This window comes from Myotis myotis, unplaced genomic scaffold (assembly GCF_014108235.1).
Source record: "Myotis myotis isolate mMyoMyo1 unplaced genomic scaffold, mMyoMyo1.p scaffold_m19_p_8, whole genome shotgun sequence".
Classification (NCBI taxonomy): domain Eukaryota; kingdom Metazoa; phylum Chordata; class Mammalia; order Chiroptera; family Vespertilionidae; genus Myotis; species Myotis myotis.
Genome location: NW_023416390.1, coordinates 15152239 through 15608060, shown reverse-complemented (window position 1 = coordinate 15608060; position 455822 = coordinate 15152239). Strand labels below are relative to the sequence as shown.

The following is a 455822-nucleotide window of genomic DNA, read 5'->3' as shown; positions in this document are numbered from 1 at the left end:
GTTATGACAACACTGGTAGAAGTTGGTTTCAGCCAAGTTAGAATGATATGAAGTCTGTAAAACCTCCAACACAAAAGTATTTTTTTTTTTTACCAGTCACAAATGGTAACTGTGATATCAGACCTGGTGTGGTGTCTCAAGTAGTCTTTTCTTTTTTAAAAATATACCACTCCTGACACCATACAGAAAAATGGATTAAAGACTTGAATATGACCTGAAACAGAAAAATAGAAACAGATAAATGGAAAAATACATAGGCACTAAACTTACGAATCTCGGTCTCAGAGGGGTCTTTGTGACCTTGACCCCAAGGCAAAGGGAGTGAAACAAAAATAAATGAATGTGACTAACTTCAAACTAAAAAGCTTCTGCACAGCAAACAAAACCACCAACAAAATAAAAGGCAACCAACCGAATGCTCATACAATTCACCACCAACAAAAAAAATCCAATTAAAATAGGCAGAGGACCTGAATAGAAACTTTTCTAAGGAAGCTGTACAGATGGCCAACAGATATACTAAAAAATGCTCAACATCGCTAGCTATGGTGAAATGCAAAGCAAAACCACGATGAGATACTACCCCACACTCACGACAATGCCTGTTTCCAATATGACGATAAATGTTGAAGGGAATGTGGAGAAAGGGAACACTTGTACACTGATGGTGGGAATGTAAACTGTTGCAGTCACTATGGAAACCAGTACGGCAGTTCCTCAGAAAATTTAGATCTACCATCTGACCCAGAAATCCCTTTTCTGGGTATCCATGCAACAAAAATTGAAAACACTTATTCTTAAAGATATATGTGTCCCTATGTTTATTGCAGCATCATAGTCAAGTAGTCTTAGGAATAATTCTTACCTGTTAGTGGGCTGCAACGGAGTTCTTTCTCCTTCAGCACATTAGAAAGGATTGGATAAACTGAGCGCTTCTCAAACTTAATGAGTAGATGAATCACGGCAGTGGTTCTCAATCTTGACTGCACATTAGAATCACCTGGGAATCTTTTTAAAATCGTGATTTCTGGGCCTCATCCTCCAGAAATTCTGTTTCTTTACTAATGTTGTGGCCCCACCCCATAACAAAGAAACAGAATTTCCGGAGAATGAGGCCCAGAAATCAGGATTTTAAAAAGATTCCCAGGTGATTCTAATGTGCAGCCAAAGTTGAGAACCACTGACCTAGGGAGAGGTTGTAAATTGGTCTGGAATGTAGACTGCAAATTTGCATCTTTAGTCAGCTCCCAGGTGAAGCCTAAACAGTTTGAGTAGCAAAAAAACTAAAGGATGAAGGTAGGGAATACAGTGTATGGATGTAGAAGATGTATGTTTTTATGACCTGCACAGCATTAAATCCTCTCTTTTCTGGCAGTAGCAGACTTTTACTTTGAAGGGAACATTTCCTCTCCATGATTTGTTCATGCAGTCCAACCACCTGTGACAGAGCTGGATCTATAACTCAAGCCTGGCCAATTAGCACAAGGGAACAGGTGACTCAAGTAATTCAATGATTTTTCAGACCCTGGCTTGAGAGCTACTGGAATAAGGCTTTCTTTGCAGGTTGTGCAACTGGAGCTTCTAGTGACCATCCAGAAAGGGGTGCCTGCCTGAGAATGAAACCAACACAGAGGAAGCAGGAAAAGAAAGATTCCTAATGACATCTTTTGAGTGCCTGAATTCATTGATGCCTGAGCCATACTCCTGACTAGTTGGTTACTTGAGTCAATGAATTTGCCTTTATGCTTAGCGAATTTGATTTGAGTTTCTGTCACTTGCAACAGATAGCCTTCTGCCAATACAGTAGTGAAAGGGTCTGACACATGGTAGGAATTTAGCAGATCATTGTAGCCTTCTCTTTAAAATTTTTCTTTGCTTGGATTGAACAATATGTACAGTGGGCCTTGATTTACGAGTGTCCCAACTAACGAGTTTTTTGAGATACCAGCTATCTCTTGGCCGATTTTTTGCATTGAGTTGATAGAGTAATTTGAGTTAATGAGTTCCTTAACGAGCTCGGTCTCAGAATGAATTCAACTCGGAAGTCAAGGCCCCACTGTATTGCATTTCTATACAAACAAGGGATACACACACACACACAATTTTTCCCAGAGAAGAAACAATCTGAAACTATAAATCAGATGACAAGCAATTTTATTTTGCAAAACAATCACTATACAGCAACAAATACATTTGCAAATTTTGATTGAAAAACATGAACTAACTACAATCAGCCATTGAAGAAATGCCTTTCTATGGTAACAGGCTCTAGAGTTATCAGAAGAAAGAAACCCCCCACAGATTTGTAGCGGAGTGTTGGAACCTTGGAATCCCAGCATACAGAGTATACTTTTTGTTGATTTTTTTTTTCTTTTTGCTAAAGTTGAAGTAGATTTTCATGATTGACAGTTTTGAGCTTAAAAATAAGCCTTTTCTGGCAGAGGGACTTGGCCTCAACCTACACACAGAGGCTAAACTCCTAGGCCTAGAAAAACAAACATCAATGCTGATTTTACCACATCGATCTTGGAAGGAGTGCCTAGATTTGCCTTTCCAAGCCATGAATCTACTTTATTTATTTATGTTGGCTACTTAGACCATGAATAGTTTATTTACCTCCTTTTTGGGGCATGAGAAATATGAGAAAAACTATAATTATAGCTATGCCAGAATTAAGCACATGGAGATTATTTCTTTACTACTACTGACATGTTATATTTTGGTTGATGATCCCATTTCTTGCTGTACCACTAACAGGAGTGTCTGAAGAAGCCAGCTACCATTAGTACAGTCTTCCATCTAAGAAAGTTCTCTCTTTGACCTTCTTCAGCCATAGGTAGTTGGTGTTACACAGGTGTCTTGCTTGTGGGTGGGATTTCAGCCCATCACCCTGCTGGAACTCAGTAGGAGGATCCAGAGAGAGTTGGTTCCTAAATGAACATGGCCTTTGAAACTCATCATAAACTCGGATCTTTCCTGCATCGTTATAAGGTACCCAATTCTTGGCTGCAGGTGACCCAGAGAGGGTGAGTTCATTGGAGAAGTTGGCCTTTTAACTCTTCACAGCTCTGGATTACTTATGTCTCCTTTAACAGGTTCTCAAAGGCTAAAGCCCAAGAGAAACTGGCATGAATAGATCTAGAACTGGAACTATGAAGCTTTAGTTTCTAGATCAGCGTATGGATGTCCCCACAAAAGTGGTGTTCAAAAAGCTTAATTTGTGTCGTTAACCTTGAGAGTGAAGGCAAGATGGGTTCCACCACTTATCCCCATAAGAAGACATTTATCCTGTGTTTCTCTCTTTTGCTGGTACAAAGATTCAGGTTTTTCATTGTTGTTGTTATTAACATTATAGAGAATCACATTTCCATACAAAGGAAGAGCATTTACTCATTATAATTTTTCTGTGGTTTGAAAAAACATTTGTTTTAAATGCCAAATCTAATAACGTAATGCTTTACATAAATTTTATTTTAGACACGTATTTTTAAGAACCTGAATTTTAATAGGTAGAGATGTTCTTTATTGTTAATTTTTAGAAAAAAACTTAAACCAAGTTGAAAAAACAAACATGTTTCACTTGTTAAAGTTGTTCTTTCTACCGAACTTCAATCACTATCTAACACTATCAAACATGTAAGAAAATACCGTAAGTTTCCACACGACTATTCTTTCTTCTAGTTTCTGATGCATTTCAAGGGAAGCTGATGGATAAAATGCCAGATTGGTCAAATAAATCTTCACAGCAATTATTAGGCAGAAAATAGACACATCCATTGTCCTATTCAGTAGTTTCTATCTTTTTTTATTGTTATATGAAGTCACTGATTTAAATATAGTTTCTGACATGTTTGCCTATGTAAAACCTTTTCTTTGAGAGTAAATGGTGCACATTTGCTCCTAGAGTTTCTTACCGTGGATGTCACATTGGTTCTAATATTCAACGAGTCACAAAATGTCACCTGTGTCTTTCTGTTATTGCATTTCTTGAATTCTTTCTCAGTTGCCTTGCCCATGCTCATTATTTCTTCCTTTACATTCATAAATTGGTTTGGCTCAAATGAATCAAACACCTACCGGATCATTTGCTTGTAACTGTTCATAATCCAACCTACCAGCCCTGAGCAAGAAAATGAATAGATAAAATACTAAAATGCACCCATCCAGCCTGGTAACTTATTGCCTTATTCAGGCCATTGACTAATTCATTGTTTCTTCATAAGTCTAAGATGGGTGATTTATGAGAGGAATTAATTCATTGATTTGTGATTTCTAGACTGTATATAAAGTCAAACAGTATTATCTACTCATAAGTAATGCTAAGTCATACAGTATTCCTTTAAGCAGTGTTGGAGTCTTGAATAAAATGATTTTGACATCTGCATCTCAAGCATTTTGTAGCTAGAGCTTCTCAAAATACTGTATTTTTCCTTTCTGATCAAGGGATCTTTACTTTGGGGAAGGAAGCCAAATCTCTTCTGTCAGGTAATTTGATAAGCAGGTCCTATTTGGAAGAATGGGATAACATGTCCCAAATTCCCACTGTTAGTTTCAACTTTAGCAAATGGAAAAAAAAGGGAAGAAGAAATATTAATAAGTCTTTCATGAATGATTACAGAAATAAAAAAACCCAAACTATTCTGTGATTCAAAATAATTGAAATCCATAATTTTAAACCAACAATCTGTAAACCCCTTTATGTATAACTGGACTCACCCCCACAAACTCCATGTTGGTGAAAACAAAGAAAAATAAAATCTTCTAGCATCACGGGAGAGACTTGGATCTGGCACTATAACAGGGTTACAGCTTTGAGTTGTTACAGAAAGCAACTTCATGCTAAAACTTTTTGTCTTTTTAATGTATTTTTTTAAATAGGGAAAGAACCCTGCTAACATCTACTTTCACATACCTAAAATTGCAACACCAAAGGGTGCAGGAGACACAGATACTGTGAATAAGGGAGTATAATATTCAAGTATATGAGGAAGTATCACAAATGGCCACAGAGAAATATATATATATTTATATCTATAATACTGTATCAAACAGATGGAAAGGGGGCGTGAAACTGGTAGTGTGGACACAGATCTAGCTGATAACTGACATTCTAACCAGACACGAGTCCATCCGAGTGCAAGTGCTTCATCCTTAAGAGAGCACTTCCGCACCACTTCCTCAACCGCAGCTCAAATGCTTCGAAGCTATTTTTTCATTAGTTAAATAATTTATTGAATTGACTTATACTCTGATATAATTATCCAGGTCCCAAATGTTAATAACTTAATTGAATCTTTCTTCCCATTTATACAAAATAACACTTAAAAAAAAAAACAAACACAACCTTATTTCTTACATGCTCTTCCCTTCCTGCCATCAGACTCCTTGATTTCTTTTGAACTGGCAATAAGTTACAATGTGAAGCTTTTATCGTTTCACCCACCCAGCAATAGAATAACAGTGAGATGAGCAGCTTGGATGTTAACAAGGCCTTTCAGAATGTAGTGGATAGCCTTCAGGCACATGAAAGGTGGAAATGCAATTTTTCAAATAATAATACTCCATGCAAAACAGAGCAGAGCAAAAATAATCGTCCAATTGTACTTAGGTAAAGCCAGTGTCTTCCTGTTGCAAATGGAAATCAAGTCAATTTCTGCATATGCTATTTCTGTTTTTTAAATATAAAATTGTAACAATTACTAGAGTTTGGGAATGAGATTATATTTATTTTATGGTTTGTAAAGAATAAACATAACACCTGCTCAGAGCCCACTCCTGCCAAGAGCTCATGCCTAAATAGTATTACTTCAATGCTAAATGAGAAATATTCACAAGCCCTGCTTAGCGAGTGCAGCAGTGACATCCTCGGCCAGGGTGGCAAGCTGAGGGGATTCCAGCAGGTTGATGCTTCCCGAAGAGGAGACGTTGCTGAGTCGCCTCGGGGATGCCACGCTGGATCTGCCTGGGGATTGCGTGATGATCTCAGCCCCGTGGTCCACACGGGCCTTAGCATGCTCTCTGAAGTTCAACTTCTGGCTGTCAATCTGTTTAAGACAAGCATCAGTCCTTGTTAATTCAAGCATCTTAACTAACCCCTAGATCTTTTTCTATATTCCAGAGCTAATGTGAATGTCACTTCTACTCAGCTCTGCCATCCCCACTTCCCATATGTTCAGGTCTTTAGTCTTGGACCCATGTTGATAAAAACAAACAAAAAAAAGGCGAGAGCACTCATGACCTTGTTTCTTACCTTGACATTTCCACCTCCGGGTACATGGTGAGCATTGTCAAGCGAACCAACTTTAGCTTGGGCCTTTTCTTTGAAATCCAGTTTTACACTCTCAATTTTCACACGTCCACCACCTATGTGAGGAGAAAAGCTTTAAAATCCTTGCTGAAATGAAATCTTCTATTTGTGGTGACTATTTCCCAAAAATGATTATAGTGGATAGATCATTGTAAACCACAAGCTCAATTAGCTCTACTAGCTAGCTCTGACCATAGATGTGAAAAAAAAATCTTTTAAAATTTCTAGTCCATACCATTTTCCCCATGTCACCCAAGATAATGACATCTTTTTTGTACTATTATATGGATTGCTTTACATATTAATACCTTCCTCCTCTATCCACTGTAACATAAGATATCAGAGGGGCTTCTCTTATCTGTATAATAAATAATCTGTGACTGCAGGTGCTGACCTATTTCCTTCATATTCTCTATAGATATTCCACATTCCACAGTAAACTGGTGAAAATCTTGCTGTTGTCAAGGATCATTGTGCTAACATTTCTTTATGAATTTAGTCATCTGATTCAGTTATTACAGAAGAGCTAGATTTAGGAATAGGTGGGAGTTCACGACAATAGTCTTTTATACCAGTAAATCTCTGCACAGAATATTTCCTTGTCTATGTAAAATTTTTCTGTGCATCAAGACCCCGGGTAAATTTGAATAATTGTATACTTACTGTCTGGAATTAAAGAACGCAATATTTTCTTCTGTATTCTGGAAGAAAATAGGCAGTATGGCCAAAAATCTCAGTCATACTGTTGACAGGGAAGTACAAAGTCAGCTACGTGTTTGTAGGCCTGAGTTATAGACAGGGGAATTATGAAGACAGGCAGAATGGGGCCATGTCCCTGCTGCCTCATGAATTACAGAGAAGCTAAAGCCAGGGTAGCAGTTCTGAAACTAGTAATAGAGACTCCATATAAGTAATTTTAATTCCTTGACTTGTTTTATGAATACCCCTTGCCAAAGCAAAGCCTGATTTCTAGACATGTTTCTAAGGCATTTATCAATTTTAATGAATAAATTTTTTTCAACTAATAAATCTTTTTAATAATCTTCTCCTGATCAGCAATCTTACTGGGCTTAATTGTTCTTACACCTTGTTTCTGATAACATGTGAGACGATGAATGGGAATACTCTAATACCTGGTTTAATTAAGATAATAAGCATAGATTATTAAAACCAATTGCTTCCTCATGTTATTCTATAATACAATGATATATAAAAATTATATCAAAATTTCTCAAGAAAATTACAAATTTGATAGTTGTCCATTATTTACACATGAGTGGAGGTGGAGTTTAGCAAAAATACATGTAATATGTGCTACTCAGAAAAACAACTCAAAATATGTTAGAGTCACATTTGAAAGAGGGAAAAAATCCTTAGGAATTAAGAATATAAACTCTACTGTAGAACACTAGTTCCATGACATATTTTAGAAAATCAAGAGGTCCACAGTCAAATACGTTTGAGAAGCATTTATATTCTGCTGAGAACGTGCAGTTCTTATTGACCTACTAAAGGATCTGAGAAATTCAACAGATAAATAAAATTCTTCAGTTTTGCTTACCCACAATCCTTATTTCACTTAATGTAGAAAAACAATCTCATGAAAAATCGTTGGAAATGCTGCTTTAAGTCCATGTAATTATGTATGAATACATGGTCCAAAGCATTTTCTAGACTACATATTTAGAAAGAGCTGCAATAAGCATGTTGAGTACATAGAGATAAATGTATCCTGTAATTTTTAACCTGTCCTATGATATACGGCCTATTTTTGGTAATTGAGTTTACTTGTCCAAATGAAGATGTCCAAATTTCTAACTTAAGTTTCTCTATATAAAAGGATTAAGTATCAGGACATTGAAAAGTCCTTCCAATTGGATATTTCACAACAACAAAACCTTTGCCTGTCAACTTCTTGAATCCAATACAGTGGGGCCTTGATTTACGAGTGTCCCGACTAACGAGTTTTTCGAGATAAGAGTCGTCTCTTGGCCGATTTTTTGCTTTGAGTTGCGAGCTAAAATTCGGGTTACGAGCCAGCTTCAGAGACCCCACCGCTAGTTGGCGCAGCGAACGTCACAGTGAACGCCACAACATCAGCTCCGCATCACGTGTCATTGTAATGGTGAAAATTGATTTGACATACGAGTAATTTGAGTTACGAGCTCCGTCACGGAACGAATTAAACTCGTAAGTCAAGGCCCCACTGTATAATATTCCTCAAGCTACTAAAAGCATTTACTTACCTGGCCTGTGGCGGATGTTCTTCAGAGAGCCACATTTGGATGTCACATGGCTTAGGTCTATCTTCTTAGTAACAATCTGTACCTGTGTGAATCACATAACAATGCTTAAAATAGTTTAGATCTGAACACACCCCCTAAGTTCATACATCAAATCTAGAAACATGTACAAACTCACAACACACTACAACATATCCAGGAACCCAAACTGAAGTACATACAAAACATAGGGCAACATAATCTCCCACATGTCCTCCCACATTTTTGGTTGGAAAGAAGGACCCAAGCAGGAGAAAATCCTAAAACAGAAGATTGTATTAGTAGGAAACAGATCATGCCACAAAGGGGACAGAAACACCTGGATTAATAAGGCAAGAACGAAGGGACATCATGTTAAACCTTTCCATAAGCAAAGAGCCAAGTGAAGAGATACATTATTTTTTTCAAAAGTGATTTTTACATAGAAGTGAACAACATTGCTCAAAGATACAAGAAGAACAGTATTGCTTTAAGATACAGGAAGAAGAAAGCTGTAAACATACTTTTCTAAAACATTATGTCTTAGCTAAATGGAATTTTTCTTGTGCCCCAGATTATTAATGAGAACAGCATTTTTTTTTCTTTTTGTGTTTTGTTGAAATTATTTCCTCTCCCAATATTTAGAATAGTGCTTCTCCAAGTGTGGCTCATGGTGCATTTGCATCAGAAGTATGTGGGGATTACTAAAATGGATGCTGTGGAAATGGGGCCAGGGACTCTGTGTGTTTGAATAAGTGATTCTTCTCTAGAAGAAATTTTAAGATTATTGTTTTGGAGTTTGGGAGCGCACCTACTTATTTTAAGTTTATTAGTTATCTCAATTTATCCTTTTTTTACTTAGGTATTTTGGGTCCGCCTTCTGATCACTTCAAGTTATTTACTTGGACTGATACTGTTTCTGTGAAAGTACCAGGTGGTGAGACTTACAGTTAGGCCAACAGGGAGGAAGGCAACCATGTCCATATAAACAGTGACCCTGAGGCTTAGCCCAGAACTCTTGGAGAAGCCCAGCAAACCTTGCTATGGACTTCCCATGACAGGGAAATTTTTATGCTCAGTGGATCAACTTTGAACATCAGGCGACAGTTCCTGATAGAAGTCACTTGCTCATCTCTCACTACTTGACTCCATCTCTGTCCAGTTGAGGAACAAGGAGCCAAGAGTTATTAGACAGGTGAGAATTCTGGTTTTTGTACTCTAAATTATTGGAGTTATAGATGGCCAGAACCTAAAGTTTAGGTGCCAGGATCTGGCTTGAGTTTGCCTGTTTCAATTCTCCCTCATCTAAGTTTGAGAGACATGGATTCATCTTTCCTTTCCTCTCAGGATATTATGTCTACTCAATTTAAGAGACAGGAAAAATACCATTAAGACATGTATACCAGGACTTGAATCCTTTCACTTTGAATTAGAGATGACCCATACTTCACCAGTTTTGCGTTATTCAAGGGACTTCTAATTCTCATGAATGATTTAGCACAAAAGACTGACATCACACACTGGGTATTTTAAACTATATCAGTCTTTGCCTCAAGAGTAATTTAAATGGAGCTAGAAAAGTGTGTGCCCCGGTGACTTCTGCAGGGGAACAGAGATAGCGTGAGGAAATGCCTTGGGGCCAAAGGCCAGCAAACAAAATTGGCAAGTGGAGTGGGTTTTCCATCCCCCTGAAAACCATAGTGCACTCCATTAAGGTTTTGTTTCTTCAAACGAAAGCAAGAAATGTGCTGGTGATCTTAAAGGGAAGGATGAGAAACCCACCACCAAAAACGCAAGGCTGAGAAGCTGCCAGATCAAGGGGACACGTGGTGCAGCAACAAGGCGGAGTGTGTTGGGAAGGAGGCAGGAAAGGAGACAGGGTGCTGGCTGTGCAGATGGCTCCACGCAATCAGGACAGCTTTCTAACAGAAGCTTCTACTTACATTTCCGCCCCCAGCAGAATGTTTGATGTTATCCTTGGAACCACATCTGGACTGAACCTTGCTAAAATCGATCTTCTTGTTTAAAATCCTAACCTAAAAGGAATTGGAGGTAACTTCATTGTGCATTTTTCTTTCAACAGGCTGGGTATAGGGAACCAGAATGGGTAGCGCCAAAAAGGCTCCAAACTCCCTTCCACCTACATAATCATTTAAGAGAAAAATGAGCACTGGAACTAAGGAGCAGATCTATCGTATACAAATGAGCCTCTATTGTTCTGCACTTCCAAGGGCCAAGTGCTCCAGAGCCTTCTGTATCCCAATTGTAGTCAGGTATAATATGGAAGCAATTAGAGGAAGAGAAAATGAGAACTTGGATCATCTGGGGGGAGGAGGCTTCCAGTACTGTGGGCAACAGTGAGACTCAGGTTTACTCTATGGAAGGTCCAATAGTATAGTTCAGCGTAGTTAGCCCAGGATCCAGAAGGATATGCCAGTGCCCTGCCTGCCTCTCTTTAACCCTGACAGTGTCAGCCATCACCATTATAAATCATCTTAACTTAACTGTATTATTGGGTCACATAGCACAGGGTCTAGTGAATGCTACAGGTGAGAATCCTCATTCATTCAGGGGAAGAACCCCTGGTCTCCTAAGAGGGTCAACAAGGAGGCTCTGGGCCTTCCCTGAAGGCGTGGCTCAGTGGCCTTTGAATGCCTCTCTGAAAGCTGCTCATACGTAAACAGGCATTGCCCTTGGGTGGTGGGTGTAGAAGCATTCTTTCTATTTGCAGAAGGTAGAAAACCAAAAAACTTTAGTTAGCTGACTTGTATGAGGTCATGTAGTCCAGGCCTTGGGTAGGTCCAACAGATTTGAGGTTAGGTGTTTTATTTCTATTTTCAGGAAGTTCAGTTTTATCTTGAAGACAATAGCAAATCCAGATCTGGAAAGATATTACTCTGGCATAATATAATGTGCAAAGTAAAACTCTTGTGACTTCTTTGATGTGTCTTTTGAATTCTGCATGTTGTAGAGGGCAGATAAGCAAAGTTAGCACAGAAAGAAAGGTTTATTTTTATTGTTTGGTTGGTTTGTTTTACTTTTTCTAAAGCTACTGTTCTTCTCTTCCCCCAATAGTGTAAGAGAAATCACATTTTCAATGCTTTATGGGACAGTTTATCCTCTTATTTTTTTTTAAAAAAAGCTAAATAAATTTATCTTAGATATACAGCTGTGTTACATCTAGTATTACATCTCCTGATTTTTTTAAAAAGGATAAAAAATTGCAAGAGGACATGAATCCTGACTATTTTTAACTAGACAAAGCTTAAATCGCAGTCCTGCCTAACTAACACTGACAAGATAGCTGTCCCTTATAGGGAAATATCACTGGCAACTCTCATTGACAGCCCAAGGGAAGGGCCTCTTGTCAAAAATCTGAATTCAGAAGACGTGATGATTGGGCCACACTTTAGGGCATAATAAAAATTTCAGTTTCATAAAAGGGGGTATATCACACAGCCTATATCTAACAATAAGTGTAGCTGTAAGCTCAGAATTTCATATAAACTATGATACACATACCTTTGAGTCAATAAAGACCATTACATTTCAAACCACAAAAATGTATTTTAGAAAGGAAATAATTTATTATGCCTAATAATACTTTTAATTTTTATCCATGAAGATCTAATTATTTGGCAATGAAATACAATTCATCTAAGCCAGTTTTTTCTCTCATCCTTAGGAATATAGAAGGTCTCATATTGCATTAACAAACTTTAAATTAGAAATCATTAAAGTACCAATCAAGACACTCATTACAAAGTGATCACAAGCCAAATGTTAACTCTAATTAACTTGCTGCAAAAATGGAAATTCTAAATTCGGCTCCAAGAATCTGACTCTAACATTTAATCAACTTTTTGACAATTTTTCTGATTGCCCAAACAAGTTATTCAAACTCAAAGGCATCACACACATTGCTAGCATTATTTAGAGATGATTAAATCTTAAAACTTAAATGTCGACTTCTGTTGATTTTTTCTGGTTTTCTAGATAGTCACAGATTTTCTAGTGAAACAACTAGCTGATTCTTTTCCATGGTAGACTTTCTTAACCTATGTCAGCTCAATCTATAATGTGAAGCCGACCTTTGACATGCGTTAATGGCACATTCTTTACATATTTCCATATTTGCAATAGCTTCATAGTATATTGCTTTTGTCTAAAATGTGGCCAAGTATGACATGCGCCATCTTGCTTGATGGCTAAGTAGACAAAACAAAACCCCTTTGCTCAGTATGATTTATCCTCTAGCTTGACAACTTGCACCTGAGCACCCACCTTGTCTGTGTGACTCACATTTATGCCTTAGAAAAATTACAGAATACTTCATGCCAAAGATCTCTAAGATCATTTGCATTAAGTAACACTTAGAGAGCTAATTCCACAAATACCAGCACTTGTCACAAACCTTTCCATAAAATAGAAAAATAGATGGCTGCTGTGAAGGATAAAGTTTTGGCAATGAAATAGAATTACCCTTCTAGATTAGTTTTGTGTGTGTGTGTGTGTGTGTGTGTGTGTGTGTTTAAATGAGAGAGTTGAGTATTAACTCTGTCTGTTCTATGGAAAGATCTAAATCAAATTCCTTTCTTTGAGAAGAATTTTCATTGAACGTTTGTTTTCCTAAAGCATATGTCAACAGAAAATTATTTTAATATTTTAGAGACTGTCTAAAAATATAAATAAAAAACTTCTATTTGGCAAATTAACTAATTTTCTATATTCATGATATGGAAGAAAAATATTTGAATAATCATTACCCAAATGAACTCTATAACACATTTTAACTTTTATTATTTTCTTTTATTAAAAGTTTCACTTGAACTATTAATGCAAAATGGGGTGATCTGAAAGAGAGGCAATTTTTTCTTCTGCATACTTCTCAGTGGAAGTGAAATCAACTGGATCATCTTCCTAAAGCTCTGCCTTATTCAAAATTCTCACCAACTCCCTATTTCCAATTAAATGCATCAATGTTTCTTAGCCAGGAAGCCAGGGTTCTCAGCAAATCTGATTTTTGAGGCCTCTCTTAATACTTTACATTTTGGGCCAGACTGTGTTTATGCTTTCAAGTTCATCCCCATGCTTTCTTTACGTTATTATCTCTTGCTAGTAGAACCTGTAACAGATCATCTTTCAAGGTTCAGCCCAATCAGTCCAGCCACAGCAGGAGACTGGCAAAAAAGGATTTCAATATCATAGGAAAATATTTGTGACTTAGTTGCATACATAGTTGAAAATTACTACCATATTCTGAGGCAAACCATAGATATAAGATCTAAAAGTGACCTTATAGTCTATTTATTATTTATTTTTTATTTTTGTTAATCCTCACCCGAAGATATTTTTCCATTGATTTTTAGGGAGAGTGGAAGAGAGAGAGAAAGACAGAGGGAAACAGCAATGTGAGAGAAACACATTGATTGGTTGCTTCCTGAACGTGCCCCGACCAGGCTCAGGCTGGGGAGGAGCCTGCACACAAGGTATGTGTCCTTGACTGGAACTGAACCCGAGACCCTTTGGTCCACAGGCTGATGCTCTATCCACTGAGCCAAACCAACTAGGGTATAGTTTATTTAAATGAGATGGTGCTATATACAAAAACAGGTATTATTTTGTTGCTTCTATTCTACAAATTAAGAAATCTGAGGATGTAAGAGGTCAGTATCTAAGGTCATGCAAAATTTAATAGAAAAGGGGACCAAGAACTCAGCTCTTACATCCTGGTCCAATATTCTTTAAGACAATATTCACTGTGGTCTAAACAGGGGAAGTTTGGCATTAGGCATTCACACCTATTCAACAGTCACTAGAAAGAATGCATCTCACCATGCATATAAAATACTACATTCATTCTACTTTCAACAAATATTTTATTGAGCATCTACTAAATACTGAGAACAAGATGGACCTCATCCCTAATTTTATAGAGCTTATGGTCTAGTAAATGGGACAAGATCGGCATTAAATAACCATACAATGGAATGCTTAATTACAAATGTGGTGAGAAGGACTGGCTATAGTATGGAGTGTATATTCAGATAAAAGAAAAGATGAAGGGAGACCATTTAACAACTACTGTAGTGACATCAACAAGAGATGACGTAACCTGTGCTATAGTGTTTCAAAATGTAGTAAGAGCTATTTGGGGCATCAAATCATTAGTTCTTCAAGATGGCCAGGATATGGGATGAAGAAAAGGGAGATGAAAAGATGACTCAGATTTTTGATTTGGCAAAAGAGTCCTACTTTTTGAGTAAGTGTAATAATATTAAAAATAATAATTCAATGTGACCTTTCCTTGCTGTTCCTAGAACCTGCAAGGCCTGCTTCTACCTCAGGGCCTTTGCATGTGTAGTTTCTTCTGCCTGAAATACTCTTCCCCAGTTATTCACATGGCTTCTTCCTTCACTTTCTTAAAGTCTTCATTCATGTATGTAATGGGAGAACTTCTGTTTATTTTGTGAAAATATGAAAGACTAGAAGAAGCTGAATATCTCTGATATTTAATGTTCCTTAATTTCTAAGAGAAATTAGACTGTTTTATTTTTAGAATGTAAGGATATTTCTTAGGTTCTAGTATAATGGATTTATCTAAATAAACATTTAAAAAAGATGCTAGGGTAACACCGACAGCGAAAGTAATAGGCTGAAAAATTCTACAAGAGTTTTTAAGTCAAAGATGAGTACTGTTGAACAGGAATTTCTTGCTTGGAGATGCCTCCATCTTTAGCCCAGCTGACCTGAAAATGACTGACTGCTCCATGCATGAAGTATATAATTCACAAGGCAATCCATCAACTCCACAGAAATGGCCTTGCAGAAGTCATGATCCACCTAAGTTCTCTATCCAATAATCTGTAAATTATGGCCTTGTGAAACTACCTCATTAGTAACTTTCAACTATCATAAGGGTAAAAAAAATATGCAGTGTATACTAATCTTCATAAGACTGATAAAAACAAGAAACCTGTCAAAACACTTACGCATATTTCATATAAATAAATGTGCCTATCAGAAATACATAGAAAAGGCATAAAGTGCCATTCATTGAGTTGTTGCCTAAATGTTTTTATGCCATGCATTTAGAGAAATTATTTTTCCTAACTTTGTTTAATCAAGTAACTGTGTTCTTAAAAACTAATGTTATTTATTCTAAAATTTAGATTTAATGTAGATTAGGGAGCTAACTACATTTAGATAGTTTCAAATCAATGCACTTAAGATAGTCTTACCTTTGTCTTAAGTTAAATTAGCCAAGATAACTGTCTACACTGAATCCAGGATTGTATGTATTCTTTCCAATAGAGTGAATTTGTTTCAGCTAAAAAAGATAAACTTTATTGCTTCTATCAGTCTCCTCATATCTTCAGCTAGGTTATCTATGACATTAGGCATTGATTTGCCTCACTGAACTAAGCCATTGAGCAGAACAGCCTTGCCAATAAAAGACAGGACTTTAAAAGAAAAGATGATGGCTAAGAGCACAAAACCTGTACATCTAGAAGAGCAAAAAATGTACAAATTGGGGCAAATAATAGGCTTCTCAACTTGAAAAGTTGTTGAATTCCCAAGACAATTAATCTTAAATAGGGTTCTAGTACAATTGTATTCATCAAAACCATATAGACTGTCTATTTATTATCAACATGAATATTTGTCCTTTGCAATGTTCGGGCAACCTCAGCCAGAGAAGAAACTGGGTAAAGCATGCTCTGATTTGGAGTGAACACGAGGAAATGGTAGAAGACGTCATAGGAAATCCTTGGGGAAGAAGGAAGGAGGTGAAAGTGGAATCACTAAGATATAGTCAGATGAGCTCACAGTCAGGATCTAAAATAGAATGCTGTCAACTTATATCAGAAATGCAATTTTAATCTCTTAAGTTAAAATCCATAAGGCACTAGAGATACATTTAGAAAAGATCTGTTAGGCAACCAAATAAAAGTTTCTCTTACATGGTCACAACAATTTTTATCCAATAGCAACCATATTTATTAATAGAAATAAATATGTCCGGTGATTTTCATTATATTTTATAAGCTAGCTTTCTCAGATAAGTTCCAAACTCTTGGCCATAAATCAAACCAGTAACTCCATCTCCCTTTTTCTGTAAGAACTGTTAGCTTATATTATGAGGAAGGCATCATAATAATTAGTGGATTTTATACTTGGCAGCAAATAAGTATTCATATGATTCTTACCTGCCCCCCTTTAGGCTGGTATTTGATGTTGTCTGTTGATCCGATTTTAGACTTGACATTCTTCAGGTCTGGCAGTGGTTGGTTAATAAGCCGAAGCTGCTTAGGAGTAGCAGGAGACTTTGGAGGAGTACGGATGATGGCGACTTTCTTCTCACTGGGCACCAAGATGGCAGATTTGGGGGTTCCTGGTGTGTGAGGGGTCCTGGGGTAGCTAGGGGTTCCAGGAGTGCCTGGGGTGCGTGAAGAGTAGCTTGGTGGGGTGCCAGGAGTGATGGCGGTTGATCCAGGGGTGGTGGGTGTTGAAGTGCCACTTTTTCCTGCTCTGCGAATCGGCTCTGACCCTATTTGAACAAATAAAAAGCAAAACCAAAAATTCAGCATTAAAAAGCTCTCCTCAACGTATCCTTCTTCTCACAATTGTTAGCATTTACAATGCATTAAGTTTCTGAAGTATTTAGAGTATCTATGAATCACAACGCTAAAAAAATGTAAGCCTCCTCTTTTATGGTCATTACCTGGTACAGTTTTTTGAACATGTATTGCTGTCAATGCAAGAATAAAACTTGAGTTTTGCTGATTTTTCTTAATTCTATTATGAATGTGTCAAAAACTGTTTTTTAACCTGGGTAATCATTAAGGCATATGGATCTGCCATTAGTTGCAGAAAGAGTCTGCCCTTAATCTTATGTCGGTTCATATTTACTGAAGTTCCCTCTATGGTATGCAGACCATTGCTCTGTGCAGTAACTTCATTCTGATATCCAGGTGGACATTCAATGTTAAACTGTGACTTAAATCACATACTTTTGGACTATGTAGGAGATTATTGGATTACCTTTCAATGGTATCCCCTCATCTTATATTGAAGAGCACTGTGAGTTGCAAATGTGTTTATTGAAAGCCATTCAATGATGTCAGACATTGTCTACAATATCATGTATTTTCTTTATAAGGAAAGTTGTCTTAGTTCTTAATACCAAAAGAAGTCCATTTATCTCCGTAGAAAACTAGGATGTTTTTAACATTATATTCACAGTAAATCTTGTTTCTGATTGTGTTTTCTCCTCTACCCTCATTACTAGTTTGGTAATTTGAAGTCAAATCAATAATCTCTCATGGCCAATTATTCAGGATATTGCAAGATACAATTTTTTTTGGCCTCAACTTGACTTTAGCCTCACTTTATCATTTGACTCCTTTCCCCCATTTCTTATACTATGTTTGCCTCATATTATTTTTTAAAATGTATTTTGAATGACATTTCAAACCTTTTTTTTTGAAAGAATGATATAAATAAAAGTATACCTTACAAATTTCGAAACACTTTTGTGACCACCAAAATACCAACCAACCAACCAACTAAACAAACAAACAAAAACAAAATACAAAAAATACAATAGCTAGAGGGACCTCTTATTATCCCTAATTTAAAAATGAGGACACTGAGGCTCATTTACCCAGACAATATTATATTCTAGCTTCTTAATATTTTTTAAGTTTTTCTTTTTAAGTATACTTTTTATTGATTTTAGAGAAGAAGGGAGAGGGAGAGAGAGATAAAAACATCACCGATGAGAGAGAATCACTGATCCGCTGCTTCCTGCAGGCCCCCTACTGGGGATAGAGCCCACAACCCAGGCATGTGCCCTGCCTGGGAATTGAACCATGATCTCCTCATAGGTCGTCGCTCAACCACTGTGCAACACTGCCTGGGCTGTTTATGTTTTTCTTAACATAAAAATCTTTTCTCTTAGAATAACACATTGATTTCATTTATAGACCACTTAATTACATTATTTACATTGATTATACAAACTCTTTTGTTGTATTTTATAGGAAGGACATGATTTTTATTTTTTACTACTGAGTATGTGGTACTTTATAAAAATCAATGAATCTTCCAGAAATCCTGTAGAGAGGATAAAGATATGACTCATTAAGTTTTTTTAAAAATGTGTTTTATTGATTTTTTACAGAGAGGACGGGAGAGGGATAGAGAGTTAGAAACATCGATGAGAGAGAAACATCGACCAGCTGCCTCCTGCACACCTCTTATTGGGGATGTGCCTGCAACCAAGGTACATGCCCTTGACCGGAATCAAACCTGGGACCTTTCAGCCCACAGGCTGATGCTCTATCCACTGAGCCAAAACAGTTAGGGCAATGACTCATTAAGTTTAAAACCAATGAAGTGAAGAGGACATAGAGTCATCTAATGTAATTGACCATTGTTGTAGGAAGTTCTTCCTGAGAAGGGGGACAATTAATATTTGCTTAAATATTTACAAGTAGTGCGCTCCACAGAGCTTCTAAGACAATTGTGATGTATAGGCAACATAGAGCTACTCATTAGTCTAGGTTTAATTTCCTGGAGAAACAGAATAATTTTATTTCCTCTTTCAGTGAACAGTTTTCACATATTAATTGAAAGTTGCCCTATGTCGTTTTGGTTTTGTAACATAAGGGCAAAACTGGTAAACTCTTCAACTAACAATATGAAATGAGATATGAAGATACTGAAGTGATAAATTAGTGTGCATTCTGTGATTTTTATTGCTTTCAACAAAATAGTATTTTGAGACCAGGATGATGCAACCACACCCAACTTGCCTGTAGCTTCTTTTCTACAAAGCTTGTTTATGACCAAGTTTTGGATGCAGGCTTGAATCAATCACTATGTCCTTCTGCAGAACCGTATTTCTGCCTCAAATGTTTTCTCTATGACTTCCTCACCTCCGAATAACTCAGGTCTTTGAGGGAGAGGGATCTTCTCCGTATTATTTGTCACTGTACCCAGTGGGATCTGAACACAGGAGGTATACAATATGTTTTCTTTTTAAAATAGTACGAATTGGATTCAGAATTGATCCAAGTGTGCTGAGGTGTTTGTTTTTGTTTGTTTGTTTGACTTTATAGAGATTAAGCTGATGTAATATTTTGGATGTGAATAACAATTTTTACTAAAGATATTTTTTAAAATAAGAGTCATTGCTATGCTGTTAGAAAAAGGCTTTAAGCTTTGGAAAACTAAAGAATAAAGGTTTTGAGTTACATCTGGAGAATGAGGGGGGAAATCACTAATATTATGCCATTAACACTGATGTTCAATAGATATAATCATTTTTATTGCAATAAGTGATGATCTAGTCATCAAAATGACACATTTGAGTGTTTCTTATATGTTCTGAAATTTAAAAAGGTTAAATTTAAGATACAAAAACAACTAAAAAGGGGTGGGAGGGGGTAAGAGAGGTCAATGGGGGGAAAAGAGGACTTATGTAGTACCTTCAACAATAAAGATTAAAAAATTTAAAATATTTACAATTTACTTTATTAAATGGCACCCCCATTTATCTTGTCAGCTCCTCAATGGCAATGTCTTTTCCTCCTTTGGGGCTAAATGAACTTCCGGTATAGCATTGTTCCTTTCAAATCTTTTCAATAGCTGTACCAACTGCCAGAATATTCTTGTGTGCAGTTAAAAAGATGACAGGCAAATCACACTCTTCTAATTGTCCCTGTGCCTTTTAGCTATTGCTATGTGGAGATGAAACAAACCCTTTCCTTAGAGTATCAGTTATGTTCATTATCAAATAATACAATGCAACATGCTTATGTAAGTAAAGTTAGAAAATCAAAATAGATTGACTCAGAACAAAAAAGCAATTTATATTTTTTACATTTAAAAGGGCAGAGCACAGTGGCTTGAAGTTGTAGATTTATGGAGGAAGTACCATTTGTTTCCATAGCAACAAATAGAAGCATGATTCATGGTATACATTTAGGGAGTACTTGATACATTTGTCTTGTCTTAACACCCCCGGGGTTATACCCAATTCCAACTCCAGATATCTGAGCTGAAGTCTTATCTCTGGAGATGACTAACTCTTAAATGCATTCTTTCCAATTTCATTTGAACACTTTATTTTTGCTAAGAGAAAAAGGGTTTTTTAATGCTTTCAAAGTTTTCCTAGCACATATTTCAAAGGATGTTAATACTTCATGAAGCTAAATGATGTAGAGCACAATTGCTCTAATATAACAAACATTTTCATTGTAGACAAAAGCACTGTTTAAATGTCATGGTTACATTTCAAGTGGGCTAATTACTAAAAATTTAATAAAAAGTAAGTGGTGAAGTCAACTATAATGTGATAGCAGTGGCAATTTCCACCATTTTGTAATAGATCTTAATGACAGATACTATTTTTTCAAATGTTTTCACCATTTTGTAATGATTTTTAAGTTACAGAGATACTGTATGATTTTCCAAGGGATTCTATAGAGCAATTCTCTGGAACTTTTTTTCCAAATAAATATAGAGAAGACTTTATGAGGACAGGTTGTGAAATGATCAGTGGGCTGACAACCAAATTCAACCACTTACTAGCTGTACAGCATTGGACAAGTTACACTTTCTAAAAGGTCAGTTTTCTCATTAGAAGATTTAATGAGGTTATGAATATCTAACCATTAGCTTTGTTAATTAAATTGCGTGGAAAATGTGTCTTAAGACTTTAGCATCTCCATGTCTCAATATATGGTAGCTATTTTTGGTGTAATAGAAACATATTTGTGAAGGTAATTTGAACCCAGGCTTTACTGGATAGTCTCGGTAGCAACACAACTTATAAGTAGGTAATGTATGATTAGAACATTTTTATAGTCTTTACATACATGGCGATAACTACCAACCAGTACATGATGGGCCATCAGTCTAAAGAAACTGAAGCTCTGGCACAGAACATGCTCTGTTTACAGCCTGATTGGAAGGCAAATTTTTAACAAATGGAGCAGGATCCTAGGTTTTGATTGTTGACTTTCCAGTTAGATTTTAAGGGTTAAGTTTCTATAGCTATATATTTTCTAAATACCTGACTACAGGTTTTCTTAATTACTTCTTTCAAATTTATTTTTACTCTAAATGTGAAAGAAGAGGGAAGTATATTCTGAGAAAAACAACTTTGTCCCAACCCCATTTAATGAGTAACAAAACAGTATGTACTCATTTCTTCCATGAATCGTTTTGACTCAAACAGCTCTTAGGACCCTTCAACAGTCTAAATTTCCTGATCCTCAGGACAAATGCAATCTGATTTTAAAGCATGTTTTGACAAATGTAAGGCATAAATACGTAAGTTCTGCTCTACTTATGGGATTTTAGAAACATGATTAGAAAGGAAGACAAACCAAAATAACCTACTAGTGGTCCGCCGTGCTGAAGAGGAGAAGGAACTGTTGAGAGAGAAGGAGTTCTCATCTCTGTCTCCCGATACAGCTCTCCGAGGAGGGAGGATGGAGGAGGGTCTTGGCAGAGATGAGCGCTTTTCTGGGCTCTTGGTTACTCCCTCCTGATGGTGGGGTGCAAGGGGCGGGGGGAGACAAAAGAACGTTGGATTCTTGTGAACCTTTATTTTTAATTATACAAGGTGGTTACATTGCTCTGGCTATTTTTCCTCCTGTGCTGATAGATTAATTTACTTAATACACACTACTGAATTTCACATGCTTATAAGCATTTCTACTTCAAAACTTAGAATTCATATTTGCCTAGAGGTTTTGTAAAAATGGATTACTTTGGATTTAGTGTTAATAATTGATTATGAAGTTCCAATCCTAATTGATAATATAGGCAAAATGAATTTACTCAAGTAATTTTAGTGAATGAATAATTTTACTGAAAAATCTACATTAGCATGATAATTTATTAATCAGAAAGGAATGGCAGTAGGGCATTGCATGCATAATATTCCTAATAATGACCCTTGCATACATTGTGCACTTATGTCATAGGAACTGGAAGCACTTTATATCCACTTATGATTTAATTCTCAGCACAAAAATCATATGCATTTTATAGCCAAGGAGACAGGTTTAATCAGTTTATATAATTTTTTCAAGTTGGTAGGTAACAGAGGTTAGTATTAAATCCTGATGTGTCTGATGCCAAATCCAAACTCTCTACTATATTGTCTGTATATATACAAACACCTAAGCGACCATCCGACCATCTAACTGTTCAACCGGTAGCCATGATGTGCACCGACCACCAGAGGGCAGACACTCAATGCACAGGCATGGAAACATAGATCAGACTGATGAATCTCAGAGGGAAGAGGGGAGGGGGGAAGGTGGGAAGAGATTAACCAAAAATCTTATATGTATACTAGAGGTCTGATGCATGGATTCATGCACCAGCGGGGTCCTGCGGCCTGGCCTGTGGGGATTGGGCTGAAACCATGCACCAGGCCTCCAACATCCCCTGAGGGGTCCCGAATTGCAAGAGGGTGCATGCCAGGTTGAGGGACCCTACCGGCCTCTAGTATATAATATAATTTGGTATTATTAGATTATGCAATATATATATTAGATTTTATATATATATAATGCTACATGCAATATGTTTAATATATTTTGTTTGCATTTGAAATTTTATTAAATTTCAAATAAATAATAAATTAATAATGGGTGGTATACCTAAAAAAAGACATTTTCTAGTTTTTTAATGGTTAGACTATTCATAGCTGCTCAAACTTTTAATTTGTATTTGTTTTTCATAAAGGTCTATTATTTACATGTCACCCCAGGCAGAATTTAAAGTGTTTGCTTTAATTCATTTATTGAATCCTGTCCTCTTCCCAAATTATATTCCTTTCTGCGCCTTTGACTGACCTGCTGCCTTACCTTGTTCCCTGATTCTGAGTATGGCAAACGGTCTGTGGAGCCCGCTGAGGAGGGCTGTATTAAAAAACTGTCAGAAAATGTAGTCCTTTTAGTTGGACTAGGGCAGGCTGAACTGCATCTTGGGGACTTTGTGTTACCCTGTAAGGCAGGAATCTTTGACAAGGTAGAATTCTAGCCATGAAAGAAAACAAACAAAAGCACAAAATAAACAAAACTATGAAATAAAAGGAAAATTTAAAAATTTATAAACATATAAAAAATTAAATGTATATTTTTAATAAGAACACATGATAAATGGTTATAAATGATGACAAAAATGTATATTTATATGAGAATGAGAGATTTTAATTGAACACCTCTTTTAAACTTAGGAATACTCACATATGAGAATACAGATTAAAGTATTCTTTATGCATTCTATGTATAAAGTCTCTGATTAATCCATAGATCTTACATGATACTATCTTAGATGATACTATCTTGTGAGTTTGTTGGAATTGTTCCTTTGATAAACATAGCTCTTAAGATGTATATGTAACTAATGTGGTGTGGCTTAGTGGTTGAGCATCGACCTATGAACCAGGAGTTCAAGGTTTGATTCTCAGTCAGGGCACATGCCTGGGTTGTGGGCTTGATCCCCAGTGGGTTGTATGCAGGAGCCAATCAATAATTCTCTCTCATCATTGGTGTTTCTATCTCTCTCCCTCTCCCTTCCTCTCTGAAATTAAAAAACAAAAAAACAAAACAAAACAAATAGGTATATTTAAAATTTAATAATTAAAAATTTTTTAAGTTGAGAAAATATATATTTTAGATTATAGACATTGATTTCATCAGAAAACTGCAGAGTTTATATATGAGTTTATTTTATGAGTAAAATGCAAACTGGGGATTAAGTTATGCCATACAATTCATAACATTTTTACTCATTGGCCACAGTTTGTATGATGTGTTACAAATTCCAAAAATGAAAGTCAGCACTGAAGAGACTGCCCATAAAAATCCAAGACTGAATTTGTAGGTGTTGATAACCCAGGGGGAGATTGTGGGCAAGTTTAAGTAAGTGGGTTGGATGCCAATGGTTTTGAAAGTAAGCTATGGCTGGCATGCCCAGTGTCTCTTGGGAAACTCTATTAAATATGCAGACAAATACGACAAAGCCAAGGATATTTTATCTTCAAATAATTAATATGATTTAGTTGTTTAAAAATAGCACTTGAAACTGAGATTTTTTTTTTTATCTCAAGTTTCTGTAGCCACTTTAACAGGCAGAACTTGTCACTGGTTGCACAATTCACTTCCCGTTTTACAGAGCCAGCACCTTGTCTGGGAAGTGTTAACAGGGTCAGCAGAAGTCATGTTTAATTTTTATTGATGCTACCCACAAAATAGTGAATTTCAAAAGTGTGAATATAGGAAAGAAAACTGAGTGACTGAATTGCCACAAATTATAAGAGAAAACTATTAATTTGATGCTAAAAACAAAATAAAATGAACAAACAAAAATCAAAATGAAATGAAGGTTTAAGGTCAGGTTCACAATAAAGGTCAATTGAAAAACTGGAGATAACTGTTCTGATGGGTATACTGAATATCAGAGAAAAATAAAAGTTTATCTTAGGGTTTTAGGGAACAGAAAAAAATGAGGTTACAAGGAAGGAAAAAGAGGGATGTTAAATGAAAAACAGCTGGAAAGAATGGTGGTCTAATTTTCCTCAGAAAAATGAGATGGGTATTTACAAGGGAAAAAGGTTCATTTTTGTGTCAGAAGATGTGTATGGTTTCTGTCTTACATGTAAGCATTGAATGTCAATTCCTGTTGGATTATTTAAAGGCAAAGGCACTTTAAGAAAATTTCCTAAACATTTTTCAAACAATGTATATGGAAACATTCTTTCCCTAATGGGGGAAAGTTCAAATTTACTTTCCATATCTGCTGCCAAAGAGTTCCACCTTTCAAATAATAATAATAACAACAACAATAATAGCAACTATCACTGTTAAATACTATGTTCTAGGCCCTATTTTATAAAATTACTATATTTAATATTTACAGTTAACTTATGATATAGGAATTTTTACTCCTTCTATTATTTTTGGAAATGAAGATACAGGAAGAAAAGGTAGTAGAGTTAACAATGGACCTGGTCTGTGCTAGCCCTGCTCTGAAACACCACAACTGACTAGTTGCTCATCAGAGACAGAAAGTGAAGATATACGAATCTTAAAATCACAGTGTTTTCAAAATAAACACTAATATTTACCAAAGCAATAAATGGATTCTATTGCTTGCCATATGTTCAAGACTATAAACATCTATATAAAAATTAAATAAATATATATCTATTTATGTTTTTATCAACATAAAGCTCCTTGTGTTCAGGATTATATAAAAGTCTGGCTGTTATTAAAAATGAATTCCTATTTTTCACAATAAATAAAAAGTGGAAGTCTAAAATCTTACTTGTTTTTAAAAAGGTAAACAAAGAATTGTGATTCATGTATCATACATGTTGGCTGAGAACACTGTGATATGTTACTAATTAACATAATTCAAATGATCTGTTGTAATTTTAGGATTTTATTAGTACTCTTTACAATTTTCCTTTCAATAAGAAAAGTCATGTTGACTTCGGTCTTTTGAAAATTTTAAAAATATGGTTAATAATATAAAAATAAAGTTCATAAAATAAAAACTAAAAAAGATTTTTAAACATATAAAGAAGCTAAATATCACCAATACAACCAAATTAAAACAATAAGATATTTCATCTTCATAATTTGAGAAATATAGAAAAAGTATAGGAATAACTAGTAACCATGGTGAACGTGGGCACTTTTATATACAGCTGGACATAAAAGTCAGTAGAATCTTAATGGAGGACAATCCGATAATCTCCATCAAAAACTTTATATATGGACCTTCTTCTTGAAACAATAATTTCACTACAGGGAATGCACAGGGATGCATTTATAGGATTGAGCAAAAAATGATTTCTGCATAGTAATATTGCTAAAAATTAACAAAAATATAGTTTGAATAATAGGGAGTTGATTAAGTATATACTATGAATAAATAAAATGCAATGTGATATAGTCATTAAGATAATGTATAAGAATGCTCAGTGACATGGAATTCTGTTTACTGTTTAATTAAACAACTGATACGCTGTGCTTTTGTTATTAAACCTACAAATGTGTAGAAAAAAAACAAAGATTTTACATCAAAATGGTAACTGTAGTTGTCTTTAGATAAAGGGGTTAATAATATATTTTTACTAACTTTTGCTCATCTACACGCTTAATTTGCTCAGATTCTTATTTGGTAGACATAATAAATATGTATTATAAAATTTAATTTTGTGTTGATTATAATGGTTTATCTTGAATCTATGAAAAATAAATAATTGGGCTCCCTCCTTTTTACCAGATCATTGTGCTGTTTCATATGTTTTGTCTTCCTACTAAAGAGCAGCCTTCACCAATGACAAGTCATCCCAGAAGACATTAAGACATGCCCCAATGCCACCCAGAATCATTCTGATTTACAATGACAGCGAAGAGTACACAGCTAAAGTCGAAATTATATCTAAAGTTAGTAAAACATTGCCACTAATACCAAGAGGAGCTTCAAGTGAAGAACAGGGAAAAAGTTATTTTACTCACAGAGACTTTGTCCTTTGCCTGTTTAAATACACTGGGAACCTGATAGGATTCACCACCTGCTGCTGTGGGAGAGAGAAGACACAGATAACCCCAAGCTTAATGGCTAACCACCACACACATGCTTTTCTCAATACACTTTGGATATTCAGTTGTGTCAACGGCCTAATGCAAAGAAAAATTTTGCTTATTTTGAGACTCAAATTCAGTAACTTAAAGAAACCTGAATAATAACAACACTCCACTATACGGTGTGCTCATTAATATAGCCCAGGGTTTACCAAAGCACAGGTAAGCACACCAAATAATTTTCTACTGGTTGCCAATGTTATCTTTAAATTACTACTACATGAGGATAGATCCTTTAGAACGGGAGTCACAGAATAGCAATCTGAAGGCTATGGAATTTAAGGAAAAGGGGACTGGCTGGTTTCTCCAGGTGGCATGATATAAAAAAGAGAGCTCATGACGATTCCCAAACCCTCTTTTTGTAGCCATTGGCATACCTACAGTTACTTCTGCCTTTCATATTCCAAACTCTCTTGGTCAGCCAACCCCTTTTCCCTCTGCACCCCTTCATTTCACAATATGAATGACACACTTGATCGATGTGAAACATATCACATGAGCAGAGAAGGGAAGAAAAAGAGGTTGTCAAAGAGAAAACATGAGAGAGCTTCGACTTCGGTAATATAGCACATGCCTACACATGAACTTACTGATGGAATCATTACCACATCTGTTACTGCTGTTTTTCTTGCTACTCGTTTACACTTCCGGTGTCAATTTGAAACTCCATTCTCTCCGGCATATTTTCTGTCCATGACTTACCTGACTTGACTTTAAATATCTCTCATGACTGAGAACAATCCTTTGTGTTTTGGAAAACGATCTGCATTTAAAAGTTGTGCTTAAAATTAAAGACGCAAGCTTGCGTATTTACTTCCTCCTTAATTTTCTTTCATAAAAGAGAAATCCCCAGTGGGGGGCGGAGGAATACTTATCCTTATAAGCATTTCCAATGAGTTTCAGAAAGTTCCATATGCCATCTGCAGCGCTAACACAAAAATAATAACTGTCTACAATATGCTACATGCTATTTAGGATTGGCTAGTAAGATTATTCACAGATTCTGGAACTGATTTTTTTTTTTTTTTAGGAAGAAGCTGTAGAAATGATGTATCCGTACTATTTCTATTTTTTTTTTCAAATTTCTGTGCCATAGAGTTTGCTACAAGCCAATGTCACCCTGTTTGGTGTATGCTTTCTGCTTGAGTATTAACCTTTGAATAGACTAAGGAAGATCCTAATTAGTACAAAGATCTTGAATAGAAATGACATGTAGGTACTTCACCACACCATTTGACATTTCCTCTGAAATTCCACAATCCTGATATATTCTTTCATCCTTTCACGTAGAATATAGGATTTTTATGCCCAAACCAAGAGTTTCTGCCTGCCTAAGTATCTGGCTAACTAGAAGAAAAATTGAAGGTTTAATGAAAAGTGAACCAATATGTGGATATAAGATTTAGAGATGGCATGTCAATTCCTAACTATTAAATAGATTCTCATCCTGAATCTTTATTATCAGTGTTTGTGCACAATTATAAGTCTTCCACTTTCAGATACCACCTTTGAGACTAGTTCTTGAAGAAAAGCACATTAAACGATTTGGATATGAAGGACACAAATAAAAAATAGTTGAGATTATTAGCATGTAATGCTAATAATCTACCACAAAACCATCAATAACCTGGATATTTTTTTATAAAGATTAATGCTGCTCTTAACATTTAAATCCATCTGAATGTTTATAAAAAGGCACTTCTAATGTATAATGGAAAGTAAAATATTCTTTCCTGATTTAGCAATCTGATACCTAATTTTGTAGACTGCAAGTATGCCACTTAACAAATGCTAAAATGAAATATATCATAAATTAAGATTATCATAGTATAATTATACATTTAAATAAATACTTAATACTATACTTTAGGAATGGAGTTTGCATTATAGATATTTTATGGCTTTTATATGATCTGCAACATGCTGTGCTCCTTCATTCCATCACTTTTTCAACAGTAAAAAAAAAAGTATATTTGAAGAAGAAAAAAATAAGAAGTCAGTAAAATAGAAATACACCTAAACTCTAAGAAATGTTGTGGGGAGAGAGAGTTTTATCTTTGATTACTGAACACTGAATTATATAGGACCCAACACAGTTAAGAAAAGCCCGATGGTGAAATGTCAGCTGAGAGATACATACAGTAGATTGAAAAACCTTTACAATTTGAGAATCTGAGAAATAAAATCTGAGATTACCAGATAATTTCATTTTCTTTTTCTTCCCCCTCTTTCATCCAAAGCAAAGTAATTTTGCAACCACTATTTTAACTCAGATTTGCTTTTCATTTTCAATCTCTAAATCACTATGCATTCTTGGTGGTTTTTAGTAAGTTCATCAACATCAGTAACAGATTTGGCAGTAACAATTTAGAAAATAGGACAAATACGTATGGGTTTAAGCATGAGGGAGATAAATAAGCAAAATAATGAGAATGCATACCACGGTTATATTCATCGCCACCGTCTAACCAAACACACAGAATGAAAATAGGAATCCCAGAACGTGACACTAGAGCACAATGCCAAGATACAATCACTGTTAAGTCTGAGCATGACAAAGAAACAGATGGTCATGACCTCTTCTGCAGGGAGGGAAAAAAAAAAAAAAAGAATAATGATACAAGACACGTAATAGCTGAAATCGTTCACGACTACTGAGATATTTTTGGAAGAAAAATAAAATAAAGAAGCTGCTACGGCAATGAAATTTAAAAAACAAAAACGAAACAAAACATGTCTGTGTTTGCCAGCCACATTGCAGAATTGAACAGTCACCTGTCGTTTTCCGCTTAACACAGGAGAGATGAGTTGGTCTAGTATATTTGATAGCAGGTTTTAAAATGAATTTCCTGGAGGGAGAGTGGGCCTGAACTTCTGTTTTTTTAGCAAGTTCAGCCTTCTTATACACTGCTACGAACAAGAAAACACAAAGAGCACACCATCAGGAGAAAAGAAACACTTGGAGCAAAACCGAACACAATTTCATCACACAGTTACCACCGTTAGGAGTTTCTTCTATAAAAAGAGTAACAACGAATTACTTCACAAACATTTTTAAAGAAGTGATTGTTAAATGAACCTTTTTTCCTTCTCACTTCATCTCTGGAGACTGTGCTAGGTTCCTTTTTAGCTACTTTTCTTTCAGGAGTGGAAATTCTGCCTCTCCCGGTTTTAAAAGGCTTTTCTTTTCTATGTTTCTCCAGAGATGGTCTCCGAGCTTCCTTTTCAGCTTTCTCCTCTTTAGGAATAGTTTCTAACTGTTCTGTCATGATGCTCCTATCATCATCTGCGAATCAAAGCAAATCATGACAACAAGAACAACAAGAAGAACATTAGTAACAAGTGTACAGAAGCCTTCATCCAGTGAACAAAATGCAAAATAAAGAGACAAAGGGGCGTTTTTAAATGTTTAAAATGAAAAAAAAAAAAATCCATTAGGTTATGGGATTTTCTTTGGGAGCAGAAAATTTAAAAAAAAAAAATAGCACACCTTGAGTGTCCACCCAGAGGCTGTCAGCATCCATGATGGAGTCGTCAATGGTGGTCTCGTCTTTGTAATCATCATAGGTTTCCGTCTTGTATTCTGAAAGCCCAGCCACTTCTCTCTCAGGGGAAGCTGGAGCCTTGGGGGCGCCATCCTTGGGTTCTGCCTGGGCTTCCGCTGCCTCTTCTACTTCAAGCTCTTCCTCGGCATGAGGGGATGGTCTCCTCTCCACCTCTGGCTCCTCCAGGGCTGCGAAACGCACGCTGTGGGAACCGGACTCGCCTTCATCAGTTGTGGTCTGCACTACAGTGATGAAGTCATCCTCAATGGTCACAACAGACTCGATCACTCCTTTGTGTTCACCTGGGCAGGTCTCCACAAATTCCTCCCTGACACTCGGGACACCCAGGTCAGTAATCTGAAGGGTGTCTGAGCGAAAAAGCAGTTTATCATATTCTCCCCGCGCTTCTATCTCTTCTTCCTCATTTTGAGCTTCTGCTGGTTCAGCCCCGACGGCTTCAAGCAGCGGCTCTGTAACATCAGAGGGTGTGATGGAGATATCTGGGGTCTCTTTGCTTTCTTCTTTGGGTGGCTGAATAGATTCCAACTGGACATCCGCTCTCTCATCCTCGGCTAACTCGGCCTCTGAAACGGCAGGTGCACAAGGGACGTCCACAGACAATTTGATGGCAATCTCGTCTTGAATTAGAGAAGATTCTGGGGAGGTTTCCTTCTTGCCCTCCTCGGGCTTCAAGGACTCCATGGTCAGGCTTTCGTGTTCACCACTGGACTCGTAGGACTCTTCTTTGTCCACAGCCTCCTGGTGTACCAAGTCAGGCTTGGCCACCTTCTCCTTGACTTCTGTCTCACTGACTTTGGTGCCTTCTCTCATGTGGCCTGACTCAACACCCATAAACACACCTGCCTCCTGAGGCGTTCTGGGTAAGAGAGTGAGGTCCTGTGTAGCCTCGAATTTAGGCTCTGTTGACTTTGCAGCATCTATGTTTAGCCCTGAGGCCATCTGTCCAAACTCGCTGATTTTAACATCGAAGTGACCCTGCTCAGCTTTCTTTGCAACAAAATCCAGTTCTGATCCAGCTTGTTTGGATTGTTCTGCTTCAGTTACCTCTGGCACTGAGCTGAGACCTTTCTCGGCCATGGCAGGTGATGCATCTTTTGATACTGTCAGTTCTTTGGCCAAAGCATGCTCGTAGGTTATTCCTAATCCAAATGTTTCAACTTTGTCACCAGCCTCTTCGGATTCCCGGGCATGTTCTTTTGAATCAGTATGTTCTTCACTCTTTTCTAGTACAGTGTCCAGCTTATCATTTCCTTTCCTCTCCTGATCAAACTCCCTACTCAGTCCTGATTGTGGGGATGCTTCTTTCTCAGCACTGAACTCATCTCTGACTCTCCCGGCAGCTGCCAATTTTACTTCAACCAATGAAAGGTCTGTGGCCAAATCTCTTCGTACTTTATCATCAGTGCCTTCGTAAAAGGAACCACTCTCTCCTGATAAATTCTCGCTGTCTTGAACAGGTGATGGGAGTGGGACTGTGTATTTATTGAACACACAGTAGCCCATGTCTTCGAGCTGACTGTCCGTTTTAACAATGACGTGGTTTTCATCGGTGACAGGGGGCAAGCCAGTACGATTCTCCTCAATGACATTCCCTGATGGGACTGATTTCCTCCTGCCAACCTCAGTGTCTGCACTCACAGAAGCTAGTCTTGATCTTGTGCCTGCCAGATCTAGCATTTCAGGCAGGTCAGGGGCCATGACAGTACCATTTTTGTAATAATCTTGGGCTAGGAATGGTGATTCACACACTGTCTCGACTTGAGTATTTCCCTCTCCGGCTGCTTTTTCTCCCTCCATCTGTTCTTCTTCCTCTTTGCTTTCTATGGGGAAGCAAGGGGCCTTCTCCACTGCTGGGGTAGTGGCTGGAAGGTAATCATCCCCTTCGTCCATACTTCCACTGGTGTTGGTTAGAATATCAGAAGCCAGAGGAGAAAGATCATGCCCCCGACTAAAGTTAAATCCAAGGGCTATGGAATCCAGGCAAGACATGGGCAAATTGATTGACATGCTTCTTTGTTCTATTGCAGACCTACCACCGAGTCCTAAACTCCTGCTTAGTGTCAAATCATCCTTATTCTTACTATGGAGATCCCTTTTCTCCCCATATACTTTTGGATCAATAGTAAACATTCTTTCTTGAGGAGAACTGGGCTCTTCAGGTAAATCAGGTGGATAACTCTTTGCAAGAGTGCTATACCCTGCTTCTTGTGCTGGAGCACCGGGCTGGGATTCTTTACCTGCCTGAAGTCCCTTGTCACCATGTTGATGCATGGGAGATACAGTATCAAAAGACTCTTGGGCACTTTCTCTTGTGTCACTCAGTTCATAGTAATCACTTCCTGGCTGGAAGCTTTTGGTCACTTCTTCTTTCAAGGCAGATGTTTCAAAGTACTTGGACATTCCTGACTTATCTTCATAAAATGGCATGTCAAGCTCAGCTAATGTTGCAGCCCCAACTCCTTCAACTCTATTACCTTTGTCAGCAACCTTTTCTTCAAACAGATCCTCGATAGCATTCTTCTCACTTAGCACAGCTGGTTCCTTCTCCAGTGCTTTAGAGGCCGTGGCTGAACTTGTAACTGCTTGCTCCAAACTCACAGGGAATGACTCCTGTTTTAATGTGTTTGTGGTCGGCTGTTGGCTTTTCTGTTCTTCTTTGGAGGAAGTATGCTCTGTGGAGGGCTGAATTACACCCGTCTCTTTGTCTGTCGGTTTGGGGGGTTCACTCTCTTTCAGCATGGTTTCTTTGTCAGGAATGGTTGTCTTTTCCTCAAGCTTCAGCTGAGATTCCTTTTCAGTAAGTGAAGATTCCTGGCCACTAAGGGTGGGCGTCTCTTTTTTCTGCACACTTTCTTGCTTTCTTGCTCCTTTTTCTTCTTCCAAAACTTTCTCTGGGACACATTCTTCTACGTCCAGAATGTGGGCATCTTTGGGTGAGGGAATTGCCTCTGAGGCTGGTACTTCTGCCATTTTGTAAGGTTTATCCTTATGGGGCTCTTCACCTTTAGAAGTGTCTTTGGCAGTTACTGGGCCACTGGTTTCTTCCAGAGATTTTTTGTCATCTGACTGTAATAGGGCAGGAGCAAAAGATGATGCTTCTTCAACTATTTCATTCTTCATAACATCTGAAGGGAGAGTGAAACTTCCACTGTGAAAAGGACTCGGCATGGGAGAATCAAATTGTTTCCCTTCCCATTTTGGGATATCCTCAAATACATCACTTTTCCTCATGGGTGTGAGAGGGCCAGGAGATATCGGAGCAACTAAACCCCACTCATCCTTTTTTGTTTCCATTGGCAATTCGATGAACCAGTCCTTTTGTTCTTTTGGAACTGGGGTTTCTGGAGGGAGGTCAATACCAGGTACCACTAGGCTTGGTTCTGCCTTCTGTTTTGAGTCTTCTAGGCCGGCACCAAGAGTGTGCCCAAACAGAGTGAGAGGCACTCTTCCTTCTTCTGGGCCTTGTCTGTCCTTTTTATCTGAGGACATTTCAGTTGTCTCGGGCTGAGAAACTAAGGCAGCATGTTTAAGATCTTCACCAGGCTTACTTTGATTCTCTAACTCCTTTTCTTTCTTGTCTAATGGCTCAGGTAAAGAGGCAGTCAATTCCTGTTGATCATGGAACTCCATCTTCGAGGCTGTAAGTAAACCTGAAGTAATTGGGTTGATTTTTAAAAAAATAGGCAAGTGCTTTCAGGCAGTAAGCTTAAAATTATATTTTGAAATGACAAATGAATGGCAGGGGAAAAAGAAAAACTATGGAACATGCACACATGCTACCCACGTAAAAATCAATATGAAAATGTCAGGATTGAGATATATTTGTACTATTGCTAAAATGAGCTCTCATTGTGAATTAATGCATACAGAAATTGTAATAGAGTATATTTTGAATATTCTTTTTTCCTTTGTTCAGTCTCTTCTAAACAGTATGAGATATGAAGTGTAGTAGAAAAAATTTACATTCCTTCTTCAGATAAAAATTGTGAATTAAAGAATACTTAATATGTAGTTAATATTAGGGTGCAAAACTCATATATACATATATGCTTACATGTTTATGTAGTACTAAATATGGAAAAGGACTGATTTCTACTGAACTTATTGTTTTCTCATTTAAAAGTAAATTGGTAGGCCATGGGCAGAGGTCAATTCATTTATAATAAAAGTTCATGATTTCAATTATCTTAATCAACAAATTTTGGGGGTATTGAACAATTACTGAAATAACTTTTTAAAATTCATTAATATTAAATTTCAGGAATATTAATAAAGATTTGATATTGACTTTATATGATATGGCCAAAGAATCGACAAGTCAATTTCTATCATGGATTCAAAATTCTTAATAAATATTACTTAGTCTTTATGATAAATATAAGAAAATCTGAATTATAATGTTAGTACTGGGAAGTCATATGAGTAACAAAATTTTAAAGAGTGTCAACTATACAATATCTTTCACTCGTTGGTCATCACCTAATTCCTCATTCCCTGGAACACAATCAACTGGAAACATCCACCAGTATTGCCTTTGAGATGCTCCACAGGAATTAAATGACTCTTTTTTTTAAACTTGTTCACCAATCAAGAAGGCTTCAGAGTCTCACTTGTGTTCTAAGGTTAAAGGTACTTCACTGTGGTCACTAGGGCCAAATGTATTTATCTGGAAAATATCCGGGGGGGAAATAATAAAATCCAGTCATCTCTCGAAGAGCAAGTGTATGGATCATCATTACCTTATATACTTGTGTGTCCTGTTGTAACAATAGAAAAAAAATAGTTTATGAACTTCTAATAAATATTAGATGAATGAAAACTCAAGAGATATGGGGATGACCAAAGGGGTTGGCTGCCATGGAAAGGAAATGATATGAGAAGCATCAGCAGGAGCTTTTAAGGAAACCAAACCAGTCCTCATGGAAGCATAAAAAAATAGAGCCTATTGCGGTTGCAAACAAAAATGATTCTATCATTTAAGCCTCTATGTGCGAAAGTTCAACTCTGCGACTTGAAACAAAAGCATATGAATTGCTGTCTCCAAAATAAACAAATAAAAATATACATGTATTAGCAATGTGACTGGCAAACATTTGAGATGAGAGGGGGCGGAGGGACAAAAAGCTCACACAGCGTCATCAGCCTGGCTGCAAAGCGTATTGTATCATGGCAAAGTCAAACGAGGAATCAGCGGCAGCAGTGGACAACCAAGCTGCCCCAGGGCACCTGCGCAAGCCGCACCCTCCGCTCCGCAAGCCTAGGTCATGGGTTTGGGGATCGTGAGAAGACTCAGCAATGGAATAGCATTGGAAAGGCATCAGGTTGGTAAGCTGCTGGAGAGATCATTTGCAACAAAACACATGCAAATCCTAAGACAGACACACCTTCCCTGGCAGAGGAAGGGGTTTTTACTTCTGGAGACACCTCCACCTCCGTGACCTCTTTTATACTTTTCTCCTGCGGGGCCCCTGCTGGGGCACTCTCTTCGGGAACTACATGGGTCTCCAGGCTAGAGTCCACCTGGCCCTCACTGAGGCCCTTGGGTTGGTCTGAGACCTTGGCAGCCCCACACTCTTTCCCAGGAAGAGTGGCAGGTTTCTCTTCCTCAGCCACGGGACCCTCTAGCGTTTCTTCTTCTTAGGGATGAAAAAGATGTTGACGTCATGACCACAGAACAATGCACACAACAACAGAAATATTATTCAAGGCACACTTTCAGCTCAGGAGGATTTCTTTTACCATTTGGATGAGCAATTTACTGTTCTAATGCAATGTATACTAATTAGTGCTTGGAAAACTTAGGTATAATCTGCTAATAAGGATGCCTTTTAAAGTCTTGTTAAAAGGCTATTTATCTTAAAATTTGAGAGCTGAAATGGTTTTATTGCTCTATTACCACGTAGTGGAAATGGCAGTGAGTTGCACACATGTGAGAAGCTTGCTGGAAGGAAGAGATGGTGCTACCAGATAACAGATGGTTGTGAAAAGATAGATGCACTGATGTACTGAAAAATAAAAAAAAAACACTTTACACTCGTTAGACATGTGCTGTTTTCTCCAATGCAAGAAGTCCCTACATATGAATTTCTGATTACTTTATTTAAAACATGCAAACTTTGCTAAAGAACTCTGGGAATAAAAAAAGCTTTGGTCTCAAAATAAGATCCAATCAATTACCTTTACAGCTTTATCATGAAGTCCACCAAAACTATTTAAAATATAATGTATTTAATAGTTTTTCAATGGTGCAAGACTGCCTAACTCAAATTATTTTACCTTCACTACATCATATGATATTAGAGAATATAAAAACTCTAAAACAGTAAGTAAAATATTTTGAAAAACAAGGCTCAGGGACAAGTTCAACCTACTAAGAAAAGTCTGCCTCTGGGACACAACTGGTTTTGTAACACTAAACCTGAAATGTTCCGTAATGTGGTTCATGCATAGTTCCCCTTGACACTAAATAGGAAAGACAATGTGCTTGTCATCTATAAAGTGTTATTTCTGCAATTCAAAGCCACCAAGGAAAGATAACCGAGTGGCAACCAAACTGCCAAAATATCTCCCCAAAAGGTGTGTATCACATGCAAAAATGTTAACAATTAAAATATAAAAACAAACTTATGAAGGGCATGAGTTATTGTGCTTCAAATGGCAGTAAAATAAATCTGATTTTACTACTTAAGATTTTAGAGGAAATATATACAAGCTGTTTTGTAGTTTGCTAATAAAAAATTCTTATTAAAAATTTCTCTGAAACAATTATACATTGTTTAAATGGCCCTGTGAGAAAGACATAGATAGAAAAGGAGTTTCCTTTTTTGAGAAATATTAAAACCCTTGGAGTTGGGGGCAGGAGAGAACTACTTCATCTATTCCTCACATTTAGCATGCAGACACTTCCATTTTCATAATTTAGTTATGGGAGTAACATTTAAAAATTCAGACTCTAATTTACTAAGGCAATTTTATAATGCATTAGAATTAGAGATTTTAATTACAGCTAAAAGACTTTTAATATAGCTGCTAATGTCACCTTATCAAATATAGCCTAATCAAGTTAATTTACGTTTTCCAAATCCATGTAAGTTTTTAGCCTTCCATTTTATGATTTTGTATAAATCATGTTTGTTTTCCACTCCACATGTTCCTTATTCAAAAATTCATATATTTTTCTTAATTTTCTTAATTTACACTATTAAAAGAACTTAATTTCACTGAGTAGAGGTTGTAGTTCTCCATCAGAATATCTGAGTCATTGGTGCTTTTTGTTTCTTTCTCTTGGAAGAAGTTTATTATCAGGAACATAGTCGGTGAGCTTATCCACACTGCCTTGGAACTATTAAACCTCCCATTAAGTACTGTCCCATCCTATATAATAAAAGGCTATTATGCAAATCGACTGAACGGTGGAATGACCGGTTGCTATGACACACACTGACCACCAGGGTGGCAGATGCTCAACACAGGAGCTGCACCCTGGTGGTCAGTGTACTCCCACAGGGGGAGCACTGTTCATCCAGAAGCCAGGCTCATGGCTGGCAAGCGCAGTGGGGAGCGGGCCTAAGCCATCATTCGGACATTACCTGAGGGCTCCTGGATTGAGAGAGGGCACAGGCTGGGCTGAGCCCTACCCCCGCCCCCCGCCCCCAGTGCATGAATTTTGTGCACCGGGCCTCTAGTATAACATAAACTCTTCACTTAAGCAAGGTATTCTTGCCTATTTGAAAATAATCTCTTCACCTAAACAAAAATGTTTTAGCTCTAATTATTTTTTCTTTACAAAACTACTTAGTTAGAATGAGACACATTGTAGCCCACTGCTCATAGTATAGCCAATTATAAACTAGGGTCTTCCATCTTCATAAAGCTGGAATGACAAAGGCTGTGGATCTTTTCCTTCACTTTAGTTCTACTGATGTGAGCCCAGATTTAGTCACTTGGAAGAGCCTCGGTAGTTTCTGCAGTTAATTAAATGATGTGAAGAAATACATTTATTCCATAACATTTATTCTACCTTATACAGAAACTATCATATTAACATGGCACTAAAAAAGATGGCTATTTATAACTGGTCTGTGTATCCAAGGAAGAAAAATTATATTCAGGGTCATCTTCTCTTGTTTGGATACAAGAATATATTCTTCCCCGAATGATTTATTTGCAAGGAGCAGAAGGGAGTCATATTTTAATTAAACCTTTTTGGATTCCTCCCTTTCTGCCCCCCACTTTTTGGCTTCCTTTTTAGAAGTAACAATACAGAAAAAGGAAGTTCTCACATGCCTCAAGTAAGGTTTCTTTTATATAAATTATTGAGGCCTTTGGATGGATATAAGCTATATAGGGACTTCACTTTCATATGGAAAAAACAGGCTCCTATCCCTCGCACCCCACATATAAAAGCACACTTAATATAATGCATGTAGTCAAAGCCGTGGGCTGGGGAGGAGGAGCAAAAGGGGACCATGCTTGGTTCACCTTTCTCCTGGCCTAAGTGGGCCTCTGCACTCTGCGCGGGGACACTGGGGAGCACACTAGAGGTAGTCCACTGTGAGCTGAACAAAGGATGCTCATAGTACTCCTCATCGGAATTGGAAGGGTCATCCTCAGGCACAGACACCGAGATGGAGGGGACAAGGAGTCTACGCCTCTTCCCGCTGGTGGCAGGTTCGTGGCTGGGGAACCTGTGTAGAGGACCCACTTGATCCTCAGCCCCTTCATCTACAAACAGACACACAGAAAGAAACTGCAGGGAGAACTGGACAAGACAGACACAAGATCAGACAGACAGACAACACCTGCACAAGGACACAAAGGGCCACGGAAGCAGCACAGCGGAGAAGGATTAGCAAGACCAAGCTGATGGGATGGGAGACAGTGAATGTTTCATGCTTCAGGAGCCACTGAATCGAAACTATCCCTCAAATAATCTTGTAATTGATCTAATGAATCAAATGCACTGACACCCTGCTGCATAATAGACCTTATCTATACATTCCCCTCAAACAAGTCAGAATAAGCACGGAAACATTGGCATAGACACAAAGATTACAAAACAAATGCATGCTTTGGAAGATATTCTTTCAAGTAGATTAATTTCTCTTGTGTTTATATCAATTTATTTATAAGTAAAAAAAGAAGGTAGTTAAAATCTTTTTAATGATGGGGGGAAATAGTCCTGTTTGAAGCACAACCTTAATTATCTGGGGTGCTCACATAGTTAGCATTTTTGTTAAATTTAATTTTTAGTTTCCGATTTTAACCAGAAAGTAATGTTTAATTTCAATCTTGTAAAGAAAAATCTACAATGCAATTGGTTTAAGCCTTTTGAAGATTTTTTCCCTGCCTGGCTAAGAAAAGTGCAGTCAGCATGGTTTTCTCTTTGGATGCTAAGTCCTAGAAGCATCCTTTGGAACATCTCATTTGCATGTCATTGAAAGTTTAGGGTTTTAAGAAAGCCCCTAGTATTCTAAACTTGTATTTGTGCTTTATTTCTCTTCTGAAAGCTCAACAGAGATATAATTAGCTGAGACTTTCTACAGGGAGGACTTCAGATTCATCAAGACTTTACTCCATGCAGTTTCATTTGTACTACTGGCTCTTGGCTGTTTTCCTATTTCAACCTCCTCATTATATATTTCTCAGTTAAATGCTAAAGGAATTGCTCTCATCTCTGACCTTTCCTGTGTCTTGGCTTAGAAAGATGCATTATTTAAATATATTTCCTTAGATATACAGGGGTAGATTGGTCGGCTTCACATGTGGATTCATGTATATTTTAATGAGCTTCAAGGATGATGACAATGAACAATACTTGGTTTCGGATGTGGTGTAGACACTGCATCTCAGACCTGTGTGTCAGATTACTAAATTTGCTAATAATTATTTATTGACTTACATAGAGAATAATTTAAAAAATTCATAATTTTTAACAATAAGAACTGTATAGTTTCTATTCCTAAATTTAAGCATGCAGAATTAGAGTATTAATTTGAAAATGTACTGTATTTTTAAGGCAGTAACTTATTTTCAGCAACCAGGTGCTGACAACTGGAAATAAGTCTGAAATCATCAGGATACTAAAATAACGTTTTGGGGAGAGAATACTTCTAATCTTTTTGAACACATTATTTACTGACTGCCCTGTGGAAGTTGTTTCTGGATGGGTGCTCAGAACTTTCTCATCTACGATGCTTATTCTATCATGGGATGGCAGAAGCCTAAAATTACATCTGATATTCCTAGTTGAACTCGGCACGATTTCTCAGCTGAGCAAATAATTGGCTCTACCTTGGTCTACAACACTGGCTGAATCATGAGGCCTGGGCTTGTCATGTGTCCCACCCATTCACATTTCCTCCAGTGACTCCCCAAGGCGGTAAACTCCCCAGGTACCCTAGTTACCTCTAAAACTTCCAATATGTTCAACACATTGTAAGACCAATCAACAAATGAAAATGTCATATTCACCTCTCTGATGTTCAGCATTTATTTTCTGGGGAGTAGAGCAGACTGCAGTATAAAACTAAAGAATTTAAAGCTGAGTTCTGGTAGTATAAGACACTACTCCTTGGATTGGTTTAAGCCTTTTGAGGATTTTGACCTCCTCTTTCTTGTTGCCATAGCTCTTTTTGAAAGTGAACATGTGAAAACAACCCAGTCTTACTTTAGATCTCTAACATTTCAGAGAAACAGTACTATCTTTCTGAAAACTTTGACTCTAGTCAGAGAACAACAAAAGCAGCAACAACTGTAAGGGCTGCCGTGGAAAAGTAGCTTCCCTGTAGTATTTGTCTGGACCCGAGCCAGGCAACTTCATAAAGAACATCTGGCCAAGTCCAGTTCTCTCCTGGTACTAGGAACTGTCTGTCCTCCAAGTCTCTGTTTAGGACCCAGGAGTCTGATATCCATCTACTTTACAAGTCCCAGAGGTGTGTCAGGGATGTGATGCTTAGAGGACCATGACCAGCAAACGGTGCATGTGGTTCCAATGATAGTGATAGAAGACAATAGATCCTCATTTGCTATGGAATTGTGTGTGGCAGGTGCTCTTGGTTCATACCTAATGGAGGTGGGATACATAATAATTATAAATAAATGAATTATTTATTTGAGAGTAATTTGAAAAAAATAAAGGAAATTAGTCCAATAGTTTATAACAAATAATTTTTAAAAAACACCTCTGAAGGAAAATCAAGTTGTTTTTGTAGTCCCACACGAAGAACCTAGATGAGAAACAGCTTTAGGGATGCAATGGGGCTGTGGCTGGAGAGAATGGGATTTGGATTTGAATTCTGGATAAGCCATCTACCGGCCATGACATCCTGGGCAAGAAGTGGGAGTGAATACTATCTCTCCCTGTAGGTTGCTAGAAGGAGTAAATGACAGGATATCTGAGAGTGTGCCAAGCACAGTGCTGGACTCCATACATGTTAGCATCTATCAGTGCACTCAGGCAGATGGTCATGGACCTCTGCTGGTTACTTCCATCTGACATCAAAGCTAGACTTGAGAGATTTATGAAAGAGTAAACTCACTTCATAACAGTTAATTTTGCTCTTTAAGATCAGAACTGAATGCCTTCTTTTATTATAAGTACACATGCTTTTGGGGACACTTCCCTTGCCGCAAAAGATTCTATTTCATTTAAATACTGTGATATTTGAAAGAACAGGGTAGCCTTATGAACTTGTAGTGTTACATGGCTCTTATTCAGAATGCTAAACTTCTAATGGTTTCTTTGGAGGGATCCATTTTTTCTTAATTTGCTTTCATACCATCTATTTTTTAAGAAAAGCCTTTGAAAATTTATATTGGGTTAAATAAGGTTTGCCATGTTAAACCCAAACTTAGTATGTCAGCCCCCTTGGGAATAAATGAGAAGTCACTTTTATAAGAGACTGCGTCTCACGGGGTCTCTGTGACTCAGTAGTTTTAGTCTGTCTTGGCATCACATCTTTTGCCCCACAGCCAGTGGCTGTAGGTGGCTGACCACCCCCCCCCCCCCCCCGGTACATTATTCTCTGTCACTTCTAAGCCCTTCCCATTCTGCAAGCTTTTGACTGAGGACTCCTCCATTTGCCAACTGGGTTTGCTGCCCAAGAATGATTTGGAGGGAAAGCTTTCAGATTAGCAATTATAATATTGCCACATCATTGACATAGGAAAAACCACCCTAGACTTCTGGAGCAAACCGAAGAGGTCAGAAAGATTCCTGGTTCTGTTTTCTGATGATTCCATTATTCTCGCACGGGCTTCCAAATTCCAAATAACAACCATCATGGTTAGGCCAAAAAGAAAAAGGAGATTAATTTGAAAACATCCTACCTAGCTTAGTATTCATTTTACTATACCTGCGTTTCCTTTCTAAGTGTGACTATTGTTTAATTTTTTCATCAAAATCCCTTTAAATGTTTCCCAGAATTAAGCACATGTTCTGGAAATTATTATTACATTGATTATAATAAATAAATACTTAGAAATGACAGTAATGAACATATTATTTTTAGTGGAAGGTTTCATGGTCCCCCTTTGGTAAAGAACAGCATTTAAAATGTTTGATAATTAATAAAAAGCATATTTTCCAAAATTACTGAACTCAATTGAATCCAAGGGTTCTTGCATTTGTAAAAGGAGATTGGGTTGTGGCAGTCACGGTGCCCTTAGATTACAGTTGTTTTGAGGGTGTGTCAAAAAGTTTAAAAAAACTCTAGCAAAAAACCTCACTTGTTCCATTTCCACTGGACCTGCTATGAGCAATACATTAACTGAATTTTGGCAGGGTCTTTACAAAACCAATTGGTTTGACAAATTGAAGAGTTGAATCCTATCTTGTGGCTTGTCACTAATTTATTTTCTGATAAACAAACTTTAAAAAGTTTTTAGTCATACTTTAAGAGTGGTTAAAAAGAAAAGAGAGGGAATGGTTTAATTGTCCAAACCATGTATCTTTCACATACTACTGGTCTTTTAAATTAATTAGGTAAAGTGAGAATACTACTTGGTCTTTTAAATTAATTAGGTATTGAATGAGAATACTACTTGGTCTTTTAAATTAATTAGGTAAAGCTTGTAAAATGCATACTTTAAAAATACAACTCAATAAAAAGGAGACATATGTACTACTCTTTGTAATATTTTAAGCAATAAAACAAAATTAAAAATATATATATAACTCAAAAATGGTTATCCTAAAGCAAATCATTAGGACTTTGTATAGCTCAATATTTTTTGAAAATTTTTAATAAGAATATAAGTTTGGCCGAAACCGGTTTGCCTCAGTGGATAGAGCGTTGGCCTACGGACTGAAAGGTCCCAGGTTCGATTCCGGTCAAGGGCATGTACCTTGGTTGCGGGCACATCCCCAGTGGGGAGTGTGCAGGAGGCAGCTGATCGATGTTTCTCTCTCATCGATGTTTCTAACTCTCTATCTCTCTCCTTTCCTCTCTGTAAAAACTCAATAAAATATATTAAAAAAAAAAGAATATAAGTTTGAAAATGTTCAGAATAAAATATCTTTGAATTGCTTTCAATAGGAAGTGGTAAGTTGACATTTTCTTAGAATATATTGAAACAGCCTGGGGAAAGCAATACTGAAATATAAGGGAGGGTTATACTCTTGATAATGACACCTAAGTTACTAAAAGGTAAATGTGATGCTACATTTTATTTATGTTTTCATTATATTCATTATAACCCTCCCCCTCTTGAAAGGCACACAGGGTGAATCCCCAGATGGATGGAGACCCTAGGCCCCTTTCTGCTCCAACTCCCATATGGGAGAAAGAAGAGTAATTATGTGATCTCTGCAGACTTGGAGCCATACCCCTCTCGGGGTTAAAAGGATTCTCTAACACCTGAAAGGCTGTGAGTAGGGAGCTCAGAAACATTTTCAATTACCTGAGGGAGGTACTATCATCGCTGTATTCAGAGTGAAATCCAGGCCCCTCAACCCAGTTGGCTGCTGCTTACTCTCAAATTCTTCACTACTCTGCCTGCTTTTCACTCACCATTAGCCGTGAAACTCCTTCAGTTCCTAGAACACGTCATGCCCTTGCCCACCTAAATGCCCTTGCATATCCTGGCCTCTCTGCCCCAAATGCCCCTTCCCTCCACCTTTGCTTGACCAACACTTATTCAAGCTTCTAGGTTCCGCTTCTTAACTGTCCCTTACCATCCAATAAACTAAGCTCCCTCTTATTCTAATGTAAAAGTCCCTGTTCTTTTCCTTCCTAGTACTACCAATTCAAAATTATGTGTCAGCTTATTTATTGGATTTCTGTTCTTTCCACCAGACAGTGTGCTTCCTACAAACGGGGATCATGTCTGGTCTGTTCACTACTGTACACCCAGAATTTGAAGAGAACTGCATACATTGTAGGGTCTCCATAAATATCTGCTCAATGAATGGATGAACATAAGGCAAAAAGAATCGTTCAAATTTATGAATTAAAAGATCAAATCACATTTTCAGAGAATTAATTAATAATCAGTGGCTTTTATGAAACTAATTATATGTACTGATCAAAATCCCCAAATTTTCTTGTATTTATTAAAGTAATTTAGTTTGTTTAACAATATTTCAGGCAGTAAGTTTGAAAAAAGCCTTCAGTTTAAGAAACAAAAAGTTTTGGTCTATAAATCTGTGACAAAAGTAAATTATATGTATTGATCATTTGTAGTTTAGTAATTTAGGAAAATCTGAGGAAATCAAAGAATATTTTATTTGAATCTAATTACAAATTATAAAAAGACAATGAGTCCTTTGTGATGTTTCTATTTCTAACATAATAAAATGATCTCTAAGAGGGACAACAAAAGGAAAAATAAATGAAGAAATAAATGAGCAAAATGCATTAGTATTAAATTTCTGATTTTAGTATATGAAAACTAAATTATATTAATAATTGAGCTGTAGCTTTCCTTTGCTTTCTCCCATGACTCAAACAATACATAAAAGTTAACTGATCTAAGAACCAATGATAGTTTGCTTTTAAATGATGCCATTCATCTCAGATTCTGAATGAATATTCTTCAAAGGCATCCCTCTGTTTTTATCAATGAGAATTCAAAAGCTGACATGGCTTTTCAGGTTGAATAAATTGCATAAATAGATTCATGGACAATAACAGGTCTCAGCAGGAAAGAAGCCATGATGTCAGCTTCCAGTTCATTGCTTTCTGCATCAGCTTCACTCATTAACTTCTTTATTTATTCATGAACATTTACTGAGAGTTTGCAACAGCCCAGGTCCTGGGGAAGACCTTGGCAATACAATGTTCAGCAAAACAGACAATTCCTGACAATACTTCCATAAGGAAGTGTTAAGTTCATCAATATATATTTTTTTGTTTAGTCACTTGTAAGGTAAAATTATATCATTATTGTCAAAACATTCTATATTAAGTGAACTGGTTCTCTGTAGTTATTCTAGCAACTTAAGCACAAAGTTATCATTTCCTTCATCAAACATCTTTTCCCCTTTTTGTTTACCATATTCCTCCACTTCTGATTTTACGTAGATAAATGATTATACATTTGTTTATTAAAGTCTTTGTTTCCTCTTGACTATTTGAAACAGAGAGCTCCCAAGCTGGGTCACAGACTAGCTTATACTAAATTTCAGTGCTTATGGATTGATGGATTGATGTTTATTTACCCTTTACCAGAAGATAAACCTGAAACAGTCCCATAGTCCTTACCTGCCTCCACGGCGACAGTCCTTTCTGAGGCTGGTGATGGAGGTGGAGAAGGAGGCAGATTAGCTGTCTCTTCAGCTGCTAAAGATCAAACAAGGAAAAAATGAGATACGACAATTAATTCTTTTAGGCCAGCAGATGTGTAGGCAGCTCTGCCATCTATAAAAAGTCCTCGCTATGACATTCCAGGAAAGACTCAATAGTAAGTTGCACTTGACTTATTTTTAGCTCCATTACCTGATTCACACATTTTTGAAAACCTAAAAAGAAAGAAGAGCATTTAATATTTAAAAGTAATCATTTTGTCTTCTCCATAAAAATGGATTATAGATACCTGCTAAAAGTCCATCATTAATCCCATTAATTTGTGTCTGCCTGTTTAATTAATAAAATATTTCATCCTGGCCCTAATCTACTATATATTCAAACACACATGGGCAGGCATTTTAGTTTACATTTGGCTTGATGGACTGAAAAAATATTAGAATTCTTTATTGTTCAACAAGGTAACATTGTTCAACTTCTTGATCAATGTTACCTTGATTATTCACAGTTATTTTAGATAATGTACTTTCTAAATGGCATTTTGTCCACTGAGTCTAATACCGAAACCCATCATCTGCATGTACTTTCAGAAAAGAAAAATGAAGTGGTCATAGCCAGAGGCAATCTTCAGACAGAAACACGTTCCAGTGGGAGCTGAGTAATCTTCTGTCCTTGGCATTTTACATGAAGAAGGACCAAAGAGAAAGGTTCTGAAAGCTGTAATTCATTTACAGTTAATGCTAAGTTTCCTCAAGACACTTTATGACCATTCTTATGAAGGTAAGTGATTTCAAAAGGACATATTCATCAGTCAAGGCCAGTGGTAAGATCTATTCTAAAGATTATGTAAATTTTTATTTCATAAAGCAGTTAGCAGAGGCAGCATTGGGATGGCAGGTGACTCTTCAGCTCCTTGACCCTGTGGACCTTTCCATGGCATACTTTAAGATTTCAGGTTGAAAAGGAAAAGGTGAGGGTTTCTTTTATTTCAAGCAACAGAGGTGAACCACAGACAAAAAAGGTCAATGTTTTAGATAACTGTTCCCTCTCAGTTTTAGGAGAAAAGCAATAGATAAAGAACATTTGATTGTAACTAATGAGAATATTTTAAATTATGATTCTGGGAAAGTGGACTTTTGATTGCTTAATTTTTAATAGACAATTGAGAAATCACTGATCAGAAAATAAAATATTAAGGGGACATTAGACTGTAAGAGGAAAAAAGGTTATGTTCTATTTTTAGGCTTTAAAAAACATGCCTTCCTATGGATTACATCTATGTACTTATAAAATAAACCTACCAGTTGAACCTGAGAAGTTTCCTTTCTTGTGTTTCAGCATATCTATCTATCTATCTATCATCTATCATCTATCAATCACCTATCTATATTTATGGAGAGTAGGGGCCATAAGCCCATGGCTGAGAGTGTTTTGTTGGCAAGCACCATCACATTACCTGTTTGTTTGGCCCTGAAAGGCATGTGACTTGTGACCAAAGGAGAGAGAAATGCCATCTGGGCGTCCTTAAATGAACCAAGTGAAGACCAGTATCTTACATGGGACACAAAGAATTGAATTCTAACAAAGCTCTGGCCATAGGTTTTATGTAGCTGGTTCAGGGAGACCCAAAGAAGACTATAGTATATAGACAATCATTTACCAAAACCCACAAAAGGGAAACAATTATATCTAATTAAAGCATTAGTGCCGTGGCCGGCAAACCGCGGCTTGCGAGCCACATGTGGCTCTTTGGTCCCTTGAGTGTGGCTCTTCCACAACATACCACGTGCAGGAGCACACGTACAGTGCGACTGAAACTTTGTGGCCCATGCGCAGAAGTCGGTATTTTGTGGAAGAGCCACACTCAAGGAGCCAAAGAGCCACATGTGGCTCGCGTGCCGCGGTTTGCCGAGCCACAGTTTGCCGACCACTGCATTAGCGCATTTTCCTTATGAATGGGGGCGATGAGATAAAAGTGCATTGGCTTTATTTTTATAATAATTATCTCGTGTGGTCTAGAAGTGAAAAATTAAAAATAATTTAGCGGAAAAGTCTAACTATAAGCTTATCTACCCTAAAGACTACTCAAATACCGCAATGACCCTGTTGCGAAAGGTGAAAATACCATACATCCCAGTGCACCCCAACAGAGGTTTCTGATGAAAGTATGAGATATGGCCTCTCTTTGAACATGAAGACTTGATCTGTGACCAGGGAACAGCAGACACAGCCCCTGGTCTGAGGTTTTCTCATTTACCTAAAGGCAGGGCTGCAGGCTGATCTTTATGCTGAGCGTCTTTCTCTTGTTCGCCTTTCAGAACTGCTACAGCCTCAGCCGTGACTACTTGAACTATCCTTGCAGACACTTCCTCTGTAATAAAGAGCAAAAAATAAAATAAAATAAAATGGTGAAATGTCCAAAACAGGTGGCAAAGAGGGAAAGTAAATAACACAGTCAATTAGAATTTCATTTCCTTTGTCTTCTCCCCCCAAAAAGTACAATAAAATGTATTAAATTGTAGAAAAAATACAAATACATATATTGTAACCATAAAAAGGAAAAGAAAAAAGAGAAAGTAAAAGGAATTGGTAGTATAAGCAAAATAAACACAGAATGAAAGAAAAATAAGTAATAGGTATGGCAGTTTATTTTTAAAAGCTGTTGATATAGACAGAAAAAAATGTAATGTTTTTGTACCTAGAAAAACAAATTTAAAGAGAAGAGAGAATTCATTTTGGATTTAACTTAAAATATGTTTTTTAGTTTTGTTACAGTGTTTTTAGAAAAGTATCATTATGATAAGTTTCTATGCTGATCTACATTAATACCACGATTTAAAACCTAACAAAGATGCCTCAAAATATGAATTTGTGATTAAACAGGATCAACGCACATAAGACCAATTCAGAAAAACCTGAGAAGATAAAGTTTGAATGAAATACATGGAAATGATATATAAGAGCTACTACTTTTCTACATAGCAGATGTCTTAAAGATCTTTAAAACATCTTTAAGACATCTGCTATGTAGACATTGTTGGTATATACTAGTACAAAGTTGGATTTTGAAAATGGACCCTTTGCGTTTTCATCAGGACCAGCTGTGATTAGGTGGGTAGTAGCTCTTATATATCATTTCCATGTATTTCATTAGATCTTTAAGGTCTATGATATATACCTACCTAGTCAGTACAAAAGTTTCATTAAAAAGGGGGAAGGCCTGGTCAATAAAATGATCAGTCTGTGAGAACCTTATAACCAGTATTTGAATATTAACTGGTTATATTTTTTATCAATAGTGCCATTCTGGTTATGAGACAGTAATACAAAAACATCTCAGGACATAGCTGTAAACTCAAGTCACCTAAGTAAAATGAAAGACAACTTGGGAATAATCTGTTATGTGATCTGCTTAAAAATCGGTTGGAAGAAAAACATTAAAAGTAACTTTTTAAAAACAATTCATCTTATAACATCTAATAAATGTTATTAATTTTAGGCTGATATAAAATAAAGGATTTAAAGATATAACCCAGGGAACAGATGATAACAGGTCATCATTATATAGATAAACATCTGCAGGTTAAAAAGTAGAGTCTGTTTTAAAAACTTCAAAAACGAGGATCAAAGCAGTCTTCAACAGATAAATTGAATTCTCATAAGAAATAATCGTTTTTCTTTGTATTGGGGAAATATATTGGTGGAAAGATAAACAGGGGCCAAATAGATATAAGAACAAACTGAGACATGCTCTCATCCACAGAAACCGACTTGATAATACACACACACAAAAAAATATCATGCTAATCTACTTTCATTTCACCTAAGTAATCTATACTAATAATAGAGGGATATGCAAATTGTCCGGGATGCCATCACAGTAACTAACAGTAACGACTGAACAGCAGGCTGGCAGGCTGTGTGGGGCGACAAGGCCGGCAGGGGTTAGTGAGAGACGACCAATGACTGAACAGCAGGCTACGTGGTGCAACCAGGCCGGTGGGGGGGGCAGTTTGGGGTGACCATGCTGGTGAGGGGGCAATAAGAGGCAACCAGGCCGGTGGGGGAGCAGTTAGGGGCAACCAGGTCAGCTGCGGAGCAGTTGGGGGCAACCAGGCCAGCAGTAGGGGGCAGTTGGGGGTGACCAGGCCAGCGGGGGGTCAGTAAGTGACAATCTCTCTGACCTTCATATTCCCCATGCTAAGGGGAATACAAGTGGCATTCATATTTTAATGTGCTGTGACAATTAAATGAAATAATGTATATTAAATGCTTATTTAAATTACATAACACTGTTTTAATCACTCTTGCTGTCTTGCTAACTTCTAAGTCTATGATCATTGTTTGATTGATATGTTGATAAAAACTTAAACACTTCTGTCATCCATTGAGATGATTCTGTCATTTTTCCCAGTGAGTACTTCCTTGCCTGAATGTTGGGTCACTGCCTCACAGACAGTATATCAGGCTCATGACACTTATTACTTAAACAAAAGTGATATAGTAAATGTGACTCTATGGTTATACCATACTATCCAGCATTTCTAACTATTGCAGTGCTCTGGTTTTTCTATGATGCTGATTCATGCTATGCTCTTCTAGTCGCAGTATCTTTACTTACATCAGAAATTTTAAGGCAGTCTTAGGCCTGGTTTTTAGCACATATTTTAGGTTAGTTATTTTGTTATATTAATTTATAGGCATTGTGTGGTTGATTTATAACCAAGCAATGCAGTTGTAACTTTCTCAGTGGCCCTGAAAACTTGAACTTGCTTCAAAGCCATCTATGACACTGTTGGTATACACAGAGGTTGGAATTTGAAAGTGGACCCTTTGTGTTTTCATCAGGACCAGCTGGACTCGGTGAGCAAGCAAGGCTCAGCAATTACACTATGAACAACAAGGAAGCAAGGAAAGAAGGAAGGAAGGGAGGGAAGGAGGGAGAGAGGGAGGGAGGGAGGGAGAGAGGGAGGGAGAGAGGGAGGGAGGGAGGGAGAGAGGGAGGGAAGAAGAAAAGAAGGAAAGAAGGAAAGAAGGAAAGAAGGAAAGAAGGAAAGAAAGAAAGAAAGAAAGAAAGAAAGAAAGAAAGAAAGAAAGAAAGAAAGAAAGAAAGAAAGAAAGGAAGAAAGGAAGGAAGAAAGAAAGGAAGAAAGAAAGTTGGCATAAGCCTGAGAACATATTTTTGTTGATTTCTTTCAGGTTGTTAAGAGAGAAGTAAGTGGCATTGATAATAAATTCAACCATATACAATATAAAAGCCAGTAAATGTTTCTGCTTTTAAGAACATCAGGCATAATAGTGCTGTGTTAAAAGAAACGACAAGCCTACTGTACACTTGTGAAAGAAGGAAAACAAGACAATTTTAGACAGAATGCTCCTGTCAAGAAAAGGTTTTTCTCAGTAGGGTACAGAATGGTTGCCTAGGAAACCGATGCTAATTGCTGCTGCCGATGGAAACTAGTCAACAAGGAAAGCACTGTGCAGTTCGAAGAGGTCTGCTAAACAAATACCCGACATAAATTCATAAACACAGGGAAAAAGGTAAGTTCCTGGCTTAATTTGGAGAGTAAATGGTTTCTCTGAAACTATTTCCTGTAATCAACTGGTGATGAAGGAAATTAAAAGAGCAGATTGTTGGTTTTTTTGTTTGTTTCCCTGGCACCTTAGCATGAAAGAGGCCAGCAGGCATACCCCTCCCTAGCAGGACTCCAATTGATCTCAAAGGGTCACCCAGGCCAACACTGCAGCTGTCGATCTTTGCCTACCAGCTTTGTCTTCCAAAGATTTTTTTTTCTAAAGACTTCCTGATTAAAACAAAGAAAATTCTAGTTTATGGGGGGAAATGCATTTGAGGTAAAGTTAGTTTATGGGGATAAATGAGTTTAAGATAAGGAATCATGACTGCACAAAGTTTAGTTATGATGGGTACTGAAACTGGACAGATTTTGTATCGCACCCACTAAAGATAGAACTATGTTTAGTCATTATGATTAGTATAAAGATGAATAGGACCTGGTGTTCCTGCATTGAAATAATGCTTGAAATGGGGCAAAGTCACTGAAGGACATGTTTTGCTTTTGTTCTTTAAGCTTTCCTAGTAATGGCCACTGATTTTGGCTGAATTATCCACAGTCCCTCATATGGTTCTCTTCACAAATGCAAACGCAACCCAGTGGAGCTAAGATTGGTAGGGAATACACTTGTACAAGGGTCTGAGTCCAGGAGAATTTCCCTCATTCTTTTTGTTTTACTTCAATCTATATGCTCAAATCCACAATTTATTTAGATTGACAATTTAACTTACTCAAATGAAGGGTTTAGAGCTTGAACAAAATCTGCCTAGCATTTAAATTTAGCCCAGGGAGGGCAGTATAATAAATTAATGCTATCAGTGCAAGGATACCACAAGTTCAGGATACTATATAACGAAGTTAAAAGTAATTAGGAAAGCAAAGTACAGATCAGAAATAGTACCTACTACAAAATTTTGCTTCTAATTTTAAGGGTACAGCTGGAAATGGGAAAAAAAACACATTTAAGTAGAAGTACATTTAGCCTCACTTTATATTATCATATTCTAGTTAAAAGTTTTTGCTGTTGGTGGTATTTTTCCCAATGTAGTATTATGCACTCATATTTGCATCTGGTAAAAATTATTAAAATTGTACTACTCCTTGTAAACTTGGGAGAAACTGGATTGTATTCTGTCTTGAAACATCACATTCTCTAAGGAGTGTTGATGACAGGACTGACTCAATGGCACATACACATTTCAATCTATATCTCTTCTCTGTGTACTGGGCCTCATTATTACCAAATCCACCTCTAGAAATACTTGCAGATTGCGGGTACCATCTATATCATACTAGAAACTGTCAAAGTACTCACTTTTATTTGAAGACATGGATGCTATAACAGGATGCAAATGATATCTAGAAAGCATAAAACTGTAACTCATTATTGCAATAGCTCTGGTTGTCCTACGGAGGAGCCCAGCAGAAAGAGAAAGGTGGATCCATTTGGATGGAGAGCAGGGCTGAGAAAAATGTAAGAATGGGATGCTATCTAGGTAGGTAGGATTACATTGGACCAGGCAACTGGACTTTGCAATAGGATAGAGGGTGGTTGCCTATCCACAGTTTAGGATCTGCCTAGCATTTAAATTTAGGCAAGGGAGGAAGTATATTAAATTAATATAACTTTGCTAAGGAAAGCTCTTAGATAGGCAGATGTTACTATAACCAAAAGCTATAGTATATCTACAAACACAGAGCTTCATTTGGCATAAAAAAAACACAACTCTATGAAAGAGATACATGATTTGAAATCAGATTTCAAAAATTTTCCTTCTATTTTCTTAGTAAAATATGTCAATAATATGTCAATTTATTGTACAAGATATGAAAAAAAAGAAATTTTCAAAATCAGGACTTGTAACTTTTATTTTAAACAAATTTACAATTTCAATATGTCATCAACAGTAGCCCTGATCATGAAGAGGTTGATCAATTCCTGGTTTTAAGACTATGTCTAAAAACAGCTTGGTTTTTCTGATTCATTTTCCTTCCCCTTTCCAGCTTATCCATCACACCTTCCCAACTTTTACAGAAATCCTTCACCTAAAAAATGTTGTATTTGAGCTTGGAGTTTGGGTCTGTCTCCAAAAAGAGAAGTTTGCTGTCAAAGTAAAAACTGTAATGAAACCTTTCCCACAAGTGTATTGCTCACACTGTGATATAATTTTTGTAGCCCCATTTTATGTAATTTAGATTCTCAAACAGAACATGGATACTAACTCTCTCATCTTCTTCTTCTTCTTCTTCTTTTTTTAAATATATTTTATTGATTTTTTACAGAGAGGAAGGGAGAGAGATAGAGAGTTAGAAACATCGATGAGAGAAACATCGATCAGCTGCCTCCTGCACATCTCCTACTGGGGATGTGCCTGCAACCCAGGTACATGCCCTTGACCGGAATCGAACCTGGGACCCTTCAGTCCGCAGGCCGATGCTTTATCCCCTGAGCCAAACTGGTTTCGGCTCTCATCTTCTTTTAAAAAATATTTTATTGATTTCAGAGAGGGAGGGAGGAGGGAGGAGAGAGAGAGAGAGAGAGAGAGAGAGAGAGAGAGAGAGAGAGAGAGAGAGAAACATCAATGATGATAGAGAATCATTGATTGGCTGCCTCCTGCCTGCCCCACACTGGGGATCAAGTTCGCCCACAATCCAGGCATGTGCCCTGACCAGGAATTGAACTGTGACCTCCTGGTTCATACATCGACATTCAATCACGGAGCCACCCCAGCCAGGCAACGCTCTCTCTTCTTGATATCAATTCAAAACTATTGATTGGCACCAACTATACAAAATAAACACCACATTACATACCAAAAGGAACATGAAGATAAAGAAAGCACAGACAACTACAACCTCAAAACACAACCTAGTGATGGGGATTAAAACAAGTAACAAGTAACCGCAGTAACATGTTCAATATGATCAATGCCGTTAGCAGGATATAAACATGGTACATGGGAATGTTCGGAAAAGGAAGAGATTCATTTGAGAGGATAAAATCAACATCAGCTCTGGGCCTTTGGGACTCCTGGTCGTCTCTCCTATAGTACACACTCTTTCAAATGTCATCATGCTACACATGATGAAACAACCACATGTAGTCTTCCACTGTATCCTTTCTTGACTTTCTTCCCAATATATCCCTTCACAGCACACGTAACGTGTTTTGCAAAAGAGAAGACTGTTAGTTCAGTTAGAGGACTGACCATGCTCCAGTCTCCTATGCAAGCATCAGAGAGGCTTTGACCTGTGTTTACAAATAGGAAATTTGGACCGAAAATATTGAGTCTAATTTTTAGGTTGCTGAAGCTGAATCATCTCTATTAAAGATGATTTTTCTCTGAATCTTGACTCATCCCTTATTATCCATTTTTGCCTAATGTCTTTTCAAGTTTTGAGTAATGCTGAAATCAACTGTAAAAGCAAACGTTTAACTCTCATTTATGTGTCCTAATAACCACCTAGCATTTGCATCTTTGTTAAAAGTTGCAACAAGAGCCCAGGAGATATGTTTTCCTCTTTTCTTTGCTCATCAGCGTGGCTGGGTTTTGAATTGTATTTTCTCTGAGTGCTGCTGGCTGGTGACTCATTCTGTGAGATGAGCCACACAGTGAGCGGGTAGCAGGCATTTGGTTCAGTGTTCTTTTCCCCTCGGGACTCATGATGCCAAGTCAGATCATGCTTAAACTACCAAGTCTGCAATGCAGCACCAGTTGTTCTGTTCATCTGCTCCTGATATGACTTTCCAGACTCCCCTGACAGTCAAAGCACATGCTTTATGTAATGTGCTGAGGAGCAGTGAAGTGTGAGGGAATGAGAGGAAAAGGCTTAATACACTGAAGTGGAAAGAGTCAGTTCATCTCAGTAGCTTGGGAAGGAAAGAGGGAGGAGTGATGACTGATACGTACTCCCCAGTCTACTAACCTCTCAACAGCAAATGAAATCAAATCCACAGCCACCACCCAGGGTGGTATTTGGTATACTACTTTTCTTGGGTATATACAAACAATCTTTATCTATCTATCTATCTATCTATCTATCTATCTATCTATCTATCTATCTATCATCTACCTAAATATCTCTATCATCCATCCATCCTCCCACCCATCCTTCTTTTCGAAAAAATATGTTATTGACTGATGATGAATGTATTCTCAAGATATTAGACCAATTAATATAGTCCAAATTACTATTAAAATTTTTTTCTTTTGTGTGGAGAGAATTCTTAGAAATGTAACATGACACAGATAAAGATTATGCATAATCCTAACCAAAACAAATATTTAGACAGTCCAAAAAGACTTGTTTCATGACTATTTTCACCGGCACACTACAAATATTTTATAAAATGTTAAGAATTCTTCTCAAATGCAGAATTTTAAAATGTCAAAAATTGAATACATTAAAAGAAAATTATGATGATAAAACATGACAGCAGAATTTGATAAAGTCTTAGAAAATATAATATCAGGAGGAGGGACCAAGTAAAAAAACAATACAATGATAATTAAATTACATTTACATTTACAGAACAAGCCAGAATAACTTTAGAAGTAGATCTGAATTGTTCTTGGCTCAAGTCTGTTGTATTGATTAAAATTCAAATTCAATGTGATGTAGTTCTGACATTTAGCACAAAACTAGACAGTAAAGAAAGGAGACTTATTTCCACAAGTGCATGGGGGGCATTTTCTGGAAAAACATACATGGGAATAAATTTATATGCAAATTAATCTTAATTTTTAAATATCACATTCTATTGTATTAGATACAGTGTCTTCATGACTTCAAGTTTTTGTAGGCAGTTCAAATTCAAAGGAGTAAAATCACATTTTAATTTGTTGAGTCATAAGTCTAATTAAAAGAGGTCTAGGGAAACCAAAATTTCTTATATTTTGATTTAAAAATTACTGGCTTAAAACAATCGCATCCTACTCTAAGACTGGCTGAAGAGCAAGCAAACATAGATCTGAGGTAAATTTTTACAGGAAGAACTACCCTATAATTGCACATTTAAACAATCAACCTTATCTGGTGCCCGTCTTTTCCTCTAATTTCTAATACATTATAAAAGCTCTAGCTAGCAATACTTGCTATGCACAAGCTCATACCTTAACAAAAGTAAGAGATGCGATTCCTTATTGTCATTTCCACACAAGCTAGCCCTCAATTAGGTTCAGATCCTTCTATTTGCCAACAAGACAAGACACATAGTATGGCTGAAGCTAATACTCATACCCATGCTTCAAATGGTATAGAGACCACATAGGACAAAGCAAACGTGACAAATACAAACCTTGTGGAATTGCCTTTTCTATCAATTCTTGTCTTGCTCACCCTTCTAGCCCCAGATGCCTAACCTTTTGAAGGAAAACACTGAAAAGGTCCCCATTTTCTGTCCTCATCCATCGGCGCCACCAGGCCCAGAGGCTTCGCAGGGAGGCCCCGTGCTTTTCCGCAGATCCACCCTTAAATGCTAAATACCTCTGCTCTGCACACTCCTCTGCGGAGCTCAGGGAAATGGCAGCGGAGCGATGAGTGGTTGGCATGGAAACAAGGAAAAGAAAATCTGCAGCCTCTTGTATTGTCAGGCCAGCTTGTTGATTTTCCTTGGGGGCGATGCAGGTAGCTCTAGTTTATCTGCAAGAGATGGCCCTGCACTAACTTCTCTGCGTGCATGAATATAATGTTAAATACTATATGCCATCTTTTTAAACATTTTTTAAAATATATTTTTATTGATTTCAGAGAGGAAGAGAGAATCATTGATTGGCTGCCTCCTGCATGCTCCCCAGTAGGGATTGAGCCCACAGCCCGGGCATGTGCCCTTGACTGGAATTGAACCTGGGACCCTTCAGCCATGCCCTTGACTGGAATCGAACCTGGGGCCCTTCAGTCTGCAGGCCGGTGCTCTATCCACTGAGCCAAACCACCTAGTGCCCATCTTTTGAATGGGATGACAGCTCTTACTAGTAAATCTCAAACCCAGGAATGTTGACAAAGGAAAGTGGAAGAAGAAAAGGCAGGTTCTCATACTCAAAGGTTGAAAAGGGAAATAGAAGGTTAGAGTGATGACAAACTTTTCCTTCATCATGTATTTTCAAGCTTAAATTTGTAATTTCAGCAGCAATAAATGGACATATCGGAGTATGTTCGTTGCTTGGCTGCTTGACCGAAGATGGTCAAGTCCGGGTTTTGGAAGGCACAGCTCAAGGTAAATTCTGAAATGCAACATTGTATGACCTTCAAGAACTTTTCCAGATCTCGCTGCTTCCACAGGGAACAGAGCTGGGTGGACTTCCCAGAAATTCTGGGAAACAACGCATGCCTGGGGAGTGGGGTGAGGAGTTAACTCAAGAAACACTCCCCTTTAATCTTTCATTAACTCAGAGCTGGCACTGGCTGTGGACTGTGGATGGTCATGAAGGCTCTTTGTACTCTGATTAGTGTTTCTTACTAGTGTTCAAAGCACTAGACCTTAGGATAGTCAAAATCATGGAAGGATGATTTTAATGAAATACGTCAATGTTTTGGCATCTATCAACTTCTCATATTTGCCTCCTATGTTTCTCCATTCATGCTGAGAACTGAGAATAAAATTACAATTTTTCTGTCACGCTTAGAGGCACATGGGTGTGGCAGTTTCGCAATAGGGATTGTCTTCTTTGGCTATAACGGATCACCAGGCGGCTGGCTGTGCAGGTCTCAATCTGGTGCTATGGGTTGTTGAATGAGTGCTGGTCTATGTGGCAGGAGACCAGCATGCTGGCGGTAGTCATGAGATCTTGAATGGGGACTAAACCTGAAAAGAGGAGGACTATGAAAGGCCACCTTATTGGTTCCTTCTAGTTATCTTGTTGTTATTTTGACATGGATTCCAATATGAATTTGGGCCCCACCTCACATAAAAATCTTAAAGACGAAGCTCATTTTCACTCAGAATTGGAACTCTGTGGGGACCAAAATGCATTCCTCTTACTTCAAATTTAAGGTGAAAAGTAGCAGAAGGGTTTATTTTAAGATTTTACTCTTCTGATTTCACACTTTGGAAAACAAATGTAAAAATGATGGCTTTATTCTCATTATAACAATAACGTTCCCAAGTGGCTAGATTCTCAATGGCTTCTCGTTTATTTTTGAAAGCTACTGTGGGGATGGCTTCTAAAAAGAACACCTGAATGAATAAATGTAAGAAAAATCCTTAAAGTATCAAAACTTATGCTGTATCAGATGAGCAAATAATTCAATCTACCTTTCTATGGATTAGCTTTACATTATAAGGAGGCAAAATCTAGAAGAATAATCTATAAAGAAATGTAATTTAAAACATTATTGCCTTCGAGCATTTCCTGCCATCCCACGTCTCAGTGCATAAGATTAATGATAAACTGACTATGGGCTTGCATCTTTAAAAATTATTAGGGACCAGGAATGAATGTGAACACTGAAAAAGGGTGGGGAAGAATGAGGCAAGACCTTTGGTTGAAGTAAGCCCACACTGATAAAGGAAGGGAGAAGGGGGATGTGATGATTGCAGTTCATTTAACATTTTATCTGGTTTATAGAGATAAATACAAATAAGCAACCTTGGGGGAAAGATTTATTCCTAAAGTCAAGAGAGGACTATAGCAAAGAAGGAAAGTAGAAGAACGATCTTTAGAGTAAATCAGTAATGTGGTGGCCACCTAAGGACCTGATGATACTGGGAAATGCTTCAAATTACCAATGCCCTGGGAAACATCCTTTATAGGGGAGAAACGCAATATACTGATAGATTATAAGTGTATGCAAAGCATTATGCTAAGCAAAATAAGCCAGTCAGAGAAGGATAAGTATCACATGATCTCACTCATTTGTGGACTATAATGAACAATGTAAACCGATGAACAAAAATAGATCCAGAGACATAGAAACATTGAACAGGCCCTCAAACCTCAGAGGGAAGGCAGGGTAGAGGAAGGGGCTAAAAGATCAGCCAATGGACACAGACACTAGGGGGGTCAGGGCATGTGCTGAGGATGTGGGAGTGGCCAGGAAATGGTCAATGGGGGAAAAAGGGAGACATGTAATACTTTCAACAATAAAGAATTTAAATTAAAAAAAATAAATAAAAAGAGTGGGCTAGTATATAGCTTCCTGGTCCTCTTGAAAACAACCCAAAATATCATGCCAGCTCATATTCAGCAGTAGTCCCTATCATCAAAGGACAGCATTTAAAAAAAATATTTGAGATTTAAGAACACTTTTTTTTTACTGGGAATTATTTTTGTTTGTAGTTTGTGAAACATTTACCTATAAACTGTCAATAATAAAATTTATTATTTTATTAAGCTGAAGTTTACAGAGATATTTAATTCCACATGAATTTATCATTGGAACATTCTCTATAGGCATGAGGAGACAATATTTTACATTTTTCTTTTCCCACACATAGATAACTTATAATTCAATACTTGGCCTGTTATTTCTGAAGGGAAGTTAGTTTAAAATCACACCATAATTTGAATTGAACACATCACCCTGGTAATCCACAGCTGGCTCTTTGTAACTCGGTCACTATGAACATACATATAAAGCTTTCATAATCAGTCTCCCAAATGTAATATAAAATTACTGTGATATATGGCAAGCTGAAATCAAAATTAATTTTGGATGCTCTTGAATCCATAATTTAAAAGAAAATCTACTAGTCTCTTTTTAATTTATATTATTTTTTCAAGCTGTCGAGGACACACTGACCTAGAAATAGATTTATCAGGTATTCTTAAATAGTTCACTAGGACCACTGAAAAACTGAAATAGTGAATGATGTTGATTCTCCACTGCTTGACCAAACACCCTGTAGAGATTTTTGTCTTGTATTATAAACCTCACAATAATCCATGAGACTCAACTGATGAGAGCCCAAGATACAAAGGAAGACTTTTCAATAGTTTTCACCATCAATTTGAAAAGGACTTTCTTTTTCTTTTCTATTCATTGATTCCTTCATTCATTTATTCACTCACTCAACACACTTATTGAGTACTTGAGGTATAATATCAGGTGCTACAGAATATGATGGTAAGAATAATCTTGGTCTATAACATTATTTCTTTCCCCACAATCATTTTACTCTAATGTGCCCTCCTCTCTTCATGCCTTGATCCTTCAAAATTTTCCTATTTAATGTTTCTGATTCAAATCCCACCCTCTACAACTTGTATTATACTGGTTTGTAGAAAAGCATTCCTTGTTTATGAGTACTCTGTTGTCTATATTGACACCACTACCACCACCAATAATAATAAAAATAATAATAATTAATACATACTATTTTATGAGCCATTCACTTTGTACACATTACTATTTCATTTAATCCTCATTGTAATGATGAAAGGCAAAAATAATATTTTTATTTCATTCTGAACCAGTTTCTTTCTAATGGGGTATATGTGCCTTTTAGGCACTATAAAGCTTCTTCAAATCCTTGGATTGGATTGGACACCATTACCCTCTTTTCCTGTTCCACAAGGATGTCTGCAGGGTACTTGGTTTTTATCACGCAAAGATACAGCATCTTGAAAAGAAGTTTAGTGTGCGCTAATGCTGAAACTGTGTACTGTCTTGAGCTAATAGACCATGCAGTATTGGACAGATGGAAAATTGCTGCATTTCCTTTGAGTATTTCAAATACTCCGCCTCAGCCCTGGGAGTGTGCCATGGCACTTCAAGACATTTCTTGAACAATTTGGAACTTTGGCCCTAAGTAGAAACAATCCCACTTCCACTTTGCCTTTCTGTACTGCTCATTTGGTACTGAACACACTGTATTTTGTATCTGAATTAACTGCATGCACAGGTCTCATGTCCACTACTAGGTCACCTGCTCTGTGAAGCTCAGAGACCATTCCTGGCACACACCTGGCACAGACGCTAACACGTTTTATACTACATAGAAAATGCTCAACAGTAATTTGTGGAATGTGTGGATTAAAAAAAGTTACACTATGTACTTATGTAATTTCTCCCCAGTCATTTGAAATGCCTTTCATATTTTCCCATTAAAATGCAAACATTTTTTTTTGAACAGTGTACAGTCGATGTGGTGCTGACTAGTGGGTGGAATGCAGAAAACCAATCTTTGAATAAGTAAGGGATGATTTTGAAGGGGGCATAACCTTCCTTACTGCTTGTAGTTTGCTTACACTTCTTTAGAGTAGCATGTCTGCAAGTTACTGTGTTCAAATGCATTAAATTCTGAATCACAGAAAAAATAAAAATAATTTTGAATAATACTATAGTTCTGGGTATTGTTTCTCTATGCCATTCATACTATATAGTAATTATGCCATTATGACAACATTGTAAATAGAGTAAACATAGAGTAAAGTGCAGAAATTACACTTTGAAAGGAAGTACTTGATAATAAATTATAGTATGTTTTCCTAATATCTGAATATTAGGTGTTAAAAAGCTATCTGAGGAAGTAGGAAATGGTTCCTGTGTGTGTGTGTGTCTGTGTGTGTCTGTGTGTGTGTCTGTGTGTGTGTGTCTGTGTGTGTGTCTGTGTGTGTGTCTGTGTGTGTGTGTGTCTGTGTGTGTGTCTGTGTGTGTGTGTCTCTCTGTGTGTGTCTGTGTGTGTGTGTCTGTGTGTGTGTGTCTCTCTGTGTCTGTGTGTGTCTGTGTGTGTCTGTGTGTGTGTGTCTCTGTGTGTGTCTGTGTGTGTCTGTGTGTGTGTGTGTGTGTCTCTGTGTGTGTGTGTGTCTGTGTGTGTGTTCATTTTCTTTCCTTTCTGCTTCTCCTTTTTCTTTTTAAAAGCTGAGAGCTGGACTCTAACATTCTTTTCTGCCCTAAAAAGTAAATATGCTTCTAATTAGTCAATCAGATTTAGGTCCCATATCATTCAGGAAAATCAATAGCAAACTATTTGTGTTTTCGTTCAATGAATTAAACTGCTGACAGGTACTGAGCCATTAAAATTAAAGTGGTAAAACTAAATAGGGAGATGAGATAGAGAATATAACCAATTTGGGGTACCATAGGGCTAGTTCCCATGGTTTTTCTCTTTTTTGTGTCTTTCCCCTGAATGACTAAAGTTTCCATCCTAGCATTCCTGAAAGAGGATCAGTGCTGTAAATTAATTCACTTTCAGACTAAACAGACTTCAAAGCACAAACCAGCTCTGGTGGCTTGGAGAGCCCTTAGTTACCTGCTGTTTCTCTGTCTGCTGAGGTCAGCTCTCCGTTGATCCCATTCTCTTTGGTATTTGAGTAAGTGCTCTGTGACCCATGTTCTCCAAAGGTGCCCTCTTCGTCCTCCCTGAATGGGAATCCATTGGCACTTCTGACAAATCCTTCCCCTGCCCCGCCTTGATCCTTAATCTCAGGTGAATGTGGGTGTGCAGAAGCCTCCGTTAGCTGAGCTGAGGTCCAGTGAGGTGCCTTTGCGTCATCTTTCCGATCATCTGCCATTCTTCAACTCCTGTCACCTCTCCTGTGATTGGAAGTGAACAAATAGTAGCCATGACTTTGGGGTAATCTGGTCTAATATTAATAGTACCAAGATAGAGCAAATTTGTAGTAGTTAGCTATGGTAAACACAAAAATGCCCTCTCAATAATCTACTTTTAATATTAAGAGGTAGCCATTAGTAACACTTTGGTTCTGTTTTTTACAAACCTTTTTTTTTGCATATCTATCCCTTTAATATAAGACCTCCATCAATCTATATACACTTTTTAAGAAAAAATAGTGATTGGCATTTAAGGACATATCTTAGCTAGCTTTCACTGACATATGATGTTAACTGTTCAGTAGAGCCAAGGAATCCTGCACTATGAGAATATTGTCTAATGTTTTTTCATGTTTAGTCTTCAATGATGTGTTTTGGGAGGAAGACCGTCAGTGTAAAGTGCTTACATGAGCTTGAGAAATGTTGAGTTGCACAGGCATGTGTAACACTAGCTGAGAGCTTTTCATGTGCTTGGACACATGGAATCTCAGGGAAGGGCAGTGATGTGGAGAGAATCCCAACCAATAGGCCATAGAACCCTATGTCTGATGCCATGTTTATCAACACCTCTCAACGGATTTGGGAAATACTTAGGTTTTCACTTTAGCCTACGAAAGTTCTAGCCACAGATTCTCAAAGTAAAGAAAACAATATGAGCACCCACCGTTCCCAGCTAAGATTGGCAGCTTTCCCCACAGGGCTCTCTGGAAAAGACTTCTCAGTGACTGAAAAGCCTCCTAGTGAACCTAAAAATACCAATGCCTGATGGAGGGAGTGCTACTTGGTCATCATCCACCTGGAATGCTGATAGTTTGTTTTAAAGAGACCAGCCATTCAAAAAGTGATCTCTTTAGTGTGTAATGCCTCAGACTTTTGGATTCTTTCTTTTTAATCAATCAGTAGAAATTAATTTTGTAAAAAGAAAGGGGTGGCTGGCCACATTGGTTTCAATTAATATCAGAGACACAAATGAAGTGAATTTATAATCTAAAATGCATCATCTAACTTCCTGATAAGACTATTCAGATAACACTCCTTAAAATGTGTGCAGATTAATCAGCTGTCACTTTCTAATTTGTTGGGCTTTTGAAATGTACATTGTATAACCATGTATTAAGTGACAACATCTTAGAAAATGTCAAGCTGGTATTGCTCTGACAAAGCTACTTTGGCAGAAAATATAATTTAAGACTTCCTTCCGCTCTACTGAAAAGCTTCTGCAAGCAAAGGAAATACTATTGGCTACACTCACTTATAATCACAGTATGATATTATTAAAATACCACCCACTTGTGGTAAATTTCACTTGAATTCCTAATCAGTGTTTTGGAGTCACGGTTTAGCTCTACTCTACAAAATGGCATTATGACAATAGTCAAAAGTGATCACAGCTTCTTTTAATCATTTCTTCCTGATGTATATAATTATTTTTACCTGAATCTCTCTGAAAACTGTGAATGTGAGATAAATAAGAAAGCTGATAAAGGCAAATTCCCTCCAAATCTATGAGAGGAAACTATGAAGTAAAAGGAATGTTAGCATTCCATTCCTCCCATGTAATGAGAAAGACTCTCCTCTCTCTTTATTGCAAAAGATCCCAAATCCTAACTGTGGAAGAGCTGGAGATCGGAATGAAACCAGTTGTTCCACAGATTAAATTCCAAGTTGAAATGGTTTATAGATTCATTACTTATTTATTTAACATCTGTAGAATGCTTCAGTTTTGTTTTGGGGTAGATTTAATGTATACATGTTTAATGTTGTGAAGTAAAATTAATACTCTTCCAATAATGATTAAAAGGTCTTAGATAATTCCAGTTAAGAAATACCAAAAGAGAGAAGAAAGCAAACAAGCAAAAGAGTGAAAAGAAACAACAAAAAATAGAAAAAGAAAAAACAGAAAAAAAGAAAATTCCAACTCAACAGAAAATATGACTCTCATGGCAAAATTCAACTCATGATTGGGATAGGTATATTCCAAATTTCAGTTAATTACTAAAATTTTTAAAATCTGATATGATCATTAATGTGGGTCTTAAAGGCTCACTTTGTAGCTTATGAGTAGGTCTGTCAGTCAGTAATGCTATTTATCAGATTTGTAGAATACCTATTACATGAATAATTGGATTTCTATTACATTCAGATTCTCTTGTATTTAAATGCAACTGCCTTAATCATTTTCCAAACCTAAGACTATAATGCTCTATGTTTTAAAATTCTAAGATTTTACTTGAGTACCTACCTGCCCAGATACTTACACAAATTCATACATTTTTGTATATAAGAACAAATTTGAACTTGCCCACAGGCAACCCCAAATCCTAACTCCAAATCTGCAAGACCACTCTTGAAAACATTGTCTTTTGTGTATAATTGTCCCTTGCATAGGATATATACAATAAATTAATTTGTATTGTAATTTAGAAATAAGGTAATATGCATTTTGCTGATTTCTAATATTTCTTAGACAATCTGGTAATACAGCTATTCCCATATTTTCTCTTGTCAGAAACTTTAATATTTAAATATAGTATTTACCTCATTCTAAGTCTTTGGTGCTGAATTCTGTTATTTATTACAAATAATAACTGTATCTTTTGCCTTCCAACATTTTATTTTGGGGCATCACTTTTTAAGAAAATCCCATAGTATTATTTAGCACATAATAGCTTTTATGTTATCCTTCATGTATACATAAAGTGAAAAAAAACACACACAAAATAGATATTAACATTTTCCAGATAAATCATTTTATAAAACCTTACATAATATTCTAGAACTTTCACATAGGTTAAAGGTTAACAACTCTAATGAAAATATGATTTCTTAAAAAACTAACATTACTTAGTTTTTTAAAAGGTATTTCTCCTTTATCCATCTTCCCTAGAATACTCTATTAACTTATCCTGCAAGCAAATGTTGCTAATAAACGAATGATAACTTTAAAACGACGACTTATTTTTTTTTGGAGGTGGCCAAATAACACACTTTTGTTGGTTCTCCCTAAGAGTTATAAAATCATATGTGCACATTAAAATTTAATGTGTTTAAAGACTAGCTTGAAAAGAGAGGCATTTTCATCTGGAACTCCATCTATCGACCGCCTGCATATTGTGCATAAAAAAAAAAAAGTCTGACATGCTCTGACAGTTCCTGTAGTTTCTGTTATTAGCGCAGAGATAAATTTATTTAAGTGTATCAAACTTCAGTTCCTGAGCACATGTGCCCTGAGGCTTGCAGAGACAAAAAAAATAATGTACAGCTGCCACATTTCCTTCACGATTCAAAGGGAAGAAATAAGCAAGCAGAAATACTGGGAAGAAAATGTCCCTGACAGCTCTGCTGTTTTTGGAGCTACTGACGAATTTCTTTTCTCAGGGCATATCCAGAGCTAAGGATGTAAATCGCAGATACATTTTATTCAAAATAAACCATTTTCTAATTTTCTATGTACTTAGTGAGAGGTTTTCACATTTTTCCTTCCAAGTATGAAAAGGGTCATGTAAAGCAAGATGCACATAACCGAAGCATGATAGTAATTCACAAACTGAACAAAGCACCATTTAGCTATCCGTTGTGTTTCGAATATTTGTTGAAGGTTGAGTGAATAATTCACCAACTTTCTAACTCCAGATATACACAGGGGAAAAGGTTCTGTTAGCTATAAATGTTTAGCCAACACTAGCTCCATCAGTGAGAGGAGGATGGTTTTGAAACCTAATTTTCAGGCCTGGTAGGAGAGCTGGTACTGAAGTTATAACTCCATTGGGAACCCATGAAGAATAATGCCAAGCAGAACAAATGACTAGACCGGAACTAAACTTGGACACATAATAGAGAGCATGTGACAAGCAGGTGTAAAAATATCTTTAAGATAAACTATTTCATCCATATCAGGAAAGGTTTTAAACTCATAAAACTGAACCACTCTTTGGTGATGATCCACTTCCAATATATCTTCAAGTTTTTCCAGCCAACTACCTCCAGCATCAATCTAACAAATTAGAATTTTGGGGTATGAGCTTTGGAAATTGGTCTTTTAACAAATTCACCAGGTGATTCTGAGACACTAAAGTTGGCAAGCCTGTAGCATAGGACTTCAGAAAAGAACATGAAACATGCCTTCAGAATAATTGGTGTAAAGGGGTGAGGCAATTACTTGATACGCCATCTCATCATTCTCACAAATAGAAGTTAAACCTTTTACTTCCCGAGTCCAGGACATTTACAAAGAGGAGTGGATTCCAATCATGGGACTGGCTGCTTTTAGACAGCTTCCTGGGAATATGCCAGTTGTTTCTTTTCTCTAAACCTACTTGAGGGAGGCAGACACATCTCAGAAGTACGTTTAAAATTACACATTGTCTGTGGTATACACCTACTTCATATTGCGAAAACAATGACTAATCCTTGCTCTGTCTGTAAACAACTTAAAATTCTTTAGAATATTTATTTTAAATTCTCCTGGGTATTTATTAATGATTTGTGACAAAAGTGCACTTGCTTAAAATGTCAAATCAAGTTATAATTTTCTTTACTGTTCGATCATTTGGGAGATGGATGTGGGTAATAGGTAAGATGTGAATGTGTGACACATAATTCCGAGCCGTAAATCTCTCAAAGAAATACGTCAGTGATTTCAGATCCACCTGAGACATGTGCTCAAAGTGTAGAATAGAACCCTTTCTCTCAGGATTCACAACTAACTGCAAACCTCACTGTTTTTCTGTGGATTATAGTATTAGAAAGATCACAAAGCATAGAAATAGTCCATGGTTATAGTTATTACTGGGAAACTTTAAATACCCTTAAAAATTGGCAAAAGGAGAAACAATAAAGCTTGGAAAAACTAAAAGAAAAATACATGTGTGCCAGATAGATATGTCTCCATTTTCATAATGGCTTGGCACCAACAGTTCTAGAATGTTCTTTATGATATGTTTTGCTCTGTCATCATGCAATGTGACAATTCAATAAAAACTGATTATAATTCTGTACTGCTGCATAACCAAAGACAAGAAAAGAGTAAAACAATCAGTTATATAATACAGTTATGCACATGAATATTGGTTCCCTTTTCCATGTAGACTCAATTATGCCTATACTATTACTATCCATACCAGTATTACAAAACAGAAACTTTTGTTTTAGTCCTTAACAATAGTGTAAGTTTATGTAGGATCTATATCTTCACTTATCAATGCCGACAAAGTCTAAGCTTAAAGAGAAGTTGATGAACTGACTATAACCCTGCATCCCTTCTCTTTGTCTTCTATGCAAAACTAAGGAGAAAGTCTGTGATGACATAAAAAAGTTAAGCTGAAAATCCAAATATTTGTTTTATGTCTTCTCTGCTCTTTTCAAGTTGATTGTTAAGTACCTATGTCTTCTCTGCTCTTTTCAAGTTGATTGTTAAGTACCTATAAGAATGACTCACTCTCCATCACATAGCATGACTAGCAGACAATTCTTATGAAGCAAGTTGGTGGGTGCATAATAGTTTTGAAGATGATGGAGACACAGTACACAAAAACCCAGTGTTAGGCTGTTGGTGGAATTATTAGATAATACAAATAAAGCATAATTCCAGGCAAGCTAGATTTACTCAATAAATGCTACCTATTATTAATTTTATGGTTTTTATTTGAACATTCTTAGCAACAGGAGTCAGTACATAGTTTGCCTAATATTGAAAAACTGAGGCCAGAAAGAGTAAATTATCCAATCAAGTTAGACACTTCCAGGGAAATCTGGGATGAGAAGCCAAATCCACTAACATCCATTGATTGCTTGCTCTTTCGCCAAGCAGTGAGACTGGTGGGATGGGGTTGGAACTTGAAAGAGAATCTAATCCACATAAAGACACTAAGTTTGTAAACTTGCCCTATTGATGACAATCTACCATATTAAACCGACTGGACATCATAGCTTAGCTTAGCCTAAGTTAAATGTGTGCAGAACACCATATCCAAAAGACACTGGCAACACAGCAGTGGAGACTATCCGTTGTTTGTCTTTGTGATCGTGTGCCTGAGGGGGTACTGTGGCTCTGTCACTGCCCAGCATCCATCAGGGGAAGTATCAAACCACAGATCATTAGTCTGGGCAAAGATCGAAATTGAAAATTCTAAGCACGGTTTCTACTGATGCATGTATATCACTCTCACACCATCATAAAGCTGAGAAATCGTAAGTTGGGAACTGTCTGTATTTATTATACATTGTTTTAACGAGCATGTATTGAGCCTTTTTTTAATTTTAGATCATTACCAATCATCAATTCATTTATTATGCCTTCTAAAAGCTTTTCAAGTAAACATTTACTAAATACCAGCTTTATACCAAGAACTCTGTTAGGCACTAGGAATACAATGACGTTTAAGATATTGATTCTGCCACCAGTAACTCACACTATATTGCAGAAGGCAAGATGTGTTTGAAAAACACAAGATAATAAAATAAATGCAATAATAAAGTAAACCACAGGTGCCACATGAATATAAACCTTCTGAATCATATATATATATTTAAAATAAAAAATGGAAGGGTGCAAAATATTTGTATCTAATGCAGTTTTAAATATTCTAAACTAATGCATACATGGAGGGTCCAAAATCTAGTTAATTATATCAGAAAGGTAAAGTATGAGTCATATAAAAGTAAAATCTGAGTCATGTAAAAAATCGATTTCTTCTCTGGAAGTAGGGCAGGCTGTAATTGTGACTCAGGGGGATTCTGAGTTAAGTTGAAAAGTTGTCTTCTTCACTCTGTCAGTTGAGTTGGGCCAAAAGGAAGCAAGCAGAATTCTTATCATTTGGAATTTCTTCATAACTCAGGTCTGACCCAATCAGGTCAGTCTTCATATGCCGTTCAACTTATTTCTTTGAGCAGACATATCTTTGTGTATCCTGGAGTGAATTCTAGAAACCAGGTCATTTTTTTATGGCTTCTGCTAAACTTTCAGGTTGATAGTGGCACAAATTTGCTAAACTCTCCAGGCCTGAACTATATACAATTACTCTACATTTTAGAGACGGTAAAAAATTGACCTGGAAAAAATGTTCAAGTAAACAAATATCCACAGTGATTCAGCTTTCTACAAAGAAAAATATTCCAATCTAATATGTAAAAGTCTTAATGTAAGTATAGGCACATATTATATGGTGGGTCCACAGGGAAAAACATTTTGATATAAAAATAGACCCATCATTGACAAGTCAGGCAAATAGGACCTGGCCAAGAGCAAATAAATAGACGATTTCAAATGTAAAACATTGTTAAAATGTTAAATTAATTTTAAAATAAAATACATTTATAGGAAAGTCAAAATTCTGAAGAGGCATACTATTTTTTGAAATATATTTGCTGTTTCAATGTTTTATTTTATTTTAGATAAATAAGTAGATAAATCAAAGAGAGGAAATTCTGAAAATTTAGGTTAGAAAGTTTAGAGTTAAGCTATGTAAAAAATGTGAACTGAAGGTAGAATCATGAAAGTAACTACTTTTCTCCAAGAAAACGGCCATAAACAACTGCCATTTACCTTCGAAATGAGATCCACATTTCCAGTGGGCACTTTGGTTGAGAATTTCTAAACAGCAATATTTAATTTCATTTTTCTTACCTTTTTCTCTCTTTCATCTTAAAAAAATACATTAGAATTAAATATTAAAATTATATTCAGTGTCTCATATTTTAATCATAGAGGCAAAGGGAAACAAACTTTCCGTTGAACATAAATATTTTCCTGGAAACTCAGGATAGTGCAAATTATGATGTATAGCTACATCTCCTTTGAGACACTATAGGCCTTAAGTATAAAGGAAACCACAATTTCTTAGGAAATAATAAATTTCCTAAGTTTTTTCATGAGTAATTTATAAATAAGATAGGGACTACCTTGCTCATCCTTAACTAAAAGAAAAAGCAAGACAAATGCCTGAAGCATGAGCAGAAGAGAGAAATGAGATTAGAAAACCCTGTCTTCTGATGAGGAAATATAACAATACAAAACAAACACCTATTATGTCACTGGCATGGTTCTAGATCAGTGGTTCTCAACCTTGGCTGCACATTAGACTCACCTGGGAATCTTTTTAAAATCCTGATTTCTGGGCCTCATCCTTCACCTGGGAATCTTTTTAAAATCCATTCCAAAATCCTTTGGAATGAGGCCCAGAAGTCAGGAGTTTAAAAAGATTCCCAGGTGATTCTAATGTGCAGCCACAGTTGAGAACCACTGTTCTAGATGCTGAGAATAGCCAAATACTAGGAAGACTCAGCTTTTGGTCTTAAGGAGCTACTGAGGGGGGAGACCAACATGTCAATATACATGATTCATACTTTACTTTTATATGACTCATAATTTACCTTTCTCTAGAAATTTAGTATTTAATTATAAATTTAGTTAGGTGACAATACTATAAATACTTTAATAGAAGTATAAAGGGATTCTATGGAAGTTCCTATAAAATGAGAAAATTCATGGGAGACTTCAGAATGGCAAACCTTGCTTTCAATTTTGAAGGGCATTCATGGTGGACAAGGGCATAATTTTATACACACACACACACACACACACACACAAAATAGACATGGGGGTATAAGAGAATTGGAAACATCAAGATGTTTCAGAATGTCCAAAACAGGAGTAGTGCCTGGACAGTGTGGGTCAGTGGTTGAACAATGACCCATGAACCAAGAGGTCCCTGGTTCGATTCCTGGTCAGGGCGCATGTCTGGATTGTGGGCTCTATCCCAGTAGGGGGTGTGCAGGAGGCAGCCGATCGATGTTTCTCTGTCATTGATGTTTCTCTCTATCCCTCTCCCTTCCTCTCTCTCTAAAATCAATAAAAACATATTTAAAAAAACAAACAAACAACAACAACCATAAAACAGGAGTAGTGGAAAATACTCCAGAGAGGCAAGTGTCCAGATGATGAATATCTTACTTGTCAGGCTGTGTAGTATAAATTTTATCATTATTAATGACATATCTCTGGGAAACACTGAGCAGATAAGTAACAAGATGAACCAGAGAAAGAGCTGTAAAAGGTTATGATCAGAAACAGGAAAGGTGTGCAGATGGACAATAATGTTATAACTGATGAGAAAGCATAATAAGAATTTGAATTACAGTAGTAGCAGTGGGATTGGTAATGAGGGAAAGATATGAGATATTTATTTTGAGACACAGGGAAGTCTCTCAATGCGCCACAGATCATACAAAATTCCTATCCTCATAAAAGTTGCATTTTGATGAGGTAATCATACAGGAACCAAGCACTTCATTAAAATACATAAAATGCATTATTTAATATTAAAGAATTAAATTTAATATTTAATATATTTAATATAAAATTTAAAATGAGAAGAAGCTAGCAAGGCATGAGAAAGGCACTATTTTCAATAGGGTGTTCAGGGAAGCATCTTCAAGGAGGTAAGCTCAGAAGCAAGACTCAAATGATGTGGAGGGTGCTAGCTATACAAAGAACTGGGGTTAGAATGTTCCAGGAAGGAAATATGTGCTTTAGGTGTAAAGGTTCTGGGGTGGGAATGAGCTTGATGTGTTTATGTCTGACTTGAAGTAAGATAAAGAAGAGGGCTATGAAAGCTAAGCAGAGCCAGGTCATGTGTTTGGATTTATTTCTGAGTATGATGGGAAGGGGTGAAATAGGGAGATGTTGGTCAAGGGTACAGTTTTAAGACCAGTAAATTTTGGGATCCAATGTACAGATGACTATAGTTAACAATAATTATATACCTGTAAGTTGGTAACAGAGTAAATCTAAATGTTCGCTGCACAACAAAGAAACGGTAATTACGTGACATGATGGAGGTGTTAGCGAATGCTATGGTGGTGGTCACAGCAATATATAAGTGCATCAAATCAACACACTGCACACCTTAAATATATACAGTGTTATATGCCGATTATATGTCAATGAAACTGGGGAAAGTAGGATGAGAAACCCTTTCAGGGTTCTGAGCAAGCGGTAATAACTGTTTGAAAGACCATGCGGTGCTGTGTGAAAAGCAGGGCACAGCAGGGCAAGACCGGAAACAGAGTTCAGGAAGCCGCTCCACTGGCCGGCCCAGAGATGCTGGCAGCGCTGCTCACCGGGGTGCTGAGAGGATTAGAAGTCGGTACATTCTTTTTTTTTTTTTATTTTTTTTATTATTAGTTAAGGTATTACAAATGTGTCCTCATCCCAGTGCCAAAAACAGGAGTCGCAGGATAGGCTTGTCATGATTTAAACCATCGTGAAAAATATAAAGCAGAAGGGTTTCCCATGTATTCTCTATATACAGATATTTTTAAACTGTACACTACTATTACTCAACTCCCCAGTGAGAAAATTATATATAAATTATCCACCAGTATGGTATTTCCCTACAGAGCTTCACTGAAGAATTAATTTCCTGGTCCTCATGTTCCATTCAAATAACACTTTTACAGTGTGTAATTAAATGATCCATTGATATTTGATATGTATTATATGCGTGCGTGCATGCGTAATGTGTTATATTACCTTATGTTGCTATATATGTTTCAATTCCTCTTGATTTTAAAAGTTTGCTTTAGAATTCTTAGGTTCCAAAAATAAGACCCACTCCAGTTGTAAACATATGCCACAAAGGAATACACCAACCAAAACAAAAAGGCTTACACACTGCTTCCCAGTAGCAAGAACTTTCTGGTACCATGGCAATTCGTCTTGGAAAAGGGTCTTTTTGGTTGTTTTGCCCTCTGCTCTTTACTCAGGATTGATTACTACCGGATCTTTCTTAGAGCCCGTTCAAAATGCTTTTAAATGACTCAAGCCTTCGCACCCCCTCACTAAAGTATGTGCTTTAGTAAATTCTAAATTTCTCTTACAGAGACTCAGCTGTCTCAGAATCAAACTGCCTTCTGTAGTAATTACTGTGCACATGGTATGACTGGAGTCCTTGAAATTCATTACAAGAAAGTGCAGGGGGTGGGTGAGGAAAAAAATGAGTAAAAATTAATCGCAGGAATTGGCAGGTTCTAGTAAGTCATTATACTTCTCAGGAAGAAAGATCTGACAGAGACGCTTTAAGGTCTCAGCCTCAGGTTCATTCTCCATTCTGTTCCCACAGGCTGACGCATCTAACTGCCGTTTCGTATACACTTGGAGAAGAGGCCAGTTTTATTGGGGTACATTCATTTTAAAATGCTCTTGGATGCCATGAAAACTTGATTAAATTGCTGCTTACTCTAAAAAAGAAAGGAGTTTTAACCTTCAAGGAAAAAACCGTTGATCATACATTCACTGCAATGCAGTATTTTCACAAAAACCCAAGCATTCTGCAGTCACAGGAAACTGAAACTGTGACATTTATTTAGCAGCAAAGTTGATTTTGTAGATTTAGCTGGTGGAATGGCTTTGACTCAACACTGACACAATATGCTACACATATAAAACAATCAAATGAACTGTTACCCTCCAAAAAAAAAAAAAAATAGCAACGTTACCACCATCTGAACAAACAGCACAGAGAGCAAATGCAAAATATGATGTGAGGCCTACAGATGAATATTCGTAAGTTCACCAAAACATCATGTTTTTTCAAAATCTTTGCTCATTATTTTACCTTTACATGTTATTTTTCTTTAAAAGGGCACATCCTTCAGTTCAAAATGAATTTAGACCATCCTAATTCATGTCTTTTTATGATGAATTTTGGAAATTCATGAAAGTACAAATACTTATTTTTTCCTAATGAAGCTTTCTAAATCTATTAATTAATTGATTGATTCATTTAGCAAGAAGTTATTGAAGAAAAGTAAGCAGTCCTAGACACTATAATTTATTTTGTTATTATCCTTCTGTACATAACGCATATTTCTATAAGAAGGGTTTTAAAAAATATCTTAGTTGAGTCTTATTATAAGAATTAACTTTGGTAAACTGATGTATCAAATATATTCACTATTTTAATGTGACACTGAAATCATAATTTACAGTTCTATCTCTATGGTGTAATTGGTATCTACTCTACCAAGGCTGGAACTATTTGATCCAAATGTCAAATATATTAATTCTATAGACAGGTTTTTGCCTTGGTATAACAGAGACTGCTAGCAGTTTGCCGAAATCTCTTTCACCTTCTTCCTGAGCACATAGCAGGAAGACCACACTGGGTGTGGTCATGTGGCTCAGCTCTAACCAATGAAATGTGAACAGAAGTGGTAAGTTCGCTTCTAGATTTGGCTCTATACAACTCCCATGTGCTTCTCTTTGCTCTTTGCCCTCCTACTAGCTGGATGAAGAAAATGACAAAGTAAAGATACAAATAGAAGAATTTGGGAGCCCTGGTTGATTATGAAGAGTGTAGACAGCCTCTCAACCCACATACTCATCCAGACAGTTCAATGAGCCAGAAATAAAGTTTCAACACATTTCTGGATCTATTTGTTTTAGCAGCTAGCCAATCCTAACTTATACACTTGGTTTGAAGAAAAGTATAATGACATTTTTTTAAAAGGATGAGACGAATAGAATAGGGTTAAATAAAACCAATTTAAGTAACTATCCCCAATGAATAGCTTTTCTTTAGAGGAATAGGGGGCCCTCATTTTTATTAATATTAGGCTCTCTATTTGCTCTTTAACATATTATTTCCTGCCTCCTCCAAAGCTTCTTTTCCTTAAATATCCCTTTGTGGTCTCACAGTGTCGGCTTCTTCCTTCCCTTACTTCCTGGGTAAAAGCATAGTCTTTTTTCCCTATCCAAAACAAACAAACAACCACACATACAAAAGAAATGATGCCGGGGTCCAACCCCAGCAGGTCCAGGGGTCCCCTAAGGTGTGGATGGAGTCGGCGAAGAAGGAATGACACAGAGACAGCGTTCAGTTGATCAGCAGCCTAGCCAGGATCTCTAGCCAGGATCTCCAGCCAAGTTCTGGTCTGGATCTCCAGAGAGGTTCTGGTTCGGATCTCCAGCCAGGTTCTGTGTCCATGTTCTCTTGCTAGGTTCTCCAGCCAGGTTCTGTCCAGGTTCTCCAGCCAGGTTCAGTTACCAGGGTCTAGTCAGGTTCTCTTGCCAATTTCTGTAGTCAGGTTCAGTCCAGGATCTTTTGCCATGTTCTCTCCAGCGAAGTTCTTCTGTCTGTAGGTTCTGTGTAGGTTCTGTCTTCTAAGTTCTGTGTGTAGGTTCTGTCTTCTGTTGTCTTGTTACATCTGTATTTATACCAGTTGACTCCAATCCTATCAATCTCTATTCCAAAGGTTAGGGCGTTTCTTATCTCCATTCCAGGGAGTAAAGATTATGTAGCTTAAGCATGATTGTTCGTAGTTAAAGTGATTAATTACCCGCCTGGCACTTAGTTAAGAGGTTTTATTCCCTCCCTAACTTCAGGGGAAAATCCCTACCTGGGGAAACAACCTTTCTCAGAGAGGAGACCTTGGTTAAAACACATAGTGCCAAGAAGGTGAGCAAACATATTAAGAACAGTATGCCATATATGCCAGATCCCTTGAAACAGCAAGGATGGACCGGCTCCCAGCAAAATGACAAAAATATAATAAAAATAAAACCACCACCATAAAACCTATTTTGTAAATATGCTACATAGGGCTACTGCTCATTTCTTTTTCACCTCCTCAATTCCTCATTTATTTACCACTTACACTTTCAATCATATCTACTCATTACGTATTATTGTTACGAACTATAAACATTTTTAAAAATATTATTATTCTTCTCTCTCTCATAGCCAGTTAGCCTGGAGGTCAAATCACCCCTGGTATTGCCGAAAATCAAGGCTTAACTACAACAAGACTGCGCACAAAGACCACTAGGGGGTGCACTAAGAAAAGATACAAAAATGCGGAGACAAAGAAACAGGACGCAAATGTCAGAAATGGAAGATATAGAGCTCAAAACCACACTTTTAAGGTCTCTCAAGAACTGTCTAGAAGCTGCCGATAAACTTAGTAAGGCCCTCGAAAAGACTGGTGAGACTGCCGATAAATGTAGTGAGATCCTCTAGAAATCTAATGAGACCCTCGATGTTGTGATAAAGAACCAACTAGAAATTAAGCATACACTGAATGAAATAAAGAATATTATGCAGACACCCAACAGCAGACCAGAGGAGCGCAAGAATCCAGTCAAAGATTCGAAACGCGAAGAAGCAAAAAACACCCAACTGGAAAAGCAAAATGAAAAAAGAATCCGAAAATACGAAGATAGTGTAAGGAGCCTCTGGGACAGCTTCAAACGTATCAACATCAGAATTATAGGGGTGCCAGAAGATGAGAGAGAGCAAGATATTGAAAACCTACTTGAAGAAATAATGTCAGAAAACTTCCCCCACCTGGGTAAAGAAATAGACTTACAGGTCCAGGAAGCGCAGAGAACCCCAAACAAAAGGAATCCAAAGAGGATCACACCAAGACACATCATAATTAAAATACCAAGAGCAAAAGACAAAGAGAGAATCCTAAAAGCAGCAAGAGAAAGAAACCCAGTTACCTACAAGGGAATACCCATACAACTGTCAGCTGATTTCTCAACAGAAACTTTGCAGGCCAGGAGGGAGTGGCAAGAAATATTCAAAGTGATGAATACCAAGAACCTACAACCAAGATTACTTTATCCAGCAAAGCTATCATTCAGAACTGAAGGTCAGATAAAGAGCTTCACAGATAAGGAAAAGCTAAAGGAGTTCATCACCACCAAACCAGTATTATATGAAATGCTGAAAGGTATCCTTTAAGAAGAGGAAGAAGAAGAAAAAGGTAAAGATACAAATTATGAACAACAAATATGCATCTATCAACAAGTGAATCTAAGAATCAAGTGAATAAATAATCTGGTGATCATAATAGAATCAGGGACATAGAAAGGGAATGGACTGACTATTCTTGGGGGGGAAAGGGGTGTGGGAGATGCGGGAAGAGACTGGACAAAAATCGTGCACCTATGGATGAGGACAGGGGTTGGGGAGTGAGGGCGGAGAGTGGGGTGGGAACTGGGAGGAGGGGAGTTATGGGGGGAAAAAGAGGAACAAATGTAATAATCTGAACAATAAAGATTTAAAAAAATATATTATTATTCTTTCAAATCTAATAACATGGTTCTGGAGGGACAAATATAGAAAAGACAGAACTTTTGCCTTTGAAGACTTCACAGAGCTGAGGACAAAAGCAGAGGTGAAAATAATTTTACACCGAGATGATTTTTTGGTCATCTAGGGATGTTTAAAAGACTATGAAAGCCCCTTCCCCCTCACCCCAAAGGAACAATTAATACCATTTGAGGGCTGGAGAAGAGACCTTCATAGAAGAAATGACATTTGAATTGCTGTGATCAGAACGAAGGAAAGGCAGTTGAATAACTGGGAGGGATTTGAGGTTGTCCAGAAATGGTTGTTTGGAGCCCTGTTTTGAAAGGCCTTTAATGAGTTCGGACCTTTGTACTACAGGCAAATTTTAAGTAGCAAAAATAAATGATCTGATGTATATGAAAGACCATATGATGCCAGCATGCAGGAGTCGGGTTATAAGAATCAGGATAAAGCATACTCGCCCAAGGCTACTGAAGGGTACAGGTAAATGTACGGGAGGCTGGGCTGAAGGAGTAAGAGTGCCCTGCCTTTGTAGGATGAGGTAACTCAGTAACCACATAACAATTTTTCTCCTTCTACTTAAGCAAAAACCAGACTTCTATTGGCTTCAAAGCCTTTCCTAATTGACTGAGATAAGGCTGCCACAACTGGTGTACAGAATTTTCTGAAGGCAAACATCCAGCGAGATTTAACTTACAAGACCTCCCACAGTAAGTGATTTATACTCATGGCCAGTAAAAGAACTAAACGCATAATATCCATCCCTAGAACACCATTCTCTTATTCTAGGTCAGGGGTCCTCAAACTATGGCCTGCGGGCCACATGCAAATACAAATATTGTATTTGTTCCTGTTTTGTTTTTTTACTTCACAATAAGATATGTGCACTGTGCATAGGAATTTGTTCATAGTTTTTTTTTAAACTATAGTCTGGCCCTCCAACGGTTTGAGGGACAGTGAACTGGCCCCCTGTTTAAAAAGTTTGAGGACCCCTATTAGGTATTAGAACAAGGCAGCACTCATCAGCACCAATTTTTTGTCTTTTCCTATCTCCGTTTGGCCCAACTGTTAAAGGCAAGACTTACTAACAGCACCCTCCTAACAAGAACTACAGCCTTTGCAGCAGGTGGTGCCCACCTCTGCCTGCAGAATTGCAGCCCAAACAATCTGCTCGGATCTGCGGAAAAGTCAGTAGAATGTGCTTCTGAGTCAGCCTGTTAAGTAGGAGGACTGTTATTGTTATTTTAACTCCTGCTGGAGTATGTGGGCAATTCTCCCTCTTTCTGTCTCTAGTTAACCATGAGACACCCCTCTTCAGAACCTCACCCCTGGAACAGGTTCTTGCTCACCAAGAGCCAGAACAGTCTGAGGTCTGGATATGCCTGCGGACTGACAGGACAGATTAGGGTAGGCTTTCATAAAGGGGCCATCTGACATTCTAATTTACCAATAGAATCTATTTTTAGAATTTTTTTAAATATATTTTATTGATTTTTACAGAGAGGAAGGGAGAGAGATAGAGAGTTAGAAACATTGATGAGAGAGAATCATCGATCAGCTGCCTCCTGCACATCTCCTACTGGGGATATGCCCACAACCCAGTTTCATGCCCTTGACCGGAATCGAACCTGGGACCTCTCAGTCCGCAGGCCGACGCTCTATCCACTGAGCCAAACCGGTTTCAGCTCTATTTTTAGAATATTAAATGTGCCTTTAAAATTTTTCACATAGAGTGCTATGGACCAGAACTGAATGCTGATGAGACAGTAATCAGCACAAATCAAGGTATTTTATTTTCGGAGAGCATGGTGACAATACATTTTCTTTCTCTTTTCCTTAGTCATTGGGGTACTGTGGTCCTACTGTTTGTCTTTCTCTTGCCAAATGTTCTCAACAATGTAAACACTCATCCAGTGCTGCTCCTAAGGAATATTGAAAAAATAAAACAAAAAATCATCCTATTTTATAGAAAATTGTCTAAAGGCTAGACTTCGCCATCTATAAATGATGAAAAATATAAATCTATTCTGCAAATAAAGCAAAATCTAAGCAATGTCAGGGTGTACCAAATCTTGTTGTATAGATAAAAGACCTGCATGGAATAATAAAATAAATATTTTTGATCTTTTAAAATGGTTTTCTCATTCTAATTTGTCCCTAATTTATCTCTGTGTTTTTGGTACTATTAAGATTCAAGATTACATATTAGTAGAATAAAGTTTTGTCATAATGCTGTAAAATGACATGTCAAAAACATCCATGAAAGCTTGTTAGCATTTCAGAATTGCTGCACTCCATGAAGACAAACTGAAGGAACCTTCAAAAGGGCAACAACCATCACTGATGTGCATTAAGGATACTGTGTGCTGAGCATCATTCCAGATTAACCCTTGCATACTCATTCAGTCCTTCAACAAGTGAGGGTCCATCAAGATAAAGACACTACCCTAGACACAGCTCAGAATGTCACACAGTCTCTCCTCTCAGTGGGAGGAGTGTTGAGATGATATCAGGGAGGTAGAAGATGGGTTATATAGTATCTTGCTGGATCACAGTATGAGTGTGGGAATGATTCTGACTGTTATGGGCAGAACAAGAGTCCCATCAATGGTTGGGGTGGGGTGGGTAAGAGATCAACCGAAGGACTTGTATGCATGCATATAAGCATAACCAATGGACACAAGACACTGGGGGGTATGGGAGGCTAGGGGAAGGTCAAGGGGAGGAAAAAAAAGGAGACATATATAATACTCTTTGTAATACTTTAAGCAATAAAACAATCTAAAAAAAAGAGTTCTATCAATGGATTAAGATCTATTAAAGGCCACACTAAGTAAACAACAGATGAGAGGTCAGAAAGACTAAGCACAGGAGGCTACTGCAGGAGTCAAGGTGAGAGAGTGGATTCCAATGATATAGGCAGAGATCATGAGAAACAGCAAATTCTGAACAGGCATGATCTTGGTGCTATGAAGCTTAAGCAAGTTAAATATTATGTCTCTAATAGACGGTGGAATGAAACCAATTGTCAGGGCTGTTTACTACTCTATAATGTTTACAGGGGGCTTTTGTGCCCAAAAGTTGATGATATATCAATTTTTTACATTTAGAGTTAAATGTATTAGGTTTGAAATTTTTAATTCTAAATTTTACAGAATAATTAGTAATATTAGCAAATAACTGCAAAGACTTTTATAAAGCATTTTCATTCCTGTTATCCCATTCGATTTAATCTAATTGGCACGGTTCAATGATTGCAAAGCTAAACGATGTCAAGATAACAAAGCAAAATAGAGGTATCTAATGAAATAGTCACATTTATGGTATCACTGAATGAATCACTGCTCTTCTCAATGGCCTGTTTTCTCACTGTAGGTAAATATTGTGTTTTCTTTGTTTTTCTAACATCAGCCTTCTCAACTTACTTAAAAGAATCCAAATAAATTTTGGTGGAATGAATTAAACTGATAGTTTTGTGTCAAATAGGTTAGGTGCTCCCAATTCTTTTCTGGTCAGCATTGTAATGTTGGAGTCTGAGAGCAATGAGTTTGACTTCAGGCTCTGCAATTAGCATCTGATCTTGAGTAACTTACCAGACATATTTGGGCCTCGATTTCCTCATCTGCAAAATTGCCATGCACTTCTGACCTGTGAGGCTTACATAATACTTTGAACTTACTCATATTTGCCCAGCAAACGTTAGTTTATCTCTTCTTTCTCCCCTACAAATATATGAAAGATTCTATATCTATAAATATTACTACTGTTTATTGACATTTATTTTACCTTAAGTAAATTGTGAATTAAGTGTGTTTGAGAAAATTAGGAAAAATCATTTTTTTAAAAAAGGTTCTTTCTCCCATGATTTTTGAAAAGAATATAAGCTATTAACATGGGGCAAAGAAGACTTTTTCTATTAAGTATCTTTTAATTTCAAAGGTAGCATTTTGTTTTTAGGAATAGTCAATATTTCACCTATGGGGAAATAAATCATATTTCAGTTATCGTGTTATGACAAAATCAGTGGATCATGAGTCCCATTAATTAGCAAGATCATTATAGCCAATAAAAAAAGGAGGGCTTTTCTAATGAGAAAAAAAAAAAGAAACATAAACCCAACTGTGATGGCATCATGTATTAAGAACTTTGGATTCCTGAACATGCTTTGATAGCCATGCTTAAACCATCTTCAAAATGCTGAACGTCATTTAAAAGTAATATTAAATTAGTACTATGCACCAGATGATTGAAACATTAAAATGAACCAACTTGCTGACAGAATGAATCAACCAGATCTTCCTGTATCAAAATGGATGGAGCTCTCAATATAATGTTAGGTGAAGGCAAGCTGCAAAAGAATATCTAGAGTATGATGCCATTTATGTAAACTCTTAAGATGTAAACAATCATATGGCATATTGTTTCATGCACATGTTATTCAAGTATTGAACACACAAAGAGAAGGTTATATCATCTTCAAGACTGTGCACCTTTTAGGAAGAAAGGAAAGGGAGCAGGGAGAGTTTTTGCTCTTTCGGTGATGGTTTATTTCTTTAGAAAAGATTTTAACATCATATGTGGTGATCACTCCATAAGGTATATAAATGTCTAATCACTGTGTTGCATACCTGAAACTAATATAATAGTGTATATCGACTGTAATGAAATTATAAACTTAAAAAAGATTTGAACAAAGCTGACTGTTAGCATTGGCTTAATCCATGGGACTTATACTTAGGTTATTTATTATCAATTTTCTATATTTCTCTTTGAAAACTTTGTATTTTTTCTTGATTAAAAATAAAATAATAAAGAAACAAAAGCAGTACAGCATATATTGCTGTGGCCAATTTAAAATGGGATATTCAGTACCTCTAATAAAAAGAAATTAGATTAAAATGCATTATTCATTTCCTAGAATAAAAAAATCATTCATTTGTATTCTTTCTGTAATATGATTCTCCTTTTATTATAGGAATTTTGAGTTTAAAGAGAGATGTAAAATAAAGAAAAATATTATTTCTGCTTGTAAACTGAGCTAAGTGTATACATTTCTTTATTTACTCATGCAACAATTATAAAGTAACAAATACAAACCTGAAATAAATGTTTGCCTACTGTGGCTTTTTCAGTAAATTCATTATTTACTTTTTTCTTTTATAAATTCAAATAGAACCAACTTAAAACATAGGTGGACCTCATTGCTAGACTTTTCTGTCACAACATGAAACTACTCCTACAATAGCAGCTGGAGTTGGTGTTCTTTACAGTGTCGGCTGCTCCCAGTATACTAGTATACCACCTTGGGTGAATTATAGGTGCCTGCCTCCTCTCTCTCTTGTCTTGTGCCTCTAATTTATAAAATGGGGATGATCCCTGTTATTTACTCACAGGGTTGTTTGTTGTAAGGAATAAATGATTTAAGTTATGCAAAGTAATCACATAGGACCAAGTCTGGCACATAGTCAATGTTGATAAAATACTACTGATATTGGTAGTCATAGCAGAAGTGAAGCTTAGTTTAATCATCATTTCAGAAAAAGATCTTTTCATCTGTTTACTATTAAATCATTCAAAACAGTAAGTGTTGTTTTAATGATCCTAATTGTATTAGCTGTAGAATTCATGTTATTTCTCCCTTATCAAAATGAATTCATATTCATTTAAAAAAGATATTTAAAAATATATTGTTAACAGTTATTTTTCAAAATTGTGATGAGGCTTACCTATTCAAGGAAGTAGTAAAATGGTAAAGATTGTTACGTTGTGTTCTCAAAGGGTTAATAATAGGTTCTGGCTTCTTTCTGTAAAAAAAAAAAAGAATTTAGAAAATCAATAATTTACTCTCTGATCCATGTACACTTAATTACATCATGCAAACAGACACCAAATTCAACTTGTGTCTTTCTCTTTTTATATTGGGTAACTAAGAGACCAAGAGATAAATTCCAGGGTGGCTCTTTATAGTCATAACATTGAATATTTACAATCTACTAGGTACTCTTTCAGTGGTATGGAATAGAGCAGTGAAAATGCTAATTCTTGCAAACTTCTTTTTCTTGCTTTTCAGCTTCACTCCAGTGAAGCTATATATATATTATATCCAAGACAAAATAAAGTTTAAATTGTTTTCAGCTAATAAATTATAGGCCTTTGTATTCTCTCCCAAGAGAATGTATTTATCCTGGTAGATTGTTAATTATATCCAGTTAGCTTTAAAGGACTGGGCCTCCTGCCCAGTTTGTATTGACTCTCCCTAGCATAGGATGGAGAGGATTTTTTTATTTCTTAACAATGAATTAAATTTTCTCTAAAGGTACTAAACTTATTTTGACATACAGAATCCTAAAAGTCATTGTAGATTATTACTTCTGCTTAGAAATTCCACTAGAACCATACAGAATACTTCCTACTAATGTGGTGCCTAGAAAAAAACAATTACTAGAAGGCACTGGACTTGTTTTGTCCCTCATAAGCCATTCAGGTCTAATCATCTTTATCTACAGAGAAGACTACAAAGGGCGAACCATACATAAATAATTGTCCTTAAATGCAAGGGGCAGAGTTGAGGCCCAGTTTGAAGTCCTGCTGTCTTACAATGGGTGTCTAAATCTAAGTATCTCCACGTGTTTTCATCAGGGCCTGTATGATTTCACCCCTGATAGGGTGGACCCCATCATATCCTCAGGAAAGATGTTGCTGTACAAGAATGAACCCTAAGACTCAAAATGAGATTGATAGCTATTAATTCTTCTTCTAGTGGGAAATGTAAACTTGAAAAGACAAGAAGCAGGTGGCTCTGTTCATCTCCATGACCTTTCCGAGAACAATGTGTATATGGATATGAGCAGGCAAGGGTTCGATGAAAAAATAACAAACACTGACTGGCTCAGGTCCTCTATTAAGTGCTTTTACATGCAATTATCTCATTTGATCTGTAAGCCATCACATACGATGTACAGTGGAGAACAAGTCTGTTAATGCATATTGAAGGTAGAAAGGCTTAACATTTTTTTAAAATAAAAAATATTCTATAGGCACGAAGAAACAGTGGACTTCTCAATTTCTTCAAATAATTTGATAGCTAGTTTAGAAAAAATAATTGACCACCCAGACCTCTGAACAAAGTTGGTTTTTTTTTCCCTGTTTGTTTTTTCTATTTTTGTTTTTTCCATTTACTCCGGTTCAGTGGTCCTCAAATTTGGAATATATTTTAAAATGACATCATCCTTTATAATAAAGGGGTGATATGCAAATTGACCATCATGCCCTCACACAAGATGGCCACATCCACGTGGTCACAAGATGGCTGCCACAAGATGGCCTGCAGGGGAGGGCAGTTGGGGGCAACCAGGCTGGCAGGGAGGGAGAGCAGGTGGGGGCGACCAGGCCAGCAGGGGAGGGCAGTTGTGGACAACCGATGCGGCAGGGGTGGGCAGTTGGGGGTGATCAGGCTGGCAGGGGAGCAGTTAGGTGTCGAACAGGCTGGCAGGAGAGTGGTTAAGGGGTGATCAGGCTGGCAGGCAGAAAACGTTAGGGGCAATCAGGCAGGCAGGCAGGTGAGTGGTTGGGAGCCAGCAGTCCCAGATTGTGAGAAGGATGTCCCAGATTGGAGAGGGTGCAGGCTGGGCTGAGGGACACCCCCCCCCCCCGAGTGCATGAAATTTGTGCACTGGGCCTCTAGTATATTTATAAATGTACATATGACATATATTTATGTAACACATAGGGTGATTTTAAAAAACAATAAAATGGTAGACCTTGTTCTAATAAAAAGGTACTTTGGGTACTTAATCAATGAATGCTGAATAAAATGTCATGCTTTGTATCCTCTTTAAATTCCTTATTTTCCTTAAATTCCTTAATATGCATATTTTTTGTACTTCATCTTCATGATTTTCAAGTCCACATTCACCCACATATTTAAAGTGTGCAAGTACAGATTACATATGTGTGCGTGTCTCATTTACCCTAGTAAAATTAAGAAAAAATAAAATAAAATCTATAGAACAGGGGTCAGCAAACATGGGCCATAGATTAGATCCATCTTCCTGCTGCCTGTTTCTTTAAATACAGTTCATTGGCACACCAACCACGTCCCCTTGTTTCCGTGTTGCCTGTGGCTGCCTTCCTGCTGCACTGTCAGAGTGAGTGGTTGTGACAGAGACTCTATGGCCCTTTATATATTTATGTACACCCCAAATATTGACTATCTGACCCTTTACAGAAAACATTCAGCGACACCTATTATCAAAGAACATGTTCATCATTTGAGTAATATTAAAACAATATTTTAAAATAATAATCCTGTCTTTCACAGTCTTTCTAATATTAACTCAATAGTTATATATAAATGAAAGTAAAACTTCAGCCTTAAACACTTAAAAGCGAATTGCATTCCAACAGAATTTAGAAATTATTGGGCAAAGAATGAGAAGATTGTTAAAAAATAAATGGTACCCAGTTAGCCATAACAATAATGGCCCATTTATCCATCATCCTGATCTTTGTGTGTCTTTGGCTGTTATAAAATGAAAATGACTATCTATTTTTCTAGACTTTATTTTATGATAAAGAGATAAATGCCATCTGGGATTTATTTTTAAAAAGCACTTATGGCCTATTTCATCAGGCACATAAAACTGAATCGTCATCTTAAATTAATACAGTGCAGTTAGAAGTAATACTTTTATCCCATATAAAATAGATTAACTTTCTTTAACACAGTTTTCATTGAGAGCATTCTTTGGCACGGCTTTAGTATTTGTTACATTATATAGAGTGATTATACCATCCCCGAAACAATATTAGCAAACATTTACACAGCATTTATTATGTGCCAGAAACTATTTGCAGCACTTCATCTATGTATTAGCTCATTTATTCCTCACTATCACCCTCTACAGGCAACTATTGTTATTCCTGGTTAATAGATGAGAAAACTGAGGCCAAGACTTTAAGTGCCGTTCCCAGCATGACACCGCTAGAAAGTGGCTCACCTTTCAGCAATATACCAATTCTTTATAACCCTAAGGGTTGATTTTAGGTCTTTAACTTTTCAAACATAAAGGCTTTGTGACTCCTCTGAGAAGTGGTATTTCAAGAATGGCAACTTTCAATTTTCTAGAAATACTAAGCGCATTTATTACTCAGCATATCCAGCTTCTCAAACACATCGAAGTTGACTCAGCTGTAGTTCTGCCTCTGTTCTCTACTCCCTGTTTCTATCAGGTTTGCTTGGTCACCTTCCACAACCTCTTAGAGCTGGGTCCAAACATTGTTGACAATCATGACTGACAACACCTGATAAAGTCCAGTGGTTAACAACTATATTTAAGGGCTAGCCTACACATGATAGAGAATAGGATGTGCAGCGGCATCACAAATTCCTGGAATAAATCAGTCAATAAGGAACCCAAGATAAACACTTGTTTATCTATACATGATCAGTTTTATTAGCGGATTACTCAGATAAATAAGGTGTGTATATGATGAAATTAGGTTGCATAAAATACATGTTTGGATGTTGGCATGTTTAATTGCAAGATATATGATGCCTATGGCATTAAAGTTAGAATGATACATTTATTTTAGAATCTTGTGAAGAAAATATTGCTAACGCATGGTTTTTGTTTAATTCATTAAGCAACAAAGTCAAGGCAAAATCTTCCCTAGATTGATAGGGACAGGATATACTTTTCATTAACCTTTGAAACATTTGGACATTTTTCATGTTTTGATAAACTTTGTCTGATAAGCTAAACAGATGCTTGAAGTTGCTGGGATTCTGAAGAGCTGCACTTAACCTCATTGGCTAGCATTAGTCTACTTGATGAGCTCTCATATAAACAATAATAATGTTGTTCCCTACGTCCTCTATCAGTCTGCTCTGCAAGGCTTCGAACAGTTCGTGTAATTCAGTGCACTTGTCCAGAACAACAAGACTTCAACGACTGAGAACTGAATTGCTGATACTCAGGAAAATATCCGCCACCCAAGCAATTTTAACTAGAGCGGTGGCCAACACAAAATCATCTGGCCGAACATGCTGCTAAACCATTTCTATCCCGCAATAGGTTTAGAAGCAGCTCGTGATCACTACTTATTTATTAGGAGCTGAAAGTCACCATGAGCCAAAACCACTGACAGCGGAACAGAGGTATTTCTTTCTTGGGGTTTCTTTTCAGGAGAACATTATGTTTCTTGCCAAGGAAACATGCTTCAAAATATACATTTGAAAGAGTTAAGGACACTTAACAAAAGCCCTTTTCAAAACATATGATCTCAAGTTGTTCAGAGAATCTAGGTAAGGTTGAGTTTTCCCATGTCATCCCCAAACCTGCTACTTCAGGCTATTGCCAAGGACTAGCAGACTGCGTTAAGCCGATTTAGCACAAATATGTAACCCTGTCTTGTTCAAAGCATCTCCATATAATTCAAGGCAGTAAAGAAGGATACAAACAGTGAAAGATAAAGGATTGAATTAGTCAGAAAAGTCAGGTTTAAGTCTCAGAGTCTTTATATAAAAATGGTTTATATCCTGTTTATACAAATCCTGATATGAGCAGGGTAATTCTCAAGCCCACCTTTCTTTCTCCCATGCAGTGACCCAGCAATTGGGATATATTCGTTTTGTGGCTCAACTCAGGGCCTCAGGATTACTGCAGCAGGAGGGAGACATCCAAGGGCTGTGCACTGGCTCTCAAATGCTTTTACACGGAAGTGACACACACATCACCTTCTCTCACAGCCCACTGGGCTCAACTACCCACATGACTCTGCCTAAATGCAAGGGATTGAGAGAGAGGTAGGGTAAATAGAGATTTGTTGAACAATAAAAATCTCGATTGCAAGAGTCAAACAGGCATGATATGTCTGGTAGTACATTAGGGTCATGCTTAAATTCTTTTAGAAAAGAGTTGAAAAGAAATAATACTCGGTGATATCAGCTAAAATCTTAGTTTGCTAAATTGTTAATATATACTGACTCTGAAAACATATAAATAGAGCCCAGCTGGTGTGGCTCAACTTTTGATTGTTGACCCATGAACCAGGAGGTCATGGTTTGATTCTAGGTCCGGGCACATGCCTGGGTTGTGGGCTGGATGCCCAGAAGGGGGGTTGGGGGGGCAGGAGGCAGCTGATCAATCAATGATTTTCTCATCATTGATGTTTCTATCTCTCTCCCTTCCTTTCTCTGAAATCAGTAAAAACATATTTTAAAAAAATATATAGAGAAATATAAATAAATGTATATTTTATTGTATAAATGAATTGGCACTGCAAACAGAGAATCTTGGGCAGCAAAAAAAAAACATATATATATATAAAATAACACTTCTTTGCTTGATGGAAGGCCATCTGCTCATTTGCTTCTAATTTTCATACAAATACTGACCACTTTTAAAATAGGAGGATAAGTTAATGCAGATTCATGTAGTATAAGGAGAAGAAATTGAGGAGGGGCACAATAAGGATGTCAAAAAACTTATCTGAATGAAAAAAAATCAAATTTCTAGGCCAAAATCAAGGACTTCTATACCATGACTGCCCCCTACTTTTTCAATTTTATCCCCAACTTTCTATACCATCACATGTTCTTTGGCGAGTTCTTTTGTAGACCTATGAATTTCCTTTTTCATTTCATCCTCATATTTTTCTTTTCTTCTTCTGCAAGGTCCCCTTCTTTCTATTTTTTTTCTTCGCTTCCTCTCTCCTATCTCCTCCTCCAACCCTCCCTCCATTCCCTTCTAGGTTTGTCAGCTTTTAGTTGAATTGAAGCTCTTTTCCCAATGAAGTCCTGCCAACTACCTCTAGAAATGTCTCTCTGTCCACTGGCATATGATTTTTGTTTCAAGCACTTATTTGGCGTTCATATGAACTACCTTGTATTGCTAATTAAGGCTCATTGAAATGGAAAATAATTCACATCCCTAACCTTTTTATACTAATTTATTCCAACCCTAGAAGCCATTGGTTTCTATCAAATATGTGAATTCTTTGTTTCACAGTATTTTGGATTAAAAAATAAATACAAATGAAAGGCAAAAGATGTTAAGCCATATAAGAGTTGGCAGTGCATTTCAAATAAGGCTGGCCATGTTATCAAATTTTCTCAAGAAGTGTTAGCAATTTTTACTCCTATTACTAATTCCCTAGTGGTTGGCAAACTGTGGCTCGCGAGCCACATGCGGCTCTTTGGCCCGAGTGTGGCTCTTCCACAAAATACCGACTTCTGCACATGGGCCACGAAGTTTCAATCGCACTGTACGTGCACGCCCGCACTTGGTATTTTGTGGAAGAGCCACACTCAAGGGGCCAAAGAGCTGCATGTGGCTCGCGAGCCACAGTTTGCTGACCACTGCCCTATACCATCAGCAGCACTGTGTATTATTTAGTTGTTTGTTTCTTGTCTTCCCCACCTTAACTAATCTGTAAACTCTAGAAAGGCAGGGCCATTTTCTTTGTGTTTACTGCTACACTCCCTGCCTGGTGGTACTTGTTCAATAACTATTCATCAAATGAATAAAAAATTAAGGTTAGGTACTACAGGAAATGGAAAAGTGTGCTGAGGCTTTAGTTTTGTGTACATGAACTCTTCTACTCCAAGCAGTGAATCACCTTATCTACCTGGCTTACTGTTTCCTTGATTTGAAAGTGGGTGGTTAGTAAAGGTTCAATGAATGAATATATGAAAGAATGATAACACTATTTCCCTAACCATTCTGACTATGATTTGATTAAATCAGATCTTTGAAAAACAACAAAAACTTTGGATATGGAAGCTAGAATCCTGGCGTATCACCTTCTGGCTGTAAAATATAGGGCAGACCTTCCAACTTTTTGCAGCTCCAGTATTATCACTAGGAAAAGAGAGATTATTAGTGAGATTTCCCTTACAGACTGCTGCAAGAATGAAATAAAACCATCTGTAGAAAAGTGCTTTGGCAATTGTGGAAAATCACGGTATGTCAATATTAGCCTTCAAATTGTGCTTCTTCACCAGGGGCACTACTGTATACCCTTGTGAAGAGACTATGTATTAACTTCAGCAAAGTTCATGCCAATGCATGCTTTCTTAGCTTCAACTCCTCTCTTCGGTTTTGCTTAGCAGCTAAATACCTTTTGTAAATTCTTAGGACATGGGATGGCTTTGAGAAGGATTGTGCCAGAGAAAGAAAGCATGTCGTTCGCTCATAGCCCCAAGTTCACCTGCTGGGCGCCATCTGTCAACCTGCAGGGAATACAGACATTTCATGGAAAAGGCATTTAGCTGAACCGGGTGACAGGGCACCAGGCTGTTTTTGAGGTCAATGTGAGCACTCACATTCCAGCTGTGGTCTAAAGAAGTCAGAATTCAGCTGACGGGGATGTTCTCTGCCTGAGCTCCCACACTCTGTGAGGATGACGTTCCTGTGTGCTGGAGAATTTGAAAAGGCGAGCACACAGAAAAGAGGACTCCATCAGAGAGAGGGAAACACACGCTGTGCTGCAGTCATCTGACCGGAAAAATGAAATTCTAGCAAATCTACTTTTAGCCCGAAGAGCTGAAGGCTCTAGCAGCAGAAGGACTTCATCAACTCACTGGGGAAGAGTTCACAATTAAGGGTGATCTCCAGCTGACTCAGGTCCTTCATCTTTTGCTGCATATTGTCCAGGAGGCAACAAGTGATAACTTAATTAGGGCAGTGAGGACTGAGCTAACGCCCACCCCTCCCCCTTCCGAAGGCGAATTGGAAATATCTCTGTTCCTCCCCAAGTTACTTTCTTAACAGTGGCAGCCAGCATTTTATTACCAAAGAATTTGCTAGTAGTGACCCATTTTAAGGAGTGACGATTTCTTAGTTGATGGAGAGTATTACTTGCTGGCTGAGAGGCTATATCAAAGTAAACACTAGCCTTGAAATATATCTGGATCTACTATTGTAATGCTCCCAGGTGTTCTGGAAATTCCATAACAATATTCTTGCATACATAATCCAATAATTCTCCCATTAGTAGCTTAGAAATATTAAGATACACAAGGATGTATCATTAAGTTTTCATCAAACCAAAGGGGAGGACTTGGCATAGAGAGATACTGATAACTAAAAATAAAATAAAATAAAAAAAGAAAGAAAGAAAGAAAAAAGCTTGCCTCCCTATCAAGAGGAGGCAAAGGAGGCGGCAGATGTCTGCTGGGGAGCCCTTTAAAATGTTTTCCGTTGCTTCTAATTATTCTGTCAGTAGCCATGGTGGCCATGCAATTCCCCTTCTTTGTGCTCTTTTCAGAATGGTACTCTATTATTATGCTTTATTTAATTGGCTTCAATTTAAGTACACAGCAGTGGGAACGGAGGAGGGAAGAGTGCAGAAATCAGCACAGGAGGGGCCCAGGGAGGAAGGGACAGAAGCCAGCATTGCAGGTCCCAAAAGGCTTTTACCTGAAGCTCCTAGTAGCCACTTCAGGTCTATAATCAAGCCACATGTGCCTGATTTATACAAAAACATATGAAAATGAGATTAAAATCTAAACTAAAAAACAACAATAACAACAACAAAAACAGCAAGTAAGCCAATGAAGTTGCAAATATTCCAGCTGCTCTAATTACTGTTGTTCCAAAGGCATGTGAGGGCTGTCGCCTTGCTTGGGCTCCTCTGGCCTCCCCTGGCCTCCCCTGGGACTAGTCAACCACCTTTGGTATTTGCAGGCACAGATGTTTGCTTCAGAGGTAGGGGTTTCACCCTCATACTCGGAGAATGGTTTTTAGAGCTACTCTGGGCCAATGAACAGTGTTTAAACAATTATTGCAACTTAAAAATGTATTATTTTGTGTGTGTGGCTCCCAGCAGTTACATCCCATTTGGGATCTTAGAGTGATCGAACCCCACACATGGGGCTACTCTCCCTCCCTCCCAGGACTGCCCCCATCTCTCTGGGATCTCCCAGCAATGAGGGCCAACAGCCTGCTCTGTGTGTGCCTCCTCCATTGAGTGACTGGCATTACTTCACTATCAGCAGGGGCTTCCACTTTAAGGATTTGGCAAGTACCTTCTTAGTGAGGGAGTACAGATCCTACAGTACAGTGCTTTTGTTTTGCTTTGCTTAATTTATTTATGATTTTAGTTTCTATCTCACATCTAACCTATTTTTTAAAAAATATATTTCTATTGATTTCAGAGGGGGAGGGAGAGGGAGCAAGAGATATAAACATCAATAATGAGAGAGAATCATTGATTGGCTGCCTCCTGCATGCCCCCTACTGAGGATCGAGCCTGCAACCCGGGCATGCACCCTGACCTCCTGGTTCATAGGTCAATGCTCAACCACTGAGCCACTCTGATCGGGCTATCCTATTTTTTAATGCAATACCAAACAGACTCATTCAGCTAAAAGCAAACTCATGCAGCTAAAGAAAAGAGGAGAAAAAATAGTTTAAAATACGAGACTGGGAGCCATTTCTGACTTTCTCTTTGCCTCATGTTTTTGGGGGCTCTACCTAGTTACCAGGAACTGCAAATATTTCCCCTGTGCACAGCAAATCTGCTTCAAGCCCTTAAACTACTCTCACTGGTTCTTTGAGAGTCTCCTAGTGATTACACTGGGGTTGGCAGTAGGATGATGAGACCCTGGTCTAACAGAAGTTAATTTCAGCGATCGCCTCAGAAATTGACTGAAAGCCATCACAATGAAGTATAGATGGATTCATGAGATCCCGATACAACTTTAACACTAAAATCTGGAATACAATTTCTACTAAATTATTCATTAAAAACACACACATAACTACTGCTAGAACAAAAGAGAAGAACCTTTAACTTCTGAAGAAAGTTACAAGCTTCTCTGTCCTTAAATAAAATTCCCTTTGAAACTTGTTCTAATATGATGTTTTTTTAATGCCTTAACGGAGCCCATGCACTATCCTCACAAAAGACATCTACTATTCATTCTGCACCATGTTCTCAAACACAGTATTGATCCTGGGTAGCATCATCTAATTGTCTCTAAAGTTTCAGTGTAATTATAAATGTCCAGTAACAGCCCATTCATTTAACAAATTATTTGCTATAGCTGCCTACTGAAAACACAGCTTCCAATGGGACCACAAGGAATAGCCATTTATATGCCAGCTGAGAAGCTCAGCCACAACAGACCCAGGGGAAATTTCTGGCTTCCGATTTCCCAGAGTATTGGTTTTGAGCATCATACAAATGAGTAGTCATTTTCTCTTAAATAATTAATTAATAATTACGATCCTTTTCCTCAAAAAGAAATAATCTGTGAAGATATTTTAAAAGAAATCATTATTATTGTAATTAAGCCTTCTTAAAAGTCCAGTTAAATTTCATAATCTGAAGACTTCATACATAACTGAAATTCAAACTTATTTTTTAAAATACAACTAGAGTAATAACAAAACGTGTTTTATTGTTACTCTCAAAATTGCAGGAATAGTTTATGTTATACTTACTAAATTGACAAAAGGTTTGATCTCTTTTCAAGTAAAAGTCTATAAAACAGAGATATTTGTTGGGATATTTTTAAATTGAATAATTTCATTGTTGGTGCCCAGTGAAAGTACTGAATGAAATGAAGCTTAATTCAAGTGCTATGGCACACATTTCAGAGCCATCTCTATGAGGCACAATTCTTATCAAAACTCATGTTTTAAAAAAAGCTCAACAGACCTATCTTCTAGCTCCTTTGTAGGTTACACAGAGATGTTTTCTCTTTTGACGTTTTTATTTCCTTTCTCTTTTTTTGGGAGGGGGGATAGGTACAAACTAGTTTTAGGGTCACTTTTTGGTTTTCCTTTATATCCTCTGCTTATTAAATTATACCTGGAAGCAATTTTCTCATTGTCACACTATTCCTGCCTGTAAAGTGTTACCTCTGGAAGCTTCTTTTAGAAAAGTGTCAGACAGCTGGGCTTAGCGAGAGGCTCATGTGTTATACTTTGTTCATTATAAATCTCTAATTGTGTTGATGACCATGGATTTTGATGGGTGCTGACTAGGGCTCATATAAAAAATATTTCTTACAATGGGGAACCAGTGAAGTGGTTAGAGTAAGAAGCTGCTCAACAGAGAGAAAGACAGACTTTAGAGCTAACCAGACCTCTGTGTAGCAAGTGATTCAATTTCATTGGGCCCTAATTTCTTCATCCATAAATTATAGATCATAATATCTACTTTCTTATAGAACAATTTGAAGGACTAGAGATAAGTTAGAGAAAGCTTCTTACAAGGGGTCTGACAAATACTCAGTGTTTGTCCCATGGTACTGGTATTGTTATACAACTCCATGAATTGGGTAGGGAAGGTTTGCCAAAAACATTCAAGAGCATTCCCATTTATTATGTTCTATAAGCACTTTCCAGACATGGGCGACATCACTACCATCTGGGATCCTGGTTAAAAATTCAGAGTCCTGGGTTCCAATCCAGGGATTCTGACTGCAGAGGTCTGGAGTAGGTCCGGGAATCTACCTCCTCACAAGCACTCCATATGAATCCTTAGACGGTAATCTGGGGATCACAGTTTGAGAAATAACTGCTATATAATATGTAATTAATCCTATTGATGTAATCCATCATTTTGACTGTCACTATATTAGTTTTTAAAAAAGAATATTATTCATAAGATCTTAGCTTAGTGATAACTGTTAGTTTAAATGTTGTTGTTTTAATTGTATAGGCTTAAACCTCCATCAGTGATACAAATAAGCCCAAGCATTTTTCCTAGTAATTTATGATTGTTCCTCTTCTCAGAAAAACTGGTCTTTAGCTTTTGTGTGTGTGTGATAAGCTTTTATTTTTTTAATATGTATAACTTTTATCGGAGAGAGAGATAGAAACATCAATGATGAGAGAGAATCACTGATCAGCTGCCCTGCAGATTGAGCCTGCAACCCGGGCATGTGCCCTGACCGAGAATCAAACTGTGACCTTCTGGTTCATAGGTTGACACTCAACCACTGAGCCACACCAACTGGGCTGTGATAAACTCTTCATAAAATTGAATGAAAACTCTGGATTTATGCCCATGAATATTTGACTTTTATTTGTACAAAAGCTGGGTCCCATTCACATATTGCCTTAGAGCCAAAGAACCTCAAGTTAAAAGCATTTTGGGCTCAAGAAATAGGTAGTAACCACTTGCAATTTAGAGAACTATTTCTATACTATTTAGATATTACAGGTCTAAGACATGGTTATTGTGCAATGGGTGAAATCGCCTTTATATATATTTATTGATTATTTCTCAAATAGCTTCGATTGCTTAGACTGTAGGAGGGTTGGGAATAGTTCTTTACAAAATTAAATAGGAGAAGTCTAATAAATAGCTGTTTATTCTATGACAATTAGACAAATTTCTATTTTGGATAGCAAGGAATCCAGTAATAGCAAACTTTAAATGCCATGGATTCTATCTACCACAAATTTTGGAAAAACAGATGCATTTCCCAGCAAGTTGTACCTTAATGTAGCTAAGCCCTGGGAGAGAAATGTAAGGCTTGCACATTTTCTTTTTGCTTGTATTACTAAATTAGTGACTGCCTATGGTTCACATAAGGTGAAAACGAAGAGTGATTGCTAATGCATATGGGGTTTCTTTGGGGGGGGGGGGTGATTAAAATGTTCTAAAATTAGATAGTGGAGATGGTTGTACAGCTCTGTGAATATACTAAAAATCCATGAATTGTATCAGGTAAAATGGTGAATTTTTGTATGTGAATTATATCTCAATATAGCTGTTACTAAAAAAAAAAAAAAATTTTTTTTAAATCAATGACCCACTGGTTATGTTAATTAATTCATGGTGTTAATACTAAAATCTAAGTTAATTTGGTAAATGTTAACTTTGTTTAGAATTTTAAATTTTCAAAAGGTTTAAGCCCAAGCAGTGAAAAAAAATAAATCTTCCTATAATGAATTAAAATGATTCAGAATATTCATTTTGACTATTTCATCATTTGCTACTATATATATTAGATACTGAATTATACCCTGTCTACTTAGACCCCGTTAAAAAAAAAATGCTGAAACAGTCTCCCTGACTTCAAGAGCTTATTTGGGATGGCAGTTAGTTATAGCACAAAGCCTGGGTTGAAAGCACAGGAGAAAAAGTACAGATCAAGAAAGATTCCGTTAAATTTCAATTATTCAGGAGAGCATAGTATTTAAGCAGAGGATGAGAGATAGGAGAAAAAACTGAGAAAGTAACAGAAACAAAAGCATAGAAGTAGCAGAGGATGGGTCCATGAGAACTGCCCAGTGTTTGGCACACAAGGAATTATGGCAGATAGAACTAGAAATATAGTTTGGGGCATAAGACAGAGGGCTTGGAATCCTAGTTGGAAGAAAATACATTTATGTTATTGTAACAGGGATTTCTTGGAGGTTTTAGATAAGATACAAGTCATCTGTGTTTTAGTGAGATTAATCTTTAATTGAAACGGATGAGCTCCTCAAACATATGCAAAACAAGTGTCTTGGGATAGGCCAATGGTAAGGTGGCTGGATGAGGAAAAGCTAGCAAGGGCAATAATGAAAAACAGGACAAGTCAGTATTGCAGAATTTAATAAAAACAAAGTTTCAAGGAGAGATGGGTGGCCACTAATAATACCTTTTTTCATATGTGTACAGTATTTAATCTTGGTCAGTCTTTTGATGTTTTATAACTTATCAGAGGTTTCACAGTCAGCCGTGGGTGGCAGATCAAGACTAAAATCAAGTTTTCAATATTATTTCTATTGCATCATTGCCATACCAAAGAGAGTCATTCAACATAAAAGCTAAGAGGCAACCATTCAATTATTTAACAAGATTAGCAAAGGCAATCTCTCAAAAAACATTTTCAGCAAGTGGTAGGGCGAAAAAGAAATCTAGTAAAATGCTAAGAAGAGAGTAGGACAGATAAGAAATGAGGCAATGAGTGGAGTGGGCATGTTAGAGGATTTCGGATAGCGAAGGGAATAAGAAGGCGATAGCTAGAAATATAAACAGGTTCAAGCAGTAAAGTAAAAGGGTACTAGACTGATTAGGATCCAATGATGGAACACACTACTGTATAAAACATCTACATGATATTACATGGAAGACTTGCAATGGCAGGGGGTGGGGGGGTCAGGGGGATCGGGGAATAATCTACCATATTTCAAAATCTGTTAGGTATGGAGTGACCCTGGGATAAAATTTTATATTATTGCTTTGCTAATTCATCTTAGTCAATGAAACAGTTGTTTCTCCCTGTATTTAAGCACATATTTCTTCAGATACTGGAATAAAAAAAGTATTAAATATTCAGAACATCCCTCAATTCTTTAAACTGTTGTAAATGTCAAATTGTATATAATGTTTATATAGTTCCTAACTCTTATTTGAAAGTAGAATTCCACCTACTTGGAAATGTACCATGGGTATGTATAGTATAACATAAGAAATATTTGTGAGTGGATGAGTTCTGTGAATATTTTCTTACTAGAGGCCCAGTGCACGAAATTCGTGCACTGGGTGGGGAGGTTCCCTCAGCCCAGCCTACACCCTCTTGCAGTCTGGGAGCCCTTGGGGAAATGGCCCGCTCCCCCATGGGGCATACTTAGCGCTACCGCGGAGGCAGGAGAGGCTCCTGCCACTGCCGCTGTGCTCACCAGCCATGGCTGAGCAGTGCTCCCCCTGTGGGAGCACAATGACCACCAGGGGGCAGCTCCTGCATTGAGTGTCTTCCCCCTGGTGGTCAGTGCATGTCATAGCAACCAGTTGTTCCGCCATTCAGTTGATTTGCATATTGGCCTTTTATTATATAGGGTACTAACTGGCAGATACTACTACTTTACTGATCATAAAAAAAACTTAAAAAAAATTTTAAGGTTAATAAATATTTCTGCTTGAGTTCAATATTAATACAATGGCAAATTATATATTTAATATTAATGCTCTAAGTTTACTGTGGTGTCCTCTTAAAATACAAATATCAGACCTTCTTTACCATGCTCACTTGAGTTAACATTTGACTTTTTGATGTTGTTATTCTTCCTTTAAATAGCAATTTAATTATACAGTTACTCAGCTCCAAAAAAGATAGCCTCATACCAGTAGATGCAAAAGTGAATGACTCACAGTCATGATCTCAACTTTCAAATGTCATAAATATTACATTCAAAATGATGTCATAAGCCCTAACCGGTTTGGCTCAGCAGATAGAGCGTCAGCCAAAGGGTCCTGGGTTCGATTCCGGTCAAGGGCACGTACCTTGATTGCAAGTTCCTCCCTAGCCCAAGCCTTGGTCAGGGCTCATGCAGGAGGCAACCAATTGATGTGTTTCTCTCAGATTGATGTTTCTCTCTGTGTCTTTCTCTCTCTCTTCCACTTTCCCTAAAAATCAATGAAAAAATATCCTTGGGTGAGGATTAACAAAAAACAAAACAAAATGAACAAAAACAAAAACACACACAAAAAAATGATGTCATCAAAACAAGGCGGGGATTTGTACAGATTTTCCTGAAGCTTCTCTATATATGTCCAACTTAATAGATTCTAAGTAACTAATATCTGATTAGATTGGGTTCACAAAATGAACCTCTCTCTCTCTCTCTCTCTCTCTGATTATGTTTAATATACTGTAACCATACAGTCTCATTCAGCCCTGAAATTTTTAGGGTTTCAGTAGGGCGGCCTTTAGATGTGGGCGTGTATTTCTGTCTGCAGAAGTATTCTGTTTTGGGGTTTGCTGACACGAACACTGTGTCTTTCCTATTTTCTTATACAGCATGCCTGGCAAGCTATAATTATCAGTATTCCTTTTACAGCAGGATAATTATTTGTTATTTTTGCTTAAGTAATAAAAGAACTGAACCGTGTTCTCCCCACAAACAAGACTCATGTGCACGGAGTAACCTGCCTGCCTGCACAATAGGGAAGATCCTCACTGCTCTCTGTGAGCAGGCTGCTACTGTAAGTCATTCCGGTGAAACTTCAAAGGCAATGTTAGGGTGAAATCCTTTACCAAAAGCTTCCAAGACAAAGCAAGACAGTCCATCACAAGTAGGAAGATCTCCCTTTTCTTACTTCCGATTATATTTTAATGGCTGATGTTTATAGCAGAGAACAATTGTATCATTAAAATGAATGTTGGTAAGATTCTTAAGACCAGGAGCAGAAATCTTTCTGCTGCAAGTTATAATTATGTAGATACGGCGCTGAACTCCCTGTATGACAGTCATTTTTTGTTAACTCAAGGGCCAAACTCCCAAAGTAGCTCATCTTGATTAGGGCAGATTAAAAGAGGGATTTGTACAGCGTTCTTGTTTCAAGGGCACTGGGTGCAAACTGAATGAATACCTCAGCGTCGGCCAGGAATACTACATTGAATCTATGATGAAACAAATGCAATCATTCTAAAAGTCTGTGCATCTTGCTTGCTCTCTACAGCCCCTCTTTGGTACCTCGCCTTAAATGCTGGACAGATCAGGGAATCTCAGAGGTAAATTAGTATAATTGAGTGAATGCACACAGTATGGAAAACAAAATCCTCCAGCAGCCACGGGACCTGCCACAGCTCAGCAAAGCAAAACCCTTAGCTGCCTGGAATGTGTAACACGTCCCCCCAGGCAAGTACACATTCCTCTGTCAGAAAAGCAGGACATCTGGGGCTTCACCTTGACATTATACAAACTTTTCTAAGTCTGTGTTTTTGCCACGTGAGCACACACAGCCCTTAGACAGTTAGGTCAACGTTGAAATCAATAACAGCAAGTGTGGGTCGTTCCACTGATGAAAAGATCAGGGCAGTTTACTGAAAAGAATGGTTCTCCTGCAGTGGTTCTCAACCTTCCTAATGCCGCGACCCTTTCATACAGTTCCTCATGTTGTGGTGACCCCCAATTTCATTGTTACAAATTGAACATAATTAAAGCATAGTGATTAATCACAAAAACAATCTGTAATTATATATGTGTTTTCTGATAGTCTTAGGCGACCCCTGTGAAAGGGTCCTTTGACTCCCAAAGGGGTCGCGACCCACAGGTTGAGAACCTCTGTTCTATAGCATTCTACTTATTCCAAATACCAAGGTTCTGTGATAAACATGCAAAACTGTGGCTACCCTATTATGTAGCCAAAGGTGGAGGATACAAAGAGATAAGAAGAGCTTAAGTAAGGATTAGAGTGGGGCTAACCCCCCCCCCCATATCTATTAGCACTGAGCCAAAGGAGCTATGTGCCAAAGCAGAAAAGCTTTGAAAATGCACCATTAAATGTTTACTCCGAGCCTGTTCCTCACGTCTACATAGAAGAAGTCCATGGAGCATCATTTGGCAGGATAGTGTTCCTGTACATCCAGTCAATTGTTTGTGCTAAGGCCAGCTTTTAAGTTTCTACATCCAATGAGACAAAAACTACAAAGGAGCATTGGAGGTGATGAGCTCTCTCTGTTGATTATCGATTAGTGTCATGGTCTTCTTAAGCATTTGTCATGGGCAACATGCTAATTAAAAAAAAAAAAAAGATAGCCATGCCATATTATAGTTTCCACATTGTACTTTAGCTAAATACACCAAGGGGTTTATTTTTCCCAGACACTTCTTGACTTCATGTCTGTGTGAACAGAGAATTCTATTTAAACAACTGTTATTGTCCCCCCACTGGAAGGCAGTTTAACTCCTAGCTGGAGTTGAATGAGAGAATGGTTATGCATAGCCAGTGGTCATCTTCCTTAAGGACATCTTGTCTTTCTTTGATTTTTAAGGTTAATCAGTTTCTATCGCAAATGCATTCAGGTCAAGCCACTGATTTTTGAACTTGAGATGTCTGATTGAGTCATTAGCCTCCTCCCTACAAGGGCTCTCAGAGAGATGTGGTCACCAGAGTATCTGTCACCAGTTGCTTCCTACTTCCAGAAAAGAGGGCAATAAGGTTTGCTAGTGAATTTCCAAAGTGTAATGTTAGCTTTAGAGAAGTGACACCAAGCCCCACAGGTAGCTCTTCACGTTTATGAAAACCCCATCAGAGAGTGAGTCCGGTTTTGAAGTGCTCAGAATCCACTGTGGTTCTTCCAAGAATCTCAGCCTTCATGGTTTTTTTCAGTTGTCAGGAGAGCTAGTTCCTGTTCTATGAGTTCATTAAAAGAAATTCCCAGTGTGAATACGTACCATTATTGGTAGTGGGTATTAATTATTAACACTAGTAGAAGTTTAGGGCTTATGTCTGTATTTGTCTTCCTATTTGCACTGGTTCTTCAAAGTGCTGGGATTCTGATCCAGTGAGTTTACAAAAGGCTCCATCCTGACAACTAAGGGAGGCCAGGTGAGGGTTTTGATAGAAGTTGGGAAGGAAAAAAATCTCTATCTGGATTATGGTTTGGTGTTGGACGGCCGGAAGTAGGCTATAGAGAAGACAGATCTTATTAGGCCAGCTGGGAGGACTGAGAACAGCTGGTTGCTCTGGAGGCAGAAAGAGATAGGAAAAGCTCAGGGAAATCTGCATTGCAGATAAGCCTCTTGGGAGACAGCTGAACTCTTAACATCTCCCCTAGCCAGTTTCTCTCCAGAGAGCATAGTGGCCCCAGGTGGTGTAATTTAGAATGTAAATAATTTCCCTGCCTTTCTGGTGACCTTGGGTGATTCAACACAATTGTATCTTTTGTCTTGCTGCTTTTCATCTGTCAATGTTTGTTCATTTCTGTGTGGGGTGAGTAGGAGGAGGGTGGGGGTGGAGTGGGCATTAAAGAAGAAAGGGACACATACAAATTGTGGAGGTTTTTCAATACCTCCTTTTATAGGTCTTACCTACCTTTTATTTAAAGTTAGGCTTTATCTTTATTAAACATATTACTCAGCTTCAAAACAACATAAAGAAAGAACTGAACACCTACCTTAACTATTAAAGAAGGGGGTGGGGAAATAGAAACTTGGAAAGTCATAATAACCATCGGCAATTATAGAGCTTCTGCTATGTAAATTATCTTCATTAACTCCCTCAATATCCTAATGAGGCTGATCTTATCATTCCTATTTTGTACAACTGAGGAATGATAAATTCCCAGTTTCTCACAGTAGATGGGGGCCAGAAACTAGATTTGAACCCAAGGGTACCTAACTTCAAAGAATACACTTATTCCACTACATTATAACCCAGCATTTGTTAAATGCCAGACATTCTGGTAACAAAAGGCCATAATGGCCATAGCCTCCAGACATTCCTGCTTCATTGGGATAAAGGCAATTGTAATAAATAGTTTTATAAATAGAGGCTGTTATCTTAAAAACATTTTTCTAAAAGACTTCATATTTTCTAGATGTGTTCCCAAATAGTAATTTAGAATTCTATAAAAAACAAACAAGAAAACCTAAAATTAAAGTGTAGTATATGATCACAAAAAAAGTAAATATCTGTGGGGGATGTAAGCTGAATACTCTGCATGATATTATGCTGATATTACACTGCATGACATTATATGTTGCTCTACATTTGTCAAGCCCACTGAATGTACACCAAGACTGAACCCTAAGGTAAACTATGTATGTTGGGTGATTAAGATGTGCCAATGTTCATCCCTGATGAAAAATGTACCATTTTGGTAGTGATACCATTATAATTTAACCTAGTTATTAATAACTGGAAAGGAACAAAGGGAAGGCCAAATACTATAGTCATTTGTGCAGCTTTGCCAGGAAGCTACAGTGTAAATGCATACCCAGTTAAGCCTGGGTGAAATAGGGAAGGTACTTGTCTGTCAGTCGTATCTGGGACCAGATCATTAGCCAGAGTAGGCATGGCCACTGCAAGTGCAGGAAGAGTTGAGATACTTAAACTCTTACACAAAGGAGTTTGCTCTCTTGCTTCGCTCTCTTGCTTCACGCTCTTGCCTCTTGGCATGGTGCACTTAACTTCTGGTTTCCCAGGGGCTCTCATGCTCCTGCGCTCCTGTGCCATAGACCAATTCCAGCATGTCATAATTTCAAGAGTTTCATCAAAAGGTTGTTGAGGCTTGGGGACTCAACAGGGTTGAGTCACACATATAGTCACCTTTTGGGAATGGCTAAAGGCATTTCCCCAAACCTGAATAGGAAACTGATTGTGGCTGCCAGGCAGTTAAAGGGCATCTTAATCTACATGTTATTGCCTCCTACTGGCCAAACACCTGAACAGCTGTAGGCTAATTCCCCCATTCTGACAATGGACTCTGTACCAAACCCTGACCCTTTGAAGTGTATATCTCTGCCTTGCCTTGGGACAAGTTGTGTTAATAAAAAGTATGGGGTCCTGGGGACGGGGAGAACCTAAGACCTTAGACTTAAGATCTTAGAACTTAGCTCCTTTAGCTAAGCTCCTCTGACCCCCAATGCCTTTCAAAATTATATTTCGTCTCCGGACTCTTTATTAGTCCCTGGATTCCTATGGCATCTACGCACAGCCCCTCCTCCAGATCCCTGAACCCTTCTAGATTCTGGGACAAGAACCCCGGCACTCCTGCATCTGCCCACATTGCTCACCACCACGTGGACCCCACACATCATGGACTAATGGACTGCAACTAGCCTAAAACTAAACCAGACCCAGTTCCAACACGGAATGGAAACAATGGACTCTGGCTTTGCTTCTAGCTCTACTGGATCCCCAACTGCACCTCTTCCAGGACTGGCTTAAGGGAAATGGGACTTCACAAATGCAGGGATGTAATTCCACACAAGTTAAAAACACTCATCTTCCCATGCCCGTCTCAGAAAATTCATTTTCTTAAGATACTGTAAGGACCCAACTCCCAGGACCCAGTGGGGAGAGGGCTACCTCACTTTCATCAATAACAGTAAGACATGCCGGTACTATGGCTAATCTCCAGGTTTACATTTATTTGTTACTCTCGTCTTATATGTAATGATAGCTTACATTTATAGTCTATTTTTCTAGCTTACCACAAGCATTCATATGTTCCATCTCAACACAAAATCAGTTATTATCTGTATTTTATATAAAAAGAGGGCAAAGGACAAAGAAGTAATTTTTCCATCTAGCTAGTAAATAGGAGAGGTAGAACAATATAATTAGTGCAAAAGAATGCAATGCAAACATATATTGATATTGATGTTATTGAAAATCATAGTGAAGAAAATTAAATATAGTCATTGACGGAAGAGTTACACATAATTCTTTCTCTAAATTATCATTAAAATGATTTTTTGAATGTTGGAAAAGAATGACCTAACAAAAATACTAAAGCTATTCTACAAGTAAAAATGCAGATGGGCTGAGACAGAAAGAGAAAAAAAGAAGAAGGAAACTGCTGGTAGGAGTACATCATTGAATAGCAACTTTCCCAAAGAAACCTGGAAAAACTCCAAACTTAAGAGTCATCAAGTAGAGTCCAAGGGGAGTGGAGGACCAATATCAAGGCAATTCATTCAGAACATATTCAGAACGGGGACCCTCTCTTCTTTGTCTCCCTTGCTACTATATTTTCGGCCGACAGGAGAAGATTTGCCCTCAAGGGTGAAAACAAGAACTAGTCTTTAGTGAAAGTTGGTGATCAGTTTTGAAACCTGGTCTAGTCTAGGCAAATGGGTGCAGAATTAAAACCCATGTGGAATTGTGAGCATCCTAACCTGCTCCCTTGTTGGTTCCATCCCCATGCTCCTCTGGATGGCTGCTTCCTGAGACTCTGCCAATTCCCAGGCCTGCGGTCACAGTGAGCGGGCACACAGATCCGCACCTCGCAGAGGAAACTTACAACAGCTGTCTACTATCTTCAGCCTAGTTTTTCATGTATAATAAAGCAACAACCCACAACAAAACACCAGCAGCTGAACAACAAAAACACAATCAAAATGCCTCCGGACATTTCCAAAAGACCCCTGGCAGAGGGAGCAAATTGCTCCTGGTTAAGAATAACTGGTATAGGGCTTAGTTTTTGGGTCAGATAGACCTGGCTTTTACTTCGAGCACCACCAATTACTAGCTATTTATCTTTGGAAAATATACTTAACTTCACTCAACCTCATCTCCTCTTCTGTGAAATGAAAAAAAAAAAAAATATTTTGCAAGGTTTTATCTTCCTCCTAGGCCTTCTTTCTTTTTAAACAAGCATGTGAGAAAATTTAGGTACCTGGTACATAATATGCATTAAATAAATGCGAGCTATTATTATTTTCATTTTCATTTTCATAATGATGATGAGGAAGAGCAGCAGAGAAGTCTGTGGAGTGGAGAGCGTGTGCCAAAGGTTAGCAAGGGATAAGAAGTCTGTGTATCCTTGAATGCTTGGGTGAGGAGGCTGGTTATGCTCCAGGATTGACTCTCCAATAAAACACTGTGATTATGGCCCAGCTGGCATGGCTTAGTGGTTGAGCGTCGACCTATGAACCAGGAGGTCACAGTTCAATTCCCGGTCAGGGCACATGCCCAGGTTGTGGGTTTGATCCCCAGTGTGTCAGCCAATCAATGATTCTTTCTCATCATTGATGTTTCTAGCTCTCTCTCCCTCTCCCTTCCTCTCTCTCTAAAAATCAATAAAAAACATATTTTAAAAAATAAAACATTGTGATGATGGAAATGTACTATAACACAGTATGTAATGTTCTATAAAAAGAATATGGCTATGGAGAACTTAAAATGTGGCTGGTACAATTAAGAAAATGAAATATTATTTTTTGTTTTAAAAAATTTAAACTTAAATAGCTACATAGGGCGAGGTGCTACCATATTTATTTACCAGCACAGCTCAAGGGGGTAAATGAGAATTACTGAGGGGAGAAAAATGGAAATAACAAAGAAAAATGTTACACTTCGGGAGATTAATGGGGTGATGGTGTTCAGGGCTGGGAGAGCTGATAAAAGCATTTCTGAAACCCTGGCATGTTATAATGAGAGCCTGGATGAGGCTGGTGGAAAGGGGAATTTGAAGAAGAGGTGGGCCACCACGAGAATGACCTCAGGGGATCCATTCCTATGGGTGTCTGCATTGAAACCCTAACCTCAACCTGACTCTACTCAGTGACCTCTGAGGTGGTTATTTTCTTTACTATGCTACCCTTCCATCTACATCTGAGCTCAGCACTGGGATTCACAGCTTCCAGCTCCAAGTTATTCTTAATAAGCTCCTACACTAATAGGTAAATCACAACGCCTGCTTTCAAAAATGTTTCTCCAAAAACCTGATTTTCTACCGCTAGAATAATTTTCTTTGCTATCCTGGTTTCTTGCTGAGTTATTTACCACTTGCTTAAAATTGTGTGAAACTTAAAACTAAGCAATGGATTCTTATTATTAATCCATCCCTCCATCCAATGCTTTCAAGCCAGTTAAGATTAGATGTTCTGTGATGTATCTAGCCTTATCTCCTTTTCATATTGCACCATTTCAGTAGTAACTGTTATTTTTACTAGTATTTGACTGAGCTCCAGGCCATACTATTCTAGGACTCTAGATGCAGGAGTCTTTTGGGAGAGCAGGGCAATCCATTTAGTGAAGATCATGGCTACCTTGGAAATGCTTCTTTACTTTAGCAATAAAGTGCATTATTAAAATAGTCCAGACTTAGGACAATATATTCATGTATCTGTTTGATTGTGCGGTAGTTCAAGTAAAGGCTTTGGGTCCGAACAAGCACATGAGCCCCAGGTGTACCATTTTTCTAGTGGGGTGACTTAGGAAGGTCATTTGCAGTCTTCTAACTTCAGTTTTGTCATCTGTAATAAACAACAAGAGCTGCTATTCCATTCCAGAGATTGCTGTGAGCTTTGGGATGTCATGAACTAGAAAATGCATTCTATGACTTAAAAAGAACTCTTTATTTTTCTCAAAGTCTAAGTGGTTTCATTATTCCAACAACTTTATAATCCAAAGTCCACACCCTGAGTCGTTTTTGGAGCATAATATGCAACGCAGAACTAAACTGCATGCACATATTAAGCTACATATTACATTTATTACTTCCCTTTGACACACTGGACCCATGGTCGGCAAACTGCGGCTCACGAGCCACATGCTGCTCTTTGGCCCCTTGAGTGTGGCTCTTCCTAAGCCTTGGGAGTACCCTAATTAAGTTAATAACAATGTACCTACCTATATAGTTTAGGTTTAAAAAATTTGGCACTCAAAAGAAATTTCAATTGTTGTACTGTTGATATTGGCTCTGTTGACTAATGAGTTTGCCGACCACTGCACTGGACTATCCACCAAATTGTAGCGGGAAAGTACAGCAGTCTGACCAGAGATATATGAGTTTCACAGGACCATGAGTTCTAAGCAGAAATTTCAATTATTTTTTTCATTGTTAGATCTCAAGTACGAATGTGATCTTGTAAAGTCAGTAATTTTAGGGCTTTCTGTTCCCACTATTAAAAATATAGGCAGTCTATTTATGTGTGTTTTTTTAATTCTAGAATATCACAAGTTCACTGCAATATTCTCAAAATCATGCCAACCAATTGCTCTTAGGCATTGTGTGAAGAGAATCCTTAATGCCTCTGTGTTGTATCTTATTCTGTTTACACAACTATGAACTCTTACCACAAAAAAGTCTTACAGTAAGCAAGGAAAAAAAATTTTAAGGAAATTAAATATAAACATTGTTAACCTCAGAAATAAAACATAAGATCTTCCTGGAAAGAAACATCATTTCCTAAATTCTTACACAATGTGAAGAAATATATTTTGGTTCTAATGTGTTCAGTGGAGTAGCTTTATTTTAACAACTGCCAGATGTGGATCAAGGTCCTTTCAGCTGCTTTAAATGGTCATAATCCAGAGTCATTAACACCAGGAGAGAATCTGAAGACAGGTTAATTCAAACCATCCGAGGCAGACCCAAATGAAATCCACAAAAAAGAGAATTGATTTAGACAATTTTTTTTGAGAGGGAGAATTTCTGCCAGAAATTATCTTGTGCTACTTTAAGACTTAACGATTGAAAAAATGGCTAAAGGGCATAGACATGGTATCCAAATTCTGGAAATTTTAACCACCGCAGTTTGATAATGCGAAGACTAGCACTGTCCATTGAGGAAAGACTAGAGTTACATACACACACACACACACACACACACACACACACACACACACACACCCCACTCATTGTCTTAGCTTCAATTTGGCATATGTATCAAAGGCATTTTCTATGTAGACAATATAGGAAGCACTAAGATGTCTATGACATGACTTCTCTCCTCAAGGACATTTCCTAAATGTTCTCCTTGAAGAAATGTGGTTATCAACTTAAGTTGACTTCTGTTCATATGAAAACAAATTTGATATTTCACTAGAATTTGTAATTTAAAGTTCCTAATGACACTGCTCATGCCTACGTGGCTGTTTAAATAAACACCAAATTACAAAATGATAGTGCCAAGGTCCAGAAATCTAGACCTAGAGATAGAACCAGCCCTTTAAACAAAGGATAAATACTGATTAAGTATAAGGACATCACAGATGTTTCATATGCACTTAAGCTGTTTTCCTTGATGGATGAGTGAGCCATATTTATTAAATTTCTTATTTTCTTAGATATTTTACAGCTTCAAAGTGTGGTGTGGGAGGAATCAAACCAGTAAATGCTCCCATGTTCCTGTAGCTACAAAGGAGTACTGAGAGTTAGATCCTAGCAGTGGAGGCAGAAAGACAACACCCCCGCCAGACAGAATCTATCCAGACTTTTGTGAACACAGCCCCCCTGAACATCCTAATCATCATTCTTCCTTCAGAAGCATGCAGGTGCTGCCATCAACCAAAAGAGTCCTGCAAAAAGAAATTATTCTGTTGGAGAAAATGCATTTCTTAAATCAGAGACTATCCTCAAAAGTTCCCTATGACTCTAAGTGGAGTCTCCCAAAGCTTCTGTAAGATGTGAGTGGCCAAAAAAAAAGAAGAAATTCTTACCATTTGCAACAGCATGGATGGACCTGGAGAGTATTATGCTAAGTGAAATAAGCCAGTCAGAGAAAGATAAATATCACATGATCTCACTCATTTGTGGAATATAATGAACAACATAAACTGATGAACAGAAACAGATCCAGAGACACAAAAGCATCGATCAGACCATCAAATCCCAGAGGGAAGGTAGAGGAGGGTGGGGGTAAGAGGGAGAGATCAACCAAAGGACTTGTATGCATGCATATAAGCATAACTAATGGATACAGATACCAGGAGGTGAGGGCATGAGTGGGGGAGTAGGGGGGCAACAAGGAGATGAGGACACACATGTAATACCTTAATCAATAAAGAAAAAAATTTAAAAATAAAAATAAATAAATAAATAAATAGGTCAAGGAAAGAAGATGTGAGTGGCCAGAAGACGGGATGTGGAAACCCGGAAGCTTCATGACTAAACACAGAGGAACATGAGAGATGTCAGGAGCATGGGGGCCAGAGAGGTTAGCAGGCCAGTATTATGCTGAACATCCAGGCAGATAGGAGGCAAAAAGTCCAAAGAAATAATGAGGCAGGCAACAGAACTAGAGTTAAGAAATGGGCACAGAAAGAATTTTGTGCAATCGCATCCCCAAATCTGAGCCACAAGAATGCTTTATATGGCATAATAAGCATTGAGCACGGGCAGAAAGAATGAAATGTCAGTCGCTCATTAGGGCTGGCCTAATGGATCGTTCATAAAACAACTGGCTGGAATAAAAATAACTCGGAAGAGGAAGAATTCTCTCTCTCACCACCCAAGAGGCTGACAAGTATTAGTACCTATTGCTGCACAAAGAGAAGGGCTCGCATTTGACTTGCTCATAACGACTTCTCCAAATATTTCTAATTTTTCTTGTCTGGACATTTGCCTTCCAAACTCTAATCAAAGCCTGGTCCACAGTCCAGCAACATCAACATCATCTGGGAGCTTGTTAAAGAATCTCAGACCTGTCCTCACACCTACTGATTCTGAATCTGTATTTTAATAAGATCTCGGTTAATTCCTCTGCTGTAAAGTTTGCAAAGCTTATCTCCCAGCATCTATTCTTACCCCTTTACCATCTGCTCTCTGCACAGCTGCCTGAGTAATCTTTTCATTTAATTTGTTTACCCACTGATTATTCCCTCCTCTAGAAGGAAAGGTCCATGAGGGCAGGAACAGGGCATGAATTTGCCCCACTAATTCAGTCAGCACGTACTGACTGTCTACTGTGTACTAGGCAGTCTGCTAGAGAGCAGGGTGCAATAAAAATAAAGAAGGGCTTCTTTCCTCAAGTAGCTTTTAGCTACCTTTCTCCTTTCATGTTTCCAGTTATCAATTTCAAACCTTAGAGTCACCATTGAGTCCTTCTTCTATTCATTCCTCCTTCCAGTCAATAACTGGCTATTCTCTCTATATAAATTTAAGCTAAAAAAAATCTCTCATTGCCATGGCCTCTTTTTTTATACCTACCATCATGCCCTCTTTGAGCATTCATTTTTACCCGGATTATCCTATGACAGCTTTCAACATGCTCTCACACACAACTCTAATTTATCTCACATAGCTATATAAAAAAAGTCATCTGAAAATGCAGTTGAGATCATAATGGTCTCTTATTCAATATACACTCAATGGCTTTCCATTGAATACAGATTGAAAAAAACCTCCTCAACTTGGCATTTAAGATCCCTTTACAATGTATTAGATTAAACTGAATTAAATTTTTATTTTGCACCCTAGCTGGTTTGGCTCAGTGGATAGAGCACCAGGCCTGTAAACTGAAGGGTCCTGGTTTCGATTACAGTCAAGGGCACATGCCCAGGTTGCAAACTCGATCCTGGTAGGGGGTGTGCAGCCTATCAATGATTCTCTCTCATCATCGATGTTTTTATCTTTCTCCCTCTCCCTTCCTCTCTGAAATCAATAAAAAAAAATATTAAAATTTTTATTTTATTTTGTAGTTCAAAAGGGTAGAATATTATCCATTTCATATGGTACAACCTAATAGTATTTATCTACCTTTCCATCCTTATCTATTAAGTTTCCCCTTCCGCCTGCACTCTAGAATACAAATGAAATTAGTCGATGCCTGCCAAGCATGTTCACTTCCTTTGGTTCCTTTGCTAATGTTTGTTCTTCCCGAAGCTCCTCCATACATTATCACTCCCTGAATACTTCTATTCATCCTACTTCCATCTCAACAGATTCATCCTCCATGATGTGCTTCCTGTTGAGTCCCTTCTCAATTGTTAGTAATCCTGCCATGCAATGAAGTCCCTTAAGAAATTATTCATGTGTCTCTTACATTACCAATGAGCATTGGTGCTGCTTCCTTGACTTATTCTGCTGCACCCATTGAGTTCCAAAAGTGTTTTGTTGTATATACTCCTTTGCAAGTAGAACATCTTAGCACATATTTGTGTAATTGTTAGTGCCCTTGGTTAGTAAGTTTTACTTAAGGTTGAATGTGTTAACTGTTCATGATACTGTTCCCTGCTTTTTTATTATTTTGGCCATTTGAAACTTCTCTCATTAGTTAAATTTAAAAAAAACTGTGCATGATATGGTATCTGTTATGCTATTTATCAAAAGAATTCTCTGGCTAATTTTTTTCATATAGGTTACGCAATTCAGTAATGCAACTTCATTGTAATGACATAGGAAATGCTTTATTAATTCATTTACTTTAAAATTTCCTGATATTCCTCCTTAAAGAATAAAGTTTCTTGGGTCAAATAGAAATATATATTAAAATACACAATGTATCAGAGCTTGAATATTACAATGATGTCTTTAAGGATTTATTTACTTCTACATTATGTATATAAAAACAAGAATCTATAAGCATGCTATTTTAACCTTCTTGCAGCAACATATAAAACATGTACATAAATAAAACATTAAAACAATCACTATGAGCCAAAAATTTACTGGAAAAAATGTAGTATGTTGTGGTTATTATAAAAGACTTTGGGCCAGACTTGTGTTGATCATCCGATTGGAGTCTCAGTTCATTCATTTGCAAAATGGAGACCATACCCACTTCCAAGGATTGTAGTGAGAGTTAAAACGAGACAACATGTGTTAAGGGCTTAGAATATTATCTGGCACAGAGTCAACAAGAAACTATAGTTTTATTAATAGAGATAAAGGACAACAAGCACGATTTCTCTAAAGCTATTATGATTCTAGACGTTTCTTTAGAGATTCCTTAAATATATATGTATAAAATGATGTCATACTGAACTAGTCCATAATGAGCAAGAAAGTGTTCAGGAAGACTATGACATCATTTCTAGTGTTGCATCTACAAAGAGAGGGAGAGGAGGGCCTCCTCCCTGTGCTGCAGCAAAATCTTGGCTGAAGTCATGAAGAGCAATAAACAATGTCAAGCCTGGGAATATTTAGGAAGTGCCCATAAAGCAACACTCATGCTGCAGTTTGGCATCGTTCCCCTAGCTGATGAAAGTGAAAGGGACATTTAAAAAATTCTTTCCATCTTAACCTAAAACCAGAAAAATCCTTTTCCATGGAGCCTGGAGACATTTTCAGACATGGTTTGGCTGCTTTTACCTGGTAATATCTAATTAATTACCATAAATTAGGGATTTATTATGAATATTTTAGGTTAACTAAAAAACAAGATTATAGTGTGTAACCTTATGAAAAACAAGAACAGAAAAGTAATGAGGAAAAATGCAGGTTTTCCCAGCAAATTTATTTGTTCATCAAATAATTAAATCAGTAGTTATTTAACCACTGTGGTCAAGGCGTTATGCTATGAGCTGAAGGTACAGTGAAAAATCAGTAAAGGAATTTAATGGTAAAACTAATGCCCAGATATTGGTTAGAAAAGCCATGATACAGATCCCCAACTCTTTTAGAGTCCATTAGTCAAATTCTACTCTGATTTGACAATGTAAAAGACTATTTGAATGAACTCTGGTTTATTACATAAAATATATCAACACCTAGATGAATTTTTAAATGGTGCTAGAAAATTTAGGGACCAAGATGCTCTTGGTAAGGTAATAAATATGCCACTTCTCTAGTTCCAGGTCTTCTTGACAATACAGTAAAGATTTATTTTTGGTGGATAATTAGTAATTTCATCCTTTTCCAATTCTTGTAAATACCCTAGAGTTCAAAATTAATATAATGACTTCCTACATGAGTCTGAAAATTAGGAAACAGATTTTCATATGAAATATATACTGTATGGATTTAGTTAGATGGAAAATACCAAATAGAGGGTTGTGGTTGTTTTCACCAAATATAAAATGTTTTCATTTACTCTGAGTGAAACCTAACAAGAAAGTATGATCCCAAGGCATTTACAATATTCAGGAGGAATTGCATGTCCTGTTTGGGGATTTCATACATGATTCCTGAGTAATTTCTGAAGAAAAAGTGCAATATATTTTATCTATCTCTGAATACACAAGATGAACCTAACAGACTAGTCTATTAGATTTTGTTCAGTATCTGAAATAATGCAATTTCCCCTTTTTAGAGCAGAGTGGTTTATCTTAACAAATTCATTCTCTTGTGCAAAAATATTATATGATGCTGCCTACACTCTGGAAGGGGGGTGACAGAGACATCTGCCCCTTCCCCCTCTCCCACAATAACCACCCACAGAAGCAAGGATCTTACTGTTTGTGGAATGAATAAATTAAGGTTCTCATAATTACACATTGCAGAGGAAATTAAAGAAGGACAATGCATTAGTCTCCTTCAACTGCTACAAATATTCATGCTCACAGGTAAATACTCACAGACTTCTAGTATTTCAGCATCAGTAGTTGAATGTTAGCCATTTTTAAAGTATAGCTAAAAAAAAACAAAAAAAAACTAACCTTACTGCGTAAAATATTTTGGGCCAGAGTCTGAGGGGAAATACTATGTGAATGCAAAGAAAAGGCTTTAATGACGTTATTGATCATCTTCTCATCAAGGCAGAAATGTCTTCCATTTTTTAAAGCCAAATTACAAATAAAGGTTTTATTGACGTGGGTATACATTAAAGTCAAAGATCACCTTAAGGAATTAAAGAAAAGGTAATACCCATACTCATCATCTCCAATCTGTATGTGTCCTGATGCTGAATTTGAAAATTAATATTTTTCCTGTAAGGCATAAGGCCCGAGAATAATGGATTCAACCGCTTTCATGGCAAGGGGAATGATCACTTTCTCATGCTGTCAATGCCAAATATAGTGTATGTAAAATCAGTTCTTAATACCTAACAACCTCGGTTTTTTAATATATCTGTTGCTAAACCATCCGTGAATAAATTACAATCTTTTATTCACAAAACCCAACGATACTGAGTCATTCCTGGCTTTCGTCTCTAGCACCCATTCTATTGGGGAAAGAACAGCCATTTCATTTAACCACTCAAAAAAATCACTTCTTAGCAAGATTTCTTCAAATAAAATCAGTCTATTTCCCTTAAATTCAAATTATTGCACTTTCAGTAAGATAGGGAATTTTGCATATTTTTAGCCATTATAGTGATAAAAATCCAACAATAAGTCAGACATACTAATATCTGTAATAACTTGCAACACAGGCAAAAGACACAATTCTTTAGATATCTAATCATATAATAGCCTTGGAAAATGGCATTCTCCCTAGGAAATCATACATGCTCTAGACAATGATCGACGTAGGCTTAAGGATAAAAGACCAGGCACAGAGAGATTACTTCAAATAAAAACATTCCAATTCCTCCTTGATTTTCCCTCATCTAAACATATAAACGAAACATGTGGTACCTTTTAATTTTCTGAATGAGTGGTTCCCAATCAATGCTTCCTCGGTTACAGACAACAAACTGAAGAATCTACTGAAACAAAACAAAAGGAAAAAAAACACATATATAGATTTGTTAACTAAATATTGAAAATTATAACTCACCAGTCAGCAAATGCATTCTTTACATCCAGACAATAAGTCTGTCTTGAGATCTGTAGTACAAACAATGCAGCACTTGAATTTTTAGAAAGCTCGGTAATGAATTTAAAGCATTTTACTCTGGCATCACATAAAGCAGATTCTTTGGAAAACAGATGAGAAATGAAACAAAATTAAAAATGCGAACACCCCAGACCATTACCAGCGTGTATGGCGCGATATCACCCAGTCTAGCCTCTGAGGATGGCTGCGGAATCCTTCTCCCTGAGCAGCATCTCCACACGCTGGCTCTGGCTCTCTAGCTCCAGACACACTGCAGTCTGCAAGCCACCAGCTCGTGTGTGTGTGTGTGTGTGTGTGTGTGTGTGTGTGTGTGTGTGTCAGGGAAAGGGGAGCTGCAAATTAGAAAACGTCCCCGCAGTGGCGAAAAGGAAAATAAGGCGAGTGGGAGAGAGAGAGAACGCGCACTAGCCTCAGAATTTTCGAGAATGATGACAAGCCACCCAGCTCCGCCATCATTCACTGACAATAAGGTGCAGCAGCCCTGGCTTATGATTCAGTGGTTTACCATAGGGGCTGCTGGTACCAAATGCCTGACAGGCATTTTAATTGCCTCCATCCAAGTGTGTCCCCCCGAGTCGAGTCTATAAGCCTATGAATGTCATCATCTGGTCTCCTTTGTGTTATTGCCACACACACACACACACACACACACACACACCGCTTAAGCAGACAGTTTTCAGGCATACAGGATTACAAATAAGTTAGGCTCTACAAACTGGATGTGACTCAATGACAGTTTATGAGAATTTTTATTATCTGCATCAATGACAACAGAGATTCTTTGATGTTTTTTCATTGGCAGATCATTAAAATATTTTAAAACTGAGGATTGCATTATTGCTTATTTATATTCCAAAATAAATAACCATGCTCATTAGAAAAATGTATACACTTATGCATTTTTTCCTATGAAAAAATCAGTCCCCCTTGTAACTGTGATAATTAGGCACTTGGAAATGTCTTCCTTACAAGGAAGAATGCAAAAAAAACAAAACAAAAACCAACACCAAAACAAAACAAAAAACAAAAACAAAAAGAGGATTGGGAAACCAAGGTTGACCTGTGATTTCTGTGGGCAATCCATTTTATTCCATTTATACACAAAAGCAAAAGGAGCTGGCAACCAGCTTGAATCCTGGGACTTTACAGTCCCTGAGGCCAAGGCAGGGAATTGAATCTGGCATAATCAGTATCCCTTTTATGTTAGCAAGTGAAATTAACAGTTAAATATCCCTATTTTACAGTGCCCCTTATGTAGGGTGGTTAAGTGTGGAATAATTCTCCGCATTTACTTCCTGGACAAAAGGAAAGAAAAAATGTTAATAAATTAATTAATTTTTGCAGAATTGCTAGCTCCCTGCATCAGTGAATAAAGCAAATTCAATGTGTACCAAAAGGGCCGGCTGTGAAGAAGGTTGTTGGGAGGGTGCTTCACCATGGTTACTGGAAACAGAGAGTATAGAGAAAAATAAGGTGATGATAGATAAAAGAGAAAAAGACTAGAGTGGAGGAAATTTAGAGACCTTTGATATGCTTCATTCTTTTCCTTCTGGAAAGAATTGTCTCAGATTCATACTACATTTTGAATGCATTATGATGAATTTTCTTTCCCCATTAGCGACCTTTCTTCTGCATTTTTGATCACTAGCTAATTTTGCTTTCATAATTACACAAATTATGGTTCTTCTGTATGAGATAGGTCCTGTTCCATGCCTCTGTCTATCTGAATTCATGAACACCCCTCAGCCTATTCCACACCCTTTGTTTCATAGGTGAGAAAGCTGAGGCCCAGGGAGTCTGACCAAGGTCACGGAGCTGAGCAGAGATCCAACAGAGACACCATCCCAGTTTCCTGACTCAGGCCCCCTGCTTTTCTTCTCTCACTGAGTGGCTTTCTTTCCATGCTATCGCGCTTTCTTTCCATGCTATCGCCCATTCTGTTTGTAAGCAAAACAGATTCTAGAAACATCTTTTGTGTTTGGTTTTGTAATGCTTCTTTTATTGGCTAAAGCAGAACTAGTTTTGCTTAATATCTGTGCTGTAATAATGAGGTCTGAAGAATGTGGGGTGATTATGTCACCGCTTTCCTTTCATTTCCAGTCTGGCAATCAGATGACTCAAGCATGATTGCCCTTCTGTGAACCTATCTTGTTGAACTTGAACTTAATGATCATATCCTAGGAATTCTATCATCCCTGGCATCATTCTCCCTGCAGGCATGAAGTTGAGCAATTGCATCAGAAAAGATGAAATACTGCACATTTGGGACAACATGGATGAATCTTGAGAATATCATGCTAAGCAAAGTAAGTCAGACAGAAAAAGTCAAGAACCATATGATTTCACTCACATGTGGAATATAAAGCTAAAAGCAACAAACAAACAAAAACTCACAGACACAGACAACAGTATGGTGGTTATCCTAGGAGAAGAGGGGGTGAGAAGGTAGAAGAGGGTAATGGGAGTCAAATATATGGTGACAGAAGGAGACTTGACTTTGGGTAGTGCACACACAATGCAATACACAGATGATGCATTATAAAACTGTATACTTGAAACCTATATAACTTTATTAACCTATCTTACCCCAATACATTTAATAAAACTTTTAAAAGGGAAATTGGACACGAATTGAGTTGGCCTCCCAAGGTTCCTTCTAGTTATAAACAATGTGTACCTTCTTGGGATTACCCAAAATAATAAAGCCAGAAAATTGGAAGCCCAAGTAAAATTAAAATAATAATAATAAGAATAAAACTCAAAATAGCCACTGGGGGATGCAATACTTGTTAAAATCTTCCTGAACTACTTAGTAAAAATTGTGACTAGAATTTTTATCTTGATGTTTTTATTTCCTTTCTAAAGTGTTCCTGTCAATATCCAGTACTTATGACTCATTGCTTTTAGGTGAACTCATCTATAGGTCAGGCCATATTGCCTTTTTGATGTTTAAAATACAGTTGCTACCACCACTACTGTTCTCTGCCCCCAGCTATAAAATAATTAAACATTAAAAATATATAATTACCCTAGGTAATAATTACAAAAGATTTCAGTGAATCCTCTATGTTTGTTAGGATATTCTTCCCCTATGAAAAGTGTTCCTTTAAATTAGTGGTTCCCAACCTTGGCTGCACATTAGAATCACCTGGGAATCTTTTTTTAAAATCCTGATTTCTGGGCCTCATCCTCCGGAAATTCTGTTTCTTTGTTACTAATGTTGTGGCCTCACCCCATAACGAAGAAACAGAATTTCTGGAGGATGAGGCCCAGAAATCAGGATTTTAAAAAAAGATTCCCAGGTGATTCTAACGTGCAGCCAAGGTTGAGAACCACGGCTTTAATACTAGTAGATCATTCTGTTAAACGTCTATTTTTCTTCAGTGATTTTGAACACTAAGATTATTTTTCAAAGCAAGTGGCTTGTTCTAATATACTGTCATTTGTTACTCATGTCTTTCTATTTTTTTTTTAATCCTTACCCAAGGATATTTTTCCATTGATTTTTAGATGATTGGAAGAGAGAAGGAAAGACAGAGAGAAATATCAATGTGAGAGAAACATATCAGTTGGTTCCTCCTGTACGCACCCTGATCAGCGCCCGGACCAGGGAGGAGCCTGCAACTGAGAATCGAATCCAGGACCCTTTGGTCCACAAGCAGACATTCCATCCACTGAGCCAAACAGGCTAGGGCTACCGCTCACTTCTGAGCAACCAACAAAGATGCACAAGAGTGTCATTTCTTGAAACATGAATCACATTTTATTAAGATCTCATAAATCACACATACTGGTTCTGGTCAGTCTGAAGAAAATAGCACAGCTTCCAAAAATATTTAATACTCTTTGGGAGCCATTTAACTTTGGAGATACCTGGTTCATTCAATGAGAATGTGTTGGCATATTCTTTTTCTTAAGCTCCCCATTTGTTAATGAGGAACTAGTACTTTAACATGTCCATCATAGAATAAGCATAACATGGTAAATAAAATTCCTGCCTTTAGCCGAAACCGGTTTGGCTCAGTGGATAGAGCATCGGCCTGCGGACTGAAAGGTCCCAGGTTCGATTCCGGTCAAGGGCATATACCTGGGTTGCGGGCATATCCCCAGTAGGAGATGTGCAGGAGGCAGCTGATCGATGTTTCTCTCTCATCGATGTTTCTAACTCTCTATTTCTCTCCCTTCCTCTCTGTAAAAAATCAATAAAATATATTAAAAAAAAAATTCCTGCCTTTAAGTGTGTTATATCCTAAGAATACAAAATGACAGATAATTGACTTTCATGATTTGTTAGATTTTCCATATTTATGCTTGAGCCTAAACTGCAGTCTTTTCTTACCTTTCTTCTCTTTGACAATATTCTAGACTTGGCTTAGCACCACTCATCAGCTCATTTTCCCAATTTTGATGACGCACCGTCATATATTTCAGACACTTGAGAGTTTCTAGGGCTTGCGATGAAGGGAAAGAAAATGTCCTCCTCAAGGAGCTTCGATGATAGTGGAGGGAAGACAGAAGTAAACAGAAACCAGCTTCACACTTCTTTTTCTCACTTTGCTGAGACACTGTGTCTCTGCCTCTGTTATATCTACTTCATCTCAGATCCTGATCTATGAGGATCCTATTTAACCATGACCCCAAATTCCCTTAGCTTACTCTGGTGGCTCTTCTGGAAGAGCCTGGGTTCATTCCCCATACATATTGGTCTGTGTGTTTGCATACCAGCCTTTAAGCCCTTTAGGAATGAATAACGGAGGTCTATCTTCCTTACTCTATGGAGCCTCTGGTCACATATCATCTTCCCAACCAAGGCTTTCCTGATTACTACAATGAAAATCACAACCGCGTCCCTCCCACAGCCCTGCTATATCTTCCCCTTTTTCCATAGCACTTATTCATTTCTATCAGATCATATTTTATCTATTATATTGACTATCACATGCCTCACTCTGATAGTTCCATAAAGGAAGTCATCTTTATATGTTTGGTGCACGGGTATATCCAAAGCACCTAAAACAGAGCTGGAAAATACTGGCCCTCAAAAACATTTTTTAAAAGAGAGAACGTGAAAATTACATTAGTTGATGACTGGAGTGTTTAAGCACAAGAAAAGTTTTTGTAGTCTATATTGACTGCCTTATTATATATACAGGGAGGGCCAAAGGTAGGTTTACAGTGGTAAGCATGCAAAGTACAGAGTTTATTCTTTTATTATTATTTTTGTATTTTTTTCCATGCAAACAACTGTAAACCTACTTTTGCCCCACCCTGCATTAGTATGAACTGTATGACATTGAAATTCTATTACCCTTTACCTACAAAATGGTCATTTCATTTGGTTCAGCCTAATACCTGAAAAAGCTATGAAACATGCAGAAGGATAGAGTTAGAGAAAATGTCCCAGATTTCAGACAGGGCGAGCCGTTAATGGCCACTATTTAAAAATATGGTAAGTTTCAAATTCAATTTATGGCACCAATTATTAGAAGCATGGCTCCAAAAGCTACTAAAACTATTGACTTTTTAAAAAAATATTTTTATTGATTTTTTACAGAGAGGAAGGGAGAGGGATAGAGAGTTAGAAACATCGATGAGAGAGAAACATCAATCAGCTGCCTTCTGCACACCCCCTACTGGGGATGTGCCCACAACCAAGGTACATGCTCTTGACTGGAATCGAACCTGGGACCCTTGAGTCGGCAGGTCGACGCTCTATCCACTGAGCCAAACCGGTTAGGGCAAGCTATTGACTTTTTTAAAGTCACGAGACTATAATTCATTTAAGAATCTGAAAATCTTCTAGAATTGTTTCTTGAATTCCTTGAAAATTTTAATAATAGGCCTCTAAATCTCATTTTTTTAAAAATTTGCACGAGAAAATAAATTCAACATAATAACATCAATGAAAGAAACTTACTCTAAAGCTACCCTGATTTATGGGATGAATAATAACTGGCCAGGAGTTAAAAAACAATCACTAACCACCCAAATAATAAACTTAGGTAAATTACTCATGTGGTTTTCTTTTGTTTTTTTTTTCATAGCAAACTGCAAAAATTAACTATGCACCATCAACAAAGCTGAATTATTCTTTATTAAAAAAATAATGTTGAGAAACTCATGTAAAGAATTTTGAAGGTAGATACTAAACAAATTTATTAGCAAAGGACAAAAATTCACCCCCTCCCCAAATTCCTTGAATCACTTTACTCCTGCCCCAAATTCTTCTTGATGTGATTGAAGAAGACAGACTGCATTCATTAGCTTATTGTGTACTTTATCTTTCATTCACTTTTACTAGGCTTTCTATGCTACTGAGCTGAACTATTTACTTATTTAAAATTTGAAATAGATTGACATTGTCCAGGCTTCAACTCCTATAATTGTTTGCCTTACTTTATATACATTTTAACTATCCTTTACACATATAATACAGTGAGAAATATGTTAAGCCAAAATATCCAGATTCCCCATGGATCTTCGATAAAGAAAGAATCTGAAATAAGTATCTTTATAAAGAACCAAGAGCGTACTGACCTAGGGACCACCTGTGGTCATCTTGGACATCTTCTCTGTGATTCTAATCTAACTTGGACTGGAGTGGGAAGGATGAATGTATTTTAAGCAAGTAGGATGAGGAATAAGACATGCTAACTGGACCACTCTCCAATAGTTCTTGAATCATGCTTTAATCCTTCTGAGTCACACTCAGAATTTGGCTTTATAAGTTCATTTTAAATCTTAGTATGGAGATTGTCTCTAAATATCAGTTATAGTCTTATCCAAAGGTAAGGACAAAATACATTTTAAATTATTTTTGGATTGTGTATCATTTTGTACTTCAGAAATATTCATATTTCACTGGAAATTCTGCATAGGTATTTTTAAAAAGTTATACACTCTTGTTTTTCTTTATTCCATCAATTTTTTTAATTTACTCATCAAGATGAAGTGAAAATGATGACATAAATGAAGGGAGAGAGGAAGAGAGTGAAAAGGAGAGAGATGGGGGAGACAAACAGGGGGAGGGGGAGAGAGGGAGGAGTTCTTATTGCCAGCCCTCAAAATAAAGTTTGACCACAATTTAGTGAAACAGCTCACAGGCCATATTTAGATTTTGTATGCCATTAACAATCTAAGCTTAGAATATGATAGTACCCAAAGTTCTATTCTGTTCATATACTTTCACCAAAGTAAACTGAACCAAACTTCATTTTCAGAAGTTCTTTTCAAAAACAGCATCATGTGAATTGCAATTATAAAAAATAATTGCTACTTCAATTTATCAAGTCATAATCTCATTAAACTTTAAGAACTATCTATATATATATATATATATAAAAGCCTTAGCAACCAAACGACTCAACGACTGGTCGGCCGGTTGCTATGACACGTACTGACCACCAGGGGGCAGATGCTCGATGCAGGAGCTGCCCCTGGTGGTCAGTGCACTCCCTTATCGGGAGTGACACTCAGTTGACTGACCCATCCTGGCAGCCCACCAGCCCAGTGGCAGCCACTCACTCCCTCAGCAGTCCTACAGGTCCAATCTCCAGAGAATGGGCCAGGCACCGACAGACTGGTGCCGCCACCACGATCCCAACAGCGCCACTGGCCTGGAGGTAGGCATCGGGCACCATGGCTGCTTCCCCTCCCTAGAGGCTCCGCAAGGAAGGAACGATATAAAAGCGGCCGCCAGGTAGCTCCTGACAACTGGTGTGAAGGTTAGCGGGACAGATCTGGATCCCAGGCCAGCAAGGGCATCCCATCGCCCGCCCAGAGGGCCAATCGCATCCTGTTCCCCTCACCCCCCCGCCCCCTTGGGATGGGCGCCAGATGCAGGGCTCACGGCTGGTGATGGCAGCTGCAGCAACGTGAGACTCTCCTGATCAGGAGTGACTGGGCGCAAGCCCATGGCAGGCACAGCGGGGGCCAGGATGAGCAGGAGCGGCAGGCAGCATTGGATTGCCAATTTTGGCCCAATCCCCGCAGGCCACGCCTAGGGAACCCACCCATGCACAAAGTCGTGCACTGGGTCTCTAGTGTGGAGAATAAAAAGCTTCCAGATGTTGAAAAGAAAACCATAATTGTAGAATTGAAACTCTCATATATTGCTGGTGGGGTGTAAATTAGTATGAACACTTTTGAAAACTGTTTGGCAACATCTCTTAAAGCTAAAGGCATGTGTACACCATGAACCAGCAATTCCACTTCTAGATATATATTCCCAAGAGAACTAAGTGCATGTGTTTACCTAAATACCTTTACTAAATGTTCATAAGAGCTTTATTCATAATTGCATAAAATGGGAATCCACTCATGCTCATCAACAGTAGAATGGATTTTGTTATATTCATATAATAGATAACTACACAAAAAAAAAGAAAGAATCAATGAAAAAGAATTACTGTTACAACTATACAGATGACTCTCACAGGCATAATGATGAGTGAAAGCAGCAGACACAAAAGAGTGCACACTGTATTATTCCTTATACATGAAGTTCAAGGACAAACTAAACTAATATTCAAAGACAAAAGTCAAAGTAATGTTTGCCTCTATGAGGATTAAGATGGAGGTGGACTGACCAGAAAGAAATACAATGCCTTCTTGACGTGAGTGGCAGTGACGTAGGGACATAATTAAGATGTGTGTACTTTATTAAAGTATGTTATATCTAAGTAATGTTAATAATAAAATATTATGGTGCCATTAGCTTAGAAACTCTCTTATTGAAACCAAATTTGGGGGTCTGTAGTGAATATTATTCCAAAGAGTTCTGGTATGAGCATACATTTTGCAAACATGCCATGTAACCATGGCTGCATGGGTGAAGGCCCTATGACGACTATGTATTCGCTGAATAAATAAGTTGTAAGGAGATATTTTCCTTAGAAAGGGGAGAATATTTTACATAAGCTTTTAATAAATAAGTGTGATTTGAGATATGTATCTTAAGAATATATTAACAAGTGAAGGTACTCATCTGTAGCTACACGATTATGACAAAAGAATGGGCAGTGAAGGTGCTTTCAATACTGTTCCTTGCCCATTGACATCCACCGTAATCATTAGTTTCCTTCACCAACCACCTACTTTTCTTCTTCCATCCCAAGAGCTACACTTCCTTTTTGTTCCATTTCATGTTCTGCCCTCGTTTATAACAATGTCTAGCACTTCCCCAGCACACAGTGTCAAAAGCTCTTTCCTTTCTCAGAATCATCATGATAGAAAAAAAAAATCACCATAATAGTATAACATCTAATATTATATATGGCCTTGGACTCGTCTTCAGTTATTTATATTTAGTTATTTATTGTAATGTTGACCAATTAAAGAAGCATAAAACCGATTTAATATAAATGATTAATTACCTATAATATGCCAGTCTCTTTGAACACAGTATTTTATTCAGCAACTCTGAGAGTTATGAACCTCCATTTTGCAGTGGAGAAAATAGGCCCAGTTAGGTTCAGTTATTGCCAAGAACACAGCTGGGAAGTTGTGGAGCAGAAATCCAATCCCCGGACTTCTTAGCTAATTAGTTTGTAACTCAGCCTTCTAAGGTATCAGAAGAAGAAGTGATAAATTAAATATAGAATTAAGAATTTTCCATTTTTATTGGACAGGTACTTTAAACAGACTACTTATTATTCTAGGTGTGCATAAAAGAAAAAGTATTAGAAATAAGAATGTTTACTTTCAGAATTATTTCAGATTCCATCAGTTCATGTTTAAATGGTTTATATGTGTGAACATAAGCATTCTTATGGTCGAGGAAGACATTGTAGCTTTATGTACTACCTAGCTGGTCTATTCTTTGCAGAGAGCACAGAATCATAGGTGTGAGATATATGCTCATGTGTTTTTAAAGAACTCCAGTGTTTGACAATTTGTGTTTATTATATATGTGTTGTAAACATCTACTGAAATGAACCTATGTCTTAGAAGTATAGATTATAAAGGTAGATGCCTGTCTTACATAGTAAATTACACTCATTTTATTATATCAAGTTAGAAATAATCAAATATGGTGAATCTTAAAGGTTACACCAAAAACATTATGTTAATATCATATTATATAATGTATGTTGTATTTAAATTAACTAAATTTATTTATAGTTAAATTCTGGATGTAGAACAACTTTTCTTTGAAAAACTCCATTCCCTCCATCAAATCTTTTCTCAAAGTTTATCTTCTCAGGGAGGCTTAACCTGACCATCCTATTTAATATTATAACCTTCAGTTCCTGCCACTAACCTCCTTTATCCTATTTTACACAATAATTAGCATTTTCTAATATACCATATAATTTACTCATTTATTATGTTTATTCTTATTTTTATCCACATATCAATTATTTATGACATCCACCTGGATTCTGTCTGCTATTTCAAGTGTGTAGTAGACCCTGTGGTGATAATCACTAAAAATTACATATGGAGTTTCTTAGTCCCTATTGTTCCTCTTCCTCTGATCCTTGTACCAGGGGTGCATCAAAAATGAGGGGAGAAATTCATTAGCTATGCAGATATTTATTTATGGATATTTGAAGTAAAATGGTTTCTCCAAACTATAACATACTTAGAATACATTCAGTGGTACATTTAAATGTTCACTGAAGTCCTAAATCCTCCTATTGATTGGAACTAAAGAATACAGGTGATGGATATGAAATCCCTCGTGTGAAAAGAAAGGTGAACTGTAATGAAGAATGGGAACACATTCGTGTTTCACCCTATCTTCAAATTTCTAAGCTACAAACGACTCTAGATAAAAGACATATTGGTTTTTAAGTTAAAAGGAAATATTACACATGATTAATGTCTATATATGAATAATCTTCCTCAATAGTACCATCAAATTAGCTAGAGAGAGGTCAGGTGAGAAGGATTCTATATGGCAATGCTCAAAATTATATATTTATGAAGTTTTCATAGTTTTGTGGCTCTTTTCCTTCTTTGCTTCTTTTTTAAAAATTTATCTTTATTGTTGAAAGTATTACAAATGTCCCCTTTTCCCCCATTAACCCCCTTTTAGCCCACCCTCACCTTCCCACCTCCAGGTCTTCACGACACTATTGTCTGTGTTCATGGGTTTTGCATATCTATACATATAAAGGGGTAATATGCAAATTAGGCCAGGACACTGTGACGGGTCATGACCAGGCAGGAGGAGGTTGTATGCATGCAGGTGAGGCCAGGAGAGGAGATGGAGGACACAGGGGGGCCTGCCCGAGCCGGCGCGGCGGCTCCAGTGGCCCAGAGCGGACACAGGCAGGGGGACAGGGGGGTCCTAGGGCAGAAGTCAGGTGCAGGTCCTGGCCGACCATGGCGCGTGTCTGGCCTGACTCTCACGGTGGCCCATGGGGTGCCTCCTCGCATGGTGGGAGGCAGGGCACCTCCTCGTGTGATTTCAACTACACGCTGGGCCTCTAGTATGCATATAATGGTTAATCTCCCTTGCTTCTAATACCAACATATAATTGAAGAAATAACACTGTTTTATATAATACTAGAGGCCCAGTGCATGAAATTTGTGCACTGGCAGGGGATCCCTCTGCACCGTCTGTGCCCTCTTGCAGTCTGGGACCCCTTGCTCCTTACCACCTGCCTGCTCAGTGCTCCTTAGTGCTGCCATGAAGGTGGGAGAGGCTCCCACCACCTCTGCTACACTTGACAGCTGTAAGCCCGGCTTCTGGGTGAGTGGCACTCTCCCTGAGGGAGCAGAGTGACTACCAGGGGGCAGCTCCTACGTTGAGAGTCTGCCCCCTGGGGGTCAGTTCTCATCAAGTGACCGGTTGTTCTGGTCTTTCCGCCATAACGGTGGCTTAGGCTTTTATTATATAGATTTGGGGGGGGACCTCAAATTTTTTTTCGGGGCATTGCCCATCTATTGTGACTCATGTTTCAAGTGGAATGTGAAAATATCCTCTTTGCAAAAAGTAGCCATTGTAAAGTAAGTATCTGGGCCAATGAATCTGCCTGGGAGAGAAATTTCCATACCTCTCAGAGCACCAACTTTTCTTCTTAGACTACCATATTCTTGTGCTTTTTATTATCTTCCTGTCCCATCCTCTATGCTTTGCCTATGTCTTCCTAACTCTTTTTTTTTTTTCTGTAACATCATGGGAAGCCATGGTCAAGGAAACAGGAAAATATTTAAGAAATCATTTAGACAGACATGCCTCTACACAGGTCTTCGTTTTTGTTAGTAGATGAGGGACTGCATGTGTTTTACACCATTTTCTCTTGTTACAATATTTGGTAGACTCTTTTTGCACATAAATAATGGTGCACAATAAATAATGTTCATTTGTTTTGTGGATGTTGACTTTAAGAAAAATGGAATTGGAAATGGGGAGAAAAATATGTGGTTACTGTGGTCCTTATGTAGGTATCTGTTTATTTTTAACACAGTAGAGTTAAAGAAAGAAAAGGGAGAGTTTCCTCAAAAAACTAAAAATAGAACTTCTATTTGACCCAGTGATCCCACTTCTAGGAATATATCCAAAGAAACCAGAAACACCAATCAGAAAGGATATATGCACCCCTATGTTCATAGCAGCACAATTTACAATAGCTAAGATTTGGAATCAGCCCAATTGCCCATCAGCAGATGAATGGATTAAAAAACTTTGGCACGTCTATGCAATGGAATACTATGCCGCAGCAAAAAGGAAGGAACTCCTACCATTTGCAACAGCATGGATGGAGCTGGAGAGCATTATGCTAAGTGAAATAAGTCAGTCAGAGAAAGATAAATATCACATGATCTCACTCACTTGTGGACTATAATGAACAACATAAACCGATGAACAAAAACAGATCTAGAGACAGAGAAGCATTGAGTAGATGCTCAAACCTCAGAGGGAAGGTAGGGGAGTGTGGGGTAAGGGGGAGAGATCAACCAAAGGACTTGTATGCATACATATAAGCATAAGCGATGGACACAGACAACAGGGGGTGAGGGTGAGGGCAAGACTAGGGGGATGAGGGGACAATGGGGGGATAAAGACACATTTGTAATACTTTAATCAATAAAAAAGTTAAAAAAAAGAAAGAAAAGGGAGTAGAATTCTACTAAAATGCCTGTGAGCACATAGATGCCATATTAGAAAACAGCGGAAGGTACCTCAATGACAGGTTTTTCTAGGTGGTAAAAGCTACTTATAAAGTTCTTATAATTTCATATTTTAATTTGGAGCTGCTCAAAAAAATGTATGCTTGATTGATAAGCTGATGAGAAAAGAGGAAGTTAAGCTTGTACTAAAAGCACAAAGAAAGCACCAAAGGAAACATTGAGAAATTGGCAGTCATAACATTCAGTTAAAAGCGAAGTGCAATGAAAGAGAAACTTATTTTACAACACAGAAAAACTTCATTTAAAGTGGGGGTGGGGATGAAGGTGTAAAAAAGGATAAAAACACTAAAATAGACCCAGACCTATTAGGGCATCACCTGAAGAAAAGCAGTAAATGAAAACTGATGGCATGTGTTAGGAGGGTTAAGTCACTCAAATCAGAAGGAAAAGTAAGCAAATGGAAGGATAGAGAAGAATTGGAGGATCAAGAGCTTTGGAAGCAAACAGGGTTTCATTTATAAACCAGTGAGCCAGTCTGACAGGTGAGGCGGGCTGAGCCACTTGAAAGATCTTATTCAGTGGCTGGCATTACTGAATGCCCAGCTGGGTCTGAACAAGAGGAGTTTTAAACAGAGACATTGTTCTAAAGAACTCTTAAGTTTCATGTGCCCTCCAATACGGCCTTATAAACCCTGAACAGCATCAATATTCACCAACCACCTGCAATCAGCATTATTCCAGAATTTGCTAGACACAGCAAGTCCTTGACAGGGAATAATTTAATTTGGATGGCTGGCCCTCTACTCAGGACTTACATGTATTGATGATATGCAAATCAGTTCAGCTCAGTCCCATCCACAGCATAAATTAAGTGCATCCTATCATGAGGATTATCTTGGAAAGAGAGAATGTCACCCTCAATATGCCCACGGCCTGGAGATGAGCAGTCAGCAGTCTCTGAGTGAGGGAGAGTGAGAAACGGACAAAGAGTATTTCATCCCTATTGACTGACTGGCTGCTTTCTTCTTTAGGTTAAAGGCTTGATCACTTACACAAAATATCTTGGCTAAGAACAATTTTCTTGTTAACCTCTAGTACAGGACACATGTTTTATACCAGTGAAGATGTATCTATGACTTCCTGTCACACATTCTAAGTAACTCAGAGTTAATAAACAAAGTGCTAAAGAACTCAGGGAGGAAGATCACAAAATTGTATGACAAATGTGAGCAAAAAATTGGGAGGTTATGGCTGATATGGGTAATTTCTTTTTCTTTTTTTATGTTTTTATTTATTTCAGAGAGGAAGGGAGAGGAAGAGAGAGAAAGAAACATCAGTGATGAGAGAGAATCATTGATTGGCTGCCCCCTGCATGCCCCATACTGGGGATCGAGCCTGTAACCAGGCATGTGTCCCGACCAGGGACTGAACTGTGAGCTCCTGGTTCATAGGTCAACACTCAATCACTGAACTATGCTGGCTGGGCAATGGGTGATATTTTTAAGAATTTATAAATCACAGCTGGAAATACCTGCTTAAAGGAAATCCAGATATAACTCATTCTAAAAGTAATTTAAAAAATCTTCAAATGAGTTTGCAACTTTTCCCAATACATGCTATCCAACCTTCTTATTAATACACCATCAATGAAAAATAAATTTTAAAGTCTGGGTTTAATAGCATGAAAGAAATGGTGAATGTATTCTTGTGGCCTGATTACAAATGAACTGTTCAAGAGGTGAATCTGTGGAAGGTGGTTGAATTTATTGTTTATGATGGTGGGAGTTAAAGACAACTGAGTTATCATGGTGAGGGGCATGGACAAGTCAAAGGTGATAGAAGGAGTCCTGGGTTCCAGCACTGCTGTTAGAGGTGTTGAATTAAGTCAACATACAAATGTATTAAATGAAAAGGGCATAAACAGAATGACAACTCACATATACATCAAGCATATTTCCATGAGGATATATGGGAGCTGGGGAAATGGAAATGGAGGTCAGAGATAAAAGGGAAATTTTAAAATAGTATAAAGCAAAACAAAGGGACTTTCATATCCTGATCATCATGCCTCTCCCCAAAAGAAGATTATGAAGAACTCAATTCTTTGCACCTGTGCTTTGGAACATCACCAATAACAACAACAAATGAGACCCAGAAAAGTTATGAAGTGAATCCTACCATCACTACCCCAGCACTACCTATAGGGGAAAGACGGAGAACATGGAGATATGGCTGTGGCTCTTACCATTAATGAACAGCACAGAGCTGTGCTAACGTGCGGGGCTTCAGCTCTGTGTGATTTCATTCAGAAGTCCGGAGGTGGTCTATGAGGCTGCTGTGCAGTTATTAAGCACCCCAGGTGATGGTGCCACTTGTTTATGGGATACACTTTGAAAAAACTACCATGGAGAGTTTTTTAAAACTGCGATTAAGTTGTATCCTCACCAAATGCACAGGTATTTATCTCTTACGCCAATAAAACCAACAGGGTTTCCAAAACCAGAGGGGAAGAGGGGATATGTGTGAATATGAATTTGTGCCAAGAACAAGGATAGTGAATTACTACAATGTCTTCATAAAGGTTATGTTAAAGTTAGAAATGTATTTTGCCGGGAGCCGGTCCATGCTTGCTGTTTCAAGGGACCGGGCATATATGGCATACTGTTCTTAATATGTTTGCTCACCTTCTTGGCACTATGTGTTTTAACCAAGGTCTCTGAGAAAGGTTGTTTCCCCAGGTAGGGATTTTCCCCTGAAGTTAGGGAGGGAATAAAATCCCTTAACTAAGTGCCAGGTGGGTAATTAATCACTTTAACTACGAACAATCATGCTTAAGCTACATAATCTTTACTCCCTGGAATGGAGATAAGAAACGCCCTAACCTTTGTAATAGAGATTGATAGGATTGAATCAACTGGTATAAATACAGATGTAATAAGACAGCAAGACACAGAACTTAGAACACAGAACTAAGAAGACAGAACCTACACAGAACGTTCTCTAGAGATAGAAGAACTTTGCTGGAGAGAACATGGCAAAAGATACTGGACAGAAACTGGCCTCAGAACCTAGAGACAGAACCTAGCGAGGGAACATGGCTACAGAACCTGGCTGGAGAACCTGGGAACCTAGCAAGAGAACATGGACACAGAATCTGGCTAGAGATCCTAACCAGAACTTCGCTGGAGATCCAGAGCAGAACCTCTCTGGAGATCCAGACCAGAACTTGGCTGGAGATCCTGGCTGGAGATCCTGGCTAGGCTGCTGATCAACTGAACACTGTCTCCGTGTCCTTCCTTCTTCGCCGACTCCGTCCACACCTTTGGGGACCCCTGGACCTTCTGGTGCTGGACCCAAGCAGTATTTTTAAAAAACAAGTCTTATTTTGTGCTCCTTTTTCCTTTCCTATTTCCCTTTCTTCATTAGCTACCATCAGTAATGGCAGGTAATATCCAGAAAAAATTGTTCTAATCATTTTAAGATGAACTGACTTTCATTTCACATTGACTGTTAAGAGGCATGTAAAGGCACAAACAGGATTCCAAGGTTTTACTTATGTCATATACTTTAAATAAAACCTAGAAATACTGCTCATACAATTGTAAAGTTGTCTCTACCATTCTACATATTTCTATGACTTAGTACAAGTTTTGTACTTGATGCTTATGAACCGGTAGCCACAGAAAAAAGGTTAGTCTTGCTCTTTTTTAAAAAATAAATAGTTTTACTAGAGGCCTGATGCAAGAAATTTGTGCAAGAAGTTCGGCCCTCGCAGCACTGGCTTCGTCCGGAAGGTCGTCTGGAAGGACATCCAGAAGGTCATTTGGCTGTCCGGTCTAATTAGCATATTATGCTTTTATTATTATAGATTGATTTCAGAGAGGAAGAGAGAGGGAAAGAGAGATAGAAATATCAATTATGAGAATCACTGATGGGCTGTCTCCTGCATGCCCACACTGGGGATCGAGCCCACAACCCAGTCATGTGCCCTGACCAAGAGTTAAACTGTGACCTCCTGGTTCATAGGTTGACACTCAACCACTGATACATGCCAACTGGGCAAAAGGTTACTCTTTCCACTGCAAAACAACTATAAGGTGAAAAAGACACCTGTTCATGTCAGATGAAAGTGTGGCATTACTTTAGCTTTCATGGGATTTTTTTTTTATTAAGGGACAAAACCTCCATCAGGGATGTGGGGACAACACAGCCCATAATTATGTTAATACTAGAGACCCAGTGCACAAAATTTGTGCATGGGGGGGGTCCCCTCAGCCCAGCCTACACCCTCTCCAATCCGGGACCCCTTGGGGGATGTCCGACTGCCGGTGTAAGCCCGATCCCAGGGATCAAGCCTACACCTGCAGTTGGACATCCCTTTCACAATCCTGGACCACTGGCTCCTAATTGCTCACCTGCCTGGTCGCCCCTAACTGCCCCCCCCCCCTAGTGGCCTGATTGCCCCTCACTGCCTCTGCATGCCAGCCTGATTGCCCCCAACTGACCCCCCCTTGCTGGCCTAGTAGCCCCTCACTGCTCCCTGCCAGCCTAATCGCCCCCAACTGCCCCCCCTGCCGGCCTGGTCGCCTCTCACAGTATCCCCCACTGGCCTGGTCGCCCCATGCAGCCTGCTGTTCAGTCATTTGGTCATCCCTCACGAACCCCTCTGCCGGCCTGGTTGTAGGCAGCCATCTTGTGAGGGCGTGACGGTCAATTTGCATATTACCTCTTTATTATATAGGATGAACTTGATCTGCAAAGCAGGACACTGATTTCAGAGCCTGGGAATTCTAGGCCTATTGCTGATTTGGTTTGAGTGAAGCCAAGGAATTCCACTATGAGAGAAGAACTATTCTGCATTGGGATGAGGAGGAGGTTGGCGGGGTGGGGGGAGGTTTCTGTGAGGTTTCTCTCTCTTCTACCTTCCATCCATCCCCCACATTCCACCCCATTAGATTATCACCCTAGACTCATGGATTTTGTTTTATTCAATGTCTTATAATCTGGTAACATTATTATTATATTTGATGCCTACATTATCTCAGATTTGGCCATGGTAACCCCTTGGTGATAGTAGTGTATCTTTTTGACAATCCCCATTATCCTTCAGCATTTCCCTGTTTTCTGTGCAACAAGATTCCAGGGACTCTACTTTCCCTGTTTTAGACCTCTAGAGTCTAAAACTTTTTTCCAAGAACTTTTTAGTGACAAGTGGTATTTAGAAACCAAGACTGGGTTCTCATTGCTTCTGGGACAAAGTGAGCCGTACTATCATTGTTGCTAGTATCATCAAACAAGCATTCCGCTGACTTGGAGCAATGCTAAAGAGCAGCACCCGTATACATCTGTCTGTGTTTAGAGAATAAGTAGAAGACACAGGACACATGTGAGGAGGAAAGAGAAAAATCAGCCAACTTTGGAAGAGACTATGAATCCCTATCTTATGGCTCTAAGAGAGTGAATAGTACAGAAGAAAAGACTGATATTGCTTATTATTAAATATTTCATATAAGAAAGAATAAAGTATTTTATTTGTTAATAAATTGTAATCTTATTTTAAAAGAAAACATTTATCTGAAAAATGATGAAACATACATGTGTTTTTTTCTCTTTTTACCTCTTTTATATTTAGTTAGTAGGTGCTAAAAGAACAGTTTAATTTTAAGAATTCTGGCATTTTTTAAAAAATTGTAAATATATACCTTCTTCTATTTTCCCTGGTGGATATAGTACCCATGTCACATTTAAGGAGTTAAAGTGGTGGCATTTTTTAGTTTCTTTATGGGCAAATGAATTATTGTGGGTCTTGCTACTTGTGACTTTATTACAAATAAAAAGCATACCTACTTGACTATAATTTCATCTTGGAGATTCTCATGAGAAATATCATTTAATTTAATTTCCAGGCTCTCCTGCTTGTGCTGCATCTCTTTATACTCTCAAATTAAAACTTTTTAATAACATTCCCCTATGAGACCAGAGATTATGATAAATTGGACAGAGGAGAGCGATCAGTAAACAGGTGATGCTTAGCATCTCATTAATTCTAGGGAAGGAAAGCAAACTAGCCTAGATGTCCAGGACATAGCAATTTTTTTATCTTTTTATCTTTGCCAGACTGACTATGGTGGCAAAGGGAGGGATGAGGATGGAGTAAGGAAGATGCACTCGGAGAGACCTGGTGGTTTTACAGCCCTTTTCATAGGAAGCCAGGCTAACATGGAGAAGAACAAAGGCCAGGTGATTGTATACTCTATGTCAGAATGTCCTTTATTTCTCTGTGGTTTTGTATAAAAGTCAGATGGAGGGCTGTTGAATGCCTGTGTGTTTGTTGGGCAGGCTGGGCTAAGCATAGAAGGTGATTGGTTTTGGTAGTGCTCTGTTTCAACTGTTTAAAAATTCCCCATTTTCCCAAACTGAAAAGAATGGGCTACCCCTCTAAAGAATTCAAAACATAAGCAGAAACATGTAGGCTCTTTGAGAAACTCATACCTGATTGTCTGGTTCATAAAGACTCTTCAGTTTACTAACAGTTTGCCCTTGGCGAGGTTTCTAACATCTCTGTCTCAACTTGCCCACCTATAAAATGGGAGTAATAAAAGATCTTCTTTATAAGCACCTTACACATAAAATAATATACTGGAGGCAAACACTAAGCACCCAACACTCATAGCTCTTACTATTATTTATATATGACTAAATAGAAATATTAAGAAAATGTCACGCTGAAACCGGTTTGGCTCAGTGGATAGAGCGTCGGCCTGCGGACTGAAGGGTCCCGGGTTCGATTCCGGTCAAGGGCATGTACCTGGGTTGAGGGCATATCCCCAGTGGGAGATGTGCAGGAGGCAGCTGATCAATGTTTCTCTCTCATCGATGTTTCTAACTCTCTATCTCTCTCCCTTCCTCTCTGTAAAAAATCAATAAAATATATTTTTTAAAAAAAAGAAAAAAGAAAATGTCACATCAATATTTGAACATTTTAAAACAATTCAATTAATAAATGGATTAAACACTCAGTCTAACTAATTTTCTAGCTTTACTTCATATGGTTTCTTTAACTTCCTTTCTTAGAGGTGTAATATTTTTAAAGACTTTTATGCTTCTCTTATTATCCAGATCCACAAACTCACTACAAGATGCACTGATGAGGTACCTGCCAAGGTCATCACTCTTCTAAATGTTAAGATACAAAACGCAATGCAGTACCTGTCCTCGAGTGGCTCACTGTGGTGGGGCAGACCATTGTGCAAACAATGAAATGTTATTTGGCTTGATTCTCACCATTACAAGATACAATGAAGGTGTGAACTTGGGAAAATTAAGGGAATTTTCATACTTCAGAGACATGAAGAATGAGAAGACACTCCCCAGAGTGACAAAGCCCCTGCAATGAAATTTCCAAAATGAAAATATGAAATAATTTTGTGGAATAACCAGAAAAGTTTTTAAGAAAATATGCTTTAGCTTTAAAGCAATTGTCAACAAATTATGTGATTCTGAAAATTGTATTTTAGAATTTATTATAATATCCAAAGCTGGAAATACCACTAATTTATCCATCTCCCCTGAGCATCTTATAATTTAAAAGAATAAAATATCACTTTTCCCTTTCAGCTAGAGCACATGAGTCTCAAAGGTATCTATGCACTGGAGGTGTCTCCAGCTTAAAAGAAGAGTTGACACAAACAGCATCTGTATGAAGCACTGAAAAACTAAAATCCATGCCTCAGAAGACCAACAGTGAGCCCACACTGGCTCAGGTGCCAAAGCACAGAGCTCTTTATTTCTTGAGGTCTCAACTAGCCTTAACAGATAAGGAAGTTTTTAAAAGTTTACGACATATTTCATTTTTAAAAATAGAAATTTTAATGTTAGTTATTCACACCTCTTAGAAAATTAAAAGACTAAGAAATAAGTTGCCAAAATTGTTTTGGGATTTTCCTTTGCTTCCCAGGTACCAGATTATTCATATTGTGCGTATTATTGACGTGAACCCATTGTCAGAACTTCGAGGACTGGGATGCTAAACATTAACTTCCGAAGGCCTTTAGCCATCTCCCTGCTACAGGAACAGTTCAGACTACATACAGAATGCATAAAAATCCAGAGTAGTTGAATGTAGAATGTTTTTTAGAATGTAGTTATAAAAATTATACCTGCAGCCAGATATTTTTTAAAAATATGTTTTCAGCCCTAACCGGTTTGGCTCAGTGGATAGAGTGTTGGCCTGCGGACTGACGGGTCCCTGGTTCGATTCCAGTCAAGGGCATGTACCTTGGTTGTGGGCACATCCCCAGTAGTGGGTGTGCAAGAGGCAGCTGATCGATGTTTCTCTCTCATCGATGTTTCTAGCTCTCTCAATGAAAATATGTTTTCATTGATTTTTTACAGAGAGAGGAAGGGAGAGGGAGATAAGATAGAAACCAATCGGCTGCCTCCTGCACGCTGCATGGCCCCCCCCCACCCCCCCACTGGGGATAGAGCTTGCAGCCCGACTGGGAATCAAACCAGCAACCTCTTGGTGCAAGGGATGATGCTCAATCCACTGAGCCACACTGGCCAGGCATGCAGTCAGATATTAACTGAGTTCATATCCAGCGGTTCAATCCACCTGTATGCTGGTTCCTTCTTTAGAACATGAGGATAAAAATATTAACTATCTCACAGAGTTGCTGTGCAGATTAAATGAGTTAATACAAATCAATGCTCAAAACAATGCTTAGTCCTTAGCAAGAGCCTGATAAAAGTTTCTCATTATTACCTAGAGGCCCGTGGGCACAATCCTCCTTCAGAGGCTGTCAGAATCCAGTTTAGGGTTAAGGACACTGCCCCCTTCCCTGCCAGCCTCCTCATCCCATTGCAGGATAGTTTTTCTCTAGCTCAGAGTAGAATTCCTTGGCCTCATTCAAACTGAATCAGCAGTGGGCCTGGAATTCCCAGGCTCTGAAATCAGTGCCCAGTTCTGCAGACCAAGTTCATATTAACATACTTATGGGCATATCCCCTGCGGGTGCTGGCTGTGAATATAAATTTGCCAAGAACAAGTATAGTGAATTACTACAATGTCTTTATAAAGATGATCTTAAAATTCAAAATGTATTTTTAAATCACAAAACTTATATTGTTTTCTTCCTCATGATTAGGTTGAGAGCACAGATTGGGGGGTGGGGAGGAAATAGTTGATATTGGGACTTTCTAGCAATTAATTGTTAAAAATACCTTTCTCCCTCTATAATCAAGAAGGAAATTATGGGTGGTACTTTGAGACCATGAGAATATCCTGTTTCCTAACAACTTTTCACCCAATGGTTTTAGTATATATTCATGACTAGAGGCCTGGTGCACAACATTTGTGCACTGGGGGGTGGGGGGGGGAGGGAGGTCTCTCAGCCCGGCCTGCGCCCTCTGGCAGTCCGGGACACCTTTGGGGATATCTGCCTTCCGGCTTAGGCCGGCCCCCCACCCCACAAGCCATGAGCTGGGCTTCTGGCTGAGCGGCGCTCTCCCTGTGGGAGCACACTGACCACTAGGGGTCGACTCCTGCATTGAGCATCTGCCCCCTGGCAATCAGTGTGCATCATAGCAACTGGGTGTTCTGCGTTCGGTAGATTTGCATATTAGCCTTTTATTATATAGGATGCTTGCCTGTGTCCCTTACTATATGGTGGGGTGCAATGAAGATTTGAAGAAACATTCTTTCTATCCTTATTAACTAGCATTCTTCTAGTTTATAGTTTTGCATTTTACATTTAAATTTGTGTTACACTTTCAGTTGCTTTTTGTGAAAGGTGGAAGGTCTGTGTCTAGGCTCATTTTTCTGCATGTGAATGTTCAGTTGTACCAGCACCATTTGTTGAAAAGACTATCTTTGCTCCATTGCATTGACTTTGCTCCTTTGTCAAGGATCAGTGGCAGCATTCATACTAAGTCATGATGGTACCATGGTTATATCTGTCTAAATCTTGCACTCTGAGGAGAGGGACAGTGAAGGGAAGCAGGGAACACATAGCTAGAATGTAGGACACTTGTGCTCAGAGCTGTGGGCTTAATTTGAAGGCAACATAATGGGAGCAGAGGATTCCTCCCAAGACAACCTGGCTGCCAAGTCAGGGTCTGGTGGGGAGAGTTCAGATTTAAGTACCCAAAAGACTGAACTTAAATGCTCTCTTAGACTAGAAATGTGTATTGAGGTATAAGTTAAAGGGCCAAAAGATCATCACCTGCAGTAGAGCCATACATGTCTGTCCGTGCCTTTGTGGTCAGGAGGTTCCACTGTGAATTGGGTACCTTGAAGCTGTCACCTTGCACACACCCACCGATCCCAGGCCAGTGGTGTGTGCGCTGGACATGGCTCCCACCTGCTCCCAAGAGCCAGTTATGTGCATCTCTTCCCAACTCTGTGGTCAGTGACATGGTGGTGGCAGCTTGAAATTGTCCACAGCCAGCCTTGACCGGTTTGACTCAGTGGCTAGAGCGTCGGCCTGCGGACTGAAGGGTCCCAGGTTCAATTCCGGGCAAGGGTATGTACCTTGGTTGCAGGCACATCCCCAGTCAGGGGTATGCAGGAGGCGGCTGATCGATGTTTCTCTCTCATTGATGTTTCTAACTCTCTATCCCTCTCCCTTCCTCTCTGTAAAAAATCAATAAAATATATTAAAAATAAAAAAAGAAAGAAATTTTCCACAGCCGGAGTCTTTCTTTACACACAGAAATCTGGCTAACTCTGCAAATCGAAGCTGTTTTCTTCCTGCCTTACTCCCTGCCCCTTGAGAGCCAGCACACCACTAACTCTCAGACATTTGAGATTCTTCCTCCTTTTGACATAATTTTTACACATCTTTAGGCAGTGATAACATTCCCAAATGCCTCACTTAGGGATGAGGACAAATTCATTAAAGGTAGTAGGGACGCTCTAAAAATAATAGTAGTAGAGGCATAAAAACAGGAAAAATTACTTAAAATGACTTGGACTTCAACTGAGTAGCTGTTCCAATTAGGGCTATCGCAACCATTAAGGGGTGTATTAATAACAGCAACAGGGCACTGACTCCCACCTGGACATCAATGTATTGTTTACTGAGCATTTCCCTGTATGTTATCTCATATATTCTTCATGAGAATCTTTTAAAGGTGCCAGGCCAGGAATTGTTTTTTTGTGTGTTTTTTTAAAAAAATATATACTTTATTGACTTTTTACAGAGAGGAAGGGAAAGGGATAGAGAGTTAGAAACATTGATGAGAGAGAAACATCGATCAGCCGCCTCCTGCACACCCCCTACTGGGGATGTGCCTTTGACGGGAATTGAACCTGGGACCTTTCAGTCCACAGGCCGACGCTCTATCCACTGAGCCAAACCGGTCAGGGGAGGAATTGTTTTATTCCCATACACACATTTATAAACTCCAACATCTGATTGCTGGAGAAGGTAACACCAAGACCCGTGTTTCATGATTCCCAGTACTGGTCTCTTCTCCCTCTACCACACTAGCTCTTAAAAATAAATGTGTATGTGATGTTTAAAAATGTTTTAACTTTATTTTGTGATGACTCCACTCTCTCAGTGTTCATTAGATTCTCAAAAGTCTTCCAAGTTAAGTTTAATTTTAGTTAATTTTAAATGTAAGTATTTTAAAAGCAGGTTTTAGTCCTACCTATAGAACTTTTAAAAGAAGAGATTACATAGTGGGAGAAAATGATGGCCGTGATACACAATGGCAAAAAAAGGGCGGGGGGAGGGAATGGGTGGGTTTCAGCCATTGGACTGCTTACTTCACTCTATACTCTGATGTGATTAAGAGCATAAATTCAACATTATTTAAATATATTATGTTCCTGGCACTGTGCTAAGTCTGTCCCTAAACCCCAATGTTTAAAAATAGAAGTAGATGGAGTGCATGCAGGAAGTCGTTAAAAGCAAAGTTTCCAAATGGCCTGGGAGATGTTACTCATAACAGGTTAGGGCCTGACAACTTTACAGTGAATTAGGAACAGTGAAAAGAGTTAAGTCTCGCTATAAGGAAATCTGATTTCTTTATGGATATTTTATTTATAAAAGTTCCTAGCCACAGTTTCAGGATGGAGAAAAAATTTTAGAATCTATGCTCTTAATAAACACTCATGGAACTGTTTGCTGCCTGGGCCATGATTCCATGACAAATCATTCATTAGATCCAGAAGTGTATCTGTTCACTATGATCATTGGCGCTCACTGGCAGTATGGTATACTGAGTGGTGTGTGGCTTTGAAATGAGTCAAGTTTAAAATTGAGTTAACTTGCTAGCTAGCTGTAAAGCCTTGGGGAAATTAAGTAGCCTAGACTTAACAAATCCCTAATTCACAAGATCATTATATAAAATAAATAATTTGATATGTGCCCTCCCAGTAAAGTCAGTCCCCTTTCTTTCTTACCATTCTCTGATTTCCCTAGAAAGGAAATCATTGATGACTTCCACAGAGGGAGCCTTACAGTGCAGGTAAACTTGCTCAGGCTTTCTCTACCAGACTGCCGATCTTTAAAATGGAAACTTACTTAAATAAACTTAAAAAATCTTGAATGGAAATAGCATATGCATTTTGTCTACATTAACTCTGCATATAATGAATGATCAAAATGTTTTCTAAAATCGAACAGGTACCCAGAGCTCTTTGGGCTCTATGGAAGGATGTGATAAGCACATTTAAGACTAAAACACTTTTGAATAATTATAAAATTTACCTTATCAAGTGAATGCATTAGGCTCTCCAGAATGAATAATAATAATAAGTAATATTTTATGTTTGCTATTTTTAAAAGGAATTAAATGATAAATGAAACCGGTAGATCCAAAATGAAGACAGAGGGAAAAGTACCATCAAGACATTTTTTTTAAAACTCTAATACACACCCATACACGATCTACTTCTATCTAATAATAGGTAATTCCCTCTTTTTCGTAGGCCTCAGTTTTCACTAACACAAAAGGATGGGCTATATTTTTTACTACCTAGCCCTTTAACTTTGTACCCAATCAGGTCTTTACTTCCTATGTTAATAGACAGTGACATGGTAACATGGAATCCTTTATAGAATGTCCCTTACAGTGTTTGAAATTGGATGGCATTGTATCATATATCTTCTGATTATGAGTATGCTATGAGAAGGGATATAAGAAAGTATCAGGGAACCTCCTCAATATGACTAGATCCTCTATACATTAAAATTCTTCTTATAAGTTAGATACACAATTTAGCATTCATGGGGGGGGGGAGGATTGAGATAACTAAATTTTGTGAAATTTTATTACTGAATTACATTAAATCAAGTAAAAATACATTATGAAATAGAGTGTTTCCAAAATTATTTTAACCACTACAAAACCTTCTGAATATTGCAACTGTTTTAGTCTTTAATTAACTGAAATAACTAATCTTGATTATTTATTAATCATCTAAAAATTGCCTAAAGGTTCTAGCTATATCTGGTTCACTCTGGCTTAAAAATTAAGAAATACTATTCAGGAGTCTGTTTCATTCATATTCATCATCAATATTTCAGAAGTATTGTTTCAGGTTCAAAGAAAATGTCAAGTGTAGGAATTAGAATAAGAGAAGTCAAATATTTTTAATGAGAGACTATGCAATAAACTTCTGACTTCTTTGAATCATTTAATTTACTTTTCTAACTGGACCTAACAATTTTACTACAGCACTTATGAGAGTCTAATGCTTTATAAAACAGGACATGTTTTATTTCTTCAATCATAAACATATGGACTCCCTGCACATTCCTTTTTCCATCAAATAGATTTGTCAACAGCTTACATGTTTTGAGTATGGTTGATAGTCTCAGAGGAGAAGAGGGAGAAAGTGGATGCTGTTTTTAAATATGGATTTTATTAAATATCTAATTCCAACAGCAATCATATTTTAAATGCCGCTGAAGCAAAATAAAAAGTTGATTAATTCATCACTATACTGTCTACTAGATTTGACAATAATAGAATTAACCAGCTGTTTGTTTCCTTTTTCTAAACCATCAAAAATTCCTTTTAAAAAAATTCTGGGAAGCTCTACAAACAGCATTTAAAGTAGCATAAAATCAAAAGTTATCAATAAGAGTCCAGGTAGGCTCTCTACATAATGTCAACAGGCAAAATATGCATTAAGATTAGCTTGGCTTTGTTCACCACCAATTGTAAAGGTACTAAAACCTGTAGTTCCCAGAGGGTCAGAAAGTGAAGCTAAATCCATAGAAGCTGCTTTTAAAGTGTTTAACAAAGCAGAAACTGGAACGGATGTGCCACAAACCAATATCCATTACCGCAAAGCGACTGCTAAATTTTCTTGTAAAATAGCTCTCAGCTGGCCTATTCAGCACCATCCCATTATAGCTAAGAAGAGCATCCAACTTGTGATTGTTACCATGAAAATAGCAGCCAGCAGACTATACAGTAGCTGCAGACAAGAAAACTATATGCTTCAAGGAACTGACAGATTTAAATCTCTATCAGTTCCTCTAAAGCCCTAAGAAATAGAAATATCTCCCTTAAAAGTACTGTCTTCCAGACATCCAGTATGGTGACTTATTTATTAATATTCTATATATTTCTAATTATCCCATAAAGACAATTAAAATTGCTTTCAGAAATAATAATGCAGTTTGAGAGAGGATTTCAATGAACACTTGGTTGATTAATGGAAAGGGGAAGCCACCAGAGCCAACCAGGTTTGCAGCTACATTATCTCTGCAGCTCCCCTTCTCTGCAGCTCACTATGAAACGTGCAAGTCTGTTCTGGGGAATAGACTCTGGGGTTTTTTTGTTGGCCAAAGGAAGGTGCAGCCGACACTCTCCAGCCACTTCCCTTGGCCAGTGAATGGTTCGGGTCAGGGAAATGGTCCAGTTCTGGGGGAAGTCTCATGGAGGGAGCCTTTCATGCTAAACCAAAACACAAATCTTTGGGAGGAGAAAGCCTTGGCCATTCTTTTCTTACTGCCTGGAACACAGATATCCTGCTTGACGGTGTAGCAGCCATCTTGTGACCATGAGGCAGAGTGAGATTGAAAAAAGTAAACATTCTAAAAACATAGAAAGATGTAAAAAGATGTACACTAAATATCTAAAGGTGTCACTGAACAATTGATTGCCTTTTGACTGATATTTCTGACCTTCTGTATTTGTGCAATCCCGATGACATCTGAGAAAGCTTCTCTCCAGATATGCCAAAAAGATTTATAAAGTTATGTACAGATCTAGCCAAGAGCATATGCTCTACTATTTGTTTAGCAAAGAAAAAAAAATACATAAAGGGGATAAAAGATATAGAAAGAGGACAAATTTAAAAATGCAAAGCCTTTCTAGGCAGGCTGTCATCCTAATTGTCTGTCTAGTACAAGTTAATCGTACGTAGGTAAAAAAATATGAGGTTTGTTGGACTCTCCACTTTCCCCACCAAAGCTGAGTGATTTGTTCCTTAGAGGGCTGCCTTAGAATTTTTATTACAATAATGTACATTTGGTTAAGCTTCTCAGAAATTATTTTCCTACCGATGCTTGGCTGCTGAGTCTGATGTAGTTTAGAATGCTGAGTAATTTACATGTAGATGAACTGAAGCCATCAGGACTCTGCGTCCAGATAATAAACAGCAGGCAATTTATTTCTGGAGCTGTATTTGAAAAAAAAAAAAAAAAAAAAAGCACTATATAAAGCTTCACTGTTTGAGTGGAAAACATGGGAAAAGTTCTTCTTTCTTTCCTTTCTTCCATTTAAAGACTATTGCACAATGAATATCATTTTTGGTAAAAAGGACCAACTATGTTCCAGTATTAAACATGTGAAAAGATTCTAGCCTTCAAGCACATGCACAAGTTTATTTCTAGGCAATGCCAGTACCACTAATTAAACGAATGGAAATTACAGCCACAACTAATCCTTATTTTAACTTCACTGTGCTGTGTTTTACATGGATTTCTCATTTAATCCTTACAACATTCTTACAACTGCTATGAAGCTAGTGGCTTTATTTTTCCCATTTGACAAAGGGAACTCAGGCACACAGAGTTTAAGTAACATGCCCCAAGACACATAGCAAATACTTGCGGCAGCAGGAATTTAAACCCAGGTGATGTGACTATAGAACCTTCAATATTAACATAAAATACAGGTATTTTTGTTATCAACATCACTTATTTCTTCCTTAGAACTTATTTCTTCCTTTAAAATCTGCTGGCATTTTTAGCATCTCGACACCTTGACTGTCTGAGCTCTCACTCACCTTGGAAGCTCGGTGATGACTATAAAATTACAATGTGTGAGGAACTTAAGAACTGAGTGAAAGGGCACTAACATGTTGGTAAAACAAACATAATGTTTTTAATTCAAATGAATGTATTTTTAGGGGTTGGCTCTGTGTGAAGATTGGGTTGGGGGAAAGTAAAGCGCCAACCTACAAACATGTCACACTCGTGGCTGGCGGGCCACATGCCTCGTTTAAGCTATTGGTCCAGAGCTGTCTCTGCCCACGGAAGCATATGTCTTCACACATTCTCCACACCAGTCAACATGAGCATTTTACAAAGAAAGGATGCAGTTATGCCAATTCATAGAATCTAAACAAAAAGACAATTTTGGATATGAATAATTAGAGTAATTTCTCCCATTGGATAAGTAAAATGAGCACTTTAAATATTTTATTTCCAAATTTGTATCAAGTTTTAAGTTTCTTCTATATGTTGACTCACTAGAAAGCCATAATGTGTGCCTACACTTGAAGCTTTAACCACCAGACTACTGAATTCCATAATTTTGTACTTTAGTCAATCTTTATCTCTTACTCAAAGACAAGACCATTGAAAAATAAAAAGGGGAGAGTTTTAGTTACTTAATTTTTCTAATTGACATTATTTGGAGAATTGTTAAATAAAAAGATCATAGGAAATTGCCTTCTAATTTGGGTTCATTTCATGGCTTTGAAAGCCAAGTCTATCATATTCATATCCTTTTTAAAAAATGTTTTATTGATTTTTTACAGAGAGGAAGGGAGAGGGATAGAGAGTTAGCAACATCGATGAGAGAGAAACATCGATCAGCTGCCTCTTGCACACCCCCTACTAGGGATGTGCCCACAATCAAGGTACATGCCCTTGACTGGAATCGAGCCTGGGACCCTTCAGTCTGCAGGCCGACGCTCTATCCACTGAGCCAAACCAGTCAGGGCTCATATTCATATTCTTTATCTCATTTTTAACAAAGTACATTGAGACTCAAAAAAAAAATTTGTATTTCTTCATTCCAAGGTGAAAGTCAGCTAACTCTGAAAACCTAATACATCCCAGGATCTGTGCCTGACACATTTCATGTTGTCTCATTTACTTTTTATATACATCAACTTACAGGTGAGGCAACTGGGGCTCAAGGAGATGAAAAATTATATAAGCTGTGAGGGGCAGACCCAATTAAAATTCAGTTTTACATGACTCTACAGAACAAGCTTTTTATGTCTCTTACAACACTGATAAAATATAACTGTTTATCATTTGACTTTTAGATGTAGCATTAAAGATACTGCCACATACAAATATATGCATATCCTATATAATAAAAGCCTAATATGCAAATCGACCGAACAGCGGAATGACCGGTGGAATGACTGGTTGCTATGATGCATACTGACCACCAGGGGGGCAGATGCTAAATGCAGGAGCTGCCCCCCAGACCACAGGCCCCAGGCCAGCTAAGGCGGGTGCCAGCAGGGGCCCCCCAGATGGCCCCACCGGTCGCCCCACAGCTCGGCCCTACCCGTGCACTAATTTCATGCACTGGGCCTCTAGTGCATATATAAAGATAGATACACACATATATTTCATTGTGTAACTGAATATATGTACGCCAATGTGTATATACTTTATATATACAGTGTGTACCTACATGCATACATATACATATAAAGATATACTAGTACATACAAGTGAATGCGTATATATACAGACACCTATACACATATGAATGAACATGACTGTAAATTAAGCTCGTTAAATATCTAGTGTTATAAGTAGATTTAATTAAGTACTATTTACTTCCTCACATTCAGCCTGCAATTTATGAAACATAACTATTGAGTTTTAATGTCACAAGAAGTTACTGAACTTCACCTAATTTCTTTAAAAAAAAAAATTAGGAGTTTAAATTGCAAAGAATAAATAAGTAAATAAATAAATGTAGCAATTTGTGTACTATAAACAAGCCATAAGATGCTTGGCTTGTTTTAAAGAAAAGCCCTGTTGATTTTTTAAAATCATCTTTTACTTCACTAGAAGAAATGCCATGATTAATTTAAACAGAAAACAAACTCTCAGGTTAATAAGATACTTGTCAAGTCACTTGACTAATAATGTTACAACACTGTCAGCTGCATTGTTGCCATAACATTGTTGTCACCAGGTCAACTGATTAATGTTTATTCCAAGCTCTACCTTATAAAAATAAAAAACCCAAAGCAACAATAAAAAAATTATTTTACTTGGACTTTACTAGGATTTGTGTCTCTGATTTAGGCCCATTAGTGCATGTTAGGCAAGTTTACAAAAGTAGACACCTTTGCAAAGGTGGATTTCACCTACAAGAGGACACTATAGCCAGAATCTACTAAATCCCTAAGACACAGACAGATGGCAAAGTGTAAATTAAGGTTTAGCACATTGCAGGAAATTCACTTACTTTCAGTAATTGGTAGAGTATAAATAACCTGATTTAAATGTGTAAAATAATCCAGTCACTGCCAGATTCCCCCCCACCCCTGCCACCCACTTAGAATGGAAAACTCATACCATTATTCCATAGCTGAAACCCCCTAAAAAAGTAACAACAGGGCTTTTCTTTAAAAAGTGGCAAAAATAGTTTGGGTTCTATTTTATCTGCTTCCTTTTCCATTGCTGAAGTTCTGATAGTTTCATGAGCAGTGAAAGGGCCAGAAGAAGAATATTCTAGTTTAATAAAGGCTGATGCAATCGAGACACTGCGTATTCAAGCCCTGAATGATGAAGTACGTGCTATAATTGTATTTGAATGTTCATGTAACATCTGCTCCAATCTCCATAAAAACATTGATGGTTCACAATGCTGACAACATACAGAATCAAACCCCATTATTGAGCTAGTATATTTAAAAAAAAAAAATGGATGTGGTATCTAAGGGTAAGCAGTCCATGATTGTGATTTCATTCCTCTGCCTATGCCCAGTAATTCAATGGGTTCAAATAAATAAGTAAATAAGTAAGTAAGTAAATAAATAAAAAAAATATATGTGTTTACAAGAATTATCTCTTTTAATTCTAAAAGAAAAACAAAATGAAACAACAACAACAAAAAACTATGGTGAGGTATATTCATTTTAGAGATGAGGAGCTGTGGCTCCAGGGGTGAATGAGTTTCTCAAGGTGAAATCCCCCAATGCTGGCCTGAGCAGTGATATGGGAAGATGAAGAAAGAAGGGACCAGCTCCAATAACTTGTTTTAAAGCCCTTAGAGGCTTCTATAAATAAAGCATCCCTCATGTAGTCCTTCCTTCCATGGTCAAGGTGAAAACTGTTACTCTCTCTTCCCCACTGCCATAAAGTCCTCTCCCAATGCCATTTTGTTTTTTGTTTTCAAGATTGTCTTGATGTTGTTGGGGTAGATGACAAAACAACAAAAAGAGGAAGAGAATGAAATAAAAGATACAGATTGAAAGCTCGTAGAGAGGTCTCACATATTTAACACACAATTATTATTTTTAAGCCATCACAAAAATAAAACTTGATACAACATTTTCATGCAGTTTCAAAGCTAAGGAATCAATGCTCTGTTTTCTGCAGAGAAAGTTATTGGGAGAAAAACAAGTATCATTCTAAACTACCCTTAAAATCTTTAAATGTGTGCCATGTAAAGAAACCTGGAACAATCCTAAACCTTAGAAACATATGCAAAATAGCTTTAATGTTTTCCAAATGTTATTTTACCCACCATGTTAGATTAAGGTAGCATTGACTAAGAGAATTGTGACCAGAATATTTGTGAATACTATACTCCATTACATAATTAATATGTACAGTATATTTACATCCACCACCAAATAAGACTTACAGTTTTAGCTCATTAAATGACAATAAGTATATTACATTGTACCTTTATTTTTTATGAATATATTTTGTTATGTCTATGATTTATAGATGTTGACGTTTTATACATGTCTAAACTATCAAAATATTATCTTGCAAAATAATCCATCCAAACTAATCTACCCTATGTTGTGAGTTCCAGGTTCACTGTTTTAAAAATAATTTTTTATTGATTTCAAAGAGGAAGGGAGAGGGAGAGAGAGATAGAAACATCAATGATGAGAGAGAATCATTGATTGGCTGCCTCCTGCACGCCCCACACTTAGGATCAAGTCTGCAACCTGGACATGTGCCCTGACAGGAATCAAACTGTGACCTCTTGGTTCATAGGTTGACGCTCAACCACTGAGCCATGCCTTCTGGGCTCCAGGTACACTTTTAAGTAAAAGAGTAAATAAAGTGAATTATATTAAAGAAGGGTGAAGTGAAAATACCACAGACATTGGAATTACACAAACCTGGATAGGAATCCTGGTTTCACAAATTATAAATTGTTTAATCTCTCTGGCCTTCAACTACCTTATGGGGAACTATAAGACCTACCTATATATGAAGGCTTACCTTTTTCTGGAGATACACACACACACACACACACACACACACACACACACACTCTAGAGCAGTGGTTCTCAACCTTCTTAATGCCCCGACCCTTTAATACAGTTCTTCATGTTGTGATGACCCCCAACCATAAAATTATTTTCATTGCTACTTCATAACTGTAATTTTGCTACTGTTATGAATCATAATGTAAATATCTGATATGCAGGATGTATTTTCATTGTTACAAATTGAACATAATTAAAGCATAGTGATTAATCACAAAAATAATATGTAATTATATATGTGTTTTCTGATAGTCTTAGGCAACTCCTGTGAAAGGGTCGTTAGACCCCCAAAGGGGCCGCGACCCACAGGTTGAGAACCGCTGCTCTAGAGGCTCAGTGCACGAAATGCGTGCACAGGGGGGCTGTCCCTCAGCCCAGCCTGCACCCTCTCCAATTTGGTCCCCTCAGACATCCCTCTCACAATCCAGGACTGCTGACTCCTAACCACTTGCCTGCCTGCCTGTTTGATTGGCCCTAACCGCTTCTGCCTGCCAGCCTGATCACCTCCTAACCGCTCCCCTGCAGGCCTGATTGATGCCTAACTGCTCCCCTGCCAGCCTGATTTCCCCCAACTGCCCTCCCCTGCTGGCCCGATAGCCCCCAACTGCCCTCTCCTACTGGCCTATTCACCCACAACTGCCCTCTCCTGCCGGCCTGATCGCCCACAACTGCCCTCCTCTGCCGGCCATCTTGTGGTGGCCATCTTGTGGTGGCCATCTTATGACAACATGGGGCGGCCATCTTGTGATGATGTGGGGGTGGCCATCTTATGACAACGTGGGGGCGGCCATCTTGTGATGACGTGAGGGCATCGCGTGAGGGTGCGAGGGCCACCTGGCTTTTATTAGTACAGATGAAGGCTTACATTTTTCCAAACGTAAAATGTTAACACCCTCCATGCCCAATTATAAGCTGAAAACTAATGCATATCCAGGTTTATTTAAATAACAAGTCACTAAAAGAAATATCAAAAAAATTCAATATAATTTGAATTAACTTATACGTGTAGACTCATTTAAATTAATAAGGTAACTAGAAGAATGATTAAGAAAAAATTCTGGTTGTTTCTATACTGAGACCATATGTAATACAATTGCTAAATGAAGCAAAAACTCTCATCTAATCTTCATAAAAGTCAAATTGTATGATTTTCTAAATAATACACTTTAGAAACTATTTGCAGGTGTGTGTGTGTATGTGTGTGTGTATATTGTGCACTGTTTCTGTATGTATATTAGCTTTGTTTTTTTATATTTCAAGGGCTATGAGGGCAATGGCATTGTTTATGTACCTGTGCTATAGCCCTCATCATTATCCAGCACAGTATCGAGTAACTAGTAGTCATTCCATTAGTATTTGTTGACTGGCTTGTAATTAAGCCAAGTTGTTTTTAAGGTCTGAAATAACCTTGGGGTGATTCTAAAACAGAGAAGACAAGGATCCCTTGATGTTATTCCTGAATATATTGTTTCCTTCGCCTGCCTCAGATTCAGCCTTCAATGCATTTTATCAGGAAGCTGCATTACTGACCAATACGAGCTTAATTTCCTTCCCCTTCTGCTGCTCAAAGAGGTATCAAAAGCAAGGAAATGATAATATCAACCATATTTAATGTTTGACATATACTAGTATGTCAAACTCACAGCATATGATTTTATCTCTAACATTCAGGTAGATAATAGTATCTGGCTCAGCAGATTAAGTAACTTGCTCAAGGTCAGTCAATGGAGTCAATGTGGTCCCCCTCACCTGAGCATCAGTGAATATTTTGGTCATGAACACGGACCAGTTTTTGCTGAGGAGACTTTGACTTTTTGGATTTGTGACTGCGAATATTGCTCTGTTGGATTTATAAGTGGTTATGATTTTTTATTTTTAGAGGAAGGAGGGAAGAAGGCAGTGGAGTGGGTTGATATTTTGGATTCATAACCTTTGTAGTGATAGACGTTACTGTTGAAAGAGTTGTTAGTGAATTTCCTACCACGACTTTGACATTTTTTGCTATTTTATATAATTGGCTCACATGCCAACAAGTTCTTCATTCCCTTTTGGCAAAATCATAACAATAAAGTGTGCTTAATGTTTGCTTTTTAAAAAAAGCAGTTTAAATAAAGCACAATTCAACCAAAAATAGACTGAGTCAGAGCAAAAGGGTAGAAGAGTGTGTGTCTTTTCCTCTGCCCATGGCTTTGGGTACAAATGGAACAGGTAATGAACTGGTTTTGGAGAAATGTAGTACACATTGGAAAAGATAAATGCAAATGCCTATTATCCTTCAGGTTAAAATATATATTAAATTTCCAGAATATCTCCCTCTGCCTTTGCAGTTAATAAAAACTAATTATGTAACTAAGATGCTGAAAAAACAACTACTTATACTCATATATATTATGGGTATCCATTGAAATTTTCAAGGATAAATAGAGAGTCATATTTTAGTGGTATTGAGGGTGAGAGCCCTTAGTAAAAATATAATACAAAGAAAAATTGAGGCCCTGGCCAGTTTGGCTCAGCCTTCAGACCAAAGGGTCCTGGGGTTCGATTCTGGTCAAGGGCAAGTACCTTGGCTGCAGGCTTCTCCCCAGCCTGGGCCCTGGTCCTGGCTCGTGAAGGAGGCAACCAATCGATGTGTTTCTTTCACATCGATGTTCCTGTCTGTCTTTCCCTCTCTCTTCCACTCTCCCTAAAAAATCAATGGAAAAAAATACCCTCAGGTGAGGATTAATAACAACAACAAAAAAGAACAGTTGGGTACATGTTACAACCTGGAGGAACTTAGAAAATATTATGTATAATATGTAAAGTGAAAGAAATCCACATAATATATGATTCCATTCATATGAAATCAGAATAGGAAAATCTATAGAGACAAAAAGTAGATAAATGGTTGCTTAGGTCTGGGGATGGGGGACAGGATGGGGAGATGATAGCTAAAGAGTTTAGGATTTCTTTTTGACATAAAAGAGCTGACTGTGTTGATAGTTGCATATATTTGTGGATAAATTAAAAACCACTAAATTGTATATTTATAATAAGTGAAATGAATGGTATGTGGATTATATGTCCCCAAACGCTATTAAAAAATAAAATGCATGTTTTTCATTTAATAGAATATACAAGTATTCTATTCAACAAAATACTAGGCAGAGTACATGACCTTGCGATCTCATGGACACTTCCTGTCACTCTAGATTAGCTTTAACACTATTGCTATTTTAGAGTAGTAATTCACTTAATATTGAATTGTAATTTTTGTAGAACTTGTGGCAATTAAGAAAGTTAATCTTGTTATATAGTTCCATGTTCTATGTGACTAAAGTTGAGGTTCAGCTCAAAAAGATTAGAATCCTACCATAAACCCAAGACAAAATACTAAATTATAGACCATGTGGTAGTTAAGAGTAAGGACTCTGAAGTCAGACAATCCCTGGGCTGGAATTCCTATATCTCTATTTATCCAAGTGGCCTTAGGCAACACCATCAATTTCTCCAGGCCTCTAACTCCTTATCAGGAAAATGGAGATCCTAACAGTAGCTGACTTATTGTAAAGGCTAAATGAGATAACACCAGGAAATAAGTCAGCCAATGCTGGACACATACTCAAGCAATGTTAACAATTATTAATAGCGAACTAACAAAAGGTCTCACATCAGTTACTTGCAGGGCTCAGAAATAATTCAGTTGGCCTTGGCCTTGCTTCAAGGTGGAGGTTGAACACATTTTTGTGAGTTATCTTGGTATTTGGCATAGCCCGTTGGAGCGGCCAGGCAGCTAGGTAGCCCTTTGAGGACCAAGTCACTTGGGATCCCCTGGTTCCTTCTGCCAGCAGTCAGCTCCCATTCCCTCCTGCTGGCCAGGTTCTGACTTCCCCTGTTCTGGTGTCAATAGAATTCCTAAAAAGAACTTACTTACCTGGACCAGCTACCTTTACCCTCTCTCACCCCAGTCCTCTCTTATTCTCCCCTGGAGGGTGGCATTACATTGACTTCCCAAACATAAACCAATTCGGGTCCTCACTGCCTGCCCAGAACCACCAGAAACTTTTGTCTAATCTCAACTGGTAGTAAGACCTGACAATCAGACCTTTGTTTTAAAGGACTGTATTCTATTAACAAAAACATTCTCCATGCCTTAGAATTTTTTCAAATGACAAAAAAGGCTAACAGGAAATTTGCCAAAATGCATTACTGTAGCATCTGAGGGGTAGAGTCATGGGCTCTGTTTGTTTGTTTCTTTATACTGTTCTGTACTTTTAAAAATTTCTACAGTGAAAATAGAAAAGGAAACCAGAAAAAAATTTGTGAAATATATATATATATATATATATATATATATATATATATATATATATATATATTGACCAGGGAAATATAGGCACGAGGGAAGAATAATGTGGAAGTAAAGTTGCTTTTTTTTAAGACTTGGTTTTGAAGTGGTAAAAAGGGGCATTGAGCACAGAATGCAATCTGGGACTCCTGAAGGGTATGAAAAGAACAAAGTATGAAAAGAAAAGTGGTGTGTGGTGAAGGGTGAGAAGTGGGCAATCTTCAGCTTTTTCATGAGTTTATCAGAGAGCAGGTTAAGCCTAGTTTTTTTGTTTGTTTATATATATATATATGGTATTCAGAGAGGAAGGGGGAGGGAGAGAGAGATAGAAACATCACTAATGAGAGAGAATCATTGGTCGGATGCCTCCTGCACGCCCCCCCCCCCCCGCCCCACACTGGGGGTGGAGCCTACAACTCAGGCATGTGCCCCTACCGGGAATTAAACCCTGACCTCCTAATTCATAGGTCAACACTCAACCACTGAGCCACCACTTAATTCACTGGTGAAAATTTCATCAAACTTATTGGTCAACTAACACAATTTATCAATTGAGTGCAAATGGCAAATGCAAAGAGCCTTTAGACCTAGTCCATATCCACTTTGATGTAAAGAAATAGGATGTCATTCACTTTGTGACTCAAAATTCCATGGAGCCAGCTATAATGGAAATAGATTTAGTGATAAAGCACAAAACAGAGGCATCTAGACATGTCAAGAATCAGTTTAGAATCTATGAGTTGGTATATATGGGTGTCAGAGCATGGTTTAGAGAGAAGGCTCTGGATTTCAGATGGTCTCAACCTGAATCTAGGCCAGGGGTGTGCAAACTTTTTGACTCGAGGGCCACATGGGTTCTTAAACTGGACCGGAGGGCCGGAACAAAAGCATGGATGGAGTGTTTGTGTGAACTAATATAAATTCAAAGTAAACTTCATTACATAAAAGGGTACGGTCTTTTTTTTCAATAGTTTTATTCATTTCAAACAGGCCGGATCCGGCCCGAGGGCTGTAGTTTGCCCACGGCTGATCTAGGCCCACTTGGCTATAAGCCTTGAGACCATAGGGAAATTGTTTAATTTTGCTATTTTATTTTTTTAAATATATTTTATTGATTTTTTACAGAGAAGAAGGGAGAGGGATAGAGAGCCAGAAACATCGATGAGAGAGAAATATAGATCAGCTGCCTCCTGCACACCCCCACTGGGGATGTGCCCGCAACCAAGGTACATGCCCTTGACTGGAATCGAACCTGGGACCCTTGAGTCCACAGGCCGACGCTCTATCCACTGAGCCAAACTGGTTCTGGCAATTTTGCTATTTTAAGAGTCTCATGCTCTACCAACTGAGCTAGCCGGGCACTTCCAGTTTTGCTATTTTAAATGGAGAAATAATATTACCTAGTTCTTAGAGCTATTATAAGAATTCAATACAAAAACACATGATAAGGGCTTAACACAGTAAAAAATGAGTCAGGAAGATGAAAAAGATAATGGAGAGCCTATATGACATAATAAACCCTAGATCTTAAAAGTTGAAGTCACACCAAGGATTCCTATTTTCCAATTAGCTGAAGGAAGGAAACAATCAACATGTATGTTTTAGAAAAGAATATCATTGTTTAAAGTCACGTTTTCTCAGTAAGACCCTTCCCTTAGGAGCCTAAGATTAGTTGCATAAGAGTACCCTAATTTGGTTAATGCCTAAAACTTTTCAAACCTGGATAATGAAACTCACTTAAATTTAGCATTAAAGCCAGAAAGAGGAATTGCCTGTAAAAATAATTTAAACCAGCAATTCATATAGTGCAAATTTAATTATTCAAATTTCAGAATTTAGTTAAGAATAACTTAAATTTAAAAAATCATTTTAACCTATAAGGACAAGTAAGTCATATTCATCAACCAATAAATATCTGAAGAGTATTGAAGGAAAATTTTATTCAACCTCTGTCTCAGGCTAATATCCATAAATGTGGCAAGCATACATTTAATTATTTTAGAACTTATTTCATGAAAGTCTGTTTCAGTCTCATAAAAGGAGTGTTTGCATTTTCTTTACTATAGCACTCAAATGTAACAGCCACTAAATGGCACTAGACATGCTTTCATAAATTTACTGGCTTTAAAAGCCATGCTATTGTGATAAGAAAAAAATTTGAAAGTGGAAGAGCAGATGATTTGGGACATAGAATACAGACAAAATAAACTCACAACATAAGGACACTCCAGTGTATTAAGAACTTAGAAACAAAGAGACCGACATTGTCTTTTCTTTCCTATTAATTTGTTTTGTTCTCTCATTTGTTTTTCTTATAAAGAAAAAAACTACCCCGTTGCAGACTCGATCCCCAGGGGGGAGGTGAACAGGAGGCAGCTGATGAGTGATTCTCTGTCATCACTGATATTTGCATCTCTCTCTACCTCTCCTTTCCTCTCTGAAATCAATAAAAATATATTTATTAAAAAAACTATTAGGAATTTTCCACTTATTATGTCACCTAATTTGCTCAATCAAAATTTAGCCTTTACTTGGATATGGTCAGGAACTACACATAGCTAAGTCACTTGATGACTTTGAATAGTTTACAAATGAAAAAACTTTTTTTCACAGCATCAACAAAAATAGTGGATTCAGTATTTCATTGATTCAATCAATAGCTACAGGTGAAATCCTTCACAAGGAGGATCTAAAGAGAGCTGAAACAAGTCAAATACAGTGCCAGTGTCGCTGAGAAGCTACCAGGATACAGAAAACACATACTTTGTATCATACAGTCACACATTAAAATCCAACTCCCCTTCTTATGATCTATGTGATCTTGAGCAAACTAAACAATTCTTCTAAAAAAGCAGATTCTTTGACTATAAAAGAGGTTGAATACCTCTTTTACTAGTTGGTTATTTAAAAATGATAATATTTATTAGGAATTTAGCATGCGGCCTGAAATTCTATAAATGTTTGTCCTCTTATCAACACAAATTACTAGAATTTATGATTTCATTTAAACAGAGAAAAATAGCTTCATAAATAACAGGCAACTTTAAGATCTCAAATTACACAATTTATAAGAGATATCTAATTTCCTATCAATATTTGTCCTATAATCATGCAGCTGAACAGTGAGCATTCATTGCAACACCAATAATCTGCACTTCTTCCTCTGATTAACAAAATAGTGCTAATTCTTATATGGCAGAGGCTACAAATTGCCCTCCATTATCGATTCTGTTTTCCTGTTCAGCAAAGGAATCCTCAAATGTTAGTTGGGTACATGTTAATTCTGAATAAAGGCCACATTTCATCTCAATAGCAAAGTGTGACCAAATAAATTCTGGCCAATGGGATAGATATGTGCTTGACTAGGAGGTCATAGTGTAAAGGGTGAAACCATGTCCTTCTCCTACTCTTTCCCCTTCCTGCTCTCCAGAACATATGTGTGACTAGACAGTGGAAGCTGAAGCTGCCGTCTTGCACATAAAATGAAAGTTGCACATTGAGGATGACAGGGCAAAAATATCAGAGGGCATCTGGGTCCTTAATGATGATGGAACACTGTGCCGAACTTGCACTGGCTTAAGCTCCTTTTATTTCAGTGGGTCTTTGTCATTCCCCCCTGGATATAGTCAAAATTAAATGGACCTAAGAAAACGTATGCAATCAATACTCATAAAATTATTAGGTTTGTTTCCTTCCTATAGTCACTAATGGAAAAGTAAAAAGTTAGGCCATATGTAATCCTAACAAATTACTTTAGCAGTCAGAGAAGTGAGTAACTGGTCTACAATAGTTAGGAGTACAATTTAAGTTTACTGTTAAATTGAGAAATAAATGGTTTATAGGTACTAAGTGACATATATTTTGCCCAAAGTATTTATTGCTTCTTCCTGGAGTATTTTTCATCTTGCTAATGCCCTTTAGAAATTGATGAATCTGCTTGCCTCCTACTTATTTCAAAAGGAAATCTACTTTTAGAACAATTGAAAAGGAACTGTAGAGGACCGTTTGTCATTATAAGATTGGATACACTAATAAATAACATTCCTGATTATTAGACCCATATTTTTCTCTTGAGGAGTTATTTTAACACACTTTTCATAGGAGATGTCTGTTTTTTCTCCCTCACACTAGGCAAGTCCCTGATCCCATGGGTTCATTTACTCTTACTTTATGAGGCACACATGCAATTATTTGCTGAAAAGTTTACTTACTCAGTTTAGTCAATATGCAATGCATTGACTACAAGTTGGTTTGGACTAAATGCCCTGCAAATGAAATATAATCTTATTTTCTTCCTTTTATTAAATTTACTTTTAGTGATGCAGTCTATGTCCTATCTCTGATTCTCAGATGTTAGGATGAAAATCATGTAGAGGTTTGATTAATGGTTGTTGGGTGGCATCCACATTTCTGATTCAGTAGGTCTGGGGCAGGGCTCCAAAATTTACATTTCTAGCAAATTTCCATGTGATGCTGATGCTGCTGGTCTTGGGAATACACTTTGAGAACCACTGGTCCCCATCAAGAACATAAGGAAATCAAAGAGCAAGCTCAACCTTCATCTCTAGGACAGCACAGCCACATATGGTGTCACACTAACCATCTGAGAAAGATCTAGAGAGGTGGTTCCTCATTCAAGTTAGTAACTTCACTCTGGTACAGAAAGTTACTATTGTGCATGGGAATTGTGGGAAATAGAGAGAAAGAGAAGAGAGGCAAAGTGTATGTGTGTGAAGGTGGAACACTAAAGACCAGTAGACATCAGTGGATGTATAAAGAGAGCAGCTAGTTTATTTATTGAAAATCTACTATGTGCCCAAAACTGTACTGGAGGTTAGGGACTCATCAGTGATCAAACAGAAAATGCTCCTGCTCCCATGAACTTTGTAGTTAGGGGAAATAAACGATAAATAATTACAAAAAATAAATATCAAGCATATCAGATATATCTATAAGTGCCATGGAGAAAAATAATGGGCAGGTAGGTTGGAGTTAAGTGTTCAGTTTTCACACAGGTGATGTGGGAAGGATGCCTACTAGATATCAGACATGAGAGCTGCCGCAAGAAACCGAGACAGTTCCAACCTGTAACTTAGTAATTACTCATCCCCCAGATGCCAGGATTAGTATAAAGAACTCCAGAGAGTGAGGGTGTAGAATTTCATGACAGCCCTCCTACCTAGAAGTCCAGTGCATTCACACATTCACAGATCTAGTTTAAGTAGGTCTGGGAGAGAAGAGAAACTGTGTTGGTTTTGTGGTCAGCCAGCTTCACAGATTCCAAACTACATCCTTCCCATCGTTGTGCTGCGGAGGACCAGGGTTAGGAAAGAGTTGTGCATATTCCACATTTCAGGCCTGAAATGGAAATTTTCCAATACACAATAACCATGATCAGAAAACGAGGGTCCTGCTGCATTTAGAGTTCTTACTATAGCAACACTTCCTTCTTTCCCTTTCAGCATGGCAGAAAAGAGGACTTCGGTCAGCCAATATTTCTGAAAGGATCTAGCACAGATAGTTCAATTAATCGTAAATTCTAGGAATTCCTAGGACCTTCTTGGTTATTTTTCAACATATAGTACAGAGGCAGAAAAACAGAAGGATTTGCTCCCAGGGAAAGTCCTTGCCTTTTTAAAGTAAGAAATGCTTACATCTTGAACTGCAAATGTTCATGCATCCTATCTAAAAAACTATTGCGTGCTCTAAACACAAACCCAAAAGATCCCCCCCCCCCCCCGCAAAAAAGGAAAGAAACCAAAAATCAAAAGACTGAAAAATATCTCAAACACTCACTCCTGTATCTCTCTTAGGCACTCATATGTGGATACTCATTTGCAAGTTTTTGAACTGCATTTCCCTCCACGTTCAGAATTTCCCTGCACTGCACTAAGACAGTGAAATGGGCTGCTGTATGTTATTATTTAATCTCTTAGTCTTCTGCATTCTCATGATGTCACTTCCAAGACTCCTAGTTTCCTCTTTTAAAACACAGCTGCATCAAGTCAATTGCTACACTCAAAAGCTCAGGTCTTAAAAAAGTGATTGGGCATTCCCAATCCACTGATGATTGAAAATACTTTAGCGTTATCAGATCTTTTTTTAAAGGTCCATGACACGTTTAATTGTGTAAACATATCTCCTTTGCGTTGCTTTTTAAGCTTTAAGAACATCAAACTCATGACATGACATGACATGAGAAAAGTTCCATTTTGAAAAAATTAAAAACACAAAAATTCTTCTACTCAGAAAATAAATGTAATGGAGAAAATAAATGCAAAAATAGAATTGGCTGGAAACCAGCAACCACAAGAAAAGAAATACTGCAGGAAATGGAACTAATCAGCTAATATAGTGAAGATTTTTTTTCCCAGACTTTCTTCAGGAGGAAAAATATTGTAAATTGTTATAGAAACTAAAAGTTTAAATAAAGGTACAGAATTCTTGAAGTATTTAGAATTTCACGTGATTATTTGTTGTTGTTTTTTTAAAGATAATCTAGTATTTGGTGGAATTTCCAAAATTAACCTTGAGATTTTTCTGTATCCCTGTGAAACTTTAGTTGGAAGGGCTGAAGCTTTTGAGGAGTTGTCTATGATTATGCCATGATCCCCTTTCCAGAAAGCATGCTGGTCTTTGTCGCTAACCCAAGTCACTCCCAGGGTCAGTCCATTCAGGAAAGGCCTTGCTTTGGCAGAGCCCTCCTCAGCTCAGCAAGATACTACCTAGAGAGATTACACTTCCATGAATTAATCGTCGCCCACACACTGCAGATTTTATACTGTTAAAGCTGCTCTTTGTATTGTTCTCCCATCATGGCTTACTCATATCTTTTGGTTATTTTAGTATCAAACACACCATTGTTTTTTAGCTGTCTCATGCCTGAGAAATACCATTTTAAATAAGGATATGAAAAATCAATGCCTGTATTTTTAAAAATATATTTAGGAATAATTGTCTTATATTTGCTAGGGGTTTTTGGAAAACCAGTGTCATCAAACTTGCCAAATATCCTGAGATTCTAAGTTTTTAAAAAATTAGTAGCTAATTTACTTCACAAAGTCATTCATAAAAAGGGAGGGTAATGGGGGATAAGGACACATATGTAATACCTTAGTCAATCCTATATAATAAAAGGCTAATATGCAAATTGTCCCCACAGGCAGGAGTTCAATCAACTGGGAGTTAGATGTCCACCAGGGGGTGGCACAGAACGAAGAAAGACCCTGGCCCTTGCCAGCAGCCGGCAGCTGTTAGGTACCCTACCTGGGGATCGGGCCTAAACCGGCAGTCGGAAATCCCCCAAGGGTTCCTGGATTGGAGAGTGTGCAGGCTGGGCTGAGAAGAACCCCCCACCCCCACCCCAATGCACGAATTTCATGCACTGGGCCTTTAGTTCACATATAAATTAATGAAGGTCTTGAGACATTTTATAACCACTATTTCACAATATTCAGGCAAAAGATATAAGGATTTTATGCAAGACGTTGCTAAGTACATTACATAAATTACTTCATTTATTTCCTTTGATTACTATTATATCAAGTTTTATCTCCCTTTTGGGGCTATCAACATAGCAATCGTCATGGCCAGTAAGTGCTGGAACCAGCATTTGAACCCATTTCTACGTGATTCCACGGTCTATATTTATACCAAAGAATTACATTGCTTAACTCTTGAAAGTTATCCTCCTTACCCTGTCTACCTCCTTATCATTTTCTAGTAAAATATATATTTATTTTTAAAAATTTGACTGTAGAGCTGCTTCTTGCTTAGGAAAAAGATCATATTCATAAAATTAGACAGAAATAAGCATTAAAATGGATTCTAAATAGAAATAAGTAAGATAAATCAGACTTTCAAAATGAAAATCTTTATGTCTCAAGCACCCAAAAAATGCTTTCCAGGTTTCCATGCCAACCTTTCTAGGATACTAAAATAAGCTGTGAAACAACCTTTACCCACATCGCATTATATAGGCCTTTGATACATTAAACGGTTTCACTGTATTTTTTTTTTAATATGCCCAACTAAATTTTGAATATCTACCAAATGGGAGAATAACACTTGCCTGGTCACTGGTGAAGCAGGCAATACAGCTTTTGTTTTTCTGACTAAGAGAAGCCTTAAAACACAGATTTGAAGGGGACTTTTCATTTCCATTAACTTTCTTTTTATGTGTATCCATAGTCATAGCTTTTCAAAATAGAGGTTTACAAAAGTTATGCTTAAAATATAAACAGCACTAAGTGCTTAACAGTGAATCTGTAGAAGACAAATCTGGAAATCTAGGGCACTTCCATGCTTGATTCAGACCATCTGGCCAAAGAAAACAGAATAATAAAAAGCCAAATAGAGCTAAACAGGTCCGCTGATTCTTCTCATGCAGTTTGAAGAGATTTCTTTTTATTGACCAATAAATGTTCATTAAGGGAGAATGCACTGCAGTTCTGTGGGCTGCTGAGTATGTTAGGGGCCTTCAGTGGGGAAGAACAAGAGACTGCTGGTCAGGAGAGGCGGGCAGGGAGGCCCAGCGTGTAGGTTCAGCCTCTCACATGCAGAAGGAACAGGCAGATGGCAGCCCAGACAGAGTGGTTAGAAAGGAGACGCTCAGGATAGCAATCAAGAGGGGCACACCAGGCACTGGGAATAACCAAAACAGCTAGCCAACAATAGCAACAGGAATGACCGGGAGAGTAATCAAAAAAATGATATCAGACAGGGTTCCAAAAAGACCGTAACGAGAAGGCATATATATATGGTCCCTGCCTTCAAGTCACGTAGCATCTAATTAAGAAGAAAAACGAATGTTGATTTAGGAATGCGAATAAAGTGGAATGCCATGGTAGACCAGAGTTCTGTTGCTATGGGAGTGCCGAGCAGAGAAGCCCAATGGAAGGAAGGTTTCCCTGAGAAACTGCTGTGTGAGCAGGCATTCCAACAGAAAAAAAAAGGGGGGGGGGAATAATGAGAGAGGATGCACGATAGGAAGCTGAAAAACTATTTGCTGATACTAATTGAAGGTGAATACAAATATCATTATTTTATTTGTGCCTTACCAGGCTTTGCCTAAGCATGCAATATGTCATATCTAAAGACAGATTCAGCCCTAGCTGGTTCGGTTCAGTGGCTAGAGCATTGGACTGCAGACTGGAAGGTCCTGGGTTCGATTCCAGTCAAGGGCACATGCTTGGGTTGCGGGCTTGATCCCCAGTAGGGGGCGTGCAGGAGGTAGCCGATCAATGATATTCTCTCATCATTGATGTTTCTATCTCTCTTTCCCTCTCCCTTCCTCTCTGAAATCAATAAAAACATATTAAAAATAAATAAATATATACATACATACAGATTCAGGCAACCCTAGAAAAACAAGAAAAGACAACTGCAAATTCATTAGTCATGACTACTCTTATTTCATCACTCATAATAGTGGGCTGTACTGAGTTGATGTCTCTTTAGTTTATTGGTCTATATTTCCTGCCCATAAATTATAATATGTTTGACTGAAACTTTCATTTCTGAAGGGGTAGTAGCATCCACTAAAACTTTCCCTAAATGAGGAAGATTTAAGATTTGATCAAAGGTAAAGAGACAAAACAAACGTTCATATAGAGCTTTTTAAAGGAGCCTGATTAGTAATTCTGTTAATAACAATTTCCTGGATTGAGGTCTCAGGCCATGCCCCTCTCATTGGGAAAGACCTATAACTGTAAGCCTCTTACACATATGAATAAGTTTGAAACTTATTTTATATATTGATTTGAACCCTTGATCAGGGACTAAAATTATAAAATATCCATGATATTCATAGCACTTCCAAGTTACTGTGAAAAGTATCTGTCACAAACAGTTCTTGAAACATCATATAAGATGGGACAATATTTTTCTCAATCTGTGACTGAAGATTCATCAATCAACTTCAATGAAATGATTAAGCCTCATTTATCCTCCTCTCTTCTTCCAGCCTACTTTCCTTCCTCTGTTTTTAGAGTTCAAAATGCTGTTTTGAAGCAAATGCCATCGTGTTTGCTCTCAAGTTTATGATGCTTCCAACTTATGCCTTGTTGCAGAAGTACATGGCAATGCCTTTCTCTCTGATTAGCTCTTGGAGTCTATGTTATTCTCTTTTCTTGATGTCACCCCTCATCTTCCAGATGAGATCCAATTGGTGAAATAAATGGAGCCCCATCATTTCAACCAAAACATTGGTAGAAAGATGCTGAAAAGAGCTGTCTGGTTCCTCTAGTGTGAGGTGTAGCTTACCACAGGGTTTTGTTACTTCTCTAAAAGTGAGTGGAAAAAAATACACTCATTTGAATTATATTTATAAAGACAACATTTTCTGAACCCAAACTCTAAACATAATGATCTGTCAAAATATTTTTGTGTGTGATTTACGATTTTACTTATATGAAGTCTTATAAAGCTGAACCGAACTACATTATCAAATATTTAACCTATTATGTATTGAAAAGAATAATATCATGGGGGCGCTGGTACTCATGAAACCAATAACTATTGAGTTTAGCAAGTGAAGCTTCTTTAAAATGTGTTACAGAATGGAGTGAGTGAAGCTTAAATTCTTGATCTCAAACTCCCGATTTCCTGGCTTGTCAGGTCAGTTAGGTCCTGAATGTGGGCCTAATGTTCTTTGAAAGACAGAGTCCTACTGACAGAGTTCGAATATGACAAAGCCTCTTTACTTGCCCTTTCTTTGAGAAGTAATCAGCAGTTCTCAACCTGTGGGTCGCGACCCCTGAAAATACATCCTGCATATCAGATATTTGCATTACGATTCATAACAGTAGCAAAATTACAGTTATGAAGTAGCAACGAAAATAATTTTATGGTTGGGGGTCACCACAACATGAGGAACTGTATTAAAGGGTCGCGGCATTAGAAAGGTTGAGAACCACTGAAAGGACAGATGTCAATCATTATAGCAGAAACAGTTTTTTTTAAAAAAAATAAAAACCAAAGAACATTAAAATGTTTATAAGAACCAAGGTGAAGCATTAAGACAGACAGATGAAGGTGGGAGGAAAAAGTTATGATCCAATCAGACACCCTTTATTCCTGAAGAATAAGTCCTGTCCTTTCCTAGTCATGAAAAAGGGGTGGAGGGAGTGGGGAGACTTGTCAGGTGCTGTCACAAAACAGCTTTTAAAAGCCATCAACGGATGCATTTTTAAATTGTTACTAGTTGAGGACAAATCATTTGGCAAACTCCACCTTATATTTAGGTTTGTCAAATAAATGTGGTGTCAAGTTCACGCATGTACTTACTTCAAAGGCTGTTTGAGTTACCATCTGAATAAGAGAAAGCAAGACTATGCCTGTTACGCTTCCTTCTAACACACCTGTTGGCACACTGCAGTGCTCACAAAAGCATTTGTTTAATTAATAAATTATTTACTAGGTGTCATTTTACACAGACTGGAAATAAACTTAGACTGCCTCCGTACTGGAACAGGAAATTATAAGAAGCTCTAAACCTAACTTGGGAGGCAAGTTACCATAGTGGGAGATTTTCAAAAGAAGATGCAACGCACTATCTTTAATCTCACTGCCATTAATCAATATTAATTCAGTCACACCGTATTAACAAGGTACCGTCACACAGCCCAACATGCAATCTAGCGTGAATAGAGTTTTGCTCAAAGGTTACTGCGTGATACGGGTTAGGTTAAAAAGAAATCCAATAATACACATGACATTTAAAAGTGTGAGTCCTGTTTAGTCTGAAAAGTATAATAGGCAGCAAGGCAAACAATACTGCTAAAATCTATCCTAGGAAACTATAAGCTCTTGAGAAATAAATGGCTATATGAAAGGGGAAATAATTTTCCTTGTTAAAGGATGACTCTGAAGGCTTAGGTTGTCTGAAGAATTTTCCCTTGTAATTAGAAGTTAGGCCTTCACCTCCAAATTAATAAAACAAAGCAAAATAATGCAAAATAATACTTCTACTGGAAATATTGAGCCCTTGTGACATTCTTTTCTCTTTGCAAAAAGAACTAAAATTCGTGTAGGTGAATAATGCTGCTTCACTATTAGTCACTAGTAGAGTTTTCTCCACATCCTTCTTCAGAATTCTAATTTTATATACACACACACAAATGTGAATTTTAAACTGTTGCTACTAAATTTAAAGAGAAATTTTAAGAAAAAACTGGAAAAAAGAATTCTTTTATTAGAACATATGGGTTTGAGTTCTGTATATATATATATGTGGGGGAGAAGAAACTTTACTCTTACAAGTTTTGCCGGCTGGTCTAAATAATCAAATCAACATGAGACAGATTAGCAAGAGAAAATAACCAAGTTTAATTACAAGTGTATGTACCGGAACCCCACACACCTAAGAGAGTCAGAGACCCCACAAACAGGAGCGACTGAGAGACAGAAAGAGAAAATGAGGTCTGTATGATATTCTGTGTTAAGGCTAAGGTAAGGCACCTTGGAGCTTCAGAGAGGAGGAAGGTCATTTGCAGGATAAGAAAAGCAGATGTTCAGTAATTAGAAGTTTGCCCTGCCCTTTAGATAGGTCATAAAAAGTTATTTCTGGTGATAACTCTTATTATGGTCAAAGCCCCTAATTTAAATTCTTTAAGGCAGAGGTAAAGTTTCTTGTGAGCTCCCAGTACCATCACGGGGAGGCCTGTTCTCAACTTCTTTAGATACATTTTAAGAAATGAATTGCCCTAGCTGGTTTGGCTCAGTGGATAGAGTATCGACCTGTAGACTAAAGGGTGCAGTATTCAATTCTAGTCAAGGGCACATGTCTGAGCTGTGGGTTTGATCCCCAGTAGGGGGCATGCAGGAGGCAGCCTATCAATGATTCTCATCATTAAGGTTTTTCTCTCTCTCTCCCTTCTCTCTCTCTCTCTCTCTCTCTCTCTCTCTCTCTCTCTCTCTCTCTCTCTCTCCTCTCCTCTCTCTCTCTCTCTCTCTCTCTCTCTCTCTCTCTCTCTCTCTCTCTCTCTCTCTCTCTCTCCTCTTTCTCTCTCCCCCTTTCCCTTCCTCTCTGAAATCAATAAAAATATATTTTAGAAAAAAAGAAATGAAGCATCAGCTGCCTAATAGGGAAGCCTAGCCTTAGTAATCTCTAGATCTATTTATCATCAACAGATGCTCACTCTGGGTGCAACCTTAGTGATTACTCCCAGAAAGCTCATAATTGCAGTAATTAGTGTCATGTGACCTCCAGCTTGTCTTGCTTTGAAGAAGAAAAAAAAGCAGCTGGCCAAACATTAGCATCTAAATGAGCACCTAGGTCTTTCAGTTGAGGAGTTTACTTAAATGCACCAGAAAGCTGTAAATGCCCAATCTGACACCACTTTAAAAAGTAGTTTATGCGTTGTTTTTATATAGCCCATTCTGAACACTAGTTCCCTGCTAATTTACCCAGCAACCTGATGGCTGAGTGTGTGGAAGGAGGGATCATTTCACTAAATCTTTCCATTTTAAAGGCTGTTTTGTTTGTTTTAGAATATACAGGAGTATATTAGAAGAACTGAACCATCCATTGACTACTTTTCTTACGAAGCAATGTTTTTATTCATTGTAAGGGCAAATAAATTGAAATTAAAAATAAGAGGCTTAATTTTCCTTGTTGAAAATAAGTTTAGAGACTTTGCCCCTCTCCCCTTTCTTTCAGAATTTCTTTCACAGTCCTTTTCAAATGTGTGTAAATCTTTATGCTGGTTAATTTAAGCCTGGGGCCATTCTCACACTCTCCAGAATGTTTACTCAAGGGCCCAGGTGTCTTTTTTTTTAATGCAAACATATGAGAGGATAGCTCTCTATCTCCCCATTCTTGTGTGAGAGGAAGAGTCAAACTTCCTGGGTTCCTTTCTCCTGTAAAACAACTTCCTGTCATAAAGATATGAGAAGTTTGTCCTCTGGAGAAAGTCAATTAGCTCACATAGATGGGCATGCCAATTGCTAGGTAAATGTGGTCCTCTGACTTGAGGACTAGTTGCTGTTTATCTTGAAAACATGCATGTAATGGACTGTATCTGCTTGGCTATATGAAAGGGTGACATTGCTTTTGGTCTTTGCAATCTCTTAGTGCAGCGGTTCTCAACCTGTGGGTTGCGACCCCTTTGGCGGTCAAACTACCCTTTCACAGGGGTTGCCTAAGACCATCCTGCATATCAGATATTTACATTACGATTCATAACAGTAGCAACATTACAGTTATGAAGTAGCAACGAAAATAATTTTATGGTTGGTTCACAACATGAGGAACTGTATTTAAAGGGCCAGAAGGTTGAGAACCACTGTCTTAGTGGATTGCCTGTAATAAGCATCACATTCTAGTTAAAGCTTATTCAATAACATAATGGCTTTCTTTCTCTAATATCTTTGTGGAGAGGACTTCTGGGTTGGGAGAAGTTTTTGTTTTTAATTATATTGCCCCAACAATTCCAATTCCAATTATCCCCCTCTTCCCCTGCAGTTGAGCCCTTTGAGATAATATAACAAATAATTTTAATGGTGAAATTCCAAAATTCCCATGTGAAGTTGAATAAAGATATATAATACTTAATGTTACTATTCCATTTACCTTTCATTATAAACAAGTTTGGTAACATTAATACCAAGATAAAATAAATTCAGATAGCATGAATGCTAGTTGGAACATTCAGTTCCATGTGTCAAGATACAGGTGTGTGCGTTTTCTTTTCACAAAACATAACACAAAAACATAATTTGATAGAAGCTCTTAGAACAGACACCCACATGGATATTTCTTAATGTAACTGTTCTTCGTGCACAAAAAGAGCACAACAAATCTCATGATGGATTGGATTTTTGCTCATAGTTTAAAAAAAATAAGTGCGTAAAAGTAGCTCAACAAATATTTGTGGAAAGAAAAATAAGGAAGATTTAGACAGAAGGAGAGAGGGAAGGGGTAGAATCCAGGTCCAAACCTGTCCTGCACCCTGTTTCAAGTTTCCGAACTTCCCAGTCCTCAGTCCTTTCTCAGTGCCTTGGCTTCCATGGACCCCTTGCAAGAAAGCCACTTTCTTTTCTTCCACATTCTACTATGTTTATTTAAATTCTATTCACCTCTAAACCCAGATGAAATCCCCCCTTTTTTATAGGCGGTCTTTGTAAATAACAGCAGGTTATAACCTCTATGGATCTCCCTAGAAAATATGTCTGTACTTAGTATTTGATGATATCACCCTGTATTAGTTACTACTTACATGCATTAGTTTTCCCTTTCCTCAACTTGATGGCAAGCTATTGCAAAGCAAAGAAACCATTTTCAATACTTCTAAAGAGCACTCAAGTGAACTATAAGCGCACGCTCAATACCTGATTTATTAATAAGTGCTCTGTTTCATTGAAACTGCAGCTTCTCCATAGGCTTGCTTCATATATGCAAAGATTTCAACATGAGAGTACAGATTTAGTACCCACGATTCAGAAATACTACCATCTATAAATCCCTATGAAACTAGGATACTGAAGAAAACAATCTGGTTTCCCAAAGGTCTAGACCAGGCAGAAAGGGGTTATTATCTGGGCTGTTTTACTTTATATTTTTTCTTTCTTTTTGAAAAAAATTTTCAAAATTTTCCTTAGCCCCACCCCTCACTAACCTCCCACCCTGTGAGGTGGTGTACCTCCATGTGGGGCCACCTTAGCTAATGACTCCTGAATCCAGCAAAATGATACATCATTTAACTGGGTGAGTGGGATACCATTTATGGCAGTGTTAAATAATGAAATAAGTATCAAGAACAACATTTGTGTGTGAGGTCTTTTCTGAGATAAATAATGAAATATCTCTGAGCAAAACCATGATATAGAAGTGGTGAAGATACTACCTTCAATCCAAGGACAAAACACCTACCTGAGAAAACTTTCTGAACACAAGACCACGTCAAATCACATTCCAAACAGTTTTTATGTCTCCCACTGGCATTTTTCAGTTCCTACAATGTAATAGGAATGCAGCACTTCCAGGTTTAATGGGGGAGGTAGAGTGATGTTTGATGCAAATAAAAACAATTTAGATAACTTCTTTGGGGAATTTCTATTTATAGCTAATGCCAAATTACTGAAGTACCATAAGATATTATAAGGTTTCTTAAGTAGTTATTGATATGTTAAATGTAGTTTTTTATGTTGTGCATGCTTGTATGAAACAGAAGGTGATTGCTTGCCACTGAAACACCTATATAATAACCTACCCCGAATACATAATTTCTCTTTGGTCATAAATTTCTCCTTGTCTTACATGGCTGCTTGTATATGCTTCAAACACACCACTAATAGTAAAAGGCTTACATCTTTATTAAACAGGTAGAAAACCCCAAGGGTTAAACTAAGTACAAAGGTCCTCTCCCTGTGACAGAACTGTCAGATGGTCTGTATTAGGTCTCTTAAGTCCCTAAGAGATAAAGGAGCGTCAAAGTGAAATTTAAAAGTGTTTGCATCGGAAAAAACTAAGATGGCGGCATAGGTAAACACCGGGAAATTGTCGCCTCACACAACAATTGAAAATTACCGCAAAGGACTGAGCAAACATCATCCAGAACAACAGGAAGGCTGGCTGAGTGTAAATTCTACAACTAGAAGGAAAGAAAAGCACGCTGAGAGCCAGAGGCGCTGCGGAGGTGAAGTGCAGAGGTACGGCGGCTCGCGCGCGCGAGGAAAGGGGGTGGCGCCTGAGGACACGGCTGTTTTTTTGGAATCACAAGCTCCCGACTGCTCTGAACTCTGGTTCCGGGAAGTCTCTGGGGACCCAGGACTCATACGGGGAGAGGCTGGTCTGTCCGGCAGCGGGCGAACTTGAGGGCGGCTTTCCCTCAGAGGTGCTTGCAGCCGTTACCGGGACACTGAGACACGCGACTCCGGGCGGAGAATCGGCCATAGCTGCTTTCTCCGCCCTTTGACTCCCTGAGACCCCGCCCCACCCAGGCTGCGGCAGAGGCTTTTGCATGTGAATGTACCTAACTGCAGCCTAGCCAGGCAGACCCAGAACTTCCAAGAGAAGGCCCAAGGCCCCGCAGCGGCTTGCATTGCTTCACAGCTGAGCCTCTTCGTGGCTCCTGCTGTGTGGTCTCAGGCAGAGGCTGAATTAGCACCTCCTTAGATCCAGGAGCCACTGTACCCAGTGGTCAGAGGGGGTCCATCCAGACTGCAACTCCTCAGATCCATAAGGGACACACTCAGGGAGCAGACTCAGTGAGCACCAAAGCCCCACTGAAGCAAGTCTTGCCCCAGAAGGGTGTCTTCAGCACAGAAGTTCTCCCACTTTAGACACAGCTGATTCTCACAGCCAATTGGCCTGGAGGTCAATTCCTCCCAGTGATTCTACAACAACCAAGGCACCAAGAGTGCACCAAGAGTGTCTACCCCAGGTAACTGGGGAGGCTGAGCTACTGGGCCCTACAGGACACCTGGCGCACAGGGCCACTCTATCAACACAGGGAAGCTGCCAAAATGCGGAGACAAAGAAACAGGTCACAAATGGCAGAAATGGAGGAAAGCAAACGATTGGATATAGAGTTCAAGGCCACGTTTATAAGGTTTTTCAAGAATTTTATGGAAACCGCCGATAAATTTAATGAATCCCTCAATAAGTATAGTGAGACCATGGAGGACATGAAAAAGGACCAACTAGAAATTAAGCATACACTGACTGAAATAAAGAATAATTTACAGAGATCCAGCAGCAGACAAGAGGATCCCAAGAATCAAGTCAAAGATTTGAAATACAAAGAAACAAAAAATACCCAACCGAAAAAGAAAAAAGAAAAGAGATTCCAAAAATATGAAGATAGTGTAAGGAACCTCTGGGACAACTTCAAGCGTACCAACATCAGAATTATAGGGGTACCAGAAGGAGAGAGAGGGCAAGATATTGAAAACCTTTTTGAAGAAATAATGACAGAAAACTTCCCCTACCTGGTGAAAGAAATGGACTTACAAGTCCAGGAAGAGCAGAGAACCCCAAACAAAAGGAATCCAAGGAGGACCACACCAAGACACATCATAATTAAAATGCCAAGAGCAAAAGATAAAGAGAGAATCTTAAAAGCAGCAAGAGAAAGACAGTCAGTTACCTACAAGGGAGTACCCATACGACTGTCAGCTGATTTCTCAACAGAAACCATGCAGGCCAGAAGAGACTGGCAAGAAATATTCAAAGTGATGAATAGCAAGAACCTGCAACCAAGATTACTTTATCCAGCAAAGCTATCATTCAGAATAGAAGGTCAGATAAAGAGCTTCACGGATAAGAAAAAGCTAAAGGAGTTCATCACCACCAAACCAGCATTATCTGAAATGCTGAAAGGTATTCTTTAAGAAGAGGAAGAAGAAAAAGGAACTCTTACCATTTGCCACAGCATGGATGGAACTGGAGAGCGGATAAATACCACATGATCTCACTCATTTGTGGAATATAATGAACAACATAAGCTGATGAACAAGGACTGATCCAGAGACGGAGAGGCATTGATTGGACTGTTGGGCTTTGGAGGGAGGGTAGGGGAGGGTGGGGGTAGGGGGAAAGATCAACCAAAGGACTTATATGCAAACATATAGGCCTAATCAATGGACGTGGACAACGGGGGGGTGAGGGCATGAGCGGGGGAGGGGGGGGAGGTAGAGGGTAACGTGGGGACAAGGACACATATGTAATATCTTAATCAATAAAAAATATATTAAAAAAAAATAAAAATAAAAGTGTTTGCATCTATAAAGTTGCCTATCAAGTTAACTGTTCACTGACCCATTTTTCCATATTTCCAAACTTATTTTAAAATGTTTTAAATAAGGAAAACCTTGGTGAAAAAAAAATCACAATTAGAGGAAGGAATCCTTGTAATTTCACTTTCCCTAATGGTTTCAGAAATGAAGCCTTAAGTTCCTCCATAGAAACATGTAAGTTTTCTACTCCTGTTATTCAATTCTCCTTTACAGGGCTAGAATTTCTTATAGCTGACTTAAGACCCCTTAAAAGGCCAATATAGTTGGGGGTTGTTTTTTTTTTTAAGTGGGCTAGCTCATTCTTGCACATTAGTCTTGTACTCAGAGAGCTACTTCTGGCAAACACATGGCAAAAGACTTAAGGACAAGACTGAAAAAGTAATTTCCATTCTATGGGTCAATCATCTTTAGGCAAAAGATATGAAGTTCACTCTTATTTGTCATTCTAAAGTAAATACTTATAAATGAAGCCATCACATATTATAAGCAAGTAATTACATTTGGGTAAACGTGTATTTTTCTACTTATTTTTATACCTAAAAATACTTTTCTATATCTTTAAAAACTATTACATTTCACAAAAGAGTCAGTTGTAAAAACTGCGTCTGGTAACTAGCTTTCTCCAGTCATAAAATGAGGATGACAGTATTTAAGTTCTAAATATCTACTTATATTCTAAAAATTAGTCAAAGTACTTGCTCTATTTTTGAACTATAAACTTTATTTCAGACAGAGAGAGGGAGACAGGGGTGGGTAGATACATACATATAGCTATGGATGCATGTGTATAAGTGTTTTTATTCAGCCTTTCACTAATTAGATTTTAAAAAGTAGAAGGAAAAGTAAACACAGCAAAGACTCTAAAATAACAAGCTGATGGTCATAAGACATTGAATAATGTGGAATGAAGCCAAATTCACTTTGGTTTGTCATGACAAATGGTTTTTCAACTAACAATTTTAATATTCCTAAATAACTGCAAGGAATTCGTCCAGAAAGGGCAAATGATTTTACCTTCTTTAACAGGAATAGCCCATCGAGTACGCCCCAAAGAAAAGCCCTTGTATTGTTCATTGGCAAACTATGCAACATCAGCATGCACATCTATGCATCTATCTAACATATATATAGTTATATAATATATACCTTTTTCTGCTAAGCAATTGATGATTTTCTATTCTCAGTTGAATAACTGATGAAACTTAGTGAGTCTCATGTAGATTTATAGAATCTGAGAAACAAGAAAGCATATCCCCTTTTAATACTACAAAGTTGTTACTTCGCAATAAGTAGGCCATAAAAGAAATAAAGGATTTCTAAATGAATGGACTTCTTACATAAGAATAAAATGCACTTAAGTTTTTATTTCCTCTAAACTTCCCTAATAAGATAGAGGCTCAAATGAAAGTCATGGCATTCTTTAATGATATAAATTGTCTACAAAATGATCCCCCATGCAATTCTTTGGAATGGCACTCTTTCGGATGAATTCAGGGAAAGAATAAAAATTAGCTGGTCAATGAATTAAATCCACAGGACTGATTTCTTAAGCATGGGGTTTATATGAAAACATATCCAGGCGGTTGACTTTTGTAGCCATTTGATACAGCAAACATTTAACTAAGAGAAAAAGAATCAGCTGGAACACTTTTTTCTCACATGGAAAAAACAGATCCATTACTTGTTATTTAAGATATTTCTGGTGGGCTGTTTTCTTATTTGTCCTCTGTGGCATGGCATCAACAAGCCAATTTCCTCAATATGTCAAGACTGTCAAAATAAAGAGCGATTCTGAAAACACATAATCCTGAGGCATTCCACTGGGTCACATGAGGAGACTGAGAAGCGATAGTGAGTTTGCCTCTCCACCTTCTCCCCACTTCTCCTGTTCCAAATCATGGCATGAGTGCATTTCTTTCTTGAAATGTCTGTGATGGGAAAGTATTAGTTTTTATAAAAAGGAAAAAAATAAGAACTTATGATGATTCAGATTTCAGAAAGCGGCACAAGAGAAAGCAAATTCTCCTGGGACTAACTGGTCTGTCCAGTCTGAAATGTGATTCTAGCAGCTTTGTATCTCTCCTTAAAGTGGTAAACAAATAATTAGGCTGATCTTTCCAGAATCTCAAAGTCACTTTGTCACATGCCAATCCCATAATTATAATTCTAGATATGTGTTCATCCATAAGTACATAACTATTACCTTATGCTAAATGTAGAAAAAAAGTACATTAACAAAGCAATCGCTTTTCTCATATCTTCATATTTTAAATCCTCCAAATTAGATCTAATGATTATTACTGCTTCAAATGCATTTTAAGGGATTTGCTTATGCTTTTTGCTCAGCTTTTCCCATCACCAAGGGAGGGCATACAGTGGCTAATAATTATTATAACATACATATACTTACATATGCATATATATACATATATAGCAATATACTTAGTTTACAGATATGTAATAAAACTGTTCCTTGTTGTTTCTAATCTTAATAATTCACACAATAAGCATTTCCTGGGTGTCCACTTCAAGGCCCTACCAGGGCAGAGAAACAAGAATGAACACCCCAGATGCTATGAGCTCCTAGGGGAGATAAGACACAGCCAGAAATAATGATAACAGAAAGAAGTCTGAACAAATGCTATGAGAAATGTGTGAACAACAGGAAACAAGTTAGAAAGGAAATGGAGCGGCTTCTTTTTTAGTTGTTTTTTTTAATTTCTTAAATGTGGCCAAAATGAGATGAGATGAGATATCAAGTTGTCATGCTGACCACACCAACAGTAAAACAAAAATCCCCAAAAGAAGATAAAATATGATTTGCTTTTAATTAAAATGAAAAATTAATAATCCAAACTTAACCCTGTGCATTGAAAATATTTCTTATTCAAAGATTTATAGTTTGCCAAAGATCTCATTCTACTTGTAACTTCTGCTTAGCAGATGGGTAGGAGCTGGCTGAGAAAATGAGGAGCAAAAAGTTCAAAAACTCTTACAAGAAATTTCATGTTTAAATGTGTGCAAGCTTATACAGAATACATTGAGGAGCAAATATAAAAGGAAGCCAGGCGAAGTGTCTTCATTAAATTCAACATCAAACTAAATGAACACATTATATTACTGGTCACAAATAGAGATTTTTAACTATCATTTGTGTGGATATTTCACTTTTTTTCTTAATAAGTTGCTAATTATCAGTAGGCATTATTTTAACATGTTATATTTGCTACAATCCACACAGATTTCAAGAATAGCAAAACACAGTTTGTGTATGAAAGCGAGAAATAGTTGCGTGTGCGTGTGTGTGTGCGCGCGCATGTTTTGTATTTGGGTAGAAGAGCAAGGGCACAATTGAGGCCACTGTGCCTGATATGTGCTAGACATTGCAATTTGAAGGCTAACTAAAGGTGCTGACAGCTAAATTCCTGATTAATGTAAGCACATAGGAAAAGCCAATGCTTTCCTTTATGTTAACTATCATCGAAAGCCTACCCAAGAAGATTCGCAACAACTGATATTTTGCTCTTTTATGAGCAACAAAAGTCCTCATTTCAATCAGGGTTTATTTTATTTTAAAATCTGAATGCATGTCCTAGAGAAGAAAATGGAAAGGATAAATGAAATTCTATGCCCCCTGCTGTGAGCGACCTCTAAGACTCTACTATTGCACTAAACTGGTTTGGGATCTCCCATAAAATCAAGTAACCAGAAAATAGAACAAAAGGAATGGCATCTTAAACCTCGGCTAATTAATTAAATTTGCCATCGACAAACTACTTTCAACACTATCATCCTCAGGAAATGTGGCTACCAAATCATGGGCTTCAAAGTGTTTTGCTGCCAAATCAGAAAGCTGACTATTCTATAAATTGTGAGTTAGCCTCATCAAGAAGTCATTCTTTCATATGCGTGGTTATTAAATAAATGAATTTGAGTTGGGTCTTCTTAATCAAAATCCAGCTAGCAAAACAGGTAAAATAAGTGAAACAATTATCAAAACTACAAAATTATCAGTACTACAAAAACAAACACAGCTCAGGAAAACACATTTGTAAACGTCCCAAGTCCGAAATGTATCTAGGTCTAAGCTCAGCTTCCTACCACACTCTGCAAGGCTATTCTGACCCAGCTGTCCAAAGGCCCTGGATACCTCTATTTTATTTCACAGTTTATTCACAATCAATATTATAAACACACCACCAACCTTAATTCCAGCCAGCAGTCACAAGATACCTTGGATCAGATCAATAAAGTCTGAAAGATAAACAGAAAGGCATCCATAAACTTAATCGAATGACTTAGTTTTTTATTTTACTCAGAAAGAAGATAAAATTACTTAGTTTCTTGCACCATAAAATTTACTGGCTGACAACACATTAATTTAAAATAAGGGAATGTTATGTAGTTACAAAACTTTAAGCTTAAAATTATTTTCTAGATTTCACTTAAAAACATGTATTAGATGTGGCTCCCTGGGGTACTATGGTAATTAGGCCCTATTTTTATTTTCAGCAGTATTTTTTTTTTTAAAGTAGAACAATTCTCATGCTTATATGCTGAAATGTCAACCAAAATTTTTTTAAATAAATTCTGTACTCAATGTATTATCATTTGTCTTGAGAGATCATTAATTAAAAAATAATAAAGCTGATGCATTTGGATCCTTAATTGGATTCAACATCCACAGACAGTCTGTAGATTTTTAGACCAGGATCAATAACCTATCTAAAGGCAAAAAAAAGAAAAAAAAACAGCCACCAAAACAATTTCAATGGCAACCTATCCATGGTCCCATTGCTTCTTTATACAAATCCTTGCCACTAAATTATGCTGAGAAGCACACTGTCAAGTGAAAGTAACAAAGGAGGTAAACTCAGGACAAAAGCAAACCCAAAAGGATTGGGCCAAAAGTCAGCCTGTCTTTTGGACAGTTATTAAAAAAAATATAACTTTAAAATAATATAGAGTGAGATTCTTGACTTGCTGCAGGCCACATCTATGGCTAAATCTCCAATTTAAAAAAACAACAACTTAGCTTAAAAAAGTTAGCTTCTGGACTTGTGTTTATGAGTTAACTGGTTGGAAGTTAGAATATGTTCCACATCACATGTTAGAAATGGGTAATTATTGGACACCTAGGTTAAAGTCCAAGAGCTAAATTAAACTATAGTGATAATTACTTAATGAAAAGAATAGTCTAAAGTAATTTCATATATTCCAATGAGATGATACATTATTCTCATGACTGTAGTAATCATTTCACTATGTATAGGTATATCAAATCATCACGTTGCACACCTTCAATATATATATTTTATTTAAAAAATAGAGTACTACTAAACAAAAAATGATTAGAAATGAAACTCTTGATTTTTAATCTTAAGGCAGGGGCTTACGAAAAGTGAACTTTATCATAAAAGAATAAATGATATGTGGATGAAATTGTGGAGATTTTTTGAAAAGGATTTGAGGACACTTTGAGGGATTTTCAAGAGTAATGGCTTTAGTATGTCTGCTTCCACTTCAAGCATCTGACTTTATTTTACTTTAATATAATTTTTTTTTTGCTATAAAGCCAACAGTTCCCAATCTGCTTGCCATAGTACCCTAAGACGCCAGAGTAAATTCAGAGAATGGTGAAATATTTTCAATATATGAAAAAACACAGCAACATCCATCAGGCACCATACAAATTTCTAGCTTGAAGCAGTTCACAGTTTCAATATTAGATTACTGATCATTCTTTTCAATGATACCATTAAGTGTGCAAAATTGTTTTTTAGATGGGGTTCATGATATAAAACCAAACACTGCATATATGGTGAAGGAAAAATATTTTTTTAAAGACTTGAAAAAAAGCAGTACACATGAACTCTAAGGGATGAAACACGAAACACAAGTAGTGGGCACATTGCATGTGAAGGTTGAAAAAATAATTTTCCTTCTATCCTAAATTCTTCTGGCAGGACTAATCCTCAAATTAACATGGGACAGATAATCAAGAGAAAATGATCAAATGGATTATAAATGTACATACAAGGAACAGGGAACCCAAGGACTCACTGGGCAGTTGAGGCTTCTATGTCATTTTGGACTAAGGAGAGAGAGGTAAGAGTCTGGGATTTCAAAAGGGAAAGTGGGCAATTCACAGGCAGAGGAGAAAGAGCAAACGTGAAAAACAAATTCTTGCTGGACCACCCAGGACCACGGGACATGGAGGGAAGACTAACAGACTTCACTTGGTTTCCCCCTGTCCCACATTTAGTTTATATTATACTAAGGTGATAGCTTCCTTCCTTTAGGCAAGTAAAAGGGAGGGTCAAAGGTTCTTTGAGTCTTTTGCTTCTTAAAAATAACCAGTCTAAAAGAATCAATATCTCATAAAGTGCATTTTAGGGTGGCCAACTGCTTCCCCTCAGTACACGTTAACCATGTTGATCATCAATCATCATTCCCTGAGCAAAGCTGGTTCCCCGGTTACCGGGAGCCATGGGAAGACCACAGAGAACTGCATATTTGTTTGTGTGCGGTTTTAAACCTCAATTTACCATTTGACCGCAGCCATTTCTTGCTCAAAGCCCTTAGGCATACTAGATCAACGTCCTGATAGCTTTCATATTCTTTTAAGGAGATTGGATTTTATCTTTTCTACAGTCAGTTTCAATATACACTTTCATAGCAAAACCAAAATGATTACTTGAGGCGTTTTTAAAAACTCAGGCTTCATGTTTCATAATGTGACCGGGGAGACATTCCAACTTGTCCCACCACTGCCCCCCAACCTTGTCCCATCTCCAAAACTTCTAGTGTGTTTTTTTTCAAAACAGCAAAATTCAAATATAAACGTCATTTCAAATATGAATGTTATTTTAGACACGTGAACCTTGCACTTGAGTCCACAGGCTTAGAGAAAGAAGAGGAGCACGCAGAAGAGCATCAGTAGGTATTTGTTAAGTGAATGAAGGTGCTTACTATTGTACCTTTCTGATGCTTCATCAAATTTAAATATATAGTTGAACATCCCCCTTTGGGCAGAAATAAGACAAAAAGTCCCACCCTTGCCCCACCTGACTTGCATCAAAAATATTTAATGGAGCCCTAACTGGTTTGGCTCAGTGGACAGAGCATCAGCTTGCAGACTGAAGGGTCCCAGATTAGATTCCGGTCAAGGGCACATGCCTGGGTTGTGGGCTCGATCCCCCCAGTAGGGGATGTGCAGGAGGCAGCCAATCAATGATTCTCTCTCATCATTGATGTTTCTCTCTCTCTCCCTCTCTCTTCCTCTCTGAAATAAAAATACATTTTAAAAAATAGTTAATGGAAACAAAGTACTGAGGAAGAAGAAGTGTTCTGTTTGGAGCTGATGGACTCAAGTTCTCTTGGGGGTTTTATTTGCTTGCTTTTCTCATTTGAAGGGGGGCATGTCTATTTGCAGCATCAAGAGCAGCTGCTTTGTAAATTAACTCCCCCCCCCACACACACACACACACATATACACACACACACACTCAACCCAGTTATTAAGCAAATAGGTCCAGAATAGAGAAGATTTATGTAGCCCCAAGGCTCAGTCCTCCCTGTGAACATCTGCCATTTCAAACACACAGGTTAAGACTTCTGTGTGGTGTCTTGCTAAACAATGCCCTAAGCATAACTCACATAAGATTCTTATCTGCTGCCTAGGAGCAGATTCAGCATCTGCTCTTAGGCAGCTTAACTTAGCAGGCTTTTAAAAGCACCACTTCTCCATCCCTAAGTCTCCTTCTCCATGCCCCTCCCGCCCCCTCCCCCCCCCCCCCCACACACACAAAGGAAATGTCAGAAAACAATCTTGAGAGTTAATTGCTAAAGCTTTTTATCTTTCTGTTTTTCCAGTGAGACATGATCTCATACCTACGTATTACAAATCATATTGTGATGGTCAGATCAAATTATAAACCCCACAGCAAGCTTAAATATGCCCGGTTACAGCTTATCCTGTAACCGGGCATACTTAATAAAGAGCTAATATGCTAATTAGACCAAACAGCCCCATGTCCTTCCGGACAACCTTCCAGATGAAGCTGAGGATGCGAGGGCCGGCAGAGGCTGTGAGGGCTGGCCGAGGCCCTTGCACAAATTTTGTGCATTGGGCCTCTAGTAAGGAATAAAAACAGAAAGTATCAGGCATATTTTAGGTATTAGTTTATCAAGGTCAACTGTCCATTGAAAAGCCACCTTTCACTCGTTCTGTGCTTCTCCCTTCTTCAAGTGACACCTGAGTCTCAATTTACAGAAACTATTACCGCATAAGTAACAGAAAAGTGACTGACTGAGTTTCGTTTTACAGCTACAAATTCGGGGAATATTGCCATTGCAAGGCAAATTAAAAATAAATTCTCATCTTTAAATACATTTGTGCTCTTATTTATAATCTTTATATTTTAAAAATACATCGAAGTTGGTTTTTTTTTTAAATACACTTGTTTACTGTGTCAGGGATCCAAAGTTCTTTGTCCTCAAAGAGCTTCCTTAGACTCTAGTGGGATGGAGGTGGTTATGAAAAGACAAAAGGCCATGATACAAAGCAGAACACGCCTGCTGTCGCAAAGAGCTACCGGAGATGAAAGAAGGGGGGGGGGGGGGATGAAATCCTGTTATATAGATAAGGATTCACAGAAGGTGCATTTGAGTTGGGCCCTGAAAAAGGCAAAGGACTTTGATTGCTGGGGATGGAATGGGAAGGAGACCAACTCAGACAATGAACTCAGCAGAAACAAAGTAATGAAAGAAGCAAAGCCCAGGGGATGTTTGGAACAACCTCTGCAGTACCACCTGCTAGAGAAACACAGTAGAGCAATAAATAATTCGTTGAAAGGCTAGGCTGGGTCTTTATAGGGAGTGAAAAGCTGAGGAGGTTGTATAGTTAAATATGTTTAATTTTGTGTGCTAACATGAACCACTGAAGGTTTTATGTTAACAACTGCATAATTAGGACATCAATCTGACAGGACTGTATAGATTGGATCAGAAATGAGAAGAATTAGAGGAGATTAGACCTCCTTCAGAAGTCCATGTGAATGGTAATGACCAGTCAACTCAGGTAGAGACTGTCAATATAAAGAAGGAAGAATGCTCTAACGACTGCATAGGCCAATGTCTTAGTCCATCCTGGCTGCCATAACTGAGTACCATAGACTGGGTGACTTAAACAATAGAAATGTATTTGTCACAGTCAGAGGCTGAAAGTCTGAGATCAGGGTGGCAGCTTGACCTGGTTCTAGTAAGAGCCCTCTCTTCCTGGGGCCTGGCTTGTAGACATCTGCCTTCTCCTTGTGTCCTCACATGGTCACTGTCAAATCAGGGCCCCACATTTGTGAACTTATTTGACATTAACGACCTCCTGACAGCCTTATCTCTAGGTACAATCACACTTGAGGTTAGGGCAACACAACTCAGCCCACAGCAGTGTGCATAACCTACGAGGCTTATGGGTCGGTTGGTTATGAGAGGCACAGGACAGAGAAAAGGAACCAAGAGAATTCGAAGGATTTGAGACAGCCTCCCAGGAAGAGGGGTCATTCTTAGAAACAGGGAAGGCTGAAAGAAGATCAGGTTGCCGAGCAAGAGTGGAGAATGATAGGGGAAGTTTTTATTCATGCTATATTTCAGTTTCCTACAGGATAAGCAAGGGAAGGTATTCATCAGACATGTAACCTATTCATGGGGCCTATGACTTTATGTGATATGCAAAAGAGTGAAATCTTACTTAAAATTAAAACAAAACAAAAAGGAATGAAAATTGTGCTGATATATTTAGGCTAAAATATATCAAGATACAACCAGAAGTGTATGTGTATGTTCCAGATCATAGACTTACATTGTCTAGCCAACCCACATTATGGAATATTTAATCACATTTTGCCTTCATATAGCTATAACGTTCACAGAGTCCTGGCTGTGTGTAAGCCCATATTGTTCTTAATGAATGCCATATCCTGCCTGCCAGGCTGTGGGCTACACTGGGTCAGTGACCCAGCAAGCCCATGTTTGTATCATAATGTGGTATACGGCACAAAGTCAGGGATGCATAAATGTGGAATGAGTCACCCTCCGGAAAAAGAGGCTGGGTGGTGGGCACCTCTGGACTTTGTATTACTCACATAACATAACAGCATAGGAAGCTAGGCACTAGGTATGCCTCTTAATAGGATGTTCCATATTTTGACATGTTCACTGTAGGTTCTGTAACAATGATCGGAAATACAGGTTAAGGCTAAAGAGGACCAGGCCCATGCTGGGAAATTATATTTAATTCACCCATCTACTGTAACAACACCAGAGAAAAATGAGCAGGTGATGCAGGAACTAGAAATAATAATAAGAACACATTTAAAGTGAATAATTTTCAAATGACTCAGTCACGGAATTTGTTTCATGAACACTATAGTACAGTAAGTCCTCACTGAAGGTCCTCAATAGGTTCTTGGAAACTGTGACTTTGGGTGAGAGATGTGTACCACTGGCTAAGAAATATAAATAAGAGTTAAGATCCTAGGCCCTATTTCTGGTCATGAAAACATCACCAAACTTCTGAATAAAGACCCAAAACACTTCTAATATTAAGCACTGAAACAATGTGAGCTATATATTCATTTAAGAAAGAATATAAACAAGTAAGAGAATGACTTTCCAGCCCACTTATTCCAGTTTCAGAGTCACTGGTGGTCGGAGCCTGTCTTGGCAGCTCAGGGTGCAAGGCAGGAACCAGCCCTGGACAGGACCCCCTGCCATCACAGGGCCACTCCCACCCACACTCACTCAGACAGGAGCAATTTAAGTACAATCCGCACGCCTGCACATCCTTGGGATGTGGGAGGAAACCTGTTTGAACAACACAAGTTGGAACTGAGAGAGTCCACTTATATGTGGATTTTTTCAATAAATACATATAATACTATAAATGTATTGTATCTTCCTTATGATTTTCTTAACATTTTTCTAGGTTACTTTATTGTAAGAATACAGTATATAAGAAATTAACAAAATATATGTTTACTGACTATGTTATGGGTAAAGCTCCCTCCCAGTTAACACTGGCTATTGAGTTTTTGGGGAGTCAGAAGTTATATACAGAATTTTGACTGCACAAGAGGTCGGCACCCCTAGCCCCTGTGTTGTCAAGTGTCAACCGTATTTTCTTTTAATGTTTTGTTTTTAAGTTAGGGCACTGATGGCTTTTCTTCACTGTATAATTCCTTAAGGAATTCTGGTATATTCAAATTCAGGTAATATCATATAGGTAAGCATGCTTTAGAAAAACTATGAGAACAAATAAAAAATTTCTGACTTGAAAAGAGCCCATTCTCCTGTAGTTCCTGCTCTAAGATTTTTATAATGGTACAAAAATTTTGAAAGACAGCAGTATTTATTTTTTAAGGAACTTTTTGCTGAAACTACCTAAATGTCTATGACAAAAAGGCCATTCATAGCCTCATCCTAAATCCTTTTGTTTTGTTTTGTTTTCTTCTTTGTAATTTTAATTTTATCAGTGTTGGGCATATAGATAGTTTAAGAAGTTAATTTATGCAAGGCTTATGATGAAACTCAGCAGGAAGTAGTATGAGTTATTTGAGGCCTACACTGTATCTGAATAACACTGTATTTATTTTGATAATGAGATAATACAGTGGAATCTGAAAAAGCCAATAAGCTTATTTCTTACAATATGAAAACCTATCTGCTCACTCAAATCACCAGTCTTTAAAATCTGAGGTTTCTGCCTGGCCGGTGTGGCTCAATGGTTGGGCTTTGACCTATGAACCAGGAGGTCGCGGTTCGATTCCCAGTCAGGGAACATGCCTGGGTTTCAGGCTCGGTCCCCAGTGTGGGGTGTGTAGGAGGCAGCCAATTAATGATTCTCTCTCATCATGGATGTTTTTATCTCTCTTCTCTCCCTTTCCCTTCCTCTCTGAAAGCAATAAAAATATATTTTAAAAAATAATTAAAAAAATAAAATCTGAGGTTTCCTTTGAAATTATTTTAGTAAAGTGAATGAATTATATATTCAAAATCTTTAACAGAGCACCATCTCATTAGGACTTACAAGTGAATTTTGAAATGGTGTGGGATACGTGTGAGGCACCCATCGAACAGGCAGTATGCTGCTTGAGCCTACCATCAAGATGTCTCTTAAGATAAATGCCACAACCTAGATTTTTCTCAAATTCGGAAAGTACACATTCTCCTAGCCCTACCTAATGTGTTGTTGTTTTTTTGTCATCTCAGTGAAACCTGCATTTCAAAGGAAAAGCAGCTATAGGCAATCCTTAAACAATAAAGCAAATCTGTTCCCCAAAGCTCTAATTTCCTGAAAACTCTACTAAGGCTCTCACAAGCCAAGTTGGAGCATTCCACACATTTCTGGACCCACTTCTCTGAAGAAGAGGCGTTCTCCAGGGTGAATCTGGTGCCTTTAACTCCTACATCTGTTGTTATAGCTATTTCCAGCATAATTTAATTAAAAATTGCAAATTCCAAAAAGAGGTATAAAATGACTGACTTTAAAAGTATTTATTATAAAGAACATTTTCATTCATTTTAATATTAATATGGCATTTCATGTCACATACAAGGAACCAAAAAAAAAAAGGTCAGAATTTGAACATAACAATGAGAAATCCTATGTCTGGAACAAATGTAGCTGCAGCAAAAGTTAAGGTTTCCTGTAAGTCTAAAAGCATTAATGTAGGAAACAGATCTGCAGTTACCACATGTTAAATAGTAAGTACTTTCTCAGACTCCACTATTCCTCAACTACACTAACCAAGGGTTAAAGCTTTAATTTTACCCAAAGCAGCAATGGACCAAAAAGCATTATAGCAAAATGAAAATTGCTTAAATTAACTGTACATCTTTTCCCTATAATTCACATATAGGCCATCGTATACTTATACATTTTCAGCCATTTATATAAATCTATAAGGAAAATTCTCAAATGGTGGTTAAAGTTCTAATCCTGTCAATTTAATGCTTCATGTAATTGAATTACTGCTGTATAGCTAACTGGAATGTTTATGGCCTGATTGTGGTCCCAGACACTGCTTCATCAGGATTTGACTCTAAGACTGTTTTCCCAACAAATGGGGCGCACTTGGGAGTTAGTTATTTACCCTTTTTATTAATGACTTTTGAATACCTGCTTATCTAGGGACAGAGATATAATGGTGGTCAGTAAGTTAACAAGGTTCCTGCCCTTTTGGAACCTGCATCTCTCTAATAAAACACAAATACATAGGAGAGTCATGACTGCTAGGAGAAAATAAAGCAGGGTAAGGGGTGAGTGAATGATGGCCGGGAGCTCTTTCTATCCCCAATTTCAGCAGCAAGAAGCTGAAATTACATTTATCAAAGCAAGAAAACTAGACCCTCACCTGATGATCTATCAAATGGGAACATTTCAACCAGCAGATCCTGACCTACAGCTACCCCTCAAGTTAAAAAGTGTAAAGGAAACACATTCACGTGCACAAAAAGTACACTGTGGGGAGTGCTGTGGGGTTTTAGTAGTAATACTTCTGCCAATACTGAAACTCAGATCTTACGTTTGTAGGACTTAAGTTCTTGCACATAAAGACTTGCTTAATCCTGTAAACTAAGATACCTCGTTTGACCTAGATTTAGTTGACTCTCAGGCATGACACCTGCTTCCCAACGAAAGGTAATCTTTAGTAATGGGCTATCCTCAATTGTTAGCTTGCCAGAGTGTCAAATGTCGTGTAAGGAAGAAAATCATCAAGAGGCAAAGAAAAACAAATGACCTCATTTTTTATAGCATCATGCCATGAAATGCTTCCAAATAATAACATATGCTTCATTTCCCAACTTTTGAACTAATGATAATTAAAAAAAGAAGTTACAGAAGGTGGGTTCTATAATCCATCCATAATGAATTGATTAGACCTTCTTGCTTGGGCCAGGCACAGAATTATTTACAATCACCGCTCATAGAATCCCTGTTGGTGCATCGCTCTTCAGCCAGGGAGCTGAGAGGGGAATAAGCTATGACAGCAGCCAGGCAACGCAAGCACTGCCCCATGTGACTCTCAGGAAGAAGCCGGAACTAACCGGCACAGCAGGTCACCTCGCCACTTCTCAGCACCCGGCGACTGACAACCCGGTGCCACAGCGGAGTAACTATATACACTCGTTAGCAGTTAGAGAAAGTCAAAGGCCTCTCCCTGTCCGTAATGAGGAAGCCAATTACCAACTCCTGTTGTGTGTGTGTCCCGGTCACAGTCTCGCTGCACAATTGCTATTGTGCTTCCCTCTGCCCATGTCAATGTGCCTTCCGGAACTGAGCTAGAAGATTTAAGTTCTTTCACAAGAATGGTTTTTAACTAGTGGCTGACAGGGGGCCTTGAAATAATCCAGGGGCATTATTTCCTGGCCATCCCAAATCAAAAGAGCCAACTTGCTCTAAGGCAGAGTGGAAACACAAAATAAGTCTTTGCGGGTGTTGCAGTCATTTGCTGCCAAGCAAATTCACTGGGAGAGATAAGATTCTGTGGAACGATGCAGCGAAGAAATGACCTTGGCTTCCTGGTGGCGAAATGTAACCCACTGACCACCTATCGGCAAACATCCACCGCTGCAGAGGGCAGCCTGTGCTTCCTGCTGGCCTCGGGGGCGGGTAGTTTATTGTTTTCACAGTCAACACCAATGGCACCCACAAGAGTTAAACTCATTTTTCCAAATGCAAATGAGTTTGTCTTTACATCATCCTTAGGAAGGTAAGAGGTGTAGGGCCCTTACTCTTATATTTGAAAAAGAGAATCAACCTTCAGGAGATCAAAGGAATGTCCTAAGGCAGTGATGGCGAACCTATGACACACGTGTCAGAGGTGACACGAGAACTCATTTTTTTGGTTGATTTTTCTCTGTTAAATTGCATTTAAATATATAAAATAAATATCAAAAATATAAATCTTTTTTTACCCTGGTTGAAAATATCAAAAAATTTCTATATGTGACACGGCACCAGAGTTAGGGTTCTTCAAAATGCTGACACGCCGAGCTCAGAAGGTTCGCCATCACTGTACCTAAGGTCATCTACGCTGTCAGAAACGCCATGAGGTCCAGCACCAAGTTTCCAGATGGGATGATAACCTAGGTGAGGTTAAGGGAACTGGCAGAAAATGCTGCATCATCCATCTTCAGGAAGGGCTCTGAGCCTTGACAAAAATCTCTCCCAGCGTCACACACCTTTCCAGGCTCCGTGCATTCTATTAATCCTCCCAAGATAAAAAGATGGTTAGAAGTAAATGGTGTGTACTCTCTGAAGGCAAAACATGCCAACTTTGGGAAATACTTCAAAAGATGACTACAAACTCTGGCGTTGCCATAAGGGGCATTGAACAGTGAATTATGAGATTTTGGCCTCAAATTTCAAAATGTGTTTTTTCTGGTATATAAACAGGAACTATTATAGGTATACTGTACCAAGAGGAAAGCTCAATTTCTCCTTCTACTCACTCCAGTTTCCTTCTCTCTCGCACAGACATTGAACCCAACAAGTATCTTGCAAATTAAACTCCTCCTCAGAGTCAGCCTCATCAAATCCCAATTTGTGACAACGTCCAAAGGGGTCTTCCTCAAAACGTGAATGCTGCATGGGACCCTGTCTCTTTTCTTCTGGGTTAACTCTGTGCTACAGTCACATAAGCCTGATGCAACTGTTACTTATCTTTCACTGTGGAGAGAAAGCCTCAGGATGAAGCCAGGACTTCAAGATGAAGCAGAACACGGGATGAAGAGGGAATGATGGTGGTTGGAAGAAAAAAGAGAGAGATAACACAAACATGTGAGAGCAAGGGGAAGAACAAGACTGACGCAATGATCACATTGGAAAACCTGGACCCTGCCATGCGTACAAGTAGCACTCCTGGTAATTTTTACTTTAGTTTACTCATTTGAGTTATGGTTCCCCCCCCCCCATTTATAGGTGAAAGATTATGAGTAAATCCTGATAGCAAATCTTATTATTAACTTCAAATAATCTGTTTTGACTGACATATAAAGCAGGTCCATGTTTGGTCAATGCCTGCCCATGGACTATAAGTGTGTAATAAAGAAAAAAAAGAAAGCTTTAGATCATCTCAATTGCAAGTCGCTTTTCAAAGCCAATAATGTGTGATTCCAACAACAAATAAAGCAATACTAGCTTGTAGGAATATGTGAAAATTTTACCAGGTATCCAATTCATAGACTCAGCCAGCAATTCAATATTATTCAAAATTAAATGTATAAGAACAAAAGGTATACCATAGTTTTACTGTCCCTGTGTAAACTAGAATCTAGTAATTTACCCCCAAATGGAATAAAAGGTTGCAGTTAATAAAGTCAACTGGCTATAGAAGTAGTGGAGTCTACTAATTATTATACTGTATTCTAAAGTTCTGTTTTTCCCTTTTTCTATGGAAGATTCTCATCTTTGGCAGAATATTATCACACTTTCCCTTTGATCTAGTGATCATATACTGGGTTTAAGTTTTATTAATTACTTTTAGTCCATGTTCATGTTCACTTAAACCCTACCAGCTATTTCAAGATGTGTATTATTAAGTAAGGAATAGTGAGAAAAACTGTGAAAAATATCAAGTGCAGCTTCATCTGTCACACCTTAATTAAATTTATATGACATATTCAAGTAAAGCAAAGGAAGCAGCAGCAGTAATAAGGCAGGTTCATTATTTTGATCTTACAAACATTTTTTGGGCTCCCTACTAGCAACTCATTTGTCTTTTGGTGTACAATTTGAAAAAGGTTGGAATGTTCGATGACTGCACCTGCTGGGGCAGAGAAGTTATAATATACCAAGTCTTTCTTAAAGATTTCATTAACAACTTAAAAAAAATTTTTGGCTGCTGTTTTTTTGGGGATGATAAAACACTGAGAACTAAAATATTGTTTTATATAGTGCAAAGTTATGATCTTTTCCACCTGAAGCTAGAAATTAAATACCCTGTGTTTAATTACCACAATCTCTGAATTTTTCTATAATTTGTTGGCTCTGAGCTTGTATGACTCATCCATGTATTATGCGTTTGGCTCAGAGAACTCTCTGAGATCAGCACTGTTAGTTACTTTACAGATAGGAACTAACAAAGCAAATTAAGTACCATATATTTGAGCTTCAGAATTTAAGTTCTTTTTTTAGTCTTTTTTAAATGGAATTTATTGGGTGACACCAGTTAACAAAGACAAGCCCCATATGATTTTACTCATATGTGGAATCTAATGAGCAAAATGAACTAACAGCAAAATAGAGACAGATTCATAGATAGAGAGCAGGCTGACAGCTGGGGAGTGGAAGGGGTGAGCAGTTAAGCTCTTTATTGTCTAGTCCCAGACAATTGATCAAAAAAGTATTTCTATTAATACAGTTCCGTATCTTAAGCAGATAATTACATAACTTAAAAATATATTTACATGAACAAAGTAGTGTAAATGTCAATGTAGTTGCTATAATGAAGCTTTATACAAATTATCTGTAGTATTAGTAATATTATTTCAGCCGGTACCAATGCCAATTTCAATGAAAACCCACAGGATTCTTCTTTTGTTAATTCTAATTATATAGAGAGCCTTATAAAAAATGAGATATATATATATACATATATATACATATATATACATATATATACATATATATACATATATATATATATATATATATATATATATATTGCAAAACTGCTTCAAGAAAATAATCGCTTGCTTTTGTAACTTGAAAATGAATCAGCAACTGGTAGGGTATCAGAAGTTAATATTTGTTGTTTTCACTATTTGGAACACTTCATTACAACTGTCTCTCAATAAATAAAACTGCTTAAGTGAAAGCAAGTCCATAAAACTGTGTGACTGGGTAAATGCTAGATACTTCTTTACAAAGTTGTCTCCAACCTCGAAGAGTCTATAAAGCTATTTAATTTCATTCCATTTACAACAGTGTGCAGTCAAAATATGAGCAACTCCTTTAAGACAAATATCCCAGGACATGATGAAAATAATTTACATTTAGATACATCTAGAAAAGAAATGGGAAACTTACCAACAAAATGAAAATGTGGAACCTTATAGTGTGTCGAAGATAGCCGCCGCTGCAAGTTGGTATTTTAATAATGTATGATAAACAGCAGCAGGAACTAAATTATTTACACCTGCCTGCTGACACGCGATGGGAGAGTGAACCGTGCAACGAGAGAGACAAGTAGCTGTGATGTGCTGGATGTCCGCAACACAGCCGTCTGGTACTGTTCATGTTTCATGTTCTCTGTGAGGCTTTGTGAGTTGCATTTCACATATCCAGAAACATTGTGAAGACTTGGCAATACTAAAACATCTGCCATTAGTTTTTAGACAAATAAGCTAATACTCACTGAGCTGACAGGCTCTCTTCTAGATACCTTCAATATATGACCTCACATGATCCTTTTCATAAACTAATGACATAGATAATGTTCTGGTCACCTCCCCCCTTCCAAAGATAAGCATCTTTGGCAGTAAAGGTCAGGTGTAAAGGGCATGGTCGGGATTTGAATCTGTGCTGCTTGGCTTCAGAAACCAGGCTCCTCACCACTGTAAACAATGTCCTTCCCTTAGAGGTAACTGGAGCAAGAATGACATGTTGGCCATGATTTTTTTGTTTGTTTCTCCCCCACCTAATCGATCCAAACCACGCTCTACCACACTTCAGCCTGGGTGGCACTTCCCTGGGGCCACAGAATGAGAGTCACCCCGCAGTATTTTTAATGTCGGAACTGTCAGAGAGGGCAGACAGAGAAGACAGAGGTGGGAGTGAGGGAAACCTAGATAGAGACAGAGACAGACTTAAAGAGCCATTTAAAATCCACGTGGCTTTGGTAAAGAATAACCTGATGCTCTCTTTTCCTTCACCAGGTACAACTGTAAAGGGATTGAGACATAGAGTAGACCTCACATGCATGCAGCTAAAGCAATTGAAAGAAAAACTTGTTTTATTGTCTTTATTTTTAATTGATTTTTTTTAAAGATAGAGCCATACGATGTGTTACAGTTTGGTTTTTTCATATTTGGTTGTTCTGGTTGTCTACTTTTGTAGATAACTTTTTATTCTGAAATCGTTTAAGCCTCATAAGAAGTTGTAAAAGTGGTCCAGGTTACTCACTACCTCTCCCCCAGCAGCCCTCAGTTCCATCATTCATTTTTTTTGCATAAGAGAAAGTGAATGGATCACTTTCTTTGTTTCCAAATCTACCATCTGCAAAGCAGAAAAAAAAAACAAGACTCGTGCAGAACACACGCCACTGGCCTGCAAGGTGGCTTCGCTGCGTGACTCTTGAGGAAGCTTTGAGCAGACGGAGTCAAACCCCAGCCTTGACTGTTAAACCTGCTGGCAACCTGCCCTCACACAGTATGGCCTTCGTCATGGGTGCCAGCAAGACTTGGCCTCATTTAAAAAGAAAAATCGCTCAACCCATCTTTGTGGTAAAGTTTCTGAACGCTTAACTGAATTCAATTAAGACAGGAAAAAGGATTTGCCTTAATATATGCAGAAAAAAAAATCTTTGTTTTAAAATTTTCCTCCAAAGAGCTCACTTTTCTCCAATGAGAAAAGACATTTAGTTTAGGATAAGAAAGATGAATTATAATAAAGAAAACTTAAAAGGCTTTGTAATAAGACAAATTACGTTCAAGAGCAATATTTAGGTATGGGTTAAGGGAACAGCTGGCACAATTAAGGCCGGAGTGTGCAGCCGAGGACTGAAAAAAAAAAAAAAATGAAGAGCATTTAATCATATGGACATTGTGTATTTTTCAAGAAATAAAACCCCCACTGCTGCTTTTCCCAGGCTAAGGTTAGTGGAAAAGCTCTGAGACTGTTTTTATTACACTGGGCTCTCTGCCCAGCTTCCATCACCATTAGGGAAATGGGGCTTGGACCAGGGTAGTATGTTTCACCGTCAAGACAGCTTGTGGAGAGCAGCAATGTAGTTCCTGAATTACCTCCTGAATTATAAGTAGAGCCGCATAAGAAAACAGCCCGACTGCAGGTTAGGCTAGTTTACCTCCTTCTGTAAATGGACCTCTTTCTTCAGCATCTGTTTACTGAGAAGGTTAATTCCTAAGTAAGGGAGAACATCTTAAGTCAGAGGTCAATGGATCTTATTTCTAAGTGACTGCTATCACTTTTAGATGGACAGGACTCTTATATTTCCAAAATTAGGATCTACCGTTGTGTCCTTGAGGAAGACCTCAGTGGAAAATTCGCAACAGTTTTTAAAGTATTTTCTAGATATATGTTTCTTCTACAGTGCCTTGCTTCTATCTTGGAAGATAGGAAACTTGCTTTTCAAGATGACAAATCCTCACTGTAATAAAATACATTCAAGCTAAAAGGGGGAGGGAGGGAATCATTTCACTATTGAACGTGTCTTTTACTCTGAGGGAGAAAACAGAAAGCTCTAATAAAAACTCAGCATGTACTGACTTCACACTAATGCTCTCACAATGTTCCTGGAGACTTTTCATGGCAGACTCTAGAATACTAGTGCATTGTGATCCACCCTATTTATGTATCTTGTACTTTAATCATTTATATCTATATTCCAAAGAAGTTGAGATAATTATATAGTGTTAAAGTCAAATACAATGTTAAAACACAGAAGAATGAATAGACACAAAGACTGATACTTATTTAGAATTAATACATGAATAAAAGCTAAGAATTGTAGTTGAAAAAGTTAATTTTTTTTGGATATGCATAAAACCAGAAAGATGATTGTGCCCCTTTGAACACAGCAATATTGATTTGACCTCTAAATTATACCTTACTATTTAACTTAATTTCTGGTTATAAGTTTTGTAAGAGTTTTCCTATCATATATATCCTTAGTCAAAGTATGAATAGGGCTACTAAACATGGATGGCCACTAAACTATTATGTTTGCCTTAATATTATAAAATATTGTGTTCTCAGGACAAATGCATTAAAGTACGAATGAAAGGAAACACTTGGCTTTTCAGTTGAGTTGTACAGTGGCTAAAATTAAAAAAAAACAAAAACAGCCACAATTTATATTTTTATAGTAAGTAAATAAAAGACAAAATTTCACAAGTATGTATTTTTAAAACCTGATTAGAAGGTGGATTTATATTCACTGACTTGTCATTTGTCTGATACATGTACGTGTATAAAAATATGGTAGGATGCTACTTCCTTTATCCAAATTTCATGACATAATGCAAATCGCTTCATTGTAATAGGTTGTGTTTAAGTATATATAACTATAAATCAATTTTTCAGTCTGCTGGACCAAGATAAGGAATAGAGCAAAAACTCACTCCTATTCATACACACAAAAATTTGTTTGGTAGGGAAAATATTCTTTCAGCTCAATGAAGCATAACAGTGAAAAGCCATCACTTGCAAAAAGTCTCTATTGCACATTATATTTGAAACTAGAGGCCTGGTGCACAGATTGATGCACATTGAAAGAAAGTTAATTAGAAGAAATATTTTAATATCACTATTTGCCTTTTCTCTATAATAGAAGTGTCAACCAAATTCACAATCAACAATGACAGATCAAAACACTGTGCAATTGGAGCCAGTGAGAGCTTTACATGTATCACACATGCATGAGTCAACTTAGCCTTTTATAGATATAGAATAAACTTGCTTAATTAGACCTGCTTTCTGATTCAGCTAAACTTTTTCCAGCCCAGTGAAGCACCCCAACTTCTCTTTCAGGTAATTGTCATCAACACAGCAGTAAATATCAACATGAAGCAGATTATTATTGTATCATGCAGGGAGAACAAAGAATAAAATATTTAACCGCACCAGTGTTTGACTATATTCTGTGCAGTGAGAAAACCTGAGATCATTTAAAAGGTCCACCATTTCTTTCTTCTTTTCAGTCAGGTCAAGTTTCTAAACTTTCTAAATCTCCGTTTTCTGGATAATGAAAAGAAAATAGGACTCTAATGAGTCTCCTATCTACCTACTCCAGGACTTCTGTGAGGATCAAATGAGATGAGACATGGGAAAACGCTTCACAGACATTTGGTTAAAGTGTGAAATGTTTGCACCTGGCTACAAAGCAAGTCGTGTTCCAGGGCTGAAGAAACTCCAAGGAGGCTAGTCACTAGGGCAGTGATGGCGAACCTATGACCCGCGTGTCAGAGGTGACACGCGAACTCATTTTTTTGGTTGATTTTCTTTGTTAAATGGCACTTAAATATACAAAATAAATATCAAAAATATAAGTCTTTGTTTTACTATGGTTGCAAATATCAATAAATTTCTATATGTGACACGGCACCAGAGTTAAGTTAGGGTTTTCCAAAATGCTGACACGCCATCACTGCACTAGGGAGAAGAAGCCAGGCATTGCTATATGATGTCATTACCCAGCACCCACAGCAACCGTTTTCAAGCTGGGCTGGGTAGGGCTATGGGCTGTATTTTGTGCCATGGGGTCTCGGCAGTGTTGGCTGCGATTTGGTGGGCTGTCGCTCTGGGGTGGTGGTGGGGCCTGTGTCACACTTGGGGGAAGCCGAGTGTTGCTTTGTCAGTGCCAGGTCTGTGGTGTCATTTCTTTGTAAACGGCCAGTGCACATCATGGCAGCTCCTGTGTTGAGTGTCTGCCCCTTGGTGGTCGGTGCGTGTCATAGTGACCAGTCAGACGGTTGGACAGACACTTAGCATTTTAGCCCTTTATGGTGATCCCTACTAGGAGAGAGAGGATATGACCAAATTGTATTCAGAAATGCTACTGTATGAACTGAGAAAATAATCTATGCTCTTCTCATGCCTATTAATATGTTTAAAGTACATGTGCATAGGTAAGCTTGAAATAACAATTGCCAGGCATTTTGCTCACTGTGTAATAAAACATTACTAAACTTTATTTGTCTGAAAATCACTCATTTCAAGCTTCAAGCAGCACTCCTTTGTCCTAATATTTTGTGATTTAGTTAAATTGCTATTTGTTATTTATATGCACATTTAATTTTTGTACTAAAATATGCATTTGTGTAATAACATATTCAAAATACATATAACATACAAATTTTGTAATATTTTTGTAAAAGCATATATGAAAATATATGCCTTCCCCCTGTCTCTTTTTCATAACAATACTAATCTCCAAATTGGGGGATACCGAATATAATGGAAAACCATTTTCCTAAAGAAAATATTTTCCAAAAGATTATGCATTGTTCCTGGGCTAATGGAATAATCAATCATTAAATTATTTTACAACTTATCTGATTGCCTTTCTACCATTCTATATCATATAGATCACATGAAGAACTCATGATTTTCCTTTCTGGCTAAGAAAAACTAACCAGCTGATAAAACATCTGTGGCAAACTTACTGTCTTTAGGCACTTACCACATTTGGCTCCACTGAATTGCAATGACTTCCTAAAACTTATTAGATCAAGGTTAAGTACATCTCCAAAGATCAAACCACAAATCAGCTATAACCAAAATTGCTTTGGTTACATTCATCTCCTGGCAGAATGCCTGTATCTCAAACTTCACTTGGGTTAACCACTAAAGATTGCATCTAAGACAATAAGTATTCCTTTCAAAATCTGACCTCAAATTGTTTCAGTGTCAGAAAACACAACGAATCAGGTTTGTGAAATGTGCGTAAAGTACCGGGAGGTACACACTCAACTGGTAAAACCAAAAAAGAAATAGTGCAAGGATTGAATGGGGTGAATAAATACAGCCAGTCGGAAATAGTAAATACGCAATACTATTTTTAAAAAATATATGCAAGGGCTAAAGATTTACAAATTGCCAGATTTACAATTGCAAAAACAGTCAGGGATGAAAAGTACAGAATAGGGAATATAGTCAATAATATTGTAATAACTACATATAGTGCCAGAGGGGTACTAGGCTTATGAGGTTTATCACTTTGTCAGGTATATAAAATGTCTAATCACTACACTATACATCTGAAACTAATATAATATTATATGTCAATTGTAACAGGAAAAAATTTAAATTTTTTAAGGTAAAATAAAATAGAGGTATGTCTCATATACACTTCATAGGGTTCTGTTAAAAATAATTGTAAACTTTTACTTTATAGGCCAAACCCACCTTAAAAGAGGAGACAACTATACATTTCTATTGTATCTCTATCTCTATCCCCAACTAAAAAGCTTAAAATAAAATCCAGACATTTCAGAGAGAATCGTATTATAAAGTTGTACTTTATGAAAACAATTAATGCAAAACCCTCAAATATACATGTTACTATAGTTTTCTCTACCCCAGGGCCCTGCTGTAGTCTCTTTGCCTTCAAGCTCCTAACTCTGTGACAAATGGCTTTTCATTAACTATTTATCTACATTAAAATACTCAGAAGAATGAAGGAAGAACATATTTCTACTTTTAAATAAATCTTCTAAATGTCACTGAGTAGAAAGCTCTTGACAAGTTTTTGATCATTTATTTTCTCAGCAAAGAATAATTACTGAGCAACAATAGTTGGCCAATCACTGTGTAAAATGTGGGATTCACAGAATAAAACATGGTTCTAGTGATGATATTAGCTTGTGGGGAAAGACCAGACCACACACTGTGACACCTTGAGAAGGGTCTGACATGAGCCAGGTCAGAGAGCAGCATCCTGCTCCTGAAAGTAAGGTTGCAGTCCTAGCCATCAAAATCATCGTCTAGTGTTGGGAGAATCAGAAGAATGTAAAAACAAAAAAACATACAGTAGACCCCATCCCAATCCATGGGAATACGTTCCCGGGCCCCCAGTGGAGGCATGAAACCACAGATAGTACTAAACCCTACATGTATGTTTTCTGTTCATGTCTTCCATGACAAATTCCATGCCCTTTCCATCTTAGCTAAGCAATTATCACACACTACAGAGAACTATCACCTTTTCACTTAAAGAAAGTACTTTAAGGCTTCTCTCTGGCATATTCCAATTGCCAGCAACACTACTCTTGGACTTTGGGGCCATTATTAAGTAAAAGAAGGTTATCTGAATGCAGAGATACTGGGACAGTAGGCCTGATGAGCCGAGATGGCCACTAAGTGATCGAGGGACAGGCAGAGTATACAGCTGGAGACACTTCACAAAGGAATGATTCAAGTCCTGGTCAGGAGGAATAGAAACTGCACAAGATTTCAACCTGCTACTCAGAAGGGCTGACTATTTCAAACTTATGAATTGTTTATTTCTGGAATTTTCCATCTAATATTTTCAGACCACAGTTGACTTTGGGTAACTGAAACAGTAGAAATCAAAACCGCAGATACGGGGAGACTACTTTATACATAAAAATCACATGGAACCCCTTTGTTTTGCTTGATAATTGGCAATCCGCTATTTTTTTTCCTATAAAACAAGATTAGACTAGATTTCTAAACTTCCTTCCAACTCAATGTTCAGATTCTATTGAAGAGTGCAACAATTTTATACAAATTCATAGGTGTGTATTCTTGAATGCAAACAGATGACAAAGCAATTTCAGTGATGGCAATAACTTTCCTTTGAGTATTCCCAACCATTCATTCCTATGTTACCAATCTGTTGTTTTTTTTCCTCCTCCTTCATTTTAGTAGGCAAAGAGTCATTAGTAATTAGTGTTCAACTTCTCTTTCTTTTATAACAGAGACATTTCCATGTTGATGCCTCGCTCAGTAATTCAATGAATTGTTTTCAATCTTTGGGAAACAAAAGGCAAGGACAGCAAGCTGTCACTTTTCCTGAGCTTCAGGCAGGCCACTTTACAAGACCATGGTAACTCAGGGTGGGCTCTGCCCACTAGAACTCCAGCCAAAATGAGGCAGAAAGCCAAGAACCATGGTACTCAATAGCTCCTTGATACTTTTTAGCTTGGTGTTACATACCAGCAGCAATCCTAAGGGTCCCATATTTTCCTTAATAAACCTAGTTGCCAACTTAAATCCCTATCTAATGGCCCAGACACACACTTGCTCCAAGGGGCATCAATAATAATATCTCAAAAGGTCTCCAAATGAAAATTAAAAATCAATAGCGACATAATATATATTTGCCTTATTTTCATAACATCTATATATAAAAACAGGTAATATGCAAATTAGCCGGGTGTCATGATGGGCTCAGGAGGAACTGCACACGCAGATGGGCGGGAGGAAACTGTTTGCTGCCCCCCACCCCAGCGGACACACCCCTGGTGGGTGGCGGCCAGAGCAAAGCAGCCCCAGTCCCAGATGCCTGGAGGCAGCCGGAGCAAAACAGACCAGGTCCCGAGGGCGGGGGGCGGCAGCAGCCGGAGCGAAGCAGCCTGGGTCCTGGGTGCTGGAGGGAAGCTGGTGCCGGTAGCCAGGGGAAGGAAGGCCTATTCTTGCACAAATCTTCATGCATCGGGTCTCTAGGATTTAATATAATTACCTCATGGAAAATTGTTAAGATGAAATGAGGGTCAGGATGGGGGACAGCAAGGCAGTTGACTTTGAAACCCCTTTTAACCAGTAAATTTGACCCACTCCTTTTCTCAACATAACATTAAAATGCAATCTCATTTGCACAAGCCTCTGTTAAGCCTCATTAAAGCCAGAAATGCTGATAATAGAAGCCAGGTTTATGTGTTTTCACGTTCATCATAAAAATGTCTCCTTATTTGGTGTTTTAAAAAGTAACAAGCCTTTGTTCTTCAAGGATGAAAACCAATTTCAAGGTAGTGACTTATATCCAATGAAAGAACATGGGCTTCATTGTAGAATAGTTTTTCCTTATTTATTTTTCATTATGTGGGGAGAGGAAGCAGGGGCATGAGGCCAATTATTTAAATATTTGGATACAAGGCTCTCATTGCCCTTAAAAACTTTTAAATAATAATTTTGAGATACTAACCTCTTTATACAAATACACCTAGAATTTTAGAGAAAAAAATGTGTTAAAAAACCATTAATATCCTTCCCCTTCCATAGAGCTCCTACTTTTATTTATTAATTCAATGGTTACAGGGCATATATATAATGGTAACCAAAAACAGAGCCAGTTTTCCATTCTGAAAAGGTTTACAATCTAGTAGAGGAGGCAGGTATTCTTAAAATAATAAATATTCTAAGATAGTTTTAAAATAATTAAAAACAAAAAGGTGTTCTGAGGCAAGGGAACATGAAAGGGTTCAAGTTAAGAATTTCTTGAATGTGTAGAATGAATCAGAGTTAACCAGAAAGGGGGAAGGTGGGCGACAGCGTGACTAAAAGAAACTGCATATTGTCTAAAAAAAGAGAGAAACAAGGCATATTTGAGGTAAAATGTGGCAAAGCAGAGACTGGTGGGTGTGATCAAACTAGGGAAGCAGGCAAGAGTCAGACCATGTAGAACCTTGTAAGTCATGGAATGATTTATATTTGTACCAGAAGACAAATGGGGAGCCACTAAAGGCCTTTATTCAGGGACATGAATACTGGCATATATGTGTTTTTACAAGGTTAATCTACTTACTTCAACGATTTTCAATCAGTGTGCCAAAATAATTTTTGAAACATTCAATAACTAACTTTTTACTCAGGGGCAGTGATCTCTTTTCCCTTAGATTGTCAAATAAAAAAATTACAACAGGATTCACGGAATATGGCCACGTAGGTAAATGACTGTACTCACTGCCTCCCACAACCATATCAAAATTACAAGTAAAATACAGAACAATCATCATCCAGAACCGATGGAAAGCTGGCTGACTGGAAGTCCTACAACTAGAGAAGTAAAGAAGAAAGCACACTGAGACTGGTAGGAGGGTCGGAGGTGCGGAACAGGCTGATGATTGGGAGGGAGATTATCTCTGTGGAGGCTTTCCAGAGAAGCAAGGGATCCTAACCCCAAACCAGATGCCCAGCTCAGGGTTCCAGAGCTGGGAAAAGAAGTCTCCATAACTAGGGGCTGTAAAAACAGTGCGGATTGGGCTCAGTGACACAGAGGCTGCTGGAGACCCAGCTGTTCCTCTTAAAAGGCCGGCACCAAGAACTGAACTTTCAAGGTACTGCTTCCTCTGAGCTCCAGCACCAGGGCAAGGCTCTGAGGAACACAGACACAGATGAGGAGGAACTGGATTGTGTGGCATCCGGGCAGGAACTTGGAGGCAGCTTTCTCCAAGACAGAGGTGCTCACAGGATCATTGTTCCTATGCTGGGAGCTCCCTGGTCACAGGGCTGACTGGCAACCATTCCTATTTGCTCTGCCCCAGTGATTCCCTAAGACCCCGCCTCATCCAATTTATAACCACACTCAAGCTGTGTGCAGCAGCTTTTGCATATGAATGGCCTGCCCTTGTTCAGGCTAAAAATCTCAAACAAGCTGCAGTTGGATCAGGGAGCCCCAAGCCTAAAATCTCTCAAACAAGTTGCAGGTGGGTCAGGGAGCCCCAAGCCTATTAATAAAAGGCCCAAGACCTGGCACCAACACCAGCCTGCCTTGCTTCATAGCTGGGCATCGCCTGGGCACTTCCAAACCTGATACAAAGAGAAGGAATCTGCAGATCTCTCTGTAGCAGGAGCTGACTTTGTAACTCCCTGGAGTCCCAAGAGCCAGTGTGCCCAGTGGTTGGTGTCAGACCATACCAGATTACAACTCTACACATCCATAAGAGATATATTCCAGGGGAAGACTCAGTGAGCACCAAAGCCCCACTGAAGCAAGTCCTGCTCCACAGCAGTGTCTCCTGCACAGCAGCTCTCCCACTGCAGTCGCAGCTGGTCCTGACAGCCAACTGGCCTGAAAGTCAATTCCTCCCTGTGACAACAACAGCAATCAAGTCTCAACTACAACAAGACTGTGATCACAGCCCATAGAGGGGTGCATTTAGAGCTCCCAGCTCAGGTGACTGGGGAAGCTAAGCTACTGAGCTCTATAGAATACCTACTACACAAGGCCACTCTATCAACTCAAGGAGAAATAGCAGCTCTATCCAAGACATGGAAACAAACACAGGGAAGCAGCCAAAATGCGGAGACAAAGAAACAAGTACAAATGAAAGAAATGGAAGAAAGCAAACTACTGGATATAGAGTTCAAAACCACAGTTATAAGGTTACTCAAGAATCTTCCAGAAACCTCCAAATAAATGGAAAAAGAAAAGTCAGAAATTAAGCATACACTGACTGAAATAAATAATAATATACAGGGATTCAACCGTAGAATAGAGGATTCTGAGAATCAAATCAACGATTTGAAATATGAGAAAGCAAAAAACACCCAACCAGAAGAGCAAAAAGAAAAAAGACTCCAAAAATATGAAGATAGTGTAAGGAGCTTCTGGGACAACTTCAAGCATGCCAACATTCGCATTATAGGGGTGCCAGAAGAAGAGAAAGATCAAGATATTGAAAACCTATTTGAAGAAATAATGACAGAAAACTTCCCCTACCTGGTGAAAGAAATAGACTTATAAGTCCAGGAAGCACAGACAGTCCCAAACAATGGTAACCCAAAGAAGACCACACCAAGACACATCATAATTAAAATGCCAAGGGCTAACAACAAAGAAAGAATTGCAAAAGCATCAAGAGAAAAGCAGTTGTTACTTGCAAGGGAATGCCCATATGACTGTCAGCTGATTTCTCAACAGAAACTATGCAGGCCAGAAGGGAGTGGCAAGACATACTCAAAGTGATGAATAGCAAGAACCTACAACCAAGATTACTCTACCCAGCAAAGCTATCATTTAGAATTGAAGGTCAGATAAAGAGCTTCACAGACAAGAAAAAGCTAAAGGAATTCATCACCACCAAACCAGTATTATATGAAATGTTGAAGGGTATTCTTTCATAAGAGGAAGAAGAAGAAAAAGAAAAAGTTAAAAAATATGAACAACAAAATGACAACAAATACATACCTATCAACAATTGAATCTAAAAAATCAAAATAAACGAATAAGAAATCTAATGAACAAAATGAACTGGTGAATAAAATAGAATCAGAGGCATGGAAATGGAACAAATTGACGATTCTCAGAAGGAAGGGGGTTGAGGGGATGGGGAGAGATTAAACAAAGATCTTATATGCATATATGCATTACCTATGGACACAGACAATAGGGTGGTGAAGGTCTGGGGTGGGATGGGATCAGGTGGAGGGGGGCAATGGGGAGAAAAAAGAGGGACATCTCTAATAATTTCAACAATAAAGATTAAACAATAATAATAAAATAAAGTGACAACAACCAACACAACAATAGTCATCGGGTATGAATGAATCAAATTATACCTTTTTTCGAATTGGCAAAATATATATTTTTTGGTGTGTCGCAGAATTTTAGTAATTAGTTTGTGTGTGGCATGAGATGAAAAATGTTGATCATCGCTGGTCTATGTCAATCCAGAGGACTGGTTGAAGGGCGGGTGGAGTTGCTATGGGAAAACCAGTAAGTAGGTCACTGCAGTTTTCCAAAGCAAGACTTTGTGCCCATTAAGTAAAACAAATGGAGAAGGATGATGTGCAAGGAGTTCTGGCCCTCAGGAAGGTGTTCCCTTTCAGCATTTACTTTTGTCTTAGATTGAGTGTCTTAGATTGAGGAGAAGATGGACCAGAGAGTTGGTGTAGCCACACTCTACACAAACTCCATTGCTAACCTTGGAGTTTAAAGTACACTGTATCTGAGAGCCATGATGGAGACACAACAGCCAAGGGGGTTGATGAGGGTGAGGTTGAGAAACTGTTGGTGAGAAAGACAAGGTCTTTTCCTGATTAGGTTTTGCTTTTACCTATGGTGTGGTTCAGTGACATTATCTGTTCTAAAGGAGGAAAGGGAAGAGAAAATATTGAAGAAAAACTATTTCACTGAGTTTCTTTTCTAAACAAGGCAGAAGAGAGGTCTGCAGGGGGGCAGGGGTGTATGGGTAATTACAGTCTAGCACAAGCTCAAACTCCTAAAGAAGACACATTAATAATATGCCCGGGTTGATAAATATACAAGAGCGCTTTGCCATATGTAAGGTCCTTTTTTTTTTTCTTTTAAAGCAGTGCCAAGGGGCATTGCTCATCTTGATGACAAGCTGTTTCCAATGATCATCTCCTCCTGCACAGCATTTGCCTCGCCCAAAGCACTGTTTGGATTTTCACTTCTTTCAATTACAAGTGTTTAGATTCAAACATGCCATACTAATTTTGAACACTGAAGATCTGCTATATTAAAAAAATATGGGTGACTTAGGTCTGAAAGCAAACATATGTATTTGATGCAGCAAGCTATAATGAAACCAGTAGGTGGGCTCTTGGGAATGTAGACCCATAGTAGAACAGAAACTCATAGTTCCTGAGCACTATTACAAATGAGGTATTCTCACAGTTACTACATCACTTAATAGTTACGACTTGCTAGTGAGAAAATAATTTAAAAATTTTTCACTTTGCATTGAGTGAGGGTGATATAGCTAAAAAATGGCAATGCTGGAGCTCAAACGTTAGCGTTTGCAGCTGAGGGCAAATTGTTTTTCCAAAGTAGCCTGCAATCATAAGCCACACTAGCTTAGGCAATTCTTGGCCTGATTAAGAACGAAAGAGAGAGAGAGAAAGAGAGAGAGAGAGAGAGAGAGAGAGAGAGAGAGAGAGAGAGAGAGAGAATGAATGAATGAATATGATTGAGTATGAGGATAGGAAGTAGCAGGTGCACCAGGAAAGCAGAGAAAGGATAAAAAGCAGAATGAGGATATCACTTATTTTACTCTTCCTAAGAAGGTGGAGAAAAAATAAGGTAGGGCCCATGAGTAACCAACTAAAAAATATTATACGGTGCATACATGTATTGGGGTACGGTAAGAAAAGGAGGGGGTTTTTTACACTGTGAAAATTTGTGTCACATTAGAAACACTTGAAAGAACTAAAGATATTTAGCTTAGAAAAGGGGATTGGGGTGTGTCTTCTCCTGGATCAGCCATCCTATGGAAGAGTGTATAAGGCATGTCATGAGCAGCTTAGTGGAAGAACCTGCCCAAATGAGTGAACACTGCAAGAAGACAGGTCCTGGCTTGATTCTAAGCTTTTTCCAAAAATGAGGAAAATGTGGTGAGTTGGCTTGAGATAATGAGTTCTTGAACATTGGAGGAATTCAAATCAGGGCGGAATGAACTCAAGTCATACATTTTTTAAAGGAAATGCATGAGTATGGAACTGAACAAGATGATATCCAAGATGTCTGCAAACACTCTGGTTCTTATTAATAAAATTAATAAGATCTGGTGCTGCCTGTGGCTCACCGTGTGGTCCTGCGACTTATCATTATGGATGGTATCCTAGAGCAGCGGTTCTCAACCTGTGGGTCGCGACCCCTTTGGGGGTCGAATGACCCTTTCACAGGGGTTGCCTAAGACCATCGGAAAACACATATATAATTACATATTGTTTTTGTGATTAATCACTATGCTTTAATTTTGTCCAATTTGTAACAATGAAAACACATCCTGCATATCAGATATTTACGTTACGATTCATAACAGTAGCAAAATTACAGTTATGAAGTAGCAACGAAAATAATTTTATGGTTGGGGGTCACCACAACACGAGGAACTGTATTAAAGGGTTGTGGCATTAGGAAGGTTGAGAGCCAATGTCCTAGAGCATTCACCAGCAACATATCCTGGAAGTTCGGAGCAATAGAAAAATGCTCCCACCTGTGGCAGCCCCAGGCACTGGCATAGTCAAAAAGCTCTAAGTCCCATCCACACTACTTGGCTGCCCTATGCCTCTGCTTTCTGTTTCCTCACCTACTAAATAAGGGGAACATGTACTCAGATCAAAGACATCCACATGGCTTAATAAGATACAATCTTTGGCAAAGGTACCAATATCATTATCTGCTGGTATGGTTTGTGAAAACACGGGAACCATAAAACCTCTGAGGTTGAGAGCTAAAGAAATAACCTCTTTAGTTTTTATTTTATTTTTCAATTACAGTTGATATTCAATATTATTTTGTATTAGTTTTAGTTATACAGCACAGTGGTTATTCAATCATATACTTTACAAAGTGGTTCCCCCACTATTTCAAGTACCCATCCATAGTTACTAAATATTATTGATTAATTCACAATGCTGTAGTTCACATCCACATGACTATTCTGCAACAATTTGTACTTCTTAACCCCTCTCATTTTTTCACTCAGTCCCCCAAATCTCCTCCCCTCTAGCAACCAGTGTGTTCTCTGTATCTATAAGTCTGTTTCCATTTTGTTGGTTTGTTTATTTTGTTCTTTAGATTCCACATATAAGAGAAATCATATGATATTTGTATTTCTCTGACTTATTTCACTTAGCATAATACCCTCTAGGTCAGTGGTTCTCAACCTTGGCTGCACATTAGAATCACCTGGGAATCTTTTTAAAATCCTGATTTCTGGGCCTCATCCTCCAGAAATTCTGTTTCTTTTTACTAATGTTGTGGCCCCACCCATTAACAAAGAAACAGAATTTCCGGAGGATGAGGCCCAGAAATCAGGATTTTAAAAAGATTCCCAGGTGATTCTAATGTGCAGCCAAGTTTGAGAACCACTGCTCTAGGTTCATCCATGCGGTCGAAAATTGTAAGGTTTCATTCTTTTTTGTGGCTGAGTAATATGCCATTGTACATATGTACCACTTTTTTATCCACTCATATATTGATGGGCACTTGAGTTGCTTCCATAGCTTGGCTTTGTAAATAATGCTACAATGAAGAGGGGGTGTATATATCTTTTTTAATTAGTGTTTTGGATTTCTTTGGATATATATCCAGAAGTGGAATTGCTGGGTAGTAGGCAGTTCCTTTTTTAAAATCCTCACCTGAGCATATGGTTTTATTGATTTTTAGAGAGAAAGGAAGGGGCAGAGAGAGAAATATAATGTGAGAGAAACATAGATTGGTAACCTGCCACAAGTACCCCAACTGGGGATCAAACCCACAACCTAAATGTATGCCCCAACCAGGAATCAAACCCACAACCCTTTGGTGTACAGGATGACGTTCCAACCAACTGAGCCACTCAACCAGGGCAAGGCAGTTCCATTTTTAGTTTTTTGAATAAACTCCATACTGTTTTCCATAATGGCTGCACCAATCTGCATTCCCACCAACAATTCATGAGGGTTCTCTTTTCTCCACACTTGTTATTTGCTGATTTACTGATAATAGCTGTTCTAAAAAACTCTATGAAGAAAATACTATTATTACTACCATTTTACAGATAAGGAAACTAAGTCACAGAAAGGTTAAATGACTTGCAAGGAGTCACAGTTCCTAAAATTTTATTTTAGAGGAAAAAAAATCAGTGTAAAATAAGTGTTCAAGATGGACTAAAATGGCAGTAGTCCCCTTTACCTGCAATATTTCATTCTGAGATTTCAGTTGCCCACAATTAACCAAACTGCAGTCTGAAAATATTAAATGGAAAATTCCAGAAGTAAAATATTCAAAACTTTTTAATTCCATGCCATGCTGAGTAGCATAATGAAATCTCGTGCTGTCCCGCTTCATCCTGCCAGGGACGTGAATCATCCCTGCATCCAGCATATCCACACTGTACATGCTCCCCACCTATCAGTCGCTTAGTAGCTATCTAGGTTATCAGATCAACTGTCAAGGTATTGCAATGCTTGTTTTCAATTAACCCTTATTTTACCTAATAAAAGCCCCAAAGCACAAGAGCAGTGATACTGGCAATTCAGATATGCCAAAGAAAAGCCATAAAGTGCTTCCTTTAAGTGAAAACATATGTATGTACAGGAAAAAAAACCCATAATTTATAGAGAGTTCAGTACTATCCATGGTTTCAGACATCCACCAAGAGTCTTAATACATATCCCCTGTGGATAAGGGGGACTACTCTATCTTAAAAAAGGAATGTGAAGGGTGTAGAGAGTTATTTGCTGGCGATCGCTTAAACAATCAGAAGCTAATACTGAAGATTCCATTTCATTGGGTGGCAAAGGCAGGCACAAACAGCTAATAGAACTCAATTTTATTTTCAAATTCTACTTTACAAAAATTGAGACAAAATCTGTAATAGTATTCTTTGGACTAAATACCATTTCTTCAGAACTGTTATGAAATTTTATAGGAACCAGTTAGTTCAAATTTTGATATTTGAATTTATACATCCAATGGTAGCTTTAGGTGCTTTGGAAAGGAAATGTTCTTTATAGCCTAGAATAGGTGTAGCATTCTGGTAATTTTGACTACTTGTCCAATAGTCATAACTGGGTGTAGACATGAGAAAGACCGAGATCTTAATCTTTGAAGAGGCTTAGCTTCACCATCACACTGCTTCTTGAAAAATAAAGCACAGTCCATTGATACACCTATTTTTTAATCCCACTTCTGACACACTATTTTTTAATCCCACTCTAACAAAACTCACAAGAACTGGCATGTGTCTTAGACCTAATGGCATTTACCAACTAAACTATCGTTTAGACAAGTGAAAGCCATTAATTACAGTGTTGTGAATAACTTATAAGAAAATGAGATACAGTATCTCTGTTTTCTAAACTTCACTTTACAACACTGCGTTAGTACCTGTTTTTACTAACCGAAACAAATCAGAAGAGAATTTTCACTTATAAAAGAAAAGGCAAGAAAGTGAAAAAAAAAAGTGTTCAGCACTTGATTTGCAGTGATTGGTTTTAGAAGCAACTTGCACTCACACTCAGTACTGCCCAGTTCCTTCCCTAGGCACTACACTCAGCATCTCAGTATCAGCCCACCATAACTGTGAACTGTGTGAGTGTATTTCATCTTGACTTATTTGGTGCATCTCTGTCCTAAGGTAACTGCTTCTTTGCTCACACCAGTGGTCGGCAAACCACGGCTCGTGAGCCACATGTGGCTCTTTGGCCCCTTGAGTGTGGCTCTTCCACAAAATACCATGTGCGGGTGCACATACAGTGTGATTGAAACTTCGTGGCCCATGCGCAGAAGTCGGTTTTCGGCCTGGGCGAGTCTATTTTGAAGAAATGGCATTAGAAGAAGTGGGGGGTGTCGGGCGGGTGGGCAGGCGGGCGGGCGTCTGGGCCGGGGAGGTACATTGTTTTGAGGTACCTTCGCTGAGGTGGACCCCTTCCAACTCTCCCATCCACACTCATCTATCTGAAACAAGTATACAAGACCAGTGTGGATGGGAGAGCTGGAAGGGGTCGACCTCAGCGAATGTACCTCCATCAGATTGAGGACGTTTTTAGCAAAGGCCAGCTTAGGAGTACCCTAATTAAGTTAATAACAATGCACCTACCTATATAGTTTAAGTTTAAAAAATTTGGCTCTCAAAAGAAATTTCAATCGTTGTACTGTTGATATTTGGCTCTGTTGACTAATGAGTTTGCCGACCACTGCTCTACACCATTTCAGATTATGAAAGGTTTCATAGAAATGCTCTACTCTCGGATAGTGGGGGAAACATGCATAAAGTTAAGTACCTAGTAGTTACATCTGGAGTGGAAAAAGTATTGCTGTTCTTTACAAAAACTTAGATTGTTAGAATGGAAAGAATTTGAAAAACCAACTTTCCTTCTCAACATATGCTCACCTTACCATCATGCAATTAACTCTCAAGAAAGTAAACTGGAAACTCATTTTCTGATTTTCATGCAATTCCATATTTTGTGTGTCCCTCTCTTACAGTGATAGGAATGACAAAAGTTATGTTATATGAATGTATTTTCCTTTTAAAACATGAAAAAAATATTTATAGCAAATGATATTAGTCACCCGAATGACAGATTACTCACCCACATTTTTTATCCTATTTTGAATGTGCCGTGACTGATTCAGTTTATTTTCTTTCGCTTTTCTTTTAAAGAACAAGTATTTCTGGAATACATAACTCATATTTATTTTCCAAAGAAAATAAAGTAACCCCTAAATCAATTAACCTTTCTAGACCTTAGTCCTAACTATAAAATCTAATTATAAAGGAAAGGGACTGGATTAAATATACTCTAAGCCCCTTTACATCTCTATGATTTTATTCAGCTATAATCTTTGGAAATAATTAAAGTGCCCAACATCAGGAGAATAGCCATAGTTCATTCTTTTAAAAAATTGTTTTATTGACTTTAGAAAGAGAGGAAGGTAGAGGGGGAGAGAGATAGAAGAGACATGGTCGGCTGCTTCCTGCATGCCCTCTACTGGGAATTGAGCCCGCAACCCGGACTTGGGCCCTGGTTGGGAATCAAACCAACATCCTCTTGGTGCACGGGATGATGCTCAACCAACTAAGTCACACTGGTCAGGTACCATAGTTCATTCCTATGATAAAATGCATGCAGCCTTGAAGAAAAATTTTATAACATGACATGAAAAGGGTAGGATGTAGAACAGTATACAATTATTCACACACAATTATAATGATCTATGTGTGAGTATACAAACACACCCACCCATATACTCACAGTAATTTTTTTAAAAAAATACTTTTTAATGAAAAATTTATAAAATTATTTCAGCTCTTAGAAGAAGAATACAGGCAATTTTAATTTATGTCCATAATGACCTTATGTTTATATTAGCAGATCAAGTTATATTTAAAAATCCATGTCTTTGCAAGCTTTAATATAAGCTCATTTTTTTAGCTAGGCATTTTTATTATTAAAATTCTAGTGATAAATTCTGGATAATTAACTGAATGCAGGATAGTTCATTGAATGTTGCATTCAAATAGATGAATCACTATTGGAATCAACCAATAGTGTACAATTTAATATCTGCAGAGACAGACCTGTTTACCAGTTCATTCTTTCAGGAAAACAGAAATATTGTCTCCCCCTTCAAGATTCCTCAAACTCTCCCCACCCAAACAACAAATATTGTCTGATGTTACAAAAAGAAAAAGTCTACCCACAATTCTTCTTCTGTAAGTAGCATAATTTGAATAAATCTAAGTTATTTAAATTATTTTACGTAATCACTTGTAGGAATTTTTACCACACTAATTCAAGGACAGGGAATAGATGGTTATGAATAGCTAATGAAATCTGTATTATTTTCAACCAAAGTACCCGTACCACCTATTCCTCAGAAAGAAGGCTATAATTAAAGCCATGTCAACAAGGGACAAGCAAGTCCTGTCTTGTTACTGACATGCAAAAATTAACCTATTTTAGTAGACCATTTCAATCATTCATGAAGTTTGGAATGGCACAGAGTACAGTCTCAACCAGACTTGTTACTGTAGACAGATCTGTTCATGATACACACACACACACACACACACACACACACACACACACACACACACACACACAGCAATATAGCTCATTTGCCCTAGTGATCCATCAAACATTCCCAAACTCTGGGTTTGATCACCTGTCATAGTCATCATGTTGAGAACTGGATATCCTAGAATGAGAGGATGTTTGTCTGCCTGAAATCTTGTAAACCACCCTAAATCTAAGGACATTGATAATTTTATTTACTTCACTGTATCTACACTCTTTAATTAGATTCAGCCAAATAATAGTATTTTCCAAACACTCAGTTTCAATAAATAGGCACCAACAAAGTTCAAAAAGTAAAAGGAATAAGCCGAAACCGGTTTGGCTCAGTGGATAGAGCGTCGGCCTGCGGACTGAAGGGTCCCAGGTTCGATTCCGGTCAAGGGCATGTACCTCGGTTGCAGGCACATCCCCAGTGGGAGATGTGCAGGAGGCGGCTGATCGATGTTTCTCTCTCATCGATGTTTCTAACTCTCTCTCTCTCTCTCCCTTCCTCTCTGTAAAAAATCAATAAAATATATTTTTTAAAAATAAATTATTTTAATTATTTATTTTCGTAACAGTTTTTTTTTGTTTTTTTTTTGTTTTGTTTTGTTTTTACTATTAGTTAAGGTATTACAAATGTGTCCTCATCCCCCCCATTAACCCCTAACCTCCCCCTTCTCCCCCCCCACCCCCCGCCCCACACACTCATGCTCCCATCCCCCTGTTGTCCATGTCCATTGGTTTGGCTTATATACATGTATACAAGTCCTTCGGTTGATCTCTTCCCCTTACTCCCGCCCTCCTCTACTTTCCTTCTGGGGATTGATAGCCTGATCGCTGTTTCTCAGTCTTTGGGTCTGTCCCTTTCATCAGTCTATGTTGTTCTCTATAATCCACAAATGAGTGAGATCATGTGGTATTTTTCCTTCATTGACTGGCTTATTTCACTTAGCATAATGCTCTCCAGTTCCACCCATGCTGTTGCAAAAGGCAAGAGTTCCTTTTTTTTTACTGCAGCATAGTATTCCATTGTGTATATGTACCACAGTTTTCTAATCCATTTATTTTCGTAACAGTTTTTAAAAATGGTGCTGTAGTAGGTGACCTATGAAGTAACTGGAGACTAAATCTATTCCTGGTTTTGCCAACAGTGTCTTTGAAATAATCCCTGGTTTACCCTCATCTCCTGTGTAATTGTGTCTGTCCCCCTTGATCCCAGTATCCTGATATATGAAATACAGATACTGGTTTTTCATGCATACATTTTTATGAGTTTTTCCTTCAAATATGTCATAACTGCATTTCATTGGTGTAGATTGTAATGATAATTACTAATTAACTAGCATGTCTTTCATTTACTTTTTAAAAACCAAAAGGAAAGAATAGGTTAAAAGCTGCCCTTTCCTCAAAGAGAAAGAAGAAAAAGGTTTTCGGGTATCTAGTGGCTGGGGAAGTCAGACCTCACTTAGAAGGGGGCCAGAAAGTGCTAAACGGGCATTTTGCTAAAAAGACACTTTTTGTGAGACAATATAAGAATAAAAATGATAGGAAGTTGGTTTTTATTATTTTCTAGGAAATAAAACTGCATGACTGAGAACAAATTTTAAAAGACCATAGTAAAGAATAAGTTTGAAGAGATGAGAGCCAGCTTATAGAGCCTCAGTGCAAAACCAGTGTTCTCCATCCTTTCTTCCACCTCTATCTGCCTCTCCTCCTTTTACCATCTGTCAAGTAACCATGATGAGATAGACACTGAGATTATAGAGATAAGAGGCATCCTTGTCTTTAAGTTGCTCATGTGTGGGGGTTCATAGAAGAGCAGGCAAGTACACAGATAGAGACAAGTTCTTCAACTGAAGCGGTCGGACTCCTGAAAGCCACTATGATATGGTGACCTACAACTGAAGATCTTAAAACTAAATTAAGAGAAATAGTGTCAGAAAAACTTAAGTAATCTCTTTTTAAAGTATATTTGTTTATTAAACCCAAGCAACTAGACATAACTTTAGCAAAACGCTAAATCAATGATACCTTACCCACCTCAAATTAGTAATAATTAGTCATTAGCAATAACTGGCAAATCATTGGTGAAAGAGAACATCCAAAGTAAGAGGCACGGTGTGGTCTTCCTATTGGTCATTGATTTTCTGATTTCATGACCAGCAGTTGACTTCTATCTATTGAATGCTAGTTCCTAGATTCTACTGAGCTCTCAGAGATACAAAATAGCATGCATGCTCGAAAAAGTTTGTGGTTACCTTTTCTATTGAAACTGAGTTAAGGTGGCTTCTTTTCAAACCTCTGCCCCAATATTGGGGTTCCATGGCATCATCTCTTCCCCTGCTAAGTCTACTGCAAAGCCCTATTCTGTATACACAAGAGCCTCTCTTCAAGGGTACCCCTGGAGTGCAACTCTGATGCCTGTTTATGTTTCCTGCATTCTTCTTGATTTTCCCCGATGTGGCCTCATTGAAAAAGCTAACCATCTACCATTCGTTTCACTTCTCTTTCTACATCCAAATGCCAGTTCCCTCATTGTCATTTCATTTATTCTTTACAAGAAAGCTAGAATCTAATGTTTCATGGTTGCTAAAAATTGGACAGAAGTATAATTCATGTATGTTACCAGGATTCACTATTAGGCAACTCAAGATAGGAGAGGAATTATAATACAGTCTTGGCAAGAGTGATGATTCATAAAATAAATAAGCCTAATGTACTACTAGGGTGCTGAGATGCTAAGAGCACCTACCCAAAGAGAGAGGGGAGGCGAGGTTTTCTTCCAGGTGACATCTGGGCTAAATTCTAACGATGGGAAGCAGCCCGAGGAAAAGAGGTAATCCTGGGAAACAACTTGTGTAAGAATACTGAGATGTATAAGAATAAAAAAGATCAACGATTGCATGAAGAGGTTCAATGAAGCCAGAAAATGGTAAAAGAAGAGCCAGAAGACTAGAGGACCAGGAACCAAAAAATAACACAATAAAAACATTAAGCTAAGACTCTATTAAACTAAAATCTTAAGCAGGAGGATTACTTAAAGCGTAATGTGCAATTAAACTTTCTACAGTGATCCCATATGAAATTATGTGAATCAGTGCTGTCCAATTGAGCTTTTCAAGATTATGTGGTAGCTATTGGCCATATATGGCTATGGAGCACTTGAAATGATAAAATTGGAGAACCAACTTTAAATGTTATTTAATTTTAATGAATTCAAATATAAATATTCACTTGAGGTAAATTTTAGATAGCATAGATTTCTTTTTACCAACTGCTTTATTTTCATTTTGAATGATTATGAATAGTCTTCTAGTAGTAGTAATTAAATTTATTTAATTAGGTTTTCTGAACTATTACAATGAGGTTTTTTGTGGTTTGTTTTTACTTTCCATTAGAACTCGTTTGTATCTTTAAAGTTTCCACTTTTTAATCACCCACTTAAACATCCCACCTACTACAACCAGGTGAAAGAAAATTGTTATCAATCAGTTAAAAGATGAAGAGAGAGTGCATGTAAAGGGAGAAGAAAAATCATTCCTTCCCAGTTCACCCAGATCAGAGCTACTAAAATTATTTTTTCCCTTAAGATATAAGGCACCTGAGTCACTCAGTTTATTGCACTGCAATGATTTTCTAGGGCAAACTAACATCTCCATTATGAAACCAGTATCCACACCCAAAAGAACCAGTTTGGTTTTATTCAAACCACCCACATTGTTTTCCCCTGAATAAGGCATAGCCTTACATAGACTGTCACTGGGAACAAAGTTAGTCACATATTAGGAATCTCCATACATTATGATAGCCAATTTATTTCATGTATTTTATCTATCTCTCAGTTTATGAAAAAGAACTAGATGCTAAGTTGAGAAAATCTGATCTATTTATTTGAACCTCCCAGTACTTGTTTTTATGAGAAGTTGAAATTGTAGAATATCAATTAATCTAGCATTGGGTCTTGTTTGCTCATTGAAATGATTGTTACTGGGCAAGGCCAAAAAGGGGGTGGGGGTGGGGTTAGGCCTTCAAGGAGATGGAAAGGTCTCAGGGAGAAGAATAGAGGTCTATTAACTAGTCAAGTATAATGGATGTAAGACCTGTGGGACATCCAGTGCAGTCCTGTAGGCACAGGACTAGGACTAGAAATCCCAAACAGTGAACATCAGAGGCCAGCCAATGGATCCTAGCTACTAGCATGTGACTGTCCTGCAGGGTAGGAATAAAGGACCCCAGAGGCAAGAGAATCCAAAGAGTATCAGTAGAGTGCTGGAGTAGGAACTAGATACAAGAACCACATGAAAAAGGCACATATGCACATATGCCAGGTGAGCAACACAATCAGGATATGCCTGGAAAAAGGGGTGATGTAATACTGAGACATAAAATAATGACTTCAAAGACACCCCTGTATCTTTCAATTTAGAGCAGGGTTGGTCTTGAACATTAGGAAAGTGGTAGATATTAGAGGAGTATCTAGTGGTCCCTGTAACAGAACGGATGGAACTGCAGAGGAAAATAATGATAACAATATCTAGCAGTGGATGAGCGCTTAACACAGTTCTAGGTCTTTCCATGTCATACCTCATTTACTCATTGCTTAACATAAAAGATAAACTATGATTTGCATCACCCCTATTTTACAGATGAGAACACAGAGGCATGAGACGTTAAGCAATGTATCCAAGGTTACAGCTAATCAACAATGGGGCCATAATTTAAGCACAAGCAGTTTGACCTCATAACTCATTCTCTTAATCACTACTTCATAAAGACTAGGAATGAAAAGACACAGATAACTGGAATAGTGATAAAAATGTTTTATGGATGTAGCATGAATTTCACAAATTGCAACAGCTTGATTTAAATTTGCTTGTCATTCAATCTTGTTCAATAATTGTCAGATAACATCAATCTTAATTGTTCTAAGGCTTTTAATGTAGTATATGTCATCTTCCCAACAGCCCTATGTGATAGGTATATTGTTCCTGCTTGACATATGAGAAAACTAAGATATAAAAAGGTTCAATAATTTACCCAAAACTACTCCAGATCCTATGCCACTATCGTCTCCTGCTTCTCAGGCTGGTAAAGGGAGCACTGTATGCATCATACACTTTTATGCGACTTCTGATGTGTAGGAGATAGCTTGTATTATTTAGGGCATAATCAAACAAGTATGGGATTGATTATAGAGCAATACTTACATAAGTTATTATTGTGATAAGAAGTAAACAAAATAGACTTAGGGGGAAATTTGTGATTCAAAATATCTTTCAGCATTCCCAAACTCCTATTTGCTGTATTCCTCAAACTCAGTCACCTATTCCCTTAGCTAGCTAATTCCAACCATTTCTCAATGAGCAATCTGGCCCCATAGTGTAAATTCTAATTACTGAGTGATTTTGCATGGACATTTTTAAGTCTATGATTTCCATTTTATTGTACAGATTTGAATCACAGTAGCTCAAATGCACTTCTCTACAATTTTAGATAAAAAGGATATCTTAATGACTTTCATAAAGTCATTAGATAATAGTTGGTGCTGGTCATTTCTAGCAAGATACTTTGATGTAATATTTCTTCTGATACAGCAGTTATATATTACAAGCTTCAAAAAACAAGGGCAGAAATAAAGTATAATAAAAGAAGCTTCTGCAGCTGTAGCCTCCCATAGTCCTAAATCTCTGACAGAAGCAAAGTCAAGCATCTTTTCTGCAAATTAAAGTGGGTTTCTGACATTTCTATGCAGTTGAGATTTCAGAGATAGACACTCAAGAAACCATTGGAACCTTGCTCTGGTCCCATTAATTATGCATGCAGAGTTTATTACCCATCCAAGTCTACAGGTGGAAGAATACATACGCTGTATGGTAATAGTCTCCTCTTTCGCAAGGGCCCTATTTTTATTGGCATTAATCTATATCTCTGTCTCCTAGTGTTGTGGTTTTTTTCCTCCCAATATTATTTCTACCTCTTTTTTTAAAGTTTCAGTCAATAGAGGGGACAGCTGGAATGCATGCTACCATCTAATAGAGGTATAAGTACACACTCTTTGAATTGGTTGGAGGGGGTCATTTCGTTCCAGATCCTCTGTGTTGGTTTCTCTAGATAATTTCCATTCTTCCATGACTTCACACAGTGAGATGAAGAGTCTACTAACAGGTGGTTTCTCACCGGGGAACCTCCTGTTCTGGGAGTCAAGCCAAGCCCTTTATAACGATTCTATTCCATTAAATGGGATTCCTGGAATTTTAACAGCAGGGACTTCTGTCATAGAGAAAATTTTTACCTGTTCATTTGTATTGTTATCCTAATGCCTAAGCCATCCTAATAAGCAATCGTAGTTACAGAGTGTGACCTTTTTAAGTTTAACAAAAAGACTAATTTGCCAGTCCAACAAAACCAAGAAAAAACATGTCATGGAGATTACTTCTTTTACAGCTGTAATTCATTCAAATGGTTAAGATGAACATTGGCATGGTGTGGCGCATGGTCCAAAACTCATTTTGGATAATCCTAACTCAAGAAGGAAGGGCAAAGGTAGCAACGAAACTCAGATCTCTACATCTATAGGATACAACTTGCCATAACCCCTACCCCTACCTCCACCCCATACCCCTGGAACACTTCTCAGGGGTCTTGCAGTTTTCAAAGAACTTTCATATGCTGCATTAAGTTGGATCCTCTTAACAATCCTATGAAGTGTACCAAGTGGTTACTTTCATCATCTTTTAATGGGGGAGAAATTGATACTCAGATAGACTATGTTAAATATTGGGGTCACAGAACTCCTAAGTAGAAGAGCTGGAGTTGAAACCTCTATATATTAATCATGGATTCAATACTCTTTCCACTAGAGTATCTTGCTCATTCAAAAAAGAAAAAATCTAAACAAAATGTTTTTGTAGGCCTCATCAGTCTGTTGTATTATACCCTCCTTACTTCCAAAAATGGGTAATGACATAGATTCTCTTGTGCCTATGTGCAATCACTTCCAAATGGCTGGCACACACTGCTCCTAGCTGAGAGACTGTACTTAGGTCAACAGCTACCTTTCCAGACCAGGTGATGGGTATTTAGGAAGATTTTACAAAACTCAGTGAAGTGTAGAAAGATGAGCCAGTATCATGTACTAGTAAAAACTAATCTGGGCAGCTGCCATTGGTCTCTAAGAATGATTCTCTTGAAGATTCAGTGTCCTCAACTGTAAAACCAAATAAGTAATACTGTAACTACCACTTCAAAACAGATTATAGTGATTCAATAGAATAATATATTTAACATATACTTTTACATAATAAAGAACTACATAAATATTTATATATATATTTGTATTGATTTCAGAGAGGGAGAGAGAGATAGAAACATCAGTGATGAGAGAGAATCAGTGATCAGCTACCTCCCACACGCCCCACTCTGGGGATCAAGCCAGCAACCCTGGCACATGCCCCAACTGAGAACCTAACCATGACCTCCTGGTTCATAGGTCGATGCTCAACCACTGAGCCACACTGGCAAGGCACTAAATAAATATTAATTGTGGTTAAGATGGTCTCTCACACACACAGGGAAGAATGCAAGGCACATGCTTAACCTTCAGTGTAGTATGTAAATATTAGCTATCATCACATATTTAATTACATGCTACTACATATTATTACATATTGCTTATTTTTAAAGCAGATGTTCTATCACTGAGTCAAACTGGCTAGGGAAGGATTGAGCTTTTTCAGTCACTGCTGGGCTGAACTGTAGCATTAAAACTTACCCTCTATTTTACTTTTATTCCAGTAGAAGGGTGACTCTATATGTCCCATCTATGTATGCTAATAATACCCACTTGAGACAATTACTCACATGAGAAATACTATATTTCATAATATGTCATGCCATCTGAGCAAACACAGAATAGGGCAGCCTTTGGTTGTAAAAAACAATTTGATATTTAAAAAAATGTTTAAATAAAAATTTTGGTTACTAAGAGAATGTATGGAATCTTTTTATCTGGAAGACTTTCAATGTAAGCTGAGCACATAAATGTTTGGAATGATTTAGATTTTTTTTTTTTTTTGGAAAACAAAATTAGTATAGGTATTTACATGTAAATCAAACCCTCTTCCAGCCCATCTTAAATTATGTTGCATTGTTGTTTATAAAAACTGTACATCCAATCTTAAATTTTTTTTTAATATATTTTATTGATTTTTTGACAGAGAGGAAGGGAGAGGGAGAGAGAGCCAGAAACATTGATGAGAGAGAAACATCGATCAGCTGCCTCCTGCACACCCCCTACTGGGGATGTGCCTGCAACCAAGGTACATGCCCTTGACCAGAATTGAACCTGGGACCCCTCAGTCCGCAGGCCGACGCTCCATCCACTGAGCCAAACCAGTCAGGGCTTAAATTTTTTTTATATTAAGTTTCATCTGATATTTTATTACTTACGGGGGAAATTTTTGATTTTTAACACATGAAATCCAACTAATGTAGAATTAAATGTGCCAAGCAAAGTGCCAAGCTATTATTATCATAGCCAGTTTGCCATTAATTTCTTAAACACAAGTGTAAATACAAGATGAATAATAGCTGATTATGTGTCATTAAAGCAAAGAAATATCTGGGGGCTCAGATAGTACACTAAAGGAACAACAACATCACTACAATTATATTGTCACTCTGGGATTTAATAACAGAGTATAAAACACAAACACCATAAGTCACACTTCCACTCTGTTTAAAACTTGTATTTACATAAGCTACAGAATTCCTTTTTTGGTTACTGTATCTTCAAAATATAGACAAGACAGAGAAAACAGAGAGGAACAAGGAAAACAATTAAGGAGTGAAATGTAGGAATTATGAGGGGAAAAAATACAGGTTAAGGTTGAATATTCCTAATTTATTTTATAGTGAAGAGGAAAAGGTAGACAGATGTAAATTATTATTTATATAATGAAAGATTATAGAGAGGATGGTAACCAGGTAAGTATATCCCCTTTGGTTATAAAACAGAAGAATGGATAAAGTTGCGGCAAAGGCGTTTAGGTGAGAGACATTCCCCGCTGTCTCCCTCCATGTTGGAATTTGCATAATCATTGGCTGATGCTGAGGTGTGTACACAGGTTAAGAATTAAGAGTGGGAGGAAGAGCCAGCAGATGGGACTGTGTGCTTCAAGAACCAGACATTTTGCTATTGAGGATACTGAAAGTTGTACCTCTTTCATGTGGTTTTATTTTAATCCAGCTGATGAAGTTCCATTCTGAAGATGCACTTTCTTCAGAAATGTCATTATTAGAGGCAGAAAAAAATGGCATGAACAGGAATATGTCTCAGGCTATCATAAAGGGGTACTAAAATACCATGATTTTTTTCTAGGTGTATGAGAAAATACAACCTGAATAAGGAGGTCCTTATATTAAAGAAAAGAAACTGATCTAAGGAGAAGAAAGTTCTCAATAGAATGCCTTTCTAGAAAGGACCTGCCAGGGAACGAGATGAAAGTGGGTTTTATCTTCTTGAAGAAGCTGGGGAAATGAAATAGCTCCTAGAAATGGGTCTTTAGCATTTGCATATAGGTCAACCCTCCTCTCTACTCTGTCTGCTTCTAGAGATCATTGGTCCATCCCTGGAGGAGAAAAATACCTAAGCTGTCACTTCATACCTTTCTTACTCTTAACCTCAAAGAAATGATCAGGTTTACTCTGAAGGCTAGACTTGTAAATAGACGTATTTTGATTTCAAGATGCCCTTTTGGGTCCTTAAGTATTTCCACATCAACTAAGTACTGCCTAAAATTCCATTAACAATTGATTCTGTCTTCCTATATAAGTTAGAGAGAGAATGTTGTGAAGGTGAATGCTAGGCTGAGGTACATGTCTCTGAAATTCAGCAATTCTAAGATACTGTGTGGTCAAATAACAAGGGAAACTACTAACTAATATCAGGTTCTTTCTGAGTCAGAAACGATTATATTGCAGGAGAAAAGCTGGCAGCTAAAGATAAACTCTTTACTGAGTCAAAAAAAAAACCACACAAACAGTTTAAAATTGCAAAAGATTCTGAGAAAAAAAAGATGCTGTGGACAGCTACTATTCTTAGCCTGCTACAGCTGTGCCTACATACACCCAGAAGCAAGACTGCTGAAGATCGTATTAAACATTCCGATCTTGTTCACCATGTGTATTTGTTAAGGTCCAATTAGAAAATGAGGTTTTGATGAGGGGTTCCATTCCAGAGGTGTGGATAAAGTTAAGGAAACCAATGAGAAATATTGCAGCAAGTGGGGACTAGACAAGTAGGAAGCTGTTACCATTCCTTGAACTTGGGAGCAAGAGAAAACCACGGTATAACCAGATTCCATAAAAGCTAGAACTCTTCCACCTGCAGATCACCTGTTCTTGCTTCCCGCTGGCTGAGTCCAACAGGAAGCCAGAGGGAACAGCAACCTGAATGGGGCAGACCCTAAGGTCACATTACCTCCCCTTACCAGGAATGGAAAAGTCAGTGGAGATGAGGGGTGAATTTATAATCTTTTATAAACATTTTCCCCCTTAAAATGGCCCAACTTCATTTTAAATAACCTTGAGTACCAACAGGTATACTATGGCAGTATCAGTGAATAAGTAACTCAATTGTTCAGATTCAAAATTATGTGGATTTGAATTATATCCCTTAGGTTTCCAGGCCAGTGAATACTGTCTTATATACTCAGCAGAGGAAATAAAAAAGTAAAACTCAATTTGCTAATAACTTTGAAAAAAAAGAAAACTCACTAGAGAAAAACTTAGAAATTCTAATAATTATAGCTATTATATAGTAGCCCACAGTTTGCAATACATTTCAAATATTTTTCATGTGATCTCCACTCTTCATTTTGATAAGCTACATTAAGATAATTTCTATTACCTTCTAATTTTTTAAATTGTCATGAATCAAAAAACTCATAGAGCAACATAACTTTCCAATTAGCGATAGTCCTTAACCAAATGGTTAGCATTAACTATTGACAAGATTCTCTTGGATGGCCTGTAGGATACTGAGGCATTACACTTCACCTTCATTACAGATGTTCTGAAGAACATATAAATATACTTGAACAAAGGCAAGTAATAAAAATTTTTAAATATTTAAGTACTTCAGTGATGTAGTAAAAATCTGTGGTCTCTATTACAGTATAGAAAGTTAATGTTAGAAATTCTATTTATCATTTTTTCCTACGGAGAAAAAATAAAATGAAGTGTTTCTAATATTTAATACGTATATTGGCACTGGAGTCTTCCTTTGGTCTATATGTTCATTACCACATCTTACCAAGATTAAGTGAGCTATTTAGCAGATGAATTCACGGTCCCTAATAAAGGGAATAAGAGAAGTTTTCACATGTTCATTGCTCTTGGCTTATTAAATGGATAATAGTTTATATGTTCCCAGGTCAGTGGATATGAGGCCTTTATTTAAATACTGTTACAAAATGAATAAGTGAGTTTAAAATGTCTTTATGCAGAAACAGCAAATGGATGATAATGCTAACAAAGTACATGGAAAAAAATAAAAACAGTGTCTCTATCCTTCAATAAATTTTTTTTCAGATAAAGGCAATAAACGCATATACAAATTGGAAACCACTAGGAAGATAATTTACAGTATAATTTATATCCAATGTTATTGATGATGAGATTCACTTAAATTATTCTCTACTTCATGCTTAACTCACACTTTTAAATTTCTATTTTTGTAATTATATAACCATTTTGATCTAAAGAATGTTTTAAAATATAAATTAATATATAAGGTAGTATGTACAATACTGTTTTATCAATAGGGTGTGCTATCAAAACATTTGGGATCACTGGTATAGACAATGAAGATGGGAAGGCTTGATGGAAGAGGTGGTACTTAAGATGAAAACACAGGGTTTCGTTATGTAATGAGGAGAGGGAAGGGCATTCTCTGAACATCTGGTTTTCTTAATGAGTCATTCTTAAAAGTATTTCCGTAGTTCTGGAACAAGAAACATAACAGTTTATTCCTTCCTAAAGATTGAAGGACCTTTAATCTTTTGGGCCTAAAATGATTTTCCAGCCAATGTGCTAGGTGATACACTGGTAAATAAGACTCAAGGATTTACAGTCTAATGGTTGGGTCTTCACTGGCCTCTCTAGGCCAAGGTGCTGAACTTGGGTAGTTCCCTACCTAATCCCTAGAAAAATCAGACACTAAATCAAGGTAGGCCAATGGAAGTATGTTCAAAACATATCCTAGTTAGCCAAGGAACTCTAGTTAGGACATTATGAAAGTGGGCCTTAGTGTCCTCATATCTCTTTCATCTAAAACCACAGCCAAAAGCACCAATAGCATGCAGTTGCTACCACATTTTCCAGAAAGATCAGTATAATGGGTTGAGTGGTAGTTCCCCCAAAGGATAAGTTCATATTCTAACCCCCCAGAACTTGTTAATGTTATATTATTTGGAAACAAAGATCTCTGAAGACATATTTAAGTTAAAGAACTTGAAATGAAAAGATAATCCTGTATTAGCTGAAAAGCCCTAAACCTAAAGACAAGTATTCTTGTTAAGAGACACACAGGGGAGATTTGAGAGACAAAAGAGGAGAAGGCTATGTGAAAACAGAGGCAAGGGCTGAAGTGATGCAGCCACAAGCCAAAGAACACCAGCTAACCGAAGCTGAAAGAAGCAAGAAACAGAATTTCCTCTAGACATTTCAGAATGCTGGCCTCCAGAACTGGGAGAGAATAAAGTTTTATTGTTTTAAGGCACCAAGTTTGTAGCAATTTGTTAGAGCAGCTACAAGAAATCAACAAAACCAATGAAGACTCTGGCATCCCAGTATATGGTCCAGGGATGTTGTTCCACTAATCCCTGGGAAGTTGTAAAAGTCAGCATTATTAAGAATTCGGGTTTGGGACACATGCAACAGGATGGCTTGCATCTCTCTGAGCTAAGGCATGAAATACCATTCACTATATTTTAACTTATCAGGACATAATTGGTACTGTTTCTTACATGGAAGCACTGATAGCACAGGTCTCTCAAACTTAGAGGGCCCTAGCCTGTTTGGGCCCTCAGTGCATAGAGCATTGGCCTGCAGACCGAAGGGTCCTGGTTCAATTCCGGTGAAGGGCAAATACCTCAGTTGCCCTTGGGGCCCATGCAAGAGGCAACCAATGTGTTTCTCTCACATGGATATTTCTGTCTTTCCCTCTCTCTTCCACTCTCTCTAAAAATCAATGCCACAATATCTTCAGGTGAGGATTATAAAATAAAATCAATATATATAAAAGGCTAATATGCTAAGTGTCACTCCGACCGTCCGACCAGTCACTATGATGTGCACTGACCAACAGGGGGCAAGACGCTTAACACAGGAGCTGCCATGATGCGCACTGGCCATTTATAAGAAATGGCACTGCAGACCTGGTGCTGACAAAGCAACACTCAGCTTCCCCCAAGTGGCACACAGGCCCCACCACCACCCCAGAGCAACAGACCACCAAATCGCAGCCAACGCTGCTGAGACCCCATGGCACAAAATGCAGCCCACAGCCCAGCCCAGCCTGGAAATGGTCGCTGTGGGTGCCAGCTAATGATGTCACATAGCAACGCCCAGCTTCCCCTCCCTAGTAACTAGCCCAGTGATGATGAACCTTTTGAGCTCGGCGTGTCAGCATTTTGAAAAACCCTAACTTAATGCCATATCACATATAGAAATTTTTTGATATTTGCAACCATAGTAAAACAAAGACTTATATTTTTGATATTTACTTTATATGTTTAAATGCCATTTAAGAAAAATCAACCAAAAAAATGAGTTCGCATGTCACCTCTGACACACGTGTCATAGGTCGGCCATCACTGAACTAGCCTCATTGGAGTTTCTTCAGCCCAGGAACATGACTTGCTTTGAGGCCAGGTGCAAACATTTCACACTTTAACCAAATGTCTATGAAGCATTTTCCCATGCCTCATCTCATTTGATCCTCACAGAAGCCCTTGAGTAGGTAGATAGGAAACTTAGTAGAATCCTATTTTCTTTTCATTAGCTGGTAAATGGAGATTTAGAAAGTTTAGAAACTTGACCCGACTGAAAAGAAGAAAGAAATGGTGGACCTTGAAAATGATCTCAGGTTTTCTCACTGCGCAGAATATAGTCAAACACTGCTGCAGTTAAATATTTTACCCTTTGTTCGCCCTGTGTGATCTACAATAATAATCTGCTTCATGTTGATATTTACCGCTGTGTTGCTGACAATTACCTGAAAGAGACGTTGGGGTGCTTCATTGGGCTGGAAAAAGTTTAGTTACATCAGAAAACAGGTCTAATTAAGCAAGTTTATTTTATATATATAAAAGGCTAATTTGACTCACGCATGCACGATACATATAAAGCTCTTGCTGGCACAAATCTCAAGCATGTGTTTCAATCTGTCATTGTCAATCGTGAATTCAGTTGACACTTCTATTATAGAGAATGGGCGAATATCAATATTAAAATATTTCTTCTAATTAATTTTCTTTCAATGTGCATGAATCTGTGCACTGGGCCACTAGTAAATAATAACTAAAAAAAAAATAGAGGGTCAGGAACAACCTGACATTAGCTTAAACAAACATCTGATAGGTGGCCCTTAGGAGTTAACAAAATCACTAAGGATTGTATCATAAAGTGCATGGCCACCCACTCCAAAAGCAAGAGAGGATGTACCTTGAGCCTCTCTAGAGTAAATGGTTTTGTTTCTTCCCCTAGATACTTGAATTGTTAGCCAAAATTTCTCTATACAAATGAGAGTTTAACTAAGATGCTAGCAAAGGAGAATTCTGTAGCTTCGTGTTATGGACTATGATATACTTTAGTCCTAGAAAAGGTAGACTCCTGAGCTCAAAGAAACCAGCCTAATCCACCAGTGGTAGTTTAAGGAGACACGCCTACTAACACTTCAGTGGGTCAAGGTATATCGGTGGGATAGTATTTGGTAGTTCCATGAAGTGACCTCTTGCCTACAATCAAATTTGAATGTTTATAAGCCACTGAAAAGCCACTTGTCTTAGTCTAAGTACTAACAAAGCCCACAGTCTCAGGTCCATGTAGACTCGGGTCTTGGAGAAGAAGCCAGGCAGTTACTCTAGTGCCCCACTGCATTTCTCCAGTTATTTACCTACGTATTAGTTCCAGAAAGGGAAAGCAAGATGTGGGTAATGGCAAGCTGGAGCTTTGCCAAAAATAGAAAAAAGGAATTATTGGCCTTAGATTACCTAGGTAGTCTTAAAAATACCTGTAGTGCCTAGATAGGTAAGATCTGAGGAAATATCTGCCATCCAACTGACACTGTCAAACCTTTGAAGTCTTGGAAAATGAATACAGCTCTTTGTATTTGAACTTGGCATGGACACTAGTCAAATCTCAATAGAGGGCCAAGGGCTTCAAAATCTGTAGAATTTACTTAACTAGAGTGGCAGGATGATGTGAAGTGGAAAGCTGTTTTGACTCTCTCTGGTATTGGTTCCACAAAGAAAAGAAAAAATTTCCATAATCTGAGAAAACCAAGGTGTGTTTATCCTAACTTGGGTGGAGAGATAAGACAGCCTGAACTTCCTCTCCCTCCTGCCCACTTTAATAATGTAATTTTAGATGCTTTTGTTGTTACTATAAAGTTGTTTCCCTTGGCTCATTCATGTCTAGGTAGTTCTAGCTTGACTGTCTACATGAAAAACTTTCCATTATAAATTTAAAGTGTGCTCCATTTTTATTCATTAAATATCTGACATTTCCAAAATAATGTAATGTAGCAACTCTATGTTCTTTTAAAATCTGAGGTTGGTGGTGGTGACAGGGAGGGTAAATATATCCAAGCTACTCTTGGGATCTTTGTTTTTCCATAAAAAAAGGATAAAATATACAATGAAACATTAAAGCTAAGTCAAAGGAGGAAAAAATATCTAAGACAGACCCTTGGACACAACTACAGTCCAAGTGTTGACTAAAGGGCCTGCATGAATCTAAAGAAACAAGGTGAGATATGTCATGACCACATTCAGTAATCTACTCAAGTTTCCTTTACTTTTGTATGGAGGTTTGTTAGTCAATGAATAGAACTGTAGTTAATAAAAAGTGAGAAACTATATGAGAAGTGACACTTTTCTTAAATAATTATTTTTTCTAAAAACACGCCAAGCTTATAACCATATTATGGCATTAAATTGAACAATTTTAAACAATTTCCCAGAAATCCAAGTATTTTCTGTTGTTTGGTTGTTTGGCATCTTGCAGGTGAATATTGTGATAGAATACTGGTTTTCTTCTAATGGCATTTTGTAATGTGCAGGAGATATAGGTACTTCGGTTGTGATTGCCAAAAACATGTGGCTTTTTGTTCATTTCATTTACAGTATGCTTTATGGCCTTTAGGCAAAAAGAAAAGCACTGCTCTGTCTCCTTGTTGAGTTTTAGCCCACATATCATTAAAACATGCTGCTTAATACCTCAATACAAAATCGCTGTTATGAGTAACTTTCTTGGAAGATGTGGGTGGCTAAATGGTTTGCCAATGCTAATTGTTATTCCCAAGTTTCGTCCTGTTGGTAGAACATGATTTTCTTGATCATATTTAGTAAGTCATCACAGTTAAGATGTTACATAAAGTGACATCCTACTGTCTTAATGCAGACTATGTGGCCAGCAGAATCTTGTGCTCTGCGTCATTTTTGCTGTTCGATAAGAAACAAGAGCACCCATTTCCTCTTGGCCCCACCCACATTTTGGCTACATGTTTTAAATGTGTTGCAATGTCTGTGCTGAAAAACCTGTGCCACATAGCTTTAAGGATTTAAGAAAACCCAAACACTGAAACCACACCCTGTTCATCTATTCTGAGCAATGATTATGATGTCGTTTTAAATTTCATGTGATATCACTGTTGCCATTGCCTAAGCAGAAGTTTATTTTGTGCATCTCAATCAGTTTTAAAAAATAAAGTGTGAATATAAATATCTCTCTTGAGAGTTTAAAGACTATAATGATATTAGTGTCCCTACCTACCATTAAATGTGTTAGAATAAAATTGTGCTTTATTCGTGATTTTTTAAATTTCTTAAATTTGGGAGCCGTTTCTAAGTGTAGCTAACTAGTTACTATAGAGTAGGTATCACAGCCTGAATATTCTCAAAGATTATAAACTCAACTCTTAATGATCCCAAAATATTACTTTCTAATTCAAAAGGATTTAAAGCTATATAGTTCTTGGGGAATTTATGGATTACAGAAGCAAGCCTAAACAATACGGCATTCAAACTGAAATGATGAACCAAATCTTCTTCTGAGTGATGCTGGTAATTCATCTATCATTACAACACCTTGATGTATGCTTTTTTAAATGCAATAAAAAAAATTATTTAAGTATAATATTTTATAATTTTTTTAGAGTTAAATGTGCACTATTTTACAAAATGCTCTCAATCAAGAAAATTTTAATGCAAAAACTGTTTTTCACATTTCTTCAAAGGATATTTGAATAGCAAACTAAGTCTCGATGACTCAGTTTGAATAAAATTATAGTTAAACTCCAGGTTAAATAAATTACAAATCCCCGTAGAAGTTACTAAAATAGAATTTGAAGTATGCTTTAATTTTTATTTCCCCTCTAACAAACTATTTTAATTTTATTAATCTGAAACCAAAAACTTAAGTTCATGATTCAAAGTATCAACCCAGTTTTAAATTCTAAATTTAGACCAATAGCTCTGCTTCCCCATATGTAATACTGACTGGCTGGGTTTAATTGGAATTTATGTTTTTATTTGACCTAATAGCCTCGCTAAATATAATCCAAGACTTTTAATTACAAGATACTAATTAGTATCGCAAAACATTCACTATATATTATTTAGGTATAAATTATTATTTTTTTATTCAATGAGACTAAGCAATATAATTAACCCTTGAGGAAAGACAAGAAATACTGAATGTGATAGACATATAAATTTCATACTTTAATCTCCAAGACAGACTTAAAGTCAGAGGTCCTCATTTCCTTCATTGTCTAATAGCAATGATAAAACAATTCAGAAAGCATTATGACTCTTCATGTTCTCTGAAAGCTTACTGCATATTTACCAAAGTCCAATGCTGCCCCTGACACTATGCACCATTTTCACATAAGTTATCACGGGTAACTCTCACAAGAACCTATTGAGATAGGAACTCCTTAAGGTGAAAAATGGGCTCAGAGCCTTTAATTTACCAAGGGTTGGGTAGAAAAATGAAACAATTGCTGTTTGAGAGTGGATGGTGAAGAGGTTGGAAGCATGATAAAAAAAAAAATACTTGGGCCTAGCCAGTGTGGCTCAGTGGTTCAACATCGACCTATGAACCAAGAAATCACAGTTCCATTGTCAGTCAGGGCACATGCCTGCGTTGTGGGTTAGATCCCCAGGGTGGGTGGGGCATGTGGGAAGCAGCTGATCAGTGATTCTTTCTCATCATTGACGTTTCTATCTTTCTCTACCTCTCCCTTCCTCTCTGAAATCAATAAAAATATTTTTTTAAAAAATACTTGGTATTCTAAAGTATCTGACTAAAGTTAGCTCCCTGATGGAAACTCAGTGTAGTAGGCATGCACCCATTTATTCAAAGTAATCAATAGCAAAAGGTAAACAGAACCAAAAAGCATTGTTTCAGTTCCACAAATAATTACTGAATGTGTATTATATGCCAGGCATTCTGCTAGATACAGGATTTGCAAAGATGAATAGGATACTTCCTTCAAGAAGCATAACATCCAGATAAAGAGAGAGAGATACAAAAGCTTGTCTAGTTTTTAAAAATGAAAAGCAGTTAGTCATGGGGAAAAGAAAACTATAGAAGAATAGAGCAAGTGATGGGTATGGAATTACAGGAGTTTAGTAGTTTTGAGGGAGACCAAAAATACAGGCAGGGAGAGGTTGAAAAAAAGACTGAAGAGCTAGATTTCCCTGGCTTTCTAAGCTATGTTAAAAAATCAAAGAGGAAGGATTTTGAACAAAAAGTGTACTGGATAGATGGTTTAGAAATATCACTTAAGGCTTATAAAGACTGCATTTATTGGGAAAAGATTGGAAACATTTGCTGTATTTCAGGCAAAAGCTGAAGAGTCAATTCAAGAAGAGTAGAGATGAAAAAACAAAAATGTAAAGAAATACATATTTAGGAAATGTATGCAGAGTCTAGGATGACTTTTAGTTTCTGACCTGGAATAGTTCTATTGCCTAAAAGCGGGACTGTAAGAGGAATGTAGGATGGCTATTGAAATAAGTTGGGTTATGAACATGGTGGTTTTCAGATGCCTACAGAGCCCAAGTGGAACCACCTGGAAGACAGTGGGATATATAAAGCTGACTCTTAGAAAGGAACCCCAAACTGGAGATCTGGGTGCTTGTTAAAGCTTTGAGAAGGGAACAGATCAACCAGTAAGAGTGATCATAGAAAAGGAGTCATGGTTCTAAACCAAAAGGTGTGTTGGTGCGAGGGGGGTGTTAAAATTTAAGTTGATAATTAAACATTTATTTGCTAATCAAACTCATTATTTCAGGCATGAACTATGATCTTATCTTTAACTGTTTGAACACTACATAAATTATTCAGTAGCTCATATAAACTTTATGGTCATATAAAAGGTAAAATCACTGATCAATGTTTTATAAAAATGTGTATAGGGCCCCCATACCCCAAAGTTTTAGAGTTTAAAATTCTTTTACCCTCTCATTTTCATAGTTTGTGTAAAACCCAGTTATAAATTTTATATATTTACAGTTTTATTTAACTCACTGGCACTTGATTTTTTTTCATCACAGAACTATGATGTCTGATTGACATTAAATATTAGGGCTAGAAGGTCAGTTCAAATGACATTCAAACATGTATTATTTATGTGTAGGACTTTTTCTGAAGCACTTAAATTTAAACAAAAATAATAATGTATTTGTGAAAATCCTTGGATTTAAAAGCTATCATGGATTCTTTATCCTATATGGCTAATAAAGACCATCCTAGCCAAGTTCATGCATAATCATTTTATTTTGTTCCATGTGTCTATTTTGTTCCCACTGACTGTCTGCATTGTATTCAAAGACCTCTGTCTTGATTCATAAAACCACCTGAATTGAAATGCAATTCATGCCAGCACTGTAGTTCAATTCACAGTCCCGCTATGCTACTGATGCACTGACTCCCTGAGTTCCATGCATGGTTATCTCGTGATTTGGATTCAGTCCCAGCAGAACTGAAGGTCTGTTCCTGGGTTAATTCAACTGCTCAGAGTACTAGACAATCCATGGGTTGTGTCCACTTAGTCCTTGTAAATCACTTCCCTCACAGTCTTTCAGCTCATCATGCGTGACTCGTGCACAGGAGAAAATCTTGCCAAACACTTTTCTTATGTGATTGCACTGGTCATTGTCTGAAAAAATAAAGGGGGCTCTCATTGTTCCCTTTTGATAATTTACATGTTCATTCTAGTTCCAAAACAGCTGGCCTCTTCTTTGAGAACTGCTACAATAAATACTTTGGGCACACCTCTTTCTTCTTCCCTTCTTCCCAAAGCCTCGTGTCTTCTAAAGATTTTACATTTGAAGTGAAAGACATTCTCAGAGAATTTAAATGGATATTTGCAGATCTGCAGTTAACAAATTTTAAATGACTTATGAGAAGCGTTTTATACATAAGTCTGATATACTGCTTTAAGACTTACAAAGAAACAAAACATATCATATACAGTAGTGAATACAACATTATTTGCCTTTCTATTGCAAAATATTTTTTCCAAAACAATTCATTTTTCTTTTTAGAATCCAAACCAGCTACAGGAGGGCAAGTATCTTTCCAAGTGCATATATATGCATTCGTCTTTTCCTAAAGCCCTACCTTACTCTTATCTTCCCCAACACCTCTGATTATTGTGTCACTCGATTAATACATAACCATATTATGACTTGGGTTTTGTTTGTTTTTTTTTAAGACATTCCCCTATGTGTTTCCTCCCCCAAGTACTTCTAGGCAGGTAAATTAGTGATGTGATACATGTTCATTTACAGCCTGTTTAGTTATTCAAAAGATGTAAGACAGCTGTCTTCCTCAATTCGCTGACAAGCTACTGGAGAGTAAGGATGTGGTCTTGTTTTTTTTCTTCTTACTGCTAACCTGGCTTATCACAGGAGGGGGCTCCTATCTGGTTCTTAATAAACTTTTGCTGAAAATTAAATAGGTGTGTTCACACTGGATGGAACTGTTCCTCTGAATGGCACCTACTAACTCCAATCTTTCTTTGTGACTTCAGCTTTCCTTAATAAAATGCTTATCCTTTCAGCATTCCAATCACCAAAATCTTCGCTGGGTGAATAGCTCGCTAACAAGACAAACTGATTTGTGCAAATGTGAATTAATGCAATGCAGTTTCAATTAACCATAGAATGGGAAGCAGTCTCGAAGATAATTAAATGTATCCCCTTGTAGATTAGGAAACTGAGGCCCAGAGAGTCAAATGACATTCCCAATATCTCAGAAAGAGGGTAACATGATAAGGCTTTGTGTGTCATAAACAAAGGCAAAGATAGGGTATTTTAGACAAATGGGATTTGTCTATGTGTTTTAAAAAAGAAAGAGATGTTTTTTCATTCCTTCAAATCTTACCACCCAAAAAAAGAATCATCACCTACTTTTTGGTATAAGATCAAACAAATCTTGTCAAATTTTGGGAGATTCTAAACTACCTTCTCTAAAACCATTTATTCATTCAAAAATATGTACTGGCTACTCCCTTCATCCACACAATTATCTTAGCAATAGGTATATCTTGTAGATACTATACAAACAAGCAAATAAAAATTATATAGTGACTAAGGTATCATATTCTCTACTTTAAAAATGAGATTACTGAATTTTTCAAAGGTAAATATTTAAAATATGAACTACTCTATGAAAATGAATACAGCTTGCATACAATAGTACAGAAATAAATCTAAACACAATGTAATAGAATGGTTTTTAATTTGTCATGATAGTTATTGTGCAGACTATAATAAACAATAAAATAAGTGAGTCTGTAAGATATTATACTCATTTACATCCTCTTTCAAATACATTCAGTACACTGACCATGTCTATTCATGTTGTATATGCTAATACCAACTACTGGAATGAGTTAGCATTGCCTTCCACTTTTGTGAACTGCTCAGCTTCATGTCCAAAAGTACTACAGCTACTTAATTTCAAGTTGTTTTAAGAATGGCTGGTGTGACCCATAGATAACATATATTTACATCTTTTTACATCTGCCAGCATTGCCTTTTTCTTTGGAACTACAACTGTGGCACAAAGAGCATTTTTGTTACTATTTCACTTTCTGAGAAAAATGTAAATCATTCCAAAAGATAGCTCTAATCCAACTTCCAGATTCTTAGATCTAAAACACACACATACTCACATATTTGAGAAATCTTTTGGCAACATTTTAAAAGATAATGAATTAAGGGCCACGGAGGTCATGGACTTTTTTTTTTTTGGTACTTCCTTTATGAGTCTGTGTAGACAAATTGCCTTTTGTAAATAAATCATACATACACACTCTACTTGTTCAAAGGAGTATAGGATTGAATAAATGTGGACCTTAGCAGTCACAGGTGGTTGTAGAATTAGGTAATCAAGTGTGAAGTCGTAAAAATGGTAAAACAGAGCAGCAATGTGAGTTCCCAGAAATAACAATGCAAAGTAAAGTTGGAGTTATACAAAGTGACAGCCCTATGAGTCCCCTCTCTGTTCTCCATTTTAGCCTCACTAACCTCAGAAATGGAGAAGAAGCTTTCATAGACTTTCAGTGATGAGTCATCAGAATGTTCACGGACAATTTCAAAGGTTTAACTTTTAAATTTTATTACCTTAAGTAGCCAGAGTAATACTCAGTAAATTATATTTAAGTGTAAAATGAAATGCTCATTCGATTTGGTGTAGGTTTTTCCAACAAGGAGTTCATTTCTGTTCTATCAATAGATTACATTATAACTAACTGTATATCATCGTTATCTCAAATTTTAAATATTGTTTCTGTGTTAACTACATTCTATCTTGTGGCTACAAGTACACCTAGACTTTATGAAGATGATATATAATAATAAATGTGACCAGAGATTTACAGTGTCATCATAAGATTAGTTTTCACTCCATTTTGAGGACTCTGACATGAGTCCAGAAATGGCCTGAATAAGTGTCACGCTGTCTAGGTCAACAGCACTTTTCTGAACAGGAACATTTTCCCTTCATTCCTTGGTCTGGACCAGGGCTCCTCAGTTCACTGATTGAAGTAGGTTCTCACATACATAACCTTCTCTGCAGGTCTGAGAACCTCTGAAGTGCAAAGGCATTTACAGTTGTTCAATCTCTTTTCCTCAATCTCTGCCCAGAGAGAGGGTGCTGAATAAATTCAGGGGAGTTATTATTTATTATTCACACAATAGACTATATTTTATCACAAGAGATAAAGTCATGGTTATTTCATTTGTTGCAAAGCCTCCAGACGTTCCTATGTTTTTTATATGTTTTGTCTATGAAAAATAACCCCACATAATACAGACATGCCAAGCAATTTTAACCTTGAAAGAGTTATTTTAAGATAATAAAGAGGTTGTTCTCAAGGTTAAATATGCATACTCCATTTACACCCTTCTTTACATACCAGCTTTCCTAAACAGCTGATATCAACTATAAAATGTGATCTTTTCTGGCCATCTCTTCATCATGACTAATTTAATACTTCTTTGTATATTACACTAAAACAAAATTATATGATCATGCCTATTATGATCCCTGTAACTGTACCTGGGCAATGATATCCATCGAAATCCTGTTCTACATGTACTCAAGGCCCATCACCCATGATTTTGCCTATGTTCCTATCAGACTGAAATGCAACTTATTATTTCCAATTCTCAGCAACACTAAACCATACAAAGTGATTACAGTGAAACAATCAGTAATCTAAAATGCAAGTACTGATAAGGTGGAATAAACCTCTAATTATCTAACCTCCAAGGGCTTTTGAACTTCTCTTTTTCTCATATGGTATTTTTCCTCTACGTTTCTTAACTTTTAAAGAAGAACATTGCCATTTATCATGATACTCCCCTTGATTATGTCTAAGAATCATGATCAAGTCATACCGAATCGGTAAAAATAAAAACAAACCAGTGCCTGCACAATAAGATCAAGCCAGTGGCTCAGGAAAGGTCTCCAGTGTCTTGTATGCTCTGACTTGAGAGAACCTAAAGGTTCCCCAGATGGGTCTTCTTAAAGGGAAATAGGTAACTAGTTCCTTACATGGTCATCATGTACTTATGACCCCTTCAAAGTATGGTTATTATCATTTCAAGGGCATTTCTAGACTCATGTTCAACTATGACAATATATGCCAGGTGTTCGCAAACTAGTCCCTAGGTCAAATGGGCCTGTCACCTGGTTTTGTAAAAAAAGTTTCATTGGAACACTGCAATACCCATGTGTTTACTTATTGTTTATTGCTTCTTTCTTCCTACAAGAGCAGAGAGGAGTCATCGGGAGAGACTGTATATAGCCCACAAAGCCTAAAAAAATTTCTATCTGGCCCTTTACAGTATAGCTTGCCAACCCTTGCCATGTGATATTAATTGTAAAGATATTAAACATATTTAGAGTGCAAACATTTAAAATCAAATCAATATCTAACAAAAATGTGTTTGTAATTTTTTGCAAGAAAATCTGTGTTTACTTAGACATACACACACATTGATTTTCAATAACTATTTATGAAATTAATCTGTGAAATCATGTGGTGCTTTTCCAATATGGCTTGGAAGTCAGAGAAGTTGTTGAATTGCAATTCATCATTATTTCTTTGCTTTGTTTTCCAAAGCCCATTGTCCTTTTAAAAATACATATTTTGCATGAACATGACATAACCCCAATAGGAACTCATATTATTGACTGGCTATAGTTTTACATGGCTTCTACCTCTTGGCTCTCTCAAGTCTATCTTCCTGAAGATGTCAAAGAATTGGTATTCCTCACTCCACCATCTTTATCAATGTCTCCCACCTCCATTCTTTGGTATTGATATTTCTCAGTTGTTCGTGAAAATGTCTGCAACCATAGCTCCTGAACAAGACCACTAGTCTCTATGCCGCACCATATGTAGAAATTCTAGATCTGCCACCAGGTCCTCCCGAATCTGTCTTACAAATTTGTCACATTCCTCATGCCCCTCTCCAGGTCAATGGAATGACTGCAATGGACTTATGATAAAACCAACTCCTACTAAGTCCAGCCAGTACCTAATGACCTCTAGAAATACAAGACCATCCACCATCCCCCTTCTCTCCAAAAGAAATCACCCACTGCAGGCAATCTGGTATGTTTTGCTCGTTGTCACCTCAGTGCTCTTGCTTTTGATTGTCCTACCTGGCAGCTTTTCCAAACCCAGCCACTTATGCAACCCCCCTCCATGTCCTGAATCCCACATGAAATCTTCAGCTTCTCCACATGGTGATACAGCTCCCTCCACTGAATTTGTATAGTCTTAGAGGACATGCTATTCTTTCAAGATGATCATGAAAATGGATCGGCTCACTTACTGAATTATCAAGAGATTTAGGTCACTGCCGCAAAGAAACAAATATGTGCTACTCTGTTATTTAATGTATTTATAAATTTCAGTACTATGTTGGTTGCTGTGTGGCACCTGGCCTTGTTTACAACTAAAGCTGTTGTGGGGAAATAGCGGGAGAACACATTCATATTGAAACTAGAATGATTCCTATGAGTACTTTTCTCAAACTTGGATTTGTACTTTTCTGTTTTGATTAAAAAAAAAAATTACTTACACATGTAATTCTCCCAATTCCTAAAGAAAATGACACACTTTAGGTTGTCTATGTTTAGAGCATTATACTAGAGCAGGATAACAAAAGTCTTATCTTATATTCACCATTGACTTCTGATTTTCTAAATCATTTCTCTCTTGTGATTTAACACATTAGTGAATAAGATACAGATATAGCTACAGGGATTTAGGAGATATAATTAATCTTTAAAAGCTTTTATGAGATTTTCAAAAAAAATTCTCCTTCTACTACTTGAAAAATTAGAAAACGCTGCAAGTCAAATAACAGTCTAACCTCTTCTCATGGTGAAGAGGACCGATGTCACCTGGCACCTGCCTTCTGCTCTGATCTCCTGTGCCATACCCTCTACCATGTTCATTAGACTCCAGTGCCATTGGTCTTGCATTTGTTTCTCAAATGCGCCAGGCTTCTTCCTGCTTCAAGGCCATTGCTTTCACTTTTCCCTCTGGCTTAAAAACTCTTCCCTGATTTTTCCTACCCCTACTGTTACTCATGTCTCCAGAGGCAGCCTATTCCATCCCACACAAGCTCTATTGTGTGGTTTTGTGTCCTATTCCTTACAGTGTTTTCCTGTCTGAAATGTTCATTCATTTACCGGTTCCCTTGTTAATTTTTGTCTCCTGCTACTAGAATATAAGCTTCATGAGGGCAGGAATGTGTATGGTTTGTCTCAATATCTTACACATGCAAAAAAGATTCTGCTGTTTACTAGGGGTCCAATAACTATGTTTTAAAATAAATAAATGAATAAAGGGATCATTTATGGAGCATGATATTAGAAATACTGAGGGCTCACTAGCCTGATACTTAAGTGGAAGAAAGACAGAGTGAATCCTTCCCAAGCACATCATTTACTAAAAGGTAGATTTCAATTCTTTATAGATCACTTACTTTTTTTATACCATCTAATTCAATCAACCACATCTGAGAAGAAGAGCACGGAATATCTTATTTTGGAAGATCTGCTTTCATAAATGTAGCCTTCTGGTGTGCAATTAAGGTGGCCTTTTGCTGCCCTGACCGGTTTGGCTCAGTGGATAGAGCGTCAGCCTGCGGACTGAAGGGTTCCAGGTTTGATTCCAGTCAAGGGCATGTAGCCGGTGGGGGATGTGCAGGAGGCAGCTGGTCGATGTTTCTCTTGCATCGATGTTTCTAACTCTCTATCCCTCTCCCTTGCTCTCTGTAAAAAATCAATAAAGTATATTTAAAAAAAAAAAGATGGCCTTTTGCCTTTATTTATGACTCAAAGATACTTCAGGGTAAGACAACATGCACAGCCCATTCTTTCACAGATGTGCATGGTAAATATTTTAGAAATTCTGTTACATCCACTCAGTGACAAAACAGTACCCCAGTTCTGAGGGGTGATTAAGCATGTTCATCACATGTTTAAAACATAATATAGACATCAGAACATAATATCTAACATCCTCTCACAGGAAGAGTAACAGTAGAGTTCCTTCATTCCCTAGATCAGTGGTTCTCAACCTTCTGGCCCTTTAAATACAGTTCCTCATGTTGTGACCCAACCATAAAATTATTTTTGTTGCTATTTCATAACTGTAATGTTGCTACTGTTATTAATCATAATGTAAATACCTGATATGCAGGATGGCCTTAGGCGACCCCTGTGAAAGGTCATGTGAGCGCCAAAGGGGTCGCGACCCACAGGTTGAGAACCGCTGCCCTAGATAGTGGTATAGTTTCAGTTTTCACTGACTAGGAAGATGCTTCTCTTTAAATAGTTAAGCATGGTTTCTGCTTAATTTATTCCCTCCAAGATGCTCTTCATGCCTTTCAAATATTTGTCAACTTAAGACTCTACAAGGCCTAAGCAGCATGGGTGCAGGCAAAGCTCTGCAGAACACAGTAACCATGGAAACATCTAATTCTTATTTCAATTGCTGTCTCCTTGGAAGAAGAAAAAAAAAGTAAAACCCAGAAGGATGGAGCATTGGAGGCAGAGAAACAGGAAGACTTACAAGAGTGGGAATGTAAGAGGAAGCAGGCACAGACACAGAGGCCCACGGCTTTTCTAGCTCAGTTCCTTTTAGCTAAAAATGTGAAAGCTGGGGGATAAAAAGGAAATCTATTTTTGAGAACATTGCATGGTTCTATAAGTTAGAAAAAAAGTTTCAACCTGGCTATTTTTGTTGGATTCCCTTTGTGCATAGAGCCAAGTTTAAACACTGATTCAATTAATCTGGAGGCATCAGTATGGATTGTTCACGTTCAAAAAAACAAAACTCCTTTGCTTGCCAAGTACCTTGAGTCTGGGCACACATCCTCAAAGAGTTTAAAGCTCTGCCCTGAGAATTCCAAACCACAGGAATGGCCCTGGAGCAGGAGCCTGCCAGCCCTCCCTGGATCAGGTTTAGCCTCACCGTGTTCAGTAGTGTAGCTGGCATGTAGCAGGTTGGGATGGTTTTAGAATTCTGAGTCTCTCCCTCTTTTATATTCATGTGAAAGTCACAGGTGAGTCACCTCACCCTTAGCTCAGAGAACAGGAATATAATCGGAATTGGAACAGAATCAAATGGAATGAATGGTTCCTCACTGCCACCCCTTACCCAGGAGCTAAACTTTGGGTACAAATAATGGAAAAAAACAAGGTAGTAACTTTTCTTCCTGACTTAGAAAGGAAGCATGATCAAAGACTGGAAATACAAAAAAATATATGTATTCAAGGCTAGAGGATATAAAAGCCAATATCAAAGAAAGGACGAAGAGAATAATGGAGACCTGAGAAGAAGGCAGCATAAAACTGCATGTTAAACAAGAAATATAGAAAGAATAGAAAATAAATTTCAAGTAAAAATAGCAGGCTCTATTTGCATTTTCTAATAATTAGTGGGGGGTTTTGCCAAAACAAATTAAAAGAAAGGAGCAAAGGAAGGAAGAGAGAAGGGTAAGTGGGCAGAAGGAAGAAAGGAAGGGCAGAGATAAGTCAAGCTGTGTAACCTTTTAAGTAAAATCGTTTTTTTCTAAAAGGCGTATTAACAAAAGGCAAAAAAATACATATAGACATTTCCCCCCTCTAGTGTCTTTTAATGGAAACAAATGGTTTAAACTTACCCCCAAAGTCCATAACATAAACTTAACAACTGACTGAAAGAGGAAATTCTGAGCTCTTTGTCTAAATTTCCACTGAATTTCACTAAAATGAATACGTAAAAAGTATCAGTTGTAATACTACCACTCAAAGGAAAGGTTATCTCTCTTGAACAGGAAAGATTAAGTTCAAATATTAGATTCAAAGTGTTTTTCATCGAAAGTCAACTGATTGTGTCCACATTGTTTTAAAATTTTTAATTCACTGCAGAATTGCTTCCAATAAGTATCCTTAATAAATTTTACAAGGAAATATAAACGACCATTAGATCAAAGTAACAACAAGGGAGGGATATGGACAAAATATTGTGTTGAGGTAGAAAAACAAAACAGACGTCTTCCCTCACCACCCACTTAGACAAAATTCATCTCCATCCAAAGTGGACGACTATTAGCTGACAGTTTGCATTAGTTCATCTCCCTCTAGCCCCACCCAGTCGTCCAAACTTTCCCACAGACCCTCTCCCTTGACTTTTGCCATTTTTATACCACCTCTATGTAGTTATGTAACTGCTTTGGTGCCTGGAATCAATTTCTGGGACTGATAATTCTTTGAGAATATCAAAAGGTGTTTCTCAGGATACTCTGAATTAGAATTTCCATGTGCTGTCCAGCATTTAATGACATGTTCAACACCTGAATGATTGAAGCATTTGAGAGATGGTAAGTGATGTGTATATAAACAAACACATTCAAAAAGAGTCAGAGTTATACATACCTTCTTTATTACATATAAAGAAGGTATGTATAACTTATATAATTGATGCCTAAAAGCTTGTCCTTGAGGCCCTAAATAATTGCCTCCACGTCTGGGGGCAGTACCTGGCACTATGTGTCACATCTGTCACACAACAGCTACCACTGAATGTTTCTTCTTATGAAAGGAAACAAATCCCACCCTGGCCAGTGTGGCTCAGTTGATTGAACACCATCCCATACACTGAAAGGTCACCGGTTCAATTCTTGGTCAGGGCACATGCCGGGGTTTGGGGTTCAAGGAGGCAGCCCATTGATATGTCTCTCTTTCTCTCTCTTTCTGTCTCTCTCCCTCCCTCTTTCTCCCTCACCTTATCCCCCACCCTCTCTCTCTCTCTTTCTTCCTCTCTCTAAAAATCAATAAAAACATATTTTTAAAAAGAAACAAATTCTTCCAACTTTATCAGTAAATTCCTTAAATTCATAAGTTCCTATTTTTATTTTGCTTTGTTATTTTTATTTTGTTATGTTAATAAGCCTCTTAGAAAAATTAATTTTACTTGTAAGATCACACAGGTTGAGAGAGTTAAAGTAGCAAAAAAATACAGATATCTGAGAAAATCAGGACTCAAAGAGCTTAATAGCATCTTCAACTCACATATCAGAGATAAAAGAGCAGAAGCCTATCTCAGAATATTACCAGATTTCTTCACTTACTAACGCCTTACCTAAATGATCACTTTTAACGTTTAGGAGTATAGTATTGACCTGGAGGTAGTGTTATCATCTATAGGATCTGTTATTTGAGATCCTTTATCTTAATCTGTCAAAAGGAAATTAAGCATTAAAAGAATTCATTAATCATGCCCTAATGGCAGGTATGGCTCCATTAGTTGAGCATCATTGGGTTGCATATTGGAGACATCTGATCAATGTTCTCTCACATTGATGTTTCTCTCTCTCTCTCTCCCCTCCAACCCTCCCTTTTGCTCTCTCTAAACTCGATTTAAAAAAACTTATCGAAAAAAGAATTCATTAATCAGAATAATCAACTTAAATGCTAAAATCCCCAAGTTGGTTTCATATGGTCTGTCTCACATGGATAACAATGGATAATTACATATTTTCATGAATACGTCTAAGCAAATTAATAACTATTTAATTTCAAAGTCCAACTGTGCAACTAGAGTTCTCAAAAGCATAGCAGTCCTGTCTGTTATCTAGTTGCTAGTAAAATTGAAAACAAACTATGTGTGTCTGCAAAAATATACCAATAAGTATTTTTCTTCCTTCTCCTTTCTGATGTTTAAAAATTTGCAAACTGATTTAAGTCAAAAGCAGTAAAGGAATGAAATTATTCCTTCAGGCTTAGAGGAGTCTGTGCCAAGTTTCATTTCTGGCTGCATATTTTTGACCAAGTTCAAGAGCCCTGAAAAGAAACACATATAAAAGAAAATATCCCTTTAACCTCAGGAGAGCAGCATTCCGAGAGGCTGCTTGGGGAAGAGGAGGGCCTCTGCCTTGAGATGGGTGTGCTCCTGCTGTTTGGTTTCCACCAAGAGGATGCCTGCTCGCTCAACAAATCTGAAGTAGCTACTGTGATGAGGTAATGGCTGTGCCAGTTTCACCGGGTCATGCTCTCTCAGCACATTCTCTCTCCTCCTCCCTGAAAGGTGCCATAAACAAGCCATCCCGAAAGAGGTGCTGCAGAGAAAGAACAACAAATCCTCAATCTGAAATCCCTGATAACACTGGCTCTGCTTTTGGTAGTCTAGACATAACTAGGAGCTTAGAGCAGCACAGCCAGCCAGAAAGAAACAGGTTACTTGACAAAAAGAAGGGGGTGAGGGGGGATGAAAAAAGGAGAAAAACAAAGAAAATAAAAAATGAATGTAACCAAAATACTATTTTTTAAAAGGAGGCTCCATTTTTAAATTGTTTAGATCTCCAGGTTTAATTGAAGCAATTTTTCTATTTGAGGTTTAAAAAATATATACTTTCAGAAATTAAATAATATAGCAAGCTGTGAAATACTATGAATTAAAATTCAGTAAACCATGTACCACTGATCCTAAAGGCACAACAGCTCTGATAATATGCAAATCATGAATGCAGATGGAAACCTATGATCATCAGATAAAGTGACCAGGAACTCAATGTTAAAATACACACACACATACAATATTCTTTATTGAAAGAAAAAACAATGCCTTTGTTGCCTTTTCTTGGTGGGAGGATACTTTCAGGGGTGAAGGGGGAGGTGTGATTGAGAGTTCCATGATTCACAAATCCATAAAGATTTCTACCAAAATACACAGACGTCTCTTGCCCAGTGAAAAGGGTGTTTTGTGTCACATTCTGGTTAAAGAAGGTAATATTCCTCTTGGGCATTCCGAATAGCTTTTATTTATTTAATCTTCTTTCATTGCCAAAAAAATGTATAATTGCACACAGTAAAATGACAGGGTGACAGAGCTATGCTTTATGCTGGGCCAGTACCTGCAGCTCAAGCCTGGGACGTTTTGCATAATGTGGCTCACATAAAAGGCTTTGTTCTCCATCGCCTCACTGCGGCTGCAAACCTCAACTTCACTTTGTCGTCACTGCCTCTCCCAGAGTGACCATTTTTAAATAAATAATACCTTTACCATTGAAGTTGGTTCCTTACCAACATTCATCAATCCCTCTGGCTCAAATCAAAATTATATACCATCAACAATCCTCCTTTGTTTTGCACTGCACATTTCATTTACACCATAATTCCCAAACCCTGAAAGATGAATTTAAAAAGATTCGTGCTTTACGTATCCACTCTCTTTTATAATATCATATATATAGAATAGTACATATGTGTATGTGTATATGTGTGTGGCGTGCACAAGCGCACATGTGCGCGTGAGTGTATGTATATGCATTTAAACAAAAAACCTTTCACATGGAGTCAGTTTTAAAGGCCCTATATCCTCAGCATTATGCTAAGGATTTATAGCAGATAGTACACAGCAATTGTTACAAACAGGCTTGTTGCTGATGAAAGCTTTTTATTTTCTGACAAAACCCCCAAACCCCAACGCAGGCAGTATAACATCAATTTCTAGTTTCCAAGGAATATTTTTCCGGACCTCATCTGCTTTACTACCCTCCCCTCCCCCCCTCCCCCCCAATCTCCACCCAAACACACACTTCCCCACTCCTCTTACACACTCTTTCTTTAAATGTTCATCCTCCAACAAAAGACAAGGTTGGGGAAGGAAGGCACTGCGCACTGCAGCCTCCAAAAGGGGCCTTTTTTAAGAGAAAAAGATGTACAGGAATGCCGCTTTCCACCCCCCTGGTTTAAAGGGGAAGACTGTGGATGCTCAAGCTCCAGGCCCATTTTTTTCGTGTCCCGCCCTCCCATCCGACCAGACATTGATTTTTCATTTTCCTAAAAATCATAAATATGTATCGATCTTCCTTTCCAGCTGTTTCTGGAAGAATAACCGGGAAAGTGATTTCAAATGGACAAGGATGCCTACTCACGCATTCCCGTGTGTGCAGTCCCTGCAGCTAGATGCACAAAGCCATCCCCTACCTCCAAATCCTCCCCCCCCCCCCATTATCTTTTTATAAGTCACGCCTCGTCTTTCTACACCTCAGGTAACATGAGCTCTCAAGACAGGCATCCTAACCCCAGGTAAATGTCCGGGCCTTGCGAAGTGGTACCTACCCTGGCCGCACCCCAGCCTACGAATCTACAGAGTCCGGGCGGCAGCGCCCGGGTCCCTGCCCCGAGGTGACACCTGGACGGGCCCCTTCCTGCCAGTGGGAGGCAGCCCGGCCAACCTGTGCCGGCCCCCAGGCACCGCGGACCAGACCCCCTTACGCCCCCACCCGTGTCTGGCTCCCGGTACGCGGCGAACCAGGCAGGAGAGGCGCCCGTGTAGCAGCAGAGGTGCGGACGGCGGCTCTTACCTGGGCGCGGACCTTGGATGCACCCGCGGTCACCGCCGCCACCGCTCCGGGTTCAGAGACCTACCGCCCTCGGGAGAAGAAATGGAGCGGGAGACGGGGCGGGGGACGGGGGAGGAGGAGAAGGGAAAGATGGAGAAAGGAGCGGAAGGAAAGAAAGAGAGAGGAGGAGGAGGAGGAGGAGGAGGAGGAGGAGGAGGAGGAGGATGCTGCTGCTGCTGCTGCCGCTGCGGCCCCGCCGAGAGCCCGCGCAGCCCGAGCGTCCAGCCCAGTGTGAGCGCCGCCCCCGCCCCGGCTCCGGCCGCCAGCCCCGCCCCCTCTGGCCCCGCCCCCTCTGGCCCCGCCCCACTCCGCCGGCCGGTCCCAGGCGGCGGCGGGGCTGGCGAGGTCGCCGCCGCAGTGTCCGGGCGGGGGAGCTCGGCCGCCACGCCTCCTGCCGCAGCCAGCCCGCCGCCCCCGCCGCCCCGCGGGAACCTGAAGGGGGGCAGCCCCCGGCCCGCCAAGCCGCGGCCACCTGCGGTCCCGGGGTGGCGGGCCCTTCTAGCCCATTTCCCTTCCTCCGCCACCAACCGGGAGACCGGCGCCCTGGGTACAAAGGCGCCCAGCGGGCCTTCTTCACCCAGGAGCCCGGGGAGGTCAGCATTCGACCCTTGGGTTCCTGTCGCCCCCCTCTGCGGAGAAGACTCACTGGCCTTGCCTCCGCAATCCTAACATCAGCCGCACCCAGAAACCACAGAAGAAAATTGGGGGAGAAGTGCTCCTTTAGCCTCCTTCCCAGGAGAAAAGAGAATACCTGTTGCCAACACTGAAGGACCAGAGGCTGCGAGCTGACAGAATTCTAGACCCAGTTCCCTCACTAATTAGACCATTCATTCATTTATTCATTCAACAAATGCTCATCAGAACCTATTGTTTCTGGCCTTGTTCTAGACACTGCGGCGACATCTGTAAATAAAGCAGTCCCTCCTCCCCCCACCCCACCCCCCGCAAAAAAATAAATAAAAAATTCCTGCCTTCGTAGACACTGCATTCTAGAGAGCCAAATGTATGATGCCGAGACTGCTCACTTAATCCAAATCTCGGTGTAGGCATGTGTCAGATGAGGATTTAAAATGTCAGCCCTGCCCCTCTGGCATGTTTCCTATGATGATATAATTAGATAATAAGGAGAGTCTGTGAATATGGAGAGTGATACACGTATAATGAATCGAGAGCACAGAAAATGTTGACTTTGAAATGTCACCATTTAAGAAAGCCATCTCTTTAAATACTTTGAAAGTGAACTAAGAAAACAGATGATTCTTTACCATGGAATGTTCTGATCAGAGAGCAGTGAGGAAGAGTGGTAAGGTGCAACTTAGAATTACTTCAAGTTGCATACTGGCAAGGTGTTTTCATGGTTACCCAAGATGGGGAGGTATAGCTTGTGTTGCTTAAACAGTGCTGATGAAACAGGAGCTATCATTTGGTTTTATCCCTGAAATCAGCCATGGAATCATAGAACCTTTGAACTTCTTGGGCATTTGGTCCAATTCCCTCAATTTTCAGATGGAAGAAGAGACCCAATGATGGAATTAGAAACTGAAACAGATTAAGGTTTGAAACCCTGGCATTCAAAGTCACACCCATGCTCTGTGTATGCTGTGTCCCTCCACCCAGCTGCATCCTAATCCCTGTGACAGCGGCAGTAAGGTTGGAAGTATCAGGGCTCCCCAACCCCAGTCCAAGTAGCAGGGACGTGGGAGGAGTTAGGGGTCTGCCTGAGAACATGGCCTGATTGAGAAAAAGGGGGTTTTAGGAGACTATGAAATGATTAATAGCATAGGGATGGAAGAAAGGAATAAGAAACCTGCTGTAGTGTTAACAGTTGACATTCAAACCCTGGCATGCTGCTGCAGGTATTCGTTGAAAGGATCTCTTCAATCCTGTATAGTCAGTTATTGAGTGTTTCTCATTTCCTATCAGTTCTGTGCTATTTGACACAAGAACTGCATTCCAAAAGGAAAGTGCTCCTTCAGGCAGATTTCCCTGGGTCTCCATCAACTCTGAGCTTAAAGTAGGCAGATAAACTTCAGGCATTGAGACCATCCTGCCCATCCTCACTGTGGCAAACCAAAATATTATTTTGGTATTTCTAGCTTAAAAAATAAAAATTCTCTACTGTAGTCAAATACTACACTCTTTTATAACCCAACACATGGTTAATTTTGTCAAATAGCTCATTTGCACTTAAAATGATGTACAATCTGTAGTTGTTCAAGTCATTGTGTGTGTGTGTGTGTGTGTGTGTGTGTGTGTGTGTGAGAGAGAGAGAGAGAGAGAGAGAGAGAGAGAGAGATTAATTTTTAATTTGCAATTTAAGTTTCTTTCCTACTGATTTGTTGTTGTTGTTGTTAATCCCAAGGATATTTTTCCACTGACTTTAAAGAGAGTGGAAGGAAGGGGGAGAGACGAAGAGAGAGAAACATTGATATGAGAGAGACACATCAACTGTTAACCCCCTCACCCCCACTCCACCACACACACCACGACCAGAGCTGGGGATGGAGCCTGTAACCTAGGTGCATGCCTTTGACCGAAATTGAACCCAGGACCTTCAGTCCCTGGGCCAATGCTCTGTTCACTGAGACAAACTGGTTAGCGCCCTGCTGATTTTATGTTAGCTTGTTTTGAGGGCTGGGTGTTGAAATCTCCTAATGTGATTAATTTTTCTTATTATTTTAGTAATGTTTTCTTTACATATTTGAGGCCATGCTAAACACATTCAGAATGACCATATATTCTTGGCTGACTGGCTATTTTATATTTATGAAATACTAGAGGTCCAGTTCAGGAAATTCGTGCAGAGGTCAGGTCCCAGCAGCTGCCGGCTGCCAGCAGGGACCTTCCTTTGTTCCACGCTACCCCCTGGTGGTCACTGCATGTCACAGCTAGTGATCAAACTCCTAGTCGAACTCCCAAGGGGACACTTTGCATATTAGGCTTTTATATATATAGATTCCTCTTTTTTGTGATAATGTCTTAACGCCTACTTCATCTTATTTAGTACCCCACCATCAGCTTTCTTTTGGCTAGTGTTCACATGGTAAGTCCTTTTCCATTCTCTTACTTTCCAAAGTCTTTTTATTTCCTTTTAAATCATGAGAAATCTGGATGTAACATTGTGTGAGTTTTGTTCTATTTCCAGACTAACAATTTCGATCAGTTTTGTCTGTTTCCATTTATTATAATTCATTTACTTTGAAGTTTAAATCTACCATCTTATTATTTGTTTTATAGTTTTCCAATTACTTTATGTCCCTTCCTTTCTTTATTCCCTTTACCTGGATTAACTATTTTTATTTCATATTACCTCCATAAGATTGTTAGCTGTACATTCATTTATTGGCCTTTGGGTGGTTATGCTAGTGATTACAACCTGCATGCATCCTTTTCCAACTTCCTGAAAATGTGAGAAACTTAGAACACTTTAATTCCAATTATATCCTTCTGACTCATGTGCAATTTTCACATATTTTGTTTCTCTGGATATTTTAAACTCCAAAAGACCTTATTGTTGTTGTTTTATATGATCAATATTCGTTTGGAGCTACTTTCATGCATATCTATGTTTATATTTTATCCAGCTTGTTTTTTAAAAATATACTTTTTATTGACTTCAGAAAGGAAGGGAGTGGCGGGGAAAGAGATAGAAATATCAATGAGAGAGAATCATTGCTTGGCTGACTCCTGCATGCCCCCTATTGTGGATCGAGTCCAAAACATGAGCATGTGCCCTGACTGAGAATTGAACCGTGACCTCCAGGTTCTTAGGTCGATGCTCAACCACTGAGCCACACCGGCCAGGCAATAGCTCTTTTCGTTCTTCTTGGAAATAGTCAGTCTACAATCAAGTATTCTACAATTACTATAAGCTGAAGTCTTTAGCATTCTTTTTTCATTATTCAGTCTTAAGCATTTCTATGGAAACAGAAGTACTTACATCTAGATTACATTGCAGTAAACATAACCAAATAAAAATACTTTAGGCAGAAAAAGATGTAATTCAGTAAATAAAATATTAATTCATTTTAGACTAGGTAGAGTATGGGTTCAGGCCTGGCCTTCAGATAAGAATGAGAAAATCACTTCTGGATTGGTCAGTTGTGAGAGCTTTAACCTCCATCACAACTGGAAATAAACCTGGAAATCATGAAGCTGCTATTGTAACTAATGAATGAAAGAATGTGGCTCTAAATGGGATCCAATTATCGGGGAACCACTTTGCTCAAACCACCACTGCCTCTTGACAATCATGCAGCTAGTGGCAGTCGCAGAAAAATCTAGCACTTCCTCAACTACACTAAACTACACCCGTCAGCAGCAAGAGCCCAGTCAGCAACTTTGCTTCTTTCTAAATGACAGGAAGTATTGTACGAAATTTCCAGAACCCTACCTACAAGAGCATGGGGCATGTGTCTCTTTTGGCTTTCTAGACTCTGCAGTATGTAATGGCAGGATGAGGTTGAAATAAGTGCTGGGTGTCCATGTATCACATCTAAATTGATTAAACTGCAACGTGTAAGCGACTTGTTCTCCAAATAGGAGTCATTATGATTTAGCTCTTCTCAATGCTCTCTGTAACACAGCACTCCAAAAGAATAATAATGAGACATTGTGAAAGAGAATTACTAAACCTTCACTTGTGCAAAATAACATCTTTTTAAAAAAAATTTTCTCTATCCGAAGGATACTCTCTCACTGATCAAGGATCTTCTGGCTGCACCTCCCACTTTGCAGGGCACTGTGCTAGTCAACATAAAATGCCCTTATTCTTGCGAAGTGGCATTGCTAGGAAGAAGTGTAGGATAAATGCTACAGCAGAGGATACCATGAACTGTAGCTGCCAAGAGAAGCAGGGGTGCCCCTCCACGTCTCGTCAGGTGCTGAGAAGCCAACTGTAACCACACGGTCGGCAGCACCACGGAGCTGTTCTTAACATTGGAAAGGGAGTCAGAAATCCCAGTACAATTGTACTGGAAAAGGCACAAGGTCAACGCTCCTTACACAGAAGCCAGTTTGCCCCAAGGCCAAAAAGGGATCATTCAGAAGTTTTGTATTTTTCCATCAACAAACAACAGTACTTTTGTGCTGCATTTAACTAGCCCTGAGTTATAGTGATTGCTACTGAGCATGCTCAGACTTTGGGCAATGCTTGTGAGGTTTTAACCCACCTCCAATTCTGCAGAAAAAGATTCAAGCTCTGCAGCAGCTGCCTATTCATGCTCCTTATGCAGAATAATATTGGTAATACTTGAAGAAAAAGAAATAATGCATACACAGATATCCCAATTTTCTAACACATTCTAGATTGTTATACTGTCTTTCCAACTTCTCAGACTCTCCTTGGAAGCTCAACAAACCACACACACACACACACACACAAAGTCTCCACTCAAAACACCAATCCATATTTATAGGATGACCTCATACTCAAAGGAGCCAATATAATTAAGAAAAGCGTTTCCTGTTTGAGTGCCATTTTTCAAAAATCATAATACTTGACAAGGTCATAAGATAAGGCTTTCAAATATCTAGAGGCCAAATAATTTTTCAGTGATTGCTGTGGTACTCTGAATAAGTCCCTGTGTTTTCATTACTGGGATTGAGAAATGCAGAGATAAATGTAGCTTACCATCCATCAAAGGGCACCAGATGCCTCCTAGTCATGTACGCTGCCCCCACCAGTCCATTGCCATTCCATTGTGAAATTACTAGGGAACAGAAAAAAATCACACAATTCAATAAATATGCCATCTTCAAAACTATATTGTACATTTAAAGGTATATTACTTCTCAAATTAAAGCAGTAAAATATAACATAACACTAGTCCCTTGAACAGTAAATCAAAATATTTATATATCATTTGTTTTAATTTATCTCCTTTCATATAAAGAACAACTGCCAGTTTAAAAACAATAAATTAATTTTTACTTTAAATATACTAGAATATACTCAGACTCTACTACAGGGTAATTTTTATTATTTATATCAAATTAAATTCCAAGCCAGCATTTGAAATCTTGACCAAGCTGCATTTAAAAATGTATATTATTTACTGCCCAGCTCTTCAAACTTCATTTTTTTTTTTAAATAAATGTTAGGTAAATAAGTTATTTCCATGAAATTAATGACACACCAATAGAGGCAGCACATTTTGGTTCAGGCAAATATTTTTTAGCAACTTCCTCCCCTAAAGTATTTCAGGAGCCAATGAAGCTCTCCTGTTTCTTCTTCCTTTCTTTTCTTTTCTTTTTTTTCAATTAACTGATAACTATTTGATTAGAACAGTGGTTCTCAACCTTGGCTGCACATTAGAATAGTGATGGCGAACCTTTTGAGCTCAGCGTGTCAGCATTTTGAAAACCCTAACTTAACTCTGGTGCCGTGTCACATATAGAAGTTTTTTGATATTTGCAACCATAGTAAAACAAAGATTTATATTTTTGATATTTATTTTATATATTTAAATGCCATTTAACAAAGAAAAATCAACCAAAAAAATGAGTTTGCGTGTCACCTCGGACAGGCATGTCATAGGTTCACCATCACTGCATTAGAATCACCTGGGAATCTTTTTAAAATCCTGATTTCTGGGCCTCATCCTCCAGAAATTCTGTTTCTTTGTTATGGGGTGGGGCCACAACATTAGTAACAAAGAAACAGAATTTCCGGAGGATGAGGCCCAGAAATCAGGATTTTAAAAAGATTCCCAGGTGATTCTAATGTGCAGCCAAGGTTGAGAACCACTGGATTAGAACCTTTGATAATTTACAATTTCCTTGTGCCCCCTCTACCCAACTCCTCCAAGGCTCTGAGAGAGGGAGGCTCTCTCATCTGCTTCCTCTCATCACACGAACTTTCCCAGTCCCCTCTGCCCTGGGTCCTGTTCAGGCTGAGTGACACAGACATACTATGACGTCAGGGAAGGAGGCACACTAACTCAGTCCCGGGGGGCCCCAGTTGGGCTGCTCCCCCCAGGGCTCAGAAATCCCTCCAGGGCCTGACCTCCCTCTCAGGACCCAGACCTCCATCCGGGGCTCAGATCTCCATCCGGGTCCCAGAACTTCAGGTCAGGGACCAAAAGGCCATCCCGGGGTCCAGACCTCAAACACAGAATCCAGTGTTATATGAGGGGGCCAGATGTCCATCCTTAGTCCAGACCACCATCCTATAACACACAGATCCGACTGACGAGCCACCTTCCCCCAGGGCCCAGACCTCCCTCCAGGGCCCGAACTGCCCTCCCAGGACCAAGACCTCCGTTCGGGTCTCAGACCTATATCTAGGTTCCTGACCTTCAAGTAGGGGCCCAGACCTCAAACCCAGTATCCAGTCCTTTTTAACAGTCCAGACCTCCACAGTAGTTCAGACCACCATTCCATGAACCTGAGGTGCAGCCCCTGACCCACACGTCCACCTGAGGCCCAGACCTCCCACTGGGGCCCGACTCCCCCCCTACTAGGACCCAGACCTCCATCGGGGACTCAGACCTACATCCGGGTCCCAGACCTGCATGTGAGGGCCCATGAGGCGAGCCGGCATGGCCATGGCATACTCAGCACCACATTAGGCGCCATATGTGCCGAGCAAAGCTCAGTTAGGTTCTGTGAACCTGAGAGGGGGTGGTGAAGGATTGAGAAAAGACAGACAAGAGAATAAAAGCTGGGTCTGGGTGGGACACTGTCCTCTCTGATGGAGGGCTGGTGACAGCGCCATGTCTTTATTTTATAGCAAGATTCTACGAGGCAAAGTAAGGGTGTGCTCAAGATGTTTACAACATTCTCCAGGGTTTCGAATCTACCCAATAACACGCACCTGAACTCTATCAAGCCCACGTACTCAGCTACGTGGAACCAGGTGATCGGACCATAGTTTCAAGTTTACAATTATAGCCTTTGGCTATAATTGGGCTGGGACTTGCACTTGGCCATGAGAGGACTATGCCCTCTCATTAGTCCCAGGCTTGAATCTGTCCAAACAGGTTCTCCACAGACCCAGAAGGCCATCCGGGATTCCAGACCTCAAACAGAGAATCCAGTGTTATATCAGGGATCCAGATCTGCATCCCTAGCCCAGACCACCATTCTATAACCCAAAGGTCCTGACCACGAGCCAGACTTTCTCCCAGGACCCAGACCACTATCTGGAGCTCAGACCTACATCCAGGTCTCTGACCTTCATGCCAGGGCCCAGAAGGCCATCCCAGGGTCCAGATCTCACACCAAGAATACAGTCAAGTTGGGAACCTCGACCTACAGTCTTAGTTCAGACCATTATTCCATTACCCAGAGGTACAGCCCAGGAGCCAGACCTCCCCCAAGGGGCCAAACCTCCCCTCGTGACCCGACCGCCTTTCTAGGACCCAGAACTCCATCCGGGGCCCAGACCTACATCTGAGTCCCAGGCCTTCATGCCAGGGCCCAGAAAGCCATGCCAGGGTTCAGATTTCAAACAGAGAATCTACTGTTTTATCAGGGGTCCAGGTCTGCATCCATACTCCAGACCACCAATATATGACACGGAGGTCCAGCCCACGAGCGCCACCTGCCCCCGAGGCCCAGACGAACCTCCAGTGCCCAGAACACAGTCCCAGACCCAGAGATCCATCCGGGTACCAGACCTACATCTCGGTCCCAGAACTTCATGCCAGGGCCCAGAAAACCATACCGGGGTCCAGACCTCAAATATACAATCCAGTGTTGTATGAGGGGGCCAGATCTCCATTCACAGTCCAGACCAACATTCTATAACCCACAGGTCTGGCCCACAAGTCAGACCTTCCCCCAGGGCCCAGACCCCCCTCTGGGGAATGAACTACCATCCCTGGACCCAGACCCACATTTGGGGAAGAGAACTACATCCGGGTCTCCGACCTTCAAGTAGGGGACCACACCTCCAACACAGTGTCTAGTACTTTATAAGGGTCCACTGCCACAGTTGTTTAGACCACCATTCCATGACCCTGAGGTCAAGCCCCTGACCCAGTCCTCCACCTGGATCCCAGACGGCCCTCTAGTGCCCAGGCCTCAGTCCTAGAATCTGAGCTCCATCCGGGTCTCAGACCCACATCCGGGTCCCAGTCCTTCATATCAGGGCCCAGAAGGCCATACCGAGGTCCAGAACTCAAACACACAATCCAGTATTTTAAGAGGGGGCCAGATCCCATCCGCAGTCCAAACCACCAATACATGACCCAGAGGTCCAGCCCATGAGTCACACCTGCCCCCGGGACCCAGACCTCCTTCCGGAGCCAAGCCCGCCTCCCAGGACCCAGACCTCAATCTGGGGCTCAGACCTACATCTGGTTCCCAGACCTTCATGCCAGGCCCAGAATTCCATCCCAGGGCCCAAACCTCGAACCCACAATCCAGAGTTTTGTATCAGCGGCCAAGACCTCCATCCAGGAATCAGAACTACATCTGAGTCCCAGACCTTCTTGGCAGGGCCCAGAACTCCAACCCAGGACCCTGACCTCAAACCCAGAATCCAATCCTATATCGGGGGCCCAGACCTTCATCGGGGGCCCAGATGTGCAGAATGGACATCTGGGCTGTGGCATGAATGTCTGGGACAGATGTAGGTCTGAGCCCCAGATCGTGTTCTGGGTCCTGGGATGAAGGTCTGGGCTCGGGCTGGAGGGAGGTCTCATTCGTGCGATGGACCTCTGGGTCATGGATTGGAGGTGTGGACCATGGATGGAGTTCTAGGCCCCCAATACAGGACTGGATTCAGGGCCCAAAGTTCGGGCTCTGGGATGGGCTTTTGGGCCCTGGCATGAAGGTCTGGGATCGGGATGTAAGTCTGGCAACTGGAATGGTCGTCTGGGCCCCAGTTGGAGGACTGGGCACTGAAGGGAGGTCTGTGCCCCAGTTGAAGGTCACGGACTGGGATGGCAGTCTGGGCCCCCGATACAGGATTGGATTCTGGGTTTGAGGTCTTGGTCCAAGGGATGTACTTCTGGGCCTAGCCTTAAGGTCTGGGACCCGGCCAAATGTAAGTCTGACCCAGGATGGAGGTCTGGGCCCCTGATACAGGTCTGGGTTCTGGGTTCGAGGTCTGAGCCCCGGAATGGACTTCTGGACCCTGACATGAATGTCTGGGACCCAGATGTAAGTCTGGGTTCTGGGGTGGAGGTCTGGACTCCAATTAGAGGGCCTACCTCTGAAGGGAGAGCTGCATTGTAGGATGGACATCTGGGCCCCTGATGGAGGTTTGGGCCCCCGGTACAGGATTGTATTCTGGGTTCTTGGTCAGGGTCCTGGGATAGAGTTCTGGGCCCTGGCATGAAGGTCTGACTCCCGGATGGAGGTCTGGGCCCGAATGGAAGGCTGTGTCCTGGAGGGAAGGCTGAGTCATGGAATAGACATCTGGGCCCCAGGTGGAGGTGTGGGTTGTGGGCTGGACCTCTGGGTCATGGAATGGAGGTGTGGACCATGGATGGAAGTCTGGGCCCTCGATACAGAACTGGATTCTGGGTTGGAGGACTGGGCCCTGGAATGGATATCTGGGCCTTGGCATCAATTTCTGGGACCCGGATGTAGGTCTGAGCTCCAGATCGTGGTCTGGGTCCTGGAATGGAGATCTGGGCTTGGGCTGAGGGCTGTGCCCTGGAGGGAGGTCTTGTTTGTGTGATGGACCTCTGGGTCATGAAATGGAGGTCTGGACCATGGATGGAGTTCTAGGACCCCAATACAGGACTGGATTCAGGGCCTGAAGTCTGGGCTCTGGGATGGACTTTTGGGCCCTGGCATGAAAATCTGGGACACAGATGTAGGTCTGGCAATTGGGATGGACGTCTGGGCCTCGGCTAAAGGTGTGGGCCCTGGAGGGAGGTCTGGTCCTGGGATGGAGGTCTGGCCCCCACAGGGACGTCTGGACCCCAACTGGAGGCCTGGGCCCTGAAGGGAGAGCTGGATTGTTGGATTGACGCCTGTGGCCCAGATTGATGTCTGGGCCCCTGATACAGGATTGTATTCTGGGTTCAAGGTCAGAGTCCAGGGATGGAGTTCTGGGACCCAGATGTAGGTCTGAACCCTGGATGAAGGTCTGAGTCTTAGGATGGAGTTCTAGCTTCCAAGATGGAGGTCTGGGCTTGGAATGGAGTTGTGGGTCCTGGCTGGAGGTCTAGGCCCTGGGTTGGAGGTCTGGGCCCTAGATTGAGGTCTGGGCCCAGAATGGAGGAATGGGTCCTGGATGGACGTCTGGGCCCGGGAAGGAGGTCTGGGTCCTGGGAGGTCTGAGTCTTGGGATGAAGGTCTGGGCCCCAAATGGATGTCTGGATCCAGGATGGAGGTCTAAGCCCCTAATAGAGGTCTCGGTCCCAGATGGAGGTCTGGGCCCCAGACGGAGGTCTGCGTCCCAGGATGGAGGTCTGGGCCCAGAATGGAGGAATGGGTCCTGGATGGAGGTCTGATCCAGGATGGAGTTTGCAATTGTTAGAGTGAATTGGATATCTATCAGTACATTTCTTTCCCTTTAAACATACTGAAATATTTACTTAATATAATTCTCTGTTTTGGTAGATTGAATTTCCATTTATTCCTTAAAAGTTGATTTCTTTCTTATGACTCTTTCTGCGAAGTACAGAGTGTTTTATTAGAGTGCCCAATCCCTTGTATGTAAGCATGTACAAGTTTTTCTAATATTTACCAAGTAATATAGTCAAATTGTACAAAAAGCAATTATTCCTTATGTTGATACAAGTTGGTGGGATGTTAGCTATGTGCAGAAGGTGATACCATAAAAAATATTCTCAGTTAAACTGTACCAAGTAAAGTTTCATCATTTTTTGAGCAATTATTGAGATATATTGAGGCCTAAAGTTTCTCATTATTTGAAAAATAAGAGAAAGAATGGTTAAAATGTGCTCCATTAAAAATTGAGTTTTACCAACCACATATAAAAAATTAAGAAAATGTAAACAATGTCATATAAGTCATATATAAAAAGAAAAATCCCACTGTTCCTCACAGTTTATATTTAGTTAAATCTTGGTCTAAAAGTACTTCAATATTACCATTTATAATGATCAGTGAGTAATTAGTATTAATGTTTTATTCAATAGAATTCAGAAAGCAATTAGTATACACAAGCATTGTTCAGGATGCCATGGAATATACAAAGATGAACCAAATGAACAGTTGGGTTTTTATAGAAAAAAATGAACTTCTTGTATTGCATGCTTTGCTCGTACTTTCCCTTAACTGTAGTGACAGTAATCTAGTGATTGGGTCTTGTTTTATAAATGCCACATCTGTAGTTACCTGATGGCTAACAATGTGGAGTGTATTAAGTGATAGGTAGAAATAAGTTGATTCTGCAAATCTGGACTTGCACATCAAAAAACAAATTTCTTGGGACTTAAAATAATTTGGTTATGAGCAAGCTGGCATAAAAGTTGTTTTTCTGGTTGATGATGCTCAGTGACACCAGCAAAGCTATTCTGTATTCTCTCCTAGATAATTATCTTCCAGCGCCCTTTAGTGCAAATGCATTTATTGTTCTCTGGTGTTTCTTCCTTAACATTTACACAGACAGCTCTTCAACCTCGGCATTCTTAAATCTATTCTGCTGTCCCCCCTCCCCACCCCCCCAACACAGTTCTTTGTTACCAAGCATTTGAAACCAAATGTTCTAGCATGTTTTATTTCCCCACATGCTGTTTTACAATGTGATTGTTCTTATATCTCTCTCAAAGCCATTTTCTCTTTTATGAATATTTCTCCTTGCTAGGTCAACCACAGCATGATTTGGTGTTTCCTTGGCAACCACATGGTCTTAACATTTCTCAGTATCTTTTTTTACTCCCACGCATCACATTTCACTTTTTCTTTCTAATCATTAATCCTTGAAATGTCTTCACCTAGTCCTTATCTTTGTTTTATACTCCAGTGTTAATTGTCTACATTCTCATACTTTTAATGGGCTTAATTAATGTTTTATTGTGGAACAGAGATCAGATCTATGTAAGGTACAGATAGATAAATCTCTCCCACAATTCCTTTTGCTGGGTTATTAGACTTTACAATTTCCAACTAAACTGGGAACTTGGTAAGTAAGGGTGATGCCTGATAGTCATATCAAGTTTGTATAACTTATTCTGATTCAGATACAAATCAGAAATGTAAATAGTCAACCAGGTTTTATGAAGCTGCCCTATCCTAGGATTGAGCCACTGCCCCTAACCAAAATTTAGATAGAGTGTTTAAGGCCTTCTAACCATATGGGGCAATTTGAACCTCTATTTTGAGTAGATTTAGCTCATATCCATTTACAGTTGATTCCCTAACTCAATCTTAGAGCATCTTACAGAAAAACCAAAGGAGTACTCTTACTTTCTTCCCCTTTTTTGGTTTATTAAACCCTAAAATATATATGTTTTTCATTAACCTTTTTGTAACTCAAGAAACAAGCTTTCCTAAGTACCTAGTATTTCAATATATTTTGCCTAAAGAGAGAGGGAAAAAAAAATCCCACTATGTACAGTGTCTGAGAGTAAGGATGTAGAAATACATCTTTCATTATAGTGATTTTCATTAGTTTGTTTTTATTTTCTCTTGTGTTGAGAATTTTGCAGTTTTCACAGACTACAAAGGGAATGAAACATTATGCTGCAAGCTTTACATAGATAATTCCATGCACTGTTATGCATTCTGTAATAATGAGTTTTCTATAGTTGTAATTCTTTCTTTCTCTGGGTCTTGGAACTTTCCATGCCAACATTACTTTACAGCTATGGTGTGGACACATCATACCATGGAGGAGGGTGTGTGAGTCAAGAGGACATATCTCCACTCCCCTGACTTTTGTCTGGCTGCTGACTGCCCATACTTTTCACTAAGCCACCAACTCATTTCTTGTCTTGCCAAGTCAAACGTAGCTGACATACTATTAGATTTAATTTTATATTGGATGTATGTACAGTTTTCTTAAACTACTTGATCCATTACTTTGAAGTATCAGTCTTCTAAAAGAATGTCATAATCTACGTTATTTTCCTTCTAGCTACACATGAATATATGACCTTGTGCTCTATGTGTAGATTTAATATGATTTCAGCACACCCATCTCCTTTGGTACTGACATCATCTCTTATATTTCTATTCCCTTCTTTCTTTATTGGATAATGCTTGTCAGTATTCTCTCAAAAGAACCGGAGCTAGAGTTAATTATTTCAGGCTGTATCCCAAGGATGGAATGTTCTGAAGTGTTTTGTACCTTTTATTCCTATCACCCACATGCAGTCTATGTTGTTCATTTTCATTGAAGTTGCATCAGCCAAGGTTATAATGTTGTGATCTTCATTTTTTTCCTAACTCCTATCTTCAGTGTGAAGTTAAATTTTATCAGGCACATATCTTTCTGCAACTGAGGCACCTTTTTTTAATCCACTTTATTTTTTCTTTCCTGAACCAAATATAAATGATGAAAGGGCTCTACAAATGGACATGCCTTTTGACCAGAAATCCCATCTACACCTAGGAGTACATAAAAAGGAAAAATGATATTTTGTGTTAGAAATATCCATTTTAGTATTGAAAATTTGGAAGCAACCCTAGGAATTATACATGTGGATTGGTTGAATAAATATTAGTAACATTATAATGAAATATTATGCAGCCATTAAAACTATTTTTAAAAATAACTCAATGAACACTTAATTTATGCTAGGCACTGAACTAAGTACTATATGCACAATCCCATTGAGTTTGTACATCAGCCTATGAAGGAGGTATTTATATAATCCCCATTATATTTATAAGGCAATTAAATGTTAGAGAAGTTGAGTAAACTAAAGCAAACAAGTAGTAAGTAGCAGAATTTAATTCCAGAATTTCTGACCTCAGAGTCCAGAGTCTTGACCTATAGTCTGTTCTGAATTTTTAATAGAGAAAAAATATTTATGACATTTAGTTATGACTTATTATATGCAATGAAAAGCAAAAAAAATTGGTCTTTTATTTTATTTTTAATATTTATATTTTCTAAGATTCACCTATTGTATAAATTACTGTATAATAAATAATACATGCTGAAATAAAAGCATGAAAAATATGCAGAAGATAGTAATATACATTTATATATAAATATAAAGTACTTATCCTATTTTTCTTTACTGTTATGGTGTTTTAAAATTCTTTCCAAAAAAGACATCCTTTGTAAGATGATCAAAGGGCTCAGTGCCATGAATGTAGTTTTCCATTCCATTTCTGTTCAATACTATAAATATGTATTATTCTTATTGACTATGTCCCCCGTTTTATAACAACGAATTAGACACCTCTCTGGATGTACATCAAGTACACTTTCTACTTTATAGCCAACAAAGTAAAATGCCTCCTCCAGTGTTATTTTCTCTCTACCATAACTGGACTCAATAACCACTCTTTCTTTTCAAAATCAACTGTAATTAGCTTTCAGGCATATTCTATAGGTTCACTCTAACCAATATTTAAGGGCCGGTTGTGTTTTTACTACACATTCCTATATGTATTTGTATAATTGAGATCATTCTTTAAAAAGTGAGTAGAAATAACCTAGAATTGTATTATATTTTCTTCTTCAGTATAGTTAAATGCTTTTATTCACTCAAGTAATTTTAGTGATCCTCTCTTCTCTTAATTCTTGTAACTTAGCATATCTCTCTCAAATATAAGTTATAAAATTAATAAATGAATCAATAATCTATTAGCATATATTCTGCTAAAGATAGCCATAAATTAACTGAAAGTTTTCTTGTGGAAAGAAAAACAGTTAGGAGGCTGTTGTGAGAGTCCAGTCAAGAAGATGCAGATGACTAAGACCCCCTTGGTAGTGGGAAAAGTGAAGGAAAATGCATGTATTTCAGTGTGGTTTGGGATAGTATATGACAAGTTTGTAATAAATAATTTTTGAATGAATAAATAAGTTAATTATAAATTTTGCTAAAACATTTACCCTCAGGTAAAATATTATCTAATTATTAATATACGCATAAACAATTATAATCAGAATTATTTTTAATATAATTTTCATTGTGTGAATCTTGGCCTTAATAAGCAGAAGGTTTCACTCAAGCCTAATGGTTTCACTCAATCCTCATAATTGGGGGGTAAGTTTAAAAATATATTTTTATGCCGAAACCGGTTTGGCTCAGTGGATAGAGCGTCAGCCTGCAGACTGAGAGGTCCCGGGTTCGATTCCGGTCAAGGGCATGTGCCTGGGTTGCGGGCACATCCCCGTTGGGGGATGTGCAAGAGGCAGCTGATCGATGTTTCTCTCTCATCGATGTTTCTAACTCTCTCTATCTCTCTCCCTTCCTCTCTGTGAAAAATCAATAAAATATATTTGAAAAAAAATATATATATATTTTTATTTAAATGTTAAAGAAAATTAAGGTTAATATGAAGATTCTACAAGGGAGTTACAATAGGTATCCATAATATTTGAGTTTGGAATGGAGAAAAAGCATGTCTTAATAGTACTACAATATAACAATATATGTTTTAACTTCAATAGTTTTACTATTCCAAAGGTGTTTTTTTTTAAATAGTAAAAGATCAAATTATCATTGGGAGAGAAATATAGAAGTTAACAAAAATAAAAGAGGATAAGAATCATGCTCTTTAGATTCACAAAAAATAATGATAACTTCTGATTTACAATTACTATGTGACAGACCCTGGGCAAAGCACTTAACACACATCATATCATTTAATAGTTATATTTAACAAATAAATAACTTTTAATAATTACTGACTAGTAATTTTCAAACTATTTTAAATATGTAATCTAAATTCTAAGCAAAAATGCTTACTTTAACAAATGCTCATTTTTTATCAGTGAATGTGTCCAAGTGTATATTAATACACAATGATAAAGAGTCTTCATTCCAGAATAATAAAAATTTTTATCATCAGGCAAACATACAAGTATGAAGAAATAGCTTATGGAACTTTAGTCCACTCATTTTTATAACATTAATTTAAAATATCTACCTTTATTTACAAGTGCTCACAAAGATGCAGAAGCAAAAATTTCAAAGTATTTATTAAACCTAAGTAGAATAGTATCACTCTTTCTTTCCTGATGTTTCTTAATGTTTGTGGAGTAAATGAGTAATAAGACTTAGGAGATGATCTATTTTGGTCGTAAGCAAAATGCCTGTGGGAGTAAGAATAGCTGCTATTTTTCTACAAGATTCAAACTGCCATGAAACTGAGCTGCCTAAGAACAAACTCCATTATTGCAGAGAAATCTGAAATCTTGGACTCAGACATGGCCCGACTGTGCAGCTGGCTATTCACCACAGATTGAAGATTGCTGGGACAAGCCCCTCAGCTCTAAAACGATTTCCTCACCTGCTCTGCCACAGTCCCTGAAAAACCCCAATGAGACATCCTCTGTTGTTAGTTAATGGAAGTTATTGGACAACACAGAAAAACATAGTTTAGGGGAAAGAGCAGTAGATTTGGAATCAGTTGGTTTGCCTTGAACAAGGTACTCACCTCTCTGGCTCTCCTATTGCAAAACAAGGAAAAGAATATCTTCCTGAAAGAGTTGTTCTGTGAGAACTCAGTGTCATTATGTAAGTATTTACGTCCTAGAGAATGCTATGGATGGAAATGCTAATTTACTTAATTTGTTCCACAGAGGAAGGCTCACAGGCTTTGGGAGAAAGAGCACTGGTAAGGATTCAGGTAACGTTGTGAGTGACACTACACAGCAGAGAAAAGCAAGCAAGGTGCATTTTGATTGCGTCAGTGCTTTGTAGGAGGTTAGCCATTGATGAGCGCATTGAAAATCTTATAACCATGTGCTAGATGGAACTATATTAAATGGTCTGGAATTTCCTGCCTGTCCTTCAGACTTCAGGGTGGCATTGTTCCCAGACAAGTTACTCATGCTGTTCCTAAAAACTTCCAAGACAGAGCTTTCTGCCTTAGTAAAGCACCCTAGGGTTTGCCAGCCACAACAATGTGGACATCCTTCCAAGTACCTCGCCGCATTCCTGCTGCAGTTGGCCTGACTGTGCCCTTAGTGGGGATGGAAAAATACAGACGGGGCTCACTTAAAAGAAATCCGTTATATATGTCCAAATAAAACGATGACACTGATAATTCACTTTGTAAAAATCATTTTTAAACAACATAGACAGTGTATCTATAATAATAAAAGCATAATATGCAAATCAACCGAATGGCTGAATAGTGGAACAACTGTCTGGATGACCTTCCAGACGACCTTCTGGATGAAGCTGGAGCTGGGACTGCTAGGGCCAAGGCAGCCAGGGCTGCAAAGGCCTGTCCTTGCACGAATATTGTGCATCAGGCCTCTAGTTGTTAAATAAAATATCACTTTTGACCTATTTATAATTATGTATCAAAATTAAACTATAGTATAACTGGTTAAACAGAAATACAAATACTGTTGTGGTCAGTGGTTGTACGGGAGAATGTTCTCCTTTGGGTTCCTAATACTTGTAGTTACCAAAGGTCTAGATTTCTGAAGTTACTTTTGAAGTTACTTTTTAATTAGCTTTAGTAATTGGAAAATTTAGAAAGGGGGAACCACAAGGATAGAATGAGGGAGAGGAAGAAGGGAGAAAAGGAGGGGACCAGAAGGTCTTGTAACATTGAGATTCACCTGTGAACTGAAAAGTAAAAAAATCTTGTGTCTCAATTATACTGAGATATACAGAGAAACTACTTGACTCTGAACAAACTAAAAATAACAGATTGGTTTAAAGAAAACACAGAAAATCTTATTTTACTGCTTTATAAATATTAGCAACTAGTGGCCCGGTGCACGAATTCATGCACATTGAAAGAAAATTAGAATATTTTAATATCGCTATTTGCCCTTTCTCTAAAATAGAAGTGTCAACCAAATTCACAATTGACAATGACAGAAGGAAACACATGCGTGCAATTGGTGCCAGTGAGAGCTTTATATGTATTGTGCATGTGCGAGTCAACTTAGCCTTTTATAGATATAGAACAAACTTGATTAATTAGACCTGCTTTCTGATGTAAACTTTTTCCAGCCCAGTGAAGCACCCCAACTTCTCTTCCAGGTAATTGTCAGCAACACAGCAGTAAATATCAACATGAAGCAGATTATTATTGTAGATCACGCAGGGAGAACAAAGGGTAAAATATTTAAACTGCAGCAGTGTTTGACTATATTCTGCACAGTGAGAAAACCTGAAGTCATTTTCAAGGTCCACCATTTATTCTTTTCAGCCAGGTCAAGTTTCTAAACTTTCTAAATCTCCATTTTCCAGCTAATTAAAATAGGATTCTACCAAGTCTCCTATCACCCTACTCCAGGACTTCTGTGAGGATCAAATGAGATGATGCACAGGAAAATGCTGCACAGACATTTGGTTACAGTGTAAAGTGTTTCCACCTGGCTATAAAGTAAGTCGTGTTCCTGGGCTGAAGAAACTGCAAGGAGGCTAGTCATCGCTAGGGAGAGGAAGCTGGGCATTGCTACATGACATCATTACCTGGATGGAGGGAAGGACCCTTAGCATATCAGCCTTTTATATATATATATATATATATATATATATATATATATATATATATATATATATATGGATTAACAGTAGTTTGACAATATTTTTAAAGAATTTCTACATTCATTTTTATGTATTACTCTTCTAATAATTTCTAAAATTATAAGAGGAATTCTTCATAGTAGACTTTTTGCTATTATTCAAGCAGGATAAAATATGCTAGAATGCATTGGGCAATTAAGTAAGCAATAAACTGCTTACTTTGGAGGCAAATAAACTTGGGGAACTAGACTGTTATCAAGTAAACTAGGGCCCAGTGCACAAATTCGTGTACTTTGAAAGAACTGTGGGCCATGAGGCTGCAGTGGGCACAGGAGCAGGTCTCAGTTCATCCTCCGCAACCCTGCCTAGCCCCTCCCACAGTGGCCCCCTGGTCCCTTGTCCACCTGCAACCCCACTCTCGCCGCTGCTGCTCCCACATGCTGATGGAGCCAGCCCTGCTCGCACCTGCTGATGGTGCAGAGCAATTGAGGCTGGCACAAGCAGTGGATGCGAGTGGTGGCTGCTGCCCCAATCACCCCTCAGGAGCAGGGGGAGGTGGAAAAGCCCTCAGGGACGATCGGGGCCAGCAGCCGCCATTCACACCCGCTGATGGCGCCAAGCAATCGGGACCGACACCAGGCGCTGGCAGTGGGTGCGAGAGGTGGCTCAGGTGCTGGCAGCAGATGCGAGCGAGCCCGGCACTGGCAGCAGGTGTGAGTGCCAGGTGGGACTGTGGCATGCGGGAGCAAAGAATTTTCAGTAACCACCAGAGGCTCGCTCCAATGACAGCGACTGGTGCCCTACTTTGGTCTGGTGTCCCCACTCATCTGCTCTACCATCCCGCTGCAGCCGACACTCACTATGTTCTACACTCTGCCACCTGCTGCCAACGCCTGCCATGTTCAGCGCACGCCCCCTGGTGGTCAGTGCACGTCATAGCGACCGGTTGTTCGGTTTTTCCACCATTAGGTCTATTTGCATATTAGGGTTTTATATATATATAGATCAGCACTGCAGTGCCCTGAATGATACCCTAAGGAATGCTTCTGGAATGAAAAAGTCATAGTAGCTAATAATTATTGAGTGCTTACGATATGTTAAGCACTAAGTGCTTTACAAGTTTTAGCTTATTTCTCCCAACTCTATGATGGAAGTACCATTGTTATTCCTATTTTACGTATGTGGAAACTGAGGTCAGAGAGGGTATGGAGGTGGCTCAAAGTCAAAGAGCCCAGAAGGGACAGATGCAGAAATGGAAACCAGGTTGTTCACCCTCCGGCCTTATCCTCTTATCCACTGGGCAACAGCTTCTCAAATGGTCAGTGATGGGATAAAGAGCAAGTGAGCAGGAAGTCCCAACTTAATGTCATTGCTGCCAGGTAAATTTAGAAAATGAACTCAAGCTTATATTTGTCAAAGAAGATCATGACTCTGCAGTGATTAGCACTAAACAGTTATATTTTGTAACATGATGAATTATAAAAGCTGATCCTCCTAAATCCCAACAGAGTGGTCTGTGCAGGAAAAAAAACACCATATCTTTTTTTTTTTTTTAATCCTCACCTGAGGATATTTTTCCATTAATTTTTTAGAGAGAGAGGAAGAGAGAGGGAAAGACAGAGAGAAATATCGATGTGAGAGAAACACATCGATTGGTTGCCTCCTGCACAAGCCCCAACCAGGCAAAAAATTGGGGTGCACCAGATTCTCAGGACTTCAACTTTGCTCTTATTATTGATCTTTCTCTGGGGGAGGAAGTCAGTTTCCATGGAAGTCTTAACTGGCAGATAGCACACGGCGTCATATGTGTCAGTGGATAACTTGAAGATCTTTGGAGGTAATCCAGTTTAATTCTGTCATCTTAAAGAGGCAGAACCCAAGCCTCAAGTATTAATATCAAGCAGTAAGCTGGAGTGATTAAAACCTAGGCCTTCTGAATCCTTGTATTAAATATTTCCACACAGCTTGCATAAGTAGAGCCACTGGAGGCAGAACAAACCCATCTCCCAACCCCCATTTCCCCCTGGGGAAGGATTAAGCCCTTCTGACGGGCAAAAGGATAATCCTTGCTATTGTGGGGATGGTGGTCTGACATGACTAGGGGGACCCCGGGGGCTATCTGATATTTCTTAAATAAAGAATCTTTGGAATACCTTGCCTTGGGATGGGTTGCCATGGAAACAGTGGAATCAGCGGTTGCAGTTGGTTAGTAAAAGATTTCATCTATTTCGCACCCTTTAAAACACGGTTGGTACAGATTCTCAAAACAGCTACTTTGCTCTAAAGCATTTGACACTGATCACTGACTCTGATTCAGGAGGTCACCTTTTAAATGCCAACGATGCTAAAGCACTCTGGAAACATTCTGTGAGCATGGCCAAACTGACAACAGTTTCGCCGCAGAGCTTGAAGTAGCAATGCCTGTGTTAAAAAGCCTGCAAAACATATCTAGATCCTTCTCCCCACCCCGACACCCTACCCTAGAAAACTTAGCCACTCATATGTCTGTTTCCATGTCAGTGATGCAGTGTAGAAAAGAAAGTACAGAGGGAAGAAGGGAGAGAGGAAAAGAAGGAAGGAGAGACGGGTGGGTCCAGGATGACTTGCAAAATTGAGATGCACAATAACCAATGCAAAAAAAAAAAAAAAGGAAGGAAGGAAGCAGTGTGAATTATTTGGCACTACTGGTGGTAACCTTTTCGGGGAAACAATTTAGTATTCCTAGTGGGTTTGAAAATGCACATAATCTATGACCCAGCAATGGCACTCCTTGGAACAGAGTCTCAAGACTTCCTTGCACATGTACAGCAGAATATATGGTCAAGAACATCCCTGGCTTCCCTGGGTGTAATAGCAAAAATGCTGAAGACTACGGAATGCTCTACCCACATCAGCATGCATGATTCCTATAACCTAATGTTGAGTGAGAAAGCAAGTTATAAGAGGATAAATGCAGTAAGAAAGTAAAATATTCAAAACTAAACAATCATTTCAGGAAGCATACACCACTTTGTGCATTCTAGTGGGTGACTTTAAGTCATCAAAACGTCTTAAGATCCAGGATAATGAATTTTAATAAAATTAGGTAAGTGATGGGGAAGACCTTTCCTGAAACTCTTTAAATTCCTCATCAGGCCCCAGGGATAAGCTTTATGGGTAGTAGGGCTGAGCCACAAGCATTCCCTTACCTCTGCCTTTAGGACAATTCTTATTTTATCACTGATTATGAATGTCACCTCTTTACTCCTTAACAGTAAAGAGTTTGAGTTTTTTTACCCTTCTATATCTCCTTTTTTATTCAAATGGATAAAAAGGAACTGGGGGAGAAAATATATTTTCTAAATGTCATCTATATTTAGTCTCAGCTGCAAATATATTTTATTTGGGCAAAGAAAAAAATTTATAGGTTTTTAGGAGCCAGCATAACTATATATAAATCAGTTTATAGCACTCAATTAAATGTTTTATATCTTCAATGTAAATAGCATGGTGTTTATAGAATTGAAATTATGGAATTTCTGTGGAAAAAAATTGAAGGTAACGATAATGGAAATAATTTTGCCCTACATTTATCCTAATTCAGTAATGCTTTTGTTAGAAAAACTTTTTATATTATTGGAAAAAATGACAAGTCTCTGCACTGTTCTTAGAGTAATGTCACACTGGGTGTAAAGCAAGTTTTATTTGCTTCTGCTTAACAATTAGAGAAAAGCAAACAAATAATGACTTGAAATCTTATCTTGGCATCACATATTGAGAAATGTGTGAATATAATGTGAATGTGGGTCTAGTTATTGATTATTTGATTTGTAATGTCCATGTGGTTTTAAACATGCTGGTTAATTCCTTGGTCCTTTTCCCATTGAGGTCAGTTTATGAAGACTACAGACTTATTACAGGAGGTCCCTGAATTTCTTCAATGTGATAAGAATTTGTGTGCAATGATTTTAGCTTGGGATATTTGCCATTTAAGAAAGGATAACTTATTTTTCTATTTAATATGTATTTTTATTTTGATTGTGAACCTTAAGCTACATAGAAGTTCTATACCTGACTCTTGATAAATAGCCTCTTCTAAAGATGAAAGCCAGCTCACCTTGTTTTGTGGGTTCTACTCAGTTTGGAACCTATGAGTTCTAATTATGTTTTAATTTGTCATATCTAGGCCACCATTTTTAACAAGTCAGTAGACTCTTGTTCCTTTGTGAGCATCTAAGGGTTAAACTCAAAGAAGAATCTGGATCTATTAATGATATTTTATTTTTATAATACTGAGGTCTCCAACATTAGTCTCATAGCATTTAGCTATGTATTTATTTGAGTCTATAGAAATTTAATTGAACTATTCATGTTATGTCTCCTCCTTTCTTCCATAATTATGTTTATTAGAAAAAAATAATTTGAGCTAACATTTCTAGTTCCCAGGAGGTTGAGCTAGAGTTGGGTTTGACCATTGAGAAAATGGTAAGACCGTGAAGAAAAAACAAACAAGTAATACACAAACTCTTAAAGAGGGGAGCTTTCTTACCTCTTCAGGATCCTTTGCCTGGGAACTCTGCCATTTTCCTCATCCTAAAGTAAGGAAGTTGGCTAATCTTGGAAAAATTCCCTTACAGTTTAGCACTCTCTGACTCAATGGATATGACTCAGCATGCTTGACAGCCAGGTCTGGCCTTGAAACATCAGATATAATTTCTTGGAAGCTGTTGTCAAATCTATTTACAAAGCCAAGCAAAAAAAGTTTCAGTAGGAACTCATTTGTGCGACTGGCTTGGGTATCCATGTAAGTCCTTTACCTGCAATGAGGCTATAAAAATTACATGGAAGAGGGTGAGCTGTGAAGTATTTTCCTGTGGCAATAAACTAAAAAAGGGAACAATGAGTTGTTTTTTCTCACTCCTCCACTTCCAAACCATGCACATACAGAAACTCACCAAACACATGCAACACATGCATGTAGCAGAAGATTGGCATTTCAATGGAGATCTGTCTAGGTGTCAGAATAAAACCTTTAGGGAAGGGTTATAAGAACGAGAAGAACTGGTTTGTCTCTCCACTGCTGAGGTGGAGCAAAAGGGTGTGAGAGTGAGAGAGCATCAGAGAGAAAAGATTTGGGAAAAGGTACATGAAAGATCCAGTCCACCTTCCTTATTATGAGGGCTGGTGGTGCTTGACTCACTTCCAAATTGAATGTCCTTAAGGGACCTGCCCATGAAAAATTTTGGGGTGAATCTTTAAGTAGGGGACTGGTGACCACTCTTTGACTGGAGTTTGTAGAGCAGCAGAACTTTGAGGTAGAGAAGGAAAACACTGGAACATCATTTCTCAGGAAGAGTCATTTCTTTTTTTCTTTTTCTTTTTTTTAAATATATATTTTATTGATTTTTTACAGAGAGGAAGGGAGAGAGAGATAGAGAGTTAGAAACATCGATGAGAGAGAAACATCGATCAGCTGCCTCCTGCACATCTCCCACTGGGGATGTGCCCGCAACCCAGGTACATGCCTTTGACCGGAATCGAACCCGGGACCCGTCAGTCCACAGGCCAATGCTCTATCCACTGAACCAAACCGGTTTCGGCAGGAAGAGTCATTTCTAAGGGCAGAGTCCATCCTCCATGTCCCATTTGAGAGTGACGATCATTTCTGTTTCTCATATGGACTGAGGACAGGCCAGAGACATTAGTTTGAATCATGAGCCAGATCACCAGTTCCCCAAGAAATTGCTCAGCACTGTAAAGATACCCTTTCACAGTTTATGAGGTGGATGATCATAACTAAGCATCCAAAGATCATTAAAGGATTCACAAACGGAAACTTCAGACTCCCATGGATCTTTACAGCTGTCAACAGCTGGTTATCCTGGACACCAGGCTGAGACTACCTGGTTTGTATAAAACAAGCTATTAATTTTTTTCAGAGTAGTTGTATTATTTTTCATGTAAAAATATCTAACTTTAATTAATTTTCTATAACCCTACACCCAAATGGGATTGCCTGATGCCATTCCCTAGGACAGGGGTCCTCAAACTACGGCCCGTGGGCCACATGCAAATACAAATATTGTATTTGTTCCCATTTTTTTTTACTTCAAAATAAGATATGTTCACTGTGCATAGGAATTTGTTCATAGGTTGTTTTTTTTTTAAACTATAATCTGCCCCTCCAACGGTCTGAGGGACAGTGAACTGGCTCCCTGTTTAAAAAGTTTGAGGACCCCTGCCCTAGGATTTTCACAGTTCCCAGGGCTGTCCATGCCTTTTAATGCTCTGCATTAAAGGAAGCTAGAGTTGGAAATATGGTTACCATGAGGAAATATTAAAGCAGATGTCAGGAAAGCAGCCTTAGAGGTTGAGTCTGGAATATGAGTATGGACTCAACCATGTGACCTGGCTCTATCCCACAGAGAATTAAGAGGTCTGGTGCCAGGGCCCAGACAACCTGACCAAGTACAAATGGACTTCTCTTGAGCCTATAGGTGAAATGAATTCCATATTGATCACCATGACAACAGTTCTTCAAAATGTTCACTGTCACTACATGGTCTCAACACTCAGCATTTGAACTTGAATACTGGAAGTGTATCTTAGCATTTGGAGGGAGCAAGTGTTGAGCAGCTGAGATGTATATGTGTCCTGGTTTCTAAAATGTTCTTCCTGTGAGCTGTTACAGGTCTCTGAATTAAGCTGTCTCTTTCTACAGCATTATACACCGTGCACTGCCCTAGGCTGGTTCAGATAAAGAGTAGAACGAGGACATAATGGGATTTTATAGCAATTCCTAACCCATTCCACACCTGACTAACCCTAATAATGAGTCAATAAGGACTGTAGCTCTGTACTGGGAACTCATGTTAGTGGAACATTGAGGCAGGGTGTTGCCAAGAAAACCTAGAAGCTGTACTAAAGCAGTTACTGTAGATCCTAACATTTATAATAGGCCAATCCAATCTGGACTCTGATTTTGTGTGGTACCCAGAGCCTTCCTTGCTTCCTTTTCTGAATTGCTTCTCCTTCTCAAGTTCCATATACCAAAATAATTAAGGCCTTCTTATTTAAATGAGACATACAAGAGTTACAACTTTGAGTTTATAAAGAGGAAGCAGAATAAATGAAAATAAGGCTCATCATACAAAATTTTGTCTCCTTTGCTGTTGACCTCTCTTTCTAAACTGGGACTTCTAGGATACGTACCTGGTAGGGAGTTACTAGTTAGGATTATTGCTTTCCCCCTTTAGTTCTACTAACATTTTTAATAATTTAAATTCTTCAATTGTTTCTGATAGTATTCAGCTCTTTGAATCCTAATAACCATATGAACCATATGAGAAATCTTAAAGTTGAATGTTTTGAGCATCTGCCCCATGATTTCAAATTGATTAACTATGAAAAGTTCGGCATGTACCTCTTAAGACCTAAATGTGTTGTAAATGGATGAAGAATAATATTGCTGCAGACTAAATTATGTACCTCCCCCATTAGTATGTTTAACTTCACTTTATTTTAAAAAATATATTTTTATTGATTTTTTTTTTTACAGAGAGGAAGGGAGAGGGATAGAGCGTTAGAGACAGTGATGACAGAGAAACATTGATCAGCTACCTCCTGATCACCCCCTACTGGGGATTGAGCCCGCAACCAAGGTACATGCCCTTGACTGGAATCAAACCCAGGACACTTCAGTCCTTGGCCCAATGCTCTATCCAATGAGCCAAACTGGTTAGGACTAAATTCACTTTCGCACTGCTCACACTTGTCATTAAATGCTTCTTTGGGGTTTATTTGCATCATGTCTGTCTCCCATACACATGGTTATGTCCTTGAGGGAAAGGATCTAGTCTCTCTTGACTGTCATGTCATCCCAATATTTAGTAAGAATGATACCGAACAGATTCTCAATAAATTGTGGTTGTAAAAATGGATGAGCCCATGGTTTTCCTGAACATGGTGATTGGTGAAAGTGAATATTTTAGCATCTTTTCTCATCTTTCCATTACTGCTCCTTAATGCATTCAAGTCAGTGACTCCTTTTACTTCTGGGGCTTAAATGAGTGTGGGCATATTCTGGTTTTCTGTAGTGAGGTCCAACAGGAAGTGGCCCACTCATGTTTTATAGAGCCTCTTTCAATACTTAAGTAACTATGACATGAGAGGATCAATAGGGTATACATGGAAGATCACTAGACTGGAAGTCAAAGTCATCTTATTTTGTTAAACTATCTTAGGCAGTTATTTAATTTCTCTGAACCTGCTTTCTCCTCGAAAAGAAATGGAATGAAAATATCTGTTAGATTTTGGGATATTTTGAATCTGAAATGGGAAGAGAGCCATGGGTGTGCCTGGCATACAGTATAAATTCAGTTCATGTTGAATCTGATCCCCACAGAAATAAGCAGTTGTCAGATAGAGTGTAAATGCATAAGATAACAAGCGTTGTTCTCCAAACCTGACCCTGACCACAAGTTCTTCAGCCTTCCAGCTGGCCTCATTGCTTAGCTCACCCACACAGCTCCCGTGCACGGTCACAACATTTCTGCCCTTGGACTATTGCAGTAGCTTGTAATACTGAGAACACGTAAGTTGTCTTGCAGAAGTCTTAAGAGAAAGGATCAGAAGTAAATAATCTGGACTATCTGACTACTAAAAATTCCACAATTTTAGGATAGAAAGGACTTGAGAATCCTCTAAATTTCTGCTCAGAATACCTTTCAGAATTCAGAAAACTTACAGAAATCACCCCATAAGGTTTACAAGGTCCTGGTGTACAAGAATTATCAGGGAGAGCCGAGTACCTGTCTTCCTCATGCTTCCCAGCTGTAGCCAGAGAACGAACCATGGCGAGAAGCCAGAAGGTACAGCTATAGAAACCATGGGGAAATAACCATATCTTCAAAAATATCAGCCTTTCAGACATCATTAAGACACAATATCGTGACTTCCTCAATTATAAAATAACAGATCAGGGAGACTCTGGATTTTCTAATTTGAGAACTATGTCTTCTGTAGTTCTAAGGATTTACTAGTTTTCACATCTTGAACTACTGAACATAATAAAAGGATTGTCTCAGGTGGACTCACATGGTGTCCGTTAACTGAATTAGTCTTATTTTGATTATACAAAGTACAGCAATATCCCTCAAAATTTGTTCAGACCTCTGTGATTCAAGTATTGTTAAATTAATTTTCTCTTTCAAGAAATATCGTCATTAAATTTTCCAGTGATTTTCGGTGTGAAATATGCACTCCAGACTCATTTTCAGTAGATGCCTGGTGCTTAAGTTCTGCTAATGTAATGACTTAATTGTAAGTCCTTTGTTAATTATTTTACTTTTCTCCACTATTCTTCCTACTAACTGCTACTTGACCTTCATTAAGGAAGTTAAAAGCCTGCCCACCACCACCTTCTGGTATTTGGCCTTACAGCTGTTCTTTGACTAATAGTAATTAACGTCTGTGCAGAATGATTTTTATTTATAGAGTTCTAAGGCATTAATTATTGTTATAAGATCCCTCAGAGGTAAGTAATTATATTTCTCACACTTTTTACACAAGAGAAACTGAGACAGCTAAGTTAAGTCCTATGCCGAAGCTCATGCATAAGAAGGTGAGCAATGGATCAGGACCTGAAGTACACAATAGCTTCTCTGTGCCTAACACCAGGGAGCAGACTGTCTGCCGCTGTGCTGGTAGCATCACATTCTAGAGTTTCCTGTATGGCTAAAAAAAAAAAAAACCCAAACTTATTTTGCTCTTTATTGTGGGGATCTTGAATAGAATCTCATGAGGTGGAACAATTTCTGAGAAGTCAAACTAGAAATGAGCATCAGTTTTCCCCATGGAACACTCCAGGGGAGATATGAAGCTCCCTTGTGAAGACATGTGAGATGCAGTGAAGGCACATAAGGATGCTAGTCAACCATCTCTCTTTCTGTCGATGTCATTACCTGTAGTGGCTTGGTGAACATTGCTCTTCCCAAGACCTCTATCTGAGAATCTCTTTGGCCAAGCCTAATTTTTAAGCTAACATTTATTAATAAGACTTAGGAGGGTTGCCATTTTGTATGTACACATGCTTGAACATTTGCTCAATTGTCAGAGACATAATTTTTTTTAAAACATTCCAATTTTATTACTTTGTAATTTATCTTTAACATTCTGATATTTTATATCAAATGAAAATTATATATTAGTTTTCTCCAAATTTTTGCCCCAAAAGCAAGATTTTTTTTTTTTTTCATTTCAAACAAAATTGGAAAGGTTTTGGGAGAATTAACTGGCCTTTCTAGTTGCTTTTATGGAGCCACAAAGTTCGGAGCAATTTAATGCCCTTCCTAACTCTTCACAGCCTTCTCTTCTCTCTGAAGTGAGGTAGAAGTGAGAACCCACATGCCACGCCTGACTAGCCGCCTCTGCAGATCCACTGGCCAGTCTGTCTTGGTCTGGGTTTAAGTCGGAGGAATGCAGATATTAATTTCATAAATTTGACTTAAACCTGGGCTTCAAGCTAAGAGGTAAGCACTGTTGTCATTTTAGAGAAGAATATTTCCAGATAAAATATTGAGCTGTGTGGCTTCTAAATCTATACCTGGTCCACTTGGTCATGCAGCAATCCAGGTAGCTGGGTTAACACTACACTACTTTATCCCCAAAATAACGCTAAGAATGACCTGGGAAGGAAAATCATGGCACACTATGGGAAGCAACTTGTGAAGGAAACTCATCAGTTATATTTAAAGGCACTGAGTGTTGTCCATTCTACCTCTAAAATAAGAACTGAAACTGCCACCATCTCTTCCCTATAATTGCAACAGCTTAATCCTGGTCTTTTTTCAATTTCTTTTCTTTCTTCTTTAAATTAATGATTTGAACCAGTACTTATTTACAGAGAAAATGATAAAATGAAAGTAATAGTACTAGTGTAATTGTAGGAATGTTTTCATGGGACTATGAAGAGAGTGGTTGATTAGAACACAGTGCTAAACAAAATAATATATGTAGAAGCTCTTAGCACTGTGCCAGGCACATACTTTTCTTCATATTTGCCTTGGAATATTTCAATAGCTATTTCATTTATATCCTGAATTCTAACCTCTTGCACCCTCAAAATGATTTTCTATATTGTTCTAAAATAATTTTTTTAAATAACAAATCAATTCACCTTTCTCTCATGTTTAAAATTATTCATTGAATTTCTGTTGGGTACAGGAAATAGTCCAAGCTCAGTGTTTTGGCTTTGTAAGTTGGCCTCTGTTTAATCTTTCTTCTCCCCATTCATTTCTTCTAAAAAAAATCAACTCCTTATAGTCCAATGACATGTGATGCTGTTTTCACAAATTTGTGCCTGAAAAAATGCTGTAAATTCCATCTGGAATGTCTTTATCCTCATGTCTACCAAATAAATACTCTTGTCTTTCAATTCTCAGTTCAGGTATCACCCCTTGGCTCCAACTCAGGTAAAGTTAACCTATCCTTTGTGTGTGTGTGTGTGTGTGTGTGTGTGTGTGTGTTTAGTTGCAAATAGATTAAATTTTTAAAAGTTTAGAGGTTTAAGAAATTTTTACATGATATAAATAATCAAATACATCAAAAAATAAAATAAGATATTAGAATAAAAATAAAATACAGCTAACTGCAGGAATACAAGATATTTTATATAATTTAATAAAATAGCTAAAGTGGCTAAAAATATGATTCTAAGTGTCTCAATCACCAGGGAGGGAAAGAAATTTTTGAAAGTCAGAATACCCATGATATATAAGTTTAAAAGTCAGATGCTTTAGAACTACATAACTTTCCATCATTCTGAAAGAAGTCTCTCCCAAGGATCTTCATAAATAAGCGATTGACTGATATGCTAATAAATATCATATAGATATTCCCAATTCCAATCCAGTACCACTAGACTCACTGTAACTTGTCCCTTTGCATATCTGTAACTTTGCTTTTTTGAGTAGTGTTACCTGACCGTAAGAAACCTGGCTTTCATTACTTAAAATATATTTAATGCTAGCACTATGCAAAACAGTTTTAGAGTTGCTGGCCTATGCTCCTGTGAGCAGATTTACTAATTAGAGTGCTGTGTTTGTACATTTCTTTTGTGTCTTCATCCTTAGAGTATCAAGTCAAAACACTATTTATTACCAAGTTCCTTTTGTCAGCTTCCTTTTTCCCCCCAACATGGCCACTTATCACAGCTCTACTGCCTACTGACTCTGTGGCATTGGAACAAAATTTGTCTCCGTTTTATCATTTGTAAGATGAAGAGTATAATAGTAAGGACCTTGCTGATTGTGAGCCCCAGGTCTGACACATAATAAACACTTGATAAGTATTCATTACTATTATCACTTATTAGTCATTATCAAAGCAATAAATTGACTTGCAATAACTACACATATGATTTTGCATTATAATTTATTTTGGTCTTTCTCCTCTTTATGTTGTGAAATCTTAGAGAATAGAAATTAGGTCTTTTGATTCTTTACATAGAGTTTTGCATGATAAGTTCTTGAAAGATATTTACTCATGTTACTGAGTAGTAGGTATTTGTTTAGCTAAATATTAGTAAAGCCAAACAAACTGAAATAGTAAATGCATGTTAATGTGCTAATAAATGATAATAGTTCACTGTTATCTTTTCCGAGTCACCAGTGTGTGTTTGGACATAATTTTTGAGAAAGTACCTATTCACATATGCATATTTTTTCTTCTAGAAACCAAATAATGTCTAAAAGTCCATTTAGTTGATCTCTCCCTTGGAACAAACAGTTTTTCCAACTCCTCTGGAGGCAAAGTCTAATATCTATATGTATAAAAGGCTAATATGCTAAGTCTCCAACTGTCCAACCAGTAGCTGTGACATGCACTGACCACCAAGGGGCAGACGCTCAACACAGGAGCTGCCGTGATGTGCACTGGCCATTTACAGAGAAACAGCTCCACAGACCTGGCACAGACAAAGCAACACTCGGCTTCCCCCAAGTGGGACACAGGTCCCACCACCACCCTGGAGCAACAGCCCACCAAATCACAGCCAACACTGCCGAGACCCCATGGCACAAAATGCAGCCCACAGCCCAGCCCAGCCAGAAACAGTGGTTGTGGGCACGGGGTAATGACGTCATGTAGCAATACATGGCTTCCTCTCCCTAGAGACAGCTAGCCTCCTTGCAGTATCTTCAGCCCAGAAACATGACTTGCTTTATAGCCAGGTGCAAACATTTTACACTTTAACCAAATGTCTGTGAAGCATTTTCCCATGCTTCATCTCATTTGATCCTCACAAAAGTCCTAGAGTAGGTAAATAGGAGACTCAGTAGAATCCTATTTTCTTTTCATTAGCTGGAAAATGGAGATTTAGAAAGTTGAAAAACTTGACCTGACTGAAAAGAAGAAATGGTGGACCTTGGAAATGACTTCAGGTTTTCTCACTGTGCAGAATATAGTCAAACACTGCTGCAGTTAAATATTTTTCCCTTTGTTCTCCCTGCGTGAACTACAATAATAACCTGCTTCATGTTGCTATTTACTGCTGTGTTGCTGACAATTACCTGAAAGAGAAGTTGGAGTGCTTCACTGGGCTGGAAAAGGTTTAGCTACATCAAAAAGCTAATTAAGCAAGTTTATTTTATATATATAAAAGGCTAAGTTGACTTGCACATGTGCGATACATATAAAGCTCTCACTGGCGCCAATCACACACATGTGTTTTGATCTGTCATTGTTGATTGTGAATTTGGTTGACACTTCTATTATAGAGAAAGGGTGAATAGCGATATTAAAGTATTTCTTCTAATTAATCTTTCAATGTGCATGAATTCGTGCACCAGGCCACTAGTATATGTCATAAGAGCTAACCAGATCTATTTTATCTTTTTATCTCAAAAGAAAAGGCTTGAACACAATGGTACAAAAGGAAGAGTAAGTCAGGAGATGGGAAGGTAAGAACAAGAAGACTTCAATTACTCTGAAATACAGACGATTAGTTATCAAGGATTAAAATGTAAACATGAGGTCATGACTTATCTTTAGGGAAAGATATATCCTCCTCCTTCATAATGACAAATTTTATTCTTCTGATAGTAATTGTGTTCCTTTTGATTCCCACAAGTATTTTGCATAGGAAAGCATTAGAGAGATATGAGATGTTTTTATCTGTCTTTATTTTCAACCCATAATGAGGAGCTACTTTAGGCTAGGTAAATACCAGAAATAAAATAGCAAATACCTAAGTTTTATACTAGTTGATTAAACCATCAAGAAATAATTTAGTTTGTCTAAAAAATACTATTTAACCAAGATGATTAATATAATTTCTGGTTTCTGGAACATTTTCTGAATATAGTGTCATAAAAAGAAAATAAGATTATTAGACAATTAGAAACTGATTTCCCCACATTTCCATAAAAACCTTATAAGGTCAAATTCATATGTAGTAGTACAGCTCTGGAGACTTTCCAATGGTGCAAGTTTCTATCAGGTACAGAATATCACACCTCTAACTTGAGGTAAAATTTACCTGTTTTCCTAGAAAAGGAGGTATAATATTTCTATTTTTAGTAACATGTCACAGTAACCCAAAGCTTAGGTTTCAATGAGAGCAGAAACATTCAATTGGTAAGTAATGAAAAATAAAAACTGCCGGGAGCCGGTCCATGCTTGCTGTTTCAAGGGACCTGGCATATATGGCACACTGTTCTTAATATGTTTGCTCACCTTCTTGGCACTATGTGTTTTAACCAAGGTCTCTGAGAAAGGTTGTTTCCCCAGGTAGGGATTTTCCCCTGAAGTTAGGGAGGGAATAAAACCTCTTAACTAAGTGCCAGGCGGGTAATTAATCACTTTAACTACGAACAATCATGCTTAAGCTACATAATCTTTACTCCCTGGAATGGAGATAAGAAACGCCCTAACCTTTGAAATAGAGATTGATAGGATTGAATCAACTGGTATAAATACAGATGTAACAAGACAGCAGACTCAGAACTTAGAATACAGAACTTAGAACACAGGACTAAGAAGACAGAACCTACACAGAACCCAGAAACAGAAGAACTTCGCTGGAGAAAACATGGCAAAAGATCCTGGACTGAACCTGACTACAGAAATTGGCAAGAGAACCTGACTAGAACCTGGTGACTGAACCTGGCTGGAGAACCTGGACAGAACCTGGCTGGAGAACCTAGCAAGAGAACATGGCTACAGAACCTGGCTGGAGATCCTAAGCAGAACCTCTCTGGAGATCCAGACCAGAACTTGGCTGGAGATCCTGGCTGGAGATCCTGGCTAGGCTGCTGATCAACTGAACACTGTCTCCGTGTCCTTCCTTCTTCGCCGACTCCATCCACACCTTTGGGGACACCTGGACCTGCTGGGGCTGGACCCCGGCAAAAAACTGCATTATTGGGTTATAGCCAAGATAATAAAATATCTTCAGTGAAATTACACCCTAGTTGTTAATCCTTTTTTCATAAAACATATGTTGATTAAGCATTCTGGTCAATGTATTGGGCCAAACATTTAGGGAATATAAAGATCAATGGGATACCCTATTTGTGGACACACGGAATTATAATACAAGGTTAAAATTGAGAGAGACCAGATTAATAGTTTTGGAAATATGCAAATGAGAGGCAATATTAAAAATATGTTACTTTTCAGTGAAATCAGCAACAAAGAGAAACTTGGTGACCTGCTCAGAAAAGGACTTACCCTTGATCTAAAATGCCATTGTTCCATTAAATCATGATCATTTTAAGATCAGCATATTTCAAGGGGGGACACAACTAGAAAACATTTTGGCAAACACACACAAACATTTTATTTTCTAACTAATAACAATGTGATATTGCATATTATCATCTACCGTTTATTTAGTATCACAAGATTTGGGTTTTTTTCACATTTAAAGTATAAAATTTTTTAAAAACTTTTAGCCATTGGCAAATATACATATTTAGTATTATCAGTACATACTGCTTTTCATAATATCATTTCAAACATTTCAGTACCTTTAAGATTATTACTATAATTTTAAAGCACAGCAAAGAATACCACAGTATTGCTTGCATTTCTCATTTAGCTGAAAACATAGATTTGTTATTACTTTAATTGACTTTAGCATTGCTGAAAATTAAATAGCTTTTCTTGAGTCAGCCAGCTTTGGACAGATACACTTAAAATGAACGGGTCAAATCAACCTTCTTGTTTCAGATATTTTCTGACCTGTTTTGAGATGATTGTTCATTTTAACTGCCTCATATTTCTCAGTGTCAAAACAAATTCAGCTTTGTCTACTTGTAGGTTTATTCTTCTTGGGTTGGTTCTGTAATAAAAATGACTGTTGCTTTGTAAAAATTTACTTAAATATGGCAATTTCTCCAGTGATGAATATTTATTTTATTTACAGTCAATATATATCTTATAGATCTAGGCTTATTTCTTTCACTTATATAAAAATCTTTTTGTTTCAAATATGCTAGATGTGGGTTAATGGATATAAAAATAAATAAAAGAAAGAAAGCTTTCCATTGTTTGTTCACACAAAATCCATTACACCCAAGTGCCTAAGGAAGGTGTGGCCCAGCCTACACACAGGTAAAGTGTTGCTCCAGCAAAATGGATGTGTGTGTCCAGATGTGGACCGTAAATTATTTGAGCAGATTTGGCAACAGTGCTCTGAATAACAGCTACCTGCACTAGATTGATGTGTTCATTCTCCCGGAAAAAAAGTCCCATAGAATCTAAATCACTTCTAGTGAATCTATAGCTAAGAGCCTCAGGGGAAAGGATTGCTCTGCTTCAACAGAAGCAGAAAAAAATATTCACATTACCTTGCAAGAGGCTATTTCTATTTTTCAAACTTTATTGCTTTTTAAATTACGAAAGCAATACTGTTCCTTGTAATAAATCCCAACAACGCAGAATAAAATGTTACAAAACTTCATCCCCTTCTTAAACGTTTCCCCCTCACTAAGGATGATCATTGTTGGGTATCTTTCATGATTTTAGTGTACACAAACTCTTCCTTGGGCACACATTCCTAAACACATTGAATGGACTATATCATGCTTATCACATAGAAATCTACCACATTCTTCAGCATTGCTGCTGACCATTTCATTCTGTGGCCATCAGTTTTTTATTCAATAATCCCCCTATTGTAGGTTGCATAGGTTGATTCATTTTGAATTTTCAGATCAGGCACCAAAAAACATTTCCTTTTCAACTTGAATTTATCAATGTGTGAATGTTTCTATGAGAAAAAATTATATCCAATCTAATTTGAAGTGAAAGTTGTCATAATTAGCTACTTTATTAATATTAATAATAGGAAGAAAGCAAAGGGGAGGCCAGACATTGTAAGCATGGTCATCTGGGCAGCTTCACCAGGAAACTACAGCTTCACACTCCCAGAAACCACCAGTCCATTCCCTGCAGATCACTGGGGGAAGGAATTGAACAAAGGCGAAGGTGGGGGAGATGTGCAGTGAAGTCATGTGACGTAGGGAGGATGCTTGTCTGTCAGTCTAGCCTGGGGAACAAGACCATTGGCTAGGAGGGTAAAGCCACAGCAAGTGCATGAAATCTTGGAAGGTTAAAATCCCCAAACAATGAGTTCCCTCTCTCTTGTGCTCGTGTTCGCTCTTGCACTGGCCAGTACATTCACATGTCCTCTCTCCATAGCCCTGTGACCTTAAGCAGACACATAACCCATGAGCATGCTGACCCCACACACAATGGACTGCAGCTGGAAACAAGCTAACCTGGCCAAATGCTGGACTGGACTGGATAATGTGGAGCAGAAAGTACAGGCAGTGGCCTTAATTCCAGTTCTGCAGAAGATTGGGCTTCTTCCATGGCAAGATGGACACAGAAGGGATGTAGGAGGGGAGCCCCCTTAATTTACATCATCAAGAAAGCTTTCCTCGATACTCTATCATCCTGTGGGGGCCTCAGGAAATTCTTTTCCCCACAGCACCCCAAGAACTCCACTTCTACCAATAACAAAAATACCAACTGTAAACCCAGAAACTATGAAGGAGTAGTTTTGCCAAATGTCTGCCTTCATCCACTCACTAGAAGAGATTAAATGAAAGCGAAATCAACTGGAAAAGGGAAACTATTCATTATATGAGCATTCATCGCCTAGCCTTTGCGGAGTTTATGACTCTGGACAGCATATAGTAGAACAGCTGTTGCCCTTTAGAGAGGAGATGAGCCTCCCATACATCATTTCAACAGACTCTTCATAGATCTCAGGCTGTTTGGGTTTAAAACACAGCAAGGGAAATATGTTAGGAAAGAGAAGAGTGTATGGGGAATGGCAGAATATTATTTAAAACAAAATAACAAGAGATTCGTTTTGAACAACTTTGCCGAAACTACTCCATCTTTTCTGTAGTTAGACATGTGTGTGTTTTTTTAATTAAACAGTTGCCGATCTTGTAATTAAAAATTGTGGTTCTCACACTGCTGTGACAGAAATTACAGGAACATTTCACTGGAAGGGATTTCCTTTCTATTTTACCCTTTTCTCTGCCTTTGAGAAACACCTTCAAATAGACTAAGTCAGATAGGTTTAAAAATCGCATTTTGGCCGAAACCGGTTTGGCTCAGTGGATAGAGCGTCGGCTTGCGGACTGAAAGGTCCCAGGTTTGATTCCAGTCAAGGGCATGTACCTGGGTTGTGGGCACATCCCCAGTAGGAGATGTGCAGGAGGCAGCTGATCGATGTTTCTAACTCTCTATCTCTCTCCCTTCCTCTCTGTAAAAAATCAATAAAAAATATTTTTTAAAAAATCGCATTTTGTATAATTTTTCTCTATCTTTACTAGCCATTTTTTTGTCTTCCCTAAGTGCCCTTGGGTATAAAGAAGGTAAAATTTCATTATTCTAAATCACCAATTCTCAATGATATTTACCAGTACACTTAAGATCCTTGTACGTTAGTTGTTTTAAAATAATTCCTAGTCCTGGATGTTATCTCTGAGATACTGACTCAGAAGTTGTTAGGTAAAGTCTAGCAATCTCCACTTTAACCCAGAGCCCCTGTTGGTTCTGAAGTTAGAAATCTGAATACCACCCTTCGAGAAACACTGCTATAAATGATCAATAACATAGATCAACCCATTTCAGTATTTTTTTTTTCAAAATGTGCAATAAGCCCTAATCGGTTTGGCTCAGTGGATAGGGCATTGGCCTGTGGACTGAAAGGTCCCAGGTTCGATTCCGGTCAAGGGCGTGTATCTTGATTGCGGACACATCCCCACTTTGGGGTGTGCAGGAGGCAGCTGGTCAATGTTTCTCTCTCATCGATGTTTCTAACTCTCTATCCCTCTCTTTTCCTCTCTGTAAAAAATCAATAAAATATATTTACAAAAAACAAACAAAATGTGCAATAAAATGGGTGACCAGGAAACTGGCTGGTTACCATCCATGGTGACACTCCCAGGAAGCTGTGTGTCGGCATTTGCTCTGCTGTGACTTCCATCAAATTAGCAGTGAGTTCTACCACTAGTAAGTCATGAGAAAATAAGCAAGACATTGGCACTAACTAACCTCAAGGAGCTCCCAATCTTTCAGGGGAGCAAAGCCAGGCACTCAGTTACAAAGGAGAAATAGATGCAAGGAGGTGGCAGCTGGTTGAGCCTTGAAAGGAAGGGCAGCACTTTGGACAGTCGTCTAAATGAATCAAACGCATTCTCACTAGCAGGGACAGTCAGCACCTAGGCTTGGACAGAGAGACGTGCAAGAGTGTGATCCAGGTGGACTAGAAGGTGATGATGTGACGATTTCCTAAAGAGTTGTCTGCAATGCAAACATTTTAAAGTAAATAATATTTGGGGTAGGGGCGGATCAGAGGGAACTACAGCTGGCATTATTTTTCCCTGATTGTAACCGTAATAAGCTGTAGATTTTCATCTTATTTTATTCTCAAATTTATCCTTTAGTGAAAGGACAGGAAAATAAAACCATGTATAGGAGGGAGGGAGGAGAAGGGAGAGACAAGCAAATTGAGTGAGAGCACTGGATAACTGCAGATGCCTGAAAAGGACATTACCCAGCTGTTGGGGTTACTGTGATCCCAATTGATTAAGCTTGGCATAAGAAAGCCACTTAGCAGTTGGCAGCCACACAAGGAAGACAAAAGATGAGAGAGACTTGATTTTAAAACACAGTGGGCTCAAAAAGCTCCCAGGAAATTACTTAATATACTCAAGCAAGTGTAATATGTGATCCGCCTAAGAATAGTACATAAAAACATCATTTCCGTTTGTGATCTGTAAAGTTACGTTCCAGAGCAATCAATGCTTTGTTCCCAATTAGTGACTCAGAAAAGTGAAAAACCAGGCTGCCTGAGGAATGTATTCCATCCATTCCTTTTTATTCCAAGAGATGCCCCATTCCTAATAAGAACTCCAGTTATGACACATCACTCCTGGTTCTAATTTATTTTTGACAGTATTTTTTCAAAGGGTTTCCAAAATCAGAAAATGAATTGCCTTTCCTTTTGCCAAGAACAGGCTGCTTGCAGTTCTAGAAAAATCCACTTTAAAATGCTTTGGTTGAAAAAATGTTTCTCCAAATTGAGATAATGAGCTCTGAGAAATATAAAATAAATTTGGATTGCGATTCTTGTGTAAGACAATATCTCTGAGTGGAGATAACATAATCTTCCATATTAATAATTAGGGATCTGTGCCATGTCATTAAATTGGAGTTTTGGATAAGTTAATTTTGTTTATAAGTTCCATTTAATTATCTAATGTTTCTCCAATGTAAGAGATGATGGCAGCCCAGCGTGGATGGCTCAGTGGTTGAGCATCGACCCATGAACCAAGAGGTCACCAGTTGATTCCCGGTCAGGGCACATGCCCTGGTTGCAAGTTCAGTCTCCAGTAGGGGGCGTGCAGGAGGCAGCAGATTGATGTTTCTCTCTCATAGAAGTTTCTATGTCTCCATCCCTCTCTCTTTCCCTCTCTCTAGGATAAATAAAAATATTTTAAAAAATAAAGAGAGATGATGGCAAACAAAATCCCAACTTTAGAAATTATCCAGGAAGTTGTGCATATTTGATAGAACTCATTACCTTCTACCCTAAAAACAAGACATTTCAGTGCATTTAAAAATGATTTTACTAAAAATAAATTTTCCAATACTATTCTTTATAAATAGCTTCACTTTAGAGTTATGTAATCGTGTATAAACCATTAACATATATATTTTATTCAATATCACAGTAAGTGTTGCAAATACCCCACTAGTTCATGATTTTCTACACATTGAGATATAACAGGAAGCAATGATATGGACCATCATCGTTCCTGGGAAACAATACTTAATTATGTAAGAATCAGAAACCTAGTATCTGAGAAGAATGTTGTGACAAGTTACTTCATTAGTCTTTTCAGTTAACAAAGGGCTTTGATAGCTGGATTTCCCCCATACTCTGAAGCAGTGAATTTTTCCTATGTGAACAGCATAGTAAAATCCATAAATCTTCATGACATTTGTGGGACGTGGTTTTTTTGAGAATGGAGAGCAAAAGATGTTGAGAAGTTTGTTTTCTGGAACTTGGAGAGTGTTCATAAAAAGAGAATATGCAGGGGATAGTGACAAAAGAGGCCTTGTGCTCTTCGATATACTTCTTATTTTGCATGTTATTTTGCTTGTGTAGAAGCCCCTCTTGCTTGGCCAGTGGTCAGCAAACCGTGGCTCGGCAAACCGCGGCTCGCGAGCCACATGCGGCTCTTTGGCCCCTTGAGTGTGGCTCTTCCACAAAATACCGGCTCTTCCACAAAATACCGACTTCTGCGCATGGGCCACAAAGTTTCAATCGCACTGTACGTGCGCGCCCGCACGTGGTATTTTGTGGAAGAGCCACACTCAAGGGGCCAAAGAACCACATGTGGCTCGCGAGCCGCAGTTTGCCGACCACGGAATAGGCCATAGATATTTTTCTGCTGATCACACAGAGATAGTTTGCTAAAACTGCCCAATCAAACTATAGCACACCAACATGGAAAATGGGCAGTTTATGTGATCAGAATTTCTGTCTTGAGAATTGTCAAGCAAATTATCTGTGTATTTATGAAGACTCCTCTTTTTCATAGAATCTGTATAACTGAACCTGAGTTGATGTGTTGTTGATAAACTAATTTCTGCTCCTACCTCATGTACCATCATCCTTGCACTAAATATACTTTGTAATGCATAACTTGGAATTTTTATTTCTTGGGACCCTAGGTCAGTGGTTCTCAACCTTCTGGCCCTTTAAATATAGTTCCTCATGTTGTGACCCAACCATAAACTTATTTTCATTGCTACTTCATAACTGTAATGTTGCTACTGTTATGAATCGTAATGTAAATATCTGATATGCAGGATGGTCTTAGGCGACCCCTGTGAAAGGGTCGTTCGACCACCAAAGGGGTCGCGACCTACAGGTTGAGAACCGCTGCCCTAGGTGGTCTAAACAGCAGATCCAATACAATTTTTTTGTAAATAGCTTCACTTTGGAACTATGTAATCTTGTACAAACCATTAACATCCCAGAGCTTAAATTCTCTATTAATATCAAATGAGGAAAGTGATATCTGTCACTCAGGATTGCTTCAAGGATTAAATATGTTTGTGTGCTTAGAAGGCGCTCAGTTAATTAAATATGAATATAATGCCAAAAAACAAGTCCAAACCCAGAAATGTTTCTATCAGCAATGCATTTACATTTCAGAGCAAGGCGGTTGAGATGCTATTTTCTCTTGGCCAGTGTTTTCTCCTTTGTCAAACGCCTCTGAGAGTCACTCTGATGAAGCTAATTAGCGCACTAAGACGGAGCGTGCCTGGTTTCCTACCTCAGTCCAGGTTTCAGGAAGAGGCAGCAGGAAGCTGCAGCTGGTTGCTGAATCGGGCTCTACCTGAGGACGCCAAATCGGGTTAAGCCTGCAGATCCTCCGTGACTCAGAGAAAACCAGAAAATGAGCTTTTAGTCGGGAGGAGCCCGAGGGCATTGAGTAAAATGTCATTTGCTACGTATCTGAGATGTATCACATCAAAATAATGGAAGCATTTATTGTCTCCAGCTGCTGCTTAGTCCAGTTTTATTTTCACTTTACCCTGTTCTAGTCATTGGTGGATTCTATGCTCCTACCAAAACCTTTACGCATAGATTTCCTTAAAGCTGCTTTTGTATTGTGACTTTTTAGGTTTCCTGGAAATATTTTGCAATATGCAGGGGTGAGCAAAAGTAGGTTCACAGTTGTTCATATGGAAAAAGACAAATAATACAAATAAATAATACAATAATAATAATAATAATACAAGAATAACTATAAACCTACTTTTGCTTCCCCCTGTATGTATGATTCAGAGTTATTTTGCAGAATTGATATCCATTATCTAATAATGGATAACAATGGGAAATGCAGGATAAAAAGCATTCAAATGCATGCCTTTAGGTAAGGCTTTATAATTGTGAAAATAGTTTGTGTTTTGTAGTTCAACTGCTTTCTAAAAGGATTTGGGGTAACTAATGTTATTGATACACATCCAAAATAAACACTTGAAATAACAATTTTAAAGTTAGACCAAAAAATATGGCCAAGATTTTGCTAGAAAACATATAGAATAATTTAAATATCAGAGCAGTGATGCATAGCAGAGATTTTGTCCTCCCTGAAACAAGCAGTACACAAAACTATTCATATGCTAGTGACAAATAAATAATATTAATTTAATAGTATAATCATTATTTGCTGAGCCCTTTTTTGATGTGGTTACATTATGCTAAGCATTTCTATACATTATCTAATTAATTCTCACAATGATTTGTGAAGCAAGTATTTTTTTAAATATATTTTTATTGATTTCAGAGAGGAAGGGAAAGGAAGAGATAGATAGAAACATCAATGATGAGAGGGAACCATTGAACGGCCGCCTCCTGCACATCCCCCCACTGGGAAATGAGCCTGCAACCCGGGCATGTGCCCCGGACAAGAATTGAACCCGGGACCCCTGAGGCCGCAGGCTGATACTCTATCCACTGAGCCAAACCAGCCAGGGCATGAAGCAAGTATTTTTATTTTTATTTACAGATGAGAGAACTGAGGCTCAGAGAAGTGAAGTGACTTCTTAAGGTCACCTAACTTAAGTGGCAAATGTAGGATTTGGACCCAGGTCAGTTTGATGCCAAAGGTCACACACTTCATCAGCTTTGCCCCGTATTTAATATACCATTTCTAGGAAACAAGTGAATAAAGAATGTTAGCTTAATAAGGAAGAAACCTATTTATAGAAAATGATATGACTTTAAGTAGTATATGATTAGGGTTTTCTGCTCGGTCAGATAAAAAAGTCTTCCAGCTAAGGTGAATTATTGAGGTTTCACTATTAATATTTTTGTGTTATGATATTATCAAGGATTGAATGATTTTTAGAACTTGAAGTGCATTCCGATGTATTCTGATCTTCTAAACAAGTTTATCTTCTTTAAGGATTAAAAAAAAATGTTCTGACAAATTTACAAATTTTTCAATATAACTACCTATTTTTCATACTTTCAATTTGAGGCCCAATCTGAAAGTCAGCTATGAAAGTCTTTGTTTGATATCATTCTCAAATCGTCAGGGAAGGAAGTGGTATGCTGGCTTTCAGTGACCCCACAAGCCACAGCGAGTGGGAATGGGCAAGAGAGCTTCCCATCCAAGGCTGAGCTGAATGAGAGCCACTAAATTCTGCTGCCTGGACCACGGGCCCCCCCTGCAGGTCAGATGAATGCTCTAGACTAGAGCTGTGAGCTTCTATGTTCATTACAGCATTATTCCCTGTGGCCAAGACATGGAATATTGAAGTGTCCTTCAGTACATGATGGGAAAAGATGTGGTACACATGTACAACAGAATACTACGCAGCCATAAGAAAAGATGAAATACTGCCATTTGCAATAACACGGATGGATCTTGAGAGTATCATGCTAAGTGAAATAAGTCAGACAGAAAAAATCAAGAACCATATGATTTCACTCATATATGGGATATAAAACTGAAAGCAACAAATGAACAAACAAGAAAAACAGACAAACAAAAGCTCATAGACAGATAGCATGGCGGTTACCAGAGGGAAGGGAGTTGGGGAGTGGGTCATACACACTGAGTGGCCAGATTATTATGACCACCTGACGTTTGTAGGCAAATTAGCCGTACACTGCATCGTATAGGATATGGAAGCCGAAGGCCTGTTCAAACACCTTTGTTGTCTGCCATTACCAAGATAAAACGTCTCCAATTCGCACAGGAACACAAGGATTGAACAGTCGAGCATTGGAAAAAAGTCATGTGGTCTGATGAATCACGTTTCCAGTTGCATCATGCAGATGGCAGAGTGAGAATTTGGCAGAAACAGCATGAAAGCATGCACCCCACATGCATGAGTACAACCCTTCAAGCAGGTAGGGGCAGTGTTATGGTTTGGAGCATGTTTTCCTAGCATGATTTGGGCCCTTTAATTCGTGTGGAACAACGTCTGAATAGCACAACATACCTAAGTATCGTTGCTGATCAAGTTCATCCTATCATGTTGATGGCATATCCCAATGGAGATGGCTTCTTCCAACAAGACAATGCGCCATGCCACAGTGCTCGTATTGTGCAGGAGTGGTTTCAAGAACATGAGGGAGACTTTACCTTGCTTAGGTGGCCCCCACAATCACCAGATCTCAATCCAATTGAGCATTTGTGGGACGAAGTTAAAAGAGCCATCAGGCAGCTGGTTCCACAGCCATCAAATCTCACAGAACTGGACAGTGCTATTCATCAGGCATGGTGTCAGATTCCTCGCATCACCTTTCAACATCTTGTGGAGTCAGTGCCAAGAAGAATCGCCTCAGTATTGAAGGCAAATGGTGGCCCAACGAAGTACTGATGGGATGGTCATAATAATCTGGCCACTCAATGTATATGGTGACTGAAGATTTGGCTTTGGGTGATGGGCACACAATTTAATATACAGATGATGTATCATAGAATTGTACTCTTGAAAGTTATATAATCTTTTCTTCCAAAATAGTTTCTTCTATCATTACTTTTTAATATAAAAAATGTGGGGACAGGTGAGGTTGTAGCCCATGAAGGGATTGGCAGAACCACTGAAACTGATATAATGTTATTAACCAATGTCACCCCAATAAATTTAATAAAAGATAAAATAAAGTGCCTGCTATGGTATCATTTTCACTTCACCCAGGTATTAGCTGGGTGATGGTGATGAAATGTTCCTCATCCTGAAGCCTGTGAGCCCAGACTGGTCACATGGTAGTGGTCAGAGGGAGAACTGAAAATTTCAAAGAATAAATTTTTCACATTTCTTTCCATTGCTTCTAAGAATTTTCCTGTATATCGATGTTATATAACTTTAATGCAACACTTATATTTCAACTTTTTAATTTATTTAATTAAATAAGGATGGTTATTTTTTTAAAAAAAGAGTGGAGATACACAGCTGAAGATGGCAGAAGTTGATTTTCCTTTAAAATGTGAAAGTCTTTGAGAAGCTGTGTGCTGGACTACTGAGAATGCAATCTGAAGTCAGAGCATAGTGATCAGGTGCTGGCCTTCCCATTCACTAGCTAATCACCTTAAACATATTATGGAACAGTATCTCCCGTATTGGCTTATTGTGAGAATTAAATAAAATGAGCTACGTAAAGCACTTGGCTTAAGCCCTCTGAAAACAGTTATTACTATTTCACCAACCGTGTCTTTAAATTGTATGTGAGAACTAAGTAAGCTAGGGTGAGGATAAAAGGGTCTTGGGTTGCAGAAGACAGTAAGCAGTATGGGAAAGGCTACACATACTCCTCATTTAAAATATATCCTTATCAGAGCACAAGCAAGAATCCACCAGTGAGTGCATCAATAAATGGAACAACGAATCGGTCTCTCTCTTCCTCTCTCTAAAAATCAATCAATAAAAAATGTAAGTAAAAAAGAAAGTATATCTTAGTAAATATGTCATGCAAAACATAGGAAAAACACAGACTATAACCATATTTCAAGTATAATAGAAGAAAAGCCATATAAGGTCAATGCTTTGCGTATTTTTTCTAATTTAGAAACCTAAGCTTGCAGTCTTAGTTTAGAGCAGCCGTGGGCAAACTACGGCCCGCGGGCCGGATCCAGCCCGTTTGAAATGAATAAAACTAAAAAAAAAAAAAAAAGACCGTACCCTTTTATGTAATGATGTTTACTTTGAATTTATATTAGTTCACACAAACACTCCATCCATGCTTTTGCTCCGGCCCTCCGGTCCAGTTTAAGAACCCATTGTGGCCCTCGAATCAAAAAGTTTGCCCACCCCTGGTTTAGAGTCATACTTTAACTAGTGATTACATTTATTTACAGCCTTTCTCTTGATGATTTCATAACAAAGACTAGTTTGGAACTCATAACTTTGGTAAAGAAACCATCTCTAGTTTTGTTTTCTCGGATGTTGTATGCAGAATAATAGTGTCTTAACCTCACTAAGGTTTTTGTTTTGTTTTACTTTTTTAAGCTAAGTAAGAAATTGATATAAAAACTCCTAAGACTTATTCTCGGACATGGTTCTAAGTTCTTCACAAATTGTAACTTATTTGACTTTCACAGTAACCCTCTACGTGTGGACTATTATTTTCCCCATTTTTAAAAAGAACAAAGCAAGTTGGAGGAAATGTTAATAAATTGACAAAGATGACACAACGTATAAGTGTTGGACCCAAATCTATCTTGGGCAATCTGGTTCCAGTATCTGTATGCTTTACTGTATATTCAACCAAGAAAATTTTGTATAAATCAGGGCATTATTATAGGATTAATTTTAATTATTTCTCCCACTCACCTAAACTGCTTCATATATTAACAAAGTTAATATGAACAGCATGGGCCCATTTAGGATATTCAAAATTAAGCATTACTCTTAGTGTTCTGGATACTGTAATTTTTATATCATTTTTTTTCTATTTTGTGGGTTGGTTGGTTTATTTTATGTAATTCATTTTCTTATTTTAACTTTATTTTTATTGTTGATGCTATTATAAATGTCCCCATTTTCTCCCCATTGCCCCCTCCTCTGGCCATCACCACACTGGCGTCTGCGTCTCTGGGTTACGCATGTATGTTATTTGGCTAATCCCTTCACCTTCTTTCATCCAGCCCATCCCCCCCGCCTCCGTCTCCCCTCTGAGAGCTGTCAGTCTGTTCCATATTGTAATTTTTGTATCATTAAAACGGAGCAGGACATGATGTTTCTCTTCACTTAAATCGATCTGATTTTCTCTAAGTTTTTCTGTAACGTGATGCCACAAATGCTCCTCCTGGGGGCAGTGGTATGTTATGATTTTTTAGTTCAGGAGAAAAATATTCAACTAAAATGATTTTTTGAAGTTGAAATCCACTTAAACTTCTATCTAAGATAATACCACTTAAAAAAACAAACATGGATAGTGCCCTCGGCGGAACCAGATCTTTCGCTCGATTCAACAGTGTTTGGACAGAACAGACCCAGGGACGCCCCTTCTTCCAGCCTCCGGCCACCCTCCAACCTTATCCAGTCGCCACCTCAGAACCACCTCCGGGACCAGCCAACACGCCGGGGGTTTTTTCTACCTTCACTCCTTATTGCCGAACAACCACGAGCCCCCAAATGCCTCAGAATTATCCCACCGACGTGGAGGCTGCGGTCAACCGCCTGGCCAGCCTGCATCTGCGGGCCTCGCACACCTACCTCTCCCTGGGCTTCTATTTCGACGTGAAGAGGTGGCTCTCGAGGGCCTGGGCTGCTGCTTCCTGGAGTTGGTGGAGAAGAAGCAGGAGGGCGCCCATCGTCTCTTATTATGAAGTTGCAAAACCAGCTCCGTGGCCGCATTCTCTCCAGGATGTGCTGCAGCCTCCCCAAGGTGAGTGGGCCGCATTCTCTCCAGGACATGCTGCAGCCTCCCCAAGGTGAGTGGGCAAAACTCAGGGCGCCATGGAGGCCGCCCTGGCCTTGGAGAGGAGCCTGACCCAGGCCCTTTTGGAGCTGCCTGCCCTGGTTCTACCCATGCAGACCCTCAGCTCCATGACTTCCTGGAGAACCACTTCCGGGGTGAGGAGGTGAAACTCATCAAGAAGATGGGCGACACCTGCCTCACCTCGCAGGCGGCCGGCCCCCAGGTGGGGCTGGGTGAGTATCCCTTCCAGAGGCTCTCCCTCAAGCATGACTAGGAGCCTGTGGAGCCCAGAGGCCTTTGAGGGGCCCCTCTGCATCCCCTGGTGTCTGGCTTTTACCTGAGCCTCTTCCCGAAACCCCTAGCCATTCTTTTATCCACCCTGAAGCCCTCTCCCATGCATAGGACCAAATGAAACAATAAAGCTTTTTGCAAAACACACACACACACACACACACACACACACACACACACAAATAAACATGATCTGGGCATGTATTTGAAAGAACTAAATACTTCCACTAGTCTGTTTGGACCGCTATAACAAAATGCCATAAACAGAACTTTATTTGTCACCCTTCTAGAGGCTTAGAAGTTCAGGATCAGGTGCCTGGGCCTGTGTCCTGTGCTGAACGGACCCCCACAGGGGGTGGCATGGTCTTGAGCGTCAGAGCCCAACAGGGTAAGGAGAGCATCACAGGCTGGTGGGAGAGGGCCTGGCCTGGGAGGCAGCCGAGCAGCTCATTTCTGAGCATCTGAGACAGCCCGGTGAGGGCTGGTGGACCTCGCAATGCGTCTCGGCACATTTGGATTTAAAACTGCAGAATTAATGTGCTATAAATCAACCTTGCATCCTGGGATGAAACACTCACTCTTTCTGGCTATGATACAAAGTTGTCCGAGTTGTGCTATTAATAACTTTTTTCAAAAAAATAACTGTTTTCGGTCATTGTATTTCTGAAGCTCCACACTCAACAGTTCTCTTCGCTCAGGTTGTGTCCATGAGGAAGCAGGCGGCGTTCTTGGAATAGCGATCCATGTCTCCCTGGTTTCTCAGAGAAACTCTAGCCAGCATCGTCCACCAGCGGAGTCTGTGACATCCTCACTGTGTCTAAAAGTTCTAGAACTTTCCACAAACTTTCTTGTTTGCTCTTCCTGGTAAGGGAAGCATAGCTGGCATTTGCCAACTGCAGGATACATTGGAGTGCACTTACCCTCATCTTTTATATATATATAAAATCAATATATATCATTAGAATATATATATATATATCATTAGAATATATATCATTAGAATATATCAATATATATCATAAAATCAATTTATATATATAAAATCAATATATATATATTGATTTCAGAGAGGAAGGGAGATGGAGAGAGAGAAACATCAATGATGAGAGAGAATCATTGATCAGCTGCCTCCTGCACACCCACCACTGAGGATCGAGCCTGCAACCTGGGCATGTGCCCTTGACTGGAATCAAACCTGGGATCCTTTGGTCCGCAGGCCGACGCATTATCCACTGAGCCAAACCGGCTAGGGCACTACTGAAATTTTTAATTCAACATACTAAGCATTTCTTTATTTGGATTTGGACTAGATGTTCTCTAACTTTTTAAATGTGTTAATTCAAAAAGGGGCCCATTTTTACACATTATTTTCAGTAAAATTTAGAAGTTACCCCAGAGCGTTCCAGGTGTTCAGTAACTCAGTAGCACTCCAATCTACTTTTCTGACAGTTTCTGTGATATGCCACGAGATGGCGCTATATTACTACAGAAAAATATTTAAATGTCTAATTTCACGGAGCATGGCATTAATCATCCCTATGTTTCATCTGTGAGGTTACATCTATTTTTTCGACATCTTCTGGAGAAAAAATATAGTTAATCAATATACCAACAAAGGAATTAACTTTTACTAAAATCCACTATGTAAATCAGAGATCGGCAAGCCTTCTTAAAGACCAGATAGTAAATATATTAGAACGTGTGGGCCACATTGCCATCTCTTTTGAAACTGCAAATGCCAGGTTAGCCAAAAAGCAGCCATAAACAACTCACGAATAAATGAAGGGGGCGTGTGCCAATAAAACTTTATTTATAAAAACGAGTGGTTGGCTCCTGACGTTTAATAATCACCGACATAAATCACAGATGAAATTGAGCCATTTATGTTGGCTCACAAACTGATCCCCATATATGGAGGGCAAGGAGAACCTGAAGAAAGAGGCACACCACTCCAAATTGGTAGGTGGCAGTTTTGGTTAACAAGGGAATTACATGGGAGGCTTATCTTGGGCAGTCACAAGATGAGTAGATCTCTGCACTAGCCCACCAGACTCTTAAACATGTATAAAGAGGCCTTAATGGGGTTCAGCCACATATAGCATCCGGATGGTCTCAGCACCACCTTACTCTCCCAAGGCTAGTCCTTCAGCAGTCCCACTGTAGGCCTGGTGGATAGAATGTACATCCCAAGGATGGGAGAGGGGTGAGGAGTCTCCTATTGCCCAGGCCCGAATCTCGGTCAACCGGTGGTCACATCCTCTCCATTGCCTCCCCCACCCCCCAAATGTATTACTGGCCATATTTACTGAGCCCTTGTTGATACTTCTATGAGATAAACTCCAGAGCGGCTCCTCTATGGTCCTTGTCTCCTGGTGTTCATGATTCCTCCGCTCTGAATGTTGGCAGAACCTGAAATATATATAGAGAGAGAATCTCACAGAGGAAGGGAGAGAGAGAGAGAAACCTCAATGACAAGAGAGAATCATTGATCAGTTGCCTCCTTCATGCCCCGACTGGGGATTGAGCCTGCAATCTGGGCATGTGCTCTGACCAGGAATCAAACCGTGACCTCCTGGCTCATAGATCGATGTTCAACCACTGAGCCATGCCAGCTGGGACTGAAACTTTTTAAATCAACAGAATGTTACAGAGCTGATGGATGTCATTCCTGTAATTCTGTTTCATTATGCAAGACTCCATCTTGCCAGCCGACCTGCTCTGGGACTCTCCTGGCTGGTGTAATACACAAGCAGCCACGCGGGGGCAGTGCACCAAGGAAGAAGGTGAGGGTCGCCTCCAGCAGACAGCCAGGAAGCAACTGGAGCCCGCAATCGTGCAACCACAAGGGAATAAATCCTGCCAACAATCTGAGTGAGCTTGAAATTAGACACTTCCCTAGTCAGCCGCCAGGGGGGAGCCCAGCCATGGCTGGCACCTTCTCCGCTGACATGCAGAGGACCCATTCAGTCTGCACCTGAGCTCCTGACCCACAAAACTGTGAGATACTGTGTGTGGTGGTAAGCTGCTATTTGTTATGCAGCAGTAGCAAACTGATATACCACAGTTCCACATAGATCTGTGCCTAGACCATAGCTCTATTCATATGTATTTATTTATATGTGCTATATTTATGTTGAAATATTTCTTTACATCTCTGTCCAGCCTATGAAATTCATTTGGTTTGCCTGTCCTTTCGACATCACTTTAAAGAAGCGATAAGACAAAAGTATACAATAAGAGAAGAGTTCAGATTATACCAAAACTCAACCATAATCAAAATAGCATGGTATGTGCAGAAAGATAGACACACAGACCAATGGAACAGAAATGAGAGCCCAGAAAGAAACCCACATATAGGTGGGCGAATAATATTCTACAAAGGAACAAAAAACATACATTAGAGAAAAAAACACACCACACCTTTTCAATAAATGGTGATGGAGAAATTTGAAAACCACATGCTAACGAAATGAAACTAGACTGTTATTTGTCACCATATACAAAAATTAATTCAAAATAGACCAAAGCCCTAAATATAAGACCTGAAACCATAAACTACATGTAAGAAAATATAAAGTAGCGAAACGCCTTCACTCGCCGTTTCCCACAACCACATCAAAATTATAGCTCAAATCAGAACAACCATCATCCGGAACCGCCCGAAAGCTGGCTGACTGGAAGTCCCACAACTAGAGAAGTAAAGAAGAAAGCGCACTGAGACCGGTAGGAGGGGCGGAGGCGCAGAACGGGCTGGTCTGACACCCACGTGTGCTGTTTTCTTAATCGGGAGTGATGATCCCTATCGTCTCTGCGGAGGCCTCCAGGAGGAGCAAGAGGTGCCAGCCCCACACCAGCCCCCCAGCCAGGGCTCCAAAATTGGGGAAAGAAGTCCCCATAACTTTGGGCCATAAAAACCAGTGGGGATTGTGGTTGTGACAAGGAGGCTGCTGGAACCTCAGGTATTCCTATTAAAGGGCACACGCACAAACTTACAAGGTCTAGCTTTTTCCAAGCTCCAGCACCGGGGACCCAGACACATATGGGGAGGATCTGGATTGTCTGGCATCAGGGTAGGAACTCTGGGTCAGCTTTCTCCTAGACAGGGGTGCTTACAAGGGCCATTCTTCCTTTGTTGGGACCTCCCCTATCGCAGGGCTGACTGGCAGCCATATCTGAGTCTCAATCAGCCTGGAGCATACTGTTTGCTCCACCCTGGGGATTTCCTGACACCCCACCCCATCCAATTTGCAGCCCCACCCAAGCTGTTTGCAGCAACTTTTCTATATGACTGGCCAATCCTGGCTCAGGCTTCCAGACTTTGCCAAAATCTCTCAAACAAGTTGCAGCAGGTGGCAGCACATCCCAAACGTATCAATAAAAGGCCCCAGACCCGGCACTAGCACCTGCCTGCCTTGCTTCACAACTGGACCTTGCCTCTTGCACAGCAGCTCTCCCACTGTAGTTGCAGCTGGTCCTCAAAGCCAATTGGCCTGGAGGTCAACTCCTCCCAGTGACACCAACAGCAATCAAGGCTCAACTACAAGACTGTGCACACAGCCCACACAGGGTACACCTAGAGCTCCCAGCTCAGGTGACTGGGGAGGCTGAGCCACTGGGCCCTACAGGACACCTACTACACAAGGCCACGCTACGAATTTCAGGAGACATAGTAGCTCTACCTGGTACATTGAAACAAACACAGGAAAGCAGCCAAAATGCAGAGACAAAGAAACATGTCACATATGAAAGAAATGGAAGCAAGTAAATACTGTATATGGAGTTCAAAACCATGGTTAATAATAGGTTACCCAAGGATCTTCATGAGACTTTCAAAGATCTTAGTGAGAATGTCAAAAAACATGAAAAAGGACCAGTCAGAAATTAAGCATACACTAACTGAAATTAAGAACAATTTACAGAGGTTCAACAGTAGACTAGAGGATTCTGAGAATCAAATCAACGATTTGAAATATGAGGAAGCAAAAAACACCCAACCAGAAGAGCAAAAGGAATCCAAAATATAAAGAAAGTGTAAGGAACCTCTGGGACAACTTCCAGTGTACCAACATTTGCATTAAGAGGATGCCAAAGGTGGAGGAGAGAGAGCAAGATAGTGAAAACCTATTTGAAGAAATAATGACAGAAAACTTCCCTTTCCTAGTGAAAGAAATAGACTTATAAGTCCAGGAAGCACAGAGAACCCAAAAAAAGAGGAACCCAAAGAGGCCCACACCAAGACACACCATAATTTAAATGCCAAGGGTTAAAGACAAAGAGAGAATTGTAAAGGCAGCAGGAGAATAGCAATTAGTTACCTACAAGGGAGTACCCATAATATTGTCAGCTGATTTCTCAATAGAAACTATGCAGGCCAGAAGGGAGTGGCAAGAAATATTCAAAGTGATAAATAGTGAGGACCTACTACCAAGATTACTCTACCCAGCAAAGCTATCATTTAGAATTGAGGGTCAGATAAAGAGATTTACAGACAAGAAAAAGCTAAAGGAGCTCATCACCACCAAAACCAGTATTATATGAAATGTTGAAGGGTATTATTTAAGAAGAATAAGCAGAAGAAATAAAAAATATGAACAATAAAATGGCAACAAATACATATCTATCAACAATTGAATCTAAAAATCAAAATAAATGAACAAGAAATCTAATGAAGAAAATAAACTGGTGAATAAAACAGAATCAGAGGCATGGAAGCATGAAACAGACTGACGATCACAGAGGAAGGGGGCAGGAAGAGATTAACCACAGATCTCATCTATGGACACAGACAGTAGGGTGGTGAAGGCATGGGGTGGAGTGGGACAATGGGGGGAAAGGGGGAACATCTGTAATACTCTCAACAATAAAGATTTTAAAAAATAAAAATAAATAAATGGTGCTGGGAAAATTGGCTAGGTACAAGCAAAAAAAAAAAAAAAATGAAACTCACCATACACAAGAATATACTCAAAATGGATTTAAAAAAAACTTAAATGTAAGATGTAAAACCATAAAAATCTTGGAAGAAACCATAGGCAGCAAAATCTCAGACATCTTTTGTAGCCATTACTGATACATCTCCTAGGACGATGGAAACTAAGGAGAAAATAAACAAATGGGACTACATCAAAATAAAACGCTTCTGCACAGCAAAAGAGACCATCAACAAAATGCAAAGGGAACCCACTGCATGGGAGAACATATTTGCCAATGACACATCCCATAAGGGGTTAATCTCCAAAATATATAGGGAACTCGGCTTTGAGAGTTTAAGAGGGCCATAGAGACTGTTCCTGGCACAGCCACAGCTGCAGAAAGTACCTGACCAGGACTCCTTTAACCACACTCTTCAGGTCTGGGTGCATAATGGTCGTCTTGCACCTAGACATTAGGGAACTTTCAGGCCGCTCCCAAGGGCCCAGGGTGACCCTAGAGACAGGGAATTGGAACCCGGACAGAGTGGAGGGAAGCCAGATGGTGCGAGCTGGGGGTGGCAGCAGCAATGCTCTGTATGCATTGCCCTTGGGTTCCCTGAGACTCCTGCAGGGGGCGCAGGGGACACCCTAAATCGAAGCCTGGGACTCCGGGCACCTGCTTCCCGGAGCCTCCAGATGAACTTGGAGTCCTGGAGACAGAGACCTAGGCACTCAGCTAACACACACTCACACACACACACACATACACACACACACTCACACACACACTCACACACACATACACATACACACACATACACACACACACACACACAAACACACACACACACACCACGTTGGGAGGGATAGAGAGAGAGAAAGAAGGAAAAAGAATTGTTAGGGATGGTATTGGACATTGTTGGTTTCATAGTTAAAATATATATATTTGGACAATGTGTATGGGGTTATTTCACAATGGCGCCTTCCAATTTGAAAACAGCTGTCCATCGCAGATCCTTAGAACCAAATAAAATGTAAGGTTTGTACTTAGCATTTTCCATGAGTGTAAAGGAGATAACTAAAATAAAGTTTGGTCTGTTTCATTTTTGCTACTTTTTATTATAACCGGTAGGGGGCGCGCTGAGACTGTCCAAGGAAAGCCTTAAATTCATGTACAGTACTGGTATGATCTACAATAATTCTTTATATTTCTCTTTCAGATGATCAGATAAAAGTTCAATTCCTTCAAAATGTGATTCCCCTTTAAACTGCATGTCAGTCACAATAAGTTATTCCTTCTACAGAAAAGAATCTTTAAGGTCTTTGGCTTTAACCAATATGGTCAGAGGTTTAAAACAGGCATTCTTAAGACAAGTTACCCACTTCATGTATTGTCTAACTATACGAACAACAAACCTGTGAATGTAAATTAACCTCACAATTAATTTAGCCTGAATTTTGTGACTAAGTTAGCAGGAGGAGTATGAATGCAGGGGAATTTATCTATCCATCAAGACTTTGTCACTAAATTTACATGACACTGGTAGAAAACAGATGGTCCTTAAAGTTTTTCTATCCTTTTCATGGAATACTTAGATAAAGTACTTAAAAGCATTTATTGCTCATATGTGGTACAAATGAACTATAACAATATACTAATACGTTCTCTATCAAAAGTGTTCCAACTCACTTTTTCTAAGGTAATGGAGAGTTGGTCCATTTTGATGAGCAAGGAGAGAAATCATCGCAGGATTATATGTATAATATTTTGTATTTGCAATCACAAACTGCTTCTAGCTTTACATAACAAAACTATAGTGGAAAATTATTTTTCCAAAAATAATTTCAAATTGATGTCTATTTATGGTTGCAGATTGTGAATCATAAAATGATAATTTATGATGACATATGAAATGTGACCAAATATTTGGTTCTTCAAAAAAAAATCTAAATGCTAAAATAATTGATATTTACATAAAACACTTTTATGATTTGCAGCTTCTTCTATTTAAAACATTGTTATTTACCCTGGCCAGGTAGCTTGATTGTTTGGAGCATACACCAGAAAATTGTGGGTTCAATTCTCTGTCAGGTCACAGACCTCAACTGTGGGTTCCATCCCCATTTAGGGTGCATATGGTAAGCAACCAATTGATGTTTTTCTCTCTCCCTTCGTCCTTCCCTAAAATCAATAAAAACATATTCTCCGGTATGGATTAAAAAGTATTTAAAAAGAAATAAATAAAACATTGTTATTCAACTAATCTTTCTTCGACTTCATAATAATCAGGCTACAATTTTAAGTTATGGCTATTCTGAATTTCATTTATTTATCTGGAGAAATGATGCCATTTGAATAATCCTGGGGTATTCCTTATATTCAAGATTTAGTTTCTATTTTTATTTGCACAAGCATGGTAGTATTTTTGAAAAATAATCTGTTTTTTACAATACATAATTAACACTGCGAGTTAAATAGCCTCAAAGTTGACTGAACACACACTATTTCAAAAGATTCAAAAGGAAGATGCGCAAGGTTTTTTGTCTTTTGCTTGTAAAGAAGAAATCTTTAATGTACAATAAATAGTGAAAGTGACCACAACATAGATATAACCATTTAGGGAACAGTGAGGTGAAAATGGGTGAAGAGAAAGAAGCTGTGTTCAATTTTAGATAAGACATGTGAGCAGCATAGTTGAAGAAGTCCAAGAGTAGTTGGATATATTGATACAGAATTTTGGAAATCCAACTGGATTTGAGGTTGCATAAATTCAGTGAGAGTAGCTGAAACTGCATATGTAAATGAGATCACTTAAGAAGAGCCTCATTGGAACAGAAAAGGCTGGTTAACTAAATTAGTTTTATTGGATAAGCATGAAGACTAAAATTCTATAAGACTAATAGTATTTTAGAAACAGTTTTGTAATTAGCCCAATAAATTTTTGAAGAAAATTTGTACTTCATCTTTTTAGAAGAAATTCATCCTCTTTTCCTGTTGGAAATTTAAGCCTCTGATTGTTTTCAGTTTTTGCTTTAAACATGTGATTGTGTTCCAAGGAAAAAAGATAGCTAAAGCCAAGTACAGATGATGGAGCTGTGTATAGACACACAAGAACAATAGTTGTGTGTTTTTACACAATGCCACTCTTGTTTTTCAGTTGACATTGGGTTCAACAATTGCACTCTTGGCTGATGAAATAAAGAAAATCAAAGATTTTGGGGGAAGAAATACAGCAAACACAATGGCCAAGGTTCTGGCCTATAATGTTAGACCATTGAATTTGAGTGTAGTTACACTACAAACCAAAGATGAATCAATATGTTATTTAACACCTATGAAACTTAGTTCTTTTCTGTTAAGTGATAATAGCAAGGGAAAACTTCACTGGAATGCTGTGAGGATTAAATTTTTTTTAAAAAGAGAAGAAAAGAAAACATGTAATCTAGTCAGTGCTTGAGATATAGTACTCATAAAGAGAGTATTAGTTATTAATCACCACCATTACCATTTCTCTTTTATATACTAACTAGAGGCCCGGTGCACAAAAATTTGTGCACTCGGGGGGGGGGGGGGGGCTCAGCCTGGCCTGTGCCCTCTCGCAGTCTGGGACCCCTCGGGAGATAATGACCTGCTGACTTAGGCCCGCTCCCGGGTGGCAGAGGGCAGGCCCAATCCCTAGGTGCAGCCCCTGGTCGGGCTCAGAGTAGGGCCGATTGGGGAGTTAGGGTGCCGCCCCCTATCATGCACAGAGCAGGGCAGATTGGGAGGTTGTGATGCCATCCTCAGTCACGCTCAGGGTAGGGCCGATAGGGGGTTGGGGCACCACCCCGTCACACTCAAGGCAGGGTCGATGGGGAGGTTGCGACGCCACCCCCTGTCACGCACAGAGCAGGGCCCATCAGGGGGTTGGGGGACCACACCCCGTCACACACAGAGCCGCAGGGTGATCAGGGGGTTGGGGAGCTCCCCCCTATCAGGCACAGAGCAGGGCGGATAGGGAGGTTGTGGCACCACCCCGTCACACACAGAGCCGCAGGGCAATCAGGGGGTTTGGGCGCTGCCCCCTGTCATGCTGATCCCGGTGCCGGGAGGCCTCTCGGCTCAGCTGATCCCGGTTTTGGGAGGCCTCGCGGCTCCGCTGATCCCAGTGCTGGGAGGCATATTACCCTTTTACTATATAGGATAGAGGCCTGGTGCATGGGTGGGGGCCAGCTGCTTTGCCCTGAAGGGTGTCCTGGATCAGGGTGGGGGTCCCCACTGGGGTGCCAGGCCAGCCTGGGTGAGGGGATGATGGCTGTTTGCAGCTGGTCACACACCCTTCAGGGTGGGGGTCCCCATTGGGGTGCCTGGTCAGTCTGGGTGAGGGGCTGAGGGCTGTTTTCAGGCTGGCGGGTGACTGAAGCTCCCAACTGCTCCTTTTTTTCTTTTTTTTTAAATTCTGGGCCAGCTTTAGCTCTGGCTCCAGCTCTGAGGCCTCTGCTGCTGAAAGCAGGTATCTGGTTTGTTTGGGTTCTATAATTGAAACACTGTATCAACTCCAGCTCTGAGATCCCGGCGGGCTGAAAGCAGGTTTCTGGGGTTTTGTTTAGCTTCTATATTTGTAACAATGTTTCAAACTGCAGGCTCAGAGGCCGGCAAGGCAGGCGGGGAACGTTGATTTCCTCCATCACTGAAGCAGGCAAGCCTCATGTTAGTTTCAAGCTGCCTGGCTTCCGGCCGCCATCTTGGCTGGCAGTTAATTTGCATATCTCGCTGATTAGCCAATGGGAAGGGTAGCGGACGTACGCTAATTATCATGTTTCTCTTTTATTAGATAGGACTAGGGGCCCAGTGCACGAATTCGTGCACCTTGAAAGGAACTGTGGGCCATGAGGCTGTGTTGGGCACAAGGGCGGGTCTCAGCCCATACTCCGTGCCTCCACCCGGCCCCTCCCGCCATGGCCCCCGGTCCCCTGTCTGCCAGCAGCCCCGCTCCTGCCACCGCTGCTCCCGCATGCTGACAGTGCCGACCCCACTCACACTCGCTGACAGTGTGGAGCAATTGGGGCCAGCGCTGGCAACAGGTGAGAGCAGGGCTGGCGCCAGCTGAGGGTGTGAGCAGTGACTGCCAGCCCCAATCTCCCCTGAGGAGCAGGGGGATGTGGAAAAGCCCTGAGGGGTGATTGGGGCCAGCACCAGTGACTGGCAGTGGGTGTGTGTGGTGGCTCCAGTGCCGGCAGTGGGTGTGAGCAGGGTCGGTGCCAGCAGCAGATGTTAGCGCCTGGCAGGAGCAATGAATTTTCAGTAATTATCAGAGACTTGCCCCAATGACAGCGACAGGCGCCCCGCCCTGGTCTGGCGCCCCCACTCACCTGCTCCACCATCCCGCCACGGCCGATGCCCACCATGTTCCACGCTCTGCCACCTGCTGCCAATACCTACCATGTTCTGTGTGCGCCCCTTGGTGGTCAGCGCATGTCATAGTGACCAGTTGTTTTGTTCTGCCGTTTGGTCTATTTGCATATTAGACTTTTATATATATAGATTTTTTATAACCAGTGTAGAAGAATTCTTTTTGTTCTATACCAATATTGATATGGCATTCAGCATCTTTCTGTAATAATAAAAAGAAAAATATATCTCTTTCCTCCTGATATATAAATTGCTTATTTCTTTTCATCCTAGTCTTACTGCATTGGTAGGACTCCAGTTCAATGTCAAAATGTAGTGCTCCCCACAAGTGTCAAGTCTTACTTTAATGGCAGGAATCCTGCAGTTGTATTATTAAATATATTTTGTATAAGTTTTTTAGTAGGTATAATATTATGTAAAAGCTTGATGATTTGACTAAATGTAGAGAAGTTTTGAGTTACAAGGGATATAATTTTGAATTTAAAATTTGAAAAATTTAATTTAAAATGATGAAGAATGTACTATTTATTTAGAACATGTGTAAGTAAGCTATATTAGGCTTCTACTCCAGATTTTTGGCTGAGGGCAAGAAGTGATTCTCCATAACTTGCTCACTGTGACTGGCACCTAATAGAAGCTCATCAAATGTTAGATGATGTCTGTATAACTATAGCTACCAGAGCCATTATATACTTCAACTTGATCATTCTTAGCCAAACAGATCAGACATTTTTGATAAACATAAAATACAAATTGGTTACTTGCATGATTTGTACAGTTAGATTGGCTCTGTTTCCTAAAAGAGAGAGTTTCTGAGTTTCTTCTCTTTACCATGTGTTTGGACCAATTTGTTGGTGGTGAAACAGCACCAGAATTTTACCAGTGATTGAACTTTGGTTCAGCAATCTCAGTACTTGAGTTCTAGCTAAGAAAGAATTCAGAGCTAAGACTCAAATAGAAGCAAAGTTTATTTATAAAGTCACAGAGGTAGAAGTGAGCTGTGTGAGGAAGTGAGCCAGCTTGACTGTGTGGGCTCAGGAAACATGTTACAGGGGCAAAAGAAGGGCCCTTGAAACTTGGGAGAGAACAAAGCAAGGGTATGTGTGTGCCTGGGGGGAGGAAGATATGGAAAGCTCGGGGTGTACTTCAGAGAGAGAGTGCAGGGATTCTGGGGAAAGGAGGTGGGCAAAGGTGCTGGCGTGCTCCAGAGAGAGCTGGACTGAGTCCTTAAGGACTTTTAAGGGCAGGGATTTTAAAGGAGGTCGCAGGGGAGGACCTCAAGAAAATACTCACCAGCTTTCCAGGTGTGTCCTTACAGGCAGTGGTCTCCACTGATTGGCTGGCACCAGGGCAGGGGGCCACTAGTCATCGAAGCTGGTCCTGATGCCAGCCCCACCTGGCCTTGCTGCTTTTCTAGGCCTGGAGCTGAAACACAACAGAAGCCTGGATGTTATCTCTAGTTTGACCAAAACTGTCTCTGTGGTCAACAAACCCAAGGCTTTGTTCCTAAGATTATTTGAAGCAAGTCAGAACCTCATTGTCCCGAGGGCTTAAGGCTTAAGGGAGTAACCCTGCAAAGGCTTGCATGGGAGTCATATGAGTCTATTCTCTACCACCCTTGTTCCTCCTCTAAGGGGATCTACAACATGACTAGCGACATGCCAAGGGAGGACAGGTCAGGGGAGAGTTCACACCACATGACCAGCGATATGAAAGGTCAGGGGGTCTCAACTGCATGACCAGTGACATGCTAGGGGAGGAAAGGTCACCTTGGGGGCAAGGTTCCACCCTATAATTCTTTGTTGCTAGGTTACCCTGGGTGACCTTCTGTACCTGACCCATCGTCCTTGCTCAACTCATGTCTGTCTAACTGCCCACCACAAACTGAGTGGGCAGGAGATATTTATCAGCTTGCATAGTTTTCTGCCTACACTAAAATAGAACATGGCTTGTACAGTTTCAGAGAGACATTCGCACTCATAATGAGTTCCAAAATGTAACTTCTAGTCTCATCACATATTCTGGCAGTTCATTTCCTGGATGAGTAAAATCTGTAAGACACAAAAGTTCTTAATAGCCTGTGGCCATCATGTACGCAAAACTTCATTCCTTTTTTTTTTATATTGACTAACATGGCCCAGAGCTATCTGAAAGCCTAAAGAAGTCTCAAGTGAAACAACACTTGCAAAATTCTCTGATACTTTTCCTACAGGCAAAAAAATAAAAATAAAAGAAAATATGCTACCAAATCAATTGCAAGTACATCAGATAGCTCCATGACTCAGCAGATTGGTAAATTAGTAATGGCATTCTGTTTGTAGTTCTATTGCCTTCAAGGCCACACAGGTTATATAGTTACTTGTATCACAAATGCTTGAGAATGTATCATTTCTCTTAAATTTCTCATTACCACAAACTTGACTTTGTCCATCTACCTTCTGCCACAGTGCCCATGGGAGGGCTTGGTCATGTATTGTGAAACAAATGAACTCATGCCCTTGCTGATGCACCAGTAGAATTTGATCCAGAATGTAGTTAGACAACTGACTAAAGGATTTCACATACTTAAAATTATTTTTGAAAATATATTTTTATTGGTTTCAGAGGGGAAGAGAGAGGGAAAGAGATAGAAACATCAATGATGAGAATCATGGATTGGCTGCCTCCTGCCAATCTCCTGCCACATTGGGGATAGAGCCTACAATCCAGGCATGTGCCCTGTCCAGGAATGGAACTGTAACATCCTAGTTCATAGGTCGACACTCAACCAATGAGTCACGCCAGCTGTGCCTTAAAATTTTTTCCCCTAGGTCTTCTAATTTTCAAAAATACTCATTTTACGGAATGCCCATTGATTAAGACAAGACCCTTACCCCAAAGGAGCTTAGCAGAGGACAAAGATGAATTAACAATAATTTGCTGCAACATTGGTGTCTCCCTGAACTATCTTACCTAATAATAGACAAACATGGTAATTGACCATACCTTCGCTATGCCTCCCATTGGCTAATCAGCAAGATATGCAAATTAACTGCCAACAAATATGGCCACAGAGCTGGAACAAGCAGGAGGCTTGCTTGCTCTAGTGATGGAGGAAGCCAAGGTTCCCCGCCTGCCGTGGCCCGGCTCTAAGCTACACTCAAAGCAACAAAGTTGCAATTATAGCAGGTAAATAAACCCGAGATACCTGCTTTCAGCTGGCCGTGGCAACTGAGCTGGAGCCTTGGGTTGCCCCTGGCAATGGAGGAAGCCAAGCCCTGGCCGGCTCTGAGCCCCACTCCAGGCTACAAAGTTTCAATTAAAGAAGGTAAATAAATCCCAGAAATAAAAAAGAAAAAAAGGAGAGGCTGGGAGCTTCTGTTGCTGGGGAGGCTTGGCCAGCCTGAAAATGGCCCTCAGCCCCTCACCCAGGCTGGCCAGGCACCCCAGTGGCACCCCAGTGGGGACCCCCACCCTGAAGGGCAAACCAGCCGGCCCCCACCCATGCACCAGGCCTCTATCCTATATAATAAAAGGGTAATATGCAAACTGACCCTAACAACAGAAATACTGGGAATGACTGGTCACTATGACACACACTGACCACCAGGGGGCAGACACTCAATGCAGGAGCTGCCTCCTGGTGGTCAGTGCGCTCCCACAGGGGGAGCTCTGCTCAGCCACAAGCCAGACTGATGGCTGCCAGTACAGCGGTGGTGGTGGGAGCCTCTCCCGCCTCCTCAGCAATGCTAAGGATGTCAGACTGCAGCTTAGGTCTGCTCCCCGCTGGCAAGTGAACATCCCTCGAGGGCTGTTGGGCTGCCAGAGGGATGTCTGATTGCCAGCTTAGGCCCAATCCCCCGGGGAGCAGGCCTAAGCCAGCAGGTGGTCATCCCCTGAGGGGTCCCAGACTGCGAGAAGGCACAGGCAGGGCTGAGGGACACCCCCACCCCCGTGCACAAATTTTTGTGCACTGGGCCTCTAGTCCTATCTAATAAAGAGGTAATATGCAAATTGACCATCACTCCAACACACAAAATGGCCACCACAAGATGGCTGGCAAGGGAGGGCAGTTAGGAGGGACCAGGCCTGAAAGGGAGGGCAGTTCGAGGGGACCAGGCCTGCAGGAAAGTGCAGTTGGTGGCAACCAGGCCTTCAGGGGAGGGCAGTTGGGGGGGACCAGGCCTGCAGGGGAGAGCAGTGAGGGGTGACCAGGCCAGCAGGGGAGGGCAGTTGGGGGGGACCAGGCCTGCAGGGAGGGCAGTTAGGGGCAATCAGGCCAGCAGGGGAGCAGTTAGGCATAGATCAGGCTGGCAGGGGAGTGGTTAGGGGGTAATCAGGCTGGCAGGCAGAAGCAGTTGGGGGCAATCAGGCAGGCAGGCAAGTGGTTGGAAGCCAGCAGTCCTAGATTGTGAGAGGGATGTCCAACTACCCATTTAAGCCCAATCCCAGTGGTATCAGGCCTAAACAGGCAGTTGGACATCCCTCGAGAGGTCCCAGATTGGAGAGGGTGCAGGCTGGGCTGAGGGACACCCCCCCTCCCTTGCACGAATTTCATGCACCGGGCCTCTAGTCTATATATATATGGCTAATATGCAAAGTGTCCCCTCAGGAGTTCAACCGGGAGACCAGGAGTTCGATTGCTTGCTATGACGTGCGCTGACCACCAGGGGTGGTGCAGAACAGAGGAAGGCCCCAGCCAGCAGCCGGAAGGCCCTGATCGGCCCTGATTGCCGGCAAGGGCTAGGGACCCTACCCGTTATTTTATATGTCTTAATGTTTATCACTTATGTTTTTCTGTCTTTTCATTCCATGAATTATACAAGAAATATCTGAATTTTCTGGTGTTTTAGAAAGGAAAACTATGACTTTTAAGTGCCCTTAATATACATTTGAAATCTGGTATTTTAATACATATGTTTGTTTTGTATCAAATCCCTATATTGTATTACTTAACTTTTATATATGAAATGGCTCTCTTCTGATTTATTGAGTGTGAAAATAACTCATCTTGTCAACAAAACCAGAAGTTCCATATGGATTTGGGTTAGGGTTAGTAAAATCATGTGTGTTTCAATACAAAACTCCTTTTTATGTCCAAAACAGCATGTTCAGTAGTAGTTGGCTCTGAAAGGTTTATTGCTTGATTCATAGTGATCTGTTTGGACATAGTTTTGGATGGATACTATTACTGAGCAGTTTGAAACTCTGAGTTCAGACAAGCTGGGAATGTTGAGGAGACTTGGTTTTTCTTCCATTTCTTAGCTGTGGTACTTTCTTAGGCTCAGTCAGAGTATAATGAGAACAATGTTCTTACTTGTAACTAACCTTGTGAATTTGCATGGTGCCAAGTCAAATGACATCTCTGAAATCACTTTGCAAACTCCAAGTTCTAGGTACACATTAGGAGTTGGCCAGGGAATCAGTGATTGGTAAGATCTGATTGTTCTATATAAATTAAAAAGAGAACCTGATAGCACGTCTCCCACTCTTCATTGTACATGTCTGGCAGGTTGTACTTGTGGTTATTCCACACTCCTCTTTGGCTGCAGGATGCCTAGAGAAAGTTTTTAATTGGTTTCACATAGACTTTAGGCAGAGTCTTCCAACTGTCTTTCTCTTTAGGGGCTAAATGATGAATGAACACTGAAGTGTTCGTTTTCCATATTGTTGTTTTTAGTAACAATGCATCAAAGAAAAAGAAAGTGGGAAGTTAATCAGATTGGAGCGTTTTACTGTTATAGTAGAATTTATACAGTGAAAAGGCAGTTTAAGTTGGCAATGCAATAACACTGTGTTGCCTCAAAGTAGCAGAATATAATTAAATAGCTATATATTCCACAACAGCATCTATTTTCCTGTTAGCTTCTTGAGCCTTTATTCCATTTGAGGCTTGTTTTTGAGTTGCCAGTTTCCCTTCCAGTGTTTTCAGATCATTTCCAAATATTTTCACATGTATTCATTCAAGAAATATGTATTGTTTGTTACCAAGTGCCATACACTTTGCTGAGTTTAGGAAATTTAATGTTAACAAAAACAGGCGTAGACTTTTTTTTGCCATGACAGTGCTTCCTGGCTAGCAGAGAAGACAGACATTAAACTTACTTTTCTTTTCTTTCTTCTTCTTTTTTTTTAATGTGTGAGAGAAGATATAGGAGAATGGTTAAGTTATGTTGACCTGGCTTCAAAATCGGACTTTGCTACCTCCTCGTGGAAACATACACAAAAGACATATCCTGTGTAAACTCTCCTTTCCTGAAGTAAAGGGAACACTATAACATCTATTTCATACAGGAGTTTATAATGATTTAATCAACAACTCAGGTAAAGTGTTTAATTCAACACTTGGCTCATGGAACATCTTCAATTATTGTACCTAGTAGTAAATACAGGAATACAGCCTAGCAGCAGTTAAAATAGCAGCACTGCTCCTATAGGGAAAGTCTGCAGCAGGTATACTGAGGCTCTTTTGTGTTTGTTTTTAAATATATTTTTATTGACTTCAGAGAGGAAGGGAGAGGGAAAGAGAGATAGAAACATCAATGATGAAGTCCTTTTGAAAGAGTCTAGGAAGGTTTCGCAAAGTGACTTTCAGGGAGAGACCTCAGCAATGAGTAGAAGTTAAATAACCACAATAAAAATGCAAAAAAACTAACAACACCCCCCCCCCCCCAAAAAAAAAAACATCAGAAGGAACATATTGTGCAAAGTCTTATGTAGGAAGAACTGCCAGAACTAGGGCTGGAGTTTGAGGAGGGGAAATAGAGAATGGTTTGGATGAGGTGCATTTAGCCACTGTTAGCATGCTTGGTGGTCCCTAACTCTGTGTTTAACCTCTGATGGACTCATAGCTAGTTACATAGGCTCATCTCACCCATTTTGATGTTCTAAATTGGACTATTTGACAACTAGCTGGGGTTTTTTTTCAGGTATTCTTTCTAGCATAATTTCAAACCTTCTATCATTATGGAAAAAATTACAACCTCGTGGCTGAAACAATCTAATCCTGAAGGCACCTACTCGTTACAGTTCCCAGCCCCTATTGCCTGTAACCTGGTCTAGGGGCACCTGGAGGCACCCTCCCTCTGGGACACCCCCCCCCCACATACACACACCCCTGCAGCCCACATGATTTATAACCTGTATTATTATACCATGCCTACTTTCCCAGGCCTGTAACTCCTACTTTCCCATGTAATCTTTGTCCTCCTACCCAATATAAGCAGCAGTTGGCTTATGGGGAGAAGCAGAGCAGATTTTTGTGGGAAGAGCTGCTGCTCTCCCATACTACTGGCATTATTGGAATAAACACTCATCCTATCTAATAAAGAGGGAATATGCAAATTGACTGTCACACCATCACAAAGATGGTGGCACCCAGTCCCCTCAGCCCCGCTGGAGTTGCCCAGTCCTTTCAGCCTTACTGTGGGGGGGAGGGGGTGGCAGAGGCATGGTGCAGCTGGACCTGCCACTCCTTGCACCTGCCGCCGGAGTCCCAGAGTCCTTTCAGCCTGGGGGGGGGGGGGGCAGCAGGTGCACAGTGCGGCCAGACCCACCTCCAGCCCCCCAGCTGCCCAGGGCCAGCCTGAGGCACAGGAAAGCCTCGGATGTCAGCTGCCCAGCCACCTAGGGCAGGCCCGAGGTGCAGGCAAGCCTCAGATGGTGGCTGCCCAGCCGCTCAGGGCCACCCAAGGCTCAGGTAACCAGGGCCGGCCAAGGCTTGTGCTGCTGGCAGTGGCAGCAGCAGAGGTGTAATGAGAGCGTCGCCTCCCCCTGATCACCAGGTTGCCTCCCACCCCTGAGGGCTCCCGGACTGTGAGATGGGGCAGGCCGGGCTGAGGGACTCCCCCTCCAGTGCATAAATTTTCATGCACCGGGCCTCTAGTTACAGTATATGATTCAACCTTGTCTCTGCTTATTTGGCTGAAGTAGTGATAGGCATCCCGGACCCCTTGGTTGTCTGGTTACAATATAGCATAGGTTAAGGAACAAGTTTATTGGGCAAAGAGTTAGGTTGGCAATAGGAGGCAACTTTAAGTCCCTCTCATTTTCCTTTATCCTTCAGCAGCCCAAGTCACAGAGTGCTGTTGGGCCTGCCTGCCTGGGGAAAGGCCCCACTACTGGGTGATTCTGTTGATTGTACTATATATTCTCTCCGGGCTATTGTGTGTTGTAGGTCAGCTTCCCTGGGAACAGACTCAGGGATGGAGATTTGTCTGCAGGAAGTTTACTGGGGAATGGATGCTCTTAAGATCAATTGTCCCATGGTGAGTAAAGGAATCAGATCTGGGTACAGACTGTGAACTATGAAGCTACAGAGGCTTCAGACGTTTTGTCAGGAGCTCTGGAGCCGGGTGACCTTGCAGAATTGTCTTAAGCTGAGCAAGGAGCATTGCCTTTGTATTCTCGTGTCAATTCATTATGAAATACTCGCTTCCTCCTGGAAGGGGCCGTGGACTCGGTCTAGATGACTGTGATTTATAATAGGATATATATTTGGTCTTGGTTCTGTTTCTGACACAGAGCCCCTAAAACCTTTGGATTTTCCTGCGATGAGCACACTAAAGGTATCTTTTGTTATCTTAATGAGGTGACTTTTGGAATGCACCTAAGGAGGCACCCACAAGCTGTGGTTCTGGACAAAAATGAGCTCATTCAAGGGAAATTACATGACTGTTGAATTGGGAGAATATCACAGTTAAAGTTAAGGCCATATCAGTAGGGAATACCAGGTGCCTTTAACTTCATGGATGCTGTCAGGAGTAAAATGAGCTGCCCAAGATGGCCTTAAAATTCCCCTCAGCCTGACCAAACCTTAGACAGTTTCTTTCTGCCTCAAAACTCTGACCTCCCTTTCCTTAGAGCAATTACTTTAGAAAACATATAAATGCAATTCTTTCTTTGCTCCTTTAAGATATATATATCTTAACACACACACACACACACACACACACACACACACACACACACACACGCACGCACATGCACACGCACACACACCTTTTTGCCAATTATACAAACCAGGACTGTCTTTCTCAAAGACTTGGAAGTCCTCCCTTTAAAATGCAATTATCAAAGAAGATAGCAGCTCTCTCTCCAAGTCTCTGTGGGACAGTAGGAGGCCACCTTGGTGAGGAGTGCTCTAAGTTGTGAGACTACCTGCTGCCATGAAGATATGAGAACATCCCCCCCCCTCCTCATTTGGGTAAAGCCAATTAGCGAACACATATGGCCTATGATCTCTCCCTCATCTCAGCTCTTAAACACTTTCTGTCTTTTATTTCAGCAGAGGTAAGTGCAAACTGAGCCCTGGCCTCTTTCTCATATTTCAGTAATTGTCAACGAAGTTTTCCTCACTTGTTTAACTTTGGTGAATCTTTTGCTTTGACAGAACCTAACACTGAGTTTTCTAATAGAGTGTGCTCCGGGTAACCCCGTGTATGAGGTAACAGCACAGGGGACGGCTGAGAACAAAGGCCACAGCAGGGTTGTGGGGATCTCTGAATGTAAGGAAGAGAAGATGGCCTTGAACCGAGAGGAGTCACGGGTCAAGGCAGTGAGGAGAGATGAGAGAAGCAAAAGATATTGGGGTGGAGCAAACGAGCAACTGCAGACATCCACACTGGACACCTGCCCAGGATTTTGTGCTTCTCTTGAGTTGCTGAATGATTGGAAGATAGTGATGTGAAGAGGAAAGTGATTATTTTTCAATAGAAGCTTATTATAGATAGAGGTGTCCCTTTTTTCATGCATTCTTCATCTTTAAGGGATAAAAAAAATCAATTCAAGCAATTTTCTCTAGACCAGTGGTCGGCAAACTCATTAGTTAACAGAGCCAAATACCAACAGTAGAACGATTGAAATTTCTTTTGAGAGCCAAATTTTTTAAACTTAAACTAAATAGGTAGGTACATTGTTATTAACTTAATTAGGGTACTCCTAAGGCTTAGGAAGAGCCACACTCAAGGGGCCAAAGAGCCGTATGTGGTTCGCGAGCCGCAGGCTTGCAGACTGAAGGGTCCCAGGTTCGATTCTGGTCAAGGGCAGAGGATGAGGATGACGACTTTTGGAGTTTGAAGTCTAGAACAGATAGACATTAATAATCTCACAAATACAACCTTATAAACTGCCCCAATTATTTTTTTTATAAATGTCCTGTTTATGGTGTTAACAGAAGCTAAGAGTCAGGGAAGGGTTCTTATTTGCGTTGTTGTCTTGAGTATGAGTCTGAGTTAACCAAATGAGCAGAGTAGGAAGAATACTCCTGGCAGTGGAAAAGCAGATGCGGAACTCTGGGGGTTGAGGGAGCAAAGGACTTGAGAAACTGAAAGGCTATGAATCAGGCTGGGGTGTCCATAGAGCTGCATTTGGGGGGAACCAGAACATGGACAAGGCACATCTTCAGCTAAGAAGGATGGAGCTCCAACCATGGTTTGGGGATGGAGAAAGGCAAAACTATTTGGAGGCAGTGTTATATGCAGGAGAAATGAAATCAGAGAAGGAGACTCTCGGAGGTGAGAAGCTGTTCTGGAACATAAGGAGGCCTAAGGAGAAAGATTTTGAAGATTAGCTTGTAAATGAAGTGAAGGTATTAGAGACCTGCTTTTTTTGATGCCAGCTACAAAATCCAGGAGCTTAATGGGGTCCTGTGGGACCCTGTGGGATTAAACAAGACTTTTGAAAGGCCCATCATAAAGGAGAGTGGACAAGCAAATTCCTGCCAGTCCCATTGTCCTTTATAATGAGAGCACCTGCTTTTTCTCCTCCACCCCAGAGCCTGAAGGCTACATTGGCTAGTTCGTCAACACATTACTACTTCTATGGAGATGAAGAGAATGACTAGCTCCATTCCCATTTTCATGAAGTTTATGGACAAGTGCGAGAGAGTCTCAATTAAATAATCACAAATGTGATCAGTGTGATGAATAAATGGTACAGGTAGCTATATTTCTGATCATCTGCAAAGTCAGTGGTTGGTGGTGGTTGCCTTGGGGACATTTAAAATAAGACCTAAAGAATGAGAGGATTAGGCAGGTGAACAGTGGCTGGTAGGGTGGGCTGGGACGATTGAATGTGGGAAATACATAAATGCACAGACCCTGTGATGGGAGGTACTATAAACAGTACAAGGAATGGACAGAGGGTGTGTGTGGCTACAGAGAAGAGGTCCATTAGAGAATAAACCAAACAGATCACCAAGGTTTGGACTATGTGGGGTTTTCAGCCATGGTCCAGTGAGTCACTCTCTCCCAAGGGAAACAGGTGAATATATAGAGATTTACACCAGACAATGGCAACAGCTGAACATTTTCATTCTCTTGGGTGCTATATCTCAGAGGAGCATGGGACAGGAATTCTTGTTCCAACCAGAGTCTGGGTCTCACTTCGAGGGAAAGTACCCAATAGCTATGAGAAGAAAGAAAATACACAGATGACTAACTTAGCTATGTGACTCTGAGCAAGTCATGTCCCCCTTCAGAATCCCACCTCCTCCCCTAGCCACCAAGAATTTGGGCCGAACACTTCGTAAGAATTTGTTGAATCTTTGGAGATAAATAGACTCACTTTCCCACCATGAGTTTTGTATAGAGTGGAGCTATTATTTTTCCCCTTTAAAAGGTCTCTTGAAATACAAGAACATCATTTAAAAGTGAGATCTTGCTGTAGATGGATATGTTCCAGTATTAGATGAGAAGGGGACTAAAACCACATCCTTTTAAAATCTAACAGAGGACCAGGGAGAATAAAACCCTCTTGGTCTAATGACAGGACTAAATTGGGTTCTGTCTCAAGTTGCCATTGAGTTTCTGAGTTCTTTAGAAGGAAGATAAAACAATCTCACAAAGAATGATTTATATAACAGATTAATTTCCAGAGCATTCACAGATGTCATTTATGTTGCCAATCTTCCTTCCTGAATTGTTTTCAATTTTAAATTGAGGGATTATTGTAAAGCAAATAGATGACCCTGGCAAAAGGGAGAAAGGGAGTAAGGAGGGAGTGTGGGAAAGAGAGGTTTTGTAATGACTTCCATGTGAGGACAGCCTGGGACCCCTTTCTCCAACGTCATCTCCTTCCATCCTTTCTTTCATTTATGGTTGGAACACATCATAATTCCCCAACTTGTACACTCTTTCAAGACTCTGGGGTCTTATTTGGACTGGTCTGGAAGAACTGCAATAATAAATTAGAGATTAGAATGAGATAATAAGTAGTCAATATACCCATAGCTCTCCCAATATTCTCTCTTGATATTCTCACCATCTTTTAATCTAGATAAACATGTACACATGGTTATGCTAGGGTGAGGTGAGAGTAGGATACAGGTGTGACAACTCATCCAAGAGGTTTTTGAGCCTGAGTCTGTCTTTTCCCCCTCCTCCCTAGATGGTGAGGGAGCAGGAGAAGCGCCATCTGGGGAGGAGGGGGAAAAGGAGGCGCTGATTTTTGGAGCGGAGGGTGGGAGAGAGAGGAGGAGCTTTTTGGAGTGGACATATGCCAAAGCAATTTCAGACATATGCCGTAGCAATTTCTTCACTGATACTGCTCCTATGCCATTGGAAACTAAAGAGAAAATAAACAAATGGGACTACAGCAAAAGAAACCATCAACAAAACAATGAGAAAGCCCACTGCATGGAGAACATATTTGCCAATGTTATCACTGATAAGGGTTTAATCTCCAGCATTTATAAGGAACTCATACAGCTTAACAAAAGGAAGATAAACAATCCAACCAAAAAATGGGCAACGGACCTAAAGAGACACTTTTCAAAAGAGGACATTCAGAAAGCCAAGAGACATATGAAAACATGCTCAAAGTCACTAATCATCCGAGAGATGCAAACCAAAACGACAATGAGGTATCATCTCACTCCTGTCAGAATGGCTATCATCAACAAATCAAGAAATGACAAGTGCTGGAGAGGATGCAGAGAAAAGGGAACACTCGTGCACTGCTGGTGGGAATGCAGACTGGTGTAGCCACTATGGAAGACAGTATGGAGTTTCCTCAAAAAGTTAAAAATGGAACTCCCATTTGACCCCGTGATCCCACTTCTAGGAATATATCCCAAGAAACCAGAAACATCAATCAGAAAGGATATATGCATCCCTATGTTCATAGCAGCACAATTTACCATAGTGAAGATCTGGAAACAGCCTAAGTGCCCATCAGCAGATGAATGGATTAAAAAACTGTGGTACATCTACACAATGGAATACTATGCTGCTGTAAACAAGAAGGAATTCTTACCATTTGCAACAGCATGGATGGAACTGGAGAGCATTATGCTAAGTGAAATAAGCCAGTCAATGAAAGAAAAATACCACATGATCTCACTCATTTATGAATAATAAAGACCTTTATAAACTGATGAACAAAAATAGATACAGAGGCAGAGCAGCATCGAACAGACTGTCAAATTACAGCAGGAAGGCCGGGGAGGGTTGAAGGGTGGGAGTGGGGCGGGTAAGAGATCAATGGAAGGACTTGTATGCATGCATTTAAGCATAACCAATGGACACAAGACACTGGGGGGTAGGGGAGGCCGGGGGAATGTCAAGGGGGAAAAAAAGGAGACATATGTAATACTCTTTGTAATACTTTAAGCAATAAAAAAATAAATAAATAACAATGAACAGGAAAAAAAGAAAGAAAGAAAAAAAAAAGAAAGCTGTTGGCTACTGACATTCCCAGAAGTTGGGGAAATGGATACCTTAGTCCTGAGTAGCTGAGTGCTCCTTGTTATGCTGGAGGCTTGGGGAGTGGGTAGAATAAACTGCCAGAGATTTTTGTGTGACCAAAAAAGAGAGGATGAACAAGATGCATTTAAAATTACATCAACCACTAGTAGTTTCCCTGAATACTTCTGTGTTGGACAGTACAGAATGGGGGATGTTAGGATACAAATCCAACTCAATTTTATTCTGAAGCCTGTGTCTTTCCACTAGATCAGAGGTGGTCACACTGGTGCTCCATGGACTACATTCAGATAGCAAATGCATTTTGTTTGGATGCACAGTGTTTTTTTAAAATGTGAATTTGCTGCCACTATGTAAAAATTGAAAGAGTTTATATATAAATTCAGATCGCCAGTTTCTCTTCAGTAACTGGGAAGATCTAGCAAAACGGTGTCAATATTTCTGTATGGCAGTAAATGCATGGAGGAGTTGTATGACTTGCCCCTTTAAATGGAAGGATGTGCTCCTTAGTTCACCAGGATCTCTATGCATTACCTTCTTTAGCATTTTTGGTTAGAATTCCTGCTATATTCTGCACTGCCTAACACAGTGCATGACACATATATTAGGCGTTTGGGCACCAACAATTGGTTCAGTGGAATTGAACGATTTTAAAAGAAAAATAAAGATGAGGGGGAGAGGAAGATGAGGGGAGAGGAAGATGAAAGGGAGAGGAAGATAAGGGGGAGAGGATGAGCATGACAAAGGAGCATGCCCTTGGAAACAAAGCCACCATTTAGCCCACAGCCCAGGGCATTGGATTTCCTCACTGGGCTCAATAACATTTTCAGCCCCATTAGGCTGAAAACTATGAGAATGCTGTATTTCACAAAAGAAAGGAATCCTATCAGTCTTGGACTGGCAGACCTGGAGTCTTAATTATTGAGGAGAGGAGAGGAGAGGAGAGAGAGAGAGAGAGAGAGAGAGAGAGAGAGAGAGAGAGAGAGAAGAAGAAGAAGAAGAAGAAGAAGAAGAAGAAGAAGAAGAAGAAGAAGAAGAAGGAGAAGGAGAAGGAGAAGGAGAAGGAGAAGGAGAAGGAGAAGGAGAAGGAGAAGGAGAAGGAGAAGGAGAAGGAGAAGGAGAAGGAGAAGGAGAAGGAGAAGGAGAAGAAGAAGAAGAAGAAGAAGAAGAAGAAGAAGAAGAAGAAGAAGAAGGGGAGGAAGAGGAGAAGAAGGAGGGGGAGAGGTGGAGGAGGGAGAGGAGAGAGGAGGAGGGGGAGAGGAGGAGGAGGGAGAGGAGGAGGGAGAGAGGAGGAGGAGGAGATTTTTTTTAGCAAAGGCCAGTTTAGGAGTACCCTAATTAAGTTAATAACAATGACCTACCTATATAGTTTAAGTTTAAAAAATTTGGCTCTCAAAAGAAATTTCAATCATTGTACTGTTGATATTTGGCTCTTGATTAATGAGTTTGCCGACCACTGTCCTAGGGAATAAATACTCGTCAAACATAATTGGAGAACTAAGCAAAGAAAAGAAACAATGGAATTTGTCCTAAGAAAACAAAAGCCAAAAAGCTTCCTATATAATTTGTAGTGTTGATGTTAATGAGTATCAAATAAAATAAAAAAAGTTTAGGACCTTGTAGAGATATTTGAAAGTGAAATAAAAAGTGTATCCATCAAAAGAACTACAATATAAAGGAGGTCAGCAAGAACTAGGCACTGTGTTTATCCTCAGTGCACAAGCTTCCTTTATCTCTACTGACAACTGCCTGGTGTCTTTGGATGGGGCTGATTTGCTGGAGGATTTTTCCCATAATATGCTTTACCCTCAGCTTTTGTTCTTTGCTTGCTCTGTACCTCAGAGAAGATATGTCTTTTGTAGCCTTACTGCAATATTCAATTATTACTTGTACTCCATACTTATTAGCCTACTGATGGAGAGTGGGTGTGGGGTTCTCTGAAGTTCTGATTTCACCTCAGTGTCAGGAGGGCTCCGTGCCCCTGGTATCGGGGCTGTGATCCTCTAACTGTACTCCTGGGCCCAAGATGCATTCCTGCCTCTTCTGGATGGTGGTAGTTCAACCACGACAGTTTTGTAATTTCTGTTCCCTTCCCCTAGCTGCAATGAGTTTTCACCAGTTCTTTTTTTTAAATGTATTTTATTGATTTTTTACAGAGAGGAAGGGAGAGGGATAGAGAGTTAGAAACATCGATGAGAGAGAAACATTGATCAGCTGCCTCCTGCACACCCCCTACTGGGGATGTGCCCACAACAAAGGTACATGCCCTTTACCAGAATCGAACCTGGGACCTTTCAGTCTGCAGGCCGACGCTCTATCCACTGAGCCAAACCAGTTAGGGCAAGTTTTCACCAGTTCTGTAAAGAATATTGTGGGGGTTTTTATTATTGGTGTGTGTGTGTGTGTACACGTGTGTGTATGTGTGTGTGTGTGCACACGCACTTTTTCTTTTAACCTCCATCCCCCTTAGAGTAAGGCCTTTGTTCCATAAAGGAGCTTAAGGTGAAGGTTCTAAGTAGTCTTCCCTACCATTCTGTAGCACAGCCGTGGGCAAACTACAGCCCGCGGGCCAGATCTGGCCTGTTTGAAATGAATAAAACTATTGAAAAAAAAGACCGTACCCTTTTATGTAATGATGTTTACTTTGAATTTATATTAGTTCACACAAACACTCCATCCATGCTTTTGTTCCGGCCCTCCGGTCCAGTTTAAGAACCCATTGTGGCCCTCGAGTCAAAAAGTTTGCCCACCCCTGCTGTAGCACCTGCTGTCAGGTGGAGAGTGTGGGAAACAATGTTTGCAATGGCAATGAACCCCAGACCCACATCTAGGGTCACTGGAGCTTCATATTTTCTTGCCAGCCTGCATTCAGCCTCCAAGAATTCATCAACAGTTTTAGATTCTGGAATTTTTTTTGCCATGCTTGGTGGCTGGGCCCCAGGGGAGCACATGTTCCCATCCTGGCCCCGTCTTTCCCCAAAGTAAGGATTAGTTTCCTCAGCTCCCTGCTGGGTTCAAGTAGACTCATATAATTGCAGTTTGTCTGACTTCATCTTTGTTGTAAGGGTAGGAGCAATGGTCTCTCTAGTTCTCTAAATCCCTAAGCAAAAATTGGAAATTAACACCATCAAATTCTTGCAGTAAAATTAACCATTGGGGATTATGCCTTTCAAGGGCAGATAACTCCATCTCAAAATGTTTAAGCTTGTTTGGGACATAAAATCATTTCAAATGACAAACTATCTCCTGCATTTCTTTTCTCCATCATTTGTTTGAGTAAATTAGTAAATTAAACCATGCTTAATTGTAAATAATATCCTATCTAATAATAGACAAACATGGTAATTGACCATACCTTTGCTACACCTCCCATTGGCTAATCATCGAGATATGGAAATTAACCGCCAACAAAGATGGCGGTTAATTTGCATACGTAGGCGTGAAGAAACAGAGCGAAGACTGAAGGCAGCTCTGGCCGGGGCAGCGAAGGCTTGAAGGCGGCTCCAGCTGGAGCGAAGGCCTGGGTCCCAGGTGCCGGAGGAAAACTGGTGCTGGCAGCCAGGGGAAGGGAAGGCCTATTGCATGAATCTTTGCCGGAGTCCAACCCCAGCAGGTCCAGGGGTACACAAAGGCGTGGATGGAGTCGGTGAAGAAGGAATGACACAGAGACAGTGTTCAGTTGATCAGCAGCCTAGCCAGGATCTCTAGCCAGGATCTCCAGCCAAGTTCTGGTCTGGATCTCCAGCGAAGTTCTGCTTAGGATCTCCAGCCAGGTTCTGTGTCCATGTTCTCTTGCTAGGTTCTCCAGGTTCTCCAGCCAGTTTCTGTAGCCATGTTCCTTCGCTAGGTTCTCCAGCCAGGTTCTGTCCAGGCTCTCCAGCCAGGTTCAGTCACCAGGTTCTAGTCAGGTTCTCTTGCCAATTTCTGTAGTCAGGTTCAGTCCAGGATCTTTTGCCATGTTCTCTCCAGCGAAGTTCTTCTGTCTGTAGGTTCTGTGTTCTAAGCTCTGTATTCTAAGTTCTGTGTGTAGGTTCTGTCTTCTTACATCTGTATTTATACCAGTTGATTCCAATCCTATCAAACTCTACTTCAAAGGTTAGGGCGTTTCTTATCTCCATTCCAGGGAGTAAAGATTATGTAGCTTAAGCATGATTGTTCGTAGTTAAAGTGATTCATTACCCGCCTGGCACTTAGTTAAGAGGTTTTATTCCCTCCCTAACTTCAGGGGAAAATCCCTACCTGGGGAAACAACCTTTCTCAGAGACCTTGGTTAAAACACATAGTGCCAAGAAGGTGAGCAAACATATTAAGAACAGTATGCCATATATGCCAGGTCCCTTGAAACAGCAAGGATGGACTGGCTCCCGGCAAATCTTTTAATGCAACAGGCCTCTAGTTCTCTATATAATAATTTCACTCAATATTATTATATCGAGGAAATAATATCTAAGGGAAATAATCTAAGGGAAATAATAAAATAAAAATGCATTCATGTCTTTCTTGTTGATTTGATCTATTTTTAAAATTGATGTGAAAATTGATCTTTTAATATCTACTAAATCTGCCCTTTTATGTCTCTCATTTATCACTTTGAGGCTGCACATATCTGCTATGTGCCTGTAACTTATGTAGCTTAAAGCCTGATGGCTCGTGAAATGGCTCTTGGAGAAATTTCCAGAGTATCGGAAAGTTCTTTGTTTTTCTCATCCTCTTGACCTAAAAGCATTCTAAAATGGATAAAAAATAGGTGGGTGACAACAATGTTATCCCTTTCTAAAGAATTCTAAATATGCTTGAGAGTAACTGTGGTTGGCAAAGAGTGGAAGGGGCACCCCGTAACAGAGATTCCCACACAAGGCATTAAACACTCTGAGTAAGTTTTCTTCTTTTATTCTCTCTCCTTTCCCCACATCTTCCTCCTTGTTTCACTTTCCACCCAAATTGACTGAAATATTTTCTTCTTCAGATAAATGAAAACTTCTCCTTTATAATAAAGTTTCTTTCCATTTTTTAATTATTTCAGATATTTGAATCATTCTTTTAAATGTATTTAAACATGAAATTGAAAGCTGTGTAGCATTAATTATATTTGTTCAACCAAGACCCTCATGCCTGCAAATCTCTGTGTGGGAGGAACTCGCTGTTAAAGGGGGATAATGACAAATCGCTGTGGGAAGTCTGAAAATTATCTAAAATCTATCAAAATGTCATGACCAAATTAAGGTTTAATTAAAAGCTAAAAATAATCACCTAGTGTTAAATCTCAGAAAATTGTTTTATAAAATAACTCTTTGCAATATTCAGTATTTCAGTCTTTTATTAATTCACATGTTACAAACTCGAATTTCAACTAGAATTAATGCTTGCCTTTTTTGAAACTAGAATACTGGCAATATCTGAAATTTCATCCCTGGAAATTTACTCTTGTAATCCAGCTATAATGGAATTCTTTTGACTCAACTGGTTGATAAAGGTCATCAAATTCAAATGTTGTCTGGGTAAAATGATGGCACTTACAGCATAGTAGCCCTCCCAGGCACACTGCTTCTCTCCTCCGCTTCACACTGTTCTTACTTCAATGACAAAGTAACAAGATGAAGAAACGAAAGGACCATGAGATGACCATCATACTGCAGATCTCAGTGGCAGGGACTGAGCCTCGTTATATTTGTATCCTCTCAGCGTGCACTCGCACACACACAGACACAAACTAAATAAAATGCTAGAAAGAATCCGAAAGTACTAATAAAAAGCATTCAGTGTAATATTTATCAATGGCATTTTTGAGTCCCTGTTCTATAAAAGGAACTTGCCCAGATAGCAGAGAGGCCAAAAGTCTGAAACATAGCCAAAGCCTTTACAGAAAGATAACAGAAAAGTTAATAGGTCCAAGAAAAATAAGAAGTTAAAAGACTGGAAGACCAAACAGAGAAAGCTGTTAGGGAAGTAGATCTCTTTGTTCATTTCACCCAGAGGGCATTCCATTTCCTCTGCAGAACAGAGATGATATTTAAAAATTCACTTGATTTGAGCTATTAAAAATGACAGCTTACTGAAATAAGAATTTAAATAGGTTGCCAAAAAGACCTCTTCAACCTCCAGCTTCTCCTCCTCCATTCTAGAGCACTCTGGACTGTCTTTCCTCCTATTTACACAAGTGTTTCTTCACCCCAATTTCAGACAGAGCACCAAGTATAATTTTAAAAATTAGTGAGTGAGAGGGCAGGGGGAAAATTGGCTGTCAACCAACAGATTCTGTCTTGTCTTTAAGGAATCACTTTTGCAAGGAAGAACAGAAAAGAGGCCCATTTTAAAATCACAATTTGAAATGAGCAATTATTTTATTTAATTTGGGTTTGAATGAGCTCCGACTTGTTTGTTTGTACTGCATTTTCAAAAGGTTTGGGGGTCAAAGTCCATACATTTTTATTTTAATAACACAGCCCTATGACTAAGTTCCCTTGCTTCTTAATAAATTTTAGATTCTGGGATTGAGTATTTGGAGCCAACAACTTGAAGGGTTGTGTTGCTAAGAGACCAACTCCTAGGTTGAAAACCAGAAAATGATGCTTCAGTTTGCACATCTGTTACTGATTGTGCAGGGTGTAGTGGAAACCACCAATATGCTCTGCACATCCACTTGTTCAGAAAAATTATCTTTTTATCAACTTCACTTTTACTAAAGAATCAAACATAAAATCCTACTGTAGAGCAGGTAATTAAAGAAATTTATTAGTAAGAAAAGAAAAATTAATTTTAAAAATTCCATCATTATTTTGTGGCATCGTGAGCCCTATTCCCGGAAGCCTTGTTCTGTGTTTTTGCTTACAAGTTTTGTTAAGATGCAATTTACATACCATCCCATCATTCACCCTATCCTTAGGCCACCACCAATTTCAGTTCTGCCTTTATAAGTTTGTCTGTTCTGAAAATTTCCTATTAATGGCATCATACAATGTATGATATCTGTGACTGCCTTCTGTAGCTTAGCATGATGTTTGCAAGGTTCATCCATGTGTAGCTGGTACTTCATTTTTTAATTGTCAAATAATATTCCACTGTATGGAAATATTGTATTTTGTCTACTCATTCATTAGTTGATGGACATTTGGGTTGTTTCCATCTTAGGCTATTATGAATAATGCTGGTATAAACATTTGTTTGCCATTTTTACATAGACATATGCTCTCATTTCTCTTCAGTAAACAACTAGGCCTTGGAATTCCTGGGTAATATGGTAAATCTATGTTTAACTATTTGAGGAATGACCAGATTTTTTTCCAAAGCAGCTTTATCACCAGCAGGATATGAGGGTTTCAATCTCTCCATATCCTCTTTAACTATTTTCTGTCTCTTTAATTTCTACTCACCTTAGTGAGTGTGAAGTAACTTCTCATGGGAGTTTGGGGTTGCATTTTCCTGTTGGCGAATAATGCTGAACATCTTCTAATATCCTTATCAGCCACTTGTATATCTTTTTTGGAGAAATATCTATTCAGATCATTGCATCCTTCTTTATTTTTATTTTTTTAATCAAAGAGGTTTATTTACTTGGGACATACATGAAAGAGTAAATATAGAAATGGTGTCCTAGCTCCTTATTATTTTACCACAGGCCCCGGATTAGACTTCCTTTGCTTTAGGATAGATATGGCTGACACTGGAAGAGTGTTGGAAGCTATTCTTTGATTGTGGTAGATTGGTCATATCTTTCCAAAGAAGTAGGATTGGGGTGAAGTCCACTATTCCCCTACCTTCTTATAAAATAGGTACTTCTTTGCAACTTGGACAATCCAGCTTACCTTCTACCTTCTTTTTATCCGCCAACCTCTTTTTTATCCTTTTTTTTCATGGCTTTGTCTCTGTCTTTTCTGTATACACTTAGTTGTGCCAATGTGTGAGATCCATCCAAAACTCTGGCCTCTCGGTTCCTTGATCTGCTCATCTCTGAAAATCTATATCCGTGTCTTTTTATTAATGAACTTGAAGTTACTCTGTGATTTTACCAAGTTTCCAAGTCCTGTATGTCCTGGCACAGCTCATTGTATTTTATGAAGGAAAGCATCCACTTGCTCCCAGCAACTATCTTCTCCTGGCCATGCATTTTCCAGCACAAAGTCCCGCCATTTGTAAACAAGGGTCCCTCGTGGCAATTTAAGCTGGGGTTCCAGTCTAAGCAAAAATTTACTTCTAGGGATGAATGAATTCACTTTATATTGTTATAAAATAAAGGCTATGCAGCCGGACTGGCATGGCTCAGTGGTTGAGCGTCGAACTATGAACCAGGAGGTCACGGTTCAATTCCATGTCAGGGCACATGCCTAGGTTGCGGGCTCAATTCCCAGTGTGGGGAGTGCAGGAGGCAGCCAAACAATGGTTCTCTCTCATCAATGATTTTTTTCTCTCTCTCCCTCTCCCTTCCTCTCTGAAATCAATAAAAAAAAATATTTTTAAAAAAGCTACGCAGCTTTCCTTTCCTTTATTTGCAGTCGATGCTAGAGATTTTGGAGACAATGCCTTCACTGTGCCAACGTGCTTCAGATCCATTCAACTGAAGTGCATTTTTATTTACTTCAAATGGAATCTGGTTTGTTTTAGATTACAATGCCTCTTTCTCCCTATATTTTAATTTCAAAGTCATCTCAATTCCTTTCAGAAACAGACATGACAAATCTTTGGGAAAAAATATTGGAAGATATGAAAAAGGTTCTTATAAATCTGTATCTATTAGGAAAAAAATCACTTTTTTTCCATTATGCCATAAAAAATGAGTATAGAGAATGAAGTCTAGAGCTACCTGTGGTGTATTAAGTCATAGAGGTCAAATTATCTTCACCACCACCACCAGCAAAAAAGATAAAGTCTTTCTGAGTGTGAGAAGGTAGAGTGGAAGGAGCTTTTGAATGAGTGTGAGATACAGTACATTTATTATTTTTACTGTCCTGGCTGCATCTCTCCCCAACACCTGCCAGAGCCTTGTCATGTGGTATCACACAGTACCTATTCTCTCCCTACCCCACAGGTAAGGCCTAGGTACGACTTCAGATTAGATACAGATTTTTTTTTTCCAGATCAACACTCCTCTCCCCTCTCAACAGTCATATATTTAACACTCTTTCACTTCCCACTTCCCCTTCCAAGTTATTTTTTATAAAGTGTCAGTTTATCAGTTTATCTTCAACTGTCCCACTCAGAAATATTTGCATTTTTACAGACTATTCTTAAATAGGAAAAAAAGCTTTCATAACCAAAGGAAGGCACTTCTCATAGTAGACTAGCATTCTTCTAGGAAATACTAATGCACATAAAAACTTTCCTGAACAAGAATAATGTGCACAAAACTTGCCTGAATAAAATATGGTAACTCAGGAGACCCACTCGCGAAATAACCAGATTTCCATTTCAAAAGGTATTTATACTCACTTGGTTCCACTTTTGGACTTGCATCTTGCAGGGACAAGACCGTGATGCATCACCATGAAGGGAGAGAGAAGTGAGAAGTGGAACACTGTGGTAAAATGAGCACAAATAAATGAATCAGAAGCAAGAAGGGACAGACCCCCACTCAGGTGCACCTCTTCACTACCCCACAGCTTGTCACCATTTCCCTTGATCCTGCTGATCCCTAAGAAGGGGCATTGGAAAGGAATTTGAGAATCCTGATGATGTTCAGTAAATTTTTTAAGAGTGCCAAAAGCACTGAGTACACCACCATTTTTCTCTGCATTTTGTCCACACTGACGTCCAGAGAAAGAACATTTCCTTTCACTAGGTGAGCATTCTTTTATCAGGTAATTTCCTGGCCCCTACAAGGGACCTTCCCATTTCACACGAGCGCTTTGTTTCAGATCACCACACACTGACGGGCAGAACTAGCATCTGAAGCAAAGGAGATAAAATAACCCAGAAGTTCACTTCTCAGACGGAAACAGGTTTCAGTTCTGATGTTCACTCTTCTCTCTCTGGGTTCCTCCCTTTCTCCATTGACCAGCGTCCTTTCTGGCAAAGCAAGAAGAGGACCAGACCCAGTGAAGCTTTATCAACCCTGATTGTACTATGAGAATCCTTTATAGGCTGAAACATTTTACTAGTGGAGTTAAACTAGGGAGGCACTGAGTATACTCGTGTCAATATATAATGGAGATATAGTGGAATTCAGAGAACAAATTTCTGTTCTAAGTTATGTTTCTATTATTTTGTTATTTAGTGATGGCAACTCACTTGATAAAACAAATCCAACAGTGGAAAGATTATATTGGTATATATTTTTAAATCTAACATAGTCCATCACTAATTTCAAATACAGTTCTTTTAAATTAAGGGGGGGGGGAGTATCAAATTAGCATTTATTCCATGTCAGACCCTGTGCTAGGTGGTTTCACTTTTTTTTCCGTATCCTCATTTTACTGATGAGGAAATGGGGGGCTCTGGAATCCATGATTCCCCTAATGCCTTCAACATAGCAAAGTGTTCCACCTTGACCCACCAGGTAAATAGAGCAACTAAAATAGAGATTTCAGTAAGAAAGGACCTGACATGCAATTATTCAACACCCAGTCTGCACGTGACCCCTACAAGGCGAATACACCCAATGTCTCATTGTCCCCGTTTTACAAAGACACTAAACCATTGAAAGGTTTGTTAGTTTGTTCAAAGCTGCATGTCTGTTCATGGAAGAGCAAAGAGCCCAAACTGGGTATTTCTGACTCCCAAGATCATTCTCACTTCAGTATACCATGAGACAACTTGAGCTAAAGCTTAACCTTTGGAGCTAAGTTATTAGTAATTGGAAATACCATTCAAAAAGACAAAGTACATAGGCACAATTAAAGACAGGGGAAAATAACCAGAAGGTCACTTCTACAATAAATTGAGAAACATGTGCTGTCCTTCTCCACTAATGAGTGCTCAGTGGCGCTGTGCATGTAGCCCGGGAGTTTCTGAGAAAACGATATAGAAAATGTTTCATTGCCTTTCTTTTTCACAGAGTAGATCTATCCACCGCTAAGTTGTTAATAAACTCTGAAGCCCGCAGGCACACCTACTCTCCTTTCTGAAGTCTCTAGTTTTCCTCTCCAATTTGATGCTACAATTGATTTCGCTAACACCTGACATAAACTTGTGAGCGAAAATCACCAGTACCAACATACCACAAATAGTCCCTTTATGTGAAATAAACACTACTTACAGAGTTAGGCTATTATCAATGTGTATTTGCTATGAATCAAATATTTCTGCTTTTCTCCTTCCATTTAATTTGTAAGTATAGCATTGGGCTCTTCTACTGGCCAGGGCGAAGGATTTTCATAAAACTCATCAGTACACACGACTCTTACTAAAGTAACTCTTTTCCTCTCAAGGGCTATGAACAATTGGTCACCTCAACATTCAGAACCTTTTATCAAAACTCTAGCTTCCTTGACTGTGGAGGATTTAGTCAGTCAGCCTGAAAGTGTCTTTCTCTACAGCTATAAATATTTTACAGGGTAAGAATAATTGCACGTCAGAACAAACATTCTAGAAACTTCCATTGGTCTCATCTTGTTGAAAAAAAGTACTCGAACTGAGTTTTAAAAGCCAACACCTGGTTTAAAAACACAAACTTTTCCCTTTTTGATATGTCTTTTTCTTTACCTTTTGTCTGTTAACATTTTGTTCACACACACAAAAAAACAGCATGCAATGTTCAACTTTTCTGCTGGGCATGCTAATAAATACTTCATGGATTTCCCAAATTCTCTGTTTTATTTTTCAGACTTCATAAAAAACTATTCTCATCAGCTATTTGACAAACATTGTCCAATGTTTCTGCAAAATACCAGAACTTTCATCTTTAAGGGAAAATCTCTATCGTTGAATGCCTTTGTAACCAAAATGCAGGATTTTGCTTTCTTCTCATATTTGGAATGAGAATTTATTCCTTGGACCTAGCAAAAGCCTATGGATGTATCAATACCATTGATAGGGCAGGAGGCATCTGGGGCCCCTCTAGTTTAATTATTCTCCCTCCCAAACCATACACTAGTATACCTCCTTTAATTTCAGGGACTATTGAATAGGACCCTATCTTATCGGTTTTTTTGTTCAGTAGCTGAAAGCAAAAAAGTGAATAAAAAATGCAAACTATTTTCAGCAATACTAAGAGAGAAATAACATATGAAGGCATGAAACTGTACTTCAGAATGTCAGAGGTGTAGATTCTTTGTAGAAACTGTACAGAGCAGGAGGGTGGAGAATGTGGAACAAGGGAGCAGATCTTTGGAAACTCCAGCACAAATCTACTGCCTGTTATTTATAAATTAAACCGGAAATGACAATTTTAGATTCCTGCATAAAATAAGAGCTTCAGGACCAGGAGAAGGACAGGGTAAAGATTAAACAGAAGGCACAGAGAGAAAAGATATCTGAAGGGTCTTCTACTACTTTTTTTGTGAGGATGTATGTTGGGGTCCAACCCCAACAGGTCCAGGGGTTCCCGAAGGTGTGGACGGAGTAGGTGAAGAAGGAATAACACGGAGATAGTATTCAGTTGATCAGCAGCCTAGCCACGTTCTCCAGCCAGGTTTGGTCTTTATTGTCCTGTTACATCTGTATTTATACCAGTTAATTTTAATCCTATCCATTCTATCCCAAAGGTTAGGGCATTTTTTATCTCCATTCCAAAGTCACTACTCTATTGTTCTGTTAAGCTACAAGGAAGTAACTGAAGGAGATTATCCTAAGTGATTGTTCGTAGTTAAAGTGATTAATTACCCACCTGGCACTTAGTTAAGGGGCTTTATTCCCTTCCTTAGTCCTGTTAATCCCTAACTGGAGGGAAAAATCCCCACCTGGGGAAACAACCTTTCTCAGAGAGGTGACTTTGGTTAAAACACATAGCGCTAAGAAGGGGAGCAAACATATTAAGAACAGTATGCCATATACGCCAGGCCCCTTGAAACATATGCTGTGCAGATGTTTCTTCCCTGCAGCGACTGTGTCAAACAGCAAGAATGGACCGGCTTCCGGCAAATGTATACTGCATGGTGAACAAGGCCAGGTAAGGAATTACATTGAAATAGTAGCCCAGCTTCCAGATGGTAAGTGGTCGCTTACTTACATTCTGCCTATAGCTCTTAATAAATGGCAAGTTTTACTTTCAATGTGGAGAATATGGTTATATTTGTTCCCCATCACTGTATACCAGCAACTTCTCACAATCTCATTTCCTTCTTGGCCACCCAAGGCAATTAGGTTTACTCTTCCTGCCTTAGTTAAGTCATGGTACTATCTCCAGAAAGGAATGCTGTTTTGTGTGTGTGTGTGTGTGTGTGTGTGTGTGTGTGGTTTTTTTAAAATGTGTAACTCTTTTATCTCATTTATATGTGAAATCAATGAACAAAATAAACTGGCAAACAAAATAGATCCAGAGACACGGAAGCATGGAACAGACTGACAAATCTCAGATAAGAATGGGGGCCAGGGGAAGGGGCAGGAAGAGATTAACCAAAGAACTTGTATGCATATGTGCATAACATCTGGACACAGACAATAGTTTGAGAAGCCTGGGGGCATGCGTGAAGCAGGGTGAGGGGATCAGTGGAGGAAATAGCCCATTAGTATTCCAATAAACCCATTAATATCATACATGTTCTGTTCCACAAGAGACCAAATAAAAGAAGCTTAATGATTACCAAAGGAATCTGAAGTTCTAGGGACCACTTATTATTTTCTATATTTCTGGCCCAAAAAAATAATCACTATTTTCAGAGAGTTCCCCAGTTAAAAAAAAAAAAAAAAAAAAAAAAAGCTAATAAAAGGCAGAAAATTAACACAGCCTTACTAAGTGTTCCTTAAAACAGATGAAAGCCTCCACCAGGAGATCTTGTGCTTTAAATAAAACAGACAGTTCCAGGATTTTTAGGTATCTTCATATGGCCTTTGCATACCTCAGTTTCATTAACTATAAAATAGATATCAAAATAGACTATCAGTAGGATATATTTAAACCCAGGTAATAGAAACCTGACTGAACCTGGCATCAATAATGGCATTTTTCTTCACATAAGTGCAGGGAAGCCTAGAAAATGGTGCCCTTGGGGAAATACCATGCTCTGATTTTTGTTAGCTTCAGTTTTGAGGCACAGGGAATAAAACTGGTCTGGAAATTAGAATCATCTCCTTCTTAATCTTATTAACTTTGAGAAGGGTATGTAAACCCCATCATTGCTCTGTTAAGAAAGAGCGAGGTTGCAGCACTGCTGCTTTATGTCCATTAGAAGTGTGGTTATGTCCATTACAACTAAAAAGTTAATAACACTCATGGATATTTTAGAAAACTTGGATAAATTTAGTCTGACTTTTCCTTGAAAATAGCTCAATTAACATAACAAATAATATCCTTTCAAAAACATAATTTTACATGTAAATCCTTTAAATGTCAACCTCCCACACAATGACAATTACTTATTGTTCCACCGCCTCTTCTTCCAGCATTAATTTATTTTTTCATTAATTTGTTCTGGGTGATAACATTGTACAGATTACAACCTATATTTATTCAATTAAAAACTAAAAAGTAGAATTTATAATTTTTGTTTTTCCCCCAAAGTTGTTTCTCCTTCTTGAGCTTAATTGAAAATCTAATAAGAATAAGGTAAAATAAAGTTACCTACAAGACACAGGGACCAAAAGAAAAGAGACAGGGACAAACTACTATGAAGGGAAACCTTCAGATTACCTGCAGTTATGCATATAATTTTTGATCAGGATGGAGTATTAATGAAATCAATTAGGGTCCAATATGTTTATTCTTTATTTGTTTTCCTTGAAAACCTGTCTAAATATATTACCCAAGGACAATTGTATTTGCAATTGTATTTGCAAATTTGGAAAATTGTATTTGCAACCTATGAAAAACACATATTAAGCAGCCAAAGAAGTAAACTCTGACTTGCTTATCCTGACTTCTATGACATCGATCCGACCTCCCTATAAAACTGTGACCTTCCACATATGAGTGGCCTAGCAGCAAAGTGATAGGAGTAGAAAGGTCTTGGTGGGGTGGTCAGCCTACTATTTTAGGGTTCCCAGGGTAGGGTCCAATTCAAATCTGCTTTGGTAAGTAAAGTTTTGTAAATGTATTCCTGTGACTAAAGTTCTATAGCTGCTTCCATTTGTTTCCATTGTCTTTGCCCACTTTCATCCTACAATGTCAGAGTAGCACAGTTGCAACAGACATCATATGGCCAGCAAAGCCGGAAATGTTTATTATCTGTCTTTTTAAAGAAAAAATTTGAAGACCCCTGATCTAGGGTGAGAAAATTTCACTGAGATTTCCTCCCCCACCAGGGCATCCCATAATGATTCCTTTTAAGCAAAAGATGTGTTCTTAGAAAAACAGAACTCATGCTAGCTTAGTGTGCCGGGGTCCAACCCCAGCAGGTCCAGGGGTTCCCAAAGGCGTAGACGGAGTCAGCGAAGAAGGAAGGACACGGAGACAGTGTTCAGTTGATCAGCAGCCTAGCCAGGATCTCTAGCCAGGATCTCCAGCCAAGTTCTGGTCTGGATCTCCAGAGAGGTTCTGCTATTTATTGTCTTGTTACATCCGTATTTATACCAGTTGATTTTAATCCTGTCAATTTCTATTACAAAGGTTAGGGCGTTTCTTATCTCCATTCCAGGGAGTAAAGATTATGTAGCTTAAGCATGATTGTTTGTAGTTAAAGTGATTAACTATCTGCCTGGCACTTAGTTAAGGAGTTTCATCCCCTCCCTAACTTCAGGGAAAAATCCCTACCTGGGGAAACAACCTTTCTCGGAGAGGTGACCTTGGTTAAAACACACAGCGCTAAGGGGAGCAAACATATTAAGAACAGTATGCTATATACGCCAGGTCCCTTGAAACATATGCTGTGCAGATGTTTCTTTCCTGCAGCGACTGTGTCAAGCAGCAAGGATGGACCGGCTTCCGGCATTAGTGTAATAAAAAAATCATAGCTTTTGAGTTATGCAGAACTTGACCCCTCTGTGACGAAGTCCTCTAAGGAAGACCCCAAAGACTAATAGCCATAGTAGCTGTAATATTCTGAGTAATTTTCTTAGCCTGAGCCTAAGTTATCCGTCTGCAAAATGAAACTAACAATACTTCTTTGAAGGTCTTTTGTGAAGATGAATTGAGAAAATCTGTGAAGAGTGCTAGAAAGGAGCCTCATGGGGCATGGACACATGTTAATCACCCCTCCTTCACTGAAGTAATCCCTTCACCTGATCCAAGTGCACCAACGGCCATCGCTCCAAATCTCTTAAAAAATGCTCATATTTTGATGGCACATGGTCTTTTTGTTTTGAATTTGTAATTTTTTGTTATTTCTAAGGCAACAGTAGTGGCACGGAGATGAAAATTCTTTCCCTCTGTGTGGTTGGCAGCCCCTAGGTGCTGGTGGAGGGTGGGGAGAGCATTTTGAGTATTAGCATTTCCGGAAATGTTTGGTGGGGTTGGGGGAAAAGTTATTTCTTCAGGGCCTCACCTGAGTCAGAGGGTGACGGGTTTCAGATGGTATCGGCGAGATCGCTCTGCTTCTCTTCTCCCCACGGCTTCTAGGCTCCTGGGTTATTACTACAATTTTTATTTTTATTATCTGTTTATTAATGGTGTCCTGGAAAGGAAACTTTTAGCTGCTTGGTCTCACTTCATTAATTCCCCCAGTGAAGTCAGCATTCCTGTTTCACAGAACAGTTAAGAATAGTCATTGCCCACCAAGCTGCTTTAGACATGAGCACATCCAGGGCTGAGCTGGAATTTCCGCCCAGGGACTAAAGAGACAGTGAAAAGTCTTCTGAGCTGTACATGACCCTTCAGCAAAAATTATTGGACCAAATTTACTAGCGTCATCAGGCTATCCAAGCAATGGCGGGACATTATAGCTGCGTTGGAAGTTTAGTGGATTTCATTGTTATGTACATGCCCAAGTGCAGAACTGGCAACAGGAGTAGAAAACAGGGAGAGTGATTTCAACTCAAAGTAGAACTTCTAGCAAGTCAGGCTGCCAAGAGCTGGCATGACATACTTTATAGAAGAGTGAGACCTCTTTCGGAAGAGAGAAATAAACGTGCTGTGTTTCAATGATCAGCATGAAAGAATAGATGGGATTTAAGTACTGGTGAGTGGTTAGACTGCACCATCTTTCAGATCTTCCTCCACTCTGAGATACTAGGATTCAAAAAAAAAATTAACTCAAGAATACATCTGAACTGCTCCCAACTGATGACTGGGTGCAATGGGGAAATTCAGGCAGACCCATGGATGGCAAACTCCTCTGATGAATGAATTTGGCTCACGGACATCCCGATGGTCTTTCTTAGACTTCAGTGTAGGGGGCTACATGCTGATATGAGGTGCTTCCTGCCATCTTCTCTATTTTCTTCACTCAGGATCAGATTTACTTCATAGTCTGACAGCTCTCAGATCCTTCCCCATCAACTTCCCCACAGGAATTTCCGCTAAAGTCTTTGCATTTTTAACACATTTGGCTGGAGAGTTTTAAGAATTCTCTTTAGGGCTTCCAGGAAAAGGTAATTTCTCAGTTGTTGTTCAATATCTGCATTTTTTCTTCTCTCTACTTTTTACCTCTATTGACCAGATAGGAACTTCTATCCCATTGGCCTACCACCCAATGGCCTCCACACCCAACAGGCCTCTGCCGTACATACATCATTAGATTTCAGGTTTGCTACACAAATCTGTTTTCCTCACCGTGCCTTGGTAGGCAGTCCATCTGCCTTCAGAATGGGATTGGAAGGCTTTTATTGGAAGCAGAAGGAAATACTTTTAAGCTGTTACAAGCTAGCAGCTATCTTCAGCCATAATTTAGTAAAAACAACTACATTTGATAAACAGGAGCTTAAGACAGATCCATCTTCACAGACATTTTGGATTTGAAATTATAAAATCTTTGGAGTCAATCAATATGAGAAAAATACAGTGTAAGGAGCTTGGAAACACTAATAGCATATGAAGGCAAAGTTTTATTATTTATTAAATAACGGGAATTGGAACGAATTTCTGAGAGGAGGAAAGATGTGTGTTACAATTAGTGTCTGCTTGGTGACCACCTAGAGATGGCCACTGAGGGGTCACCAGGGAAATAACATCACTGAAGTCCAGCAAAAAATAGAAGTGAGAAGTAATGAGCAGGTTGCGCAGTATCAGAACTACCACACTGGGAAAGTAATGGCATTCACATCTAACACCCTAAGTTATTACTTAGAAAAAGAGAAAATAAAAGGCCTGCCCATAAGAATGAAGGAGGTGCATAATGTTAATACCCTGCTATCAACCAATGGAAAAAAAGGCCTTCTATAATCCCAGCTTTCTGTCATGTACTGAAAACATTAATGGCATCGGGTCCCTTTGCATTGCCTTTGTGTGAGAGGCTCTATATTTTAAAGATCATTATACCCACAGGATAATAATTGAAGCTGAATGAAAGGAAGCATAGTAGATATTGAAGGAAGAAAATGCTTCCCTGCAGTCATCAATTCCAAAATCTATTCAACTTTGCAGCAAAGAGAATATTTTTACCTCTTCATAGGCACGTGATTTTTCCACTGGCCTGGCTTTGCCCCTCATCCACTCAAGGATTAGGTTCAATTTAAGGGAGCTCATGCTACCTCCACTTTCTCTTCAGAAAAATCTTCTTAGGAATAGAAGGGATGTTTTTATGTGTGATTTTCTAGGAATATGAAAGCTAGTGTGGGTCAAAGTATAAGTAATAATAAAACCCAAGGGACGCTGCTAGAGGTTGCTTTTTTAAAAAAATATATTTTATTGATTTTTTACAGAGAAGAAGGGAGAGGAATAGAGAGTTAGAAACATCCATGAGAGAGAAACATCGATCAGCTGCCTCCTGCACACCCCCTACTGGGGATGTGCCCACAACCAAGGTACATGCCCTTGACTGGAATCGAACCTGGGACTCTTCAGTCCACAGGCCGATGCTCCAGCCTCTGAGCCAAAATGGTCAGGGCTAGAGGTTGCTTTAAAGTCTTCATTTGAGTTTACTCATATATTTCTTACAATAACCCTTTAAGATATCCTCACCATGCCTTTTATACAGAAGCAAAAATTGACATGCCAAGAGATTAAAAATTTAATCAAAATCACACTCTTTGATGACACAAAATCACATCCTATGATAGGAGAGGAAAAAAAAGAGTCTATGATGCCATAAAAATTTTAGCACAAAAATCTAAGGATTAGGGGACAAAATGGAATAGTTTTCATTTAAATTGTATTGATGGGCTACCGTCTCCAAGCAGCAGGCGAAACCTGAGCTGCTGGATAGATCAAAGCCAAGCAAGCTTTCTTTCTGGCTGACGATAAGAAAAGCAGTGTGGATCTCATGGATCTCATGTGGATGCCAACAGAAGCCTGGCAGCCAGTCTTCAGAAAACGTCTACTAATATCTTAGCCAGAAGTTTTTGTGTTTGTTTATTTTTTTCCCCCCTCCAATTCCAAGGTTCTCTCCCGAGAGAAAAATAAAAGCAGAGAATCAGGGATAGATTTTTCCCCCCAGAAATTCAGATTCAGAAATTAGTCTTAAAAAATAAAGATGCCTAATAGGATCAGTCCTTTTCCCCAGTGTGGGGGCTCCCCAGTTCGCCGGCCAACACTTCAGGCTACATGATGTGCCTATTATTGGGGCTCAGGCTTGCGATTTATAGAGCTGGGTCCTCATCACAGAGAAGCACGTGTGCCCCTCCACTATCAAATGCTGAGGTTTTCCAAAGTTAAATCTTCTCACCAGGATGCTTTCACAGACCAGATGAAGGCTCTGTGGAAAAATAGTGATCTTTTAATCCAACTAGCACATCGGTTAACTCTTAGGGGAAGTACTTCAATGTAAATAAGCAAAAGAATATTTTTTGTGCAAATTAAATATAACCTCAAGCCAATTTCCATGCTTGTACTTTATGCAAACAATCTCCTCACTGGATATTTTAATTTGGCACTAACCATCATTGAAAAAAAATGCGCTGTAGTAAACATCTAACATAATTTGCTTCACCCCACAGTGGGGAAAAATAACTGCTCTTAGGGTGTTCGGATTTTTGCATCTGGCTTGTTTCCATGAGGCCATTTGCTGCCGCAGTGGCCCCTGTGCTCCGCTGCTCCCTGGTCCTGTGCCCAAGGTGGCTGATATGCCTTCACATGTGCAATAACATTTGAAAAAGAGTTTAGGGGAGCATTTGAGATCTCGCTTCCATCAATGTCATCAGTTTGGCTCAAATACGCTCATAAAAGTTCTCAAAAAAGAATAAGTTAATGAAAGTTTAGGATCAAAGAGTAATTCAGAAAATACTTTTGTTTGTTTAACTCATGTTCAATAAATAGAAGAGAGTAATATAAAAACGGAAAGGAAGAAATAGCTCATCATGTGAAAATGTGAAGCAACTGTCCATCACTACTCATCAAAACATCTCTCTCTCTCTCTCTCTCTCTCTCTCTCTCTCTCTCTCTCTCTTACACACACACACACACTTCCTAGGTACTCCATCTCTTTTCTCTCACACTCTTTAGGTACAATGACGTAAAGACACAGTCATAGTAAAATAAGTCTTCTAAAAGCCATATCAAAGTTTTTTTTCTAATAAAAAATGAATTCATTAAAAAACAAGTTTCTGAACACGTTTGAGGGCTGTAACACTCCACACTCACTCTACATGCGCTTCAATCAGAACATTTTATAGCAGGAATGACCCCATCAAAAGATTGGAAGCAAAGAGAAAATTAAGCCTACTTTCCCTGGAGCATATTTCCTATTCAGAAGCCCTCTTAGAAGTTCTTAAAAATTCACTCACAGGAAACATTCAGTAGAGAACACTTTTTCTTTTCTTATCAAGTGAGTGCCACCTCATCCCTGATGAGGGTAATGAAGGAGAGACACGAAGGCATGGCGACAGCTGTGGCCTGAGCACACATGCCTGAGACACAGGAGCAGAACTGGTTTGAGAATATCAAAGACCTACAGAGTCTTCTTGAATATCAGTGTGATTGTGAATCCCAGTCTTGCCACCATGCCTTGATCTGCTTATATTTTGTTGAGGTTTTTGTGTGTCAAAATTCAGAAGGGATATTTGTTTATATTTTCCTTTTCGAGAAATGTCCTTTATAGGTTTGATCACAAGTTTATGCTGTTCTCATAAAATGATTAAAGAATGAGCACCCCCCCCCCAATTTTGAAGGAGTTATAATTTGGATAGTATTGATACTTCAAAATTTAATAGAATTCATCAGCAAAGTAGTCTAGGTCTGAAATTTTCTTTGTGGAAAGATTTCTATTTACCAATTCAATGTCTCTCTAGATACAAGACATGTCAATTTTGGTAAATTGTGTCCCACACTGTGCTCCAGGATCTTTGCCCCCAAGTCTTGGCTTGATTTCAAACAGAATTCAAACAGAATATTGGTCTTAACAAGACAGTTCACCATTGCTGGAATGTCAAAAGCAGAAAATCTTAATACATTGAACTATATTCCAATCACCATTTGCGTGTGTGTGTGTGTGTTCAAAGATTCAGACAGAAAATTAAAAGATTAATTCAATATTCAAGTTTTGTATATGCACATAAAAGATGAAGATGATTCTATTACATTTCTCTCCCATATAAGGTGAAATTTCAGGCCTATAAATGCTATGCTGAATACTGCGTGAATACCAAGAAAATTTCCTGTTGGCCTTATTTACATCATCTGTCACCAATTCATGGGAACCAACAAGATTTCTAAATTTGGCTGGAATGTGCCAGTGAATACTTGTAGGATACCTGATATTCTGCAGTTGAGATTGAAACCTACTTACATGATTTTCCAGGAAACTTGAAAATAGAAAAAAATCACTGAGAACTATCAGAACATGAATATTCCACACTAAAATTTTTAAAATATATATTTTTTTATTGATTTCAGAGAGAAGAAGGAAGAGGAGCAAGAAACAGAAACATCAATGATGAGACAGAATCATTGATCGGCTGCCTCCTGCACACCCTACACTGGGGAATCAATCCTGTAACAGAGGCATGTGCCCTGACCGGGAATCGACTGTGACCTCCTGGTTCAGAGGTCAACGCTCAACCACTGAGCCATGCTGGCAGGGCCCACACTACATTTTATCCAAACATAACGAGAACAATTTTAGCCTACTTGGAAATGGAACATATATTTTGATGGAGCTGGTCCTTGGAAGGAATGTTGCGAATGAGAGAAAGGGTAATAGTTCAATGCAGATGAATGTATTAACCTTCAATTATACCAGTAAAAATAGCCATCAACTTTTCCACTTAGGTCCAAAGGGCCTTTCAGTTTCATATTTGTTATTTCATGAATATTTACAGAAGTAAGAATAAAGGGATAGTGAAACCAACTTTACTGGAAATTGTCATAAGATTTAATTATAGCACTCAAAGTTTTAATCTACATTATCTTGGTTTAAACAAGATGACTTCAATGAAATTAATGTGTATAAATTAGAATATATCCATCTTACAAATATTTCAGATTTCAAATGCATCTCTAATAAGTTCTAAGTCACGTTCACTTCACATTCTTCTTACACTCGCATCATCAAAATTCAATACTTCCGAAACTGTTGACACCTCATTAATTTGTTGAAAAGATGATAGCCATATTTGCTCCATAATTACAAAAAAAAATCATTTTCAGATTTAAAAGTTATTAATTTTGAGTTATTAATATTTAAATTATTATTTTATTAATATTAATTATTAATGTTAAAATTATTATTAAATTAATATTAAATTATTAATATTTGAATTATTATTAACTTATTGATATTTAAATTATTATTAATCTAATAATTTAAAAAATGTTTCTATGTCTTAAATTTCCTTCTAGAAATGGTGGACCTATGACCTTCAAAGAAAAGCCTAAAAAGGCATCCTCTAAAATTCCTGGAGCATGTCTGCGTGGATGACAGGGCCACGCCTTCCTCACCTCCCACGGACTCCTAACCACTGCTGAACTGAGGAGACAACAGGGAGCTCCCCAGAGAAGTTCCACAATCCCTCTGTGGAAAGAGTGCCTCTTCCTCGCTCCATCTTGTAGAGGGAGCTTCTGTCTACTAATGAGACTGCTGGCCATATGTTCACCACCCAGGTCTAAATCTTTACTGACATTCGCATTTGTATTTTTTTATAGGTGTCAAATTGCCTTTTGTGAAATGTAAATCAGGGAAGTTTCTGAATTGTGTTGCTAAATGCAGTGTTGAGCAAAATATCTTCAGCTAAGGCAGCTGAAGAATTTCTTTAAAGCTAAGGTCAATAGTGTTTTATTAAAAAGTCTAAAATTTTAGTTCCTCTCTTCCATCAAAGGACAAATTTGAAACTTGGACATGGGACACCAAATAAATCCATTTTCACGTTTGCAGGTATAGCTAGCTTTGACCCTCTTCTAAAAAACAACTGTTTTGCAGTGTTAGAAATGTATAATGGAATTTAGTAATTTTAAAGATACTATCAGCATGCTAAAATGTCAGTAGAGCAATGTATGGATCAACTGCATTTCCCCTGAAGATGAATGTAGCTAAGATATTATAAAAATGTCAAAAACTGAGAAGATATAAAAGTCAAGAGCTCTGTAGCTAGTGAATCAATGTTCAATCTATAATCACACAATATAAGCCACCTTCCTTAGAACAGAACATCCTTTCAAAGAAGTGTAATGCATGCTCTGCAAGGCTGTCATAACACTGTCATTTATCTTACCTTAGTCTTGAAAAATGCAAAAAAAATTGGTACCTATATATAACTCTAGGCTACATGCAATAAGGAACGAGTTTCCAATTTCCCTGATTTTTGCTTTGATGCTCATTGACTTGACAGTCAAAATCAGTTATTTAAAACAAGAATTTTACTTTGGCTTGACAAGCCTTACACTTCAGCAGAGGGGACTATAAAAAGCTAATATGCAAATTGTCCCCTCGACCGGGAGTTAGATCAGGAGTTAGACCAGGGGGGCTGGGCCGGCCCACCAACTGCCCCAGGGCCCCTCGTCCTGACCAGCCTTGCCCCGGTCACCCCGATCAGGGGCAGGGCCAGCCGGCCAACCTCCTGCGTCCCTTCCCCCCCGCCAGCCCAGCCCAATTGGCACCGATTGAGGCAGGCCAGCCGGATCCTACCCATACATGAATTCATGCACTGGGCCTCTAGTCTAATATAACTTTGGTAGAGTCTCCATGGTATATTGTGCAGCTAGGTTTTGTGTTTTTTTAATGTACTAATATGCAGAAATTCAGAATATCCTGTTAAATGAGAAAAACACTGCATATGTAGAAAAGGGATGATTAAGAATTTGTATCTTTATTTGCTTAGTAATGGCATGAGGATATATAAGGAACTATTAAATAAAGTTATTTTGGGATGAAATACATACAAGTGATAGAAGCACAGAGATTGAGACTTCTCGGGGTGTGCTTTTGTACAACATTTTGATTTTTTTAGAAATGTAAAAGTATTACTGATTTAAAATTTCAAGTGTATTTTTATTTTATTTATTTATTTTTTGTTAATCCTCACCCAAGGATATTTTTTCCATTGATGTTTCGAGAGTGGAAGGGAGGGAAAGAAGGAAAGAGGTAGAGAGGGAGGAGGAGAGAGACAGAGAAACATCGATGATGAGAGAGAGAAACATCAATTGGTTGCCTCCCACACGAGCTCCAAATGGGGCCAGGAAATGAACTGCAACCCACATACATGCCCTTGACCAGGAATCAAGCTTGAGATCCTTAGGTCCAAGAACCAGTAAAAAAAAAAAAAAAAAAAAAAAAAAAAAAAAAAAAAAAAGGTGCTTTAACCACCTAGCAACACTGGCCAAGGCTAAGTATATTTTTAAATTTCACTGTGAGGTGGGGTTTTCTTCACACACACCACCAAGCAGTTCCCAGATACCAGCAGGGTATCCTACAATTCAACTTAATTCTACCCTAACTTTAAATTCCACAGGGCTTAGTTTTATAATACTCCCCCCACCTTGCCACTTCTGAGCAAAGAAATTATATGATCTGATTCATATTTTAAAAAAATACATTGTTAGGGGCCAAGGTAGAAGGTTAAAGAACATTTATTTACGAGGTTATTGCAGCAATCCAGGCAAGAAAGTGGCTTGGATCACAATGGTAGGTGGAGATGCTAGAAAATGTTCTGACTTTGAACATACTATCATCATTAAAGCCAATATGATTTGCTGACATATTTACTACAAGAGAAAAAGACATCAAACCTGACTTTATTCATATCTTTGGCCCCAGTAACAAAAAGAAAGAAATTTCCTGCAACATAGCCTGGGAAGTGTACAAGAGTGTCACGATCACACATCAGTAGAACCACAAGGGGGTGAAAAACCCAGGGGTTGCCCTGACCAGATAGCTCAGTTGGTTAGAGCATCATTACCAGACTCCAAGGTTACGGTTTCAATCCCCCGTCAGGGCACATATAAGAATCAACCAATGAATGCATAAGTAAATGGAACAACAAATCAATGTTTCTCTCTCTCTCTCTTTCTCTCCCTCCCTTCCCCTCTCATTCTCTCTAAAACAAACAAACAAGAAATCTAGGGATTGACAGGAAGAAAGTTCCAAAAAAAGTAGTTCTCCAGCTATCTGTTACACTCCTGTATTCAGCCCCAATCTCATTATTTCCATCCCACTCACCAAATCTCTTGGGAGATAATGACCTCTGCTGCTGTTTGTCTTGGAAACAGGTTCTAAGCACAGCTTTGTCCCAGCCAAGAGTTAGGACTAGAACACTTTTCCATCAAACTAAGGGTGATGACAGCCGTAATTGGTTTGGCTCAGTGGATAGAGCATCGGCCTGTGGACTGAAAGGTCCCAGGTTCAATTCCAGTCAAGGGCATGTACCTTGGTTGTGGGCACATCCCCAATAGGGGGTGTGCAGGAGGCAGCTCATCAATGTTTCTCTCTCATCGATATTTCTAACTCTCTATCCCTCTCCTTTCCTCTCTGTAAAAAATCATTAAATATATATATTTTAAAAAAACTAAGGGTAATGACAATAATATAAGCTTGTTACCCCAATGTCCACAATAAAGATGATAATAAAAGGTAATAAATATCCCAAATGTCTTTTATATTGATTTTATAGTACCATGTATAAGTTTGCAAAGCAGATGTACTCCCCTAGTTAATTTTCAAAATTAATGTTGAAGGAACTTGATTTTTTGTCAATAAATTAACCATTATTTGGGACTGAGAACTGAATCAACTCTGAGTAGATCTGAAATCTGCCATTAGGTCTATAATAGTAGAAGTTTAATATGAAATACCGAAAGTACCCAAGTATATGAAACAAAGAAAATCTTGTTTTGAGGGAAATGTCCAATTCCCAAAACAGACTTTTATCATTCTGTTTTTATTTTTGTTAAGATGTATGCATTCTTTGTGAATCTGTGATCTTAATATGAAATGGTGACACAATTTGACTTAAGTGTATGTAGCAATGTAACAAATATTGAGAAGGTATTTAAGACCGGTCCCACTGAAGGCTACTTATTGATTTTTAAAAAATATCATACCAGCCTGGCTGGCATGGCTCAGTGGTTGAGCATCAACCTATGAACCAGGAGGTCACAGTTCGATTCCCAGTCAGGGCACATGCCCAGGTTGTGGGCTCGATCCCCAGTGGGGGGCGTGCAGGAGGCAGCCCATCGATGATACTCTCTCATCATTGATGTTTCTATCTCTCTCTCCCTTCTGAAAATCAATAAAAAATATATTTTAAAAAATATCATACCATGTAAAGGTGGGTGCTAGACTGGGACTTATTGTAAACATTAACATGAGTTAAAGAAAAAATTTTATTAGAAGAAAAAAATAACTATTTAGACCAGGGTCAGCCAGGACAGAAGTGAAGACACAGCTTCCCATCGTCTCCTGTCATCCCACAGGGAAGCATGGCAGAGACAGGGCACTGCTGGGCCCTCATTTCAGCTGGAGGAACCCCTTCCACCCTGTGGGTCTCCATCTGTAAAGGTCGTGCCTCCAAAGGGCATCTGGGTCAGTGAGGGAATTCACTAGCCACTGATGCCAGCCAGTCTAGCTTTGGGGTGGCAACATTTAACAAGAGTTGCCTTGGAATCCAGATGCCCACCTCCCGGAGACATTAAGGCCATCCTACCAAAGCCCTGGTCTCTGAGGTTGGTTCCAGTCCCTCCTGGTTCACTGTTCCGTCGGCCCAGAGTCAGGTCCTAGTCACAATCGGACAACTCTGCTTGTCGCTTCCCACAAACTTCCCAGGTGTGTTTGTATGTGGGTTAAGTAAAACATAGTTTTATAAAATGCGGGACATTTCCATAAATGTCTGTGACAGCATATTGAAGTAGTTTCAGGCTCACAGTACAACTTCAATGTTATTCATGACTGAGTCTATGACATTTCATAGAGACTTCTGAGTAAAATTTAAGCTTTTTGAGTGTAGGGGGACTTTTACTTACCAAAAGTTTTTATCTTATTGCTCATTCCAGTGATAATAAATAGCTTTACACTGCATTGGGTTTAGAAGACTATAATTTACTCTGTGTCTCTAAACACTTTGTTTTAACTCTTTTTGATACAGAAATCATTTCATCAATAATTGAAACAGTATAGTTATTCCCATGAGCTAGCTAACATCAAGTCCCATTACAATTTTTCATTAGGTAGAATGCTTTAAACGAAGTTTTTTTCTACTTGGTCCTTGATCAGCAGCCTGGGAACAACGAAGTAGATTATTCTAGGAAGTCTGAATGCTATTTAATATCTACTCCTTATTTGCAATTATTCACAAAATCCCTTTATCATGGCATAGATGCTGGGAATTTAGTGCTCAAGACAAATCCCATTAGCCTTGGTTTCTAATAAGTAGCAAAACTAAAAGAAATAATTACTTCATTTCCTGTAATTTGTGAAGCTCTTATGTATACCAAAAAATATCTGAAGGAAGGAATTTAGAACAGTGTTAATTACAGGAGCCAACTATAAGAAAACCCACGCAGAAACAAACTACCCTCTCTTTAATCTGCAAGCACTTGGGACCAATTCCAGGGATTCGAAAAATCGATGAACATAGATAGCATGGATAGCAAGGAGTGGACCATGAATATTGAAATTAGTGACTATAGAGAAGCTGCTCCCAAATTAGTAGACAAACTTGTCTTAGTAATGTTTAGAATACCAGATTACTTCTGGGATGCAGTTGATTCAGACTCTGAAAAGTAAAATCTTTCTTTTATAGGTTATAATGGCATTTGATAAAAATGTAGGAGAAAATAAAAGAAACTGTGCTTTCTTAGAGATGAGATGGTTTTTCTTTTTTCCTGTTCTTTCTAATAAGTAACCAAAACCCTCAAGTGTGGTATGATAGTTCATATTTTCCTTTATTTTTCACTCGGGCCACTAGACTTACATCTGATTTAAAGTGAAAATGTCACGCAGTGATTTCCAGGAAAAATCACCTGTGTTTTCTTCTGGGTATTCAAAGCTATAAGGGGCTTTAGGATCATCCATGCCAAAGCCTCATCTTATTGTAGAACCGGAGAGGCTGTGGCTCTACAAGACCAGACGCAAGCCCAGAACCCCCCGTACACAGTCCATGCTTTGTGCTCCTTCCCCTGAGTAACACCATGAAGCCAGAAGCAGGGATCATGTTGATGTAAAAAACAAAACAAAACACTTAAACCCTGCTTATACAGGGCACAGTTCTAAACCCTTAATTCATTTCATCCTTATAATAATGCCATGAGATTAGTAGTTAGTATATTATTATCCTCATTGTAAAACTGAGGGAAAGAGAGGTTAAATAGTTTGCCCAAGGCCCTACAGCTAAGAAATGGTGGTGCAGGGATTCCAACCCATGCAAGTTTGTCTCTAGAGTTTATGCTCTATAGCATTTATAATAGAGAATAAAATTCTTGATAATCCTCAAAAGGTCCCATCCACCCATAGCACACACCCTTGGTCACTATTATCAAGATGCAGCAGCCTGTTTTTAATTTTTAAATTAAATTTATTGATGTGACATTAATTAATAAGATTATATGTTCCAAGTGTACAATTTTATAATACACTATCTGTAGATTGCATTGTGTGCTCACCACTCAAAGTCAGGTCTCCTTTTATCACCATATATTTGAGTCCCTTTACCCTCTCAACCTTCCCCCAACCCCATTCCCCTCTGGTGACCATAAGAAAAGATGGAATACTGCCATTTGTGACAACATGGATGGATCTTGAGAGTATCATGCTGAGCGAAAAAAGTTAGAAAGAGAAGGATAAGAACCATATTATTTCACTCATACGTGGGATATAAAATAGAAAGCACCAAAGGAACAGAACAAACAAATAAAACTTAGAGACACAGACAACAATATGGTGGTCTTCTGATTTATATGGGTTTGGTGGTGGTGGTGGTTTGCACTTTTTATAGAAAATGTGTGTGAAGGAAGAAAATGCCTCACTTATAAAGTCTTCATACCCAGAAATGTGTTCCAATAATATGTACCCACATTTAAAGATTCCATATAGAGACATGCCTCTTCCTTAGGTTGGGTAACAACAGGGTGGCAATTGGGAAAAATGAGCCTTTTCTGGGCATCATTTGCCCAGATTTTATCAGTAATTATTTTAACATGGCATGGTTTAACCCATGAGGCACAGTTATTCACACTGCTATTTGGAGTTTGGGACCTTTAAATAGTTGGTTTTTTAATCTTAAGTTGATTTTTTCTTCAATCATAGTGTTATTTTACTCAGCAAAGGTAAAGAAGCCATCGTGACAGAATTTTAAAGAGAAGTTCAGTCCTACTTAATTGTGGATTGTGATTTACATCTGCTAATCAGGGTCTAGTTCTTCTCTAGGCTTTTGGGAAGAATAGAAATTACATTTTCTACAACCAGTGAAAAGCAGGGGCCATGTGCTTAGACACGGGAACAAGTAGAACTGTCTCAAGTGATATTTGAAAATCCTGAAGGGCAAATGCAAAAATTTGATATCATAGTGTTGAAGGGTATTTCATATTGCTGGAGCAGATGAACCTTATTTTCTTTCATAAAATAATTTTGGGTCAAAAAACAAAATGATAGCTGTACACATGTTTCAATATTTATTCAACAAGTAAACATCAAGTGTTTATTTGACACATGCTGTATAATGGACATTTAGCTAAGCATGAGGCGTACATGGAATGATGTGTATATCATTCAAAGAGCTGTCAATCCACTTGAAAAATGAAGACTGACATATTGGAAGTAATCAGAAAATAGTAAATATAAGTATAACCAAGTGTGTGATGTTTTTCAAACTTTAGAGTTTTTAATGAATAATCTGGGTTTCTCGGGCTCCAACTCCAAATATTCTAATTTAGTAAATCTAATAAAATCTAAGAATGTACATTTTTAACAATTATCCACATTATTTTAATATAGGTGGTCTAATGTTTTATACTTTGAAAAAAGTAACAAAGAAAAATCTAATTGAAAGACTTGTTGGACTTGTAGCAGTTGATAAAGTTTTTCTGAAAGAAATGTGACTAAAACAATTATTGTACAACATAAATTTGATTTTAGCTTTAGTTTCGCATTATATAAAATTCTCTTGAGGGAGACTTGAGCCACACCAGCCAGGGTGAGGGAAGTTAAATAAACAGCAGTATATATATATATATATATGTTTTTATTATAGAGACATCTACCAAGACAAAATTCTAGTAAGGCTCTATCCCCTTTGTAAAGTTTAATGTACCATATTGAGGTGGTATGGTATGTGTGCAAAAAGACTACCTCTGACCCAGATATGACCATGATAATATTTTGAAACCATAATTCAATACAATTAAGTCAACTAAGTTGAGTGCTGAATTCAATAATATATTTAACATCTAAATACCAAACTAGAAAAATAAACAGGTCAGTGAGGCATGGAATTGTAACTCAAGAAAATAGATTAAAATGTGTTATGTCTGAGTCACTAGCTTCCACACTAATCTCTCATACAACCTTCAGTGAGAAATAATGTTCAAGACCAGACATGTTATACATGAACAATACTGAATGAATAGTGATTATTATATAGGAAAAAAGAAAATAATCCTCAACTTGTAAGACACAGGGCAAATGTAAAAAAAAAGCATAAAGCTAAAATTATTTTATATATTGCTCCCTTGTTTACTTATGTGTCTGTGCTTATTTATATGTAGTGAGTTAAAGTTAAAAGATTTAAATCATTCCCTAATTATCTGTCATTAACAAAATAATTAAAAATGAGTATATATTAAATTCAAAATTAAGCAAAGGAAACTTTATAAATGTAGAGATAAATTTGATTTTATTTATTCAACAAGTGTCACATCTAGTCAGAATATTAGTTTCTAAATTTCTATATGATTTAAAATATTCAACTTATCAAAAGAAGTCACATGTAATATAATACAAATATTATGTTAGAAAATATGTCATAATCATGTAAATGTGCATTATATTAAAATCATAACTTCTTTAGTAATGCCACTAAAATAAGAAAGAATAGTATTGGTTTACATAAAGACATAAACACATACATACACATTAAGAATCCATAGAAAATCAGGCTATTATTCTTGAATAAGAGATCAAGTTTAACAAAGCATTGCGAAATAATAAGAATCAAATAAATAAGTTGGTTGCTTTTTTATGCTGTCTATTAAGGAAATGAAAAAAATTTGGTGAAATGAAAGGTTAAGAATTGAATGGGGAAAAAATGTATTTTCAAACATAGAGAATGAAACCATTACAGTCTAATTCAAAAGTCTCTGAGTCAAACATCATGCTTATATTGAGATGGAAACAACAATAATAGTATTTAAAGTTGGGAATTATGACTTCTGGTTTCTGATCCAGTATATAAAAAAAGCTGCGATCATGACATCTCTCTATACTGCCCCTCAGAACATATTTTAACTCAAGTCTTCAGGGGTTTAGCCCAAAGAAGGAAGTTGTGTGGGAAGAACCCCTGGGTGTGAATACCTTCCAAGTAATACTAGAAAGGCAACCATTAAATTGTCCCATATCTATATCTAATTTTGCCTTCATTTATTATTTCCCCCTTTTTACTTGGATTAAGGAATTAGAGTCCAATCAAGTGAATGATGGTACAGCAGCATTTTTGTTTTCCCCTAAAGAAAATAATCTGTAGCCTACCTTTCATATATGCAAAAAAGTAACTCACTGCAAAATGATATTATTGTGTAATAATGTCAATCTACACCAAGTTATATGATAGTGCAGCAAGGGCAACACCCTAGAGGGGAAGTCTGCGTGCAAGGAGCTCTGCCCTTCAAGTCCATCCTTACTTTCCATTGAGAGACACTGGGACTAGTATCTGTTTCCCCAACAGTATACATTACTTCACAGTCATGTAGGTCACAATATAATATTTTTCCTCTCATCAATCATTATTGCATAATCTCATGTCAAATGTCTTTTTACCAATTCTAAAACTTTTTAAAAATGGAATATTGCTCTTTTATCATGTACTGGGGTTCTGAGTCTCTGAGGGGGACATTCATTAGTTCTCTGTGAAAAATCAGTCTCAAATCCTAAGTCCGGAAAGTTCTCTATGCTATGTCCTCAAGCATTAAAATGAAAACGTATTCAGAGTATCAAAACTAACTCTGAGTTTTCCCCCTCCAAGCAGGGAGTACAAATGAGGACTGTGGGCAACACTATCGTAACCAAGGCCGTCTTTCCTTCAGACCTCACTGGCAGCACCAGCAGAAGCCCAAGCACCTGACCCCTTCCCTTTGATCATTCAGAATCTCTGGACGTGGCTCTTGGGGCTGCTGGATCATGTCTCCTTTTTGCCACTCCCAGTGACTACTGAATGGCCATAATAGTCTCCATTACGCTTCCTTGTTTGGTTGCAGACATGACGGACGTTGACCCAGAAACCTTCCTCCACCAGTAACTGCAAAAAAGTGCGTGAGAAATACCCTCGCCCCACTATCTTTATTACACTCACTGCATTATAACTCTGAGTTGGCTGTGGCTCTCGGTTTCTGAGTGTTTTTTCATGATGTGATTTTTTTTAATGTGACTGACCCATCCAACTCACTCTCACCTCCATTTAATGCCACCCTCTCCTCTCTTCCAGAAGGTAGGCACAGGTTTCCTAGTGGATCTGATACTAGGGTAAGGATCTGACAACAGATTTGAAAACGTATGGCTGATATGGCAATGAAAATCTTCACTCAGTTTCCAAAATAGAAAATGCACTTTCAAATTCCAACATCAACTTAAAAATGTGCTCTACAATCTGAGCTCACTTATTGTAACCCTTGACCCACTTGCTATCTCCTTCTATAACCTGGGAGGAGGAGAGTTACCCATGGCTTCTGACTGTTAGAGCAATCTCTAGGCTACTCTCAGCACAAACACATTAAGCCATTATGTCTTCCCTATGGTTTCTTACGTCAAGTGCAGCTCACTTCTGTTCTTAGCGGAGCCACCTCAAACTATACACATAAACACCACCTCACTTGACTTGTTCTGAGCCAACTCTGCAACTTTCAGGAATTTTTATGCTTCCAATCCTAGCCAGATGGATCTCTTTCTCTGTTGCTCTTCTATTCCACCAGGTAAAGTTTTTGCAACTTGAGCTACCACCTCTCCTACTGGCTTGGTATTTTTTTGGATCGGAGAACTAGTAACTATTCATCAATCATAAGAGAATTCTTCCTCCTGTTGAAATGTCTCTACAGAAACATTCTTACAAATGGGTCAATATCTTGGGCTCTGAACACTGAGCTACTGACTAGCTCTGGCTCTAGAAGGCCCTAAGGCTCTACCCACACTAAAAGGATATATTCAAGCTTGTCAAATATGCAGTATGGTCCCCTGCCCTGGCATGTTGGCTTTGTAGGGTAATAAAAAAAACATAGATAATCTCTGTATGTTGTTTCTATAAAAATGAATCAAAAGCTATAAGTGCTGCATTACAGTGTATATTAAGCTACTGTAACAGAATCCCAAAAATACAGCAATTCAAACAAGATGTAAGTTTATTTCTCTCACACAAAATAGTCCGGGATTGTAACCCCAATTGGTTCTGCTCCAACTACGCAGGTTCATCCTGTTCTATGGCTCTTCGATCTCCTGCAGTGATGCCCTTGCCTGCCTGGTCAGAGGTCACTAGCCCCCCCCCCCCCCCCCCCCCGCCCCACACACACACAAAAAAAAGGAGGGAAGAGAGGAATGGAACATAAGAAATGTTCTTTTTAAGGGGTCTGACCTGAAAGATAACCACCATTACTTCTGTTATATCCCATAGCCTGAAGTTTAATCATATGGCTAAATTAATCTCCAAGGAGTCTGAAAATCTAGTTTCTGGCTAGAGAACCATATGTCTAGCTAAAACCTGAAAGGGAGGTTCCATTACCAAAAGGAAGAATGGACACAGAAGGAAATGAACTGTGTCTGTCTCAGGAATATAATACCTGTGCTATTCAAAAGAAGAAAGAGAAAGTCATCTCATCTAACCTGATCACAACCTTGCATTATGGTGGTTTGTGATGGGCACAATGTACAACAGAACCCTCACCCTCTAAGCACTTGAACTTTTTAATGGGATCATAAAGAAACAGATGGTTCTTAACTAAAAGCGAGGATATTTAGGAGGTGCTGCCATTTATTTCTGGTCAGTTGCCATGGAATAAAAAAAGCCAACTCTGAGAAAATTAATAGAAGTATATCATAAAGACTAACTTTATCTCTAATGCCTATACTTGCTGCTTCTTAATGAAATGCCTCTGATAATTATTTAAACTACATAAATAGTCACATTTAACAACAACACTCTGAAATGTACATAAGAAGAGAACATATGTTGAAGTCTGCATGGGAATGGGTTGAGAAGCATATTTTTGAAACAGAGCAGTGAAAACAGTCACACTTGCCCACCTTTATCCCTATCTCCATATATATATATATATATATATATATATATATATATATATATATATTTTATATATATATATGCAAATGCACAAGATAACAAAGGCTGCAAATTTGGCCCTGAGCTTTGTGGAAGCTAACTTTTAAATTATCAGGTCCACAGAATCACAAAATCTTTAAAAATTGATTGCTTCTAATTGAATCAATAATCTAATTATACTGAATATTTATCAAAAGGAAACAAGAAGAAATAAATTAGAAATCAATTTTTTCTCTCTACTCTGTGTTATCATGTTCTTTACAGGTTGGCAAGTGCCTTACCTTCCTAAAACATGAGTTCTTACAGTAAAATTTTGATATAAACATAATTAACTTTGGTTTTCATTTGCTGAAATAGTATATTTTGGAAAAATAATATTTTTCTTTATATATCCAGGAAACTGTAAGTCTCTAGGATGGTTCCCTGGCATTTTAGCCCTTGGAATCTTATTTCACATTTAGTAACTTTCCCTTCCTCTCTGAAATCAATACAAGAAATATATATTTTTTTAAAAGAGCAGCTAAATGAGGGAGAGCATTGTAAAGTAAGAGGGCAAAGAGCCCTAGGAGACAGAAGGGAAAGTCTGGAAATAGATGAAAAAATTCTAACAAGGAGAAAGAAAGGGTGTGGCAGGAAGCATTCTAATGGGAAGATGACTCCCAATGACCCATGCCCTTGCATAATCCCCTCCCTCTGCGTGTGGACATGACCTGTGACTGTGAGGGGACATTACTCCCATGATAGGGTTAGGTTATCGCAAAGATGAAAGAATTTCACAGATGTCATTAAAGCACCTAGTCACATGACTTTGTGCTAATCAAGAGAAAATTTATCGTGGTTGGGTTTGACCTAACTAAGTGAGTCCTTTCAAAGAGAGTCTACAAGTAAGAAGCAAGAAGCAGCGGGCACTCTTATGTTGATCTGGAAGCAACATGACATGTTGTGGAAAGGACCAGAGGCAGAGAACGGTGAGTAGCCTCTATAATCTGGGAACCTTAGTTTTATGGCTGTAAAAGAAACTTAAAATTCTGACAAGGAACAAGCAGTAAGTTTGAAAAAGCACCCTCAAACCTCAGATGGGAATTCAGTCCTAGCCAATACCTTGACTGCAGCTTTGTGAGACCATAAACAAAGGACCTAGCTAAGTCCTGTGTGGAGCCCTGATCTACAGAAACTATGAGATAATAAGTTACTGTGTTTTAAATTGCCAAATTGGTGGTGATTTGTTATGTAGCTATAGAAAACTAATATAAAGGATAATAAAAGGTTAGGATGCTAAAATATATTAATTTTAAATATTCTTAGTTAGTTGGAAGATGAGGTCATTTTTCGAGCAGCCAAAAAGAAAAATGGGAGGTTAAAAATTAGGAGATAATAAAATGGGTTTAAAACAATCCTGTGATGCATTCAGTAGTAAGTCCAGACAGCCTGAATGTGCTCCTGTTTGTGTGAAAGTCATATATAGGAAAGTCATGGACTACATTCTATTTTTTATGCTCATGGGTCATTTGTAAACTCTTGTCCACGTATCGCAGACATCCCATTGACAGCCTGAGTTCTCATTTTTTGCCATTTAGGCTACACTTAGTCTTTCCTCACTTTTCCCAAATACAGATAAAAACTTAATGCTTATGCAAGAAATGTGTAGTTTTGTGGAGATATGGGGAAATGTGACTAATCAAGTGACAAGCAACCTCACCTAACAGGAGTTTACAACTCTGCTCAGAGATCGGCAAAGGATGCCAGCCAATACCCAAATGCCAAGTCTGCTCCTGTCATCTCCGGATTTCCTTGTTCTCCTGATTCAGCCACCCTGATCCAAATGAGAAGACCACTAGGCTAGGCAGCCTATCGAAAAAAACCAAATAACTTTCGTATTTATCCCATAAAAATCCTTTAGACTGAGCAACTCAGAACTCATTGAGCTTCTCAGCTTGCAGGTCAAAACCCTTTCGATAAATTTATCTGTCTGCTTTGTTTTACTTGATATTCAGTATTTTTTTGCACATGTTGAATAAAAATGGGGGCGGGGAGTGGAGGTCGGGGCGAGAACAGCACTTAGCTTTGTCCTCAGAAATCTGGTCAAAGTACTCAGCAGAGTTCCTCTGGGTTTTCCATCAAGATTCACTTTGTTTACTGCACCAAGTTTTCTTTCTTTGACTAAAGAAAATATCTCCTGCTCCCCATATTCCTTGCTCTCTAGCTATTCATACAACAGAGTATCCCTAATTTTGTAAACAAGGACCCTAATAGTAAAGTTTTTCCAAGGTGTCATTCTAAGAAAAAGCCTACCACTGAAATGAATGTGAATGTTTTTTCAGTCAACGAATGAAAATATATAGTCCACAACTTATCTTTATTTATGTTAGACATCAAAAATCTCAGATCCGAACTCATTGCCTAAATGCTTTGAGTTGCATTTTGTTTACTTCAGATGGACTGTCATCTGCTTTAACCTTGAATGTCTTCTTTCACTTGACATTTTAATTTCCAAGCCATTTCTGATCCTTTTAGAAAGCGGCATGACATAAATCTCTAGGAGAAAAAATATGGAAGACTTTTCTCTATTAAGAATAAAATCACTTGTTTTTTTTCCTTTTATGTTCCATAAAGAGCATGCAGCGGTCCCTGGAAATGAAGTCTAAAGGTGCTTTATTTCTTGAAGGTACTCTTGTTAACACCAACAAAAAGGTTTTGTAATGGGAAGCAATGAAATCTTTCTGAGTGAACAAAGCAAAGTCTGGAGGGAGCTTTTGAGTTAATGAAAGTGAGATACAATCATTCCTGTTATTTACAGAGACTTGAGCTGCCTCTCTCCCCAGAGACAGCCAGAAGCCTTTGTTATTGGAGACCCATTCAATCTCTCAACCAGAAGGGAATGCTGAGGCAAAACTTCAAATTAGGTTTGGGATTTAACGGATAGAGGCAATTCCCCTATTTCAACAACCCCCTCTTTAATGCTATTCTTATACCCCCTATACTCACCTAACCATATCTCTGACAAAATATTAATTTAGCACATTTTTCTCCACAACCACCCACACAGAAATATTGACATTTTTATAGGATAGATTTAAAGAACAAAAACTTAGAATGCTAAAGAAATGCTTTCATAATTGTAGAGTATATTGTCATGGGTAGTGAGAATATCTGGCGGAGTGTGTGTTGTTTTGTTTTTGTTTTTTGTCTTTTTGGGGTGTGTATGGTGGGTAATGTTCAATCGCTTGTTCAAATCAGAAGAGTAAACAATATGCTTACATGAACCTAGTTTCCTCTCTGGTTTTTGGTTTAAAATAATAAAAGCTGCCGTCTGACTCCAGAAACCATGTCACTGACAGCAGGACGTTTCTTAAGAATGCTGTGCAAACCAGATTCTTTTCTAAACTTATCCCAAACTTTCTAACTCTGTCTCTATGCACCCAACAGCGAAAGGCCACACTCCAAGAGAAACGCTAGGTCACAAAATAGCACATAAAATGTAGTAAGTGCCATGTGTGTTGGAGGCAGCTTCAGTCTTGTAAAGCGTTGCCTACACACGCAGAATTCTCTGTACTTTGCCTAAAGAATCAGTAATACACTCAATTAATTACAGGGTAAGGCGTATTGGACAACTAATATGAAAGAGAAGGAAAATCATTATGTACAGATTTTAAAACGTTATAATATGTATCAAGATTGACTATTCCACCAGACCATTTCTTTCTGATCTAATTACAGTTCAGGGCCAAAAGGCCATTTCATCTTTCTCTTCATACTAGAGTCTTTCTGGAAAGAGCAGAAACTGAACATTCACAGGAACCTTTTATAATCCCAGAGTAGTAAAACTCAGTTGAAAATAACAGAATCTCAATTTAGTTTCAGATAAGAAAATAATTGCTTGGTTTTTGCAAAGGGAAAATCCAGAGGCTAGAGCTAGCTTCATATGGCTGAGAACCGAGGTGTCAACAAGATCAACTCGAACCTGGCTCTCTCTTTTTATCAGCTCTGCTTAAGACGTGGTGCCATCATTCTCAGGCAGGCTCTCTGCTCAGGATGACCGAGGAGGTCCCAGCAGGTCCAGGCTCTCCCAAAACTCAGTTACTGCTTCTAGTGAAATTGGGCTTCTTCTCCACTTGCCTTGCCATAAAATCCCAAGTAAGTTTCTGATTAGCATGGCTTTCATTATGTGAGCACTGTAAGGTAAGATCATTATATGCAATGGAAGCCCCTCAGGCTAAAGGGAATGTGATACTAGAAAAAATGAAGAAAAGATTCTGGGCAGGCAAAATCAACAGATTGTTTCTACCCATGCTCAGCCCCCTTCCTTCAAAATTAGAGTACATGGTATGGGGGATTGTTGCATGCCGGGAGCCGGTCCATACTTGCTGTTTCAAGGGACCTGGCATATATGGCATACTGTTCTTAATATGTTTGCTCACCTTCTTGGCACTATGTGTTTTAACCAAGGTCTCTGAGAAAGGTTGTTTCCTCAGGTAGGGATTTTCCCCTGAAGTTAGGGAGGGAATAAAACCTCTTAACTAGTGCCAGGTGGGTAATTAATCACTTTAACTACGAACAATCATGCTTAAGCTACATAATCTTTACTCCCTGGAATGGAGATAAGAAACGCCCTAACCTTTGTAATAGAGATTGATAGGATTGAATCAACTGGTATAAATACAGATGTAATAAGACAGCAAGACACAGAACTTAGTATACGGAACCAAGAGAGACAGAACCTAGGCACAGAACCTACACAGAACTAGAGACAGAAGAACTTCGCTGGAGAGAACATGGCAAAAGATCCTGGACTGAACCTGACTACAGAAATGGGCAAGAGAACCTGACTAGAACCTGGTGACTGAACCTGGCTGGAGAACCTGGACTGAACCTGGCTGGAGAACCAAGCAAGAGAACATGGACACAGAACCTGGCTGGAGATCTGAAGCAGAACCTCTCTGGAGATCCAGACCAGAACTTGGCTGGAGATCCTGGCTGGAGATCCTGGCTAGGCTGCTGATCAACTGAACACTGTCTCCGTGACCTTCCTTCTTCGCCGACTCCGTCCACACCTTTGGGGACCCCTGGACCCGCTGGGGCTGGACCCCAGCAGTTGCAAAGGCAAGGAATCAGCTTTATAGAAAAGGAGAGACAGGGCTGCTATAGCTGGTGGAATAATCACTATTTGGGGGACATTTCCTCTCTATTATAATACCTGTTAACCTGTCTTCCTCACTTGAATGCAAATTTCTTCTCCAGAAGGATATGAATATTCATCTTCAGTGTCAGTCAAGTGAATGTTAAAATTTAATATCGACTCTAGATTAAATATTTAAGACATATCAAAGTTTGTTACCACATGGAAGATATAGACACTATCATATTACTCCAGAATTTAAGCTCCAAATCAAAACATTTATCAATTATCCTTGTTATTATTATTAACAATGATAAGCCCTTGAATTTGATTTTCACTTTGTTGATTTCCAAGGGCTTGCACATACTTGATCTCTTTTGGACTTTCAACAGTCTTGTGTGCTTCACAGGGTCTTGGTTAATACAACTGTCTAAGGAGATATCATTATGTGTCAGAACTGGATTAAGGTGTATATCTTCTGGCTATTGACCCAGATTTATTCCTATCATCTGTGCTGGGTTCTTCTATATTACATGTAGGGTATGAAAGTATGAGAGCTTGAAAAATTTTAAAAATGAAATAGCTCTGAAGCAGGGGAAAATGTTTAGAAGACAAAAGGCAAGACAACACAATCAAAATGTAATAGAGCCAACAAAAACAAAATAATGTAACAGCAACAACAATAAAACAGAATTTTAGACAAAAGAAACTGGTTTACATTACAACTTCATTGATTCTTGGTACTTGCTGGCCATATGACCTTGGGCAAATTAACCCTGGAAACTCAATGTTAAGCTCTGTCACAATCTAGTACAGTGGGAGCATCATACATTGTTCTGATATGAAAATCCAAAGGGGACTAGAAAGAGGAAGACAAATATACCAGAGAATCAGCTCCCTCTGGAATACATGCCAATTACAGTTATCCTTAACAATTCATTGAATCCATTTGGGGCCAACCAGCACCAAAGACAAGATCCTTCAAGTCATATCTGTGTAAAAGTGTTGTACTCACATCAGCAGTGAACATAAAAAATGCAACTTCTTGCCTGTCTCAGGGTACATTTTTTGACAGTTACTTAAATAATCACTAGCCTTAACAGGTTTGGCTCAGTGGATAGAGCGTCGGCCTGCGGACTGAAGGGTCCCAGGTTCGATTCCGGTCAAGGGCATGTACCTTGGTTGTGGGCACATCCCCAGTGGGGAGTGTGTAGGAGGCAACTGATCGAAGTTTCTCTCTCATCGATGTTTCTAACTCTCTATCCCTCTTCCTTCCTCTCTGTAAAAAAATCAATAAAATATATTTTAAAAATAAATAAATAAAATAATCACTAAAAATTAGTCCTATACATTAAAGCTCTATACAACAAAAAAAACAATCATAGTGTCCAGCATCACATAAGATCCCCATTCTTGTGAGGCAAGACTTAGAATTAGTGAAACCCAGAGTCAAGATGTAATTTGTAATGATTCATAATTGGCCCCAAACCTAATACTTACATTTATAAGTCTTTAAGTAAAGCAGGGATTTTTAACCTGAATACTTGACTGAAATTCAGGAGAATAATGAACCTCAAAACTGAATAAAAGTTGTATATGTATATACTTAGAATCATTTTTTGAGAGAGAAGACATGTCTTTCAAACAGACCCCAAGGGATACGGTTATGAATGACTGTTGTAAAGTGGTTGTGCTCCTAACATAGGTCTCACAGAATGCTTAAATACTACAACACTGGTTTTAATCAGCTACGTACACTTAGTAATCCTTTAGTGTGTCTAATATTAAAATTTGAACATTAACTATTAGGTTCCTAAATTTTTAAATCTCAAGTTAAATGAGTGTGCATTTATCTGAGCTGAATTACATTAAAATATTTCTTGGACTTCTCATAAAATATCTTACAATAACATTCTTTCTTTCCACTTATACTGAAATTGGAAAATACTCCCAAATGTACTCTTCATTATATTTAGAGGACAGAGGTTACATGAAACCAATATCTATGGTAATTCTGTCCAATGTTTCCTCTCACTGGAGCACCTGGCCAGTGTTGGCTAACACCCAGCTGAGATAACGCCAGTCCTGACCACTACAGACTGAAGACCTCTTTTCCTTATCTGAATTCTTAAAAAACTTATGATTAATGCCTCTTACCTGGCAATTAATCATTTTCTCCTCTGCCCCATGACAAAATTCCTAGCAGCCACCTTAATACTAACTCAAATTAAACTAACTTGAGTCCAGCCGGCATGGCTCAGTGGTTGAGTGTTGACCAGGAGGTCATGGTTCAATTCCCATTCAGGGCACATGGCCAGGTTGTGGGCTCGATCCCCAGTGTGTGGCGTGCAGGAGGCAGCCAATCATTGATGTTTCTAGCTCTCTCTCCCTCTCCCTTCCTCTCTGAAATCAATAATCTATACACAAACATTAAACTAACTTGATGGATATGTTACCATTTATGTTGCATTAGTGCTCCACTAATCAAAAAATTATGAAAGGGCCTTTTCTGTTCTTCAAGAGTTGATTGATTTTTTTTTTCCCCCTCCAGAAAATTTACTTTTTTATGGCATGAAATTTCTAATTAGTAAGTGAGGATTGGGTCCCTCACAACTGGAAAGAGTTGCCCTTCAAACGAAAAATTACACTCATATGTAATAATCTGGAGAGACAATTATCTTGCTAAAAGAAAGCCAACAGTAAGTTTTGGTCTTTAGCCAAAATGTGACTGAGTCATAAATGCAGCTTAGCAAGTGTGCTCTGTCCCTGCCTTCTCCAGCTTTTTTCTTCAGATTCAGCTTCCATCTTCTACTCGAAAATACACTGAGCTTAGAACTAAAATCGGCGGTTTCAGGTTTTTTAGCTAGAACATTTCTTACCTCTGTTTTGATGTAGTCCCATTATTTTCTCCTTTGTTTCCCTTGCCCTAGATGTGTCAGCAATAGAGATATCTGAGATGTGTTCCCTGTGGTTTGTTTAGGATTTTTATGGTTTCACGACTTATACTGAGTCTTACTACAGTCAGAATTCTATGCCATGCTTGGGCAATGTCACAGGACCCATTAGGCAAATCTGGGTGGGTTTATATGTTAAAATTATGACCTCGAATAAATTACTTAACATCTCTGACACTCAGTTTCTTCCACTGTGAGATGGTGAGAATAATACTTCCTACAAATAAGATAGGTCTGAAAATTCAATGAGCTCATCATCATTTAAGTCAGTGGTTCTCAACCTGTGGGTCGCGACCCCTTTGGCGGTTGAACGACCCTTTCACAGGAGTCGCCTAAGACCATCCTGCATATCAGATATTTACATTACGATTCATAACAGTAGCAACATTACAGTTATGCAGTAGCAACGAAAATAATTTTATGGTTGGGTCACAACATGAGGAACTGCATTTAAAGGGCCAGAAGGTTGAGAACCACTGATTTAAGTGTTCCTACTAATCTGTGGCTCCCACAGCTTCCCTCCTATCAGCATGTATCAGTCTATGGATCTCTCTGGATGCGCCTGTTGTCCAGACTTTGTTCTTCAATCTCAGTTCTCTGGTAAGTCAAGAAAAGTCATTGGTTTTAAGTTTGTCCAGTTTTTTCTAGTAAGGGCAGAATTGATCAGTTTCACATATTTATTTATGAGAGCTCAAGAGTTGATTTTTGTGTCCTCAAGCAATAGCCTCACTCTGAAGTCCCAGCCTTCTTTCCTTAAGAAACACTCCAACAACTTGACTGTCCTAAGGCAATGAATTATTTTTAAATAAGTTATAACTAAATTTTGATGCTGATATGCTTTTTCTAAACCAAATGAAACATCACACTTGAATCCTTGTACACTTTGTCTTTATTCACTTCACTCTTAATTCCAGAGCCTGTGGGTTCCAGACGCTTAGAGACATTTCTGTCTTCATCAAAATGTATTTATTTCATGTTCTAATTTTTCAAAGTACTCTATTCAACTGAATCTGTTGCATTATCTCTTATTGAAATAACAGGCTTAGTCATATCATCCCTTCACTGATAAGTTTTGCTTTAATGAGCTTAGCAAAATGGGCAATTTTAGTGACCTCAAAGTGTCAATGTAAAAAATATCATTGACAAGAACATTTCCTGTGCTTCTCAGAATTACCTGCAACTGCTCCAATATGACACTCTGAGAGACTGAAAATTAAAGTAATCAGTACTTAGTTCCATGGCACTGATTAAGATGTGCATCATAGTGATTAGGATGATAAACAAATGAATGTGTCTGATGGTGTAGGGGGGAGTATTCTAAGATAGCCCCTGAGGTACATGCTCAGTATAATCCCTTGCTCTTGGGGATAGACTGATGAGACAGTTACTCACTGGATTAGGGAAGGTTAGGTACAAAGTCAAAGTGATTTTGCAGATGTGATTAAGGTTCCAAATCAGCTGCCTTTGAGTTAATCAAAAGGGAGGTTATCCGAGGCATCTGTCAAGAGATTTGAAAGAGAGAGATTCTTCTGATGGCCATGAAGAATAAGAGTCTAGGATGGGGACTCCCTGTGGGGCAGGGCAAAGAGCTGAGAGTGCTCTCTAGGGGTTTTAAAATTAGGCATAACTTTAAAACATACAAACAAGCCTAATACATTTGACTTTTAAAATCATATTCCAACAAAAAAAGAAGGCTCATAAAGCCATGTGGGATGTTTACTTCTGAGATTTCCTTTTCCTTCTTCTTCTAAAGTCAAATAGTAGAAGAGGTAAGATTTGAAAATCCTTTGCAAATCATTTGGTTTAGTTCCCTCATTTTTTAGAGAAAAAAGTTAGAAAGTTTATTTCAGTTACCCAGGGTCCTGCTATTACTACTGCCATAACTCCCAACTCACATATGTCAAAATCTAGTGTAAAATGTTCTCGGAATGATTATAACGAGTGTTTATTTATTCCATATTTCTTAATTTCTTGTGTTGTTGTTTTTTTAAATTTGTGTGCCTGCTTTTCAATATCTAAGTAGACTTTAGCCAGAAGTCTGCATTTTTATTTTTATCTTTAAAAATATTTCGCAGGTATGATATTTAAAGAGGGTTGCTTATTATGTGCCTATTCAATATTAAAATATAAAATAATCACATATAGGAAAGACTATTCACCCAACACATACTTTTTTTTCTAATTCACGAGATGTTAATACTTTCTTTCTCATGACTCTGACATAAGGATGCTGCTTCTAAAGATTCAGTGCCAGCAGTTCAAAGAAGAAAAAAATCTTTAAAAATTTTCAGAGTTCATCTGAGCAAAAATCTATTGCAAGGGGGTCGCTCCAAAGCAAAAGAAGTTAGAGGTGCTGCCCCGACAGGCACTTTGGGAGAGAGTTTCACAGAGAAAAGGCAGAAGCAAGGTAAGGAAATTATTGACTGGATGTAGCTTCAAACCTGGTTGACTGTGACTGGTGTCCTTAAGTTTTGATTTTGTAATCTTGAGGCTTTTCCAGCTTAGTTTTTGGATTGCTGGCATAGACCTGCATTAGCGCCACCTCAGTCTAATGGCCTCCTTGTTTAATTGACAGTATGAATAGGAATAGGTTCCTATTCAAATTCTTGTTTTGCTTAGATTTTGATATCTCTTAGGTCTTGGATAATTTTCGCTAGACACCAGTGATTTTTGCTTTTAATTCTTACTTGAATGATTAGTGATTCAGTGGAGTTTGTTAATGTTTAGAAAATTTCCCATAACCTACAATTGTCAATTTTTTTCCCTGGAATTTGTTTGCCCTTTCCTCTTTTTCTTTGGAACTACATGAAATCTAGTAGCTTAAATTTGTTAGAGTTTGATAGCTTGAGAAATAATTTAGTAGCTGTAAAATAGAATGAATAACTTTAAATCAATTTAATTTTTTATTATTCACCCCACCTCTTTCCTACCATAATTCATCTCCATTATACTTTCATTTCAGATGTAATTCGTACTTTGAAAAAATATGAGATATTTGTAATGTAGTGCTTTTATATGATATCTTTTTTTCAGTGCTTTACAACTGAATTTTATTTTATTTTTAATTTTTTTTCTTTATTGATTAAGGTATTACATATGTGTCCTTATCCCGACACCCCCACCTCCACTCGTGCCCTCACCCCTCTGGTGTCTGTGTCCATTGGTTAGGCTTATGTGCATGCATACAAGTCCTTTGGTTGATTTCTCCCTTACACCCATCCTTCCCTACCTTCCCTCTGAGGTTTGATGGTCTGATTAATGCTTCCCTGTCTCTGAATCTGTTTTTGTTCATCAGTTTATGTTGTTCATTACATCCCACAAATGAGTGAGATCATGTGATATTTATCTTTCTCTGACTGGCTTATTTCGTTTAACATAATGCTCTCCAGTTCCATCCATGCTGTTGCAAATGGTAAGAATTCCTTCTTTTTTACCACAGCATAGTATTCAATTGTGGGAGATTTGGGACATGTGAATTTTATTTTTATGCTATTTTTAGCTCACTGACACAAAGGCATTTTATGTATTTATTGCTTATTGTATAATATGTGTTTCATACAGATTTTCACAAATGGAGCCAGAAAGCGAATTTTGAGTTGCTTTTTATATGACTTACTGCTATTAATATAGGTGCTATAATCTTCAAAAATAAGTACAGTTCTATTTATATTTGCAAATGGTTTATGTGGCCATTATAAGAGAGGTTTCTGTGTGGGTAATAAGATGCTGCCGCTTATTAATATCGTGCTAATAATAACACTCTGCATTTATGTTTCATATTTCTGTTGGGAACATCAACATTTTCCTGTGATCGGTGTCAGGGAATCACAGCTGCCTCTATCTGAGTGCAACTCATTTACTAAATGATATGTCATTTCGTGTAAGACATCATATATTTTATCCTCCGCATGCTTTAAGAACACTTCCATAGGAAACATAGTTAGTAGAAAATGCATTGTTTAATCTTAGGCATAAGTAGCTTCAGTGTTAGTAAAAAAAGACTGAAGTAAGAAAACAGTCACCACTACTTATTCAGGAGAGAATTAGGAATGCCACATGCTTTGAGAAAGCATGTTAGAAAGCCTTAGCTCAAAGTGGTTTGGAGGCACAGTTACTCACTTCCTCTGCCAGGTCACTCAGGAATGTGTTCCATCTTTTAACTTTTTTTGCAGGCCTCTATTTATATCATTTTTTTTAAAGTACCTCCAACTCAATCATAAATTTGATTATCAAAAAGGGCTTGGGGGGGGGGCAAAACAGACTTTAAACTCTATGTACAAGGACTCTTCTGCTGTTTTTATCAATCAGCATAAAAAATAAAAGGATTTGCTCAAGATTTCCCTACTGCACAAAAGGACTAATGGTGCTTGTATTTAATTTCACAGAAAGCTATACTTAGAAATCTGTTTAGCTAAAAAGCTTGTGTACTATAAGCTTGACATTATGTTCAGAAATAAAAAGTACCGTGGATGGCTAAAATAATTTATTGTGAAAGAAAAAGGCCTAAGCACATCCTCTAATACCATTAAAGGAACCTTTTAAAAACCCTGAAAACAGACTCCAAACTGAAGTCATCATCTCCATCCAATTAGGAATTTGTAAAAGCCCATTTACAGCATGCTTTTCCTCCCAGGTCCTCAGAGTCTGGCACTCTGTATCCTTTGCTGAAATCCAGTTGCCAGGACCTTTGATGAGGATGCCCCAGTTATACTTGCTGTTTTTATAACTGAGCCGGGAGCCACACATTTCCAATTTCTGAGCATCGAAAGCTCCCATCTGCATGCTTCATTTTCTAAATAGCAGTCTTTTGTTTCAAAATGGCATGCCAACTAGATAAATTTGTTTACACGGATGTACTTTTAAACGCTCATTTCTCTCTATGTTGTGGTTTGTAGATAATACATAAAAGTGATTAGTGTTCACCTAAGTACATTAACATAATGGGTTCCAAATTTTCTTTTTAATAAAATGTTATTTTTTTGCCATTTCCAAAGAAAATTATGTTTCCTCTGTTATACAGAACAAGTAAACATGGAGATGCTCTGGGGAGTAGAAGACGTGACAGCTCTCTCTGACTCTCGCTGTTTGTGGGGCTCAGGGGCACTTTTAAGAAGCCCCCAGTGTTCTATAGAAAACAGTCTTCAAATCATCTCCTTAATCTACTGCATTAACTAATGTGGGAAACTGCAGAAAGAGACTTAGGACAACCACTTTTTAAGTACACATTGAGTTCACGCCGTGACGTAAATCTGAATAAGAGGCACACGTATATAATTATTTCATAAGAGACTGGAGCTAAATACTTACACACAGAACTGGTATTGCAGTTCCGTCTTGACAAAATATTTGTAGCGAAATTATACTCTTGGAAGCCAAAAGCAAAACTGTGGAGACACCAGGGCATATTCAGCATGAAGTTACTAAATCTAATAAAATGTTCGTGTGGTCACGTGCTTCTGTAAAATCTTTTAAAATGTTATCTTCATATGCAGTTGGTGAAAAACAATATTGAGAGGTTGGGGAGTCACAGGCTTTCTGACATTCAGCTTAAGTGAAAGGAGATTTGGGATTACATTCCGTTTGGATTCGGCGGAATATATCAATCTGTCTGTTCCTTCCATAGAATAGTGAAGTTAATGCTGGAATTTCCAAAGACACCATTGCAATTAACCTACTTATTAATAACAGGAAAGAAGCAAAGGAAGGCCAAATATTATAAGCATGTCATTTGGGCAGCTTTGCCAGGAAGTTACAATGTTACACTCCCCCGGGGTCCACTGGAGAGGACAGAAGCATGCCCAGTAAAGTCGGGGTAACACAGGGAAGGTACTTGTTTGTCCGTCACACCTGGGAACTGGTCATTGGCCAGGATAGGCGTGGCCACTGCAAGGGTGCAAAATTTGAGAAATGTAATCTCCTGAACAAAGAAGTTCATGCTCTTGGGCTCCTGGTTCCCCTTGGCCGCCCTAGGGACTAGTATTGCAGGGGGTGCATTCTCTTTGCTCCCCTGCATTCGCCCACATGGCCCACACAATGGACCAATGGACTACAACTAGCCTGATGCAGAACTGGACCCAGCTGCCACATGGAACAGAAACTCTGGACACTGGCTTTGCTTTTACTCAATAGATACCCCAGTTACACCTCTCCTATAACTGGGCCAAGGGAAATAGAACTTGGGAAATCCAGGGTTGTAATTCCACGCAAATAGAAATCACTCATTCTCCCATGTGTGTCGCAGAAAATTATTTTTCTCGAGATAGTATAAGAATTCCATCTCCAGCACTCAGTGGGGAAAGGGATACCCCAACCCCCCCATAATAGTAAAGCAGGAAAGGCTTCCAGGACAATGCCTACACCATCTGTGCCTGCCCCAGGTCAGGAAGGTGCAGGGCCAGAGGTCATCTTGCAATGTGAGCATGTCCTCAGGACCCCACGCTAGAGGTATGTGGGTGATGGACCAGAAACAAGGTTGGGAGTGAGCAAGTTAGAACTGACATGTTAAAGATGGAATTTTCTTTCTCTTTCTCCATTGGGATATAGTAATATGAAATCACTGACACATTAGGAAAGCATAAAGATATGCAATCAAAAGATGAAGAGAAAAAAGATATAAAAGACTGTGTTGGGCAGTTAATAAGAATATCATGTTACTTGTTGGTGTACACATCTAATTTATATTGATTTATGTCTTCATTATAAATAAAAGTTCATCTTGTATCTGACAATGTACTTGTGATTTTAGATTCTTTTTATTAAAGAAGTTTCCCCAGAGTGTATAATCTCCTATAGTCATAAAACCTAGGTCTATCCCTCATCGGAGGACATTAACTGCCCATGTCAAGGCACTATATTGCCGGTTAATCATAGGCAGGTATGTGAGTCAAAGGAAAAAACCCGTGTTACACAGCCTACTATTTCCTGATACCACATATTACAATACTGGTACAGCTTGGAAACATCAGTGCCACCTTCCCATAGACCTCTTGGTGTGTGCAGTATATTTCATGGACAGAGTTGGCTTGAAAATTCAGAAGTTATTGCAGAGCTAGTTTTCTTGCCATTGCATTGTTATATTATGCATGGACATAAGTATCATAAATATGCAAACATGTGACATACATCAGTTAGGTACTGCCCTGAGACTCTGTCCATCAAGTAAGAAACCCTGTACCCACATGAAGACATTTCCAGTATTAACTTAACACCCAATTTGTTTCATTCTTTATTTTTTTCAGCTACATTTCTCCCCCTCAGCAATTTTACAATTCTGATTTACTATTATAATTATAAACTCTCCTTCTCCAGTTTCCTGAATATTTGAAATAGGGCTTATTGATTTCTCCAGAGAGTACCAGGTAAAATAGAAAATAATAAATCCTTAATAATCTAATTAGTCCATAAACATAGCACATAATTTTAGTCATTTAAGAAATTGTAAGCAAATAAATAAAATTGTAATACCCATACAGTCTCTCCTCTTGGAAATATCCTCACCCTCCCTGTACCTCAGCAAAGGACTTCCCTAAATAGTCAGCACCTGGTTAGACAGAAAACCAAAGACTGAAAAATCAAGGACAGAAAAACACAGGAAGAAGAAACCATTATTTTCTTGTGGACTATAAAACAAATGTTTTTTAAAATAACAGTTTCTCTATGGAAGTTGAGCCAGGGTAAAAGAATTATTTGCTATGTCAATATAGTTATAGCTCTCATTATTATGTTACAATAGTATTCTTTTTCAAAAATATTTTTTTATTGATTTCAGAGAGGAAGGGAGAGTGAGATAGAAACATCAATGATAAGAGAGAATCATTGATAGGCTGCCTCCTACACGCCCCCTACTGGGGATTGAGCCTGCAATCCAGGCATGTGCCCTTGATTGGAATTGAACCTGGGACCCTTCAGTCCCCAGGCCGATGCTCTATCCACTGAGCCAAACCAGGTAGGGCTACAGTATTATTTTTAATTCCATTAACAATCCACTTATTGTGTACTTGGATGGAAGCCATACTCTGAATTTTGGTCGAGGCAGTATTGACATTAGGACAATATTTTCCTCTTGAAATTAAGCTAAATATTTCCCTATCCATTTTGCAAAAAACATATTGTAATAATGAGTAAAATATGCATCACTAAAGAGGAAATGGTGATGGATGGAGACTTGACTTGGGGTGGTGAACACAATACAGTGTACAGATGTTGTGTTGTGGAATTGTGCACCTGAAACCTGTATAATTTTGTTAATCAGTGTCACCCCAACAAATTCAATAACAAGGAAAAAGGGAAATTATTTTGACTGTTTTTTACCTTGTTACATAAATCTAGAACAAATCTAGAACCATCTGTTTTGCATTAGTGAAAGATTTTTAACTCTAATTAAAAACAACAAAACTTGACTTTATTGTTATAGCCACTAAAAAAAGCAAATATAACCCCCCATTAAGTTGTAGGAACAGCTTGAGCAATTCCATTTATAGATGTGTTTCAGCTCTAATTCTCAACAGCTCTGAACATTTACATGGTAATTGGCTTTCAGTGCATCTGGCTGGGCAGCCCTATTGAATAAAATCTGAAAGTGCTCAATTTCACAGATCATTTGGTAAGTATTGTGGTCGTGTGGCTTTTTCCTGGACACAAGCCACAGTGTCTCCCTTCCTCTCTTGTCACTGCTCTGCCTGGAGAATGGCTTTTGTGAGAACATGCCTAGAAAGGCTGACTTCAGAGCTGTGACTCCTATAAATTCTGGGAAGGGCCTGTGTATTCTTCAATTGCCCGGCAAAATACTCATATAAGATATTCTGAGCATCTTACAAATGTGATATCAAAAGCTACAGTACTAAGTGTAATTGCTTCCTTGCCAGAGGAATGGCTGAGAGGAAGGTTAGTAAGTCAATAGAGAGTTATAATCTATTGATTTCTGTTGGAAAGGAATATGATATATTTCTAAAGATTAAAAGTCAAATCCTAACCTTAACCCTAACCTTAGTTTGAAATCAGTGAAAGTTATTTTTTTCAAAGGCCCAAATCTGAAGACATTCAGGGTTGTCTCTTCTCAGGGTTGTAAGTCGGAAGCAAGAATTCAAAGATGCTGGCAGTTTTCTTTATACAACTCAATCATTGTACAGGCGTGTTCTTCCCCCATGCATGAGGGGCAAGAAAAAGAACTAGGACACATGTAAATTGGACAGAGGTCTTTCCAGACTTTCTATGCAGGTTTTAAAATCTCTTTCTCCAGTTTCCTCCTTTCTGAAATCCTACTCCTATTCTGTAGTTAAAGGGGAGAGGAATACCACCTGCCACCTCTGGATGGAGGGCAGAAGTCCAAACTCTTAGGTCAGTCTCTGCTGATGCTACTAATTGGCAAAAACAGTGCCTCTCAAGCCATCTGCTGCCACTAGGTGAGGGTTGGAAATTCAGACCCCCAGCCAGTCTCCACTGGTGGCACTGATGAAGGCGCAACATGTCTTCTCAGGACATGTCCCATTGCCAAAAGGGGAGTTGGAGTTCACGAAGACTCTGCTGAGTCTCAGTGCTGCCTTGGCTGCTTGCTATTCCCTGGAAATGCGTGCAGCCTGGACTTCTTTCTTGGTCTCTGTGAAGTTGCAAGAGAAGAATTTGGGGGAGGAGGTAGCATTGCTGGTGTTGGCTGGAGTAGGGTGACTTTTGTCAAAGTTGTGGTCCTTTGTCAGCATCATGCTGAGCTAGCCCTTCCTTTATCCTTTAGCTAACGAGGACAGAAATCGCGCTTGTCCTGGGGCCTGTTTTTGTGTGTCTGAGCCTGTGGAGGTCCTGGGTTATAGGCCTCTTCAGCACCCAGTCCGGGATGTATAGGAGATCAAATGAAAGCAATAAACTGATGAATAAAATAGAACCTGAGGCATGGAAACATGGAACAGGCTGATGAATCTCTGAGGGAGGGCGGCCAGGAAGAGATTAACCAAAGAACGTAAAGGCATATGTGCATTGCCCACGGACACAGAGAATAGGGAGGAGGAGGCCTGTGGTGGGGCAGAATGAAGTGGCGAGGGGCAAGGGGAAAAGGGGGCATCTGTAATACCCTCAACAATAAAGGTTTTTTTAAAAAAAGAAAGAAAATGCAGGAAACTCATTGCTGTGAATATAACAACTTGGGCTCAGATTTCATACCACCAGTTATCAGAAGAAAATTCTATTACTGGAATACTTTACATTCAGCAGAAAATATTTAAAATGATGACACATAAATACTGTTTTCTCAAAGTGTGCTACTCTATCAGAATAAGGAGGGCACCTGGTAAAATCAAGGTGAAGCCTAGACCTGAATTTCTAAGGTGGAGCCTGATAAGATCAAATTCAGCAATTACAGATTAGGCTCAAAGAAATGTGAGTCAAGTCAACAGAAACATTTCAATTCACAACTTCTATCATATTGACTTGAACACATTCATTTTTGCTTCGTTCAGTACAAATGTAATCATATCACTGAAATAAGTCTTCCAGGAACAACAACATTCTTTTTTTAAAATATATTTTATTGATTTTTTTTACAGAGAGGAAGGGAGAGGGATAGAGAGTTAGAAACATTGATGAGAGAGAAACATCTATCAGCCGCCTCTTGAGCACCCCCTCCTGTGGATGTGCCCGCAACCAAGGTACATGCCCTTGACAGGAATCAAACCCGGGACCCTTCAGTCCGCAGGCCAAAGCTCTATCCACTGAGCAAAACCAGTCAGGGCAAGGCATTCTTAACTACAGCGTTTGATATATTTTGCCCTAAAAAAGTTACTTATGTGTAAGTTTTATCTGTCTGTGATAATTCTAATTTATTCACTCATCTTTCAACATCTCAAATAGGAACATTTAATATATCTTATGTTGTTTTGTAAATATGTAAAGTGACATGAAACTGATAGTTTACTTAAAACATATGGGACATTTTCATATTTGGCAGCAATATGTGTATCCAAATAAAATTATACACATGCATAACTATCCTATATAATAAAAGAGTAATATGCAAATTAACCATCACACCCTCACTCCCTCACTCTGTCAGTCCGTCACAAAGATGGCAGCGGCCACAGAGCTGGAGTAAGCAGGAGGCTTGGGTTGCCCCCGGCGATGGAGGAATCCAAGCTTCCCACCTGCCCTGGCTGGCCCTGAGCTCCGCTCAAGGCTACAAAGTTTCTTTTTTTTCTTTTTTTTTAAATATATTTTATTGATTTTTCACAGAGAGGAAGGGAGAGAGATAGAGAGTTAGAAACATCGATGAGAGAGGAACATCGATCAGCTGCCTCCTGCACATCTCCCACTGGGGGATGTGCCCGCAACCCAGGTACATGCCCTTGACCGGAATCGAACCTGGGACCTTTCAGTCCGCAAGCCGATGCTCTAGCCACTGAGCCAAACAGGTTTCAGCAAGGCTACAAAGTTTCAATTGTAGAAGATAAATAAATCCCAGATACCTGCTTCCAGCCCGAATGGCCTCCACTCAAGGAGGGACTGGGAACATGGGTTGCCAGGGGCAACCCAGGCTTTAAGCCGGACCAAGGCTACAAAGTTTCAATTATAGACGTTAAATAAATTCCAGATACCTGCTTCCAGCCCGCGGGCATGGCCAGCCTGAAAATGGCCATCAGCCCCTCACCCAGGCTGGCCAGGCACCCTAGTAGGGCCCCCCACCCTGATCTGGGACACCCTTCAGGGCAAACCAGCTGGCCCCCACCCATGCACCAGGCCTCTATCCTATATAATAAAAGGGTAATATGCAAATTGACCCTAACAGCAGAACAACTGGGAATGACTGGTCACTATGACACACACTGACCACCAGGGGGCAGACGCTCAATGCAGGAGCTGCCCCCTGGTGGTCAGTGTGCTCCCACAGGGGGAGCTCTGCTTAGCCACAAGCCAAGCTGACTGCTGCCAGCACAGCGGTGGTGGCGGGAGACTCTCCCGCCTCCTCAGCAGCACTAAGGATGTCTGACTGCAGTTTAGGCCTGCTCCCTGCTGGCAAGTGGACAACCCCTGAGGGTTCCCAGGCTGCCAGAGGGATGTTGACTGCCAGCTTAGGCCCGATACCCCGGGGAGCAGGACTAAGCCAGCAGGTGGACATCCCCTTAGGGGTCCCAGACTGTGAGAGTGCACAGGCCAGGCTGAGGGACCCTCTCCCCTCCCCCCCCCCCCACGAGTGCACAAATTTTTGTGCACTGGGCCTCTAGTACATGTATAAAGAAAGATGTGAGCATTGTAGTGACAGGGTACATGGAAATAATAAACAGATTTGACCAACTCAGGACAGCTAGATTCCTTTAAACTTAGCAACTGTAATACTCTCAACAATAAAGACCTTATATTGACACAAAGGAAATAGATAAGGAGAATCAAAATGAAGAACTATGGGGATCTGCCTATGCAGATTCCAAGTTCAGGTTTCACCAGAATCAGTATATATCCTCAAGAAAATGTCTGATGATTGTCAACTTGATTTGAAAGGATACTCCCTTCTCTAGAATTTTAGTTCATCTAGTCCTCACTGTTTCAAATTCATTCATATGGCTTTGAAAATATTCTTGTAATCACCCAGATTTCTTTTTAGTTGTTGCCATAGTAACTATGGCCTATTGCAATCTATTATGTCCTACCTGAAACCAAAAGGTCTGCCCTCTTTTTAAGTTCAAAACTAACTGAGCAATAAGGGAAAAACATCTTTTTGGTTTTAGTTTTTTAATATCTACTTGACTGTAAGCCCTAAAATTCCACTGATGGCAAGGAGAAGGTTATAAACACTTTAAAAGAAAAAAGTTAATGATAATAATATCTCATTCCCTATGTGGCTTGCTCTTTCTCTGCCATGTGAGGACACAGCAAGATGATGGCTATCAGTAAGCCAGGAAGAAAGCCCTTACAGGAGCCTAATCGTGCTGTCAGCCTGACCTCAGGCTTCCAGCCTCAGAACTGTGAGAAAATTAATTTCTATTGTTTAAGCCACCCCGTCTATAGTATTTTGCCCATCTGGTGTGGTTCAGTGGTTGAGTGTCGACCTATGAACCAGGAGGTTACGGTTCGATTCCCAGTCAGGGCACATGCCCGGGTTGAGGGCTCGGTCCCCACTGGGGGGCGTGCAGGCAGTAGCTGATCAATAAGTCTCTCACATCATTGATGTTTCTATCTGTCTTCCTCTCCCTTCCTCTCTGAAATCAATAAAAAAATATTTTTTTAAAGAATGAGTTTATATACAGAAAAATTACATACATAGGAAATACACTGTGATAAGAAAAATGGCCAGACATAATATCAGTACTCAAGCTTGGAGAAATAATTGATAAGGTGTTGTGCAGTTGTTTGCTTCTGCGGGCAAAAAGACATTATGAAGGGAAACATTAGGGCTAATTAATTCACAGAAAGGATAATTAGACTTTGGGTGCTGGAAAGAGCTTCGGGCGTTCTTCTATGGGCCTTTTGGAATCAGTATTAAGTCATAGTAAGTCAGGCAGTTACAGAACCTCCTTGTTTCCCTTGGTCTCCCCCAGCATCATTCCTGGGAATAAAGCCACAGCAAGAATCTCCAGATTAGGAATAGACAGACTGCCATTCTTCCTGTGCCTGGGGTAAAGGTGCAGCACTACCCAGGCAACCTCCTGCTTGAATTGCATCCTGGATTTGGGGTGAGGTACAGAAGAAAGAGTGGACAATTTCCAATTGTGTGAGCACCTTAGTACTGAATGCATCAAAGTTCTGTGGAGTGGTGTTTTGATTTCTCAGTATTAGGTTGTTTTCCTAACCTCTCAGCCACTGATTCTCAGTGATTGTGGAACTGGGATGAGATCAAATTTCCAAACCATTCACTTCTGCCAGTCGTATGCACTGTTGCATAAAAAAGGTTTTTTGCATCATATCTGTTCTATACATAGATAACACTACACACACATTATCTCTTTAAAAAAAACAAACCTGTTAATACATTACTACATTATGTTAGATATGGTTTCATTACCCAATTATTATTACTCCATTCCTTCCTTTGATAGTCTTACTACCCTGAAAGAACGGGCAGTCTACTTTGCTGTTCTACTTTGTTACTTCAAAGTTTCTCTCATCTGTAAATGGAGGTTACTAGAAAACTTTATTTGAAAGCACTGAGCACTTTATTGAACTACTACTGAATTGTAAACACTGAGCATCAACTGCTGAGCAGTTAAGGACATAATTTCTAGCAGTGGCTACAGCAGCATGGGGAGATCACTGAGCACATACCTGCATAGATTAATCAGAGTACTGCATTCTCATCATTTAGAGATACAGGCAGTCTATGTGCTAATGAAGAACCATTAAGCCATCTCAATCCATACCTTTCTATCTTTTTTTATTGATTTCAGAGAGGATGGGAGAGGGAGAGAGAGATAGAAACATCAATGATGAGAATCATTAATTGGCTTCCTCCTGCAGGCCACCCACTGGGAATCGCACCCACAACCCAGGCATATGCCCTGACTGGGAATCATACTGTGACCTTCTGGTTTATAGGTCAACGCTCAACCACTGAGCCACACCAGTGGGGCTCTACCTTTTTTTTCTTTAACCATTTCCTGATGCTAATTTGGGGTTTAACCCAGTTTTATAGACTCATGAATAAAATGACAACTACTACAGAATTTAATATTCTCAGTCTTCCAGTTAATTATTTACTTAGTTTTCATGCCTCATTTCATTGTCAACCCTTACATATACACCATCATTAGCTGAGTCAGCTTGAGATAATTTTTTCCTTTATGAGAAGTGTTCCATGTCTTCCTTTCTGAGAAGGATATAAGATAGTGACTTGAAGATGTAATCTACCTTCCTGCACTATTATAGTCCTACTAGAGGCTCAGTGCACAGGATTCATGCACTGGTGGGGGGCGTGGCCTGTGGGGATTGCCCGCTGTGAGAGCACTGCTCATCCCAGTTAAGCAGCGCTCCCACTGTGGGAGCACACTGACCACCAGGGGGCAGCTCCTGTGTTGAGCTTCTGCCCCATGGTGGTCAGTGCACATCATAGCAACTGGTCGACCAGTCGTTCTGGTCATTTCACAGTTCAGTCGCTAGGCTTTTATTATATAGGATCTCCACACCTCCAGGGCAGCTGCTTAGACACTCTCTGCTTCCTTCCTAGGCTTGATGCCACTGCAGGTGCAGCCAAAACATCTTTTAGTCATTACACAGCCAGTTGTCTCATTTCTGACCCTTTCATTAGCATTTTTCATAAAAATCCATTTGAGTCTCCCCCTCCAAGTAGTACACCTGAATTTTTAGTATCTTAAATGTAAACTAGATTAAACTAAATGAAAAGCAAACCTAAGAATCAGGATGCAAAATATTTCATGAATTTCATATTTCCCCCAAGGCCATTATTACTCAGCCCCATACATAGAGGGTGCTAATTTATGTAATCATAGGTTAGTGGAACATTACTATAGAAATAGTTGCTTAGAAACATGAATGCTATGAAGGGCATTTTGAGGCACTTTATTGAACCATTTCTGAACTATAACCACTGGGCTTTAAATTGCTGAACTGTCAAGAACAAGGCAATTTTCATCAGTGGTTACAGCAATGTGGGGAGACCATTGAAAATACATTAATATCTGCCTAGTTTATTCACAGTACCACATTATCCTCATTTTGAAATGCAGGCATTCTATGTGTTAATCAAGAGCCATTAGGCCACCTGGCCTGTGCCTCTCCACCTTTTTTCCCCTCCTGTGATCTTTATGATAATTTTCATATAACATTTACTCCAGATACAAAAAAAGCATGTGTTGCAGAACAAATACCGCAGCTGCCTATGGATGCCCTGTGGGCGTCATCTGTGTGGTCCAAGAGTAGCTCTGTGATGCAAAACTCTATTCCAGGTACTCTTAGGAATGCTGCCGCATTAAGTTAATATTCTCACTAGGATAGCAGTTGTAATTTTTATTTCTGGCTTAAGTATATAATTACATATAAACTCACTAATAGAGAAGCTATTTTGGATTAACAGGATGTGTCAACCAGCAGCAATTGGTCAGAATGTAACAATTTCAGTGGGAAAAGTACCCATCACTGATTTCCAAGGTTTCATTCACTGGCACTGTCCAGCAGGCATTCATGTGTGCTCTGGAAAAGGGGCTTCTGTGTGTTTCCCATCCTCTCCTTTTCCAAATGGGGATTCCACCTGCTTCACCTTGCTATTCCTTTACCACCAGTGTGTTGGGGGCACACAATTTGACATTCACTTGGAGCAGATGGCTTGGCTTCTTGTGGGGAGTAAACTCCATGATGACAAGGATCTCGGTCCGTGTCATATCTCTAAAAATCCTAAGAACCTAGAACATCGCATGACACACAGTAGGTGCCCAATATTTGTTGCATGAAATGAATCAATAAATGATTTAAAAGACTATAACGCATCAAGAGGTGCAGGATTTGGAGGCGATTCAGCACCTATATGAAAACCTGTAATGAAAGATGTGGGTGTGTATGGGAGAAGCACGGATACGGAGTTGCTTCCCCACCTTCCACCCCTGCTTCTTGTTTGCTAAGAGAACTCTGATTCCGCATGCGGCAGCAAAGTGCCTACCTCAACATGCATTGTCCCAGCCTCCCTTAAACTGAGAGTCAGATGAAAAGGAGAAGTGGCCCCCCTTTTCCATCTGTAATTGATATGAAAAAAGAATTGCACAGATTTCAGCCCTATATTCAGCTTTGGATCTGACACCTAGAACCATACTTCTTGATATATAAGGAACATGAGCACTTATTGCACCATAAAGTTGAGGCTTTTTAAAACTTTGTACAAGCGAATCCAGAAAATAAATTCACAATTGCAAATATTGCATTGTGAAAATAAATAAGGATGAATTGGATAAGACATCATATGACATGGTAAGGCTGGTCATGGTCTTATAAAAAGATGCAACAGGTAAATATATATGGTAATATATATATATATAATTATATATATATATATAATTATATATATATATATAGTTATATATAAATATATATGGTTATATATATATATATAAACCTAAGTGACCATCACAACCGAATGGACTACCGAACAGGCTGTGTGGGGCAAACAGGCCGGCAGGGGGTTTGTGAAGGACGACCAAACGACTGAACAGCAGGCTGCAAAGATAGCGGCACCCACAGCCAATAGGAGGGAATATGCTAATTGACTGCCATGCCCTCAAAGATGACCGCGCCCACAGCCACAAGATGGCCAGCAGGGAGGGCAGTTGTGGGCAATCAGGCCTGCAGGGGAGGGCAGTTGTGGGCAATCAGGCCAACAGGGGAGGACAGTTAGGGGCGACCAGGCCAGCAAGGAAGGGCAGTTGGGGGTGACCGGGCCGACAGGGGAGCTGTTAGGTGTCGATCAGGCTGGCAGGCGAGTGGTTAGGGGGTGATCAGGCTGGCAGGCAGAAGCGTTTAGGGGCAATCAAGCAGGCAGGCAGGCGAGTGGTCGGGAGCCAGCAGTCCCGGATTGTTATAAACCTCATGTTGATAGAGATGTTGATCTGTATTGCTCAAACTGTCTTGTTAAGCCATATTTAATTTAATGCTTTCCTTCATTTATTTTTAAACTAAACTCCACAGTTTCAAATTGTACTAGTTTTTCACTAATGTCCTGTTTCTATTCCAGAATCCAGTCCTGAATAACACATCATTTTAGATGTCAATTCTCCTCCTGCTACAACTATTTGTCGGTCTTTCTTCTGTTCCTAATCATGAGAGTGTTTTTAAAAAATATATTTTTATTAATTTAGAGAGGAAGGGAGAGGGAGAGAGAGAGATAGAAACATCAATGTTGAGAGAGAATCATTGATTGGCTGTCTCCTGCACACCCCACACTGGGGATCGAGCCTGCAACCCGGTAATGTGCCCTGACCAGGAATCGAACTGTGATCTCTTGGTTCATAGGTCGACGCTCAACCAGTGAGCCACGCCAGCCAGGCATTGAGAGTTTTGAGGAGTACTGGTTTGATATTTAATAGAATGGCCCTCAATTTTAATTTTAATTTGTCTGATTTTTTTATGATTAGAATGGAGTTGTTTTTTTCAACGAATACCACAAAAGAGAGGCAACCTTCCTATCGCATTATGTGGAGGTATAGGCATTCAACATCACTTAAGACTGGTGATGTTAACCTTGATCTCCAGACTCAGGTAATGTTTGTCAGGTTTCTTCCCTGTAATTGTTTTTTCCTCTTTCCATAACTAGGTTCTTAGAAGCAAGTCAAAAGTCAAGCCTGTTCTCAAAGGGGCAGGTGGGATTAGGCTCCACCTTCCTGAAGTGAAGAGTGTCTACATCAATTATTTGAAATATTTTTGTAAGGAAGATTTCTCCCTTCTCCCCTTTTAAGTTATATAGTCACTCACGTATTTATATCAATATGGACCCATGCATGTTTATACTTCAAGTATCGTCAGTACTATACTTGTACTATATTATTTACTTTTTTGCACCGATAGTTCCAGCTTTGGTCATTAAAAGCTTCTTCAGGCTGGCTCCTGTGTCCCTTGCATATGGCCCAATTTTTTTTTGTTTTATGAGAACTTTCTGATGTTCTAGTGCTATAAGGATTCCATTTGTTTTTAAGTGCTCCTTTCATTTGTAATTAGTTATTACAGAAAATCAAAGTCTATGAAAGAAACTTTTACCCAAGTCTTATTTTCATATGGGAGAGACAAAATATAATCCTACTCATATTTCCACTTATTTCTATTATAATATAAGCACAATAAGTCCAGTGTGAGTAAATCATCAAACTTTCTAAAACATCTTAGTTTATAAGGTGATTAGTGTTTACATGGGTATTTGGATGAGAAACAGATTTAGAGTGACTATTTTTAGCATGTTTTACTAACGGAACAGTGACACCTAGAGGCCGTGCATTACACAAACTGGAAAGTCTGGAATGTTCACATTAACTGAAGTCTCAGCTCAGGTTCCCTGAAAGGGAAGGAGCAAAAATACAAACACTCTACCCCCATTACTAACATAAAGATATTAATCTCCTATTTATTGGCTAGAGCAGTGGTCGGCAAACTGTGGCTCGCAAGCCACATGCGGCCCTTTGGCCCCTTGAGTGTGGCTCTTCCACAAAATACCACATGCGGGCGCGCATGTACAGTGCGATTGAAACTTCGTGGCCCATGAGCAGAAGTCGGTATTTTGTGAAAGAGCCACATTCAAGGGGCCAAAGAGCTGCATGTGGCTCGTGAGCCGCAGTTTGCTGACCACTGGGCTAGGGTATAATTGTGAAGAGTCAGCATTCATCACAGTGACAGTAAATCATGAAAAAAGAAGAAATAAGTTAGAGTGATCAAAAGAAAATACTAGAGAAACTAAGATGGCGGCATAGATAAACACCGGGAAATTGCTGCTTCCCACAACAATCGATAAATGCATCAAAAACACAAGGTGGACATCATCCAGAACTACAGGAGGGCTGGCTGAGTGTAAATTCTACAACTAGAAGGAAAGAAAAGCACACTGAGAGCGGGAGGAGCTGCGGAGGTGGAGTGCAGAGGTAGGGGGCTCGCCCGCGCGGAAAGGGTCTGGCACCTGAGGACGCGGCTGTCTTTTTGAATCCGGAAGGAGACACAAGCTCCCGACGGCTCTGAAATCCAGTTCCGGGAAGTCTCTGGGGACCCAGGACTCATACGGGGAGATACTGGACTGTCTGGCAGCGGGCGAGCTTGAGAGCGGCTTTCCCTCAGAGGTGCTTGCAGCCATTGCCGGGACACTGGGACTCGCGACTCCTTAGGGCGGGGCTGAAGCTCCGCCATAGCTGCTTTCTCCGCCCTTTGATTTCTTGAGACCCCGCCCCGCCCAGGCTGCGAGCAGAGGCTTTTGCATATGAATGCCCCGGCCATTTGCAACCTGTAATTACCAAACCGCAGCCGGGCCAGATAGACCCAGAGCTTCCAAGAGAAGGCCCAAGGCCCCACAGCGGCTTGCATTGCTACACAGCTGAGCATCATCAGGGCACTTCCAAACTCCAAAAAAAAGGAAGGGGAATCTGCAGTTCTCTTCGTAGTTCCTGCTGTGTAACCTCAGGCAGAGGCTAAATTAGCACCTCCTTAGATCCAAGAGCCACTGTACCCAGTGGTCAGAGGGGAACCATCCAGATCACAACTCCTCAGATCCATAAGGGACACACTCAGGGTGCAGTCTCAGTGAGCACCAAAGCCCCACTGAAGCAAGTCTTGCCCCAGAAGGGTGTCTCCAGCACAGAAGTTCTCCCACTGCAGACACAGCTGATTCTCGCTGCCAATTGCCCTGGAGGTCAATTCCTCCCAGTGATCCTACAACAACCAAGGCATAGCTACAACAAGACTGTGCACAAAACCCACGAGGGGGTGCACCAAGAGTGTCCACCTCAAGTAACTGGGGAGGCTGAGCCACTGGGCCCTACAGGACACCTAGCACACAAAGCCACTCTATCAACACAGGGAAGCAGCCAAAATGCGGAGAAAAAGAAACAGGTCACAAATGGCAGAAATGGAGGAAAGCAAACGACTGGATATAGAGTTCAAAACCACGTTTATAAGGTTTTTCAAGAATTTTATGGAAACCGCCGATAAATTTAATGAGTCCCTCAATAAGTATAGTGAGACAATGGAGGACATGAAAAAGGACCAACTAGAAATTAAGCATACACTGACTGAAATAAAGAATAATCTACGGAGATCCAACAGCAGACAAGAGGATCCCAAAAATCAAGTCAAAGATTTGAAATACAAAGAAACAAAAAATACCCAACTGAAAAAGAAAAAAGAAAAGAGATTCCAAAAATATGAAGATAGTGTAAGGAGCCTCTGGGACAACTTCAAGCGTACCAACATCAGAATTATAGGGGTACCAGAAGAAGAGAAAGGGCAAGATATTGAAAACCTATTTGAAGAAATAATGACAGAAAACTTCCCCTACCTGGTGAAAGAAATAGACTTCCAAGTCCAGGAAGCGCAGAGAATCCCAAACAAAAGGAATCCAAAGAGGACCACACCAAGACACATCATAATTAAAATGCCAAGAGCAAAAGACAAAGAGAGAATCTTAAAAGCAGCAAGAGAAAGAAAGTCAGTTACCTACAAGGGAGTACCCATACGACTGTCAGCTGATTTCTCAACAGAAACCATGCAGGCCAGAAGGGAGTGGCAAGAAATATTCAAAGTGATGAATAGCATGAACCTGCAACCAAGATTACTTTATCCAGCAAAGCTATCATTCAGAATAGAAGGTCAGAGAAAGAGCTTCACGGATAAGAAAAAGCTAAAGGAGTTCATCACCACCAAACCAGCATTATATGAAATGCTGAAAGGTATTCTTTAAGAAGAGGAAGAAGAAAAAGGAACTCTTACCATTTGCCACAGCATGGATGGAACTGGAGAGCGGATAAATACCACAGGATCTCACTCATTTGTGGAATATAATGAACAACATAAACTGATGAACAAGGACTGATCCAGAGACGGAGAGGCATTGATTGGACTGTCGGGCTTTGGAGGGAGGGCAGGGGAGGGTGGGGGTAAGGGGGAAAGATCAACCAAAGGACTTACATGCAGGCATATAGGCCTAACCAATGGACACGGACAACGGGGAGGGGGGCAGGGGGTGAGGGCATGAGCGGGGGGGGGGGGGTAGAGGGTAACGTGGGGACAAGGACACATATGTAATATCTTAATCAATAAAAATATATTTAAAAAAAATACTATATTGACTGAAAAACAATTCGATTCACTAGTAACTAACACTATCTCCTCTTTTAAAAATCAAGAACCTGCCAGACCGTAAAGACACGAAAGTAGAAGATGTTCAAGATGTAACTAGCTTGGAAACCAGGAAATCACTGAAGCAATTACACTTTTAACAATGTTGAGGTAAAGATTTTTCCTGAATAATCAGTCTCCGTGACAAGAGGAAGCCATCAGTCCACCGCAGTAAAAGAGAAAAATAACGAAGATTTTTATCTATTGTACAAGTATGCTCAAGGGCAAGGTGTCCACTTTTGTGTTTTTGAAGGGCCATGATATGCTATTAGCTTGAGACAATACTTTGAAATATTTGTATTGCTTTGTCTCCTTTAAAATGATAGCAAAATTCCACTCAAGGCTATAATAAAGTGGCTGTGGTAAACCTTCCTCAGAGGATAACCAGAAAAAGAGAGAAAAAACTCTGTTTGAAGGCATGAGAGGGTTGCTAAAATAATCAGAACTTCAAATGACAAAATCATGCAAATGACTGAACCTCCCAGAGAGGTAAGCCAATATTCTGAAGTAACTATATTCTTTTGGTTATTAGCGGATTCTGGGTTGAGGACAAGAGGCCGAGGAAGCAGCAAATGACCCAGGTAAGGTCTGCTAGTCAGCACCAGACAAACAGGAGAAATTATGAAAGTGTCTCGAACCTGAAAATATGTAAATTGGAGACATAAAGGATAAGCTGGCAGCAGTATCAGAGAATCATAGTCTCTGACACTTTGATGGTGACAGATGGTGACAATAGGATAATAAAACTTGCATATAACTAGAATTTTCATCTTCAAGATGACAGAAAAATATGAAAGATATAAATTAAATTTGGAAGTATTTCACCAGGATTGGATTCAACAGATTAATAACAAAATGGTGGGAATGCAGACTGATGTAGCCACTGTGGAAGAAGTATAGAGTTTCCTCAAAAAATTACAAATGGAACTGCCTTTTGACCCAGCAACCCCACTTCTGGGAATATATCCTAAGAATCCCGAAATACCAATCAGACATCTTTTAAATATAAACTAAAATAAACCTCAGCCTATATTTTAATATTTGGTGAAAATGAACTAAAAAGTGACAGGAAAGTTAAGGTGTTTTCAGACTAATAAAAACTGAGGAATTACTAGTAATATTAATGCAAAAGTTTTAAGTAGAAGGAAAATCATACTAGACTAAAGCACATAGATATAACAAAGTGAAGGAGTAATGGAAAGAGAAAATAGGTGGGTATACATAAATGTGGATATTCTTAAAATATTTTTATTGATTTCAGAGAGGAAGGGAGAGGGAGAGAGAGATAGAATCACCAATGATGAGAGAGAATCATTGATTGGCTGCCTCCTGCATGCCCCACACTGGGGATCGAGCCCACAATCCAGGCATGTGCCCTGACTGGGAATTGAACTGAGACCTCCTGGTTCATAGGTTGATGCTCAACCACTGAGCCATGCTGGCCAGGCAAAAGTATTTTAACTGTATAAATCAAAGTTAATACATTTTATGTGATGTAAAATATATGAACAATTAAATATATAAGTATAATTAAACAAAAATTAGGTTGTGGTTAAAGTGAATTAGAATCTTAAAAATCTGATATTATTTATGAGCTATAAAATTATTGATTTATATTAGGCTTTAATAATAAATGGATGCATGAGGCAATCTTTAGAATAATCCCTAAAATAAATTAAAATTAAAATAATAAATCACTTGCCCTATAATATAAAGAAAATTGGGATGGTGATAAATGATTACTCAATTATCCAATAACAAATAGGGATGAGAATAAAAAAATAAAAAGAAACAGGTAAAAATAGAAACAATAGTAAAGTGGTAGACATAAAGGTGTTATCAATTACACTGAATATAAATGGACTCATTTTGCTGATTGTAATGGCAAAACAGCTTTTAGTGGACTAACCCTCAAGCAGATATAATTATAGACTGACCTGAATGCCAGAAATGCCTTTTGTGACATTTACCTGCCAACGATTTTGTATGTAACCATTTCTTCAAGAAACCATATTTTAGGAAAAAACGGTAGCATAAGAATACACAAGGTGTTTAAATCAAAGTTCAAGTGCAGAATTCTCATTCTGAAATATAAAAATGTAACTGAAAATGAGATGAAAAAAATCATATGTCCTACTGTTAACTATCATGAAGAGAAGTGACAGTTTTCCTGATGAGTTAATGGTGAGAACTGAGTAACATTCCACAGGGAAAAAAAAATGGCACATGGAAACATATTTCAATCAACTGACTGAAAGGTTCAAACTGAAAATTTTCCCCAAGGTGTCACACAAATGAAGGAAGAAAGAAGAAAATGGAAGCAAGACTTTTGGAGCATGGAGATCAGTGTTTTACATGTTATTTTATTAATCTTCACAATAACCCAGTGAGGTAAGTATTACGCCTCTGTTTTAGAAATAAATAAAAATGAGGGCTCAGAGAATTTGAGTAAATTTTTCAGATCACAGTAATAATGTTTGCTATTTCCTTGTATAAACATTTGACATTATTGTTTTGCCTCTTTAATGATTTTCAGTACAACAAATATCTTCCCATTAAGCAAAAGATACTGCCACTTTAATTCTTTATTTCTTAAGTTTATTACCTAGAAAGAAAGCTAGTCTGAAGGCTGAATTAATTGCTAATTATTTCTCTTACTTCAGAATGTCTTAGATCATTGGAAACCTGCCAAGGATCCTTTGGGTCACCACTGTGTACATTTCTTCTTCCCTGACCCCTCCCTTGTTTCACAATATGTGACAATTATTCTAGGAAGAAAAAACATTACTATTGTCCTGGGTGATATATGAATTGCATTACCATTAAAGGTTCCTAGAAAGAAACAGTTGTTTTGAGCTACAATGATCACACTTGGGAAACTTCCAGAGGAATTTTGTGGGTAAAAGGATTCAATGTGTTTCACTAGTGGTTTTTTTTTTTTTTAAATGTATCCATAGTTATATTACTTAAATCACTAAGTATTAATGTACCAAGCAGTCAGTTGGTCAGCTTGCATACATTATCTCTAATCCTAACAAAACCACCATGAAATGTGAATTATTATCCCCCTTTTACATATTCGTGTGTGTGTGTGTGTATATATATATACTGAGGTACCAAGTTCCATGATTTGTGTAAAGTTACAGAGCTGTGAGAGATGGAGCTGAGATTAGCACTCAAAGGCTGGAGATCCCACAACTGTCTTTGCACTACCTCATGAGAACTCTTCATTTAAAAATTCCAGAGCCTTCGAAGAAAACAAAAATATTTTAAACACCTCAGTATTAAATAAACTGCATTATTCAAAATATATTTTCTTTCAAATGATATTACTATCATGTATATTTTTCTTATACTATTGAATTGGTTTGCTGTTTAATGTACACATCCATTCCTATTGTGCTAAATTTATAAAACAAAAGCTTTGCTTTATTGAAAAGCTCTTGCTAAAAATCTATAAGAACAAAAATATGCTCATTCCCAAGGGAAGTCTTAGAAGAAAATGGTAATTATCTACTCTGTCATACATAAGTTGAATATGACTCTTTTTCCAGAAAACAATTACACGTATTTATATATATAAAGAGCCAGGGGCTATCACAACTGAACGGACAACCGAACAGGCTGAGTAGGGCGACAAGGCCAGCAGGGTGTTAGTGAGGGACGACCAAATGACTGACCAGCAGGCTGTGTGGGGAGACCAGGCCAGCAGGGGGGCAGTGCGGGATGACGAAACAACCAAACAACAGGCTGTGAGAGGCAACCAGGCCAGCAGGGGGCACAGTTGGCAGCAACCAGGCCAGCAGGGAGGGGCAGTGAGGGGCTACCAGGCAGCAAGGGGCAGTGAGGGGCAACCAAGCTGCGGGGGGGTGGGGGGAGGGTTGGGAGCAACCAGGCCAGCAATGGGGCCAGTTTGGGGTGACCAGGCAAGCAGGGGGGGCAGTTAGGGGCGATCATGCAGGCAGGCAGGTTAGTAGTTAGGAGCCAACGGTCCCAGATTGTGAGAGGGATGTCCAACATCCTAAAGATTGGGCCTAATCTGGCAGTCGGACATCCCCCAAGGGGTGCCGGATTGGAGAGGGTGCAGGCTGGGTTGAGGGGAACCCCCCCCCATACACGAATTTCATGCACCAGGCCTCTAGTATTACTATAATTGGGTATTCTACAAAGCATATCATTGGAAATTTCTCATTTATGGAGAATGTTTTTTCTCATGAAGCTACATTGAACATACAATTTCACTAAAAACAAGTATATTCTTTGATTAATACTGATAGAAAGTGCAGGATTTTATAATTACAAAAAAAACTGCAACACCAGAAACCTGCGTGAGAGCTGACAAATTGTTAGAATAAATACATTGATTGTCCAAAAGGATTTTCTTCACCAGTTCTTCAATAAATGCTATTTCAATATAGATGGCAATGAATGGTTCATGAATTTAAACAATGCTATTATTACTTTTTTTACTTCAAGCTATAACTTTCTCACAACAACTGGATAAAATCCCAACAGAATACCTGAGAACATTGATCTCTGGAATGTACTCTGTGCATTACTTCTATGTGATAGGGAACTGCTGTTGTTAAATTATATTGAAACAGAACTCTTCCCTAAGAAGAATTTACTTCATATGGGAAACATTATTTTAACTAAATAAAAACCTGTCAACCATGAACCAAAAAAAAAGAAAATTACCAAGTGTTAAACAGTAAGAACCTTCATAGTAACATAACCATACAAACTAGACCAAATGTCTAGGACTTAGAAATCAGAAATATTACAATACAAATCTGCAAGAACTCTAAAGCAATTTGATCACCTTTTCATCTTCCAATATTTTTCATATATTCTCATTAAATTTGTGAACTTATAATAAAAACCTCAGAATATTTCTAACATTTATACATATGTTCTTTTTCTCAATATAGCATATGAATAACAGCTGTAGTTGGGAGTTGAAGTCATGTTTGCTAAAGGCTCTGACATCCAAAGAATAGTGAAAATTGGAAAAGAGTCTATGCCTTATATGCTGAAAAGAGTCAGTTCTGTCTAGAAACAATAAAGTGCTAATACCCTGAGCTGGGTTAATAATGAAATTTAATTAATTTAAAACAATGTCATAGGAGAGTTTCTATTAGAGCTCTAGTGGATCTTTAACACTACCAGAGAGTACTGGCTCTATGAAATCAAATATATCTCAGTAACTGAGTGAAATTTTTTCCATTTTAATTTGAATTTCTAATCTTCCTGTACAAATAATGGTGGTCTCAGTCCTCAGGAATACCATTAGGTATTGAAAACAAAAATCTACCAATATGTGCCTTAGCAACTTGAAAAATGCATTTTCCCATTAAATTATATTGGCAATAACTGATGGTGAGTACAAGAGTACATCATATAGGGAAATTGGAAGATAGTCTAAAATAATTCAAAGAATACAGTCCATATTTATTAGATATTATTATGACCAAGCCACTGTGCTAGGTAGCATGAGACCAAAATTGCAAGTTCTGCAATCAAATGGAACATCAATGTAAAGAAATGATTCAGATAAAGATTTTCCTTTCATAGTCATACTGCTTAATTGCCTTTGTGGGTTGAGGAACAAGTATAAAAATAATGACTAAAACCTCCTAAGATCCTCAAAAATAAATTTCCAGATTGTAAATTTGCCTCTGCTATTTAATTCATGTAATAACATAGTATTTTAAATGCACAAACACACGCTTTAAAAAAGTATTTAATCTCTAATTACTTAGATGCATCTAGTGAAAATCACATATTTACATTCATAATTATATTTAAATTAGAAGAAATGCATTAAAGAGCAGATATTTTCATTTAAACTATAACTGTTCTAAGAGTATATGCATTATAAAAACTCTTCTAAGCATAACTGGTTACTTTTCTTTGTAATATGTGTTTACATTACCAGCATACATAAAGAAGCCCAGAATTTCAACCAATAGCGCATAATGCTGTTCATGTTATTTGGCAAAAGTACAATTATTGTGGATGGAAAAATACTAAAAAAAGCATAAAACTGTATGTAAGTAACATGGTGTATGGTTGGCCTGCTGTTTGAATGTGTGATATAGAGGAGGAGCATTTGTTTAATTCTAAATAATGCACAGATATTATATTAGGCATTTTCAGATTGTAAGGAACAGGACATGGCCAGGTGAACTACTAGGCATTTATTACCTGAAATGAGAAATTAAGAAAACCCAGGCATCTTTTTTGGGCCTTGGAGAACTAAAACAACAGTTGAAACCATTCCAATGACTATGACTACCCTTGAGATCCAAAAGAAATACTAGATAGACACTTGTATGTCATTCTTTAGAAGCCAGATTTTGCTTCCTCCCACTCTATTAATTTCAAGATGATTATGACCAAGCTTCTTTACTGTTTTTATCTCTACTGTATATTTAATACAGCCCCTTATTCTACTATCTCCTGAAGTCAAAATATTCTATAAAGGGAATATGAATAAATACCATTAGTCACCATTCTATATGGAACAAAGGTCTCCAACCAAGTACCTCTGGGGCTGTGGAATCTGGTTATGTGGCCTATAGAGAAAATGTATTTGGCTGATGTGTTGGATCAATCAGTTGTGTCCATGGAAACCAAAGCCCATGACAAAATTCTTGCTGCATTATAAGAAGAAACTGCTTGTGGCCACATTATTCAGATGGGAGCACAGCAGTAGCAGTCCTTATTTCTTCATGGGCTTGTCTCCTATACAGTTTTGGCAGGTTATGTATTATATAGATTATTAAAATGGATACGGAAAATTCCTGTTCTTCAAGGAGGTTTCAGAATCAACCCTTTGTGTGTGTGTGTATGTGTCTTTCAGGTAGGATTTTCATTAAACTATCTTCATGAGGGTTCTAGGTTATTCTTCCTCAGTAGGTTTATAAGATTTCCTGCACTGAAACAATTAAAGGTTGATCTACCATGGATCATACAAAATATTTAAAAATGGGTAATCAACTTAGTTCCCATAAAATGGCATAAACCCCTTTACCAAGGAGACTGTATTAACTTATATCAGTGGTCGGCAAACTGCAGCTCACGAGCCACATGCGACTCTTTGGCCCCTTGAGTGTGGCCACGAAGCTTCAATCGCACTGTACGTGCACGCCCGCACGTGGTACTTTGTGGAAGAGCCACACTCAAGGGGCCGCAGTTTGCCGACCACTGACCTATATATTTAGTTATTGATTATCTACATATGTTTATAAAAATATATACTTTAAATATTACAGAATTCCAGATCAGTATGTTATATGTACTTAAGTAGTGGAAAAATAATCATCAGATTTTTATAAAATATGAGGGAATTCTAGAAGGCATGACCTAGGCACTTCAAGAGCCTATTGAGGCAGATTTGGGGGCAATTAAACCACTTGCCTTAATTATTTTAAGTGTAATGTTCTTTATTTGCTTATGTTAAACACTATTATTCCATTGAAAATTCATGGTTTACAACTAAGAAAATAAAGTGTTTTTGTAAGCAACATTGTTCTCCAAATTATGGCACAGGGCGAATAGTCTTCAACAATGGAGAGTCGCTGTGATTTCTCAGGACGAAAAGAGAAATAGCAACTAAAAGAACAACTAAGCCGGGAGAAAGGCATAGGGGACCTTTCCCTCCTTCCATGGGGATTACCAGTGCTGGGGACAAAGAACATGTTGGGTCTAGGATTCCTCGCGCGCCTGGGAGCAAAGGTGACTATGACTTCCAGAGACAGGCTGGTGACCTGTGTGCTGAATGTCTCTGTCATGAAGCAATGTCTCACCCAAATCTGAGAGGCACTTCAAAATCTGTGAGCAACCCCAGGGGAATAGAAGAGATCCCAGAACAGAAACAATAAACTTCGATAAATAACTTAAACAAAATCATGGGGGGAAATACAGCAGGAACCACGCCTATCAGTTACAATTGTGCGCAACCCTGACTGAGGAAGAAGTGACCGGAGTATAAACCAGGAGAGTATGTATGGGGGGTGGGGGGAGAAAAGAAAAAAGAGAGAAGGTAACTGAGGACACATCAGAGAAAACCAGCCTCAAAGGGTGGCAGCGTGTTCCTGGGACTCATGTTGGGGTGTAGTGAATGGGGCACCCAACTGACAAACATTTAAGGGTGAGGAGGAGGAGGAGGAGGAGAAGCCACCAAAGAGCCTTAGGACAGAAAAGTCGGCCACAGGGAGGAGTGGGGACTCCCAGGGCAGAGGTTGCTCAGGGATTCCCGGACGTGACGCAGAGCTCACTGGCACCAGGGACAGTGTGTGCAAGAGCCGTCTCTTTTGTTCTCTGCGTGTCCTGTTACTTCTCAGTTTTTACATGAAACACCAGGTACTTATAGATATCAGCCTTTAGATATCAGGACAGCCTTTAGAATATGTCTAGCTTGATCTCCATCCATCAATACTTTAGAAGAAAAAAGCAAACTAAAACCCACCTATCTGAAGGAAGCCTCACAATTGTATAATTCAGTAAATTAGAACGGCAGTTTTTTAATTAAATTTATTGGGTGACATTGGTCAGTAAAACCATACAGGCTTCAAGTGTACAATTCCATAACCCATGATCTACATGCTATATTGTGCACTCACCACCCAAAGTCAAGTCTCTTTCCATCACCATTTATCCAGTGGGGTCCCTTGGCAATCCTGGACCTCTCGAGGAATGTCAGAGAGCCAATTTTGGCCCAATCCCCGCAGGCCAGGCTGAGGGACCCCACCAGTGCACGAATCTGTGCACCAGGCCTCTAATATGAATATAAGGCCTTTGGTTAATCTCTTTCCGCCCTTCCCCACCCCTTCCCTCTGAGAGTCATTAGTCTGTTCCATGTTTCCATGCCTCTGGTTTCTGCTCCTGTGTTGAGCATCTTCCCCCTGGTGGTCAGTGAGCATCATAGCTAGCAGTTGGTCAGCAGGTTGCTTAGGCTTTTATATAGAGAGATGAGTCTGTTTCTATGTTGTTTGTTAGTTTATGTTGTTCATTAGATTCCACAAATAAGTGAGGTCATGTGATACTTGTCTTTCTCTGACTGGCTTCTTTCCCTTAGCATGATAATCTCCAGGTCTATCTATGCCCTTGCAAAAGGTAGGGGAAGGGGTCAAGCAGCACCAAGGGTTATGCCCACTCACTGCCTGGGCAAAGCTCTGGGAACCACAGATGAAACCTTGAGAGAATTGTGACTCTGTTTCCTGTCCAGAAGATCCCCAGCCTTCTACCTGGGAGCCAGGGAAGGTGTTGGGGAAGGAAGGAGATGGATTTTTAGCTGTTCTATCCTCCCACATACACGTGAGGAAAATTTTCAGCCTAGCCCATATCTCCATTCTGGATGAACTATGGGCTCTGTGCCCCTCAGACAAATTCTGATCTCTGAGAGATATCAGACCTCACCCAGACTTTGCCCCTCTCTCTGCCCTGACTCCCTCCACCCTAAGATAATAGCACAACTCTTCATAAAAATATTTTTATTCATCCTGTTTCATGTATGGAGGAGACTGAGTTCATTTAGTAACATTTCTTCCTGTAATGGGAGTGGGGAGGGTCATGGGGAGTAAGGCCTTTAGGTTCCTGTGCTATGTTCATATGAAGAGAGGTGGGTTAGGTGAGGAGGATGGCAAACTGGTTAGCTAAGGTTATTGATTTTCATAGCAAACCTAATTAAAATGACAGGAACTTCTTCAAAAGCAAAATTTCCTAAAATACCAATGGCATATATCACAGATCTAGAACAAATATTCAAAAAATGTATATGGAACCAAAAAAGACTCTGAATAGCCTCAGCGATCTTGAGAAAGAAGAACAACATTGGAGATATCACAATACCGGATATCAAACTATACTATAAGATCACTGTAATCAGAACCGCTGGGTACTGGCATAAGAACAGGCATTTGCATCAATGGGATACAATAGAGAGTCTGGAAATCAACCCACATCTTTATGGCCAATTAAAAAGAAAGACTGTGGTGGTGATTTTTATATAACTGTGCACGTTATGAGCTCAATGTGTCCCTCTAAAATTTTATATCTTGAAGTCCTAACCCTCAGTATTTCAGAATGTGACTGTGTTTGGACATTGATTCTTCAAAGAGGTAACTCAGTTACAATGAGGTCATTAGGGTGGGCCCTAATCCATCATGACCGGTGTCCTCATAAGAGGAAATTTGAACATAGACACAGAGGAATAACAATGTGACAACACAAAGACAAGATAATGGCCATCTGCAAGCCAAGAAAAAGGAACTGATCCTTCCCTCACAGTCCTCAGAAGGAACTAGCCCTGTCGACACCTTGATCTTGGGCTTCTGGCCTCCAGGACTGTGAAACAAAGCCGCCCAGTATGTGGTGTGTTGTTATGGCAGCCCTAACAAACTAATATGGTATACAATTACGAAAATTCATTAAATTGTTCTCTTAAAGCGGGCAAATTGTACTACATGAAAACCATATTAAATAAAGCTGTGAGGAGAAAAAACAGTCCCACAACTATTAAAAATAAAAGTTCTAATAATAACAGCTGCACTCCTGGAGGCTTTGGTTCTATCTATCTATCTATCTATCTATCATCTATCTATCTGTGTAGCTCAACTTCTCACACACAACCACCCTGAAAGGACTGATCAGTGGTTTTAAACCTTCCCATAAACAATGTCAAGAAATAATGCTGATGAACATGTACTAGTAAAAGCTGGGCCTAGCTAGGAATAGCTAAGTTAGTTAGCCTTTTGCCCTGCAGGTTCCACGTACTGTCAATTTAACAAACCACCTCAGTGATTCATCTAGGGGGACTTAGAAACATTGACTTTTTTGTAACAACACAGGTAGTTTGTTTTCTACAACTGAAAATATCAGGAGACATAACAAGCAAGTTCTTTAGGATAAGCCTTTCCAAAGCCCAGAGCTTTAAAATAAGCGATTTTTTAAAATATATTTGGCAATGTCATTTTAAATTAAATCGTTGCTCTCTGTGCCTGCCTTTAAGTGGGGGAAAAAAAAAAAAACAACCCACAAAACATTGCTCCTTAATGGATAGCTTTTCTGTGAGAAGCAAAGCAACACCAGGAAGATCCTTGGGAGCTTTCTCCAAACAACATATCAAATGCACAAAACAAAACAGTGATGGAGCCACTTCTATAAGGGCTTGCGATTTCATTTTCTGTTACGAAGAAAAATTCATGTCATTTCTATTTCATGACAGACGGAGAGCTGGAAAACAGATCGTTAATTTGACACAGTATTTCCTAGTGTCTGCCCTACATTCGAACAATAAGATGGTCCAATTTTGCAGATAGTATGTGACCTTTGGGGCCAGAAGTTCAGATGAGAGTAAACGTAAGCAATGAGATGATCAGCTTTGTTGGCAGAATGGAGGACCATGGTGACTGCCTGTTTTACTTGGCTTTACTCTCTTATTCATTTGAAAACAATAAAAGATCTTCCAGGGCATCTACCACATCCAGATTCCCTCAAATCCACGAGGACAAATCATCCCAGTGATGAGAAAAAAGGGATACTATTTTTCGAAAGTCACAATGGCCCTCTTAAACAAATGCCCACGGCATTACATAGATATCGATGGAGACTAACTAAGAAACGGGGAGGAATATAGAAAACTTCGCTCTGAAAATCACAGAACCGGAGGTCAGGGCAGCTCAGGTCAACCTAGAAGGTCAAGGGGGTCGAGAGAGAGGACTGCACGGAAAGAAAAGAGAAAAGCCTGCAGTTACATGCTCCAGGTCAGTGTTGAAAGCTGTTTATGGATCCATCCTTCTGGCCCAAAGGACCCGAGCTTTTAACAAAATTTAAAATCAGAAGTGACAAATGACTCCTCTCTGCACAGAGGATTCGACAAAATATTCTCTCTTTTCAGGCAAGACATGATCTTGAGAAAACTTTCCACAAGCTCACCAAGTTGTTGGGGTTCATTTAAAACATGGCATTTTGGTCGGTACCTCGGAGCCATACTGACATTTGAGAAGGATGTGTAGCTCTTAGATGAAAGAAAGCCAATTCCCTTCCACCACCACCACCACTACGCCTCCCCACCTCCCCGCCACTGTTATGTCACTGGTGTTTGAGACTGCAAACCAGGTATCCCTCTCCCCTTTCGGTATCATCTTTACCTGTGGGAATTAATAAGGAACATAAGTAAAATTACTCTTTGGAGAATGCTTTTTATTATACCAGTGGATCCAAAGGAATTGCCAGGTTTAGTGAAAAGTTTCCAGAACTTATACATACACAAAATATGGTGGTGGCAAATATATTTAATTTATCTCAGCGCTCAAGACTGGATACTGACTCAACTCCAGATACCGACCCATCACATAGACATGCCCATAAAACAATTTCATCTATCTGTGAAAACAAAATATTATTTTAACCCATGTTATTGTCATATTTCCACTTTATTAAAACCTTTCTAGCCCAACCACAGTGGCTCAGTGGTTGAGCGTCGACCTATGAACGAGGAGGTGACAGTTCAATTACTGGTCAGGGCACATGCCCAGATTGCAGGCTCAATCCCCAGTAGGGAGCATGCAGGAGGCAGCCAATTAATGATTCTCTTTCATCACTGATGTTTCATTCTCTCCCTCTCCTTTTCTCTTTGAAATCAATAAAAATATATATATATATTTTTAAAAAACGTTTCTAATTTATTCCCCTGTTACTTTTATTTGGTAGTAATTGTCAGAGAAAACAGAATGCATTTCAATAAATAGTTGTTAATGTGATTTTCCCTGTACCTTGAGTATAGGAAACAGCATTGAGTGTATTTTTATTTCTGTAGTTGCTTTTCTTCTACATGCACTTGTAGCCTTAGAGAACACTGCTCACATGTGCTTTTGCATGAGATGAAACTTATTTGTCACCATATTCAAGCAGATTCAAACAGTACAGAACTTACTTCTCAGATCAAAAGGCTTTTGGGGAGAGCAGGGGGAGTCAGGCTGGCATATAATTTATTTTTTCAAATGGTGAATCCGTTGTTCGAAACCACTAAAGGTTCATGTATATTTCCTCACAAGAGGCATTTTACAAAGGAAACAAATTGTATATTCGTTGGGTTAATTAAGAGAAGGGGGGGTGAAATTTCATGTTCAAAAGGAGAGAAAAGTCAGAAGAGAAAAAAAAAAGGAAGACTTCCATCAGATAAAAATGTCAGACAACTATTTATTAAAACACACCCTGTTTTCCCTGACAGTTAATACCAAATAAAACTAACAGGTGAGGGGGGATTAGGAAAAGTTTAATAAAGTAGAAATATACCATAACCTGAAAATATGACAACATTGCAATAAGGTTCCGTTTTTACAGTTGGATGAGATATTAGTTTCTAGGGCTGCTATAACAAGATGCCAAAAGTTATTATCTCACAGTTCTTGACATAGAGGTCCAAGGTCAAGGTGTCAACAGGGTTGGTTTCTTCTAAAGGCCATGAGTGAGAAACTGTTCCCTGCCCGCCTCCTAGTGTCTGGCGGTGTGCTGGTAACCTTTGGCATTACTTGACTGATGAACACAATACTCCAGACTCTGCCCCTATCTTCACATGATGATCCCCTTTCGTGTGTATCTGCCTTTAAGTGCAAACTATATGAGCAAATTTGGGCATCAGAAATAGAACCATGGCTGAAGAGTGGCAGAGCTGAGCTTTTTTTAATGGCACTGCCTGACAAGCAAGCACTCAGCCTCTTTTCTTTAGACTGTCTTTGCTTAACAATAAAGTCTTTTAAAATTAGAATATGACTAAAATGTCCAAGATTTGCCCTACCTTCACTCCTCACTTTGTGAAGCACGACTCAGCGCTGCTGCGATGTAACAGTCAAAACAGATCTTGGAACTGTAATAGTCAAATATAAGAGTCAAAACAGATGGGTGGTGTGGGTGGCGAGAGTGGTATGCTTAAGATCCCTTAATCCTAAATAGATGCAGAGGTTTCAGGGGATAAATGAACACCTCAAAATGAATGAAAATGTTGGGTGCAGGAACTTGGAGATATTGAAGAAGAGATAGTAAACAACCCTTTCTTTCGAATGCCATCTTTGACAAAAATAGGTAAAGAACCACTGTTGTAGAGTCTCCCTGGTGGTCCCAGGAACACCACTCTTGCATCAAAATTACTCTAAATATCACATGCTCCAATTCTAAGATTATTACTATTAACCATCACTGATCCTCCATTTCTTCGATGTTGGGCCTAATATTTCATATATTAAGTTGGACATTTATTATTGGATTTCTAAAAACTTTTCTATGTGAATGAGTTTGCATTTATATAGTCTGACATGCATGCTAATATTTCCTGGACTATTTGAATAATGTCTGGTTTTCATATAATTACATTCTTTCTTTCTTTCTTTCTGGCCTAAAATTGGCAATAACTCCCAAATGTACTCAGGTTCCTATTTAAATTCCATATATTAAAATAAAAGACTCAGCGAAGACATTACTGTAGTTTTCCCCTCTTTTAATGTCTCCTCCCTTGGGATTCAGATTCTCAACATTGACAGACAACTGCCAGCCAATTGGGACTATTGGTAAAAAAAAAAAAAAAAAAAAAGTCTTTAACTTGCTTTAGTTGAGTGATCCTGCCTCCCTGTATTTTAACTTTTCAGTTGCATAACGTTAATTCTTGAAGCTGTTATCCAAATTTGTTTAAGAAAATCTGAGCAAGCAGAAAAGACCACCTTTTTCTTTGGAACTCTGAAGTAATTAAATAAATTTCTACTGAAATAGCTGATGTACAAACCATAGGCAAAAGTGGTACACACAGTCTCAACCTTACATTTGAAAGTAACTTTAAACCTATTATAATCTAGGTAGGCAAGACAAGTTGACATACAACTAAACTGTGCTATCCCACGCTAATTTGTTTTTGACAAATTGATGACTTGGATAAATGACTCTATACCACCAACAGGAGACCAAAGAAAGATATAGTTCAGTTTAAATCATATAAGACAAAGCAGAGTAGACTATGATAAATAGAAAAGCCACATGTTTTAGTCAATGAGTAAAAAGCTATGCACTGTATGTGCTTTTTATTGACTCATTAAAAGAAGGTGTTAAGATATACTCTCAGGGGGTAACTAAACTCTATCAAAAACTGTGAATGGGTCCAACTGACATGGTGGTTGAGCATCGACCTATGAACCAGGAGGTCATGGTTCGATTGGTTTGATTCCCGGTCAGGGCACATACCATGTTGTGGGCTTGATCCCCAGTGGAGGGTGTGCCAAAGGCAGCCAATCAATGATTCTCTCTCATCATTGATGTGTTGTTGTTTTTTTTTCTCTCTCCCTCTCCCTTCCGCTCTCTGAAATCAATAAAAATATATATTTAAGAAAATAAACAAAAGACTATGAATGGTCTGGGAGTTACAATTTTATGGACCTTGATTAAAAAAACATGAAACTCTCAGAGGCAAAGAATAGTTTATTACTCATAGCAATAATGGAAGCCAAATTATCAGCATTATTTGCACTGATTCCTTGAGCCTAACTCCCACATAGCAGAGTGAAAAGAGACAAGTGGCACCTGCACACATAATAGGTTACATTACGTAAGCAGAATCCAGAGTTTAGAGAATCTAAATTGTTTAAAATGGGCAGAATGCCTGCCTGCTCTTTGATCCAGAGAGCTAAACCTCTATTTTCCAAGGCTGTAATCAAACACCTCCTGGTTCTAGGGGAGAAACTATCTCTATCATCCAAGACTGTTTACTATACAAACATCCTTAAAAGATAGTCTAGAACAGTGGCCCCCAACATGGGGCACATGCCCCACAGGAGGGGGGGGTGGGCAATTCAAAAATAAATTATTAACAGTGAATTTTTTGCATTTCTTATGGTTCTAGGGGCCTCATATACAGTATATAAATATACACTGAGTGGCCAGATTATTATGACCACCTGACATTTGTAGGCAAATTAGCTATAATTTCGCGCTGAAGTTGCTAGAGGGCCAGACCATTATAAATAGGGAAGCAGATTGTTTACTACGACAGAAGTGATTTTCTTCTGAAGATATGGATAAACATTATTTAACAGCCTTTAAACATGGGATATATTTGAACGTGAGTGGCCAGATTACTATGATCAGCCCATCAGTAGTTCATTGGACCACCTTTTGCCTTCAATACTGCAGCAATTCTTCTTGCATTGACTCCACAAGATGTTGAAAGGTGATGCGAGGAATCTGACACCATGCCTGATGAATAGCACTGTCCAGTTCTGTGAGATTTGATGGTTGTGGAACCAGCTGCCTGATGGCTCTTTTAACTTCATCCCACAAATGCTCAATTGGATTGAGATCTGGTGATTGTGGGGGCCACCTAAGCAAGGTAAAGTCTCCCTCGTGTTCTTGAAACCACTCCTGCACAATATGAGCACCGTGGCATGGCGCATTGTCTTGTTTGAAGAAGCCATCTCCATTGGGATATGCCATCAACATGATAGGATGAACTTGATCAGCAACGATACTTAGGTGTGTTGTGCTATTCAGACGTTGTTCCACATGAATTAAAGGGCCCAAATCATGCCAGGAAAACATGCCCCAAACCATAACACTGCTCCCACCAGGTTGAAGGGTTGTACTCATGCATGTGGGGTACATGCTTTCATGCTATTTCCGCCAAATTCTCACTCTGCCATCTGCATGATGCAACTGGAAACATGATTCATCAGACCACATGACTTTTTCCCAATGCTCGACTGTCCAATCCTTGTGTTTCTGTGTGAATTGGAGACATTTTATCTTGGTAACTGCAGGCAGCAAAGGTGTTCGAACAGGCCTTTGGCTTCCATATCCTATACTATGCAGTGTACGGCTGATTTGCCTACAAACGTCAGGTGGTCATAATAATCTGGCCACTTAAATTATATATATATAATCTCCCATATTCAAAGGCTGTTAAATCACGTTGTTTACCCATATCTTCAGGAAAAAAATCACTTCTGTCGTGGTAAACAACCTGCTTCCCTATTTATAATGGTCTGGCTCTCTGGCAACTTCAGTGCGAAATTATAGCTAATTTGCCTACAAACGTCAGGTGGTCATAATAGTCTGGCCACTCAGTGTATATTGTGACATATTTATGCATTTCAGTTCTCTATTATATGTTTGGAAACTTTCTTTGCTATTTTTTCATATCACTTCACACTATTGTGTTTTTTAACAATTTCCTAGTGATTTCTTCCTCAGGACTTCGACTGTCTTTTGTTCTTTTATTTTTCTCTTTTATGGAAGCCATGCTCTTTGGAAGCTTGTTTAGACCAAGTTAACAGCCTTTTAGGCTTCCTCCACGTGACTAGGAGCTCACTTTTTGAATGATAAGAATTATATGTCACGGGACGGGGGGGAGGGGGTCACCAGGATTTTGGAGATGCTTAGGTGGGGCATGGCCAAAAAAACGGTTGGGAACCACTGCTCTAAAACAAAAGGCAGTGGTGCAACTGCTCAGAAGCTACACAGAAACGCTAGAGATCTGGGAAGAGGTGTCTCCCCAAATCCCTGAAAGCCTTTTCCATGCTTGCGCATTACACAACAACATAAAAACAAAAAGCTAATGTTTTATATAACCAGTGTGTTTACATGTGTAGCTAAAAAGTACAAAAAAAGTATAAAGAATAAAATATCAGTGTTTTACTTTTCATAGTGTTTGACATGAAACTCATAGTTAAACACTGATTTTTAATGACAGCTAGAATCATCCTTTGATTTTGTATCCTGATCCTATTTAGGAGACAGACTATATTCCCAGAGAGCTATGAAGATGTACAAGGTTTTCTAAATGTTCTCATTTTTTCCGTATATTCTTTTATGCAAATCCAGTTTCTCCTCTGGAATTTCACTCTCATTTCCTATGTGTATAGCATGTGCCCTTCTGTTTCCTCTCCCTTTGTTACTGATGGATTCAACCAGGACTTTGTGTTTTGTGCCTGGAGGAAGATTTCATCTGGCCAATTAGGCCAGGCTTATTGCCTTCCTGTGATTACTTTTCCCCCTGATGCACCTCTGAAGTCACAGTAATTGTTTAATGGATCAGAAAACATCTGATGACAACACAGGACCTCTGGACTCTGGACTCTTGTGAATGTCTCTGAAGGTTCTTTAATTTGGCCTCTGCTGGGAAACTGACATTCTGTGAGATTAATGGGTTGACTTAATTGAGGCCACTAATAAGCTATTCTTTTTTCTTGAAAGAATGTTTTGTCCCAATTTCTACACATACATAGTACAGCACCAGAGACAGTCATTTTTCTACCTTCTTTGTTCTATGACAGCATTGAGTGTCCTGGGAATTATTAAAAGCTTCACACTATGCCATCTGCCTGGCCTCGGTAGGCACTTGCACCTGAGATTCAGTATTTAAAAGGCAGTAATGAGAAAGATGGGAAACTGCTATCCTATCGTTTTTTACCTATTGATAGGGAGCCAAATCTTGGTTAACAATAGATACTCTTTTCTTAAGAAGAGTTGGGGAAGAAGTGATCAGCTTAATGGATGTGAAGATGGTAGGGCATGAGAACACTGATATATTTTACACAATAAAACAAATAAAGATAATTGCCTGGTATCCATTATATTATGAGTTAGGAAAGATACAAGGTATGGGTTATGATTCTTTCATTTGAAAAGTGTTACCTATAAGAAAAGATATAGAGGTATGAAAAGTTATGCAGCAAATAAGATAAAATAAAGTATCTATATATATAAAAGCCTAAGTGACCGACCGACAGATCAACTGGTTGCTATGACGCGCACTGACCACCAGGGGGCAGACGCTCAATGCAGAAGCTTCCCCCTGGTGGTCAGTGCACTCCCACAGCCAACCTCCCATGGCCCCTCTTCCCTCCCCCCCCCCCCACCTCGCTGGCCAACCCCCCGTGGCCCCAATCACCAGCCAAGCTGAGGAACCCCACCCGTGCACAAATTCATGCACTGGGCCTCTAGTATAGTAATGAAAGGGAACATGTTTTTAGGGAATACGAGAAAGTGATCAGTTACCAACTGGCAAAGATTTAAGTGTTTCAGTGTTCATGAGAGGGTGGGCTTCAGGCTGGTGGTGATGAGGGAAAGCTCTTATCTCAATTATGCATGACAGCCAGTTGACTGTTAATATAGAGAACCTTTGAGTCCCAGGAGAGGAGGAAAAAAGAAGGGAAAATTACAGTGATTTCTTCACTTAGTCTTTCTTTTTTTTAATATATGGAATTTAAATAGGAACCTGAGTACATTTGGGAGTTATTGCCAATTTTAGGCCAGAAAGAGAGAAAGTAATCATATGAAAACTAGACATTATTCAAATAGTTCAGGAAATATTAGAATGCATGTCAGACTATATAAATTCAAACTCATTCACATAGGAAAGTTTTTAGAAATCCAATATTTAATGTCTAAATTAATATATGAAATATTAGGCCCTGCATTGAAGAAATGGAAGATCATCGATGATTAATAGTAATAATCTTAGAATTGGAGCATGTGATATTTAGAGTAATTTTGATGCAAGAGTGGTGTTCCTGGGACCACCAGGGAGACTCTACAACAGTGATTCTTTACCTATTTTTGTCAAAGATGTCCTTGGTATTCCAAAGAAAGGGTTATTTACTTTCTCTTTTTTAATATCTCCAAGTCCATCCACACAACATTTTCATTCATTTTGGGGTGTTCATTTGTCCCCTGAAACTCATGCATCCACTCAAGATTAAGAAACCCTGTTCATAATGGTTTATTAAGCCACACTACCTATCATCACTGAGTTCTGTTTTGACTATGACATTCCAGCAGTGCTGAGTCGTGCGTCACAACATGAGGAATGGAGGTAGTGCAAGTTTTGGACACCTTAGTCATATTCTAATTATGAAAGGCTTTATTGTGAAGTTATTTCCAGACAGTCTAAAGAAGAGAGGAGGAATGTTTGCTTGTCAGGCAGCACCATTAAGTAAGTTCAGCTCTACCACTCTTCAGCTACCGTTCCATTTCTGATGCCCAAATTTGCCCATTATAGTTTGCACTCATTAGTGTGATTATTTAAATCTTCAGTATCCATGAAAAAGTATGCCTTGGGATGAGCAGTATTTGAACTTTATGTTCTTACTATTAATATGAGTACTATGCTCATATCAAAAAGATATTCTGCTTGAATAATCTTATTTTCTTTTTTTCTCTATTGATTAAGGTATTACATATGTGTCTTTATCCCCCCATTGCCCTCCCACCCTCAGCTCGTGCCCTCACCACCCTAGTATCTGTGTCTTTTGGTTATGCTTATATGCATGCATACAAGTCCTTTGGTTGATCCCTCACCCTACCCCCACCCTCCCCTGCCTTCCCTCTGAGGTTTAACGGTCTGATTGATCGATGCGTCTCTGTCTCTGGATCTGTTTTTGTGCATTAATTTATGTTGTTCATTATTATTCCACAGATGAGTGAGATCATGTGATATTTATCTTTCTCTGACTGACTTATTTTGCTTAGCATCATGCTCTCCATTTCCATCCATGCCATTGCAAATGGTAAGAGTTCCTTCTTTTTTACAGCAGCATAGTATTCCATTGTGTAGATGTACCACAGTTTTCTAATCAGCACTTAGGCTGTTTCCAAATCTTAGCTATTGTAAATTGTGCTGCTATGAAACATAGGGGTGCATATATCCTTTCTGATTGGTGTTTCTGGTTTCTTGGGATATATTCCTAGAAGTGGGATCACTGGGTCAAATGGGAGTTCCATTTTTAGCTTTTTGAGAAAACTCCATACTGTTCTCCACAGTGGCTGCACCAGTCTGCATTCCCACCAGCAGTGCATGAGGGTTCCTTTCTCACCGCATCTTCACCAGCACCTGTCATTTGTTGATTTGTTGATGACTGCCATTCTGACAGGTGTGAGATGTACCTCATTGTTGTTTTGATTTGCATCTCTCGGATGATTGGTGACTTTGAGCATGTTTTCATATGTCTCTTGGCCTTCTGTATGTCCTCTTTTGAAAAGTATTTATTTAGGTCCGCTGCCCAATTTTTTATTGGATTGTTTATCTTCCTTTAGTTAAGTTTTATGAGTTTCCTGTAAAAGTCAGAGATAACATTGGCAAATATGTTCTCCCATGCAGTGGGCTTTCTTGTTGTTTTGTTGATGGTTTCTTTTGCAGTGCAGAAGCTTTTTATTTTGGTTCTTGAATAATCTTGATTCAGAGCTGGCCAAACCCAAACTGATTCTTTAAATTGTTACCAACAACTCTACTTGGTCTATGTTCTGGAGTGGGTAGGGAATCAGCATCCTATTTACTTTTCTCTTTGTGCTCCTTTTTCTATGTTATGACCACTTGAGTTTCAGAACACAACAATCTGAAAAGCTCCCAGTATAGATGTTCATGAAACATTATTAAACCTTGTTTTCAATCTAGGAAATCTGTGTATTCTCTTCTGCCGGAAGCCGGTCCATCCTTGCTGCTTGACACAGTCGCTGCAGGAAAGAAACATCTGCACAGCATATGTTTCAAGGGACCTGGCGTATATAGCATATTGTTCTTAATATGTTTGCTCCCCTTAGCGCTGTGTGTTTTAACCAAGGTCACCTCTCCGAGAAAGGTTGTTTCCCCAGGTAGGAATTTCTCCCTGAAGTCAGGGAGGGGATGCCTCTCCTAGAAAGGTTGTTTCCCCAGGTAGGAATTTCTCCCTGAAGTCAGGGAGGGGATGCCTCTCCTAGAAAGGTTGTTTCCCCAGGTAGGAATTTTTCCCTGAAGTCAGGGAGGGGATGAAACTCCTTAACTAAGTGCCAGGCAGGCAGTTAATCACTACAAACAATCATGCTTAAGCTACATAATCTTTACTCCCTGGAATAGAGATAAGAAATGCCCTAACCTTTGTAATAGAAATTGACAGGATTAAAATCAACTGGGATAAATACGGATGTAACAAGACAATAAACAGCAGAACTTCGCTGGAGATCCAGACCAGAACTTGGCTGGAGATCCTGGCTGGAGATCCTGGCTAGGCTGCTGATCAACTGAACACTGTCTCCGTGTCCTTCCTTCTTTGCCGACTCCGTCTACACCTTTGGGGACCCCTGGACCTGCTGGGGTTGGACCCCGGCACTCTTCTTAACATAGAGAATGAATTAATGGCATTGTGACTTTACTGACCCTACCCATGCCCTTTCACATCTCCTTCCCTTTCAGGGCCTTCTCTGTTTTCAGATATCATGAGATCTCATGCTGCCATATACTACCCATGAAGAAAAACCATGGGATAAACCTAACTATTGAATAACAAGAATATTTAACTTTTTGTACTAACCTGAATACTTACCAGCTGTTCACTCATAGGAATCTGTCTTAAACATCATCTACAATATAGGGGTTATAATAACTGCTCTGAGAAACTTATTGTTGGGCTTCTGGTGCCTGGTTTTACATGTAAGGAGCTTGGAAGCCACTACTCTGTGTTAACAAGTAAAAAGCTGAACAGACTGAAAAATCCACAGCTCTTGATTGTTGTTATTTTGTTTTATTATTTTTAATTTTTAAATATATTTTTATTGATTTCAGAGAGGAAGGAAAAGGGAGAGAGAGATAGAAACATCAATGATGAGAGAGAATCACTGATGGGCTGCCTCCTGCATGCCCCACACTGGGGATGGAGCCTGCAGCCCAGGCATGTACCCTGACTGGGAATCGAACCATGATCTCCTGGTTCATAGGTCGATGCTCAACCACTGAGCCATGCTGGCTGGTCAATTCCTTGCAATCTTATCAATCCATTTAAAATGGCCATTTAAAAATATTTTTTATTTAGCATTTTTTATATTATGCAGCAGGAATTCAATATTTAGTATGCTATATTGTCAACAGCAATTGTAGGACTTCTAACTGGAACACCAATAGGTAGGTAGAAGCTGTTGAATAATATAGAATAATAGGCCCTCATTGATTTATATATCATTCTTGTGGAGGAACTAATTGAAGTCATAGAGTAACTAGGTTTTTCTGTGTACACATATGCAAAAAAGAGCAGAAGGTAGCTATTAACTATCCTCATAGGTGAGGAATTAGCTGAGGATCTCATGAAGAGTTTAGAGAAGGATTGATCAGAGGTGTTCAGAGACAGCCACAGCAATTTAACATGACATTACATTCACCATGTATCAAAAGGAAATAATAGTATTGCATATACTTCTGCAGTGCTTATTATGATGTACAAAATATTCTCAGATCTTTACATACGTGAATTCATTTAATGCTCACAACCCTTTAAGATAAGGTAAGTAAGATAGGCTGGTAAAGTATCTGCACTAGGATTGGCCACTGATGAGTCTGGCTCTAGAAGTCATGCCCTGCACCCCTGACCTGCATAGCCTCCAAATGCTTTAGTGAACAAACTTTTATAAGAATTACTAGAGGCCTGGTGCACAAAATTCATGCATGGTGGGGGGTCCCCTCGGCGCAGCCTGCACTCTCTCACAATCTGGGACCACTGGCTCCTAACTGCTCACCTGCCTGCTTGCCTGATCGCCCCTAACTGCCCCCCCCCCCCCCGCCAGCCTGATCACCCCTAACTGCCTCTGTCTGCCACCTGATCATCCCTAAATGGCCCCCCTGCTGGCCTGGTTCCCCCAACTGCCCTGCCGGCCTGGTCACCCCGTACTGTCCCCCCCATCCCCCGTCAGCCTGGTTGCCCATCACAGCCCCCCGCTGGCCTGGTCGCCCCACTCAGCCTGCTGTTCAGTCGTTTGGTCATCCCTCACTAACCCCCCTACCAGCCTGATCGCCCCACGCAGCCTGCTGCTCGGTCATCTGTCCAGTTGTTTTGGTCGTGACAGACCCTGGCTTTTTATATATTAGAACTAGAGGCCCGGTGCACAAAAATTTGTGCACTTAGGGGGGAAGGAGGGGCCCCTCAGCCCGGCCTGTGCCCTCTCGCAGTCTGGGACCCCTCAGGGGATGACCATCTGCTGGCTTAGGCCTGCTCCCCGGGAAATTGGGCCTAAGATGGCAATCAGACATCCCTCTGGCAGCCCGGCAGCCCTCAGGGGATGTCCACTTGCCAGCGGGGAGCAGGCCTAAACTGCAGTCGGACATCCTTAGTGCTGCTGAGGAGGCAGGAGAGGCTCCCACCACCACCGCTGTACTGGCAGCCATCAGTCTGGCTGGTGGCTGAGCAGAGCTCCCCCCATGTGAGAGTGCCCAGACCACCAAAGGGCAGCTCCTGCATTGAGCGTCTGCCCCCGGTGGTCAGTGTGTGTCATAGTGACCAGCCATTCCCAGTCCTTCTGCTGTTAGGGTCAGTTTGCATATTACCCTTTTACTATATAGGATAGAGACCTGGTGCATGGGTGGGGGCTGGCTGGTTTGCCCTGAAGGGTGTCCCGGATCAGGGTGGGGGTCCCGCTTGGGTGCCTGGCCAGCCTAGATGAGGGGATGATGGCTGTTTGCAGCTGGTCACACCCCCTTCAGGGTGGGGGTCCCCAGTGGGGTGCCTGGCCAGTCTGGGTGAGGGGCTGAGGGCTGTTTTCAGGCTGGCAGGTGACTGAAGCTCCCAACCTCTCCTTTTTTTCTTTTTTTTTTTTATTCTGGGATTTATTTACCTTCTATGGCTGTCACTGGAGCTGAGAGCCAGCTTTAGCTCTGAGACTTGGCTCCAGCTCTGAGACCTCGGCTGCTGAAAGCAGGTATCTGGGTTTGTTTGGATACTATAATTGAAACACTGTTGCAGCTCCAGCTCTGAGGCCCAGCTGGCTGAAAGCAGGTTTCTGGAGTTTGTTTAGCTTCTATAATTGCAACATTGTTTCTTAGAGTGCAGCTCAGAGGCCGGCAGCGGCAGGCGGGGAACCTTGGCTTCCTCCATCACTGGAGCAAGCAAGCCTCCTGTTCGCTTCAGCTGCCTGGCTGCCGGCCACCATCTTGGTTGGCCGTTAATTTGCATATTAGCCAATGGGAAGCATGTCGGAGGTATGGTTAATTACCATGTTTGTCTATTATTAAATAGGATGTTTGGAGAACTATAATTTTCTCAAATGAACTTTTTCTTTCCCGTCAACATGAAACCAAGAAAGCAAACTGATCCTTGGAGACCAGGAAGATAATTTGTCAAACTGGGAACACAAAATGCTCCTTTCCCTATTGATTATTAGTCTAACACATCTATAGGCTTTTGCTCAGTCCTTAGAATGAATTCCTAGTCCAAATATGGAATGACAGCAGAATCCTGCTCAACCCAAAAATAACTGGACTTAAAGAGAGAGATTTTTTGCCTTTAAAGATATGGAACTTGGGATATTTTCCAGAAACATGTGGTTGGAGAGGCTTGTCAAATAGTTTTCTTTAGGAAACCTGACATATGAGACATGGGATTATTTTGGGAAATCTATGGGCAATTTATTACCATATTCATGTTGATAAAAACTTGAACTTTTGCATGTGTAGGGTGTTAATAACTGGTAGTAGTTTACTTATGTTTTAATCAAAGTGCCGATATAGCAAAGGCAAAGATAAGAGATGTCAAAAAGGGGGGAAATATTTTTTCACATTAGCTGCTGATGTCTAAAACTCAGTTCATGTCGTTTATTTAACTAGATGCAGACTGTATGAAGTTGGAGAATGTTTGCTCTGAACATGCAATTATTTTATCCCTGCAACATTTCAACCCCTAGGGAGATGCTATCAGGCTTGCTGATTCAAAGAACTCTTCCTCAGCTAAGAAAACAGGAATTTTGATGAATGTTTTTTGAATGCTGCTAAACTGCTTACATGCCTTGAGAGGTAAATAGTTTACCTCTTGAAGACATGGCATTATCTTCTGAAAAAAAATTAGGTAGCAAGGTTTATTTTCTATTTGATTTTATTTCTTAGTTTTGTGTATATTTTGTCATGGGAAAAAAGGAATCTTTTTTTCCTTTTTATTATGAAAATGTGATACATGTATAAAAATAGAGAGAAAAACATAACTAACGAAGATGCTGTTTCAACAATTCTCAACTTCTAGGCACTTTTGTTCACATGCCCCTATTCATTGTCTAGATGCACCATTTTTATTGAACCAGTCGACTGTTGATGAACTGTTGGGTTGTTTCCTGTCTTTTGCTAGAAGACAATAAATGGTGCTCCATTGAATAGTTTGATGTATGACTTTTTCATATATTTTCTGTGTGATAGATGCCTGGAATTAGTCAATAGGTAAAAGCAAATGTCATTTCACTCAATGTGGTATATTATTTGAAAGATGTGACCTCAACTATTCTCCTATCTACATTTACACAGCCTTGCCTTGGGACTTTGCTACTCTTCCCATCAACAAATAGAATGTATTTCTCCACTTGTTGAATCAGGGCTGGCCTTTGTGACTGACTTTGGCCAATAGAATGTGGTGAAAGTGACCATGTGTAATTCTGATCCCAGGACTCAAAAGGCCTTGCACATTTCAACCCACACTCTCGGGATCACTGCCATCACCAAGTGAACAAGCTCAGTCAAGCTTATTGAAGGATAAAAGACAACCTAGGGGGGAAAAAAAAGCCTTGTCCACTTGTTTCTCTCAGCCAGTGCCCCAGCCAGATATGTGCAATGGCCCAGTCATGATACCAAAGCTCAGCTGAGCTCAGCCAAGATCAGAAGCACTGCTCAGGTGAGTTTCATCTTAAATTTCCAACCCACAGAATTGTAATTGAATAAATAGTTGTTGGTTTAGCTACTAAGTTTTGAAGTAGGTTGTTGTTTTTTTATCTGCAAATCAATAAACATGATACATCACATAAACAAATTGAGAGATAAAAATCACATAGTCCTATCAATTGATGCAGAAAAAGCATTTGACAAAATCCAACACCCCGCCCTAACTGGTTTGGCTCAGTGGATAGAGCGTCGGCCTGCGGACTGAAGGGTCCCAGGTTCGATTCCAGTCAAGGGCATGTACCTTGGTTGCAGGCACATCCCCAGTGGGGGGTGTGCAGGAGGCAGCTGATCGATGTTTCTTTCTCATCAATGTTTCTAACTCTCGATCCCTCTCCCTTCCTCTCTGTAAAAAATCAATAAAATATATTTTTAAAAAAATCCAACACCCTTTCTTGATAAAAACTCAGCAAGGTGGGAATAGAAGGATCATACCTCAACATAATAAAAGCCATATATGACAAACCCACAGCCAACATCATACTCACTGGGCAAAAACTAAAATCATTTCTCCTAAGAACAGGAACAAGACAGGGATGCCCACTCTCACCACTCCTGTTCAACATAGTACTAGAAGTACTAGTCATTGTGATCAGACAAGAAGAAGAAATAAAAGGCATCCAAATTGGAAAGGAAGAAGTAAAACTGTCCTTATTTGCAGATGACATGATTCTATACATAGAAAACCCTAAAAACTCCATCAAAAAATTATTAGACTTAATAAATGAATTCGGCAATGTAGCAGGATACAAAATTAATGCCAAGAAATCTATGGCATTTCTATACACCAATAATGAACTTACAGGAAGAGAGACTAAAAAAACAATCCCATTTACCATCGCACCAAAAAAATTGAAGTAGGTTGTTAAGCAGCAATAATTTACTTCTATACTACAGAATTACCAAATTCCCTGCTGTTGGTATTTTACCATTTTGTTATCCCAACAGTAATGTATGAGAATATTTCTTCTCTGCTATAGAATATGTTATCAAACTTTTGCATTTTTTCCACTAAAAGATAAAAAAACAATATATCCGTGTTATTTTATTTTGCCGCTCTCTTTTTATAAATGAGGTTGAGTGTCTTTTCAAATGATTAAGCATCCCCTATTTGTGACTTCATGAAAAACTTTGCTTTTCTATCCACCATTAATGAACATGTTTATTAAAGCACTTGGGCACATCCAACAAAGGGATGGAGATAATTTAGAATCCTGATTTAAAGTAAGCTTCCCAAATTTTTGACCCATTTATTAAATCCCTTATATTCTCACCTTCCTAATGAATTGCTTTTGCAAGAGCTAATGAACACTATTAGTTTCATGAACTCTTTCTTCTAAATTAAAATATGAATAGCCTATTAGTTGAACAATAGGAATGAGATAAATTGAAATGGTTGATTTTCACAAGTAGTATACTGAGAAGCAGCTTTATAGGACCAAATCAGAAATCTCTAGCTCAAATCTAATGAAGTATGCATAATACACATATGGTGTACACTTCATGGTTATGCTTTTCCTAAGCTAATGCTAGAAATATGTCTAACTCTGGTGCTCAGAGTAAACCCAATTCTTCCCCCTTGGTAAGTTAACTTACCAAGTTATCCAGAAAAGACAAGACATGGAAATAATATATGCAAAGAAGTAGAGTTTGTCATCTCCATTTTTGTCCTTTACTAAGAACTAATGGCAACAGAGAGGATGAACCATGAGCAAACCCATGAATCGGGATCTGGGCCATCTGCTCCAGGGAAGCCTAGCACCTGTACATTCCCACCTTTCTGTTCCTTCTCTATTTTTTCTCTCATCCCAGCAAGTGGGAACTCTCTGTTTATCCATCTGTCACCTTGAAAGCAGCTGGATAGGCACTACTTTGTTCATCTAAATATCTCCAGGCATGTTCAGTACCAGAAACATGGTAGATGTCCAATAAATATTTGTTAAGCTGAAAAAAACTAAAAGGTAATTGTTAGAATAATTTAAATTATCCACCTCAATGGTAATTATGAATATGGAAATATAGTCACAAAACTTTCAGAACTTGCCATAAAAATGACTCCCTACTCAAACATACTTATAGGTTTTAAAGACATTCTTATCAACATGCTATTTACAATAATGCTAAGGAAAGCAGAACAGCTGAAAAAGGTATAAGGGGGACTCTAGTTATTTATTTTATAATTTCTATTTCACACTGAAAATATCCTGATATTGACATCACATGAGAGAGGGAGAAGGAGCAAGCAGGGAAGAAAATGGGTTCTTCCAACGAAATTAATACCTTACTTACTATATTGACTTTATGAACACAAAGGTGTGAAACAGTCTCTAAACCATGCTCTCAGGACCCACAGCTTCTCAGCCCACGTGGGAAGAGAACATGATACGTTTCTCAGTTTATGTGAATTTATATGTGTTTTCATGTCCTTGTCATTAATTGCTCTGAACTTCTTTGCTGTTTTACAAAATAAAGAACATTATAAACTGATGAACAAAAATAGATACAGAGGCAAAGAAGCACTGAACAGACTGTCAAATTACAGTGGGAAGGCAGGGGAGGGTTAGGCGAGGGGGGGTATGAGATCAACCAAAGGACTTGTATGCGTGCATATAAGCATAACCAATGCATGCAAAACACTGGGGGTGGGGGGTGAGGGCATGTGCCGGGGGGGGGGGGGTGGGGGAGGCCGGGGGAAGGTCAATGGGGAAAGAAAGGAGACATAGGTACTACTATTTATAATATTTTAAATAATAATATAAAATTTTTAAAAAAGAATCTAAAAATAAAAGCTATGATAAATAATCATTATTTGGTAAACTGGGCATATAAACATCATTTGAATTGAACTCTGAAATCAAACCAATAAAAACAAAGAATTTGGAGAAGAAAAAAATAAATAATGATATTCAAAGTTAGTAATAACTTAATACCAATGATAATGTACACTGTACTTTCAAACACTTTAACCCAAGTTGATGTAGCTTTCGTCATAGTGGAGTGAAGTGGAGTCACAAGGATCTGGCTTTAATTCCTTGTTCCTCTACTCACACCTATGTGATCTTGGATTTACTGCCTAAATTCTCAAACTCTTAGTTTCCTCATCTAGAAAACTGGGAAGTGTAAGACGCCATATATGAAACTGCCCAGAATGTACCTGGTGAAAACAGGGTGTTCAATAACTGTGGATGACTTTCCTGTCCTCCCTGAAAATGATTAATCCGCAGATTCATAACGAAACACATGCAAAGGCATTGGAAAATTCAGCTCAGCAGGCTGTACAGGCTGACACTGGTTTGAACTTGGGCGGGTTGCTTCTGCTCTTAGAGCCTCTGTTTCCTCATCAGTGAAGTGGGGTTATTAAGAGAAATAAAGGTGCCTGGCAGAGAGTAAATGTCCAGTGAATGTTAGTTTAATTTCTTTTTTTTTTTTTTTTTTTTTTTTTTTTAAATATATTTTATTGATTTTTTACAGAGAGGAAGGGAGAGAGATAGAGAGTTAGAAACATCGATGAGAGAGAATCATCGATCAGCCGCCTCCTGCACATCTCCCACTGGGGATGTGCCTGCAACCCAGGTACATGCCCTTGACCGGAATCGAACCTGGGACCCTTCAGTCCGCAGGCCGACGCTCTATCCACTGAGCCAAACCGGTTTCGGCGTAATTTCTTTTTTTATTTAGGGCTATTGTGCCAGACATTTATAACTGACGATATTAATTTGATAGGACACCTGAAAACTAAGAGCTAACCTATGATAGTTGGTTTCTCCTGAACTGCCATCACTGACTGACAGAATAAGAAAAAGTAGCCTGGAGCAGAAATTCGTGGTTCCCTGAACGTTGATAATGCTTCCTGACATATTCGTAGGGTTTCACCCAATGCATTTCTCTTTTAAATCCATCAGTAAATTATTTCCCAGTCCAGGCAATGAACTCATATTACCATAACCTCAGGGGTTAGCATCCCCTTTTAGAATTCTAGCCCTGTTCTATTTTGTTTTTTAAACCAGAAACATGATGAACTAATTAGGGGAAGAAAGGCAAGGAATTGAACCCAAGGGGTTCTGCAGAGAGAGGTCAGTAAGCATTTGAATGAAACCTGGTCTGATCTGAGAAACAAAATCTTGGGTGATTTTGCCATTTAGCCAACGACACTATTTCCAGTCCATACACAACAAGCACTGGAGTAAAATGGAAATCTCCCTTTTAGGGATCCAGGAGTAAAAACTGGAAAAAGGACTGTGTGTTCAGCAGAAAGACATGACAGTAACCTCTTTCAGGACAAACAGTGCTATTGACCATGGAGAAGCACTGGCTACTCAAGATTTATCCTAAAAAATAAAATCATTTTACTTCATCACAGATTGTCACATTCTCTTCCAATGACTCCTTAGGAGTTACCAAGGTCAAGGGAAAGAAGTGAAAGTTGGCCCTAGCCGTTCGGCTCATTGTATAGAGCGTCAACACACGGACTGAAGGGTCCCGGGTTCAAGTATGGTCAAGGTCATGTACCTTGGTTGCAGATTCCTCAGCCCTGATCAGGGTATATGCAGGAGGCAACTAATTGACATGTCTCTCTCACATCAATGTTGTTCTCTTTCTCTCCCTCTCCCTTCCACTCTCTAAAAAAGAGAAGTGCAAGTTGGAGAGCAGTGGAAAGGTATATCTTTATTGCAAGAAGCATGCTTTTTGTCTGATGTGTTCATGCTCACCTCATCAAAGGATCCAAGACTAAAAGATGATCAGTTGTGAGAAATGGTCTAGCCATCATGAAATCAGATAATAATGGCAATAAATAAAATGTTTAATGATATAACACACAGTTCACAATGTTTATAGCTTATTTATTTAGTTCATGTCCTAGTTACATTTTTTTCTTACTAATGTGCCATATCCAGTCTTTGTATGTCCTAAGACTCAAATCAAAACTAGGTGAGCCGGTGGTTTTCTTTATAACTAATTTGAAATTGATATTTGTAAGGTTTTTATTTAAGATTAGCTAGTCCTGAGTTATCAAATTTACTAAAGTAAAGTGTTATAGATATTATCAACCAAAATCTGATGTGAAAAAACCTACATTGTTGTAGGGAAGCGATTTTCAACTGGTGTGCCACAGCACATTGGTGTGTTGCAAGAATGTTTAAAACATGCAGTACCTGACTATTTAGTCAGGGGCATTGACCTATTTTCCCTTATATTATCAAATAAAATATGACAACAGCCAACACAATAGTTATTGAGTGTGAATGAATCAAAATTATACCTATTTTCTGTCAGATAGTAAAACATATATGTATATATTTTTGTTGTTGTGCTGCAGAATTTTAGTAATTAGTTTGTAGGGCCATTTGTTATCAGTCTTCCCATTAGACATTTGTCCTTCCTCTCTGAATTTCCTGACTGTGCAGTTACTAGCAGTGTAAGAAGTAACCCAAATTCTGTTCTAGTATTCAACCCCACCCCACTGCAAGGGCATGGAAGCAGAAGAGAAGCATCTGTGGCCATTTTCTTTAAAAATCTTCCACATTATGTAAGAAAGGACTAGCCTCGGATGTTCAAAGGAGAAGATTGTTTAGGTGGCTATAGAAAAATTCAGAGAGTCAAGCAGTGTTGCCCAGGCAAGCCCATCTGCATTTTGGGCCCACCTAATCTAACTGAAAGAAATTTAGATTCCTATGAGTCCTGGGCATGTTTGAAGAAGATTTGAGGCCTATAAATAAATATCCCTATAAAAGAAAAACATTTTTTCATTTCTTATCAGAGAAACATAACATTTTTTATTATCACCTTGAAAAAAGTCTGGAAGGACTGTGATACAGAGAAAGTTTTGAAGTCAGAGAAGGAAGGAATGTAGGGAAATGTTATTATACTGTCTTAATCCTCAAACAGTAGTCCATCAGACTAGAAGCATCACAATACCTGGAAGTATACTAAGAATGCAGAAGTTCAGGCCCACTCAAGACCTTCTGAAACAAGATCTGCATTTTAACATGACATGATGAAATCATGGATCTTAGGATAGCTGAGTAGATATTTTTAGTAACCACAAAATACAAAAAGGGTTCTAAGACTCGTGTGTTTGTGTATGTGTGTGTGTGTGAGAGAGTGAGAGAGAGAGAGAGAGAGAGAGAGAGAGAGAGAGAGAGAGAGAGAGAGAGAGTTATAAACTACCAGAAGGAAAGTTGGCATAATGCCAATGCCATACGATTTGTCACAGTTTTATTTAGCAATTTGTACTGATTCTTGATCATACCGCATTCACATTTTTAGTTTCATATTGATTCAAATAGTTGGTAGAATGCAAAAGGCACTGGTTTTACAATCAGAAGGCCTTGTTCCAAATTCCAGCTTCTAAAAAGGTTAACTTTATCTTCAAGGTCTTCATTTAAACACTGGGGCTATATCCATCAGTATTCACTGCATAGAAACAAGAAACCCTCTGTTTCCAAGAATAATTAGACTTGCTCTATTCTCCACATCTTTGTCGTGATCTCGTCATTAGCAGAGTGTGTGTGTTGTAACCTTGAGCTTTTCTCCAGGGACTCCTGGAGTCATAGTTTTGACCCTTAACCAAACCCGAATAGAATACACAAACAAATGATTAGTGTAGTCCCGTGCTAAAGTCCAAAACTTGTATTAGGGAAGCCTGTATAAACTTGTCAGTGTTATTTATAGAAAATACACATATTGGTGGTTTACACCTGGCTTTTGTTATCTGAGTTTCTCTTATTGAGCTTGATCACGCAGTCTATTTTCACTATATAACCAATGGAGTATAAAACACCTTTCTCCCTCAGGTGAGACTGGATTCTTTGAAATCAGGGCATTTCACACGTGTCTTGGTGGTTTGTGATACAAAGACCAAGCTTATCCTGTGCAGCTTGACCCTGATGTGCCAGTGTATTCTTTCTCCTGCTTCACCGTGTCTTTCACTGTGATTAAAGCCATGAATATATTCTGCAGCATCTCCTGAGTCTTTTCTTTTTGTTTTAATATATTTTGTTTTAATATAATATGTTTTATTGATTTCAGAGAAGAAGGAGAGGGAGAGAGGTATGAGAGAGAATCATTGACTGGCTGCCTTCTGCATAACCGCCACTGGGGAGCAAGCCCACAACCTGGACATGTGTCCTCCTGGTTCATAGGTCATTGTGCTCAACCACCGAGCCACCTCAGCCAGGTACCTGAGTCTTTTCAATAATTTAACTGCCTTGGTTACCACCAGTGGCATAATTTCTCCACGAAGTAGGCTCCACTAGCTCTTGGCTTTGAACTTGGCCACGTAAGTTGCATTGGCCAGTGGCACGTAGACAATAGTAACAATCTACCTGTTCTGAACCCAGGATTTAAGAGCCCTTGCATGTTTCTGTTTTTAGCCTTGTACTTCTACCACTGCCATAAAAAGACTTTTCACCAGCTGGGTAGTGGCTGCCTCTTCTACTAGACCCAAGACTGAACACACAGGTAACGCAGTTGCCTAAGCCATGCCCAGCTAGACAACTTGAAGCAGAAGCTCACTGCCAAGTCCCGCTCAGGTCAACCAGCCTCAGACAAACTGCAGGTTCATGAGAACAGGTTGCTGACGTTTTAAGCCCCTGAATTTTGGGTGGCTTATTAAGCAGCATTTGTGAATAAGCAGCTAACTGGTACAGATTGTAGAAATTAAATGCTTACACACTTGTTGGAAGGCTAGGAAACCACTAAACTTTTATGGAATTCTCAGAGAAAATGCAATCCAAAGATTGGGAAACTTGTACAAAAATCCAGATGTCATAGGGGAGGCCAGGGGACTGTCAAGGGCGGGGGGGAGGGGGGGGACACACATATGTAATACCCTTTGTAATACTTTAAGAAATAAAAAGTAAAAAATAAAAAAAATTCAGATGTCAGAAAGCTTAAGAAAACCACTTCTCTACAGCCCTAAACCAGTAACTGATAGGAACGGGGGGGGGGGGGGGGGGGTGGGGGGGGGGCGGGGGAGGTTTGCAACATAATTTGATTCATGGGAGCGCAAGAAAAAAGTTTTGGTTGATTTGGGATTTGGAGAAGAAAATGTGTGAGAAAAGTGATAGACTAAGTAGAGGATTCCCAGTAATGAGGTAAAAGCCAGGGCTTAATAAAGGAAACCAATTTTCTGGGAAGGAACCTAATAGCAAAATTCAGGATATTTGATTTTTTTTTTCATTTGTTTCTTTGCTTTGCTTAAATCCTTGAATACCTATAAAACCTACAACAAAAGATTGTTACAGAATAGCTCTGTGTTAGTGTACTGTAAGGAATAAAGATGAAGAGGCCATCTGAAGAATTTAAGTGGGACAGCAGCCTGGGGAAGTATCTTGACAGATAGGAATCAATTGACCCCCTTCCTTTGGTGGTAAACACACTGTTGTGTATACAGATGTCAATTTATAATGCTGCACACTGAAACTTCCATAATATTATAAACCAGTGTCACCTTCATTTAAAAAAACGGAGATAGGAAAAAAACGGTCAAGACAAAAAGTGAAGAAGAAAAAAACAACAACACTAAGCATCATTCTGAAAACTATAGACAAGGGATCTTCACATTCCATTTGTACATGATGAAATCTGAGCTATTTCATTTGGACATTAATGGTAAGAGAGGCCCCGGAATACTGGAAGATGTCATACTATTGGACTATATAAACTACTAGATTTATGAGTAATAAAAGAGAATAGATTCCAATAGGTAGGAAGTGCTTAAGGATGCACAAACTATTTCTTATCCTTCACTTCCTATCATTATATAAAAGAAAAGTGGGCACATAATATTCAAGTAATATTTACCTTGACGATTTAGGCTTGGAAAGTACCGGAAATACCAGGAGACAATTTAAATTTGTCCCATGAAATACCCTGCATTAATCTAGGCGTCACATTACAGATCCTCTCCCTTTTAGATTACTGCCTTCATCTTACCTCATTTGATACACTTTTTAAAAAAGTCCTAATTGCCTTAGACAAGACTGAAACTGGGGAAGGTGGATTTTATAAGATTTCAGGTCTTCAGCAAGAAAGAAGGGCATATTTAGCCTTCATTTTAAAGGCTAGGAAATATAGCCAGACAGATGTGCTATTAAGAATAACAGTATGTAAATTTGGACCCCACATCTTTAAATAATACATTCTAAAGGTCACAGCTCATTCAACCCAATGTGAAAAAAAATAATTCTTCACCCCAGTTTTTAACTTTAATGGTATCTTACTTGGTTCTTCCGAAAGAATGATTTCTTGGAAGTAGATAAAGCAGATGAGTGACAGCCAGTTTCTCTCCAGCTTCCACTCATTGATATTAAAATTATGTACTCAATTGGGTGTTGAGTACACTTTTGGCTTCAAGAATTCTGGTCAGAAATAAAAGAAGAAAAAACCTAAGTGTCCTCCAGACAGACAATGGGAGGTCTGGGTAGAAGGGATTTTTCTGGAGAGATCCTTGCCCCACTTATAGTCTTATTTCACTCAGCCCTTATATATATTTTAATACCTCAATTCCAAATAAGTTCCTTAATGTCATCTATTTTCTGCAGGGGAAATAACACTTTCTTTGGTTAAACAAAGAAAAGGAAAGGGAAATGTTTTATTTAGTCTCCATCTAAGAGTCACCACACACTTTCGCATCTTGGACATCCTATTTTCTTCTAGTTCTGTAATTAGCATCCCTTACTGGCACAGAGCTCTGCTTGAGATCTTCTGCTTCCCTGCCAGTGTTCTCTATAAATAAGGATTCAGAAAAAGTTATGTTGTCCAAGATGGTCTCTGTTATAATGTCTTATGGCTTCTTTCTGCTTTGCCTACTCTCATCCTACTGGCCACTGAAATCTCAACATTTTCCAAGTCCAACATCTTGATCTTCTGCATTTGTCTTAATAATCTCAGCAAATCTGTACTAAAGAAGGTGCAATTCTATTTCAGGATGAAACTTTGGTTTTTATTAAAATATGTTAGAAAGAATTATATAGTATTAGAGGCCCAGTGCATGAATTCATGCATGAATGGGGTCCAGCCGGCTGCCCCAATTGGGTGGTGGGGGAGGGGCTCATCGGGGGCGGGAATGGCTGGGGGAGGGCTTCAGGTGTTTGGCGGGCTGGCCCCACCCCCTGGTCAAATTCCCAGTCGAACTCCCAGTCAAGGGGGCAATTTGCATATTAGCCTTTTATTATATAGGATGGTTTGGGGAGGGTTCTTTTTTTTTTTTTTTTTTTAGTTGACCTCATATATTGTGAGTGATCATGGGAGGGCAAATAAAAATCAGGTCATCAACAGCAAAACTGGACACTCAGGTTTTAGGAAAAAAATGCTAAATGCATTCTATTTTTTCAAAGATTGCTTTATTTGTATGTCTGCTATGCACTTATGTCAGCCAATTTAGCAGTTACAATACCAAGTTCTTTAAGGTAAATACTAGTAATCTCTGGTGGTGAAAAGAAAGAGGAATCGATGCATCTCTTTCTCCAATAACCTCTCTGTCATATTATAGTGAAAGCAATTATCAGACACTAAGAACTCTCCATCTATATGTTCTTCAACAAACCCACCACAGGATATCCTCATTCTAAGGCATCTACAATGATATTCTGACAAGTCATCCAACTTTTTTGGGAACAGGCAACAGGGAAAATGCAGGATACATACTGCAGAATGAATCTCTAAAACTTGTTACACTACACTGTAAGTATTAGGCAGCTGCTAGGCTTAATGCTCTCTTGTACCTGGATAATGACAGGTCACAATGCCTATACCACTATTTTAGCCAGTCGTGTACCTTGAACTTCACTCATTTCACCAATGAAAAAACATTTCTAACATTCCTTATACTAATTAGTGATCTCTTTTGAGTAGATTAATATTTAAGGAATATATAAAAACACAATTACAGTAAGAATTTCTAATTAAAGTCTTTTATATATATAGTATATATACTTCAATATATGTAAGATTACATATTAAAGTTAAACTATTTAACTACTTATATCACACAATTCAAATGATATATTTTGAAGTAAATTACCACATCTGATTTTGATCATCTCGTAGATAGTAACCATGTGTTTATTTGTTCAGTATTCTCTCTGGGTTGAAGCACTGTGTTAATATATGAGTGCCAAACAATCACTGACTCAACTACATTTATTTGGCAGTGGGTTAACAATGAGTTAGAAGGAAGCGAAGAACAGGATGTAATAATTGAGCTGGAGAAAGAACCACAGCCTCTCAAGGGGTCCCAACAAAGTTTCTCTCGCAGCAATTTTTGCTCAAAAAATGTTTCTCTTGGCAGAAAATATCATGTGCTTCTCCTCTTGACTCTTTCTTACGTTACTTTATGCTTGCGTTTTTATGTTGCTTTATAACATCTGGGGAGGGGGAGTAGCATTCAGTGTTTTAAATAATTTGTGGAAATAAGGAATAAATGAATTTAGAAAGAGATTTTATGTAAGCTATCCTCCAGCCAGAAACTATACATCTGGTTTCCCCAACCAAAGCTTGGAGCTGGTTTGCCTCTATTATAACTACTTAGGATGTCCTTCTCCCTTTATGTTTCCACACTGTGTACTTCTCTTCTTTCAGCTTACATCCTCCATGAACATTTTCCAAATTAACGTTCTTCAAATATTTTGTTTTCCTACTCTTGAATCCCAGCACCATACTGCTATCTTCTACCTTCTTCATTTAGATGTCCTCCTCAATGAATAATAAGTACCTCAAGGAAGGTGCAAATTTATTGCTTTGGTTTTTAGTTTTATTTTAGCAACCATACATACTTGCAAAAAAAAATTATATAGAATGGCATTATCTAAAAGTAAGTTTTTTTATTTTCTGGCTTTTTCACCAAAATGTCTGAAAACTATCTTCATATTTATCAAGGGTTTGTACTATGCATACTTATGGAGTTACATAATAATAGTTCACATTATCTTATATTTTGCCATAAAAATAAAAGTTATAGTTTTAGCCTTATTATCTTTGGAGAAGCTAAAAATTTCCCTAAATCACAAAGATAGTAAGTGATGGGCCTTAATTCTAATTCGGGTCTGTTTTATTGCCAACTCCATTCTACTAACCAACACTGGTTAGTAGAGTTAAGGAAACAGAGGGTTTGATCCTTGGGGATATATCATTTGTTTCTTAAATGAAAGAAATCCAAAGCACCAAATATAATTGAAATAATACTTAGAATGAAATTAAATGCCCTAGTGACAAAGAGTTAAGACATGATCAAGTTAATAAAACTTGAAATCAGAAGACCAAGACCAGCTATATCTAAACAGTTTCATAAAGATAGGTAAATTGCTTAATCTTTGAATTTCAATAATTTTACTGCCAAGTGAAGTAGCTAAACTAGCTATATTCACTATGGTTTGTAGCTTCGTAATTTTTTTTCAAAAGAGAAAACTCAATTAGCACAAATGTGTTGCTTGTGCAAAACCATGTCTTACTGGATAGTATTTATTATCTGCCTAACCAGGCACTGAGCACAGCTTGTTTACTACTTTAAAACCTATATTTGCATATCTTACCTATGTGTTTATAAGGCCCTTCAGCACGGAAAATGAGATCATATTAGCCATAAGAAACAGCACTTATGTTTCTTATTCCTGCTCATTATTTCAAGCCCTCTGGCTCTTCCCTAAGTGATTTTTGGTATCCCCAGAGCATTTTTCACATGAGTTCACAGATGAGACATTTGCCCCTTTGTTTCTCCCCTGCTGGGGTTCTCCACAGCCATGTCTGCACAGAGGATTCACTGTCTGGGATGCTATGTGAGCCATGCCTCCATGGCCACTGCTCCTGGTACCAGCTGATGTCCAGAGCCCGAATAGCCATGCCACGGGCGCTGTCCTCTACCATCCCTAAAGCCACGAGGTGTCTACTGTCTCTGGCACTGCCTGTCTCTTGCTATGGAACCTGGAAAGCTGGGGCCCCTGTTGCCTCCAGTGTCTAGAGGGCTTCCCTGTCCAGGCTCAGCTGAGCACTGGGGTCAGGCCAAGCTCACAGTGCTCTCGCCTAGTTGCCCTCCTTGAGTGGTCATTATTCGGTTCAAGGGTTCGCAGCCCTGCCTGCCATTAGAATCACCTGGGGCACTTGGGAAATTATCAATGTTTGACATGTGTCCTGAGGTTCTGGTTTAACATGCACAGGTCTCAGGTGTGTCTAAGATGCAGCTGGACATAAAGAATCTCTGAGTTAGAGGGTTATCAAAACAACCCTGCCTTCTTTCACAGAGCGCAACAGGGGCTTTAATGAAAGGGATGTAGAAACCTCCGAGCTCATAAACCCTGAATCCATCTCTGAGTGGCAGGCATCCACTGAATAAACTACCTCAGTTATGAGGCATTATTTGCTGCCTATTTGTTATTCAGAATATACCAATAAGAGGACAAATCTGTATTCAGTAGCTTCACTGGTGATTCTATATATTACGGTATTAATATGCCATGAACACAGTAGACCCAACTTCCATAGACCCCTTTGGACTGCTAAGCTATGTAACTGACAGCTCTGGTTCTCTCTCTCCTCTCTCTCTCTCTCTCTCTCTCTCTCTCTCTCTCTCTCTCTCTCCTCTCTCTCTCTCTCTCTCTCTCTCTCTCTCTCTCTCTCTCTATCTCTCTCTCACACACACACACACACACACACACACACACACACACACACACACAATATCCATAAACCTATTTCTGGGTAAACAATGTAAATGTAGTCAATGCAATAAAAAGAGAAGGAATGCAGGTCTCTGGGGAGAGGCAGTTGCCTCACAGAAGCTCATTCCCTCCCTCACAGAAAAACCAAGAAGCACTTAAAATATTTGATCTGGACTCAGTAGGTAAGACTATTGAACTAGCTCTTTAAATGCCCTGTTTGTCTACCTCTGCTGGAATCAAGTTTCATAGCCTTTATTTTAACTTTAATATAATAGCATGGTGTCTTTACATTTTCCCTATTTTAACCACAAAATAAAATCAGTAACCAATTAGTGAAAAGATTAGCTAGTACTGCATTCTCCACTCCTTTTCAGCTACGGAAATATTAAACCACAGGCATCAATCTGTTGTGTCAGAATTCCCATCAATTGTTGTCTTTAACATCAATTGTTGACTTGCTGACTAAAAAGCTTATACAGGATAGAAGTAAAAATATTTTGTTTTAAGTTATACTGAACAAATTTTCATTTTCATTTAGTTCTACAACACAGACCCTCTACTGGACAGTCTCAAGCAAAAACAACAATTAGGAAAGTGACTTAAATCTGTCACCAGTCACACAAGAACAGCTAGGTAATAAAGTCAGAATTCCAGGGTGAGGAGCAACTGTGCCCTTTATATGGGTCAGCCTGTATTAGAGCTGGCAGACCACTAGGTAGCAAATAAACACACTTGGAATCCCTCCCAAGGAAACCCCCAGACACTGTGCTAATCATCAGCGTATTTAGAAAGTCACACTTTTCCTTTGTATGGGGTTATATGCCACAGCAATGGAAGAATGCAACGAGAGCGCTTGATTTCTTTACCCCATAGGAAATATCATGGACATACCTTTTTCTTTAAACCAAAGCAGTTAGGCTGAGAGGGTTAGAAGGTAATGCCAGTTTGGCATTTGATCCCTTGCTAACTTGGAATATTAACTTGGAATATTGCCAGTGGAATCAAACCATGTGCTGAGATCTATGACACGTCCTGGATTGTTTTCTAAATCAGAATTTAGTTCAGAGAAAAGCAGACATCCTCTTCCTAGAACTGGAATGTTAACTGGTATTGAAGCATAGAATGTCTTACAACACCAGCAAGAGCCCCAAAATAATCTGAATCATTCATATTATATGTGGTTCAATCAGCACAACTGGCTATAAAGTAAATCCTGTTTTGTGTGAATTTCTTGAGCAGTGGTTCTCAACCTTCTGGCCCTTTAAATACAGTTCCTCATGTTGTGACCCAACCATAAAATTATTTTTGTTGCTACTTCATAACTGTAATGTTGCTATTGTTATGAATCGTAATGTAAATATCTGATATGCAGGATGGTCTTAGGCGATGCCTATGAAAGGGTCATTCGACCGCCAAAGGGGTTGCAACCCACAGGTTGAGAACCACTGTTGTAGAGTAATGAAGGTCACAGGCACCTTTTTGCTGCTCTTGAGTTCTGTGTATTCTTATCCATAAAATGTAAGCATAAGTAGGTAACTAACTGCGTGTGTGTGTGTGTGTGTGTGTGTGTGTGTGTGTGTGTGTGTGTGGTTGTATTCAGAAAAGAAGACAAGTCCCAAAGTACAGGCTCAAGATAAAACTCATTGGTTTATCAACATTGATATCTCAGAAAAGACCCAGCCTCGTCTGCCCCACTATCTAGCAGTGGGAAATAGTTTGGATGGGATGTTCTATTACAAAAATTATTGGTAGAAGTTTGCCACGGGCATTTTCTCATGTTGGTGAACATGCCTTAAATCTATAATTTTTAGTGTTGGAGAATGTGCCACAGAATGTCGGGAACCATTCCATGCCTCTTGTGAATGACAAATAAATGGCTATCTACTAGAATAAGGTCAAGTATTTCATATTAATACAAGGATTTGGACATGGGAGGGTTGGTTTTCTACTGATGTGTAACTAATTTCCACAAATTCAACAACTTAACACACATTCAGCATCTCCTGGGTTTCCTTGGATCAGGAGCCTGAGTATGCTTAGCTGGGTTCTCTGCTTCAGGGCCTCACTACCTGAAACCCAGGTGTTAGCTGGGGCTGCATTCTCACCTGGGGCTCTGCTGGAAGAGTCCCTTTCTGGCTTCCTCGGGTGGCTGGAGGAATTCATCTCTTTGCTATAGGATTGAGATCCCCATTTTATTGCTGGACGTTGGCCAGGAGCTGCTCCCAATTCTATCCACGGGCCCTCAGAACATGGCAGCTGACTTACCCAAAGCCAGCAAGAGGAGTCTCTCTATTCAGACTGCTAAGAGCAAGCCTTATATAATGCAACCTAATCCAGGAAGTGACATCCCATCACCTTTGCCATATTCTGTTGGTTAGAACAAGTCACAGGACCCACCCACACTCTAGCAGAGGGGACTACCTGAGGGTGTGACTCATATGAAGGTTACCTTCTGGTGTGTCTGCCACAAGAAGCAGTAGACACACTCATATAACCAAAAGAAAGCTGGGCATCTTGTTCCCTTGAGAATTCAATGACATTCCAACCTGAATGGACACACAGATATGATATCTCTTTTCCTTTTTAGAGAACACAAGCCAAGTCATGTTTCCTCTAACACTTCATCCATCTGAACGTCTCAGTGTGTACAGCTTCTCTCTTCCTCTAAATTGCCGACCGACTCAGAAGCTTAACTATAAGTTAACTGAGCCAGATGGTAGGTGCTTTCTACCAGCTGCTGTTGTAGCAACACCAAATACTCAACCACACTGTGAGGAATAGTGTCTCTGTTGGATATGCTTCATTTATAGTTTGATACATTTCCCAAAGCCCACTGGCCCCCACCACCGCCAAAGCACAAAGAAGCAGAGTAAGGTTTGAGGAGTCCAACAAATGGAGAAACCCGAAAATTGTCATTCTTACAAGGATGACAATTCTTACTTTATCTTGTGTACGCTGTACACACACCATCAGCCTCTCTATCCAAAGTGATATGGATCACTGAAAAGAGACTTACACTCTGTCCATCAGGAATGCTGTTGAATAGACCATCCTGTGTGGAGAAATCATTTGGTTTTATCTAAAGACCATCTGTTCTGTCTACCACCAGTATCACCTCATCATCTAAACGCTCAGTAAACATTTCTGTGACCTATCAATGTGGTGTAGTGAAGTGCCTTACAAGACAATAATTTTACCATGTTTAAATGCAGTTGTGAAGGCCCTGGCCAGGTAGATCAGTTGGTTACAGCATTGTCCCAATATGCCAAGGTTTCAGGTTAATCCCCAGTAAGGGCACATATAAGAATGTACAATAACCTCACACCTGTCGAAATGGCTATCATCAATAAATCAACAAACAAGTGCTGGCGACGATGTGGAGAAAAGGGAATTGTCATGCAATATTGATGGGAATGCAGACTAGTGCAGCCACTGTGGAAAGCAGTATGGAATTACTTCAAAAAATTAAAAATGGAACTGCCTATGACCCAATATCCCACTTCTGAGAATGTATCCTAAGAAACCTGAAACATTAATTCGAAAAAATATATGCACCCCTGTGTTCACTGCAGCATTATTTACAATAGCCAAGATCTGGAAACAGTCTAAGTTCCCATCAACCGGTAAGTGGATAAAAAAGCTATTGGTACATTTACACAATGGACAACTACTCAGCCATCAAAAAAAAGAGGAAATCTTACCTTTAGTGACAGCATGGATGGACCTGGAGAGCATTAGGCTAGGTGAAATAAGCCAGTCAGAGAAAGACAAATATCACATGATCTCACTTATATGTGGGATGTAATAAATAAAATAAACTGACGAACAAAACAGAAACAGAGGCATGGATGCATGGAGCAGACTGACAGCTGTCAGAGGGAGGGGGGTGGGGAGACTGGATAAAACGGTGAAGGGATTAGCAAAAATATAGATAGATAGATAGATAGATAGATAGATAGATAGATAGATGATAGATAGATAGATAGATAGATAGATAGATAGATAGATAGATAGATGATAGATACAAAAGAATGGTGATAGCCAGAGGGAAAGGGGTTAGGGGATAGGTGGAGGTGGGCAAAGGAGGGGGGGGGATGGGAACGGAAAAAGACTCAGCTTGGGGCGATAGGTGCAGGATGCAGTGTGTAGATGAGGTTCTACTGAATTGTACACTTAAAACCTATACGGTTTTGTGAACCAATGCTATCCCAATAAATTCAATTTAAAAATCCACTTCAAAAATATTAACACACCCCCATCATTTTTTGAGCACTTTCTTATTTTCTGATATGCAATATGTTCCAGACTTATCTTGCATTTTCCCTAGTCCAGCCCTGAAATCAGCTACTTGTCCAAGGAGTCCTGTTTCCTTGTATTGGAGAGTTATTCATTTAAACCAACAATTTTCAACCTTTTTCATCTCATGGCACACATAAGCTAATTACTAAAATTCTGCAGCACACCAAAAACATATATTTTTTGTTGATCGGACAAAATAGATATAATTCTGATTTATTCACACGGAATGGCTATTGTTATGTTGGCTGTTGTCATTTTTTAAATTTGGCAATCTAAAGGAAAATAGTCAGGTATTCCATGTTTTTAAAATTATTGTGGCTCACCACTTGAAAATCGCTGATTTAAACCCTTTACCGTGTAGTACTTTCTACGAGTAAAGTAGACTAATACCCTAGTCAGTGGAGTAAAGTCCCATCCTATTCACAGGTCCTGCCCACACCCAAGGGAAGGTGCTATACAGGATCCTCACAGTAGAGGACAGGAATCTACTAAAATTCTGCCTCCTGCAGGCGCTTGGGCCTTACCCCATTCATAACTTCCACCAACAGATCTGTGTACAACCAAAAGCTGAATAAGAGGGTAATGTAAACATCCTCAGAACATAAAGTGAGTATCTTTTTAAACTATTAAGTTAAGCTTTGGTAAAACAATTGTTTACTAGGTCAATATACCTGCAGCTTCCATGATGGGTTAGCCTTGTCGACAGCTGCTCTCCTGAGCTATTTCCTCTTCCCAGAAGAATGGCGTGTTATTCTATGCACAATGCTGGAAGCCCCTCATTTTACATTTTGACCCAGTTAATACCAAAAAATATGTGACATTGGGGCCATGTCTCTCTCTTTACAATAAGGTCGATATTTGCTTACCTAGGTCTGGTAGATATGTATATTGGAATCATAAGTAAAAGGAAAATTAACCAATCTTTACCCATTTGTATAACTCTAGATCATCCGTTTTGCATCACAAATGGAGTCTTAAGTAGAGATAAATTGATTTGACTGTCTAAGCCACTAAAAGGCAAGTGGGTGATATCCCATCAGCATGCCAAACAGTGTTAGCCACTCAGTTGTTAGAAGTTCTTCGTCTACTTCATTTCTACACTACATTCACCTTCAACTTCTTTACTGGTTAATTCTCAATAGCCAGTAAGCATCAGCACTAGATAATAATTGTCGGTCAGGACTTCTGGTTGGGCAGAAATCTGAAAGTACCAGACTTTTAGAAAGCATCATTATCTTACTGCTTTCTGGTATTCACTGGCCACAACACCCCTTTACTAGTAAATGCTGTCCCACCCCTATGAAGAGCTGGTTGCTTCAGCAAGAGCTCTGCAGGATTGCAGAATAAAAGCTGACTGGAGAACGTAAGCTTCCACGATTTACGCCAGAAGCTTAATTGCTCTACCATTAATCACAGTGATTTATGATTTAGAATCTAACACAGGCCTGACATGTCCATTTATCCTTCGGTTGCCTTGCAGACTTGTGGTGCAATTAGCCTGCACCTCCTGTACATGTGGTCTCAAAGTCATAATACGCACTGCAAAGTTCTACTGCCAGAGAAATTGTGAGGAAGCAGAGATAATAGCTTATTTTTAGTTGTAGGAACTAATGAGACTGACACACAGTTCTTTTCAAGGAACTTGGCACAGTTCTCATTCTTCATATCTTTGCTACTCACAATGGGGTCCAGGGACTCAGCGTTATTGGCTTCAATCTGGGTCCCAAAGCAGATGTACTGAACCAGCATCTGGCTTGTAACTAAATCCCAGGTGAGTCTCTCACATATTAATGACTGAGAAGCAGTGCTTCATAGGTCTAAGGAGGCTATCAACCAGCTCTGTTTATAATAATCCTATATAATAAAAGGCTAATATGCAAATAGACCAAACTGCAGAACAACCGAACAACCAAACAACTAGTTGCTAAGACGGGTGCTGACCACCAGGGGGTGTGCACGGAACATGGCGGGCGTCGGCCATGGTGGGATGGTAGAGCAGGTAAGCGGGGGCACCAGACCAAGTTGGGGCACAGGTCACTGTCATCAGGGCAAGCCTCTGGTGGTTACTGAAAATTCTTTGCTCCCACTCGCTGCCACAGTCCCGCCTGGTGCTTGCACCTGCTGCTGGTGCCAGCCCCATTCGTACCCGTTGCCAGCACCAGAGCCGTTGCTCACACCCACTGCTGGCGCCCAGCACCGGCCCCAATCGCTCGGCACCATCAGCGGGCGCAAGTGGCAGCTGCTGGCCCCAATCACACCTCAGGGCTTCTCCACCTCCCCCTGCTCCTGAGGGGAGATCAGGGCCGGCAGCCTCCTCTTGCACCCACTGCTGGCAACGGCCCTGCTTGCACCCGCTGCCAGTGCTGGAGCTGCCACTCACACCCACTGCCAGCACCAGCTACTGGCACCGGCCCCAATCGCTCCACGCCTTCAGCGCATGGGAGCAGCAGGAGTGGGGCTGCCAGCAGACAGGGGACCAGGGGCTACAGCAGGAGGGGCCAGGCAGAGGATAAGCCGAGACTCACCCCTGTGCCTACCAAAGCTTCTCGGCCCACAGTTCCTTTCAAGGTGCATGCATTCGTGCACTGGGCCCCTAGTGATGACTATAATCATTGTAATTATTACTATTATATTTGTTAACAATATGATGCTTTTTTTCTGAGAGATCTATATCCCTTAAGAAGAGCACAGAAAGAGTAATTTCTTCAAAGGCTCAAACTGAAGATATTCAAGGGCATCTCGGCTTTTTTCTTGATTTCCAGGGTTAGGAATAAAGAGCACTATCACTCAAGGCAGATAAAGGAGTGGATTTTCTTTAAATCCTACTACTATCATCTTTCTGCATATATTATCTTGCCTAGGTGTTGGTCCTACAGCATTAAGGGCCTTCACCACCAAGACTTCACAGGCATTTGCAGAAATGTTTGGGAGGAAGAGCAGCCTTGAGCCAACTGGGCTGGGCTGCTGGAGAGGTGGCTGACAAGCTCCTCCCTAGAAAGGATGGACATCACAGAAACTGGTGTCTGGACGCATACAAGTCAATTCACATCTTCCCTTCCAGAACCTATAATTCCTCCCCATGTCGTTTTTCACTTCTTGCCAAGCAAAAGATGATTTTAAACCCACAATTATAGTCAAGTACTTCTTGGCTCGGCTGCTTTTTCTGTGAAGTACATAAAACAAACGGGGGCATTTGCTTCCCTGAAAAGCCTCTTTTCCACCTTAAAAGGATTCCACCCACTTCCCTCTATTACTTCCCTCCAGGCTCCATCAAACTTACTCTGAATTTCCATATTCCATTAATGAATGCGTGTGTGACAAGTATCAGTGCTTTCAGTGAATGGTTCTCAGACTTTAGCATCAGAATTACCTGGAGAGCTTATTAAAACACAGATGGCTAGGCCCCATCCACAGAAATTCTAATTTAGCAGGTCTGAAGTAGGATCCAAAATTTTGTACTTCTAAAAAGTTTCCAGGTAATATTGATGCCGCTGGTCTGGGCACCACACTGAGAACCCCTGCTCTCAACATGAAATTCCAGGTATAGGAAGTAGGATGAGAATCTTTAGAGTAGCAAGGTGCCACACTAAATGTCTCTTCTATGGGTCAGGTTAACCTGGGTTTGTGGGTGTCACCTAAGTTTGCCAAGACCTGGCTCACACGGGTGGAGCAGTGCTGTGCAGAAATATTCCTCTCACAGCTGGTCTCAGCCATGCAACCCTTTGCCCAGCCCATTTGTGCACAAGCAGTAAGTCCCTCATGAAACACATCATACAGATGATGAATACGGCAACCAATTGGTCTCTATGTGTTTCCACAGTGTTAGTGTGGTTTCCCCAAACTTGTGAAGTCAAGGGTTAAGTTTATAACAACCCATGGAACCAGCCATTTCCCCACTAGAAAATGTAAGGTTTCAGACACATACAGAATATTCAGCCGAAACCGGTTTGGCTCAGTGGATAGAGCGTCGCCCTGCGGACTGAAAGGTCCCAGGTTCGATCCCGGTCAAGGGCATATACCTGGGTTGCGGGCACATCCCCAGTGGGAGATGTGCAGGAGGCAGCTGATCGATGTTTCTAACTCTCTATCTCTCTCCCCTCCTCTCTGTAAAAAATCAATAAAATATATTTAAAAAAAAAAAAAAAAGAATATTCAATGATTACATCTGGATTGACATGAACTGGTCCAGAACTGTGAAGTATATAAACATATCAAGGAGCATCTTTTCTCTTCTGGAAATGCTTTTCTCTCATTTTAGTAGCAGTTCATTCTATGAAAACAAGAAAATATTGCTCCCACTGGTGTGAGCCATGCACACACACATACAACGTTATTACGTGCATGTAACACAAAGTAGTAAAGTGTTTTCTATTCTCAATCTTAAGTATTTTTCTTCAAAATGTAAAGTTTTTCTGTGCAGTAGGAATTTTTCATTTAAATTGGAGTATTTTATTTCTCCTTGCTTTAATAGCCAAAGTGTTTTTTCACATCTTCCTCTTCCTTTGGCATAAATTCAGCCAATGCTTGCTACTTGTAAGCAAGAATTTGTTCTGAGTCTGAAAAATAATGCAGTTACTCATCAGGGGCTAGGCTGAGCTGTGAGAGAGGCAGCTGAGCTGCCAGGTGTTGGAGTAGCCAATTAAGGCAAAAAGACAAAATGAAGGAGTTAAGTCTTAGTCACTTACTGCAATAGTATACGCTAAAATCTAAAATTAGAAAAAAATTCCAACTCGCCTTGTTCCATTTCCCCCCGATGGAACAGCACACTTGTTGAGGGTCAGATGAAGGAGCACATATATTGCGGGGGGGCCATCTCACCGTTGAGGGAACCCCAAACAAAATGCGTTGGCAATTCTATGGGCCCTTAAGTCATGGAGAGAGCGAGGGAGGAGGGCTAGGGGTATAAAAGCACTGGGTACTGAGTTAGAGTGCGGAAAAGATTTTCCTTTCTCCCCAGCAGAGGCGCCTAAAGAAGATTATGCCAGAGGCCTCAGACAAAGAGACCTAGGAATGAAGGCACCGGGCCAGGAACGTAGGGAAGAGAAGAGCATGACTGGCCAGAGGGGGTGAGTTTCTGACTGCAACTCCCTTCCGAGACCGCAATGCTCAGGCCTTGCAAAGTCTGGTGTGTGGAAGGCAGCTTTCCCCCAGAGGGCCTGCCAGGGAAAGCCTTAGGAACTGCCTGTGCTTGAGCCTGAGAAATCACACACAGGTTTTTAACAGGAATCAGACTCCTCATTACCGACAGCTTAGTGAAAGTCCACTTTGTCGTTGTCCAGCCAGGATTAATTTTGATGGGATTCAGCCATCCTTGAATGGATTTCTAGTTCCTCTTTTCCTACACTGCCTTTGACCAAATATGGACAGGACTAGGGTGAAATGATGGTAATTAATCATGGTGACTGTAATTGAAGAAAAAAGAATAATGGTGTACGTGTTCATAAACATCCATTTATTTTAAATAATCAAGAAATTACATAGCCGGGGAGAAACTGAGAATGGCAAGTTATTTATTCCCCCCTGACCTGCTTCCTTTTTTTGCCCTTGTCATACATAAATCACTTTTCAGATACACTGCTTCTTCTGTGTTCAGGGTTGGCTCACCGTTGGGGAGCCAGTGCAGCTCGTGTGTGCATGAGCAAGTGGTGAGAAGGCACAAAGTAAATTACAATGGAAAATATAATTCCAAACAAAATCTCTTGCGAATCCAGAAAAATCTCTCCACAAAAGTAGAAGAGAAAGAAAGCAGTTTTAGTTTTATTACTAAATAAGCATGAAACCAGCATATAATGTGAATCATTGACAACCCACTAAAGAGACTGCAAAAACAGAGAGAAATCGTAACTGTTTATGAGGAAAGGCAAATACAACATCTTAAATGTCAAGCAAATGGCATCTGTTGCCTCTCACCAGGAGTAGAAGTACAAACACGTCTGCCCACTGCATCTTGGTATTAGAGTCACCAAAGAAAACACAACGCAACCCTGGTAGGCCTAAGATGAAGTCACTCATGCCAAGCCCCACATTAGCGAGCCAAAACTTCACTACGTTCCTATGCTCAGCTCTCCTGGAATAGGAGGCCTAGGCCAGTGATGGCAAACGTTTTGAGCTCGGCGTGTCAGCATTTTGAAAAACCCTAACTTAACTCTGGTGCCGTGTCACCTATAGAAATTTTTTGATATTTGCAACCATAGTAAAACAAAGACTTATATTTTTGATATTTATTTTATATATTTAAATGCCATTTAACAAAGAAAAATCAACCAAAAAAATGAGTTCGCGTGTCACCTCTGACACGCGTGTCATAGGTTCACCATCACTGGCCTAGGCCAGCCAATCAGCGCTTGCCCACTCAGCACAAGTTACAGGACCCCGCTCTGAGAAGTTCCTTTGCTCCATAGAAGAAAAGTAACCCTGCTTTAACCAATCAGCAAATTCCCAGGATAGTAAGTCCCCCATTAACACCACCAATAGGTTCTTGGAAACGTTGACTTTAAGCAAAACGACATATAAGGAAACCAATTTTATCATAGGCTAATTGATGTAAACAATAATTAAGTCTACACAGCATTTTTCTGGTCACAAAACATCACCAAACTTCCCATTAAAGACCCAAAACACTTCTAATATTAAACATTGAAATAAATGCGAGTTATGCATGCATTTAAGAAAAATTAATAAAAACATGTAAGATGATTATTTTTTCATCTGTTTATTCCAGTTCAGGGACATGGGTGGCCAGAGCCTCTCCCAGCAGCTCAGGGCACAGGCAGCATACACCATGGACAGGACGCCCTTCCATCACAGGGTACACTCACCCACACTCTCTCAAGACAGGGATAATTTAGATGCCAATTCAGCTCACCGCACATCTTTGGGATGTGGGAGGAAACCAGAGTCCCCAGAGAAAACCCAGGCAGACATGGAGAGAAGATGCAAACTCCACACAGACAGTGGCTCTGGCCAGGAATCAATGTTTTTTTCTCATCAACATTATAACGAAATGACGTTGAACAAAAAGTATGTTATTCGACCTGTTGTATAACTTCCTCGAATGCTGCCCAACTTATGAATCACTGAATAAAGCCAATAAAAGCAAAATAAGCCAGTCAGAGAAAGGTAAATATCACATGATCTCACTCATCTGTGGAATCTAATGAACAAAATAAACGGATGAACAAAGCAGATCCAGAGACACAGAACCATGAACAGACTGACAAATTTCAGAGAAAAGGTGGGGGTGAGGGAGAGATTAACCAGGGAACTTATATGCATACATGCATGGCCCATGGACTCCCACAACAGTGTGGCAAAAGCGTGGGAGGGGTGGGTGTGGGGAGGAGGGGGTCAATGGGGAAAACAGCAACAACAAAACACGAAACGGACATCTATAATACTTTCAACAATAAAGATGAATTTTTAAAATAATAAATAAATAAAATATACTCATTTGACTCTTTGACTACATATCTAGTATGACCAAAAATGAAAATCCTCTTGTCTTTCTTATCATTTGTACAAACTTAACTCTGCAAAAAAAATGTAAAAAAATAGAATTCAAATCATAAAAATATTAGACATACCTACATGTGAAGAGAATAGAGGTTCAAGGTGTGCTTCTTCTCTTCCAAGATTCTTTAAACAATGACACAGTTCATCCAAATGGGATTAATTAAACCATGGAGTCATGTTCATTTGCTCGTATGTGTTTTCTATTTTGGAGCAATCATTCTTTTGAAAAGAGTTGTATTGCTAAAAAAGAAAAGAATTTGGGTATGAATGGGAGAAATAATGGCACAATCAAGTCTGATGTTTACCATCTGAAATTGTTTGTGCGGAAAATTAGTACTTTGGGATAAATACAAAACTCCCTCTGATCATGAAATTGTAGGGGGCGACTCAGGAATCAGAAGACACCAAGAGTTTATGGTCAATTTATTCCATTTAACTGTTGATTATAGCATTTACCTAGCAAGTGGCATCCAATTAAGGCCTGAATCATAATGCACCTGGGGACAGTGACATCAGTGCCAGGAGCCCTCCGCTGCCATGTGGCATTTTACGGGCACTTCGGGGCACTTCTGAGAGAGGAGTCAACAAAGGCTCGGAACCTAGTGAGCAAGACTCCCGCACCTCAGTGCTCTTTTGCTGAAGACCAGAGACCTGTTTGGGCAGCGCTGCTGACTCATTCATACTATTAGGAGCTGTCAAGAGCTCCTCCTACCAGACTAATAACACCTGAGGTCTAGGCAGGGGTCCTCAAACTATGGCCCGCGGGCCACATGCAAATACAAATATTGTATTTGTTCCCATTTTGTTTTTTTACTTCAAAATAAGATATGTGCAGTGTGCATAGGAATTTGTTCATAGTTTTTTTTAAACTATAGTCCGGCCCTCCAACGGTCTGAGGGACAGTGAACTGGCCCCCTGTTTGAAAAGTTTGAGGACCCCTGGTCTAGACTCTCTGTGAGATGCCAGGAAAAGGACCCCCCTCTGGACTTGCTATTTCGCTTCTGATACCGATTTATGCTTATTCCAGGGTGAGGCCCTGCATGAGGCTTGGCAGAGATGCTGGCCATCAGCTGTGCAAAGGGGTGAGCGTGGTGAGAATCTGTCTTTCCTCAGTTCCTTACAAGCCTCCTCCTGTAAGGAGAGTCCCACGGTTCTCCCCTGGTTTGGGTTCTTGTAATGCAGAATATGGGAAAGATAAGAAGAGACAGGACTGGGAGCGCAGAGAACAGGGAAAGGAGAAAAATGCCACGGGCCAGACCTGGGCTCCTGAGGGTGCAGGAGGAGAGTTAAGAAGAGGTTTGAAAGGGAGGCAGCCTCCCAGCAGCTTGAGGAGGTGAGAGGCTGAGGCGGGGTCCAGGGGGCTTCAGCAGGTGCTGCTGAAGGGGGTGAATGCAGCACCCTTTCATGTGTTTTGAGAGACGCAAGTCACAATGCATTTCCTCAACTGCAGCAAAGGCTGTGAGACTGGCTACATGAAGGCAGGGCATGAGTCCAGTCAAAGGTGGTTTCTTTTCCCATCGTCCAGAATATAAGGTGATGATCGCTGTACTGATATTAAATACTTCATTAGATAGTGCCCTGTGAAAGAGCAGGAGACCTTATCCTTCTCTATCATTCATCTGAGGCACAGGAAAGCAGCTCAATGTATGGGAAAGAAGGAAAGAAGGAAGGAAGGAAGGATGGAAGAGAGGAAGGAAGGGAGGGAGGGAGGGAGGGAGGGAGGGAGGGAGGGAGGGAGGGAGGGAGATTAACCTGGTGGCCCTCAGCCAGCAACACTGCACCCTGAAAAGATCTCAGAGTCCACAGTCCCAATGACTTAGGTCACTTCAGCCTCTGTCACTAACTAATATGGGAACAAGAACAAAACATTGCTGGTCAAGTTAATTAAGAGTTTTTGTATTTTGAATGTAAGTTATTTATCAGATATGAGTTTTGAAACTATGTTCTCCTATCTGATTTAAAAGACAACTGCATAAAGCAATTTTAAACAACCATATTTCCAAAAAAGGTCACACTTTGAGGCACTGGAGGTTAGGACTGCAATATATAAAATTGTGTGGCGGAGGGAGGGGAGGCACGATTCAACTCACACCAACCAGCATAGATCAGCCCACAGCCAGACCACCCCTAGACATATGAGCCAGCCCAGCTAAGATCAGCAAGGCCAATAGGCTGACCACCCAGACATGTGAGCAATAAATGCTTCTTGCAGTAGGCCACTGACATTTTATAGTTATTTGTTATGTAGCATCATTATGATAATAAATGACTGGTACGTGGACTGTGGACATAATCTAAGAACTCGGGTTTTTTTCTATTTCTTAATGGGACAAAATGCTCCCCTAAATAAAGAGGGATGTTAGCTGTATTATCCAGCACTTCCCTATGCTTTAGTTTATCTAATCTACATCACTGCCACAAAAAGAAGCCACTGCACTCTTTCCTAAATGGGGCAGCAACTCATTTTCCACCCTCTATTGCGAGGTTCCTGCCCCTATGAAACTCATGCCAAGCCCTGGAAGAAATCGGGGGTGGAGACAATGTAAAGAGAGAAAGCGATGATGAATTAGATCAATCATTGTTTGAAGAGAACAACATCAATATCTGAGAAACTCAGAACCCACAAGCCAGCTCTGTTTGGGGCTTTGAAACAGAGAATTTTACACAAATTGGGGGGGAGGGGGGCGGGTAGGAAAGTGGTTCCCATCCATTCCAATGCAGTAACTGTTGGAGCACAGCATAGGAGGACAGCTGCCATAGCAATGAGAGGTCGGTACTAAGGCAGGATCAGGAAGTATACCCTGGCCATTCAGTGGCTATTGGGAAGGAAATAATCACCGAATGGCTTCCAAGGTGGTGGGGGGAAAGGTGCCATTCAACAGTGTGAGAGAGAGCCCTCCAAGGACTCTAAAAGGCAAAGAGCAGTGGTAAGGGCCAGGGCATGAGTCAGACGATTTGGAGGTGATATTGCCAATTACCACTGAGCCAATAATTGGTTTATGCTTAATCACTACTGCTTCCACCTTCCGATTTGTACCCGCTGCTTAAAATGGAAATAACTGGGTAACTTTTGAGATGATATTGAGGATGGGCTTTATTTTAAAGTCTGACGACATCAGTATAGAGGACTTGCTAGTGGCCGGGGATCTGGGGGTGTTTTTTCACAGCGCACTAATGAGAGTCTCATCAAACTCGGAACCACTCACCACGAGAAAAGGACAATAAGCCACGAAACAGACTAACCGTAGAGATGCTGAGATAGACTAAGAATAGTTCAAGGACATGAGATTATGCAATTATGACTAATAATTTCATTATTTTTCATTGGAAGAGGAAAAAACTCATAATGTGACCTACTTTCCCCCCTGTGAAGATAATCTATTATAGTAGGGAAAAAACAGTAGTTACAGTGTCTACAGGAAACTGAGAATGGCATTATACTTAAGTACAGAAGAGATACTTTTGAACTTGTTCAGACTCCCTCTGACATGTTAACCTCGCTACAGTCACATAACATTTGGTTAAAAACTGCTTATAAATGAAATAAGCCACCAGCTTCTCTAATTAATCTCATTTTGGGATCTTTGCAACAGTATTAGGCTATAAATTATAGTATATTAGATGATAATGACAAGAAAAAAGAAAAAGTGCTAACAATTCTCTATTAGCCTGGAGTCTAATTCTATATTCACACAAAACAGAGAAAATACCTAATGTACATATTTAAAACACACCAAAGAAGAAAAAAGAAAGGGATAGAGATCATTTCAAGAGACCAGGGAAAGTTTCACACTGTGTAATATAATAGACTAGAAGCCTGGTGCACAAAAATTCATACACTCAGGGGGGTGCCTCAGCCTGGCCTGCGCCCTCTCACAGTCCAGGACCCCTCGGGGGTGTCCACCTGCTGGCTTAGGCCCACTCCCCAGGGAATAAGGCCTAAGCTGGCAGTCAGACATCCCTCTGGCAGCCCGGGAGCCCTTGGAGGATATCCAACTGCCAAGGAGGCAGGAGAGGCTCCCACCACTGCTGCTGCACTTGCAGACATCAGCCCAGCTTGTGGCTGAGCAGAGCTCCCTCTGTGGGAGCGTACTGACCACCAGGGGGCAGCTCCTGCATTGAGTGCCTGCCCCTGGTGGTCATTGTGCATCATAGTGACTAGTCGTTCAGCTGTTAGGGTCAATTTGCATATTACCCTTTTATTATATAGGATTCTTGAACTCAAGGGTTTGGGAATCTTTGTGTTTTTTTTTATTTACATAAATAGTCCAAATCTAGAATAATTTAATTTATTGATTCAATTTTTAAAGTTATGAGTATAATCAAGTATGAGTAGACAGTCACTCTCTTAAATTACATCACCACCAGATTTACCATTACCCAGGGAATAAAGTCCCTTCTATTACATTCTACTGTTCATAGATATTCACAGGTCAGATCAGATGAAGGGGTGAGGAATACAGCCTACTTAGTAAGAGGAAATGAAAAGTCATATAACAAAAGGAGTGCATAGGAAGAGTTGGGGCCATTATTGCAATATACTAGAGTCCCTGTGAATGATTTCCCTTTTTCAGTAGGTATTATTTATAATATAATTTCTAATTCTATACAATTCTTTATAATATATAATTTATATATTTTTTATGTTTTTTTAATATATTTTATTTTTTTTACAGAGAGGAAAGGAGAAGGATAGAGAGTTAGAAACATCCATGAGAGAGAAACATTGATCAGCTGCTTCCTGCACACCCCATACTGGGGATGTGCCTGCAACCAAGGTATATGCCCTTGACCAGAATCGAACCTGGGACCCTTTAGTCCACAGGCCAATGCTCTATCCACTGAGCCAAACCAGGTAAGGCTATATATTCTTTATAATGAAAAAATCTCTCTCATCAGATCTAGCTTACTTTTTCAGTTTGCCTCCCATTAATTTCCTCTTTCCCCTACTTACAAACTAATTTGGCTCCTTCATTTATGTGAAAGAGTGCTTTCACATAAATTATCTCAAGATTGGTGTCATTGCCATTTTGTAGTTGTAAAAACAAGACCCTTCAATGGTAAGCAAGCTGTCCTGGGTGAGGCACTGAGTAAGTGGCAGATGTGGGGATGGCTCTGGTCCAGGCCAGGGCTCAAGTCACCTTACCAGGCCGCCCCTCCAAGTGAGCACTAACATTTTCACTCATGTATTGAAAGGTGCCTACACTCCACAAGGCATTCCTGGGGACATCTTAGGGCTAATGGTAGGCAAACTTGACTGCTGACTTTTGAAAGGTAGTGATCTTAGACACCAGTTAAATTTCCTATATAGAAAACTTTGAATCGAATTTCAAATGAAACAGTGGAGTCAGTTAATAAGAAATCCCTTCAACATAAAAATTCACTGGTCTTTTAGGAGCAGATGCTGAAGAAGTAAAATGGATATTAATGTCTTGAGATATACAGCTTGACTTGCTTTCTTAGAAAATGATAAGTAAAAGCTGCCTCACTGCTTTGTTAGAAAATAAAAGAATAAAAGGAAAGCAAATGTACCAGAAAAAGTCATTGCTAACCAATGGAAATAACAGCCTTACTATTATTTCAAAATTGGCCCATTAACTAGCCATTATTGACCTTCCCTACCTGCACACAGTTTTTGATGAATGACCTTCACCCTTTATAAACAGCTAATGATATTTACTAGTGGAAATGTCTTTTAAACATGGTAGTCCTGGATTTTTTCATGTAAACAAACCTAAAATTTATGAATTCATGGAGCATGTCTGATTGGAACATGTGAAAGTTGTCTAAGCTGTGTGATTCATGAAGTAAGAAATAGATACCCTCGCTGGTTTGGCTCAGTGGGTAGAGTGTCCACCTGCAGACTGAAGGGTCCTGGGTTTGGTTCCAGTCAAGAGCACATGCTCAGGTTACCGGCTTGATTCCCAGTAGGGAGCGTGCAGGAAGCAGACAATCAATGATTCTCTCTCATCACTGATGTTTCTATCTCTCTCTCCCTCTTCCTTCCTCTCTGAAATCAATAAAAATGTATTTTTTTAAAAAAAGAAATAGATGCTCCAGTCATAATGGCTCCTTTGAGGAACAATGTTTTTTATATATATTGCTCAGAAATTCTAAAACAAAAACAGATATTAATGTAAAGTAAAAAAAGACATTTTTGGGGGGAACTGAGTGATGTTTCCAGGCTCCCCTAGGAAAAAAATTCATCTGTGCCTTCTGCTGGCCTGCATCTCAGTTAATCATTCTTGCTCTAGCTGGTTTGGCTCAGTGAATAGAGTGTCGGCCTATAGACTGAAGGGTACCGGGTTTGATTCCAGTCAAGGGCACATGCCCAGACTGCAGGCTCCACCCCCAGTAGGGGGTATGCAGGAGGCAGCCAATCAATGATTATCTCTCATCATTGATGTTTCTATCTCCCTCTCCTTTCCTCTCTGAAATCAATAAAAAATACATATATTCACATTAATCATTCTAGGGTTTGATGTCAAGTAAGCACAAGTTTCATATAAACTTACTTTGAGAACTCAACATATTACAGTAACACCAAAAGGAATTTAAGAAATATAAAATAATTAAATATAATCATTGATATTCTCTTAAAGCTGACATGAAAAGGACTATACCTCTCTTGTCTCTTTGGGGGATGCGTCTAATTAAAGCTTTATCTTTCCAATTTTATATGATTTTCATTTCACATATCATGAAAATAATTAGTAACAAAAATCAAGGGGAAACATTCTACAAAGACACTTTTGCTAGAGGGTTGTCATAAGTTGTGTTTGATCAACACAGAATAAGAAAGTAAATACAGGGTTTTCTTTTTAATTTCTGTAGTTGAAGAGCATGTAATTAATGTCGGCATTTGATTGCAATTTTATCAAATGCAAATAACATCTGAAAGAGTGAGGTGCTTTATCAACAAGAGAGGTCAATGGCAGCAATGGGAGCAAGATTTTGAGGTTAAGATCTGTGAGAGAAATGAAAACATAGAGTATCTTCTAATAATGAAATGTCAACATGATCCATTTTTTGGGCATTTTAATTACTGGTAACTTATTTTGTGAAAATCAATAGTGTCTTAATCCTTTAAAGTATATTTTTCTTTAGAGAAAGACTAAGGGCCACGCAAAAATATCCCTAAATTGGTAATCAAGGGACCTAGAGATTTTATTCCTGTTCTCAGCTGCAAACAGGAGGTGTAGTCTTGTCTTATTAGAGGTGATTCCAGGAAACACGTCTATGGGTGTGGGAACGTTGACAGGGAAGGGAGCGAAGCCAATAGAGGGTGAGCTATTAGCAGGTTATCACTTTGGCCAACTGAGCTTGATCCTTCTAGGAGACCGTACAACACACCTTTGAGCTATTCACCCAGAAGGGTGAAGGAGCTGGGTATGTACCCACTGGCTCCTGTCTGTCTTTGGTTACATGCTGCTCCCTGGATGAGTTTACTCCCCAGCACTTCCGGCAGCCAGAGAAAGTCTGGGAGCAAACAACTGCAGAGGCTGCCAGCTGGAAGCCACAGGCTGGGTGCACAGAGGAACGCTGGCTCCGGAGCAGGTGCAGAGAGCCAGCGGCCTCTGCCGCAACTTGTGCACTGTTGTGCTCTCGGTTGATATTTATTTTTTTAAATAAATATTTGTTATTGATTTCAGAAAGGAAGGGAGAGGAAGAGAGAGAAAAAAACTTCAATGATGAGAGAAAAGCACTGATTGGCTGCCTCCTGCACACCCCCCACAGAAGATCAAGCGTGCAACCTGGGCATGTGCCCTGACAGGGAATTGAACTGTGACCTCCTGGTTCATAGGTCGATGCTCAACCATTAAGCAATGCCAGTCGGGCTCTGATATTTAGAAATCATATTGTAAAACCTACCATTCAGTGCCATGAAGGCTATCTTAAAATATATGCTTGAGACAATGAACCCAGAATTCATATTGACTCGGATTTCTATTTTAAGACAAAAAAATACATTTTCCTTCTGCTTTAATTGGTAGAAGGCAGACTCTAAAGCATCAACTCTCAAGTTTTTTGGTCCTCGGACACCTTTACACTCTTAAAAATCAAGAACCCAAAAGAACATGTTTGTGTCAGTTACATCCATCAGTATTTACCATATTAGAAATTAATACTGTGGCATTTAAATATATTTATTTCTAAAGTCGTTGTAAAATAACAATAATCTATATTATATATAAAATGCAAAATAGTAAACATTTTTATGAAAAATGACTATCATTTCCAAAACAGTGAGAATAGCATTGTCTTACATTTTTGTGAAATATAAGTAAAGTCTGGTTTAACAGAACACAGCCAGATTTTCATAGCTGCTTTTCATCCAATTTGTTGTGATATGTTGTTTTGGGTTGAAGTATATGAAGAAAACCCAGCCTCACCCAGACACTCAGCTGGAAAAGAAGCTCATGGGCCCTGAGGAAAGGTCTCAGGAACACACCAGTGGTCCTCAGGACACACTTTGAGAATAGCTGCTCTAAAACTGATCAGCTGAAACGCAGGAATTACCCTAGTTACGTATACAAAATAAAAGAATGTGTTTCACACCTGTAGTTCTAAATAACCACTTAAAATCCTTGCTTAGGCCTAGCCAGTTTGGCTCAGTGGACAGAGCATCAGCCTGCAGACTGAAGATTCCCGGGTTCAATTCCAGTCAAAGGCACATGCCCGGGTTGTGGGCTTGATCCCCAGGAGGGAGCATGCCGGAGGCAACTGATCAATGATTCTCTCTCATCGTTGATGTTTCTATCTCTCCCTCTCCCTTCCTCTCTGAAATCAATAAAAATATATTTAATAAATAAAAAAATAAAATCCTTGCTTATAGGGCAAATTGTGTTATTGATTAAAAACTAGAAGGCCCTGTATTTGCCCACACTGTAGTGTTAGTTGGGAGCAATTTTTGCATAATTCCTGGCCTTATATGCTTCTAGTTTCAATAACTTTCACAAGAATGGAGAGCAATGTTGATGCATGTGCATGAAGAGAAACTGAAGAGGAGGAAAGTGCACAAAACAGAACAATCCATGGAAAAGGACAATATAATCTATAAATTGAGTTATTGGACAATTTTGCTTGTCAGAAAATGTGTACTTAGGAGCATGATAAAATACTGCAGTAGTTTTATGCTAACGTACATAGATATTTCCAGCCATCATAGCATCACAATTTGCTCTTTGTAATTTCTGCTGAGTGATATAATGAACAGCATCATTCCTAAAGTGTCTTTCATCTGATTCATAATAAGAAAAAAACAAAAATATTGACATATGCTCAGAAAAATGAACATTAAAAGCCCACACCCCAATGCCCTGATTTTATGAGGTTGTCCATTTTCCCTTACATTTTAAAATCAGTTTCTTCCTTGATTTGACAAACATTTAGAATATCCAGTTCGTTTTTAAATGTAGGTTTTTAAAAGATGTAGAAGACACTTAGTCTTCCTTCATTTTTAATAAAATATTACTGAGGAGAACAGCACCAAAATACAAATGAATTGATTTATAATGCAGAACACATATAATTACACACATGAACTGTAGTCTTATTACTCCACCTACAGAATACTAAGCTTTTATTTACCAAGGACCAAATAAAATGCTGATTGGAGTTTTATTCAAACTGACAACAAAAATCAGAGAGACCAAGCATATCTTCACCCCCTTGGACCCAGCATTAAACTTTGCTTCAAAATGGAATCTAGAAAATGGTGTCAGAGGTATTGTCAGTGAATTTTTAAAAGGAAATCATTTTCTACATATTGGTATCAAAAGAATAGATTCATTGCTTCAACAGAAAAGGTATCAATTATCCTATCTAATAAAAGACAAAAAGGGTAATTAACCATACCTCTGCTATGCTTCCCATTGGCTAATCAGGGCGATATGCAAATTAACTGCCAACCAAGATGGCGGCTGGCAGCCACACAGCTGAAGCGAGCAGGAGGCTTGCTTGCTCCAGTGATGGAGGAAGCAAAGGTTCCCCACCTGCTGTGGCCCGGCTCTGAGCCCGAAAGCAACAAAGTTTCAATTATAGAAGCTAAACAAACCACAGAAACCTGCTTTCAGCCGGCCACGGCCTCAGAGCTGGGATTGCCAGTGACAGCAACAATGTTTCAATTTTAGAAGGTAAATAAATCCCAGAATAAAAAAAAAAAGAAAGAAAGAAAGGAGAGGCTGGGAGCTTCAGTCGCTGGCCAGCCTCAAAACGGCCCTCTGCCCCTCACCCAGACTGGCCAGGCACCCCAGTGGGGACCCCCACCCTGAAGGGGGTGTGACCAGCTGCAAACAGTCATCAGCCCCTCACTCAGGCTGGCCAGGCACCTCAGTGGGGACCCCCACCCTGAAGGGGGTGTGACCAGCTGCAAACAGCCATCAGCCCCTCACCCAGGCTGGCCAGGCACCCCAGCGGGACCCCCAACCTGATCCGGGACACCCTTCAAGGCAAACCAGCTGGCCTCCACCCGTGCACTAGGCCTCTATCCTATATAGTAAAAGGGTAATATGCAAACTGACCCTAACAGCAGAAAGACTGGGAATGACTGGTCACTATGACACACACGGACCACCAGGGGGCAGACGCTCAATGCAGGAGCTGCCCCCTGGTGGTCAGTGCGCTCTCACATGGGGGAGCTCTGCTCAGCCACAAACCAGGCTGATGGCTGCCAGTACAGCGGTGGTGGTAGGAGCCTCTCCTGCCTCCTCAGCAGCACTAAGGATGTCTGACTGCAGCTTAGGTCTGCTCCCCACTGGCAAGTGGACATCCCCTGAGGGCTGCCGTGCTGCCAGAGGGATGTCTGATTGCCATCTCAGGCCCAATCCCCCGGGGAGCAGGCCTAAGCCAGCAAGTGGTCATCCCCCAAGGGGTCCCAGACTGCGAGAGGGCACAGGCTGGGCTGAGGGACCCCCCCCCCGCCCCCGAGTGCACAAATTTTTGTGCACTGGGCCTCTAGTATGTACTAATAATATTGCTTTCCATACTTTTATTTTTTTAAAATATATTCTACTGATTTTTTACAGAGAGGAAGGGAGAGGGACAGAGAGCTAGAAACATCGATGAGAGAGAAACACCGACCAGCTGCCTCCTGCACACTCCCCACTGGGGATGCGCCCACAACCAAGGCACATGCCCCCGACTGGAATCAAACCCAGGACCCTTGAGTCCACAGGCTGACACTCCATCCACTGAGCCAAACCGGTCAGGGCTGCTTTCATACTTTTAAAATTACCATTATTTTATGAAGAAATGTTCTGATTAAATTTGTAATTAATATTGATTTAAGGAATTCAACTGTTTCTGACAAAGTGTTTAATCATTACTCATCTATGGAGCACTGAGGTAATCTAAAAACTAGATAGCCCTAGCCCAGCCGTGGGCAAACTACAGCCCGCGGGCCGGATTCAGCCCGTTTGAAATGAATAAAACTAAAGAAAAAGACTGTACCCTTTTATGTAATGATGTTTACTTTAAATTTATATTAGTTCACACAAACACTCCATCCATGCTTTTGTTCCGGCCCTCCGGTCCAGTTTAAGAACCCATTGTGGCCCTCAAGTCAAAAAGTTTGCCCACCCCTGCCCTAGCCAGTTTGGCTCAGTGAATAGAGTGTTGGTTTGTGGATCAAAGGATCCCGGGTTTAATTCATATGTTGGTTGCAGGCTCCTCCAAGGCCCCGGGCCCAGGTAGGGGCTCATGCAGGAGGCAACCATTCGATGTGTTTCTTCTCTCACATTGCTGTTTCTCTCTGTCTTTCCCTCTCTCTTCTACTTTCCCTATAAATCAATGGAAAAAAATCCTCAGGTGAGGATTAACAAACAAACAAACAAATAAAAACTAGATAAATGATGATATGGGAGCAAACCAAACATTTACAACCTGTGCAATGACCCACTGCCTGGCAGAGCCCACATGCCCTCAGTTGTCACCAGGGTGCACCAGATTGTGCTGCATGGGGACTCTGCTCTGAGCTCCTGCAGGACCCCTTTATTCTACCCGGCAGGTCCCCACCACAGTAATGGATAGTGAAATTCGGGGCAGGAAGTGAGAATAGTCTCCCAGGAGTCATGATGTAACATGATAGGAAAGGGCAATGGAAAACATACCCTGGTAAATTTGGTAATTTTCTCCGATTGTTTTCCAAATGGGAAGATTAAGTATTATCTAGCTAGAATATGTTTAGTCATGAAGATTTCAGGTGGAAAGCTTGAATATTTGTCCACCTGTTTTAAAATAGAATACCTTGCAACCTTACTGGGGGCCCCAAGGCAGGCTTGGGCCAGGGCTGAATCAGAACAAGCCCTCTAGCTCCCAGCCCTGCGTAGCTCCCACTTAATAATGTTAGTTCCCTCGTTTACTGTTAAACAAGAAATTAGCAATTATAACTAATCAATTATTAATGTGAACATTATTAATAATCTGTGGATAATGAATTTTAAATCGTGATTGGTTACATTGTGGGCATCAATTTCATCATGTGAGTAAGAATCCAATAAGGACTGATTTAAAGCAAGATGATAAAAATATTGTTTTCCTCTCCATTTGGGTAAGCTGTATAGTTTAGGGACTTTCTGCAAATGGGCACACATTAGTCAAATCTCTTATATTTAAATATAATTCATATTATAGTCCTCATTCATGCTCAGGCCCTCCATTTCACCAAGGTTTCATCATTTTCTTATGTGAAAAGAATTAAGTGACCAGTTCTCATTATTTCCTCATCATTCGGAAATGTCTTAATTAAATCCCATTATTCTTACTCAGAGATAACGACTCCATTTCTTACAAAGTCTTAATGTCAGTGTGTGTGAACATGCATTCCAGCTTTCTGCTTTAATATCCTTTCTATATTTTAACAGCATTTCTCAGCAAGTCAATAATTTAATGTTATGTATATTATCTGAGGAGAACATATCATTTCCCAATACAGTGTCATTGAAACATGTTTCAGGAGCTGCAGATTCTTAAATCTATGCAAAAACTTTAAAAATAATCAGTTACTGTGGAAATATTCTCACTGAGTGTGACAGCTCTTTAATGAATTTGGATGTATTTTGTATTAATTAAGCTTTCTTTACTTTTCAATTTTTTAATAAAAAGCTCTACATATTTACTTTATCTACCTGACACTGAATTTGATAAATTACATACAACTTTATCTATACCCTAACTCTGCCACCAGCTTCATCCAAATACAGACACACACACACACACACACACACAGAAAAGGGAAATGATTTATGCCTGCTCCCTTTGTGTCTAAGTTTAGTTCTTACTAATGTAGGGTCATGGCTTCTTTCCATTACTATAATGATTATGTGTCCTTTTATATTACTCATAAGTAAGTGCATGGGCTTTGAATATGAGATATCACTACATATGGAGAATAAAGTAATGCTCCTTGACATTTCCAAAACCTCTTATTCACCCAGGTTCCTAACTGATACTGAAATCACATTTGGTCTTAACACACGATATACCTACTCCAGTATGAATTATGCATCATATGTATATAAAGTGCATATCCAGGTTTATCCTCAAATTCTAAGTGCATCAGTACAAAGCTCAATTCTTCATTTTAATGTAGCTCAGGACACCTTCTAACTTACCACTCATCAATCACTGTAAGTGACAGTGTATTAGAAGGAAAAAAGAAACCAATCCTCATCTCAGCATGCCTGCTACCCCTGAGTGAAGGCTGTGGGAGAGATTACTACAGGCAAACCATGTTGTAATATATTTTCTTGAGCTGCAATTCCATGCTTCACTACATTTCAATTCCTCTCTTCAAATAGTTTTCATTTGGATGTTTAAAAGAGATATTAGATTGGTTACATAGTCATTTTTGCTATTTTCTTTTCAAGAAAATGTGCCTTTAAACAGGTTACCATGGCTACACATGGGTCACTATTCAGTTTGTTTTTAACTTGCTATAAACCAAATAACAACGGAACTGAAATGTACAAAGTGGATATATCCTTACACCTTAGAATTTTCAGATAATGACTGTTTCTCTACAAAATGGGTGTAACTGCTTGTTGTTCATTTAACTATTCCTATTCTCCAATGTCTATCCTAGGGCCTACTTTCAGAATGTTCTTCCCAGCTACTAGAAACCTAACATGTCTCTCCCTGGACCCTCTTTGGAATTTCTCCAAGTGTGAGCCACTGAATCATCTTCATAAAAAGCAGCTGTAATTTATTTCTCCTTAAATTTCAGTGTGATCAGTAAATATACGTGGAACTACTTTTACCTTTTAAATTTAATGAGACATTTCATGTAACATTATATGGCCTCTCTTTCTCAATGTTCCATACCCATTTGGAAAGAATGTTTATTCTTTTGTTGCTTAAAAGTTATTTATAGTTAATATAGAGTTGTACCACATTTGTATGGTAGCCACAGAATATTGTAATGTTTGTCATTGAGGTACACATTATTAACACAGTTGATGGGAGTCTTGAGGATCTAACATGAAGTGCTTTTTAATCTTATGAGATACCCAATATTAATCATCCATGTGGCTTTTCATCTGGAAATGATTAAGGAAGCAGGTGTGACAGAATTTATGAAGAACAGTATAGTCATACTCAATTTGTAGCCAAATCCGCCACAGCTGCTAAAAATTATTTAGTTCTTAATTAAATTTATTTTAAATGGAAAAGTTTTTTTCTATCAGCCAGCGAAAAGCTAGGGCCATATGCTTAGAAATTGTGAGTACCCTTTATTTTGGGTATCAATTGGAGAAATCCTTTGTCAGTAACAATTGACTTCCTGAAATCAATATAATACAAATCTAATCAGAACATTTATTTATAAAAGAATCATTGATAATTTTAAAGGTATGAATGTAATGTTATTAATACATATAACTGATACATTTTCTATGGAAGCAATTAATCTATTCTTTGGTATACGGGACCACCCTCCAACCAACTGAGCCACACTGGCCAGTACTTGACATACATTTTTTTAAATATCAAAATTATTTTTATTGTAAGACAGGCACAAAACAGAAAGGGAAGATGGTGGCGTGGTACAAAACAGAAAGGAAAGATGGTGGCGTAGGTAAACGCCTGTACTCGCTGCCTCCCACAACCACATCAAAATTACAACTAAAATACCTAACAACCATCATCCAGAACTGCCAGAAAGCTGGCTAAATGGAAGTTCTACAACTAGAGAAGTAACGAAGAAAGCACACTGAGACTGGTAGGAAGTGTGGAGGCGCAGAATGGGCTGGTCCGACACCGACGTGGGACACTTTTTTAATTGGGAGGGAGATCATCTCTGCGGAGGCCACCTGGAGGAGCAAGGGGTCCCAGCCCCATACCAGACGCCCAGCCCAGGGTCCCAGAGCTGGGAAAAGGAGTTCCTACGGGCTGTGAAAACCAGTGTGGATTGGGGCTCGGTGATACAGAGCTGTTACTCTTAAAAGTCCAGCACCACAAACTGAACTTACGAGTTCCTGCTTCCTCTGAGCTCCAGAGCCAGGGTGAGGCTCTGAGGGACACAGACACATACAAGGAGGAATTGGACTGTCTGGCATCGGGGCAGGAACTTGGGGGTGGCTTTCTCCCAGATGGAGGTGCTCGTAGGAATCATTGTTCCTATTCTAGGACCTCCCAGGTCACAGGGATGACTGGCAGCCATTTCTGTTTGCTCCATCCTGGTGATTCCCTAAGACCCCATCTCATCCAATTTACAACCACACCCAAGCTGTGTGCAGCAGCTTTTGCATATAAATGGCCTGTCTTTGATCAAACAAACTGCAGCTGGGTCAGAGAGCCACAAACCTATCAATAAAAGGCCCAAGACCCGGCACCAACACCAGCCTGCTTTGCTTCACAGCTGTGCCTCATCTGGGCACTTCAAAACCCGATACAAAGAGGAGGAATCTGCAGATCTCTCTGTAGCTCCTGCTGGGTGGCCCCAGGCAGTGGCTGACTTTGCACTTCCCTGGAGACCCAAGAGCCAGTGTACCCAGTGGTCAGTGTCAGACCATATCAGATTAAAACTCTACAAATCCATAAGTGACATACTCAAGGGGCAGACTCAGTGAGCACCAAAGCCCCACTGAAGCAAGTCCTGCTCCATAGGGGTGTTTCCTGCACAGCAGCTCTCCCACTGTAGTCACAATTGGTCCTCACAGCCAATTGGCTTGCAGGTCAATTCCTCCCAGTGCCACCAACAGCAATCAAGTCTCAATTACAACAAGACTGTACTCACAGCCCACAAAGAGGTGCACCTAGAATGCCCAGCTCAGGTGACTGGAGAGGCTGAGCCACAGGGCCCTAAAGGATACACACTACACAAGGCCACTCTACCAACTCAAGGAGACATGGCAGCTCTACCCAATACATAGAAACAAACACTGGGAAGTAGCCAAAATGCTGAGACAAAGAAACATGTCACAAATGAAAGAAATGGAAGAAAGCAAACTACTGGATATAGACTTCAAAACCACAATTATGAGGTTATTCAAGAATATTCTAGAAACCTCCAAGGGACATAGTGAGACTTTTAATGACCTTAGTGAAAATGCCAAAAAAAAATGGAAAAGGATTAGTAAAAAATTAAGCATACACTGACTGACAGGAGTCAACAATAAAGGATTCTGAGAATCAAATCAATGATTTGAAATATGAGGAAGCAAAAAACACCCAACCAGAACAGCAAAAAGAAAAAAGAACCCACAAATATGAAGATAGTGCAAGGAGCCTCTGGGACAATTTCAAGCATTACGGGGATTCCAGAAGAAGAGAGAGAGCAAGATATTGAAAACCTATTTGAAGAAATAATGACAGAAAACTCCCCCTACCTGGTAAAAGAAATTGACTTATAAGTCCAGGAAGCACAGAGAACCCCAAACAAAAGGAACCCAAAGAGGACCATACAAAGACACATCATAAGTAAAATGCCAAGGGCTAAAGCCAAAGAGAGAATCTTTAAAAGCAGCAAGAGGAAAGCAGTTAGTTACTTACAAGGGAATGCCCATATGACTGTCAGCTGATTTCTCAACAGAAACTTTGCAGGCTAGAAAGGAGTGGCAAGAAATATTTAAAGGGATGAATAGCAAGGACCTACAACCAAGATTACTCTACCTAACAAAGCTATGATTTAGAACTGAAGGTCAGATAAAGAGCTTCACAGACAACAACAAAAAAGCTGAAGGAGTTCATCACCACTAAACCAGTATTATATGAAATGTTGAAGGGTATTCTTTAAGAAGAAGAAGAAAAAGATAAAAAATATGAACAACAAAATGGCAACAAATACATACCTATCAACAATTGAATCTAAAAATCAAAATAAACGAATAAGAAATCTAATGAGCAGAATAAACTGGTGAATAAAATAGAATCAGAAGCATGGAAATGGGACAAACTGACGATTCTAAGAGGAAACAGGAGTGGGGGGGGTGGGAAGAGATTAAACAAAGATCTTACATGTATATATGCATTACCTATGGACACAGACAATAGAGTGGTGAAGGGAGGGGGTGGGGCGGGATCTGGGTGGGGGAGGGCAATGGGGGAAAAAGGGACATCTGTAATAATCTCAACAATAAAGTTTAAAAAGTAATAATAATAATAAATAAATAAAAAGAAATACTTCCATTTAAGACAATAAGGATGGGCCTCGAGAATATTATGCTAAGGAAAGTAAGTCAGTCACAAAAAGCTAAGAACCATATGATTTCTCTCATATGTAGGATATAAAATTGAAACTCATAGCCACAGACAAGAGTGTGTTGGTTACCAGAGGGAAGGGGGTGGAGGCTAGCAAAGGGTAAAGGGGACCAAATATATGGTGACCAAAGATTATTTGACTTTGGGTGGCGGGCATATAATCCAATATATGATTATGTATCACAGAAATGTACACTTGAAACCTATATGATCGTATTAACCTATATCAGCCAATAAATTTTTAAATAGATGCAAATAAACAAAAAAATTATATAGATTTCAATTGTACATTTCTATAACACATGCTCTGTATAATGCATTCCATGCCCATCACCCAAAGTCAATTATAATCTTATTAAATAATATGCAATCTTATATAATCTTAATAATCAATGTCACCCCAATAAATTTAATTTAAAAATAAAAAATTTTTAAATATTACACAAACTCACAGCTTCATGTACTAAATTTGTTTTCCTATTTAGCCATTTAAATCATTAAGCAAATGAGCCACATAAGCTCCCCAAATGAAATGTGGTTTTGAAAGAGATTAGGGTTCTAAGTAGGAGCTGAATTTAAACACTAACAGCACTAAATTAAGAGACAGGACAGATAAGAATGTTTACCATTTTGCCTGGTTCTGTACCATTTATAGATACTTCCATTGCTCTGAGTGGTTTTTGTAATAGTGGATAAGTGGAAACCTACATAAAAAGCTATCTCCAAATGCCATAGAGATAAGTAATCTAAATATAAAGTTTTTCGAAGTCATTTTTGCAGCAATATGTGGGCAAATTTTCCATGAGAAGTAGCTTACAAACAGGATTTAGATCTTTATATCTCTAATTAGATATCTGTGGTAGAATTAAAAGAAGAGTTTAGATTCAATGGTTATTTTTTATTGTGACAGTCATGAAATACTGAGAGATCAAAAATGCTTTAACCCAAAATTATAATCACATTATTATTTTTTACATTCCCATAACTATTGCTAATTCTACTACCGAAATAGTTGATCCCTTGTTGGGGTGTGTATGGGAGGCAACCGATCCATGTTTGTCAGTCATGTTGATGTCTGTCTCTCTCTCTCTCTCTCTCTCTCTCTCTCTCTCTCTCAATCAATCAATAAAAACATATCCTTGGGTGAGGATTAAAAAAATTGTGGAAACTAATTCTTTCTTTTTTTCTCATTGACTTAGCATACTATTAGGTAATCAGAAACTAGATGATTTGTCCCAGATCAAAGTGGCTAAGCCAGGATTTGAACCCCATTCAATTTGACTCCAAGGCCCCTGATTATGGCCCTTTGTACTTTTTCATAGTGCATTATAAAGATTATATGATAAGATACTAAAAATACTGAGCTCAATTCCTAAAACAAAGTGAGTGTACATTAGTTAATTACCTATGTTATTCCTAAACAACTCACAAGGAGGCCACCTTTTCAGCCTAGAACAGCAGTTCTCAACCTGTGGGTCATGACCTCTTTGGGAGTCGAACAATCCTTTCACAGGAATCACCTAAGACCATCGGAAAACACATATATAATTACATATTGTTTACAGTAGCAAAATTACAGTTGTAAAGTAGCAATGAAAATAACTGTATGGTTGGGGGTCACCACAACATGAATTGTATTAAAGGGCTGCAGCATTAGGAAGGTTGAGAACCACTGGCCTAGAATGTCCCAGAATGAGCAGGTACGAGCTTTCCTGAGCAATTGATCACCTGTGTATCTTAGGGAGAGGGTCTGAGAGTGAAGGACATAGGCAGAGCAGACCTAATGAGAAAAAAAGGTTGAAATCCAACTCATAAAACAAGATATTTAATAACACTTTAGAAAACATGAGAATGCCCTTCACAGGTTTTGAATTAACTCAACCACGTAAATATTAGCATT

The 455822-nt window shown here is 39.0% G+C and overlaps 1 protein-coding gene across 40 annotated transcripts; it reads right to left on the bottom strand.

Annotated features, from left to right (window-relative positions):
- Positions 1-2137: 2137 nt before the first annotated feature.
- Positions 2138-245558, bottom strand: MAP2 (microtubule associated protein 2). Of its 40 annotated transcripts, none has more exons than XM_036319739.1 (20): positions 245382-245558; positions 177682-177731; positions 145197-145315; positions 116384-116454; positions 84460-84537; positions 63334-63617; positions 48824-48937; positions 46525-46602; positions 36205-36456; positions 30745-34470; positions 30334-30540; positions 30030-30164; positions 27129-27190; positions 23463-23633; positions 21982-22129; positions 16779-17119; positions 10512-10604; positions 8554-8635; positions 6251-6363; positions 2138-6044 (listed from the first exon to the last, which is right to left on the bottom strand). In XM_036319739.1, exons 6-20 carry the CDS (start codon positions 63593-63595, stop codon positions 5829-5831), a joined length of 6000 nt encoding a protein of 1999 aa, XP_036175632.1. In that variant the 5' UTR covers positions 63596-63617; positions 84460-84537; positions 116384-116454; positions 145197-145315; positions 177682-177731; positions 245382-245558; the 3' UTR covers positions 2138-5828. The 40 variants fall into 40 exon arrangements, with proteins under 40 accessions (XP_036175632.1, XP_036175633.1, XP_036175631.1 ...); XM_036319740.1 differs by having other exon boundaries at positions 116384-116451; XM_036319738.1 differs by lacking the exon at positions 145197-145315.
- Positions 245559-455822: the final 210264 nt, after the last annotated feature.

Coding starts and splice junctions, on each gene's coding strand:
- MAP2 (XM_036319739.1), bottom strand. CDS start 63,595: ATGGCAGATGATCGGAAAGATGACGCAAAGGCACCTCACTGGACCTCA. Junction 6,364..8,553: donor GAACATCCGCCACAGGCCAG/GTAAGTAAATGC, acceptor CTCCTCACATAG/GTGGTGGACGTGTGAAAATT. Junction 6,045..6,250: donor CCGGAGGTGGAAATGTCAAG/GTAAGAAACAAG, acceptor TGTCTTAAACAG/ATTGACAGCCAGAAGTTGAA.